The 502,289-nt window shown below is 38.6% G+C and overlaps 19 protein-coding genes and 1 long non-coding RNA gene across 41 annotated transcripts in view; 13 read left to right on the top strand and 7 right to left on the bottom strand.

Annotated features, from left to right (window-relative positions):
• Positions 1-41,072: 41,072 nt before the first annotated feature.
• csrnp2 (cysteine-serine-rich nuclear protein 2) lies at positions 41,073-53,770 on the bottom strand. 2 transcript variants are annotated; one of them, XM_079589012.1, is made up of 5 exons: positions 53,134-53,770; positions 47,573-47,742; positions 46,049-46,311; positions 45,643-45,939; positions 41,073-45,334 (listed from the first exon to the last, which is right to left on the bottom strand). In XM_079589012.1, the coding sequence occupies exons 2-5, from the start codon at positions 47,727-47,729 to the stop codon at positions 44,483-44,485; spliced, it is 1,569 nt and encodes a 522-aa protein (XP_079445138.1). In that variant the 5' UTR covers positions 47,730-47,742; positions 53,134-53,770; the 3' UTR covers positions 41,073-44,482. The 2 variants fall into 2 exon arrangements, with proteins under 2 accessions (XP_079445138.1, XP_079445139.1); XM_079589013.1 differs by lacking the exon at positions 53,134-53,770 and having other exon boundaries at positions 44,256-45,334; positions 47,573-47,755.
• Positions 53,771-55,198: 1,428 nt separating this feature from the next.
• tfcp2 (transcription factor CP2) lies at positions 55,199-66,910 on the bottom strand. The gene is made up of 17 exons (XM_079589014.1): positions 66,558-66,910; positions 65,987-66,202; positions 65,105-65,256; positions 64,466-64,542; positions 64,135-64,240; positions 63,852-63,958; positions 63,206-63,358; positions 62,969-63,079; positions 62,160-62,248; positions 61,412-61,460; positions 59,729-59,770; positions 59,359-59,452; positions 59,007-59,097; positions 58,586-58,692; positions 58,016-58,158; positions 56,609-56,660; positions 55,199-56,499 (listed from the first exon to the last, which is right to left on the bottom strand). Exons 2-17 carry the CDS (start codon positions 66,106-66,108, stop codon positions 56,462-56,464), a joined length of 1,533 nt encoding a protein of 510 aa, XP_079445140.1. The 5' UTR covers positions 66,109-66,202; positions 66,558-66,910; the 3' UTR covers positions 55,199-56,461.
• An 883-nt stretch (positions 66,911-67,793) lies between these two features.
• Positions 67,794-80,339, bottom strand: pou6f1 (POU class 6 homeobox 1). Of its 3 annotated transcripts, none has more exons than XM_079588713.1 (12): positions 79,976-80,339; positions 78,251-78,381; positions 77,865-77,944; positions 74,413-74,596; positions 73,174-73,289; positions 72,786-73,011; positions 72,338-72,552; positions 71,812-71,937; positions 71,462-71,698; positions 70,426-70,561; positions 70,031-70,199; positions 67,794-69,652 (listed from the first exon to the last, which is right to left on the bottom strand). In XM_079588713.1, the coding sequence occupies exons 4-12, from the start codon at positions 74,585-74,587 to the stop codon at positions 69,307-69,309; spliced, it is 1,746 nt and encodes a 581-aa protein (XP_079444839.1). In that variant the 5' UTR covers positions 74,588-74,596; positions 77,865-77,944; positions 78,251-78,381; positions 79,976-80,339; the 3' UTR covers positions 67,794-69,306. The 3 variants fall into 3 exon arrangements, with proteins under 3 accessions (XP_079444839.1, XP_079444837.1, XP_079444838.1); XM_079588711.1 differs by having other exon boundaries at positions 77,865-77,909; XM_079588712.1 differs by lacking the exon at positions 77,865-77,944.
• Positions 80,340-84,170: 3,831 nt separating this feature from the next.
• On the top strand, positions 84,171-90,949 carry dazap2 (DAZ associated protein 2). Its single transcript, XM_079588727.1, has 4 exons — positions 84,171-84,389; positions 85,565-85,683; positions 87,279-87,530; positions 88,133-90,949. The coding sequence occupies exons 1-4, from the start codon at positions 84,377-84,379 to the stop codon at positions 88,259-88,261; spliced, it is 513 nt and encodes a 170-aa protein (XP_079444853.1). The 5' UTR covers positions 84,171-84,376; the 3' UTR covers positions 88,262-90,949.
• Positions 90,950-97,229: 6,280 nt separating this feature from the next.
• bin2a (bridging integrator 2a) lies at positions 97,230-104,343 on the bottom strand. Of its 11 annotated transcripts, none has more exons than XM_079588720.1 (15): positions 103,125-103,652; positions 101,762-101,883; positions 101,518-101,673; positions 100,918-100,998; positions 100,775-100,829; positions 100,593-100,687; positions 100,152-100,247; positions 99,942-100,049; positions 99,716-99,801; positions 99,275-99,350; positions 99,107-99,189; positions 98,894-98,998; positions 97,922-98,348; positions 97,709-97,787; positions 97,230-97,591 (listed from the first exon to the last, which is right to left on the bottom strand). In XM_079588720.1, exons 3-14 carry the CDS (start codon positions 101,608-101,610, stop codon positions 97,719-97,721), a joined length of 1,374 nt encoding a protein of 457 aa, XP_079444846.1. In that variant the 5' UTR covers positions 101,611-101,673; positions 101,762-101,883; positions 103,125-103,652; the 3' UTR covers positions 97,230-97,591; positions 97,709-97,718. The 11 variants fall into 11 exon arrangements, with proteins under 11 accessions (XP_079444846.1, XP_079444842.1, XP_079444843.1 ...); XM_079588716.1 differs by having other exon boundaries at positions 97,231-97,591; positions 101,518-101,630; positions 101,729-101,883; XM_079588717.1 differs by having other exon boundaries at positions 97,231-97,591; positions 101,518-101,630; positions 101,729-101,883; positions 103,607-103,652.
• On the top strand, positions 102,345-107,911 carry LOC306985933 (uncharacterized protein). The gene is made up of 6 exons (XM_079588726.1): positions 102,345-102,467; positions 103,139-103,303; positions 104,472-104,577; positions 104,789-104,895; positions 105,330-105,502; positions 107,298-107,911. The coding sequence occupies exons 2-6, from the start codon at positions 103,144-103,146 to the stop codon at positions 107,583-107,585; spliced, it is 834 nt and encodes a 277-aa protein (XP_079444852.1). The 5' UTR covers positions 102,345-102,467; positions 103,139-103,143; the 3' UTR covers positions 107,586-107,911.
• Positions 107,912-107,927: 16 nt separating this feature from the next.
• racgap1 (Rac GTPase activating protein 1) lies at positions 107,928-116,508 on the bottom strand. Its single transcript, XM_079588710.1, has 17 exons — positions 116,294-116,508; positions 115,669-115,759; positions 115,361-115,563; positions 115,126-115,268; positions 114,183-114,252; positions 114,009-114,062; positions 113,847-113,924; positions 113,468-113,585; positions 112,876-113,027; positions 112,216-112,380; positions 111,992-112,087; positions 111,707-111,905; positions 110,538-110,643; positions 109,631-109,763; positions 109,401-109,530; positions 109,204-109,315; positions 107,928-109,108 (listed from the first exon to the last, which is right to left on the bottom strand). The coding sequence occupies exons 2-17, from the start codon at positions 115,751-115,753 to the stop codon at positions 109,033-109,035; spliced, it is 1,920 nt and encodes a 639-aa protein (XP_079444836.1). The 5' UTR covers positions 115,754-115,759; positions 116,294-116,508; the 3' UTR covers positions 107,928-109,032.
• A 1,122-nt stretch (positions 116,509-117,630) lies between these two features.
• Positions 117,631-165,218, top strand: LOC306985928 (inactive dipeptidyl peptidase 10). Of its 2 annotated transcripts, none has more exons than XM_079588709.1 (25): positions 117,631-117,788; positions 135,945-136,059; positions 137,604-137,699; positions 138,727-138,821; positions 140,477-140,548; positions 146,547-146,599; positions 147,147-147,228; positions 148,738-148,858; positions 149,130-149,284; positions 149,461-149,558; positions 151,413-151,536; positions 152,885-152,929; positions 153,112-153,216; positions 154,882-154,973; positions 155,577-155,624; positions 157,795-157,913; positions 157,996-158,043; positions 158,137-158,235; positions 158,676-158,742; positions 159,681-159,875; positions 160,168-160,222; positions 160,777-160,876; positions 161,142-161,200; positions 162,389-162,461; positions 162,547-165,218. In XM_079588709.1, exons 1-25 carry the CDS (start codon positions 117,750-117,752, stop codon positions 162,768-162,770), a joined length of 2,379 nt encoding a protein of 792 aa, XP_079444835.1. In that variant the 5' UTR covers positions 117,631-117,749; the 3' UTR covers positions 162,771-165,218. The 2 variants fall into 2 exon arrangements, with proteins under 2 accessions (XP_079444835.1, XP_079444834.1); XM_079588708.1 differs by having other exon boundaries at positions 117,693-117,788; positions 135,942-136,059; positions 162,547-165,217.
• Positions 165,219-165,687: 469 nt separating this feature from the next.
• On the top strand, positions 165,688-180,216 carry cs (citrate synthase). 2 transcript variants are annotated; one of them, XR_013794843.1, is made up of 12 exons: positions 165,688-165,863; positions 170,561-170,608; positions 170,853-170,960; positions 173,220-173,285; positions 173,950-174,081; positions 175,445-175,633; positions 175,776-175,975; positions 177,013-177,142; positions 177,237-177,338; positions 177,476-177,685; positions 178,293-179,416; positions 179,812-180,216. XR_013794843.1 is itself a non-coding variant. In XM_079588274.1 (11 exons), exons 1-11 carry the CDS (start codon positions 165,813-165,815, stop codon positions 178,461-178,463), a joined length of 1,407 nt encoding a protein of 468 aa, XP_079444400.1. In that variant the 5' UTR covers positions 165,688-165,812; the 3' UTR covers positions 178,464-180,216. The 2 variants fall into 2 exon arrangements, 1 of the variants encoding a protein (XP_079444400.1); XM_079588274.1 differs by having other exon boundaries at positions 178,293-180,216.
• Positions 180,217-181,054: 838 nt separating this feature from the next.
• coq10a (coenzyme Q10A) lies at positions 181,055-188,689 on the bottom strand. 3 transcript variants are annotated; one of them, XR_013794972.1, is made up of 6 exons: positions 188,045-188,509; positions 186,423-186,569; positions 185,058-185,250; positions 184,859-184,960; positions 183,298-183,563; positions 181,591-181,859 (listed from the first exon to the last, which is right to left on the bottom strand). XR_013794972.1 is itself a non-coding variant. In XM_079589635.1 (6 exons), exons 2-6 carry the CDS (start codon positions 188,182-188,184, stop codon positions 183,396-183,398), a joined length of 750 nt encoding a protein of 249 aa, XP_079445761.1. In that variant the 5' UTR covers positions 188,185-188,201; positions 188,367-188,689; the 3' UTR covers positions 181,961-183,395. The 3 variants fall into 3 exon arrangements, 2 of the variants coding, with proteins under 2 accessions (XP_079445760.1, XP_079445761.1); XM_079589635.1 differs by lacking the exon at positions 181,591-181,859 and having other exon boundaries at positions 181,961-183,563; positions 188,045-188,201; positions 188,367-188,689; XM_079589634.1 differs by having other exon boundaries at positions 181,055-183,563; positions 188,045-188,661.
• Positions 188,690-189,334: 645 nt separating this feature from the next.
• On the top strand, positions 189,335-193,566 carry LOC306985931 (uncharacterized protein). The gene is made up of 2 exons (XM_079588714.1): positions 189,335-189,577; positions 190,288-193,566. Exons 1-2 carry the CDS (start codon positions 189,498-189,500, stop codon positions 191,759-191,761), a joined length of 1,554 nt encoding a protein of 517 aa, XP_079444840.1. The 5' UTR covers positions 189,335-189,497; the 3' UTR covers positions 191,762-193,566.
• An 83-nt stretch (positions 193,567-193,649) lies between these two features.
• Positions 193,650-198,550, top strand: snrpg (small nuclear ribonucleoprotein polypeptide G). 2 transcript variants are annotated; one of them, XM_079588729.1, is made up of 4 exons: positions 193,650-193,838; positions 194,075-194,097; positions 194,431-194,555; positions 198,236-198,550. In XM_079588729.1, exons 1-4 carry the CDS (start codon positions 193,807-193,809, stop codon positions 198,284-198,286), a joined length of 231 nt encoding a protein of 76 aa, XP_079444855.1. In that variant the 5' UTR covers positions 193,650-193,806; the 3' UTR covers positions 198,287-198,550. The 2 variants fall into 2 exon arrangements, with proteins under 2 accessions (XP_079444855.1, XP_079444854.1); XM_079588728.1 differs by lacking the exon at positions 198,236-198,550 and having other exon boundaries at positions 193,686-193,838; positions 194,431-194,633.
• Positions 198,551-199,047: 497 nt separating this feature from the next.
• On the top strand, positions 199,048-205,537 carry plpbp (pyridoxal phosphate binding protein). The gene is made up of 8 exons (XM_079588706.1): positions 199,048-199,205; positions 200,156-200,263; positions 200,340-200,375; positions 200,458-200,533; positions 200,708-200,848; positions 201,397-201,539; positions 203,285-203,383; positions 204,370-205,537. Exons 1-8 carry the CDS (start codon positions 199,092-199,094, stop codon positions 204,523-204,525), a joined length of 873 nt encoding a protein of 290 aa, XP_079444832.1. The 5' UTR covers positions 199,048-199,091; the 3' UTR covers positions 204,526-205,537.
• Positions 205,538-206,181: 644 nt separating this feature from the next.
• tmed4 (transmembrane p24 trafficking protein 4) lies at positions 206,182-210,485 on the bottom strand. Its single transcript, XM_079588707.1, has 5 exons — positions 210,249-210,485; positions 209,651-209,751; positions 209,399-209,524; positions 208,031-208,177; positions 206,182-207,380 (listed from the first exon to the last, which is right to left on the bottom strand). The coding sequence occupies exons 1-5, from the start codon at positions 210,391-210,393 to the stop codon at positions 207,231-207,233; spliced, it is 669 nt and encodes a 222-aa protein (XP_079444833.1). The 5' UTR covers positions 210,394-210,485; the 3' UTR covers positions 206,182-207,230.
• Positions 210,423-218,743, top strand: fam50a (family with sequence similarity 50 member A). The gene is made up of 13 exons (XM_079588705.1): positions 210,423-211,137; positions 211,822-211,906; positions 212,189-212,288; positions 212,495-212,640; positions 212,917-212,993; positions 216,130-216,196; positions 216,360-216,421; positions 216,527-216,603; positions 216,870-216,924; positions 217,268-217,316; positions 217,499-217,569; positions 217,946-218,056; positions 218,392-218,743. Exons 1-13 carry the CDS (start codon positions 211,027-211,029, stop codon positions 218,398-218,400), a joined length of 1,020 nt encoding a protein of 339 aa, XP_079444831.1. The 5' UTR covers positions 210,423-211,026; the 3' UTR covers positions 218,401-218,743.
• Positions 218,744-219,239: 496 nt separating this feature from the next.
• LOC306986178 (interleukin-17 receptor D) lies at positions 219,240-231,143 on the top strand. The gene is made up of 12 exons (XM_079589093.1): positions 219,240-219,478; positions 224,167-224,251; positions 225,590-225,748; positions 225,829-225,947; positions 226,145-226,268; positions 226,414-226,452; positions 226,552-226,697; positions 226,900-226,974; positions 227,205-227,271; positions 227,543-227,692; positions 228,317-228,489; positions 229,293-231,143. The coding sequence occupies exons 1-12, from the start codon at positions 219,362-219,364 to the stop codon at positions 229,806-229,808; spliced, it is 1,770 nt and encodes a 589-aa protein (XP_079445219.1). The 5' UTR covers positions 219,240-219,361; the 3' UTR covers positions 229,809-231,143.
• A 2,815-nt stretch (positions 231,144-233,958) lies between these two features.
• sars1 (seryl-tRNA synthetase 1) lies at positions 233,959-243,637 on the top strand. Its single transcript, XM_079589010.1, has 11 exons — positions 233,959-234,505; positions 235,904-235,974; positions 236,069-236,149; positions 237,168-237,326; positions 239,992-240,135; positions 240,379-240,534; positions 240,735-240,956; positions 241,171-241,300; positions 241,439-241,596; positions 241,701-241,830; positions 242,219-243,637. The coding sequence occupies exons 1-11, from the start codon at positions 234,370-234,372 to the stop codon at positions 242,374-242,376; spliced, it is 1,545 nt and encodes a 514-aa protein (XP_079445136.1). The 5' UTR covers positions 233,959-234,369; the 3' UTR covers positions 242,377-243,637.
• A 151-nt stretch (positions 243,638-243,788) lies between these two features.
• On the top strand, positions 243,789-304,741 carry chchd6a (coiled-coil-helix-coiled-coil-helix domain containing 6a). Of its 3 annotated transcripts, XM_079588344.1 has the most exons (10): positions 243,850-243,931; positions 244,026-244,137; positions 244,987-245,065; positions 245,202-245,298; positions 247,700-247,844; positions 262,929-262,952; positions 264,756-264,839; positions 274,118-274,188; positions 286,345-286,480; positions 304,383-304,740. In XM_079588344.1, exons 2-10 carry the CDS (start codon positions 244,054-244,056, stop codon positions 304,404-304,406), a joined length of 744 nt encoding a protein of 247 aa, XP_079444470.1. In that variant the 5' UTR covers positions 243,850-243,931; positions 244,026-244,053; the 3' UTR covers positions 304,407-304,740. The 3 variants fall into 3 exon arrangements, with proteins under 3 accessions (XP_079444471.1, XP_079444470.1, XP_079444469.1); XM_079588345.1 differs by lacking the exon at positions 262,929-262,952 and having other exon boundaries at positions 243,789-243,931; positions 304,383-304,741; XM_079588343.1 differs by lacking the exon at positions 243,850-243,931 and having other exon boundaries at positions 243,938-244,137.
• A 15,953-nt stretch (positions 304,742-320,694) lies between these two features.
• LOC306986148 lies at positions 320,695-328,177 on the top strand. 2 transcript variants are annotated; one of them, XR_013794917.1, is made up of 3 exons: positions 320,695-321,008; positions 321,148-321,353; positions 327,875-328,177. It is a non-coding gene; the product is annotated as an uncharacterized lncRNA (long non-coding RNA). The 2 variants fall into 2 exon arrangements; XR_013794918.1 differs by lacking the exon at positions 327,875-328,177 and adding an exon at positions 321,453-322,425.
• A 42,051-nt stretch (positions 328,178-370,228) lies between these two features.
• The window catches only part of plxna1a (plexin A1a), a 220,602-nt gene continuing 88,541 nt past the window's right edge, over positions 370,229-502,289 (top strand). Inside the window, exons 1-9 of the mRNA XM_079589633.1 lie at positions 370,229-370,442; positions 393,118-394,505; positions 410,596-410,778; positions 470,289-470,420; positions 484,674-484,774; positions 485,968-486,091; positions 487,351-487,504; positions 487,586-487,685; positions 493,555-493,669. Of these exons, the coding sequence (XP_079445759.1) occupies positions 393,318-394,505; positions 410,596-410,778; positions 470,289-470,420; positions 484,674-484,774; positions 485,968-486,091; positions 487,351-487,504; positions 487,586-487,685; positions 493,555-493,669 (2,097 nt within the window). The 5' untranslated portion in view covers positions 370,229-370,442; positions 393,118-393,317. The remainder of the gene's footprint in view (positions 370,443-393,117; positions 394,506-410,595; positions 410,779-470,288; positions 470,421-484,673; positions 484,775-485,967; positions 486,092-487,350; positions 487,505-487,585; positions 487,686-493,554; positions 493,670-502,289) is intronic.

Here is a 502,289-nt window from a genome sequence, read left to right as displayed (position 1 = left end):
TTTGGGAAAGTAGGGTGTGAAGGGGGAGCTCACAGCTGTCGGACCGCAGCAACACAAATTCTTTCTCTTGCTCAAACTCAGAAATAATCTGTAGCTATTTCAATAAATAATTGTCCATTTCTTTTTACGATGCCCGATTCGTGAACTTAAAGAACTTTCAAATAACCAGTTCACAAAACGAATCTCAACAATTCGTTCACGAGAGCAAGGCGAGTCAACTCACTGAATCAATGAATCTCTTTCAAACCCGGTTATGCACAAAACCTTGAGTTGTCAACATACATACGAAACAGATGTGGTTTTAACAAATAACATATTATTAAAACTTGAACGTTTTTTTAAATGTTTCATTAAAAATCGCTTTATGCTTTAGATTAGGGTGAATTAAGGGTTGAATGGTTCAGTATAACTATACAAAGTTTATTTTCTCACCTAATGAGTGAAAATAAAAACCTTTTTTGCTGAGCCCTAGCTGTGAGACCACATAATCAAAATTGGATGCCCTTATTGGTGTGACATCCTGTAGGTGAGCGGGGCAGGCATCAAACAGGAAGTTGACCCTGAAATGCATGAACTGAGGAAAATGACATCAGCTTTTGCTAGTTTTCATAATAAGATCCTAAAATCGTCGTAGCTAATATTGTACAAACTTTAGATGGAAACACGAATATGATGTACTGCTGATCATATTCAGAATTATCATATTCAGAATTAGCTGATCATTTTCAGAATTAGGTTGTTTTTATTTGTCCCATCCACAATTTGGGTGGATGGGACACAGGGACAGCATGATTTTGGGTGATTGGGACAGTACTTAAAGGCTTTGCTAATTAAGAAAATGATTAACCTTGCAATAGAGAACCATTTTTTATGGTCTGTATGCTCTAAATCATAGGTTCCCAACCTCTTTATTTGTGCAACCACAAAAATATTCATGAACTAGCTAGATTTTGCTAAAATATTTTACTATTTTTTTTACTAATTTTGTTGCAGTAATAAACCATATTCATGTTGCCATTAAAGGTTTCCGCAGGTTAAATGTGTTTGTCAAACAGTTACGGTAATTGGTGATGGAGCCATTGAACATCTCAATTTTAATAAAAAATGAAACTTACGCCCCAACTTTACACACGAACGCCGTATCACAGTGATCAGGTAGCGTAAACAACAGCCCAGCAAACACATTTACGTTGTGGCAACATCTGTGGAATGTTGCATTTCTACTGGTATAGCAACGTATAATTGTAAGACCCGACGGGGCTATAGCTACGTTGTTGCGCGACATTCAGCAACTGCGAGACTGTCAGATGTTAGATAATTATATACTTTTTAAATATTGTTTATCATTATTATTATTTATGGGTCTAACAGTAAATGAATTACAGTTTAATAAACACGTGCAAGTGTACACTTTGAAGAGTAAAAATGATATAGAAGGTTAGACACTAGGCACAACCATAAGCTATGGCCCTGAACAGTGGTTCAATGTCACAATGTAACAACCTTCACCACACAATGTAGTCTACCTTTTGGTCATGTTGTTAAAAGGTTGTTAGAAAGTTGGGTGCGTTGTGCCAACCATAGACATGTATAGAAAGGCTAGATGGCTCAAGGCGGAGTCAGCTGTGTCGTCACTTGGCGGCCATCTTAGGTCAGGAGACTGCGCTGCTGCTCCCTGCTGCTGTGGACGGAAGGTGAGTGACATACGCCAACTAAAATGCTCGTAACTTGCTGAATTCTTGACGGATTTACAAACGGTTTGGTTTATTACAAACCTTATTAACGTGGCTATGATTTGTGCTGATGCCGATGTTTAAATTGTAGCTTCACGTTTTGAGAAACGCTTAACATTGCAGCGTAGCTGTGTGTTTCATGGCATCCCCGACGTTTATGACACACCAAGCCGTTTGAAAATCGGTTGAAAATTGAGCAAAATATAGTTATTTCAGCACTACATGCACAATAGACTTTAATGTTATAACTGGACGAGCGGTCCTGTCCTAAGATGGCCGCCGTGTGACGTCGTCGGGTCCCATTGGCTCTCAGCGCCGGTAAGCCATCTAGCCTTTCTATACATGTCTATGGTGCCAACGTTCTGTGTTTGCTGGGAGTAATAGTTAATTCGCTTTTAAAGTCCCCATGAAATCAAAATTGAAGTTGTTTTGGCTTTTAGTATGTTAGCGTGACTTAAGATAATATATAAGCATTTAAAACTTAGTCTCTCACTTCTGTCAATATGGATAAACAATTTTGATGACATCATGCTGCACTTCAGCTTCTCATCAGATTTTCTGTCCAATCAAATGCTCTCTAGAATCTAAAGTGTCCCGCCCCCTACATTATAAACAGAAGCTGAACTTGCAGCTAAAATCGGTCACTTGTTCAAACAATTATTATTTTCTACATGGTGAATGGCACATAGTGCACTATTGAGGGGATAGGGAACGATTCAGACAGTGTAAATATGCTTTCCATTGGGGTGCATGAAGTCTGGTTTCAGCTTAGTGTCACACAAACCGCCGCAGTGCTCACAGTCTGCTCCGGTCCAGAGACACGATTGCATAGAGCGGATCATTTGCGCGAGTCGGCGCAGAACACGTATCGGACCCATTGAATTCTGCACAGAATGCTATATTTTAAAGCGATGGAGGACATTAGGAGGAGAAACGATTAGAGATTAGGAGGAAACTGAGCTCAATGGCTCTAGCCGAGCTGTGATATAAACAAAACGCTATTGGCTATTTTTAAAAAGGGGAGGAGCTGATCGATATGTCCCGCCCTGTCTTCCTGTTTTAGTGGAAATTACGTCAACACATTGAATAATGCGGCGCGTTTCAAGGCACAAATGCTAAACGTGACCATTTCCGTGCTAAATTTACATTTGTTATTGTAGTTAATTGGTGTTGTAACTATTATATTATTCTTATAAATAAGGGTAGCGTCAAGCACGTAAATGCTTCTAATGGGACTGGGCGGGGCCAGTGAAGTTACTGTTTTCATATTACAATTAACTTTTTTTCTCATGAAATGACCCCTAAAGTTACACCACCTGTAATTTGGGTTTATTTTGCCTCACCCTTTTTTTTTTACACCTATTTGATTTCTACAGATACTGATGCAGAGTGATGCTTACATATACTATGTATCCTGCTGACACTACAAGGGTCAAAAGTTTGAGGACCTCAGAGAGACTTTAACATACACACTTTAGAGAGAGATAAATGGTTACATGATCAGGCTGTCTGCCGCTGTGAGTCGGCCCTCCACGCATGACGGTTATCCTCCCATTACCTGAGAGACTCTAAATTCTTGACACTAAACACATTAAATCAGCTGTGCACCTGAACATCTGGCAACATAAAGAGAATGCCTGGTGTACATTTCACAAATCACACCACAAATCAAAGAATCCCAAGAAATGCAAAAGGAAAGTCTCATTGGTAATGTAAAGGAGTCATTTTAAATCCATGGCATGAGAGGCCTTTGTCCAGATCTGCTATAGCAAATATTGAGTTAGAATAACAGGAAAAGATTAGGTAATGGGACTGGATATGGGTCAGCTTTTCTTTTCATGGGCTCTGCAAAGGGGTGTTATGTCTGTAGGATATTGCTTGGATGTTGTCATACATGAAGGGGCATTAACAAGAGGCGGTGGTAGCCAAAAAATGTCTTAACAAGCGGTGCTACATATGCAAGGTTGGTATGCTGCCTTTTTTTGCAAAGCCCTCCAGCAATAGCTAAAGAGAACACAAATAGGCTACTTTGAACATATGTGCTCTTTTTTCGCAGGGTTTGATGATTTAAAGGGACAGTTTGCCCCCCCCCCCCCCTTTCTTTTGTGGAACACAAAATATGATATTTAAAGCAGAATGTCCAAGCGTTAATATGGAAGTCAATGGGGACGACAGGCCAGGATTTAACGCATCTAGATTAAACTTAAATTTCAGTCTCAAACAGAGGTCACATGGCTTCAGAAGACTTTTAATATTGGGTCGTATTATATGCTTTTTGTTGTTTTAAGAGCTTGTCATGACAGCCTCCACACTTTCATTATATAGAAGATGCAAATTTCCATGGATGAAAGAAAGTCGTACATGTTTCAAATGACATGAATGTGAATAAATAATGAAAGAATTTCTTTTGAGTGAACTATGCCTTTAAGTTTTCACCATGCCACGGGTATATTTAAAGAGCCTTGGAGTAATAAGTGTCTATACAGAAAGTGATGGATCACTATTTGGTAGCTAAGTGACTTGTGGAAATTTGCTGTCCTAGTTGGTTCTTCTGAGTCAAGAGGTTTGTCATGCATGACTGGAGTCTAGACAACATTCAAGGAGCCTTTGAGTTTAGACACTACAAAATGTCTGTCTCACTAGACCGTCTCTTGAGGTTTCTCGCACAGGAAAAAAGCACTTCTCATTAAGACATTATCTGACAGGATATCAAATTAATTTTAGGGGGGGGGGTTACATCATGAATTGAACCGAGCACTGAATAAATTGTAACCAAAAAAAAGTTTCCAGTGAAACAACAACATTAGGTTAAGATTTCTTGTGAGGTTTTAAACAGAAAAAGGACAAATTGATTCCACTTCAAAATCGAGTACTTTTTTCCATTGTGGCCCATAAATACCTTGTATATTTTTTTAAACCAGGACAAATTTCTAGGTGGGGGACATTCATACTTACATTGTGACTTCACAAATGCTGCCATGGCAACCAACAGTGAGCACAACAAAAACATGTGAGTGGCGCATGCTGTACTCCAAACAGCTGGGGAGCTGTTTTAAGACAGAGCATATAAATATTATACTCATACTCATTTGCATTTATAGATATATACACACAGGTGTGACATTCAAAATCACATGGTGCCAAAATCATGTGTGGTTAATTTCAAGGCTTTAATGCATAACTTATATAATTTATACATCATTTATTGCATAAATGCAAGGTTATTTAACATCGTGATGTTTAGTTTCAATTGTTGATCTTAGCATGTACATAGATTAAATATATGCATTCATTTAATTTATGCAGGAATTTTCTAAGTTAAATGAATAAATTAAGCATTATCATTGCATGCTGTCAATAACCACAAACAATAATTTTGACTCATCCCTCAGTAAGTCTGGCTGTTTTATTAAAGCATTTATAGCAAACTTCTGTACAAAATTTGCTTATTTAAACAGTTAAGTTGTCAAATTTTTTCCTTTTGTCAGATTTTTTTTATATATTTATTTATGTATGAGTGCATTTATATAATTTCTTGCCGTCCAGGTTGTAAAAATGTAGAAAAATTAGGAATTAGTAATTTAGTAAGCTATTTTATCCCAGAGTAATTTATTGGCTCATAGATTTCCATTTTAAATGCATTACTGTAAAATGATTTTTTTTTTTTTTTTTTGTAGTCCAGGATTTTATGTTTTTGACAGTCTATATTAATCCCTGAACATTCCATAAATGTATAATTGAATTATTTGTTAGTTTTTAGTAAAGGAAAAAAGTGAAAGTGACAGAAAATCCCTTGTGTTCAGATAGGCTACTTTAAACTTCAAAAGCGAGAACAAAAAACTGAGACCCTTTTATACTACCACACTCGATTACTCTTATGTGGTAGTGATTTGATGTTACAACAAGAAAAGGCTCTTTCTTTTTTTTTCTGAGAGAGTGAAGTTGTTCACATTTGTGTTGGCAGAATGCCTTCATCTCTTAATCTCTTATCAGCATCTAAACACACAATCAAGTGCGCTCTCTTTTTCCTTCTCCCTCCCTGTCACACAGCCCTACACCTAACTTCAGAAAACTGATATGCATCACTCGGACAGGAAATGCCTCTAACGTAAAGACCTGCCTTCACTTCCTGCTACTTCAACTTATTGCCTCTCTCACGTACAAAGACTCTGTGGAATGTCTTTCCCTCATTCTGTGCTTCTTTAACATTTTTACTATGAAAGGGAGGAAGTTTTGGGAGCTGATGTTGCTGATAGCTGCAGACTACCTGTTAAATTGTGAGTTGGCAGATGGATGCAAGTTTAAGGAATGGGATTTTGGCTAGTTGGAGAGTTGGGCTTCTCAGTGTACTGTAGAAGCAGAGTGAAATTGACTTGATCTTTATAATTACAGAGTTTTTGTGACGCTAAGAAAATAATCAATATCTCAACAAACCCCAAACCAGAATTATTAAACTTTAAACATCGTTCCTGTTCGTATTACTGTATCAAGCATTGAGGAAACCTCCTGAGCTGAAATTCAGATATGGTAATAGGCGTTTCGTTTTCAACACGCGCTGTAAGCGGTAGACCATCACAACAGACTGGGCCGTCTGACCAATCAGGGCAGAGCTCTGCAGGCTTTCGGAAAGGAGTTTAGAGAGACCTAAACTGTGAAGTCACTGTATATATATATATATATATATTTATAATAAATAAATAAATTGACATTGGATGCATGACCTAAGCAAAAGCATGACCTTTAGACCAAAGCAAAAATAAGTTTCGACTTGGCCCAGTAAGCAACCACCTGGAAACCACCCAGGCTCCCTAGCAACTGCATAGCAACACCCTGGCTAAGTGGTGGTGAGTTTTGCTTGCGTTTTCTTCAAAACATATTCAAAGTATCTACATTTTATGAATGTGAATCTCGTTTTGTGAACGAAAAACAGTTTTTCAGTCCTTTTACTTGTTCGTGATAAAGTTTAGCTTATGTTGCAGATGGTGCTCTGATCTCTGTTTTTTGATGTTTAGTTTGTGTTGCTTGGACCTCCTTCAGATTCTCTGAGTAACTTGCTCCAGAACTATTGTTCTTCAAAGGCTCATTAGAATTATGTCCTCCTGGAGAAACATTGCAGACTCCATAAATTCTCACACTGTGTAATTTTATTACTCTGGTCTAAAAGTACAGAAGGTCACCGAAATCACTGTTGTTTTCTTACTGGTGATAGGTATGGTATTAACACGGTCGTGTATGTTTCTTTGGTGCTTGGAGAACATAAGTCACTAAAAGTAATTTGAAAAACCAAGGTATGGAAAAATTCAGAGCTGGCTTCTTAAGTCATATTTTCATTTCTAACAAAATATTTTCCCGTCAAATGTTATTATTGCATTACCTCATTACATTACAAGCAGTGGCTCTCAACTGGCTTTGCTTTAGGATTTACATTTTAAATTGGACAGAATTGACGAATGCAGCATCAAAATTGCATATCATGCAAAAGAAAAACAAAATATATCCTTTAAATGTAACTACCCCACAATGTGCAAAATTACTAGCCTAAATCTGGAACAAACACTGGGCCAATGTTTGTAACCAGTTGACGGTATCCATTGACTTTTCTTTTTTTTTTCTACTTTGGAAGTCAATGACTGCCATCAACTGTCTGGTTATCAACATTTTTATTGTTTGAGTTTAACAGAAGAAAGAAACTTAAACAGGTTTACATCAACTTGAGGGTGTGCAATTGATGACAACACTTTTTTAGAAACACTTTTTGGGTGAACTATCCCATTAAATCCATCAATAAATAAATAAACGGATAGGCCTTTTTATTTATTTTTATCAAATGGTTAGTTGCATTATTATGCATTTAGCTTTGTTTTTTCCCCTGCTGTCTGCCTCACACCAGTTGATGCATAGTAAACATGACTTTAATTGAATTCATTTCACCTCATCCAAGTTTATTTTATGGGAGACAGAGGAGAATATTGTTCATTCTGAGAAAAATAAAGTCCCCGTGGTGGCATTTGTCCCAAGAGTTGGGGTCAAGTTCAGAAGTTGTAAATTTAGAAATCAGAAAATGCACTGTTTACATGAGGTTGACCCCTTGTCTTAAAGTACTATTAACTCTCATCTGTTGTGTCTAAAGTTTCACTGTGCTATTTTCTTTTCCAAACACAGGCTGGCACCACAGGAAACCGCTCAAAGACGACACCTAAGATTGTATTGTTCCGAAACCTTCTTTAAAGAGCCACAAAATGGTTCACGACGCGTGCTTGTGTTTAATGCACATCCGCTAGGATCCCACACTGAGACATGAGGCGTAGTATTCTGCACTGAACTCCAGCTCAGAGTTCGCCAGACAACTAATGAGCCACATAAACATCCCACCATGCCATTTACAACGCACTTATGTTGCCTTAGCATAGGATCAGTTGTCATTCATGCAAATACTGATCATATATTAATTTCAATTTCATGTTAGGTGATGAAAATGGCTACATTTTAGATGCAACTTCATGAAACTATGATTAAGATTTTACCATCATTTTGAGCAGGTCACCCATTTTACATGCATGTTTAGGGATCACATAAAATGTGTGACATCCCTTCATAGAAGAGGTGAGGGAGGTTGGACAGAGTCGGCAGCAGAGTTGACAGAAAGTGTAAAAAGATCTATGTGAAGGCCTTCAGGGTCACCTAAAATCCACAAGACAGCAGAGGTGAGAGGGTGAGCATGTTCAGGGCAAACATTTAAGTTAACGTCAGTTTAACATAAACTGTTCGCAAACCTAACGATCTGCCTAAATAGACATTATCATGAGTGCTCTCCTGATACAAAGTCTTTTCCAAAACATAGTAAATTCACTTAGCTTGTGCAATGCATTCTGGGATTGTCTTCCATCACAAAAGATAAATCCTATGCTGACTTAAAAGAATGTATCTTGGAAGGCAGCATATGTATCTTAAAATTCCCCTTGTGGTGTAAATCCAGCTTTTAATGTTGTTTATATGTCCTATGTGGTGTTTTTAATATGCGTTAACGCCGTTAAGACAAACCATGTGCAAATTCATAAGGCAACGCCATTGCTGAGTATTTTCTCCTTAAAACTGCAGTGAACAGTTTAAAAAAACGCGGTTTAAAATCGCTGGTGTTTCTGAAGTCACAAACTACCTTGTAACCAATCATGTCAACATGTGATCATTGTGTGCGTGACATGTGATCAACAGTGGATCTCTGGTGTGCGTGAGTGGAGGCGGGGCAAATTTGCATATTCATAGAACCACATATACTAAATGAGGCAAGGGTGTAGAGTTACATTCAATCTATTTTAAGGCATGAAATATTTTTTCAAGGAAACAAACGTTTAAATATGTCATTTTGGTATCAAAGATGAGTTTTAAGGGATCAAATTATTGACTACAGGGGAACTTTCAGTAATGAAGGCAAGAATGCATTGTGCAATTGAAGATGGAGTACGAAGTGAGAGAAATATGATTGATAATTAATTATACACTACAGTTCAAAAGTTTGGGACCAGTAGGGTTTTTTTTTAAACAAATTAATACTTTCAGCAAGGAGGATACATTCAGATGATCAAAAGTGACAGTAAAGACAATTAAATAAATACAAATGCAGCCTTAGTGAGTATTCATTTATAAACATTGAGTATAAAAAATACTCAATTCTGAAATATGCCACCAAGGTAGTTAAGTATATTTAAAGATAGACTGTTTACCCAATATTTGTTCTGTTTTTATTGTTAAGAGTTGTGTGTAGTTAGATTAACATGTTAATGGCAAACTCTAGAATCACTTTTTGAGTTGTTGAGTCTCCTAAGAGGAAGCACGCAGGTTTTGGACCAGTGATTTATTTTTTTATTTTTTTTCATTTTAGTGTTTACTTTTCTCTTTAAGCTAAAGATGAGAACATTTGTCCCGTAAAGTCTCTGTTAATCTTATAACGATCTCTGGTCACTTGCTAATGAGCTTCTTTGAATTTGTGCAATTGAGTCAAACACTTAATGACATAGTTGGCATTTTCCAAATTCTTACTTTAAACAGGGTTCGTTTGAATGAAACAAAACAAGCATATTCGTATTCTCTTAAACCCGTTTTGTGATATTTACATTTATTCATTTTGCAAACGGTATTTCTTGCACTGACAGAAAACAATAAGCAACTTCTATTCATGGGCTCCACTGGCATTCTTCTACCAAACGTGCAATTCAGTATTTACTTATACTCTGTCCATTGGTCTCTTAGAGTAACGGTGGCCCTCTGACCCCCTCCTGTGTTTTCTCATTGGGTTAAACCAAGTCGGGGGCAGGCATGAGGCCCAACGGGGAAAAAATATAGAGTATGGGTAAATGTGTTTGTGATGGTGGGTGTGTGCGTCCAGGGCTCTTGAGCACAGAACAGACGGGCAGTAAATCAGGCTTTTAGGGGATGCCACAGGGGAACCCTGTTCCCTCTATCTTGAACCCCCGACACACATACTCATGCACATAAATAAACAGATCACAAGTGCAGTTATTGCACATTCATGGGCTTCTAAACATAGAAGCATTATGCTCAAAAGTATTGCTTGCTGTAGTCCATAAATCTCTCCGCACTCAATTAATTGCCATTCTTAGGCATCTTAATGCGATTAGGTCAAACTAAATGCTTTTTAATATATAAAATACTACGAAAGATTGCCATGAGTCATTTTCACAACGATATGGATGGAAATGACAATGGCGGAAATGGCTTTTTAAGCATTTTTGGAATGAAATGGCTGACTTCTGAATTCTGCGTATTAAAGGGATAATTCACCCAAAAATGAAAATTCTGTCATCATTTACTCACCCTCAAGTTGTTCCAAACCTTGTTTGGAAATTACGCACACTATAAATATTCTGCTCACAGGGGATTTGTTTCTTTTTTTTCTTCACACATCTCAAATTTCATCTCAAGCTCTGCACTGATCCTGTTGCCTTGAACCATAAACTTAAAATTTTGAATAAAAAACTTTATTAGTGGCAAAATTGTTTGTTGTGATGGAAACTGGAGAAAATCATATTTGTGTAAAAATGTATCTAAATCCTTTTTAAACAGTATCATGAACATGAAACCATGAACTAAGCTTCTTTTTTACTCATATTTTTAAAAGGTGATCTTCATAATTTAAGATTGAAGCATTCTTTAATGCTCTATATTTGATCTCATACTTGTTCCTTGGATCCTGTGCAGTCATGGTTCTGCCATTTTTGGTGTGCTAGATTGTTGGCACTCACATAAAAAGGTCACCATAGTCTGGAGCATCATAACAGCCCAACTGCAATGAAACACAGTGTTCTCTGGGGTGACTCACTGCATTTTCTAATAGTCCTGTAACACGCTCTCTGACACCCAGAATATGACAGGATCTTCCTTATAAGTCTATGCTCACAATAAACTCTCTAGGGGAAATAAGGTGACATACAGAAGAGTACCTTATATAGATGGTATAAAGGTTGTGAATGTGGTTACAATATTTGCTGTAGGGTGGAGAGGACTGTTTACTCAGTTAGACAGTTAAACTGAGTCACTTTGGAGTGGCTTTTCTAAAACACTAAATGCAGAACTGATGAAGCGTGGTTAACACTTCTTTTCTTTCGCAGGGTCGGGTTTCTGTGGAAATAAACCACAGTTGTCTTCACAAACAACCTTGTGGCAGGGGTGAGATGTTTCTTTTAATGGAGAAGTCCAGGGCATGCTGACCGTTTGAGTTGAGCTGGTAATTTGAGATATTCTGACCCTTAATATTGCCAGTTCATTTTCCATATGTCGTGGCATCTCCACCTGTTGAGAAGATTCCATATTCATGCATGCAGTTTATAGGATAATTGTCAACATAATTGCCTGATAATTGTTGATAATTACTACAAGGACAAACCTACAATTATTTTGATTATTCACACAGCACAATATTTTTGATAATTAAACAAATATTTAAATTTTGAAAGGAATTCAAAAAGTTTTGTTTGTGAAAGAAGATACTTTTGCATTTTTTAAATAAAATATATGGTAAAAACAGTAATATTAAAATACCTGTTTTCTATTTTAATATATTTTAAAATTTAATTGATTCCTGTGATGGCAAAGCTGTCATCCATAACAGCTTCTTGTCTATATAGAACATAAAAAAACATTGGATTTGAAGGGCCTTTTACATGTAAGCTTTTATTCATTGGTTTAGTGCTGATCAAGCTGGTGGACCAGCATTATCAACCAACAAATTATTTCTGGTAAGGCTAGTTGACCAAGAAAGATTTGCTGAATAAGGCGACACCGTTTTCAACAAAAAATGTAAACTTTTTATGTGTTTTGGCCGTTCATTTACACGACAACAATGTTTTAGGGGCCCGAAAACGCAAACTTTTGAAAAATTGTTTCAAAGTGCAAAGTTTTTGAAAACGATACCGTTATCGTCTCAGTGTAGACTACAAGAACACGAATTTGTGAAAACGGTGATGTTATGTGCATGCGAATTACCTGTTTAGTCTATAGGCAGGTCGTTTCTCTTTACAAAGTGACATTGCCACCTACTGGCCTGGCATGAATAATACAAAGTTTTTAGCCGTTTTAGCGGATCCGTGTTAACAGGGATTGTTTTGACAATGGACTTGGATGTACGCAAAACTTTCCGTTTTTAGTACATAGTTGTCGTCGTGTAAACGTACCCTTTAGTTTCCCGTTGGGACATTGTGTGTGCACCATTTATGGCGTTCAATCCGGACTATGTGTTGTTACAGGAACATCACTTCCTGCAATTGTGGAAAGGAATGTTGCTGTGTTTTTGTTTTTTTGTGGAGAGTGTGATGCATCACCAGCGCTTACAATGAAAGGCATTTTATATGGTGCCCTGTTGAAAATTATGTTACATGATGTACAGTTTTGAGCAGCATGGGGTGAAGCTTGTTTATGGCTGCCCGTCCATAAACGAATGTGTTTCAGTCATTTGAAAGCTACTCTAATATTATATTTAAATAATCACCCTCTTTAAGGCATATTTCCTTTCCACAACGTTTGCTGACCATTTCTCATGACACACGGCTTTGGTTTACAGCTCAGTGGATTGCCACAGGGAGTCTGACACCACACGGGACACTAAGACGCATGCAAACATCTGCTACTGTGAGAATCTCATCTGCTCATCTTCATGTTTCCCAGAAGAAGGACTGACTGAGAAAAGTCAGATTGTTTGTGGCAGATCGGAGAGAGGAAATGCAGGGTATGTCACGTAAAAACAAAACAAACATTCTGATGAATGTGTTTACCCACTGACAGGCAGCTGGAAAGTGATGAGACAGTTGCTTTTCCTGCGGAGAGATAGACTATAGTGAACCCAAAGTGTGTTGTTTCTTTAACACTGTGGCACGTGCTGCTCTACTCTACTAATTTTGTCTTTTAGTGTTTTCTGCGGCACTAAAACACCCAAGAAGACCAAGAGTCTATTTTAATTCACAATGTTGGCACAAATTATTTTATATTCAATTTTCTGTAGACACAAGTTTAAAAACCCCAGGTAAATATTAAACCTGCTGAAATCATCAAGGCTTTCACAGAGGACCCGTTCACCTTAAATGCTCACTTTAAGTTTATTTGACATTAGAGATTTAGAATAAACAAGACCAGCTGGTAGCCAGTGAGAATACATTACAGTTAGAGATAATGACACCTAAATAGAAGACAAATAAACATGAAGACATCCACCAGTACACAAAATCATAGCAGAAAAGATGACAACTTCTCAAATCTTTGTACATCAATTCCTTGTATGGAGAATTGTAACAGCACAAGCCATGAACAAAGAACAAGAAGTAGACTTTCTCAGTATATTTAGGCCTAACAAAGGCATATGTGTAAAAGGGGTTCCATTGGCAGCTAATGTAAACTGAGTAAGAACAAGAGCACTTTTTAATGCAGTACGAAAGATATTTTAAGATTATTTGCTTAGGTGAGAGAGCTGTTTTTGTATTAGATATTGCATTTTTCCTTTAGCATGTAAACCTTGAGAGACTATAAAAGAGGTTTGTATGCTTTACGACTGTTTACATGCGCAGTTTTGTGAGTGTTTGTTTTTAAATTATTGTAAACTCACTGCATGCTGTATGTGTAATCCATTTGAAGGATCATTATTTTGTCATTTTATTGCCAAACATAACCTTTATATGAAAAGTCTCGTGCAAACAGATAAGCTTTGAGTACAGGATGTGAGACATCTATTCTTACGAGTGAATCAGCTCGTCGTCCTTCATCAGGGAAACACACTAACATCTGACGGTTTACGCTAAACCAACCAGGACAACACCTTGTATGGCCATCTGTGTTCTCAGAAACACTGGGCTGAATATGAGGCATGTGGCTATTAGATTCAAGTGCACTTAATGATGACCGCAATGAGTGTGAGGTTCAAACAGAACACAGACATGGTTCTCAGCTTATCTATATAATTCCTGACCGCTAGTATCAAGTGATCCTGTGGTAGCATCCCCAACATTAACACAAAAGAGCTAATATAAAGGTTACCGGAGAATGTGATGTGGGGTCTGTTCTGACATGATCTCAATAGCAGAAAAGGAAAGCAATCCCAGATCTGCTGATAACAGGCCTGGGTAACTGGAGCCATTCAGACAGGATCACATGAAGTTGTTTGGAAGTTGAATGCTGTGCTTTATCTCGTATGACAGCTGACTATAATAGTTCAGGGTAGTTCTACCAGAAAGACTCGGGAGAATAGATACTCGATAATTATACATTTATTAACAGCCCAGCAAGCCACATGCAATAAGTTCTTTGGCGTAGGCCCCGTCCGTAACTCGCAATCCGAGGGTACGGATTCAGCATTTCCCGCCTGAAGATGGCGGGGGCGCAGCCGACCCCCAATGCGGTATTGGAAGGGACCATCCTGGTGGTGGTGGGGAGGTTGAAGGGGAAATCCTGTGGTGATAGGAAGGATGGACGGAGGAACCCATCTCTTGCTGGAGGGAAGAAATCATCTTGGTGGTGGAGGGGTGGATGGAGGTGAGTGAAGCGTCAGCATCTGCGAACTCAGACAAGTGTAAGTACGGGTCTTTTATACTTCTAGTATTAAAACGTGATTGGATAGATGAGAAGATAATCAATGACGCAACAATTGAGTCTTCCCAGCAGAACTTACGCTAAAGCTTCCATTTCAGAAAGAGAGAGAGAGGGGTAGTATCCCCTGAAATGTCTTGGGAAATATGAGTCACAAACAAATTATTATGAATCATATGATTTACGGCTTGAAATATTTACACACCCACTGCTTGCCTCTCACGTGCTATGTCTTTCCGTTCCTTGCCCTGAGTATGACTACTTTCGGCCAGAACACTGTGAACCCTCTTCCCTTCATTTCAACTTCTACACAGTCACCTCTGCACGTTGGCAGATAAGATTTAAATAGCTCTCAAACTGGGTGTCTAGAAAGTACTAGTCAACGTCTGAGCCGGACAGCATAACATCATGTATGGTCCCACTTCATGAGAGAGTGGACTTGGCTGCCATCCTATCTACATCTCACACACCTCATATTTTCCTTCCAAAGGTTCAATTGTTCCAGCCAATGAAAGAGTATGTAAGCCGGGAGACTGTGACATTGTCTGGAAAAACTTTGGATTAGGTAGAGAAATAAACTTTAGGGTAAAGATCTCTTGCCACATGACCTTTTAGAGCATGTGATTTCCACTCCGAAATGGCAAACAGCAAGCAAGAGGAACCCCATATTACTATTCCCCTCTCCTCTATATCCTTCATTTCTTTTCCTCTGCTGTGAAAAGTCATGGTCCCCCATTTGCCAGAGGTCTGGCTTACATTAACGATTTGGCATAGCGCCCCTTGGGGCGGTTCACACTGCCACGAGATCCGTCATTGCTTAGACCCCGCCTGTTTCTGTCTAATCCACCAATTGAAGCGTCCCAGCCCCCTACAGTTACACACACCACCCTCCCTTTTTCCCAACAGAATATTTAGACTCTTGGCCGGAGCTCGGAACGTGTGAGTGAGCTGGAAGTTTGGTGTGTAAGCAAGCTGGTTGCTAAGCTGGAATCTGTGAGGTGTGAGTACACGTTCACACACTCTTGGCTGACCCATCCTGCCCATGTTCTGGCTGTAGACCCTGAGCTGAGGCTGGGGATTTTGGGAAGACCCAGAGTACTCATTTATGACGTGAACAGTATTGGAGACTGTAAAAGATGGAGCCAACTCAGGGAAGAATTTTACAGAGAGAGATATGATGCATGATGTAAATCTCATTGCAACAATAACTCAGGGACTTGGGGAGATCTGAATCAGGGAGTTTATAAACCTGGTGGCCAGCCAGGTTTACTGATGTCACTACATGCAACCACAAGAACTAGGTACGCCTTTGTCCTGTTCAGCTCAGAGAGTTTGTCCTCCAATAACATCTACATTAAGTCTTCGAATTCATGTCTTTAAGGTTCTTCCATCTTCTGTAATATCATCTGGCATTTATGGTTCCCCACCCAAACAGCAGATCACACCACAGTAAAGCAATCTATCCTCTCATCCATGCTCAAGTTCACATCACCTCCCATCTCACATGTGTCACAGAGTCTCAAACGGTTGATCAATGGTTTGGCAGGCACCGAGACGGAGTTGCTTTGATCCCACCGTTTGAGAGCTCAGTCTTTTAAAATGTTCCGTGATTTCCTATGGCCCTAATTGCTTCCATCTCTCTCAGTTGTGGTGCACTCAGTGCTGACTGCTACAGAATTAACGCAGGGAAGGCTGGAGAACGCAACGGTGGGGAGGATTAGGTCACCTAGTTGTTATTTCTTATTATTTGTATTGGATCCTACACCTTTGAATGTAGTCGCTGCCTAGAGGAGCTAAGAAATTGTATGCAGGACTCGTTCACATCTTAAGAACTACATGTGGGTAGAGTCCCAAAAACTTAAGGAATGCAACATGAGCCAAATCTTAAGATAGGCAAGAAAAAATAAGACAAAATTAAACAAAAATCATACAAGACAGAGACAGATTCTTACTTCTACTTCAGCAACTTGCTGAATAGAAGAACGAGAAATAGGAGCTTTTGATTGAAAACACATTGCGCATGGGTTTGCGAAACCACGCACTCAAATATCGAGATGTCCCCACTCGTTTGATAAGAAGCTCTTAGTGCTCTAAGCTGAATCTCGTTGAACTTAAGTTGCTTCTTTCATGGAGTCCTTCACTTTTTATGTAGTTAGGACCATTGCTATGGAGAATGTTTAGATAACAACAACACCCTTAAACCCAGATGATTTCCACCCACACCACCAGCAATAGTTCTTTATTATAAACTCTTTTTAAAAAGTCTACATAAAACACACTGAGTTGTATGAATGCTCTCTTTCTTTCTTTTTTGTATCAGGACCGATCGAAAGAAAAGAGAATTGGAAGGTAGCTGCTCCTGAGTCTCTTCCAGCAGGTGAAGATGTTGAATTCCACAGGTGTGCTTTATCTAAGCCCTACTGTTCTCCAGGTGTGTCCTGAACACATGTTTCTTTGATATGAATTAAGGAGGGGTGACATAAGGATAGGTGTGTAGGGGAACAGTGGCTGCATGGCTGAAATAGTCCGATTGCTACATTATCCTTAAATTACCCCATTAGAGGTCCCTGCATGCCATTAAGTTGTTAAAGCTCTGTCCCACTGCTAAACATTGAGCAAGAGCGTGTAAGCAGAACCACTGTTTCACCTCCTTTGGGGAGGGAGCATAACCCTGACCTGACTGGTTAGGGGTGGGTATTTCTTTTTTTTTCCATTGTGTAAACTTGAGCAATGTCATTTTGTTCTTGAGTAATTCTCGAGTCTAGTTCTCGAGTTTCCAGCTGAGTTAATGAGACCCTTACCTTGGGAGTCGGCACGAGACCTGATTTAGCTTGCTTTACAATGACCTACTCAACTGTAGGGGAAAAGAAAAAAAAGAGTTCCCACAATCTTTCTCGTGAGTGACGCTACAACCCTACTGCCCAAGCCATCACCACCTCCCCATGCTGGAGACAGACTCCTATTGATGGAGGAAACTGGTTAGTTTCTCTCTCTCACTCTCTCTCTCTCTCTCTCTCTCTCTCTCTCTCTCTCTCTCTCTCTCTCTCTCTCACACACACACACACATGCTCATAATAATGCAGTGTCCACATGTTCATGCTGGTGATGGGTCTCCTACAGAAATGACTGTGAGACATTGCTCCTGGGAATGAGTGTTGAGAAAAACGAGGCTGACAAAGTGTGTATGTGTGTGGAAGAGATAGGATCTGCTTGCTGTCTGTCTGAGTATGTCTGCTGAGGTCATATGATAATGAGGAAGCACTGACCAAATCAATCTGTGCAATGTCTATGTGAATGGGAAAAAAAACTATGTTTTCTTACGTGAGAGCATGTGAATGCCACAGTCCGTTTCACAAATTCAGGGAGGGTGTGAATGTCAGCTTAAATGCTCACATCCCTTGGAGGATGTCCAGGACTAATATAATGAGGCCTTGCATTTCTGTGCAGTGAGACTTAACTCTCTGGGAAATTCTCTTCAGTCATGGCAGTGTCTTGGAAAACTGTTGGAGAACAGACACTGACATTTTATGACAAAGTTTATGTCTGTAAAATTAAGAAATAAGTTATCCTCCTTTGCTATTCTCCCCCGCAAATTTAACTAAATTCCAAACAGACCACCTGTTGAAAGCACAAAAAACTGAGTTCTTTGACAGTTTTTATACTTATTTCTTTAGTCTAGAAGTAATTAAAATATTTAAATTGTACCCCCATTATTCATTATGCAAAGGCATTATGTACAAAGAACTCAGCAGAAAGGTTATGGAAGTGAAACGGCGTCATTCACAAAAGGGGCTTTCGCACCGGGTAGATCTAGGAACTAGCCACCAGGATGATTCCCCTAGGAACATTTTCCTGGTTGCATTCGCAACCGCCAGTAGGAACTCTAAAGTGACATAAGCCACGCTTGTTGTTGTGATTTTTATTTTGACAGCGCAGTGGACCTTTATTTTGATGGTGCGGAGAACGCCAGCCAGATCACATAGTGCTCGCATTCTCCGTGTTCATTAGTTTACGATCTGTCAAACAGTCATGTCTAATATGTTATTAGATATATTAATGATAAAGATAGATAAAGATATATTAGATATATATAATATATTAGCGTATTAGCATATTAGCGCATGCCGTGTGGTTGATGTCCAGTGTTGCTAGAAATAGCCTGAGCAGAAATACATAATGATGTTTCACTTGGTCCGATCGAAGTTACGTTAGATTTTCTCCTTAGTGTAAAGGTTGAGAGGCCCATCTATCACTGTTTTCCATGTTTGTAGAGTTAGTTTATCGAGTAAATATATAGGCTATAATCTGTGTGTTTACACTGCGTACTGCATACTAACGTCACTGGTAGTTCCTATAGTGTTTAGACTCTACTCTGAAGTATAGGAGCTAAATTAGTTCCTCCAAAAGGAGTTCCTAGAACAAAATCTTTCCTAATTCCTGCGGTGCGAACTCGCCAAAAAATGGATTATGAAAAAATCATAGCTTTTAAAGAGAAGATCTAATGTTTATTTTGAATGTCAAATTTGTGGGGTGCAGAGTGACCTGCCTCGTCTCTGTGTAATGGAAACCAATACTGATCTCTTCTGAACTCTGTGGTAATTTATTGTGTTTTATATGTGTGCAGGTCATGGTGCACCACAACTTGTTTGTGTGCTGAAGACAGCGCAAGGTCAAAGCACTACTTTGGGAATAGGCCTAGATGTTATCTGCATCTGTGCTCTGGTAAGGTCACATGCTTGAGCATGTCACATATTATGTATCTGTCTTCTCACACAAAAACATGCAAACTGACATACTAGACTTGGATGAAAAAGTGCAGGAGAAGAGGAAATATGTTCTCTCAGTGTCGTCCTCGTTTTCTTTCTGTTTTCTCTCTAATGTCTGGAGTCATTGTGGAATGTTTTAGGAAAAAATATTAGATAAACAGAGAGTTACAATATCTGTCTTCAGTTCACCCTCATAGCTTTTGCAAACTAACATCCCATTAGACATGAGTCTAGACATTAGGCATGATTTCAATCCATCAAAGCACCATATGAAATATTAGGGCAGGTGATTGACCCAGAAGTCAATTCAGCTTTCGAATCTTATGTTAAATCTTGAGATTTTACACAATAGTCTAAATGTAATCAAGATCAAGACCATGTCTTAATCCATAAACATATAAAGCTATAATTATTGCTAATTTTATTCTCAGAAATAAAAATGTAATAGTGTCCTTGATATTTCTTGGCATCGGGCCAAAAAGAAAATAAGTGGTATCATCCATTCCTAAGTGACCTTCACCGTAAAAACAAATTTGTTCAGTTAATTCAAGATTGTATTTAATTCAATTGTGCAAACTCGTTGCCTTAATTTAATTAATCATAACTTAATTGCATCAAGTTCTTCTTACTTAATCCATTTAAGTCTTTTCAACTTAATTCTATCTGTGATCTGAGGATGTGTACTCCCAGCATGAATAAATTAATTGCTTTGTTTTACTATTTTTAGATTTATTTTACCATTAAAATTGTATTAGCTATCGTTGGTTATACTGACAAGATACAGCTAAAAAAAATATAATGGTCTAATTAATTAAATTAATAAAAAATTTGTAAATAATAGTTATTAAAAAATAATACCATTGTTGGGGTTTGCATGCTGAATGTTGAAGTCTGTGTGGGACTCAAGCAAAATTGCAAGATATTGTCACAAATATAGAGGGATTATATCAATCCAATTAAAAGTTTATGCCACAAGTGTTAGCAATATAATGTTAAAAGATCAGTATTATACATGAAATATAGTTATGTTATATATCATTAATACATTAATTCAAAACATGGATATAATTTAAGTAGGCCTATATATATAATATTTATTACTTCACTTCCTTTGAAATCAAATAACTGTGATTTCATGTTGAATCACTGCATCAATTGGAAGAGAATTACAATAATATAAATAAAGTTTCAAATGCCCAACCAAAGGGAACACTAATCACAATAATGGTAATTTTCCAGAATTTTAGGAAATCAACATGTATTTATGAAGTGAACGTATGTGACGTAAAAAAAAAAAAAGTGTTGTATTGACAATAACATTCAAGATGACTGGAAAATGAGTGAATACAACTAAGAAGAATGATGACTGCAGAAGTGGAAGAAATGAGTGAAAAGTCCATTAAGAAATTGCCCCGCCTCAAAAAACATTTGCCCTGCCTTTTTTTTTTTTTTTTTGCTTTGGCAAAATGGTACTCAAACCAGTCAAGTAATGTTTACTTGGGTTTTCTAAGTAACGAAGGCATAGCATACAAATAGTACAGATTACTAAATTGTTTTAATGGACATTAAGTAAAGTTAACTAAAAAGTCTTAGTACATCAGTTTTCAACATGGTATTGTGTAATGTCATAAAATCGAGACATGCAAAAATGAGCAGGATGATGACATTTTGACCTATTTTGACCCTGAAGAGAAGTTCATAAGCCTGATGACCTCAAGAGGACTAAACCACAGTTTGAAAGAGCCTTAAAGAATGTGCTCTAGATTAAGTGAAGTGGACACATAGCCAACGTAGCTGACACTTACCAAAGATAAATGGCCGAGCACATGCTTTTTGGGCTTATCTTATCCTGAAGGGCCATTCAACACATCTGGGTGACCAAGGTTACACAATGGAGACTTCGCAGTTCAGTGGAGCCCAGTAGGGAAGTTCTGCTTCCACTTTAATAAAAAGTCAATTAAGCTGACAAAACAGAAATCCTTGAAGTCCTTGTTTGGGATTTGTTTTAAATAGTCATAGAGTCATGACCTTAGATTTCCCATAAAGTTTGGAAATCTAAGGTTGCAAAACCTGTTTCACTTAAAAGCCAGAATATGCATTAACAATATGTCCTTGTTATTCCCAGTGGTATGACTGAATTTAGTGCTGTGAACATTAATCAACATTCCTCAAATGCCACCATGGACTTTAAAGTCTTTTCTTGTGGCTGTTTAGAATAAATATTTAATTACATTTCATTATTGAAATTCCTCATTTTCTTGTTTAAGACATGAGCTCCTCCAGCACAGTGATTTCCACACATCTAGTCCAGCCGGAGAGCATCCATGCTGAGTAGAGACAGAGAGCCAATCCGCCCTCATTATCCCAGCATGAGTTTCTAGAGCCATTAAAACTCGGTGCCCTCGAGATGGTTAAGGCCCGTCACCTGCTATGTCTAAATGACAATAATGGTTCTTTGTCAATTCATTCACCCCTTTTTTACACTTTTTTTATTTCTAAAAATGCTTTAAAAAAAGAGAAGGCCGTCAAAGACCGGGATAACGAATGGAAGCGCGATTTGCCTGAATTCTTACTTTTGAACACAGGTACTATCTTTTTTATCTTATCAAATGTGAAAAAAATGTTTTACCACAGAACATATAAATGAAATATGGGGGCCTTTTTAGCACCGTATTTTAATTGTCTGGGACATTTGAGTACTTTTAGTGGCATTTTTGCTTTGTATCCCTAATTTATTACCCTTGCTAAAACAAAGTAAGTCAATGGTTGTGTTTAAAAAAAAAAATTCACTGCCACATTTCAGACCTTACAAAGCAGATCTTTGATTTACCTGTTGACAGAAATGAGTGTGACTAGACATTAAAGAGAAACCTATGGCCTCTCACTCCCCAGGAAACCCCTCATCATGAAGGGCAGACACACTGGAAGTAACCCTGAGGGAATTATTAATTAAACGAACCCTACATGCCTTCATTCAAACTTTGTAAGACAGAACACACTGTGTGTGTGTGTGTGTATATGTGTGTGTGTGTGCGTGTGTGCGTGCGTGCGTGTGTGTGTGTGTGTGTGTGTGTGTGTGTGTGTGTGTGTGTGTGTTGTGCTCATCTTACACAGATTTACACTGTGCATATCGTCTAGCATTTCATTTCATCTCATCTACAATAACCATAACCAATTATGTTGACCATAGCAAATATCATAAAATGTGATTGCTCATGAAGACTAAACATTGCCAACATTTTCTTTACAACTTACCCGCTCATGTCCGTCTTCTCACGCAGCTAACGAATTCATACTGGAAATTAATTTGACATAGTTCGGGTGTCCACCTGCCATCATTGGCTGTGTGAGAACACAGCTTCTCCTATTAAAACTTGTAAATTGAGGATCCATAGATTAAGTGTGGACTATTCAGGCTTTGTGCCACCTCAGCTGTTGATGGAGACGGGTGGGAAGGAAACGAGAAAGACCATCTACTTGCCAGCCATAACACACACCACACGGGTCTCCTATTAACACTTCTGAATTATTAAGTGCAGATATGATAACCATATTTAGTATGTATAGACAGTTTTGATTATTTTTTTCTACTTTTTAAGTTTCAATTACTTATGGGGAAATTGATATTATGATATTTTATTGTAATCTTTTTTTTTTTAAATAGTAAAAAAATCAAGTTAATCTTGTATGTGCCTTAACTTTCCTTTTCAGTTTAACACCATGCATGACAAGTCTCACAGTTTTAAAGACATTTCTCTAGAAATCTAAATAGGCTTCGATGCGTGCAAGGAGCCAACCCCTTTCCTTTGGAGTTGAGTTTCCTTTATTTAGATGGAGAAGAACATGTGCTTTGGATGGTCTGGATGCATAGTGTACTGTACCTGTGGAAGGCCACTAACTAATCAGGAACAAACCCTGGCATCTCAAGTCAGCTCGAATTACCGACTGAGAATTTATGGTGGCTAAAAGCAGTTCCTGTCCGTCCCTCTGAGCTGGATCCTGTGTAGGCGAGATTGGGTTGCCATTGAAATTGTTTTATCAGTTCCTCTGGAAGCCAGCCAGCATGGGAGTATAGCGTAAATCTGCAGCGTTTCGACCCTTTCCTCTGATGTCCTCAGGAATTCGTTTCGTCAGGCCTAGTTTGGGAGAGCGAGATAAATGAGTACCCTGGGCAGCCTAGCTCCGTGAAATCCCACTGTTGAGAGGAAGCGCAGGGAGAGATACATCTCTCAAAAAAGGCATGAGGGTCAACGTTTGACCATCCGGCCAGGTGGGCACAGATGACGGGTGATGCAATGCAAAGGAGAGAAATGAGTTTGGGGGGCTGGTGGTGCCTTATCCTAAATCTCCCCTTCCAAGATGGCAGTAAATCACGGTCACGGTGAGCGGCGGTGCACTGACCCCAAATTCCAGCCGTGCCTGTCGGAATCTCCTACTCTGTACCCGTCTAGGGTTTACGACTACACCAGGACAGCATTACAAGACAAATAACAGTCCATGATGAAATAAAGAACCGATCCTGATGAGGTCTCGCTCATGCAGAACATTTGCTGATATGGGGATTTCTGTGTCCTCTGATTTATGTGCAGCGATGAAGGGAGGTTATCCACGATCGTAAAGCGGACTGGACTCTTCGGTAATTACCAGAGCGTTTTAATTCTAGTGGATTTGAGGAATGTTATTTACAGTAGATTGAAGGATGGATGGCCTCATTGGTTTATAAAAGTTAGCCAAGGACACTGGCGTGCTCTTGAACAAACATACAGTCCACATATATGCTTCGGCTCGGAATAGAGTCCATTTCCATTCCCATGACTACAAACATTCATCATAGTTGTGGTAAAATTATGTTTCACAGCACACTCTCAAGGCATACAGCCCAGATGTCCTTTATTCTCAAAGAACATAACATGATCCCCCTCTGCAAGGCCCCTGTCCCGGGGAGACCCTATAAATAACATTATGAGCTCATCGCAAATGCTAATTAATTACAGGCAGGAGTTCCCTGTAAGTGAAGCTATTGGGTATTATGACACCCCGTCTTCCCTCAGGACCCACGGTCACCTGTCGGGCCCATGCTGGGCTTGTTTTCCCATCGGTAACCTGGTTAGTATCTCCTGCTGGGATGTAATGTCCACTGCGGAACCAGAGAGGTGCTGTACAAATCAACACATTAGAGACCGGAAACAGTGGCTGTCCTGCTAGTGTCTTTTTTTTTTTTCACTGGATGTTGTACAGACTTTAGCAGTAAATCTGTTCACATCTGAATGCGTTTAACACAACACTTCCTCTACTCTGAATTCAATTAAAGATACATAAACTAGGAAAGCATGCTGGTCTTATGGTCGGTGCACTTTTTTCTGTTCTGGGATTATTTGCATTACGCTGTAAATTACATCATAATTTTCGACAGCTACAAGCCGTTCTGAATTTTCATACTTGGGGGCGAAATATGAAATAGAAAAACACAGCCTGTATGAAAATGACATCTTCCATGATTGTTTTTTCTTTATGATAGTATAATTTTGTACTTTGTATGGAAACCAATGTTATGTTATTTCCATCAAGAGGTGCATAATTGTTTTGGTCAAGATCTTGTATTGACTATGCAAGAGTCCAGCACTTTGTAAAGTCTCATCTCACTTTCAATGAATTTAAAGTCTGGTCTCAGAGGTGCAAATTCATTTGTAAAAATTATTCTTCATGCTCCCTCCCAACTATTCTTTCACAATTTAAACCAGATGTATCTTACCTTTGTCATCATGCAATGTGAAAGCTACACACTCCATCAATTACGGTTAGAAGAACTGTAGCCAAACATAGAACATGCTAGAAACATAATAATCACCACAATAACGATCCAATCATAGACTCTTACACATTTGCCTGTTTAAATTTAAACAGTGACGATTTTTTTTTAGATTTTTTTTGGCTGATCAGTGTAAATTTAGTAAATATAAATAATTTTATGTTTTTGAATTACCAGTTTTATGGTAGGCTACTAAGCAAACGATTCACAAACTATGACATTCTCAGTTGGAAATAGAGTAAACTATATACCTATTTTCTGCCAATAGTATTACAATCACAAACCCCCCTCTGCCAATTAAGCTCCGCCTTTCCCTTCCCAATCCATTCAGTCCGAAACAGGAACCCCACTGCAGAATCAACACCCCCGGATAACACTGCCAAACTAAACACAACAGGTGTCCTTGTGAGAAAACCAACAAAGGCCTGTTGTCACCCGGGGTGCTAAATTTACGAGCTTCTTTTTGAGAGTGTGGAAATCAAGTGTGCACTCAAGAAAACAATGGCACCACATTTAACAGAGACGAACCATCAAAAATATCTGATAAAAGTAAGAGCTATAAAAATATGATTGATGCTTTTTTGTGCTCTTACTTTATGCACAAATTCTTAGCAAGGAAAACAAATATATACAATTGTTGGATTTTTTTTTTTTTATTGCAGGAAAGAGTTGCCATGAAGAGAAGCGTTGAGAGAGAGGAAATGTGCATCCTCTGTATCTCCGATCCTACAGAAACCACTTCCTTATTACCCCCCAAAAAAACGTGTGTTTTCCTTCTCTCACTTGAGCCTCTTGTTTCTCTTGACCCGAGGACTTGATTTCTCTCTCCGAGGCACACAGGAAACAGTCCCTTCACCCTGAATCACCCTTCTATATATCCCATCCCTCAGCATGATCCTGCTCTGTTTCCAATGATTTCATGTGACTTGTGTGAATGGGCCTCTTGAGGAGTCATTTAGTAGTAAATTATTCTTCATCTCTCTCCCAAACTCGTTCTCTATCTCTGCAACTTACACTGTTGATATTTTAGCCTGGGTATAAACATCCGTCACAGGTAATTCGATCAGTAGTTGTCAGGAGAGTCAAATTGCTGTTTACACCTGGTATTAACAGGCATCTTGTGTCCATGACATGGTCAGATTTCGTCAAGTGGGATGCTTCTGGAGCACTAAAAAAAAAAAAAAAACATAGAAAGAGAGCTGTTCTTTACAAATATGCAATTAAATTTTGATCTCTCCACAAATGTGACGTTTTGAGTGGAATCAATGCTTTAGTGTTATTTTAGTCGACTATCTGTATTAACTTAACTTTGAATGTGCATGCTTCACGTGATCTATGTAGCGGTTTTCAATCTGGAGTCTGTTCTACAAGGGGTTTATAGGGACTTTATAGTATAAATTAGTCATCTAAATAATGAAGGAGACTCTCGCAAGGGGATCTGTGGTATCAAAATGTCAGAAGTTTTGTGCATGTATGCATTTTTCATTACACATTTTCTATTAAAGCTGCACTCAACCACTTTGAAATGTATTTTGGTGGAGTGATTATGAATTATCTTTCAGGTCATCCATTTCTTACTACCTCCAAATTTGGTTTGAGTGATCGCATCACGGATATTTTGGATTTTACACCTTTTGCTGTCCACTTGTGATCAGTTCACCCAAGATGTATCTAGTGTAAACATGTTTTTTTTGTCTAAAAAAGTATTTTTTTTCTGCTATCTAGTTTAAAGGAAGCATTTGTGTATTGCATCACTGAGCAGCTCCTGTGTGACTCGGTGGTGACCTCTTGCCCTGTTTGTATCTTCGTCTGTCCATCTTTACCCCCTTTAGATGTTGATGTGAAACCATTAACATCTTAAATCACTCAATAACGGTATCTAGCAACCCTTCAGCGACTTAGAAACCCTCTTCTAATCTAGAATGTATCACATGTCAGATAAACTACCTCATGTGGTCAGACAAGAAAGTCAGAAATGACAAGCTTCAGGCATCTACCCTTTACACCCAAACTGACCACGCTCACCCTGATGTTATGAAGGCCTTGAGCAACCCTGAGAAACTCAAATCTGCCCTTATACTTTCTCACGATAACGTCTTCTCATGAACACGTCCTTCCTCCCACAAACTCTCACTCCTAATTTGTCTTCTCCCTTACAGGATGATCAAGGCATGATAGACCGACATCAGCGTGATCAACAGGCACCGCAGTCTCCATCCCAGCATTCCCTTTACCCATATCTCTCCCTCCAATGGACAAATTCTCAGCACTCCCTTTCTATGTGACCCCACAACGCAAAGCTCTTCATGCACTGAAATGATTTCATGGCCAAAGCATTAATGAGATGATGTCACTTCACCCCCCCAAACCTCCTTTCAGCAACACCACGGTTTTCCGCTGACATCACCGTGCAAAATTCATGTCGGGCGAGGCCCCTGAGCAGATGCACTCAGGTCCTGTAAATAGAAGAGTGTTGAGCTAATTTGATGTGTACACTGAGGAGGCAACAGATGTAACTCTCACGACCATGATTCAAAACGTTTCTGCCGAAAACAAGGTCACACCTGCGGCAGGACACGTCTCGGATAGCAGAGGAACGCTGGGAGATCAGCGCAGGAAAAGAGTTCAGTGAGTTTCTTTGACTTTGCTGCCAAAAGTTAATCGTAATTCTTTGCCTTTAGCTAATGAGTCGTAACATTAAATGTTTTTAAAGTCAACAAGAATGGCATTCAAAATCCATTTGACTTAATTGACATATTTTTGTATGTGGGAAAGGTATTTATTATATACAGTAATTGATTGGATAATGAAAAGTGGGTGGTACAGACCAAGTTTCGAACCTCATCTTATTAGTATTTGTATGTAGTCATTCATTTATTCTTACATATGTGTACGTAGTATGGAAGTTTGACAATATCTAAAAAAAAAATTTTTTATTTGGCCATGAAGAGCTTTGCATCGCAGGGTCACCTAGAAAGGCAGCGCAGATTAATTAAAGCAGAAAACATTTTATTGTCAAATAAGATATTATAAACACATTATTAATGCTTCACAAATAATTCTAGTAATGCCAAAAATAAAATACAAAAACTGTAAAAAATTATATGATCAATAAGTTATGACGATATGTTTTTACATTGCTTTAACTTATCAAAATAAGTTAAGCAATTTTTTTTAGAAGATATACAAGATTAAACTAATTTTTAAGTCAGTTTAATGTAATTTAAGTTGAAATTACTTAAACAACCAAGTTGATTGTATTACGTAAAAATAAAGACAGCATCTGTTTTTAATCAGTGAAGTAAACAAAGATAAGTATTAGCATTCAAATTATAGCATTTTTTATAAGCATTAAAAAATTTACAAACAAAGAGTGAGTAAACATAACTGGGGAATTTCTAATTATGGCCACCAAGAATTGTGTGTGGCCTTTACTTGAAAATATTCTGTTAAATTTACTATCAATTTCAGAGTCAAAACTGTTTCCTAGCTTCTCCTTTTTTCAAATAAACCCCCCCCCCCCCCCCCCCACACACACACACACACACACACTTTTGAGGAGGCTTTTCCAACCAATTTTGGTGAAAGACCATCACCCTCAAGGCCATCATGACCTTTTTTTTCTAATTCATCGCTATATATTTGATATTATTGTTGTAACATTTCAACTTTATCTGGCATTGAATTAGTTTTAACTGAAATGCAGTATGCAGTATGACTTACACCATACTGCATAATTACATACCTCTCTCATCATTCATCTGCATGATGTCAGCACATCCCTCCTGTTTTTTGGGATCTACAGCAGAGTGAGTTGACCCTGATATGTCTCATGAGAGCCACTTTAAAAGGGGTTTATGTATAAAATAATTTGCTTTTCGTGAAAAATGTAGGCGAGATTTTCCTTTAACGTGTAATTTAATGTGCAACCTTCTTTGTTTTCCTTTGGAAGTGAAGATGTCATTTGTTAGGTAATGTAAAAACTATTTGGAAGAGATTACAGCCGTATTGTTTTCAAAAGGCACTCCATCGCCACGAGTGTTTACACATCAGTGTTGTCAGAACAATGGGAGGCACTGAGACTCGTGAAAAACTACAAAGAACGAGATGGCAGGGAATAAAGATGAAAATGGATATGTGAGGCAACTTTTTTTTTCCTACCAGTGAGAAATGGATCGAAAGAAGGCCTCTTCCCAGCAAGGTACCATTGACACAAGAATTTACACTGCTATTTGGACTTTGCAGCAAGAAATATAAAGAGGGAAGATACAATATGTATCACACACTATACAATAACTCCTATTTATCTCTTTAAAAACGTATTTCTCTTTCTACCTCTGTTCTAGCTTGTGTACTAATCTTTTTATATTCTTAAATCTTTAGATATTGCTGAAAATAATATGACTATTGTTGGTTCCTATGACCATTTGCTTGTTATTTTCCTCATTTTAAAGTTGCTTTGGATAAAAGCGTATACTAAATGAATAGACATAAATGTATCGTAAATGTATCTGAATGTGTTTCATGTTATTTAATGATCATTTGCAACAGTGCCTCCCCAGTGCCCACTCTTTTTGAGTATGGATACATTTTTTTCCATATGAATTTTTTAAAAAGTCTTTAAAAAGTTAAAGCTTTATAAGCCATGGACAAGCTAATAAGCTAAGAGGTGAATCATAACATTACAAACTTTGATTTGAAGCAACAACAAAAACATACAAAAGGTACTGGCTTTAGGGAGGAAAAGACCTAAAATCGCATGAAGCATTGCGAACAGCAAAATCTTTTCTATAAACTAAAAACAATAACGAAAAATACAACTACTCTCTTATAATGTTGATTATGTATCAACATATTACATTTTTCACAGTGCTTCATGTGAGTAGGCGGAGCTAAAGAGCTCTTTTGGCACTTTAGCTTTTTTCAGACTCTGATTGGTGTCATTTTTGCACAGCATCATGGGTAATGTCATTTTTCACCACGAATTCCACTGAATTTTTTTTTAAATAATGTGGGCTGACGGGTTCAACAGAAGCAAATACAATTGATTAATAACCTAATAGCAGGACTGTCTTTTAAGGTTTGTAGCTTATCGTTTCCCTATGGAGAAAATGAATGCAGTTTTTACTTCCGGAACCCAACTGTTGCAGATCACATTTCATCCAAAGAAAAATGTATTATAATGCCCATTAAGGAATGTATACCTTTTTTATGACAAGCTCAATGTTCATTACAATATATTTTTTTGTAATTCTCAATGTAGTACAGTAAAAAAAAAATCACCTTTTATTTTTAAACTTAGCATAAATGCAGTAAAATAAATAATATGAGGATTTAATAATGCAATTATAATTTCATTTAATAAAAAAAATCAATGTTATTATATTTTTCTAATTATAATTTTTTTTTTTTTTGTGCATTACTATCATTTGGATTTGGAAGAAAATGAGCTTAATTTTAAATTAATTTTAAACTTATTTGTTCAATAATAGATTGTGACTGCAATAGACATTTTTCTTTTCAGGAAACTTTTCTTCAGCTGATGTGCAGCTGTTTTCTGGATCATCTTGGAAAAGCTGTTGTCATGTTCTGCCTTTGTTAAGTTCCTTTCTTATTTTCCTGCACGATGGCCGTGCGCCTGCAAATATATTCCTTAATTGATTTCGTATGGTTTTAGTACCTCTGCTGCTGAAACTTACAAACATATCATAGGGCACAGAACATTTGAATGTGTATCAACATCAGTTGTCATCAAACTATTGTATGTTGGGTTTTGATGTGCATATTTTTGTCAATAATATGACAGAAACTCCTTCTGTGACATGGCATTCTGAAGGTTCAGCGCTCCAAGTCACCCTTAATTTACATCATATGGGTGGTTCGTCATCGTGTGATTCATAGATCTCCCCCTGCCTACAAAATGAGGAAGTACAGCATGACAATATCTGCTGTTGCCCCCACAGAAATAAAATATTCTTTAGAAAGGGAAATGTGACTTACCACAACTTACATTCACAGAATGCTTAAGTTGCTGAGGCAATATTTCAGTACAAATATACACTCAGAATTTAGTTAGAAGCTAGGTGTGATTTAATTATAGTCTATTTAATAAGAAACTGAGAGGAACTATGTTCTAACATCCATTCAGCAATTCTTAATTTACTGTAATGTGCTATACAGCAGTTAATATGTTGCTATAACCAACAAAGCAACAAGTGGTTGTTAGCTAAACTGTTTATAAAATGAGTCACTACTAGCGTTCAGTGCAAAGTACGTACAGCACAAATGTCTCCACTCACCGATATTTTTTCAGCTGTCATGGTAGCCTTTGTGTTTTTTTCCACTGTTGGTCCTTATGCTTCTTTACTGGAAAAAGAACATGAAGTTGTTTCCGTTTCCTGTGAATGAAACTTTCTAAGTTCCACAAGAAAACATTGAATGGAAAAAGGCATGCACCTTATCAAGTTATTTAGCCAAATGAATCTCGAGGCTTAAATGCTGTTTATTTAGTCGTTTTTAGTAATGTTATATTGTCAGAGATTAAAACAATAGTGTGACATAAGAAGGTGCTTGGTGTGACTACAAACTTAAATCATGACACAGCTAAAATTTGTTACATTTCTGAGTGATGATGTCTGTGCAAACTCTGGCTATGATGCTAGACTGTTGTATGGTTTTCAGGGATCTCTATGTGAGTTGATAGCATGTTGCTATGTGGTTGCTAGGGATTTCTGGATGGTTACTAGGTGGTTATTGACTGGTTAAAGAACCAGTACCTAAGTCTATGATATTCTTGTCTCTAAATATGGCTTAAGACCCTCCTTTAACGCATGTCTGGATTTTTGTCCGTCAGGTAAATAAAAGTTAAAAGTCTCATCACTTCTTCTCAAAAAAAATCATGATTTGAGTAATCATTCACATCTGAACACATGATTAGGTTTACTACTGTATGTTTACTATGCAAAGTATGAGCAATTGTAACAATGATTCTTGCTTTAGCCGGTGTTGCCATTCTTAACTAAAAATAAAATGAATGAAGCTATTAAAAACCATTTCTCGTAGTAATTGAAATAAGAAAAAATTCTTAACACTAGAGTCTAAGTTTAAAACTAAACAGGAAAATCACCAACATTGGCATTCAGTTCACCATCAAGTTTTTTTCTGCAAGAAACTTTCCATTTGTGAACCAACCTCTTTCTGCCAAGTTCTTAATTTGCTCATTCATTTTACAAGTGCATAAAATGCCAAAAAGTACCTTTCCATCATTCTTGAGTCACATTTTTACAGCTTTACTTCTCTCCTCACATGTTAAGTTTTCCTCCATTCACTGTGTTCCAGAGGGAGGTGTTAAATCTCTTCTGAATGTGGATGTTGGAGTGCACTGACTGGAGTCAATGGGAGATGTTGTATCATTCCCTTTGTCAGTGGTACAGAATTCCCTCAGATTGCTGCAGTTATTAAGGAAATCATTGTGGATCATCAGACTTTCTAACACTCTAATGAGAGCTGACTGTGATCAGCAGAGAGCATTGTTTTGAATTATTGGATGGTCTTTTTTGGACATACTGTACATGCATTGCTGTCCCATGGCTGTTCTTAGAAAGCTTTAAAACAGTTGGTTGTCTCTAACCATTTGGACTTGTTCTTTGAAGATGTTTTTTGCAATTATGTGACTTGACAAGCTAAAAATGAATTATCGATCACAAGTTCAGTGGTCACCAAAGCGCTATGAGGTGGAAAGGGTTTCATCAGTCTGTGCTTCTTTGGACTCGTCATCTGACTTTGTCCTTCACGGCAATTTGTTGCTATAGGGCCTGGCTCACTCCAAATGTGTGATAAGATTTGCGCGAGGCCACAAGCCGTTCCTATACCCAAAAATGTGTGACCCATTTTAAGTTAATTGAGAATTTGCTACTTTAAAATGCTTTGAAGAAAGTCAAACCTGATATAAAACAGCCACATGAACTAAAAAGACTGATGAAAAGAAGGGAAAAAATCATCCTGCACCAACTTAAATTAGAAAACTTTGTAACTTTGACCATCCTTATAGAATTTATCACGTTTAATTGTATTTATTGAGGTAAATTTTTACTAACTAGAATTTATAATAGATCATCTGTTCACTGTCCGGTCTTGTTCGTTGATTGGAAAGAGGACTACTCACCTTGCCTTCCACGTTCTCCCCGACTTCTCGAGCGTTCTCCCCGACTTCTCGAGCGTTCTCCCCGACTTCTCGAGCGTTCTCCCCGACTTCTCGAGCGTTCTCCCCGACTTCTCGAGCATTCTCCCCGACTTCTCGAGGGTTCTCCCCAACTTCTCGAGCGTTCTCCCCGACTTCTCGAGGGTTCTCCCCAACTTCTCGAGCTTTCTCCCCGACTTCTCGAGCGTTCTCCCTGACTTCTCGGTCGTTCTCCCTGACTTCTCGGTCGTTCTCCCTGACTTCTCGGGCGTTCTCCCCGACTTCTCGAGCGTTTTCCCTGACTTCTCGAGCGTTCTCCCTGACTTCTCAGGCGTTCTCCCCGACTTCTCGAGCGTTCTCCCTGACTTCTTTAGCGTTCTCCCTGACTTCTCGAGCGTTCTCCCTGACTTCTTTAGCGTTCTCCCTGACTTCTCGAGCGTTCTCCCTGACTTCTCGAGCGTTCTCCCTGACTTCTTTAGCGTTCTCCCTGACTTCTCGGGCGTTCTCCCTGACTTCTCGAGCGTTCTCCCTGACTTCTCGGTCGTTCTCCCTGACTTCTCGAGCGTTCTCCCTGACTTCTCGGGCGTTCTCCCCGACTTCTCGAGCGTTCTCCCTGACTTCTTTAGCGTTCTCCCTGACTTCTCGAGCGTTCTCCCCGACTTCTCGAGCGTTCTCCCTGACTTCTCGGTCGTTCTCCCTGACTTCTCGGGGGTCCCCCCCGACTTCTCGAGCGTTCTCCCCGACTTCTCGAGCGTTCTCCCTGACTTCTTTAGCGTTCTCCCTGACTTCTCGGGCGTTCTCCCTGACTTCTCGGGTGTTCTCCCTGACTTCTCGGTCGTTCTCCCTGACTTCTCGAGCGTTCTCCCTGACTTCTTTAGCGTTCTCCCTGACTTCTCGGGCGTTTTCCCTGACTTCTCGAGCGTTCTCCCTGACTTCTTTAGCGTTCTCCCTGACTTCTCGGGCGTTCTCCCTGACTTCTCGAGCGTTCTCCCTGACTTCTCGGGCGTTCTCCCTGACTTCTCGGGTGTTCTCCCTGACTTCTCGGTCGTTCTCCCTGACTTCTTGGGCGTTCTCCCCGACTTCTCGAGCGTTCTCCCTGACTTCTTTAGCGTTCTCCCTGACTTCTCGAGCGTTCTCCCTGACTTCTTTAGCGTTCTCCCTGACTTCTCGAGCGTTCTCCATGACTTCTCGAGCGTTCTCCCTGACTTCTCGAGCGTTCTCCCTGACTTCTCGAGCGTTCTCCCTGACTTCTCGGGCGTTCTCCCTGACTTCTCGAGCGTTCTCCCTGACTTCTCGGGCATTCCATCTGACTTCTCGAGCGTTCTCCCTGACTTCTCGGGCGTTCTCCCTGACTTCTCGGGCGTTATCCCTGACTTCTAGGGCATTCTCCCTGTCTTCTCGAGAGTTCTCCCTGACTTCTCGGGCGTTCTCGCTGACTTCTCGAGCATTCTCCCTGACTTCTCGAGCATTCTCCCTGACTTCTCGAGCGTTCTCCCTGACTTCTTGAGTGTTTTCCCTGACTTCTCGAGCGTTCTCCCTGACTTCTTGAGCGTTCTCCCTGACTTCTCGAGCTTTCTCCCTGACTTCTCGAGCATTCTCCCTGACTTCTTGAGCGTTCTCCCTGACTTCTCGGGCGTTCTCCCGGACTTCTCGGGCGTTCTCCCTGACTTCTCGGGCATTCCATCTGACTTCTCGAGCGTTCTCCCTGACTTCTCGGGCGTTCTCCCTGACTTCTCGGGCGTTATCCCTGACTTCTAGGGCATTCTCCCTGTCTTCTCGAGAGTTCTCCCTGACTTCTCGGGCGTTCTCGCTGACTTCTCGAGCATTCTCCCTGACTTCTCGAGCATTCTCCCTGACTTCTCGAGCGTTCTCCCTGACTTCTTGAGTGTTTTCCCTGACTTCTCGAGCGTTCTCCCTGACTTCTTGAGTGTTCTCCCTGACTTCTTGAGTGTTCTCCCTGACTTCTCGAGCGTTCTCCCTGACTTCTTGAGCGTTCTCCCTGACTTCTCGGGCGTTCTCCCTGACTTCTCGGGCGTTCTCCCTGACTTCTCGGGCGTTCTCCCTGACTTCTCGAGCGTTCTCGCTGACTTTTCGAGCGTTCTCCCTGACTTCTCGGGCGTTCTCTTTGACTTCTTGAGCGTTCTCGCTGACTTCTCGAGCGTTCTCCCTGACTTCTCGAGAGTTCTCCCTGACTCCTCGAGCGTTCTCCCTGACTACTCGAGCGTTCTCCCTGACTTCTCGAGCGTTCTCCCTGACTTCTCGAGCGTTCTCCCTGACTTCTCGAGCGTTCTCCCTGACTTCTCGAGCATTCTCCCTGACTTCTTGAGCGTTCTCCCTGACTTCTCGGGCGTTCTCCCTGACTTCTGGAGCGTTCTCCCTTACTTCTCGGGCGTTCTCCCTGACTTCTCGGGCGTTCTCCCTGACTTCTCGGGCGGTCTCCCTGACTTCTCGAGCGTTCTCCCTGACTTCTCGAGCGTTCTCCCTGACTTCTCGAGTGATATCCCTTACCCCTTTTCCACCAAGGCAGTGCTGGTGCTGGTTTGGAGCCAGAGCCTAGTTTCAAATCGGTTCTTTGTTTTTCGACACCCAAAGCACCAGCTCTGAACCAGGAAAAGTGGTTCTTAAGTAGCACCAAATTATTGCTGGTCTAGAAGTAAGAACCACTTTCGTCAGGGGCTGGGGGTGGGGTTACCGTGACCAACAAGACGAATATAAACTGTGACCGCCATTTTTTAAATAGCAGCGAATCGAGCTCGATTGTAATCTCTGTCTATGCAAGTTACGGCGAGCTGCACGAACACGTTGGATTCGCCGTGTTTGGATCCCGATATAGGTTTGCAAAGCCATGAGCATCAAGTGTAACGCACCGACCGCCATTGTTGATGGAAGACTTGTTCGAGATGCATTGAAGCGGTGCAGACCGATCGGAGCTGCGGGTGTATTTGGAGAGCATACAACTCCTGCTTTTGGATTGCGTTTTCGCCGAACCATCTTGAACAAGCCTGGTGTGTTTGGAGCTGCCGCGCTAGCATTGCTGGGCAACATGAGATGTATACAGTGACGTAAGACCTGGTTCTGTGGCAGCTCTCTAGCCTGTGGAACGGCAAACCGGTTCTTTGAAGGCCCGTCAGTCGAACCAACTCCGAACTGGCAATAGCTCTGGCTCTGAACTAGCACCTGGTTCATGCTGGTGGAAAAGGGGTACCTGACTTCTCGACCGTTCTCCCTGTCTCCAGCGTTCTCCCTGTCTCCAGCGATCCTGCATCTCATCTCTCCACGTCTCCATGGATCCACCACCCCTGTAAGAAGACACATTCCTTTCACTGCCAGCATACCACTCTCCAATCCAGCATTGCACTTCCCACTCACCTGCTTCCTGTTCACCAGCCCTGTTGTTGTCAATAAACTTCCTGTTTGCATTCATCCCTGTCTCGTGAGTCTGATTCCTTAACAGTTGTAGCTGTAGTCTCTAAATATGCAGGTTGCTATCTTGCAAATGCTATAGATTAGAAAAAAAAAAAAAGTCAACATTGGCCTAAGCATGATAATGAGGAGCTAGCAATGGTCTTACATGTAATTATAACCTTACTGTAACAAATGCTAAACAGTTAAAACAGTTCATACAACATAGATTAAAGAGCTTTTGTCTGAATCTTCTTGGAATTATTGACCAGACATTTATTCCAAAAGATGACATAGCTAAAATCATGAAGAGCCTAATAAACTGTTAAGGAATAGGAAATAAACAATTTCAATGTGTTAAGTGAAGAAAATGTTAAGTGAAGTTAGTTTGACTTCCCATAAGGGACTTTAGTAGAACATTCTGTCAAACTAATAAGGTTTCAGGCGGCGACCAGCACAAAAACATATTTATTCATATTTATAAAGTTATCTGCAGCTTGGTGTGTGGCTTCGGTTAATTATCATTTGGATGTAACTGTGGTCCCGCTCTTAATTTTAAATTAGATTTCATAACGAGTTGCTAATCATTTTAGTCAGTCACTTGAATTTTCTATGGCGATGAACTGGGATGCCTCCCAGTATATTAACCACTAAACAAAAATCTTCTGATTGGCTGGGGTTTTTTTTTTTTTTTCAGTTTGCATTGTATTTCCTCTTTAAATGTGGACAGACAGATTAACTGTCACTGGAAACATGTGGTTAGAGTTTTTTAGTAATCTCTTTAACCAAGAAAATGAAAAAGAAAAAGACGAGCAGTAATATCACAGACAACAAAACCATAAAAAATCTAAGTATAATAATAAAAAAAGCCAAAAGGAACTCAAAAATGTCAAGGATCACAGTCAAATCCTTTTTTCTCCTGTAAATGTGATCAGACAAAGATTGTCTTGTTATTTAGCAAATACATGTCAACACTTTGGCATTTCCTTACCATTACATTGTATTGCAAAGTCATTGGTTCTTACACTATCTGCATTCCTTTGGTTCTTCCGGCTTTTAGAAGCACGACACAATGGCGAAGCCGAGACCGGAAGTGATGGATGACTGACAAATCTCCCTTAATGCGTCCTCCTGATTATTGCTCAGATCCTGTAATGTAGACATGTGTCATGCATGCAGAAAAATATGTATATTTTATAACTTAAATTGATAGAAAAAAGCTTCAAAAGGCATGGACAAGAAGTTCCTTAGAGGCTAGTTATAATCAAAGATTTGCCATTGTATTCCTTCAGAATGAAACTAATTTCAATTCACATTTATTTGTATAGCTACTTTCACTGTACAGAAAATGCATGTTTTTACTTTACAATTTAGAGTAGGCTAATCTATTATCAGAGGTGACTGTCAAAGTATTGTCCATATGACATAAATGTATAGTTCTTCTAAGACAATACACCATCTCCAGAGTTTTGTAACCTAAAGAGCTTGATGGATTGTAGGGCGATAGAAGATTGGTTAAATACACAGGAGCTGAACCATTTAGGGCCTTATAGTTTAGTAGCGGTGCTTTGTTATCAGAATAAGTCACCACTCACCAGTGTCGAGATGATAAAATTGGGGTTATATAATCATATTTTCTTGGTTAGAGCAGCAGCATTTTGGACTAACTGTGTATTGAGGATGCAGGTCAATCACTTAATGCAGTACAGTAATCCAATCTGGTCATGAATGCATGAACTAGCTTTTCTGCATCAGAAACAGATATCATGTTCCATAGCTTAGCAATGTTTCGGAGGTGGAAGACTTGCTTTTTTTGTAACATATGAAATATGATTTTCGAAAGACAGGTTGCTGTTTAATATAACACCTATAACTAGAGGATGAACAGTACATCCTTTTAAATACAAATTGTATTCAAAGAGATTACGTGTACAGGGTTTTGGTCCAATAAGTATTAACTCAATCTTATCCGAATTTAATAGAAGAAAATTACTGGTCATCCAATATTTTATATCTTTAGCACATTCTGTCAACTTGGATAATTTGGAAATTTCATCTGGTCGTGATTAAATATATAACTGAGCATCATAAGCATATCAGTGGAAAGTAATTCCATGTTTTCTAATAATATTACCATCATGTCTGTATATAAAACTTTTTTTTTTTTAAGTGATTATGTTGAAAATAGCAGAGGGCCTAAAACAGACCCCTGTGGCACTCCATAATTTACTGATGTTAACTTGGATAATTCCCTGTTTAAATAATAAAAATGGTAACGGAGTGAATCTAAACCACACCAGTGTAATTTTGCAATCGATCTAAGAGTATTTTGCAATCTATAGTGACCAACGCAGCAAGATGAAGCAAAACTAGTATTGAGATACAGCCTTGGTCAGAAGCTAGAAGTCATTTGTAAATTTAACAAGCACACTTTCTGTGCTATGATAGGGCCTGCATCCTGACTGAAAATTTTCAAAGATATAATTTTTTTGCAAGAAAGAGCACAATTAAGCGGACAACTTTTTCAAAGTCAGTGTTTAATATATAGATGTATGTGTCCAACAAAATCATAAGTGAAAAGCAAACAAGCCTATCAGATGGGTACATCACAACATTTTAGCAACATTTTAGGCTTTGTGTGGCAATGTTTTCCACTGCTAAAGCATACAGGAAGAGACTGCAAACAAAGAGCCATTTGGTCACTGTACCCACCAAGCTGTTTCCTCCCATTCAGGGGATACAGGAAAATGTCATTGTTCTCTAGGCAAGGCATGAAGTGATGTTGAAAAGATGGTTGCAATTTTATCCGCGGTTCTCAAAGCAGATAAAATACAGACATAAATGAAATTTGAATGATTAACGTACACTGGCTAAACCTTTGCAAAAATTAAATGATAAAATTAAAAGTGCACATTGTGCAACAAGGCACGTTGAACATAAACCTGGGCTGCATTTCTCAAAAGCACCGTGAGTTAAGTTGATCGTAGAGACCATTGATGGTGATGATTCTACAATATTAGGCTTACAATGCTTTTGGGAAATGTAGCCCTGGTCTTTCGCCAGATGCAGTTCTTCAACAGGATGTCAGGAACTTTCCTCAGGCCATCCCTTCCTCTTTCATTCTGAATGACTGTGGGGAACATTGGAGACGTTCATGTGTTTATTGAAAGCCCTATATGGTTTCACAGCATGTCGGTGATGTTATCATCGTTACTCACATTCTCTAACCAAAAACAGTTTTGTGTGAACGTTAACGTGATAAACGACTGAAAGTGAGAACGCTAAACTGTAAGACGGGCTGGTTTGACAGTCAGCATCTAGGGGGTGAATAAACTGAAGATGGCTGCAAACAAGGTGTTGGAAGGCCTCTTATTTATATATATGATTTATAATTTAAAGGATGGGGACAAATTATATATAATTGGGACAGATTTTGCATTTGAGATGACAGGGAAAAGTAATTTCAACCGTATAGGCCTACTAGTGCATATAAAATAGGTCTGCAGTTGATCTGCAAATACATTTTCCATATCTTCTGTGGATTATTTTTGGTTCAGTAGCAAAGAACAAGAGCAAACTGTGAACAAGACAAAAAAATGTCATCCCCTCATGCAGCATAAGGTTTATGTCTGAGAAAGAGAGAAAAAACGGCAGGTTTTCCCATGGGTTTTCCTCCCTGGATGAAACATTTGCCTGGATCTTGCTTAGATTTTCTCCATTCATGGGACAGTGTCGCCCTCTAGTGGAACGGAATGCAAATTGAATTCACCAACAACATCTGAAGAAACAAGAAACTCGTCCCCTCAAATCATTGTCTCTCAAAATGTGTAAGTAGGACTTGACTCAGATTTGCGATCAAAATACTGTTTTCACTAATATTTTTAATTGAATTGCTTCAAAATTATTAAAAAATCGTAGCCTATAGCCTACCGTAGGCTACTGTGTGAAACACAAACACAATAACATGTCAGTTATTATCATTTTGTATTGATATTGCATTCGTAGAGACTGCAAGAGACCCCTAATAATTACTTAGATTTCACGCAACTCAATAAACTCTCACATTGAAGATGGACCACAGTTGTTTTCTTCATTTTAGATTTTATTTCACTCACATTTTCATATAAAACTTTGTATGTTTTGTCTCCTCTGTAGGCAACAGTTAGCGTAAGTCACTCTTACATTGTTGAATTCAAATCCATTCAGCCTTATTAATAAAGCACCTCTAACACACACACATACACACAATCATAATGTAAGTTAGTTTTCAGTTACTGTAGTGGTCTCTAATCTGAGTACTTAAAAAAGGAGGAAAACAAAAACAATATATCTGACCAAAAAAAGATGCTTAGCATTTTAGTTACAGGTACATTAGCATGTGCAACGTTCAAACCTCCTTTTAAAAGCCATTAGGTTTTAGACCACTGGACTGGCGGATGTTCATGTCAAAAACATGAACAAAATAGAAGACTGACTTCCATCTACCATGTTTTGGTCAATAGCAGGCCCTTAGGTCACCATTTTTAAGGATACGTCAGTTTCTAGTTCAGACACTACAGACAAAACTCATTTGAGTGCAGGAATGTGTGTTGGCAAACACAGAGAGCCAATACATTAAGATAATTCAGTAAACTTAGACGAAAAGACATGCTAACATACAACAAGGCAAAAACAAAGTAAGAAAAAACATTTTATAAACACAGCAACAATATAAAACAAAACAAAAATCCTTCTGGTTTGATTGGTCATTTGCAAAACTCATAATTATTGCAGGTTTAGGTTTGAATCAAGCTTAATGCTTGGAGCTTTACAATGCTAAGTCATATGAGGGAGCAACCATGCTAACAAATTCATTATTAGCCTCATATGCTCCATTTTAGCTAATGTATAATCACATAATGAAGCATCTCCTTTACCCATGACATGTAAGGGTGAGTAAATTAGAAGCATAGAGATAACAGCAACATTTGCATTTACAACCAACAACGTGTGGATTTTTAACATTTCTTTTTTCTCTCTCTACATATAGGCTAGTGTTAATATGAATGTGAGACAACTAAAATAAGAGCACCTTTTGAAATATGAAGAACCCATACTGCACTCACAAACATTGATTCATCGCACAAATCAGCAAAAATCTTTCAGGCACACATACATACAAACATACACGCACATACACACGGCAAAATGACCATTTTCTTGGGTTTCTTTAAATAATTTAGCAACATCACAGAACTCATTATACTATTTGAAGACACCATTTTTTCTTTTCATACAACCATTCAAATTATTTGTCTTTAACTATCATTAAACAGGAGTGAACTAAAACAACTATAACAAAAAGCATCTAGGAAAAATCTTCATCAACATTATTATTATTCTAAAACAAGAGGTATGTGGGAGGGATGGACACTAAAAATGCAAAAGGGAAGAACAGCAAGGGTAAAAAGGACGAGGAGGATGGTCTTCACAGGGTTAAAATGAGGGTTTGGACGTTTAAAATGATGTGCACTGTTGACAGGAAATTATAATCAGTCTAACGTGTAATGTTGCTTAAATACCAGGACTAAATACCATAAAACTGTGGCCTAGTGTGACAAACTAAGTAACATATGTAAGTCAACATTACAGTATAGACCTCAAAGTCTTCCTTGACTTGTCATACAGTACATAAAGGTTTGCATTTGATGTATAAGATGATCTTAGATTTTAAGTACTTGGTTTAAAGGTTGAACACATCATGTCATGAGTCATATTTCAGCACAAAAGAAAAAGCAAATAACATTTTAAAAATAGAAAGTAAAGCCAATTTTAAGACCATTAAGATTTTTTGGCGTTGTGTCATGACTCATCGTCAATTACGGTAATCACATTTGCACCCAAACTTCTCATTACTGTAAAGTAAAGAAATGAGATTACTATATTAAAGTATGAGATTCACCATTTGAGAGTAAAAAAATTTACAAAATAAAAATTAAATGTGGATGCACATCAGTAATGGAATTTGGAGGTAAAATGTGCTAAACTGTTGTGGAAAAGTCACAAAAAATCTTAATGGTTCTAAAAAAGGATTTATTTTAGTTATGTAAAATGTCTTGTTTTTATATATTATTTAGATTTTCGAGTAAAATGTGACCTGGACATGTTTTTATGATATTCACCCATACATAAAACTCAATATTTTTACTTTCTACCTGAAGTAAAATTACAGCTAGAATCTCTTCTGTAATCTTTAAAGGCTTCTTGATGTGCAATAAATGTGTACGATCTCATTCACTCCTGAAAAATGAAAAAAATGAAAAAATTGATTGTAGGTGACAGTACTCAAACATTAAACACATTGTCCTCGCCCTCACAATACAAAGCGGTGGTAAATAAATAAATGTCCACGAACTGGGACGATAGGCTACAGCTTCAAACGGTGTAAGGTCAAGACTACGATAAATCAGTAAAGAACTGCTGTGCAAATGGCTTGCACATTCATTTATCCTCCTGATCCCCGTCAGCAAGTTCAAACGAATCAAGTTTTCAACGTGCATACAGAGAACAAGCAGCTTTTTCACTCATCTTCATGCTAGCTCTTAGCAAAACACTTGTACAGTACATGAAAACCAAGTATTTCCAGGATTGTTGGGTCTATTCACAGGAAGGATGCTACAAACAGCAGCCTCATCAAAAATTAGCAACCCCTTCTCTTAGCATTAGCACTGCGTTAGCATTAGCCATATGCATATTACTAATGTTGCATTCACGCCCTGGCAGAATTACCATAATTACAGAATTCTGTGGATTAAAACCCATTGTTTTAATCAGGAACTTTGGGAACTTGTGTAATTCTGAGGTTGGAACCTCTGAATTTCATTAAAACTCCATTCCATTCCAAGTTAATGAAGAGATAGTATTTTTCTGTCATAAGCAACAAAGCTGCGCGTGGATACATTTTGTGGTTATGAGCATTGCTATAGAACTGAGTCAGAGTATATGAACAGCTCAGAGTTGTCATCTCATAACTGCGGTAATTCTGACGAAACGTGAACTTAGCGTTAGTATATACCCTCTGGTCAGTGCCAATTAGTTGTCGGGGTGTGCTATTGGAAACTATACAAACTAGAAGGCCATAAGAAGCCGCTGGATAATCCTGAAAATGCTTGCTCCTCGACATAAAGGCCACATTTCCCCACCAGTATCAGGTAATGAACCGATACCATATTGGAAAAAACAACACTTGTCAGATCAGGATCTCTGCTCTTCTTGAGTTTCTTTTTTTTCATTTTTTTCTTAAATAAATTATTTTCTTTTTAATTACTCATTTTTTACCACAGACAACCTACTTCAAACACAGTACATGCTTATCTCCAGCTAAAATGGATACAAACCCATGAAGGTAACTTGTTTCATTAACATTGAATAACATTATGCAGAATTGTAAGATATCGCACTGTGTGGAGTAGGCTCTCTTTGAATTTAATGACTAACTTGTGCAAAACATCTGCAGAGGTGATGGGCTCTACACTTCTGGAGGAAGTTGTACTGCCTTTTCATCCAGTGCCAGGCACGTCTCGAGGCATTCCCCGTCATTTGAGGCCTGTTCTGGACAAAGATGTTCTTCGCCACCATCCTCGAAAGGTGGAGGTACTTCGACAGACAAGCTCTTGGCCGAATCCTGCCCGCAGGTTTCTTGTTTTTGCCGAATGCTCTTCGTCTCTGGGTCATCACCTTCACTCACCGCCTCCTCTACTTTTGCTGGGAGCGTCTCAAAGGCGGCCGTCTCTACGTGGCCTACCTGATAGTAGAGGACAGAAGAAGGGTCTTTGAGCAGCCTCTGCTGGGTCTGTTCATCTGGATGGTTCTCTGTAATACACAGCAGGGTGGCACCTTCAGGAAAAGGCCCCTCTAGAAGGACTCCCTCAACACCTTCCATGCCCTCCATCCCAGCCTGGCTGGACAGGGCACCCTGCAGGAGGCAAAGGGTTGGGTCGGCGTTCTGCTCTTCCTCGACCTGCTGCTCCTCTTGTTCCAGTCTTCTTTCTCGTTCCTCTGCACTTTGTAGGTGAAGCACGGCCGTTTCGTTCTCACGCTCCAGGCTGTCGCACTGCTCCTCTTGCAGCTCCTGAACACTTTGGCTTTCCATATCCGAGTCCAAGGGAGAAAGAGACAGAGAGGGTGAGGAGACTAACTCTGTCTCTTGCCCACAGTCCTCTCCAGACCTAACACCCAATAGGATTCTCTTTTCCAGGTCAAGTTTCATGACAGTGTGGAGATAATGGGTACGCACACGAAGAGGGTTGAACTCAATGCGGCCGGCGGTGTTACCACAACCATCACGGGTGCAGCCACATGGGAACGACATCCGATCCACCTTTGGAACAAGGTACATGAGAAAGAGCATGATTTTTTTTTCTGATATTAATAAATGGTAGCCTTTTATTTGAATAGGCAAATCAGGGGTTTCCAATTCAATTCCAAGAGGGGCACCTTCCAGCAGAGTTTAGCTCCAGCCCCAATTAAACACACCTGAACGAGTTAATCCTAAAGCTCACTAGAAACTTTCAGGTAGGTGTACTGGAGCTAAATTCTGCAGTAGGGTGGCCCTCCAGGAATAGGAAGGGAAACCCTTGGACACTACTTCATAGTAAGAAGTACTTTCGAGACTACCAAGTGCCCTACCTGGCACTTAATTCCAGCCTGGCTGCAGCCGCAGTGCCGAGGGTCACAGTAGAAGCGGCAGTCACAACCACACTCCTCCCGGGACACACGTATGGCACGCAGATCAGCCTTTTCTCTGGCATCAATACGAGCAATACCTGAGGCCCTCAATAGTGCCCGGCGCCGCTTGGTAGGAAGAGGCTGCAGGAAGAAGCAATCGTCCACCTCCACGCTCTCAACGTCCAGATCCTCATCGGATATGTCGTCCAGGGTAAGCAACTCCGCTTCAGGACAATCTACTGTTCCATTCCGTGTCAGCTGGGAAAAGTCAGGTAAAAGAGTTCTTAAAATCAAAGCAAAATAGCTGCCCTACTGCAAAAGCAGACTCGTGTATGAGCAACAGGAGCTACAACCACACACAACTAACCTTTAACTTGCGAGCATTGAGCTTTTCTTGGCGTAAGTGTTGACGCAGCACATGCTTGTGGCTGCTCTCCTGTTCTCGTGCAAACTCGCCAAGGGTGTAATGTCGTATAGCGCAGTGATGGCGCGCCATGCCCAGGGAGCTGCCACCCTGACTGGGCACACTGGTGAAGCCCTGCCTTCTGGAGAAGTAGTAGACCGTCACCGCATCAAAGCGTACCTGCTTACGACCTAAAGACACTTTGTGTCTTCTGAGAATGGAGGGGGCTACAAAAACAAAATAAAGAGAAAGTGTAAACAATAATGTTACGATCTATATATAGCTTTGGTACTCAACCTACGCCTCCTTAAATGACAATATTGTGTTTAATACCAAAATGGTGTTCAACAAGTTTTCATCTCAAGGCTTGCTGCTTTAGGAACAATGTTATTTACCCAAGTAGGACTATAGAGGATATATGAGTCCAAAGGTGGCCTTAAAGGGTCAATTTTCCTTTGTCATTGTACTATAAAACTATCCTGTAAGTTTCAGAACTCAAAACTTGCTTGTTAGTCCAAAAACAGTTTTTATTGAAACCAAGCTGCCAAAATGACAGATTTTGTCGCATTATTACGTCATAGTCCAACAAAAGACCACCTCTGCAGAAGATCAACAACGCCTACTTATACATTATTGCCACCAACTGATTAGCGCATATCATGTAGCAACAAAACGATAGAGATGCCTCTGAGGATTACAAGACGTTTTGAAGTGCCAAGATGTCTTTGCATTACTCAGTTACATTAAGAAAGCGTGGATGAACTTGATTTTTAACAAAGTTCCAGATTGTGTAAGTAAGACAATGTTCATTTGTTCGCTTAATTTGACTTCAAATTTGTTTTTAAACTAGACTGTTTGTAGCAGACTTTTCAGAGGGACTAAAAATGAAAGATAATGCAGTGCCAACTATATTGGATTGGATAGGACGACAATGTCGCAACACACAAGTGTTTGTAACAATGTTTTTACCATGATATGATATGTACTACACTGTGGTGGCGCAGTCAAACTGTGAATAGTTGTGGTTTGCTGTCCTTTCCTTTGCTTCTGCATTTATGGGGTTCATGTGTTGGATTAGCGGATAAGGAAGAAAGCACGTAGGGAACGTTTACTTCCTAGTCTTGAATATGGCACACCTTTCTTAACTGAGTGTTTCAAAGAGAGGGCAAAAAACTGGATAGAAAATAGCATATTACTACTAAATTAGGATTTAAATCATTTAAAATGTATATATTTTTAAAAGCAATTCTTGACCTTTTTAAAAGTATATTTCTGAAAAGAATACCTGTGTTAAGCAAAGTAAATGCAAAAGCTTTTACATTTAAATGGTTCTGATTTGCAAATACTGCAATGGTGCAAATTGTGTCTGAAAGTAGCTCAGAGGCGAAGAACAAAACAAAACGCATGGAAATTGTTTGAGCTCTTTCATAACTTATAACCAGGATGTTGCTATAATGATGAAGTCATAAGACTAACTTGTGTTCTTACGTGTTAGAGAGCTGGAGGGAGCATTGAGACTGTCGCAGCTATCAGCGCTGTCACTGCTGGAGATGTCATCATCTGAATCTTTGGGTGTGGAACACGGCGAGCCGCTGTCCACCTCCTCAAATCTGCGCTTCAGGCCGCGAGATGACACTGTCTCCATGGAAACACTGCGTCTGGAGGCATTGCAGAAAGGTACAAGCTTTGTCAGACAGACTGACAGACTATTGCTAGCAAAATTCATGAACAACCATGACAAAAGAGTAGGATATGTATAAAAGCAAAAGCAGCATTTCTAACTTTTGAATGCACTTTTTCTCATATAAATTCTAAAATACTGGATGGATTACATGTATATTATACTTTTGTCATATCAAATTTATGTTTGAAATCTACACAGTCCTGTCAAGGATCAATTTTCTGTGAATCAATTTGGTGAATATCTTAAAAGCTAATATTGTAATATAAAAATATATAAATATTATAAATAATATATATAAACAGTTTTGAGTTTTTTCCCCGTAATTTTAATAACTGTTACATTTTTAAAGCAAAACTGTAATTCTTCAAAACGTTTACTGAATAAAATAAAAAATAAACTTATTAAAAGGTCACAAAAACTATGTGAAACTTGGCCAGTAACATATTAATCAACAGCTGCAATGCTGAATAAAAATACCTCATTCTGGAGGTCACAGCGACCAAATATAATACATAAAATTGCAAGGAAAGATAGATTTAAACAGAGGGTTTGGAGAGGCACTGCATCTTACAGTTAGATCATCTCCAATGGAAAACAACAGATTATCAGGTCATTTTAGACACATTTGGACTAGAAATATTTCTATAGATACCTGCAAGTTAGAGATTATTTTAACAAAAAAGTTAAAAGTAAAGTGACGTATATATAAGATTATAATTTTATATTTTCAAATGCATATTCATTAGAAGATAACAAAAAGCTGGTTTCAAGATTTGGGTCTATGGATGTATACAAGAACCATTCATCAAAAATATATTAAACAAAAATGGGAAAAAAACTGACTCTCAAATAACAGAGGAAAACTAAACAGATGTATGTGCGATACAGGCAAATCCTACAAACTCAAGATCTTGGAGGAGGGAAGAATTTAGTACGATTCTTAATAACTCCCAAACAAAGTGTAAACTCAATGGCTAATCATTTTCATATTTTTTGGGACTGCCCAAAATACATTTGGCACAATTTGGCAAAAAGCAGCAGCTGAAATTGACAAGATAATAGGAGAAGAGTTTGACTATTCATTCATTACATTATATCTACGGAAAATACCAGAAACTGTCATAAATAGACCAGGATAAATACTTATTAAAGTGTTAGTTCAGCCAAAAATGTAAATTATGTAATTAATTACTCACCCTTATGTCATTCCAAACCTGGTTGACTTTCGTTCATTTTCAGAACACAAATGAAGATATTTTTAATGAAATCTGAGAGCTTTCTGTCCCTCCATTGACAGAAACGCAACGACCACTTTCAAGCCGCAATTAAGGTAAAGATATCATTAAAGTAATCCATGTGACTCCAGTGGTTTAACCTCAATTTTATGAGTGCTTTGTTTGTGAAACATACTAATCTGCTACGCACGTTCACACTTCCATCCAAACTCCCTACAAAGATCTTCATTTGTGTTCCGAAGATGAATGAAAGTCTTCCGGGTTTGGAACGACATGAGGGTGAGTAAATATAGAAAGGAAATTTCCTTTTTGGGTGAACGAATCCTTTAAAGATATAGTTTTAGAAAACAGCAGGAAATGAAAATGGTTGCAGGTAGACCCTCCAACAAGGGACCAGGGCTTAGGAATTGTAAATTAAATATATTGTATGGAGAGAGACATTTATTTTAAGGCTTAATTTAGAAAGATATTAACCAGTATTGGGAAAAATAGGTTACATACATACACCATTGAGGAAAGTGTGATATTGTATATTTAGATGTTGGAAATGTACTGTGATTTGACATTATGATACCCATGATGACCTATTGTTCCCCGTTTTCAAGTAAAATACATTGCAACCAAAAAAGGCCACATACAACAATCTAGTAGTTTATGCAATATCACCTCTTTTGCTACCTAATCCTTGCCATTCTCCTTCTCCATCCAGTATGAAAGTCCTGCTTAAAAATCATGAAGCCAGCAAACATCACCATGGTAACTGGTTTAAAGCAATAGCCATGGAAAAACTGCATCCAAGTTTTGGGTCTTTTAGTCTTTTCACTTCCATTAAAACCGATGGAACCTTACAAACAACAAGCCTTTGCAAGCCGATAACAAAACCAGTTCAGTCAAACCAGTGAGGTCACACAAGGCTGAGTCGGGACGTTTGATCAGACCACCTCCTTAGCCCGAGGGAGCTGTGTAATACTGCTCCATGCCTGATTTTCTTCATGATTAAACACTATTTTTAAACAGTCGGTGGCTTTTTACTGGGTTAAATGAGAACAGTTTGGCGGTGGCTTTGAAGGAAGGTCGGCTTTTTCCATGTGAAGGGAGAAAAAAAAAAGATGACTTAAGAATTATGACTGACAATTAAACTCACAGCCTAATGGATTTAATCCCACACAGATTTGTGAAATCCATAAAAACTGGATTAGTTTTATTAATTCTGATTATGAAGGAAATAACATTAGCCTGACTCAGCTTCGGCATATGAATCCCTTATTCATTTTTATAATGTAATTTAATAATTAAGCCTTGAATTCACATACAAGATCAAGTACATGCCAACATCTGCCACCTTATCGCTGGTAAGACCTTGAAACATCAAAAACAGCTGCAACAAACAACAGGATTGAATATATGCTGCTTTATGCATCAGTGTTGGACACACAGTGCGCTGCTCATGAATGAACCGTATCCATAGAAACAAGAAATGCTAAACGAGTCCATTTTTTGCTCGTTTAGCATTTCTTGTGTCCTCCCTTTCATGCGTTCCTTTTATAATTAATGCTACCGTGGTGATGCCGTAAAATGCACAGAAAATCTGTGGTGATCTACAAGTAAGCTACTAGCAAATAAAGCAGTATGTCTGCCAATTATTGTGTATTCAATGAAGCATGCCAAGATTTCTCTACAGACTCAAAGCCAAACTTAGTCACACATCACTACTATTAGACACCATCGTGTACACTCAGTGTCTTAAAAGCATATGTTTTAACATATACATTGGGTAAAGAATTATAACCATATGCAGGCAGGCAGTGACAAAGGAAAGCTTTGCAATGGCACCAAACCTGCATAGAGGAGTCATTCACCATTTGCCTGATTCACAAATTGCTTGAGATGTTTAGGTAGATTATATGCATTTAAGCCCTAAATGAATAAGTGGTAAAGGAACAGCTGAGCAGGATGGTACAATGATGGTGCTAATAATCCAATAATCTTCGTTTGAAAAGCATTGATCTTGCAACCTGAGACTAACTATTGATTCTAGCCAACATCAGGTATTAAATCTAGTGAGATATGCAACAAACTTGAACAAATGGACACTAAAACCCAGGTTACGTCACTGTAAAACACAGTTTTAGATAGGGATGCACAATATATCGGCCACCATGTTATCGTTATAGGCCCGATAATACAATTTTACCGATATATCAAAGCGAGGAATGATGGATTTCCATCAGCTGAGACACTTCAGATGTGCACTGTTCGCCATGATTTTTTTAATTGCATGAAATATGATTGAAATCACTTCAAAAAAGGAAAGTACAGTTAAGTGCGACATGAACAGTACAAGTCTGTCATATAGGCTACATAAGATACTGAGAACATTATAATTGTTTGCTTGGGACATGGCTTTTAATGGTAAAACTTGTTTTTATAATCAGGCTCTCAAATTATATAAAAATTTGGGTTTAGATTTATCGGGCAATATATCGGTTATTGGCTTTCAAATATGAAGAATTATCGGTGTCGTTCAAAATGTTCATATCGGTGCATAGTTTTAGATGTAAAGGAGTAATTAGTTCTCAATTTGTGAGTTATGATCATTGGCAAGCGGAAAGAGGCTTTTAAAAGCACTCCGCTGTACCATGGAGAAAAATGGGAGCACTAGACATGGGCCTCATCCAGCAACTGTATGTAACCCATTGCACATCGAATAAGTGACAAACGGACATCATGCACAGGCAATGCATAGTTTGCATATCCCAGAGATGTCCGCAGGGAGATATGCGGTAATAATTTCTATACCATACATCCAGGGAAGCTCCTCCATCTCTGGAAAAATAGCAGAAAAGAAAATTCATCTCCAATAGCATTGGAGTATGATGCCAATAACTGAAGGAAAGGCAGGTTTAGGCTAGTTCTGAATGCAGCGCAGGTCGTTTAAAAGAGGGGATGTGACTGCAAAGCTGAAATATGTTTGCAGAGCTCCTAACACATATCCTGTGGCCTATTTGAGGTGGACAGAAAGCATGAATAATCACCTTTCAGTACCGACTACACACCAATCTGTTTGACTGGTCTGCACTAAAATAGCCCATCCTAGACGCATGACACATAAACGTCACGTCTTACAAACTCTGCAGGTGACATTGCAGTTTCTTAAAATGCAAACATTATTCCTATTCCGTGAATGCATCCATGCACCACTTCTATGCACACACAGCTGCTGGATTTTTAAAGAGGTCTACAGAGAAAGTTGAAGATTTATTATATGATTTTACACTACATTGTCCATGTTACTACAGTTCATTATTTTAGCTATAATGTGCAATTACAAAACATGTAAACTCCCAGCAATATGAACACTGTATTGTAAAATGTGACTGCATCAGGCTGTGGTGGTAGTATAGTATATCGTGTATATGTCAATTGTACTAGCACATAACCACATAGTTAGCATCCATTCCATGGAGAAACTATTTATTAGACATGTAGTGTGTATTACAATTAATTCTAGCTGCATCCTACTAGTTCTGCATGATGCATCTTAAGTTGACTAGCCAATAAGCAATTGTAACTAGTGTCAGATAAGAAATGTCACAAGTAAAAATTGGGATAGGTACTAGTAACATGTCAAACAAATAAGTAGCCTATTAGTAAATCTGGTACAGATAGGCTACTAGTAATTTAGAAAGAAGTATAAAATGAATAGGTAGGCTACCAGCAACAAATCTATTAGATCACTAGTCTGAGGTAAGTAGTTAACACCTGAACCACATTTTTTGAATGGAACACAATGGCAAAAATTGTTACCAGACCTATATTAATGCTAGTGGCAGATAAAGAGTTTGAAACAGTGCTAGTAAATAGTATCTATTAAGTGCTAGTAAAACAACTTGCCATAGGGTGACCCAATATGATTGGGATGACACATCACATAATTATCTGTCCCATGATTTTATTATTTTTTTACTGGAAAAGACAGACAGAATGTCTTATGACAGAGCAGAAAAATGGCATGCTGTGTTGCAACCGGTCCAATGATCAACCCATTTTCCTCGTTTTTCTTCGTAGGCTTGGCTGCAAGGGAAAAGACAGGCAAAAGTGAAACACAAAACCTCTCTCATAAGACTTACCTTGGGCAGTAATAGAGAGCCTTTAAACCGGCGAAGCTGTCGCTCGTTCCGTCCTTCCTTTATTTGGATGGTTCTCTTTTTTGGGGGGGATTTAGAGCCTATTTCAGCTTTAGACTTCCACAAGGTTACAAAATGACAGACAAAAGCGACTTCAGCCCATCGAAATGGCCAGACCAATGAGGAAATGGCAGTTTATTCACGAAAAATTAAGCATCGTAAACAATGGATATTAGTCTTGACATGGTCTATAAATGGGGGTCTGTGTATCAAGAAGCCTATGCGAGCATTTAACGTTGCAATCAAGCTCTGTAAAGATTAAAAACGGGGCAGACGAAGACAGACAAGAACCTCATTCACTACAATTTTAAAATTCCGGCGTAGATGCATCCAATACATGCAGATAAAATCTCTAGGTGATCCTTTAAAATGCCTGCATTCAAAAAGACCAAATAGAGCCGAGCTTCGTTTTTTTTCTCCTCCGGATAGGTGGTTGTGTTCTGCGCTATGTTTAGACAAATCGCAACGTTATAGTTCCACTTCGAAGGAAAGAAAAAACAAAAAATGATGTGTAGTATCTGTCGGCCCGAGGACCCTATGGGCCTCTCTTCTGCCCCGGTTTGTTACAATGTAACAATAGAGTAAGGAATGCCGCACGGGACCCATATATACTTATTGTGACGTCAACGACGTGCCGGTGTAGAGGCTGTCGGGAAACGTAGTTCTAAAGAGTCTATTGTTAGCTTTGGAAGGTCCGTTGTCTTCCTCGACAAGAAAACGGATATTGTTTCTCTGGGCGGTTTTATTTGGACACAGGGCGTGTAAAACAATAAAGGGATATTTTGTCTCAAACAGACGTCTCGTCTGTGACAGTTACGCTAGTCCAGCGTGTAGTTTCTATTTGTAGTCCTCGCTTCGCTCTCTTTTTTTTTTTTTGACAGCTCGGTTTCCATGGAAACTAAGTGGGGTCGTTCTCAACTAGTCAAGCACTATTAGCAAGAGACTGATACTGAAAAATGTATGAAAAATATAGGTGGGTGAATCTCAGTCTGTTTAGAACAGGCCGGGTTCATATTTCAGCAACAAACAAGAAAGCAAGAAAATTATTTAGCTAAAGAAAATCACTGGTTTTAATATTTTGAGGGATATTTTGACAATAAAGCATTTAAATCGTAATTATTTGTACAACACAGTAATATTTGTTGCTCTGCATTTATGCAGATTTACATAATAGCCTACTGTATTCTATTTTTGTTTTGTCTTTTTTACTGTCAAAAAAAAATCATGAAATTTTCTTTATGAAATACAGAAAAGAAATTATAATATGTTTCTATTGATTTTGTAGTGAAATGTTCCAATATATATTTTTGTGAAATTCGCCCAGGGCTGCGTTCCAGTCCAAAATTGTCATGCCCTTCACTCGCCAACTTCCCTCCGCCTCGTTCACTCGGGTGTACGGCATTGCTTACGTTGCACGAGTGCCACTACTGGCGGAAACTGCTATGGGCTGAACTGGAACGTCCTAAGCCCTTGATCACTTGGAATCGGCTATGGAGTTGATTTATAAAATTTTTTTAATTCCCTTTAAGAATTTGCTTAATGCAGCATCCAGTCTGTTTGGGTTGTTTTAAATACAAAAAATTATAATTCATATATCATAGAGTTATTTGTGTTGGTGGTGGTGATTAGACGAAGTCTGCGGTGACGTCACAATCGTACTGCATTGTGGGACATATAGGTGCCTGAAGTGTACATATGAAGTACTCGCTCCCTCTGTCAAAATCGAGGGAACGAGGGTCTGTCCATACAAACTTCCCTCGTCCACTTCAAGAAATGGAACGCACTTCAAAATGGCGGCAGGGATTCCCCGACGGGGAAGTGCTTAGGGAAGTTCACAAGTGCATGTCTAAACATGGAATGGAACGCAGCCCAGGTAACCAATGTCTTTTGAAGCCATTCTCATCTTATAAATGCCCATAAATTGCTAGCAGTGGTTTTAGCCATGGAGTCTCTATTCTGTTAAGCATTGTGTGAGAAAAAGTTAATGGAGGATACAAAACCAAACCGCTTGATTCAAGGTCATTTTAATCATTGCAATGACATGGTAAAGGGTCACAGACAATACCTCGCATCTTTACCATCTTGGTCTGGCTTGCGTCTAGCACTAACCATGGCTACTTTTTCTCATGCAGTGCAATATTTCTCCCCTTTACCCCACCTGCAAGATTAGTAAATCAGTGGTCATATCCAAAAGGAAACAAAAAGAAAGTAAAACATGATCTCTCTTTTTATACCGTAAAATAATTCTCTGGCAAGTCGGAAATTTGTAAAAAGTTTTCTAGTATACATAACAAGGATGAAAACAACTAAAGTGGAGAGGGGTGGTAAGCACAATGTTAAAAAAATAAAATAAGACGCACATATTTAATGCCCACTGCTGCCGTTCATCTCCTGTCTGTAAAATAACGTGCATTTGCAGCATCAACTGAAGAATCATCAGGGATCAAAGCTACAAAACCTAATATCATGCCCAACAGTCATAAAGAGTCACCTGAACAAGCCTTAAAACAATTATAATCAACATTTAACTTGAGGAACATCAGTGATTTGTGCAGCACTGCTTCAGTCAATTAAAGGTATCGATCGAATTTCATTCTGCGATCATGTGAACATCTGTGATCGTGTCAAGATCATACGCTTAACCATTTTTCCACAGGTGACTGTACTGACGACAACGTTCATCATGAATGGATGCAATTTCATAAGCATCCATGGAATCTGTCTTCGCCTATGACATAACGTTCCACTTTTTACAGTGTTGTTTATAAAGCGTGTATTCATTGAGACGTGGACTGCACTTCACATGGGAGTTCTAGCATATGCAGCTAAAATACTCAGAATGATATCCAGGCAGTCAACACCAAATAACACTGTATTTAACGGCAGCCAATTCTCTGTTTGAGCCGGTACGGCCTTAGTACATAATTACATTAGACAAAACTTATTTTTTTACTGCCTTTAAAAAAAGCAACAAAACAAACTGATGCAAAGACAGGTAATAAAATAGAAATTCTATGATATGTTCTTTGCGAAATTTCATTTTTTGTAAATGGGAAGAGGTTGAAAAAGGCAGCACGCACTCCATAGACAACAACATTGAGGGTTTCAAATGGGTCTGGTGCCTTTTTTCCTTTTTCCCATGATCGTCTCCATTACTATTCCAAGCAAAGCGATCTTCAGTAAGGTCCAGGAAGTGTGCAGGGAATGGGCTGTGGGCTGAATCTTAAGAAAAACATAAGGGGACTGTTCACTCCCCCTTTATCCTTTGTTTTCACTTCAAAATGATGTGATAGCCATCGTTTGTTTCAGCTGAAAATTCAATTGAAAGAGTGACAGTTATAAAACAGAGGTTACCTGGAAACAAAGATATGTTGGTTAAAACTCCTCAGAACTTAACAAGAAACTGGCTTGCTCATACCTTTCATTGTGTCCAGGACAAAACACATCTCATCTTGAAAGTTCTGAATCATCTGTTTGAAGGAGAACATAAAGACGTAAGTCAGAAAAAGAGAGAATAAGAGATCTTGTGTAATTAAAGTAGCGACAGATCTTCTCTTCCATTTTGTGGCGTACATCTGAATGTAGCGGATTATCAGAAAAGAAAGAATGTTGATTCTATGCAGCGGTTTTGAGTTGTGGGCGTGGCACTCAAGAATGAATGTGAGCTTGCAGGAGGGGTGGGGTTTGAGAGAGAGAAGTCTGTCGTTTTCACTTCCAAATGAAAACATTTTGATTAAACATTATGACCTAAAAAACACGGATGGATGAATGTTCATGACGAGATCTATAACCTGCCTTTACAAAATAGTGAATTTTCATTTTGTGCCAATTTTAAACTCTTCAAAACAGACCTCATTTACTTTAAAACACGCTCCTGGTCTTATTGTGCATGTTACAACAATATTGAACCGGTTTTCATTTTTAACCCACCATGCCTTCTTATTTTCCAACCCCATCATCCAAACTTCAGGCTCAATTCTGGTATGGAACATCCACTTTTTAAATTAATAATACAATTTAAATCAAGTACTGGCTCCTTTTTCTTGTTCAATTCTGAATATAATTTGGAAATATGTCACATTACAGCAGTAAAGTGGGTTGCAGTAAAGGCCATTTTCATACTGGAGCTTTTGGCACAAACCTTAGTGTGTTTGGTCAGCATGAATATTTTGCAAACTTGGGTGCACACGGTACATGAGCACTCCAGTGTGGCGCACATTTGGTATGAAAGCAATCTGCTCTTATTTGTGGAAATTAACTGCTATCGATGATGGATTGATGACGACTGATGCACTGCAAGCGCAGCAGCAGATTCGCAAGCTCTGCAGAAATGGCCTTTGGCGAGCAGCTCTTGCAATGCATCTTTGGACCAAACAATCGAAACAAAGCGTGAAAACAGCTTTAAGCTTGCCCTCTATTAAGTAGCACTAGGGTTAATGTCAACTGAAAAGTGATCTATGTGCTTCTAAAGTGAAGGGAATGTTTCTATATTGAGCGCAGGTTGGTGGAAGGAAAACTAAACAAATGAAGACCTCTGATGCAAAAGCCTATAAAAGCCAGCCCAGCTCTGTCAAAAATTCGATAATAATATTGAGTGAATGCTCTCCGCACATAGTATACGTTCATCAAATACTTTCACTTCAAACTCATTAAATCCGAGCCTCAGCCCATTCAAAAATTCAGGTACTTGGGCAGAAACCTATACATAGGAGCCTGATAAAAGTGTTAATATTAAACAAAAACTTTAGACGGACTTAGAGGCTTTTGCATCTGAAGTCTTCAGATATAAGTGAAGAAAAAGCAAGCCTGTAGAGGCCCTTATTACCTCATCACTGACTAACACATGGATACCAGTGGGTCCCTGCTTGAAGATCTGACTGATCTGGCGTGGAGAGATGCTGAAGAGCTGAGCCAACTTCTCTGTCAGTTCCACAGCTGTTAACTCCTCCAGATAGATAGCGTGATACACTAAGATGGGGGTAAAGAAACATGAGACCCTAATCAACAAATCGCTGCATAGAAAAGAAAAGAAAAGAAAAGCAAACACATTCAAATAAGATAGGATTCAAGCCATCAAAAATCTGGAAAATTTAAAAACACCTGACAACATGAAATCAATACTGACCCTATATATTTCCTCTGGTTATTTGACCTAATTTACTATGTCCCAGGTCATATTGGTGTACATTGTACATTAGTGTACATTATTCTAAAGAAAAAAAGCGGTCTTGCCTCTAAAAAGCTTTCGATTTTGCTGACAGACCATGCAGGTAAGGAAAAAAATATTACCTAATTCCACAGCCTAACCTTTCACTCCAACAATAACTTGATATAATGTAATTACATTTCGTTTCATCTTCTTTTTTTTTTTCCATCTAGTTGATGTCAAACTCACCGAAAAAAGTGTTACTAGTCCCGTCTCCATTTTCATGTTTCTGGTGCTGTTCACGACCCTGTTGGGACTCCTGGCACACATAGATGGTGAGTCGTGGCCGGACTACCCTGTACAAGAACATATACATACACGGATAATATATAATTGTTGGTTTATAATATGTATACAACGGCTTTGAACACGGCTCAACCAATCAGAATCAAGGGCCAGAACTATCCATTTTATACAATTTTTTAGTTTGTGTGTGTTCACATAGCAAGTGCCAAAATCTTTACCAAGTTTCATACCATTCCGAATAAGTAAAAAAAAAATGTTTTAGTCAAAAATGACCAAAGAGCTTCAACAGGGTTAAATAAATGCAGCCTTGTTGACCAAAAGAGTGTAGTGTACATATAGATGTACACAGATAACAGACACTTACCGCCCTTTGAGTGCGTTAAATAGTCGAATGCCATCAGCAGGTCCACAGATCTGGATGACATCCTCTCTGGTCAGTTTTAGCATATCGGCACCTGAGGGATGTCAAAGGACAGTTGACACATTCACACTAGGACTTTTTCATACTATACTAAAGGTAATATGGAATTAAAGAGGCATATTACATCTTTCTGAACACATTATGATGAGAGAATGAGATTGGAGAGCACGTGTTATCTGAATGAGAGTGATGTAAAGACCGGTGTGGCACTGTATGGTTGCTGAGTGAGCAAAGCCTGATGTGAGAGCTGTATGGAATGTGATGCACACTTATGTAAGCCCGATCGTCCCTTTACCCGAGAAGTTTGAGAAGAGACGGCAGAATGGCGAAAAACGGTTTCTATGGAGCCACTGCTGTGCTTCCTGTGGCGTTGCCGTGGGCAACAGATTCTGTTTGTTCGGGGGCAAAGAGAAAGGACAAAATAGGCCTTAGCAGACTGACCATAATCTGATCATAATTTGTCTGTTTTTCCATTGAACAATCCCTCCACTGAAGTCAGACACACCCCCTTAAACTGTCTGGCCTTAGTTGACCCCTCTTCAAATGTTCTTCTATACGAGTTCATCAACAGATTTATTAAGTTAAAATATTTTGTACACAACCAAGTTTTCCCTTTGGCAAATAAACATTTCAACATAATCATATTAGCAAATAAATTCATGTACCTGGTTGGTTTCACTGTCTCTTGTAAGTAGGTGGCACGACAACTGTAAGGCAGAACGGTCTCTCAGTTTTAAAATCTCAGATTTGTCTGGAGTGTTATGATCATTGTTAGCTTGTTATGAGGAAGTATATGGTGACTAACGGGGCTTATATGTTACGAACGATAAAAAAGAAAGAAAAAAAATGGGCTAAAACCTCACATAACATCAGACTATAAACGAATGCAAAAATTATGTAATGTTGAGTCATTTTAAAAGTCTATTAGTTACAACAAACAATCAAATCAAACCAATGAATTATTGATTGTACAGATCAACCTGTACAAGTACTTTTACATCCGATTTGGTGCCTATATATATATATATATATACATACTACTGTTCAAACATTTGGGGTCGGCAAGATTTTTCTCTTATGCTCACCAAGAATGCATTTATTTAATCAAAAATACAGTAGAAGTTATAATAATAATTTATATTTTAAAATAATTTATTCCTGTGATGAAAAGCTGAATTTTCAGCATCATTACTCTAGTCTTCAGTGTCACATGATCGTTCAGAAATCATTCTAATATGATGATTTGCTGCTCAAGAAACATTTCTTAATTATGATCAATGTTGAAAACACTTGTGCAGCTTAAATATTTTGTGGAAACCATAATATTTATTTGATGAAAAGAAAGTAAAAAAAAAAAAATCCTTTGTAACATTATAAATGTATTTGCCAGCTCTTTTGATCAATGTAATGCATCCTTGCTGAATACATTTTTTTTTTTTTTTATCTTACCCAAACCAAACAGCAGTGTATATATTATTTATAAAGAAAGAAAGAAAAAAAATATATATATAGGGTCTGGGCAATATGACATATATACTGTGCAACGGTTAAATAATGTCATGTCATGGTTTATCTGTGGCAAGCTTATTCCCCACAACTAAAGAATCAAAATAAAATGGAAAAGTAATTTGCATTAGTATTTAATCTACTGGATTAAAAAGTATTGTACTTGTATGCATGTATGTATATTTATATATATAAAGTATATTTAGAAACACATACAAAATATGTATATTTTTTTATCAAATTTCCAGCAGAAAAACTAGATGTAATATTTTGGTCATGCTGCCCACCCCTATGCTGTATAAGCTAAGCTACAAAGGCCAATACATCCTATGAAATGTGCTAATGAACATGCAAAAGCAACAACAACAAAAGCATTTTACAGGACTGATAATAGCAGCTGCAACAATATGAATGCAAACAAAGGGGTTTTGATGCACTATTGCAGCACTACTGACATTATTAAATGTACATGGAAGCATGGAGCATGCCACACACAGACACAAACACACACACACACACAAATGACCATTCCATTCCCAATACAGCTCAACTACTTGACTATTAAAGATAGTATGATCAGTTATGAATTAATGCTTGTTCAATCATAATATATCATTCAAATGAGAGCATGTAGTATGCAGAAATGTTGTAAGAGAAGAAACACACAAGAGAACACTGGGATGAATCAAAGACTGTGCTACGCAGTTTGCCTATCATATCTCAATGAACATATATGGACAGAATGTCACTAGGAACGTTTAATGAATGTTACATTATGTCATTGAGAGCAGTGGATCTCACATATGAGAGAAGACGGGTGAAGAGAACAAATACACACTCACATCTGCTAACTGTACGACAGGCTCTGGCTGGTGACTGGGTGAACCATTTCTGCAAGACAAAACCATAAGCCATTAGATGGCCACACATGAAAGTAAATCAATGCATGTTATTCCAAGGAAGACATATTTCTCCTTAGCCTTTTAACAATTTATAATAAATTGTTTTGTTTTTTTATTCAGTATCCTTTTTTGCTCAGTTGTGTGCTATATAGAGAGCCTAAGTCCCTCCCCTACCGGTGGACCACCATGGGACCTTATTTTGGAAAAATATTGTATGGTAGTCAATGGCGAGAGACAACAAATATTTTGATCTCGCTTGAATTGTGCCCTGAATTACACATATTTTTGTATTATTTTTTACCAGACTGCACACATACGAGCAACGGTGACGTACATAGTGCGAGACGAGAGATGTAGTTCATTGTGCGATATTCACATGAAACGAAATGTTACTCTTCTGTTTTATGACAAACTGCAACTTTCATAATTATCTTTTAAATTGACAAACATCATATGTGAAATTCAGAGCACAGTTCAGACGGAATAAAAAGATAAGTTGTCTCTCGCCATTGACTACCATACTTTTTCCGAAATAAGGTCCCATGAGCCGGAAGCGGAGGGGAGGGACTTAGGCTCTCTATTACTGAAGTAAAATGGTTTATTAGCAATGCATTTTCTATGCAAGTGTTGTCTAAATTGACTAAGGAATATTTATAAAGCTCAGAAAATGACAATCAATGTTTCCTACCCTTCATTCACAGAAAAGCTGTTGTGGGAGCTATTGAAACCTGGTGATGGGGAGTTGTTGACATATGTAGCCTCAGGCCATGGAGAGCACTGGATATACACACAAAAAAACAATATCATGAAAATATTGAACAAGAAAGGGATTAAATGTAAAATGAACAGATTAATAACTTTATCTTATTAGATAATAACATGTGGACATTCTTTCTTTGGAGACATTTGCAGTTGGAAAAAGGTAATGAATTTCAATAAGTTATTGCAATTCTCAGCACATCACAAAATGTTAAGAAACTGCAATAATATTGTATTGTGGGGGGTCTTTGGTGATTCCCACCCCCCTTCAGAACTGCCTTAAAGGAGAACTCCGGTCAATTTTAACATTGAGCTAATTTTTTTGTAAATTTGGAGTGCTGTCAATACAGAGAACAACGACAAAAATCGGTGTTGCCTACACTGTGTTATCCTCTTTTTAAAATTTGCACCCTGTTGACTTCAGTGGGGCAAGTTTTAAACCTGCTTTTAGCCTCTTAACATCCTTGATGTGTCATACAAGTGCCCAGCCATGTTAGATGATTCCTTCAGAGTGAACACGAGTGAATCTGACTGCAGTAGATGTGAAAGATATGAATAAAAATGATGTTATTTCAGCCAGCAGCGCAAATACCTGTATTTACATCCTGTTTTCGGTCGAAGTCCATTCCAAAGTAGTCGATTTTCAAGTTCACGCGCATAGGTTTAGTTACCTATGATCACGTGCGTGAACTCGACAATCGACTGAAAACCCATGCTTTCAAGGCAGCAGATACACACCTCAGTGAGAATTGTGGTTTCATATGAAGGCTGGTATTTCTCCTTTTCCTGCGGTGCTCGTTTCTCCATTTTTTCTCGGTCTGTTTTCTGCTTTCTGTCAGCACCTTTGGGCTAAACACAAAAAGTACCAAGTATTGGCATAGATTTTTTTCTGTAGTTTCGGTAGTAAGATTACACAAAAATTATGCTGCACTGGTGTCACATTGTAAATGTTTATCAGCGCATGCCTCAGCCCACCTTAAAAACTTTGATTTGGCAGCTGGCGGAGTGCTGGTGCTCAGTGTACTCCACGGCCTCGTTCTCCTTGAAAGTGTCGATTTGAACACGGAACGGCACTCCCTTCTCTCCTCCATGCTTACGCATGGTGAACTCTGTGCTGATACAATGGACCTAAACAAGCAGGAAAATAATGAGTAACAGTGAATAATATTTAAAAAACATATTTGAAAAATGTCAAAAAAGAAAAAAATTGTCCACAGCATAAAATTAAAGTCAATGGGATGCAGTGTTGCTTTGGACCATACAAAATTCCATTGTATGGGTAAAAACTGCTGAAAAGTTCCTCAAAATATCTACTTTTGTGTTCCACAGAAAGAAAAAGTCATGCAGGTTTGGAATGTCATGAGGGTGAGTAAATGATGACTAGAATTTTATTTTTGTGAAAGTGAACAATCCCTTTAAGATGGTTCAAGTCCATCCTAATAAGGAAGTCTAAGTTAAATTGGCATAGACAAAATACATAGATTGTGAATGGATGGCTAAATAAAAAATTTAAAAAAGCACAATAAAGACACAGATCAAACCTCATCTTTGGATTTTTAAGGCTCCACTGACAGTGTCTGGGAGAGTTGTTCTTGAGGTCAGCAAAAGCAGTCTATGATACCTGAATAAACACAGAGGTCCTTTTCGAGGGGTCCCAGAGGAACTCCACAGTGTTGAGCTGTGTAGGGTTTGCCCTGGGATCGACCACCCCTACCGACATTGGGATATCTGTGGATTTCAGTGCAGGCATGTTATTAATGTATAATACATTCCTACATTGATATATTGGTAGTTAATTTATATTTGAGTGACAATTACTCACAATCTGTTTATTATTATCTTACTGGGAAGTGGTTATAATCTGATCTTTCACTTTCAGTGAAGTAATCGGTTACAGTATTTACCTAAATCAAGGATTCTGTCTCCCGGTCTATTCCAGCGCCAGCCCTCTAGCTGCTGGTGTTCAGTGTACTGAAGCCGGCGGTCGTGAAACACGACGCGGATAATACTCTGCAGGGAGTAACCACAAGAAAAATAACATTTGAGATCAACCACAGATTGTCACAAGAAACACATATGATTCATCAGGCCCTCTTCTGATATAATAGTGAGATTAACCTGAACACTTAAAGGATTTTAAACAGCTAATGAGATCCAGCTTTGATGCGAGTATAATCGTGTATGTGGGAAGCATGAATTATGGGGGATGAGAAAGAACAGACAGCGAATCCTCACCTTTACCATTTTCCCATTGATCTCAGGAAGCTCTCCCATTTTCCGATTGTCCAGCATTCGAATCTCATAAGACTGTCCTGCAGCCGGTGGGAAAAAGTTTATAGCAATACCAGTCAAACCAGTTTACATCTCTTGTTACTCTGCTTTTTATGCTTCCCTCTGTACAATAAAGAGTTGAATAGTTTATGGAAACATTGGATCATAATTTAAGGTTGGAAGCTCTTACATATCATGCGTGAAAGAAATAACAAATAAATTATTTGACTTAAACAGAACAGTTTTTGTCATATGATGAAAGTGACTTGGGGTGGATGATGTGTTGTCAAAGAATAATAAATACTGTAACAAATGTATTGATCACTGTTAGTTAATGCTTTAACTAACATTAACTAATTGACTGTACTGTAAAGTGTTACCAAAAAAAAAATCTTAGTGACCCGAAATTTTTCTACAGTAATGTGTTTTCCAAGTCTCCAGAGGAACTAGCTATTTAATCTTTTAATTTAAAAAAAAAAAACTATTAAGAATTGTATAAGTTCTGTATATTAACAGATTTATATTGACAACGTAAAGCTATTTCAAACATATCAGAATTGAAGGAAAGTTCAGACATTCTTCAGCCAGTGATGCTGAACAGACCTTGATTGAGGTAGGTGAGTGTCTCGTCGTGTAGCTTGACAGCAGGAGAGGTGGCGGCACACAGAACGTACTGGAAGGGAAGGATCTTATTGTCGCTTTCTGGAGGTAAATTTGACTCTTCCTGCTTAAAGATGGGGAGAGCTAGCACATCACTAGAAAACAGCAAGAGAAAGGGGAAAAATTGACAAATTTATTGGATTTGGACATTTCAGACAAGCCCAAGAAGCACATTTGCCACATGCCATTCAAACATCTAAGAGCAAATCATCACAGATGGCAGAGCAGGACTGGAACATGTGGTTTATAGCAGACAGGTATTTCGTAACCTGGAGACCAGATCATGAGGCTAGACAGTGAATCTTTCTACCTCTCAACAGGGCAATCCATTTTACTTTAACCATTTAAATCAAAGAAGAAAATTATACTTTTATTTTACATGTGATTTGTCAGTTTGTCTCTCCATGGTTAACAAAAAAAACACTTGAAACCCCAAATGTGGGATACAACACCTCATCAAAGCATACACACGATAACCTCATCCTCGCCACAAATAGACCTGTAGTTTTCTAAATGGTTCATTTTCTGCACATCAGTCATGGAAGAGAACAAAATATATTTATAGACCTTTATAGAAGGTCAGACGCATTTAACATTACATTTTAAACTGCCCGGAGTGACATGTGAACAGCAGAAATGGTTGGAATAGACATAGTAGGCAAGTCAAACTGATAAAAAAAAACACTCCTGAATAAGATAAAAACACATATCAGCTGATTATACCGTATTTTAGAGCTTCAAATTAACAAAAATGACATTTATCAAACCATACAGGTCTCAGGAGGAGAAACCAAAAACAATCTAAGCATCCCTAAACCAACTCACCTCATGCTGTATGCACCAGCTCCAAGTTCTTGCCCGATCCCTGACAGACTGGCATCAAAGTCCTGGACCAGACCAGACTCAATCACCTCATCGGCCAGAGGTAGTTTTAGAGCCCAAGCCATGACTTTAGACTTCCAATTCAAGTGAACTAAGGAACAAATGAATCACAGTCCTGACAGTCTCCCTTTGGGTTTAGGGATGATCTCAGACGCCTGTCTAAAGAAACAGAGAGGGGGGGGAAATGGATTACGTGGGTCATATATAAAAATAAAAATAAATCATTCTTAACTGGAAAATAAGTTGTTTTCAAGTTCAAGAAAAATCTTTGAAGTATTCTTTTGTATTACTAGATAAAATATTAGATCAGAACTTGGACAGAACATTGCAGCACAAATCCCCCAAATGACTAAATTCAGAAGTAACGTTACAAACCCTACACATGACGAACACATTTATTAACGTTACATTAAACAAGTCAGTTGGCGGGAAGAACTTATAGTAGGCTATAAAGATATCGTAAAAAATGTAATATTTGCTTTATCCTATATGGCATTGTAAGCGTGTAAATTACCTCTGACAGCAGTCAGATAAAGAATGTAGTAAAGCTCATCGTTTCACGCCATTTTCCCACCCATCGTCCTTCTTTTGGCAAGACAACTTCGTTTTGCTCGAAAGAAGACAGATTAATTTCCTTCACCAGTCGCTCTAAAAAGTGACGACGCTGCGAACAATTCGAAGATAATTTATCAGGTTGGGTTTTGTTTGAATAGATGTCTTATGTATAATATAACATGTTTGTTTATCTCTTCTACTCTGTAGAAATTGCCGTAATATCCGCAGTACTCTCCCACAGCACTAACGGCTGGAACAGCGAACGGCTCAGGAGCATTAGCGGCCTCTATCCCACTGGAGGCGCATTGCAACATAGAATACTCTGCTGGATATAAAAGATATATGGCTGGCCATTCTACGCGTGTTTTTCTAAGCGACATTTATAATGAAGGAATATAGCCCAAACATGAAACTAGTAATATTTAAAAAGTAAGTAATACAAACCACAGGAACCCTGTGGACTTTTACCCCACAAAATATCACTTTGCTAGTTGATAGACTTATTCATAGCAGCGCCATATTTGATTTGACATAGGCTACTGACCTATGGTTACTGACCAAACAATGCAAAATATCTTTCCAAGAAATTTCAGTAGAGAAAAAACTCCAGACAACATGAGCTGTGGGAAATAATAAGTGATGAGCTTTATATAAGTTACAGCAGATGCCATTGAAAACACGGTCTATCCCTCACAGCCTCGCTTTCACACCTATCATGGCGCTGCAATGAATAAGGTCTATTAAAAGTATAGACAAAAAAAGTCCAAATGTTTTGGCTCAATATATATTCTGACAAAATACCCCAGTTGTTACATCAATCAATCAAAAAAAAAAAATCATTCTGAAAGCTTCATACACTTTTGTGAAAATACCACACTTTCTATGACTTTAGGGAAGGATATTAAATGCAGTGATGATATTTTGGTAGAAAATATGGTTACCATGGCAATTGCAATTTTATTAACAAATAACCATGCTATTTTAAAGCCACAGACCATAAATAATGCAATGGATTGTTGCATTATTATCATCATTACTATTCTATCAATGGTATTTTTAAAATAAGAATAATAAATGTTTTTTATATGTTCTGAAAATTAATTTTGAACTTTGTAGTCTGAGTGTGAGGAATACAATCATGGCTGGCAAGATGTCAAAAGGTATTTACAAAGATATCAGAATCAAAACAACAAATCTGTTTAGTGTTAATTTATTCAAATAACAAGTTAATACCAAACATTACAATTGATACAAAATAAATATAGAATGGAGTACCATACCATTGTTTATAATCTGTAAATGCAATTAGGCATCGTTTTAAAAATGATAAATTCTGCGCAGATTAAAATGCTGAACAGATGCTGCCTTTTTACATGTTTAGTCTATGTTTATAGCATTTGTTAAAACATTGTCTAATACCATTCCTTCTTCACAACATTAAAATGTAAATGTATGGTATTGTACCAATCAAGATAAGAATCCATTAGATAAATATTGAAGGTCCATAAGAACAATATAGCTTTATGCTTAGAACAAACATGTGAAACATGTTACAACACAATTAGGCTGTTATACTAAATGGAAAAGATTCATATCACTTGTGAATATGGGAGTACAAATGAGAGCACAATCCAAATTCATTAATGATGAATGGCATTTGTAATAGTAATATCTTGTAACTTTTTTTAATGGCTCATCGATCAACAATAAAAATAAAAAAAACTCATGTTTCAGTTGTTTCTTAAGTGCCTCATATAGTTTGTCTTCAATATCACCTCCTAATATTAAGATTTGCCTTCTGGTTATGACAAAAACAGTAACAGTAAAATCCGTAGGATATGTTCCAGTAAATCAGTCGTTGTAATCTTTGATACAGTTAGTTTTCTATTTAAAACCGTTGAAATCATACAATTCTCTGGCATATGAAATCACAATGATAGCTGAAATGGAAAAATTGGATTTAGCCACATAAAAGCAGGGCATGCTTTCTGATTCAGAGAACTATGATTGTCCACTTGACTGAACCACATCTACAGTATTTAAGCACAAAGACAGGGGAATCACTGTACTCATGGAAACTGAAATAAAGACCTGAATAGATGGACTTTTTGGAAGGTTTAAGATAACCAAAAAATAATTATCTGTCTCAGGCATTGTACAATCACACAGTTTACAGCAAAACTATATGAACACACGAATAAAAATAAAATATCAGTCAAATTATTAAATAGCCTCTTAAATGTACTATATGTAGTCAAAAGCCATAGCTGCGATTGCTACAGCGAAAAACTATTTTAACGGTCAAGAATATTGTTAGTTTCTGCAACAACAAAAAAACTAAAAAAGAAAGAAGAAAAAAAGCATATTTTGTAAGATTTCTCTATTATGTATTAATGAAGTGCTTATTTTCATCTATAAAAACAGCAACTACAGGATTTCATAGCTTCGTCCGTATTTTAAATGGTTTAAAAGCCATTTAGCACTGAAAAGTGTGATGGCATGGCAAAAGGTCACTCTGCATGCAGCATAACGGAAACAGAAAACAACAGAAAGAGTGTGTTTGATACTATTCTAAGACCGCACACAATTCGAGTGCCGCTGGCTTCATCACAACAGCAAATCAGTTATTTCAGTCATTTTGCAACTAGCACCAATACATCAACGTCCAAAAAGTTCTTCTGTTGCTCTTTAAGAGATATGTCATTGTCCTACTGGGCCTGAAACACGTTGATCTTGCTTGTATTTTTAAGAGTCTGTCGACGGTTACAAAACCAGACCCGAACCACCTCTCGGTCGTAATTCAGCTCCTTTGCGATCTCTGTAATCTCTTGGCCAGTCGGAAGGGAGTTTTTCTCAAAGTAAGTGTTGAGGACCTCAATGGCCTGCGGCGTGAAGCTCGTTCTCCGTTTGCGTTTCTTGGAGGGTTCTCCGCCCACAAACTCCATCAAGTTCTGCTGACCCTTCTGATTCCAGAGCTCAGCCTCTGCCAGCCAGCGCTCCAGCACAGGCTTCAGCTTCTGGGCACTTTTAGGAGTGATGTCAAGCTTCTCAAATCTTTAAAACAAGAGGCAACGTGTCAACACACAAGATACTGGAGTGAAATTTAAATCTTTCCGGCACTTATATTTGATTACAGACTTTATAAAGTATGTGAAAAGTAATTTATATAAACAATACAAAATAATTGTGTATATAACGAAATAAATACCAATTATTTGTCTCAGGAAATAAACAATTACATAGCTTAAAGTTGACTGCAAAACATATACATGTATAAAATTATATTATATTTAGTTTAAAGTGTAAATATAAAGAAGAACCCTGTATGTCACTGTTTTTTCCCTGGTTCAATGTGGTTCAATCATTTCTGTGCCGACCTCTAAGACACGTAAAGAAAGAAAGAAACAAAGAGAAGATCTAAAAGAGAATAACCTGCAGATGGCTGACTGACTGTAGGCGGGACCCTCTGTAGCAGTGAGAGCCTGGCCAACTTGAGTCTGTGTCAACCCCAGAGAGAGCCGTCGAATCTTAAAATTCTTGGCAAACTCTCGAATCTCCTCCAGATTAATGGCCTCTTCCTCATTCACAGCTGACTGTGGCTCTAACGAAAACAAAAATTGAATTAGGACTTCTGGATGCTGTCCAGATCATAAAAAACATGAGTAATTTACCTATGAGTCACTGAAACATCATTTTTCAAAACTGAAATCTGATCTAAACCACCTTAAAGAATTGCTCCTATTCAATTATGTGACTGAAGAAGGTTGTAAATGCAATATTGCAAACATAACCGGTAAAGATATACTACCAGTAAAATATAAACCTACTGCTGACAAGCTGCCCCACGGTGGGCATGTCTCCACATGCGATGGCACCAGTAGAGGTGAGGGATGTGACTGATTTAACCACTTGTGGCTGGGGAGCAATGATCACTTTAGATGGGGCCACTTTTCCAATAGGACCCTAGAAAATAAATGACAGCCAATCAACAAATATGACAATCATTTTACAAATATTTCACATGATCTAGAGCAAATGTGCAAAACTGATTTTGCCAGGGCATTGCAAGGTAATTTCTAAAGGTATTCTGAGTTCATTGCTATTAAATTGGTAGGGTGCTCTGGGTGGCTGCCAAGGCATTGCTAAATGGATCTATTCTGCTCATTGGAAAAGCGTGCCTGTGGCAAAATTTCTGCAAAAAGATATTACGTTGCTTCTTGCTCTTTTTGTGACACTTTCAAAGTGAAATGTCCATTGACTGGCACTAAAAGTGTGTACAGTTTGCTCTATTGCCTATGAAAACAACGTACCACCTACACTAAACCTAGCCTAATCGATATAGCTAATAAAAGCAACCTTGAGATAAAAACGCATTTGCTGAAGCAACCATGCTCTTTTAATAAGCTTCTACAAGTCTTTGAGTTCTTTAAAAGTGACTCAAGGGACTCATGTCTGAGAGTTTACAAATCATGTGCTAAGGTAATAGTATTTTGAGCTCATAGTATCATGCAAGGAACCGTGTGAAAATAAGTCTTTATTAATGTTTAATTTGCTCTTGTATTCTTAATTTTTGTGAACCGGAATAAACGTTTTTGGTGTTTTACCGCCACTAGTGTTAATTTCAGCTGGAAACTGCACTGAACTGTTTTCTAAATATGTAGGTAGAGGCACATTTTCCAATGAGCCTTGGCATGCTAGGTAATCACTAGGGTATTCTGAGTGGTTTCTTACTCATCCAATAAAATTAAATAAATAAAAAGATATACTAATGCTTCGAAAGTACAAAAATGGCACACAAACTACACAAAATGTTTATTATCATTTATAGACCAATGAAAAGCAATAGTGGCTGGCACTTAGTACCTGCGTGGTGGTTTTGGTGAGTGTCAGGGGCACAGTGGATTTGGGGAGGACGGAGGCTGCAGACGGGGCAACCGCTGTTGGACCGTTCCCTATCGTAGCAATGATCTGGCCCTGGGAGTTCAAGATCAGCTGTGGGGACATGGTCTGGACCTGCAGGCCTTGAGCGGGTAACGCAGAGGCTGCCGCAGCTCCAGCCAGTTGTGCGGGGTTGACCAGCAGAGGAAGTGTTCCAATCACCTAAAACACAGGTATGAAACTAATGTCAAAATGTTCATTGTGTATGAAGGCTTGCCTTTGTGGAAAATGTGTGTGTTTAATGAATAACAAAGCATTTTAAAAGTAGCACTAACCTGGCCTTGTGCGTTGGTAATGAGTTGACTTGTGAGTCCTGCCACATTAGACATGGCGCTGAAGATGGGAGTTGTAGTTAGAGAGCTGATGAACTGAGGCTGAGCTCCCAGAGAGGCTGCACTAATCTGGAAAAAACAAAATTAAATTTATTATTATTACAAATTATCTTTAGTAATTGAAGGCAAGATGCAAATTCACTCTCTGACAGTAGGTGGTGCTTATGGAACAGTGCAGTTTCCTTGGTTACTGGTATACACAAATCAGCATTGTGCTTATAAACAGGCAGTATACAGAGGTAAGAGGAAAAGAAAATGCCATCGAAACTGTTTACAGACGTTGTAATGTTTCTACACAAATTACATTTTTACTAACACATACTACTTACAAATTACCTTTTAAATATCCAATACTAACCAATAAATACTAATAAATAAATACAAATCCAATTTTACATACATATATATATATATATATATATATACCAAAAACCTGTTTCTATTCATAATAGATGATTTCCCTACTCACAATAGCAGGGTTTATGGACAGGCCTGCAGTCTGAAGTGTTGCGACAGAGACACTAGGCTCGGACACCTTCTGCACAACAGATGCGGTGGTGGCTGGCGTGGTCTGCGTTGGCTGCAGGGCCGCTTGCATGGACTGCAGAGCAGACATCTGGGGCTGCAGGACCGCCTGCGCAGGTGACTGCAGCTGCGTCTGGACAGAGTTCAACATAGTAGCAGCTGGAAAAAGAAAACAGGCTGTTGTAACAATCAAAACAATTTAAAAAGAAGACTTTGTTTGCTCAGTAATTATTCTAAACTGTTGACTGGTCTGGACAAAAACACCATTTCATATAAACACAATATCATGCAGTTTAAACTGAATCTCATGCCAACAGAATGTAAAATATGCACTTTTTCTAAGATGCTTTGCACCTGATGAGTATGCAAAATATGTGTGAGCAGCATCATACCTTGCAGTCCAGCAAACGGCAGCTTCAGCAGTCCTCCGGCAGGGCTGACTGCCGTGAGACCAGGGATGGTGGCGACTGTGGCGGTGGGTAAGGTGAGCACTGCCAGACCACCCTGACCACCCACAGACCCCGCCATACTTATAGGAATGAGCAGGGGCTGACCCAGAGAACCCTGCTGGGCAAACATGCCCGACATCAGAGAGGCCAAGCCTTCCTGAGTCAGGACCTGGCAAACAGATTTAATTATTCTCAGGATTTTCTAATGTTTTGACATTTGACAGTTTACAGACATTTGCGCTTTTAAAAACTATTCAAAATCAGTTGTGTTTATTGAAAACACAATCTGGGATAAAAAAATCCTCTTTTTAAAAAGGAAAATGGAGTTCACCTGTGGGCAGGCCTGGACAGTGATGGGTATGCTGGTCTGCGGCTGGGCCTGAGACAAACTGATGGGAGCTGTGGAGACCACGGTCTGGACTGCAGGTGCTGAGACCTCCAGAGACACTACATGCAAACAGAGTCAGATTTGCCGAAATCTTTTATTTTAGAATGATTTTTCCATGCATACACATAATGAACAAAATGAATGGTGGTGTCTATCAAACCATGCATTTATTACTATTATGACTCTTAGGGCCAGATTTACTAACAGCTTGTGCCAGCGCAAAAACGTTTTTGGCATTAAAAAAACAACTGTCAGGATTTATTACAGACACCCATTGAAAATTTTGCATTGAAAAGGCGTGGACAGGGTTATTTTTGTGACTGACCTTACAGTATCTGCATTTGTAGGAGTTTGCCTTTCAGAAGCAATATTTTTGGGAGGAGAGTATTTAAATGAATCATGCAAGGTGATTTTTTAAGGTTTGCACAAGTCAATTTACTTGTATTTGCGCCATTATTTACCACCCAAAAAGCACGTCTTAAACTTTGCACGTTCACGTGAAAGTAATGGCTATTCCAATTCTCGTTTTGATCGAGGGGTCGATCGGATCACAAGTAGACGAGGGAGACACATAACCGTTTACAACTGGTGTTTTAATCCGTCTCTTTCAATCACTTTTGTCCTGATTTCATTCACTTGGTGAGTGTGTGTTAGATCAGGAATGGTGAAATAATATTGTACTTGGTACATCTTCAAACTAAACTTGGGTCTCCAGCTATAGTTTAAATCCATCTGGCTAGCGCGCTTCCCATTATGTTAACGCCTTTTGTGGCTGTTCAAATGCATTTAACCACATGAACGTTTATACTACGAAAGCGTTTTCGCCTACCTCTGGAAGTGGTCAAAAGTGGACAAGCTCAAAACATTTTAGACCCCGTTTACATCAGTATTTAGCATCATCACATCAACTTGTGATCCGATCCCCCAGAAAGCATCTTAATAGGTGTAAACAGGGCCAAATTTGTGCTGCTCTTATAGATTGCGTTGGTCATTATGGAAACTATCCGGCATCACGCGCAGAACTTTCCATCTGTGATTTTTTGGAATTGCGCTCACGTTAATTTGCCCTGTTAAGTAAATCTGGCCCTATATTCTTCTTTGATGGTGGCGGCTTTGAATACTGGGTTGCTGTGATACCAAACTAGTGTGGCTATTTATATCAGTCAATTCTATCAGCCTCACCAGCTGTAGTTGTGCTTGTGGTTACTGGACTGTCCAACGGACCCTCCTCGGCTGCATCCAGGGTCTGACCAGCGCCCTCCTCGCCCCCTGAATCCAACTTCCCATCAGCCCCTGAAGAAGACAAGGCTGTATCCACCTCCACCTCCAACACACGGATGGTCTCCTGACCTGACATGACAATGACCTGGAGGAAGGGGTTTAAAAGGTTATAAATGTTCTCCTTTCCGGGGGAATGGGGGCAGTGGTGACAAGATGAAAATGCGCCATGGTCTGTTATGGATGAGCTTACACCTGTGTGTGTATTCTGATCTCACAGACATTTTATTAAAATACTGGTAAGGTTTGCTGAGCAAAAGAGCATGAAACTGTTGAAACTAGAGCTGGGCAATATTTTGAATATTTGCAATGGTTTTATTGTATTTATTTTATTATTTGGTCATTAAGGTGCACTTTTTCCTCCATTTATTTTTTAATTCAAGAAATTAAATACTTTTCACCCTCAAGTCATCCTATGTGTATATGACATTCTTCTTTATATAATCAGAGTTATACAAAAATAAATCTCTTGGCTCTTCCAAGCTTTATAATGGCAGTGAATGGCCGTTTCTGTTTTGAAGTCCATAAAAGTGCATCTATCCATCATAAAAGTAATCCACACTGCTCCAGGGGTTAATAAATGCCTTCTGAAGTGAAGCGATAAATTAGTGTAAGAAAAATATCCATATTTAAAACTTTATGAAGTAAAATAACAAGCTAACATACGGATTTCAAAAGTCTAAAGCAAAGCTTATGCGAGTAATGGATGTACTGCTGATATTTACGCTACTTCTGACATCACAAGTTGCGCTTTAGGGGCAAGTAGACTGCGTATGGCCGTAAGCTAGAATTTTAATTTGTAACGTGTTAAATATGAAATTTTTCTTACACAAACTCATCGCTTTTTAACCCACAGGAGCCGTGTGGAACACTTTTATGATGGATAGATGCACTTTGATGGATATAAAAACAGAAACGGCCATTCACTGCCATTATAAAGCTTGGAAGAGCCAGAACATTTTTTAATATAACTCTGATTCTATTCGTCTGAGAGAAGATCAGTTCATTTTAATTTTTGGGTGAACTATCCCTTTAAACCCTCCTTTTACTGGGATAAACAAATTATGGCTGATTGTTAAAGGGATAGTTCACCCAATAATGAAAATTCTGTCATTAATTAAATCGCCCTCATGTCGTTCCAAACAAGTATGAAATCTGAGAGCTTTCTGTCCCTCCATTGACAGCTGACGCAAGTACCACTTTCAAGCCCCAAAAGGCAGTAAAGACAACATTAAAATAATCCATGTGACTACAATAGTTTAACCTCAATTTTTTGAAGCGACTTGAGTCCTTTCTTTGTGCAAAAACATTTTTTTTACCAATTTATTTACAAAATATGAATCTCCAACACGCATTCACGAGAGCACCACAATGCATGGGTGTTGTGTTGACACAAGAGCAGACGTTGTTGTATGAACGCGCATAGGAAATTAATATTTTGTAAATAAAGTGCCAAATTTCTAGTCACATGGATTACTTTACTACCTTTCTGGGGCTTGAAAGTGGTAGTTGCGTAGGCTGTTAATAGAGGGACAGAAAGCTCTCAAATTTAATTAAAAAGATCTTAATTTGTGTTCCGAAGTTTGAAATGACAGTAATTTATGACAGAATTTTATTTTTTTGGTGAAATAACCCTTTAATGGAGCATTTGCAATTGGTAAGTGAAAACTTTTAGTTCATGCCATTATGTATCACTATTAGTCCTAGACAACATGAAAAAAAAGTTCAGAAATTTAAAACGTTTTTGAAAACATTTGAGAGCGTTAAAGACAGAAGAGAGATGTTTTAAGTAATGATTGTGATTCAGTTCAAATTGTCCATTTCAATAAATCGAAGATTTGATGAAAGAATTGTTTGCAGCATTACCGGTACTCAAAAACGTACATGGCCTAACATTTTTCATATATTCAAATAATATGCTAAAAAATTACATAACTATTGCTATTCTTTAAAATGCAGTGTTAAATTGCTGCATACATGAAACACGTGAACTCTAATGTCAACATGAGCCTTTGAAATCCTGCCATCTTTGACTTATACACTACTACTGTTCAAAAGTTTGGAGGCAGTACATTTTTTGTTTGAAGGAAAACTATAACATAAAATTTTAACAGAATTCTCTCTGTGTCGTCTTGACTTCTTTGCCTTTATTCTCATGCACTCGTTCACTAAACTGAACAGTCAATCAGAGTTCTCTCTCACACCGATGATGCGGCGCAGCTGTCCAGCTAGAGACGACTGACGGCTTGGTGCATCAGAGCCATAAGCCGGGTGCATACTGTGTGATTTATAATAGTCCTTTACGATTGTTGCTTGTCAGACTGTACGAACATGATCCCCGCTGTAAGCCATGTCACACTGTAGAATCTCAGTTGTCATTTAATAAAGGAACACTCCACTTTTTTTGGAAATGGTTCCTTGATTATTACGCGGGAATGAGAGTATAGTTCCTAGTCATACTGGCCTAGAAAATCGCAACTTTGAATTTTCTGTCGGTCTTAGTACACGATGTAACTACAGAAGAGTCAAGTTTTAAATAGGAAAAATATTGAAACACTTTGGTCTTTTTTTTGAGAGAGAGATGCTAACGGTCTAATCCGATTCAATGATCTATGCTAAGCTAATAGCTGAATGGATTGGAAAACGGTAAAACTCAACTGTTTAACTCTAGGGGAGTTGGAAAATGAGCCTATTTCCAAAAAAAGTGGAGTGTTCCTTTAATGTCAGACGGTAGGACAAAGACGCGTTAAAGTCCGGAGTTTTACATCATCAATCAATGACACGTTCGGTGAGCTGCATTACACGCGGGCTTGAAATGGTGGCTACAAAGAAATGTCTTACGTTTATTTTGATCATGGCTTGCCTTGAAAAACTAAGACAATTTGACTGTCGCCGTAGAAGTCACACTGCAGGACTGCAAGTCAAATCTTCTGACACTTACAGAATTTCGTCTGAGGTCAAATTTTATCATTGGTCATTAATCGGCTGTCGGTGAACATGTCGAACTAACAATCAAAGACTTCAGATTTTAGCCTAGGATCAGAGGATTCTTTTAGGATTTGCAAAATTTGTCTCAGAGAGCCAAAATCTCACAGTGTGCACACCGCTTTAAGAGACTTCTCTGGAAAAATGACTGACTCCAAACTTTTGAACGGTAGTGTATTACCATTTTTAAGCTTTTGCTCAGATTAATGTTTGATCAAGCATTTTATGAAGAACATTTCACGGTCATGTTTCAGTTGAGATCAGAGAAACATCACAGGAGCGAATGCAGGGCTCGGGCAGAGAGGGAAGCTCAGCTCAGCTCAGGACAGTGCCACGCAGAGAGCAGTACAGAGGCAGGAGAGGGTGCGTACCTGGTCGTCTTGTGCTGGGAATTTCAAAGTGCAGGAACCTAAAAGCTGAGAAAACACTTCTGCAGTCAGACAGTGAATGGCTAAAGAGAACAGAGATGCCAAGCACACATTAGGACACAAACAACCAACCCAACAAGGACAAGTAACATGAATACAGAAAACAAGCAAGAGCATCTGCCCAAAAACTAGCATAAGCAATGCTTTCTGCAAATGCCTCATCGCCAGAAGAGAATTGCTTGCGCTGTGAACGTAGACTGAACACTCACACGCATGGGGTTAAAGGCTGGACATGTGATGAAATGTTAAGGTACATCTGTGTTTTGGTAACACTTCATGTAAGAAACATGTGAGAAATGTATGAGATCTATGACTTGACTCAAGAATACCTGTTCATTGACAGTGAGAGGCACATTGTTTGCAGGGAGATCCTCAGTTTCCATGATGACGTCTAAGCTCTGAGGAGATCAATGATTCTGCATAGTGGTTGAAGGAGATGTTACCAGCTCCGCAGTCGCACCTGAGACAAAAAATACTAGTCATCATCACTAGTCAAGGATACTTGACAGCACTAGATGCAGACATCCAAAGATTAAAGTCACCATGACATAACAATTGACCCCATTTACCTTCTTAATACACATTCCTGGTCTTATTGCGAATGATCCATCATGTTATTCCAAAATGTAATAACTTGCTCTGTCACTGAAACAAATTTCCTTTTCATCAAAACCTCCCCTACAACCACCTGTCAGAGACCAATTCTTTACGATTCAGGGAATTTCTGGATAAAATCAAGTCCTGTCCTACATTTTTTGTGGTCACTGAACACCCAATTTCAATCAGAAATAATTCACATGGAAGAAAAAATATGATTTTAAATATTACGTTATAAAAGAACAAAAATGTGTCTTAAATCTGGCAAATATCACATTTCAATCAGAAATACTTACATTATAAATAAAGAACATTTGGATTTTAAATATTAAGTTATAGAGTTACAAAATATGTGACTTAATACAACTAAATCTGACAAATATCACATTTCAATCAGAAATACTTCAATCACAATATGAAAGAAAAATGTTGATTCAATTATTAAGTTACAGAAGGTGCTGTGCAACTAAATTGGCAAATAATTTACAATAAAGCATCCCATTTATATGATATAATACTATTCTAATATAATATAATATAAATATAATACTATTCTAAATATACAACATTACGAATGGGGCTGTTTATTTTTAGTTGTCTAAAAACTACTAGGTTATTGCGATATATGAATACATAGGTTATTTATATTTTAAGTTTAAAATGTGATGGTGACCATTAGCACACCTAACAAAAAAATAAATAAACACACTGGTAAAGTTTCAGCTATAATACCATAGCTTCTATAGTTGTTACTAATAAGTGAATTAGCCATCAAAATGACACTTCATTGTTTCAAAAGCATTACATATTATGATTGTTAAAGAAATCACAATAATTATAGCAACTATTTTGGCGGGAACTATGATTACCATGGTAAAACTTTATAAGGCATTGACCAGATAATCATGACGTAGTAAAGTGTGAGTAACGTCACGTCTATGACGCGCGCTCTCAAGGTTGTCAACTTGTTAGAACCCAATGTACCTCATAGTAAAAAATGTAACAGTTTTTTGAAAAATGGTACATTATTTCAATGAACAAAAAACGACTGAGCATGTTCCAATGCCATCACTGTGCAAGTGCATTGTAAGATGTCTTGCATTATAATTTTACGCATGTAATTATCCTAAAAACAATAGAGCATTATGTAAGTATTGCGCATTTACACATCAGGCAGGCCTGTGTGAGGTACTAGTGCAGCCTTCCCAACACATTCACAATGCAATAATAAAACTCTCCCTATGGGACACACACTTCATCTACTGATCACACTCCTCACATGCCAATATGCCATGACTCGGGACGGCATTTGATGTATTTCCTTTCTCTTTATCATAAATATATAAATTATGCTAATTAAGACCATTGCATATTAACCAAAAACTCATTTCGAATCCGCGAGTTGGTATAGCGTTGTGCGAAAATACGTGCAAGCTGTGATCATATTCACGACTTACCCGCTGAAAGGTGGGATATTTCCTTTATTTCTCCTCCTTCGGCAAGCTTTGCCACAGTTTCTTTTAAATATGCATAATTAAAAATTCATCTCACAGCTTCCGACGCGCGCTACGAATGCACACAAAAGAGCTATTTGCATTGATAAGGAGGCTCGGGAAAACGCTGGTCCTCTTTTTAACTAAATATTTAATGACGTCTTTCCGTTAACTGTCGTGCCGGTGAAGCAAATGCACCTTAATAGCCAAGGTAACCCCTTATCTGCAGAAAAGTGCCTAAAAATTTACACAAATTTGCTCTTTTGCACTACGTCATGAACATAATTTATGCAGGCCGAGTCTTGCATTGAAAAAATGGCGCTGGCTCGACAGAACTGGAGTGATGGCCGTCTTAAAGGGACAGTACACCGTGTTACTGCAGTTCACTGCACGATTCAAAAATTATAATATTGCTATATTGTGAGGTTATGCTCTAATGGTAAAACGAACGACTACTAATAATAATACTATTGCTAATAATAACTGGATTCATTTAATATTATTAATTACTATTGTTTATAATAATAATAATGACAATAATCCCTTTATCATCCTTATCTTAATATTTATGTCATTCTACCTCTGTGCAGTTTTTAGCTAAATAATGATTTATGCAAAATAAATAAACAGAACAAAACAGAAAATGAAATTGTTATTTACAATTATTCAAACTTGCTCTATGGTTTTTCCGTACTTACAAAATTGTTTGTTCTTTTAGCAGATGCTTTTATCCAAAGTGACTTTCAAATGAGGAATACAACACAAGTAAATAAAGAAGTAGAATGCCAAAGAAAAAGAGTTTGGATACAAGCCAAGAAGATTTCAGGGAATTGCAAGCAAGTGCATCTATTGCATTGTATACATGAATCAGTGAGAAAGCTTTATGCAAACCACTAGATACATTCAAGTTGAAACGTTGTGCTTTAATGGGCTTTTTTTTTTATCCCAAAAAATCAAATGCATACTGATTCTTATTGATTTAGGCACATTCCTTTTTATTTAATTGTCTTATTTTTTTTGTACCTTAGAGACACTGTGTCTCTGCACACACTCCGTGTCTTTCCTCCGTTGCCCAGCCAGCTGGCAAACACTTTCATTTGCATGCATTAGCAGCATATTGCCATGGAGCTCAAAGGGAAACTGGGATTGCTGAATACAGACGAATCTGTAATTAGGTGCACATCCAATACAGGCCCCAACTATTAGAGAGCAGTTGCATTTTATACATCTGATTCAAAAATATATATTGCAGTTAAAAGGCAATCGAAAGAGATAATCAAACGGTCCTTACCAAAGCCCTGCCCTGTTTTATTTCTGCATATAGGTCCGACAGAAGTGTATACTAATTGTATGTTTAGGTTATACTGCCTAGGGTGTGGACCCACCCATAAAAATGCATTTAATTTAATCAGGTGCTAAACTAAATTTGGATTACCATTCCTACGTCTAATATGTAATTTATCGGGTTGAATGTTGCAATTAAATTAAAAGACCTTAATGAAACCTCTGCTCTGCTTGGCATACTTCCCAGGGCAATATTTTTATGAAATATTAGGTTCATCAAATGTGCAGAATCATTCTAACTAACACTATGGGTAGACAGGAATTCATATTACATGTTGACAATGTTACTGGGATTGTAAACTCAATCTTAATGTATTTATAAGGCACAATAAAACAACAGTGATCATTGTGCTAAATATCCATTTAAAAAAAGCTAGAATACATACAACAGTATGACAGTAAAACACAAGATAAACACATAATTGAAGTCAAACTATAGCCATTTGACTCTGAGATTATAAGCCTTCTCAAAGAGATATGTTTTAAGTTTTGGTTTAAAAAGTGATTCTATCTAAATTATTCTAATAGAAAGTGGCTATTCCACAATTTATGGCAGGTTATGGAAAGATCTAGGAAACCGGAAGAGTTTCTGATTAAATAACCTTAAACATTTACCTGGTGTGTTTACTCAAAAGGTCAGAAAGATAAGAAGGTGTCAGTCCATTTAAAGCCAGTGCAAAGAGAGTAAGACAGGGGTGATATGTTCGTATTTGCGAGTGCCTGTCAGAAGACTATCAGCTGCTTTTTGGACTGTTTGTAAGTGATTCATATATTGGCTTATTTAAATATCAGGGGTGTCCTTTCCTGCTCCTGGAGGGCCACTGCCCTGCAGAGTTCAGCTTTAACCCCAATTAAACACACCTGAGCTAATCAAGGTATTATTAGGCATACAACTTCCAGGCAAATGTGTTGAGGCAAGGTGGAGCTAAACTCTGGATAGTGGCCCTCCAAGAGCAGGTTTGGACACCCCTGGCCTATAGAAATTGAGTTGCAGTATAGTCAAGATGAGTTAAAGGCATAAATTACTCTCTCGAACTCAGCTAAAGTAAAAAAAAAACTTTTCACCTTGGCAAGGATTCTTAACTGAAAGATAAAGGACTTAACTACTGCACTTACTTGCTTATCAAATTTCAAAGCAGAATCAAAAACAACAGCCATTTTTAACAAAGGGCTTAACATATGAGGCCATACCCATCCATTGATTTGAGCTGCCAGAAACAGCTAGAGGTTCGAACACAATTGCCACAGTCTTACTCTCGTTGAGATGTACGTAATGTAGGGACATCCATGCTTTACTTTCTGACACACAAGAGATTAAAGTGCTCAAACCTGGTGTTCATTTTACTTAAAAGGCACATAGATTTGATAGTCATCAGTATAACAATGAAACGAAAGCTGTTTATTAAAAAGCAAACCCAGAGGGAGCATATGTAGAGAAAACAAAATGGGGACAAGGATAGATCCTTGGGGAACCCCACAGGTCAAAACTGATTTGGAGGATGAACACCCATCCACACCGACTGAGAAAGTTCTAGTATTCAAGTAGGATTTGAACCAATTTAGGGCACAACCGTTATGTGTTCAAGGCAGGAAATAAGAATACTGTGGTCTACAGTGTCAACTGCTGCACCTTTAAATCTAAAAGCGAAAGCGAAAAATTCAGAATCAACAGATAATGTGGTTATCCAGGTTAACCTGGAAGGTTTCAAACACACCATATACTCAAAAAAAAATGTTTTAATTTGAGCAGAAACTACTTTCTCTAAAACTTTAGTTAAAAGAAGGCCTAAAATGAGATAAAACGGTCACATCAAGATTCTGCTTTTTCAACATGGGTTTGACAGTTGCATGGTTAAAATATTTCGGAACGGTCCCTTCAGAGGGACTGTTTATTATAAATAAAATACATGGCCCAATGGCATCAACAACCTGAATGAGTAAGCGCATTGAAATAATATCAGTTGAGGACATAGTGGGTTTTAATTGCTTAAGTTCTTGAAGAGAGTTTAGAAATTGGCTAAAATTCATTAAAAAATTAAGTACAGACAGGAGGGATAGAGGGATCACAGTCTGAGTGGACAATAAGCTGTCTGATATCACTTATTTTATTTGTTAAGTAGCTGAGAAAATGTTCACAAACTATAACTGGCTCATCAAAGTGAAAAAGAGGGATTTATAACAGAATTTAGAGGTCTATGACAATGATGTCTGAAAAGTATTTAGATTTGGCCACCTTAACAGATTTTTGGTAATCTAAAGAACCCTTTTCCACAATAAAGAAGCTTTTGTGCAATGGAAATGTTCCATGGGTGTCAAACCAACTTCATGGAACCAAAACTGCCAATAAAGAACCTTTATTTTTAAGGATGTATTATTGGCTTTTCAGAAAAGTGTAAATGGAAAAAACCTGTAATGAATAAATTACCCATAAAACTCGACCTTGCTTAACATTTATGAATAGAACCCTTAACCTGAAATCACAGTCCAACCTTTCAGTTAAAATCTATCTTCAAAATATGTTGGACTCTTGACTGAATATGCTAGTGTAGTTTTATTATGTTTACTTGTTTAAACCACTGCTGGAGAAAACACATAACTGGACTTTTCACTCAAACGCCATTACTGAGTGTAACTTCCCTTTGAGATAACTGCCCTACTTATGCAACCATTTTACAAATAAAGTAGCAGCGTAACATATTATATAATTTATAATGTATATATAACTTAGTATTACATTTATTCTTATAGTATAAAGTGGGGCTAACAGACACTTTCATTTTCGACATAATGTGAGTCATGTATTTCTCTTTAACAGGGAGTGGCGTCCAAAAACTGACGCTAGCATGACGTAGCCCCTCCCAACACAAATATACTCAAAGGAAAGCCAGACGAAAACAAGGAAGTAACGAGCAAGAAAGACGAGGAACTTTGAGTAACCCTTATATTTATTGTCAAATAAACGCAGAATTCGGTCTGTTTAAATTCTCGTCCCCTAGAATATTTTATCTACAGTGAAGAACAATGAACAACAAAGGTAAATACACGATCAACTCCGCTCTTCTGCTATTTTGCTTAGCCGCTTCCTAGCAACTACCAATGGAGTTAGCCTTCATAACCGACTTACATAACAAACGGCTTTACATACTGAACTCTTATGGATTATGCGCCAAAAACATCTATCATCGACTACCTCATGACTGAAAGTGTAATATTTTACGGGGGAATGTCAGATTTCAGCGGACTGGCTAATGTTTTGAAATGAAAACGGCTAAAGGGTAGCTAACGTTAACTAGCTTCGCTGCTACAGCGCGATGACGTGATTGGAAAGGTGACCTCATTAAGATAACGAGACGCTCACAGCCTCCGTTTAATCATTAATTAATACAATTTACATGTGCTTCATCAATATACTGTGGTATTAAGAACAGTTTGTCTTATTTTTTATATTGTAATTTAGCTGTCAGTTAAGACGGGCCTATTTGCCTCTTCTATTATCGTTTTCATCAGATATGCAATGCATATTGTCTTATTATATATTGTAATTAAGCAGTCAGGTAATACTGGCCTATTTGCCTCTTCTATTCTCGTTTTCATTTTTAGATATGTATATTGTATTATATTTGAATGTGCTATTTTGTGTACAAAAAAAATCTAATTTATTTATTTGTAAAATTATATAAAGAAAAGTAATATGTATTCTATTTAAATTAATTAATTAATTTAATACACATTTCATGATCATCTATTCTGGTTAAAAATCGGCATGAAACAGAAGTTGCATTTTGCAATAGTTTTTTCTTCCCTATTGTAACAAATATCAAATTTAAACAGCTTCTCAAACAAGAATAAATGGAGGACTGGACTTGATTTTTTCCATCAGTAATTAATTGGAACGTTGTGCTTTGCTATTGGTCGATCTCATGTGAGTGACAGGTTGTCCTGCCCTCACGCCAGTAAACGCATCATCAGAGAAGAGATGTTGTTGCAGAGATGTTATTTTGATTAAACATTATGTGGGCATAATTTAGCCTATAATAAATATAGCAATATTCCATGAAAAAGCAAGAGTGACTTTAAAGAAAACTGCTGACGGGTTTCTTTTGGTCAATATCTTTAGTACATAACCCTAATATTACTCTCTTTGCAGGAAATTAACATGGGATTCTGTCGTGATATTGATTTGACTGTTTTTTTTTTGTCTCCATTCAGGTTCATATCCACAACAAGCTGTTTACCCTCAGCAGAGCACAGCATCCGTTTACCCGCCTGCTATGCAAGTCCCTGCTCAGGTGTCTCCATATCCAGATGCCCCTCCCCCATACTCTGAGGTTACCAGTACTAGTTACTCTCTGTCTGGTCATGTGAATGTGCAATATCTCATTATAGTATAAAATGAGTAGGAAATGCCCTTTAGAACAATGTGTACTAATCAAGTATTATATTAGATAGCAACATGTTTTTAAATGTGTTTAAAGGTAGGGTAGGCAATTTTCGGAATGGCTAGCAATAGCAAATTAGCTTTGAAGGCATGAGATCCCATCCTGCAAAGCATCACGAGATAATAGATGGCACAACCTCATGTCTCAAGCACATAACATTACAATAATAATGAGCATGAACAACTTAAAGAGCACTCGCTTGTACCACCTGACTGCTGCAGATTAATTTCGGTGTTGATAGTGTTGCCATTGAAACACATAAATTTAAGTCACAAACCTCTCAGAGTATAACGGCACGGGTTTCAATCTCTTCCTAATTGCAGTAGTTATGGCGTGAACGCATCATAAGCTGGTTGTTTTGGTTTAGGAGGAACTGTTAAAGGCGGCTGCTGTTTGTTTTTGGCGCTCTGTGACTGTGTCTACAACTCTGCATAGCATGAAACACGCTGATGACGTGTGATGGCGGAGGTATGGAAATACCGTTGTCAGGCCGGTAGGACACCGTACCATTGCATTCGGACTGAATGCAATGATTGGACGAACATTTTAAGGTCCTACGCCTTCCACAGACGGTATATATAAATGCATTTAGACCATTTAACTTGCTATCAGGATGTGAAGAGACTTTCAACCAGCATAACAAAAACAAATTCTGGAACAAATCGCCTACCCTGCCTTTAACACTCAAGAATCCACATTCCCTTACTCAAACCTGCATGCTTTTAAAACTGCATAATTTCTGGAAATTGCTTTTGATTAATCATCTGTTGTGATGCAAGTGCCACCACTCGGACAGACAATGCAATTTAAGCGATGAATTAAGGCCCGTTCTATAATGATAAAGATATAGTTTTAAAAATCGTTCTAATGTAAAAGAATAGTCGAGTCCACACAACAACTAAAGCGGTAACGGCACAGAGAAACGACATTGTTGGAATCACTTTCACAACAATTTTTTCCAGCTGATGAATGATAAAAACATTGACAAGAACCAATCAGAATCCTTCTTGCTTTAAAGACCTCAGGCATTTAAAGCGGCAGATGACCGAACTGCAGCGTGTGCTTATAATAAACAGAACGACTTTGTGCATTGGTGTGATCGCTAACTAAATCCCAAAGGAAAGAGATATTCCAGCCAGTATGCTAGATTTATAACAAATAACTTGACGTTGAGAAAAATTAAGCAGAAGAGGCCATTCATTTCAGTGAATTGATGAGTTTGACCTTAATAAAAAGCCTTTTTTTTTTTTTACAAAACTGCATCAAAAGTGAAATAATCAAAGATACCAATGTTCAATTAAATAGTAATTTTATTAATCATAACTTTTTATTTATGGACTAGCTATGTGGTAACAGATTAGTGTTTATCTGCATTTTAAAATGGCTTCGAGTGTGGCACATTTTAAAAATCTTTTTTTATAAATTCTGTGTCATCCCATACAAAAATAATTTTAATAACATTTTTGGGTTTTTGCATTTCACAGGTTTATCAGCCCAGGTATATGGCTCCTCCCCCAGCCCCTGGACAGATGGCCCAAATGACCTCAGCATACCCTGGTACTCAGATGTACATGCCCATGCATGCTCAGACTGTGCCAATGGGAGCCATGGCCTCCGGTGTCCCAATGGCTTATTATCAAATGGGACCCATGTACCCTCCTGGCTCTACCGTCATGATGGATGGTGGATTTGATGCTGGAGCTCGCTTCGGGCCTGGCACCAGTGCTTCCATTCCTGTGAGTACTCACAGTAAACCTGTTGTATTTTCTTAGCCAGGAAGTAATATCCATTTATGTATAATATAGTTATATGTAAATTAACGATGTTTACTCGTTCCCCATGTTACGTGGACCGAGAAATTCACGTTTATTTGTCAGCAAATGTCCAGTCCAGCAAAAGTTTTGACAGCTCCAGGGCTTTCGTGAAAACTGTAGATCATACTTCTGAGTTTTTGTTTCCCCGCCCACCGACAGTCGGATCGACAGAGGGTTATTAACAGAATAGTAGATTTGTAAGAGTAGGTTTATTATACTATGTTCACTCTTTAAACAGCATTATGGTAAAAACAGAACACCATGGCAACAGTTTTCTTACCTGTACACAACGGCGTTTTGATTTGGGCGACAGTTTCTTTCAGTTTTTTCCCTCCAAACTTTTTTGCACTTCTGTAGCCATGTACTTCTTTGTCCCAGTACTTAAGAGAACCATATAGTTCAAGGAAGTCGATTTGAAATTCCCTTTAGGTCCAGTCTTTTCTGCGATCCTTTAAGTTACAACTTACTAAATGTTCCTGTGGCTGAAAATGTATTTAATTAACATATCTGTCTCTATATTTAAGCCTCCACCTCCTGGTCACCTCCCTAACGCTGCTCAGATGGCGGCCATGCAAGGTGCAAATGTTGTGATGACACAACGCAAGGGCAACTTTTTCATGGGCGGCTCCAGCGGCGGTTACACCATCTGGTAACAATGAGCATCACCCTGGGCCTGGACCGAAGCCCTCCTTTCCCTCTCCCTGGTTCCCTTTACCTGTTCTCCCACGCCTGCCTCCCTTGGGGCTGCTTGGCTAAGCCACAATACTGATTTAATCTAATGGAATGTAATATTTTAGAGCCCCTTACTCAAGGTACAATACTCCGCTGTTGATATAATTGTGTAAAATCGCAGTTATTGCGTATTCACGAATAAAACCGCTTTCAAAAGTGCATGATATTTGTAGGATTGAACTTCTAGTGATCATATATGTCATCTATCATAATTATTGGTTGGCTAAGACAACTTTTAAGGTGAAAACCAGGTCATTTTTACCTTTATTGCCACTGGCGTACCTCTTACAAATTCATTTGGCTTCATTTTATAGTACATTTTCTAGTTTTTGGTTGTTTTCTTGAGCCGGAGATCATGCCAAGAGAACTACCAAGCCAGTTTGATCATCTGTGTAAAGTAGCTATGCACTTGAAACGTTCTCTTTGAATAGTACGCTTAACTAAGCCTTTCATTCCTCTCACTATTAAGGTCTTGTCAGATTTGTCAAATGTGGATGTAGGCGCTCTAAATTAAAGAGAAAGACGTGTTTACAAGTTCAAACAGCGGTGGCGTATTGTACCTTTGGGCAAGCGTATATAAATATTATCAGGTGCCAAAACTGCACCATTATTTAAAAGCAAAGGAATTTACATAAGAATGAACCTAAATGCAGTAAAAGAGAGCGAACAAGACAAACAAAAGTTGGACTTTTTTTCTTTTCTTTTTCAATATTTTCCCTCCTATGTCGGATACCCAGAGCTGTACATATAGCCGTTTAGAGTGTGTTTCGTGTGTTCCAGCTCTATGTGCTTCTTCACAAACCTCTTAAGCATTTTCCACAAAAGGTAAAGTTGTTTACAATGGTCAGGGCTTAATCAAGAGACGATTTATTTTCAGTATTTAAAAATTGTTTGGCACATCAAGCATTTTGTTTGTTTGTGGGGAGCTGCTTGTACCAAAGATCTGGACTAGAATGCACTAAAAGCTTTTTGCTTTTTGTAAGTCTTCTGTCAAAGTACATCTGCACTCAGATTCATACTGAAATAAGTAAACATATCATATTTAGATGATGGTGATTGCTTTGCAGGTGTCACGCACCAGGTAGAGCACACCACTGCTGTGACTGCATTTTGTAGGGGCTTGTGTTGAAAAATATATAAATGTTTCCTAGTTGCATCTTGATGTTTCTGCATGCACTTTTCAGTCATTTTGTTCTTAATAAAAAGTTATCATTGTTAAAAAAATTTTAGAAGTACTACAATATTAATTTATGTGCACTGTCAACCGATTCTGAGATGTTTTTGCCGATTTCTTTTGTACATATGCTTTTAAACACAAAAACAGCATCAGTTATACTTGCTGCTGCATTGATGATTTTTCAAAGCAGCACGGTAACACGTAGTAGCATATACAACGGCTTATGTTCGGCTGAGAAATTGTGGTGTTGATTTGTTAATGTTTCACAAGGGATTACAGTTTTCCTCACATCTGTAACGTGACTTCAAATGTTTTTCAAAATACCCGTCATAAAAGGAAAACCTCACTGAGTTACACCAGCAGTTGTCTCCACCACTTTTTGCTCTTATCATTTATTGAATTGCTAAATCTTCATTTCTCCTCCCAGCAATGCCCTTCAAACGCAGCTGTTTTCTGCTTGACACTACAACTTATATGAGTTCTGTAGCAGTTACCTGTATTATATGTGACTGAAATTTAAAATGCTGCTTTTTTTTTTGCTAGATAATACTGAGGTGAAATGCTTACAAATGCTCACTTGAGTTTATTCTCCATACATTCACTGGTATCCCATTATTTTTTTTGTCATTATACCATATATTTTTTCTGATTGATTAAAAAAAAGAAAAAAAATAGGGAATTTTATGCTAGCTTGGCAAATGGGGCTACTTTTTAGGCTTTACGTGTATTAGGTGCATCACTGGGTATCCGACACAACAGTTCTAAAGGTTTTGCCCATCTGAATAATAAAAAATAAAAAAAATCTGATGGCTTTAAAAAAAACAAAAAAAACATGCCGAGTAGCCTATGCAGGCATTGCCTTAGCACCATTTATATAATTTTCTGTGATTTCTCATGTAGGTTATTTTAGTTTGAAACGTCTGACCTGGTTATTCCTAACCTGACTTTTTAGGTTAGGACTCCTAACCTATTACTTATTCAAATCCCATTTCATTTATTTTTACTTTGCTATGAAAATAACATAAGGCAAAAAAAAAAAAAACACGAGGGCAAAGTCTTCAGAACTCTTCTCTGTTTCAATCTTAGCGCAGCATTTTATCTTGGCATGTGCCACCGTGTGTTTGTGTATGCAATGTAGCGGATACACTGCTTATCTTGAGCCTCAATACCATGACAGTCACGGATGGTATACGTCTTTGTGGGCACTACAGTTCAGGGAACCCTTTTCATTTTTTTTTCTATATATATAATATAAAACAATTGTGATGGGTTATAATGGATGCATACTGCAGCATCAAGGAACCGAGGTCCTTCCTAGTTTGCTACATGACAAAATGATCTCCAGTGAAATAAATGTGGTGCACTTAACTTTTTTTATACTAAACCTTAAGTATAAAACAAAATTTAGAATAAAAGCTATTTTGAATTTTGACCATCTGTGTTGTAATATGTCTTTCAACGTTTGGTGTTGAAATTTCTGCCTGCTGACTGGTTCATGTGGAGGTTTATCTCCAGATTACAACAAATGTTTGACTAAACGTTCAATCTCTTGAAATTCACATTTAGTCCAAAGCAAGACCGGATATAGATCTTGGAAATTGATCATTGTTGTAAATTACAATCCAGAGGCTTAAATATTTTAGAAAATAGCAAGGAAATTGATTTCTTGTAGACAAATGAAATCATAATTTTAGTTGTACTAGCAAATTTGAACTAACTAGCCACTTGTATTTGAATGGTGTTATCAATAACCACAGTAACGTATTGATAGTGCAATAAAATAAAATAAAAGATGACTCAGAATCCAATATAAATTACATTCATTTTCTTAAGGTACAACTGCACAGCACAAAATAATATACAGTATCATATGTGTTTGACATTATGATCAGCATCTGTCTGTTTTACAAATAATGAAAGATAATTATATTTGGCACCGTCACAGCATGGCTTTGTAACAAAAACAACTTGAATTATAAAACATACATTTAAAAAAACTCCATCTAAAAATGCCGCCATTAATAAATAATAAAAAGCCAGGCTAAATGGCCAAAGGGAAAAAGGAACTTTGAAAAGCCACAAATTAACACTAAAGTGACTCAAAATCAAGTTTGTACGGTGCCTCGCTCTAATGTTTAGCATTTACCACTTATGTTAGCAGAGTTCTAATAATACCTTGCATAACTCTTGCATATGAACTTTTGTGTAATTTCTGCTGAAGTAGCGAATATACAGTTTGGATTGGACTATAAACTATATACAGGCATAATTTTACAGCATAAAAAAAGAAAAGATTGTCCCAGTAACTGAGTGTAACTTTACCATACCAAAATGGATGGTGAGCTTATTGACATCATGAATAAACAAGTCCTTTTACTTCTGGCTCAACCTGAACTCAAACTCAAACAGGATCCATTCAACTAAACATTGTTCCTCACAGCACAGACTAGTGGCTTATGTCCCATATGTCCTTGCATATAAACCTCTCTACATTGACTATTTAGATGTCTGGAGCAATCCATGCATTTTTAGCCAGATCATTGGTTGAATCCCTCTGATGCTAAGCAGTTCAGATGAAGTATTCCTTCTTGTTGCCGGTGACGGTGTCGTTGTAGACCTGTTCTGGGTCTACTCCTGGTGCCGGCTCACCTGCGGTTCTGTAAACACCTTTACTGTGGCACAGGTATCGGTACAACAGGAATCCACAGAGAGCGAGGGTCACCAGGATCAGGGCAATTACCACTAGAAGAAATAAAAAACATTTTAAACAGCTGTCAAATGTACAATAGAACAAATGAAGATATATTACTATTCAAAAATAATAAAGTGGGGAAACAAACATTAAAAATAATCAAAAACAAGATATTTTAAAAAGTGTGTTTAATGTTTTTTTTTTTTTTTTATAAGGCATAAAGATAATTAAAAGCACACAATCAAACTTGGAAATCAAACTTCATCTGTTTCATATGACATATCTGCATCTCTGTTTGATATGACATAATAAACTATTTGTATGACATTAGCATATTTCATAATGAAAGTAATTTTATAATGTTACAAAACTTTTATATTTCAAATTAATGCTTTTTTTTCTTTGTTCAGCAAAGAATCCTGAGAAAGAGTGTCACAGTTTCCACAATAATATTAAGCAGCATAATAATAAGAAATGTTTCTTAAGCAGCAAACCAGCATGATTTCTGAAGGATCATGTGACTGAAGACTGGAGTAACGATGCTGTAAATTCAGCTTTTCCATCACATTACATTTAAAATGACTTTACAATAATAATAGTCAAATAGCATTCCTATAATATGTAGCCTCATTGAACAATACCTTACAAATCTGAAAGCGTCCCCCCACAAAAGCTTTAGGAGTGCCCAACACAATATAATTCAGTGGCTTTAGTCTAATATCATGATCTGCACTGACGTGTCATATAATATAAACTAGACTGATAGACATTTACCTCCTATTACAGTCGAGTCTGCTTGTGGTGTAGCAGCTGTAGTATTTGTTGCAACATCCGTCACTGTGAAAAAAACACAAACACTGAAGACGACACGAAACCTGCATGTCAAGAATACAAGCACTAAAATGTGGAATTACAACAATTTCAGATGGAGAACATGATCAGCATGGTTGAGGAGTAAGTAATCAGATTAGAAGAAGAAAAAAATCATGGCACGATGTTAGGCATTAACTGTGCGTAGATTTTATTTAATGCTTCAGTACTACACCAAATGAGGCCAGGATTGAAAAGTGTACATGTATTATGTATATGTTAAATAAATTGAGTTGGTGCCAAGACAGATTATGTTGCACTAGGCTATTACTGTTCTGATACATTGTTTGATATGAGTGAGAGTGACACACCCAAAGCCTGTGAGGGAAACTTTTAATAGCGTGCTCTTTATATTAGAAGACAAGGTGCACAACTTACCACTAGGTACAATGCTAGTCATGGTGAAAGTCATACTTGTATTGGAGCGGACACCTATGTGGAGAAAAATAAACAGACTTGTGTCAACAGTGACATTTTTAGTATCACTTGTGACTGTGAAACAGTATTGAGTAAATCTCATTTATACAAGAACTATTAAATGTGGACAAACATCACTGGGTTGTGAGACAGACGCATCACTCAACCTGTACAGTAAGTACGTTAAGGTCTACGGACACTTGACTGCCCATAAGAGTTTGGGGACTTAATCGATCTTTCTACATTTGGACTTTTTGGGCAGGGTTAGGGTTAGGTTGAAGTTCTTTTCAAAGACTTGCGTCAACCCACTTTTCAAAATAATTATACAACTATACATCACAGGTTAAGGGACGTTCTACGAAACGGGTGCCTTTTCTAGTTTGATAGTGATTTTTCAGATACATTGTTTACGTTGGACCATAATGAGGTCTTTTTTTTTAATGAAAGATGAAACTGACATTACAAATCTTGTTCAAAAACACATGTTGATTTCTCAAATGCCAATGCCGTTTCACTGCACAAAATGTTTAGATTAATTGATAGAGGATACATCGTCCTTGGAAGTTCACTTGTTGAAAGGATGACAATGTCGTTATGACAAGGCGTTTTATTTATTGAATAGTTGATTACTTTCAAAACAATGCTGAAAAAAATCCAACTTGAAGAATACACTGTCAATTAAAAATCTAAAATATACAGAGATACAATGATTTTGTATGTGTGTGTGGTTCATGTATTCCCTAACGTTATGGGGACAAAATGTCGCCACAATGACGGCAACGCCTGAAATCCTTGGGAACATTTTTTTGGTCCACAGAGTCGTTTACACCATGCTCCCTCGCCTCATACCTTTCATCCTGTGTTGGTGCGTAAATATATTTAATTACTTCAAGAATACAGCTATGATACACACTAAAAAGTTGAAATCCTTTTAGTCATTTTACTTCACAGGGGAATAATACAACAGACATTTCAGCTTGCAGGCCTTCTTCAGTGTGTAGAAGGCGGCTACTTTAGCCTTTCTTCAGTGTGTAGAAGAAGGCTACTTTAGCCTTTCTTCAGTGTGTAGAAGGCGGCTACTTTAGCCTTTCTTCAGTGTGTAGAAGAAGGCTACTTTAGCCTTTCTTCAGTGTGTAGAAGAAGGCTACTTTAGCCTTTCTTCAGTGTGTAGAAGAAGGCTACTTTTTAAATCCCTTTAAAAAAAGTTAAATAAAGTGACTAAAAGGATTTCGAATTTTGAGTGTGCATCATAAGCTGTATTCTTCATTTTTTTTGTCCCTATGAGGAAAACAGCTTTCAAGTCATCATACTAAATTATCTTTATGAAAATGTAAAACTGCACAAAGAAATCCCCATAAAACATGAAATGTGTGTGTGTACTAACTATATTTTGGGGACTAATTTGTACCCAAAAGTGACAAAAAACCTCCATTTAGGGATGTCTTTATTTGTAAATCTGGTATAAAAATAAAGTGATTAAAGTTTTTTTTTTTAAATGCAGAAAGTTTTGTGTGATGGGTAGGGTAAGGGTTAGTGTAAGGGGATAGAATATAAAGTTTGTAAAGTATATCATTGTGTCTATGGAATGTCCTCATTTAGATAGCGAAGTAAACGTACGTGTGTGTGTGTGTGTGTGTGTGTGTGTGTGTGTGTGTGTGTGTGTGTGTGTGTGTGTGTGTGTGTGTGTGTGTGTGTGTGTGTCCACAAAGATGGCAATATCCGAAATCCTTGTCGGGACATTTTTGGGTCACAGCTTATAAATCATACCAAGTGATGTTTTTTTAAAAATATAAAAAATGTAAGAAGTTGTCAGTGATGTTTAGGGGTAGGGAATAGGATATACAGTTTGTAGAGTATAAAGATTTATGTCTTTGTAATGTCACCATATAACATGAAACGTGTGTGTGTGGCTTTGTAAACCCTACATTATGGGGGTAATAAAATGTCCCCATAAAGATGGCAATATCCAAAATCCTTTTCCTTGAGGGGACATTTTGGTCCCCATGAGGAAAACAGCTTATAAATAATATAAGTGATGTTTTAAAAAAATATATATATATAAATTCAGTTTTCTGTGATGGGTAGGTTTAGGAGTCGGGTTAGTGTAAGGAGACAGAATATACCGTTTTTGTACAGTATAAGAATCTATGGAAAGTCCCTATAAAACTTGAAAACAGTGTGTGTGTGTGTGTGTGTGTGTGTGTGTGTGTGTGTGTGTGTGTGTGTGTGTGTGTGTGTGTGTGTGTGTGTGTGTGTGTGTGTGTGTGTGTGTGTGTGTGTGTGTGTGTGTGTGTGTGTGTGTGTGTGTGTGTGTGTGTGTAAGTTGGAAACACAAGGCTGGAGACAATGAGGAAAGTCAAAAAATCACTTTTAGATGTGGTCAGGCAAATGTCTAGGCCTGTATAAACAAACATTAAAAGTTTGAATTAGCTCTTCATTATTTATCTCATATTTACACACATATAACGTTAATGTGTATACAATGTCACCCGTTTTATGGAATCGCCCTTATACATAAATGCTGTAGCTGTAACGTTAGTCACATGTCTCACTTCCTAAATTTTATTTAAATTCAGCTTTCCTTATTACAAATCTCGTAGGCTTCCGAGACACACGATGCTTATTTTTTTAAAGGATATCGTCGTGATGTAACGTTAGGCACAGTAAACACAAACCTAGAGGTACTGGGGTAGCCAAATACTCAACGAAACAGTGTGTAGAGGCAACCTAAAACTAATTATGTTATTTTATCGATGGTAGTCGGAAAACCTCTCTCACACGGTGAACGATCACTTTAAAAAGCTGCAAAACTCTTTAAAATAATTTAACAGCTGTTCAGCCATTTGAGACCGCCAGCTCTACTTTCAGTCCAACAGGAACAAAATAAAACTTACCTGAGTGCTTGAATGTCAAAGTCGCGGATGGACAACTTTTCAGCTAAAGATGGCGATCACGGTGATAAAAGTTAAACTGCAGATTGATAAATTATGAAAAGTAGACTGCGTTCTTTTCAAAGTAGAACAGCGTAAAGCCACCACACCACACGCTCACTGAGCGATGCCCGATTTTGCATGAATCATTCTTTTGAGTCGAATCTTTTCTGAGCTTGTCTCGAGTCAATAACCATAATTGACTCATTTAACCGCATTTGAACCATAGACTGTAAAAACATGTCCGTAACGTCGTTCTATTACGTTCTAGCCGTTCTATTATTTATTAAAACATGCAGAATTTTTTTTCGTGACTAAATTAATTTTAGTACTGTTTAGGCCGAATGTAAATGAAAAATATGTTCAGTTTCTAAAATGAAATATGCCGTTTTCTAATAGCCTATCATAGCTGAGACTCGTGAAATTCATAGGTGAAATTGGATTTAAAAACCTCACTAATAAAACGTAATATAAGTGTGTAACATGCGACGAGGTGACGTAATTGCGTCACGAAGTAAAAGAACCATTGACTCGTTTATAAACAGGTTCTTTGAAACAAATAGTTCAAAAGAGCCGAATCGCTGAAACGAGATGAGCTTGTGCGCGTTCACAAGTCTATGGTTTCCTCCTGCCCGCTCCCGTGAAGAATCAAACAATGGTCGCATTCCACGAAATGACTCATATTAACCAGCAGCCACACCAGCATGCTAGACTAACCTTTGAAAACGAAAGAACGGGCATTTGGATCATTAGTTTAATTGCTTGAGAGTGTAATGAAGAGGAAGAAAAAAAACAATAGGCGAGCCGAGTGTAAGTTAATTTTTAGTAAAAGTTTTGGGGTGATTGTCAAGTAGCTACATTATAAACACTTCCATTCATGTAAAGAGTAATATATCTAAAAACATTCAACTCCATAAGAAGGAACACCACATGTGAAAGATAAAAGACAATAGGCCTACAGGAAAGTTATTATATTCTAAAAGAAACTGTAGCCTACTTGAATTAAAACCCAGAATTAAAAAATTTATCTGAAAAAAAAAACATATCTCAAAAGATCAGGGATGATTTTTTTTTTTTATCCAACTCAGTACAGCATCTGGAAATCCTCTCTTATGTTGTGAATTTGCTGTCCAATTCCAGTATATTTCCAACAGACGTGTCGTTTCTGTAAACAGATGAATTTGAAATGAAATACACATTAAGCCATTTGCTCATATGGATTAAATGAAACGCATAATCACAACATGAGTGTGAGCTGTAAGTGCTCTCAAATTATGCTGACCTTTTGTCTGCTATTTAGGGGCTTCTGTTTTCGTTCCTTCCTTCGCCTCTCCTGACGGATGGTCGCCCTTGTTTAGAGCCTTGAAACGGGTCAGATAAATACAAATTATTACACCTCTTTTTGAGTTACATTGTTATGCTTCTTTGAGGAATGAATATAATGGCTACATTCATAATGGAATATATAGGCTATGTTTAGGGTTACAGAACTCACATAGCTTGAAGAATCAGTTTCTTCCACATGTGATTTAGGGTCACGAGCTATTCCATTCTCCACACCCGAAGGCCCATCATCCTCCACCTTCTCAGAGGATTTTTGATCTTTGATCTTGGAGCATTCGGCGGGACTCGAGTTTGGTTTCAGTTGGCTCTCATCACTGTCCTCCTCAGAAGACTCCTCCTCTTTTGGCGTATCCCCCCGTCCATATTGACTTGAGGCTTGCGAGGACTCTTTCTTTTCGGCGTTCTTGTCACTGGTGTCATCCACCTGTGGCTCGTCCTCTGTAGTTTCGTCTATTCTTATAGGGCTGCCTTTTGGATCTTTGGCACCAGAGACGTTATCATAAATGGGTAGAGGGCTGGTGGGGCTGTATAACCCATATGCTGGTGTGTCAGACCTAAAACTGGATGAGTTGCCTCTCCTGTAATAGCAAATGCATGGAGAATTATGTTGGTTTGCATCTTGAAAACAGATACAAACCAATTATGTTATGCGTGCAGTAATGCATGCCGAAAATGTATATGTAGACCGGGGCTATAGTTGTCATAAGTCAATATAAAGTTTTGGCAACTGATTCGAAACCATTTACATTGTTATTGCCCAGGTAAAAAGATACACACTTTTTTTTTGTTGGTGAAAATATGCCAAGTTAAATGAGTTAAGTTGTCACAATAGGGAACTAATAAATACCTAGGCTGTTTAAATGTCTATAGCATACACATTATGAGCCACAAAACATTAATTCTGCAATAATGGGAATTATTAAACAAAACAAAGGTTAAAAACAAAACAAAACCACTGCTATAATAAACAAGTATTTGTGTAATTTGACTTTTGATTTAAAAATACATTTTGTAACTCTTCTTTATATAACGAATCATGCACATTCACCAGCAGATGGCATTAGTTCCCAACTTTTAAATCTGCAAGGCAAAGAGAGGAATTGAAATGATGATTTTTTTTTACCTGAGAGAGTCCCTGGGGCTGTAACCCTTGTGCATATCATAAAAGCTTTTAAGTGATCTGGGAGACAACGTGTCTCTAAATGATCTTCTTTTCAAGGAACCTGAGCTTAAAATGAAACAAAGAGAGTCATTTGTACTATATTTGCCAGCTAAAGTCTTACTGATATTTAAAAATGACTGTTTATTTAAAAAAAATATGTATAAAGCCTTATACCGGTTCAAATTCTTCACGACAAAGCTCTTGTCTGGATGTTGGATGCTCAGCTCTTTCATCACAGTCTGTAGAACCTCATTGTTCTTGGGGCAAAAGAAGTAGTTAGTTGCAGATCATGAGGAATCACTGTTCATTGATTCAAGCTGTATTTTTTTACTTTTGGTTTACCTTGGTAATTTCCTTGTAGAAGATGTCTCTGAGGTTGCAAATGGCTTGGAAGACTGTGACATAGCAACCAATACGACTATAGAATGCAGAACAAATGATGTTGGCCAAGTTTCAGTTTGTAGATGTCAACAAAAATTAATCTCAAATTAATTAATATATCTATATATAGGCTATACTGACCATAAAATTAGCATTGAGCAGGCGGTTACAATTTATTTTACAGTCCTGTTCCCCGTGTACATAAATTGTAATTACAATAACTGGGTATTAACTAGGTATAACCATGAACTTAACAAGTTTTCTTTGGTACACGTACATGTACTGTAAAATAAAGTGAAACCATATCATTTATAGCCATTCCAAATCTTTATGATAGATTTCATTAGTTTAAATATTAACATTTGAAAATCTGTGCAATTTAAAAACGACTCCAAAACTAACGTGTCCGATAGAATAGGCAGTTCCATCTTCAGCTCCCTGTTCATGTCCTCATATATCACCTTGGCTGCATTCATCTCATCCTCTGCCTTAAAGAACAACAGCACAACGGAAGCACAATGACTTTATGAGTAATGTGATGTTTTTTGGGACGTAAAGAACATGATTGGAAGGTTAGAACGTATCTGTAAGGTTACAAACAAACTCTCTATGTCAGTCATAGGCATACCTTTCCGATTTTGATATCATCCTTCTTCTTAGCATTCTGCATCCCTGTCAGGTTATGGCGAGCAGAATCATAGTCTACGAGTTTTCTGTTTCGCTTGGCCACTCTTTCCTGAATCATGAAGAAAAATAGTTGACAGACCAAACTGCTCGTTTAAAAAAATAAAAAAATGATTGAGAGCTCTGTGCCAATTTGTCAGGCAGTCGTTTTTACCCTGACATCTGGAAACTGGCTCATGTAAGACTCCATAGTGATTAATGCCTGATCACGCAGCTTGGACTCATAATCTTTCCACAGAAGCTCTTCTCCCTTTGGAACACAGAGAGCCACATTTGTAATAAAAGCATAAATTCAATCTGATCATCATATAAAGTGATCAGGTCTCTTCAGAAAATTTGGACTAAACTGCTCAATTCATATTCGATTTACGATCTCTTTATGAACTTTTTGAAGCGTCAAAGTGTCAGTTGCGTAGTCCAATGGAGGGACAGAAAGCTCTCAGATTTCATCAAAAAGATCTTCGTTTGTGTTCCAAAGATGAACGAAAGTATTACAGGTTTGGAACGACATGAGTAATTAATAACAGAATTTACATTTTTGGGTGAATTCTACCAAATTTTTGTCTCACAGTACAGTGTGGTCTCTGAGACTTACCTCCACAACTTCCCCAAGATCTTCTACACCATCCCATTTATCGTCATAGGCATCAAACAAGGACTGAAACAGCCGACCTGAAGCATCCTTCATTACTGTTAAACATCAAACACAATAAAGCATGTCAGCATTCCTGTTTAAGACGCTCATCTCCTGCACGAGTCTCACAGTAAAGAGCCAACCTGTGACCGCGTTGAGGTATGCTTTCAGGTCCTTGTATATTCTGTATCCATCGTTCTGCCAATAGAAACCACAAGGGAAAATTAGGTTAACTTTTGATCTTCAAAGCTGTTACTTTGGATACCATATAGTAGATGTAATGTACCTGTTGAAATTGGAGGTTCATCACACACTGCTCAAAGTGCTCATCTTTGGTCTCCTCAGATTTGCCAAATCTCTGCAAAACCTGCAAAGGCATCACATATTACAACGTGCCTACAAACACCTGACAGCCTTGACAAGGGTATTCTCATGTATACTGACAGCTATGCAATGGACCTGATCCTTAAAATATTGATAAGCTCACACTGACACAGAAAAAAAAGCTTCCTTACAGTTTTAGATCCTAAGACCTATTCATCCGACTTCACCAACAATCAGTTTTGAGATGACAAGAAATGAAGGGTTTAACAGGTGAAAACAGAAAAGGAAATAGTGACTTGGTCAGCCTTGGCAGACATATTAAAACAAATCTGGGAATAAAGGACACTATTAAGCAGAGAAGGAAGCTGCATGTTTGCATTGGCTCTTATTGATGGAGTAGATAAAGCAACTTGTGTCAGATACTCCCATGTCATGTGACTGAATCGATTCCTGGATCAAGATAACACTAAAGTTTATGCGCTCTCAAACAGGAAGACCGACCGCATTGGAAAGCACACTGGCTCTCTCAACTCGATTGTGTTTTATGATTCCAGCCACGTACCTTCTCCTGTGCCCTGCTGAATTTCTTCTGCACCTGTTTAGCAAGCACATTGGCCCCTCCTTTCGAGCTGATGCTGGCTTTGCTTTCTGCCATGTTCTTCACTTGTATTCAATCTGGAATAATGTTTCAATAGCCCTTTAAATTAAATGGCCAACCCTGGAGAATAAAAGGACATGTTTAGAGCAAAAGACAGTTGACTTGGTGTCTTTACCTTCACCTGTATTCTGTCTGAGTCCAAACACACCTTCTCTTGTTTTTTTACAGTCATAAGTCATAAACTTCTTATCTTTCCAGGTTGTGACTTGAGCACTGTGGCGGCCCCTGAGTCATATTTCATTGTGAATGGGTATTTGATGTAAGGGCCCACTAGTGTATTCAGAACATAGAAATGATATTGTATTGTATTATTATATTGAACAGAGCTGAATACTAACACTATTATCTTATTTAGAGCTGCTTCACAGCTAAAATTTAAGTTGTTTAAAAATTTATGAATTGTGCAACTTTAACACCATTATTTTCCTGTTTATTACTTTAGAAACAATCTATATTTTTAAAAGTGCTAGATGTAATAAAATAGATAATTAGAAGTTTGTCACCTTTGCACCTATTTTATACTATTCTATTGTATTTTTTATCTATTTATTTATTCTATTGTATTGTAAACATTCAACTTGTTCTATTCTATTCTAAATCAAATAAGTGGAAGTACAAGTTTGCATATTGTTTTATTTTGTGTTCTGTTCCAGGCTACTATTCTATTTTGGGTATTTCTATTCTATTCTATGCTGTTCTATTCTATTAGCCTACCTAAAAAGCATTATAGTCTCAAACTACAGTTCCCACAAGCCACCGTACTACTACGCACAGCATCAACATTTGCCACATGCCACTCCTCCTCAGAAGTGTGTATGTTATGAACTTTGCTCTGCCGTATTTTTTTCTATAGAGCTGGTAAGTCCCGCCCCTTCCGTAAAACCCCGCTGGACCTCAAAGTTAAAAAACCGTCAATGCAAGTGAATGGGAGAAAATAATTATTTTCTGGTCCCGTTTGAATTGTGCCATGAATGTGAACATATGTTGTCTGTGAATTTTTTATATAATCTTTCATGTTACAAGTTTGACAGTATATGGTATGATTCGTCGGCTAGCAGTTGTGGAAAAGACATGACGAGAAAGACTACATGTCGCCTATGTGACGTCACCCCATAAAGTTGACTTACCCGTGGTTTTCGCCAACCTCAACGATTTTGTCCTCTCCCTGAAAGAAGGCGGTGAAGTGCACCAAAGACACAGCCATGTCTAGCGGGATTCGTGAGCTAGAGCCGTGAGCTAGTGGTGTTGACGTTTCAAACGCGCCGAAAGCAGCGCCGAGTTGTAGTCCACAAAGTGCTCTCACACAAAGTCTACCCGTATCAAACTTCTACCCGCTAAATTGTAGCATTTTTCACACGAAAGATTATATAAAAAATTCACAGTCAACATATGTTCAAATTCATGGCACAATTCAAACGGGACCAGAAAATAATTATTTTTTCCCATTCACTTGCATTGACGGTTTTTCAACTTTGAGGTCCAGCGGGGTTAGCGGAGGGGGCGGGACTTACCAGCTCTTATAGAGGTTGTATGTTTGAGCTCGAGTTTGTAACTTTGCTGCTTCAGAACCAGCTGGAGATGATCATGGGAAGCACGTTGGCCAAATGTGCAGCAATCGACCTGGCCGTTCAGTGGGTCGGATGGTCAGTAGCGTCTGCACTCAAAACTGAAAAGTTTTACGACTTGGCAGGTAAATTATTTATCCAAAAGGCGTAGAAATCACGATCTTGATATAGTAATGTAATCGTTGTTGCTTTCGTCGGTTTTGTCATGTTTGTGCATTAGTATGCACAGATTGCACACATATGGTATTTCGACTTAAATAATGTTGTATGTGTTTGGTTGGGTTGCTTGCAAGTTGCAACACAAGCCACGTCTTTTTTTTTAACTTATTTGTTGTGGAAAAATAGGTTATCTAAATGTATTACGAGACGGTGGTTATCTAAACTACAATGAGGTGTTGTGAAACCACCATAAATACGTCTCCACCCACATCTATCTTAAATCAGCTTACTGAAGTGCATTATTTCCCCCACGGCACCCGTACTTCGACAAGCCGTCCTTTTAACCAATCAGACAAATTACTCTACGAGTAGTCATCGTTTGATTGGCTAAACTATGGAAACGTCCCTGTCAATCATTCAGCTAGAGGCGGGACTTCTCAAAAACGGATGGAAAAAAAATAATGACGTTAACTCGGATATGTGATCTTTTATATAAATAACTACATTTGCAATAATATATGCTATTTTAATTTTTTATAAATGTAAACGTATTGAATAGACCTCGAAACTGTTATATTAACACTGAAACATACATTTTAAACTTCTGTACAGATTTTAAAATACATTATCACACATATAGGCTAGGCTACTACCATAATTTTCAACACAACAGTAATGTTATACATAAACAGTTTTATACAGCATATATTAAGAATTTTGACAGTTATACTGATTATAATTTTATTCATTGCATGTAGAAAGTGATTAAGATATGATTACCCATGTAATGCAATTTCTTATTTTCTACATTAAAAAAACACATTAGCTTCTACTTACCTGTCAGCATTCAATATGCATTTCTTTTTAATGGAGTACAAAAATTATCCAACCATTTCAGTCTTTCAAACCCAGGTTCCCGAGTGCTATTCCCTCTTTCTTTCTCTCTGAGAAGTGTGCTCTTGAGAATCCTTGAACTTTGCTACCAATTGTCTCTATGTTCATTGGTAAAATATTCAGTGAACACGCCTCACTTTTAAAATGGACGGACACAGGTGACTGGCTGCTCTGCCCATATCTGGAGGGATATTGAATGCCTTATCAGTTTAACCACAAATTAATTTTGTTGTTTTCTAGGATCCGGTACCTATATATTGCTGGCTCATCTGAGTCGTCTATGGGGCGGAAATGGACACCTTAGACAGAACGTACAAACTGGACTTGTTACTGCCTGGGGACTGAGGTAAGATAGATAGATAGATAGATAGATAGATAGATAGATAGATAGATAGATAGATAGATAGATAGATAGATAGATAGATAGATAGATCTATAACAAAAGACGTATCTATTTATTGGAGTCTTGTTGCTTTAACAGCTTCATGTTGTATTAAAGTATCTATTAAGGTCTGGTTAATAAGTCAATAAGTAACAGATTGGGTCTTGTTCTGCAGACTTGGGACATTTCTCTTTCTTAGAATCATAAAGGAAGGACAAGACCGGAGGTTTAACAATGTCAGAGACAGCCCTGGGACATTCTTTGTGTACTGGACCATGCAAGGTATTTCAACTAAGGCTATTGATTGTTTGCATAGTTCCTGCTAATTGATGGCTGAAGTCGGCCATACGTGTCCAATCCGTATCACAACAAAAAGAAAGTAATTATATTACATTATGAATCACATAAGGAGAAGTTTTTGCACCTATTCTATACTGTATCACATTATCATGATCAATCATTCAACCAATTCCTTCCATATCTATTTTATTTTGAATCAAATAAGTGGATGTAAATTATTTTGCATCTATTCTATTACATTATTTGCATAGTTACTGTTAATTGGTGGCTGCAGTAGGCCATAATTGTCCAATCTTTAAACATCACACTAAAATAATGTCACCAAAAAAACTAGGAAAGTAACTCTAAAAAGAAATTCTACTAAACCCAGACGAGTAATAGACTGCCACTTGAAACTTGTGTCTCCTTCTTTTCAGCTCTGTGGGTATTTGTTACCCTCTTGCCCACCCTAATTCTTAACAGCGAGAGAAGAGACGAGCCCCTTGGCCCACGTGACTACATCGGTTGGGGAATATGGGGGCTGGGTTTTGCTACAGAGGCCATTGCCGACCAGCAGAAGTGGAATTTTAAGAGTGATCCAGATAATGCTGTGAGTAATAACTTGCACTGATAATAATAGGCTGATAAGACTACTCAGTTGTGAAAGCTAAATTATGACATGTAAATCATATAATTTATATCATAAAAAGATTTTAACATAACTACAGTTTTATGAGACCTGCACTCTTGACAGATTACAAACTGGATCAAACTGGTTGTTCTTAACTCTCTGGTTGTCTTTACTCATAATGAACCAAAAGAAAATACATTTTGATTTTTTTTACATTGTTGGAATGATACAAATCTTGGTGACTTTTGTGGCACTTGCCATGAGAATACACAACATTTTTTAGACATTAACTATTTTTTGGGGTGCAATCTACAAATCAGCAACAAAGTAGTCTTTGATAATGTCTAAATATATATTCAGATGCAAAACATAATAAAAGTAAGTCATTATGTCTGGAAAAAACACAGCCCTATATATTGGCTATACACTACAGGCATCTAGTGGTTACACAATGGTATTACATATGATTTTCTTTATTTCTTCCAGCAGAAGGCACTAATCTGCCTTACATACTTTTTTTCTAATATCTTTGCTATATTTTTACTTAATTAATTGGAAATAATCTTGTATTTGTTTTAATATATATAGACATACATGCTGCCTGAGGTGAATATTGTCTAGTGCCATGAAATATAAAAGAATAAATATCATTGAAACATAATATCGTACATTAATTTAATTATAATTTTTGATGTTTATTGTCTTCAGTCTTTTAACCAGTGTGAGCCCTAAGTGAGGAATACCAGAGGGTTAAAGAAAAATGGCATATTTTTTTCATATGGGCTAAATATACAAAAAATAACTAAATGTGAACCATTTGTGTGTTCTTTAAAAAAACATTTTTGAACATCCTGATCAGCCTGAAATTGGCCTAACAGGGCTATCTGTTTGTCCTACCAATGGAAGACAGGGGGAGTCAGCATGAAACAGCTAGGGTACGTCTCAATCAGCTCCCTAGTTCAGTAGTCAGGGCACTGACCAGGGAGTTGGCCATTTTAATGGCTGTCTCAATCGCAGAATCCTTTCTGAGTTCACTCCCTAAAAAGTCCCACAATGCACCGTGAAAACCAGGGAGCATCGAAGCTTACTATGATCTTTTAACGGAAGTTCTGAAACACGAAACTTAAATCATGTGAGCCAACTCACTACACATAATGACATGCAATGGATGTTTTTAAAATACAAACCATTATTTACATGGCTTGGTTGAATTCTAATGTAGAATGCGGTCTGTTATTTCTTGATAACACACCGTTGCCATGAAAAACAGCATTGCCATGGACACTGTGTTCTTTAGCGGAAGAAATACAATAGTTTTTAAATCAATATTTTGTGTCAAATGATTGATTTATTTGGTAGGTAGCCATGTAATAAGTCCTGATCAGCCTGTCGGGGTTGTATTCGCTATAACAGCTTTGCTGTTCATAAATACCAGTTATGATGTACAATGAGGACGTTGTCATGTCCCCGGGAATAGTCATCAGTGTCCCATTGTGTAGTGAGCCAGCGTCCTTTACTGTCTTACCAGTGCCCGAATTTGTGAACACAATATACTGATTAATGAGCTCGGGAGCTGATTAAGACGCACCCCTATATTGGCTTAACCAACCATGTGCATTTGGGGTGGGGGTATGTTTGTCCAACCAATGGAAGACAGGGGGAATAATGCAGAAATTACTCACTATAAGAAATCCTGCTTATTATTTGCAAGTGACATTTTAATTAATGTCATGGGGCAAAGGCATTAATCTTATAAGCTTGCATGTATTTGCAGGGAACGTTTATTCGTCATGGACTGTGGGCATACAGCAGACATCCAAACTACCTGGGGGAGATCCTGCAATGGTCAGGGCTGTTCCTGTCCGCTTCCTCCGTCATGCGCGGACCTCAATACCTCAGTGCGGTTTCTCCGCTCTTCGTCTGGTTCTTACTGAGACATGTTAGTGGGATCCCCATCCTTGAGAAGCAAGCTATGAAGAAATGGGGATCAGACCCGGCTTTCCAGACCTACATCAAGAACACACCCCTGCTATGGCCCTTCCCCAAGTTTAAAGGAGAATAAAGCATATTTACAGCACTTGCTCATGACAACTGAACAATGAAAGCTTATGTGAATGTATGATATAGACACCTAAGTGAGAGAAAAAAACCCTATATATCCTCAGTCCTAGATCAAATGTCTTAATTTTAATGGTTTCAGTATATTATTTTGTAAACCTAATACATTTTCTTCAAGAAATCTATCAAATTACTTTTTCTATTGATTTAACTACCCAGTCTTCTAACATTCTGGCACACTTTGTGCCTCAGTGATTTTGTATCGTATTTTAGATGTGCTAACATTTACATCTCACTTTTAACTCTAAACCCCAATGCAATGTAAAAAAAAAGAGAAAAGACAATGGACTTTCAATAAATGAATGTATTTTACAAACAGCACAAGTCGTACAAAATGCCACGCCACTCAAATTGAAAAGCAACTAGAATTGATAAATCAACTCCAATGTTTAACATAATAAACAGTTGCTCTTTGAAAACAATGAAAACTTGACAGGTTAGTAATGCACACAACTACTGCTCCAGAAACACTGCACCACTGAAAGAAATGATTCATTGCATACAGTGAAAAGCATCCAATCAGTCCAAGTCTTTTATACTATAGGTACATTAGATGCTTCAAAATCAGTCAATTCTCCCAGAGGGCAACTTTTTTTGCTTCTACTTTAAATACGGTATACAATTAAATAAACTGATACTGAACTGCATATAGACAAATTATTGCCAATGAGAAAATCTGAAATAATTCTGGCCATGTTCATTTATAAAAGCTAAAATGCCCACAACAACCAAGAGTGTTTTTGCATGCGAATAGCATTCTTTGAATAGCATTTTTTCTTACTGTCCTGCATCCCTCTATAAACAAACAAACACCACAAATGGATCATTTAAACAAATTCAAAACATCATCATCATCATCATCATCATTTTAACACAAATTCTGTATTACTGGCTGTGGAATTTAAGCTTGACCATGTTTAAAAACACAGTTTACACTATAGAGAAATCTGATAGTCACTACATCCTTGAACCCTCCAAGAGATTGAGATTTAAGGTAAAGCATAAAATTACAATATACAAACAAAGTTAGTGTCGCAGATTATGCTATACAAATCCTGCATGTAGATGCTACAATCAAGTTCGGGTTTCTTCATAAAGAACTCCCAAACTGATGCAGATTGTGTTATTCTATGAGGATTCAGTGACTGATGGAAGTGCTTATATCAGCCCATCGCTTTGGTTGTGAGGATGTTAATAGTACATGAAAACATTTAAAAGTGACTAAAATACAAATGTGACAAGAAAACTAAAAAGAGGTAAGCTAAAAAGAGTAGCATTAAAATGGTTTGAATTGATGGACAAACCAGACACACAATACGCTAGTAGGACAATGTAATATATTGCAGCTGTTTCCCAAAGAAAAGAAAAAATCTTAGCCATGAAGAGCTGGACTACTTCAGGAGAGGAGAGGCGAAGAAGTTCCCCTGGCGAGAGACGCTGACTGGAGCTCTGCTCCTGCTAGCAAACCTGAAAACAGAATGGATGTTCATAATGGTTAGCTCACAAATACTCAAACAGCTGTGTGTCATACTACTATAAAACCCGGTAAGGTTTAAACATACTTTGGAGTGATTGCGTTGAGAGTTGCGTTCTTCATGCGTTGAGAGAGCGAGCTGGACGATGGGGTCTTGCTCATCTGCTGGTCAGGAGTCGTCACGGGCCCAAACATACTTGCTGGAGTACAAAGAAAGCATGTTGTTATAGAATATCACAGACAGGTGTTATTGTTTTGTTAAATGTTTGGATGTGAAATTCATACTTTTCTGATCAGGAGTTGCGTGGGCATTGGCGTTCTCAATGATCATGTGATTGTTGTGAGCTTGGTCGTTGTTGCCAATCATAAACTGACTCCAGTACTCCACAGGCAGACCGAGGAGACGCTCAACCACCTGAGAGAGAGAAAGAGCTTGGTGAAAAACTGGTCCAAAACACCATACATTTACAAAATGGGGGAAAGAAAAGTGGGGACCTTTAGCCATAAGCACTTACTTTTGGCTGTCGTTTTGTGTCTTGCAGGATGGTCATTGGCTCTGGGTCGGGCACGCCATGACCCACAATTGTAGGTCCGAATACACGAGCCAGATTAGTGCCGTCCATCTTTGTATCTGTGCTCTGGGCCACTCTAATGGTGACAGAAATAATACCCAAGTTAAACATTAAGTCTCACAGCCTAAAAACTGCCTTCCGAGAAGTGCTGGGTTTTAATATAATATACAAGAATGTTGCTGGATTAAGCTGGATTGATAGCGGTACTTAACTGAGGAAAATTACACAAATTATATATTAAAAAAAGAAAGATATGTAATAGCTTTTTAATTTGGTGTAAATGGACAGAATACATAAAAACCATACAATGGCACTTTTATTGAACTGTAAAATGGACTGCAAGGTAGCTCCATATTACATTGTACGCAGTTGCTGTTAAAAACAACAACAGGGAATTCATTTTAAATAGTGTTTCCAGAATTGATGCCATAATATCTGGTAACAATTTTGTAACGACAATAATATGAATGTTTTGTGTTGTTGTAAAAAACAATGCCTAAAGTAATTGAATGGTTTTATGTTGTTTAAAAAATAAAAAAGATCAAACAGGATGCTAGAAAGAGCATTTACAGCAGCATATATGAATTAAAATGGCAACACTATGTCAGGAGTATAACCATCACACTAAAAGCAAAGTTTAAAGTAATGCTTAAATACAGGCTTCACATTTCTGCTTTAACACTAGGGTAATAGCCGCTAAATGCAGTTTTTAACAAACTGATCAAATTTCTTTGAACCTGAAATATTCCTTTAAAGTTACAAATGTTAATATAAGTGTTGACTAATAATTAAATAGTATTTGCAAATAGTACAGGATCTGGTGTATGATCAAATGGTGTATGATGTTTACCTCTGCAAATGAATGATGAGGAAGGCCAGAGTGTCTCTGTTGGGCAGTGGAAGATCACTGATGTTCTGATATATTAAGGCAATGCTGTTGTCCTCATCAGACAGCTCTAGGAGAACAGAGTGAATGGTTACTATTGAGTGTACTAATATTTACACTCATCTTCCCAAGCACACCACGGATCAACATTTTGGGGTCATGAAGTAATTAATTATTTTATTCAGCAAGGACACATTAAATTGATCAAATACTGTTCTTTTAAACTTTCTATATAAAGAAAATTAAATATTTAATAAAAACAAAAATATTAAGCAAAACAACATTTATAAGAAATGTTTTAGCAGCAAATCAGCATATTAGAATGATTTCTGAAGGATCATGTGACAAGACTGGGGTAACGATGCTGGAAGTTCAGCTTTGCCATCACAGGAATACATGTCACTTAGTATTAAAATAAGAAATTATATTTCTTTCACAATGTTACTGTTTTTTGATCAAATAAATGCAGTCTTGGTGATCATGAGGCTTTTTAAAAATCGTACAGACTAGGGCTCAGAATCAATTCAGATGTCCCGATTAGATATCAATTCACAAGATCTTAATTCGATTCTTGATTTAATTCAATGAATTACATTTGCAGTAATAAATTTAGTAATAACTGAATAAAATAGGCCTAGTTATTGTTTTTGATACATATAAATAATAAAACTAAATAAACTACAAGCAAATGGCACAAATAAATAAATGCAATAGAACAAAAACACAAATGAAATAACCAGTGCTTTTAAAGTTTTTTAGGTTTGTCTAACATTAGTTTTCCAGGTACAGAACAGAAATGTAAAACACTGCATATAATCTTCACAGTACAAATTAAAAAGGTTAAGCCTTAAAGTTACAAAAAAGTTATTCAGTGAAAAGCAGAGAGTGATTTTCCCTGTCTTTTGTAGCTTGATTAACAACAAGACTAGAAATAAGATTGATGTTAATCAGAGATTATGTTCTATGTTTGCGGAAATAAATATGAAAAAAAAAGAAAAAAGGCTTCGTGGCTTTTTAGAATCGACCACATTTTAAATAATTATTCAACAAAAAAAAGAAACAAAAAAATTACCCAGCCCTCATACCGACCCTAAACTTTTGAACGTAGTGTACATTCATGCATCAACACTAACCAGCAGCATCCATGAAGGCACGGTTGAGGCGGAAGGTTAGCAGGGGTTCTTTGAGGTTCCTCAGGAAGTCCTTGAGGAGGCCTGTGATGACATGGATATCGTCCACCTTGCTGAGCAGGGGAACGGTTTTCCCACGATGGAACTTCTCTTTCAGCTCCTTGACCACTCGATCGGAGCCAGACACCCGGTACAGACCAGTCTGCCGAAGAGATACGCAGGTTTTCTGAACATATTGGTCTTTTTGTCCAGTGTTCTAGACTGAATCCAGCATCTTTAGCAATTTACCTCATGTAGGCCTCTCTGCTCAATCTCATTAACGCAGTGCACCACTAGTGAAGGGATCATGGGAGAGGTGGAGGACACGTAGCTTGCAAGGGTGCCCTATCGGAAAATCACACCAGGTTGTTTAATGAAGAGTACAATGCAGCCAATTAGTTTAAACTTGAAATATCAGCATGTTAAAGAGGGAGACTCAAGTTGGATGACAAAGCTTCATATAGATTTGTCACCTCTCCACTTTTGACTGGAGTCCCAGTCATGCTTGGAATGCAGGGCAGAGGGCAGCGCTCGCGGCATTCGGGGTGGGACACAACACGGCAGTCCCTGCACTTCAGAGAGATCTTCCCAAATTTGATCCTCTTACCACATGGCACACAAGACTCTGGCTTGATCACCTAAAAAGAAAAAGAAAAAGCCAGGCAGATATGAGCTGTGACGACTATAAACACGGGCCACTGCTAACCCATCTAGACAACTTCACTGATTATAATGGGAAATTACATTGTTTTATGTCAGTTTAAAATATTGCAGAGCATTTTTTTTTGGGTGGACATTTTAGATAAAATACGGCCAGATATTTAGCTTTTTACTATGATAATGGAAAAAGTCAAACGAACCAGACTTTGGGGGTCAAACTTGCTACGGCACGGTTAAGATCGCATGGTGTAAGTACACCCTTAGTCACAATGTAATGAAAGTTGTGATAGATCTTTTCTAAACATAGTAAAAGATGGCCGGATGAAAGATGGGAAAAAAGTGGGGTGGAGTCTTGGTTCTATCCATCAACTGTTGATTGGATGAAGGCAGACCTGAATGCAACCTTGGAGTTGATAAGAGCGTTGGCGTTGGAGCAATGCATCAAGTGCATCTTCGAAAGATTTGTATCCTACCGTTTTGGAGACAAACTCATGCAGACGGACACCTCCGTTGCCCTGGGGAGTGCTGGGCTCTGCTCTGCTCTCTCCATTGGGCTGACTGGGATGCTTGAACACATCCATAGACTGAACAGAGTCGGTGTCAGCAGTGTCCCACTCATGAACAGCTGAAGAACAAAAGCAGAGAGAAGCACTGCTAACTACTGCAGAATACTTAAACAGAAATGCAAAGGCTTGGGGTGTGAGAAATGACCAGGAAAAAAAGCCCAAACAAAATAGACCTCAAGAAAAAACAAATACGAATAAATAAAAGAGTACCAAGCTGAAGACTCAACAAGGGGTCAATTTTTAAAACACCCCAGAGTCCTGCAAACCACGTAATGAATTATTAAAAAAATTAATCTTTGACCCAGTTCAATAAAACAACGCATATTTATGATACGGCAACCACACATCATGACTCACTGCGGATCTTATTTATAATACAGCAGCCTGCACATTATTATTCAATCAATAGCAAGAATCATATAATCAATGACTCATGCAAATATTCTCTTGCTCTGCACTCTCACAAATGACAATAATACATTTAGTGAAGTGAGCTTACCAGTCTTTCTGCGGCTCCTGGTCCAGTACGGAACAGCCTCCACCGTGGTGACAGCCTCAATGGGTCCGCCATCAGCGGGCACCGTCACGGTGGTCTTAGCCACCAGAGACTCATTACCCTGATAAAACGGAACTCTAATTAATTAATTGTCAAACAATTTCTAACTTACTATACATTCATCTAAAATAGGGACTGTATTAACATCAACCCGGGAATAGCTTGTTAACTTGGCTTTTACAATGTCAAGACTTACTGAGGAGAACCGTGGAAACATTATACCTCTAACGACTAAAGTAAAGCTCTGCAGGGAGCCTTTATACTAAAGTGTCTTTCTCCAATAAAAAACAGTCAGTCATGTCCTGATGTAACCAGCTCTTACTTTCTCAGAGGTGCGGCCGGTGGAACGGGACCTCTTGGCACCAGAAGGAGGGCCTTCTGTGTGGTTTCGGGAGGAGCGCTGCATTGAGACAGATTCAAGAATAAGATATTGCCTGAAATTTGGAAGTGTTTTGATTAAATGTGAATTTATTGGGAAGCTTACTCTCTTTTGTCGTTTCTTGAGACGAACGGTCCTGACTGCAGAAGAGTCCCAGTCCTTTATTTGAAGAAAAGTCAAATTATATCAATAAAGGATGAGTCAGTCTTTCTCTCTGTCAAGTTTGAGACAGGAATACATATAACCTTAATATTTTTAATATTCAAGAAGATGACCTACCAAAGAATCATCAGTTTTATCATAGCTGATGTCAGACAAGATAGACCCGGATTCATCAATGGTGGTCAGTCTAGAAGAGACGGTGTGAAAAACCAAATGAGCGTTACAGCAGTAAGAAACAATTCAATCATAAAAACCAAACCAATTATTCTGTCTTTTATGACATTTACTTAAATCCTTGAAGATACAGTACATTAAAAATGCCTTTTCAGTCACTCAAGCTGAAAAAACAATATAACTTTTTATGATTCAATTATATCCTGACAGATTTCCGTAATATCCAGCTTCAAATTATCTTATTTCAGGTTTCGTACAGATATTGCAAAAAGAAATTCCAGGGCTTTCAAGGACTTTAAGCACTGCTTTTCAATGAGTTTAATCAGAGATCTCACTTAATCAATATCTTTATTATCTTTACAATTCTAAGGGCCAGATTTACTAAACAGGGCAAATTAGCATGAGAGCGGAGTGGGAGCCCTAAAAAAGGTAAATAGATCAATAAAAATAGACTAATAGCTAAAACAAAATGGTACAAATTAAGTGCAGCACATGCAAAGTACGCAATGACTGTGGCAACTTTCAGTATGGGAACATTAACAAAGCACTAGAATTTTCACAGAAAAAAATCTAATTCAAGCACTTTAAGCACATTGTGGGTCAGACTGTCAGTCCAAGTCTGATTTTAGTGCATATCTGACTGAAATCTGATCAGATTTAGTAGAAAAACACATGAAATACGATTTTTACAAATCTGTTTCGGGCTACATACTGTACATATGTGGTTTGAAATCGCATTTCTGGAAATCCGTTTCAATCCAACTGCTCTGATTGGATTTTGCATTGTTTGTGAGACTTATAAATAGTAATATTACAAAAGTAAATGGAATGAAAACTCAGAAAAGCATCATATTACATTAGTAAAATGGGTTGCTTTTTCTCTTACCGTCGACTAGTGTTGAGGTTTGTGTGATTCTGGGAACGGGCATTTAGAAAGGCCAGAGCTGAGCGCTGCTCCTCATTTAACTTGATGCTGTTACTGGAGCCTTCAGTCACCAACAGCTCCCGGATGAGCTGGATCTGACGGTCCTGCAGAGGAATAAAAAGGAATGTCTGGTTTGAGCCTAAATTCAGAGAACAGGTCTACAGCACAAGTAACATGCAAAAAGAGGCCTACAAACCAGCTTTGCACAGTCAGCCTCAGCTTTCTGTCTCCGACGGATCTCCACATCCACTTGGTTGCGGGCATGTTTGAGTTTGACCTCCAATGCTCCTCGCTCTGTCTCGGCCTTGGTGAGCACCTCCTTGCATGCATTCAGCTCGTGCTCGACTCTCAGCCATTTACGACGACTGTCCTCAAAGTTCAGGGCCATCTGAATGAACTCTGACAATAACAAAGAATTGCAGTGAATATTTAGTGGGAGAGATTGAGACGGTGTACTAGCCTACATGCATTTTATTTCAAATATTCAACACAGCCAGTACTTACGGGGCTCAATGCTTTCATTGAGAACTTCAGCTTGTGCCCGGAGGCTTTCAAAAACACTGTGAAGATTAATCACAGCAGTCTCCATGTCCTCCTGAAAAAAAATATATATATTTAATTGTGTGCAGTGTGCACCAGTTCAAACAACTTGCTAGATTTAATTTGTTTCCAGTTATATCCTTTTGCGACCCAGCAATTTATTTCTGCTCAACGAAGTTGATTCCACTGTTTGGATATCAGTGGCTTTTTTTGGTCATTAAAAATATTATAGGCGTGGCCAATGATGAATATTGATATTATGTATCTGCATAACAATAGAAGTAGTTTCAATCTAAAATAGTTTGTGTATAAATTGACACAATAATAATTACTTTTAAAAATGCATACGTTTACTACACTATAACAAAATGAATAATATAGTATAAAACTGGTTTTTGCTAGGATGATGAAAGTACAACCGTAAACAACGACCAAACACGTTTAAATCACTATATGTTCAATGGTGAACAATAGAAGTAACGTTAAGCTAACGTTAACTGTTACACTTAAACACTAGCATGTGTTTTCTAAGCGGTTAACTCGTCGTTAGTAACAAACAAACATTGGTTTGGCATGTAAAATAACTTACGAACTATTGTAGACTCCCAGCCTTGTGTGTAAACGATGTAACGTAAGATTATAACTTCAACATATATGTTTTCCAGGGACCACAGCACCGGTTTGTCCAACCAAGTTTACCCGGATGTGTTGTTAACGTTAGCGTCTAAAGGAGTTGCGTTTCAAATTTACCCGCCAGCCAATCATCGCCGCTCTGGCGTGCTGACGTAAGCGCGTTGACGCAGTACGTACAGTTGCGCGTCTGCTGTAAAATAGACTGTTTTTTTTCTGCTGTACCCAGAGCCATATAGCTGAGTATCTTGTTTGGCTCTGTTATTTAAACCTAGCAAATAAATAAATAAATAAATAAATATATATATATATATATATATATATATATTGGCTACAACAAGACCAGATTTCAGAAAATATAAGTGTTGGTGCAAGTATGAAATATGACTTCACCGCCCGGGAGTAGCAATTAGGTCTCTGTGGAAAAGTTCAGAGAATAAAGGCAGTGTATACATTTTTCAATAGCCTAAATAAATAGCCTAATTAAAAACAAATTAAACTAACTAAGCAAATAAATTAAGTTAAAATAAACAAAAATAATAAAATTGATAAACAACTAAATTTGTTTTAAATAATTAAAAAACAAACAAACAATACAGTACCCATTATTGATTGGAAAAAGAACTGTGATGACAATCAAAACTAAAATTATATTTCAAACAATATTTTACACATATTTGCAATATTAATCTTAACAGTGTAAATGTGGGTCATTATACAAGCTGCCTTTTAATTTTTTTAGGATGGGGGTCCCGGATGATCATTTTGGGGGTCCATGGCATAAAAGATTGAAAACCCCTGTCCTGGGCTGCTTTTCATGCTGGTATTTTAAGTAGGCCATACATAAATTAATTAGAGAAATTAATTAATTAATATTTCCTTTCTGTTGATGCATACATATTTTATTATTTATGCATATTCCCTATAAATAGTACGGTGACTGACTCTCCATTTTTCTTCCTCTATCTATCTATCTATCTATCTATCTATCTATCTATCTATCTATCTATCTATCTATCTATCTATCTATCTATCTATCTATCTATCTATCTATCTATCTATCTTCTTCCAGCTCACTGTTCATCAAGTGTGCAGTGTGACTGATCGCTCAGACAGTGAAAGTCGAAAAAGGGGCTGAAGCCAGGAAAAGCAACGTGTTGTCTTGATTAATATCCTACTGTAACTGTGGGAGAGAGAGAGAGAGAGAGAGAGAGAGAGAGAGAGAGAGAGAGAGAGAGAGAGAGAGAGAGAGAGAGAGAGAGAGAGAGAGATGGCCAACTTTACACCATCATAATCAAACAGATCCGCTAGTGGGGTGTGCAGTGCAACTTGCAGCAACACCAACTCAAACAAGGCTTTCAAGTGCTGGAAGAGCAGTGAACTGCATCAGGAGATCGGTGCTGAATCCTGCAAACATGATTGCCACCACACAGCAGAACATGACAACAGAGCTGGTAAAGCTAAACAGCATGTTTTATCTTTTGCATGCACAAAGACTAATGCAGACAGACGATAAAATGCGTTTTGATGCTGTTTTCTGTTGTTGTTTTTTTACACATCTGTGTGAACTAGAGCCGCAGCGAGGGAGCGCGTGCACGTGCGAGAGTCGAGAATACAAATCTGTGCACACGACCCTTTCATATCCTGTTTATAAACTGTATCTAAGCTTGTTTCAACTCATTTATCCGTCAAAGTACATTAAACACATGCTTGCTCAGCACAGGCGTTGGTCACATTGATTCGACTCGGTTTTCATTCATACTTTCTGTCCGTATCCCTCTGTCGGTTCGGTCCGTCACACCAGTTACTACTGCAGTGCTTTCCAGTGACTCTGATAAATTGAAGTAACGTTAGGGCTTTTCTGACTGAGCTTAATATCAGGCTGCCGTTTCAACTTCTGCGTTAAGATTTTAATGTCTGAGTTCGAAATGTGTGTTGTTTAGTTGCGCAAACGAATCAGATAGCTGACTTGAACTGGTGTACATTCGCTGTGAAGATGGCAAGAGCTGCTGGACGTTTACCTCAGAGCCGCGATCTTCTCCAAGAAACTGAAATTAAAGTTATCAATCATAGCCTACACAAATATCTGCATATGGTTCATGAGGAACATTTATATTATGTGCATACAAAAATCACTCGAATACACTATCACAAAAATATTAGGCTCATTTTAATATTAGGCTATTTGTAAGGTTTAGAGTACAAAAAATGGCTATACTGTGGTGGTTGCAAGTCACATTAAACAGTAAGGAAATGGTAGTTTGGCAATATATATATATTTATATTTTTTTATGAAATATTTAAAAAACTTAGTCTGCCATATCCGGCCTTATCAGATGTTTGCATGTAACATGTAAAACGCCATGTTGTTGTCATGTGACTGAGAAAACATCAAAACAGAGATGACCGAGCTTTATTACTGTATGGGTTGTTTTGCATTGGTAAGCAAAATTAAGCACGAAATATCACTGTCAATCAAAGTTAGTATGACAAATATCTATGTAAGCTGTTTCCTGTGAATGTCCAAGACTGATTCAGTAGCCTTTAGACAACAAAGTGCAGTAAACAGTCAAATATTTGTGCTACAAACCAGTGTGTTAATGATTACGATAATAATATAAAAAAAATATGATAACAAATACCCATTTTCAACATCAGATAACATAGCAAACTGTTATTGAATGTACATTCAATATAAAAATACATGTCACTCACATGAGATCCCAGCAATAGCAAACCACAACGATCCAATCAGTTCTCCATAGACAAAAAAAAATCAAGTCATCTACATTTTTTCTTCAGCTGTTTAATTCGGATATAGGCTACTTCACAAGAAAAGACTATCAAAACTATCGTTTCATGCCGACTTTAATTGTTGTGAAATGTCAATGCAAAAGGTCCTAAACAGGGTTAATTTTCTTCGTTTTCATTTGACTTTGGGGTGAAATATTACTTGGAAATATTACTTGGAAATGTTCTTGACAGGTTTCACCCATATAAATATTATTTTCACATCCCTTTCAAATACAGATTTGTATCTCCTTGCCTAGTCAGTGTTTGCATAGTAATTCATGCTTTACTGATAAAGATGATCACCTTTGTAGTGAGTGGCGTTATTTTGTGTAAGAGAGTGTGAAGGAGCAGTGTTTCTCATCGATGGTTGCAGATGACTCATATGATGCATCTTTAACTGAAACATAATCAAATCACTCCCTCCCTTTGTAGTTTCCACCTCATTTGCATATCTTCTGCCTGGTGCCTTGACCATTAAGAGCAACCTGCGTGTGTAGAAAGATTGGCGGTAAACGGCCAGAGAACTGCTGACATGTCAGAAGTGTCACTGTGACAAAATGTTATGGTTGTTTCTGCATTTGTGTTTGAGAATAAAAAGGGGTAGAAAAACAACAACAGTTAAGTCGGTGCACAACGGCTGTCAATACTCTTATGCCAAATGCAAGATGTCATATAACATGCAATGTGCAGTTTCTATATTAATCTATTATGTGAGTGGGACTGTGCATACAGCTCTGTTTCCAGCCGATAAGAAACACCCAGAGTAATTAGTTTCTTTTGCATTGTATTTCCCCTCTCACATCTGAAATCTAATATTCTGCACCATTCCTGTAATTAAAAAAACTACAGCACTGATGAAATTCAATGTGCAATTAGCAGGGCTGCACAATATATAAAAATTATCGAAATATTGCAAATGTACACTAAAAATGCTGGGTTGTTTCAACCCTGTTTGGATTGAATATGGAAAAACCCAACCATTGGTTTACATTTTTAAATAAAAATGTTAAACCCAGTAGCTGGGTTTGTCCATATTTGCCCCAAACATGGTCAAAAGAGTTAAGTGCCGTGGAAAATAAATAAATTCGGTACTTGCACGCACCTCTTGAACATCGAGCAATCCTGAATTCAGTTCTCTTCCGCAGCTTATGGCCAAATACACACAAAATGTTTGTCTTGGTTATTATTCATGTAAACAGTTGGTTATGTATTGAACGTAAACAGTTAAAAAATAAAATGTGTGTGTAACAGTATATTGGATCCGTGCAGCTCCTAAAGTGACATCAGCCTAATACATGCTGCTGTCTGTGTCATTAATGTTAATCAAACAACAAAAGACAAACAAAGATTTTATAAGGTCAGTGATATGATTTCAAACATATTTATTACAAAAGTACTATTCAGGTTATTGAATAGGTCAAGTTCAAAATGATCTTGAGTACACCTTTAAAATGATGGGTTGTCATCTAAATGATGAGTGACAGGAAATGATTCTATCAACATGACAGGAAGGTTTGAGATGACTCTCCCCTCATGTCTGATCAACCTAATCCACTCTATATACAGTATATACATGCAAATATTTCTTATATATACACAAACATGTGTGTATTTATATAAAATAATTATACACAGTACACACACATTTATTATGTAAACACAAACTTTTATTTTGGATGCGATTAATCGTTTAACAGGCTGTTAAACGATTAATCGCATCCAAAATAAAAGTTTGTGTTTACATAATAAATACTATAGTACTATGTTGTCAAGAAAGCAATCTTTAGCAACCAAATAGTAACACCCTGGCAACTATCCTAGTATTGTGCTGGCAAAAAAAAAAAGTTGTAAAAATCTAGTCACGGTTATTATTATTATCTTATTATATAAACTAAAATCAAACCTATACAATTTTTTAGTTACTTGAAATAAAATAATATAAAATATACAAGAACCAAGGCAAAATTTCTAATGAAAAACTATATAATAGTATCTTAATGAAACTAAAATAACACTGAATCTAGTCCATCAAATATTACGTATTAAAATATTATGTACAGCAAAATCCATTGATCCATTTGGAAAGTGTTATCCATCAAAAAATCCTATAATCCATTTTGAGATACATGAGGAAATGATATTTAGAATTCTATCTTTTTTCCTCTTAGATCATTGACAGGAGGGAGGTCTCCTGAGACAGTGACCACTTTCTCACCTGCTTGAAATGTTAACGTGAATGATTCTGTGCAGGAAGCTTATTAATTATGTAACAGTACTTTGTATCATTGATTTGGACTGCATAACAACCTTTCAAGAATTTCCTTTGCTTTTGCTCTATTCACTAGGAGCTGATTCACAGCAAGCGTTCACTATTCAGGAGGTTTTGGATCAAACAGCCAGGGGTTGGCTGGAGATTAGTGCGGTTGCTCTTTGCATTTTCAAATGCAGCCATAATTTGGTCCTTGCTCTCTTTCTGGTCCCACTATTTAGGAGGCTTTAGCAGTCTTCAGAAAATTGATATAGACAAGTTTCCTCATAGGTAGCGTATATCTGTGAAAGTATATGACTGCAAACACCTCCAGTTCGATGTTATTTATTCAGAATGCAGATTTGCTTTCTGATGGTAATATTTCATATCCTAAACCTCAGTAGAACCAATGCATCTCATTACCGCCGCAGGAAAACCATGATTTGCGCTGACTTTGTGCTATCCGCTTTAGGCAGATACTCTAAACACATCCTGACAGTTACCCCTAGACTGATCATGATTGAGTGGGCTTTCTGTTTGCTTGAAAGATCATTAATAAAGCATTCTATGTCTAATATCTAAGGCTTAGTGTCTTCTCATTAACCAGATGCCAATTAAATGCGAGTCATATTTCTTAGACTGTATTGCCTGACAGCTGTAAATGATTCATCTCCAAAACTTCTATGTTGCTGATGTCAGTACTTTGTATTAAACAAGCTTTTGCTTTTTGGCTTTCTCTTTTAATACACATAATTATATATAGCATATATATATATATATATAGCCTATTATATAATTATTATAACACATATGATATGAATATGGACCTGAGCATCCATTGTGCACTAAGAAGATAGAGACCAAGGAAAAAAGGGGAAGGGAAAGTGGTAAAAATGATGAAGTGAAAAAAGTCAACCCAGGGAATGAGAAAAACACTCCCAAGAGCGTAATGTATTGCAAACCCTTGCATCCACACTTGAAGTCCATCAACAAATGTGGCTATAAAACATCTCATGCCCATTTATATTTGTATTCTGAGGTTGTGCTTAAATTGCAGTGATTAGTCAGACAATTTGCATGCAGTGAAATCTTTCAAAATGAATTGTGGGAATTAGCTTCCTCTCATTACCACCGTAAAGGCATAATGTAGAGCCCTGTCACAGAGTACTGGTACAACACTCACTTGTATTCTGTGATGACTTCTCTAAATCATTTAATTGTCTAATCAGGATTGGGTCACACTTCACATTATAGTGCTGAAAATGTAATAAGCAAGTACTGAGTTAAATTAATTAAAGTTACTTAAAGGTACAATATGTAAGATTTTTGTAATAAATATATCCAAAAATCACTTGCACAGTGTGATATATTTCCTGCAGTTGTGTACTTGCAATATCCCAAAAGTTCCCAAAGATTTTTAATTTCAGAGATATTCCAACTTTAAATAATTGGCCGTCCTGGAAAACCTGTTCACTTGTCGCCTGTCACTGTAACCATGGCGACAGACGTGGACAACTGCGTAGTGCGTAACGTCTAGCTGCACGCTGTTGTTGTTTCGATCAAACATTATGGACCATCAGTCCATCACCATGGCAAGCAGACTTTGGGAAAAAATAGAACTAAAACGATGATCAATATCAGCTTTCGAGACGCCGAGAGCTCCACGTCCTTGACAAACTTCGACTGGACAGAGACTCCGCTCTTGCATGTACTTTATTAGACAGGTGAGCAAATGTACATAAACCTAATCATTGGTATATAGCTCAACATGATGAAATGTTAGAATATTATCTGTATGTTATTCTAATGTCGGTATAGCTTACTGCTAGTCTCATATAGCCAACAAACTAACACATAGAATAACATTATAACTTTGAACACACTCAAATGCAGTTTAGTGTAATAGTGTAGTAGACCAAGTGAAACATTTAATTCGTCTAATAAACTGACCTGTGAGAGTATTATTCAGCACTTGCGGGTAGCTCGGTATAATTAAATGTCCTTATTCCTTTATATCCACGAGGCTCGCGGGACTCTTGTGTGTGTGTGTGTGCGCGCTGATATCTGTCTCTCATTAGCAACCGCGCCCTGCTTCATACCACAGTCATGATAAAAACATCACTGTATTCACTCATCCATAAACATTATTATTAGATCCATCGGCTTGACAAGTTCCTTAATTCCGCAGGAAATTGAAAAAATCAGCCTACGCCTTTGTTATTGTAAGGGGTTAGCGACCCCTAGCGGCGAAAAAAAGAAGAAGACATATTCATATCTAATTGAAGTGTGTCATTTTCTTTCAATGTTAAAATACTTTCTCCTTTTTCAGCGTAATATATAGATAATGTTTAGTTATTATTTTAGCAACATTTGCTCAGATCTGCTATAGGTAACACCAATTTTCACCATCCAATCAACTTCTTGTATAAAATCAAGCCAGCCCCACATTATGTCATCATATATATATATGATTACATACCCTGCGTCTCAATGTCCATACTTTCCATCCTAAACAGTATGTGAAATTAAAATGAGTGTGTCCCAAAGCATAGTATGTTGAAAAGAGTATGCCAGAACAGAAGTTTAACCCTAGCCTGGTAATACCAGACTCTGCTACTTCACTTTGCTTCGTAGACAGAGTCTAGAATGGCATAATAGAGAAGTGTTTTCTCTCTCGCTTGGGGACGCTTGTCTGAAGTTTAAAATCATTGGTTACCCGTAAGCCAATCAGATAAATTTAGTTAGGACGTATGTTATGCGCCTGTACAGCCGCATCGAACCACAGACATCATGCATCGAACTTCCACTGTAAACCTGCTGTAAACACATGATGATGCGAGCGAAATACCGGAGTGAACATGGCTGTAAACGACTTTTGCCGATTATGCAAAGTTAATCTACGCATCCACGGTACAATCACGGCCTCTAAACTTATTTTTGACAGAGTGAAACAAGAAAATATTTGTAGCCAACTCTCAAATTTAGGATTAGATTTTTTAAACACAGCCAGTGCCGCTGCTAGCCATTTTGGTGCGCTAAGCATAATTCCTTTATGATGCCCTCTACCCCGAGAAGCTTCATGAGGCACACACGTGCACGGTTTGGAGCACAGTCTCTGTCTCGCGGGCGCGCTCGCTCTAGATTCTGGAGATTTTAACTAATTCGCGGGCATCAATGAGCCGCTATCAATATGCAGGAGACTCCCGGAACTTCCGGGAGACTATTTTTTTGGTGCCCCCTCAGCTCTTGGTGCCCTACGCACAGCGCGTGGTGGGAGCGGCGGCACTGGTTCTCCATAACAGAGCGAATTGCATCCCGTGTCTCGTTTCCCATTTCCGCGATCGTTTCGGTTTTCGATTTCTCTAACCTACAATGTAAAACTCGGCGCTTAGCGTCTACGTCACGGCTCTCAGCCCGCCCTCTGTTCGTTGATTGGCCCGGCCGTCCGAAGGCCGCTGGAAAACTGAAAGATAGGCTGCTATCTCAGACTGACTACAGGAGCGAAATGAAATTAGCGGAAGTAGGAAGTCTGACGTAGTCAGGCTAGTTTAACCCCAGGATCCTGGCCAAATTTTCCCATTGGCCTCTGCCCATCATGGCCTCCTAATCATCCCTATATAGACTAATCGGCTGCATCACATCTGTCTCCTCTCCACCAATAAGCTGGTGTGTCTTGAGTGCAATATGGCTGCCGTCGCATCATCCAGGTGGATGCTGCACATTAGTGGTGGTTGAGGAGATTCCCCCCTTCTAAAGCGCTTTGAGTACCCAGAAAAGCGCTATATAAATGTAGCAAATTATTATTTGTACAATATCATTGATGTATTTCATTATTAATGATGTGTAAACTTGACATTGTAATACAAACTTTTTCAGAGATTTCACCTCACATAAATCTGTCATCCTTGCTTACATTTGACATGATTCACTCAGTGGCATGAAAACCATCTCTGAGTTGTTTTCCTGTCTGTAGCTAGAATGAGGGAGACAGTTTTGCGGGGGCTGTCGCGCTCCATCCACGGTGTCCTTTGTGAAGCCGATGACCTGTGGGCTGTTTGAAAAGTGAAGGAGGCTGGTAAGACTTTCTGACGGCTAAGGGAGCACACAGAGGAGGCACTACCAACACTGTCTTGATTCTGAATCCAGAGCTACACTGTGGATGGATAATAAAAGGTCTGCAGGTGCCTTCTCTCCACCTCCTCGTGTTATGATATCCTTCCCATCCGGCCAGTGACAGCTTCTGCAGGAGAAAATACAGCAACATGCTGTAACTCGATATCAACAACAGGCATTCCAACTATAAAAAATTGAAAGAATTAAATATTCAAATGATGAAATTTAGAGGAGAAATCATGTTACGCTACATTTGCTGGTGTCACGAAGTTGCACACAGGGGGTTACAGTATGTAGGCTGTCCTGGAATAGTGCTTGCAGTTTGGATAATGTCACGGAAGCGGAGCATATGGAGTTCACCATATGTTTGGCACCAATGTGTTGAACTCACATCAAGAGCAGGTCATTATAAATTTACAGCTGATCTGTTTTGTTGGTTAGTATACACTATGTCGGAATGTTTCAGTTTAATCTTGAATGCTGTTAAAAGTGTTATTTTTCTGTTATAACACCTTCTATCCCAGTTAATGTGCACAGGCAACTATAGTTGATTCTCCAGAGCAGTGTAAACTCTGTGGCTCTTTGGTGCTATCACAACAAGACACTGACTATTAGTGTCATGTATTTATTTATTTTCACCAGGTTTCTTGCCTCTAAAAACAAACATTTTGGAGGGAAAACACTAGGCTAAGTATAAATGGAATCAGTACATAAAATGCGTAATATTAAAGATTAACAAGAAACAGCAAATTGCTCTTTGCATTGCGGCTATTTATGCAGCGAAAACGCAAGCGGTCTATCTGTGTTCACAAAACCATTTACACTGCATTCACATTGGGCGTCGATGCTTGATGGAGGACTTGTCTGAAGCTTGGTGCTGATTCAACCTTTATAGTGACAACAGCCAATCATATTGCTTCCAGCTTGGACTGCAACGTGCTGGTATTTGCACAAAGGCGACCTGATTGGCTGACGGCTTGATAGTTGAACTTTTTTCAACTTTTGCCACAAGAAACGGCAGTGACGTAACCTTTTACAGTCTATGGATGTGGTGCAAGGGAACCCACAATTCAGTTCAGGTAATGCATGATGAAGTTAGCCTGGTTCTACCAGACTCTCGTACATTTCATTTGTACAGAGAGTCTGGTCTCTCTCCATTGACAAGCGTTAACTTCCTTGAAGGTACTCTGTTGAAGTTTAAAACTATTGGATCTGCCACTGATTGGATCAGTCACTCTGGATCTGCCATAACCAATCTCTAACGTTTGGTCGTGACGTATGACGACTCAAACTAGTGCACAACCTAAACATCATTGTTCTCAGCCACTCCCTCTGTTCGCTGGTTGGACCGGTAAAAAATTGACTGGAGAAAACTCAAGAATAGATCACAATCCCAGACGTAGTTCTGAAGGAAAATGAAAATTGAGCGGAAATACGTAGGAGGGCGGAGCATGCAGGCTATGATGAAGTCACCCATTCAAAGTAAATGTGAAGCGATAACGCGGACGTCCCGTGCGAATGCACCGTTAGTCAGCAGGACGAGTATCACAGTATGTACACAGAGACGTACCCTAAATTATAAGAATATAGATTGGCTGTTAACTGCAGAGCCAATGGGTGGAGCTTGACATCCATCCTATTGTCGCTCCCAAAAGTTGCTCTTAATATGCATAAAGTTCAACATATTACAAATTTATCGCATTGCTGGGCACGCCTATCCTGTCACCAACAGTCACTGTCGTTTGTGTCGCAGCAAATGTCCTGCCCTCCATTGAAATTAATTGAATTATGTCGCTTTGTCTCGCTGTAGTACAATGTGAATGCAGCGAGAACACAAAACTGATGAGAGCAGCTCTGGTGGAGAACAGTGACTAGATCTAAAACCTTTAGATGACACACAGCTCAAATCTCTATCGTTATACGTTACCGAAACCAGAACAGCTTATACTGTAGGCCTATGACATACAACTATAGTTGTCCAGTCTGGTTCCGTTCACACATGACGTGAAAGCTGCTTGCAAATGGTAAAAAGCGGAGAAACGTCTGCTTAATTGTGCATTTGAAAACTTTCACGTGCTCACTGGCTGTTATGAATTTCTAGTTTTCTCGCACCTCACTGGTCGTTTACCTGCAAATGTAAATAAAGAGGTTACATAATCCATCCATCCATTCATCCTATCTTCCTTGCCTTCTGGGAAGGTGTTTTTTTAATTCAGTGTGTGTGATGATTGGCAAAACTACAGCAATTATTTCCTGGCAGAAATCAGTGCGGAGCTGTAGTTGATTAAATTATGTTTTAATGTGGGTTGCTTGAAAAAAAATTCCAAAAAAGAAAAGAAAAGTTGCTATCAGTAATGTGGATGGACTTTTTATCGTTCACCCCTGGAGATGTTTTCTAATTGAAACAGTCTTATACACCAAAACAAACCATTTGTGTTCAATGCTTCCTATCATTCAGAATGACTACATTAATGTGTCTGTCAAACTATTTTTAAACACCTTTAGCAATTTAACACTCCTCGTTTATCAATAGCTAACACATTAACAAAATAACAATTTAGGGGCTCATTTTATGGAAATCAGTTATGGCTCTATCTATTTAATCAGTATCAGTCATCACACGGTGTGGCTTCAGTTCAATATAATGAATTTGTTCATATGCATCTATTCACTGATTCATATGCATCTATTTACCAGCTGTAGCTGATATTACTGGGTTGCAGATCATTTGTTTGCCCTCGGGGGTTTGAAAGACTGCTTTAAAGTTTGCTTAAAGGGATACTTCAGGATTTAACATCAAGCTTTGTATCAGTAGAAAACCTGTAGTATTTTCAAATTACCGTGCTTCCCTCCCACATATCCCCCTGAGACGAGAGATTTATGTATTTTTTGTCTGTAAAAAATCCTCCGATGACGCAAAAATCGCCATTTTGCGTCATCAGAGGCTTTTTTGGCCAGAGGCTAAAAACTACAGCCAGTCGAAGGCACTAGATCCGCATGTTTTCAACCCGCCCATGGAGGGTGGGATCTCACTCACAGAATGTACAAATAGTGTCAGCCATCTTTTATTTGGAAGCTAAGCTAACAGGTTCTTATTCTGTGGAGAAAGCTGAGTAGTAGGGGTTACCATCCTCTTTTCCCCGGACATGTCCGGCCGTCAAGATCGTCCAAAATGTCCGGGATTCTTCTTTTGCTTTCTGCAGTCACCATTCATTGTTTACATGCTTTTGTTTCAATCTAACTGAATTCATTCCGATTGGTGAATCTGAATGTAGTGTTTACTTGAATGCTAAACATGTGATGGGTTAATCTGCTTTTTAACATTGCTAAGAAAATTCCCGCTCCTCCGTGAGAGATACGAGACCGGTGCGTCTCACAGGTGCCGCTCATCAGTAATCACGCTACCGGCCTCGCGTCGTTCTCCCGCGGCCGTCAGTCTCGTCCTGCTTGCCACATTAAACATAATGAATGGCGACTGTAGAATGCAAAAGCCGAATCCCGGACATTTTTGGCGATCTCGAAATCCCGGGCAGACTTGTCACGGAGACTCACTAGTAGCCTAGCCTTGTTGTTTAACTGCGCTCTTACCGGTAGGCGTGGCTTGGTTGGGAGTGGCCTCGTAGGGCAGCGAAGCTAGTGCATTCTGGGAGTTGTTGTCTTTCATCCACATGAGCCAAAAATAAATTTTCTGGCTTTTCTCAGTCTAGAAGGCTCCAAATTCAAAAATAATTTCACATTTCTACTACATAAATGAGCCATTTTAAATACACATTCATCTTTCCAGAGGTGAAGTATCCCAGAGGTGAAGGACTCCACAGTATGTTCCAGGATTATGCAAAGCTCAGATGGATCACATTAAATTTGGCTTAAAGTAATTTTGGTAGCACTTTATTTTACAGTCCTGTTCCCCATGTACATACTATATGCTTATTATAGTAATTGCAATAACTGGGTAATAAGGTACAAACCCTGAACTTACCTTAACCTTAACCCATGTAGTTACCTATGCAGTTAGTGCACATACTGTGAAATAAAAAAGAACCGTGATTTTTCATCATGGCCAAACACTGCAGTTCAGAAGTTCCCATGAGTCTCATTTATAAATTACTCGGTCCCCACAGATGCGTGCAGAATCCCTAGAGAGCAAAGTGAAAAATTGTGTTGTTGCTTCATTTAATGTTTTACAGAATGGCAACCATCAGTAAATTGAGCCACTCAGACATCGGTAAAGTGTATTGCTGTGACAAGTCCAAGTTTGCGTAGCACAGTATACGTAGCAAGTTTTTTTTTTCAATAAAACAAAATAAATATAATTAGAATAGAAATATAATAGAATATTAAGTGTTAGTATTAACAGTGTTGATGAAAAAAGATGCATCTTTAGTCGTTTTTGCTGCTTAGAGTTAGGCAGGTCATTGCACCAGCTGGGAAAAGTCCCAAGTAAAGGTCAGTGAAAGTGATTTTGACTTTGTGATGGCACCACACAGTGCCATTCACTTGCAGAACGCAAGCTTCTGGAAGGAACATAAGTCTGAAATAGTGAGTTTAGGTATGGGGGTGTGAGAGCCAGTGGTCATTCTTTAGGCAAAGATCAGTACCTTTAATTTGATGCAAGGTGCTTTTGGCAACCAAATTGATGAAGAGAGGTGTGACATGAGCTCTCTTCGGCTCGTTAAAGACCACTATCACTGCTGTATTCTAGATCAGTTGCAGAGGTTTGACCATACATGCCCCAAAGAGAGCATTAGTCTAGTCTGGATTGAACAAGAGCTTGGACAAGGAGTTGTGTAGCACGCTCTAATAGGAAGGGCCTGATCTTCCTAATGTTTTATAAGACAAATCTGCAGGACAGGGCCGTTCTATCAATGCGGCCTGTGAAGTTTAGCTGATCGTCAATTACAACTCTGAGGTTCCTGGCTGTCCTAAAAGGAGTTATGTATGACGAACCTAGCTGAATGGAGAGGTTGTGACGAAGTGTTGGGTTGGCCGAGATCAGAACAGAAGCAGTTCTGTCTTTTTAAGGATGAGTTGAAGGTGGTGGTCCTACATCCAGTCCGAAGTGTTTGTCCGGCAGGCTGAGATGCGAGAAGCTACCGTCGAATTATCTAGTTGGATGAGAGGTAGAGTTGTGTGTCATCAGCATAGCAGCGATAGAAAAAGCCATGTTTCTGAATGACAGATACTATGTCATGTTGATCGAGAAGAGAAGTGGTCCAAGCACTGAGCCCTGGGGCACTTCAGTAGCTAGATGTTGCAGCACCTCACTCCTCCAAGACACCCTGAGGGCTACCCCAGTGTTTCCTGTGTTGATTGTCTTGTCCAGTGATTGCTGTTTTGTTGATGCACTCATTTTTGTTGTTTATTGCTCTGTTTCCAGTTCTGCTCCTGATGGTTTGTGTTTCTCTTTGAGTTAGTTTGTGTCTTTTACATTGGTAAAACCCTGGTAAGACTATTGCATTTCTGTTTGGATTTGTGTTTTGCTTGGATTATCTTCAGCCTTGTTGTGATGTATGTTTCTTTCTGCTTCTTCTGTTTGGATTTTTGGCATCTGCATACCTGCTTTTCATTGGGTTTTCTTAATAAAAACTGCTGAACTTAGATCCTTGCCTCTCCTCTTCCCTGCCAATGCATGTGTAACAGATCCATTTCTAATACCTGGTTACGGCCATTTTTTGAAAGCAACAAATGGATCGCAAGTATTTTATTATAACAAAACACAATTTCTTTTGGAGGGATTTTAAAAGCATGAAATTTGTTGCACTCAGGACACCATTTTTCCCATAATCAATTTCAGTGTTAAAACTGTGTACTTCCAGAGGACATGTTCCAGTGGACCTACTGCTATTTAGACTGGGAATGCGATAGCTTTCTCAAGGTATTATAATGGATACTAAAAGGTGTTTTCTTTAAATTGAGTCGTAAAATATAGGAAGTAAAATAAGCACATTCATTTAATTTAAGCAATTTGGTGTACATCTCATTTGCTGTTATTAAATTAGATTATGTATAGCTATAGAAGCATTGTGTAGGTAGCCAGCCGCTTTGGTCTTTATATCAGCATCCTCCATTAACAAACCCATATTGGCCCACATATAATCCCAAAGGACCACAGTTCACGGTTCGGCACAGGTTTTTGTATGTCTCTCAGAACACTCACATTAGCTCCCCGCTCTCATATTAATTATTTCCCGCTGGAGTTCCCCTCACTTCCCTTCGTATCGATCTCCTCTGCTTGCTCTGAGGTTAGGTAGATCTTTCCAATGTGATGTACATTTATCAAACCTCTAAACATGTTTCTCTTCCTCCTATAGCACAGGAGCATCGTTGATGAGATTTTTCGCCCACGCGGAGCCTTGCTTTCTGCATTGCAGGAGTGGCACAATATATGTGACTGACAGCTTTGTAGAGGCGCTGCTCTGTGAACTGAGCGCTTGAGTGGAATACAATGAGAAATCTGTCTACTTGGGACTCTGCCCGGCTGAAAATGTGTCACTTTGACAACCGTGCCAAGGTTTTTGCAGGCCAGCTGCTTTCACTTTTACTCCATGGCTCTATTTGTCACCTCTCTTTCCACAACAGCTTTCAGAATCATTAAATCTCTTGATCTGAGGTGCTTTTCCCATACATCAATGTAACTCGCTGATTAACTACCATATACGATGCATAATTCGTGAAACTAACCAACTAGGCACGACTGTTTCGCGAAACTAGTAACGTGGTCACACCTCTGCCGTTTGAACCACATTCTTTCAACAATATGAAGTCGCTCACAGGTGGAGGAGTAACTTCTGTTAATCAATCTATTCGAGATATCCAAGATGCTGCTGTAATAAACATGTCACCTAAGACTACTCCACCGTTTTTGTTTTGCATGCCATTTTGCATTATTTGATGTTTGATTCATCGTGGGTTCCCTCATACGCCATACATACTCCGGAGTTCCCTTTCACATTTTAAGCTCACGTGCACTCTTCAAAAACGGTGCTGATTAAAATATATAGATTAAAATGTGTATATTTAAATAGAATGAAAGATATAGAGCCAGATTTACTAACATTTACAACTAAGACAAACCATGTGCAAATTCATGAGTCAACACCATTGTTGAGTATTTTCTCCTTAAAACTGCAGTGAACCAAAGTCATGCCTTGTCCAAATACCCACATGCGGTCTTGGCCACTTAAGAGCGCGTGCACGCGACAGGAAATAAGTGCTCAAGACTGTCCCATGTCTTAAAAATGCCAAAGTGCAGTGCCCTTAATGCACACTAAACCCACACTATCTCGAATACCACTTTGGAGCGGTGGTTTTCACTTCAAAAAAAGCATTAAGTTAACTAAATTTTAAATAAAAAATTGTATATTAAGCAATCCTACACTCTAAAAAATGCTGGGTTGTTTCAACCCAATTTTGGGTAAAATATGGACAAACCCAGCCGTTGGGTAAAATTTTTACATTACATTTTTAACCCAACATTTGGGTTTGTCCATATTTTACCCAAAATTGGGTTGAAACAACCCAGCATTTTTTACAGTGTATCTATCTACACCTATCTATCAGTGTATCACTATCTGGGAGCACTGCATCACTGCATCCCTCAGAGGGGGAATTCTCTCCTAGTTTAACATGCGTTACCATGCAAGTTTGAAGATACTCTCTCATCTATGATGCAGGGTTCTCCCCTGTTTGCCAACATAGACATCCTAATTTGGAGTGTAGTATAATTTCAGGGCTCAGGGGACTTGGGGAAACCGATCTGATGAAGCTTTAACACAGAAAGTACTGGGCTCTCAGCCCGTAATGAGAGAGACGCCTTTGAAATGAAAACAGTTCAACAGTGTGAACAAATTACATTAATTGTGTTGTTGTGGCTGTAACGGGGGAGTGTGAGTGGCTCACAATCTTATACTGACAAAAGCATCATCCTAATCTGTATTTTTTTTCTTGTTTTTCAGTTTATTTTAAACCCAACTGGCAAATTGTGTTAGACCTCACTAAAGGATGTTATATTTTTGCGATTAATACATTAAAAACAGTTGAGATAAAAAAAAAAGGATTAAAACAGGATCAAGAAATTTTTTATTTAAAGTCTTCTTTGTGTCATTTTGCTTCTTAAATATATTTGATAAAACAATAATTTAGTAATTTAAACAATTTAAAATAACTTATCTATAATATTTTTGACAATGTAATTCCTGTGATGCCAACGCTGAATTTTCAGCATTCTTCAGTGTCACATGATCCTTCAGAAATCATTCTAATATGCGGATTTGTTGCTCAAGAAACATTTCTTAGTATGATCAATGTTGGAAACAGTTGTGCTGCTTAATATTTTTGTGGAAACTGTGATAAAAAAAAATGTCAGCATTTTTTTTTTTTTTTTTTTTACAGAAATGCATCCTTGATTAATAAAATAAGCAATTTCTTTTAAAAAAAATCGTACTAACCCTAAAGTAAAAATTATTTATAAAATGATTATTTTCAGTGCAGCAGACAGTATCATTTATACTGATCTGATAGTATTGTGTCTCATGATAATGAAGTTCAGGGGGCTTGAACTGATTCTGAATGAGCTTGATGTAAGGAAATGACTTTTTGAAGTGCAAGTGTTATAGATCTGTAGAATCTGAAAAGAGAGCCAATTGTGTTATGATTCTGTTTCATTATCTCTGCTGCTGAGTGCTGAGTGCAGATAGATTTATCAGACACTATCAGCAGCTGTTTTAATTGTGTGAAGCTTCAGTAAGATCTATTAATAATGAGCCGCTGGCTAGAATCCATGCTGGCAACCTCTGAAGCTTTTGAAGTTATCTTTTTGTTTAACAACAATGAACAGTATCCAAGAACTCTGAGGGTCTAATTACATTTTCTAAAGCAATTTAGGCCACGGAAATATAACCGCTAATTTCCATGTGTGTATGTTTGGGAAATATTTACGATTGTCTGCACTTTCTTATTAAAGTTGGCGGAAGCTGTATTTTTGTCTCCATCAGAATTGCAAATAAAATAGTTTCCAGACAGACTAACACTGCTTACTGCATACTGCACAGTGTACACTAAATACCGCCTACTAATAAAAAAATAAAAAAAAACAGTTATGCATCGACTAACTTTGGAATAGCATACCTTATAAATATCAACATCTGCACCAAATTGCCTATTTGTGCATATAACAAAATAATGTTTTTTCCACCCTAAGTATGAGCTCCATATTCTCACTGTTATGAGCCATAAAAGCCTAATGTATCAAATATGATTCTCAACAAAAGGAGATTTTGTCTAAAGGTTCAAACTCGTCAATTTAAAAATATTGTTTTAATTAAACTATGTCTTTAATATATATTATTTAATATTATTAGTTATCATCTTGGGAAAATAAATATTCATTTTGTAGTTTTAATCCAATTTTATCAATTGTATTGTCAGGACTTGACAACAACAAAACAAAAACCTTCACATCAGCTTATTGAGATGCATACAGCACTACCAGCCAGTCAGAAGGCGTTTAGGTGAGAGATGGCAGGCAGTCGGCTCTTGTGCTGCTCTTTTTGTCCCGAGACAGCTGAGGTTAAAGTCTGCCAGGATGCCAGGTGGTGAAGATATGAGTTTCTCCCCCATCTCTACTAACACAGATCTCTCATTCACCTCTACCCCCGAGGGAAGGTGAGAAGAGGTGCCTTAACTTCTCCCTCTGAAACCACAAACATAAGACACAGAGATAATGAAGACTAAGTTTTATGGACAGTCAATGAGTAAACACTTACTCTGCGGTCCTCCCCTCTTTGCCACCAGCAGTGATTTTCCACTAGCCTTGAAGTGGCTGTTTATTGTTCCTGATCATGACTGATGGTCTCGTATTCGTCCCAACCTGCCCGTCAGATACACCGCTAAAGCTTTTTGCTTCAGCCTTGGCTGTCACAGAGGCATTCTGGGAGCTGAAAACACATCTAATATACTGTTTCGTAACAGAACTGTGGCTCGTCTCATCCGCATTGCTTTGTTGCTGTAGATTCAGCTTCGAAAAACAGTCGAGAACGCATCTATGCAAGCTTCCAAAACCCCGATGCTAACATCGCACCCCTCATAGTGTAAAATGACACCCCCACACACCGTTTATCATACATAAGCCCCATTAAAAAGGTGAAATGAGGCACCATTTGGTGGAAATTAAGACACAACAGAAATCTGAGACTCAATTAGCTTCTCATTTTTCACTCGAGGAATTCTTTCCTTGCCGGCTTTATGAAGGATTGTTCTAAATGACACTGTCAGAGAGAAGTCCTTTCGTTCTCCCCCGGAGGGTTGCTGCACTGATACACACGTCTCACATGAAATCCCTGCTCTGAGGCAGTGCAAATGAGGCAGCACTAATACATTCTCCCTCAGCGGTGGGGAGACTTGTGTGTGTGAGGGGAGGAAAGTTAATGCAGTTACTTTAATTTTGTTTTTTGAGCAGGACCATGGCAGCTCGGGAGGACCTCCTCGGAATTGGAAGGGAATTGGTATCGCCATGGTGGTCATCGTTGGGGTCATGTCTCTGGTCACCCTCTCAATTTTTCTCCTCACCCCCGGTAAGTTGGAGACCGAAGGAGTAAATGAATATAAATCGAATGAGGTGGTGAACCAAGGATAAAGGAAGAGAGATGTGAGATCAGCTACAGTAAGGGAAGAAAGAGAGACGGGAAACACAACAGAAGAGGGTTTATGTGAGGGTTTATGAGCGAGCTCATAAATAAGACATCCATTCACAAATAAAAATACGAAAAGACAAGCGGTAACAAAGCAGGCAACACTCAGAATGGATTTTGCTGCATGCTCAGGTTAGCTCTTAAAATGTGGTTGGGCAACAGAAGTATTTTTGTTTGGGTGCAAAATAACATACATTTCTATAACCAGTCACAAGTCACATGGGTTATATTTGTGGCAATAGCCAACAATACATTTTATGGGTCAAAATGATCGATTTTTCTTTTATGCCAAAAAACCATTAGGATATTAAGTAAAGATCATGTTCCATGAAGATATTTTATAAATTTCCAACCGTAAATATATACGGTAAAACTTTTATTTTTATGAGTGAATGCAGCACAATCGCGAACATAAATGGACAACTTTAAAGACGATTTTTCTCAATGTTTAGATTTTTTTGCACCTCCAGATTTTCAAATAGTTGTATCTCGGCCAAATATTGCCCTATCCTAGCAAACCATACATCAATGGAAAGCGTATTTATTCAGCTTTCATATGATGTGTCATTTTCATTAAGCTTTTTATTTTACCAGCATGCTATGCGGAAGACGGGATAGGGAGAATTAATGTCAAAATTAAGTGTAATTCTTTTATTTGTTGTTGAGGAAGATGAGAAAAGGGAGAGTTATGTTCAATGATCTGCTATGTTGGGTTATAGAAGAGTTTCCGTTATATTGTCAGCTGGGTCCAAATGGCCAAATCCAAGTTTTACCCACTTTTGGTGCTTGGCGCGTTCATTTTGGAAGCGACACACAACATGTTCTTCTAAATCACAGCATAACAGAATATTAAACAACATGTTTCTTTAAAAGTCATATTCGGTAAGTAAAACCAATTGGATGGTAACTTAATTTTGAACTAAAACAATATGGCCTGGTTTCACAGACAGGGCTTAGATTAGGCTTTAGTTCAATTCGGATATTCAAGCTTTTATAAACATGCCTTAAAATAAAACATTACATTAGTGATGTGCATCTTGAGACTAAACAATCGCACTGATGCATTTTAAGAAATATAAGTGCAAGTTACTTTCAGTTAAAACAGCTCAAACATGCATTTTAGTCTAGGACTAGGCTTAAGCCTTGCCTGTGAAACCGGGGGTTCATGGTTTACATGCAATATTTTTTGTGTGTAAAAATGTTATTAAGAAAAAAAAAATACTGAGTGCACATTTTTTCAATATGTGGAGCCACATTCCGGGATTTAATTGTTTATTTATGTAAAAAAAAGAAAAAATTCTAACAGCCTACTGCAGTTGCATCAGTAGCATCAATATTTGATTTTATTAGACATTCCTGTGGATTTTTCTAATAGACATGATTTGTCCTCAGGAGTTTTTAACTGACTGCCTGATGTTGTATTTCAGACGAGTCTCACCTCCTGCTGCTGTCTCGTCTCACTCTGGAGAACCTAGAGAGCGAGGATTTCAGAGTTCACGACCCATGTGCGACGTGGCTAAATGGTAAAAACGTCATTATATTTTACAAACAGTGTTTAAGGGAATGTTTTAGGTTCATTTATTTGATCTATGTGGACATTTAGAGCTCCTGGAGTGCAACAATTCATTGTCTTGAAATGTAATGGGAGACTGGATGTGTTTTTCTGCTAATAGTTAAAATGTTCGATTTACTTTTCAATAAAAGTGGCATTCATCAGGCTGCATTTCTATTCGCTCTTCATTATATAGCATGCACAATTAATATTAGTGCATCCCAAATCCTAATACATTGAAAATAGCATTATAAAGGTGTCTGTAGGGATAATATTGCCCCTGACACATTGACACTTTCAAATTTTTGTAGTAACATAAGGAATGTTAGTTGAAGAAGTTAACTATAAGTATAAATCTAAAAGTTAAAATTGACGTGTGTAATATTTGGATTTTACAATACTCCTACTCCTATTTTGATTTGACTTATTATAAGAAAGTCACTTATAGGTTGAGTTCCTCAAAAATAATGGCATTCTCAAAAGCATGTACACTACAGTTCAAATATTCGGGGTCAGTAAGATTTTTATTGTTTATTCTGTGAGTTTTCAGCATCATTACTCCAGTCTTTAGGGTCACATGATCCTTCAGAAATCATTCCTCAATCATCAATGCTGATCTGGTGGTCAAGAAACATTTCCAATTATTATCAAAATGTTATATACTGACTGTATACATATACTATGTATATGTATACATATACTTAAACACTACTATATATATATATATATATATATATATATATATATATATATATATATATATATATATATGTAGCTATATAAGTATATACTATAGGTATATACTATAGGTATATACTATATATATGTCATTATTCTCACTTTTAGTCATTTCAGTGCATCCTTTCTGGATAAAAATATTAATGGTATGATAGTAGACTTTCCCATCACCAGAGAAGCACATATTCTTATTAGGATGCAGTCTAGGTGCAGGCCAGTCTTGAGCTCAGCTATTGAATGTTAATTTTCATGTTTTACAGAGAACGAGGTGTCATTATGCTCCCAGGAGGGTCACGTTTTAATCCACAATCTCAGCTCAAATCTAACCACCACGCTATTGGACAATAGCACCCTAGTGAGTGTATACTTACACATGCATGCATTCGCATAGAAGACAGCATCATAGCACATAAAGGCCATGCAAAGACATACTCATACAGCCCTGTCCCAAACCACCAGCGTAAAGCAGCTCTCTGGAGAGTTACAACCCCCTTGAGGCATGTGAGCAGGACAAGACGTACAACTCCATTAGCTCCATTCTTATGGAACCTGACAAATGGGTCACTCCGTAGCGAGAGTGTATGGACTGCTAGCTGAACGTCTTTGAAGAAAGCATCAGAATGCCAAGAAATGAGCAAAGAGAGAGAGCAAATGGTGTGTCGGCTTACAAAGCTCTAATAGTTAATGCTTTGTCTTTTATTCCCCGTTTCTGCACTTCTCCTCAGTTGATCCCGTAGCATGTGTCATCAAAGAGACTGTTTCAGCAGGGCCACCCTTTGAACGCTGCAGCTGGATTACACTGAGAATCATATATGGGTCATTGCCTCAGACGCTCAATGGAATGTTGTTGAGATGGCAGATACTTCTCCTCTAAAGCCTCTACCCACACTGTCTACACGGTTACACTCGTCACATTGGCTTTATGCCCCAACAACATTCGAATTCAAACAACGAATTCAAGTTTTCTCCATGGCATTTTGTTGATTTCCACCATAGACTGTAAAAAAAGATGATGGACGTGTCTCCACTTCCTTCCACTGTAGAGAAACGAAGCCAAAATATCCCAGAAACGGTCATTGACGATTACGTCATTTGGAGCCTGAGTCTGCGCAGTAGTGATCATGAGGTGGAGCCTGAGGTGGAAGGCAGGGTTAATGATCTATACTGCAGCCAGCCACCAGGGAATGTTTCGATCAAAATGTTTTGGCTTCCCTTTTCAGGACGTGTAGGGCACACTTGGTTGCTTCCAGAAACTTAAAAACGCTGCCTTCGGAGATTGCATTCCAAGGTAGAAAGGCATCAAGGTATGTCCGAATCTAATGTTAGCGTCTCCTGAGATACCTTCATCTGATCGATTTTTGAAGGCAGCAGAGATGTATCCTTCGCTGCCTTTGATATCCCACAATCCTGTGCTTTCCATTCCGTCTTTAAAAAAATAAAAATGGCGTCAGTTGTGGTTGGTGGTCAGTTTGTGTGTAAATGTACACTTTTGACCGACGTTTTCCATTTCTGATATCAATATAGCGACAAATGACTATTTTAGTAATTCAATATTTGCTTAGTTTTCATCAAAGCTCGCTCTATTTTAAATATTTTTAATAAATAACATTTTATATTAAAATGTTACGCTGCCTCACAAGTCTGTCCGAAATCTGTTTCGTGAGGTACCTTGGTGCGCAAATGCTGCTTACAAAGTCATTGCCTGATAAGTTAGCGAGGCAACAAGTCAGATACCACGTTACCAGGCGTGGTTTCCACTGAAAATTTCTAAAACAAACTAAAATCGTGGCAATACACTTTCAATGGAAAATTATGGAGTAAGGCATTGCAACAAAATAAACATTAAAACAAAAAAATATATACTGGTAACATAATCTCAGTTTTGAAAATAAACAAAAATTGTGTTTGTGGTAATAGACTTGCATGCTAGATGTGTGTTACAGCTTAACTTGTTTTTAATCCAAAATATTGCATTAAGATCATTAAGCTATTTCTGGGTTCCCATTTTAGGATCTGAAGTCCATGAAGTTCCAGGTTTCAGCTGATAAGAGGTTCATCCTGATGGCTTATAATATCCACCATGTGAGTAATATGAGCAGAAAAACACCAAGAAGCAGTGGTCTCATTTCCACATTACCCGTGTGTAAGAGAAAATTATTTTTTTATTGCTTCCTTCCACAGATTATCTTATTTTTGTGCCATTGCAACGCACAAGGTTTTATATCATAGTTGAGGGCCCTCTGTGTCTATTGTTTTTAATAAATGTGCCGTACAAGCAATTTTAACCGTCTAGCCAACTTAGCCGCCGAATTAGACAGCTGTTGTCTTGCTGTTTATCCCACACAGAATCATATCCCAGTTGGACCACAAAGCAATTCTATTGGCAAAATCGCTTTATGATGTATATGTGATGTTGCCTACTGTATGTAAATATGACAAATAATGTCCTTTAAATGTCACATATAATACCAGAAGCTATCTTTTTTATGAGATTACATGAACTGCTAAGAAATGATAATTACATTGTGATTACTTTGATGAAGATATCTCAATAATGTTATGCGTTTTTAAAGATGCATTACAATACCTTAGACTAATGGTGCTAAAATAAAAAGCCTGGATTTTATAAGCCATGCATGTATTGATGGTTTAAGCATTTTTGTGCACTGCCAGTGTTGGGTAATTATGTGAACTAAATCTTTTACCTATTAGACTGGCGGAAACTCTTTCAGCCCACTTATACTTCGTCCATAAATTCTGCAGCATGTTCAACAATGAACACTGCTACGATCAACAGCAAACGTAGACGGAATAGAATACACAGAGGAGCTCGGGTGTATGGAAAGAAAGAAGAAGGGATACCGACAGGCAGAGGGAGAGATGGAAACAGAGGAGAGGAGCTGTTTGGCACTGAATTGTAATGAGCATCATACTGGGGCAAGCCTTTTTGTGATTACAGCAGGTTTTAGAAACAGGCTGAGAATAAACAACTTGTAGGCTATTTGTCTGAGCAACCACAGCAATCTGTAGTTCTTATCCCCCCGCCGAACCTCCACTTCAGAAAATAATCATTTCTGCGGCAGCGTTCTCTCTTCTCGAAAGAGAACGACTACGCAGGGTATAGACATGAGTAATAGAGAAGAAGAGAAATAGGAAAAAACAGGCAATGAGTGAAAACACTGACAGTACAATCCATTCTCTCTCTCTCTCTCTCTCTCTCTCTCTCTCTCTTTCTCTCTCTCTCTCTCTCTCTCTCTCTCTCTCTCTCGTGAATATTGCATTTTGTTGCTCATTTAAATGTGTTCTGTATCGCGCATTTGTTTCAAAGCATGTGACAAGTGGTGGATGCACATCGCATTTCACCCCAAAATAAGAAATAATTTCTGCATAAATAAAATATTAAGTGGAGCCTATTTTAGCACTATTATTTATGGTATGCATTGAGATTAATTGGATGTGCGTGTGTGTGTGTGTGTGTGTGTGTGTGTGTGTGTGTGTGTGTGTGTGTGTGTGTGTGTGTGTGTGTGTGTGTATGTGTGTGTGTGTGTGTGTGTGCTGCTAGTGTAAAGACAGTCTGTACCTTTACAAGCACTTCATTTGGACTAACACTACAATTATCATGAGAAAATTGTCACAATGCAAAAAAATCTGAAAGGATTTTTGTACATTTCTTTCTATCTTCTGATATTGGACACATTCTCACAGGATAGATAAAGCCAATCTGTGTGGTCACATCTGCAGGGAAACAAGGGATTTCTCTGTTAGTTCTCCACCTCCTCTAGTCACAATTGCTATCTCTCTTCCTTGATCTCTCTCCCCTCCTTTTCCCTCTATCTCTAGAGATTATGTGCTGACTGAGGCAGTTTATGGCTCAAGCAACTGAACTGAGAGAGGGGGGGGGGGGTGGATTTGGTGACTGAAGAAGACGAGGATAAAAACGATGTGATCTGCAGTCGCCCTTAGATCACGCTGTCCAATCGAAATCAATCATAGAGACGGAATGAATTGGATGTGAATGTGTGAGAGAGATTGGAAACGGGGAGATAAGGGAAAGAGGGAGATAAGAAAATATAAAAGGGGACGCCAGAGTGAGGTGAAATTGCAAGGGAAGGAAGAAAATGGAAAAGGGAAAAAGCAAAAGGGAAGAAAGGCGAGTGTCACAAAGAAAACGAGGGTGCAAGCGAAATGTATATTGAGAGAGTGAAATAGAAACTGATAAAGACAGCAGGAGGGATAGCCAGAGCCAAATAAAAAGACACAGAGACACCGAGTTAAAGGGAATGCTGAGGGTGGTAAAAGGATGTCAAATGTAAAGGGATAATTCATCCAAAATCAAGATATCTGTCATTTACTCACCCTCATGTCATTCCAAATCCAAACCTGTATGTATTTTCCTTCTGTAGAACACAAGAGAAGGCTTTTGAACTTCTAAAATGACACAAAAGCATAAAATATGTAGTTCATATCTTATACGCACAAAACCATCATATGCAGTTAATATTTCTCATACACTTTTATTTCAAGTCATACGATAGCTTTGTGTGCAGAACAAACCAAAAGTCATTATTCACTAAACAATTTGATGCCCATCCTTAGCACTTTCATAAGAGTTCATTAAAGATGTAGCAAATATCTGATTCATGAACAGTTTGTTCTTTTGAGTCAGATCTTTTCAATGCATTAGTTGATATGGTTCACAAAACTAGTCTGTACTGTGTTTTCCAAAAGCATTGTAAGCCTAAGATAGTAATAGAAACTATTGGCTCCGATAGTCTATAAGATTGCTATGCATTTGTGAATGAATGATTCGTTCAATCAGACTGATTTGATTCTCAAGTTAAAATCACTAATTCAGTGATCCAGTCACAGTGGTTAACCGCTCACTGGAGGGGAAAATTAAGAAAAAAGTTTCTCACACAAAGCTTGGACTTCAAAACACTTCTCTTAAGTTGGACATGACCGATTTGCTTCTTTTTTTTTGCCCAGTGATATATTAAAAGTTGAATCCCACTTTCCCTGTGTACATACAGTATACTCACCTAAAGCAATATATACTCTATAACAAATCTCAGCTGCACGATTGTTTATATGTGATTGTGAACTATCCCTTTTAAGGCACAGTGCTAAAGGAAGAGTTAGTGGAAAAAAGCTAAAATGTCTACAGGGATTCAGAAATAAAGAGGCACGTATTATGAGAACCAGAGCAACCTCAGACTTAAAGCCCTGAGGAAGACGCGTTGTGATGAACATGAATCGAAAGATTTTACAGTGAGAATCAACAGCAGAGAGAAGAGAACAGAATGAATAAAGGCAGGCGGAAAGGCAAACTAGGGCAGATCTTGCACTTTTGGCACTGAGAATTGTGTGGGCTTCAGTACCGCATTCAGTATTACTGAGCAAATTTGTGCAATTACTATGCCAATGTCACAACCATACAAATTCCCACATTAGCAATATTTCTTCCACTGTTGGAAGTATGGATATTCATTTTGCGATTCCTTGCAAAAAAGAGGATTTATGACTCTCAGCTGGAATCCACAAACTCTTTTCCTTCCTATAACACACACACACACACACACACACACACACACACACACACACACACACACACACACACACACAGATATGCTCAAACTTAAACACTGATTGTACTCATGCGCACAAACACTTGTGTCTGTCTTTTTAATATTGAAATATCGTACTTTTCAAAAGTTTGGGGTCAGCAAGATTGTTTTTCATGTTTCAGAAATAAGTCTCTTTTACTTACCAATAAAGCTGGTTTTATTTGATCAAAAAATGTAAAACAGCAATATTGGGAATTATTATTACAATTTAAAATAACTGTTGTTTATGTTATATAATTATATAGCTATATATGTATTTCTGTGACGGCAAAGCTGAATTTTCAGCATCATTACTCCAGTCTTCGGTGCCACATGATCCTTCAGAAATCATTCTAATATGCTGATTTGCTGCTTAAGAAACATTTATTATTATTATCAATGTTGCAAACAGTTGTGGTGCTTAATAGTTTTTGTGGAAACAGTGAAAAGACAATGAAATTTAATGAAATGTTTAACATCACTTCTATACAGCGCCAGACAGTGCGACAGTCGGCTGTTCTGTATTTAGTATGCACTGCAGGGCATGGTTTTCAATCCTATTAGGCTTTTGGGAATTGAGTGCAGTTTGAAGCTTGTTGCCACACTGCGTTCTCTACTGATGCTGCAGCAACCGATTCATCTAATTTTACACGAATCATTACAGACCTAACTGATCAATATACTTATCTTCATATAGCCAAATGCATTGCAATAAACCGCCCTGCTGTACTGACAAAATGCACAGTTGTCTTTAGAGGCCCAAAGGACACTTCTATTGATTTAGGTCATCCACAGTTTCAAGCTGTGAATTTGTTACACAAGTGGATCCTTTTTTTTTGGAGGGATATTGACCCCCAATGATCACATTGATAGAGATGGGGCGTGTGCCGCTATCATTCTGTCATATGACCCCATACATGTGATGTACCGCTCTCATCGTCAGACCAATTTGGGGACCTGCATCCCTTCCGGCTACTGATTGTGAAATAAAAGAAATTGTTTTCTAAAGAATTGCTTCTTTTGCTCATGATGCTCCTCAATTGAATCAGCTGAATGAAGCTTGAAATTGAAATGAATTGAAATGATTCATTAACCACCCATAGTCGTCATGCAGTGAGAGAATGAAAGATATCATGAGCTGTAAGAACTATGTGAGCATGTGCACAAGCGTGTGCTATGTTCAGAATGGGATACTAGCATACTTCACAGTATAGGTAGACCTTTTTTTATATATATATACTATCTATCTTTCGAAATTTTGAGGTCAGTAAGATTTTTTTTTGGTAAGAAATAAATACTTTTATCTAAGCAATAAGGTACGAGAGGCTGTGCTGTATTGTGAATATAGTCAACTCCTTTCAGGCCTTACCTTTATCGTTAATAAAACATGGCTATTGACCAATCAGTATTCCTCAAAATGAGTAAAAACAGTGAAATGCAAACAGAATATTTCATAAATCGGCAATAATTAAATACGTTAAATTACACAAGAATACTTTATGTATTTATGTGTCTAGAATGGCAGCATAGCTGAAATGTTTTAGCTGCGCCCTGAGGCTTATTTAATTCACGTTTGGTGTGAAAGGGCCTTCACATTTGCCAAGAATAGAACTTTTATTTTTGTTATTAAAAGCCAAACAAGCAGAGAAAAAGTAATGCAAATGTAACGCAACCTTTTCAATAAAAAGTAACTAAGTACAGCAATCAGTTACCTTTTTAGGGAGCAATGCAATATTGTAATGCATTACTTTTAATAGTAACTTTCCCCAACACCTAATGTGACCGTGAAGACATTACAAAAGATTTCTATTTTGCAAATAAATGCTGTTCTTTTGAACTTCATATTCATTAAAGAATCTTGAAAAAAATGTATCACAGTTTCCACAAAAATATGAAGCAGCATTCCTGTTTCCAACATTGATAAGAATAAGAAATGTTTCTTCAGCAGAAAATCAGCATGTTAGAGTTATTTCAGAAGGATCATGTGTCACTGAAGACTGGAGTAATGATGCTGAAAATTCATCAAAGGAATACATTACATTTTAAAATAGTCAAATTACAGTTTTTTAAAATTGAAATAATATTTTACAATATTACTCTTTTCCGCCCTATCAAATAAATGCAGCCATGGTGAGCTTAAAAGATTTAAAAAGCATTAAAGTCTTACTGCCCCTAAACTTAATATATATATATATATATATATTGTGATTAATATTACTTTTAGTTTTCTCATCACACTGGAAATTGACGGTCTAGTTGAGTGCATTGCATATAGTATTCTTTGTTTTATAGTTCTTATACTGCACATTTTGGCAGCATAAGGTAGGATAATCCTATAATCCTGAAAATTCATGCATACCGAAAATTTGAATAGAGTCACATACACATAAGCACTGCAGAAATAGTGTGGTATGCTATTCCATACATAGTTTGTGTGTACAATTTAGGGATCCACCATGTCCTCTGCCCCTTTCCAGGTATTCTCACAGTCCTTCACAGCATCCTTTGCAATCTACACAGTGGCCAGCGGGTAGGTAGAGACAGAGGTTCCTCACTGCATGGCCTGTACTGGGCATGTGCACAACCAAAAAAAACAGTCCACAGGTCCCTCTACGTTTGGCATTGATTACATAGAAGTATGGAAAAGGTGTTTGTTCTGATGTTGACGGGTCTCTGCTGGATGAATTGTTTTTCTCACTAACCTGCAATTTACTGAATGCCCTGACAGGGATTTGCTATGTTCTGTTTGTTGATAAAAGCCTGAGATTCTTGCTTGCGGTTGTGAAAGAGCAGTGAAACTTAAAAGAATGTCATGAAGCCCATTTGCTTGTTTTGGCCGAATTCACAGATCGTTTAGCCTTAGCTGTGGTTTCATTGCATGTCCAGACCCCTGCCTCTCTGTATACTTCACTTTCATTTCGTATTAACTCTGCATCTGCATCGTGCTGTTTTTACGAGCCCTTTCAAGCACTCTAAAAATGACCCAGAACCGAATGAATTTGTGCTGTGTAGTGCTTCAAATGTCTGTGATGTAATAGTTCAATCTATGTGTGTGTGTTTTTGTCTGCATATCTTAGGGAGATTATGGACCTCACCCCTTCAGAGGAGGATACGTCTGTACTTCAGTATGCAGCGTGGGGACCTCAAGGGAACCAGTTGGTGAGGATCTTTGTTCTATTGTACTATAGCGAGCTTCCTTAAAGGGATAGTTCACCCTTTTCACTCAAAATTCAATTTAAGTCAGGAATTACTCACCCTGGTGTTATATATATATATATATATATATTTTAAATGTCCCACTTGCGCTTGTCCATATAATGGCAGTGAATAGTGACCAGCATCAAGCTTTTTTTAAAAAGACGCAAAAGTATCACAGAATGATCCAATGTGTTCTGGGTGTATACGTTATGAAATGTATTTTTTAAGGAAACAACGTTTTCATTTGTGCGATTCTGTTTGCGCCGCAGTTCACTCCGACTCGCCCAGAAAAAGCACACAAGTTGTGAGAAATCAAGATTAACAAAAAATACAATCCATGTACACACTTCTCTGAGGTGAACATAATCCATTGCGTTCGCCGTAACAAGAAGTCATATTGACTTCCACTGTCATTCTGTCTGTCATCAGACAAACGGAGTTGCGGTCACTAAGTTTGTCACATGACCTTAAAACATTAATACCAATTTCTGGCATGAAATTATAGATGGCTCAGGCTGATTGGTCTTTAACTCAGTTGTAAGCAATCACTTTATCATCTACATAGCGCAGCTGATTGGTTGCTGTTGCATCAGCGGCCAATGAGCTGCGACTCAACATTCAAATACCGGTAGCACTAGCAGTCTGCAGTGTGCTTTCAGAAACCCTCCACCTTCCCCAGCTCCACCTGTATAGATCTGCTATAGGGGTTAATTCATGTATGTTGATCTATATGCAGATCTATTCCGCCAAATACATTAACATTGCCATAAATGACCATGACAATCTCTTTTACCATGCCGGTCTATCAGAGAGTTGTCATGATAGAACTAATTTAATTCAGAGAGTTAAGTAATCTTAAATAAAAAGGTTATTTTTGTGATTTGTATTTAATTATGTTTATGTTGTTTTATTATATTTAAAAGGTTATTTACAATTTGGCAGTCAAATCAAATGACTAGTCAAGGGAAAAAAAGTGATCGGTTGATATTAATTGTCACGATATTAATTAAATGTATTGCAATTTTTATATAATTTTTTCATTCAAATTAATTGTTAAAGTTTAAAGTCGATTATAGACATGCTTTATTTTTTATAGTTAGACATAATAGTTATATTTTAACACTGGCCATAACATTAAAATAATTACAAAACTGTAATATTCCAGCTGTTAATGTGCACTCTGCCCTCTTAATTTTTAAATATCCTTGTAATAATCTTCACTTCTTTATAGACGTTCTTTATAGAACCTCTAACATCCATGGAACCTTTCCATTCCACAAAAGGTTCTTTATAGTGGAAAAGGGTTCTTTAGATTATTAAAATGTTCTTCACTCTAAGATAAAACATTTTTTTTTTAAGAACGATTCACTGAAAGGTTCTTTGTGGAACCCAAAATGGTTCTTCTATGGCATCAGTGTTGGATTATGACTTCATCTAGTAATGCTGGTTGTGTCTCTTTGTTGATTCCAGGTCTATATCTTTGAGAATGACATCTACTACAAGCCAGAAGTGTCTAGCAAGGCGATGCGTCTGACAGCCACGGGCAGAAATGGAATGGTGGTTAATGGGCTGTCTGATTGGACCTATGAGGGTCAGTGATTTTGGAGTCGTCCCCTTCAATACTCACTTCCAGTCCATCACTATAATGAGTCACCTTAATTCTCTGTGTGCTTTGAGACAATTTTGACAATCCCTTCAAGACATTCCAATATTCATGAAGAGATTATTATCTCATTTGTCCTTATAAATACACAATGAGATAGGTAAATGAGATTTATAAGCGCAGGTCTATGATGATATGTGTGTGGGTTAATTAGCCTCATCAAAATTTAATTTCTCTCCCTTACCTTATTAAACTTTAGAGGAGATATTGCTGAAATATCCTGCGTTCTGGTGGGCCAAAGACGGCGCACGCCTGGCGTATCTGTCCATTAACAACTCAGCCACTCCTTTTATGGAGATACATCACTTCCTGGGTGGGGTCTACCCTTCTAACGTCCTCTACCCATATCCAAAGGTAAAAACAGTTGACATGCAGCATACTAATTTCTTTTATATGACAAAATAACCTCTAAATGAATCAGATAACACAATAAAAGTCTAGATTGAATAATGAATGCAAGCATTTGCACTATTTGCAGAGTGCAAGAGCATTTTGTCTTTAATTTGATTTAAAAGTATTGCTCTGTACAGGCGGGTTCCAGAATCCCATCAGCCAGTCTGTTTGTGGTGAATTTATACGGTCCAGCTCACACATTAGAGATGATTCCTCCAGACTCCCAGAACAGCAGGTGAAGTTTATCTTTAATTAACATGTGTCCGTAAATGCAGCATATGCAGTGCACAGGCTGTGGATACAGAGCTGTTCATTTTTAATATCATTTTAAACACATTGCAAAATGTGTCTTAATGGTCTATTTATTCAACTAAATATTTTATGCATGTTAAAAACATCGCAAGAGTGTTGCATCTGTTTCTGTCGCACAGTGTTGCTTAGGCAACAAACACATTTAAGAAGTTGTTCATGATATGCAAATCCTTTGTATGACTCTAAAATGAAGTTTACTCTCAAACAAATGTGAATGTTTTTTAATGGGTGAACATTATGATCTATTGTTCTTCACACTGTGCATACTGCCAGAATAAGACCTGGATGTAATGTTACAAAGATTACGTTTTTTAGTAGTTTATTCAAAGTAATTCCTTCACTATTAACACTTTTATTGCCATTTTAAATGCATTATGCATTTGCAAACCAAAGAAAACGGGGTTGTTGCCCTGTAGCAACATTGTGCAATGGATTATTAAGAGAGCTTTGATGTTACTCACTGAAGATTTTATTATATTTGCAGTGATAACTTGTTGTCTTTAGTAAGATACATTTTTTAAGAATATTTTTTGTTGTTTTCCCCAACCCCTATAGTCCAGAAAGTACAGCCTGCATCATCCTAGGTTTGTCAGTGTGAGCTTTCCGCATTTAGATTGTGGAATTATTGGCCATTCCTCAGAGCAAATATGCTCCTGCTCTGCCAGATTAGATGGAGAATGCCGGTGGACAGCAATTTCAGGTCTTACTGCTGATTTTCAATTGGATTCAAGCCTTGGCTCGGGCTGTGGCGCTCCAGAATACCAACCTTAAGCCATTCTTCATCGTTTTTGCTGTGTGCTTTGATTCTTTGTCCTGCTGGAAAATGAATCTTCACTCTAAACATATACAGAAGCTTTCGTGCTGATTTTTGTTCTTGATGGTGGTCAGCTTTCTAAAAATCATCCCCTGAGTGTAATTCAATTAAACCTATTTTACAAGGTTAGTCCCTTGAGATTAAAGTCTCATTTTGCTTGAGAGACCTGGCCAAAATAACAATAAACATCACAATATGTTAACAAACATAAAGCATTGCTTTAATATTGCTTGTAGTGTTCCTCATTTGCAAGTTACTTTGGATAAAAGCATCTGCTAGATGATAAACTGTAAATATGAAAAGAAAACAGGTTAAAAAAGGGTTTAGCCAACTAAACTGGGGAAATTTACTAGCTAAACATTAAAAAAACTGATGACTGATGAAAAAGGCTTTGAATTGTGTTATACGTAGTGAATGAAAAAAATACTAATTGGAAGGAAAAATTAAAGGACAATGTTCTTTGCGAGTGAACGCAAAGTTTGTGGGGGGAACACAAAAGCATTGAAATAAATTTTTTCCTCCCTTCTCATATTTTTTCCATCACCATGTCCCTTTAGGGGCCATAATTTTGTATTAAATTAAACATTTTGTCATTTATAATTGATATACATGATATTGTCATTTTAGCAATGCATGGAAAGTTACCTCTATGGGAGTATATATACATTTATCCTATTTCAACTTTAATTTGCAAGTGATTAGCATAAAAAAGAATAGTAAAACAATTATGATCCGTTCATTAGCATTAGTTAACATTAACATTAAGATTAATAAATGCTATAAAAGTACTGTTCAAGTACTTAATGTCTACAACTGCATTTTTAGTATCAAAGCCGTATCTGTTAACAGTAATGCATGCACTAACTGATGTTAAGAAATGAGACCTTATTTTAAAGTGTTCCCGAAATAATGGATAAAGTGGTGATTCTGAATGCACTCTACTCTCTCTCTCTCTTTCTCTAGAGATAGCTACATCTCTATGGTGAGCTGGATAAGCAGCACCCGTCTGACTGTGCGCTGGTTGAACCGTGTCCAGAACCAGTCCGTGCTGTGTGTGTGTGAGGCCACGACAGGAGCCTGCTCAGAGGTGAGGGGTTTCCAGATCATCCACGGCTCCCCATCTTTACTCTTAAAGTATCCATCGATCTGGCTCTCATTCTTCATTCCGCTCAGAACGTACAGAGAGTCGCTCGCTTCTCTTCTGCCAGCTCAGCCTAATTTCCTTCTGGAGGCGTGAAAGACTAACTCAGCTTTACTTTTTAAGCCTGAATTTTAATGCGCAGCCTGTCTTAATGCCTAAAGGTCATTCCCTTTTTATGTCCGAGTGATTGAATGCATGCGCACAGGAGTGTCTGCGTCTGATATGGACATTCAGCCCTTGTTTGATTTGTGTTGATAAATCCGTCAACAGAGTTTTATAATTGGAGGCATCGGGAGCTGTGTTGAAATACATAACAGAGTTGAACTGTTTGGCTCTGGAAGTAAAAATCACATTAATTTTCTCTATAGAGAAATTAATTTTTTAACAAAATAAACGTCTCAAGACCATGAGCTTTGAGGTTATTGAGCATTGATCGATGATTTCTGCACAAGCCACAATTCTTTGATTAAGTGATTTTAGCTTAAACTAATTTCCATGCAATCTACTTAATATTCAAATGTATACAAATATTTAAGCAATCAAATCTTATATATAAACATTGTTATAGTATTACAGACAAAAAAAAAAAAAACACTGCCATTCAATGTGCGTTTGAACGGGCTGCATTTATGCAGTAAAAACAGTAATATTGTGAAATATTATTACAACTGTTTTGTTTATATTTTATTATATTTTAAAATTTAATTTATCCCTGTGATTGTCAATGCTGGATTTTCAGCATCATTACTCCAGTCTTCAGTGTCACATGATCCTTCAGATATCATTAATATGCTAATATTTGCTCATTAAACTTTTTTTTTGTTAATGTTGGAAACAGTTACTGTTAAATATTTGTTACAGGATTCTATTATTAACAGAAAGTTCAAAAGAAATGCTATTATATGAAATATTAATATTTTGTAACATTCTAAATGGTTTTACTTTCACTTTTAATCATTTCTTTTCTTTAAAGTTTTTTTTTTGACTGAACCCAAACTTTTGAATGATAGTGTAAAAATGTCAATGATAGTGTATTTAGAACAGCCTAATGGAATTGATGTGGAACTCTATTTGTTACAGACAGCACATCTAAACTGCAGATAAAAATGAAACATGCACTTCCTTAATGTGATGCCAATGAGAATGATGGATTGACTGAAACTGCGTCAGCGGTGGAGTTTGTTATGATGTACTACTGTCCCTGGCAGGCAGAAGAGAACAAATGATTTAAAAAACATATTTTACTTCTAATATATAACATGTCTAATCCTTTTAAAACATCTTCAATCCTTAGAAGCACCAAATGGCGATGGACTTTTGGCACAACAACCAGCGGCAGGTAAGCTCTCTCTCTCTCTCTCTCTCTCTCTCTCTCTCTCTCTCTCTCTCTCTTTCCAGTTTTCAGGCGCCATTCTTTGGTACGGCTGAATTCACCTTGGACAGAAATTAATTGCATCAAAACGGTGTTGTCTCTCGTTGATCTGTTGGAGGAATGTATATTGATGGTGGCTTGTCCTACAGGAGGAGCCATTGTTCACGGCAGATGGTTCCCTGTTTTACCTTATTCTGCCTGCCAAGCAAGGGGCCCGTGGGGAGTTCCTCCACATCGCCAGTCTCCCCGCTCAGGTCTGTGGGTGGAATAATTTCATACTCGTGCTATGCACAATGAAATTAGATGCACTTATAAACTTCGTGATTAGAAACCTGAAGTACCAAACGTGTTTGTGACTTTTTATGGCAACTGGGGGCGATGTTGAACCCCTGTGTATTGTAAAGTCTTTCTCTCATTTTAACTGTTAGACTTTCATTTGAATAAATAGTTGTTCATTTAGATTTTTGTTATTCTTTATTTGAAGACATTTACAAATTTATGTTATATTATATATATATATATATATTCTTTATCTTTCTGTCCACTGCTTTCCATTATTCCCCGCCTTCTCTTTAAACCTAATATAAGCTTTATCTATACATATAATATACTGATGAGCCAAAACATTATGACCAGTCACAGGTGATGCAAATTCTGTTGATCATCTCCCAACAAGGCCACAATATTAAGGTCTGGGTTGATTGGATTGTACGCAAACAATCAGTTCTTGTAATCAACGTGTTGGATGCAGAAGAAATGGGCAGGAATACAGATCTGAGGGACTTGGACAAGAGCCAAATTGTTATGGCAAGGTGACTGGGTCAGAGGAAGGCTTGTGAGTTTCTCCCGGTCAGTGGTGAGAATTTACCAATTGTGGTCCGAGAAAAGACAAACCACAAACTGGCTACTGGGTATTGGACGGCCAAGGCTAACTGATGCACGAGGGCAACGAAGGCCAGCCTGTCTAGTCCGAGCCAACAGAAGGTCTACTGTGGCACAAGTCACTCCAAATTTTAATGATGGTTATGGGAGGAATGTCACAACACACAGTGCATTGCACTCTGTGGCTGTACAGTAGTAATAGCTTATAGTGCCTATGATGACCCCTGTCCACTGCTGAAAGCGCCTACAATGGGCACCTGAGCGTCAGGACTGGACCATGGAACAGTGGAAGAAGGTCAACTGGTCCGTCTTAGTTCTAGTCCTGTTTTCTTTTACATCACGTGGATGGCCGTGTACATGTGCGCCGTTTACCTGGGGAAGTGATGGCACCAGGATGCACTGTGGGACGACGACAAGCCAGTGGAGGGAATGTGATGCTCTCGGCAATGTTCTGCTGGGAAACCCTGGGTCAAGCCATTCATGTGGATGAGAATTTCACACGTGCCACCTACCTAAACATTGAGACATTTCATGACAATGGTGTTTCCTGGTGGAAGTGGCCTCTTTTAGCGGGATAATGCACACTGCATACATTGTACAGGAATGGTTTGAGGAACATGATGAAGAGTTGAAGATGTTGCCCTGCCCTCCAAATTCCCCAGATCTCAAACCAATTGAGCATATGTGGGATGTGCTGGACTAACAAGTTACTCAACTCATATCCTACAGGACTTGAAGGATCTGCTAGTAATGTCTTGATGTGAGATCCCACAGGACACCTTCAGGGGTCTTGTAGAGTTCATGCCTTGACCAGTCAGCGCTGTTTTGGCAGCACGTGGAGGACCAACAGCATATTAGGCAGGTGTTTTGGCTCATTGGCGTATATAAAATCAGATTTTTTTTCTGTCATTTTCTTTATATTGGATATTTCACATTGTCTAATGTTTCCTCGTCTTCCTGTCCAATGCTTTCCATTATAACCTGCCTTCTCTTTAAACCTCATAAAAGCTTTATCTATCTCTTTCTTTTTTCTTCAGGCTTCCACTCCTTCTGTATCTCCTCGCTTTCTAACGTCAGGGAACTGGGATGTAACCTCGCTGTGCGCTCTTGATGAGGAGAACGATAAAATGTATGACAGATCGAATTTTACGAGCAAACCATTTTGACTCATAAGGCCTCAAGACTGTGTCGTAAAGCATCGCATAGTCAACCAAACTACCTAATACGAGTAATCATAGAATTATTTACGCCTAGCAATCCCATTTATCCCACTGAATCAGCATAGATGGCACTTAATTAAAATGAATACAGTAATTGAATGTTGAATTGACTGTAATGACTCTGTCATTTTCTCACGGCTTTGTTCTCTAATTGCAGCCGCATAAAACAAACCCTCTTCAATAACCATCCCAGAAGTGATAGCTTTTTCAGAAAAAAATACTTAAAAAAAAATCTTTTCAATGCATGAATATTTATAAACAGTCAGATCTATTGCTCAAATCAAAGTTTAGGCCCGTAAATCAACGACTTACAATTAATCTGGTACTGACAGAAATGAATGCATGTCACAGTCTTCCCTACTTTGCATGTGTAACGGATACAATCCTACTTAGCATGCGGCTGAATGAAGGCAGTATGTGGAAGTAGACTCTATTATTAAAGGATAAATGACTGACTACATGGTAACTCAAAAAACCTTTTCAGATTTCCTTAATGTGTTTTACCCCTGTAGCTATTTCCTGAGCACGGAGGAGTCGCAGCAGAGCAGACACTTATACAGGTGGGTTCTGTCCCAAACGATACGTCTTTTAAGCTGTAATTGAGTATTTTATCATCACTGTCTAGGAATTCTGCACCTCTCATGCTGTGCTGCGCATTTGCATCTAAATCAGTCTGACAGCATTTGCACACCCTGTTGTGTTGTGAGATATTTCATTCCCTCAATATGTTTGTGGGTTTTGGACGTCCATATCATCATTACATGTTGATATTCTTTATACGCATTGACGGTCCAGTTTCTCAGTATTTATGGTCATCGATGACTAGTGCTGTAATCAATTAAATCCTTCCAGTTTACATCGAAACGTATCTGAGATGCGTTTTCGGGGACATTCGTGAAAATCCAATAGGTTTTTTTTTACCCCTAGTGAGCTCCAGGCAAGAAGCCCAGCTAATTCATTTAACAGAAACGGCAGCTTAGGGAGCGAGAGCAAGAGGGAGAGAGAGATAGAGAAGGTTGAAAAGGAGACGGGCAGAGGGGGAGGTGCTGCACCTCACAACGATTTAAATGGTGTTCTCTAACCTTTGATTAATGCTTTAAGCCTCTCACTTGCTCTCCGTGGGCCACGATTTCTCATAGATTTTTTATTGCGACCATCCGAGCAATATATGGCGGAAGTGCAAAGGTCCAGCATTGGGCTTAAAGCAAGTGGATAATGGAAAACTAGCTCAGCGTGTGTGTTTCACATACTGGTAGTTATAGGGATAGTTAAGCCAAAAATGTACATTATCGTTCAAAAGTCTTTACGATTTTTTTTCTTTTTTCTCAAGGATGCATTCAATTTATCAAAAAGGGACAGTAAAGACATTTAAAGTTTAAAAAAGTTAAGACAAAAAAGTTTAGTGTTCATTTTATGCTTCCTGAATTTGGCAATCCTGGTCAATGGTCATGAACATCATTATCTCTTGTGCTCTGTTGAAAATCCTTTACCTACTTTGGTGTTCCCAGTCAGAAATACTGGCCTTTTAAATGCCCCATTGTGCTATTTTATTGTCAAATATTCTTGTTTTCTTTCAATTAGAACAGGTTTTGTATTCTTTTTGGAACCCTAATCAGTTGTCCTAATTGACCATTCGCAAAGACCCGCCCACCTTAGTTACTGTCGCTATGTCCGACAAGCTACGCCGCTCTCACACCACACCATGTTCTCACGCAGTGAAAAATACATTGTGGAGCACAGATGAGACTGACAACACGCTTGACAGTACAGGACAGACCAGGTTACTTTTCGGTATCTTTTGATATTAAACATATTAAACAGTCTCACCTTTCAATTTTGGTAATTTTTTTAAAGAAATGTAAACAATAAATACAGTTTTGTGGCTCTTTAATGTGTCGTGACAGATCGCTACAGAGCATCAGTTAAATCTGCTCGTGAACCGATCATCTCTTCTTTCTAGTTCATTTATAGCATCAAATAAACATGAATGAACATAAGAAGGAATGTTGTTTTAACCGTGGAAAGGCGTCAGTATACTCCGTTTTTCAAGTTCAAATCCTCCCATGTTAATCTTCTAACTCTCCTGACTGCTTTGTCGGACAAAATGGCGAAGGATTGGTCAGATCACCTGTCACTCAAGCTCCCTGCGAAGGGTCAATTTCTTGAAAAAAAAAAAGCTGAAATGATTGTATCCATTTTTTTGGCAATAACATAGCATAACAAAATATTCAAGTATTATTTGTAGGTCGTCATTTTTGACCGGTTTCCCTACCATCTAGGGAAGAAGGTAGGAAAAATATGCACAAAAATTATCACATTATTTTTGAGAAGTTGATATACCCTGTGTGAGCAAATTCAGTAAGTTTTAGTCCAATGTTTTAAAAATGACTAGCATTTTGGGGGAAACCAAAATGACCAGAGCACAACCAGAGGGTTTCACAGAAAAAGGTCAGACAGGTTTATAAAGACATGAGGTGGAGTAAATCATGACAGTGTTCATTTTTGTACTGAAGAACAAGACATTTAAAGTGTGATTGTCATTGATGGCACAGTAGCGGCTCCTGACTGTACATTTAGGTAGGGCAGATTCTGGGTCTGGCGCTAGTTTATGATAAACATTTTGTAAGTTGTATATTATAATCGCTGTACAAACGCAGAACAATTTTATCAGAGGTTGATGGCATTAGGATGATGGGTTGTAAAATAATGAAATGCTTGCTTGTTGACTAGTGTGGAGCTTGGAGGAGTGTTTCATCGCCAGTGTCTGACATGCGACCTGTTTGAGCGATGCAGCTTCTTCAAAGCGGACTTCAGCCACAATCAGACATACTTTACCCTCTATTGCTTGGGTAAGGTCACTGACTCTCTCAAACACACATATAGGCGGATGAAGAAAGATGCACACGTCTCATCTCTGTCATACTTTTACAGGCCCAGGTGTCCCAAAGGTGACCATACACAGCACAAGTGATCCATCCAGTGAGTAGAATTAATACTTTCCTCATTACAAGCTGTTATTTAGTCAAACATGTGTGGTCATGTGTGACATAAGTCTGTGTGCTGCATTTACAGGTTACATGCTGGTGGAAGACAACAGCCTCCTCGCTATGTCTCTTGAAACCAAGAGGCTCTCTGAGACCGTTTTCCAGACGCTTTCCTCCGACAACAGCGGTAAAAAGATCTCTTAAGTAACTGCTCCTTTCAGCATAAATTGATCTCAACCTTTTACAAAGCCAACTAGATTTAAAGAATCAATCAGGTAATTGTTCCGGTTTTGCTAATTGGATCCTCACAGCGGTGCCTGCCTTTAGGGGAAGCCCATCGTGGCTTGTTTGCGTGTGTGTTTTTGCTTGTATGATGGGGTTTGCTTTGCACATGTACACGTCTCTGTCTGTAAATAAATTGCACATGCTTTTTGCATCAGGTCCCCCGACTGTGTTTGTTTGTCCGTGTGTGTGTGTTATTGAGAGTCTGTTAAAACCAATAGGCTCATGGGAGCTCATTTGCCAGTGGTTAGAATATTGATGAGCCGGTACCAAGACTTTCTTGCAGTATGGTACAGTAGAAACGGCCGTTTGTTCTGTTTTGACTGCCTTTGCTTATAATTACAGATCTAGATGTGAAGATGTCCCTGCCCCCTGGGTACGAGGGAAACCTGCACCCTCTCCTTATTATCATGTAAGTGTCTCCCAACACTTTACCAGCACCTGTGTGATATTGTTAGTAAAGCTGCTTTATTTTGTATGGAAGCCCATCTCTGCTTTAGAGTAAAAAGTAAGACGGGTTATTATGAGATAAAATGTTTAAAAAAAAAGTCACATTATGAGATATAAAAAGGTTACACTGTTTGCAGTTGGTAAGATTGAAAGTAGTCTCTCTTCTGCTCATCAAAGCTGCATTTATTTGATCACAAATACAGTAAAAACAACAATAGTGTGAAATAATATTACAATTTAATATAACAAATAAATATAACTTTAATTTTAACTTGATTTAATTTGAGACAAAAAGTAATAAACATGACAAATACATTTGTGACTATGAGAAACTATTTAGATTTGTGAGATATAAAGTCACAATTACAACTTCTACGAGAAGTTAAGTCGTAGAAACCTTTTTTGTTTGTTTATTCTGAGGTACAAACTTAGTAATTACATTGATTAAACATTCTGTTTTTACCGAATGCATAATAATCATAATTAAGCTCCTCTTAAAGAAACATTTGCATACTGAATTGTATTTGGTATTTCTGGCATATATGAAACTTAAATACGCCAGTAAGTAATAATAAGCCAGTGTTGCATTCAGAAAACAAGATACGTGCTGAGTGTCTTGACAGTGACAAAGCAGTTCTAATTTTCAGCATATAGAACTTATTTTGCTGCCTTGCAAGCATCTACTGTATATCTCCTTGTGGAAATGCAAATCTAGACTCTCCCTCGCCGTAGTTGGTTAGGCTACATGATTTATGAATGCTGCGTTATTAATAAGCAATATGCACATGCTTGATTGAGATGCAAGAAGTGTTCAGCAAGTGTGTGTGCTAATGTCTTTTTAATCTACAATGTGACATTGTGTCAACACCTCCATCCATCCATTGTTCTCTGCACCCCTAGTGACAGTGTTCCTGGCAGGGAGTCGGTAACAGAGGAGTTCACCCTGGGCTGGCCGGAGGTTTTGTCCAGCCTGCATGGAGTGGCGCTGGCCTGGATCGACAGCAAAAGCCGGGCCTCACAGGGACAGAAAACCAGCATCCCGGACCCTCGCAAACTGGGCTCCCTCCGCATTAAAGACAAGCTTGGAGTCGTGGAGTGAGTCATTCTCTCTTATCAGTTATTAAGAATAATACCTGTAATAGAAAAGTCATTTTGCACATTACGCCACAAAATATCTGATTAGGAAAAGCTTTATGCTCTAAAGCAGACGCTGGGTTTTCTTCCATATTTTGTTGAACGCTTGCTTGGCTAATTTAATTGAACCCACTTCTTGCTCAAGGCGACGATGTGTATGTCTCAGCAGAATTAATACATTGGCTGCTTTTAAAAGACCAGCCATTTATCATAACTGCTAAATAGCACCTAAAATGTGCATGTTTCATAACAGATGGTTAATGCAGCTGCCGTACATTGATGGGAGAAGAATTGCTGTTTATGGAAAGGTAAAATATATGTTGTGAAAATTTAGAATGCAAGCTCTAACATCGGATTGGATGAGCATTTGAATAAATAGCTGATTTTTGCATGTTGAAAACAGCCTACAGTTAGGCTAATGATCTATATATCACCTTAGCAATGTATTAAAAACACTCAGAACACCTTAGCAACTGCATAGCAATGCCCTGGCAAACACCCCTGACATTCTAGTACTGCAAGCTCCGCCCATATTTTAATGTAGTTGTGATTAATATTATGAATGTATTTTTTTTTATTATTATTTAAATTGGTGATTAAAAAACAGATCGATTTTACAGCATTACAGGGATTTTTTTTTTTTGGTGGTTAATGGGGTTTCGATGTTGCATAACTCCAAATAGCAGCACTTAAATGTGGTCAAACCAATCTAAAGGCCTCTCAAGGCCTATTGCTTTAATACACATCTTCTGAGCAAATGAATCCCTTTGTAGACTTGCATCATATCCTCACTTAGGATATGTACTTTGAATTCAGTCTTCAGTTGCAGAGCTCTGACATCAGCCTTCATTTGTCCTCATAGGGATTCGGTGGCTATTTAGGTTTAAAGATGTTGACTGCAACCGATCAGATGTTCAAATGTGCCGCTGTCATGGCTCCCATCACAGACTTCAAGCTCTATAGTGAGTTGCAGATCCATACACTAGCAAAAACAGCACTATGGAAGAGCAGTATTTCTGGACATTCTTTGAAGTTCTTTCTTTGAAGTGCCTTGGAGTACTTCAAAATACCATGGTATGTGATATGGTAATCATTCAGTCCCATGGTATATATCAAAGTGTCCTAGTACTACTTTTTTATATTTGATAACTGGTATAATCCTTAGCGTAGCTACTACAGTTTAATTTCAGATTTATGCGTGAAAATGGATTCAACCTTGTTTTTCAGGCGCTGCCTTCTCAGAGAGATATCTAGGCCTTCCAACTAAAGAGGAGCACTCATACATGGTGGGCTTTTTGCATCAATAACTTTTTCATTCATTATCAAGCATGTTATAGACGCTTATTTGCACCCCAGAGTAAAAAATAATAATAAAAAAGGTAATTGTGAGATTAAGTAAAAATAAGACAAGTTGCATTGTGACAAAGTGACAGTTTGAAAGTCAAAAACAAAGTCACAATTGTGGCGTAGTGTTAGAGTTACAAGAAACAAAGTCTCATTGTGACAGTTACTAGTATCAAAGTCACAATTGTGACAGTTGTTACAAGAAACAAATACACAATTGTAACATACAAAGTTACAGTTGTGAGATTTAAAGTCAAATTGTGACAAAGTTAGTTACAATAGCAACATTGTGACAAAAAGTTACATCGTAACTCACGTTATATACATTATAAAGTCACAATTGTGAGATTTAAAGTTGCATTGTGACAAAATTAGAATAGAATAGAATGAGGCATTTATATAGCGCTTTCATATGTACTACTGTACACCCAAAGCGCTTTACAATGATGTCAGGGTCCTTCCTCAACACCACCAGTGTGAGCATCCACTTGCATGATGCGACAGTAGCAACAGTACAACAGCACCAGTGCGCTCACACACACACCAGATACAGGTGGAGAGAGGAGAGAGAGTGATAGAGACAATTCAATGGATGGGGGTTATTAGGAGGCCATGATTGGTAGGGGCCAATGGGTGGAATGTGGCCAGGACACCGGGATTACACCCCTACTCTTTACGAGAAGTGCCATGGGATATTTAATGACCACAGAGAGTCAGGACCTTTTACGTCTCATCCGAAGGACGGTGCTCTTTGTCAGTATAGTGTCCCGATCACTACACCTGGGTGTTAGGTCCCACACAGACCACAGGGTGAGCACCCCCTGCTGGCCTCACTAACACCTCCTCCAGCAGCAACCTGTTTTTTCTCAGGTCTCCCATCCAGGTACTAACCAGGCTCAACCCTGCTTAGCTTCAGTGGGCAACCAGTCTTGGGCTACAGGGTGATATGGCTGCTGGCCATAAATTAGTTACAAGAAACAGTCACAATTGTGAGATATAGTTACATTGTAACAATTACAGTTATGAGAAACAGTCACAATTGTGAGATATAAAGTCACATTGTGATTTATATAGTGATTGAGATACCAATATAAAATCTAAAGTCACGCGTTTCTGTTGTGTCTTTGCAGGCCGCGTCTTTGTTGGACAACATCAATATGCTAAAAGATGAAAACTTCCTCCTCATACATGGGACTGCAGATGGTTAGCTTACATAATAATGACATTTAAAATCAGATGCATCATTTGTGGATCTGAAGTAATATTCGACTTGTTTGTGTGTGTTTAGCGCGGGTACATTTCCAACACAGCGCCGAGTTGTTGAGTCGTCTGGTGAAGGTAGAGGCCAACTACACCCTTCAGCTGTACCCAGATGAAGGCCACACTTTAAGAGAAGAGCGGAGCAATCAACACCTGCACCGTACCCTCCTCCAGTACCTCCACAACTGCCTCAAATACGACCCCTTCCTCATCACAGAGGAGGAAGAGGAGGAGGACGAGGAGGAAGAGTGATCTCCTCCACCGTGTCCTCTCTCGGTCCTCAGAGGTGCCCATTATGGTGACTAACTTCAGGTTGCATTATTTCACCAAAGGAAAAGGGAGCAAAATGGAGATCAAGAGGACCAAATCCACCAGCTATTCACCACAAACTCAACTTTGGGATGTTTTTTTTGTTATTGTTCAGACTGTGACCGTAAATGTCTCTTGTGTGTCCAGGAAGATGAAACACAACTGGTCTGGTTCATACAGTTTTCAAGTAAATCACACACAGTATAATGTCTAAGGACAATCAACATCTTTAGTCAGTTTATGTATAAAATGGGTAAAAAATGCTGCATAGGCATGTCGATCAGCCTTGATGTTGTAGCAACACCTTGTGGTGAACGAGAACTAATGTTTTGTCCAGCATGGAAAGTGAAGTTGGAAATACTTGTGTTGTTATTGTTTTACTAACACTATTAAAAGTCATTTTGTTAATTGAAAGCTAAAGTTAAGCAATCAATACAATATGAATATTAACAATACAAAGAATTAGAATTGTCGTCTTGGCAACTTAGTATATTAAGTTATATATAAAATATTTAAATAGCTGAAATAAACCATCAATTAAATCTAGATATAAATATTTTAAAATGACTAAAACTTAAACTAAAATTAAAGCTGAACATATACAAATAAAACCAAATACAAAATATTAATTAATACAATAATAGTATAGAAAAAACAATAAGAAGAGTGAACGATAATGAAAGACAAGTGGACGATAATGCTGATAGGTGCTACAATAATGACTGCAAATGAGATTTCTGACATTAAATTATTGCCTGTTTTACACAATATTTATTTTAAATTCACGAAAAAATTAAGAAGTAGTTTCCAATTCATTGACCAAACCGAACATCAGCCACACAGACATTGTTATTGTCTGTACGTGGCCAGTGTTTTGGTCTAGCCTATATACTGTGGAAGATTTGATTGAATGTAAACTGCAACATGTTATTTGAACCTGGTTCTTTATATGCATGACAAATCGGCTGCATGGTGCTGTATACTCTGACTCTTTCATAATATCTGTGTCAAACGCAATAGAAATTTGATGATACAAATGTAGAAATTGCATACAGTGTGCTAAACCAAAGCGCATAGTGTGTACAGACAGCGAGTTTTAAACATCTCCAAAGCATTGCGGTACACAGGCTGTCCTTGCTGTAAGGGTACAAAATCAATGAATCACACTGCATGCTGCTGTTTACAGAAGCCTCATAAGCTTTCCAGCATACATCATATCTCTTCATAAGCGTCAAGCCCTGCTGTGTGCAGTTTCACTTTGAGAGTAACTATATTTTAGCTGGCAAGCAAACACAACTTCCGTTGCCATTGTCATGCATATGCAGATTTTATGTTTACAGATCAAATGTGCCAAATACTCTGTGACCAAACCTTTTGGTACTGACTTATGTTACAGTTTTGAATGTGGCAGTTTGTGTATTTAGTAAAAAAAAGTTTGTTTCTTTAAAAAAACAAATTGTGTGCAGCGTTTCATTAATTTATATTGTGTGACAAAAATGTCATGTGGTGGTACCCTGGTAAAGTTATTGGTTGGTAATTACAGAGTACTTTTATATACACCATGGTACTGAATTATGTAAAACAAAAGCATGTATTTTCATATATGCTTTTATATAGACTACCGTTCAAAGCTTTGGGGGCAATAAGATGTTATTCAAGAAATTTATACTTTTATTCATCAAGGATGCATCTGTTTCAAAAAATGTTGTTTCTTTTGAACTTTCTTTATTCATCAAAGAATTATGATTGTTTTTTTTTTATCATGGTTTCCACAAAAATATTAAGCAACATACTGTTTTCAACATCAATAATAAGAAATGTTCCTTGCGCAGCAAATATTACACGTTTTTTCAAAAACATTCAAAAATCTTACTAACCCCAAAACTTTTGAACAGTAGTCTTTATCGATATATGCAGGTTTGAGAATCCAGAAGTTCACCAGCTCATAACACAGTGACATAATATTTTTTTAAACGCCATAAACTAATGATGATAATGATCATGAGAAAACAGTTTGGCAAAATAAAAAACTATTAAGTATTTTAAAGTTTCTAGTCATAGAACACAAGATCTCAGTCGTCCCACCTGTCTTCAACCTTCTCATTCACCAATCAAAAAATTATTTTACTAAACCTATTTTTTGTGACCTTCATGTATTGCTGAAGTGTATTTAGAAACCTTGTAAGTTCTGTGTGTTGACATTGTGATGCAACTAAGCAAGTTACATATCTCAGAATGTTCTGTTGTGTTGTACGTCCAAGAAAATCCTTCCTACCAGAGCAATGACAATGTTACAGGCAGCATGAAGTCTGAAACGAACGTCCTTGAGCCTCTGTATCTATATATTTATATCTAATGACCCTTTTCCAATAAAGTCTGAAATCTTTGTGTACATGCAGTTTCACATCATTGCAGGACGATGGTGGACATATCAAAGCAGCCAAAGGAATGTAATTCACATCAGACTAGCTGATATTACAATATTTACTAGCTGATATTTAATACAAACCTTTATTGAATATTGTTCATTTTAAAGGCACTTCATTTTGGAGATAGGTTCTCTATTTGTGTAGGTCAAGGTGCCCTTACAGTTACAAAATTAACAAAGAAACTGTTTTTAAAAAAACTACACATGACTTTACATGAGCATATCTGTCATTATATTTCTAGACAGGCAGTTTAAAGAACAACCTACAGCTGAACGTATGCGTCTGAATAATTAATAGCCGTTCCATCTTTGCGCCAATCAAAGGAAAAAGCGATGAGACTTGTCGCCAATCCAAAAAACTCGTTCTCCTTTTCAACCAATCAGAACGCGTCTCACCGTTCCATCCTCACCAGGCCCTAGCTGACTCAAACCGCGCCTACAACAGGCCCTCGAGTTCCTTTTTCAACCTTCACTGCGAGCACGGTAACGAGAGGGGCACCTTCAAGCAGGGGTCGATAAAGAACCACTTGTAATATTTATACACACATAAAAGAACAATGTCCTTCCTCTCTATCAGCAGACTAGCCCCAAGGCTCCTCAGTTCAAAGGTAGGAAAGTTTTATTTTAACTTGAGTGAGGGAAACACAGGCTGCTACCTGGTTAGGTTAGCTTAGCATAGCATAGATTACCGTAGTGACAGACAGCCAGTGATAATAAACCATATCGATCATCTACTTTAGGTCATTTTTGCATGAAACATTTTCTGTTGTTGTGTCTCCCCCCTATAACTCTATATTTAAATAAGTGGATGTCTTTCAATACCAATTGTGCTTGACTACCGGTAGCGCTAACGTTACATAGGCTTTCAAAAATGTTACCAGACGTTCAAAATTGTGTTTGGACTTTCAAAGCGCACTTCAAGCAAGCTGAATAAGGAAACTGACAAAATTGAGGCACAGCCAATATAAAGTTGTGTTTTAAGAATGGTTTAATTTAGCTTACGTTATATAAAGATACATGGCAAAGAAACCCGTTGTATTTGGTTTACTGCGGTATTACTGATATTCAAGCGATTCTGAAGCCCCGTTGTGCAGTAGACGTCCTTTCACATGACATTCAGTTGATCTAATGTAATGTAACTAAAATTGAACAGTCATTTTGACATCTTAGATCTGCACCTGTTTAGCTGTAGTCTGTCAGGTCAGTCTTCTTGTTTTTCTCAGTGGCTGACTTGACCTTCAGGATTGCCATTCATTTATTAATGTTTTAATAGTTTCAATAGTTTGCAGAGTTGCTAGATCATAATTATTGCACAATAATAGGGTTATTAAGAGGTTATATAGGGTTTGTGCATTGTCTACTTCGTATCAGGGTTTCACCTACTCAATAGTACAGTACTATAATATACATATACATACACACCCCAGTTTGGTCTACCCATGGTCTAGTTTCTAAAACCTTGTGACATTATGGAATTTGCATAATATGAAAAAATGAGCATGAGTAGTTTCCTGAATGATGACCTGTTTAGGCTTTTGTTGCCATTGTAGTTTTTCAAGTTCTGTGATTTCCAAAGTCATAAGCCATAAAATATTTTATTCCTCAATATAGTTATGTCCTCCCTGATCTGAAATACCTTGAACGATTTGTGAGACTGGTGATTGTTAAACGTTGTCACATCTAGATTGTGATAAGAAAATGAGTGGAAAAAGTGTCACTTATATAACCTAAAGAAACCTGCACTTATCCATATACTGTCTCAGTTGTGTCGGAATGACTTTATGGTAATATAGGTCACTGTGCTCTTGTCATTCAGGGTTAACCCTCCGTTCACACCCCCAGATGACCCGTGTACACCATGAATAGTTTCTCTGCCTTCTCTTCTGCAGTGTATTACATTTATGTAATGTGCTGATTGTCAGTTCATAGGAGTGACCAAGGTGCATTTCTGTACTGTACTTACATCATTTTCCTTTTTTATTGGTAAGTAATGTGTTGGACCTTGTTCAGACCTAGTAGTCTGCTTAGTAAACACTTGAAGTAAGTAGACTTAAATGACACTGCTGGGAGATTTGCTTGGATTTTTATGCAGTGGTACCATAAAGAGCTGTTCCTGATAAAGCATTCAGATTGTGGACAACCTCTCCAGCACGTCTGACCCGTCTGACACAGCTGTCCACCTGTCATCTGCTTTGAGTATAGAGAAACTAGGTGTTTTCATCTAAACAAAGCACAGCGGGGTTTTAGAAGTCAATAGAGCATTACCTGTCAATCTTTTATACATTTTCCCTTTCTAAAGAAAACTCACAAAGAGTCCTTTGTCTGTGCAGGATTTCCTCCATATGGTATTGCTAGTGATCCCTGCTAACACGCTGACCCTTGTGTCTGTTCTGCATATAGACTGGCTCTGCAGAATAGGCTGTGCTGCAGTTAGTCAGTCACAATAGAAAATTAGTCAAAAGTCAAAGAGATTGAGTCTAAGATTGCCAGCTGGCCAGTATCCCTTTGCACATGCACTAGGCCTATTCTCTGCAGCATTTGTGACGTGGTCCTTAGTTACCTTGATGCTGTTGCCAAGGTTATTGTTATATAGCATACATTGATTGCACCATAGGATTTGTAGTTGTGCATTTAATTTTTTTACATTTTTGAGTTGTCCTTGTAGAAAAACACATTTTCCTCCAAAAATGTAATGTAGCATTTTTTATTAAAATACATAATTAAAAGCTGAATTAATTAAATGGATATTTCATAGTAAGTATAATAGTTATTTTACGTTTGTCAAATTACGACATTATTGTCTTAATTTCTTCACTTGCAAGTGTTAAACCCTTTAGCTTTTATTTTTTGTGGAAAGCTGCAGAGACCTTTTATGTTTTTGTGATTTTCATTACAAATCTAGTGTAATGTAAACTTCCATAGAAATGTTAGAAATTCTGCAAGTCATATTATTACCGGGGTATGCAAGTAATTAATAGGAAACACTGTTATTGAATTGTATTGGCTCATTATTACCGTACATTGTATCAGCTATTTTCTGTTTTCATTCACCTAGAGCTGCACGGTTGTGGATAAATTGAGAATCGCATGTTTTTGTTTCAAATAGAGATCACCATTATCCCATGATTCTGAATAGACAACTAAACAACATAACGTGTAATTTACTAACTAGAGGTTCTGACAGCATGTTAATGGCTGCAGTCTATTTAAAAATATATTTAATTAATTTAAAATCTTTTTTGTTTTAAATTTAATGAATGATGAACGAATTGAATGAATGATTCAATGACTTCACCCAAGACTTCACTCATTTAATTACTGGCTGTATCTGAGATTTATTTTTAAACAAATCTCTTGAATGAATGATTCTATGGCAAATAAATGTTTTAAGTCACTTTTCGCCATCTACTAGTGTCACAATGTAATCGATTCAATTGTTATTCGAAGCATCAAGTCTTAAAAAGGTGATTTACTCTATTTCGATCACTAGATTTCCTACCATAGTGTTGTTTATAACTATAAACTTTAATACGAGTGCTTCTGTGATAATTTGACTGTTTGTAACCCAGAATTAATGATACTGTGTGGTTGAAAATACTGTTTGTGAAGCTGTTTCATACCTAATGCCAACTACTCTCTCTGGGTCAGCGGCAGCGCAATGCGGATTTGAATGTTCGGCTGTGATCGTACTTGTCAAATCTTTAATAGACGGCGGAATCGTTTTCATTTAGGCATTCCTCTACTATAGTAGCCTACAGACAGAGGCTTATGTAATCGCCCTCCTCGTCGTTGCACTGGGGTCAAACTAACAGCTGCCAGTAGCCTCACCTTTCCCACAGATTACACGGCCATAGACTTGAGGGAAGGTCAGAGACTAGCAGTTTCTTATCAACAACAATAAAGGCCACCCCATAAATGAGTTCAGAACCTGGTTGTTTTTCTGGTCACACAGCTATTGTATGTCATGCAAGGTGTGTGTCAGGCTGCTCTTTATCTGTGGACAAAGAGAAATCTTTAGCTATAGTGCAGACCGAGTGACGGGTGTCTGATGCATGGCGATCAGGAGGCTCACGGTGTAGGAAGTATTGGCAGTCATTCCCTGTATAATCCAGCTCAATCGCCCACTCTTAGTCTGACCCTTCAGGTGAAAGCAAACCAGTATGTGCACTGCAGCCCTGTTTTCAGTCAGAATTTTATCGGTCCATCACTATTTAAAAAATGTGAGCACTGCTTCTCTATGTAATGCTCACTGACATGTTGTATTGGTTTGTTAGGTGATTACTTCATATATAACTCAAAATCAGAGAGGTAAATTACCCTTTAAGCTAAACCTCTTTTCAATTTCATAACCCATAGCTAAATGCTATAAACAGCTGCCAGTTTGTGTGTGTTGAGGATTAATTATGACTCCAGTGACTATATTCTGTTAGGAGAATCATCTTCCCCACATGCCTTGCCAATCTGACCTGGCTTTGTGCTTGAGTCATTCTGCAGTGGCAGTTTATCTCTAGTCCTGCTGTGTGTCGATCAGACAGGGCTCTTAATCTAAAGCTATATATAGAAATTGAGGATGTATCTTGATGAAGGAAAGGGATGGGCCATACAGGAAAAACTCAGCATTCTTCCTGAAGTAATTCTGTAATAAGATTAGCTTGGAACCATCCATACATCTGTCAGAACTCATTGTGTTCTGTTGCACCTGGGTTCCTTTGTGTTCATGTGAAATATTGGCATTACGTATCATATTATCTTAATGCTATAATTAAATTGTATTAGGTCCTATATATCGATATTATATTTGTAGGATTGAATCCCACATAAGGTGATCATGATCAATGGCACTGTGGTGAAATTTAAAAACACACTCTCATCTAGTTTCTCTGGCATTTTGTCTATCATGTAATAAGTGTGCTGTACCTCTCTCGGACAGATTAAAAAGCTAGCCTACTAATTGCCAAAGTTGTGATGGATGATAGAGAAATGCTTTAAAGTTTATGTTGTTCTAAATGTAGTAAGCTCTGCATCACTGTAGATGTAAACTGTGTTTTCTGGGCTTTTGACTTCAGACCCAGTTGAAAGCATTTGGTCCAGCAAAAACGTATTATAATAAGAAGCTGTGCAATTTGAGTCCAAAGAAAACGCATTGCCTTGGCAACTGACACGTTTTGCATTGTGTAACTAAAGTCATCTGCCTCGCAGCTGTCAGCAGACCTTCTGCAGTGAAATCTGTTAACCCTGGTTGTGATGATGAACTTCCCCTGCTTTGCATCTTTCATCAAAGTCTGTATTTTCTTTTCTCTTCCAGAATGCAGCATGTGTTGTTGTGGCTGCCAGAAATGTCAGCGCATCCACGGTACGTATCTGCATCATTTCAGATGCTGGATCTCTGATCACAGCCAGAACCAGACTTCAGATGTTAATTACACACACTGAGATTAGATCACAGCCTTGCTTTTGAAAGGTTGAGTCACTATCAAATGTCTGTGTATTCTTTTTTTGAACCTCAAAAAGCACGTTGTCCTTTATAATGCATGTTAGACAGTTATTCAATCTGTTTGTGCCAGATTCACTGACCTTTTTTCCTTGAACTTATGCAGAATTTAAAAGATGTCTTGGCAGACCTCATCCCTAAAGAACAGAGCAGGATCAAAAACTTCAAACAGCAGCATGGCAAAACTACAATCGGCCAGATAACGGTGGACATGGTGAGAGAAACATCACTGCACTCACCATTGCTGTAAATCATGTCTGGAAGGTTTTTATAGTACTTAGGCTAGTCTTTTTAGTACTTAAACTCATTTTAGTTCAGTTACTTGCCAAGGCAGCATTGTTAAATGTTCAACATTAAAACATTTTTTTTTTTTTATCATGTCAATTTTAACAAACAATTTTTAGTGGTTTGTTTTTGTTAACAATCACAAAGCTGATACAGTAATTCACTTAAACACCACTCACACTTTGTTTACATATCAGAGATTCACTTTTAGCAGAAGGATTGTTCTTTATGCTTAGAATAGTTGTAATTTATTTTGGTGTAAATAAGGCTGTGATGTATTGTACACAACACTTTAATCGTGATAATATTTACAGCACCTTATTGCTTAAAGGGCACCTATATGACATTTAAAATGTTCCTAATGTTGTTTTGGGAGTCCCCAACAACAGTTTTACATGCATGCAATGACAAAAAACACTTTTGTTGTCGTATAATATGCATTTATTTTTACCTGATTTGCTCACCGACTCCCAAATGATTCGTTCAACGACTCACTTTTCCAAACCCCTCCTTTGCGCGACGCTAATCTGCGATTGGTCAGATGACCCAGCAGTGTTTACAGAGATAATACTTATTGTTTAACACGGAGTACAATGATGCTTTTATCAATTAAATTGTGTTATAATAATGATTATAGTCCAGTCCACTGCTTTGTAGTAAAAAACTAAAAATAAGATAAAGAATTTAATGTTATGTTAGCGAGCATAGCCCAGAGTTCATATTGTAAAAGCACAATCAGTCTTTGTTTGCGTTAGCCTGATGCATAAACATAACGTTTTACAAAAAAAAAAAAAAAAAAAAAATGCAGTTACGTTACTACGAGGTATTACTCTATTCTTTAAGTCGACAACTCCGAAAACAACGACAAACACTTCACATATCTCAATACAATTGTCATTGAAGACCTAGAAGCTAAACGGTGCTTACACAACAAACAAAATAATTAAGCATGCTACATAAAACATAAAAGCAACAATTATTAATAGCACTTACAGGTTGTGATACGGAGGAGGAAGCTGATGCAAATACACTTGGAACTGAACCTTCCTTCAATATCAGTCGGCTCGCGAATCCAAGTTTGATTGCATTTAAGTTGGTAAAGCAATCGTCTTCAAAATGGCGCGAACAAAGCACAAGGCTCGGACTTTATACTTCTGTGGTATAGTTATATGAATTGTATCCACTTAGTCTTCAAATGCTCCTTGGGCAGATGAAAAAAGTTGGCTTTTGAGTCGCACTTCAGAACGCAGCGTCTCGTCGCCATGACGTTTTCAAGGTTTCCCTGCTGGCCTTGGAGCGCAATAAGTGGGCGTATCGTAATCAAATAACTTGACAAGTTGACGTCATCTAGTCAGAGAAAAAGCTTCGGTCTTCTAACGATTCATAAAAATGACTCCGAGTCAACTCTCACTTTTGAAAGACAATAACTTTATATACGGTGCACTTTCATATTTCAAACTTTGCAGGATGTTTTTGTTCACTTAGATCTATGTTACACACTACATGAAAGGTAAATTTTAAAATTTCATAATAGGTGCCCTTTAAATTAATTTTTTCTAACCTATTGGCCCCATTAAGACTCAAATAATACCCCTTTATCAACACGAATCAGAAATGTTTCTTGGTTACTCATATTTTACTGGATATCATTGAGGATTATCATTAATAATCCTGAAGATGGTCATTTTATCAGTGAAGTAAATCAATTATTATTACGGTAATACAATTATTAATATTGTATTCTTTCTGAGTAACTGGCTAGGAGTCATTGGCTTAAATATAGGATAAATGACTCATTACTCAGCCAGGTTCTGTTTCGTCTGACTGATGACACAAGCAAGTGTTGCCTAACATGCCTGACCAGTTCTATCTCACATGATGTGGTGCTGCACACCCCCACAAACGCAGAAATATTTATTTGCCCTCTGATTGGACGACTGTTTTCTCAAGGACCCTCAGGCTATGGTGTGAGTGCTGCTGTTCTTTCAGCTGAGTCATGTGGCCCTTGTCTCACTGCCAGTTATTCTACATCGCAGACTAAACTGCATCCAAGGGGTATAATTACTCAAAAATATGACGCACAAGAAATACAGGGCGGAGAAGTAAGATGACGGACTGGAAAGCATCACTAAAGCGTGATGATCGAAGCATCTCAGTAATGTTTGAGTGCTGTTTTTCTGCTCTACAGGTTTATGGAGGAATGAGAGGCATGAAGGGTTTAGTGTACGAGACCTCTGTGCTCGACCCTGATGAGGTGAGCACACACACACACACACACACACACACACACACACACACACACACACACACACACACACACACACACACACACACACACACACACACACACACACACACAGTCATGTGCTGTCAACCCGGTGTTGCTAAAATGTAGCTTAAACCAGGTTATATTTATTTAAACATTTGTTAATTATAAATAAATGTAATGCATTTTTTTTGTTATGCAATTATAATAAGTCTTAGTAGTAATACAATAGTATTAATTACTATTAATATTTTTATTATTATTAGAATATAATTTATTTATTGTTCTTATTTGTTATACATACTATTTTAGAATTATAATTATTCAAAACAGACTAAAAGCTCCTGTTTCCCATAAAATTGAGCCGTCATTGTGCATTTATCCTAGACACGTAAAAAGGCATTTCAGGTTTTGAAAATGTACCATGAATGATGTCATAGAAGCTCATTATCTGCACATAGTACAGTTGTGCTGCTGTATGCTAAAAATAGATAGTTGCATCATGGTGCCTTAGATAAATATATACATTGGGTTAGTATTTATCCTACTAACCCCTGAACCCTGTCAGAATTTGAAGCGCCAGTTCTCCTTGTTTACTTTTTTCAGTCAAACGTACTGATGCCCTCCCTGTGTTTATCGATCGCGTCTTTAGGGCATCCGTTTCCGTGGTTACAGCATTCCGGAATGTCAGCAGCTGTTGCCCAAAGCTTCCGGCGGAGATGAGCCGCTGCCAGAGGGTCTGTTCTGGCTGCTGATCACAGGACAGGTGCCCACTGAGGAGCAGGTGAGGAGGAATTAATTAATTTTCATATTCACTACAGTGTTACCCGTTAAAGAAATTCAGGGTGCAATAGATGAAATATCTATTGAGAAACAGCAAGGTTTGTTCCAGCTCTCTTTGCATAGATCTTAATAGGGGCTTTTGCACCGGAGGAACCATATCGTAGTTCCGTGAGTTAATGGTGAAAGTACCCGGTTTTTGGCGTGTTCGCACTGCACTAACTAGTTCTAGGAACTCCTTTTGGGGAAACTTAATTAGTTCCTACTTCAGAGTAGGGTCTTACCCAGTGCAATAAACTACCAGTGACGTAAGTGTACGCTGATTGGCTGAATGCATGTGACACACCAGCACCCACCATTAAAAAAAAAGCTGTGGAAACAGTTTATAGCCTATATATTTACTCCAAAAACTAACTCTAAGAACATGGAAAACAGTGATTAGAAGGACCTCTCAACGCTAAGGAGAAAATCCAACGCAAATTTGATCGGACAAAGCGAAACATTCATGTATTTCTGGCTGCCCAGCTAATGACATTGGGCATCAACTGCACAGCAAACGCTAATACTTTTTCATATACCGTGTACTTTCTTTGTATACCAGTTTTATCTAATAACGTATTAGACAGGACTGTTAAACAAACAGTCCTTTTGCAGACTTTTGGGGACAGTGCTTTCTCTGCAAATGCTCGTTCTGCCCCCATCCCTGCCCATGTTCAAAATGCACCTTAAAACATTTATTTTCATGAAATGCCCACCCCCACACACATACACATTATTTGTTAAAGCGACCTTGGGTACCATGAAAGGCGCTATATAAGTGTAAGTTATTATTATTATTAAACCGTAGACTAATGAAGACTGAGAATGGTTCAGCCTGCCATTCTCAGCGCAGTCAAAATAAGTCACCACAACAAGTGCAGCTTACGTCACTTCAGACTTCCTACTGACAGTGTGAATGCAACCAGGAAAATGGCCCTAGGGGAACAGTTAGTTCTTGGGGAACCACCCTAGTGGGGAGTCGCACGCTTGGTAGATGCTATAACCAAGTTCCTAGAACAACCCGGTGCGAAAGCCCCTAATATTAACATAAAGGAAAATGTACAGTCGGTCTGTATTTTGTCACAAAATAAACCCCAATAAGGTGTTTAGGATTCTGACACTAAACAGAAAAAATCATCCCACTTACATGATTGCTTAACAAAATTATTTTGTTAATAAAACACTTATTTGAGATTACTAGTTTTCAACTTGCTTCTTTGGTTTTGTAAGTGATTATTTTTGTTTTCTTGAGCTTCTAGTTATGTATATGTGTGTATCTCCATGTAGTAACTTGGCCCAAAAATCTTTTTCCTCTCATTTAACTCTAGGTGAGTTGGTTGTCCAAGGAGTGGGCTAAGCGCGCGGCCCTTCCCTCTCATGTGGTTACCATGCTCGACAACTTCCCCACCAACCTGCACCCAATGTCTCAGTTCAGCGCCGCCATCACGGCTCTGAACAGTGAGAGCAGTTTTGCTCGGGCTTACTCTGAGGGAGTTAACAAGGCCAAGTACTGGGAGGTGAGTCGTTGAAAATATTTGTTCTAGAAATTTTATTGGTGAAGTGTGTAAAGATAAACCCGATGATAAGACTAATGACTTTTGACTAAGATATTTATTTGCTATCTAATGCAAATGATACATTCACGCCACTTCTGTGTAGTTCGTGTACGAAGACTCAATGGACTTGATCGCCAAGCTCCCCTGCGTGGCGGCCAAGATCTACCGCAACTTGTACCGTGAAGGCAGCAGCATCGGCGCCATCGACTCCAACCTGGACTGGTCACACAACTTCACCAACATGCTGGGCTACAGCGAGCCACAGTTCACAGAACTCATGAGGCTGTACCTCACCATTCACAGGTGATAACCTACAAACTCCCTGACTCATTCATCATAAACTCCTCCTCCACTGTTAGGTTCTAGGCAGTCATAAGGAATGAGGTCAGCTTGGACTTTTAACCTTTGTGATTGCTCTCAGAAAAGCTCTCTAGTGTTCTCTCGGAGTCGAAAAGCTTGTATTTCCAGTTGAGACCTGAAGGCACCTGATGTCTATTACCAGACTGGATCATTCATGCCATTAAACATCAATATCACAAGTACAATACTGTAAATTGGCTCAATACTGTTAATAGGAAAAACATCCACAATCTGACACTGAAAATGACGTGAAGAGCAGTGGTGTAATATAAAAGCAAACAATTTGCTCTACCTTCCTCTGCAGGAACATACTAAACAGCGTCAATTAATGTTTTTTTCTAAGGCTGCAATGATCTTTGATCAAGATGTGGATTAGCTGATTAATGGACGAATAAATAACTGACAGATTAATCAAGATAAGATGTCTAACACACAGCAGTGTTGAATGGGACTTTAGACCGGTGAGACATGCAATCTACGCTAGCAAAAGCAGTTGTCACTTTTATTGCTGAATAAATGGATGCAAATGAAGTGCATAAGAAGCCTTAGGTAATAAACTATTTGAATTAATATGAAACAAAATCTACTAATAAATGTTGTATTTGAAATCCAATAAAATCCCCAAAACATCTGTGTATTTAAATTCTCGAATAACCGTTAATGGCGTTAAACTGACACACCTCGTGACCTTTACATTTTGAAAACTGATTGTGTGGTGTTTGGCTTGCTACTTAAGTTTATTGATCTAACTTTATCTCCCACTGGCCAGTGACTTTAGACTGTACACACATTGTTCAGTCAGCAAGGAAACACCCAACTTACTAGTGTACTTATTAGGAAAGAAGGGGGAAGCAAGATGGGAATGACTTCTGTATAGAATATTCAAATGAATCTAGTCTGCCATCATGTGGTTGTGTTAGTTTGCCAGTCTACAATCTAGTTTAGTGTCCTTAACCTTGTGTGCTTTTGTTTCTCTCCAGTGACCATGAGGGTGGAAACGTCAGCGCACACACTAGTCACCTGGTCGGCAGTGCCCTATCTGACCCATACCTCTCCTTCAGTGCTGCTATGAATGGCCTGGCCGGACCCCTGCACGGACTGGCCAATCAGGTTTGAGCCTTAATGTGCTTCGTGTTGCACAGGACATATGGTTATGAATTACTAGCCAGCTTTGCTTTAATGCATTTCCTCCTCTGTCCTGCAGGAGGTGCTGGTGTGGCTGACAGCCCTGCAGAAGGAGCTCGGGGGTGAGGTGTCTGATGAGAAAATGAGAGATTACATTTGGAACACACTCAAATCAGGCAGAGTGAGTGAGACCTTTGATATGTTTCGACCAGGAAATTCATGATCATAAGAAAGATGGGGTTGTGAAACTCAATGCAGATGGATCAAAGCATTATGGATGATTATTCACACTGATTGTTCTCTCTCGTCATTATTCAGGTGGTCCCAGGCTATGGCCACGCTGTGCTGAGGAAGACAGATCCCCGCTACGCCTGTCAACGCGAGTTTGCCCTCAAGCACCTTCCCAATGACCCCATGTTCAAGCTGGTAGCTCAACTCTACAAGATCGTACCCAATGTGCTTCTGGAGCAGGGCAAGGCCAAGAACCCCTGGCCCAATGTAGATGCTCACAGCGGAGTCCTGTTGCAAGTAAGACACCAGAAATCAGCCGATAATATATATAAATGTGATTTAAAAGATGATCCGTGGCATTTTAGTACAGGTCTGTATCATTTTTGTCAAATGCCCCTTATCTTGAATATCTATCTGACCTTTCTGTATGTAATTTTTTTTATTTTTTTATTATTAATTGAATGTGTTAATTCATTTATAATTTGTACCCTATTTTTGTGGTGAAAATAGCATAAAATATATTTGTCAGAAGTAATTAATATATATGAAATTGAAATTTACCCAATTTATGTTGTTCATAAATATACCTGGTCCTATTACAGTTCTTTTAAATACTAGATTCTGAATAGTCAAGCATGACATTTTGCACTTAAAAATGTTTTTATAATGACCGGCGACCGCTGTAAACATTTCCCCAGAATATACATGTAATGTATATATTAAAAAAAAATATATATATATATATATAAATGTGTAATCTATTAAATGCATTTAATTTTTGTATACACTTTAAAAAATAATATTATGTTTATATTAATTCTTTTTTGTACCTATTCGTACAGTTTACATCCATTTTTCTGTTTGCTTTGAAATCCTCTCATATTTGTACTCTTGTGTTTTGCAGTATTATGGCATGACTGAGATGAACTATTACACTGTGTTGTTCGGCGTATCCCGGGCTTTGGGCGTCCTCGCCCAGCTGGTGTGGAGCAGAGCGCTCGGCTTCCCTCTGGAGCGCCCCAAGTCCATGAGCACGGATGGACTCATTACTCTAGTTGGGGCCAAATCAGGCTAGAGAGGGAGAGACCATGCCAGCGGAGTGAGAACAGGAAGGGGAGGAGCTTAAACTATTAGAAACAAGCCTCCGGGCTAAGGGATTCAAAGAGACAGTACACTTTTAAATTTCATCTAAAAAGGGCCTTTATTAATGTCAAGATTACACATCCCATTTACACTTTTATTAGTCTTTCATTCCCAAAACCACATTCACAGCTACATTTTCACAGGAAATGTGTAGACGCATTACACAATCATCGCTTGTGGTCACTCCTCTTCAGTTTTCCCGCATTTCATGCCGATTTTCCAGACCGTATGACCAGTTTGAATGACGCAGCTATGGATGTAGTGGGGTGGGCCGTGTTATTGTCCAAAAACACAGCCGAGAGTAAGATATCTTCCCAGAAATCACTTCTCTCCTATTTAAATTAAAGAATGACTATTGAATACTAGTTAAGAAGAGTTCGTTCACCTGGTATGTAAATAAGCCCTTTATCCTCGGCTGTCACACCAACTATTTCAGTTTTAGTCTTTGTTTTTTTATTCTCCCCGAGATCACTTGAGCCTCTGTTTGTATGAGGAAACAAATCGTCAAAGCCCTGCTCTGAGCCTGTCTGATAATTCGATGAAGTTTGACAATGCGTTCATATAGCTAACATCACGTTTCTCCTTGTAAGAGCACTCCATGGCGCCAAAACGGTCCTCCCTCAATAGAATTGATTCTATGAGTTCAGTTCAACTTGGGAAGCTTGTATATTTGTTTAAAAGGGTACTGCCCCTTTAAGTTATCTCTCATATTGCTCTCCGACTTCAACCAATCGTCTTCATCTTCCTGTATGTTTTTTAGAAGCACATGTGGTGCCCTTTTTATTTAAACTAACCAGTCCTTCCAATCCCCCCCTCCCCCTTTATTTAATCAGTGGACATATTGGCTTTGATTTGTGTCATTTACACAAGTTATTGTAGTCGCAGGTGATTCGCGTACCAACCTGAGAGCAAGTCGAATTTGTGGCATTCATTTGTACGTTCATCCAAGAGCGTTCAAAATCTGCTACCTTTTTACCTGTTTAGAGTTTTAGTTTCCCTTTTTTTCAGTGTTTTGAATAACGGTGTCTTGTATAAAGAGAAAAGCTGTCATTTTGTGTAGGTATACATAATTTGTGGTTTTATTTATTCATGTAAATATAGTTGGATTGTATGAACTGCATATCAAAACAGTCTCACCATCCCTCACAACTTATGAGCATCTATAATGACTCACTTAACCCTTTATTTTAAATAAACTATACCTTTAATAGAATTGAAAACATGACTTGTACATCTGATCTGACCTCTGCCTGACCGGTCTCGTGCACGCTTGCTCTCAGGTTGTTTTTGGATGATCTAGCAGCTATTTAGGCTAGTCTGCCCATAAGCACTCCAATGGCACTTTCCCCCTCCCCCATCATCATTTTTCTGTGTGTATAACCCCACTCATCTAATAGCGTGAGAATATTTGTCTGGTTTGCCGTGCCCTGTTCCAGTGTGACTGTTTTCATCATGATGTATGTGATTGGGTTATGCTCCATCAGGTTAATTTAAATAATGAGGTATGTGAATATGGAGAGAATTGGTTGAAGTCGGATCCACCTGGGAAAAATGGGGAGGGGAACAAGAGAATGGGGTTCAAATGAGTCTGGATTGATTGGGAAAAAGAAGCTTAGGTGAACAAATAAAAAAAAAATGGGAAAACTTGACAAAAAAAGGAAAACCAATAAATGTTTTTAACAAACCCTTTGAGGATTTTTTCTTCTTTTCAACATGAAACACTTCCACTTTCAGTGTCTTTATATGCTCAAGATTCTGATATTAATAAAATTATCACATTCTACCTTCAGCTGTCCATAATGTCATTGCTAATGTAAACCTATTAACCCAAGCCAATATTCTGGTTACTAGACACCCAAATAAGAGATACTCCTAAAAATAAAGGTTCTATAGTGTTTCCATGAAGAACCATTAAGGTCCAAGGAAGCTTTTTCCATCGGTCAAAATCGAATTCTTTAGATTATAAAATTGGTTCAAGAACTGTTCACTGAGATGTTCTTAGTGGAACCTCATGTCCTTGCTGTGAGAACCCCTTGATGGAACCTTTCTTTTTAAGAGAGAGCTGATATATTGCTCGATAGCAATGGAACATCAAAACTACTTTTTCTTTTTTTAAGGAATAAAGGATTAACCAAAATATAAGGGATAGAGATCACCCAAAAATGAAAACTCTTGTCATTTACTCACCCCTCATGTCACTCCAGACCTCTAAGACTTGCTTTCTTCTGCAGAACACATATTTTGAAGAACATTGGGAACAAAACATTAGAGTAGTTTTGTTATTGGTGGTAACTAAAACTTAATGTCACCAATTGAAATAAAGCAGAAATATAATATAAATATATGAAAAACTTAAATGAGTTAGAAATATTGCCTTTGCAACATTTACTTTTTCATAAAAACATAACTTCTTGGTTGCATAACTTCTAAAAGTTAGCATGTGCTGGATGATGTTATTATAGGAAATAAATAGAAAAACAATTATATTTCTTTCACATTTAAAAAATATATATATTTTTTGTTATAGCGCAAAATGTCAAATATTAAAAGATATAAACATGTACAGAATATATAAATTACTTTTGATATGATTCTTATATATTTATTTAAGTGGAATTCATGTAAAATACTAAATCAACTTTTCTATTTAAATTTTAAAATTTTATTTTGACAATTTAGTTGAATAATTGAATAGCCGATGACAGACAAAGCAGAATCCCAGTGAGAGTTATATCTGAAAGAAATTATTCTATAACTTTTATACAGGCATATGGATATTTACTTACTGAATTGAAGATATGTCATAATAGAAACTGAAATCAAATTGAACGATTTCACTCAATTAACCTATAGGTTTAAATGAAAGTGAAGATATTTGAAGTGTACATCTAATTAAATAGTACCCCATTAATTACAATGTGTTAAATCAAAAAAGTAATATGCTACTATAGGCCTTCTGTCACTAATCACTCATTTCCAGAGACACAAAATGACAATCAACCTCAAAACTGTTTTGCTTTTGATATATTGCTGACGGGGAAAGAGTTAGTCGATTGGTTCATTCAAGTTGAGTTTTAATGGTGAATTCTGTGTAAAGATCTTCAGGTCAAGGCAGCAGGAATAAGAAACTCCACTAGCCTCTCACGCTGTTATAAATACATGACCCAAATACCACCACCTTACTCGGATTTCCTCAACCTCCACTGCCAGCTTCACGCTGTATTCTTTGTTCCCTGGTGTTCACCACTGTTGTGTTTTCACAAGTACTCCTGTGTCTCCTCAGCGCCGAGACCGCTGTCCTTAAAGGTGAGCTAGCAGTGTGCTACAACTTAGAGGCAAGAAAGAAAACAAAAGGGTCAATGCATATCCAAATCCGACAAGTTTCAAATGAATCTGTTCTCAAGCAGTTCAATTAAAACACACACAAATTAGAGGTTTTGAAATAAATTTATAGATTCTCAAATTAAAATAAATGCTTGTGCAAGATTATAACACTGACAACAATTACGGTTTACTGAACAGATAACATTCATTTCATAGAGAATTTGTTCCTAAAACTGCTCTTCCTGCTCTTATGAAGCACTGCTATCTCTTTGGTTGTTATTCACAGTTGTTCAACCAAACATTCTCACTTAACAGACATTTAACAAGGTCTTTTTTTTCATGATACACCCAAGAAATCTACTGATGGTGACGTTGTTTCCATGGAAGACTCTTAGACAGGTGTTTGATACTCAATCGACATCTCGACAACATTATTTGAAGTCATTTATAAATGCCATGAACACTTAGATAAGGCATTGAAATGGCTCAAAATAAAATCTCATAAAATAACCGTTCAAAAAAAAGTTTGCTATGCTTATATTTACCAGCTCACACTAGCTTTTCGAAGAAATCACAATAAATGAATAAAGTAGTGTTTAAACAGACATTAATGTAGCAACAAAAGAAAAAATGGCACAGTCTACATGAACAGGCACAAACCGGGATCACTATTAGGGAACAACAGGCTGTCTTCTTACATTTCTTTCATTTGGATTTCTCCAAAGCCCTGAGTTAGCATGCTAAATATAATTCTAAATTCACCTTCATTACAATACACTACTTCTATAAACAAGTTTTTCTGTTGTCTAGAAGGATAAATATTTAGGTGGGAGAAATATTTGTAACTGTATAATTTATGTTCTATTTACAGTTGTGATTGAAGCCTCAAACCTCGAGTGCGACTTCTTGAGATGAATATCATAAATTCAGTGCAGTGTGAAAGTCAAGTAACTCATTGCAAGCGTGTTCAAATTCAAGCATTTTGAATTCTCACTATATTCATATCTAGTTGTATAAAGGAATATTCCGGGTTAATCCGTGCCTTTCGCGTGCTGTCGATTACCACAGAAAATAATATTGACTTAAAAGCATAAAATGCGTCAAAGCTGCGCGTTTGCAGTGAGGCGAGTAAACAATGGTTGTGCTGTGTTTTATTGTTTGTGTTTAAAAAAACGGAGGTACAAACCGAAATTATTCCGTGTGGTAATCAACGGCGTGCGACAGATTTCACCTAAAATATCCCTTTCAGTTTCACTAAGAAGTTCTTCAGATTTGGCCCCAACAAACCCATAGCAGGAAAGAATATGTAAACGAGATGAAACCCTAATGAAACGTCCGAGTGTTTGCTCCTCACCGTTCAGAGCTGCAGCAATCAATTAATCTTCATTCACAGTCAAAAATGAACTGAAATATCATCTATAAGTAAATGGTATCCATCGTACCATCCCAATGTAATCGAGTGATGTGATTTGTCATGCGATAACCGTCTAAAGAGTTTTGCGAGTTCCAGATGCAGACGAGTCCGGTGTGATGAGGCCCCTCACGTTTGATGGATCTCGTGAAACATGAGCTCGCGGGGTATCCTCGTCTCGGGCCCGTAGAGTTTACATGCTCTCCGCTCAAACGCGGCCACCATCTGCTTCACCACCTCGTCGAAAAACACCGTCGCTAACTGCGAATGCAGCAGTGAACGGAACTCGAACGAGATCTGGGGGGGAAGCCAACGACATCCAGACAGAGAAAGAGAAACATTTACACACATGGTAGGTTTACTTCCTAAAAAAACACAGATTCTTTGATCAAACATCACTGAACAGTCCCACCCTAGAAACTGCTGCCGTCCACCAGTGTTATTATTGTTCACTAAAACTATTGAAAAACGTTTGAAAATGTAGAAACGGAGAGTGGGGGTGAAATTAGCCTAGAATATGCCACCGCTACGTTGAGCCTGCACTGTCGGTTTGCCTTTTTTCTATAGAAATAAAAACTATTTAATTCAGATAACGGTCGCTTCAATTGTAAACGTCTGCTCTGCTCACGACAAGGCCATGGCGGAGGATTTGTTGCGTAACAGAGCCTAAGCATCTGATAAACGTCTTATCTTGTAGAATGCATGCTCAACACCACCGCACCCTATACACAGAGTACCGTACGTGCGATCGCGAATTTGAAAGTGAAAGTAAAACGCGAGCTCCCTGTACAGTACTGTTCATGTACAATAAGGTCTGAAGAGACTCATATCAAATCATACAGGAGAGAAGCCAGTCAGTTGAGTTTGTGGCAAAAACTTTTACAGTTCTTGCATTTTGTTGTCTTTCAATGCATAACTGAAATGACATTCATTCATTTCATGACATCAACATTTCAAAATGCACCTGCAGACTATTTTTCCAGTCATGAATATTGTCATTGATGATTTCTTAAAAATACTGTGCAAAAATCTCATCTCGGTTTGTTCTCGTGAACCCAATCTCGTGTCTCGTCTCGTGAGCTAAGCGTCTCGTCGTCACACCCCGAAAAAATAGTATAGTACTATATTAATGATACTAAAATAACACTTCTGCCCAGTGCCATATTATGCCCTTTTACAAAGTCTTAATGTTGTTTTTGGGGTCTATTAGATTAGGTTTTCATGCTTGAATGTTAAAAAAACAATAATTTTTCACATATTTGACACAGTTCCAACATCTCTCTTCAGTCTGTCAGTAACGCTCGGTTTAGTTCCGGTCTCTATGAAGCTCCTCCTCCTGAAAAGCACAATGTGCTCTGATTGGTCCTCAGTGTGCTGTAATTGGTCAACTGCTTCAAGCGTGTTTTAAAAATGTCACGGCCATTACCATAACCGTGTTCGATCCGAGGTGGAAAAAACAGAAAATGCCGACTACAACTGCAAACGCAACTTTTTTTGACAAGCTTGTCAGTCCTAGTAACAATAAGCTTAGTATGGTGGATAATTAGGGTGGAGCTTAGTGATGGATGCAAAAGTTTGTAATTGGTACTTACAGAGAAGTCTACAGTACATGTGCGAGGATAGCCAGGAATACCAGGACTAAACCGCCATATTGTCTCTAAGTGATTGAAGAGTTTACCATCCGAACACACCGCCTGAAATGGGATGGGGTGAAATATAATTATTCATGAATTCCTTGTGTTTCAGTGATGGCACTGAAAGGTGCTGTAAAGCACACACAGGATGACTTACTTTGACGAGATGTGGGCGGACGTGGCTTATCATAGAAGTGTATCGTTCAACAACCGGAGGGAAGCCCACTTCCAGCTGGGCTTTGGCGTGACCGGCCCTTTTCATGATGGTTTGGGACTTTTTACACCATGGTACAAAGTGTTTGTAGTCATCCACATTGGCAACCACGTCATACATTTCTTGCATCGAGAACCTAAAGACCAAAACACAGGTTCATCTTTCCAATTTCTAAATTAAAGGGATAGTTCACCCAAAAATTCTGCCATTAATTACTCACCCTCATGTTGTTCCAAACCCGTAAGACTTTCGTTCATCTTCAGAACACAGATGAAATCTAAGAGTTTTCTGTCCCTCCATTGACAGCTACGCAACTACCACTTTGACGCTTCAAAAAGTTCATAAAGAGATTGTAAAACTAATCCATATTGAGACCATATTTTCTGAATAGACACGATCGCTTTATATGATGAACAGATTACATTTTTATTAACATATAAACATTCATCAACTCAAACATCAGTTGTGGTAAACGGAAGCTCAAGCCCGTTTGCTTGCCGTGCGAGAACCAATGATTCATCAACGGTTCATTCTCGTGTTACGCAGCGCGCTTGAGCTTCAGCAAGAGGTTTGTTCTCATGTCTTCTTTTTTTTAAAAGCCTTAATTCAATCGGTTCATCATAAGCGATTAAGTCTCTTCAGAAAATGCCATATGGAGATTCGTTTTACAATCTCTTTATGAACTTTTTGAAGTGTCAAAGTGGTAGTTGCGTAGCTGTCAATGGAGGAACCGAAAACTCTCAGATTTCATCAAAAAGTTCTTCATTTGCGCTCTGAAGATGAACGAAAGTCATACAGGTTTGGAACGACATAAATACATGACAGAATTTTCATTTTCCGGTGAACTAAGCCTACTAAAGCCTGAATTAAGGTGAAGTACTAAAATGACTTAAACTGAAATAAAAAAAAGCCTAAATAGAAATTAAAGCTAAATAATAACAAAATTACAAAAAAATATAAAAAATAATTTAAAATATCAAAAATGCTATAACTGAAATAATACTGCAATGACATACACAAAATAAACACAGATGAAAACTCTATAAATGGGTATTGTACTTATTGCTTTTATAGTATGTTTGTATTGTAATTTATTTGTATTGCTAGTACTATTTATTTTATTCAGTCATATTTTCTTTCTGTATTTATGTCCCTGACTGTATTGGATTATATTTACAGCTGCCCTGCCTCCACTAGATCAATATAACACCATAAAAGCTTGCCCTCATCCTCCATAAGAAATAAGAAGGGGTTATTGTTCAGGATCAGACACTGGACATAGTTAGGGAAGGGTAGAAGTCAACTTACCCTAGTATTCTCCTCTCTGAATACTCTTTTCTCTTTTTGGTGAGGCTGAGGAAAGATCTCCTGTGAGGAGTGGGAGTTAAATCCACTTCAGACAGACAGAGTGTGCGAGGATAGCGAGTCATCAGGATCCCGCAGGAGGACAGGTGTCTGAGAAACAGGACAAATGATGAGACACAAGATTCTTCTGTTAAATACAGTACTGTGACCGCACCACGCTACACAAATGCTCTGCAATGGTTATACCCAGGGCTTGACATTAACACCGGCCAACTTTGAACTTTATATATAATAAATACATTTTTCAATTATAATCTTTTAAAAAGTCATCTGAAAGAACAGACTAAGTGTAATGTAGTGTTGTCAAAAATATAGATTTTTCAATACATATTGAAATATCTGAAACGCTTCCAATACTAATTTCCCGCAGAATAGATACAAGATACCAGTTGCGTTTTCGTTCTCTCTCTCACTCATCTCTCCGACAGCAAAAGACACACAAACCCGCCTCCCCTCACTCATCGTTTCTTTTGCTCCAGATTAATATTGTTGGCGTTACAGGGCTTGAAATTTGCAGTGGGATTGCGCATAGCTAATTTTACTCGTTTCCCGCAGATTTTGTGCTCACACCCAAAGTGCGCGCAGATAAAGCCGCCTCTCCCAGTACTAACATTAGTTATTTTTCACTGCTTATTGCGCTTAAACAGTCAAATACACAAAACAAAGCCAGTATTTTGACATTATTTTTAAGTGAACGTAAACAGTTGAGAAATAAAACGCATGTGTAACAGTATAATGGCTCTGTGTGTCAGGTCTTAAAGTGACAGCAGCCTAATATAACTGCTGCCAAACTATGAAATAATAAAAAAGAAATCTATGTCAGTTGTTCCCCATGGTATCGATGTCAAACTTGTGGCCAGTGAAAGTGGCTAGTAACTTTGGAAAACCACTAACCACAGTGACTGGTGAGCAGAAAAGATAATGTCAATGTAAAAATTTAAGTTAATCAAGCCTTGGTTATACCATTATGATTAGTATATTCATGGAACTAACATGATGACACATGTCCACAAACCATGATTGAATTTTTTTTTATTTGCAGTCACATTACGCAATAAGAACACCCAACTATGGTAAGATTCCAAGTATAAGAAGAATACATTTCTTTAAGAATCTTTGTCATTTTATTTATTCTTTATTATTTGAATAAGCATAGCTAATACCGGTAAGCTCTTACAGTGTTTTTATTGTAACAGTAACATTAGTACCTAATTATTAAGGTACTGAAGCTATGGTAACTTAAACTTTCACACAGGCCACACATACAGTAGTGTAAATTTAAGAGTAAAATGGTCACCATTAAAATAAATAAAGCTTTTTATACTGACATGCCAACATAATTACGATTCTACGGTAACAACTAACAATTCTAACGTTAATAGTGTTTAAGCGGAAATTTTACCATGGTAATTTTGTGGGGGAGGTGTTTCCCCACCTCGTTTTGTTCAACGACGTGACACCCCAGTGGTTCAATAAAAGCCTCTTTTGTGGTGTGTATAAATATTGGAATGTTTATAAAATATATTCTATAACCGGACTAATGAAAAGTAAGTGCGGTATTTTACCTGATGGACCAGTGCTGTATTCTCTCTCTGCATCTAAACGGGCTGCTGGAGCGACACGGACCAACAGTCGCTATTTCCAGAAACTCACTGAATGTCCGAACACCCATCGGGATCCGCCGGGCGCCTCCTGACACGGCCATCAATACAATAGCGTGACCTTGCCAATGAATGTAAAATTATGCCGACTAATCTTGAATAACACGATTAACACAGTAATCAACAAACGCTCGCTGTCATCTCTAGTTGAGTTGGCTTTTTTTAGTGACCAAATCCCCGCTGAGCGATGGTTGCAAGTATCATATTTCGACTTCAAGATAATCACCTATTGAAACAATAGTTCTTTATCCAACGATTCCTCCGAAACCGATTGAGGTTAAACCGGTGAAGCCTTCATAAGCTGCCGGTGTGTGGAACACACTGTTCTGATGTATGACCGTGCGGACAGGTGCAGCTGCCGCCAACTGGACCGGAGGAGGACAGAATGTCACATACAAACAAAAATATTATGATTTAAATTCTAAACTGGTGAATTCTGTTTAAATCATCGTAATAAATTATATATGTATATCAAAATGACATTGACGAACAGATATTAATAATCGTATTAAACAAGGGGTGTAGTTTCATTCTAACTCACTAGGGGACGATGTTGTGCGGTTTGAGCACATTTCATAATAAAAGTCTGCTTCTTGCGTTCTCATCACGTTCATAAAATAGAAATGTTACTGCTTAAAAACTTAAAATGATAGACTATTATAGTGTATATTAATGATATATGTAGATAAAAACCCATGACATAATGAACTGATATTAATAATCATCGTAATAAAAAGGGGGTGTCATTTCATTCCAACTCACTAGGGGACGATGTTATTTCATAATAAAAGTCTACTACTTGCGTTCTTATTAGATTTATAAAAAAAAAAATATAGAAATGTTACTCCTTAAAACGTATACATATAGACTATTATAGTGTTTATTGATTTTTTTAATTCGTTTTGTATTTTTGTGTTTTATTTTAATATTACTTAATTTTTCAGTCATTTTGTTATGTGCTTTTTGGCACTTTTTTATTTAAGTTTTAGTAGTTAAAGTTTTTTAACTAATACTTGTATTTATATTTAAATTATACTTATAATATATACTAATATATATTTTAATTAACAAAAACGATTTTAATAATTTTAGACACTGTTGAGCACTCGATAAATGCACTTAGAATAATTTATACCTGTAAGCCATTTCTAAATTGTTATAAAAAAAGTTATTTCTTGGGTCATATTGAATTGAAAAAAGTGATAATAAATCGTAGTAGCGCATGTGAAACTCGTTCATATGGGATGATGGGACTTGTAGTTCTTAAAACTGCCTGAAGTAGTTCGGTAGAAGTGCATGGTAGTTGAACTGAAAGTCCGTTTGCGTCTAACCTCAAAACTTCGTGCATTTTGCGTTTATGGACGTAAAAAACTCTGCTATAACGTCCACACAGAGGGGCGAGAAAAACATTTTGAGTGATACAAAGTCCTCGAGTGGGTGAGTTTGTATGTCAGTAGCGTAGCAAGACAGCTAGTAAACTCTTCCTGTATCAGTGTTGCTTTAATGCTCCATGCAGTTTACCAAACGTTGAGTGTCTACATTATATAGCTAAGCAAATCCGTTTGTTTCACTATTTTGAACGTTTTTTCCTAGTCAATTATGTAAACCTGTTCTTGCAATGCAATTTAAAAACTTGTATACTAATTTATTCCAGCAACCATTACTGCAGTCTTCAGTGTCACATGATCTTTCAGAAATCATTTTAATATGCTGATTTGGTCCTCAGTTATGATCAATTATTGTTGGTGCTCAATTATTAATACTGGCTCGTATTATTATCACTGTTGAATATAGATTTAGCTAAATGTTTAGGTGAAAACTGATATATTTTTTTCAGGATTGTCTGAAGTTCATTGAACAGAATTAATTTGAAATATAAATCTTATGTTCCATTTTACATGATGGTTTATTTTAATTAATATATTATGTCCTTGCTGAATAAAATTATAATATTATTTTTTAAAATAAATAAACAGTTTAAATTGTGGTAATTTTTCACAATATAACTATTTTTACTTTATTTTTGATTCAATAAATACAGCCTTAGTGAGCCTAATTACAAAACACACACACAAAAAAAATTGAGATTATTTATGACTGAATGCCATTAATTCACTTTATTTAAAACATTTTTGTTTTTCATACAGGAACATGGATTCCGTACACTGCAACTGGAATGGAGCAAAAGGGGACCAGATATCCACTAAGTCCAAACCCATGTCAGACACTTTATCCAAACTGGCTCAATTGATCACTTGCATGGAGTATAAACCAAAACCACAGACGTCTTCCTCCATCCGAAAGGACTGCAGCCACGAATTCTCCGAACTGAACGACCTTGTGCATCAGGAAAAAGAGCTAGCCCTACAAAAGCTCCATTGCTGTCAACGCTGTGGCCAAAAGTTTGCTTTGCTCTCTACTTTGCAGCTACACAAGTGCCCTGGTTCCTCATCTATGTGCCAGACGTGCAGAGGGAAACCCACGAGGGGTTCTTCGTGCCCTTCCTGCGGGAGCGAACCTTCAGGCCCACATCGCCCGGAAGATCCCTTCAGTCAAGACAACGGCCCCTATGCGTGCGCCCCATGCGGACAAGCCTTCAGCCACAAGCAAGAGCTTCTGCACCACCAGCAGGCCGGAGGCTGCCAGCCCGCAAAATCTCTCAGACCGTCCTTGCCACCGTCTCCGAGCGCCAGCGCGTCTCTTTCTGCTTGCACTGTGTGTTCCAGAACGTTCCGCTCTTCTGCTGGACTCTCCTGCCACATGCGCCTTTCCCCCGCACATATGCAAAGCGGCACGGAGACGACGTTCCCGTGCCGTTCCTGTGACAAATCGTTTCCTAAAACATCACTGCTCCTCCAGCACAGGAAAGAGGAACACCGTCGCAGCAGGAAGAAGAAGAAGAAAGCTCTCCTCTCGAGTAACTTGTTTCCATGCCGTTCCTGTGACAAATCCTTTCCTAAGACCTCACTGCTGCACCGGCACAGGAAAGAGGAACACCGTCGTGAAATAAAGGAGAAAGCTCTGAGAAAGGAGAACTCCGAGAAAGCTACCAGGCGAAGGCAGAAAGGTGAGACGTATCCGTGCCAACACTGCGGGAAAGAGTTCCTGCACCATCTGACGCGCTGGGCGCATTTGAAACACTGCGCCTCTCCCCATGCCGCCGCAGCTGTGTTCGACCGGAAGAGTGCAAAGGATCTCAGAACTTCCCAAGAAAATCGACCAAGGAGAGGTAGACCGAGGAAAAAAAATCGACCTGCTCTGACGGAAACCAAGAAAGAGGAAGACGTGGAAAGGAATGGGCAGGATGACAATGATGAAGACGAGGATGGCGAGTATCCTTGTACGTCGTGCGATCAGGTCTTTAGCTCTAAAGCTGCGCTGCGTGCGCATGAGGAAGTCCACGAGGAAGTGCCTGAAGGAGTTCACCAGCCAGCCGTCACGTGCAGGTGTTGTAGTGTGTGCGCAGGTGGGATTCCCCTCTCTCAGATTCCAGAAGATTGTGAAAAGAAAGTCTATCACTGTGTGCCATGTGCCGAGGCCTTCATAGCCCTGGACGCTTTTCTAGAGCACTGCCAGAAACATCTCCTACGTGAGCATCAAGATGAATTCAGTGATGACTGAAAGAGCTTCCTTTAATAAAAAATAAAAAAAGGAATAGTTCACTCAAAAAGCAAAAGACAATTATTTTCTCACCTTCATTTTTTTCTCACATAACTTTTTTTTTTTTTTAAAGCCACTGCATAAAGTTAGACAAAAACACTATTAAAGTGCTCCATAAACTATTGAAAATAAGTGTTGTTTTTTTGCGCGTGTGTGCATTTAAAATAAAAAGCTAAAAGAATATGGGTTTTTATGAGATGAAGGTGAAACAATAATTACACATTTTAACTATTGGGTGAACTGATCCTTTAAAGGGATAGTTGACCTAGTGATGCAAATTCTGTCATCATATACTCACCCTTATGTTGTCCCAAACCCGTATTACTTTTTTTCGACTGCTTAACACAAAAAAAAGATATTTAGAAGAATGTTGATAACTAAACAGTTTTGGTTTCCCATCGACCGCCATTGTTTTTTGTATATACAGTAGAAGTCAGTGGGAACCAAAGTTGTTTATTCACCAACATTCTTCAAAATATGTTTGGAAAGACATGTGGTTGAGTAATTGATGACGGAATTTAGATTTTTGGGTGTACTGTCTCTTTAAGGCCAGGGACATCTCTTCTGCAGATGTTTATGGCTATCAGGAATTATATTCATCAGGCATTTTTTGATTTGAGTAAATATTATCAGTATTGTACAGATTTTGATTTCTGTTGTTCGTGAGGTATAATGTTGTAACAGGATAACTCACTCCCGCAACGTTGAGCCAAACTGCCTGACAAATAATAGAGGCCTTCGATAATAATGACAAGCCTATATTATTTTGTCAGATACGGGTACTCAATTAAAACCACTTCTACTCGCAGTGTAGGATAGGATTCTGCTCTTGGATAATTTTTTTTCCATACTTTCACACAGTTTTTGTTGACGCATACAGCACTTCTGTTTTCTAAATGACCAGTGCCTTTGCTGAAACACAAAATCGGCTAAATGAATGTCCTTGTTGTTGTCTGTCAAGTTGGGGGACATGATATCTGTGAGATTTGTCTACTGAAGTTTTATTATATTGCATTCTACTCAAGCATTGTGAAATTTCTGTTTGTATTTAGTCAAGGAAGCAAAGTAAGCTTTATTCTTGTAACATTTTATAGTCAAAATATATCCCAGTTTGAGAATTTGTATTTCAAAGTCAGAGGTTTGCTGCTGAACGTTGTGCATAGTCTAACATGTTAAAGTGAAGAATTACATTACAGATATTAGCACGTTTTAGATGCATGTTATTTTATGCTATCAGACCAAATATTGCAAGTAGCCTATATAACTTAATTAATTTCTTTCTGTCTCATTAGAGGAATTATGCTAAGGAAAAAGCTAATTTTACTGCATTTTTGTTTAATTTCTTTATCAGGGGTTCTTAATCTTTCTTAATCTTCATTTGTTTTATGTAACACTTCTAACATTTTTTTCTTTCTGACAGCAAATGGGCCGCAGTGATTTTTGTCATCCTTTTTTTAGTTGCACTGACAATTGTTTTTGTTTTTGTCTTTAAACACTGTATCAAGTCCACTTTATGGCTCACATTGTACATGATGAGTGCAAATATATATATATATATATATATATTTTTCTTAAAATCTTTAATTATGAATATAGACTGGAGGCATTTTGAATTTAGTTCTCTACATTAATCTGTGTGTGTTTACTAGCAGCTACCTCCAGTATCACCTGCTTTGTCCCAAGCCAAGATGTGTGATGGTTTATTTGTCAGAAAATGTACCTCATCACAGTGAAATTGTTTTTGAATAAATTGTTTAAAAACGTTTAGTAGTTGTTGTTGTGATTTTTGTTGCGTATAAACATGACAAATAGTACAAAATAAATACAATGTTATTGAAGTTCGTCCTCCGCTACAGTAGGGGGCGATATCGCACACGGTGACTGGTCTAGAAAATCCCGCGACCTCGAACGACACTTCCTGCACTTCAGGCATTCTTTTATCCGCTGAATGAAACGTGTTTCAAACGTTTTTCTTTCTCAACAGTATTAAATTTAATTAACTAAACATGAGCAAAGCACATCCACCTGAGCTGAAAAAGTAAGTATTTCAAGCCTTTGGTTGAATGGAATCATAAGCGTCTTAGAAATCGCGATAGATTTTAGCACTGCTTTATACTAAGTTACTGTTTTAGCCAATGTGTCTGCTGTACTTTCGCAACCAGCATTATTCTCATTTAATGCACAGATATATTGTCCAGTATCTTTAATGTTGCCATTTTATCTGTAGATTTGTATTATGGTTTAAATACAATACTTTTTCTCCTTTCCTTTAAGATTTATGGACAAGAAGCTTTCGCGTGAGTATAATGCGTGTTTTTTCCCTTCACAAAAATACTATCCAGAAAGGTCTAAAATACGGATGACATGTATCTTAAAGTCTTCATAATTTTTCATTCTAAAAATATTTGATTTTAACAGTATTTGTATTGTAAACCTACGTTACTACGCATGTGCAAAAAAAGAAAAGAAAAAAAAGAGAGAGTGGATAATACACTTATCTAAATGGATGTTCTTCTACTAACTTGCATGTATTAAACTACACAATATCTGTGTTCAGAATCACTGTCTTATGTATTTTATTCAAATGTGCATTTCTTATGTGGAGATTTTGTTTTTGTGTACACTTTCAGTGAAGCTCAACGGTGGTCGTCATGTTCAGGGCATCTTGCGTGGATTTGATCCCTTCATGAATCTGGTCGTTGATGACACTATAGAAATGGCTCCAGGAGGACAAATGAACACCATTGGGATGGTGGTACGTACTCAATACCACAAACTATTACAGAACTCATCTTGGAAACACGATTTGCTGGCATAAGTATAGAAATACACCATGGTTAGTTGAGGTCAGGCACGTGCAGAGGGGGGGGCTTTGGGTGCTCGAGCCCCTGCCCTTTTTCAAAATTAATCAAAAGTGCCCTTCTCAAACAAATATCATTGATAATATTGTGGTCAATAAAACAAAATGCATTTGCTTATAATTTACATGACAATGCGTACAAGACTAAAGTAGCCTAAATTCACGTTTATTTTTACATTTCTGTCAGTCTGAGGTGTCGTTGCTATAACGCGTTGCTATGGATTGCGTCACTTGCGTCAAGTTGTGCGTGTGTCTTGCTTCGGTCTTGACTCCGGAGTAGTGTCAAAGAACGTTCTTCTATACTCTTTGGTAGTGTGTGGGCGGCAGGCATAACCATAGCAAAAGTTATGCGTTTTAAAATGAAAATGTATTAGTGTACACGTAGGTATCCCACACAGTCTGCTTGGGAGCCGATGCTCTCGAGCGTCTTTCAGTGAGTATGGCTCCGACGGCAAAAAAAAAAAAAAACTTTTTATTTTTTATTTTTTTTTTATAATAAAAGGTTGTGTGTCGATTCAATTAAAAATCCACATAACACTTATTTTAAAAAAATATTACTTAATTCGCTGAAGCCTGTTTGTCATGCATAATACACCGACCAATCGTCATCTGGCACAAGAAGTTCAAATATCATTGGACGGTCATTTATAAATAAATCATTTGAAAATTACATGGACAGACGAATTTACATTGAAGTGATCTGAATCTCCGTCGTTGACCTAATGGATGTTAATTGACTACAAACCAGCACCAAAAGTAGCATTAATGGTAAGTATAGTATTCAAGTCACTTGAAGTCTATATTGATACACCGTTTACATTATGAAACTATCATAGTTTGTTAAATGAAGCCCAGGCCTACTGCATGCCTATTATGTGAAGTGTAGGCTGCCTGACAACAACATGCGAAATGGTGACTTTATTATTTTAACATTTTTGAAGTCCCTTTTGCGCTTTAAGCCTGCATTTATTTGATCAAAAATACAGATTTTTTTTTTATATAATGGTTTTCTATTTTAATATACTTTAAAATATATAATTTATTTATGTGATGCAAAGCACATATATATTTATATATATGCCCCTTTTTATATTTGAGCCCCTGCCCCTGAGGAACTCTCTGCACGTCCCTGGTTGAGGTGTGAATATTCACTTGCCTCATAATTCGATTTGATTATGATTTAGAGGGTAACGATTCGATTATGAAATTATTCTAATTGCATTTTTCCTCCAATTCATTTATTAATATTAATTACTATATTAAATATCACAATAGGGTTCTTTGTTTGTAAAAAATAATTACTGCATAGTCTTTAGTGCATAAAGTAAAAATAGTTTTTTCAGTCAAAGGGACTGAGTGATTCCCTCTTTTCTTTTGTTGTTTGATTAACATTAATAGCAGCAGGTTTATCATATAAAGACCTCATGCATGGATCGAACGGCGCTTTTCCATTGCCAGTACCAGCTTGACTCGCCTCGTCTCGGCTCGCTTTTCGCTCCGTTTTCCATTGCAGATAGTACCTCCACAATAGTACCTGGTCGTCATAGCGACGCGACACACACCCGCTACCCACACACACAGGACAGTGGAGGAAATCGAGTGTATGCTGTTTTACATAATATTAGTAATGGGTATATCATGCAATCTCTGGCCAAACTATTTAAAAATGTCTGGGTTATTCAGGATACTCCGTCTGGCGCGTGCAATGATGACGCAGTGAATAGTGACGATTCTCTATGACCAATCAGCAGTCTGCCGTATTTCACGTCACATTTTAGTATCGCCTCAGCTCGCCAATATGAAAAAAAGTATCTGGAAGCAGGTACCGGTACAACTTTTACACAGTGGAAAACCAAACAAAGTCGAGTCGAGGCGAGCTGGTACTGTGTAGTGGAAAAGCGCCATAGTATAATGTAAGCCTTTGGTTGAATGGAAAGAATAAAGGCATAGTTACTTTTTTGTCCATTCTTATTTGAATTTTCAGTCTACATCTGTGTATCTACTACTGTGTGTCGGAATAATTCATCACCGTGTCATCCTGTTCATGACCAGACGTACCACTGTATCTGTGTCCTATTTTGCACACATTAATTTCATTTTAAGACATGAGGAAATTTGTGTGCATATAGGGTGATCTTTAATCACTTTTTAAAAGCAAGCATGTCCTGCACTTTTTCTTATTCATTCATGCTCTTTAAAAAAAAAACTGAAATGTTCCTGAATATATCCTTTCAAAAAGTTTGATGTATTAACTACAAAAGATAAGATGCAAGGGCTTTGTTTCCGAAGGACATGTGCAACCTTTTATTAATATATAATGGGAGTGCTAATATGTATGATAGGCCTGTTTAATTACATTAAAGGAACACTCTGACTTTTTGGGACTTTAGGCTATTCAACTTATCCCCCAGAGTTAGATAAGTCCATACATACCTTTTTCATCTCCGTGCGTGCTATAAGTCTGTTTGACGCACACACCGCTAGCCTAGCTTAGCACAAAGACTGGATGTAAATGGTTGCAGCTAGCATACTAATCCAAATAAGTGACAAAATAACGCAAACATTTTCCTATTTACATGTTGTGATTTGTATAGTCACAGAGTGTACAAAAAACAAAGTCACATGAGACACAGACATATTTTAACCGTATAAATACTGGGAAGTTGGGAACTATGTTCTCTAAAGGCGAAGCACTGCTACTTGAGAGGAGTGATATCCACAGCACCTGAGACGCGCCGTTGTTTCTTCTGTCAACAAAACCAACGTGATGTCTGTGCTGCGGTTATCACTCCACTCAAGTAGCAGTGCTTCGCCTTCAGAGAACATAGTTTCCAGTATTTATACGGTTAAAATATGTCTGTGTCTCATGTGACTTTGTTTTTTGTACACTCTGTGACTATACAAATCACAACATGTAAATAGGAAAATGTTTGCGTTGTTTTGTCACTTATTTGGATTAGTATGCTAGCTGCAACCATTTACATCCAGTCTTTGTGCTAAGCTAGGCTAGCAGTGGGTGCGTCAAACAGACTTATAGCACGCACGGAGATGAAAAAGGTATGTATGGACTTATCTAACTCTGGGGGATAAGTTGAATAGGCTAAAGTCCCAAAAAGTCGGAGTGTTCCTTTAAAAAGAAAAAATATGCATCAATACAAAATTGGGTCACATCAGTGTAACTGTCGTAGGCCAGTAAGAGCTGTGCATGTAAACCTCACTCTCCTGATCTCAAGAGGCGCTCTAGCGAGTGACGCTGGGGGTTGCGGTCTTTAGCCTCCTTGTTAGAGTGTCCGCCTCCAATGCTGGAGACCATGGTTCGAATCCCGCTCGGAGTACGTTGATTAGAACCGGTTACATCAGCATCCATGGTGCATCATGAAAACAGTTATGTTCCACTGCTCTAATGTTCAGGACAGGCTTTAGTCATATTGTTATATTTACATTATCATGTATTTTAAATGTATCACAAAGCTGGATTTCAGATTTCTTTCTTTCTTCCAGTAGCTTCAGCTTAAGAGTGTTCTTATCTGTGCATTGATGAATGGTCTCCTGTTTCTGTTTTGGTGTCTCTTTAGGTAATCAGAGGAAACAGTATAATCATGTTGGAGGCTCTTGAACGAGTATGAGAAAGAAGACAGCTTTTCCCTGCTTCTCTGTATTTTTTTTGTTCGGTTTTTTTTGCATCCAGCCAGCGAATATCAAAATGGGTTTCTCATGTCTGTTTACAACAAAGACTGAATTATAATGCAGAAATCCTTGGTTGTTAAATTTTTCTTTTTTATATAAACATGTTTTTGTTTTGTTTTTATAAATTACCTTGTGTCTGTAGAAATTTGTGTACACAATTCATAAAACATTTTTGTGAATAAATGGACTACAATTTGATTATCCCTTTGTATTTACATTTGATTGGTGTAATATTCAACAGTGTTTTTCAGTGTCAACTTTCTTCACCATCTCAGTAACTTTATGCTTTTGAAGCCATTCAATAATCTTGACTTGTTGAGTTCAAATGGTATAAAAATCTGTCAAACAGATTTCTTTTTAATTTAAAGAAATTAGTTTAAATGAGCTCTTTGTCAAATCTAGCTATAGATTTTTGTTGACCATCATAGGATAGGATAGAAATAAGTAAATCAGTTTAAGTCCTTGTCTTGGATAAAGAACATAAATGCTGTATAAAAATATACAATACAGTCTAATAAATGAGAAAAAAAATATGTTTAAAAATGAGCTGCTTTGCATATGATTGTGCAAATGTAGTACACGTTAGACTCTAACATATCATATTTACTACTATTATTTTTTATGCTGTCACAATACCTTACTTACTTTTCAGACCTGTGACTTTATTTATTTATTTACAAAGCCGGACTTTTATTTTGTAAAAATGTTGACCGGAATAGTCCGTGACATCACGTGTGCTGATGTATGGTATGTACGCGCATTGAGGCTATGTGGAGAGTAGTGATGTCGGAGGAGGTTGGGAAGAAATTGCAGGCGGTGGTGGACCGGGTGAATCAAGCGGTTTCCCGTCGCCCGAAGGTCAGTTATCAGCGGTTTCTTTTGAGCAAGACATGAAACCACAATATCCTTCTGAAATACCATAAAATAATTTCTAACTTACTCGTGCTCCTCGTGTTGTTATGTCGGTTATGTAATCTGTTCAACCTTTACACAACTCGAGCTCCATATAGTAACGAGGAATGATTGACAGCTAATTATGTAGGGAATAACTTCTAATTTTTTTGACCCAAACGAATTGCAGAGTGTTCAGAATGACAGTTTAACATTCGAATAGCGTGTAACTTCTTCCCAAGGAGAAGGACATTTTGTGTGTGTGAGAATGAATGCATGTTGCATGAAATTCCTGAAGCAGTCACGCTCCAGCAAATGAAATCTGTATGATCCGCATACGCGTCAATTACATGCACTTTAAAGTGTGTAAGTGTAACATTATATTACGTCCTAACATTAAAAATGTCACTGCATACACAAGGAGCAAATACATTGACACATGCAGATTTTAAGTCAGATGGTGGTTGATGGGTAAATTAGTATCAAAATCATTATGATGAAGAACAGTTGAGTGAAAGTTGTAGATATTGTATTAATTTAATGCACATAACGTTACTTTTTTATTTAAGCAAATTCTGTTATTTTTGAGTCTATAATTCCATATGTTATCTATATACTGTGTGTATAAAAAGCATTATCATTAATTAACATTTAATATATAAATTTGTATAATGATGTAGGCCTATCTAATTATTTAAATATTGAATGCCATTTTTTACAGAGCATTTATTTTTCAGATTGTAACTATTTATTCATTCAAAGCATTTGACACTAAATGGACATCATACTTTGTTTTTTATATGGTTAAAGCAAAAATTGCACCAAAATGTAATTCTAGTGGGGCAAATATACAAAAACTTTATTTCCGACACTGCTCTATTATAAACTACTCACAGTATTTTACGTTTCTGTTCCAGACGTTACCATGTATAGCTCCTCGGCTAGTTGCAGTTAGTAAGACTAAACCACCGGAGATGGTGGTGGAGGCTTACAAACATGGACAACGAAACTTTGGAGAGAATTATGTGAGTAAATGATTAAGTATGCATGCAAGTCTGCATTTGCCTATTTTTTTCATATGAAATATCCCCTTTTCTGCAGGTAAATGAACTTGTTGAGAAAGCTTCCCATCCCCAGGTATGTATTCAGGCAAATTTGATTGTATTTTGTTTAGTTGTTATTGATCAAATGTCTTGATCAATCTAAAACTTCTTTGTAGGTTGTGTTGTCATGTCCTGAAATAAAATGGCATTTTATCGGTCATCTGCAAAAGAATAATGTCAACAAACTCCTGGGTGAGCAAAGCATCTCTACTAAAGTCAACTTTGATTTGCATTTAGCTTGCCTTAAAAATAGGAGTATCATTTACAGCCTAGATTTACAGTTAATCCATATTGATTGCATCAGACATTTATAGGTTATTTGTTTTTGATTATGATCTAACCCACACTCATTGAATTCAATCACAGGAGTCCCAAACCTGTATATGGTAGAGACGATCGACTCTGTGAAGCTGGCTGAAAAAGTCAACAGCTCGTGGCTAAAAATGAGAGCTGCCAATACACAGAGGTTAAAGATTATGGTTCAGATCAACACCAGCGGAGAGGAAAGTGAGTCTTCTGTGTTTCCTATTAACATCAGCTCTGAAAATTTTAAAAACGCTATTATAGAAATCTGCATGCAATATTTAGCCTATCTATAACGATTTAATCAAAAATGATGTGCGATTTTGAGTATCAGATCTCATAAGGTTTCATCTTCCATTATTGTTCAATAATTTTTTATTTTTTTTAATGTCACTCAAGCAACTTTCATGTTCATTATTAAAATACACTAGTAAATGCGTTTGTATGTCATGAAGTCACTTGAGATGCTTTGTATTTTATTAGATGCTCTTTGTTTGTCAAATTTAGAGATTCACAGTTGGGAGCATCATAGTGGGATCCAGATTTGTTATGGGATGTTGTCAAAAAAGCCGCCATCAAAGGTCCAGATGTTGTTTGATAGGTCACTTTCGGACAGGATGATAGTTGCAGTGTCACAGTGGGCGCATGTCTAACAAAAACACTTAAGCATTATGCAATCTTTTCTCAGTGTATCAGATAACTGTTTTTCTGAAACCTCAGCATGATAGTCTCTCTTGGACGTGTTTTATCAGGTAAACATGGCCTGCCACCTGGTGAGACTGTAAACATGGTAAAACATGCCGTATCTCAGTGTTCTGCTCTTGACTTCGCCGGACTCATGACGATCGGACGTTATGGTTACGACCTCAGTGAAGGCCCCAACCCCGACTTCCAGGTGTGTCAGATCTCACATACTTTTAATCATACACTCTTAGGGTGCTTTCACACGGGCAGTTTAGCTCGGAACGGGGCACGGTTCGCATGAAAAATCGCTAATGTGAACGCCGTCATGCGGACCCGGGTGCGCACTAGGGTACCGAACCCGAGACTACCTGGAGGAGGCGGTCTGAGTTCGGTTGCTCCCGGACCGTGCCGCGGTTCGCGTGAATGTGAAAGCAACATGGACTCGGGTGCACGCTTGTTCAGGAAGTAAAGTGACCTACGCCTGCGTTTTAGCTTATGATGTATTCAGTTAAATAAAACGTATGTAAGGGATGATCGTGTTGATGAATTACCTTGGATAAGACGAGTGAGAGTGAGCCTACAGTGTATTCACGCATTGCGCGTGGAATCAGGGCAACACATGTGGAAATTCACTGTCTCCTCAAAAGAGTCAGTTTGCAAGCAGCAGAAGCCCACCTTATGCAGCACACACACAGTAAACCTGTGTTGTTCACTCAACTGCGCATAATAGCACCGAATTAATAAAAAACACAATGTATTGACCCGCGTTCTGCTTTCTATCATGCGGCGTGCACGTTTGCAATGACGTAATATGCACGCAAACGGGTTTGATAGAATCAAGTTGAGTGTGAAACCAGACTAACGCTGCGGGCGGTGCCGGGAACAATTGCGCTGAAAGCCCCCTTAAAAACAAAGGTTCTTTATTGCAATCAGTGGTTCCATGAAGAGCCTTCACCATCTATAGAACCTTTGCATTGCACAAGTTTCTTTAGGAAACCTAAAAATGGTTATTTTATGGCATTGCTTCAAAAACCACCCTTTGTAATCTTTATTTTTAAGAGTATACCATGCTAAAGTTTTTTTTTAAGTCTCTTATGCTCACCAAGGCTGCATTTATTTGACCAAAAAAACAGTCAAAACAGTAATATTGGGAAATATTTTGAATGTATTTTAAAATGCAACTTATTCCTGTGATGGCAAAGCTAATTTTTTTCAGCATTATTCCTCCAGTCTTCAGTGTCACATTTCCCTTCAGAAATCATTCTAATATGCTGATTTGGTGTTCAATAAATATTTTTATTGTCATCAATGTTGAAAATAAGAATTATTTGATGATTTAGAAAGCTGAATAAAAAGAACCACATTCATTTGAAATGGATATTTTTGCAACATTGTAAATGTCTTAAAGGTGCTCTAAGCGATCTCGTGCGTTTTTTAGGCCAAAACATTTTTTTTTTTCACATACCGCAAACATCTCCTCACTATCCGCTAGCTGCCTGTCCCCTGAACACACTATAAAAAAAACGCGGCCTCTGCAGAGAGCCCAAGCTCCACAAACAGCAGCAAAAACAAACTGAGCAATAAACAGAGTGACCCGCACCTCGAAACATAACAAACTGTTCCAGCCAATAACCGACAAGAATGATGTGGGGTGGGGTTTGGGGGGTTATTGCGTGGATGAGGAGGAGGGAGGGTCTAGCTAGCCTCCGTTTTGTTTGATAATAATTCAAACATCAACAAGAGGTTACGCCAACCGAGATCGCTTAGAGCACCTTTAACTGTCACTTTACTATCATTGAATGAAAGTATTAATTTCTTTGCAAAAAAATTGTGGCGTATGAAATTTATCAGCAAAATCAACTTGCATCTTGATTACGAAAAGCAATTTAGCAACATGCTAAAAGAATGTTACAACATAGTATGCAAAATGTAAATGAATGTGTATGTTGTATGTAGATGCTGTTGAAACATCGTGCTGAAGTTTGTGAGGGTCTGAAGATGCCAGCAGAGCAGATTGAACTCAGTATGGGCATGTCTAATGACTTTGAACATGCGGTGGGTGTTGCTTTCTTTCAAAATACTCCTCAGTTGTATGTGTGATCAGTGTTGAAGTGCCCCTATTATGCTTTTCAGGATATAGTAATGTAGCTGTTAGTGAATGTGAAAGGTCTGCAGTGTTTCAAAGATCAAAGTGCATGATAAATACCGTAGTTATAAGTACCGAGTTATTTTCTCCCAAAAGAGAGAACCGAGTTTAACTGCCTGAAATGCGTCATCAGTAATTCCAGTCTTAATTCTTGCTCGAAATGGCGTAGGTTTGTAATAAATTAGCATAAAGCCAGCCTATGGTCTTCATTGGCTGCCCGCAAACTACGTCAACTTTGACCCGAAAAGAGTAGTTGTAGATGAGGCTGGAAGAGTTTGGTTCATGGTGTCGAGAAGTTTTTTTTTTTTTAGCGCTGCAAATCCACTTGCAGTAAAACTGACGCCATAGTTACTGTTCGTATCAAGTGTTGAGGAAGATCCAGAGCTGAAGTTCCGATATGGTAATGGTAGTTTAATTTCTGACACGCTCTGCAAGCATTAGACCGATCACAACAGACTAGCCCATCTGACCAATCAGAGCAGAGTAGGCTCTTTGAAATGAGGGGTTTAGAGCAGATGTCTTCAACCCTGCTCCTGGGGACCCACTGTCCTGCAAAGTTTATCTCCAACCCTAATAAAACACACCTAAACCAGAGCGAATCAAGCTCTTCAAGATAAGCAGGTTGGATATCATCTATGCAGGGCAGTGGGTCTCCAGGAGCAGGGTTTAAAGACACTAGATCTTTATTGAACTGTTACAGACACTGTGAGAAATGAGGTGATGTGCAATGTATATTATGAGAAAGTGTTTTTCGAACTTGAATGGATGTAAACTTACTGTAGGAGACTTCCAAAACAAAATTATGATCCTTTAAAATAGCATAATGGGGCACTTAACTTTATTGCAGTTTGATTTTGATCAATTTAATATCCATTTGAAATGTTTCTCCATTTAGATCGAGGTCGGCTCCACCAACATACGTGTCGGCAGCACTATTTTCGGCACCAGAGAATACCCCAACACCCCGAGCCCCAGTCCAGAGAAAAAGCCAAAGGTCGTATGCGAGGAAGCAGCCAAGAAAATGGACCGGCTCACCGTCACTGAGCATTGAATGACGCGGGGAGAAGAAAAAAAAAAGGTTACTGAACTAAATGTGGGACCTCTTGGGCTTTTTCCCCAATGACTGGGCTCACCATTCACCAGTCAAGGGCCTTTAATATGTCTTAACTAATGCTGCTGACCTGGTCTTCTGTGGCAAAAGAGGTGCAATTTAATAACTGGAATACTAAATTTACTTCCTGAAGGTGTTTTTATCATCTAAAGATCTCCAGAGGTGTCCTCCACCCCTTTGTCAAATTCTTAGCCTTGGTTTTGCGATTATTTTTAGCAGATACAGGGTCAGCACATGCTCAGTTTTGTTGTGCCAATTGTAGATGTTAAGTATTATTTCTGACATTTCAGTCAGATTAGACGTTATCAGTTGTACTCATTTTAACATCCAATTAAAACAATAAGATTTTTTTTTTTCCTTTAAGTGTGTAGATATATTTTATAGCGTGTCTGTTTGTTTTGTTTGAAATCATAAATGTAAATGATATGAATAGCACATTTATGGTATTGCTTCTATATTCACTTGTTGCTGTGAAAGCGGTCAATGAGATGTGTCGGGATTGCCGTGTGTGTGTGTGTAGTGTTATGTTATTCATGTAGTAATTCATGTCACCCTAAACACTGGTGTTGAATTTAGCACTGATCAACAGCCAGATTGGTTTCCGTACAGAACATTGACATGTGCAATGAGATCAGTGCAGAGACTGGACTGAGTTTGGAAGACGCTGAGGGTCTGAGGCAATTTACTATGCAAGAGAGATTGTTCTGATTCTTAGATGCTTGTATAGAGGATAATCACATACTTTTTTATTTTAAAATTTTGGATTAATACAGTGTCAAACTAATGGGTTTACTGTTTGTGGTCAGTTGTGAAAAGCCAAAACAGAAATTATAGCATCCTTTTTTTCTGATAAGTGTGACAAATAACATCTTGTATCTTGTCAATAGATAGTTGAATTGTAGATATTTCATTGATTTAGGTGAGTTGAGCAATAAAATAAGAGAAAATGAAATGGTTTGTATGGCATATATAGATAACTTTAGTATTTTTTTTTGTTTGTTTATGTATTGTTTAGTGTAAAAATTAAGCTTTTTTCTAAATGTTTTTGAAAAATCACTCACCAAGGCTGCATTTATTTGATCAAAAATACAGTAAAAACTTATATTATGAAATATTATTACACTTTATAATAACCATTTTCTATTTTAATATTACAATGACATTTATCCCTATGATGGCAAAGCTGAATTTTCAACATCATTACTCGCGTCATGATCCTTCAGAAATCATTCTCATATGCTGATTTGATGCTCAAGAAATATTTCTTATTCTTATCCATGTTGAAAACTGTGGTGATGCTTAATACTTTTGTACAAACCGTGATAAGAATGGTCGTGACTTTGATAAAAAAGAAAATTAAAATGAACAGCATTTATTTTGAAACAGAAATCTTTTGTAACATTACAAATGCATTTACTATCATGATTGATCAAATTAATGCATCCTTGCTGAATAACAGTATTAATTTAGTTAAGACATTTACTGACACATTTTAAATGGTAGTGTATGCATATGCATATATATATATATATATATAAAAATTGTCCTATGGTAAGTGAAATACATTAAGCCACTCATTCATGAAGACCAAAAATATTTGTCAATTTAAAACCTTTAATTCGAAAAACATCAAAACCCCAACTAAAATACAAAGACAATGTTTATGAATGCATGTAAACAATGGTTTTTAACTGAGTACCAAGCATACAGGTAAGTATGTGCATGCACACTGTGTGCACAGATATATAGTTTATTACAAAGCTTAAATGACACTTGAGACTGCGTTAAATAACCTTCAACTTGTCACATTTTACATGGAGGATTTTGGCATTGTGTGTCATGCAAACCAGCGTTTTTATAAATTGGTACTTGTAAGAAGCCAGTACAAAAATGTCCAAATACCCTATAAACAACAGTCTTGAAATTGAATAAGAACCCAGAAAACCAAAAGTTTTCATTAAATTACAGACATTCCTGCTCATTGTAGCTACTGGAATTATATTTTTCAATATATTGGTCAATGCAGTAAATAAATAAAGCATGGAACAGAACACTGAGAACAACAACAACAAAAATCACATTTTGTAAGTCTCTAAAAGAAAGAAAATCCCTAAAATATGGATTTAATGTTTGGTCTAAACAGCTACTATGCAAGATACAATCAATTTGTTTGAATCATTTCCCCTCAAGATCATGAACATCAAACCAGTTTGAGAGTGTTTAGAGCAGATAGAACAGGAAAATAAAGCCACAAATTTACCAAAATATTCAACACACCTCAATATATACATATTAAAAACGTTTAGAAATGCTTAAATGATTAGCTGGCTTGATTCTTCACATTTATCAGTAATGTAACCTTAAAGTCAACAGTAGTTTCCATGCACCCATAATGATCATCACTTCATATCACACTTTTTAGTCATTTGAACACCATTCTAGACATTTATGATTCATTTATGATAAATGAGTATCAGGTATAGAGCAGAATTATGTTTAAGACTTCATTCAAAGCTCTGTCGAAGATAATGTTGGACCGAACTGAGTTTAAAAAGAAAACCGTGAAATGAAGCACTGGGTATTTCCATGCTTGAGAAACCAAACGGCAATAAATGGGTTAGTGTCTTTGAAATGCTTTCTGCTTTTCACACCAGCTTTTTGGCCTCGAAGAAGCTCTTGAGATGTCTCATTTGCCAGATGCCAGTGATGATGAGGATGATGGTCTGAGCGATAGACCACCACAGAACGCGCTGGTTTGTGCTCTCGCTTGTCATACGGAAGCGCTCCTCACGATACTGTGGAAACAACTTCTTGTGAGTGCAATACAACCTATTTGGATACTGTATGATTTAACATTGACAACTAGATAACAGTGTTATTTTGGTATAATTGAGATACTAGTATCACGTTTTTATTAGTCTTTAAGTCTTGATTTTGTTTTTGGGGTCTACTAGAAGGTTTTCAGAAGGCTAGGTTTTCATGCTTGAATGTTCAAAAAACTAAATTTTGACATTGTTGCAGCACCTCTCTTTTCAGCCTTTCTGTAACGCTCTGTTTAGTTCCGGTCTCTGTGAAGCCCCTCCTTCTGAAAATTACAATGTGCTCTGATTGGACGGCCGGACCAGTGCGTTGTGATTGGTCAACCGCTTTGCACGAATTTAAGAAATGCGACACCCCTTACTATAACTGTGAGATTATAAGGCGGAAATTATTTAAAAAAGGAATATTGTGACGTGTTCTTTCCCAGAAGAAAACTCAAGACTACAATGGATGAGTTTCAGGAAGTTGAGAAAATGAGAAAAATTCAGATGCCCAAAATAATTTTAAACATCTTGAGCAGGCACCTGCTTCCAGCGATTGTGGAAATCTAAGTTTAATTGTCCAGTCAGCACACAGAACCCTACTGTACCATAAACCAAGACTAGTTTCTGCAGCTGTAACTCACCCGCTGGTAGTTCTGCTCTTTCTGGATCTGTTCCACCTGGTCCAGGAGCTGTCGGACCCTCAGCTGCAGCTCGCTCAGTTTGTCCTTGGCTGCGATCTCGGGGTAGTTGTTGGTGTGCTCACCAACCTGAATCTCCAAGTGGACTCTCTGTAAGACAGCATGGTTTCACATGTTAATGTTCAGTAACTTATACTGTATTATATTGAAATTAATGACTTTCTCATATCTAGATGTAATCTCAAAACTTGAAAATTATCCATATTTATATTGTATTTGACCAGTGTTGTTATTGTGAAGTAAAACTATTCAAAACCAGTTTCTTAACTGAACCAAAGCTGAAATAAAATAAAACAGAAATATTAGATGGAAAACTAAAACATACAACAAAAATTAGAACTGAAACTGAACGGATATAAAATAATAATAATTGAAGTACTAAAATGACTAAAACAGAAATAAAATAAATTATGTAATGAAAAAGCACATAAAAGCACAGCAAAATTACTAAAACTCGAACATAAACTAAAAATATATATTGCATAAATTAAAGCAAATTATTAAAATATAATAAATAAGTATATACATAATACTAAAATAACACTACATTAGGTAATGCTTGCATGTCAAATACAATTTATTAAATATAGAGATTGCATATTGGACAGCTTATTACATTAATAAAAATGTCACAATATGAATACATACTATAATAGTATATAAAGAATACTAATAACACTGCATTTGTCATAAATATTAACAGATGTAATTTATTAAATATAGAGACTGCACATTGGACAGCTCATTGCTCAAAACTATTCATTAAAATGTCACAATAGGAATACATACTATCATAGTATAAAAATAATACTAATATAACACTGTATTTGTCATATATACATATTAACAGATGTAATGTATTAAATATAGAGATTGCATATTGGACAGCTTATTACATTAATTAAAATGTCAAAATATGAATAAATACTATAATAGTATATAAATAAGTAATACTAAAATAACAACGCATTTGACATAAATATTACTGGATGTAATTTATTCAATATAGAGATTGCATATCGGACAGCGTATTAATCTAAATTATTAATTAAAATGACAAAATATGAATAAATAGTTTTTTTCACCCTAAAGTTGTTCCAAACCTGTATGAATTTCTTTCTTCTGCTGATTCACAAAAGAAAATATTGTCAGTAACCAAACATTGACTTCCATAGTATGAAAAAACAACAACTATGGAAGTCAATGCGGTCTGGTTGGTTACCGACATTCTTCAAAATATCTTTTTTTGTGTTCAGCACTTAAACTGATCTCTAGATGTCTCTGCTGCTCCGTCGGTTTTTACAGTCGTACCAGTTTTCCACCAGCAAACAGTGCCATCTTGGTGGAGTTGGAGTGAAGGCAGATCTGATGCTCGCCTGGTGTGTGGGACGTGAAGGTGAAACGTCCATCTGATCCATACTGACGGGACAGAATGATCTGAAACAAACAATGAGAGAATGTGATACTGGCATCTGCATTTGTGTAAAGTCGCCAAATATAACCCTATTTATTGTTATATAGCAGAGATGTTTGAAATGTAGAGTATAAAGAACAACAGGCTACATTGGTTTCAGGATCTTTGATTTCCACGTGCATGCCTAAACCAGGGGTGGACGGGAGAAAAGAGCCAGCCTGTTTGTCCCACAGCTGTGTTCTGTATCTTCCTGAAAACACACAAATAAAACCCAAAACAATATGTTCATTTGTGTCACACACAAAAACTGACAAACATAATTATTAGAGGAACAGGATCTTATTATTATTTCATTATGCAGTATGGATATTATAAATCAAATATACATGCATTGTCTCCTGTCATTATAACTGTTATTTCTGTTATTACTATAAACAAGCGATAAATCCAGGCTGTAGCTGCTGGCTGAAAGGAACTGGTTGCACCTGTATCTCAGGTACCCAAGCAGGATCCTGCACCTGCCACATCCTTGATAATGCTGATCTACTCAAAGCCCTGCTTCATTTGGACAGATGTATGCACACAATCACATCCATACCTAAAATCTGATTTCATATCAGCTGTCTTCACATTGAGTGTGTTAAATGAGATAAAAAGTGAATGTTTCTACTGATAAATCCTGATGGATGAATCAACTAGCCGACAAAGCTAACCGATCACAGAGAGCAGATTGGACAATGGACGTACCGATCACCATGGTTTCATCGGGTATTTCTTCTATGAAACATTTCTTCTCCGTCTCTCCGATGTGGAAATAAAGGGCTTGGCTTGAAGAAAGCCACGCAAATAGAAGCAAAAGCCCGGCACAGGACACCACCGCCTTCATCTCCATCCAAATCACCCCTCACTCAATCCAGGGCTGAGAATCGATTGCAGAATCACTCGATTCTCAACACGGGCTTTTGTTTACTGAAGTGTCCGCCCATGTTCACGAGTGGCATAAACGTTTATCTGAAGAAAGAAACTAAAAATCTTAGTTTATTAATTAATTTAATAAAACAATCTAAATAATATTAGAATTTATGTTGGAATATTTAAATAAATCTCATTTGTTTGTATACTTATTGTTGAATTTCTATGTAAAATACATTACTGATACTATTTGAAAAGGGATTTGTACATAAAAAATAAATTAAACTATTTTAGTATGAACATGAATTCATACATAACATATAATATAATTTATGACTATAATTGTTATCATCAACAGCAATTAAAATTAAATAATAATGCATTGATAATAAATGTATTTTATGCTCGTTTTTAGGCACGCGTGTTTAGACTTTTACTTTGGAATGTAGTTAATTCACGCATCAACCGGAAGCAGTACTGCGTTAAATTACCCACACAACCGCCCGTGCTTTAGTCGAGAACTTTCTCGTTTGTTTATTCACTGAATTCAGTTGTTGTCTCGCTTTTTCAGTGTTTTCATTTCCTTTTCTGAGTTTTTTGAAAAAGAGTCGCAATGGCGCAGTATAAAGGAGCGGCAAGTGAAGCGGGGAGAGCGATGCAGCTCATGAAGAAGAGAGAAAGAGAGCGAGAACAGCTCGAGCAGCTGAAACAGAAGATAGCAGAGGCAAGTGAGCCCGAAACAGAATAACAAACAAACAAACATAAACACACTGACCACTCAACCTGTCCTCACGATATGCCTCCAATAAATATATGCAAGCTCAAAAGTGTGTGGAATGTATACTGTAGTATCCAGTTGTTTAGGATATTAACGTTACATATTGTTTAACCCAGAACATCATGGTTATGCTTATTGACACTTTTATACGGTATACAGTCACACGAGAAGGCTTTATGATGTGATGACAGTTTATATAACTTAATTAGTTTTGTGTGCGTATATATATATATATATATATGCATACATACATACATACATACATACATACATGCATGCATGATATATGCACATGATGTTAAAAACTAGTGAACAAGTGCATTTTTTATTACATTTATGAAGATTCATAGTCAAATCAAGACGTAAATCATGTGCGTGTAAAATTTCCACACTTTTTTAAAAAAAAATCCTATGCTTAAAAAGTATGACATGCCATTGTATAGCCAGCAAAATATAATTTATTTTAAAGATACGTTTTTAAAACACCTTTCAAGCCAGGTTTAAATGATAAAACACTATTTTGAGACCACAGTATGTAAACTACTGATCTTTAATCATCGGTGAACTATAATGATTGTAGATTTTTTATTTTATTTATGAATATTGTTATATTCACCTTCTCCTTTCCAGGACAACATGGTGAAGTCCAACATTGATAAAAAGTTCTCCGCTCATTATGACGCTGTGGAGCAAGAGCTCAAGTCCAGCACTGTTGGTAAGTGAGCATTAAAAATGAAATGACTTGTTATGGTTCTAAAATACTTCTGTGATGAATTTTAGATGAGTGAGGTAGCTTGTAGTTTATCAGAAAGGGTTAGAGATTCTTATGACTAGGGCTGTCATTTGATTATCATTTACTTTAGTTACATCTCCCATCTGGATTTGCAAACCTTATCCATAATGTACAACCTTTTTCGGAATTATTTAATTTATGCATGCAGGCTTAATTTGTGTATTAAATCACTTTGTGATTGGAGGATGTGTTTGTTCTCTGCAGGTCTGGTGACTCTTAATGACATGAAAGCGAAGCAGGAAGCTCTGGTCAAAGAACGAGAGAAACAGCTTGCCAAGAAGGAGCAGTCAAAAGAGCTACAGCTGTAAGGCCTTTTCAGTTATTTGAACTTTGCTTCTCTCCTGCTTGGTGTCATTTTCTCTGTATGAATTAATTAAATCATTTAACCATCTTTTAAGATTTTAAGGCTAAGTTTTTGTAGATCCTTGCTTTGCGCCCTCCAGGCATCCTGCTTTTCTTTGTTTATTTTTTCTCTTCAATTCTGTGTGAATGTTTGGTCTCTTATTGTAGGAAACTGGAGAAGCAGAAGGAGAAGAAAAGAAAGGAAGAGCAGAAAAGGAAGATTGCCAGTTTATCCTTCAATCCGGAAGAAGGAGAGGAAGAGGAGGAGGAGGAGGAAGAAGAAGAGGAGGAAGAGGAAATTGAGGAGGAGATATGTATGGCATTTTACTTGCCAATTTTCCACATAAGTGGAACAAAGTTATACACAACATTAGTGCATAGATTAAAATCAGCACATAATAATGATATTCTTAATTTCTAACCAGCATTTTAAAGTTGTACTACTAAGTAAAAGTGCATTTGATAGTGATTCAGTGTAAGTTTAATAGATTGATTTCATTAATTTAGTTTTTTTTATAGATTTTTGTAAATGTGTTATTTATTTTTAACACTAATGAAATTGTGATTTTTTATGTCATTGTCTTAAACAGGCATACCTGTAAAAAAGAAAAAACTAGGGAAAAACCCAGATGTGGACACCAGTTTCCTGCCAGACAGGGACAGAGAGGTATTAAAAAAAAAAAAAAAAATCTTTTTTAATTCTTTCGATGCTCTGTTAACACATGCACAGCTTTATATTCAACAGTTTTACAGGGTTGTTGGTTTAAAGGTGCGAGTAAGCGATTTCTGGGAAACACTGTTGATATTTGAAATCCCCTAAACAAACACGGCCCTACCCAAAGGGATCAAACGCTTATCTTGATGCTTAATTCCCCAACACAACTACTTACGCAAACGTTATTCACATTTAGAATAAAAAATATACTGCAGCCAAGGCCAAATTATGAGAAACAGAAATGATTAATTCTACTAGATATATTTATAAAAATAAGCAATAGCTATGATCAGCTATTTGTCTGTCTATTCTTGGCTGAGCTTTCGATATCGTTACAGAAAGGCCGAAACTGTTCAGTTGGTTCTTGTGACATGACCTGCAGAGCGCTTGCGGCGTTCTGAAAAGTTGACTATTTTTTCATCTCGCTGTGGCCTGGAAAAAACGAGCATGCCACACCACACATGCATTTTCTTTCTCAACTGTTTACTTTCACTTAAAACTGTCTTTACATGAAAACTCGCCAAGATGGGCATTTTGACATTATTTTATGTGTATTTTACTGTTTTAGCTCAATAAGTAGCTAGGGCTGGACAATAACTCAATATCAATATATATTTTTTTTCTGCGTTACAAGCTACTGCTGAAATTCACCGCATTTGGCGGGTGTTAATGCAGATTAACAAACAATGAAACACGAGTATATTCAAGCAGAGGACAGCATTTGTTAATTCTGTGAAACAAAGCAAAACCAATGTTATTCACGCATAAATAAACAGAAGAAGAAATAAAGCAACCTCTGTGTCCATTTTCAGGCCTTCCCGCTCCTTAGGGTCTCTCCAGCGCTGGAAAGCTTCTCCGATATTAACGCGGGTCCTGATCGTAACCCTTCTTTTTAAAGTTATATTCCACTGGCCTTTTCCTCTTTTGTATATTCTCTGTCTTTCTGTAGTCGTTCTGCTAATGTCTGTCTTGTGCACTGAGTTCTATCTCCTCCTCCACCATGAGTGTATGCGCCCCTTACTGCTTATTGGCTACAAGTGTGTTTTGATGCTCAGTCCGATCCACTTTTCAGCAGCGTTTTTCAAAAATCGCTTACTGCACCTTTAAAGGTGAACTATGCAGGTTTTTTACCTTTTGAACCGCTTCGGAGTCATTGGAATGGTTATATTACTTTTTTCGGGTTGAATGGTGGTCGTCTCGCACCCCCCTAACAAGCCTCTTCTGGGCAGTGTTTTGCACATTGAGACATCAAGCCTGAGCTTTATTACAAAGCTGCATACCAAATTTGTCAACTGTCACAAGTAGTGTTGTCAAAAGACTCGGTACTTCGGTACCATTTCGGTACTAAAAAAATTTAATGGTTACGGTACCAGCTTTTCTTAAGTACCGGTGGTACCGAAGTATCGGATTAATCCGGTTCTTGACGCGCTGTTTGAACGGTGCACAGTTGCGTCCTCTTCATAAACACACTGAGACATTGCGACCGGCGGCGCTGCTAATGCGGTTTCTCTGAATCCACTTGTTGACAAGAAAGGAGGAAAGAGCCGTTCACAGCGCGTTTTTTTGCGCGTTCAAATTCGTTTTCCAGGCGCGCCTCTGTTCATGATTGCATAGCAACGGCAGACGCAACGGGAAAGCACGCGCTTGTGGAAAGGAGAAAGCGGTGCAAACTGCGCTCTCCATGATGACGAGGAAGTATCATCAAATAATGTATTGATTTCTAGCCCTTGCATTAGCCTTACTACTAGATATATTCATTGAGATGAGAAATAAAAAGCCGCCCTGTACAGCGATGATCAGCTGTTCGGCCGAGCTTTCCATGTTGTTACGGAAAGGCCGCTGGTTTTTGTCACATGACCTGTTGATCTCACTGAATTTGCACACGCATAAAACGCGATATGTGAACGGCCCCTAAAGTGGTATCGTGTGCGGTTGTATCTAGTTTAAAATGCCTTTTAAATATAAACGCAGTTTTGGATTAAATAAAAGGACAGTCAAGTCAAACAAAACACGTTTTATCTCCTGTTTAGTTGGTAACATTACAATACCATTCATTAACATTACTTTATGCCTTATCTAACATCAACACATTGAGTGAACAATATATTTTTACAACATTAATGTATGTTTGTGAATGTTATTTAATACAAACACTTGATTGTTCATGAACAGATATAACTTTTGATTTTAAAAATGTATTAGTAGGTTACATTTTTAAATTACCCCAAGGAGAATAATTGCTTCAGTGTATAACTATTGTTAGGTCATTTTATCTAATGTTATCTAACAAATGGATATACACTTTAATATATGCAAATTTAATCTAAATTAGCTTTGGTACCGAAATTGGTACCGAGAACCGTGGATTTTCACAGGTATCGGTACCGAATACTGAAATTTTTGTACCTTGACAACACTAGTCACAAGTATTATGGTATTTGATAGTTTTTTTCTACTTTGGCGCATTTCCAGTCAGTTTCCAATGAGGCGTGTCGACTGTTAAGATCCTTAGATCTGACAGATTACATGTCATTTGTCACGAAGGTCTTGTTTGCATTTATCCTGTGAATATATGAACTATTATGTCATATATATGCATCAACTGTTTTATTAAAAAGCTTTGGCTTGTTTTCAGAAACTGAAAAGAGATTTTTTAAGAGATTGTGAAATAAGTGACTAGATGATCCTTGAGAGGAATTAGCACTCTCTCTCTCTCTCTCTCTGTGTGTGTGTGTGTGTGTGTGTGTGTGTGTGTGTGTGTGTGTGTGTGTGTGTGTGTGTGTGTGTGTGTGTGTGCTTTATCTTCAGTATATATGAGCTTCTTTGATATGCCCTTAAATTTTTATTTTATTTTGCAATCTCATAATGCTGTCCATTTTTAAAGAACAGTTTTAAAGACTCCACAAGTTTTGTGGCTTGTAGTCCGTGTCTGTATGTCAGTGTACTCCGAAGTTGGCTAAATTTAGCAGCTATACACATGTGAAAAATGTTTCTTTTCTGAAAGTTGAAGTTTCTTTCTGAAAAATGTACCAGAAAGCCTGTGAACGCAATGTTTTGTATGTGTAATTGTGAGTAAAATGTGTTTCAGGAAGAAGAGAATCGTTTAAGAGAGGAACTCCGGCAGGAGTGGGAAAGAAAACAAGAGAAGATCAAAAGTAGGATTTTAAGATCACCAAACTTTTGTTTGATATCTCTGAACCTGGCCAAGAGTGCAGTTGAATCTGTTGACTTAATCCTTTATTCATTTCAACTTGTCTAGTCATATTTTGATCTTTGATATTACAAACCTGTGCTTCAACCTGTCTTTGTTTTTATTAGGTGAAGAAATTGAAATAACTTTCAGCTACTGGGATGGCTCAGGGCATCGAAAAACTGTCAAGGTACAGAACAGGTTATCAGATTTCCTAATTTAAGAAAACTACATGACCAAGATGTTACGTGCTCAACACTATACTATACTAATATTTGTGTATGCACCCATGTAGATGAAGAAAGGCAACACAATTCAGCAGTTTCTCCAAAGGGCCCTGGAAGTTTTGAGAAAAGACTTCAGTGAGCTGAGGTAAATGCGTTCATGGTCAACTGCTATAAAAAAAACATTCCTAGATTTACTACATAGAAGATAGTGAAGTGTGTGTGTGTGCGCGTGTGCGTGCATACACACTCATTTACAAAAACATGTTAGTTTTCTTCAGAATTGAGTTCAAGTTTTCCTCAGAATATCAGTGATATATATCAGTGATGAATATAAGTCAATGGACAAAATCAAGACAGTGAGGGCTTTTGGTCTTAACTGAGATCATATTAAAGCTTGTTTGTGTCCTTCAGATCAGCAGGAGTGGAGCATCTAATGTACATTAAAGAGGATTTGATAATCCCACATGTGAGTAAAGTTTCCCCCAACACAACTGTAAAGGTTAATACTTGTAAATACCCTCATTTGTAAGACCAATTAGGTCTTAAATCATTGCAAGATTTGTCATTGTTTACAATGCACTTTTATTCTGTACAAGAATGCACATCGCTTAAATTTCAGATTTTGTGACAGGAGCATGTACAAGGTTTACAACGTAAACTGCTTTACAATGTTTTAAGGGCATTTTAGGAAGTGTTTCCCTGATTGCACAGACAGGTGGTAATAAATCACAGTTGTTATAGTTAATTTTATAGTTTTTATAGCCCTTTCAAAAAATCTCTCACTTACTACAGATCTGCTTTTCTTTCAGCACCACAGTTTCTATGATTTCATTGTGACAAAGGCAAGAGGCAAAAGTGGTAAGTTCCTACTTCCTCTGACTACCACATTTAGTTTAACAGGTTCCCAAGTGGCTTCTGCATTGCACACATGACTGTTCTCTGATATTTTATAATACTGATTATATTTAGCATTAGCCTGTTATTTTCGTGTTGTATCTTTGTTTTTGGTGCTGAATTGAGACCTTCCTCTTTTTCTTCAGGGCCCCTTTTCAATTTTGATGTGCACGAAGACATTCGTCTGGTGAACGATGCCACAGTTGAGAAAGATGAGGTAATAATGTCAGCATAATGTCTGGTCTATATTCTGGGCAAGAACCACACAAGTTTAAAGGAAGAGACCTGCATGTAAATGTGATGTTTTGGGACAGGTGAATTTGAAATTAGATATGATTATTGTAAACGGAAGCAAATTAGCATATGTGCTCCAGGATATGTTTTTTTTTTACACATTATTAAGTGTCTTGCCACAAACCTTGAACGACCAGCGACACATTTTTCCTAGTTGTAGCAACATGGAAACTTGTAAACACAATGTTTTCTTGGTGAACATGCACATTGACTCTTAAAACTATTGAAACTGCATGGAAGCCAGTCAGCTTTGATAGAGCTCCGGCTAAATTCAAAGCTCTTTGTGCTTCTTTGTCCAGTCTCATGCAGGAAAAGTGGTGCTGAGGAGCTGGTATGAAAAAAACAAACACATCTTCCCTGCCAGCCGTTGGGAGCCTTATGACCCCGAAAAAAAATGGGACAAATACACAGTGAGTATATTTTCCACTAAAGTCCTTGTGTTGAAAGTCTTGACACTGAAATGGTCTGGGTTGAGTGATAGTCTCTAAAATTTCCCACAGCCACATGTTTAGTGGTAGAACCATATAAAAGCAGCTCTGTGATCTTGACGTATATGATCATGACACAGTCCTAACCAAAACCAAAAACTGATGTGCTCCATGAACAGCTATACAGGTTTTCTATAGATGAAAACAAGATGTCAGGACAAATAAATCATGCCAGTGTTATGGGTCTACTGGGGTGAAAAATATGCTTTTGGTTGGATTTATGGCATGTTTACAGACTGTTTTGCATTGCTTTTCAGATTCGGTGAGATGCCACATCCACGAGACGTACAGAGTTCCTGAACCATCTTACTGTTTTGTTGGTTTTATTGACATCAGGCAGCAAAATGCTTTATCTTGCGTAGCATTTTTGAATATCTATAACTGTTTGCACCCACGTTTTCAGTGTATATAGGTGAACATGAGGTCTAAACCGAGGCCGATCGTGAACATTCTTTGTCAAACTCTCATAGTCGGATCTTGCACACAACTAACCTGACACATCTTTTTGTTATCGCAACTGATGTTTGCTTTCTTGATTGTAAATATAGTCCGTCGTGTGTTTCAATCATCTATTGAATCATATTTAACAATAAACTCCCTGTTTATGTACCTTTGTATGTCTTCCAGTTGAATCATTTTATGATTGCTCCATCGCTACTACAGGCACAGATTGTTATTGTTCAAGTTTTGAAAGATTTGTAGTCTCCTGGAACGAAACCACCCCCGTTGAAAATCAAACGCTAGATAGCAAAGTCACGTAAAAACCACAGGCTATCAATCTCTCATGGTGTGTTTTGTCGGACTGCATTAAAATGAACAAAATCTATTTTCACAGATGCAGAATGTTGTTTTTGGACATTGGCTGGTTAGTCCTGCAGGAATATGTGGTGGTGTGAGTTAAGGTCATTATTCCATTTGCACATTTAAGCCGAAAGGGCAGCTTCAAACAGTAAATCATGTTAAATACCTGGTGGCACAGCAGATGGATTTTGACAGCCTCTGTCAAAAGAATTTCCCCCAGGCCACCACTCCCTCAACTGCTGTTGTTTTCACTCACAACCCTTTGCCTACCTCCTCCCTTCCCCTGCCGTTCCACCCCCTCTGCTTCCACTCAACTGATCTTTAGTTCTTCAAGAGACCTGTAAAGGCTTATCTGCTTTGAGGACATAGCTGTGTTGGGGTTTGAAGGCAGTTTTCAGTGTTCTTCAGGCAGGTAAAGGGAGCGGGATGTGGCCACCCACACTGACCCTGGATCTGCTCCTGCTGGTCAGTTTGTCCCTCGGCGCCCATGGTGAACAAACATCTTACAGACCTCAGAGTTGCACGCTTGAATGCATCCGCTGGGTAAGACTTCATACTTTGACTGTATCAGCATTTAAGGAATAAGTTTAGTTTTTTAAATTAATTTTATTAACTGTGTGTGTGTGTGTATATATTATGGTATACACAATAAATGGTTTGGTCATGGTTATGCAATTAACCATACAATAAATATAAATTGAAACTCAAAAATCCCCAATGAGACCCAACTGAAAATCTTAATTTCAAAGTCTAATATGCATCTGGAAATAAGGGTTTAGGATTTATATTTATTTATTTTTCATAAAAGAAGGTAAAAAGTGTATGATTTCTTGGTCACCCATCAAATTGATCAAATTCATAAAATTTTGTTGTTGCTCACACTCATTCTCCCAGAGTGATCTTCATCTGTGTCTGTTCTTTTTGCTCCTTTCGTTCTCTCTCGTTCTTCTTTAAGATGTTTAGCCTTTTCACTATATCTGGTTTTTCTGGTTGCTTCAGGTCAGGTACATAAAGATCATTATTTTTTTCAGTATCTGTCTGCTTTATTTAGTTTGATTATAGCATGAATCATGGTATTTGTACGTCACATTTATTTACCGTGTATATAGTGCTTTTTATAATACAGATTGTTTCAAAGCAGCTTTACAGAGATAACAGGAAAATAATTCAACAAAGTTTGTTTCCAGAAGAAAATAGTGTCACAGTCCAACTTAAGTTCAGTGATGTTTTTCATTTTTGTTGTAAAAGTTATTAATTTAGTTAATTTATATATATATATATATATATAGCCACTCTGGAAAAATACGTGATGTCATCGTCCAGCTAAGTTCATTCTCATATAATGGTGTCAGTGCAGGCAGATCAATATTATTGTTGAATATTAAATGTTAAATTTAATGTCCCCACTAAGCAGGCCAAAAGCCAATGGCAACAAAGGTGAAAAAAGGCGACAGTGGCAAAGAACCAAAACTCCCTCAGGAGACAGAATGGAGAAACAAAAAAACCTTGGGAGAAGACAGGCTCAGTCGGGGCGCCAGTTCTCCTCTGGCCAATGAACTATTTTCTGTATAATATCTGAATATTATACAGTTCCATGGTTGAAGATCTTAGTCATCACGCCGGTATGGCCTTTCTTTCAGTAGCTTAGGGTCTAACATACATGGTGTTTATTTAGCCTAGATGATTTAACAAGTTTAGACAATTCTTCCTCTCCTATAGCAACGAATGAATGGAAGTTTTCCTCAGGGACACTGCAATGCACTGGCTGATGCGATACTGTAGTAGACGGTTGCATAGTTATAATTTTCTCTCTAATATTATCAATCTTGTAAGTAAAGAAGTTCATAAAGCTATTACTGCTATGCTCTTTGGAAACTTCAGAAGTAGAAGTTTTATTTCTTGTTAATTTAGCCACTGTATCAAATAAATACCTAGGGTTGTGTTTGTTTTCTTCTAAGAGTCGAAAAATAAGCAAATCTAGCGGGGGTTTTTTGGCGTTTATGTATGCAATCGTGCTCTCCACGAAATTTGAAAAACGTCTAGTTTTGTTTTCTTCCAGTTGCACTCCATTTTTAGGGCTGCTCTCTTAAGGGTCTGAGTGGGCTTGTTGTACCACAGCATTGGACTATTTTCTTTAATCATCTTTAAGTGCAAAGGAGCAACTGTGTCTAAAGTGCTGGAAAAGAGAGAGCAAAAAGTTTCTGTCGCAATATCAAGCTCTTCTAAGCTATCTGGGATGCTGAGGAGTTGAAACTGATCAGGAATATTATTAATAAAGCAATCTTTAGAGCCAGAAGTGATAGTTATAACTTATTTGTAACACAGAGTTGGCTTTGCAACCTTGGCTAAATGGAGTATACTCAAGACTAGATAATGATCTGAGATGTCATCGCTCTGCTGCAGAATTTTGACGGCATTAACATTGATTCTGACACGTGTTGTCTAACTCCAATAGAGTTCAGAATGTCTCTAAATGTCAATCCCAATGCGTCTTTTTCATTATCTACATGTATATTAGAATCACCAACAATTAGGAATTTATCTGCAGCCAGTACTAACTCTAATAGAAAATCAGCAAATTATTTTTGATAAAGTCTGTATGGTCCCCTGGTGGCCTGTATACCGTAGGTAGTATAAATGTTAAGCGTGATTTATCATTTACACTAGATAATGTTACATTAAGCACCAACACTTCAAAATAATTATATTTGAAACTAGACTTCTCAGTAATTCTGAAGATATTACTATAGATTACAGCAACACCACCCCCTTTTCCTTTCAGACATGGCTCATTTTTATAACAGTAATCTTGGGGGGTGGACTCATTTAAAGTAATGTAATCGTCTGGTTTTAGCCAGGTTTCTGTCAAACACATGTCTAGGTTATAATCTGTAATCATAGCATTAACATAATGAGTGCTTTTGAAGTAAGGGATCGAATATTCAGCAACCCAAGCTTTATCATTTGTTCATCTGTATTATATCTATATTTTTACTTGTTGAACATCAAAAAAAATGTTACCCTTAAATGTGTTTGGGATTTTTTTTTTGTATGTCCTATTTCATACAACTGCCCCAAAAACTTTCCAATTGTCTATGAACCCTATATTATTTTGTGGACACCACTTAGACAGCCAGCCATTGAGTGAGGACAGTCTACTAAGCATCTCATCACTATGGCGAACAGGAAGGGGCCCGCAGCAATAATAATAATATTTTTTGAAAATGTACGATTTGCATTAGCCAGCACTTTTAAATTTGCTTTGATGTCAGGTGCTCTGGCTCCTGGCAAACATGTGACTATAGTGGCTGCAGGTGTCTCTATTTTCACGTTTTGTGAAATCAGTGGCGGGCCGTGCATTTCACACCTAGGCCTTCAGTGATGTCCAACCTGAATTAATAACGAAAAACAGAGTAATTCCTGTTTTTATTTTGCACCGGCAGCTATAGGGTTAATGCGGTGAGTTCGGGAAAGGCTGGGTAGAGAGAAACGAGCGAGTGAGTTCGGCTTTTGTGTTAGTGTACAGTGGTTCTTGTATTCCGATTATAAATTCAGAAACGGATCCTCCCTTGTTTTATCCTTCAATGGTTACAATAGTATTAATGTTTGAAAAAAGAAGTTGCTTCGATCATAAATTTACAAGAAAAATTAGGAAGAAAATATTATGCACGGACAAAAACGGGGGCAAAAAATGCATTATACTCTCCAAAACTACTGACTATTTTTTTTACACAAAATCCATCCTAATTTCTTTCCTCAAAAAGACCTAAATTACTTGGTTGTACAGGTTTTCTGTGCGTTTCAGTCCCAACAACCTATCGCCATTGAGGCTAATGTGCTGAAAGTCGAGTCTGTCCCGTCGTATTTCTGGCATAAGTTTTAATTGGCTTTAGTGCTGAGAGTGTCTTCTCGACAGAAGCAGTAAACCGGGAAAACACCGCAAAACATGACGATGTGTAACGTTACAGCCGACACAAGCTCTCACACAGATTTTTGAACGATATCAATGAGATCAGCGGGACTTTTGCCTTTCATATCAGTCCTGGCATAACGTTACATTGCAGTCAGTTCTGTTTTTACCCGGACAGATCGATAGAGATCCGTGACTCTGCGTAAGCTGAATACGGCTGGATAAGGGATTTTTTCCGGTAGGTTTGAACCTGCTGGTGGTCGAGGAAGGAAAGAAACATTAATTTGTGGGTTGAAAAACTATTAAATCTACAGGAATATATTTTAGTTTACACAGTTCGCTACTGATGCGGTTAGCTAGCTCTGACTACCAGTAATAATAGTACACGCTCTGACCATCCAATCAAAGGGCGTGAACATGCTTACGTTATTGTATGCCTGCTAGATGGCCCCGGTGCAGTCAACTCGATATCTGATTGGCTGATTAAATCTGACTGATTATCTGATTGGTTAAAGCAACACTTTCATTGCCATTCATTTTATGCTACAGGCGCCTGCATTATCGCTTCTGAAGGCCTCGAGGCAGATATATTTGACCCTGGCAACACCTGAAATATGATTGGATAAAAGTGCTAAAATAAATATACACTACTGGAAGCAGCGCAACCTTGAGAAAAGCTCTGAAATTAAGAGAATGGACTATTGGGAATAATTTAATACTCATTCATAAAAAATATATATATTAAAGTGATAATAATATCAGTGATTCTGATAATGTTTAGGCCAGCAGAGAAGGCCTTGCTGGCCCTGACGGCCCACCACTGTGTGAAATAGAATAGCCAAAAACTAGGGCACTTTCCACATGATTCTCAGAGGGTGTTTCACTGAGTGGGGAGAATCTGTTTTGTTATGGTAATCAGAATGGAACAGCGGTGGATGCCCTGCGACTACTACGTCTCACGGGCTCTACAGCCGGAACCGAACAAAGTACAGAGTTCACTAAGCTAGTCGCATCCAAAGCAGTATCTAAAGCCCTTGCGTTCTTACTATCCTCGATTAAAGTTTGGATGTGTGTCTCTAGTTCTGAAAGAGCACAAAGCCAAGTCCACTCTGTGTTTTAAATTGCAAATTATATTATTTCTAAGTGAAAAGTTAGAAATAATATAGAAAGATAATAGAAAGCAAGAAATATGGCCCTTTGTACAAAGGAATTTACAAGGTCAGTGTTACACATTTGATTAGTGGCCTAGAAATGGTGCAGAATCTGTAATATTTCATATTTTCCCTACTTATTTTATAAAGTGGACCATGTGTATTTTCAGGGAGACCCAAGTTGTGAATACTGCAGAATCTCCGCAGACGATGTGCAAATATCTCCCAGAATTCCCTCCTCCAGCCCGTTTGGAAGTAAGTCAATTTTATTGTTTATGTCCAGCACGCCCCTATAGACCTTTAATGACACAATATAATCCAGCTCTGCCAAAACCCAATGGTCTTTGTAAAGGTTCAAGCTTTTGATCAATAAGTAGAAGTTAAGGGATCGCTTTCAGCCAGTGAAATTCATTTTAATGAAAACTTGTATGAACCAGGGACAACAGATGGAAACAAGTACTTGTAGCTAACTCTGGCTTGTTTACAGCAAGTAACTTGTTTGTTGATCAATGAGCATTGTCCCTATCAAAAAAAAAAAAAAAAAACACTGCTCAAAATGGACAAACGTGACTGTGAACCAAGTTAATGATCAGTGTATAAACGACTCAACTGGAGATGAGTTTGAAGTTTTACCTTTGTCAGGATGATAGGCTTAAGGAGAAAAAGCTTTAAATGAATCAGAACTTGACTTGAACTTGCAATTCAAACAATCTGGAATTAATTGACTTTGCGTGCTTTATGCGGCCAGTAAAAGTACATTTTGTAATCCATCCACTGCATCACTAAATGAGAACATGTGAAATGTGTTTGAATGTTCCTTTCACAGTGATCAGTGCTGATCTTTAATTGTTTATTTATTTAGAACTGCTTATGCGATCAGTGACGTTTCTGGTTGCGTGATGTATATCATTACTCTCTCTTGTTTTGTTGGATTAAATTGTTCTGGTAATTTCACTAAACAAGACAAGCTGTTTTGCACCATAATTGTTCGCAGCAGTTCCAGGAATCCCTCATATTTGGCTTTCCTTGAACAAAACTATAATCTGTATATATGTATGATTTTCCATTTTCAGCTGCTTTCCAACACTAGCATGTTAGGATTTTATGTCTTATGTAAATCGAAGTGCCTTTCTCTTGTTCTCGGATGTTTTTAACGTTGTCTTATCTCAAAGTTCTCTAGCTTTCGACAGTGTACCTCATTTGTAATGAAAACCATTTTAAGAATCATGTTAGGTACGAATAGCTCATCAAGGTAACAAGAGCTCATTTAGTGTAACTGTGGTAACTCAAGCCTGGGAAAATCCTGACGAACTTCCGGAAAATTTGAGATTTGCTCTGCAAGTCCGTCTGGCCAAGAGCCCATTCAAGCCCATTTCCAATGTTTCCAAATTGAGGTACCAATCACACACGATGACGATCGCTCTGATTGGTTTTAGGTCTATCCAATTGCGCCCAGAGGCATTTGAGCGACGTCCGTTGGTGACGCCCCTTTGGAAATAGGCTTGTGAATGAACCTTCCCCAGACCCACTCTCAGTTACAACTGAGAAGGGTCTGGTGTCAACCATGCTATGGTAACTCCTTTCCCCGGCCAGGTTGCGTACCTTGGCCTTGTCACTCTTTTCTAGGCCAGGAAACCCCAGAGGTCTGCCAGCATTATGTTCAACCACCACAAAATATTCACATCGAGTTTGAAGCCAATAAAGATCCAACATATGATACCATTACTGTGTCATGGAACCCAAGCCAATACGGTAATGATCGTCAGTCTCTGCTGTTCAATCTATCTATCGTCCCCTCTGTATATGTCTAATTATTTGATTGATGTACACAGGTATTGCATTCTTACGTGGATTTCAAGTAACCCTTCAGGCTCTTGGTGGATCTCAGTTCTCATGTCAGCTTTTTCTCCTGGGTGCCAATCTGTCCCTCACTCCTGAACATGCACATAGGGTATGTAAAATAAAAATTAAAAACACTACACCTTAGGTAGCATTTAAATAGTGTAATATATTTTCAAACAATAAGAAAAAAAACAGGGCTTTTAGAATCTTTTTAAGAACTTACTGTTTCCGTATTTATTTAACTTTGAGTTACCATGTAGTTCCTGAAGTCATGAGATCATGTAATTTTCTTGATGGTTTTCACAGATCTATCACTCCGATCCCTTCACAAATCTGTCTTTGGATAGGAAGTATGTCGTGACTGTCATGGCGCTGCCCGTCCCTGAGCGGTGGGACAAGTCATATAAGGAGGAAAAGTTTTTCACACGCAGTAAGCGCTTCCCTTTTGATTAAAAAGAAACCATGTAATTAGTTTGATAGCCATTAACAATGTTGACAACTTGCACCGCTGCACATTAAGAGAATCAGTTGACAAATACTTGAGTTGTGATAAACTTTACAATGTGTGTTTTCAGCATGTCCTGAAAAAAATGGTCTTGAAGAGTGTGAGAAAGGTGAGTGTTGTAGCCATCACGTGTCTTCTGTGTTCCTGTTGATCATGGCATATGGTCCTCTGATGTGTTCATTCATGTATATCATGTCATTCATTATAGACTGGTATCCCAGATACGTCGAGGTCCACCAGGAGAACCAGGATGTTTATGTGACCTTTAACCTTGCACCTGAGAACTTTAAAATCCATCAGTATTTTTCATCATGTTTGGGAGGTGGGCTACGAAATTACACAATCATCAAACCGGTGGGTTTAAAAAAAACATATTTTAAATAAAACATTAATAACGTCTATAATACAGACTTAAGAATACAGATATTGTTGTTATATAATGAAGTGTAATATGAATCTGTGTTATTTAGGGATCATTTAAATAAATATGAAATGAAAACAATTTCTCAAACGTTTACCTGATAATTATTAAATCGGAATGTTTGCTGATGTCCAGGATTTCAGTCTCAACAAGACACATCACACACACCGTTTGCAGAATCTCCAAGCAGGTACAAACTACAGCTGTGAGGTGAGTCGTCATTCTTCAGATTAAATGGGTGTGTGTGTGTTTGTTTAGCTTTCTGTATTATTGAATGAGAGATCAAATTATGTCAGGCACACAAACCATTCAGAGACATTCAAAAGTCTGTGCCAATAGGCTTCTGCAAATATTTGCTGTAACTTTCTAGATATATAATTACCAGAAGTTTCTTTTTCTTATCACATGTTCAGTAGTTTTTATATTATTCTTCCCTCCAGATTGCTGCTGATGTCGTGGATGCAGTCAGGAACACATTCTTTGTTGTAGTTAAACATAGCTCTAAAGGTAAAGTTGAACTGTCAAAAAAACAACAAAAAAAACGCGTTCAGCAAAAAACAATTTGAACTAAGGACATGTTAGAGTTTCTTGTACACACTGAAGGCAAAACTAATTTCTTTGTTATGTGTACAATGCTTAGCCTTCAGCGTGTACAGAAACGGCTTGTGGAGCAACATGCCAGGCAGCTTTTAAAGAGGCAACACCCATTGAAACAATTACGTTATCAAAGAGTTCAATGTCATAATCGGTTTGGTATTTTTTACCCTCTCACGATCAGAGCCATCGACCTCCCACTTCACAGAAAGCCCTTCACTGATGGTGCTCTTGTCCGTGGGAATCCTGCTTGCTGCTACCGCAGTGCTCACCTTCACCATTGTCTACAAGAAAAGACTGAAGAAGAAAAAAGTCCAGACCAAAATGAGACCAGGTTCGAGTTTTATAACAAACCGATAAGTGATAATACTTCATTAACAACATACTGGTCAGTGATACAACTGTTAAGCAACACGTGTTCTGCTCTTTCTTTATCCATGTTGAATATTTCGTTTTCAAAGCAGGGCTATAAATTAATTTGGGAATTTTAAAAGGTGTTTTTGAGAATGCCAACGAAAGCTGGGTAGCCTACACAGTGTATGATTTATAATAGTTCTTTACGACTGTTGCTTGTCAGACTGTACAGATATGATCCCCTCTGTGAGCCATGTCACACTGTAGGATCTCAGTTGTCATCAATGTCAGACTGTACAGCAGTCAAGACGCGTTAAAAGTCCGTGACACGTTCAGTGACTAGTTGAATTGGTGGTTGTTGTGCATCAAATCTTCTGAGACTGACATAATTTTGCCTGAGGTAAAGGTCATTAATTGGCTGTCTGCAAAGATGTCAAACTAGTGATCAAAGACTTCAAATTTTGCCCTAGGATCTGAGTAAACGTTTAGGATTCACTTTTTTTGTTGTTGTCTCAAATGGCCAAAATCGTACAGTGCGAACCCAGCTTAAGATGTACGTTGTTTGTACTAATTGGCAATTGTGTTGTTATTTCCTATCTGTCAGAAATCATCGAACAGTACTATGACAAAAAACTGGGTGAAGGACAGTGTGTTTTGCTGGACAAAACCACCCGTCCCCCTCGTCTACTGATTTGCTACTCAAGTAATGATGGTCCTGCCCACGTCACAGTCGTGTTGCAACTGGCTGCTTTTTTGCAAAAGCACATGGCGACTCAAGTAAGTGGATTAGGATTAAATCAGACAAAGCATGCTGAGAATATTTGTGTTATTTTAAGACTTTGTTTCCACATCCATCTTTAAAGCTTCATGAAACTCTTAACACATTTTGTTTGAGATTATTAGACATTTCATGAATTGGAACGTAATATATTATTGAAAAAACAAATTTTGAATAATGAATAGAATGTTTTTTTTTCTTTGCCATTTAGCTCTTTCCAGTGTTATTTTACTATTGTTTATGCGCTCTTAAAGGACAATTTCGGCGCAAAATGAACCTAGGGGTAATTAACAGATGGTTACAGAGTCGACCGTTCTCTGGGATGTGTTTTCATGATAATCAAATATAAAGAGTTTTATCTCTAAAACAGATTAGCTTATAACGCTAGTATATGGGGGCATCGAATATAAGTAAAAAAAATCGCTAGTTAATACCACTAACAAGGCTCAAAATAGCCTCACACTAACAGGGTAGCATGATGAGGGTCTGTAGGTGGATTAAATTTAATTTAATTCTTAAATTTCCTTCGGGGTGAATAAAAGTATCTATCCTATCCTAATAAGAAGATACTTTATAAAGGCGTATACTGGCAGGAGCCATCTTGGAAAACAGTCTCGACTAGTCGAGCCACGAATGCCGTGCTAAGTGAGCTGGTCGATAGGTTTAAGGTTTAAGTCACAGTTCATCTCACGTAGCACGCCGTTCGTGGCTCGACTGGTCGATACTGTTTTCCAAGATTGCTCCTTGAAAAAAAAAAGGTTATTTCAACTCTTTATCTATTAATTCTCCTTTTTCTGTTTAGGTGCATTTAGACTTGTGGGAGGCCTTGCACATTATGGAGGAGGGCAGTATGGGGTGGCATTGCAAGAGAATGAAGGATTGTGACTTTGTGCTGGTCATTTGCTCCCGAGGTCTCCATCAGAACCAGTCTGAGGACGAGGAACTGCTTGAGAACACCACCTTAGCTACTGTTTCCATGATAGGAGAGGAGCTGTGTCGTGCCAAAGCGTTGGGTCAAGACCTCTCCAAATTCATGGTGGCCATATTTGAGTACTCGCAAGAGTCTGATATCCCAGCGGCACTAGGTCTCGCTTCAAGATACACCCTGACTAAAGACTTACCGTTGCTCTTCTCCCATCTTCACGGAGTGGCTTTGCAGAAGCCTGGAGTTTACCTACAGGTGGAGAATATTTTAGAAAGCGGGTACTGTAAACTCCCAGCTGGGGCTGCACTACAGCTGGCCATACAGGAGGCCAAGGCACAGTTTTCTGAGGAGCCGACTGAAGAGGAACATGTAGGAATTCCAATCATTTCATAAGGATCTCTAGAACTGCATTGATGAATGCACTCACACCCCAAAGTATACTTTGATTTTTTTTACATAGAGTACATAATGCATAGTGCATAGTGTGTAGTGCGTCATTTGGGATGCAACTTTAATCCCCTCACACAATCACACGTCAACACGGGATGTCAATTTTTTATTTTTTTGGTTTCCTTTTCTGACTGTGAAACAATGGTCCAGGCCAGTGTTGTCCTCTTGTGGGCAAACTAATTAGTGCAACAACCACAAAAAAGATTAATAAGGCTGCATCCGAAATCGCATTCTCCCTCTCTCTCTCTCTCTCTCTCTCTCTCTCTCTCTCTCTCTCTCTCTCTCTCTCTCTCTCTCTCTCGGTAGGTACTTTTTTTGAACAAGTAATTACTTCACGGCCAGTAAAAAAGTATGTTCTAGTATGAGTTTGTGTAGTATGAATGTAATCTGGATTTACTGCATTTCATGCGATCATTAACATGTGACCTACCAAGTTCAGTTGTGTCACTTCACTGCCATTCACAAATGCTCTCCTTGTGACCTCATGGGATTGTAAAGTGTCCATCGTATGCACACTTCAGAATCTCGCCAGAAGTAGTAGGTCATCCGGGTACCTTTTGCCTTCTTTTATTAGTTCTGTCAATTCAAACATACTTCTGTCACATACTGTTACCAGAGCCCATCTGTTACTGTTAGATAGTAGGGAATTCAATTTCGGATGCAGCTAACATAAAGCACGTGTGTGAGCTTTGAAATTCGCCTTGCACACGATTTATGTATTTCCAAGCGCATGCGGTTTTCAAACTGGAGTCTGGAAGAGAATGCTAGGGGGGGTCAGTGTAAAAATATAAAATAAATAAATTTAATAATTTATCAAAATAAATAAATTGATTTAAAAAAATTGATCTAATAGTGCAGTGAAGTAATATCATGAGTAGAAAAATGTAATAATGTAACAATAAAAACGACGTACAGTGAAAGCGGGATCTGAGCCATATTTGGAGACCTGAAAATCATTGGGTACCCAGAATACCCTAGCAACCACATTCAGAACACCTTGGCAACCACATAGCGTCCACCTACAGCACCCACAGGAGTTTTGCATAGACATGCACTATCAACTTTATCTCAATAGCATGGGACTCTTTTTAGATTGTTGTGAAAAACAAATGCGAGGGAACCTGAAGTACAGTGAGGTTGCCGAATGCTGTGAATGATTTTTTTCATGCAAATGTGTATTAATTTAGCCTTATTTGCGTAGTTCCTGCTTATGTTCATGAATGATAAACATAATGTTACAGTGCATATTCCTAGTATTTTGCATGCAATCCCAGTATTCTTTCTAAAAAAAAAAAGATAGAAAATGTTCAAGGAAATGTTTGATTTATTGTAGTGAATGACCTTAAATTGTGTAATTTGTTTACATGAAGTGTTATTTTTAATTACCTTAATTATATCTTGATTTGTATTAGTTATTGTTGCAGCAATCTGTGTTTGTCTAACATGAAGGGATTTTTTTTTTTTAACAAACTGCCTAAATGTCAGTGCTTGGTCTTACATTATAATAATGCAAGGCCTTTTATATATATATATATATATTTTTTTTAATGCATAATCTTTATATTATTATAATGCAAGGAAATTCAGCCACAATTAAAAACACATGTTGTGTAACACATCTCTGTTTTTAGAATATAAGCTATAAACTCTTACATAAAATGTTTATGAAAATGTATGAATGCATGATGTTTTACAAATAAACTTCCATTGCTTTTGTAAATAGCTAGGAGGACTAATTTATTCGACTTTCTTTTTTGCTTTGGCGTACAATCTGACCCTGTTAGAAAGCTTTGATTTACGAATATAAAACGTAGTAAGCATTGGCAACAACATCAAATTTATTACATACAATTGTTTTTCTTGTATTTGAATCGTTGTCAAGGAATCCAAACACATTTCCCACAAAGTAAACCAATAATAATTTTCATTGCCTATAAATCTTGTAACATCTTGCCAAAGCTGTTCAGAAAATTGGCAACACCAACAAAGAAGTTTCAGAGTTATACAGAAAAGTGATGCTATTTTTAAACATTGAATTGTGGAGTAATATTTATGGCCCATTTAGAATGAAATAATGAATGAAATCTTTTTTGTAGTAAATTATTTCTACTAAGCTATACAAGTAAAGAGTAAATGGGCATAATATCCCATTGGAACAATAACATGATTTCTACAAGAACAATCTAAGCACAAATGCAGAGTTGGAACAGTTTAAACTTTAAACTGATACATAAAGACAGTTTAAAACAGTCTAAGATGGTTTGCTGGTCTTATCTAGTCTCCTGGCCTGGACCATCGTGGGCTGGTTTAAGGTGTTTTATACCAGAGATGGAAATTCTGCATGAGAAATGGGAACTACTGGAAAATTAGTAATTACCAAAACATTACTGATAGCTACACAAATCACCATGAACATTACTCCACGTACTGACCATAAGGATGTTACTTTCAAGCCATTTTTGTTACAATAACGGTTTCTTGTGAAGAATGCCACCATGTAAGGATGTAAATCCCATTTGAAATGTTTCATGTAGACTTACTGCAGTTGGTCAAACCCCTCCTAAAAAAGAGTAATCTTGATAAGACTATATTAAGCAATTATAGACCGATCTCAAATCTTCCTTTCATAGGCAAGATAATTGAAAAAGTTGTTTTCAATCAGCTGAACAAATTCTTAAGCTCGAATGGATACTTTGACAATTTTCAATCTGGTTTCCGATCGCATCACAGCACAGAGACAGCGCTCATAAAGATAATTAACGATATTCGCTTAAATACTGATACAGGCAAATTATCAGTGTTGGTACTACTCGACCTCAGTGCTGCATTTGACACTGTTGATCACAACATACTTCTTGACAGGCTGGAAAACTGGGTGGGGCTTTCTGGGATAGTCCTAAAATGGTTCAGGTCATACTTAGAAGCGAGAGGTTATTATGTGAGTATAGGAGACCATAAGTCTGAGTGGACATCCATGACATGCGGAGTTCCTCAAGGCTCAATTCTTGCGCCACTCCTATTCAACCTGTACATGCTCCCAATGAGCCAAATAATGAGAAAGAACCAAATCTCTTACCACAGCTATGCAGACGACACACAGATCTACTTAGCCCTATCGCCTAACGATTACAGCCCCATTGACTCCCTGTTCCAATGCATTGATGAAGTCAACAGTTGGATGTGCCAAAACTTTCTTCAGTTAAACAAAGACAAAACTGAAGTCATTGCGTTTGGAAACAAAGATGAAGTTCTCAAGGTGAATGCATACCTTCACTCCAGAGGTCAAACAACTAAAAATCAAGTCAGGAATCTTGGTGTGTCTCTAGAGTCAGACCTTAGCTTCAGTAGTCATGTCAAATCAATAACTAAATCAGCATACTATCATCTAAAAAATATTGCAAGAATTAGATGCTTTGTTTCCAGTCAAGACTTAGAGAAAATTGTGCATGCTTTCATCACCAGCAGGGTGGATTATTGTAATGGACTCCTCACTGGCCTTCCCAAAAAGACCATAAGACAGTTGCAGCTCGTACAGAACGCTGCCGCCAGGATCCTGAGCAGAACCAGAAAATTTGAACACATCACACCAGTCCTCAGGTCTTTACACTGGCTTCCAGTCACATTTAGGATTGATTTTAAAGTATTATTACTGGTATATAAATCATTTAATGGCCTAGGACCTCAATACATTGCAGATATGCTCACTGAATATAAACCCAACAGATCACTCAGATCATTAGGATCACATCAACTAGAAATACCAAGGGTTCACTCAAAGCAAGGAGAGTCCGCTTTTAGCTGTTATGCTAGCCGCAGCTGGAACCAGCTTCCAGAAGAGATCAGGTGTGCTCCTACTGTAGCCACATTCAAATCCAGACTCAAAACACATCTGTTTAGCTTTGCATTTACTGAATGAGCACTGTGCCACTGTTCGTCCAACTGTTTGCACTGTATTTTATTTTTATTTTTTACTCTAAACTGTTTTAATTATTCTTATTTCTTTTGATTATTTTAATTTCTTCTATGTAAAGCACTTTGAATTACCATTGTGTATGAAATGTGCTATATAAATAAACTTGCCTTGCCTTGCCTTGCCTTACCAATTCAAGCCTCTCGATGAAAAGTAGCTAGCCAGTGTTGCTGCTGGTAACCTGTAAACTTTAACAAATTTAGACCACCAAGAAGAAGAAGAAAAAATACCAGTTGGGGATAAAATATCAATAATGACTTAGAAAGGTTATTAATAAAGGCAATAAACAGATGACCGTGCAGCAGCCGAATTCACGGAGGTTGGCTCATGAATATGAATTAGCTTACGCGTGACTGCGTCGATTTAAAGTAATTAATATGAATTAGCTCAGTAGTATGATTCTGTACTTCGCTAGAGCAGAGTAATGAATATGCATAACAGCAGGCTCTCTAGCGCCTCCCCTCCATATTTCTCCATACTTTCTATATTCCTTTCCTTCATTCATCCGCACTGCACACCGCGTCCACAGGCATCATGGTGCTCGATTTAGACCTGTTTCGCACCGACAAAGGCGGGGATCCTGAAATCGTGCGGGAAACCCAGAGGAAACGGTTCAAGGATGAGTCTCTGGTGGATAAACTGATCCAAACGGATACAGAATGGAGGAAATGTGAGTATCGGCTAACGCTAACGTTACAGCTAACGAAACACATGGCAGCCTGTGAATGAGAACAGATTGTGACACGTATAACAAATCTGTTAATAATCTTTAAGACTTCAAGATAGGAAACACACACTGACTGTGCTATAACACGTAATAAAGTTAATATAAAATGCGTGGAAACGTGCAGAAACTGCATTACCGGTGTACTGGAGTAGCATGTAGCATTGACGCTAATACTTAACCCGCCTGTCATAGTGTGATTCACATTGTTTACTTCAGTGAATAAAACTTGTTTCTGTTATTTAGCCTAACATACGTTTATATCAGGTGTTATTTGGGGATGAGAGGTATGGGTATGTATTGGTTAAACCTGTCGCAGCATCACCCGGCTGTATCTGATGCAATCACAATGTCGGAGTGATTTTAACAGAGGAGGAGCTGCTGACTGTTCAGAGCTGTTGTGTGCCAGACTGTTCTTTAGTCATGTTCTTGCCTATGCAACTAAAGTGAAAATATTAGGAATAACAATTTAGTTCCCTATTCCTTTAAATCCATCCAAACGTCTCACTATTAATATATTTAAGTTTGGTGTGGTCACCATATGGACTAAGGACTTTAAAGTCTTTAAAGGTTGCTTTAAAGTCACCATGAAATATAAATGGACAATTATTATTTTCTTTATTGCCGTATTTATTACAAATTATTTATCCGTGCACATTATTGTTGTTTCAAAATGAATCTGCTCTCTCCTAATCTTTAATCAAAATAAATTCCCCTCCCACTTGCAGACATCTCTTCTCTTCTCCGATGATGTGTTTACTGGCGTGAGGGCGGGACAACCTGTCACTCACATGAGATCGACCAATAGCAAACCACAACCATCCAAGGATTCGATCAATTCCCGATGAAAAAAATCAAGTACATATAAAAAACTAAATCAACCCTACATTTTCTCTTGCCAAGAAGCCGTTTCACTCCTATATACGACACAGTAGAGAAGAAAATACTATCGAAACTTCAGGAAAACAGTTCCTGACAGAAAACAGAGGCATTTAAGTCTCATGTCGACTTAAAGGAATAGTTCACCAAAAAATGAAAATTATCCCGTATTTTACTCACCTTTAAGTCTATCGAGGTATATATGACTTTCTTTCTGCTGAATATAGTCATATTAAACAGTATCCTGGCTCTTCCCAACTTTGTAATGACATTGAATAGTATTGAGTTGCTCCAAAAAACGCATCCAGTGGGGTAATAAATGCCTTTTGAATAAATGCCTTTCTCCCGGTGATTTCAAATTTTGCCATAATTTATAATACAGGAGGATTACTCTTGCCAGACCACTTGCCAGTATATCAGTGATATGCATTGATGTTAGAAATATTTCTTTTTTTATGCCTCCAGGTCGCTTCACAGCAGATAACCTAAACAAGGCCAAGAATCTGTGCAGCAAAGCCATCGGTGAAAAGATGAAGGTACGTAAAGCAGCTGTCATATATTTGTTTTGATCTGTTATCATTGAGTAATAATTATAATGTTCTGCTTGCTGGTCGTATGATGTTTTTGCAGAAGAAAGAGCCGGTTGGTGACGATGACACTCTTCCAGAAGAGGCTCAGAATCTGGAAGCCCTCGCTGGAGAAACATTATCAGTGAGTCGAGCTATAATGTGTTATTCACATAATTATTGTATAATAAGTGTATATACAATACTGTTAAAAAAGTTTTAGTTCAGTAAGATATTTTCAAAAGCAGTCTCTTCTGCTCACCAAGGCTACGTTTATTTGGTCCAAAATTATTTTTTATTTTTTACAATATAAAATAACTTTTCTGTTTGAATATATTTGAAAAGGATATTTATTCATGTGATGCAATGCTAAATGTTCAGCATCATAACGCCAGTCCCCAGTGTCACATTATCCTTCAGAAAGCATTCTAATATGCTGATTTGCTGCTCAAGAAACATTTATTATTAATCAGAAAATCAATCAGTGTTGATTTTTATTTTTTTATTTTATTTTTCAGGATTCTTTGATGAACAGAAAGTTAAAAAGAACAGCATTTATCTGAAATAGAAAGCTTTTGTAACATTAAACACTACCGTTCAGAAGTTTGGGGTCAGTGAGATTTATTTTTTATTTAGAAAGAAATTAAAGAAATTAATACTTTTATTCTGCAAAGATGCATTAAATTGATCAAAGGTTACATTAAAGACATTTTATAATGTTACAAAAGATTTCTATTTCAGATAAATGCTGTCCTTTCTGCTACTTTCTGTTCATCACAGAATCCTGAAAACAAATTGTTCACAACTGTTTTCAACATTGATAATAATATTTCTTGATTAGCAAATCATAATATTATAATTATTTCTGATTGATCATGTGACACACTAAAGACTGGAGTAATGATGCTGAAAATTCAGCTTTGCCATCACAGGAATAAATTACATTTTAAAATATATTCAAATAGAATATTTTAACTTAAAAAAAAAAAGACCTCCAACAATATTACTGTTTTTTTCTGTATTTTGGATAATATTTTTTGTAGATTTTTTTGTTTTTTACTGACATATATTAGGGTTGGGTACCAGTAATTTTAATGGCACCGACCGATATATATATATATATATATATATGAAGACTGGATTCTGCATTCTGTCTCTGGCAGCCCCTCACGGTGACTCAGATTAAGAAGGTGCGGTTACTGGTGGAAGAGGCTGTGCAGAAGACAGACAGTGATCGTCTAAAGCTGGAGGCGGAGCGCTTTGAGTTCCTGAGAGAGATCGGAAACCTCCTGCATCCCTCTGTGCCCATCAGCAACGATGAGGTGAGTTTTAGGGTGTTTCTATATACACAGTACACTAGGCAGGTCCTGTTAACCAAATCATTGCCTGGCCAAAAAAAAAAAAAAAAAAAGATCACAGACTAATATTTTGCTGGACTGCTTTTTGCTTTAATTACGGCACACATTCGTCATGGCATCGTTTCTATAAACTCATGCAATGTAAAAACATTTATATCCATCCAAAGTTGCATTAAAGGTCCCATGACATGGGGTTATTATATTATTTTATAATGTGTCCTGGGTTGCCCTTATAATGTTAGTATGTTTTTTAGATAGAAAATAGTCATAATTTAGAAACAAAAGGCATTTTTCCTAGCCCAGTTTTAGCCTCTGATTTAAACGCTCTGTTTGAAGGGGTGGTTCTGTGTGAGACTTCAGTGTAACCGGCCAATGCTGTGATTGGCTGACATGCTTGCATATGAAATAGCTACTTATTACATGTGAAACTCTCTCGAATACTTTTACTACAGTTATTATACGTTTTTACTATTACAGCTATCGAGATTAACAAATCGTCAGAAGTTTTTAAAGTATTTAGATCTATTCCCATCACATAAAATGTTGCCGTGATGAGCATTGCGCAAGCAGATGACAGTCTGTTGTTGATCGCGAGAATGAAGATCTTATCATGGCAGCAGTTTCTGCACTCTCTCTGCTTTTCACCAATGCGAACACGATGATGTACATACAGTAAGAGCTTCATGTGCAGTGTAACGTGCATCATTGTTTCATAACGAGTTTGGCAAGTGTCCAGATAAACTCGATCGCGCTGTGTCCATGAGAAAATGAGCTAGGAAGTAGGAACGCGTGCGCGCGATTCCTACAAAGATTGTTCTTTGATCGCTTTCTGTATATAATTTATTCACAATTTAAATACGATTATTTTCATCCTACTAAAAGAAACGATGTGAAGTTGATATTTTAGTCACTGGCTTGACTTACTGAGGCATAAACAGCAGTATTGAACGATTTGAGAGAAAGATTACCTGTCTGAACTTGAACAATTACACATCAGAAATTGTAGCTCGGCTCGATCGATTTATTTTCAGACGTTCGTCGAGTCCAGCTCTGTAGTGATCCAAGTTGAGGAAACAGTCGTCGGTGAAATGTTTGCCGCAGACATGCAAAACTTTGGGGAGTTGTGTCGGCGCATTTGAAATGAATCCACTGGTTCTTCTGGGGCTTGGATGAAGGAACTAAAAAAAGGCTTCAGTGTTCATTTGTACATCCAATTATTGAGCAATTATTATGCTTCGCTTGCTCAAAAGCCATGATACCTCCCGTGGACAAACAAAAATCGTGCGCACGCGTTCCTACTTCCTAGCTCATTTTCTCATGCGGGAATATATTCTCTGGGCGGGCAAAGCAGAGAAAGGGGAGGTAACATTTCCTCCGTATGACGTCATACGGAGGAGATTCAAGATCAGCCCGATTGAGCTTCCACTTTTTCAAAGGCAGAGAAAGATAGCAAAAGCTCTATTTACACCGATTGAAATTTCTAGAAACTTGGGGACCATATACAGGCTAGGGGAACTCATATTAATGTTAAAAAAACTCAAAAAGTGAAAATTTCATGTCATGGGACCTTTAATTTCTCGCCTAGATCTTGTCGCTTCGCAGCGTTATATCTTCTCCAGCACATCCCAACGATTCTCAATGGGGTTAAGGTCTGGACTCTAGTGGCCAATTCATGTGTGAATGTGTGTCTCATGCTCCCTGAACCACTCTTTCATCCCGATGAATCCTGGCATGGTCATCTTGGAATATGCCCATGCATATTAAAAAAATACATTTATGGAAAATCTGGTCATTCAGTATGTTCATATAGTCAGCTGGCCTTATTTTTTGGGCACAAAAAATAACGTTGCTGAACCTAGACCTGACCAACTGAAGCAACCCCGGATCATCACGCTGCCCCCTCTGGCGTGTACGGTAGGCATCTTCATCCACCTCTCTTCTTACCCCGATCTGCCCATCACTCTGGAACAGGGTACATCTTGACTCATCAGACCACATGACCCTTTTCCATTGCTCCAGAGTCCAATCTTTATGCTCCCTAGCAAATCGAAGCATTTCCCCCCAATTAGTCTCACTGATAAGTGGTTTTCTTAAGGCTACACATCTGTTTAGTCCCAATCCCTTAAGTTCTCTTTGCATTGTGTGTTTAAATGCTCTTAGTTTCACTATTAAACATGACAGTGTGTTTTACAATTTGATTTCACCTAAAGTTTAAGTGATCTCTGATAATGATCATTAAAAAAAAAAAATGTCCATCACATTTCTTCCTCGAAGATTATGGTTCACCACTGTCCTCCCAGGTTCTAATAATGTGCTGGACAGTTCTTATCTCAATTTTAGTAGTTACAGAAATCTCCATAGTTGTTTTCTTCGCTTTATACTTAATTTTTTTTGTTTTAAAAATGAGAAGCTGCTCACTGCATCAGTTAGGGTTAAATAACTGGTTGCCAGCTGAAGCATATCGATCACGGCAGTATTATCATATGGAAGGCTCTTTCCTATTTGCTTGGTTAAATCCAGATGGTGACTTTTTTTATTGGCCATGCAGTGTATAATGTACAACAACAACATGTTGTTGCTTAACTTCTTCAACTGGAGACTAAGGTAAAACGCTGTTTCTCTTTCTCAGGATGCCGATAATAAGGTGGAACGCACCTGGGGTGACTGCACAGTGCAGAAGAAGTACTCTCACGTGGACCTGGTTGTCATGGTGGATGGATACGAAGGGGAAAAAGGAGCCATCGTGGCTGGAAGCAGAGGATATTTCCTAAAGGTTTGTTGCCCTTTAACCTAAAATTCATTTAGTAAAATTGTCAAACTGTGCAAGGAAGGGAACTGAAGAACAATGGCATTGTTTTTGGTTAACTACGTCTGATCATTTCAATACTGAGCATGTGGTAACCATTTTGTCTTGTTGCACAATATTTACGCACGGTCTCATGTCAGTTCTTCAAAATAAACAAGCCAAAAAGCACTTGGCAGCCATTTTAAAATGTCACGTTGTATTGTATTTCAGGGGCCTTTAGTTTTCTTGGAACAGGCTTTAATTAACTATGCACTGCGGACCCTGTACAGCAAGAACTACAACCCACTGTACACACCCTTCTTCATGAGGAAAGAGGTCATGCAGGAGGTCGCTCAGCTCAGCCAGTTTGATGAGGAGCTCTATAAGGTTTGTCCTATCTATTGCTTAATACTTTTTTTGGAGCTTTTGATATATTAAAATGTATAAACTAATGTGTATATGTGTGTATATATATATATACATTAGTTGCACAAAAGTTGACATCATCATCATGCTAGAACCACTTCATACAACTAACAAAACTCGATCTACAGAAACAAAGCATTTAATATAATGTGTTTGTTCAGGTGATCGGGAAGGGGAGCGAGAAGTCCGACGACAGTTCAGTAGACGAAAAGTATTTGATTGCCACATCGGAGCAGCCAATAGCAGCTTTCCTGAGAGATGAATGGCTGAAGCCAGAGGATCTCCCCATCCGCTATGCCGGCTTCTCCACCTGCTTCAGACAGGAAGTGGGCTCTCACGGCAGAGACACGCGCGGGATCTTCAGGGTCCATCAGTTTGAGAAGGTCCGAGCATTTCTATCATGAAAATAATGTGTGAACAGTGGAATATTCATTTTAGACGACTGTATTATTTCATAACAAGGAATTAGACGTCTATTCAATTTTGCAGTAAGTAAAGATCTTTGGTATTATATAGAAGAATCTTGTTTAATATTAAAATTGTTCAAGTATTAAATCACAAACTCTCTGAATACAAACTCTTTCCATTGCTTTCCAGATCGAGCAGTTTGTGTACGCCTCTCCTCATGACGGCAAGTCCTGGGAGATGTTTGATGAGATGATTGGAACAGCTGAAGAATTTTATCAGTCGTTAGGAATCCCTTACCGCATCGTCAACATTGTGTCGGGTTAGTTCACATTGTCCAGTTTTTCCACTGAGAGCACCAATGGAACTAATAAGCCACCATTTGATGGAAAATCTTGAAAGTTTTATCAGCTTCCTGTAAAAAAAAGCTTCAAATGAATTGTTTGCTTTTGTTTCACAGGTGCTTTGAACCACGCCGCTAGTAAAAAGCTGGATTTAGAGGCTTGGTTCCCAGGCTCCCAGGCTTTTAGAGAGCTTGTGTCATGCTCAAACTGCACAGATTACCAGGCTCGCCGCTTGCGTATTCGCTACGGTCAGACTAAGAAAATGATGGACAAGGTGCAGTTCTACTCCACTGTTCTGAAGAAGCATGCTGGGTTATCTGTTTTTACCATTTGAGGTTGGTTTGATTGACCATTGTGATTGTGTCTGTTTTCTTAAAGGCTGAGTTTGTGCACATGCTAAATGCCACCATGTGCGCGACCACTCGCGTTATGTGCGCTATCTTGGAGAACTTCCAGACAGAGGAAGGTATTATTGTTCCAGAACCTCTCAAGGCATTCATGCCTCCAGGTGAGCATTGTATGTTTTTGTTTTCCAAAAAAAAGAACAGATTCACAAGTAAGGGTTCAATGGATCGTAGTTTAGCCGTGATCGGTGCGGACCAGGGCCGATGGTTCGGCACGCATGTGATTCACGGATTAATTGCCAAGTTTAACCATTATAGAGTGAAAGTATATAATTTGCACTTGTTTATTCTTGGCAATTTTAAACCATTCAAGCGCAAGAAGAGGTTAAAGATAACTCTATTGCACGCTGTTATCTGTTTTTCAATCAAAAGAACCGGATATGTGAGCTACAAGTGGACCTTTTAGATAGATGTTCAATGTGTGTAGGTTACGTTTCCTCTGATAAGAAGTAGTCTCCAATCAATCTCAATATTATGGTTTCTTTACCTCAGGTTTAACAGAAATGATCAAGTTTGTGAAGCTAGCCCCCATTGAACTGGAGGCAACCAAGAAGCAGAAGAAACAGCAGGATGGAGGGAAGAAGAAGAAACAGGGCGGTGACGCTGATATAGAGAACAAAGTGGAGAACATGTCAGTCAATGACTCTTAGACACGCCCCTTTGCAATCCCAGCCAATCATAATGGTTCAAAAGACCTCCATTTTCTGTACCCCATTCACAAACATTGTCCACTGAAGCTGTCACATGGTTTCGTCCCTGTCATGCCCCTGCCTCACTTTACTTTCTCTGGGACAGTCCTACTGTGGCGCTGTCTGTCTAACGGTGATGATGGTGTCGTGTTTAATAATCTTATTTTAAATTATTCTCCAATCATTTTCCTACAAAGAGGTCTTTGAAATCTTTAATTAAATGCATGATATTGTGACAGACATTTAGCCATTAGACCGAAATGCCTTGATGGCACTGTAATTACCTGAGGCATTGTATTATAATTCTGCTGTTGAATTAAAGGGAACATGCATGGTCATTACAGTTAGTACTGGGATTATTCTGCATCAGTGCCACATTGGAGGTGGGAGTTTTAGGAAATTCTTAATGAAAATCTGTTCTGGATAACGGACAGACCTCTTTCAATATCCTGTCTTACAATTAATATTCGCGCTATAATTATAGTTCAGTAAATTGATTACTGTGCACTTACTGTTCACATTGTCACAAAAGTTAAAGAGTCATTAAAGTCTGCCTTTTGCTTCATATAAACATTTCTTGTAATTTGTCTGTTAAACAGGGAATGTTATTATATGTACAGTACTTGCTTAAGATGCCTTGTGTGAGGAGTATGATGGCATTTGAGGATAAATCAATACCTGAAAGAAAACATTGTCTCTGAATTATGTTTCGTGTTATGCTTTTTCTGAATGCATGAATATTATGTTAAGGGTGTTAAATTAGGCTATTGTTATCTCATTGCACACTTTTATATGATTTCTGAAGCAACATAAAATGTAGGAAAACTTTGGGCAATTTATTGTGCAGGAATCATACATTTAACGTAGCCAACTTTAATGATAATCATCTTATGTGGGTGTTTTTAGAAAGCTTATTTCATATGCCTATTTTTAAAACACTTTTTTTAAGCAGTGTACATTGTAATAAAAAAAATAATGCATTTTCACCCATATAGAGTTGTGAAGAAAGACTGCATAGTTGCTATCAAATGTATAATTAAGCCAAACCCATTAGATCATAGAGTTAATTGTTTTTTTTGTGTGCCAAAATTTGAAAAATCTAATGAGAAAACACTTTATATTGTGTTAATCCAAATATTGTTTATGAAGGGTTTTTGTGCAAAATCTTACCCACTAAATGGTCACTGTAAACAGTTGGGAGGTAATAAAAAAGCAGTAAACGAATTAAAAACTTTTTTTAACCTCATGCAAGAAACCACTCCATCCTGGACTTTTGGAAGTAATTTGATTAAACTGGAGCACATCAAACAATAATTTTTGTGAAGTACACTTGTCAAATAAGTACACTAAAGCATCAAACCCCTCTAAATAAGGACTGAGTGAGTCTGATGGACTGCATCTCCCAGAAGCCCTTTCTCCAGTCGCCGATATATCCTGAGATTTCATTGGCTCATTGCAATGTCATTCGCCAATAGTGTTTCAGAATACTGCCCTTAAAAACTGCCACTTCCCAACGGTAAGATGTGAATCTGTCAAACATATCGGCGTATGTACTAAATTATTTGGGTTCATTTCAGTTAAAGAATAAAATTGTTTATCGTTTATTAAAGATCCATTAACGAAGCTGTACATAAAGCGATGGGATCCGGAGAAAGCACGTCAAGGAGAGTTTCTTTCGGCCTAGATGAGGATGACAGAGTGAGGATTCTGCGTGGAGTGAAGGTAATCCAACATCAGATATTTATGACCTTTAAGTCATTCTGGTTATGTACGATTGTGGTTGGTATTGCGGGACTTTGTAGCGTGAATTTGCAACAGGGTTAACAGAACGTCCTTCAATGAACAGGACGAGTTTGGGAAAACAGGCCACACTGTTGTTTCGGATGTCTGTCATTTCACAAATAGATAAGTTAACGTTACATGAATATCTGCAGTCCGCATATAATTGTCAGCTCTGGCTATTGACAGCCGAGTCTGAAACCGAGAAACTGTTTCCTGATTTGGAAGTTGTGTTGGACTCATACGTTACTGACCTAGTGTGTCCTCAGGTGTGCAGAAGTGTAATTGAAACTAAGGGCAAGGGCAGGTGTATGTATGGTAACTTACTGTCTGGACGTTAAGCGCGGGTAATCTTTTAATACTCTTACAATATAGTTGACCACAGATTTGCTTGCTCTGGAAAGTGTCATTCTTCCAAGTGACTGAAATCTTTTGAGTTCGATCGTATAGATCTTTAATAGATCATATAGCCTATGATTTAAATGAGTGGTTGCATGATTAGGCAAGTGTGTGTGTGTGTGTGTTATGTGCGAGTCATTGAACCATTCAATGAGAGTTATGTGTGTTTAAAAATCTGCAAGGATACCCAAGAACGAATGATTAAGCTTTATAAGTGACAAATTTCAAAAAGTAGATCAAAAAGTTTTTCCCCTTCCAGTTTGTCAACTGCTGTGCATTACTTTTTGTCAATAACAGAACGATAATAGCCTACATGATGAGTTATCAGTGACACCATTGCTTAATTTAACTTGTGTATGTTCATCAGTCATTTTTATACATTTATGTTGTTAGCTGTCTGAAGACGTCCTACAGCGCATGAGGAATGTCAGTGCTGATCCAAGACCACCTGTCAACAATAAAGAAAACCTAGGTATGACATAATATTTTCCATGGTCATAAATGTTTGCAGTTTATATGCCTGTGTGCTTACGAGAAGCAAAAAGTGAGATATTACATTTGTAATGCATGTTAGCGATAATTATTTTAGTTTTTCTATAACTTTGCAGGTCAGCAGACACGAACGTCCAGCACATCTGACCCACAACCTCCAAAAACACAGGCCAACACGACTTTTCCTGATACTAAAGAGGAGCTCAGGAAGAGGTAATCTAAGGAGTTTGTCAAATTGGGGTTCATGGACCCCCAAGAGAGTGCTAGGGTGTCCTTTGAAAAGATTAGAGAACTTAACAAAAAAACTTTAAAATGAATAAATGATAAAAAGATTAAAATAAATGAATAACAATTATATTAAAATAAATGAATAACAATTATATTAAAATAATTAAATGAAATATATTAAAATAAAGTAAAACAATATTTTATTTATTTATTATCTATCATAATAATATAATCATTTTGTGAATAGAAAAAAAAAGTTGAATGTGTTAACTTAAAAAAAAAAGGTTTCACAGAGAGGGCTTAGAATAAACCAGGATTAGGCCTTAGTTACATTTAAAAGGTGTTTAATTTAGAAAATGAAGTAGCTGTTATAAATGTGCCTTAAATCACCATTACTGATGTGCATCTTCAGACAAAACAATGGCTGTGAGTGACATATTTTATGATATAAGATATGTCAGTGCAAGTTGCTTTCAGTTAAAACAGCTCAAACATGCATTTTAGTCTGAGACTAGGCTTGAGCCTTGCCCGTGAAATCGGGCACTAATCTGTTAAAACTCGACCAAAATAAATATTTTACAAATAACATTTTAAAATTGTTATAATGTATCAATTTAAATGAGTCTCTTTTTACATGAAAATATATTGCTGGCCTTTAAATTTGATGAGGATCATATTTGGTTGTCTGTCTGTGGCATGAAAAAGTGTGGCATCAATCAAGTTTTTAACGTTGTTTATGTCTATGTGGTTTTAAAATGTGTTAAGACAAACCATGTGTGTCTCATTAAAATTTTTCTCATTAAAAACTGCAGTAAACCAAAGAAAATCGCTTTGAAATCGCTGGTGTTTCTGACATCACAAACTACCTTGTAACCAATCACGTCAATGTGTGATCATTAACGAGTGGATCTCTGAGCTGGTGTGACTGGGGGTGGGGCTAATTAGCATATTCATAGAACCGCGTATACTAATGCCGAGTTCACACTGCACGATTTTCAAAGTAGTCGGGTCACTGTTCTTTTCACAGTGCACGACTATCTGGGGTAACATCCAGTTGCTGCTGTGTTCACACTGCACGATGGATCGGCGACAGGGGGTTTCACATTGCATGACTTTACAAAAAGAAAGAATCGGCAACAACTTCTGTCTGGTCCGCAAACTACGTTTCACAGCCAAACGCACGCGAGAAGTGATAAGGAAATAACGCAAGATCATGGAGACTGAAATTGTTATTAAAAATGATAGCCTGCAAGAAGATTGCGATCCAAATTGTGTGTGCGCTGATTTGTGACATTTCAAATGTTTGTGCTTTGTTTCTGTTTGATGTAACTGAAAATATATCTATTAAAATACTGATATTCTGGTCTATAACTCCTCCCTGAACATCCCGCTGCCCTGCTTTCTCATTGGCTGTAGGTCATCGCCGATGTAGTTTTCAGTCAGACTCCGAACACATTCACACAGCAGGATTTAGAATTTATTTAGCATGCCAAAATATCTCACAGGCGTCGGCGACGACTCTGCGATTCTCTCAGATCACGTCTTTGATCATTCACAATGCGTGATTGTCACTCGCATGAACGAGAACCGATTTGCCTATGATTTCGGCCATTTGTTGGCGATCTCACAAAACCTGTCGGCGAGCGAAAATCGGGCCTAAAATCGTTCAGTGTGAACTCCGCAGAAATGAGACAAGGGTGTAGAGTTACATTCAAGCTATTTTAAGGTATGAATTTTAAGGTATGAATGAAAAAACGCTCAAATATGTAATTTTGGTGATCAAATATGAGTTTTAAGGGATAAAATTGACTACAGGGGCTATTTTTTTGCCTTGCACACCAAGACACGATTTTGGACTAAAAAAATTATATATATATATAAAAATATCAACTTCTCAGAACAGTGTCACTTTGAGGTGGCCCAAGTCATTTTATACAGCAATATTATTTCTGAACACAGATCCAGATGACACATCTTCAATTCTAGCACTAAAGAGCCTTTCTGGACTGTTCCTGAAGTACTTCATGCAAATCTGCTGCATGTGAAGCTGACATTTTAAAACACCAAATGTATGATTTATTTATAAATGTATTCATTATTATGCTTCTAATCTCACAATATTCATGTATTGACGGTAAATCTCTAAAGAATTGCTCATAAATGAGTACTAAATACTGTAGTTCCCACAAAGGATAAGACTGTAAATTTGAAAGGGACTCATTTTTTCCTGGATTCTCTCCAAGTATGAATCATAGTTGAAACGAGCACAAGAACAAAGGGCAAAACACTGAAACTCAGTGGTAGGTTTAAGAACTGCAGTGAGTTTGGCAACAGGCATGTAAATAAAGGTGTTTGTGTGTGTGTGTGTGTGTGTGTGCTTGCACAGGTATGAGCAGCAGCAGGCCATTATACAGGAGGAGTTGGCTCGGATCGCACGCAAAGAGAGAGAGGCAGCGCGGCAGGACATCACTCGAGCGGTGCAGAGAGAGCGAGTACAGACGCAGCAGGAGTCTGAGAAAGCCAAACAGCTGGTGAGACTCTTCTACAAACACTTCAGCACAATACTTCAGGACAGAAGTATAACTGCGCATGCAAACACACTCTGACTACACTGCACCCTGAGACAGGCAATGTAAAATACTGTACAGAATGCAGGATTTTTCTTTCAATCATAGTCCGATGTAGTGTAAGGAGTTGAATTTCAGGGCAGGTCGGTAGCAAACATATTATTGTAAAATTGTCTTGTGGTTTTTACACATGGCACCATGGTGATATCTTTTTTTACATGTACCATGGTAATGCCATGTTTTTATAAATAATAATACTTTTTAATATTAGCAGTGTTACTGTTTAACTATTGTTAGTACTACTGTTCAAAAGTTTGGAATCAGTAAAAAAATTTTTTGAATAAAATTAATACTTTTATTGAGCAAGGATGCATTATATTGATCAAAAGTGACCAGAAAAGACATTTATAATGTTATAAAATATGATTTTCTTTTTAAAGAAAAATTCAGGTCAGTCAGAAAAAAGTCAGTTTCTACAAAAATATTAAGCAGCACAACAATGTTTTCAACATTGATAATAATAATTAAAAAAAAATCTTGAGCAGTAAATCAGCACATTAGAATTGTCTCTGAAGGATCATGTGACACCGAAGACTGTAGTAATTAGAACTACTGAATAGAAAATTCTGCTTTGACAACACAAATAAATTACATTTTTAAATCTATTATACAAAACAGTTATTTTAAATTTTAATAATATTTCAAATTTTTTATCAAATAAATGCAGCCTTTGGTGAGCATATTATACATTGTCTAAAAAATCTGAAACTTTTGACCTGCTAAGACTGGGTGATATATAGAATATTCACAGTTTTTTTTATTAAGCAATATTGTGCACATGCATTGATTTCAATATTTTTTTATCTATTCATTAAGATTTCTAAAGACCGTAATCAGTTTAGTTTCACAATCCTTCCTTGACTGGATGTTTAAACGGCTCATTTAAACTAAATAGCAACAGCTTTAGATTTTGTGTGTTTGATTAGTTGCATTTTTTTTTTTTTTTTTTTTTTACATTCAATAACACTCATTTTAAAACAAACTCTAAAGTCTGATTGGATACCCCTCATTTGAAACTAAATGAATGACTAAAAAAGGACATCCGAGATTGCAACAGCCATTTTATTTTAAATAAATATATAATAATAAATATAATAAAACTATGAATATATTAATTTAACAGTTTAATTGCTGTTGCAGCTGTTTTATAAATGCCAAAAGCAACTTAACTCTCGATTTTTACAATCACTGTCATTTTACCATCACTTTAACATGAAAGTCTTTAACATTTTGGGCTGATTGCTTTCTTAGCTTTATCAAACATGTATCTGCGTTCAAATAGCCAAACTAGTTCACAGTTCTACAGTAAATAAATATAGCTAAAAAAAGGGGGAAATTAATTACTTGTATTCTTATCTCCCCTTAATTTTCCAGTTTGAAAGTTTTTATTTTAAATAAAGTCCCGCAGGCGAGGAATACTCAACCTGGTCAAGTCCCGGTCTGAGAAACACACTGCTGCTCTCTTGACACGGGTGAAATTGGCTTCTTTGAATTCCAGGAGTTTTTTTTCCTTTGTCCCGTCTTCCACTTATTCTCATCCACTTATTCAGGTCCTTTAGGGATTGTGTCCCTCATTCTTAGGCCCCTGGAGGGGCCACCTTATCAAGTCTATAAGAGTTGCGCATAACACGTGTCGTGTTCTAGCAGACATTGGACTGAAAAACTGTGTGTGTGTGATGTTATACACGTCAGCCCATACCCGAGGATCCTGTGGTACGTGTCTTGTTGGTGTGTCTTATCTGAGCTCTGACATGTTCTGGACACTTAATAGAAAAGCTTCCCCTGGGCTCAAGCTTTGAAGAGTTAGACGTGTGTGTGGATGTAGGTTGTGAAGGTAATAATAGCTCAATCCTCCTATTCATCCCTGAACATCTCTCTCTGAACCCCAGTGTCTTATTAGCAGATGTGTGAACATGCCCAGATGTCACCACAACCCTCAGCTGAGATTCTGATGTTTGTGTGGAGTTCAGTATGGATCTGTTCTTTTTTAAACCAGTGGTTCTAAACGGGTTTTGCTCCACAACACTGCTATTTGTTTTATTATTATCTACAGTGCTGGTCAGAATGATTTGCCCCCTTGGTAAATATGATCAAAGAAGGCTGTAAAAAATAAATCTGCATTGTTAATAAAATGCATTGTAAAAAAAAATATGCAAAAATCAAACCTTTTATTGAAGTAAAATAATTGAAAGTGGGGGGAAAATCACATTATGAAATAAATGTTTTTCTCCAAAACACATAATTATTTGCCCCCTTTTATTAAATACTTTTTGCAACCTCCTTTTTCCAAGATAACAGCTTTGAGTCTTCTCCTATAATGCCCGATGAGTTTGGAGAACACCTGACAAGAGATCAGAGACCATTCCTCCATACAGACTCTCTCCAGATCCTGCAGATTCCCAGATCCATGTTGGCGCTTCTTCTCTTCAGTTCAGCCCACTCATCTTCTATAGGGTTCAGGCCAGGGACTGGGATGGCCATTGCAGATCTTGGTTTTGTGCTCAGTGACCCATTTTTGTTTTGATTTTGATGTTTGTTTTTGGATCACTGTCCTGTTGGAAGATCCAAACATGGCCCGTTATAAGATTTCTAGCACATGTTTTGATTTTTTTTATCTGTTGGAATTTGATGGAATCCATGATGCCATGTATCTGAACAAGATGTCCAGGACCTCTGGCAGAAAATGAGGCCCACAGCATTAATAAAGAAACAAACAGTAGAGCATTTCATTTTACACATGGGGTACTTTTTTTATCCCTGTGTGCACCAAACCCATCTTAAGTGTTTGCTGCCAAAAAGCTGTCCATTGTATTGTTTTCTCCTTCCATGTGAAAGCTAAAAAACCTATTTATTTAGCTTTTCTACTAATGCACTATTTTACAGTTAGTGTCATTTTATTATTTCCATTATTTAGCACCGTTTCTTTTCTCTGCGGGTTTGTAGCCCTAAAAGCACAAACCTGCGACCCATCAGTTGAGAACCAAGCCGCATGCAGTGGCTCTGCGTGATGTAGATGTAATGGGAAGTCTTATCATTAATCAGAATGAAGCTCTGACATGGCGACTCCTCTCTGTTCTGCTGGTGCGTTTCAGAGCGCAACATCAAGGTCTGCGCTTCTCTAAATATTCATGATTATCAATAATGTCCTGATCGCTGGAGACCTCTCTTGTTAAACACGGCATGAGTCATGGTGAGATATCGGCTCAGCCATCTGAGGAGGAATTGATCCTTTGTTTTCGGTTTCTTGCAAAAGGATGTTAAAATATTGCAATGAAAGTGTTATCGTAATAAATATTAGAAGTGTGTGACAGCATAAATGCACCATGATTTGGTGTATTTGAAAGTTGAATTGAGTGGCAGGAGTGATGGCAGGCAGTGTTCTCAGTTGTTATAGGATATGATCGATCAACACCAGACATTTCAATGGGATTTTTCACGTGAGTTATTGGTAAAGTTGCAGCTGCTGTTCTGGCTTGTTCGAGCCTGTGTGGTGTACAAATTTGAAGCGGTTTAAGTAACATAGAGTCACAATGTAATATTCCCAGGCATTGAACAATTGAAAATAAGCACTATTTACACAAGTATAAACATTTACATTCGACATTGCCTTAAAAATTAAAACAACGTATCGTATTCCTATAATAAACGTATTCCTTATGGCAGGCTTGTTATGCTCTTGATGATAATAGCTTTGAGTTTAGAGGAGATAAAGTAAGCAGAGCAGATAAAATTTCGATGGAATCATTCACAGTGATGATGATAAAGTCAATGAGTGAGGTTTTTTTTTTTATCCTAAATTTGTTCATACTCCACCCAGCATTTATTTGATTTAAATAGTGTTGCATTTGTGATACGTTTTGCCTGTTTGTTTTTTGTTGTTGCTTTTTTCGTCTCACTGATGTGAATACTTCCGTTTGTAATGCGTATTGCCATTGGTTTAATTTTTTTTTTTTTTTTTGAGTGAGAATAGCTTTACATTTGCCTAATCGTTTTGCCTTTTCATTACTCTGGTAAGTTTTGTTCTCTGTGTGAATACCTTAAGTTCGTCGTCATTTATTGTTTAAATTTCTTTTAAAAAATGACCAAATTTGAAAGGTGAGACTTTGTTTAATATGTTTACCGGTAATTAAAAAGTAACCGAAAAGTAACCTGGTCTGTCCTGTCTGTCGGTGTGTTGTCAGTGTCCGATCTGCTCCGCGATGTATTTTTCACTTCGTGACAACATGGTGTGGCGTGAGAGCGGCGTAGCTTGTCGGACATAGCGACAGTAACTAAGGGGGGTGGGTCTTTGCGAATGGTCAATTGTTAGATTATTCGATTAATCGGAAAAATAATCTAATTACTTGATAAAAAAAAGAAAAGAAATGTTAGTTCCAGCCCTACATTTGACTGACTTTACTCACCTTTTTTATATTTATCCGTTTCCCCCCCACTCACAGTGTGAATATCTTTGCATCTGTGATGTTTTCACTTTGTAAAATAGACCTAAAAGCTTCCACTTGTAGTGCTTGCATTGCAGTTTTCCATTCAGTATTTGATCGCTGCTTCACATAAAGAATCGCTGTTCTCTTAAGACATTGTCTTACAGAAAGAGGGTGGCACAAATCTATTAAAATGTCACCTCCACCCCTGCACTCTCACTCAGACTACAGTAACACTCGTTCTGTGAAATGCACTATTCACTGTCTGTTCATCGCTTGCCTCACTTCCTCCATCCATCTGCCGGGGTCTGTGCAGATGCCCTCCATGAGCTCTCACTGTACATGACAAGCCTTTACAAGATTAATCCGAAATAACGTAGAGTGAGGTGGTTAAAGGGAGAGAGAGTGGGGAGGATTGTGGTTAATTTCTCTGCTCTTAAACGCATTAATGCCTTTCCCTGGCCTGTTGGCGGGGAGAGGTGATAAGTTGCATTTGCATTTGGCACTCTCTTTCCACAGTTCCATTAAAAAGCTGGTCTCATTAACACCGCTTCACGCTCGCCGCCGAGCTGCCCGCCTGCTCCTCGAGCTCAGTTGTTACTTATGCATGAGAGATGCTAAAATAATCGGAGTGCTTCTATGCCTGGCTTATCTCTTTGTGATAAGGACTCTGATCCTTTTCCAGCCTCTCGTGTGTGATTTTGCGTCAGATGTTTTTTAAATCTGTTTTTTTGAGTGTACCTGCGATGGTATGACATCATTGCACAAAGCTTCACACTTGCGTGTGAATGGAGGCTGTGGGGGCTCACTTCCTGTTGCTCAGGCTGAGCAGTGATTCATTTATGGACCGATATCACCATAATCTATACATTTATACATTCTCCTGACCAGTATTTTGGTCTTACCCTAGTACTTTCTTGGCATATTTATTGTGGTTTCTCTTCTTTGAAGATGATGCAGCGCACATAGTGAAATGGTGTAAATTCAGTTGTTAGACACTAGATGGCGGAATAACTCTTCAACACAATGCCTTTGTCTTCATTTCTGCCAAATCTCAATACAACGCCCAAGAGGTCTTCAGTGCTAATTGCTATTGTAAAATGTGTGTTTCAGGTACACCATTACAGTATTTAAAATTTGGAATGGCAGTCAATGTTTTTGCCTCCTAAAATGAGAACACATGGTGTTCGTTCTAATGGAAGCAGGACCGATTTAGAGCTGACAGGTGTTGATTGATTTGGTGGACATAAGACTATTAACTTGAGTAGCTTCATTATGTGTGTGTGTGTGTGTGTGTGTGTAGTGTCATATTTATCTTTGAAAGGAAAATGAACAGCATGATCTAGCAGTAAGTGCATATGTTCCTAATATATAGTGAAGTGACTGCATGTAGACCTCTGCCAGGAGCGCACTGTTTAAGAACCCATCTGTAAACTTTCTCCTCCTGCTCAGGCCAACGGGCTTTGTGTTCACAAGCTGGTTTAAGCTTCATTTCATTTAGCATCTTTTCACATTTTCGCCAGTCTCTCACCAGTTTCTCACCAAAATGCATGTTCTGCTGCATGATTGAAGTTTTCCTTTGCATAATGTTTACATTAAGTTTAAACTAAAAAGTGCAACTTTTTCAGTGTTATGATGAGGAGGCTGTGATATCAGATTAGCAATGCTAGAACTGATTTGATTTTCGCCTGTATTTGTGTGCGTGTATGCGTTTTGCATTTTATGTGTTTGACATTAATAGCATTATATAGTATGTTGCAGCACGTTTTAGATGATGATAATTTTTTTTTTTATTACAAACAAGATTTATTACAGTGCCTAGAATAGGTGAACACACCCACCCATGCTAAACTTGACTAAAAAGAGGGAGAAAAAATCAGCTTTTGGAAATTGATCTTGATGCCAACCTTTAAGGACACCAATTTTCTTTGTGAATGAATAATGTATCTTAAATAAATAAATGTTCTTCCTTAACATACAGGGTGCATAAGTCAGGACACCCCTATGTTAAATTCCCATAGAGGCAGGCAGATTTTTTTTTTAAAGGCCAGTTATTTTATGGATCCAGGATATTCTGCATCCTGATAAAGTTCCCTTGGCCTTTGGAATTAAGATAGCCCCACATCATCACATACCCTTCACCATACCTACTGTAGAGATTGGCATGGGGTACTTTATATAAGATCATCATTGCAACTCAAACCAGCTAATAGGCTAACTGAAATAAAACCATGCCAATCTCTAGGCTCCAAAGGCTAAGGGAACTTTATCAGGATGCATAGTATCCTGGATCCATGAAATAACTGGCCTTTAAAAATAAAAATCTGCCTGTCTCTATGGTAATTTAACATAGGCGTGTCCTGACTTTAGCACCCTGTATTTTAAGGAAGAACATTTATTTATGATTCATTATTCTTTCAGAAAGAAAATTAAAATATTGTAATGTACATACTAATGTAATGCGGTCACAGGTGTATGTTTGTTGAGTAATTTACAACGGCTTCGAACGCGTCTCAACCAATCAGAGTCAAGGACTGGAACTATCCGTTTTTATATATATATATAAGTTTTTGTTTACATCATATATGTGTGTACTGTGTAAAATAATTGTTTTTATAAATACACACACATGCATGTATAAATGTAAAAAATATTTACATGTTTATATACATTTTTATATTTAAATATAATTCATATTATATATAATTATAAATACTTAATATATAAATACTTAATATATAAATCGATTTTTTTTCTTAAAATTATACATGCATGTTTGTGTATTTTATATATACATAATTATTTTACACAGTACACACATTTATGATGTAAACAAAATTTTTTATTCTGCAAATGATTAGTTGCGATTAATCGTTATGCAGCCCTAAAATATATATATATATATATATATATATATATATATATATTGTATATAAAAATACACACACAAACATTGTATGTATGTATGTATGTGTGTGTGTGTATATATATATATATATATATATATATATATATATATATATATATATAATGTATGTATGTGTGTGTGTGTGTGTATAAACTCCAGCCTCATAACATACCTCATCACAGACATCAACATTTCCCCCCAAACCCAAGATAACAATAAGCACACGCCGCACCTTGTGAACAATTCATTCCTTCGTTTATTTATTTACCTACTTTTCATCTCCCCTTGCTGTGTAGTTTATCAGAGAAGCTCAGTGTGAGTAATCCGGTGCGGCGGGAGAGAGAGAGAAGAGAGCCGTTCTGGTAGCAAAGTCCTATCAGTAATTGTAATCTCAGGCCTGACATCTTCCTGCATGCAAAGCCATTAAGACTCCCGCGCTCTCTGAGCTCAAGCCAGGCCAGAGCTCAGGTAATTGCCAGCGGGGCCCGCGGCAGGCAGGTGGAGTGGATAGATTTTATCCCGTGCTCCCTTCGCCGTTTCTTCCGTTCTAGCGTCACTGTTCGAGCAGGAGTCTGGGATAAGAGGGAATTAGGTGCAGGATTAGGTCTTGTGTTGTCTCTGTGTTTGTAAGTGTTTACTTATCACTCTGTCGGAAGGGCTTTTTTTTTTTTGGAGTGCGTCACAGGTTTTTCTGGTAAGCGTCTTTGTGTCAGTTGAGAATGATTTCCTTGTTTCCATGTCAACCTCAAAACGGCAGTGTTTATGACAACCGTATGAAGAATTAATATCAAACTTTTTCACTTTTTGTGATTTACAAAATGGATGAATTATTGGTCGCGAGAGGCAGATTTGAATTGGAGCAAAACAAAGACTGGATTCAAACCAGTATTTTCTGTGTGAGCACATAGGCTCAACATTAACATGAGCAGTTTAATAGAAAAGCTGAGTTTTTCTGTTTTTAGACTTTGTCAATGAAATAAATAGGAGACCGAAAGAGACAAATATTTGTGTCTGCATTCACCGGTTTCCTGCGTGATCCCCAAGGCTCAACATATCTGAAAAATGTGCTAGCCATTAGGCCACAACCTTTTTCTTTCACAGCTAGCAAAATAGAACTAGAAAATTTGTTTGAAAGAGAAAGTTTCAGTTTTTTTACTTTTTTGTCACTATAAGGCTACTTTCACACTGGAAACCTTAGTGCTCAATTCTTATTTATTGCTCATTAGTTTTTTTTTTTTTTTGCTTGGCTGTACACATTAGTTTTTTAAAATGTTGACAGTATCAGATTTGAGTGTGAACTGATCATGGTCCCGAACTGACCTGTATGCGCAAAAGAACAATAACAAGATACGGACGTAAACATGGCTGATGTGCCGCGGAAGCCGTGCATTTGTGTGATAAGGAGGATGAAGATGTGGGAAAAGCTTTGTAGTGTTGCTTGTAGAGCTGTTACAGTGATACTTAGACTTCACTGTCCCTCCACTGACTACCGTAAAGGCTTATTTTAACTGAGTGACCAAGAATTACCGGTATGTACAATTTTTGTAGTGACTCCCTTCAGCACACATGAATTCCGATGACTGTTCAGACTGAGGTTGCATTGCAAAACATCCGACCTGTATCTGATTTAGTACCACATTGTGGAAGTGACCCAAATCAGAATAAAAAAACATCAGATGCCATGTGGTTTGTGCTGTTCACACTGTCATGAGAAAAAACGATCTGTCACATATGAGCAAAAAAAATAGGATTTGCATCACTTTTGCATGCAGTCTGAAGTGAACATAGTCTAATTGAATGCAAACTGCATTGAATTGAACTTAATTTAAACGTATTTTCCAGTACGAGCATCTAAATGTGTTTGCACTACACGTGCTAACCTCTAGCCCACACGTGACTTTAAACTTTTCTATTAAAATGTTCAATAAAAACTTTAAGTTTATAATTTTTTGCCACTTTTATTGACCTCAAAATTGTATATGGGATTTTGTCTGCTTTTGGCCATTTTTTTATTACTGGCTGTTTTGGAATAATCTGGCAAGAGATTAATTTAAGCTGCATTCAAACCTGTGTTTCCTGTATGAGCACCAAGGCTCAACATGTCTGAAACGTGTAAGCCACTAGGCCACAACTCCTTTTTTCCCCAGGCTGCCTTTAATACAACTGAACAATTATGTCTATGAGAAAGTTTGTTTTTGTACCTCCCTCCCAATAGGATTGTAGCTGAATTTAAACCTTAATTTCCCAAATGAGCACCAAGATGTGTTTGCACCACATGCGCTAGCCCACATCTCTGGCTTTATGTTACGGTTATTGTGAGCGTTTTGAAAGAAAACGTGACGCTTTTTGGTAATTTTTTTTTACCTTAAAATTTGGAAGGGGATAACAAATTATTTTGGGAGAGAGAGAAGATAGAATTGGGACTAGACTCAAACCCACATTTCCCATATGAACGTCCTAATTGCTAGGCAACAACTTTTTAAAGATTTCCTTGAGCGTTTTAAGAAGAAAAAAAGGTGCAACAATGAAACATGATGGGGAAGGATATCATTTTGGGGCAGGTGACCCCTGAAGACGATCGGGATTATGATTGCTAGCTTAACGCTTTACCCACCATTCGGTAAAGGAAGATGAGCATATACATTTTTTATACCTCGTGAGCACTTGACCGTTCTTGGGCTGATTCCTGTGTCTCTCCCTCTGGTGCCAAACGAATCCCGACCCTCTGTCAAATAGTTCTTCTGGATTTGTCTTGTTGCTCTAATCTCTTTTCCCTCATGTCATCAATATCACGTTCAAGACCCTGCTCGAAAATGACATTGGCTCTCGCTGGCACGGTGGTCGGATCGGGCTCAGATAAGAGCCGTAACGTCGGCAGAGAAATTATTCATTGCAATGGCACGAGAGAAGCAAGTGGCCCTTCCTTCTCCTCCCCAGACGACCACAGCGGCATGCACTCTGAGTAGTCAGTTTGAATATTAAGTGCTAATTTATTGCCTAGCCGGGAGCTACGTGTTAAATAAACGCAGACGAGTAAATAGACGAGGAAAGCGGGAGGGAAGCTGTGCCCAGATATCAGATGGCAACGCAGCACATCCAACCTAGAGGGGATGACGGAGTATAAACACACACCGCAGGACACAACAGATGCACTATGAGTGTGTGTGTGTGCAAGAGACGTATCTGAGAATACGTGACAACCGAGTTTCAATCACATAGCCTCCAAAACTTGAAATTAAATTAAATGAACCTGAATCAGTTTTTCATATGACACAGGTTAATCAATAGCCGTATGGCAAGACCGTTATCTGGACGTTTCATACGGGGAGAGCATTTAATTGCGGATTATCATTACCAGAGGTGGTAATAAATAGAAATGAGCAGTTTTAATTATGTTTTCGAACATGGTGTGGGACTGAAGCTTTTTAACTTCTAAATCTCATTTTAGTTTTGACTGGAAACACCTAATGCTGAAACTTTAAGTATAATCGAGAACTCTGCTATAAAATGCAGTGGTTCTCAACTTTTCTGATTCCACAACAATAATCAAACTATATAATATTCATAATCAATATATTCTATTGATATTATGAAATTACACTTCGTAGCAGAACGTAGCAGTATTGGTTTGATATTATTGATGATTGTGATTTGTCTTGATGAAGGTGCAATAATTCTCATCAGTGTTAATATTAGTATTATGATAATTATTGCACCTTCATCAAGTCAGTGTTAATATTATACTATCATAATACTGTATTTATTATATGGGAACCACCAAATGTTGAAACGTTTAGTATAATCGTGAACCCTGCTCTAAGATTCTATATTGCAGTGGTTCTCAACCTTTTGTGATTTAATGGATGTTTTTTTTTTTACTTCATTTCTATCATATAAAATAACATTTATCTGTAACATCTCTTATTTGATCTGAAGAGCAACTCTATCTAAACTTCATGCTAAAACTTTAGGTGTGATCAAGAATAATACGCTGTAGTTGACGACGTAACGTGTTCAACAGCCTTCAGTTCATCATTCCTCCGGTCTCTTCACTTCTTCTTGAGCGTACGGCCTGTCACTTTGCATCTATCCTGGCCTGGCTGCTGAGTTCCAGCCTAACGCACACGCATGCACCATTGTTTACGGTAAACCCAACTCCGAGCAGGGCTCATTTCTAGACTTATCAGTGTAATTCATGCTTGCCTGAGTATTATCAGCCTGCTCCAGATCCCAAACCGAGCGTTACATGAGTGCCGCACGCCCATCAGATTGGCTTTGTCACCACAGAGAATTTAAAGAGGATAAATAAAGAAATGACAAGGCTTGTGTGCAGTCAGGAGCTGTGTGTGTGTGTCTTGCGTGTGTGTGTGTGTGGCTCTCAACAGGCTCTGAGAGTTCTTTGAGACTGAGTGATGAGTTTGCCGTCATCAGACCAGCAGGGAGCAAACTCTTGATTCTTCAGCTAAGAGTTGTCGTTGAGTCACTTTTAGGTCCTCGAGAGGCTATTTTAGGCGGTCTAGTCTGTTGGCATCATGGTAACAACTTTAAGAGCTTTGTAAATGCCATTTCATATAAAAATCTACCTATAAATGATCTTCTTTATTAAAATGTATAGGACCGACACTAAAATCTTATTGGATGAGCTGCAATCAAAGGTGTTTAAAAGTAGCAAATATATTCATGCCTCTGACCGCACATCAGTTGAAATCTATATTAATGTGCCAATTTATATTAATAGTCAACAGATAGGCTGACAAACTATATTACTTGACAGAAGAAGTGTTTATTGTTATTAATACATTTAATTATTTATTAAACAATGGTGTGTTTTATCATATTGCTGTTTTGACATTTTAGGAAAGCAGTAAATGGTTAAATGTTTTTTGCATATAGTAAAAACATCATAACATTTTAGTAATATAATGCATATGAACAAATGCTTTATGTAAATTTTCCAAATGTAATGGCAAATTATAGACCAAAAATAGAATGGAAATAGAAATTAACCTTGGGTGCATCAAACTTAGGGTACCTTTACACAACAACGATGTGTTAAAAATGGAAAAGATTTTCCTTTGCGTTTTTCACATATAGACGACACGACAACACTGTCAAAACGATCCCCGTTCACACGGATTGGCGAAAACGACTATAAACACTGTATTATGCTGCCAGGCACATGATGTCACCGTTTTGTCAAATTCACATTTTTGTAGTTTACGGAGACGTTAATGCTACTCTTTTCAAAACGTGCACTTTGAATACCGTTCTGTGTTTTTAGGCCCCCAAAACGCTCTTGCCGTTTAAATAAACAGCCAAAAGGTTTAAAAAAAAAATTACGTTTGATTTCAACTGTCATGTAAATAGCCCCTTTGATTAGTTTGATACTGACAGCTAGAATATAGTTGATTGTGATTGGCTCAATTAAGATGCTATTAATTCTCATCATTATTAGTATTATTTTTATAGTATTCATTAATATTTTGAATTCACTTTTATGTTTTCGTTTTAATTTTAATCGTTTTTTTAATGTGCTTTTGTCTTTTTTTTATTATTTAGTTTAGCTTTGATTTATATTTATTTCAGTCATAATATTAGTAATTGTAGTAATCCAAATTAAACATTTCAGGTAGTTGCCAAAGCAACATTTATTTGTTTAACATTTTAAGTTTTACATTTAATATTTGTATTTTATTTCAGCTTTATTTTGATTAAGGTTAAGGATTTTTAATAGTTTGTTAACAACGCTTATTCTCATGAATGCAACAACAACACCGGAGTAAAATAGACAATCAGTGATTATTAAATAATTCAAATTTCTGTTAACAACATGAGCTGAATGAACCATATTTCTAGGTGGTCTCTGATGCTCAGCTCTTGGTTTTAAGTCAGCCTTATCAAGATTCATGCGAGCTCTGGCAGTGTTGAGCACTTGGCTTCGGCGTGCAGAGCAGATTACGGTACCCTCTCCTTCCTGTTCATTAAATACGTGTGAAACGCCCTGCTGCTGCTCCTATAATGAGGAGTGATTCCATACCACATTATACATTTGTTAGCACCCAATTTACAGTTGCAATTACAAGCCCTTGGAGATTCATGCTTGGCCATTTACAGTCTCCATTTCATGTTTGATATTTAACTGGTCAAGTACAAAAAAGTGGACAATAATATGTAGAAGATGTAGTGCTCAGAGAGGATTCTGTCCATAAAAGCAAAAAAACATTGCTCAAAGTCAACATTGAAATCAAAATTGACCCCATTTACTTTCTTAATTTATGTCCTTGGGCATATTGTGCATGATTCATCATTGCTTGTTGTTCTAAAAGTGTTTTTATGATCTTTCATTGCCTAGAAATGTCTTTTCTTTTATGCTGATTTAACCAAGGCCATGTGAGTGGGGGGAATAATTAAAGTTGACTAGATTTTTACATTTTATGATGAAGAATGTGAAGAAGTGCAGGTAAAACTACTGTGATGCTAGGGTGCTGCATTTTGCTATGCAGTTGCTAAGATGTTTTAAGTGTTTGCTAGTGTTTTAACTTATGCAGTTGCTAGGTATTTTCTTCATCAAAGGATTCCCCAAATATCTGTGTTGCTCGCGTCCCTCTTTCATCGTAAATGTATTAGATTTTTACCCCTTTGTATTGTCCTGTCAGAGCAGGAATGAAAGCTGATGCTTTCTCCGTGTGTTTTGTAAATTGCGCGAGCTTATTTCGTCCGTTAGATCGAAAGATCTGAAAAAGCCCATACATTTACCCTCCCATAGACCCTCCCTTCAAAGAAATCATTACAGAAGTGGTTGAAAGTGGACAAAAGAGTCAGATTAAAACACCAGGTGTAAACGGGAATGCGTCTTCTTCGTCTACTTATCCGATCGACCAAAACACATCTTGATACCAGGGCCTTATTGTTTGAATTTCTTGAGAACAGTGGCAGAACTTGAAAACTTCTTCATACCGAAAGTAACAAAGCACAAATAATAATGTTTAGTGAAGTTTTGTTCACGCATCAACCGAAAACTGCATAGACTAAAGATTTATAATTGGCATATAAGAATTGATATCGGTTCATTAAAATGAATATCGATTAATGTCCGAAATCACATACTCTCTTGAGTAGGAACTTGTTTTGAATAAGTAAGTAATTCACGACCGCTAAAAAAAAGTATGTTAGTATAAGTGTGTGCAGGATGAGTGTAATCTGGACGTACTACATTTGCCATGCTGTCATTATCATGTGACCTACCAGCGTCAGTTGCGTCGCTTCATGTACCGTTCACAAATCCTCCTCGTGGCCTCATGGGATAGTAAAGTGTCCATCGTATGCACACTTCACACTCACATCAGAAGTACAAGGTCTTCTGGATACTTTTGGACTACTTCTTTCTAAGTACTGTGAATTCAGATATACTTCTTTAGTCACATACTCTTTTCAACCTACCATATATTAGTGAAGTATGCGATTTAGATTCACTTACAAATTCTTTACATTACGAGTTTTAAATGCCCTACAAATGTCATTTCATGCCTTCAAGCCTAATAATTAACATATGGATGTACATTTTCAAACACGTCGTCGATACGTTAAGTGTTTTTCTTTAGCTGTGTGTTAAGTGATGTTTTCTTCTTCCTCCTCCTCTCTCATTCTCTATTTCTCAAGCCTGCCTCTGAACTGGATGTCTGGGTAAGCACGGCCTATTCCACAGTCGTTGTTGCATTCCTCTTATTCACTCTTTCTTTCTTCCTATCTCTCCGCGTCTTGTTCCCTCCTCATTTAAACATGGTGTTTTGGTTTTCATGCATTAAGCCCTGATTGTGAGCATGCAAACCGTGGCGGACGCCGTGGCGGGTTTCGGAGCTACCCAGCTAGAAAATTGCATATGATGCTCATGCTGATGGAGGTGATTTACTGCTCGCTCGAGACAGGAGGCAGAGGGAAGGGGGTGATTATGTATGCCCGTAATTTGGGGTTGTGCTTTGTTGTGCACTGTTGTCTGGCTCCTACCGTAGATGCGCCTCTCTCCCGGTCAGCACCGCGGGGCGTCTCTCGTGCACGTGTGTCTATGCGAGGAAGCACGACAGTGTGAGTGCCGTATCCCGCTGGGCTTAATGTATCCGTGCCTCGTACATAGTTACGGAATGAGAGAGATGCTAATTACAGGGGGGATTGAGCGCATGTGTGCGAGCATGTCGCTTTCTGCGCTCCCTTGTCGAATATTGTTTGAATACTTGTTCTTTTTGCATCTTTGAACTCATTTTTTTGTATTGCGTGCTTGTACATCCCTCAGTGTTGTGTAAGGTTATCACTCCTATTGCTTTTCAAAAGCACAGATGTTTGCATGCTCATAAATAGTCCATATCATCTCAGGCAATCCCCCCTCCTGCTTTGTGCATGCATAATCCGTGCCAACCTCACCGATCACATTCAGTTATTGCACACCTGTATGAGCGTCACAAGCATGGACGAAATCACCTTTAAATTGTGTATGTCGTTATCTTGCGTCCTCACTTTCTGTTTATTTTTGGAATCCCTCCGTGTTGTAAATCCTCCTCAATGATTTTTTCGAGGGCTGAAAATCTTACACCAGCTGTCCATTTCCTAAAGTCTCTGGCAGAGTCGGCAGAACGGTTTTAAGAGCTTTTGCTCCATGCTGTTTGAGGGAAGCTGCACTGTGCGATGTCCTACGTCCGGCCTCTCTCGAGTTTGGTCAACAGTTTTGTACCAGTCGGGACATATGTTGCCGAAAGCATTTGCTAATCCGGTGCCCAGAAATCTGAAAACCTTGACGAATCTTCTAGAAATGCCAACAAATAGCGAAATTCCAATGATGACAGTTGTACTTTCAATGTCCTGAGCTTACAAGCCTTATGGTTTAATATGTTTTTTGAAATTAATATCATCAACTAGATCACAGGGCCTGAGCCTAGGCACTGTCACTTTTTGTTTGGCCTCACATTTATTTCTAAGGTAGAAGTTCATTAATGGATTCTAGACTCAACAATAATTTCTTCCCACTTGCTGGCTCAGTCGAGCCAGTAGTTACCAACATTTTAACTGACTTCACCAAAATAATTGTAATATTTTTTTTCGCAGTGTTTTATTTATTATTTGCAAGACATTTTGAAATGTATTGGTCCATTTTTAAATCGGTTTCGCTATTTTTATTATAATTTAAAAAAAAAGTTTCTTTACAAAAATAAAAATTTGCAATAAGCTTAAGTTTTGCAATTGGTCAAAATGAGCAACCTAAAAATAATTTGTATTTTTATAAGCACTTTTTTTATATTTAATAGAAGCATTAACTTTTTTTGCATTAACATGAATCTGCTTTTAATGCTTTATATTAAATTTTTTGCTGACAAAATATTTATTAAAAAAGTTACATGTAATTTTTCTTTTCTTTACAAAACAAGAAATTTTGCAACAGCGTTGGAATTGGTCAAGATGAGCAATTGAATGACAAAAAACTCATTTACTTCATTGCAGGGGAAACACCTGGAGAATAAGGAGGCGGAGCTGAAGGCGCTGGATGCTTTCTACAGGGAACAGATCACACAACTAGAGAAGAAGGTTGGTGTCTTCCTGTCAGTTTAACTGCATTTATCTTTGGTATTCTTTCCAATTTCAAGATATTTTTATACATGCTAAATACTGGAGAAATGGCTCACTGATACTAATGGTTTCAGTGTGTAAATGATCAAACACCATGGTACGGCATCCATTCCATTTCTCGGAAAAGCTTTAAAAATGTCTGGCCTTTAAGTTCTGTCTTCCCATATAATTTTCACAGTTGATCCCTGACATTTTCGAGAAGTAAAAGTTATGATGCGGAGCCTCAAGGAAAGGTATGCATAAGCAGACTCAGGATCAGTGGGTGGTTAAGAACTTGTTTCCACGCTGTTGTCAGTTTTTCCGCTTCACGCATGGCTCTAGTCATCGAAGACGGGACACGTCTGTTTGTACACAATTCTAGTTAAGCCATAATATTTGAGGATGAAAGCACAGGCTATCCTCTACTGCCACGTTCAGTCACTTTCAGAGAGCGAGATAATGCCCAAGCAGGGCCATCTTTCACTGCCCTACCTTCAGCCATCTATCCTTTGTAAATGACTGGACAGAGATCATAATGGTTCAAACAGCACTGAAGTGAGAATCTGAAGTGCATTGGCTCCATTTGGATGGGCAGCAACACCAACTGCCTTTATCCGCTGAGTTCACACCTTGATTAACCCCCATTGGTGTAAAAAAACAAATAAAGTTACGTTAAATGGAAAGGGCTTGCTCGGCGCGGCAAGGGGCAATGGTGCAGAAAGTGCTTTAGCCAAAGCCTCAAAACCATTCAGCTATTGGCAAATGAAGTCAGAGTCGCTCTCCAAGATTTGTGATTTTCCTCAGTCCCCCCTCATTCGTTTTCTCTCTCTTGCACTCCCTCCCCCATTTTTTTCCTACGCTCTCTCTGAGGTCTTATCGACTGCATGCAGCAGGCAAAAAAGTGAGATTTGCTTCTTTCCCCTCTTTACCAACACGCCGTAGGAAAATGGCCCATCGTGTAACTGTGGCCGTGCTGTATGGAAGTGGTTGTCCATAAAAAAGGCATTTTTTTCACATTGTTGAGTTACTTTATTTACAGAGGTGTGAACTAACGAATTACAAATACTAACGTTACTCACTGCAAGTCGTTTTTATCAGAAATTGTACTTGTAGTAGTTAAAAATGTTTGTACTTTAGTAAACTGTAAGTGATGTATATTTACTCCGCTATTTTCCCTCCATTTGTGGTCGTGACATGCTTGTTTTAATTTTATCCATCAACTTGATTGGATCGGGAGAAAGTAACCGGTCTTGTGACTCCCGTCAAATCAAATCTCGCATAGAAAACTTTAACCACAGCAGAAGATGGCTGTTAACTGCTGTTAATCACGGCTGCTGTGGAAGCACATCTTTCAAGCATCAATACTGTCTGTATACTGAATGGAGTTCTCTTTCATATCTTCTTGCGCTTGAACGGACAATTTCACACAAAGTTATGTCAAAATGCCCGTTCTTGTCGAGTGTCCTAATAAACAAAGTCGGTAATGTGTCTTAAGTGAACGTAAACAGTCAAAGCATGTGTCACAGTATCAGTATATAGGATCTGTGCATTACGCATTAAAGTGACAACAGCCTAATATTCCTGCTGCTATCTGTGTTTTTAATGTTAATCAAACATCATAAAACTCCCTGCAAAAAATCACTCGCTGCTCTTGACTGAGTTACTTTTGTTACTTAAGATTCATCTATAGCCTATATTTATTTTATGCCGTGAAGATTATGAAGTGTTATTTTACATTAGATTACTAAAAAAACGGAAAAGCACTGTTTATTCTATTTGCATCTTTGTTCTATTGCTTTAATTTGTAGTTTTGCTTGTAGTTTGACTGTTTGTTCTTATTTTATACAGACTTGTCTTTTAATAATGTTTAAATTTTATATTATATTTATTTTAAAAAAAAATCCCATTTGCATTGTTTATGCATTCTATGTAAAAAGTCTGGCGAATAAAATACATTTACTAGCCAATGGCGACCCACGCTTCAGTGAGTCCATAGAGGGATGGTCTACTGTGGTTGAGTCACCTTTTCCCCCAGAATGCACAACCAAATGTTTAACATTTCTTTGGCAGTGGCTCTTTAAAAATTGCTGTTTACAGTGGTTAAGTCATTTATTTTCCAGAATGCAAATTGATTACAGTATTTCAAATACTCCTGTGCATTCTGGGGAATAAAGTGATTCAACCACTGCAGTCAGCGAAAGTTGTTTGAGGTTACTAAAAAAAAAGGGTTATATCTGCAATAAATCTGGATTTTTTTTTTGCAATCTCTTTCTTTAAACGCATTTGTATTATATTGTCAAAATATAATATCGCTCAATCTCTTATTCGTATGTATTGATATACATTGGTAAATAAACTATTTTTAATACATATTGAATTGTTTTGGTTTGTTCTGAACGGACTTGCAGCATTCATTTTATTTGCGCATGTCTTAAAAAGCCTTACATTTGAATGCACAGCAGTATTTAAACCATGACTCAAGGAAATCTTTTTAACCTAGTTGCATATTAACACTAAATGAATCTGGTTGATTATTTACCATGGTTGAGTCACCTCATTTCCTGGAATGCAATATTTGTAGAATCTCAGTCCAAAAAACAAACAAAAACCCCCTAATGTTGTTGCATATTAACGTCAAACAAATTTGGTTGAATACAGTGTTTGGAACAAAACATATCGCAATACCGTTCCTCCATTAATAATAATTAATAATAATATGTGGTGTCGTTTTAAATTCAGTGACTAAAGAATATGCCATTAAATGCAATATTTGTATTCTCTCTATCATACGCTGTATTCAGAACAAGAGAATAACCCAGCCACCTTGACAGCTTTAGAGAGATAATTCCTCTCTATTTGACTCCCTCACTTTGTTCAGCTTCTCTTCTCTTCTTGCTTTGTTCATAAGCTGTACTAAGAGGGTTGCTCACTCACTGGCTTGAAGAATTGCCTTTTTGTTTATTCACTTTGGGTCCAGTGATTCAGGGGAAGGAGATGGAGATGAATGTTTTTGGTACATGCTCCATTATGATGCGAAAACAAAGGATTGCAAAGGGAAATATTAACACTGGGACGGCATCCATGGTGGCTTTGCCGGGCTGATAATTTAACGCTTGTGTCTCTGAAAAGAGGGGATTTGTTCCACGGTGTACAGTTAACGTTGTTCGCACGCAGCAGATTTACACTCCACTGTCTTTCAGACTTAATTCATGTTTCATTTTGAGGAGACAGATTTATAATACACTTCCAAGCACCGTTTTCCATTTTGTCCGTTTCTATTAAATCTGTTGCGAATATTTCACTGGACATTAGTCCTTGTATGGGAAGGTATAAAGTGAATACTGTTCATTTTGATTGAATATGGAGCTTTGGCATAGCAGTTAGAGCACATGCTCAGGTAATGCATTCTGGGAAGTGAAGCGTTTTTCCACCCTGGTCCACAAAAGTTGATTTTATTTCAGATATTGCTATGCATTCTGGGAAATAGTAACTCAACCACTGCAGTCTGTCTGTCTGTCTATCATCTGTTTATCTATATGTTGGTCTGTCTGTCTATATCTCTATCTATCTGTCAGTCTGTCTTGATATCTGTCTATCTGTAGACCTTATTCACAGCAGCGCCATCTTTGTCACATCGAGGCTGTGTGGGATAGACACATACATCTTTTCAATGAGTTGTACTGTTATTTATGTATTGGTTGTATTGGTTTGCTGACGATACCCTGCAAAAATATCTTTCCAAGAGATTTCAGTAGACAAACTCCAGACAACAAAAGCTGTGGAAAATTTTAAGTCAACTAAGAGCTTTATACAGCTGATGACATTGAAAATATGGTAAGTCTATCCCTCACAGCCTCGTTTTCATACCTGTCATGGCGCTACTCTGAACAAGGTCTATCCATTGGTCTATCTCTCTGTTGGTTTGTCTGTCTATCTATTGGTCTGCCTGTCTATCTCTCTATCTATTGGTCTGTCTGTCTATATCTATTGGTCTGTCTGACTGTCTGTCCGTCTAGATTGTAGTTAATTTTCGCACTTCAAATTAATTGAAATGTAAAAGAAATGTACATCTCATTTTTAATCCACATCCTTATCCTTAGAATCCACATCCTTAGATTCAAATTCCAATTCTGTACCTCATTTCAAATTCATAAACTGAATGTAAAAGGCATTCTCAATTCAAATCTGAATCGCGCACATCCCTGATTCAAAGTCCAACAAAGTCTCTTAGATGGGTGGCATGGAAGCGGTTAACAAAATTTATGCCACAAGTATTCCGTCAGGGCATGAGGGGGTGGTCCACGTTGTCAATCTCCGTCGCTGGCTAAGGGCAGACGCAGGCTGTGAGGATTAATGGCGACCCAGTGCTAATTACTGTGCGATCATCATAAATAAACATTCTACATTGGGAGCTCCCCTCCCATCTATACACATGTGCGCACACACATACACACTCGCTATCTCGCACACATTGAGGTTACAGACGAGCTATCTTCTGTCTAATAGCAAATAGGATCAACCCAGTGTGTCAGATGCCCCAGTATTTATATTTACCTCATTACAAGGAAGCGCCGTTTGCCAAAGGGATCAGAAGCTGGCAATAAAAGGCGCACAGTGTGTTTGCAGTCAGGCTTTACTTGCCGTGTGACACAGTCAGACCACGGGAGAGGGATAATGCAGGCAGTTGGCATGTCTGCTCAGACTGCTGTTACCCCAGCAGGAGGTTTTTTTTTGGGGGGGGGGGGGGGGGGGTATCTTCATGACAGACCTCTGAGAGGTGTGGTGTATCCATCCCGCTTCACCCGTTTCCCGTCGATGGCAGGTGCGGCTGAAGAAGTCTATCTCTGCAGCGCAGGCGAGCCACCGCATGAACGTTCTCCACGCCGCAAGTGGTGAACGCCTTTTATCGCAGCAAACGTGGCATTTTTTTTTTCTTTTTCTCCCCCACTTCTTTTTGAAGGTGGCACGCATAATCGCCTAACATCCATAAATTCTGCCAAAGACGGTGAGTTAGCACAGCTGAAAGCGAAAGCTGTAAACAGCAGCATTCCGACACCATTTTGAATTAGCGCTGGCGCTCCCTAATCCCGCTAAAGCTTCTCTACTCATGTCTGTGTCCCGCTCTTAGCTGCTTCGCACTCTCGAGACAAGATTTTTTTTATTTTATTGCCCTGCCGTTTTAGGCCCCCCACCCCACCCCACCCCGCTTCGCTCGTTCTCCCTTGTCACTAGTTGCAAAGCACTTGAGCGTGGGTACGAGATAATAATCCTCCTGAAAAACTGGCAGGTGGGCTGACGTGCTGTCAACGCGAGCCCTCGTTCTAGAAATTCCCTAACTGACTGCGGCAGGCTTCACCTGGACGGAGACGAGAGCGGCAGATATCTGGACCTCTTTGGCCTGGGGCACCAGCACTGCCAAATCCTAAATTAATTTACTTCAAAGTATTTACAATTTCAGTTTTATAATTCTTAAGTAGAATTATACATAATTCCGTTTTTCATGCTGTGTTGAGTGTACGCTGATGTCAGGGGCTGCAGGGGTGTAATAGCTCGTTGACTCTGTAATGGTGAGAAGCTGGGAGGTGGAGCAGCATTATAATCAAGAGGGGGACTTTTTGCATACGTTTTTGCTGTGTTGCATCTCAGTATGGTAATGCAAAAAGTAAACGCTGATGAGTTGACAAAACGTTGGGTTAAGTTGCATCTGCTTATTCAGCTTTATTACATTTTCGTATGCATCTTGCTTGATTCAGTTATATAAATCTGGACATGGCTTTTAAGATGTAAACAAGGCCTTTCTGATATAATATCTGTTTTTGCTGTTCTAAGTGAAGACTATCTCCTACATATTTGCAGGTGGTTTAAGTCAAACAGATCCTGACTTGCATTGTTTGAATAATAATTTGTTACCCACAATCCTTTTTGAAAGAAGTCTTGTATGCTCACCAAGGCTGCATTTATCTGATCAATAATACATTAAAACAGAAATATTGTGAAAAATAGTAATTTGTTCATTTCTAGCATAAATCTAGTGATGGTCAGATATCATTATCTTGAAATGAGGGCAAAAAATAGCAAGCAGTTTTTAATTTTTATTTATTTATTAAAACATTTGAATTATTTATTAACAAACTACTGTTTTCCGAGTCAGTGTAGGATGCAAAGATGAAGTTGACGATGCTGACTCGCCATATGGATTACATAATCAGAGTATTTGTTTTTGATTTGAATTGGTTGGTTTAAAAGTCAGCCAATGGCCGCTACTAGTGAAAATAATAGCTTTTATTGGCCGATAATGATTGTTGACATCGGTGCATATCTAATATATAATAATTTTTTTGTAACCGTATATGAGTGTACAAGATTATCATATTTTTGTCTAAAGTCTAAATAATTGAAGTCTGTCAGGTAAAACATGAGTTCATTGATGTAATCCAAGTGGTCTGCGGTTTTATTCCATGCATTGCCCCCTGATGATTATGTAAATACTTAATGCACAGGATTATGTTTTAAATAAGTGGTGCAGCACTCTTAATATTTAATAATCTGTAGCCTAAATTGTATCATACCCATTTATACCCTACTAGGATAGGTTGTACCTTATGTGTGACTGGCGCAATAGGCCCCAGATGCAATGCCTGGTCCTAGTACTTTATTCTGTGTAAGTGCCACAAAATGTAACCGTTCAACCAATATGTTTTATCAGTTTTTTTTTACTTTTACTCTTTTTGCTTTTAGGATTCAGACCTAAACCTTCCACAATCTTTGCTGTATAGCCAGAGTCTCTTGAAAAAGTGTGCTAACAACTATGCCACGGTTCTAAATTTGAAGGTTCTTTTGATAGTACACTAACATGGTTTACTGTCATAATGGATGGTTAATGTTTCGGGTCCATATATTTCCCAGTGCTGATCCCTGTCTGTCACAGGAAGTGCTCATCCTTAGGAGGAAGTCTTGCAGCAAATGCACCCTGCAGTGAAGCATAGCTGCCCGATACAGATTAAAATGCTGATTGGATTAGAAATGCAGCGGCTGTGACTGAAAGGCAAGGGTGTCACTGACGGGTAGTGCCAGGCAAAGAGGAGAATGACAAAGCAGGTGCCAGCTGCGTGATTATAACACACAAATCCCTTCCTGCTGAGATGCTACAGGAAGGGACGCTCTGTGCTAATGCATGCGGGGATGCGAGAGGGGGGTTTTCATTTCGGTAACCCTGATCTTTCCTCGCCGTGTTCTCATTTAGTCACTTGTTCATTTCTAACATCAATCCATCCAGTGTCAACTGCTGTATTGCAGCTGTGATGGTGGTCAGATATCATTATCTTGCAATGAAGACATGGAAAATGTCAAAGACTTTGAAAGTATCCAAAGGCCCAATGTAAATCTCAACAATTGCTTCAGATCTATACGCAAGTGTTTTTCATTTACAGAATTAGGGTCCTAAGCTCACTGGCCCTGGCAGGAAAGCTCTTGTTATTGAGGATTAGTTTTGTTTTACAGCATTAAGTGTTTCCCGCTGGCATGAAAATGACCCTCAATTGAAGATCTGTCAGGGATTGCTCCCCGAAAGGATAAAGGGATTCAGGAAATGTATTTGGGTCAGTGTGTCGGTAATCCTGCTAGACTGCATCATACTCAACAGTTTTCACTCTTTATTTTGCATATGATAAAGGATCCGCCCACATGCTATTTAACACTTTCTACAGCTTCAAGCCCGTAGAATGCGATTCAGTCAATAATGTTGCTGGTGATGGAGAGCATTGTTATGAATACATTACCGTATGACCGCCCACATTTACACGTCAGCAATGCCTATATGGTGTTCAGAAATGTGGCCCGCCCATTGTGAGTTGGAGGCTTTTGTATTTTCTTTTGAAACAGGAAGTCTGGGAAGGACATATTCCTTTTTTTTTCTTCTTCTTCTTTTTTTTAAATAACCAGTATTTGTTTTGGAAAAATCTCTATAGTGCAAGACGCAATATTTTTGCTTCATGATGTGATTTACTGTTAGAGAAAGCCTGTAATTTTATTCTATACGTCTCATTTGATAATGTGTGTGAAGATGCCGTTTACATATTGAATTCAGCATGAAACTGAAGTTGCGGAAGACTTTTCCTCCCTATTGTGACGCAATTACGAGTGAAGCGGCTTCTCAAACGAGGAGAAAAAAAGGGCGGGACTTGATTTTGTCCATCGGGAATTGATTGGATCATTGGATGGCTGTGATTTGCCATTGGTCGATCTCATGTGAGTGACAGGTAGTCCCGCCCTCTTGCCAGTAAACGTCATCAGAGAAGTCTCATTTTTTTTATTTCTTTACATTCATTTAAATAAAAATGATGTGCACTGATAAATCATTTATAATAAACGCTGCAATATTCCATGAAAAAAACGTAGTCAATTTTGATTTCATGCTGACTTCAATGGCGCAGCATTAAAAAGAAGTGTTTCATTCTAAGGATCAGAGAGAGCGTGGAACATGGTCATGGGTAACTAAATAATGATTTTTTTTTTCCATCAATGATCTTGTTTATATAAGTGAACATCAGGGGGAAAATAAAATTATGAGCACAATAAATAGCATTTGTTTGGTTTCTTGCAGGTTCTGTAAATGGCTTTGTATTTTTATAGCATCACAATCTGAGAAAGGTGTCCCCACATTCCCTGTGTGTAACTGGTGCCTAACGCCTCATTAAAACCCTTAACATTTTAAGTGTATTTGTCTTCGTTATCGTGCTTAAACAGCCAAACATTCTTCTACTGCAAGAGGTAGAGGTAGAATTAGAAAGCTGAAAACTATTAGACTATTAATTTAAATAATTCAGGATTTAGAGTTTCCAAAGTCTATAGACTTTAGATTTTGGGATGAGTGGAGCTTCATACACTCATCATTTGGCTCTTTTCAGTTTTCGGAAAATCAGAAACATACAAAAGAGTGTTCAGTGTCTCGATGTGACTCGCTTAAGTTCCATAATTGTCTTCCCAAGATGCATTTTCTCTCCCAATGGCCTTTAAAGAATATTTGCACTGCAAAAGTTTGGAATCAATATGAAATGTTTATATTTTTGAATGAAATTGTAGTTTTTGGACACCAAATATAACCAATCATTAAAAAAAAAAAAAACGATTCTATTCTATACTATTCTGTCAGCTTTGTTCATTGTATAATCCCCCACTTGCATTCTAGCAGTCAGTTGATGGAGATATTCAGATGAAGGTTCATCTCATAATTGGTATCTTCATTGTTTGTGTTGCAGAATGAGGAACGCTTCAAGTTGTCCGCTGAACAGTTTCACACTGCTGCAACAAGGAGCGAAGCCAATATAAAGTAAGAAGAGATTACAAAATTGTCACTTAATTATAATGCAAATATTTTGATTAAAATGAGCGTTAGCAACATCTCTGTGTCCAGTGCAGGATTTAGCGTTACAGAACAATTAAAAGTGTCTTGCAAGTTGCAACTAATTGTTTTTTATTTGATTAGCTAGAAAAATTGGTCACCCAAATTAGAAGACTTCAAAGATATTTTGTTTTGTTAAGTGGCCGTAAAAGTGAACCGAGTTTAAAGGTTGCAAGTTTAAAAGTTTGATGCAGACATTTACTAAACAAACACGCCTGAGAAAAAAGAGGTTATTTTGTTTTCCGGTTGATAACAGCTTCATAATAACCTTGACTTTCCTGAATAGAGATGAGATTTTTTTAGTGCCTTGAAGATGTTTCATTAAATTAATGATCATGTTGCCGGCAAGGTAAGCCTTTCTGCGGTCCTCTAGTTTACTTCCTGAAATACTCTATAATTGATGATAGGGTCAAAAGCAAGGCACCGTCATAGCCTTGCTCCATTGCTTTCAAAGGAATATGGCCTGGTTTCTATGGAGATGGGTCATTTCTGTCCCTTCTCGGCAAGTAGAATGAAAGCAAGTGCGTGTGGAAGGAGCAGAACATGCCAGATTCTCATTAACGTAAACGCAACATCCGAAGAGCCCCCCTCCCCCCAAACATCGATTATTAGTCTTTGCTATCAACTTCATGTTGTGGTCGCTATCTGTCTTTCTCTCACCTCTCTGAAGCCGGGTGTGGAATTGGCGAAGTTGAATTGCATTTGCGATTCATTAAAGCCAATTTCTTTCCTCCTATGCAGGAGACACAAGCATTTTGTTCTCTCTGGGTTCGAGTGAATCTCCAGCTGCTGTAATTAATGCAGATTGTTTGTAGCTCACCATGACCCCACCGCCGCCCAGAGCTGCTCGCCATTCACTGAGGCTGACGATTTTTCTCGTCTCTCTCTCTTTCCTTCCCACTACTTTTTCTTCTGTCTCCACCATCCTCTCTATCTCTAAATGTATTTTTCTCATTCGTTTTCTCTGTAGGCATTTCAGAAGATTCATTGAAAGAATCTTACCAGTTCCAAGATAAATCAGATCATTACCACATTTGTTTTTTTGGGGGGACAACATTTTTTTACATTTACATATAAAAAAATAAAATAATTCACGCTACATCCTTATCTTTTAAGAGGGAATGAATTGCGCATTGCAGAAGAACTGTACTTACAGTGGTGTACACTGACGAGCAAACATTTTATGACCAGTCACAGGTGAAGCAAATAACGCTGATCATCTCCTAACAAGGCCTTGCAATAATATAAATGTAGCTATAAAATAGTAAGCCTTATAAGTATAAATGGAGCTATAATTTATTGTAAGCATGGTCTTCATAGAAAGTGTTACCAAACTATTTCTTGAGCAGCAGATCAGCATATTAGAATGATTTCTGAATGGATCATGTGACACTGAAGACTGGAGAAATTATGCTGACATCACAGCTTTGCCATCACAGGAATAAAGTGCATTTTATAATGTATTAGATTATTTTAAATTTAAATAATATTTGATAATATTACTTTATTGTATTTTTCATCAAATGAATGCAGAATTTGTGAGAATACGATCATTTAAAAAAATAAGAAAATAATCGTACCAATCCCAAACTTTTGAACGGTACTAGTGTATATATATATTCATATATAATATATATTTTTATTTAAAATATTATTAATAATATCTTTCATTTTTCAGGTAGCTTTACTATATGCTCCAAAAACTTAAAATATTAGTATTTGAATTCAAATATTGCACAATTGACTAATATAATCACATGTTTGCCCTGCTTAAGTGCTTATAAATGCATAGCAAATGTAAACGACCTCTGCTCAAGCGAGGGTAGATGCTCTTTATTAATGTGCTTTGCGATTAAAAAAAAAAGAGAGATATTTTAGCTTTTAATATATTATTCATCAACATTTTACGTTTAAATTTCCCAAAAATATTGGCTGTTTTTTTCTTCTTCTTCTATAGCCTAGCTGAAAATATTATAGTTTATTAGTCCTTTTATTGTTTTGTCATTTCCTAGACAACAAATTTTCTAAAAAAGCATTAACTAGCGATGGGTTAGCTAGCGGTTTTAACTAGAATCCAGCTTTTTTTTTTTCAGTTTGATTGATTTCCGATTCCATGATAACGGCAGTGACTGATTGGTGGATGTCTTAACAGAGAATCCACTTTTATATAAAAAATGTTTGTGGTTAGTCTATTTTGAAATGGATTGTACATAAAAATAATTTGCTCTATGGATATTTTTGAAAGCCATTTCTCTTCTGTATCCCTTCTGTTATGTCTGACTGTTCAGCCGAACCCCCCACAGAACAAAGCACTGTGGGATCTTTTGTGCCTTAGCTAATTTTAGGGAAAGGAGGGCAATCACTCAACACATTAAAATCCTGAATTCACCAGACGACTCTTAAACTTGACTTTGTCTGACAATACAAAAATAACACTTTTGACCGTTAAACCTGCAGATGGCTTGTGACTAATTCTCTCCCAGCATGCTTTGTGCTAGATTTAAAGAGGGATTTGAAACGATAATCTCGCAAGGCCGTACCAGTGCGCGAGGTATCGTGTAGCATGGCAACACGCCATTGAGCTCACTTCGTCAGATCGAGTGTACGTGATTTACGTGTGTAAGTGTTTGTGTTAGCTTGTTTCCTCTCCTGTCCCTCTTGAGTCTCACAGGTTTTGTACCAGCTGTCGGTGAGTGCCAGTCTTAGGTGCAAAGATGGCAAAGAGGCGAGTGCTTTGAGGTTATACAAATGATGTTGGCACCTGGGTAATGAGCTTCCCCCTGGGGACGTCTCATCTGCCAATCAGAGCACAGAAGAACATCTGTACATGACTACTTCAGTTTTTGTGTCTTTGTTGGTAGTGTATGACCTTGTTCTTTTACTAAAACAGCCGAGCTGGAAGCAGACTGAGGCATCTCTTTAAAGTCGACATGAAATGGTGTTCGCAACCCTTTTTTCTTTTCTAATGAGATGGTGAAACGAGAGGAAAAAAAGTGGACGTTTCGTGACAGAATTGAGCCAGATGTGTGGAATTGAAAGGTTAACACAATGAAGTTTGTTTATGTCCAATGTATAGTCGTTTCAGTTTTTTTTTGTGGAGAAATTCAGAGGTCCATATTTTTAAAGGGGTCCTATCATGCTTTTTTACATTTTAATTTTTCTTTAGTGTAGTTTTGTCAAAAATGTTGATATTTCGATATGTATCGATAGTGAAATATCTGAAACGGTTCAAACTCTCCTTTTGTGCAGTATCAATACACAATACTAGCTCCGTGTTCTCACTCTCTTCTCTCTGACGGCGAATTGACACACAACGGCCTCCTCTCACTGACTCCGGTTAAATAATGCTTGCATTGCGCATGATTTGACTCATTTGACTCAGTGTGTGCACTGCTGATCTGTACAAGTGGCACTCACATCAAGCCAAATTAATGAATACATTTAAATGAACAAATTATCTGTATGGCGGTATATATGGCAGTTTCCCCCGTGGTATCGAAAATTTTATTTTTCAAGATATCATATCGAAGTTGGAAATTCCAGTATTGTCACAACACTATTTTTGTGTGTAATGTTCATGTTTGAGCATGAAAAATGTCTGCAAGGTTACAAAGCACAAAGTCACTCCAAAGGGAGTTATTCTCTATATCAGTGCGCACTGTTTGATGCCTGAAATGCCTTGATTGTAGTTTTTCTTCCGGGAATGTACACGTCCCAATATTCCTCATTTAAATAATAATTTAAAAGGCATACAATAAAAAAGGGGGTGAAGCTTGGTTGTGTTGCGTTAGTAGTGCGTTTAAACTCACAGTTATGGTAAGGGGTGTGACATTTCTGAAACGCACGCAAAGCGGTTGACCAATCACAACACACTGGTCCAGCCAACCAATCAGAGCACATTGTGCTCATCGGAAGGAGGAGCTTCATATTTACCAGAACTAAATGGAGCGTTACAGACATACTTGAGAAGAGAGGCGCTGCAACAATGTAAAATGTCCCCTTTAGTTTTAAACATGCACTGATGAATTGCACATAAAAAGGCCAAGAATGTGTGTTAACAAAGTAAAAATTGGTTTAATATTAATATCTATTTTGAGTTTCAATTTGAAAGATTAGAAATTGCAAATTGTTCTTTCCTAGATTCTGCACTAGCTTTGGTACACTTTGTTCAGTCTGTTCAATCCACTTGTTGGCAGTTATATTTCAGAGAGCTTTAGCAAGCATTTTTGCTGTTCTACCTGCGTGGAGCTGATGTTTTAATCCTGGTTTTAATCCTGGAGGGTACAGCAGCCTCCAGACCCCCGACTTCTGGAGCATGACAAGGCCGCCGTTTAATCCTCACGCGCCTCACAAGCCTCGAGCGGTTCAGGGTCCCTCTGTCGTTTGCCTTTCCAACACATGGAGTTCGGAGACAGCCACAGCCCCGCGGCCATCCTGCCCCATTCCCAAGCGAGGAGTGCGGTGGATCTGATATCTCAAATTGAAAACGCCTGCTGAGGAACTGCGATCCAGCCAAGGCGAACTACCGAACCCACAGGGCTGTTAAGAAACTGCTGGACCTGTCAGTCAGGGATATAGACTAGGCAGTGCAGAGGGGTGGATTGTGTTTGAATATGTTTGCTAATGCTGAGGCTTACTGCATGTAGTTGTTGGTTCTTGTAAGCGAATGAATCCCACACAGAAATATCCTGGTCATATTGCACTCCAAAATCAACAGAAATATTTTAAAATATATTTTGCACAATTAATGTCATTTTCCATGTACATTTTTTTTTCTCCAACTCTAATACATTTACAAATGTTTCAAAATGTGAAATATAATATATATATATATATATATATATATAAAAAAATTCACATAACATGTGATGTATGTGTATATGCATTTGAAGAATTCAGATGCAAAAGCCCCTAAACGCCCCACACGTCAAAAACGATATTGCGAATGCTCTCCCCACATAGTATACATTCATCAAATACTTTCGCTTCAAACCTGCTAAATCCCAGCCTCAGCCCATTCAGAAATACCGGTTTGTTGGCATAAACCTCTAAATGCCACTTCCCTTTGCCAGCAAAAGCCTCTAAGTTCACTGAACCAAACAGAAGATGCAAATCGAATCATATGATTTCAAGTTACTGGCAAAAGGAAACGTCATCAACCTCATAATTCTGCCCATTCTAAGGCTAAAGAAAATCGTTACAAAGTTGCAATGACAGGATTTTGCGAGTAGCATGTATACACAACACTGTTTATGCAGCTGTTACTGACAGAAATGGACATACCATACATTAAAGAACACCTCTATTTCACCCTTGACAAAGTGAAACAAGGTGGAATTATGGTTTTTGTAAAAAGAAAAGAAAAAAAAAGTACACTTGGAGTGAGTTTTGCAGAAAAAGACAATCACATGTGTTAAATACCAACGAATGGACTGAAATGAAATTGCTGTTTCATTGCCGTTAAAGTGAAATTACTGAACCTAAACATAGGAGCCTGAAAAAAAAATGCTCTACATCTTTCTGCATCTGAAGTAGTTTTTTTTTTTTTTTCAATCCTTCAACTTTATTTTTGCATTCCATAGAAAAAATAGCATATAGTTTTGGAGCAACATGAAGGTGAGTAAATAGTGTTTATTTTTGTGTGAACTATCTCTTTAAGAGAATAAAGCAAAGAAAAAGAAGCAAACAAGAATAGTAAGAAATGCATCTGGTCAGCGTCATGCTTGGTCTACCTTCCCAGTAAACTTTCTTGCTCTGTGGCAGCCAATTATATAGCCTTAGCCAGGCATTTGTTGTTGTTTTTTGCTATGGGCGATGTTTGCGGTCTCTCAGAGGAAAGGCCCTCATTAGAGGAGCTCTTGGCTGGAAGGGTGGGTGGAAGTGTGGGACGACTAGACTGTGGGTCATGAGTCGTGCTTTAGCACAGCCACAGTAAAGCACATAATCAGAAGTCTTGTGCAACCCAAATAAAATTAAAAACCAGCAGTGTTTTTTTTTTTTCTCACAAAAAATACTTTTTTCACACTTGCCAGAGGTTTCTGGTTTGAATTCTGATGATTATCTTTTGGCCTTCTCTTCTCACTATCTTCGCTTCATTTAAAATGAATGTTATTTGACCATGAGTCACCGTCAGCATAGGTAATTTACTTTTTGCAGTTGCACCTCTTTAAAGGGCACCTATTATGGAATTTTGAAATGTACCTTTCATGTAGTGTGTAACATAGATCTAAGTGAACAAAAACATCCTGCAAAGTTTGAAATATGAAAGTGCACCGTATATAAAGTTATTGTCTTTCAAAAGTGAGAGTCGACTCTGAGTCATTTTTATGAATCGTTAGAAGACCGAAGCTTTTTCTCTGACTAGATGACGTCAACTTGTCAAGTTATTTGAATGCGATACGCCCACTCATTGCGCTCCAAGGCCAGTGAAAACATCATGGCGACGAGACGCTGTGTTTTGAAGTGCGACTCAAAAGCCAACTTTTTTCATCTGCCCAAGGAGGAGCATTTGAAGACTAAGTAGATACAATTCATATAACTATACCACAGAAGTATAGTCCGAGCCTTGTGCTTTGTTCGCGCCATTTTGAAGACGATTGCTTTTTAAGTGCAATCAAACTTGGATTCGCGAGCCAGCTGATATTGAAGGAAGGTTCATTTCTAAGTGTATTTGCATCAGCTTCCTCCTCCGAATCACAACCTGTAAGTGTTATTAATAATTGTTGCTTTTATGTTTTATGTAGCATGCTTAATAATTATTTTGTTTGTTGAGTAAGCACCGTTTAGCTTCTAGGTCTTCAATGGCAATTGTATTGAGATATGTGAAGTGTTTGTCGTTGTTTTCGGAGTTGTCTTAAAGAATAGAATAATACCTCGTAGTAACATAACTGCATTTTTTTTTTTTTTAAACGTTATGTTTATGCATCGGGCTAACGCAAACAAAGACTGATTGTGCTTTTACAATATGAACTCTGGGCTATGCTCGCTAACGTAACATTAAATTCTTTATCTTATTTTTAGTTTTTTACTACAAACTACAAAGCAGTGGACTATAATCATTATTATAACACGATTTAATTGATAAAAGCATCATTGTACTCCGTGTTAAACAATAAGTATTATCTCTGTAAACACTGCTGGGTCATCTGACCAATCACCGCAGATTAGCGTCGCGCAAAGGAGGGGTTTGGAAAAATGAGTTGTTGAACGAATCATTTGGGAGTCGGTGAGCAAATCAGGTAAAAATAAATGCATATTATACGACAACAAAAGTGTTTTTTGTCATTGCATGCACGTAAAACTGTTGTTGGGGACTCCCTAAACAACATTAGGAACATTTTAAATGTCATAATAGGTGCCCTTTAAGAGTTTTTCATTGGTATTTTAGACTTTTATTGTAACGTTCATTGTCTTCTGTAATTGGGGGCGGTGTGGCCTATAGGAAGGTTCCATCTCCACCAGGAACGATTCATGAACGCTCACCGGTTGTGCCTTTTGAAGACTCCTCAGTTTGCTCTAACCATTGACAACTCCTTTTCAGTTTTTAGGGTAAATCTCATGAAAATCTCCAGATCACGTTTTACCCCTAAAAATCAAGCGAAAAATGTACAGAGAAAATGAAGTTATTTTGATATTGTTTTCATGACATTTCACCCTCCCAATAATTCTTATTATCATAGTTTGTCCAGATATTTTACTTTAGACTTGTTTTTAATTCCCATTATTCTCAGCGGTGATTCTCGTTATATTCTCATTACAGAAATACAGTATTTTATTGTTGTATTACAGAAAACATATTGATATATTTTCCCCAAAATTAAATGAGCATAAATGAAAGAAATCCCATGATGGAGCATATTAAGGCTATCTATTAATTATATTAATATTAAGCTAGCAGCATTAATATATTTTTTTCGCCCTTTTTAATGTCAATATAATCATTAGCATTTTTTATCTTAATATTTATATATATATAAAAATAGATGACTGTTGGCATTATGCACTCTTCATTAATATTAATAATAATGTCAATGTCCATATTAAAATTTAAAAATGCAACAAAAATAGCCAGTTTATAATATCTGTTTATTATAAAAAATTAATTTATTATTTATATTTATTATTTTTCAAGTGTCACATTAATGCAGGGTTCAACAAACAGGGGTTTGTGAGATAAAAAGCTAAAGTCTTATGAGCTGCTTGTTTCAGAGTGAAGCATGCAGCGCATTTCTTATGATTTTTAAATATATATATATATATTTTTTTTTTTTACAGTACTACTACAAATAATAATAATTGCATCAGATAAATGTGAACATGCAAATTTTCCATTGTATTATAGAAATATTAACTTAAAATCCCAGAGGGTACTTCAAGTACACAACATCTTAGGTGTTGGGCTGACAAAAACATTTGAGAACCCCTGCATTAATGTAACGTCTCTTGAACTGCACTTCACTTTTGTCACCAAATGATTTATTCATGCAATACAATTAATTATTTGATTGGTATGTCACGTAATGAAGTCAATTTAAAGAATGGTCATCATTTGACAGTTTTACACATGCATATATACACATACATTTTTAAAGGACCATAAGTGGAGGATTCCAGGTGTGCTGAAAGTTGGATTCGAGTAGAATGTGTGATTTTTAGGAAGAGAGCTCTCCACTGCTGCATTGTGACCTCCTGTCTTGAGGACATGTCAGACAGCTCCCGCACCCCAACAACCCCTCACCTTGTCACACCAGAGTAACATCTCCTCTCTATACCTGTCTCCATGCGGCGGGCCGAAGGTTACGGAAGCGTGCGTGACTGTTGAGCTCCGCGGGGTGATTGACTAGAGGCGAGAGAAGTGACTCCTCGGCACTTCGGAGACCGCTACCCTGGAGAGAGGTGCAGAACTCTGTCCCGTCGCTCTAGCAAATGCGGACCCTGCCTACAGGAGTAATTATCAGCTTTGTCAGATCCCTCCGAGCTCTTCTCTCCTCTTTTCTCTCTCTCTCTTTATCTCTTTCTTCCTCCCATCCTCCTCTCACCCTGTCAGGTTTAAGTGGGGCCCATCGCTGCGATAAAACACCGGCCCCTACAGGTGAGATTGGACAGGAGGGTGGGGGGTGGGGGGGGGGGGGGGATGCGGTCTAGGAGGAGAGGGGAGGAAGCCCGTGTTCAGTCAATTGAAAAGCTGTCAGAGTGCGAGCGAGCCCTGGAAGGAGAGTCGACAAGATAAGACGAGGTTCTCATCTGCCAGCTGAGCTCGAGCGAGGTCAAGGCATTGGCGCCTTTAATCTAGTTAATTTTAGACCCTCGATTCTGAAAACATGTCGAGCCGAACTCCGGGCTGATAAAACCTTGTGGCCTACGTGTTCCATCAAGTTTGATTTTGTGTGTTTTTTTTTTTTATGTTCTCCTCTCGCTATTATTTGTTTATCTCAGTTTCTCAAGCATTCAGACGCTAATCCGAGTTGGAGTCGCGGAGATTTCCGTAGTGCGGTAATTCCAAAGTCTTGTTTTCTCTTATCAACAAGAGCTGATTGGAAATAATTAACGAGCAAGCGGAAGCTAAACCTCCGCGCGGTCTTTGGTATCTACCAATTTTCAGCTAGCGCACGGCTCCTTAGCATCAGAATAATGAGCTTGTCTCTCCAAGTTACAAGCACATGCTCCTACACACAGAATGTGTTTTAAGCTAATTTAATCTTTTGTAGTTGCTTTTTTTTTTTCTCTTTCTTTGCATTTCATTTCCATATTTTTGAATTGCGCTTTGTGCGTTTCCTTCTCGGAAAGGTTTCTGAAGTCGCGCTTTGTTCTGTAGCACTCTGCTCCGTTAAGGAGATTACAAATAATAGACGAAATTCTGGTAATTAACATTTAATCTTTAAACGCTGTTTTATTTATTTACAGATGTGAAAAGAGGAAACGAGTGTCCCTTAAACAGGCACGGCTTCTGCTCTTCAAAGCAGAGCAGTTAGTAAGCAGCTCAGCTAATATTTTTATTAAAGACCTCACCTTCAATTTGGTTCAATTCAGTTCAGCCCGGGTTTGAGCAAGCCAATTTTCTGCTTCAGACTGCTTTAATAAACCCTCTGCTCTATCAGAAGCCTCTGCCGTTCCTGATGAAGGCAGTTTATTTTAAATTAAAGGAGAGTTTCTTATCTGCCGGAGCAAAGAATGTGACTACAGTAGTCGTTCTTCTTTTCGCGGGGTAATTAAAACAAAAACCCGCTTTCGGCGGCTGATAAAAATACGGGATCTGATACGTGGTGGCCCTCTAACGTTGCGCAGATGTTCCATCGATGGAAGTTTATTCGGCCACATCTGGTTCCCCGAACGACCATGAGACGTACAACCCTGCTTGAAAAGTGATCAACGGATTGGCGTATCTCTACCCTGCGTCAGTATGATGGCAATCGTTGATTTAATTGAAGTTGCAAGTGAAACCTAAGCTAGATTGAGGCTTTAAATCGCCTTTCAATTAAGCAGGATGTCAGTCGATCGTCTGAAAGCCGCAGTCACGGTGAAGCTGGAGGTGGATGCAAGGCTTCACTTTGCTTTATCAGTGTAGTGATATTCGACATGACACCTGGCTAGCTGAGCTTTCGTCAAGTTGACTGCAAGAGTTATTAGCTTGAGTGGATAAACTTCTCTATAAATCCCTGTTTTGTTGGTTTAGGATATGCTTTGAACAAAGATACTTAATCTTTTCCATGTATATTATCCATTTTATCAGTCAAGCCATCAATAACTTTTTTTTGCCTAGGTAGATCACTGTAAATTTGACTGTTTTACTTTAGATTAAGTTTATATTAAATGCAATATACATTATTAAATTTAACTGACCTTTTGTATGATAACTTGATTGGATGGGGAAGACCACAATAAAACAATTTCTGAGCTTAAATTGGGTTGCTTTAGAATAGATTATGCTTTTTAGCAAAGATACTTGCACCAATCTTTAGTCCTTTTTGATTCAGTTTTTATTTTATTGTTTTTAAAGTATGTTTTAAACACCACATCCATTATCAGAGTCAATAATTTTACTATTTTTACTACTTGATTGTGTGCTATTATTTTGCTATGAGATTAATGAGCTATTGCCAGTTTGGCTGTTGATTATTAGATTATATAAATCTAAGTTTTATACTTTTTATTATTACTCTTAACTTTTATCTTACTCTTTATTTTTTTACTTTTAATGAGTACTAGCTAGTCTATCTTTAGTTCATTTGACAGCCAGATTGATTAGCTTGATTGGATGAATATCTTTATAAAAACCTTTTGTGTTTGCCGTTTTATTTTCTTGGTGTAGAATTTGTTTTAAACACCACGTACATTATCCAAATCCAACATTTTAATTGAATTCAATTTAACAATAGCTCGTCTGGCTTTCAGATTGGCATTGAGGACAATTAGCCTGATAAACTCTAATTTGTCTTCAGTTGTATTGTATGACATTTTGAGCCTTTAGCACACATTTCCTCTGCTTTTTAGCAACGATACTCGCACAGATCTCACAGCATATATTATATAGAGTCAATAACCGTCATTTAGCCGTCATTTCAACAATGGCAGTTCAGATTTGCGTTATTAATTTGAGTGAAGGTGCTTGTCTGAAGTGAGGATGAATGACAGGTTATTTGCCGCTCTTTTTTTTTTTTTGCCTTCAGGGTCTACTGTACAGATGTACTCCCCGGTTTGTCGGGTCTGTTCCCTGCCTCCACCTCCTTCCCGCTCGCTGGGTTATTTATCATAGTTGTTCTAGTCACTGCCACTCTTGACACTGGTGTTATTAATGAATATCCACTCTGCCGGTAATTCAGTTTAACCTGTCTCCCTGCATTCATTCATTCTACTAAACCATCCACAGGAAGAGCGAAATTGAGGGAGGGGTGGGAGGAAATGAGTGAGTCATGCGACTATTTTACCGCTGAGTTAGTTTTTTGGTTGCGCTTCATATAAAATATTTACTGTCACTGCATGCACGATCCTGCCAGGATGTGTGCAACAATATCCCTCTGCCTTTGCAGAAGTTAGACACTCTTGCCCTCATGATTCCTTCTCACTGACCTCCGACCTTTTCCACAGGCCGCGTAATGTGGAGCCAGTGTGTTCGAACCTGCAATCACAGATCCTGAACTGCTATAGAGAAAACCGTGAGCAGACGCTTCAGTGCTCTGACCTGGCCAAAGAGTACATGCAGTGCATCAATGCAGCTAAGAAGGTAAGGAACCATAAAGATTTAGCTGGACTGTGTGGTAAAGTTGTTGTTTAGAAGCATTTGTGACCTCAGATAAACTCTAAAAGGCACAGTTGACATTCATTTATTTACTGTAATGTTAAAATATCACAGTCCAACAAGCATATACTTTTCAAGCATGCATTTAAAAACTTAAATTAATAAATATAAAACAATCTTATATAAATATACCAACACAACTAAATATAAAGATATCACTAGCACTTTATAATAACTTTGATTTAAAAATGTAACATACTTTATGAATATAATGTTATGTTAATGTTAATATAATTCTTAACAGATCAATAGTTTGAAATATTTTAGTTTAATAATTGAAATATAAATGTGCATAATATTTACTAATTTTTTGAATGCGTTTTAACTAATGATCTGTTAAGTATTATAAACTACTAATATACACAAACTATCTCACGTGTATTTAGAGTTTCTGTTCTGTAATTTACAAGTCCTACTAAGGTGAAGGCTTTGAATATTGTTAATGAATATTAAATACGTTTTATGATGTACGATTTACTTTATAGGAGGACATGTAGAAACCCTCTCCAATTGGCCAATTCACACTCCATCGACAGACACTTCACCGGGTTTTGTAGTATCTGTACGTTACGCTGTTGGCTTCTTTTGGTGTGGTCTGCACTTTTTTCACCGTTTGAACATGTTAATTTACCATTTGTCGAGTCGTGGAATCTCTGAGAAGTGGCGTACTGATATCTCCCGAGTGTCCATGTTGGTTGGCTTCTGTTGATGCAGTGTGAATTGGTCTTAAAATGTACAGTAACACAAAAAGCCTGTTTGATACTAAAGGGATGTTCATGCTGAGGTTGCCAACTTGCTGTACTGTTGGTTGCTAGCAGCTGTCCTACTTGACTTCAAGCAGAGGGATATGTGAACTTCACTCTTGCTTCCATTGCTAGTAGGCATTCCTGTAGCTCTGTTGGTAGAGCATGGCCCTAGAAATGCCACGATCATGGATTTAATTGATTGGGGACACAGAAACCGATGAAATTTATCCCTTGAATGCACTGCGAGTCTCTTTCTGCCAAATGCATAAATATAAATGTAAATGCCCATTGGCATCCGCATTGCATTGCAGCGCATTTGCATAGAGTTGAACTCTCATCAAACATCTCTGTAGCTCGTCACCTCAAATCATCAAAACTCATTGAAAGAGTCACTTTCTAGTCGTTTTGTTGATATCATTTTCTGCCAGGGTGAATGTCCCTTAAATATCAGAGAGAAGAGGTGGAAAATGGTCACGTGAAACTCAATTTTGATTGTTATTGGCGCGAGAAACCTTGATAAACATAAAAAGTGGTCTTAGTTTTAAGTATAGTTCAACCAAAAATGAAAATTCTCTAATCATTTACTCACCCTTATGATGGTTTATTTCTTCTGTGAAACAAAAAAGAAGATATTTTGAAAAATGCTCAGACATTACAATCGCTTAAGCGTTTTGTGTTGGTCCGCGGCACCCTCGCTGCAGCGCTGTCAGTAAAGGTGTACTTTTCAAGGTGTTAATTCTCCAGGAGTTTTACTGTTCACGTTCAGTTGCAGCCAGGCAACAGTAGAGTAATTGCCCCACTCCATCACACCCTCGGTCGCAACGAGAGCGAGCGCGTATGGATGGGTTGCTGGCTCACTAGTACACACTGCACTCAGGGAGTGTGTGATAATCACTGCTATGGCAACGGCTCCCAGTTCCAGGATGTGGATCTGGTTCTCATGCTGCTGCCGGTGGCTTATCGCTCTCACTTCCTCATTCCCCTCACCTCCACTCATCCGTGCTATATTGTGACTGTTGATTTAAACTTTTTTTAATTGCTGTTACTTTGCAGAACAACTACTCGATTCGAGTTTGAAAATGTCCTTGTTGTTTGGCCAGGTGTTTTGTTTTTTTCCTTGAGTCTTTCTGAATTGAGTATTTTAAAGAAAAGGGGTTTTCAATGCAGTTTGATGAAGCAATTTTGCGAGTGTGCAGACACTCAGTTGCATGCTGTGTCTTTGTCCAACTTTTCGCATAAGCATTATTGCTACAAAAGCAGGAGGTGGTAAACACAAAATCCAGATCAATGGACCGAACATCGCTCTTAGTGCGCACAAAGCCTCAGGATATTTGTTCACTTTGTGGGCCAGGGGCGAGACTGTACAGTAGTACCTGCTGGAAAGAGAGATTGGCTTTTAATGTGGCTTTCCCTTTTCTACGCACTGGGTGAGGTGAACATTTAAACAACATTGACCGTAAGAAATGTGTCAGGTTAAGGAAGAAAAGTGAGTTGTAATCTGTGTTTCATGTTGACCAAAGGCATAGTACAACCAAAATTTAAAATGTACTCACCTTTGTTGTTCCAGACCTGTATGACTTAATTTTCTTAGTTGAACGCAAAAGTTGTTGCTCAATGAAAATTTCCCGTTCCGCCACAGCTCTCAAATATCATTCACGTTTGTTCAGTTCAGTGATTAATGACTTCTTCAATTCAGTCTTTTCCTCACGGAAAGCTTTGGTATCGTGATTATAACACATGGAAAAAATCATAAAAAATATCCTTTTACATTTACAGACTAATAAAACACAGGTATAATATCATGAGGGTGATTTAAAGAGTGACAGGATTTTTTTATTTTGCATGAATTATTCCTTTAAACAATAGACAGCAAGTGTTACTTATGATGTAAACTGACATGAGGGGAGTCACCTCTAGATAATATTGTTCTTTGCACAAAGCTTGTGTTACCCGTCAGAACAGACGTTGCTTTCTAGAGGTGTGAAATATAACGCAGTCAACCCTGTTATAATCAGGCTGCGTTTAATTAGACTCCAGCAATTAAACGTATGCTAAGCAGTGGCATTTAAGACCATAATTTTATATTTATATATATATATATATATATATATATATATATATATATATATATATATATATATATATATATATATTATTAAATATATATATCACTGTCACTTTCAGTTCAGAAGTATTATTAATCAGCGATGCATCAAAAGTTACAGTAAAGACATTTATCATTTACAAAAATTTTTCATTTTCAAATAAATGCTGTTCTTTTGAATTTATTTAGAATCCTGAAAAAAATGCATCACGGTTTCAACAAAAAATATTAAGTAGCACAACAGTTATTAATAATATAATTTTGATAATAATAAGAAATGTTTCTTGAGCATTAAATCAGCCTATTAGAATGATTTCTGAAGGATCATATGACAAAATTCAGCTTTGCCGTTAACAGGAATAAATCACATTTTTAAATATATTATGATTTATTTGTGCAATATTTTACACTGCCACATTAACTATCGACTAGTTATCCAGACAAGCCCACCAGCTAGTCAATGTTGTAATTGTAAATGTAGTTTTGCACATCCCTATTTTAAGCACAGATCAAATCCCAGTCTTCTCATCATAGCAGTTAGAAGCTATAGAAGCCCTTATTACAGAAACCCTCTCTTGCTCTTGACACACTTCAATTTGGGAAGGCTGCATGCCCTGGAATGAAGGGAGACAGAGAGAAGAAGCGGGACACTCTCCATCTGAGGGGGCGCCCTGCTTCTCTGGGCATTGTCTGGGATAATGACTCTGAGATTGGCCTGTTCCTCCATCCTGCACGCTTCACCCTGCACCGGGATCTTCCGCTCATTTACGGCCAGGGCCAGATGCACCGACTTTGATGGTGATTGATGTTTTGAGCTCCCTTGCATTTAACAGCGAGGTAGAAGAGAGAGAGGGGCTCGTGGGCAAGAGATGGAAGGGGGGAGTAAGGGGTTAAAAAAACACAAAAATGGAGGGGAAGAGAAAGAGAGAGCAGGAGAAGGGAATAGGCTAGTTAGCCCTCCGTGTCAGACGCTGGATTGATGCTGTGGGGCGGCAGGGGCTGTTGTGTCAGGGCTGAACTTTTTGAGAGGCTGCCTTAAACTTTTAATGCTGTTTTTCTCAGCGTAAAATTTGCCCCCAAAGCCCCAGCTCTGCCATCAGCATTACCGCAGGCTCAAGGGCTAATGCCCCGTGTGTGTGTTGATGTGTGTGTGACAGTTCAGACCAATGCGTGCTCTTGTAACAGATGTTTCAGAATGCCTGTCCACATCTAGAAATACATCATATGAGCTCTGAGATGCTATAAATAATGTGAATGTATAAGGAGAGCGAGAGAGTTTGCGTTGTGCTCTAGTACTCTCAATAACCGGTGCTGTTGCAACAGTGTTTCGTGTGAAACCATTTTTTACTGCAAGTTAAGGAAATTCATACGTCAGGTTTACACGTGTATTAATCAGGACTCAGACTTATTGTTTCAGACTTTTACCCTAGACTTTTATCACTTATTCTACTCTTTTATTTTATTTTTTTTATTCTTTTTTTTTATAATGTATAACAGACTAACTCTCAAACCCAAACCCAAACCATAATTTATCTTTAAAGATAAGTATTACTTGTGAATTTTAATAATAATGACTATAATAAAAAAAATATATATAAACCACTAATGTTTAAACAATTACCGGTATGTTTATTTCAATTTGTTTATTTCAATTTAGCATTACTATTATTATTAAAATATGAATCTTTATATTTAATAGTAATTATTAAATATAATAATATTATAATATATCCATCCATCCATCTTCTTCCGCTTATCCGGGGCCGGGTCGCGGGGGCAGCAGTCTAAGCAGAGATGCCCAGACTTCCCTTTCCCTAGCCACTTCCTCTAGCTCTTCCGGGGGGACACCGAGGCGTTCCCAGGCCAGCCGAGAGACATAGTCTCTCCAGCGTGTCCTAGGTCTTCCCCGTGGTCTCCTCCCGGTGGGACGTGCCTGGAACACCTTCCAGGGAAGGCGTCCAGGAGGCATCCGGAACAGATGCCCGAGCCACCTCAGCTGACCCCTCTCGATGTGGAGGAGCAGCGGCTCTACTCTGAGCTCCTCCCGAGTGACCGAGCTCCTCACCCTATCTCTAAGGGATCGCCCAGCCACCCTGCGGAGAAAGCTCATTTCGGCCGCCTGTATCCGGGATCTTGTCCTTTCGGTCATGACCCAAAGCTCATGACCATAGGTGAGAGTAGGAACGTAGATTGACCGGTAAATCGAGAGCTTCGCCTTGCGGCTCAGCTCCTTCTTCACCACGACAGACCGGTACATCGACCGCATTACTGCTGAAGCTGCACCGATCCGTCTGTCAATCTCCCGTTCCATCCTTCCCTCACTCGTGAACAAGACCCCAAGATACTTGAACTCCTCCACTTGAGGCAGGAACTCTCCACCAACCTGAAGTAGGCAAGCCACCTTTTTCCGACTGAGGACCATGGCCTCGGATTTGGAGGTGCTGATTCTCATCCCAGCCGCTTCACACTCGGCTGCAAACCGTCCCAGTGCATGCTGAAGGTCCTGGTCTGATGGGGCCAACACGACAACATCATCTGCAAAGAGCAGAGACGAAATCGTGTTGTTCCCAAACCAGACACCCTCCGGCCCCTGGCTGCGCCTAGAAATTCTGTCCATAAAAATTATGAACAGAACCGGCGACAAAGGGCAGCCCTGCCGGAGTCCAACATGCACCGGGAAGAAGTCTGACTTACTGCCGGCAATGCGAACCAAGCTCCTGCTTCGATCGTACAGGGACCGGACAGCCCTTAGCAAAGGACCCCGGACCCCATACTCCCGGAGCACCCTCCACAGGCCGCCACGAGGGACACAGTCGAATGCCTTCTCCAAATCCACAAAGCACATGTGGATTGGTTGGGCAAACTCCCATGAACCCTCCAGCACCCTGTAGAGGGTATAGAGCTGGTCCAGTGTTCCACGGCCCGGACGAAAACCGCACTGTTCCTCCTGAATCCGAGGTTCTACTATCGGCCGTATTCTCCTCTCCAGTACCCTGGCATAGACTTTCCCGGGGAGGCTGAGAAGTATATGTTATTATTATATTTTAATTATAATGATAAAATATATATATATATATATATATATATATATATATATATATATATATATAATTTATTTTGTATCTAATACAAATATATAATATAATACATGTTCAAACATCAATGTTTAAATAATTACAGTTATTATTGTTATTTAAATACAAAACATGTTTAATAAAAAAAGTAATTTAAAAACACTACATTTTAAGTAATTAAAAGTAATTAGTATTATTATTATATAAATAATTTGTTATTAATAATAAATATAATAAATTAAATAAAAACAATGAAATGCAATATTGTTATTGAAATAAAAATGTCAAATTATTTAGTTATTAGTAATACAAATAATATAATACATAAAATACAATATAAAATAAATAACAGCAATGTTTAAATAACAATTAATTGTAATGTAAATAATTAAATGTTAAATTATTATTATAATTAATGCATTTATTATTTAAACATTGGTTTGTTTAATCATTGCTTTTGCCTCCATTTTATTAAAGCAATAAGCTACTCAAGGCTGCTTTGCGTGGTACCTAACAGCACCCCTTAATTGTGGTCAAATCAATGTAACTGTCTCGTAGCTTCTTGCTTTATTTATGATTTTTGCTCAAAAGCAGACTCAATCAGATTTGGCTAACTTCAGGGAGCATTTTTAAGCAGTTTTTTCCCTAAAGGTATAGCTAGATAAAAAATTTGCACAAACACACTTTCATCCCCATCCTGACTCCAGCGTGTCTCACACACACACACACACACACACACACACACTCACACACTCACACACTCACACACACACACACACACACACACACACTCACACACTCACACACTCACACACTCACACACACACACACACACACACACACACACACACACTCACACACTCACACACTCACACACACACACACACACACACACACACACACACACACACACACACACACACACACGAGTCAGATCACAGAGTGTATTACTGCATTTCTCCAGTGAGTCTCAGAGATGGAACCTCTTTTCATTCGATTGACTAAAAGGAACCGGCTGCCAGGTGCTCCGAGGCCTTCTCCCGACCCCCGCTGTGCCAACTCAGAGCTGTGTGTGTGTTAGCGTGAGTTCTCATATCAAGTACTGCTGGAATATAGCTTGACAGCTTATTTATTTGGTTGTAGCAAGATACAAATGCAACAACTGACGTTGACTCTAGGGTCCACAAACAAATCATCAATACGAGCACCACCATTGAAATAAATGGTGGGTTAAATTGGTCTGCATCAGACATTCCAAATAAAATGAAATGTTTCTATTGTGTGCGTGATCTATGTGAGCTCTTTCAATGAAACAAACCTGAAAATAGAATGAGGTAAATGGAAAGCTTAAGATGTAAAGTCAAGAGACTGGGTCAAGGTAGGTGGGCAGCCGCTTTGAACATCTTTCTACTTAGATGAGAATAGTGTTTTGTCAGGATAGCGAAGTTGAGTCATTGTCTGTACTGAAATCATTGAACTATCCAATGTCATCGACCCTAGATACATGTACATGTTTGTACTTATAAGTGCACTGACTCCGAGAACTGCAGAGAATAATTGAGCTATTTACTCATCAGATTCATTCGGTAATTAAACACCAGTGTTGCTTGGAGATGTGCAATGGTTAATTCTGCTTTGACTTTGCTCAGAACTATTTTCATGGTGGAGGAATAATTGAACATTGTATGCTGTTTGTGATTTGTAATTTGTAAATGTGCTTTACCTATTTCTTAACTCTTTCCCCTCCATTGACGGAAATGTCCGGCTTTCCGTGTTTTTACTGTTATACAGTAGGGGGCGCTATGACACATCTTCTGAAAGAGTACTGAATTTCCCAATCTAAACACAGGTGAAAAAGAAGCAGAAACAAGTGATTGCATATGTAAAATAACATGGTCATCGATATTATACCGCATATAAATCAAAATCTGTTACTGAATGAAATGTCAGTTTCCAGGACGAGGTATAGGACAGTACAACTTTAGATGTTGATGGACTCGATCTGCTCTGTTTTGACCATCGTTTTGAATCCGATCTGGATGTAGTCTTTGATGAAAACATGATTTTCTCAGTTTTTTGCTAGACATTACCCACATGAGTATACCCACTTACCCACAACACAAGTGTTGATAAAAAAGACTGCATTAAGCTAGAATAAAACAGTTTTTTAAAGCAGAAGCTCTGTTTTTGTCTTTTGATATATTGCATGTTCAGATTTTCATACAACAAAATATTCAGGGGCCCATGAACATTTTGTGAAAATTATAAAAAAAAATGCTGGCAGTGGCTGGCAACTTTTTTTTTTTTTTTTTAAACACTGGCGGGGAAAGAGTTAAAGAGAGTTCACCCAAAAATGACAATTGTGTTGTTGCCCATGTCATGAATTACTGTATTTTCACTGATGGATCATGCACAAAAAGACCAGGAACATTAATTAAGGAAGTATATAGCATCAGTTTTGATTTTGTCAGATTACAGTTGCAATGTCCACAGTGAAGCGGTGTCCCTCTGGACCTTTTCTTCCTCAAAAGCCTTGCTGAACGTGAGAATCTGTGCACAGCAACCTTTTAATAACCCGTCATAACTCTGCCGCGGCTTGTCGAATCAAGAACTCCTCATAATTCAAATCCCTCAAGCTAAAGGCAGGTCACTTCATTGTGACCATCTTAAGCGTGGACTGGCAGGTTTCCCTTTTGTGTGCGTTACACAACGACTGTGCCAAATATATAACAATTGATGTAGAAATGGTGAAAATCAAGTTCGGTGTTGAATTCATTGCTCATTTTAGTGCACTTGGAAATTTCTGGAATTATTATTGGAAATAATATTTGTACATTTTAAAATTTTGCCTAAGTAATATATATAATGAGTAGGTTAATTGGTTTCAATATTAAATTGCGATTAGTACATTTTCCCATAGTTGAAGCATGTTTCTTTCATTTTAATTTAATAATTATTTTAATTTGATTAAATTTCATCATTCAAGAATTTAAATGAGTTTACTTTTGTTACAGTTACAGCCTGGGTTTGATTTATAAACAATTAGAAGTAGAATAATTAATGAAGGTAAACTTTAACAAATCGCATACATGAACTTCTACATTTCTACTAAAAATATAAGACTGTGCTCAACGGCAGGCACAAGGCTTATCATTCCCAATCTCTGCTTTATTTTTTTTTTGCCCCTCTTTCTTGTAAGACCAGACGCCTCGAGCCTCCATCCATCCATTCTTCACAGTGGGATTATTGATTTCATTTTCATATTGCTGCAGGTCCTCCGTTGTAAACAACCTTCCCCTCTTTTCAAAAAGTGAATTGATCCTCGGTCTGCCTGTGTTAGAAGGAACCAATCAAAGCGAACACCATTATCTTTCTTTTTTTGCAGCCGCTTCCCTTTCTCTCCTCCTTTTGTGTCCTGAAATAATAGATCTCGCATTGGCAAACAACATCAAGTATAATGGCGAGTTTGTTGGCGTCACAGATTTGAAAAGTTTTCCGAAAGCGCCACGCTAAAGTGGTTTGAGTTCAGAACAAACTTATTGTTCCAGCAGCACATTTACACAATATAATAGATGGCGAGGATTATCTTGTTTGTGGTAATAGCTCGAAAAGCTTCACGCAGACACACTGAGAAAGACCTTGAGGGAAATGGATGGAGGGGCTTTTTCTTTATTTAATTTTTATTGCACATCTATAGAAATGTGTGTGTGGGGGGGTTGGGTGAACTAGAAAACACTGATTTGCACCTACATACGGCAGAGACTGTTGCCTTGCCATTTCTGAAAGCCTTTACATCAAAAAAGTGCAGTACTGTGGGGACCCAATTACACCTGTTTTTGTCCTTGGAGATGCAACATATATACGTGGAGTTACGACTCTCGTCTTTATCAAAGCTGTAGGAAGGAGTACATTAAAATTCAATGTAATCTTTCGTCTCGTGGGGAAACTAACTAAGATAAGTGGCTGTGTTGTTGATTAGCTGAACATGTGGGTCTAGGCTGAAGAAACACTCAAACGGCTTTTAGAAGCTGCTGTGCTTTACTGGCTGCTGTCTGTTAGCTAAAAGGATTAGGACTACATTTCTGTTTCTTCCCCCCTGATGATCGAGGATATACAAAAGCAAAAAGGTTTATTTCACTGCATTTCTTTCTATGCATGGTACCCCAAGTGTGGACGTGCTCTGTGCTTTCAGAGGGGAAATGTCAACATGGCAACAAATTTGATCCTGTGTACGGTACTTCATAAAGGTGTAGTTCACCCCAAATTTGTATTCTATTAACATTTACTATGTAACTTTCCTTCTTCTGTGGAACACAATGAAGATATTTTGAAAAATTTCTCTTTTTTTTGGTCCATTTAATGAAAGTCAATGGGGTCCATAGAAAGTTATACTGATTTAAACACAATGAGGGGTAGTAAATGAGATATTTAACATTTTTGGGTGAATTTTCTTATTTAATACATATTCTTGGTCTTATTGTGCATGAATGTAGTGGCTTTTTTAATTCCTTTAAAAACACTTAAAGGAATAGTTCCCTCAATTTTTTTTTGTGCAACATGCTGTTTTTTTCCATGCAATATTGAATGGGGATTTGTAGCTTTTAAAGGGTTAGTTCCCCCAAACAATGAAAATTATGGCATCATTTACCCTCATCTTCGAAACTCAGATATATACAGTATATATTTAATGATACCTGAGAGGTTTGTCCCTCCACTAAAAAGTCCATTATACCAAAACTTAGATTTTTTTTTAGAAAGTTCGTAAACGCCATATAAAAGAAATCCATATGAATGAAACGAAGCAATAGATGACAGAATTAAAAATTTTGTGTGAACTATCCCTTTAAGCTTGAAAAGAGACACAAAGGCATCATAAAGGTATTTATCACTATATTTCCCGAGTCTTCTGAAGACATACAGTTGATTCGGGTGTGAAACCGACTGAAAAGTAAGTAGTTTTACTGATCAATCGTCTCAAATCCCATGACCCTGTTAAGGGTGAAAGAAAGATTTTCAATGGGTAACTACCCAAATTTCAGTCTCTTCTTCACACAAAGCTATTGTAAGACTTCAGAAGACTTTGGAAATAGCATGCGAGTTGTATGGAGCACTTTTATGATACTTTTTCTGGTACTTACTGGTCTTTTTTGAAGTTTGAAAGCTTCAGACCCCATTCAGTGTAATTGCACAAATCAAAATCTTTATGGTTTTTATCTTAGTGTTAAATCTTCACAGCAGTTTGTGTGTTGTTTGGCTTTTGTTGCGAAAATAGATTCAATTTGCACCTACAGTAGCTGCCTTTGCGGTAGAAGGATATTACAACCAAATTTTAAATACACGGTGCTCGTAATACAAAAAGATCAAATAAAAAAAAAGGCTGACTACATGCTTGGTTCACCGCTCTTTGTAGTCGTAATTCTCCTTTCATCTTTCAATCTGCACTACTTCTCTTGTGTCTTGCTTCTGTGCTTCCCTCTCCAATCGTGCCATTGCTATCGTCTGCACTTTGCACTATCAGACGGCAGATCAGACCTATTCTTAAGGCTTTATTTTGGCTCAGGCGTGCCACATGGCCTATGAAGATCCTCACAAAGCCCTGAAGCCACAGTCAGCGGGGAACCTGAGGCCAAGAGCCAGAAACACAATGGCTGACATGACCTTTCCGTAGCGGAGCCACTGTGCATTCATTCTGATAACTGATAATCCACCGGACAGACATTGTTCTGCTAAAAAGCAGCTTCAAAACTTTGACAACTTAACAATACAATCTAGTTTTTTTTCTCGACACTGCGGTCAACTTTTTTTTTTCCAAACACTCTCCAGGTGTGATAAAAGTGCATTAGGAATAGCTTTCTTGCTTTGCAAAAGCATCCGCGTGCTGTTTCCCATTTGGCATCGGAACAAGGCGGTTCACTTTGTCTGTCTGGTCTCCAAAAGCTCTTTCCTCTATTTTATTCTATTGAAGCTGTTAGGAGGAGCGGCAAACACTGTTTGGACCGGCCATCACTCCATCCACAAAGGCAGGTTTGAAGTACCTCCACGGACTAGCTTCAAAGACATCTATTTTTTTCACGGTTGTCATCAGACATCATAAGGAGAGCAACCAAATTGTGGGTTCCTTTGCCTACAACAAATAGGTTTTTGTTTGCTTTTTTGTTTTCAGAAAAGGCTCATTGTATTCCAGACTATTGGTACGGAAGAAATGGCTTCTCGTTTGAAAAAAACATTTTGTGAAAAGTGAACGATCCCATCATCCAACTAGTACAGGGATATTTAGTTTTTTTTGCTGTTGTTTCTTGTTTCACCCCCTCCTTTTGAACAGCAGGTTTGTTCTTTGAGTTCTAAAGATTGCCTGTCAAGCGTCTGATATGATGGATCTCCCAGACCAAATGCAGATGGGGAAGCTGAAATCTATACTACACTTTTTGTGTTCTCGTAATAAAATGTATTTTAGTTTATTTGAAATTTATTTCAATTATAATGATAGAAATGACCAAAACAATATTTATTTATTTATAACTTTTGCACTAAACTGTAGGTGTTTCTTTATTTATGTTTTTTTTTACTGTATGTCCTAAGGTTTTTATAATTTAACAGATTTCAGATTTTAATTTTTTTTTGTTACGTCACATTAAAACTTTTTTTAACATTCCCTCATCATTTAGTTTTGCTTATTTTCAAATGTATCAGTACATAGCATGCTTGAGAATATCTAGGTAAATCACATGTGAACAGAATGTTTATTATTTATCATTTTCCATCAAGCTTTAACTGTTAAAATGATGCAAAATTGAAAACATTATTTAATTTAGTATATTTAGGATATATAACATGCCTTAGCAAGACAAAGGAGTCATTTTATTACAGAAATGTTAAACATGTAATGCACCACAGAATGCTATTAAACACTGAAATTACACTGTGGTGAAAATGGTCAAACAGTAAAATATAACAAAGATGGCTGAACTCATTTGATTCGTGAATTTCCACTGTTTGAAATGATTGGCAATATAATTAAATTACTCAGCATGTGAAAAGTTTATTTTAAGAGAGTTTACCTTCTAAATGTTCAGAGGGCCAAAAGTGCTCATAGTTGAAGAAACGCCTAAATATGGATCTATTTTATCAAATAAAGTAGGATTTGACTAGTCTAAAATCTTATAAATTTTTATTTACTCATAGTTATTGTGCCATACATCTTGCTTATTGAATGAATTGGTATTGGATAAGTGCAGAAGGCAAAAAAAATTAATATTGAGTTTCCTCTTCCACCTACGGTAGTTCTGTCATAAACTTAATATATATTTTTGGAGATTTTGAAAGTAGGTTTTCTGTTCTGTTTAGATTGGCTGTTTTTTGGATGATGATGATGTTATTAGAGCAAAGGGCATTTCTAGCTTTTATGTCCAGAGATGAAAAGGGCAGAGGCCATGCATATTTTGGTTCCTCCTCACAATGTCCTGTCACACTAGACATGATGTAGTGGCCAGGGAGCTTGGGGTCACAAAACCCCCTGACCTTTGAGAAAGAAAGTAACTGACATTGTGCTTGTGTTTGAAAGACAAAGTGTACGTTTCCGACTTCCACATGTTCTGAAGCTCTGAAGATTGCAATCTGTTTTAGCATCAGCTTTAGTTGTATGAACAACCATTTAGGCCTATTCACACCAAGCATGGAACAAATGCTCATTGTGAACAGGATTTAGAACAGAAACCTTGGGCATAAGGACAATTACAATACTTTTTTGTCTTTATTTCTTCACTTGCAAGAGATAAACCCTAGCGTTTTTATTTTGACGGAAACTGCAGTTGGGCTTTTATTTTGGCGGAAAACTACAGTTTATGTAAATATAGCTTCTCGTTCCAAATTTAGTGAATAACTGTTATCATTTGCCCACAAATTGTTGGAAATTATGCAAATGTGTAACTGATGCCCACTACGTTCCTAAATGCACAATAAAACTCGCAGCACAAGCAAAGATGGAGTTCACTACATTCGTTCACTGTGAACTGAGCCGTTCTGCGACACGGAAAACACTGGATCACGAGCCGATCGCGAGAGAAAAGTGCGCACTTCGCTTTGAAACATGCAGCGCAAACAAACTACATACTTATTTAATCAAATAGCAGTCTTAGTTAAGATTTGATAAGGGCACAAAGCCATATTGCGCTTTCGATTTTAGTTCATTTGACATACTTTGCTAAAGCAATGGTTTTAATGTAGACTGATGAATATTCGTTTTGCTCTTGGTGTGAATAGACCGTTTTGTTGGTGATTTTGTTTTGCATTTTAGTTTCACGTTCGGTTTGAATAGGCCTTTAAAGTGTTTTGTCCAGGTTGACTCTTTTTGGAGAAAGAAATTTACATACCTCAATGAAACTTCCTGCCTAATGAAAGGTGAAGTAAAAAAGAGGTAGATCAGCTCTTATCAGGCTCATTAAATGCCTTATTCAGGACGTGCTTTATGCCAGATGTGTTGTGGAGTACTTCCTCTCGCATATTTGATTGCCTGTGACTGTGTGATTTATCTGACGCTGAAATGAAAGGATCAGACGGATCAGAGAGCAGTACATCAGAAGTTGGTGAAGTTAAAATCAGCAGAACTCGCTGTCGCTGCTGGCGATTTCTTTCCTTTTTTTCTCCTTCATGTACTCTGCTCAATGCTGAGTTCAGAGTCAAGCTCCCTCTCGGCCTTGTTTGTTTGTCTTGTTTGATCGTTCTTCTTCATCATCTGCGTGTCTCTTGTTTGCCGTCGTAGCGACAGCAGCTGTCTCTCCCTGCCCTTAATGGTGAGGGGAGTTTAGACAAGGCCTCAGAGAGGAGAATGAGACACTAGCAGCTAACATCAGCCCAGCTGTTTCTGTAGGTTACATCACTTTCTTTGTTAGACAACCGATTTGCCATTTAGGTGTGTAAAGGTTCACAATCCCCCAACAAACAGCAACTACTTTCCACTTTTGGGTTTTGTATTTAATAATAATAATAATTAATACATTTTACTATATGATTTGTACTTTTTTTTTTATTATGCTTTAATTAATCTCTCTCTATAGTATACTTGAGTATGCTTAATATTTGTGACTTTTATACAATGTCTTTGTGGCTTCATACTATTTTTTTTCTTCTTCTCACAAATACAATCTATCTCGATCTGTCACTCTTGACTCATTTATACTCGCACACTCTTTCTTTCTTTCTTGGCAGTATTTGTCCATGCATTGTAAGAAATCCATCAGAGAGAGCTGTGATATTGATCTATCAGCTTTCTTATCTGTGTTATACGTTTCTCAGCTGTGAACCTTTTTATGACACCCACTTCTCACCACACCGCTATCAACCACAGGTCAATACACCACACTGGCGCGGTCGGCGTTCCTCAGGTCTCGGTGTTGGGCCCATTTTTAATTATCTCTAGATCCCACACTCTTAGTTCTGCCTCCCCTCAACCTCCAGTGGTAGTTCCCTGTTTTGATCCAGGAGGTCCTCAAGAGGGTTATCAGAATTTGATTCTCAGCACAAACACTGGGTTTGGCTGCTTTCGACCACAGGGAAAGACAGTCCAATCGATATTGGACTGAAACATATACAAGCCTGCTGAGCTGACAGTGGCCGTGTGCAAAAGCTGTGAAAGGCGACCGCTGTGCAGTTTCTTTGTGATACTAGGTTGTGTTGCTTATAGAGAGTGTGCTTTAGTGAATTAAACACATGTTTTTTTCTGCTGTGTAGCCTGTATATGCTTATTTTTATGTCTCAGGGGTTGAACTGATTTTTTTCCTTCCCCTTTTTTCAATAAACTTCAATAAATTACTTTATTTTTTTGTCAATAATCAAGGTAATTATTCATTTGTAAACAATATTTGACTTCAGTTTTAATTAAATTATGCATGTGAAAATATTTGTTGTGTGTTTTAGGGCATATAAGAAATTAGCTATGACATTAACTTTAGCAAGCCAAGGAAGTTGCCATTTTATTTCCAAAAGTGTTTAAAAGGTCATTTTCATCTAAGAATGCCTGCATCTATAATTTCAAGTGTAATGGAAATGCCGTTGTGGTGAAAATGTTCATGAAATTGCAAATAAGATGCTTGTGTGCCTAGTGTTGGACATTGTGAGAGTGTAAAAGGTGAGTTTACTTTCTAAAAGTCCACAGGGCCAAAAGTTACCATAGTTGAAGAAACTTATTCAAGTGTAGGATCTTTTTCCACAATCTCCTCTTTGACTAAAAACCCTTAACCCCTCACAGAAAGCCAATTTAATGTTTAAGACTTTTGAGGGCCATGCACAATAATTGGTGTCAATGTTGCAGATTTCCTGACCCAGGGTGAATATTTTTTTGTACCTCTGGGTTGAAATCCTCTGAGGTTAAACTGGCCCTTGGTGCTGCTGACAGGTTGCGTTAATTAACTCGCACCCTCTTCATTTGCGGGATCTTCTTTTTGCCTGCATGTATGCTTAGAAGCTTCACAGGTCAAGGCCAGCATTCAGAAATAATAGTTATGTGGGTTGCTTTGAATCTGAGTGATGTCATTGCAACGTCCTCCCTTTTCTCTTTGTTTCTCTCTTCATCTCCCTCCTCTTCTCATGCCCTGTCCTCCCTCCATCTCCTGCTGCCCTCCTCTCTGGCACACACCCGCTGTAATGTATGGAGCACCTCCGAATGACTGGAATTAAGGGCCCTGACCTTTAGTGGGTGATGATTACCCATGCAATGTAGTCCACCCCCTCGCTCGTGTGGGCCTGAATCCCACAGGCAGTGATGGCAGTGACTACTGATTTATTTTACTGTAAACTCTCTAAAATGTTGTTTTTTGGCCAGGGTTTCAGCCCTGCGGGAGCATCACCTTGTGGTTTTGCTTTAGTATTTATTGAACAGTGAAGGCTACTTAGATTTTTTATTTTTTTTTGCCTTTTACTTAAGATATGTATATTTTAAAGCTTTCTATTCTATTATAAATATTTTCAAATTTATATTGTGCCAAATCTTAATATTCTGGTGTATATTTCTGTCTCAGTCCTACACCAAAATAAATAAATAAAAATATAAAATGTCCTTTTTTATGTGTGTGTGTGTGTATATATATATATATATATATATATATATATATATATATATATATATATATATATATATAATGTATATATGTGTGTGTGTAAAATAAAATGTATATTATATTTAATAAAGTGTGTGTGTATACTAGTGGTGTAACTTTTTTTAATTACTCATGGTTCGGTTTATCACGGTTTCTGTACGGTTCAGTATGTTTAAAAAGGACTCAAATAAACACAAATAATAAAACTACAAGGAATAGCACAACTAAATACAGTAGAACAAAGATGCAAATAAAAGAAACAGCTTTTCAATGTACAGAAATTGAATAATAATAATAATAAGAGTTATACCGGTACTTGTTTTTTTGTTGTTTGATTAACATTAAAAACACAGACGTCAGCAGCAGGAATTTTAGGCTGCTGTCACTTTAAGACATAATGCACGGATCCATAATACTGATAGACATGAGTTTTCTTTCTTGACTGTTAACTTAAGACATAACCTACAATGTATGCTACGATACTCGCTAAGACTGGCATGTTGACATCATTTATGTGTGAATTAGTCCGTTGAATTAGCGTAAGAAGACTTAATTTAGTATTCACACTGTCTTTGGCTTTCCGTGTGCATGCTTTATCCAGGTTATCGTTAGAGAGCGAGCGAGCGAGCGGCCATGTAAAGTGGCAAACGTTAGGCTACCATTTACATGTTTCAAATCAAGTCTGGGGGGCAGCCCTAATGCATTGTATTTATTGACAGACTAGATTTAAATTTTTGAATATTCATATCAATTCTAATCTAAAGATTTTATTGTCTCCCTCCCTTTTTTGTCACTCCCACCCTTTCTGAACAGAATCTGTTGGTGAATCACGGATAGAGAGTCATTCACCCCGGCAGCAGCGCCACCTTACCCGTCTCTCCCATTCATCTGTATGTTGGGTTTCACGGGACGCTTCTTCTTAAGCCTCTCCATCCAATTACCATCTGATCCCAGGGCTCGAGTCGCACTCCAGTGTACTGAACAAGCTACATATTACAGGCCACTATGAGTATCCCATTATCTGTAACAGTGCAGAGAATGGGATCACCGAAATGCAAGGCTTGATTTTTATAAGAGTACACTCAGGAAATCCTGATGCTTTTATTAGTCAGGATTTTATTTATGCATTGTATTTCGGCAAAAGCATATCTTCATAAATGGATAACTGCCCAAAGTCCTGCCTCTGTCTTTTATTGTCCTTCAAATATGGCCAACTAGAGTTCAGTTTATGAAACTACATCAATCTGTTAGTGAATTAATTTATGGTTTGTTCCACATAAAAATAATCCTGACATTGGCCGTTAAAGGCGTAGTTCATCAAAAAATTAACAGGGTCGGTTTTATTCATCCTTGTCATTCCCAACCTGTCCTGTCCCGGTTATTATTATTTATTTGTTTGCTATTGGACACAAAAGGACAATTAAAAGAGTCTTTATGCATCTCTTTTCTGAACAACAACTGTTGTAAAGCTTCTAAAAAGACAAACAAGTACAATAAAATGTATATAAAAATGTAATAATAATAGTAACAATAATAAATATCAATAAACTATAGGGATAGAAGAACTACCTAACTATACGGGAATTTTACAATAATATTGATAATGATTATTTATAATTTTAATAATGTAGTGTTTAATCTTAAGTATGTTATGATATATAATGATAACATAATATACGGTACGGTAATAATAATTTAAAAAATAACTGATTCGTGTTATTTAATCTATTACATTTCAAATACTAAAGTTATATTCACATATATATAAAAATTTTTTATATCTATATAATAATATAATATAATTTACAAATAAATAATTATTGAATATTAATTTCTGGGTGAACTATGCCTTTAGTCGAATCGAATTTAATTGAAAATGCCTAAAATATTGTGGTCTAATTGAATGGAACCTATTTTTGATTCACACATAAGGAGGAGAGATGAAGATGTGATTGATCTGCGAGTAGTGACACTGTTTCGGTGTCATACACACACATAGACAATCTAGCTCAATTTGTTGCTTTTGACATGGCCGGGTCTCCCATGTGAGCTCAGGCAATTATGGTGAGATGGCAACACACACACAACCCTCAATTATCCGGCTGACACACACTGCATCTCGACATCGGTTCAGATGCGCGCACACACACCGTGTCAGAATATACACACCTCTCTGTCAAGCCTAATAAGGTTCTCAATCCATGCTAGCAGGATTGACTTGGGAATTACCTTGTTAAGGATACAGCCGAGCCGAGGCGGGTTGCCTTCGCTGCGTGTGTGTACAGTATGTGTGTCTGGTGTGGAGGGCAAACAGGGATGCGTTGATGTTTGAATCAAAACTCACCTTTTCTTAACTGCAGAAGGAGGGTGTTAAACTTATTTTTTCCTTCAAATCTTGAAATAAATTGCTTATGACAACTGGCCGTTCGATGCTTCCTACAGCCAGTCCAATACACCACCACTTATCTTTAAACAGAAATACTTTGACATACAGTTATGCTTTAGAAAAATAAACTGCATGTAATAAGACAGGATGCTTACATGTACGAATGTGCGAAAACCTCTAGCACAGGCTCTTCAGACAGCGATCACACACTCTGCAGAAGTGTGCCGAGGACAAGATGGCAGGCGATAGCAGGAGCGAGGGAAGGGCCAAAGGTTAACATAAGTGCTCCATCATACACCAATGAGGTCTGACAGCTCAACCATACACTGCTCACATTAAAAAAAGAGAGAGGATTTCTAAGCTTATACACTGTCACATGCACTGATCAGCAGTAAAAGTGCAAACAAAAACTGATAAATACATACTAAATGGGAAAACATGGTACTCTCCATGTGCAAGTTTGCAGAAATTGGTTGTATGTAAGAATAGAATTAGCCTCTAAATTGGTTGTAACTAGACATGTAAGTAGAATAGAATTAGCCTCTGTGTGTGTATATACTGTATATCAGGGTTCCCACGGGTCTTGGAAATCCTTGAAAGTTTGTGAATCTAAAAAAAAAATTCAAGGCCCTGGAAGGTTTTTTAAAATAAACATGCATAGATACATGTCCTTGAAAGTGAGTTTTCTGGGGAAAAAAATCCATATTATTCTCTCTGGTCTGCTAATGTGTTATTCCGCCAACACTTCGTGGCCTATGCATACCGGTACTAGCTTACTTGATTTACGTTAGTTACGCGCATGTATGCTTCACGTTAAGTGTTTCCTACTTTGTGTTGTAATGTAAACTTATCCCTGGTGCTCAAAAACAATACAATACAACCAAAAATTAAATAATATTTTTAAATTAAATAAAAATTACAAGAAAAATACATTTCTTTCTTAATTTCATTAATGTTCTTTAAAAGAGGATCCGTATACATCAAAAAAGAATATACCTTTTCAAAAAAAAAAAATATATACATACACATATAATGTATATATACATTATATAATGTTTTTTTTGTTTTTTTTTGCTGTGAATAAAACTCTGCAATAAACTTACAAGCAAATTATTGCCACCATTATAGGTAAGTTTATTTATACCATCTATATGCATTAGAGTAAACAAAGTCTTTTTTGTGAAATAGGCTATATAGTACTTTACCTGTGCTGCTGCCCTTTTGATTTTCGACTATTCAGAAAAAATTTCTGAAATCACACAAAATAGAATCTGCATTGAAATGCGCTGCAGCACTGAGCATATTTAATCAGCAAGTGAACACGCTGCCTTTGTCAGCGCTAGCTGAAAGAATGCCATTTTTATCCTCGGATCTCCCTCAGTGTCCATCCCACAGTCTCTGTTGATCCACTCTCTCTCTCCCAGCTCAATCTCTGTCCTTCCTGAGCATGTGCCCCTGACATTTGAATTGTGCTAACAGCCGCCCCCTTTGGGCAAACAGCGCCCGGCTGAGGTTTTCGAGCGTGCTGTTATTACCATCATGTTGTGCGCGCCGTTGCCGTGCCGCTCTCCCTCCTCCAGGCCTCGACCTGCACAGACGCACATGGGCTTCCTGCACTGGAGCCGCAGCACAACACGGATTTAGAGAAATATATAAACACACCTAGCTGACATTACATTACCATACACTCTCACACTCGCACACGCACTCACAGCTGACATTTATCTTCAAATACCATGACACCCTTTCTCTTTTATTAGATCCCCTCACTGTGCAAAGATGAGAGTAATTAGAGAGGAACAGCCCTCGCTCTTTTCCGTTCCTTTTTATTGCTTTTCACTCGTCTCCTTTCTGCGAGAGTGAGAGATTTTGTGGCATACAATGCCGTAATATACCCCCACAGGAGCCCTGCTGAGGCTGTGTGGTTCTGGAAGGGGGGGGGGGGGGGGGGGCTCACACTGTCAACCGGTTACGGTTGCCAGGCTTTTAGTTTTTCAACTGAATTGAAGGGCAACTTTTGACACGACTCTTATTCAGGACTAGCAAGAGATTCTTGGACTTTTGTTGCTGGATTTCCTCTTATTACTCACAGTAGGGTCCAGAAGTCTGAGACCTTTGAAAGTGGGATTCAAAATGTAATTTAAATCTAAAAATAAGAAAATTAGAAATTTTAATATTGGAGGTGGGTGTTCAAATACAAAAAGAATTGTATTATTTTTGAGCATCGATGATATAAATATATATACACACACACACACACATGCATATATACACACCCACCCACAGTCTGTGCATAATTATTAAGCAAGTCAATATTCTGATGTTTTTCCCAAGCACATTTGACCAATTCCAAACCATATCAATCTTAATAACTATTAATTTTGTATTTTCTCATTTACAAATGATATAGTCTATAATTGTTAATGAGAGCTGGAAGTGAAAAATGTCTTAAATTCAGATTATTAAGCAGTTTTCTTTCACAGGTAAAATGGACCAAAAAGCGATTTAATCCACACTGAAAAGTTCGAAATTATTAAAGGTGCAGTAAGCGATTTCTAAGAAACGATGTTGAAAGTGGATCGGACCGAGCACCAAAACACACTTGTAGCCAATCAGTGTATCCACTCATGATGGGGGTGGGGCTGGTTTGGGGGTGGGGCTATTGAGATAGGGGTGTGATCTATTTGGGTAGGTCTGTGTTTGTTTTGGGGATTATCATCAAATATCATCAGCGTTTGTCAGAACTCACTAACTGTAAATGCCTATGAGAAAGATGGAATACTATAGAAAGTGCATGACCATTGGGCAAGAAATAGTCATTGGGTCAGCAGGGTCACAAAAAACAGGTTGAGAAGAAAAGATGCATGTTAACTGCAAAAGAATTAAGTGTGAAAACCATCAGGAACCACTTTCATTTTAGTGTGTGGTCATCTTTGACATTAAAACTAAGGCATTCTGATTTTCATGTTTTCATGTTTTTCTATTTTTATTCAAATAGTTATGCTGGTGAAAAGTTTTAAATTAAAATGAAAAATAAAAAGCATTTTCAATGATGGCCTCAGACTTGAACTTTTAGTGTTTGCACTAAGGCAATGCATTTACTGTTTTCTTCATCATGACCTCAGAGACTTACATTTGTTATGTTATTTTTTTTTTATAACTGGCTGCAGTTTTGTTATAGTAAAAAGTTACAAGTAACATTTTGTTTTGTTTTCAAGTAAATAGTAAAGTATTGAATAACTTTATGAGCTTATACTGACATTTTAAATAATTAAAATGCTTCAGTTTCATGTGTTTATTCAGTTTTTAGTGAGTTTAGTGACAAATATAAATGTGAAAACCTCTTTATATAATGTAGTCATATTCATAATGTAGTCAAGTCTATACGTAATGTGCATAAGGGGAAAAAAACTGTCTGAGATGCATAGTTTGCGGCTTAGTTTAAACAGAAGCTCTGTGCCACCACCAAAATTTCTGTAAAAATGCAATACAGAGTATAACATACTTGTAACGGTGGCTGTCCCAAATCAAATTTGACTAGCAGATTTTAAATTTAAATTGTTCGGGCGCCAGACAAGTCAAAACTTGTCAAGTAAAAAAAATATATGTAATGAAGTTTAGATTCCCAGATAGCTCAAACCACTGTTACAAAAAAATAAATTCCTAACAATACCCACAATAACATAGAATAAGGCGTAAAGACACATTCAGAGATTGAAGGGTTTTAGATCAAGAAAATATATATTTTAAGAAAACATATTTTGCAAAAAAAAATAGACAGTTCAATTCACACAGAGTTTGTATTTGTTTCTTTTGCCTCACATGACAAATGACACAACAAATTAATGAAAACAGACAGTAAGGAGGTTGCGCAGTTCAAGATTTCCCAAACAAAACAAACAATTAAATAAACAAAAAAAAATTCACGAGAGTCTTTGATCGATAATGTCCATAAGTTCGTTATTTTTTCAGACTCAGTTTTTCAAGTTCAATACCAACCAAAAGAAAATGTAAATAAAATAAAAAAACACACAAAGAAAAAATAAGTAATCCAAACGAGTGTTTGGTGTATGCGTGTGTGCGTAATGAGCGTGTGTGCGTAATGAGCGTGTGTGCGTCGGCTGCGTGGAGCAGTCTGTATAGCGGCCGCAAATCCAGGGCCGGGGAAAGAGTTTGGAGAATTGGCGTGAGGTTAAAAGATGATGGACATCAACACTAGTACCTGAGGCAGGCGAACCAGGCTGGCTTGTGTTGCACCAGGCAGACGAACCATGCAGAGTTCAATTTCTCTGTCACTTCGGCGATCGCACCCAGTCAGCGCATGCACAGAGACTCCAGCAAACAATAGCAACGACAGCCTTCAGGTAGCGTGTGTCCCACTCCGATAAACTCCACGTTCGTTTAGTTTGTTTTTCTTTGCTCCTCCTCTTCCGTTTCTTGCTCTCTTTTATATTCACTTTCCTTATTGGTTTCCGCCCATTAGAAAGAATGAAAAGCTGATATGGATTTCTTCCATATCGCCACACTCTCCCTCCCTGGAGAAGACAACCCATGGTTGTGGAAAAGTGAATCATATTTAAAATCCAATGAATTCCTCTTCATCAGAAGAGTCATTGAAGAGTTGGCGGAGCCTTTTCTTCTCCTGGCATTCCAGCTCTTCAGCCGTGGGAAAACATGGTTTCAGGTTGCACACATGCACTATGCGAACATCCTCGCCAGTGAGCTCTAGTGCTACTCGATAGTTCAATGGACCCACCTGCTTTATGATACGGTAAGGGCCTTTCCATTTTGGAGCAAATTTGGCAGTAAAGTGGTGTTGTGCACTAGACTGGGGAAAGGTTCTCATCCACACACGATCCTTTTCCTTGTATGTGACATCTCGTCTTTTTTTATCATAATTCCGGAGCTGTCTCTTTTGGGCTTTTTTAGAGCATTCCATGGCTTTGGTCTGAAGCTCAGTTAGGTGGTGGACTGTATCGTAAGATGTGCAGTCTGGAGTCAGATTCTTGCCATGTAACAACTTGTCCATGGGACTTTGCAGTTTCCTCCCCAAATGAAGCTCTGCAGGGGTTATCCCAATCGTTTCCTGGACAGCTGAATTAATAGCAAAACGGAGTTCTGGTAAGTATTGGTCCCATTTTCTGTGATTGTTGTCCACATAGGCAGAAATCATACCTTTGAGCGTACGATTAACCCTCTCGGTCATATTTGTTTGTGGATGGTATGCTGTTGTTAGTTTAGGTTTGATACTCCACTTTTGACAGAGTTCTCTGAACAGTGATGACACAAATTGTGTACCTCTATCCGACAGAATGAAGTCCGGCACCCCCCACCGGGTTAGAATTTCCTTCCGAAGAAGTAATGCAACAGTCTGAGCGTTAGCGTTGCGCATGGGGAAACATTCCACCCAGCGGGAGTAATAGTCTACAAAGACCAAGAGGTACTCATTTTGCTGAGTGCTACGTGGCATTGGCCCCATAATGTCCACTCCAAGCATCTCGTTGGGACGGTTGGTGGTGATTTGTTGCAGTTTGCCCACAGGTTTCTGATTCTCTCCCTTAAGTGTCTGACATTTAACACACTCCTTAACATGGTGTTTTACGTCAGTCCACATTCCAGGCCAGAATGCAACATCATGGATACGCTTGTAGGTCTTATAAATACCTACATGTCCGCTCCATGGATTAGCGTGGTAGTGGTGGAGAATGGACGACACAAGGCTGTTAGGAATGCACACTCTGTAATGAACTTGATTGTTCGCCAGGTGAGTTTTGTGATAGAGTTTATCCTCCACTATCTCATATTGATCCTTTAGAGGAGAATCATTTTCTGCAAGTGCTTGAAGTGTGTTTGCAATTACAGGGTCTTTGTGCTGTTCCTCCCAGATTGTGGCTGGAGACATCGGAAGTTCAGCATTCTCCTGTTGGCTGGTGTACAGGCTACAACTGGTGCGAATCCGAGACAGAGCATCTGGTGCCATATTTAGTTTTCCTTTGCGATATTCAATGATAAAATCAAATCTCTGAAGTCGCAAGGCCCACCGGATGAGTCGACTCGTGGTTTTTGTGGAAGACATTACCCATTGTAGCGCTGAGTGATCCGTGATGACAGTGAACAGTTTGTGCTCTAGGTAGTGCTGCCATTTTTCCAGGGCCCAGATTACAGCCAAGCACTCTTTTTCGGTGGTTGAGTAATTGGTCTCTGCTTTGTTCAGGGTTCTGCTGGCATAAGCAATAACTTGTTCCAATCCTTTTTCCTTGCGCTGGGTCAGCACAGCACCCAAACCAAGGTCACTGGCATCCGTGTAGACAGTAAAGGGAAGTTGAAGGTCAGGATGGCCAAGAATAGGAGGAGAGGTAAGACAGCATTTTAAATGTTCAAAGGCTTGCTGACATTGTTGTGACCAGAGGAATGAATATCCCTTTTTTTTCAGTGCATTGATAGGTTCAGCGATCCTGGAGAAGTTTGGTACAAACCGGTGGTACCACCCGGCTAACCCCAGGAAACGCTGGACTTCCTTGATGTTGGTGGGCACAGGGTATTCCCGTATAGCCTCCACTTTACTTGGGTCTGCAGCTATGCCTTGGACGTTGACGACATGTCCCAGAAAGGTTATTTCCTGAAGGCAGAACGTGCTTTTTTTTAAATTAATGGTTAGGCCAGCTATTCGTAGTTTGTGAAGAACAGCCTGGAGGTCGAAGAAGTGCTGTGCTACAGATGGGGAGTAAATAATGATGTCGTCAATGTAGACGAAACAAATGTCTCCACGCAATTCTCCTAGAACATTCTCCATTAGCCTTTGGAAGGTTGCTGGGGCATTTTTTAATCCAAACGGCATAACATTAAACTGGAACAGTCCTGATGAAGTTGTGAAAGCAGTCTTTGGTTTACTTTCTTGATCCATGTTTACTTGCCAGTAGCCACTGTTAAGATCAATGGTGGAAAAGATGGCCGCTCCAGATAATGACTCCAGGATCTCAGTGATGTTGGGTAAAGGGTACGCATCATTCTCTGTAATGGCATTAACTTTCCTGTAGTCCACACAAAACCTGAGACTTCCGTCTTTTTTAGGGACCAAGACGACAGGTGAGGCCCATCCTGAGTGTGACGGTTCTACGATGCCGGCAGTCAACATCTCTTCCAGCTGCTCTTTTATGACAGCTTGTTTGGCAGGTGATGTGCGGTATGGTCTTTGTTTTATCGGTACTTGGTGGGTAGTATATATGTGATGCTGCATAACTTCAGTACGTCCTGGACGAAGGGTACAAACTTGAGGGTTTGACTCGAGGAGCTGCCGTAGTTGTTGCTTGTCTTCAAGAGTTAAGTGGGCATCATTTATAGCAGTGTCAATTAATGTCTTTTCATCCAGGCAGGCTGGTGGTTGAGCTGTGTTAAGTTGAGGAGGAGGCACAGAAGATAGTAAGGAGAGGCTGTTGGGATTTTTATTTCCCATCTTTCCCTTTGAATGTTGGGAGCTGAGAACTGGTACACTGGCATTTGTTGGCTGGAAAGGATAATCCTCTTTAGGATTAGACTGAAATGAATACTTTTGGTCCGCCACATTGATCTGCATCCCACTGGAGAAGATAAAGTCCAGTCCTAATACAACTGCATAGGCCAGGGCTTTGGCTGACAGAACCACAGCAGGTATTGTGAATACTTTTTGATGTAGGGTGATTGGCATGTTTATCCAACCTAAAGGAATTTCTGCTTCCCCGTTGGCTAGGTAGAGCGGACCCTGGGTCCATGGATGGAGTCTTTGTGAAGTGAGCTCTTTCCAGAGATTCTCATGTAGAAGGGTGTAGCTAGCCCCAGTATCAACAATAGCCTTTCCGTTCCATGTACCAATACAGAGGGGTATCACTAATTGTTGTGGAACAATGGTAGTAGGTGGTGGTTTCTTACCAGTTGTTGGTGACTTGTGGGGAAAGGTGGCACACACAGAGCGATTGCCAGGTGGACCGGTACCTTTAGAAGCTGGAAATGTTGTCCGCTTGCTACTAGAGGAAGGGTGTTGGCTGGTGGACTGAGGTGACTGGGCCTGAGAAGAGACAAAGTGAGGACAGCTTCCAGGTGAGTGATGGCCGTTACATCGCCAGCATTGCACTAAAGGCTTCTCTGCCGGGCGGTTGGAAATAGGTCTTTGATGCATAGATAGGGGTTGCTTAGAACTCGCACGTTTTTCATATTGCAGTTGTTGTTCGTAGTCTTTTTCGAGCTGTTGGCCTAATTTCACGAGTTCATCGACTGTGTTCACTCGACTACGTATCTGGCTTGTAAGGTAGGGATTCATATTTTTTAAAATCATCTTTACCAATTCACTGTCCGTCAAGGTAGGCTTCCACCTCTTGCAGAGAGCTCTGTAGGTAAATGCAAAGTCTCTAATGCTCTCCCTTTCTCCCTGTGTTCTTGTCCTTACCCTTTCAGCCAGCTCGTCTTCATAATCCTCTGAGAGGAAAGCAGAGAGGAAAGCAGATTCAAACTCCTCCCACGTGGTTACGGAGGATCGAGCAACTTCCCACCAGTCCCGGGCAGTACCGTAAAGGACAGTGCGGAAAGTGGCAAGGATGTCGGCATCAGCAAGGGGATGTAACGCCAAGAAATCCTGACATCGGGTTAGATAGAGCAAGGGGTCAACATCATCTGACTGTCTTCCAAAAGTAGGAAAAGTAATTTTAAGATGATCACTCTTTACAGCGGGAAGCATTGGAGCAGTAACGGGTGATGCAGGTGAAACTGGAGTGGTCAGAGGCAATGGAGCAGTAACTGGTGATGCAGGTAAAACTGGAGTGGTCAGAGGCAATGAAGCAGTAACTGTTGTCTGCAAATCAGTCATTTGTTTCTCTTGACTTTCGAGTCTTTTTTCAAGTTCAGTTTGTAAGCTTTTTACCACTGCACACAGGGTGTTGGTGGTTTGAGTGCACTGGGTGAGCTCTGTAGACAACTGGTCATGATTTCTTTGATGGGTTACCAGGTAGGATTTGATGTCTTGCTGAAGCTCCACTTGAAGTTGGTCAATCATGAACCTCACTTCAGACACATAGGTAGTCTCAACTTTGTGAAGTTCGTCAGAAATGATCACTTTAAGTGATTTAGTGAGTTGATCAGTCTCTTCCTTCACATGCTTCTTACTTTCAGAAATGTGGGTGAGCATTTCCTGTTGGTTGTGCTTGAGTTTATCCGCAAGGTTAGAGATCAGGCTGTCGTGATGTGCAGACATGGTTTTAAGTTCTTTGGCGAGTTCACCAATGGTTTTCTCATGCGTTTGCATATGTTGTGTCAACGTGTCCCAGTTTCCTTTAACTTGAGTGAGTTGATGCATTCCTTTTCCAGGAGTTGATAGGATGCCAGGCAAGTCCTGCTGTGCCACTGAAGATAGAGATGAAGGCTCAGGTGATGTACATATCTGCATGGAGTCGCCATTCTGTGCCTGTTCCCAGGTGAAGGGTTGAACAGGAGTACTGCCAGCTAGTGGTGGAATTGCGAATCGCACATGGGTTCCTGGGAAATCAGTGGTGCTGGCTTGAGTGGGAGTGAAGTGGAGAGGAGCACGAAGGAGTCCTGGTGAAGAAAGTGGAGGACGGAGTGCTGGAGGCCAGACTGGGGTAGCAACGTCTGGTGCCGCTGGTTCCATCTCCACAAAAGTGGATGGAGAGAGAGGAGGGGTCGCCATGTTTGATTGTCAGTGTAAAATGTAGTGAAATGCAAGTTAAATTAACAAGCAATGTATAAATGTTTGAAAAAATAAATTATAACAGAATACACTAACAGTTCAGTGTGAAATGTCTATCCCACCAATTCACACTACACTTCGCTTAATTTCATAAATCAATAATTAGATTTCAATAGCACAAATGATTGTTTCCACCGCTTTCACATTAATTAGGTCAATCAGTTTTGCAAGTCAACTAAGGGGTAACACTATTATATTTAACAATGTGAAAGTTCACAAACAAAAAGGTATTTCCCCACAAAACCTTTCCAAAAAAACAACAACAACAAAGCGGTTTCAGTTCAGTATATATGCCACAATTTCAAAAACAGACAGTTTCAAGACAATAACCAACCTTTAAGTAATTTTTTAGGGAAACTCAAATTCAAAGTTCAAGTGTTTCAAGACCAGTCACAATTTTAGTGTTTAAGTTTAAAGTCGTCCAGGTTTATCTGAGGGTTTAAGTTTCAGGTCCCTGTTTGGGCGCCACTTATGTAACGGTGGCTGTCCCAAATCAAATTTGACTAGCAGATTTTAAATTTAAATTGTTCGGGCGCCAGACAAGTCAAAACTTGTCAAGTAAAAAAAATATATGTAATGAAGTTTAGATTCCCAGATAGCTCAAACCACTGTTACAAAAAAATAAATTCCTAACAATACCCACAATAACATAGAATAAGGCGTAAAGACACATTCAGAGATTGAAGGGTTTTAGATCAAGAAAATATATATTTTAAGAAAACATATTTTGCAAAAAAAAATAGACAGTTCAATTCACACAGAGTTTGTATTTGTTTCTTTTGCCTCACATGACAAATGACACAACAAATTAATGAAAACAGACAGTAAGGAGGTTGCGCAGTTCAAGATTTCCCAAACAAAACAAACAATTAAATAAACAAAAAAAAATTCACGAGAGTCTTTGATCGATAATGTCCATAAGTTCGTTATTTTTTCAGACTCAGTTTTTCAAGTTCAATACCAACCAAAAGAAAATGTAAATAAAATAAAAAAACACACAAAGAAAAAATAAGTAATCCAAACGAGTGTTTGGTGTATGCGTGTGTGCGTAATGAGCGTGTGTGCGTAATGAGCGTGTGTGCGTCGGCTGCGTGGAGCAGTCTGTATAGCGGCCGCAAATCCAGGGCCGGGGAAAGAGTTTGGAGAATTGGCGTGAGGTTAAAAGATGATGGACATCAACACTAGTACCTGAGGCAGGCGAACCAGGCTGGCTTGTGTTGCACCAGGCAGACGAACCATGCAGAGTTCAATTTCTCTGTCACTTCGGCGATCGCACCCAGTCAGCGCATGCACAGAGACTCCAGCAAACAATAGCAACGACAGCCTTCAGGTAGCGTGTGTCCCACTCCGATAAACTCCACGTTCGTTTAGTTTGTTTTTCTTTGCTCCTCCTCTTCCGTTTCTTGCTCTCTTTTATATTCACTTTCCTTATTGGTTTCCGCCCATTAGAAAGAATGAAAAGCTGATATGGATTTCTTCCATATCGCCACATACTAATACCGGCTCTGCCCCACTTCCAGCCCTAGTATCAGCAGTTCGGTTGCGACTTTGGTAAATGAAATGCCACATCAAAACCGCATGAAATGTTGCTGTTGTTAAGAGAAACTCATTTTTTTTTGTCAGCTGTCAATTAGGTGTCAAGAAGGTGGCTTTTGCAGAAGCTATAACATTCAAACGTTGCAGTTCATACTGCTCTAGAATAATATTTGATATGTGGTACTGATTGTTAAGATGATATTTTGCTGTTAAAAATCAAGCTCAGTTGCGGTTATTTCACCATAAAGGCATTAACTGTTGTCGGCATATTGACTAGTACCCCATAAAGCATTGCTGACAACTGCAGCTCTCGTTCTAAATTAACTTAGCATTTTAGATACTCATATGTTTGGATTACATCTCTAAGAGCCTCATTTTAGTTCCCAAAGCAATAAGTCACAGGTTGGTAGTTTCAGTGCCTGCCTGTTCCAATGAGATCCGAGCGGTCCCGTCAGACGGGGCTGTTAAGTGGGCTTTGCTTCTAATGCCCCTCTTATTGCCTTCATCACCATGCTACAGTGGCGTTATTTGCTCTGCTAAACTTCTCATGGCCTTTTAATGCTAGTGGAATTGATTATTAACTGCTGTGACCATTCAATGTTCTCCAGTTCTCAGGTGAGTCAATGCTCATACATTGTGGCTTGTAATCATTTAGAAGAGCCTATTGTGCATTGGCACGGTTGTGGATTCAAAGCCTTAAGTCCTTCATTTGTCAGCATCATGACCATGATCAATGAGATCATGATTTCTGAGGGAAACATAATATTTGGAAGTTTCATCTGGAATTCTTTGGGTCGTGAAAAGTAAACTTTCCATACCAGGAATGGGGTCACCGCCACCCACGTTTGAGGATCAGAATGTGGAAGCTCAGTGAAGGTCACCCTTACCAATGGTAACTCATTTTTCAAACTGTTTTCTATTATTGTTGTAGCATTTATAAAAAACATGTTTACGGCTATTGGCAGTATTTTCTGATTTACAGGGTAACAAAAGGAGATATTCATAATCCCCTCTGCTCTGGTAATGTCTTTTCATTGAATATATCAACAAAATGCAAAAAAAATATTTTGAACCTTGTTTTTTTCAATGGTCAGATTTTTCACTTCAAAATAATATGCAAATTATCACATTTAATTAGATATAGCCTGATTAGCATATTTAAACATAAAATTATAGAAAACTTGCAATACATTTTTTTCTCCTATTCATGTGAGTAATCAACTGGTAAAGTTTCATGGTGATATCTGTAAGTTACATTTTTTTTACCCTATTGACCTGTAGTGTCTTAAGCTGTGAATATTTCAATTCAAAAAAATTCACACGTTTTCATTCATAAAAACGAACTAATCCATACCTTTCAGATTTCACTTTAAAAATACAACCTACAATATTCGACAGGCAATTTTCGGTCCATTTTATTTCGCTTTACAAATTCGTAAATTCCTAGCCTGGGAAAACCCAGACCACTCTCAGTTGTAACTGAGTTAGGGTCTGGCAAAGCTCCATAGACAATTCATTTCCACAGGGGCGTCACCAACGGACGTCGGATAGATCTAAAACCAATCAGAGCGATGAATGACATGACGTATGCAGAGCCACGGAGAAACATCTCGAGACTCTCAGCAATTCTCTGTTTGTGTTAACCAAAATGACCATTTTAAATCGCTTGAAACAGACGCGATAGCTGATTCGAACGAGTGATGTTGTGATGTTCCACGGCGGCATCCATCTTTGTAATGTACAAAATCTGCGTCACCGTCTCTGCTCTGTCGTCATCGTTTAAAGCCCGCCCCAACGTTTCTGATTGGTGCCGCGATTTCGACGGACTGGAAATGGGTTTCAATGGGCTCTTTGCCAGACCCACTCGCAGAGCAAATCTAAATTTGCCGGAAGTGGTCTGGGTTTTCCCAGGCTAGTAAATTCCAATGAAAATCATAATAACTTAGAAACTTAGCTTTTGACAATTTATATGGAAACAAGCTTTAGCAGCTTTCCATCTTTACTCTCATCATGTTACGTTGCATTCGGAGATCAACTACTTTTGACTGACAAAATTCCAGCCACCGGAAACACTACTGATGAAGTGAGTCGTACAAAACCTTTCTTTTTAGTAAACTCTGTACACAAACAATGTTGTTAATGCTCGAGTTCATGTTAGAGCCCCTGGTGACACTTCAAGCACAGTTTTATGTTGTGTCGAGCCTCCGTGTTTGAAAAATAGCGATTTTGATGCTCTCATTGTAGTGCCCCATGCACTCCTATTTAAAAGTCAGTTTGACCAAAAACGAAAATACGGTCAAACTTAAAAGTGGAGTTTCCATTCTAAAATATGCTTTTAGACGAATGTTTGACTCGGGTAGATGAACAAAAATAGGCTAGGATCAATTTTGGCGAGAGTTACCCTTTAACTTTATATCACAGCCTGTGCTGCAGAACTGGGGATTCCCTCAATATGTCATTCTCCAGGATTCCCTTGCGGTCAGGACACTTAACTTAATGGAGTAATACAGTGATATAAAAGACCAAACTCACACCTTAGTGGGGATGTAGGCTATACAAGATATAGGAACAAACAAGCGGACTCAGAATATAAATTTGCCATAACAAATGTGTGGAGGGTCAGTGAAGAGAAACTATATATAAATTTGCCATAACAATGTTTAGGATTAGGCCTATCTAAAGGCGATAAAAAGATAAAGAATATAAAATAAGACTAGCCTACATTGATTGAGGTATTTGCTAGTCCATAACAGCTTGTAGAACTACAGAACTAAACTTAAAAACTTTAATTCTGAACTTTATGAAAGCAATGAATTCAGTCCCACGTTGACATACTATGGCACCCGAAGTAATAGGACATTTGACAGGCAGGTTTCAATTAGCGTGACTGCACGTCTTGTATCTTTTAATAGGAAATCCGCCGCTGCTGTGAGGGAAAAAGCTTCAATGCTCTCTGCTGCATCTTAATAAAAAATATATATAAAAAAGAGAAGAAGAACTGTGTTTCCACAGCAACTGGCACACGAGTCGCGGCGGAGACATGCTTGAAAGCATCAGGTTAGAAAATGACATCTTTGCATCCTGACGTGTCCGCATTGATCCCGTGTCATACCCAATTACAGCGCGTGCTGTCGTACAGGCGCGTGCTATTCAGCGCAAGAGCGCCTCTTAAACGAACACACGCTGTCGCACTTCTCCTCAGATGCCTCAGGAAGTGGTTTTAATGAACACCTGCCCCCATCCCCTTTCTTTACCACCTTTCATACACTTCTCGTGTTTACCTTAGCGAAAAAACGCAGCGACGTCGATTTCCGCTTTGAATTCGGATGCATCGAGAGCGGCGGTAACCTACTATGATTGGCAGCGTTTAATACTGAGAAATCTCTCAGTAATCTTTAAATATACAACGTATTTGTCTTTCATTGTGACAAGGAAATTATCAATACTCCCTCCAGATCTGATTCTTTATCCTAGTTCAACACATTTATGGTTGTTTATTCATGTTTTATGCCTGGTCTGGTATTTATAATCACAGCTTGAGAGGAATCAATATTTTATTTTCTTCTGAGAGAAGACAATATAGCAGATTTTCTCCAGAGGTTTTACAGCAATCTTTCACTCTTATGTTGACTGTCTTGTCCCACTGCTGCACTTGTTTCTAGGAGCAGCCAGCATTTGAAGTGCTCTACAGAACATGTTTGATACACTCACAAACTCTGGCCCCACGTTAAGCGCTTACACGCCACGCGATTCGACCTGACGGAAACAACCCATGAAATCTCAGGTAGGTGCTTGATTCCGCCTGAAATGTGTACTTAGCCCTAGCGCGGCGAAGAGATCCGTTTGAGCACCACACAGTCAGCTCCTCTTTAGCTCAGCCTCTTTCAACTGCCTGAACCCATTTTCTGCTTGTTTCGTTTCAGAGTCTCCTCACCGGGGGAACACGGCCGACAATAGACCCTAATTAAAGCGTGCTGTGGGCTGACAGAGCCCATTCTTCTCCACTGCGTCCCGTTTAAACTGGGCCTCCCTTCCTGTGCCATCCACACCCACCTCACTCCACTAATTTCAAGTGGAACCGTGAAGGCTTAATGGAAGACCTCGGATGACAGGAAGTCAACGCGACCTGGTGGGTCTCTCGAACAGTTTCTTTTGTGTTTTCCTTTCATACTGTTACAGCTCACAGTTTCTTCTATGCAATTTATTTAATTCAATATTTGCAATTTAGAGTGGTGGTCAGATTGCATTGGAGGCCCTTGGCATTCTGAAACCCGCAGGAACTGGATCCACTAGCACCGCGCGGTCCACAATCCATCCCTGGCTTTCCAACACTTCTGTTATCAGTTTGTGTTTCTGTGAGTCAAATGCATTAAAACAATTATTGATAACTGGGGGGAAAAAAAGATTGAATTTCCATCACCCAACATCTATTCATTTTGTCAGACCATATTTCATAAGCAAAACAAGCAGCTGGATTTGGAAACTCAGTTTGTAATCAAACTGGGCAAAACAAACATCTTATCCTTAATGAAAAGAGTGGGAGGAATGCCAGCTAGACCATTACCAAACCTCATCTGAAGCCCTTATAAGTACTTCACAAGATAGTCTGACAGATGGGCTACAGCACACCACCAACCCACAAAGCGACCTTGGTTGGTTTGGTCAGGCATAAACCCCACCGCATAATGTGGAAATCACAGGCTCACTGCCAGACCACATGAAATATCTAGCCTGTTGTCCAAATGTCCAATCCAGGGATATTACCTAATGGACACTTCCGTGACCACCTTAAACCTGGGAGTAATTCTAGCAGCTGTGTTGGCTATGATGGTGACTGGGCTGGGCCGCATTAACAATAGGGCTAGGTGGGGCTGAAGCCTCAGGGCCCGAGTAAGGAAGGGGGGCAAGGGGCCCGTATTTGTCTGTGGAGTTGGCATGGCCGTCGGGAGCACCTGAACTTTTTTCCCAGTGGATTGATCGGCAACACACCACTCCCCCACATATTATATTCAGTGCTGTTAATAAGTGGAGCACCTGGGAAACAAAGACCAAAAGTCATGTGATGAAATGGCTGCTCATGGGCAGTGTTCTGGTTGTGCTTTAAATGTCTACAAAAATGGGGAAATATTTATTTAAAATCATTAATATATTGGAAACACTTTACAATACGTTTTCATTAACAACTTTAGTTAACATGATACTTCTACAGCATTTATTCATCTAAAATTAATTTGAACATTTACTAATACATTATTAAAATAAAAAGTTGTGTTTGTTAACATTAGTTAATGCACTGTGAACTAACAAACAATGAACGAATGTATTTTTTATTAACTAACGTTTACAAAAATAAAAAAAATACTGTAACAAATGATTTGTTCATTGTTAGTTCATCTTAGTTCATGTCAGTTAATACATTAAGTAATGTTAACTAATGAAATGTGCAATATATGAAAGAAATATAAATATATGAAAGAAATATAACAATATTTAGTAAAAAAAAAAAGATATATTGTATATTTTATCTATTGTTTCACTGGAGAATTTGATAACATTTATTTAATATCATTCGAATTTTTAAGATAAATACTTTTACCTTTATCTTAACAAATATATTTCTAAAGAATTAGTTTTTCACAGAAGAAAGATCACAGGTTTGGAACGGCTTGTGAGCGAGGAAACACTGTTTTTAAAGAGCAGGTGAGGTGACTAGAAATGTGTTTCGAGCTGGTCTATTGAAAATTTAAGACAGACATTGTTAATAAAACTGTCAAAACTCTGAGGAAACCATCAGAAGCTTAGTAATTAGTCGCATTGGAAGACTGTGTTATTCGTTTTTTATTTTTTATTACTGTTATTATCTTTTGTCAGTGACAAATTTGTTTCTGCAATCCGGTAGAACTAATCGAAGGTAAATAAACACTGCACTTGTTAAACTCAAAGAGATATTAGCACAGCTTGGTTTATACTGACTCTAGAGTTCATTTTTTACATGTAAGGCTGGATATGTCTTGAAAGTCACTGCAGGACAACTAGAAATCCAGTGTTCCTTGCACTGGTATTATAACAGCTTGAGGCTGTGTATCCATGCACTGGGAAAGCTCGTTTCAAACACTCGAGAGTTGCTGGAAAATGACCCGGCACCTCCTGGTAACTCTTCACATGAATGAAAACATCTGTCAGAGCCTTCTTGCTGTGCAGAGACAGAAAATCGCCCGTAGGGTTTTTCTAAAGGCCTTGAGGCTAGATATCTAGACAACCAGCATCAACATGCTGTTCCACAGATGTAGTTTACTTCCAACATCACTTGAGTAATGAATGCACGGAAATGTTGAACCTGTGGCAACCCTCGCTTGATACCTTTGAAGATCTAGTCAATACGTATCTTCCCTAGGGTAGATAATCATCTTTTTGGAAGATACTCATAAGTTTTCCATAACCTAGTGAGCTTCCTACAGACAGTATCATAGCAAAGTGAAAGCTATGATGTGGAAGTTATTCTAAAAGGTACGCAGAAAAAAATCATGTTGCCTTCTGAATTAATCTTTTTTTATGTTTTTGAATTAAGCCTCTTTTGTTCGACAAGGCTGCATTTATTTGATTAAAAAAACAGTATTGTGAAAGATTATTACAATTTAAAATAACTTTAATATATTTTGAAATGATTGATTCCTGTGATGGCAAAGCTGAATTTTCAGCATCATTACTTCAGTCTTCAGTGTCACATGATCCTTCAGAAATCATTCTAATAGGCCTACATTTATTTGGTGCTCAAGAAATATATATACAGTATATTTAATTATCATCAATGTTATTATTAACACTGCTTTTTTTCAGGATTATTTGATGAATATAAAAGAACAGCATTTATTTGAAATAGAAATCTTTTGTGACATTATAAATGTCTTTACTTGATTCATTTAATGCATCCTTGATGAATAAAAGTAAAAACTTCTTTGTAAAAACATACTTTTTTACTCACCCAAAACTTTTCAACAGTGCTAAATACATATGCTAAACTTCATTTTAACTTTTACTTGAGACAAGTAAAAATGAATAGCAGACAAGTCGATGAGAACTGAGCTTATTCATTTAATTATAATGCAAATGTTGTTGTTTTTCAATTATTCCATGTTTAAAAAATTTTTTTTACATTGTTTTTAATTAATTCGTATATCATTTTTCTCATTAATGTTTCTGTGTATTAGTGTACAGTACAACATTTTTGCTACTTTTAGAGCAGTGAAGAGCAGCGAGAGGACAGGAGATGAATATGTTGCAAGCCAGACTCGAACTCGAACTACAGACCATATGAGTGATGGGTGATGAGCGTGACCTCATTGCCTTATGTTTAAAATTTATAATAAACTAAACATTGCCATTTCACGAGAGACTGAAACTTGTGACGACATGTGACCTATTGGTTCGACATGTACGGCTCACTGATTTCATTTCCTGTACATTTTTAATAACATCGTGTCCAATCAGAGGACTGTGGACTGTTAGTTCAGGGCCAAATATTCTGGTTAAATGGAGCAGAATGATTAGCAATGTTCTGACAGGTCGCTCGTTGCTGTGTGCAGGTCAGCGAGGAGATGTGTAAGGGCAGATCAGTTTCCAGACAGCTGCTGTTTGATTGGTTAACTGCCTCTAATAATTCGGAAATTGGATTTCAGGTATAGACATGCTCATGCTAACAAACAATATGAAGTGTTTGTAAGCCGCAGATGTCATCTAGATTATTTGAATTTCTCTGTTGTTTATGCAACAATTCAGTTAATTAATTACAGTTAAATATAAGCTTTCATATTACGCGTCCACTGGTGGAAGCGCCTACAAATGGGCACGTGAGCGTCGGAACTGGACCATGGAACAGTGGTAGAAGGTCGCCTGGTCCAATGAGTCCCATTTTCATGGCCGTGTACATGTGTGCCGTTTACCTGGGGAAGTGATGGCTCCAGGATGCACTGTGGGACGACGACAAGCCGGTGGAGGAAGTGTGATGCTCTCGGCAATGTTCTCCTGGGAAACTCTGGGTCAAGCCATTCATGTGGATGTAAATTTGAGACCAAGTACACCCCTTCATGACAATGGTGTTTCCTGGTGGAAGTGGCCTCTTTTAGCGGGATAATGCACACCGCACACATTGTTCAGGAATGGTTTGAGGAACATGATGAAGAGTTGAAGATGTTGCCCTGGCCTCCAAAATTCCCCAGATCTCAAACCAATTGAGCATCTGTGGGATGTGCTGGACTAACAAGTTCGATCCACGGTGGCTCCACCTCATATTACAGGACTTAAAGGATCTGCTGGTAATGTCTTGATGTCAGATCCCACAGGACACCTTCAGGGGTCTTGAAGAGTCCATTCCTTGGCGAGTCGGACCTGTTTTGGCAGCACCCGGAGTGTGTATATAAAATTTGCAGCTACACACGTTTTTTTTTTCAGCTTACACATTCTCATCTTCTGATTTGTTCAGTCCGTGATGTTTCATATACGGCATCCTTTCTCTTCAATCCTTTTTTCAGTCTGTTTCTGGGTGCTGGCGTACAGCTCAGTTACACATGCTTCACCTGGTACTTCAACAGCAGTAGGCTCTCATGTGAAGTACCTCTGTCATTTATCTCTCTCTGTGTGTGTGTGTGTGTGTGTGTGTGTGTGTGTGTGTGTGTGAGTCAGGCCCACTGCCTGAGTCTGGGCTATGCGTATGCCTAGTCACACCTACTCTCGAGTCTCGGTGGACTGAGGACCCCATCAAATTCTGTCTTTCTCATCTCATCTATTCATCATACTCTCATCTCCTCTGTGCCTTTTCTCTGTGTTAATCTGTAGTAGAGGATGGAAGCAGAGAATGAATGAATCACATTATCTATCAAGGCCATCGTGTAGGTCATTACTTCGCGATAAACTCAAGCCAGTTATGATTACAGGCGGTGCAAATTAAAAGGCTGTCATCCAAACCATGAAGCCGCCCCATGATAAAGCACCTCAATCTTACACGTTTGAGCCCCTAAAGGAATATTACATCCAAAAATGAAAGCTCTGTCATCATCATTTACTCATATACTCTTATATACTCGTTACAAACCAGTATGACTTCTATAACAAACACAAAAAAAATCTTAAAAATACTTTCATGGTGCTTTTTTTTTTTTTTTTTTACTGTAACTATTCTAATGGGATTTTAGTAGCAGCACTAACTTTTGTGTTTTATTATCAGAAATCCTTGTTTATTCAAAATAGACTTTACACAATAACAGTGTGAAATGTCTGATTATGAATGCCTAATATTTCCAAAACTATCACTCTGACTATTAAAACACTTTTTAGCTGTGCCAGGAAGCATTGTGTTTCGTTGAGAGTACTTTACACTCCAAAGGGACCTTATTAAATTAGCTAATGGAAAACATTGCACTGAGGATTTCATATAAAGAGCTATTTCAGTCATGGGAGACAAGGCAATGTGTGATAGATTTCAGTTTTGAATGCATTTCAAGTGGAGAGGAGAGGCTGTTGAGTTTGCTTGTCTATGTCTAAACATTGAAACAAGATGTGCTCAAATATGTCTTAGATTTCAGAAGTGATCTGGAAAAAAACGGTATGAGCCATCAGCCATGTAGAACAACTGTAAACATGCACAGCATCAGCATGCACATTAGGATAGACCATGGTTCAAAAGTTTGGGGTCATTAAGATGTTTTTATTTATTTGAAAGAAATTAATACTTTTATTCAGTAATTAAAATGACCAAATGAGATGGTACATTGCCATTTCAAATAAATGCTGTTCTTTTGAACTTTCTATTGATCATCCTGAAAAACAATTCATCACTGTTTCCACATAATAAGAAATGTTTCCTTAGCAGCAAATCAACATATTAGAATAATTTCTGAAGGATCATGTGACACTGAAGACTGGAGTAATGGAGCCATCACAGAAATAAATTACATTTTAAAATATATTACAATAGAAAACAGTCATATAAAACAGTTTTTACTGTATTTTTGATAAATACTGTAGCCTTGGTGAGTATAAGACACTGGTCACATTTTACTAAAACGAGAGAAAGAGTTCTTAATTCGTGGTTGATATATATATATATATTTATAACTGTCTGCATGTCATGTGCAAGGTCAAATGTCTTTGCATTAAATAAAAACATTTAAACACTTCAAAGCCATTTTAAAATTTATTTTATTACCAACTGTTGATTTTTACTGTATGAAGTTATTTACATGTCATGCAAACACGGCAAAACTGTAGTTAATTCATTAATAAAAAATAATTTATCATTAAATTAAATAATTAAAATTAAAGTTCATACATGTTGTTTGCAGAGACAAAACTAATGCTGCCACAACATGGCATCGTTCATCCTGCAACCACTGCAATGTTATCGGTAGCCATTTTGTTTCGCTGTAAGTCAGACAACTACATGGGGCAGAAGTTGGTGATATGATATCAAGCACATACTTTATTAGGCCGCTGCATGTCATAGAGTCATGTCTTTTTGTCTTCTTGAATATGTAATTCATATAATGAATATCTCATTTGTATGCGTGGACAGCCGTTGCTGACATGCATTAGCCAGGGTGGACTGCGAGAAAATCGATCGGCTGTTCAAATGTGTTTTATCACCTCTTTCATCAGATTACTCGGCGAAAGCGACGTCCGTGGAAACTCTTCGTAAGCCGCGTGGCATTCCCCGTCTCCATTGCTCCCCGGGATAAAGAGATTGCCCTCCTTCTAATGGAATTACAGAGCTGGAGAACATTGAGACAGAGAAGAGAGAAGACTGTGAAAAAGGACAGGCCGGTTAACCTTCTCATCTCGAGACCAGACGAGGAGCTCACAACCTTAATCCCTCCATAGTCCTGTGGATTAGGCCGTCCTCTTATCGCGGCTTTAATGCGGCGAGCTGCATTGTCATCTCCCTTTCTTTGCCGCGTAATTATCCCCGCTAGCAGCTTCCAGGCTCATTATTTTTATCATACCACTTCCTGTACGACCAGTGGGGGGGCCAGTGATTCAGACCCCTATCAAAGATGTCTTGGATCTGTTCCCCACAATGAGCTGGTGCACAGACCGCTCTCATTCTGTTGCGGTTCTACCCAGAATTCCATGTTTATCCTTCATTTGCTCACCCTCATGTCGTGCAAAACCCCGCGCGACTCTCTTTGTTCCACGGAAGGCAACAGGTAACATGCACCCTGGTTTTCTAGATCATTCCCTGCCGCCTGGTCATGCGCTCTGTTTACTTGTTTAGCGCGGCAGACCTGAAGGAAAGCTCGAACCGTGACGCCGTCACAGATGAAAGCCGCTGTCTGGGGAACGCTGTCATTGAGGTGAATGACAGATTCACTCCTCCATACTGTCACAGCTGACAGGGATTCATCCCTCCCAAATAAAAGCTTTCAGGAGCTCCATTGTTTGTTACATCATTTCTTTTTTTTCGCCCACACAGGCGCACAGTCACAAATAATTCATGGTTTGTTTTGTTTTATTATGTCATGCTCTGAACAACTTGAATTAGAGCTCTCTTACAAATGGGAAATATTTACATAAAAACAATAATCTTTGTTCAACTTGCCAGCGTGGCCCAGCCCTTCCCGATTCAAGCAACAACGTACTCTATTCTGTTTCCTTAATTTTGGTATATTTTCCTGTCTCTAAAACGAGAGAGTTGATGTTAAAGAAGGCTAGAGCATTTGCTTTCTGAGATCATGCTTTTCAGTGTGTCGCCCCATATTCCAGAACAACTGTTGAAACCTGTCAAGAAAGAACATATCAGCACAAAATTAAAAGGATAAAAAGTCAATTATTAACATTTCCCCCCAAAGTTTTCATTACTGTAATGTGAAAAATTAATTATCACTGCTGTAATGGCCAAATCGAATGGGAATTTTAGGGGAGAAATACATAATTTGCATAAAAATATCACAATGCACAAATGTGAATGTTCTGCTTTTTTTCTTTTGGTTTTTGGATAAAATATGACACAAACATTGACAGGTTGGGACCGTTTTATTTTTTAATTAATTTTCTATTTTTTGGAATCATTTACATTGAAGTATAAGCGATCAAAGTAAGTAGTGTTTTTATAGATACAAACACATGCTCTGAAATATTGTGGTATGACACTTATGTGGTCAATGCAAGTTTGAATCCAGCTCATAACATTTCCCAATCCCCTTTTCTCTCCACATATAAGTGGTAAAAGGCCAAAAATAAGTAGCAGAAACCTCACAAAGCTTTGTAAACCGTCAGCCTCATGTTTGCAAGCATGTGTTTAAGTGTAACAGTGTTAAATGCAACACTCTTGTACTTCCGCAGACCTCCTGCTCTATTATATTACTGGTTTTGTATTATAACTGTTTCTGCTGTGAGTTTTGGCTGTGCTTTGCTCTGACAATATTACTGAAACTTCTTTGGCTTCAGTGGAGCTGGAAAATAAAGGCCGACTTTACTGTAGAAGTGCAGACTCATGCACATTTTCTTAGCAATTGAAAAGTAACCTTCATACCTAGTTTCAGCCAATGTTCTCCTCTCTAACAATAGATGGCAGTCTTGTATCCGCAGTTCTTTGGCTCCGTCTGGGTCTCAGGCTCCGTCTGCGTTCAGTGTTTCAGTGATTTATGGGTAGTGTGTGCAGGGGACTCCAGGCCTTTTGTTTGTTCTCACAGACAATAGTGAGAGAGGTCACCGTATTGAAGAGCAGGGTTGTGTAAATGTGGCCCCTGTGGGTTTTTCAGACCACAGAATACCTTTCCAGCATAAAAGACACTATGTATTTTTAAAGCATTGAAAATTCAAAGGTTTTGTCTCTTTTATAATGTAATTTGCATAAAACGCATATTTCCATTTGGAGTGTTTTAGTACAAAAACAACAACAACAAAACGTGACCTATGGTGAACGGTGACTGCAGCAGTAGAGCCATACAGAATCTGCTGACTTTCTGGGTAAAAATCTGTGGAATACATTTTAAAAGATTTAAATGAGGTAAACGTGTTAAACTGAGCTTAGAGGGCTCAACTCTTTTCGATGGGTAAAGACACATATTCAAAACTCGGTCAGAATTAAAGTAGAAAATGACAGTTCAGGGAGACAAACTTTGATGTTGTCAAAACCTTGAATAAAAGTTGTTTTTTTTATTTTAAAAGCCTGGAAGGATGGATGGATGGATGGATGGATGGATGGATGGAGGGATAGATAGATAGATAGATAGATAGATAGATAGATAGATAGATAGATAGATAGATAGATAGATAGATAGATAGATAGATAGATAGATAGATAGATAGATAGATAGATAGATAGATAGATAGGCAGAATTAATTAATGGATGTATGGATGAATTGGGAGACACTTAAATAGGTAGGATGGATGGATGGATGGATGGGGGAATAGATAGATAGATAGACAGACAGACAGTTATGTAAGTTGATGGATGGATGGATGTATGGATGGATGGATGGATAGATGGATGGATGGGCAGGCACTTAAATAGATAGGATGGATGGATGGATGGATGGATGGATGGATGGATGGATGGATGGATGGATGGATGGATGGAGAGATAGATAGGCAGACGGATGGATGGATGGATGGAGAGATGGATGGAGAGATGGATGGATGAAGAGATAGATAGGCATGGATGGGCAGGCACTTAAATAGGTAAGATTGATGAATGAGATGGATGGATGAATGGGCAGGCACTTAAATAGGTAAGATGGGTGGATGGATGGATGGAGGAATAGATAGATAGGCAGACAGTTAGGTAAATGGATGGATGGATGGATGGGTAGGCACTTAATTAGGTAAGATGGATGGATGAGATGGATAGATAGATGGATGGATGGATGAGATACATAGATAGATAGATAGATAGATAGATAGATAGATAGATAGATAGATAGATAGATAGATAGATAGATAGATAGATAGATAGATAGATAGATAGATAGATAGATGGATGGATGGGTAGGCACTTAGATAGATAGATAGATAGATAGATAGATAGATAGATAGATAGATAGATAGATAGATAGATAGATAGATAGATAGATAGATAGATAGATAGATAGATAGATAGATAGATAGATAGATAGATAGATAGATAGAGGAATATATCAATATTCAACCCGTGGTAAAGGAATGTGGTATATGTTTGAGATGATCTATTCCAGCTCTGACTCTAAATAGTGATACATTTTCAAGCTATTAAACGGGTGGGTTATTAATGTAGTGGAAATCGCAGCTTTATAATTAATTGACATTAATATGCAACTGCTTGGCGCTATGTAAATGGAGATCTCTAATACAAAATTACCTAAGTGTGTGCCAATCACTTCTTTGCATCCCAGCAGGCATTCGGTATTGTTGTTGTTTTAATTTATGGATGGAGTCACTTTTTTTTCTCTATTGTTTGTTTGTTGTAGGCATGCCAGAATTGGGAGAGGCAGGTTTTATATAGCGGTGAGTGGTTACCCTTGACTGCTGGCAAGAGCTAATGAGTAACATAAAGCTGTGAATATGAATATTTTTATGGGGAGCTTCATTGCGGACCGCCGACCCTGATTATGACCTCTGTGTTACTTCAACCTCTTAGGAACAAAAGTGACGTGATCCTTTTATTAAACAAAGGAGCGATGGAGATCAAGCAACCAATCAATGTCTTCGAAACTCTCCTGTGACTCAGCTGAAGACAACAGCCCGTGTAAGGTTTTTCAAGAAATGCATTCATTTTGACAAGAAATAGATTGATGTTTATAATATAAACGCGTAAAGATGTTGTTCGAGTTAAGCTCTAGAAAAGTTTGCTTAAATGAATCATTTGTCATCATTTACAAATGTTTGTTTTCCCCTTTGCAGAACATGATGAGAACAGACTCTCCCATGCAGTTACAATGAATTGGCACTTTCAAGGTTCCAAAAGGATGCAAAAGCACTATAAAAGTATCATAAAAGTGATATTTATGACTCGTGCACTATATTCCAAGTCATGTGATACCGTTTTGTGAGAAAATTAAACACAATTTAGGTTGTTAATAACTAATCTTAAAACTTTCCTTAAGTCTCCTAGACACATTTATGAGTGATGGTGAGAAAGGTATGTCTGATCTGTGCACAATTCATTCTTATGATTCAGATCAATTGATCAATTCACAAAATGGGTCTCTCTGATTTGTTCAGGAATTGGACCGAACCGGTTCTGCATTTCTATCAACTTAAAAAATATAGTGCACAAGTCATATGGACCATTTTGTGATGCTTTTGCATCATTACTGTAAATTCCCACTCACTTTAACTGCATTGGGGAAAAAAGCGAGCAGTACCTACCGTACATTATTTCTTGAGCTTCTTGTTTTGTGCTCTACAGAAGAAAATCAAACTGATTTGGAACGACATGAATGTGAGTAACTGATGTCAGAATTGCAATTTTTGAACGAACTGTTGCTTTAAATTTTCTTCCTTTATTTTTCGGTGAACACACTGAGAATTTTTTAGGGGCTCGGTAGGACTCGCATGTCTCAGGAGATCTTTAAATGAGGTTAGGAAGTCTTATAGGCTAATAAAACGATCTCCCCCCTTGCTTTGACGGTCTTGACACAGTTGACACAGTTTTCTACTTACAGACGAAACCCAATAGAATGGTGAATTATGTAGACAAGACACCATTTACAGAGGTTAACAAAGGGTTCTCACACAGCTCTGTGCCTGAGAGATCCACTCTTGAGAAATTATTCATCTGTTAGTAGTAGATCCACAGAAAGGGAGTTACATAGTGTTAAAGTGTATAATGAAATTATATCTAATGGTATTCAAACCAGTTATTGTAATCCACAAAAAAAAAATACTCATACTTTAAATCAATTATCAAACCATTTTACATTACAGACTTAAATAATAATACCTCATATTGTGAATGTGCACTTTGTATGATCTCATGGGAATGTTTTCATACGATCTCCATACACCCCAGTGACGGGTATGTTTATGGGCTGACCTTCATGCTTACCTTTTTCGAAAAATCATGCCTTTTGTACAATTCATCGAGTAAAAATCATACTAAATTGCCATCTCGTAACATACCGTATACCGTGCACTCTAAAAAATGCTGGGTTGTTTTAACCCAATTTTGGGTCAAATATGGACAAACCATTGGGTTAAACTTTTAACAAACAAATATGGACAAACTTTTGTGTTTGTCCATATTTAACCCAAAATTGGGTTAAAACAAACACATTTTTTAGAGTGTGAGATCAGGTTGAAAAGTCCCATAGATTATTATGAATCAAAAGCCATTGACTAATGGGACCAGAATATCTTTTGGCTGTAGGCTCATTCGATTTCAAACACTATATAACCACCCAACATCTCTGTTGAAATAACCAGTACGTATGGTGGTATCATCCTTGGTCAAACTGGTATTTTTTGCTCAATATGCTCAGCCATCATCATGTGACACACTATACCAACTAAACCAGTGTATTCTTGTATGCCACAGGTGTGGATTCATGACATTTAAAACCTGGCCTCACAACAAGCAATTAGTCATGCAGGGCTTTCCGAACAGATAGGTCCTAATTCAATTCCATGTCGAACCCTATCAATCTGTAAACTGTTCAAATGTACATTCAGTCAGGAAGGTTTTGATCTAGTGTTTTGGTGTTTGCAGGTTGTCATTACTACCCCAGACAGCATGAATAAACCAGCAAACCCAGCAGTGGCTGGCCTGTGCTGCTCCTGGAACAGCTGGGACTAGAGCCATGAATCATGTCATCCGGCCGGGCTTATGAAAAGAGCTCTGCGTCTGTGTGCGCTGCTCAGACAGACAGAGAGAGCAGAGCGGGCGGCACTAAATCACACAGCTCATCACTCCCAATGCATTTGCCCAGCAAGACACATTCTGGATTTATGGGCTACCAATGCTACTGGTCGCTGATCTGAATACACTGTTTATCTATTTTCACACTGACCGGGGCTGCGTTGTGCTGCTAACCCATTTCATGATGTTTAACCTCACTTGCAAGCTTTTGAGAATGAGAGTATAGGTCAGTGGAAGAGGATTGTGGGTTTGCAATGATTCGCCTGCTATTCTTTTTTGTCATTGTCCACACAAAAAAGCCTCAAAATATAATTTTCTTTATCAGTATTATGAAGTATAAATTTAAAATGATATTGACATATACTACAAATGTATAATATGGCATTTTATAATGCTATATATATATGTACACTATAAAATATGTATAGTTTAATATATATATATCCATCCATCCACCCAATCCACCCACCCACCCATCCACCCACCCACCCATCCACCCACCCATCCACCCACCCACCCACCCATCCATCCATCCATCCATCCATCCATCCATCCATCCATCCATCCATCCATCCATCCATCCATCCATCCATCCATCCATCCATCCATCCATCCATCCATCCATCCATCCATCCATCCATCCATCCATCCATCCATCCTTCCTTCCTTCCTTCCTTCCTTCCTTCCTTCCTTCCTTCCTCACATTTTGGATATCTAGATATTTTTACAGAAATTAGATTTTGACTGAAAAACAATAATTTCATAAATAAATTTGTTGCATTGAATGAATGTAGAATGCATGTGTTTTGATGTAATTCTTCAGGAATTAACTGGATCATGAAAAGTGGCCATTACTAAAGATTAATAAGGCATTCTTTTCTTTCGCACCGTTGAATCATATTCACAAGAAGACCAGGAATTTGTGCCGAAAATACTCAATCTGTCCCGACAAAAAGTGCCCATCTGGCCACTCTGAAGGGCCGGTTGTCCTCTGAGGTGCCTGTCCACCAAGGTTCAGAGTATAAACTCGGTCTGACGCTGTCATGTAAGCCACACACCGTATCCACCTTTCCCAGCCAGCCTCCATCACCGAGTGTATGCGCGGTGCGCTGCTCCAGGTGGTCCACGGCCTGCCTCTTCGGCTTATCCATGCTTATTCAAGCTCGACGAGGCTCAAGAGGCTGAGACTCACTTTGCGTAGCCCCCCTGCCGTGGTGGAGGGGACAGCACTAAGCTGTGTTTTGGGCAGAGCAGAGAGGATTGCAGTGAGATGAATGGTAATAGAGGAAGAGACAATGCAGCCACTCGCCTGTGACGAGCACAACTGCTTCACAGTACTTCTCTCACCGGGAGAATATCAGGAGGGAGGGGGAGTGCGAGAGAAAGAGCCAGTAAAAAGGCGAAAGAGAGATATCGAGACCTTGCTCATGGTTTGCCATGCTGAGCAGGTCCACCAACTTGACTAGCATCAAACCAGTGACATAAATGCCTGTCCAAAATTGGGCATTTTAGACCTTCAGAGATGAAAGGTGGGGTGTCACGCCTCTGTTAGAGATCAATCATACACAACACACATGGATTAACATTTCACTGTGTAATCTGCATGAAAATGCTGCCAATCGATCACTGGAAATGTTTATTGATGTTCCTTTCAGCATGAGACTGCGGCCAGGCTAAACAAGTCAGTGCATTAATCATCTGAAGTGAAGAGAAGAGAACATTACACCACGAGAAATACTGCGAAGTGCCTTTGGTTTTTGCAAAGGCCGTCAGATCTCATTCGGCTAACCAGGTACGGCGTTATTGGTTAACCAGCTAAAAGCAGACAGCTAAAAAAATGATCTCACGTCGTTCCAAACCTGTATGACATTCATTGATATACACAAAATAAGATATTTTGAAAAATCTCTTAGTGTTCTTTTGTCAATGTTGTTTTGGATTCTTTCTATGGACAAAAACAGCAGAAACGTTCTTGAAATATGTTCTTTTTTTGCTCTGTAGAGATAAGAAGTCACTGGTTTGGAAGCACATGAGGGTGAGTACATGTATGAACTTTCCCTTTAAATTTTGTCTGTTGCTGAAGTCAAAGTCTTATATATACTGTATGTGATACTAAATGGGAATCCAATAGTTAGTGGTGCAGACCAGCCTGGACAAACACAACCATCCTTTGCTGCTAATTACATACAAATGACTTGTGATGGGACCCGGACGATGGGTGGTCAAAGTTCAATGGCTTTGGTTCAAGTTTAATGGCGCTCAAATCACCAGGGTTCCTTCTCCGAGGGCCCGCGACCGGCTAATGGCCGTGACGAGGGTGTGAGGGTCGCATCTGGATCATTTCCATGACAATCGTGGAACTGGAGTAGGCGGGGCGAACGAGGAACGGCGTCTGAGATGTAGTAGTGGGATGTGCGGTGTGGCATCTGTCCACCCTCGTTGAGATTTTTGATCTCTTTGACCAGTCTGTGTTGTATTATTAAAATCACCCTCCGGTCATGGGATTGGGGAGGGGTAGGAGTCAGTGGAAATGATATCCCGAAATGCACTAGTGCAGGGTGGCATTGAACAGCTCAGCACGAGCGCAGCACAGGGGGCTGGATATGCAGCAATTAGTCCTGTCTGTCTCTCCGCGCGCTATAATCAAAGGCTCTGGGGATGCCCAACATGCTGGGGGGATCACATGATCCAGGTCTCGTCTCATTATGCGCCGCCTTCACATGCTGGACAGGTTAGATCTGGGTTTCAAGAACAATGGAATGTACATGTAGTTTAACTAGTGAAACAAAAGAATCATTTCTGGCATGGTTTGCATGCAGGTGGTTTATAAATGTATTTTGAAATGTAATATATTGTATTTTGCATTTACATTTATTCATTTTGCAGAAGCTATTATCCAAAGCGACTTACAAATTATTATATTGTGTATTGTATATTGTATTGTATAATATTAATCTATTATATTAGCCTATTATATTGTGTTATATTGTATTGTATTATGACATATACTGCATGACATATATTATATTATATGACATATACTGTATGACATATATTACATTATATCATATGACATATTATATTACGTAATATATACATTTTTGTTTGTGTGCACCTGATTGTCATCATGTACCCCCTTAAATTCCCAAATTGGTGTTTCCCCAAAAAAAACACTTTTCTTAATCGGCATTTTTGTCTTCAATTCCACTAAAACCCCATTAACACAAGATAAATTGAATTGATCTTCAAGCTTGTCATTAATAACACTTGTTTTCTGAGAATTTAATTATTACTTTTGCATGTGTAAACTTTTTAGATTTATGCTTAAAATAATAAATAAATAAAGAACAGAAAAGTAAACTCAATTTAAGTTATATTCTCAGAAAACAAGTCTTAATTGGTCCTATTCAATTTTAAAACGCTATATATTTAACTGGAAAACAAGACAAAATGACTCATTATGAAAATACATCTATTACAGATGTATTTTCTGAAAACATGCCTTAATGATTTATTAAATTCTAAAAGCCTGCTTAGATGTTTTAACTGGAAAACAAGATAATGATTTTTTTATTCTTTTATTTTTCGCATTGAATTGCAATACAATTTTCCTCTAGGAAAAATATAAAATCCATAGGTACAATCCCACTCCATGTCCGAGGGCTGACTGTAGAAAGTGTCTCGCATCATCTCCGGTCACACGTCGTTGAGTTTGCTCCTCAAAGGTAGCCCACGGAGGAGAGCAGCGGGGAGGAAGGTTTATCGAAAGCAAAATGGTGATGCATGTGTTGTTATTGCCTTCAGGCCCTGTTGATGCTTTCTTTGAAGAACCTAATAATGTGAGTTCTTGTTTGGTCATGCAGCAGCTGTGTTGGAGTTGGCAGGTGGTTAAACGGGTGAGTAGGGGACTGCAGTGTCTCGGCGTCTCTCTCCCCCTGAGTCCAGGTCTCTGGCTGGAACACGGTGACCTATAGCTGCCCTTGGCAGAGCCGTGGGGTTACCAGAAGGGCAGAGTCTGGCATCTGTGAGTAATTCCCCCTCATACTGATTGGTGTTGGAGTCTTTTAGCCACGTTCTTTCAGCTTAACGTTCCCTACTGTACAGATTCCCACACGAACAAGCACACACCCCTTCACCCGATTTACAGTGTTCCCTGACACTTTTGTTTAAACTTCTTTTCTAGCTAAAAATCCCTAAAACAAGATACATTTACTTGAGAAGCAACATTGCATGAGATATTAAGACTTGTTTTCATGAGTTGTATCTTTATTGCAAGTGTATTTTGCTACACTGGACGTTTCTTTTTTTACAACAAGTTAAATACAAGTAAGAAAAGGCTAAATAAAGTACTGGTAAAGATTCAATGCCATTCAAAAAATAAAAAAGAATACTCTTATTCAGCAAGAATGCATTGATCAAATGTGACAGCAAAGACGTGTATAATGTTAAAATAGATTTCTATTTCAAAGAAATGCTAATATAAATTCTAATATGAACATTCTAACTTTTTCTTTCTACTTTTAACTTTCTATTAATCAAAGAATCCTGAAAAAAAATCTGTTTTCTCAAAAATATTAAGCAGCACAACTGTTTTCAACATTGATAATAATTGGAAATATTTATTGATATTCAAATGATTTCTGAAGGATCATGTGACACTGAAGACTGGAGTAATGATGCTGAAAAATCTGATTTGCCATCGCAGGAATAAATTATATTTTTCAATATATTAAAATATAAAACAGCTATTTTTAATGGTAATAATATTTCATAATCTTACCCTTTTTATTAGGGCTGCGCAATATATCGAATTTATCGAAATATCGCAAATGTATATATCGCAATATGCATATCGCAACAGCTTGCAATAAATGGGGTCATGAACAAAAGACAAAGTTTTTTAGCTTTAATAAGTATCAGGATATATTTAATTCATACAGTGAAGTAAGCAATGCTTTATTTTTATATTTTATGATTCAGTATCTTTTATTAAATAAACCTAATGTAGGATAACCTGAAACCCTGTGGTTTACACTGATGTTAAAATAACACTTCTTATGCTACAGTAAAACACTGATGTTCACTTTCAGAAGTTAGAAGGATGTTTTCTTGTCATAAAAAGAATGTGAAACACATGTAGGTTATATCATTTAAAATATATTTTAAAGATCATTTAAGTTTATTTTACACACTTTAAGCATTATCGTATCGCATATTGCATATCGCATTTTTCTTCAATATCGCACAGCCCTACTTTTTATTATATTTTTCATAGGCAATTTTATATTGCCTATTTTTTTAAAAACATAAAAAAATCTTACTGACCCACAACTTTTGAACAGTAGTATGCATTCTCTGAAGACTAGTCTTAATATTTAATGCAGTCATTCAAGTAATTTGTTTGTTGTTGATATTTTTACTGGACAATTAGATAAAAGTACTTGTTAAGAATAGGATTTTTTTTTCAGTGAGCTCTAACTTGCAGGTCAAGTGTTGTAATGCAACGCTCAAAAGTTCTACTGCTTCTGACCTTTCGAAGAACACCCGATGATAAGCATATTTTTTTTTTACAAATAATTTACTGTGCAGACTTCCTGCTTTCTTGCAGTCTAGCATCCTCGTAAAATTGGAGGTCAAAGTGGCGTTGAAACCGAGCGTGGTGTGCTGATGTCCTGACGTGAAAGCGTCTCGCAGTGTGAAGCTTTCGTTAAACCCATGTGTGCGGTTAGAAAACAAAGTAAGTTTTGCTCTGTCTCTCTCTTACTTTCTCTCTTCCCATCACCCATTTGTTATGCGTTTGTCTCGGCTCATGTTAGCCAAACATCCATCCCGCGTGTCCCCTGCTGCTAACAGCACAAAGACACATGCCACAGTGGGGCTGTCCATATCTTGATATATTCAGCTGTTTACTCATTCACACAGCGTGCTGGCTTTTATCCTGCTCGCTAAAGGAAGCCATTGTGGTGAAGTGGCATTAAAAGGCTTACAGTTATAAAGTAGCTTGTGCTCTCACACACTTCCGCACATGAGCTGGTCAGGATGTGACACGCTCAGCCATTAAGCTTATTAACCAACTCACAGTTACTTTTCCACTAAGTCAACTCCCAAGCACCGATACAGTTGGAACAGCTGCCCGGGAAAAGAAAGAGTCTCATGGCTGTTTGCAGATTCAACAATATGGTTTGGGGAGTGACTAAATAAAATAGTGACACGACTATCGTTTTTTTTTTCAGTAGGTGGCCGTGTAATGTGATACAATTGCTATATTTGCATTGCTATATTTATGATGTAGCCTATTGTACATGCTCGTTTACAGCCAAGCGAACTGAGATACTAATACAATGTGGTCACCTAAGTGTCAGTGGGTGTCATTTGGTGTTTATTTGGTTCAGAGCTAGTGTGTTGTTCATAAATAAATAAATAAATGCAGTTCATATCCATACAGAGAAGGACTTCATTTTTATCATACATTTTTTACATTTAATTTTTAAGCTAAACACTTTTAATTTTCTATTTCTTAATTAAAATGTATTTTATTTTTTTTGTGGGGATTAGATCTATTATTATTATTATTATTAATAATAATAATAACACCCTTTGTAAACCAAATCAAAATCAGAGCGCCATTAAAAAATGAAGCAGGAAATTATGTCATTAAGCCGTTATAAAAGTTATGCTTTGTTCAGGTGAAATAGAGAAACCGGAAAACGTAATATTCATGATTCAAAAATATTTGCACTTGCGTTTTAAGTATTTATTTTAAAAAATTTAACGTTTCATCATAATGAAATCTTTATGAGCTATTGAACCTTAAATGTTCATGCTTATATTCAATAATATGATTCACAGATTCATTTCTGCACAGATATTAATGCGGCACTTTGAGTTTTGTAGCAACATACAAAATACTACAATGATTTTTACCAAATAAAATGTATTTCGACTCAGTGTTTTGGAAACTTTCTGTTATAGCTGGCAGAGTAGCAAACACTACTTTTTCAAAAGAGCAACTTGACTGTAGTTGAACTACTTCAAATCACGCCTAGCTTGTTGACAAGCTACAGTTTCAAAGTAGCTTCCACAGCTCTGCTGTTTGGGAATTTTTGCATATAGTTTCGGGTCCTCTGTTGTCATTTTGACAGAGACAGATGAGTCATACTCGACTTGGATGTCTCTGGCGAAATAGATGCCAGCAGTATGTACCCTTGTATGAGTTTTTAACGCTGACTTTAAGAGTATGCAGGAAGCAGGAAGCAGAACCGGGCTCCGATTGGCAGGTCCTCAAATTGTCTCATATTCCGGTTGGGATGTTCAAGAAGCATGGATGCTTCTGAAGTTTTGGGACAAATGTCACGTAATGAGAATCGACTGAAATATGAAAATGGTTCGGGATGGATGCCGGGCGCCCTGCACTGTCTCTTTCGCTGTTGTTGTAATATTTCACCCAAATGGAGGGGCTGTCTTTTTAATCTGACCTTGTGCAATGGTCTGTGTTAGTTACGGCCACTGATGAGAAAAATTTACATTAATGACAGACATGTCACTTTGAGTAACTCTCCTTTCCGTTTTTATGCTTTCAGAGAGTCTGGGACAGTGAGAGAGAGAGAGAGATCGGCCAAGTACGTTGACACTGATGGCATCATATGCACTCATGCTGAAAGGTTTGTCATAGCGTTTTCCCGGGGCAGGAGAGCTCCCAGGTGTGCTAACCCTTACAAAAAAATAAGTATACTTCGAGTTCATTTGATTAAGTACTTAAGTTTAGTACTTTAAGTTTACTTAAAGGAACACACCGACTTTTTGGGACTTTAGCTTATTCACCGTATCCCCCAGAGTTAGATAAGTCCATACATACCCTTCTCATCTCTGTGCGTGCCGTAACTGTCGGACGCACCCACCGCTAGCCTAGCTTAGCACAATGACTGGAGGTAAATGGCTCCAGCTAGCATACTGGTCCCAATAAGTGACAAAATAACGCCAACATTTATATTTACATGCTGTCATTTGTATAGACACAGCGTGTACAAATAACAAGGTGACATGAGACACAGCCATCTACTAATCGTATACATACTGGGAACTATATTCTCAGAAGGCGAAGCACTGCTACATGGGCGGAGTGATTAGCGCAACACTCTGAGCGAACTCTCTGCTCCTCACCACGGGGCTTCTCAGTCAGGTGCTGCGAGCAAATCACTCCGCCCAAGTAGCAGTGCTTCGCCTTCTGAGAATATTGTCACAGTGTCTGGTGGTTCCCTGGGTTTAACATTAGAGGTCTCAGTTTTCACGGTGTCTAGGCATTTTCACTACATTTCCCATAATCCTGTCTGTCACTGATTGTTCATTTCCTTCAGCTGTTTCTCGTCACCTTGTTTGCACTTGTGTGTATATATACCCTGTCTGTTTCAGTGTTTGTCACAGAGTCCTTGTATATTGTCCCCACACTTCCGGTCCTTGTTCATGTCGTGTGTCTTTGGATTGCTTATATGGATTTTGACCCTTGCCTGGACTAGTTTTGTGAGTACGGATTACCCTATTAAAGTATACTGCATTTGGATCTCTCTCTCCTGTGTGTGTTCCGTGACAAATATAGTCCTCAGAAGGCTGAGAACATTATGATGTTCTATCATAGTAGAATAGAATAGAATAGAATAGAATGAGGCATTTATATAGCGCTTTCATATGTACTACTGTACACCCAAAGCGCTTTACAATCATATCAGGGGTCACTCCTCAACACCACCAGTGTGAGCATCCACTTGCATGATGCGACCGCAGCCACAGTACAACAGCACCAGTGCGCTCACACACACCAGATACAGGTGGAGAGAGGAGAGAGAGTGATAGTGACAATTCAATGGATGGGGGTTATTAGGAGGCCATGATTGGTAGGGGCCAATGCCGGTGGAATGTGGCCAGGACACCGAGGTTACACACACACACACTTTACGAGAAATGCCATGGGATTTTTAATGACCACAGAGAGTCAGGACCTCGGTTTTACGTCTCATCCGAAGGACGGTGCTTAAAATTTATCAGAAATTACTACTCTGCTTTGTGCTTTGAAATTTTTTTTGTTCTTCCTCCTCCTTCTACCCCTAGTTTTACAGTTCTGCACCCTACATCTAACAAACTTGTCCTTTGTCTCTGTGATACTGTAATTCTTGTTCTTTGTTGATATGAACCTGCAACCAGTCAAAATCTATTGAGCAGTCAGTACTGTTAACAAATGGAAAGCACAATGTTCAGGGCCATACAATTTGTTAATTGTACAGTAAACAGCCTACAATGCACTGTACTACAGTATACAATATTAAAAGGGACAACAATCAAATATTGGTTGTCAAATCATTTGAAACAGGTTACAGTTTTTTCCAACTGCTTACACACATTTTCAAAACTGTCACCTTTTTTCGAAACTCTACACACAATTCCCAAAACTGCACACACAAAATGTAAAAGGCCTCACGTCTCCTTCAAAATGTAACACTGCATTCAAAATGCCATAAACACATGTCAGAATGAAGCATCTGCATCAAATGGCAAACACTTCTTTCATAAAAGCAAATTTTGGGGTTTACTGTACCATGTGAACACTGTTGTTCTAAATCTAAAGCTCTTTGGTCTTTGATAGGCTTATATCTACATTTCAATACAATGTTCTACAGTGAAAGTAATCTGCTGAGAGTACACTGTAAACACCAATGCAATGTAGAACAGAAAATATTTATTAGGCCAAACATTACTGTTGTATACAGTAGCATACAACAAAACCATAAACATATGTAAACCAAAACTATATTCTTCTGAATACAGTAAAGAACACAATTGTGTGTGTGGGGTATCTGTCCATTGTTGGCATACATGGTTCAAAACAGGTAATCTGACCTTTGACATATTTATAGGCCTAAACTACAGTAAAGCAGTGATTGGTTAGTGATCAGTAAAGAAATTAGTGTTTGCACATGTGAGGAGTGTGTGTGTGACCTGGTGAATACAGTAAGTGTAGCATTTTGATTGGCTGTGTTTAGAAAAGGAAAGCAAGTCACTTCCTGTTAGATGTTTGTGTTTTAGGTAGAGAATTGTGTGTAGTGTTTTGAAAAAAGTGTTTTATGCAATTGAAAATTGAGTCAAAGGCTGAGAAATAGCTTATGGTTTTGGAGATTTGGTGTGTAGTTTTTCAAAAATCGTGTGACATGAAAAGATTTTGTATGTAAGCAGTTGGAAAACACTGTAAATCAATTTTGAGTGGTTGTGTTCAATCAATGACATGTGTTCTCTATTTGTATTTGATTGTTGCCACTTGTGTTTACCAGTATGGATGACGTGCATTAGAGTGCAGAATGTGTTTTGAGAATGAGAATGTGTATAGAGTTTTGCTGAAAAGTCTAAGTGAGATCTGCAAATTGTGTTTTACCATGTGAAATGGTTTAAGGTATTGACAACAGACTGCACAATTAGCTAAATGAGTTCAGGCAACTGAGAACTTTTTTCAGCCAATGGGTTTGAGTGTTTTAGCAATTGAGAAAAACTGAAAGTAGTAAACTTTGAGTACACAACTAGTCTATAACTAGTTGTTTTTCGTTTGTACTGCAACTATACAAGTTAACTTGGGTATACTGATAGTTTACTAGTCAAATACTTGTAGCACATTTTGTAGTTTATGAATGTACACTTTGAAGTATACTCTCAGTAAACTACCGGTACTAGTTTAGTAGTTTATAGGCTACTGCAAGTATACTAACATAACATCCTACTTATAGTTTAGTATATATTATTTTTGCACTAAGTATACTAATATGTTCCTATTTTTGTCAAAGACTATGTCCAGAACGGATTCAGAATGATGATCAAAATACAGATGACGTAGATCGAGTACACCAACACACCCAAAGTTTCACAGTTGTTAACCCTTTCTGGGTTGACATTTCATTCGATAACGTTAGGCATGTTTTGAACTTATATGCTGTTTAATATTTGATGATCGTGTTATTTTTTTAAAAACATGGATAGCCGGAAAATTCAGTCAGTGTCAGGGAAAAAGTAAAGTAGATTTGAAGTAAATTGCTATGTGACTAGCCTACACATGTATGTTTGTACAAACAATGTTTAAACAAAGTTTATATGACAGAATGTAAAACTATGTGAAAAAAGTATTTAATAGGCGGCTCCTATTCAAATGAGTAAACATTTTCCTTTATTTATTTGGCAGACACTTTTATCCAAAGCGACTTACATTTAGCCTGGGAAAACCCAGACCCTCTCAGTTGTAACTGAGTAAGGGTCTGGCAAAGCTCCATAGACAATTCATTTCCACAGGGGCGTCACCAACGGACGTCGGATAGATCTAAAACCAATCAGAGCGATGAATGACATGACGTATGCAGAGCGACGGAGAAACATCTCGAGACTCTCAGCAATTCTCTGTTTGTGTTAACGAAAATGACCATTTTAAATCGCTTGAAACAGACGCGATAGCTGATTCGAACGAGTGATGTTGTGATGTTCCACGGCGGCATCCATCTCTGTAATGTACAAAATCTGCGTCACCGTCTCTGCTCTGTCGTCATCGTGTAAAACGTTTCTGATTGGTGCCGCGATTTCGGCGGATTGGAAATGGGTTTCAATGGGCTCTTTGCCAGACCCACTTGCAGAGCAAATCTAAATTTGCCGGAAGTGGTCTGGGTTTTCCCAGGCTAACTTACATTGCATTTCAAGGTACATATTTACATTCTTATCAGTTCTGAACACAACTACACGCCAAGTATACGTAGATTACTTAATTATACTTTATGTATCTCGATCAAAATAACGAGGACAAATAGGCCAAATAAACTTAGACCTTTCTGGTCAGAATAAGTCAAGTATATTTAAGTGCAATTTTAAGTATTTTTCTGAGAAGTACACTTTTATTAGAAAGTAAACTAAAAGTATACTTTCTTATTTTTAGTTAAGAAGTATACCAATAGCATATAAACTTCTTTTTCATAAGGGAATGCCTAAAATCCACATTCAAATCTTTTCTATTAACCTCCCCGTCTCTTGCACACACATTCCCATCCCTGATGTCCTGCTCTGGCCTGTGAATCAGCTTTTCTGTTTGGAATTTGTGCTGTTTGGGTGTGTGTGCGAGTGCATAAAAGTATGTGCCAGTATCCGCCCCTCTGGCCAGAGCCACCGTGTGACATCAAGCAGTAATGTAGCACTCTCTCCCATTCACTTGCCAAACTCATGGCCTCATCACTGGATCTCTCCCCTGGCTCGGATGCCTCTCCCTGGGTCTAATTGCTGGCTCTCTCCCCAGACATCCATGCCAAGCTCTGGGGCTAATTGTTAGCATTCCCCTCTGGCAGAGCGGCATGGCTGCATCTCACCAGCTGAATTAAAAGGTGGAGTTTGGTTTTCCATGCACTTTGCCCGGTAACGTCCACTCTATACAGTGCAGAGTACATGAATTTTACATTTTGTAAGGATTGTTCTCTGATAAAGGAACATTCTGTCTTGTATTAATCCTCGTGTTGTTCCAAACTTGTACGATTTTCTTTTTTCTCTGGAACATGTTTGATGTTTGGCCGAATGTTCACGCTGCTCTGCTCTCCAATGGGGATGGACAACAAACAATGTTTCTTGAGCAACAAATCAGCATAATCAAATGATATCTGAAGGATCATGTGACACTGAAGACTGGAGTAATGATGCTGAAAATTCAGCTTTGCCATCACAGGAATAAATTACATTTTAAAATAGAAAACAACTATATTAAATTGTAGTCATATTTTACAATATTACTCTTTTACCATATTTTTGATTTAATAAATGCAGCCTCGGGGAACATAAGAGACTTATTTTCACAACATTAAAAAAAAATCATAATAATTTCAAACATTTGTCCAGTAGTGTGCATGTCTATACTGTTGGTATTTTGATCTCTTGACTTCACCTCAGAATGACTTGGGATGATTAGCCTTTGTTTTGAAAAACCAATCCCTGGATATAGAGTGCATTTCGGGGGTTGAGGGTGAGTAAATAACGTCAAAGTTTTCATTTTTGTTTCTTTAACTGTTTCTTTAAAGATGTTAGGAGAGGACACAGAAACCGATTGAGATCAAGAGCCTAATCGTGTCTGAGCCTGTGCAGACCCACTACCCACCATGCCGCATCTCTGACACTGTGCATATTTTATGATGACTTACATGAAGTGGTGACCTCGTAAATATAGCCCTTAATGAATTGTAGATGTCAGCCACATTGGACTGGAACATAAATTAGCACATATGCAGGCTCTCTGATGTGACTCTATGAGGTAATTAAGCGTGTCCATTATTGTTCGAAGGCGACTCGATGTGAATGCCTTAGTGCTAGCGTGTCCCCCTTGTATGATGAACGGTAAAATTTGCCGGGACCACAGCAGCCATCGATCACATCGACGTACAAGTGTGTGTACAGGTGTGTCCTGAGAACTGCAGGCTGTTCTTACACTACTCAAGATGGATCTCTCTCTCTCTCTCTCTCTCTCTCTCTCTCTCTCTCTCTCTCTCTCTCTCTCTCTCTCTATCTCTCTCTCTCTCTCTCTCTCTCTCTCTCTCTCTCTCTTTTTTTCCCTCAATCTGGCTTGGGATTGGTGCAGTCTTCCCATTGGCAGCTAGGAGCTGATGGATGAGATGCTGTTACACTGCAGTAAATGGATTAAGTGTTTTTTCCCTACCCCAACTCTACCGTTCTGGAATGCGGAGATTGGATTTGGTTTGACAGGCAGGCGGCGAGTTTTCAGGCACCACTGTGGGGAATTGCGGGGATGTTCGTGCGCACACCCACACTCGCACACATCCGCGAGAAGTAGATGAGTTAAATCATCAGTATGACAGGTTGACATGACAGCCAGGACATAACAGCAGACAGCAATGATTTCATTGGCCTGGTGTCCCTGGCTCTTTGGTGGATTCGTTCCTCGATTCATTTGTCTATTTGTGCACTCTGGTATTTAAGTGCAAACCTTTGCCAAGCTTTTAAAAGAACCTGTTCATTTTTTAACTGCTCTCAGATGAAGCAGCAAATAGAGGCACAGCTCATTACTTCAATAAGGGCTGTTCAACAGCTGCTTTACAAATTACAGACTAGACTAAATGTTTACAATTTATTATGAAAACATTAGTGGGGCAAAAGTCGTGAAAATGCTAAGGAGTTTCTTTGCTGTTTCTAGGGTTTTCTGGGTGGTTGCTAGGGAGTTGCTAGGGAATTGTGCATTCAGGGTGTTTGGCAGATAAGGTGTTCTGGGTGGTTGCTAGAGAGTTGCTATGGTATTGTGTATTCGGGGTGGTTGCCAGATAAGATGTTCTGGGTGTTTGCTAGGGAGTCACTTGAGGTGTTTTGGGTGGCCGCTAGGATGTTCTGTGTGATTGCTATGGAGCTGCAAGAGTATTCTGGGTAGTTGCTAGGTTGTTCAATAGGGTGTTCTGGGTGGTTGCTAAGGAGGCTACTAGAGTATTCGGGTCGTTATGAGGGGCTCGCTAGGGTGTTCTGGGTGGTTGCTTAGGTATTTGGTTGGTTTTCTAGGTTATTCTGGGTGGTTGCTAGGGGGCTCTAGAGTGTTCTGCATGGTTGCAATGCAGTCTTTAGACTTTTCGGGTGGTCATTAGGGTGTTTTAGGGTCATTTAGGTTGTTGCTAGGGGGTCACTAGTGTTTTCTTCATGGTTTCTGCATAGTCTTTTTGGGTGGTCATTAGGGCGTTCTGATTGGTTGCAAGGGGGTCACTATTATATTTGACATGGTTGCCATGGTGTTTTATGTGGTTGCTAGGCAGTTGCTGTGGTTTTTGGTGTTCTGAGTGGTTGCTAATAAATAGTCGAAAAACATTATTTTACAGAGGGCCACCCCTTGTGACGCTATAGAACGAAAGACTAAGTCATCAGAATTACTTACAAAATATCCAGTGGCACATTACTTGTCTACAACAATATGGATTTGCATACTCACACTAGCTTTTAACACTTGATGATCTATCATAGCCAGCACACAGTGTAAATGTGCACAAATCCCCTAGCCTTTTATCTTTTTCAGTACAGCGTTGGTTATGCTATTTATCCATCATTATCGGTCTCATGTCACTCTGACTTGTTCTGGTGACACACTTGAGAGTCTATACCGAGGCTCAGATTCATCCCTCCATTGTGACACCAATCCCCGGCTTTAACCAATCAGCTAAGATTAACCCTCAGCTCATCCAATCACATAATCAGGCAGGCTGAAGCTACGCCATCCTCAATCCTCCAGCAGGGAAATCACCAGCCTTAATCCTCCACCTCATCTGAAATGAGTTCACACCAGGTTGTGGCAGGAACTCTGCAGAGGAGCTGAGTGATGTGAGGCGGTGGCTTTCCATCAGGATGTGTATTTCCATCTTTGCCATTCTGAAAAGGTTTGACAAGCCCTGAAAAGCAAGAGCTTTTAGCAACGCTCCTCTGGCCACATCTCTAGACTCTAGACTTTTTTCCCCATGCACCGTCTCAAATTTTAGGATATTGTAGCAGCCAAACACCATTATGTTGTTGTCATGCCCAGTCGTGTCTTGTTCATTTGTTGTCCAATACTATATGGCAGCATCTTAAATTAATCAAACAAACAGTGATTTCACATAGTGATTTCATACACTTTTTCACATCGTTAGTTGGTCTTTTTTCTTGATTTTTTTCTCAGTTTTTGGTGGACTATGATAGTTTAGTGCAATAAATGTATACTATAAATATTTTGTCATATATGTTTGTATATAATTGTAGGTCTACAAATGCTTACAGACATCTTTGACCACTATACGTTGTAGCATGAGTGGTGAGTTTGATGTGATCTTTACCTTGATACAAATCGAACCGTGAGTAATTTGAACCCTTACACCCCTAGTCCTAACTGAGCAGTTGTATTGCTTGTTGCTTCATTACTGCAATTATGTTTGTCACCTTCAAGCATAACATTAATTTATAACATAGCCGCGATTGGTTAATATCACAGCACGGCCAGAGCCGTTGAGCTCGGTAAAGCTGCAGTTTCCCAACCGTTTCTCCTCATAATCTCCTCCATATTGTTTTAAAATATAGCATTTTGTGGCAGAATTCAATCTGTCCGATACGTTTTCTGGTCTACACTGACTCGCGCGTGTGATCCGCTCTGTGCTATCGTGTCTCTGGACTGGAACGTGAAACCAGGCTTCATTCACCTGAATGGAAAGCATATTTACACTGTCTGAATAGTTCCCTATATCCCATAAATAGTGCACTTTCTTGAAATATGCTAATTTGAAATATGTGCCATTCACCATGTAGAAAATAGTAATTGTGTGAACAAGTGACAGATTTTAGCCGCAAGTTCAGCGTCTGTTTATAATGTAGGGGGCGTGACGCTTTAGATTCTAGAGAGCATTTGATTGGACAGGAAAACTAATGAGAAGCTGAAGTGCAGCGTGATGTCATCAAAATTTTATCCATATTGGCGGAAGTGATTGACTGTAAGTTTTGAACGCTTACATCTTCTAATGCAAATGTCGTCATTGTTGTGGAGCACACTAGCTTATAGATAATAGTAAGGCTAACGTATTCATACTAAAAGCCCACAAACTTCAATTTTGGTTTCATGGGAACTTTAAATGAATGTTTCCTTCAGCCAAATCAAATGATCTTTTCTACGTGCCCTCATTCTCCTGGGCTTCACTGTTTATTAGCTGCCCGGCTCTATCTGTCCTATTGATCAGTGTCTCTCTTCCTCTCGCACTGCGCCATCAGCACTTTCAGCGTATTAAAGATGGGCTCGCTCCACACAGATGGTGTCCTTAAATCCTTGGTCACTTACTGTTCCTCTCATTTCAGGGTGAACTTGATAAAGCTAAGCTTCGGTTTGCTTGCTTACGCCCCCGTAATGCATCACAAAGACACAAGTTAATATATTATGTGAGTGACCGCATTTATTTCCGCCCACAAAAAATATAGCAAAATTATTGTTTTAACAAGTATGGGAAATTGTATAATTTCTATTTACTATATTTTTTATAATTTATTTTATATAATTTATTTTTTAATAAAACAATATACATTTTATACAGTTTTTAGGGTTATTATAGTTAACCAAAACAAACATAAACACATTTTTGTAACTTGATATAAAATAAATGTTAACTGAAATAAAATAAAATGTAACTTTTTTTCAGCTACAAAAAGTTTTCTCATTTCTCATTTTTGTTTAGTTTTTAATTATTTTAATTGAATTTAGTTTTTAATTAGTTTAATTTTAGATTTACTAAAATAACTAAAACTTATACTGAAAGATTTTTTTATAAACACTATATAGGCATTTCTAAAAAACAAAACTAAAAAACAACAGCAACTAATAAATAGTGGCAAAACACCCCCCCCCCCCCCCAAAAAAAACCTTAAAAAAACTATAATACTATATCACTGATGCTAAAATAACACAGTTTTTTTTTCAAGCAGCACAACCTCTCAACCCCTAAAAATAAAGACATAAAACTCAGACTATAGGGTAAACGTTAAACAATAATAATACAAAAAAAAAAACCATTTGATCACCTTATCCTTTGGATCTATAGCATTTTTCTCTGTCTTTCTTTCAGTTTTTTTCTTTCTTTTTCTCTCTGGCTAGCCTTGACCCACATGAGCAGATACAGATAATAAATAATAAATACAGGCTTTTCAGATTCCTGTCATCTTCTGTTTGCTGTCCTCCTACTCCTCCTCTTCCTCCTCCAGTGGAAAAAGGGCAGAGTTGTCAGAGGAGTCTAGAACAGACGTTTCTCCCCCTCTTTTCTTCCTCCCAGCCAGAGGAAACAGACCACGCTCATGACATTGTCAATCTGCAGTATTTGTGATGATAAAAGCTTATGTTTTATCAGATAATTGAGCTGACAAATAAAAAATCGCTGCCTATTTTACTTTCCAAACATATTAATTTCAAACAAGCTATATGTCCACCATTTTTGCAGAGGAATGAATATACAGTTCAATGATCACATGTTGACCTGGTATTGGGGCATGTTTTCACTATGTAAGTTATAAGTAAGTTGTAATGTAAGTTCATGGACAGAATATCAAACCATTGTTGCCAAACAATTACAATTATGTTAATGTTGTAATTAATTGTCTGCAAGATTATATATATATAATTAATAATAATAATAATAATTATTATATAAGGTTGTAATCATGTACTTGTACTTGGGAGTAAATTGTTTTATTTGTGATAATGTAATGAAATATGGCAAATTGTGCGGACATAATTTTTGCCCATGCTGTTAAACAAAGAAATTATGCACAGGAGAGAAGCAACAAAATATTAATAACTGATTATTGTTGTAGTCAATTTATTCTGTTTCCTGTGAGCTTTTAGTTCTTCTATGATTTTGTGTGGATATTACAATAAAACCTGTAGTAGTTTAAAAATGATAAAATATAAAAAAAATTATTTCCCTCAATTAATTGTTTAATCCAATTTGAAGGATCAGTGTTTGAATGGATTTAAAATAAAAATTGACAGTAGTAGCCATTGACTTTCATAGTATTTTTTCCCCCAACAATGTAAGTCAATGGCTACCATCAATTGTTTGATTAACAACATTTAAAAAAATATATATATATTTTTTGTGTTCAGCAGAAGAAAGAAATTCATACAGGTTTGGAACAACTTGAGGGTGAGTAAATGATGACATCATTTTCATTTTTGGGTGAACTATCCCTTTAAATGCTGTACCTGAATTACCCTGAAATACATTTACAAGAACAGCACAGGTGCCTTTGCAAATCTGAACTGAACCATTTCTTGTACAGCTGCATACTTATATGATTTGACTCAGAATGGTTTAAAGCACCGACAGGAACAGTCCAATGACTCTCTGAGCGCTCTGTGCTTCTCTGCTGAGCAAAGCCGAGCTGATTCCTGTGTGATAGTGCTGCTCTAATAAAAACACCATTTCAGGATAAGAATTGAATTTCACACATGGGTGCCCAGACACTACATATGTTTCTTCTTAATAAAGAACAACCACTCGTTCTGAAGAGTATAGGCTTCTGCTGCTCAGGACTTCCTTCTGTGATTATATTGTTTTATGTATAGGCTGGAAGTCTTGCATACATTAGTTTTTCATCCATAAATCTCATATATATTACTGTTTAAAAGTTTGAGGTCAGAAATTTTCCTTAAAATAAATAAATAATGTATACTTTTATTCAGCAAGAATGCACTTAATTGATCAAAAGTGATGTTAAAGACATTTAAAATGTTACAAAAGATTTCTGTTCACGTTTTAACGCAATTATTAAGCAGCACAACCGTTTTCAACATTAGCCATGTTTCCATCCACCGAATTTTGGGATATCACATTAAAAACCTTGGACGGGAATGCCAAGATGCGCATAAATTCTAAAAATGTGCATAAAAAAGCACATTAGCTCAATTGAGAGACATAAACTATGAATGAAACACATTTATAAGTCCCGTGATGCGCAACAAAAACCCCATGTGTCTACGCCTCAACAGAGGATGTGATTGGATAACTTGACTAACTAGCAGACCAATTTCATTGCTCAGCATCTCAATGTTGGTTTGATCATTCTGAAATGATGCCTGAGCCTAAGTCTGCCATCAGAATGATTTGGTTTAATTCACTCCCAGAAGTGTCTCACATGATTGCGTTCCCAAACACCAGCATGTAGGGAAAAAAAGAGCCGCAGTGGCTCCCACAATTGACCCTTCGCAGGGAGCTTGATTGACAGGTGATCTGACCAATCATACTTCGCCATCCGCCATTTTGTCCGACAAAGCAGACAGGAGAGTTAGTAGATTAACATGGGAGGATTTGAACTTAAAAAACGGTGTGTACTGACATCTTTCCACGGTTAAAACAACATTCCTTCTTATGTTCATTCATGTTTATTTGATGCTATAAATGAACTAGAAGGAAGAGATGATTGGTTCACGAGCAGATTTAACTGATGCTCTACAGCGATCTGTCACGACACATTAAAGAGTCACAAAACTGTATTTATTGTTTAAATTTCTTTTAAAAAATGAACAAATTTGAAAGGTGAGACTTTGTTTAATATGTTTAATTACAAAAGTAACCGAAAAGTAACCTGGTCTGTCCTGTCTGTCAGCGTGTTGTCATTGTCCTCTCTGCTCCGCAATGTATTTTTCACTGCGTGACAACATGGTGTGGCGTGAGAGCGGCGTAGCTTGTCGGACATAGCGACAGTAACTAAGGGGGGCGGGTCTTTGCGAATGGTCAATTGCAGCAATTTCCTTTTTTTTTTACAGGTATTTTGTGCCAGTTTCCCAGGAAGTGACGGTTTTGTTCTCTTGATCACCTGGGATGAAATCGCTGCTTTATTCGCAAATGTTTTATGCGGAATTCCAATTTTGCACAAGTTAAATTCACAACTTTGGATGAAAACATATCTATTGATAGTAATAACAAATGCTTATAGCACATATACTTTTTCATAAAAAATGTTTTCTTTCTTTTGCAATTATAATCTGGAAAACAGCTAAATAGGCTCAAAAGATGGACTGGACTCGAACCTGCGCTCCTATGAGCACTAACTCAACGTGAAAACGGTTCTTGATTTTTTTCTGAAGCAAAAATGCTGCAATAACCTCCATTTGTAGGACTGTAGTTGTGAAACGCTATCTGTAATGGAATCAGGCCTTTGGAGCGTCACAAGATGTAACGGTATTTGAATGAACAAATAAAACGACTGAGCAAATGAAAACTCAACAGTGGCTGAATGCCTTTGTAAATATAGATGTATAATAAGGATTGACTGAGAAGAGTGGCGAGGCAACGTCTTTCAGGAGAACCGCAGTAACTGTCTGAACTAATCTTGTGCATTTGCATCATAAGTACGTTTGTAAATAGGTTTATCTGTGAAATCGTATTGCCCTTGTGAAATCTCAAATCATTGTGGCTTATGCAGCACAAACATGCAGAAGAGTGAAAAGACCTCAGATGAGGCAATCAAAGCCGGCGCTACTTACACTAACTTTGATTCAAGAAATCTGCCATCTCCAGAGACTCACAAACACAAAACAGCAATATGTTTCCATAGACACGGCAACCCTGAATTACCTGACCTCCTGCGTGAATGGCAGAAGTCTCCTTTGAGTCGTTGCAAGATTGTGCTGCAGTCACTATGCATTATGCATGTGTGGATTGTTGGGGATTTTTTCTAGTCTCAGATGAACCGTGCGGTGATGGGTGTAGACTTGCTTTCTGAAGGGGGACGTGTCTCTGCTCGTAGCCGGCAGAAAAACCCTTGACATGTGGAGTGGACGGAACATATTTGGACGCTATGGTTTCTGCCAGTCAGAGTGCTGACACTTTTCCGAAAAGACTGTTTACGTTGGAGTCCCAAGACTTTTATTTAAACCTTTAGAGGAAGAATCGAACATGTATTTTGTTGTCTACTATTATCTAACATTAAATCAACCTAGCTTAAAAATCTCAATGTTTTTTTTTTACATCAAATACGTAATTTTCAGATGTAACCGGTGTCATTCTGTAAATTGTGACACTGAAGAAGTAATATTATTTGGACCTTTTCTTTATTAATGTCACAGTGTGTTGAAGAAGAAGGCACAAAGAGGATGAATGAATTTTATAAAGATCCACAGGTAAACAGACGGACCTCGTCCTGCTCGCTACATACCCCCATCGCCCCTTGCAGGCCGGGGGGTACACCGAGACTGCACTCTAACCCCCCCTCCAGGGGGGCCGGACACTGCGTATGCAGTACCTGGGGGTATGGACAGACGAGGCGAGAGAAAAGGAGACTGAAGCATGAGGAGCGACAGAGACGAGAGAGGGGAGAGAGAAAACATAAATAAATCTTGGTCCGGTTCCCGGACACACTGCCGCTCGGTCTTCAACCAGCTGAGAGACTCACTCACGGTCCCATGCGGTGGTACTGGAAATCCGTCGGGGGACGGCTCGACGCTCCTCCGCCTTCTGGCAGACGGTGATGACTCCTCCGGTCGAGGGCAGCCGGCAGCGAGTCTCCCGTTCCCTGGTCCGCCTCCACTATGGCCGACGTCAACAGGCTCCGGCCCACAGCGAACGGGAGCGACTCCTCCGCTCCCTCTCGGATGGCAGCCACCCCTCCTCGACTCAGGAGCACAGCAACGAGCTCTCTGTCCCACCTGTTCTTCCATCGCTCCAGCACCATCGTCTCGGGCAGCCATCGGTGGTCATCGCTCCTTCGTGCTGCCCGACCTCCTCAGCACCGCAATCCCCCTCAGCAGTGAGGGTTCTCTGACAGCGTGTTCCTCCTTCCTCCCGGGTTTCGGCACCAGTGTAACGAGGTTAGATGTTGTAGGAAGAAGGAGGCGGGAATGGGGAAAGTTAACACGCATTATAATACCAAAAATAAAATAAATACAAAATGAAAGTAAAAGACAGCAGCCCCTCACGGACGACTGCTGTCACGTATAATAAAACAAAACACAACATAAGTCCAAGCCTGTTCCTCTCTCAAACTCCACTGTCGTCGCTCATCCTTTTATGCTTCTGCTCCTCCATGAGAGATACGAGACCGGTGCGTCGCGCAGGTGTCACTCATCAGTAATCACGGCACCGGCCTCACGCCGTCCTCCCACGGCCCCTTAACCTCGTCCTGCTCGAAGTATCATCAGCAAAACTTGAAATGGCTCAGTGATTTACTGCAGAGCAAGTACTGAACGCAATCAAATATTACAAGTGTTACTGTTACTTGATGGTGTCTCTGGTGAAAAGCATCTGCTCAAATTGAACCTTTCCAAAAGTTTCAAAAGGTAATGAAATATGCTTTATTTTATTATTTTGTCATTGTTATTAAAATATGAAGAGAGGTTTATACTATTACAGTAGTAGTTAGGGAGCCATCTGTGTTTGATATAGATCCGGGTCGCTAAAGACCAGAATATGTAATAATGACTGTAGCATTCATGCATTTAAGGGTTAAACTGTTTTGAGGCCTGTTCCAATCTATGATTGCCAACAATTGCAAACATAAAACAGCTCATATAATACTTACTTATGTCTTGAGCTTTTGACAAATGTGCTTTTTCTGAAGGTTAAACGCCTCCTGACCATTTGTTCGAAAAGAAAAGAAAAAATCAGTTTGTTATTTAAGTTTCAGGCCTTATTTTTTTGTACCAAGAAAAGTGTCTGCTAATGAACTGTGGCAGTGTTGTTTCAGCTCGTTCTATCTCTCTCCATCTCTGTCTCTCTTGGGGAACTCTGGGAGTACATAAACCTGCGCCGTGGCGAGAGCCAACAATTGTGAAATCACAGTTCATGATTGCACAGTTCAGAACCCTGAGTCGTTTCCCAGCGCAGCCGTGGAACCAAAGCTCAAATGAATCACTCTTCTACACTCATTCATTCAAATTTGTGCTCTGTGCATCTAAAGTCTTTCTTTTTGGAGGCGAGCCATTGTTTGTATCAGTCTTGCGCAGACAGTGGCTGGATTTGGTGTGCTGTGATGTGGACTTGATAGGAGCAGTTCTCTCTTTCCGACTCATTTTCTCTCCAGAAAATGCATTTCAATTAATAACACCCAGCGAGGCATTGCTTGCGAATGAGAAATGCATATGATTGCCTTGTCACTCACCATCCAGGAAGCATTCTATGGTTGTCAATGTTCACGTCTCAAATGAACTATATTTTGTGCTCTTCAAATCTGCATACTTGCCATTGATTGCTTGATTTATTCATCCATTCAAAACTGCAACAACAGGGAAAGAAACTAACTTACACAGGCTGTAACACAGCATATAATAAACTCATCCTAATAGTCCCTGACCATTAACAGCAGCAGAAGTTACATTGTTACGCGATTAGATGGCGACAAAGACTGTCTATATGAGTGAGTCAGTCAGTAGAGTAGACTTTTAAATATAACGGACTGAAACTGGTTGTGAACACAGAAAAACAACGCAACTGACAAAAGATGGCACGGGAAAACCCCTTAAATGTTAAAAGGACAACATATCTCAGCGGACATTCAAATGGATTTTTTATTACGGATATAGGACTAACCTGAAGGAAAATGCTAAATCTACTGTAAATGCAGATACACTCGCTTAGGCTACTCAAATCTCGCACAATACTTTATAAGCTTCAATGAACAATATCAATGAGAACATATGTTTACGTTGCTGAGAGTGGTTGCTAAGGGTGTTGGGTGAAGCGGTCATAGCCGTGTTTTATCGTGAATAAAACACAGCTATTGACCAATCAGAATCAAGGACTGGAACTAACCATTTTATCAAAAATGTCTCAAAACGATAGCAAAAAATTATTATTTATAGATCGTTTATGGAATTATTTTTATAAAACCGTTTATTTGGATGCTTTTTTAAAAATGTAACTTGTTTCAGACCATTGAGAGAACATTCAAGAACATTTCCATAATGTTGGCTGAATTAAAAAATGGAATGTTCCCTTAACGTCCGAATAACCAAGAAAAAACTATTTTTAAAGAAATTTAAAAAACTTTTTTCAGAGAACATTCAGAAATAATGCTTTCATAACTTATTAGCGAAAAATTCTTTGAACATATTTTTGCTTGCTGGGTTGCAGGCAGCAGAAGCTTGAGTGTTATTTGTTGTACGCTTCTAATGGAAAAGTCCTTTGTTTTCAGCATTATTTTTCTCAATATTTCCGCTCTTCACTGTGATAGGTTCGAGAGGAGGTGAAGGCAGCTTGAGAAGGTCGAGTGAGGCTAACACGGGGAGAAGTGAAGCGAAATGCTAACAGACACAGGCCACTGCTCTTCCCCTCTGGCAGGACAACTCTCCATAACCCTACACAGACACCATTGCATCCCCCATCACTACCAAACTGAAACACTCTCATCCACGCCGATTCTGTGTGGGCATACGCTCATGTTAGTCATCGTGAACACAGTGCACAACCCTTTACGGCCTTTGTCGCTGTAACCTTGCTCCTGCTCTGTCCCTGTAAAATGGAAGAAAAGAGAAGAAAATGAAAGGTGTTGCGTGGGAGGATGTCAAAGAGAGAGAGAGTAAAATGAAAGTGGGCGTGAAGAGTGTGCACTATAAAATAAAATAAAAGATGAGAGGAAGCGGTTAATGACCAACCGATAATAAATAAAGTGCACGTCAGATTACCAGTAAAAAGAGGGAAAAGATGAAGAGAGCGGAAGGGGGAGGAACAGGTAGAGATGCAGTGTGACAAGGAAAAGACAAGAAGCACTTTTCATGAATACAGTATTCTTTGGTCTCATTACGTTTTTAAAACATTTAAGGCTCAAAATGTTGTTTTGTCATGAGATATGTTATATATTACGTCATCATTTTGACACACTGTTGAATTATTGTTTGCAAGTTCAATTAATTTCACTGTCCAAAAACTATATATGTCCTACATTATGTGCACCTTGTTAAGTAATTGTATAATTACTTAAAATCGTGAAAACAGGAAGTTTAAGGATTCCAGGAGTTTCAATGGACTCTTTCTACAGCATGATGGGCAAGTAAGTGATCTCATCCCATTTTTCTTCATTGTTACTAATATTTTACTGCACTTTGTCAAGCTATTCAGTAATGTTACAAAAGCTTTGAAAGAAGAAAAATTATACATTTTATTTTTTAATTCTAAGCAAATATTTGGTTCAATACCTAGCCCCTATTGATTTATTTAAGAATTTTATTCAATGTTTATAAAAAAAAATTAAAAAAAGGCCACACATTACAGAGTTTAAAAGTTTGGTGGCAGGGTTGGAAAAACAATAAAGATTTTTCTTTGAAAATAAAATAAAAGTTCACTTAATATTTTGATTATATTCTTGAGAAATAATATTTGGAGGTATTATAAGTATTTTTCAGGCCCAATTTTGTATCCTGTTCAAGGAAGGTGCAAGAAAGATGTGTTGAACGTGCAAGTAGAAGAGACGAAATGTGAGAGAGAAGGTCTGCCGAATAAGGGAAGATGAATTACAGGAATGTGCACGATGGCGCGGCTCGTTTAGGAGCTGATGTGTCGGGAAGCGGAGGATGGGTGTTAATAAGAAGCCTTATGTGGCTTTCTACGAACTGAAATGCTTCACTGGCCATGGGAACAGAACAGAGAGAGCGAGAGAGAAAGACAACGCAACATGAGCGAGGCTGCCTGATCTCTGCTGAGTCATTCAGGCGGTAGTTAAAAAGACATGACAAACAATGAAACATTCAAGTACACAGGTAAGTATAGATTATTGAGATCTTTCCAAAACAACGAAAATTGGATCGCAGTTCATAACCCTATCAGAACAAAACTGTAGGAAGAAACCATGCTAAACTTTTTTTAGGACCGCACATTTTTGAATCTAATTTCAAAAGGGAGTCGAAAACATATCAACGGATGTCCGTCCATTCAAAATTAACATCTGTCAATTAGTTGAACCTCGAATTAGGCAAATGCCAACATGGACTGGTTGCTTGACATGCCCTCATTTAAGTGTTTGATTTTAAGGACTTTTGTGCTTGTTTTTCTTCATAAACAATGTCCAAAGTAAAATCTAGGTCTTGAAGCAAAACCAGTTGAGAACATCTTGGACAGTGAAATAGTGAGCAGAACCTGATTTCACCAAGTGCAACATTACAGTCAACCAATCAGATTTGAGGGACACGTTTATAGTTTATGTCAAGTTTAGGCTTACATCCGGGGTTAAGTGCTTCTACAGTAGTGTGTTATTCACATAATTTTAGGGATAACTTATGGGTAGGGTTAGCTTTAGGGGTTAGGTTATGGTAAGGATTACGTTTTTGGACAGGAATGTTATTCCAGGACCAACAAAATATGTTGACCCAGGAACGCGTCTCTAACTGTGCAAAATCAGGATGTGCAAATAGTGTTTGAGTCTCAAATCTGACCGATTTGATGTCCTCTAGGCACTCTCGTTTGAAATACCTGTAATGCTCACTGATCATTTGATTTTATTATCTCAAGCAGCTGTTCGCTCCACAGCTCAAAAACAACCTCAAGATATGTTGTACTGAGGCAACATGCCGGACTTCACACAGTGAATGAGAGAACTCTGCTCTGTCACATTGAGAATGATGTGTGACTCTAGCTATGAATTAATTAATCCTCTCTGTCAGAAAAGACCAAATGTCCAGCAGATCTCTGACATCCCATAATGTATTACAGCACAATGAGCTTTATGAAAATGATAATTACATAATTTTTGTAAAGTAGCTGTATAAACCAGAAGATTACATTTGAAGATTTTAATCCTTAAATTGGAAGTACATATTGTTTGGAGAGTTTAATGTCTGAAATACTTTCTGGTGAACTGCTTACGTTAACAAAAACAAAATTATTTCAATATTTAAATCTTAATATTAGCTCATAAACATCACTACATTTTGTTAGATTATTTTTTATTAAAAAGCTAAGCAAAAATTGCCATTGAAGAAAAATAAGGATAATTCAAGCTATAGTATCAATTTTTTTTTTGATAACTTAAGTAAATGTATCTTATTTTTAAGGAAGAAACATAAGACAAAAATACGGCTTATTAAACTAATATTTTTTAAATCCCAGATTGCTCCAAGGGGATTGTCCTTGTAATGTAAGAATACAATTGTCTTCTAAATTGATGACTAGCTATTTCACAACATGCATCCGAGTTTGTTTTTGTCCACTCAGTTTCTCACAGTGTCAACAACAAACACCTCAATTGCTTCTTTCCCAACTGTCCTATTCTTATCAGCAGAAACATTATGAGCCGTCCATTTCCCCCCATCATCCCACACTGTCTGTCATCCCACCTCTTTCCCTCCCTCAACCTTGACAGGCTATAATCCCCATATTTTGTCTGATCATATCACTTCTGCTACATTTGGCTGGGCTAATGCCCCGCTGCGGGGTCTCATGTGGGGGCTGAGAGAGGAGCGGGGCCCTCTCCGGCCGTTTACACAGAGTGTGACTGCCATTACGCCATCACTTTGCATTTAGATAACTGCCAGCGCACCTAGTAAATCAGGCCGTGCGCATCAACGTCAGTCACCCCAGCTGAGGAGAGGGAACGGGGGGGTCGCCACCTGACTGAAGCCCTCAATCAAATCAGCATCTACTGTAGATCCACTCCTCAGTTTCTCTATTAGACTCACACATATGAGATATGGATAGGCCAGTAAGTTAAGGCAGAGATGGCAGTCATGCACATGCAAACAGGAAATTCACACCATCTTGAGATCTGCGGTTATGCGTTCATGTATGGTGAAAATTGAGTTGCTCTTTCATAGCTCAGGAAACTTAATAGAATGTTTCATTTAAATACCAACATTGCATGAGAGGGTTCTCCTAATTTATTAAAAGTGAGATAAGATAAAAATGAGAAAAATTTAATAAATGTGGATAGCATAGATAATTTAGACTTGGAATGATTACATGAGAAAAGTAAATATTGAAATCCATCTTTGTAAATCTGTGCACAGTTTGACATATCTTCTGAAACTCTATGAGAGATATGAGATTTCTGGGGTCTTTTTTTCTGGAGAATGATCAGAAATGTTTCAGTTCATACTGAAATACATCTAGGGATATCCTACAGTTTCAGGAATTATTAAGATCTTTTCTGAACCTCTATAGGTGACAATGATGAGAAATATTATTATTGAAATCTGTCTTTGCAAATAAGGGCACAGTTTGAGACATCGGACATCACTGACAATTCTGAAATGTGAGTTTACCATGGTCTTTGTTCTCAGGAGGCCAGTCTGAGAAACAGGAGACTAACACATTTTTTTTAATTTCCTTCGATTTATTCTGATTTCTGTCTAGGAAAATGAATTGAGATCTCATTTGCGATTGTTCTATGAATAAGCCTACTAGATGCGGACCCTCAACACAGCTGAAAAAGGAGGTGAGCCACTTTAGCTTTGCTAATGAATGACCAGTCAAATCCTCTCACACTTACACTCAGAACAGCCGAGGTACGAGGTAAGCATCTCTCCAACATTAAACATGTTATTTTATGATCACCTGAGTACTCCCTTTCACTTTATTTCGTTGGTTAAAGTGCAGATTCACTTTGGCTAAAGTTTTACTCCTCCAAACACGTCAAAAATTCTTATTTAAAAAGGTTCTAGAAATAACAACATACTACTGCAAGGACAAAGAAAGTCGTGAGATCTGACAGGAAACGGGACTCTCTCGCTTCCTCCTACCCCCCCCCTCTTTCTGTTCCTGTCTGTTCCTCTCGCACTTGCTTTCAAGGATGGGTGCTCCCCCAGGGCTTCGCCAGCCCTCCTTTCTCCTCATTCATTTACACCACTGCACTGATGCATGTTGGGATTGATAACATGGACACCTTCTCTTATCTTGTCTTACAGTAGTCCTATGAGTAGGAGTCCTTTGTTACTGAACGGGCGAGGAGCAAAGGGATGTCACAGGTCTGTATGCGTTGCCAGGAAGTTGAAAGTTCCGGCACCTAGCTAGGAAAAAGATTTAGTACAATATAGAAGATTCAGTTGTTCTCAGTTGATCTAAACTAAAATATAAAAAACACCACGGTTCAATCCCGATTCTATAATTTAATAGAGCCGAATTTTTGACAGCCACTGGGATGATGATTTGATTGATGATGTGTTGCCGAAGTATGTGCATCTTAAACTGTTATTATTCTTCATGCACCCAGCCCTCTTCTCTCTGTATTTGTAGCATAACAATGTGTCTGTCACAACTCAATAATTCATTTCCGTTTGTCAGAAACCAATACAAGGTTGTTGCTGAGTGGACGGGTGTTGGTAAGTGCTGCCGTGGTGACAGAAAGAAGCAATGCATTACGTCGATAGATGGCCGAGAGAAACGGGAAGCGATGGCCAGCTCCTGCAGACACTAGGAACGCTTCATGGCCCGGTGATGAATCGCAAATAGAAGATCAGGGTCTGGCACATGAAAGTGATTGGGAGGAGGAAAGGAGGGGGAAAGAGACACAAAGAGAGAGAGAGACTCCCTTTACACAAACCGTGTCAGGCCTCAGTCTTTGACTTCGGTCGGGACTAATGATCGCTCTGATATGGGCAAGTAATTGGTGTCTAGGGATAAGAGACAACAATGTCTTATACATAACATAAAAGGCAGCCAGAATGGACCAGTATAGGGTGAAATATTTAGTCAGGGAGGCGATGCACGCATACCATGAAAGGCAATTAAAACTAAGGGAGTGACATTCGGGTGATGCACTGCCCAATTACGGGGGCAGGACTGGGCAAGCAATTACAACCATTTTGGCAGAAGCATATGTAGTCTTATTCTCTGCTTAAGTTTGATTATGAATTCGCTTGTGTTTTGTAGGCAAATATGAAAAGTCATGAACTAATATCTGAGGTTGCTGACTTTGTTATCATATCCAAGTGCAGAGGTTAATATGGTTGTGGAGCTTAGAGTCAGTTGGCAGTTATGTTCACACCGTTCAGTTTAGAATCCCTTAAAGGAATAATTCACCCAAAAATGAAAATGATCCTATAGTTTACTCACCCTCAAGTCATCCTAGATGTATATGATCAGCCAAATACAGAGTTTTTATTAAATAATACCCTGGCTCTTCCCAGCTTTGTAATGGCATTGAATAGTGTCCGAGTTTTTAAAGCTCCAAAAAGCACATCCATCATAAAAGTATTCCATATGACTTCAGTGGGGTAATAAATGCCAAGACTTTATAAACTAGAATCACTGGCTTCCGGCAACCGCTGTGCTCGTGTTCACAAGATAGTTGAGTTCCGGCGGAAGAGTGACCTCTGACCCGACATAGGACAGATCTCCTCTTCACTTAAATCTAAATCCTTCGATATTTTTCTTTAAAACTTCTCGTTCTAGACTTTTAAAATCCTCTGTGCTTCCGTGTTTGTCAGTTCTCACCGACTTCATACGCCGGGTCTGAGGTTGCCTTTTCGCCGGAACTCGACTCTCTCATGAACGTGCTTACTGCTGTTGCCAATTATTATAGTTTATAAATATGGACATTTGTCTTGGAATATATTAACCCACTGGAGTCTTTTGGATTACTATAATGATTAGTATGACACTATTCATAGCCATTACAAAGTTGGGAATGCCAGGATATTATTTCATATATATCCGATTGTGTTCTGCGGAAAGAAGAAAGTCATATACACCTAGGATGGCTTGAGGGTGAATAGATTATGGGATAACTTTAATTTTTGGGTGAACTATTCCTTGAAAGGGATTGTTCACCTAAAATTGACAAGACAATTTGAGATGCACACCTGTTAGGCCACGTTCACACAGCAGCAGAATATGGTTGTACTTGTATTTGTATTTGTGTCCTTAATACGGTTAATACCAAAAACTGACAGTGTGAATGTAGCCTTAGTAAATGGTAAACTTAATAACAGTTGTCAGTCCCAAACGCTGACTGTATGAATGCAGCCACTGTGAATTCAGTGTGTGTGATCTCTGTGAGATCATATTACCTGCTGACCAATTAAAATTTGAGACTTATCATCAAATATTATTGTAACTTCATCAGCATGTCTTCAAGTTGCATATCATGCTTTATTCCAGACTTCCGTATCAATATTATTGATTTTTATGTGAAGAGCAGGAAACATAAAAAAAATCAGCTATTTATATAAGAAATATATCTCTTACATAATGACTTAATGTTCCCGCTATATACAAGACATGTAAAGACGGACATCAAGGCCCTGTGCATCCTAAATGTAATATACATCCATTAGACAAACACACACTTGATCTAACGTTTAATTGCCCAGCCATGGAGGAACAAGATTAAGCTTATTTCTGGATGCAGACACCAGACAGTGTGCTCACGCCCACGCTCCTTTGCTCTCTGTTCCTTACTGTCCTCGCACCAATCATTTAGTGAGTTAGACAGACCTAATTCATACAGACCTGCAGTGTGAGCAAAGAAGGAAAAGTGTGTCTGTGATGCTCCACATGATCAAAAAAAAAAAAGCGTTAAAGAATAGAGGAAAAAATGCACTCTTTTTCCGCCGGTTCCTCCTACTTGCCCCAGCCGCACATCACAGGGGTTCAGAAGCAGCCAGTCCTTTCTCTTCTTTTTGATTTGTGCTGGAGAAAAAGAAAGTGTTTGTCCCTAATTAGCTTCCCCTGCTCCCGCTTCCACACAAGATTTTAATTATGATTGGGTGTTGCGGTGGATGTGAAAGAAATGCATGGCTGACATCAAGGCGGCACTGGCCAGGAGAGATACGCCATGAGCCCCGCAAGCAGTCTCGCATTGTACGGAAGTCTTTGCTTTTTGGTGGAACAATGTCCTGTGAAGAAATGTGCGACCGTGAACCGCAGAACGTGAAACTGGAGGCAGAGAGCAGGGGGCAACTTACAGCTGTGTGTTTGCAAAAGCAACAGCCATCGCAGCAGGCCTCCGAAGTCATGTTTCTCTAAAAGGTTTCGAATAGGTGACTGGGAAGGCTCTGTTACAGCCCACGTATTGGACACAGGGGCGATTCCAGGATATTGTAAATGGGGGGGCACAGGGGGGACCAAGAACCAGTCAGGGGGGTCCAATCAGAATTCCGTCTTTCCAATTCCATTCCGTCTTTGTTATTCCAATACTTATACACATTCGAGGTACACAAATATAGCCTAGCCTATATTTATACAATAATAATGGAAATATGTTTAATAGGTGATTGTGTTATTTAATTGCACTTATATCCACTGTAATTAGCGGGAAAACACATACAGTATATCGGTGTTAAATAGAAATACATTGTAAAATGTTATCCAGGTCTCATCCTGGGCACAGTATGCTGACCTGTAGCTATATTTCCTTTCCCAAAGCTGAGCTTTGGATACTTTGCATACTGATTGTTTCTATTGTTCGTTTAAAACTTCTAGGCCTATATCTAAAATAGCTGTTTAGTTTAGCTATTTAAATCTTATCTCGCACTTTATGACTGTTAACTGCAGCATCGTGCGGGAATTCACACTGGGCTTGTAGCTTCGATATTTCAAAATATATTTAGTGTGTAACTTACATACTTTCCTGCTATTTTAAAAACGCGCAACTGTGCTTCCTCTTCGCGCGAGTCTCAAATCAAGCAGTGATTGACAATGGTGCGGTGGTGTCTCTTTCCTCCTGATTTAAAAACGCGCAACTGTGATCACTTCTTCTTCGCGTTCGCGCTAGTCTCAAATCAAACAGTGACAGCGCTCTGGTCCAATGGTGCGGTGGGCATTTTCAGGTTGGTTGACAGCAAATCTAACCCAATGAGATTGGAGGGGGGGCACCAGGGGGGGCCAATCATATTCCAGGGGGGGCCGGTGCCACCCCGTGCCCCCCCTCTAGACACGCCCCTGATTGGACATGTATGGATACGGCTGGAAAGTGGGAGCATTCTTGTATTAATTTGCAGGGGAATGTGTTAGGGATACACAAAAGAGAAAAAGACTAATATCCCTGCACTCACCACATGCTTTCCCAAAACTCCAGAAGTTAGAGAGAAAAGTTTTAGACCTAATCAATCTAAGTCAGACTTTCCTAATGACAGTGACCTTGCAAACATCCCCAGGGATGAGCGGCACACTTACATTCAGAGCACTTTGTTTTTAAGATGCAAGGCCAACTACTGAATGACCTGAGTCATCCCACTACACCTGGCTCTAGAAGCACCTGACACCTGACCAATGTTCACTGTGATTTTGCCAAGTAAGACATGTTGATGGATCAACATTCCTGTTCAAAAACGTATCCCTAAAATCCAAGGGAATAACATTGATGTAGAAGCACCTAGCCTAAACTTGAAATAAACTGTGAACTAGTGAAATCAAATCTGATTGGTTGATTGGAATGTTGTTCAAAGATCCAGGAACATGTTGGTGAAATCACATTCACTCCAGACCAACACCTGTAGCTCTCTGTTCTCCTCTCTCATGTACAGATCACTGCCTGCTCTGTAACTCTTTGACCGTCTGTAAGTTGAAACCCTTCAATTTCTCTCATTCTCTCAGTATGATCTTGTGAATTAGTCAATGATTTCTAGACAGTTTTGAGCAGCACGACTCGATGATGTACATTTTGTGGTGGTATTAGTCGTCCAAGCCAGACGTTTGACTATTGGTTTAAAGTCTGATGCATACAGTAGCTTATTCTGGCCAAGATTGTCAACTTAGCAGTTGTTTAACTAAAAATTGACAAGAACATTTGTTATTTTCTGATGTATAGTGGCAGGTACAACTAAAATCAATGCTACTCACAATTAGACAAGCATGCACCAAACAGGATCTATGATATTAGTAAAAACAAAAGTGGACATTGTGGTCACAATTTCCTTCTACATTAAAGTTAAAGTGCTGACTATTTCATGAAAACAACATGTTGCAAACAAGTTGGAAGATGATTTGTTGAAATTCATTGAAGATGCTAGCTATGGCCTATACACCTTCAAACTCCCAAATCTCAAACAAGACTTTGGCAGGCCACCATTTAAGGTTTTCTAGTTAAAAATGAATGAAAATGTATTAAAATGAATAGTTGAATTTCAATGACAGAAACAAACTTTGCACGTTTTCCACCAGAAAATGCCAGCAAATTTGTTTGCATTTAGTCATTAAAGTTCCTTCACCTGTAGCAGATCAATAGATAATTGAGACTCAAAGCATCTCAGCCTGATGCTCATGGATTCTGTCATGTTTCTTTCCCCATCAGATTCCGCTGTGCTTTGTTTTGCTGACATGAAAAACATGTTTGCCTAAAACATTCATAACGCTGTTCATTTATGAAATGGTCACTGGCCCATTATATTGTCACAACACAATATACTGTAAGTAGATTTTTTGTAAACTCATCACTTTTTGGTCAAACCGCATCTTAAGGACAAAATAAGGGTAGACACTCTTATTTGTTGTAAATAGATTGAAGCGTACATCCAGTGACAATGTACCGGAATGTGCCTCACATCACTGAAGAACTGCATCTGCATAAAAACAACAACAATGCAACGAAATGTTATAAAGGTAGAGTAGAATTTCAGCTGAAGTTTAAGTTGAAGTTTTGACTGTTCTGACAGACTTGTTTGTGCATTCAGGCGGCGTCTTCAGTCTAGCTCTGGATTTGTCAGTGTGTGTGCAAGTTTGATCATAAATCCACAGTGTTTATCAGAGAAGCTTTGGTTTCTTTGTGAGGAAGGGTATGTGTGCAGTAGGATGATGGGATTGTAAAGCTCAGCGGGTGTTCAAATACATTCTAACATGAGATGGTCTTTGTCTACCACTGGTCAAACAAGAACCTAACCTCATTGTAATCTAAGGATTTATAATACTATATAAGTATATGTCTAAGTATTGTTTTTAATGATTGTTTATTATGTCTTAAGGGCATTTCACACTGAGCGTGATTAAGCGATGCGAATGTATGATGCGATTACATTCTTGAATATAAACGATAGATCCCTGTTAGTGATCAAGGTTAAAGCAACAAAGTTTGCAATCAAAATTCAGACAATTGTTTTCTGTTTGAAAATAAATAACATATTTTCTATATTTATTCTTATTCTGTATTTTATGTCAGTCTGCACTGTAAAATGTCACTTTTTATTGCATGCACATGTCTCTCTGAAAACACATGGGTAGAAATCTAAAAATATTGGGTAGACTGGGAGTGTTGTAACATTTTTTTCAAGGTACAGCTTGTAATTCCTATACCTTTAATACAATAAAAATATTCACACATTTGTCTGCAACAAATTAGAAATAAAGCACTATAGTGAATGTCTATTTTGTAAATGTGGTGCAAAAAAAAAAAAACCCTGTTGAAACTTGCTGGCTCAAAATAATTATTATGCCAGCCTCCATTTATTTTAATCATTTTTATTTAAAATAAATAAGATAAATATATTGGAAACATTTAACTACTTTAGCTCATTTCAATTTGTTTTAACTAGAGTCACAATTCACCCTGTGTTACAATACTCCTCTAATGCTGTTTTATTCATATCTTCTACTATTGTATGCTTGGCTGGCATACACAAAAGACAAACAAACCATCGTCTCTGTGATTGTAATAAATGTGCCTAGATACATCGACAGGTGGTGCAACGGACTGGTATTCAAGACTACAGACTGTAGGTTTCGCCAAATGCAGGCTCCGGTGCGCTCAATGTCGCCGCCTGGCCGTGACGCGGGATATATGTATCTGGCAGCGCGTTCCCTGAGACTCAAAACGAGGCTGCGTCTCGATCAGGGCGCGCGGACTGCATTCCTCCTCATTCATGCCGTGCTGAGACTTCACACTCGGAAAGTGCACGCGGAGCTTTACACACTGCTGCCGAGAAAATGTACTCAAGTTTGAGATTTTACGCATGGCGAGGATAATAAACCAAGGTATCAAGAGCACAAGTAAGTAACGTCGGTTCTTTACGCACAGGCGAGACTTTTCAATGCAGTTTGTTTGGGGGGAAATGCAGTTTTTTGAGATCAGATGCGCGTCGCGCGCTGTTTTCTTCGGCGTTCACTGTGAATGTATCGATACTTGATTGCGTCGGAACAGCCGAGGAGTGCGATGTGGACATTTTATATGCGGTTTGACACCTCAGTGTCTATTAACTGACGCATACAACAAGCTGATATTTGCATTGAACAGCAGTAGTGGAGGACTAACTTGGTCAGATTCCCTGTGGTTTAATTGCTTTACTGAAATAAGTAGCAGGTTATTTGGGTACAGGGGCGTTCTCTGTGAATATGCAGAATGTGAACGATGCATTTGTTGGATAGCGCAGTTTACCACTGCATATCACACTTTTAGGGATAATATTAACTGCACAGCGAGCGATCTTTTATATGTTTGAATATATAAACCAGGCTCTGCCCAACGCCTCTTAATTTTGTTCAGTTATTTGGCTATTGGATTGTCAGTATGAATGTGACAGTCAGTATGTGGGTTGGCTGTCTGTAAAATCTCACCAAGACTGATTCAGCTGGGGATTCGGGAACATTGGATGTAGGTTACAACAGTTATTCTGCATGAGAAAGGCAGAAATCTAAGATTAGACAATTTTCTAATTGTAATTTCACGCATGTAGCCTACAATCAACATAGTCTTCACATATAAAGATCTATCAGCGTATATGGCTTTTATTACGGTTAAATTACCTATTTTGTGGAGTAGACATGGGTATTATTTTTGGGGGTTGGCGGGGAACTGTTTGACAGTCGAAGGTTGGTGTTTGTATGTTTATGTTGTGAATGAATGAAATTATCTACTTCATTCCTTTTTATTATAACATGATGCTGTTAGATGATTTTAAGAGAAACATAGAAGGCTACGTGTTTTCTTGCTTGCGAAATATTACGTTTTTGTCAATGTTTTGATCTTGCTCTGCGTCCTTCCAGTGTTCGATATGGTTTTTCATATGACTGATAAGAGTTTATTTAGAAAGTAAAGGTGTTATACGGAAAGCTCGGTAAATAATCATTACACATTCAGCCTATTGAAATGTGGTCGTTTAACTCAAGACTTCAATGTCTCAGTCAGCAGCATTACAGCACTCGTTACCGGGCTGAAAGATTTTATTGTGGGGAAATAAGCAGACTGTCCAAAAGTTACGTGTTTTATATAAACTCATATTCCGTGTTTGTTGAGAGTGGCAACTCTTAAGCTACCTTTTGGGCACAACGAGTGAATCACAGTGATGCCATTTCAGTACCATTTTTGAAGTAGCGGCGAGTATGATGGTTTATTAGTAGCTAATGATGGAAATTCCATATTCCATTATGGTGTAGCCTACTCAGCCCAATAAATAGGGTAGCTAAGCGAACAAAGATGTGTTAAAGCGAACAAAAACGTGTTAAGATGTAACACTTGGGCTAGCTATTCCTTAATATTAGCTAGCCTGAAGAACTGTTTACAACAAAACGTCGGTGCGTATTTGGTTTAAAAAGCATATTAGTCTTTTGGAAAATTGACTATTGGTCACGTTTTGTGATTCACTAAGAACAATCCATTAGTAAGAGTCCCTGGTAGTTTGATGAAGTTTGTTTAATATGTTAGATTATCAATCGCAACGTTATGCGTAAAACGTCCAACTTTATGTCAAAGCGTTCGCCTATGTGACACTGTGAGAAACAAAGTGCGCCATGTCAGAATTAATATCGCTTTGAGTCGTTATGTTCCGCGCACTCGGCCTTTGCCGTGATTGACGGATGTTTTAAATATCCCTGACATCCTCACCTTCGAGCTTGTCAGTGCCAGCCTCCTCCCGAGTCTCTCTACCGGTGTGGAGTGGGCTGTGGGCTGCATTAAACCTCCGTGCCCATGACATGAGGCACTGCGTGCAGACAGAGACAGTTTTGGCGCCTTTCCCCACACTAAATAACGTCTGCAGCGTTACAGTACTACAGAATTACAGAGTCACGAGCTACAATTGCATTTATAGTGACCGAGGCTAGTTGTCACACTTTTTATTACAGTGAATATTACCTAGGGTAGGTTTATTTTGGATAGTCAATTTCTGTGTGTGCACAAATCCATAAAAAGTCTTATGGATGTATGTGCTTTTGAACACACTGATGTTGTGACAACGTGTCCCAATTGCATTACCCAACAGTTAATAATAAATAATAATATTGGAATTTTACTTTGGGAGGAGACAATTAATACAAATTTTTTATATTTTTATTGGTTTTTAAGTAGTAAAAAAAAAGAAAAAAAAAAAGAAGCAAATACAAAACTATTGACGTTTGAATCTTTGTACCATTGTGACAACTAGTCCCAACCACCCGCACATTGATTAAATAATATGAATCATTTTGAACACAAGAATTCCTCCTTCATATTTATAAGCCTTAGCTGCTAGCTTTTCGGTTTCATTTTTCATTTTCTTGAATAGAGGGCTCTTAGATTCTCATTAGCTACTTACTTGTCTTTTTAGTTTCCTTCAGTATCACTTCTAGGACAGACAATGATATCTTTTTGATTGAGTTTATCATAAAACACAAGTTATTTAATTTACTCTTCCAATCCATTATCAGCTCTTTCTGCACCTCAAATCTGTGGAGACGTCAAACTAACACAATAAAGGCAGTCAGGCCTGAAGTGTTTTGAAGCCGACTGTATCAGATCAGAGGAAGAGATAATAAAATTGTTTCTCCCTTCACTTTTCTTCTAGTATGTACGTTTATATAAGTGTGCGCCAAAGGCTGACAGATGGTTATCCCTCTGAGAAAGCGTGTGATATTTAGATACTTCATGCCATAGGAATACGACAGGAATAGAGATTAGGCTACCATTTTATATTTGATCAATCTTATTAGCATCCTACTCTGTTGTATTTTAATAATGCAAAGAGTGCTGTTGCATCACATTCATTATCATTTCCTTTTTCTGAGTTATTGTGTGTCTATCAATAGTTTTTTGGCTTGAGCAGTGTTTGGAGATTGAAGGGTCAGGCCATGTTTTGTTTGTCATGGCCGTCGTCCAGAGGAGATGCAGCTTTTCCCGCTCCCTCAACAGACTGGAGGTCTCAGCTGGGAACCTCAGTGTAGGATCAGTGCCACTCATGATGTCAGGACAGCAATGATGAGCTCTCATTCTTCTTGTGTTTTTCCAGCCCTCTTTTTTTACAACCGCCCATCAAAATAAAAGAACTAACAACTGGTTTAGGAGGGGAAAAAATGACATTCCTACCTTTGTTTTGAGCTGAGTATTTCTTGTTTTGCTGTCAAAGTATGAGGCCGTTAGTAAGATTAGAAGCTTTCCTGGGATGACCAATGAAGCTTGACCATTACCAGGAGTATCTTGTTCCAGAAAACATGATTCAGCAGTTTATAATTCAACGTGGTTTATAACATGGCACCATATTCTAGGAATTGATAAGTCATGTGTTTGTGATGGAGAGAGCACAATCCGTATGCATTTGGGACTGACTATTTTCCACTGTCGAACTAACCAGCTGTGTCTTGACCAGTTCCTGGAGTCCAACTATTCGACTAGCGCTTGAAATACCAAGTGTGACCTTTGACATCATTGTCAGGCCACATACCATTGTGAATGAAAGTGTCAAGGGCCCTTGAATGAGCTTTTGCAGCCTTCACCCATCTTGGGTTGGCCCCTGACCCCTTATGCATATTGAACATTACATCAGTTAGCGTTATTAGTGATACATGCTGTTAGATTTAAATTACAACGTCTGGGACCTTTAATGTACGTCAATACTAGTCAGTGGTGTGGATTTCTCTTCTGGGACAGGGTGGGGGGGACCTTTCCACTCACTTCTCCTTTGTAGTTTCCAGGACAGCGCATCTATCCCTCAGCCTTATCGGGGCTTGGATCCGATCAATGCTATCTGCCATCTGCTTGCAGACTACAGCTTTACCACCACCCTCTGTGGAGTTTTCTATGGCCCTTACAACTGATCCTGGACAGCATTTTTACGACACTCACAATGTATTATGTTAAGCATAGGGTAGGTTTCACTGATGCCAAACCAGCTGTTAAGGGTATTATTAACTGGTGCCGTTGTGTTTTTCCTTTTCGCTTGCCTGTTTTGTATCGAGAAGGGCTTTAGGCCTCTTATAATGGAAGTCACAGACTGGCAGCATCTCGGAGCCAAATTTCTTTTTACTTTATTCAAAAGCGTCCCTCACAACGTATCCCTTGAGGTCTGGTTTGAATCGTGTGTTTATTTACCCCTTCTGATGAAAGTGACTCTGAAAGCTTCGCTGTAGGCAATGTGAAGTTAGTAATAAGAATAGCCACGTGTGTTTATAAGGGTTTGCATGTGTATTTTAAGTCAATTTGGGCTGGATGTGCAAAATCAGTTTCCCACCTTTCTGTTCATTGTGGTCTGAGCAGGTTTGCTCTTTGTTATGCCTCCTTATGGTATAAGCAGTGTGAACTCAATAATAGACTATTTACTGTCTGGTTCATTTCATTTGGCCGTCGTCTTTCCTCGGATACTGCCGCTGAAGCACTTCCTCAGGCAGTTGTGGTTTGTGTACTGAAAGCCAGTTAAATAATGCACGATCTCTAGACTGGCCATGTAAGTAAGACTAAAAGTGATGGGGCCCAAGGGTACGTCCCTCTCCGAGGACCACAGATGCTCTAAAAGTCCTTTCAAGAGGTCAACAGTAGCCTTATAGGTGCGTTTTCAATTTGTACGAAACTGGATAGTATGTGCAGGATACGGTGTAGTTTATAATATGGCGCTCCGTGGAGTTGTTTCAGCAAATCAATAAATGGATAAAGCTAGCTCTTGATAGATTGATAGATGTAATATTTCATGATATTGAATTGGTTTTAATAAGAGCGTTGAGCTTGTTAAGTCAAGGTCCTGGTGTTCAGTCGCCTCTTAATTAATATCTCATTAAAAGACGGCGTGTATTGATCTCTCTGGGTAATGTTCAACCTTTAATACTGCCAGAATGGATTTAGATAGTTGACCTCATAATCTCAACTGTTTTCGCTTGTGGTTCATTCTGGCATTATAGATCGGGACCTTTGCTTTGTAATTTTGGCTGCTGGTGATCTTTGCTTGGCTGGTTTTGGGCTAAAGGCGAGTTTGATTTGGAGCCCGCTTTGTGAGTTGGTTTTCATTCAGGATTAGGTCTAATCCGGGTGAGAGAAACCAGCGCATTGGATCTGCCGGTGTCAGGCTTATCCGTTGCCCGAGTAACAGAGGACTGTGAAAGGGTTAATTGAAATCCCTAAGCGAGGTGACGTGTCGCCCTAATCCGTGCTGCCCCTTGACCTCTAACCTCACGGGGGGTCTTTGACGGGGGACCTCCTTGTCACTGCAGACTTCTTGGGAGCCCACTAAACTTCTCACTCCATAATGATGCTTTCTGACAGAGGAGCAGCTCGGGAAACAGAAATCATTAATCATGTTTCTAACAGCTAATCATGTTTTTCCAGCAGTGTGAGCGAGCAAGTCAAGGAACGGACTGCTTCTTTTTAAGAAGGCGATTATGCCAACAACAGCACCAACTGAGTGAACTTTAAAAACTCCTCATGGATGCAAGGGAAAAGGAGATGAGTTTGAAATGAAATAGAATGTATTCCCATATTAGTATTTGACAGCCATTTCTGTTACTCTCTCAATGTCTGTTTACAATGGTTAGTGTTGCAAAGTCAATTGCTAGTAGATGTTTTTACATTTAATTCTATCTGCACTCCAGATGGCAGATTATGGCCCTGCTCATTTGCATAAACTGACAAACTCAGCTCAACTTTGCCAGTGGTTGGTCAAAATCTTAAAGAAAATGAATGACTTTCGGTTGCGTTATTACTGCACATTGCTGTCAGTGTGAACACAACTTCAGTATGTCAGACTACATTCAGACTGCTGGCAAATGTAGCCCAGATCAGATTTTTTTTGCTCACATGTGACTCAGATCTGGTTTTCTCATGAAGTGTGAACAGCATAAACGCATGGAATCTGACCTTTTCAATTCTGATTTGTGCCACTTCCATATGTGGTTCTAAATCCAATACAGGTCCGATTTTTTGCAGTCATATCGGAATTCATGTGAATTCCATGCAGCTATGGTAGTCACTTCAAAGATTTTCCATACCCGAAGTTATCAAGACAGTTGCAAAAGGTAGTCAGTAAGGGACAGTGATGTGTCAGAGCTCATAAGTATTACAGTGACATGACAGCTCTATATAAATGCAAAACATGATGGCTCGTATAATAAGTGTTTAGAAACTATGCTATTTTTTCAGATCCTCGTCTTCATTTTTTTATATTCCCTGCGCATAAATTAGCTGGCTTCTGCAGCAGCTCACACTATGGCTGTCTCCAAATTCTAAGGTTGCATCCTTCGAAGGACTCGGCCTTCAAAGGCCACGCCGCTGACTTTTTTGAAAGTTATATTAAACTGTCTGAAAACAAAACAGAGTTCACAAATTCCAAAAATGTTCACCATGGTCATTTCTGTATATAATAAATAGTATAAACTATATATAATTGCATCTTACTAAGATATGTCAACATTTGAACTGCTTTAATATTTTTATTTTTACATTTGTATCATTAGATATTTGAGTAAGTTGAAACCCAATACTTACGTTGAGTGTAATTCGGCAATTTAAAATAACCCTGTCGTCACTGGCATGCAATGCATTCTTGGGTGGGCAAAGCCGACTCGTGACTCGTGTTATATTAAAATTCTCCTACCGCTCGTCTCATCGTCTGTGAAGTGGAGCAGAACAACGTCCCATCAGTCCTCACTTCATACTCTCATCCACAGAAACTTTATTCTGGGTGTGGAAATGGGCGTTTTTACTGTTTGATAAATAGCAGCATGGCATAACAGTTTATGTGCTTGTCGTCACCTAATCAGGACCCGGAATTGATAAATATTAAGTCTGCTCTTTAAGATAAAGAAGAGTGGGAAACTGTATATTCGTGCAGTGTTCGCATGTCAGAATCAATTCTGATTAGAAGCTTGTGACATATAAACGCATACATCACTTTATTTATCGTTCATGTAAACACTACGTTTGGATTAATCAATCGGAATGAATTGCATTCAATGAGAATCGGTCATCATTTTTATGAGATGGCTAAATTGTAAGAAATCACAAAAGTGAACCTAGCCATAAAGATGATTGCAATAGGAAAAAATCTTTTAATTTTTTTTACCTTTTTTTATACTATATATTGTCTTTTGCATGGATTATCAATTGTCATAAGTGTTAGTTCTTTCTTTCTTTCTTTCTTTCTTTCTTTCTTTCTTTCTTTCTTTCTTTCTTTCTTTCTTTCTTTCTTTCTTTCTTTCTTTCTTTCTTTCTTTCTTTCTTTCTTTCTACCTTAATCTTTTGTCTCTGAGAGGTTGGTTAAGTTGCATTTTGAACATGGGCCTCTCTGTAGAGCTCTGCTGAACATCAGCAGCCTGATTCCTTTAACATAGCCGGCTGCAGGCATTCTGTCTCCCTGGAAAATCTCCTCTCTCTCTCCCTCTCGAACACACTCTCTTTGAGTGGCCCGATCTGGAAATGATTACTCTGCCAGACCAATGAGCAGGCTTCCCTTTGATGGGTCATAAACAGAGGTCGGAGGTCAAATTCCTCTCCCCAGATGGAATTCTCTTGACATGCTTCACTGCAGACCCCGGAGGTGTCGTGGGGGGACGGACTGTACGCGTGTCATCGTGCCTTAGTGGGTCAGTGTGAGTGTCTCAGTAAATCTCCTTTGAGACTCTGCTAGGAGAGAGATAATGTGTTATGGTGCTTATGGAAGGTGTGCGTCTATTTGAATGAGCGAGGGAGAAGATGACATCATGTTTGTGAGTGTGCGTATTTAAAAGTGTCACTCTGATGGAATGACTAGTAGGCATTCAGCCACAGGGGTGTTGGGGTGTGCACCTTTACACCTCTCCTGACAACCTGCATTTAACGTGTGCTTAGAGAGGTGTGCGATTCACTGTTTGTAAGATGTTCTCTTCGCCACCTCTTGTTGCTTCCCAAAGGAGCTTATCAATGGATCCAACTTTTCTGAGAGCCTATTGCCAGAAAATTCTGATTTTAGCTGGATAACAGGTTCCTAAAAGTATACTTGTTTATGCAGAGAAATACTTGTCTCTAGACTGATTAGGCACCATAAAGCACTCAACTGTGTCTTTAGTGAGACTGTGAACGCATGATGAATGCACAATATGGTGCTCAGTAGAAGTGGGTTCTTCTATGCTATATGTAATTTCCACTTTTTAAATGGGCAGTGTGGTGTTTCTTTTTTTTGCTGTTGCTTCATGAATAAGATATTAAAAGATTAAGAATCTGGAATCTCATGTTGAAAAAAAATAAAAATAAAATTCAGTATGTCTTAATTTCATCATGCAGTTTTGTGGGAGATATGGAAAAAGCTTTCCTTAGTATGTCCCCAGATTTGAATAGCACATAAATCAAATCAAGCATCTGGCATTTTATCAGTTTAGTTCTATTGTCTTTTAAAACATGAATACAAGAATATTGTACAGTATGTCATTTCAAAATTTCCCCAAAGTTTCCTTTAAAAACTATATTTAAAAAAATATAATAACAAAGCTTGATTTTTTTTTTAGACTGGCAATTTTTTCAAGCAAATGCACTGAATTTGACTTTTTGAACATTTAAGAGATAGTTCACCCAAAAACTTAAATTCGATCATTTACCTAGTCTCACCCTCAAGGTGTTTCAAACCTATATGAGTTTCTTTCTTCAGCTGAACACAAAATAACATATTTTGAAGAATATGGAAAATCAGACAGTTGCCCCAATGACTTGAAAAAAAAAATTACGGAAGACATCAACTCTTTGGTTACAGACATTCTTCAAAATATTCATCTTTGGGTTCAGCAGAAGAAAGAAATTCATACAGGTGGAACAACTTGAGGGTGTAAATGACGAAACAAATTTCATTTTTGAGTGAACTGTCGCTTCAGATGGTCTTGAAAAAAAGCTAAGTTATCTGTTAGCTGTCAGTAATAGCATACATGGCATCTAAAAACAGTTTCCTTTCAACATAAATGTTTTATAAAATCCTGGTGTTGACTTGTCAACTACCCATTTGTAAAGTTCTTGCATCTCTTGCGAAAGGTGCTGGTTTGAATCTCATCTGTGTTTGTTGTCTTGTTTTCCCTCTCTCTTTCTTTTGTCAATTCACGTGTGCTCTCTCTTGTCAGTAAAACTGTACTTGTACTGCTGTTCTTGAGCTAGATTTATGTTGTTGTTGCGTGCTTGCCTTTGCAAAACTCACCAGTAGGATGCTAGTGTTTTCTTGGAGTATGCCAGGACCTTGCTATGCAGTTGCTAGGGTGTTCTGGGTGGTTGCTAGGTAGTTGCTTACTGCCCTAACTTCAGGACTTTGTGAAATTCTGATGCCTAGATATGGCTTGGGTCTTTCATTGTAAGTCTATTGTATTTATTTATTTATTTTTTGCCATAGATTGTTTTTATCCGTCAGGTTAAACTGTACTCTAATAGGCTAACTTTTGAGGTATAATTCATGTCATTTGTAGCAAAAATTGTACAACATTAAACTAAAATAAAAAACCCTAACCCTAAGTACGAACAGTTATAATATTGATACAAGCTCTACTATTTATTCCTTAGTTTAGTTTTTCACACCCTTCCCCTATGTATTTGATCCCAGAACGAGGTGAAGTCAATGTGACCATGCCCTTTCTATAGGCATAAACTGAAACGCCTCTTTTTTAAATATTCAGAAGGACAGAGACATAAGCACATCTTTCTTCCCATCCGCAGCTGTTAGGACTCGAAATCTCTCAGTGGATGAGGGCTTTTGTGAGATGCAGCAGATGCTGTTTGGTATAAAGGCTCGGCAGAACGCTCCAGATGATCGCGAGAAGAATGAGTTGTGCTAAGAGCTGGCGAGCGGCCCGATGCAATATAGATATTTCTCTATTTCTTTGCTTATAAATGTGCTTCTATCCCAAACCTTCATTTCTTATGGGCAAATACGAATTGTGGTTTGAATTTTAACACATAAGAGACTGAAAGGACATACGCGGTGCTGTTTATTGAAGGGCAAGAGGAAGGAAGAGTAGGTTAACAGCTAGCTTTGCTTCCTCGTCCTTGGCAGATGTATTTTTTGTGTGTGTGACGATAAAAATCCAGCAGCGGTCTTCGTCAGGCTTGCTTTTGTGGCTGCCACCGGGTCGCTGTATAATTGAGAGTGTGATCCTCTTGAGTTTGGTATTTACAGCGGCCGACGATACTGTCCCTTTCACACTCTTGCGCACACACTCTTGGCTCAGATAAGACTAGTCTGTTTTAGCCTTTTGCTACATAGCTGTTACCAGCTCGATTCTCATGCTCCTGTGACCCTGTGAGTGATGGCGGTGCAGTGCCTTAATGACCATCAGCAGAGCAGGGCGACCCTCGGCTGTGCCACTGGCATTAAACCGGATGTGAGTTTGTGTGCAAGCGTTTTAACATAAGGGCCGCTCAGCAGTCGCCTGCCACTGATATCAGTGTGTGTTACCTCAATGATAGCACTCTCCTGTTTACTCATTTGATTGACTTTAGGACAGGTTTGTTTGCCAGGCACGTGTGTGCGCGTGTGTGTGTGTGTGTTTGCAGACTGGCCATCCTTAGACAGTTCTTAAAGTTTTATAGACTCCAGTGCCATTCTTTCCCGTTTCCTGTTGAGTTCTCAATCGTGTCCAGATGAGCCGGTCGCGCTGGCGGTGGGGGAAATGCAAACAGGGACGAAACAATGGCCTGGCCCTTGTTCTGCTATATAGGCCACCAGACTGGGGTAGTGTCCAAACTCTCCTCTGGGGGAAATACACTAGAGCTCTCTAATAAACACTCAAACATACTGACAGTGTGGACTGAACGCCCTGTGGACTCTATATCTAGTCATGAGGATCCTTTTTTTTTCTTTCTAAAAATAAAAATTCCAATGCTGAATTAAAATAGTTATTTATTACAAATGATTTTAATTTAATTGTATTTTGATATTTAAAAAACAATATTTATCAATATAATGGTTCAAATATCATCTGATAAATTAAATATTAGATTAACATTTTATTGAATATTACATTAAATATTTGAATTCATTTTAATTACTACATTTGATAATTTAGCAAATTATTAAATCTATTTATTAAATAATTATATGAAAATATTATAATTATTTATAATTTAATCGTTAATCATTTTTGGGTGGTACAAATATTAGTGGTTTGACAAAAAAAGGCTGGGAACCCTGATTTAATGTTGTTGTTGTTTTTAAATAAATGATAAAAACGTTCCTCTTCTTACATTATTATAAAAGAATATTATGAACTCATTATGTGGAGTGATTTACTGATAAGAACCGTGACTCATTCGTAATGAACGCCAGCGGTTGCTTTTGACCACAGATGTGCTGTAGCTGATATTTTGTTTGTCCGTGGTCATTTGTGGTTGCACTGTATATAGTGAGTCATTTATTCTTTTATTCCTTTTTCACTTAATCATCTGGCATAGGACTTTGCTTTTATGCTTCTGCAGATGCTTTGGTCTCCTATACTTTTAAATGGGCAATGATACAACAGTTTCGATTTATCCTAAAATCTCTTGAAGCCATTGTTAGTGAATTTGCCGAAGTCTTCTTTGTTTGTTTAATTTGTAGAAGATCGTGACCTTCACATATCCACATAACTGCTTTAAGTGATTCCAGAAGTAAGTTGTTTGTTTGACCAAATTTTGTTTCGCCTTGTCATGAAAAGTAAACCTCGACACGATAGATGTTTTTCTTCTCGACTTCCTGATCAAACCATAGATATACGTAAGGCATCCCTTTTTGAGCCTCATCCGCCTGTCAGGCTCAAAACGGGGCACCTTCCACGAACAGACACCCCTTTGGCAGGCCTTGTTGTCTTAAGCGCGTTCTGTAGCACCGCGAGGGCTAAACGTGTTTGCAATTACAGCTCACGCTAAACCAGAAGGGAAGGTCTCACACTTTAGAAATCACACATTTGACATCTCTGCTTTTCCTCGCTCCCATATAGCCCAATTTTGCTGGTAGGTCTCGCTAGCCGGATTCCCCTGTGGTAAACGCAGAGCATAGCTGAAATACCTGCAGCTCTCCCCCGCACCCGCCACTAATCAGTACCACATCTACAGACGCTTCCAGTTTTCCAGTGGATCGGTCTCTGATCCGTCGCCCGCGGGGCCCTGACACGTTCTCACACCAACCTCAACCCTTGGCTGGGATGAGCGGGCTCCCCGTCTGCTGCCGAGCCATCGGTCACTGTCATGGCAACACATTCCTGAATTGAAAGAGCTAGAAAGGGGTGAGCGAAAGCTTCAGTGGCTTTTTGCTGCAGTAGAGCCGCGAGTAATATTAATGGCCAAAGGAGCAGTCGGACAGCTGGCGTACTGAGGCTATTCATCATAATTGTCACACTCTGACTGATCAACTCCTTTGTAGGGCTCAGACACTCCCGGGACAAGGTGCCCTAATTGCTGACTTAGGATCAAGTTTCTCGTTCTCCAGGCCACATTTATAAGCATTATAAACCACAGACTCTCTTTCATGTGGAAGATCTATAATAAGCTCTAAGGGACATCTTTCACCCTGCTTAATCTTTGCGGTGCTCTTTCATAGCTGTAGTAGGTTTGAAAACTGAGTAGGTTTGGTTTTGACTCTGAGTAGGTTTGGTTTTGATTTTCATGACATTCAGAGCTGTTTTTGAACTGTACTTAAATCATTGTTTTTGATCTGTACTTAAATACTCTGACAGTGTTTTCTGTTACTGAATCTGCAGTGTTATGGCAAACCAAATTGCTATAAATGAGTTATGAGCTTTCTGAATTGAATGTGCGCTCATTGATAATAAATAGACAACATATCGAAAACACACTCATGGCAATTTGTATCTATTTCACATTTTAGCGCATTAGTTGGCAATTTGCACGTTTTCTTACGAGTTGCTTTAAAATCCACTTTTCCGTACAAATCACATCGTACACATTCAAGTCCGTTCTCGAACCGTTCCATGCATTTCCACTGCAGAAAAGGGGCTTTTTCTGGCTAGAAAGATTGTTTCAACTTTGGCCCTTCAAAACTTGCTGGTTTCGAATGGAGCGGGGGGAGAAATATAAAGCTATGTCCGCAAGAGAGACCCAGGGTGAAAGAGAGCGAGTGAATACACAGTTTCAGTCTCAATTGATCTCTGACTAGGACAGATGAGTGTAGCCAGTTTATGCAAGCTGCTGATTCAATAGAATCACTCCTGGTACTGTAAGCAGCAAAACAGAAAGGTCCTACTTGACCCGCTCCGAACGGCGTCTCTGGCATGTAAGGCAGGCACAGTCTTTAGCTTCAGTCGCCAGTGCATCTCTTGAGGCCAGGGGAGTGAAGTTTACACGCACAGCTCTTACTAGCTTTGCCTCCGTTTCACTCACTCCTCTTAAATTCACTGCCATCCGGGTCATGGCACCAAATGTAACCTCCGAGCGGGATTCGAACCGGTCACTCTTACTAGCTTGCCTCCGTTACTCTTGCACGAACCCCCGGGACGAGCAATGTTTTTTTATAGACTGGTCATAGTCAGGTGTTACGTCACAGTTCATTCCTCAAATCTGTGAAAACAAGCGGCCAGTCCGCAACAGGCAGTTTATCTGGCTGAGAACAGGCTCTGGCTTCAGAAGGTGAACCATTCTGGTGGAATAGGGACATAATTGGTCATTTGCAATGAATTTATTGTAATGGTATTTAATATTAATAAATATAATATTGTGTTACTTTAGTTTTTAGTATATTTAATTACCGGTATGTAGGACTATTCTTCTTCAACAATAAAAAGGTAATGGAATTAACAAACCCTGAATCGTTAAGTAGCCTATAATTGTAATCAATTGCCATTGTAATATGTTAGTACGAGACCACCGCAGTTAGCCTATGGCCAAGAGTGTGTAAATAGTTTGATTTACATTTGTTCTTTGCTCTTTTCGGTCTCTTTCTTTCTCCACGAGCCACCACAGCTTGCACGTTTAATGAGGAATTTCATTTCTATTAAAGATGCAAATGTAGCCTTTAAAGGAGATTGAGATGCTGGGTTGAAGCTAGCATTCAGACAGCTTTATCTCACCACTCTGTTCATTAGCCGAGTGTAATTGTGTTAGCACAAATGCGTTCACCGGGAACGCACATATCTGACTAGAAAGGTCACACAGATGACACACTGAAGGCGCATACGCACGCACGAAATCACTCTCCATTTCATCTCATGCTTGACTTTATGACTATATCTCTTGATAAGTCTTTTAAGATGAAAGCACTGCTAAAGATGTTTGTTTGTATGCGTGCATGTGTAGGTGGGTGCATAGTAATGAGTGAAGTTAGCCAAAGTGTTAAGCTCAGCACACAAACTCACGTATATCCGTGCATGCTTGCAGTGTGCGGAGGGAAGCGGGCCAGAGAATGGCCGTTGCCCAATGATGCGATCCTGATGGAATGTGCGCTAGCGAGGCCTGCGGAACATGAAACACCATGAGCTCGGGAGCTACCGTTATGGGATTTGAAGTCTTTATGCCCCGTTTTCCCCTGTAGTTTAAAGCATCGCACAGCCGGAATCAGTGGAGCATTTCACATTCTGATCCTGGCACGAGTTTTAGCTTGGCATTTACCACGGATAATTGTAGCTGGTTTAGAAATGACACCGTAAATCGTAATTGTGGAATTTACGAAAAAAACACTTTGATTTGCAGTCATGTTTATCATAATGAAGTCGATTGCACAACAGATGAGACTGAGAGCGAGCTAATGAAAGAGGAAAAGATGTGGCGGACGTACTTCAGCAATGGGCGGCAGAAGGAAATAACCAAACGCTTCCCAGGAGGGAGAAAGCTTTTTATTGATGGCTGAACTTTGAGTCAGCAGTGTTTGCGTGCTTTTATTGGCTCTGTGGGAGCTGTAGCCCAGACACTGAGGTGTGGTAATGGACGTGGATCTATTAACACAACCAGAGATGGAATGGGATGTGTCTTTTTGATCTGTGTTTGTTGTTTGTGGGTGTTGCAAACACTGTGATTGTGTATTCATTACAGTTCCTTCTTACAAGTGTATTCATTAATTTGCGCATGCACACAAAATATGCTAATGTGGTCACAATAAACGTTTTTTAATATCACAGCAGAAACTACAATGCTGTTGAGCAGTCATTTAAAAAGTCAAATATAAATATATTAAGAAATACCATTTGTTTTGATATAATGTATTAGTTATTATAAAATTGCCATTAATATCAAATATTGTATACTTTTACACAATGCGCTATGGTATCAGTAATTTTATATCAGCTAATTTTTGATACATAGGCCTATTGTCTTGCTGTCACTCAGACAGTGGTACTGAATTGAGTCTGTACTACTCGTACTTTATATTGTTTTTTTTATTTTAATTTTTTATTTTACTTTATTTACCTTTGGTTTCATTTTACTTATTTTTTTATTTAGTTTGTTTTATGTTTTTATTTCATTTTATAAAGAGCAGGATCCATGGTTGTATGAAGCAGTTTTGTGTAGTAAATATGACGACTTCGGCACAGTCATACTGACCATATGTTTTCTTACATTAATATTTGCATCATTACAGGCATGTGTTAATATGTCATGACTAGCTGTCTTGTGGTGTGAGTTTGCATAAGGTTGGTCACAGTTGTGTCATCTGGGGTAGGGATAACATAAGCGATAACATAAGCGAACTGCTGCAGTAGCAACATTTACAGCAACGTGAAAAGATCCAGTGATTAGACTTGATGGCTTTTCCCTTGAAGTGTCGTGTCTTTTCCCATAGCTCACAATTTATGCCCAATTTGACCTTATGAGCCTAGATTTCTTCTGCTCTGTCTTCAGTCCATATAATAACACAGCAGTTTTTGATCAGCATGTACGTTTAGCTGTACATCATTGTACATTGAGTGTCTTTAGAAATTGTGGTGCTTGCTAAGGCCATTATTATTACTCAAACTTAATTTTTCAAACCTAAGTTTTAAACTCATAACTCAGCCCACACTGTTTATTCTAAGGACCTGATTCATTTTGGTGTGGCATGTTGAGTTTGATTTTAACTGGCGGACAGTAAAAAAACACTTCCCACTTCTTCTGCTGTTGACCTCCCGAGTCCACGCGTCCAATCAAAAATCTACAGTATTTTGGCACAAATTTGATTGTCACTTAGTAGAAAATGGCCAAATTAGTCAGCTGCCAGCATGAATATGTGTTTGTGAGATGCCCCACATTCTAACCATGAACAAAGCAAATGTAACCCATAATGCACTTGGGCAACAAGGACAAACATGATTTGTGCCGACCACAATGTGTTTTATGAAGTGAATTATTGGCAGCCAAAAACCTAAAACTGTTGAAATGTGCTAAATTAGCTTGTCATGTTTATGCAGGTTATGGAATTGAATTTGATTTTCAATGTTTAATTTTTTTTAATTTTTTTTTTGATAAACAATTTGCTACTGTGTTGGGCTGTAAATATCTGGGTCCATAAGTAAAAACAGCTGTAAACCATTGAAATATTGTGCCATGCAAATCTCAAAATGCACTTGTTTATATTAGGGTGCTGTTGAACCTGCTGTGCGAAGTTGTTGGTGGTTTGGGGGGCGAGGGAGGGGGCAGCTGTCATGGTGTCAGTGGGTCACACGCTAAGGAGTGACGCTATAAAAGGAGGACAGTGTTCTCAGATTTTGGCACATCCACAGTGCAACAGGCCTGCTGCACAATCACCTCCTCAGTGTCCTCTACTCCTGCAGACACCGGGCCCTCCCCGCTGCACGGCCATTAGTCAAACCCAAACAATACCCACCCTCAGCACGAGAGAGAGTGGTGTAGAGTCAAAAGGCCTGAATGGAGGCGGAGTGCAACTTTCTGTGGTCATTTAAACAGGGCAGGACTAGTCTGGCAGTATTAGATTAGCAATTAGCAATCAGTGAGAAGCAGAGCAAATGTTTTGTTTTGTGTTCTATGCTGTGCGTAAGCCATCCCACATTGGTCTGCATCGGTTTTGTCTTATTCATCATGGTTCATTAGCTGATTCATAATATTTTATTAAATAACAACAGCATTATACATTATTAAAAGTATAAATAATAAAACTTTTATATTTAATAAAAAGACTTTCTAAAAAATACATGACCCACTAGCATTTAGTCAAGAGGCAGTCAATCTTACTTTTTAAAATCAAATACGCCTATTTACATTTTATGTAACTGACTCAAAAATGTTATAAACAACAGTCTTAAAGAAAAAAATTTGATGATGACTAATTTGCAAGATTATGTTTATGTAGTAGTCGGCCCCAGAGGCCAGATTCACAAAACATTCTTTAAGCCGGGCTCAGACTTCAGGATTTTTGTTATCCTAACAGATTATGAAATCTGGTTGCATCACGCTCATACGGATCATAAGAATCTTTACTGATGGTCTTCTCTCAGAACGTGCACATACTACAAGATTTAAAAATCGTGGCACATCACACACAAGATATTATTAAGATTACCCTGGCAGAGGAAGCACCTCACGTGATCTAATGCGGAAGTGGATATAACAAATGGATATTGTCTGTTCTTCAGAGAACAGAAATGTAACTGGCAATTTTAATATCCGTTAACTGTAGTATGCTAGCTAACATTAGCCTCAAGGGTTAATAGATATGTAGATGCTACTGTACATTCGACCGCTCCAGACACGTTGGTCACACCTGCCATCTTGGAACAGTCAGTGTGTCGTCACTCACAGTAAGAATCAATGATGTCTCAACATTGCGCAACTTCTGGTTGTTAAACCGCCGAGATTTAAATTCCCAAAGAAATGGGTTAACCTTTCACATGTGAGAATGTGTTGGTTTGTGTTTTATATGTATTAACTCAATATAACAGGTTTCATATATGGTAACTTTTTAATGTCTTGTTAGCTGACGCCTTCGTCTTGTTGTATTAAGTTTATTGTCATTGGTGTCACTTCAGAGTACTTGTGCACATCCCTTGTAATAGTAATTTGAAATATGTATAGTTAGTGTAATGTTGTAATGCTTAATTCTTAATGAAAAACCCCAATAAATTCATGAACACCTTTGTGGATTTAAGACAAGTTGGAGGTTAAACATTCTTATGAGGAATTCAAACTCTTCTTAAAGGGATAGTTCACCCAAAAACAAACATTGTGTCTTTAATTACTCACCCTATTGCCGTTCCAAACCCGTAAAAAAGTTATTTTTAATTAAATTAAAAAAAAATATTTTTGTCCCTCCATTGACAGCCTACGCAATTACCACTTTTAAGGCCTAGAAAGGTAGTAAAGACATTAAAAAAAAGTAATCCATAAGACTCCAGTGGTTTAACAATTTCGAGTGCTTTGGTTAAGGACTTAATTTTTTTACAACATGTTAATGTCGAACACGCGCTCACGAGAGCACCATCACACACGCGTGTTGTGCTGATGCGAGAGCAGACGTTGCGTGAGCGTGCATTGAAGATTATTTAGTAAATAAAGTGTTAAATTATGCGGGGTTATCAGTTTTATAAAATTGAGGTTAAACCACTGAGTCACATGGATTCATGTAAAGTCACACTTTACTACTTTACACACTTTCACTTTCTGCGGCTTGAAAGTGTCAGTTGCGTAGCTGTCAGTGGAGGGACAGAAATCTCTCAGATTTCATCAAAAATATATATTTTTTGTGTTCCGAGGATGAACAAAAGTCTTACGGGTTTAGAACAACATGAGGGTGAGTAAACAATGACAGAATTTTCAATTTTGGGTGAACTATCCCTTTAAGTTTTGTCTTTTTTTCTTCTTTTTTTTCTTAAATGTTCTTATTTATTTCTTACAATTATTCTAAAGAAAAGTTTTTGATAATACAAAGTTTTCTTAATTTTATTCTTAAGAAAATAGCAGTTAAGCTTCTTTCCTACATTCTCTCCTGCCTTATACTCTGCCTCACTCATTAAATCTGTTGCATATGCAGTTTCTTGTCATCAACTCTCACGGGAACAGTTACTATTTGGCTGTTTTTGCCTTTTTAAAATATGTGTAGGCCTACATTAGGAACGGCAGAAATTGCAGTCATTGTCGCCTTTTAACCACCATTGTTGCCGTCAGCTTTTTATTTCTCCTCTCTGGCATGCAGGAGTTATTTCCACCGCCAGGCCCGCGCCGTCCCTCTAAAATTGTCATCCTCATAACATTCGCACAGTCTGTGATTTAGCATTGCAGCATTCACACTGAAAATTGGCCACTAGACTGAAACAAACTTGCGTTGCTATATCATCTTTTTAGCTGAATAAGATGACATGTCGTTCTAAGACTCTGTTTTGCAAATCATTTCCTGCTGTCAACAAGTCATTGTTTCCTCTATCATCCCCTGCGATCACAGTCACAGTGTAGCTTTGTTAAAATATCACTTTTATTGGAGGTCTCGCTGGATTGAGTTTATTATTGCTTTTTTAAATTGCAGGCTAAATCGAGGCTGTCTGGCTTTAATATCTTGACTTATATCAAAGCATACCAGTGGTGTTGTTCTAATATCATTGCAAATGTGTAGCTGTTTTTTCTGGTGCATATGCAAATGTTTTTTCTTCTTCTTCTTCTTCTTGTTTCTTATCAGTAGAGTCTTCCAGTGGTTTAGTTTTTGATATGCCTGCATGGCTTAACAGTAATAATATTCAAATATTTGTCCTGTACACATTTTCGTTTTGTGCGTTAATTCTATCTGAAATCTTAATTTGATTACATAAATTGTATTTATTGCGGATTTCCTTTAATTATGCAGTCCAGAATCTGTTTTCATGTTTAGACACCTGATAATAGTGGTGGTAATGAATTGTAGGTAGGCAGAAGGACTGAAAGATATGCAGATAAACCAAAAAGATATACAGACAGGCGAAATTAATGAATGACAAACAGAAAGAATGAAAGACAGACAGACATAAAGACAGAAGCAGAATAATAAAGAAAGCCCAGCTTGTGTGTGTTTGTGGATTAAGGCCTCTATGTATTGATGTATGTGAGTGTGTCTGCGTGCTTGTAATAGAAAGCAGATCCTGCTATGCAGAGCCTCTCTGGGTGGTTTAGTTGTGGCCATCACAGTCCTGCATGCTTTCTACCCCACAATGCTCAGCGATGTGACCTCCATGTTAAAGAGGCGCTCTGTATAAATTTGCTTAAGTATGAGGTGCCGTTTTCATGGCTTGTGCTGTAATTTATGTGCCACAAGCAATAAATCATCGTGGATACCTTGGTCCTGCCAGCCATTTTCCTAGCCAGGCAGGTTTTGCTATCCTGAAGGTGCCATGCAACTCCCATACCTCCTCTAATTGATTCATCCAATTTCACCTTTATCCTTGGTGTGGGCCTTTTTGGAGCAAGTAGGTGGGATATCCTAATTGCTCTATCCCACGCAAATAGCATTGCTGTGCAGTATTATAAATTGCAGCACATGTATATATTTTGCTGAATTTTCAGTTTATTATAGTCTCTCTCTCTTATTTTTCTTTTCATTTTCTGAGTTAAAATAAGTGGACACTTGGATCTGCGTTTAAGCAGTTTCTGCCATCTCATTAGCATATCTTTGTCCCAGATAAGTCAAAACTCTGACGGCTTTGTTTTTTTATAGTTGATAATGGGTCAGGTGCAGCACTGCTAAATTCAATTTTAAGTGTGTTGTGGAGTTATTTAGTTAGTTACTTGGTTATTTATAGGACATTTTTCTGTGTTTTTACTGCTGGGAATTAGCTTTGACAGTGTCCCTGTATCACAAAGCCAAAAAGCACCTAGGAGTGCTGACTCTGAGTCAGTTGAGCTGAGAAGAGCTCAGCTGTGATGATCAATACAGCGGAGAGAAATCTGGACCCCTGTCAGCACACTACATTACACAGCAAATACAGTGAAACGGTATAAACTAAAAATAGCTGAAAATCTGACTTGTTTAGAAGACATTGTTTCGGAGTGCCTCCAATTAAGCTGTTTTTATTTATCGTATTTTTTTTTTTTTTATTGTTTCAATTGGCTGTGCTGATTTTTTTTATTTATTCCAGTATTGCATGCACTTAAAAAAAACTATTAATACTTTAAACTCTGTCTTCTTGCAGACTTACTCTGAATCTCTCTTTTTTTTTCAATGTAAAAAGTCTTGTGCATTCCTGTAGCTCAAACATTAGGACATGGTGCTAGCAACGCCAAGGACATGGATTTGATTCCCAGGAAGTTGTTTGGCTAAATGCATCTGCCAACTGTATAAATGTAAAAAAAAAAAATCGCTAAAATGTTCACTGATGCCTCATTACAATAATTGATCAATTTTAATTCAAATACTTTTTACAAAAAAAACTTGTTTGCATGTGCAATGTGCAATTACTGCAAATTGTTATGTGTATCAGATTGTCCTACAGCAGTGCTCCAGTGCTATAGGGCCAGTGTCCTTATGAGTTTAGCTCTACCCCTAAAAAATATACCTGAACAAGCTAATCAAGGTGTTCAGAATTACTTGCAAATCACAGTCAGGTGGGTTAAATTGGGATTGATACTAAAGCCTGCAGGACACTGGCACTCATGGACTGGAGCTGAAGAGCCCTGTCCTACAGTATATGAGGTGTGCTGATGTATGAGTTTTTGCCAGCATGTGTATCTGCTTTCTTGCACAGTTGTTTCGTAGCCTTGCGCATGACAGTCAGCCCACAGTATGGCTCACAGCATTGAGCGGTGAATGAGACCCATAGGCAGTCTCCTCGCTCAATAGTCTTGTGAAGTGAGATAAATGTCATCTGAGATACAATGATGCTTCTGTTTTGAACACTGGAGAAGGTCACAGCAGCAGACAGTCCCTGCTGCTGGCTAGATGAGAGGCCTGAGATTGCCCTTGTTTAAGTGGTTTTACACTCCGAGGATGTAGCTGGACACCCAGAGCTCCTCTTCATCACCCATGATCACATGAATGTCATTAGACTTTCAATTAGAACACATTTGATGGATTGTCTCTCTTTCCGCAGCCCTGTGGTCGAGCCAAGAGGGTGTGTTGTCTGTACTGTGGTATTTTAAAATCAGAATGCTTTCCCGCAGTTCAAGGAAAGTACTTTTGTTTTATGCGGGGTCAACTTGAATGGCTTCTCTGAGCAAGCGTGAGGAAATGAGAGCGTTTATTGCTGATGCTTCTAAGCTTATGGTGTTCTTCAAGGTGAATTGGTAAACCTGTCTACAGTTATGGCATCACTTACTCGTTCCTCATTCCTCACCTCCTCTACTCTCTCCTACTCTATTCTCGCTCCTTTGCTTCCCTTTTGTGCCAGCTGAGTTGGCACAGACTGTGTGAAATATTTAAGGGCACAGCAGGTCTATCAGACGAGTTCTCAGTGTGGAGTTTGTGGAGTGCACTGCTGTCTGCAAGCTTGACACACTCATTAAATGTTGTATAGGATTCCACCCAGGGCCCCTCTGTTAGATATTTATGTTTATGTATTATGGGTTATTTTTTCTTTTGGGCAGGCAGAACTTTTAAACTCTAGTCAAATCAATAGACAATGTTCTATTCTGTTTTTTTTCCAGCACTCATGATGTGTTTTTCTACCCTTGCAGGGCTAGCGGCCATGGCGCTGCAGATGATGGTGTAGACGACAGCTCTGTGCCGAGAGAGAGAGAGCAGAGAGGACACTGGGTCAATAAGTTGCTCTCCTCAACGTAGACTGACAGACGCTGTCCAGGTTTTTTCCAGGCCCAGGATCAGAAAGGTGAACGGATCACCTGGCCTACAGCTTCCTCTCAGAAAGATATTAAAAATGCTGCCGTATGGGAGGAGGCCCCTTCCCGCCTCTATTTGTGAGGCTTTCCTCCTCCTTTTCTTCCTCTCGTTCCTCCCTCAACATGGGGGGCTCGAGGTTAACCTCTCTTCCTTCCGCAACTTCATCCCACCAGAGGGAGGGCTTACGCATTTGGTCGTCCATAACAAAACGGGTGAAGTCTACGTCGGTGCTGTCAATTGGATCTACAAGCTCTCCAGCAACCTGACCAAGCTCCGAAGCCATGTTACCGGCCCTGTGGTGGATAATGAGAAATGTTACCCACCACCTGGTGTTCAGTCTTGCCCTCACGAGCTATCACAGACTAGCAATGTCAACAAGCTGTTGCTTCTGGATTCAGGGCAGAACAGGCTCATTGCATGTGGAAGCACCTCGCAGGGTATATGCCAGTTCCTCAGACTGGATGACCTCTTCAAACTGGGTGAGCCGCATCACCGCAAGGAGCACTACCTTTCCAGTGTGTCTGAGGCTGGCACTATGTCAGGAGTGGTTATTAGTGGAACCCAAGGTGAAGACAGCGGAAAACTGTTTGTAGGTACACCCATCGAAGGAAAATCAGAGTACTTCCCGACTCTCTCCAGTCGTAAGCTGATGGCTAATGAGGAGAATGCTGAAATGTTCAGCTTTGTCTACCAGGATGAGTTTGTCTCCTCACAGCTCAAGATTCCATCCGACACACTTTCCAAGTTCCCTACCTTTGATATCTACTACGTCTATGGCTTCAGCAGTGAGCAGTTCATCTACTACCTAACTCTCCAACTGGACACCCAACTCACCTCGCCGGATGCCAGTGGTGAACAATTCTTCACCTCCAAGATTGTCCGCCTCTGTGTGGATGACCCCAAGTTCTACTCCTACGTAGAGTTTCCTATCGGCTGTACCAAGGATGGTGTGGAATATCGATTAGTTCAAGACGCCTACCTCAGTCGGCCTGGTGCCAAGCTGGCACGGTCGTTGGGCATTTCTGAACAGGAAGAGGTGCTGTTTATTGTTTTTGCTCAGGGCCAAAAAAACAGGTCAAAGCCACCGAAAGAATCCGCCCTGTGCCTGTTTACACTGCGAAAAATCAAGGAAAAGATTAAGGAGAGGATCCAATCCTGCTACCGGGGTGAAGGTAAACTGTCCCTGCCCTGGCTCCTCAACAAGGAACTGAACTGCATCAACTCAGTAAGTCACACTTACTAACTATATTGTTTGTTAGACTTTATTTCAATAGTCCACTTTAGACATTCTTCTAACTATTAGTTACTATGCAAAATATATGTCACCTAACTCTTATTAATTTGCAACTACATCTCAAACTAACTCTCAACAGTATTAGTAGACAGCTAGGTAGGTTTATGGTTAGTAGAATGAGTCAATATGTACTTGCAAAGTTACCGTCAAAATAAAGTGTACGCAGGGAGACTAATGCAACAGCATCTATTAAGAAGACTACTAATAAGAAGTCTACTAATTCTCTAATGACTGTTAGTTGACATGTAGTTGCAAAATGACTGATATGTAGAATGTCTAAAGTGGACAGTTGAAATAAAGTGTTACCATACTGTTATATTAATGAGCAAGATGCCAGATGCTCTGTTGAATTTAGTCCCAACTTGTTTGCAAATTAATTGAAGTAACTTAAGTCCCCCAACGCGGTCCCAGTGTTGATAGGTGTTGTAGCAATCAATACATTTATTATAGTACACATGTTATTTCAAAATCATTGGTGAGTTAAAGCATGGATGCAGGCCCTGAGAATCTCAGTGTTGATGAACAGGGAAACCCTCAGATTAACTAGCCTAGCTACATCATTAGCTCAGTCTATAGGATTAGCACCCTGTCACTCTCTTGCCACATGTGTCCATTTCCTCAAGTGCTAATTGATTTAAACTCTTAAAGTTGTCCTGTCTTTGTTGTCCAATTCCTCTTGGGACCTTTGTTCGAGTGTCAGAACAATGTGGACAGCCACAGAGAGGTTAGCGTGCAGGCGCATAGCTTACTTGCTAATCAACAGCACTCTTTGCAGCACTCTCTACATAGGCCCTCGTAGGAAAAAGCCAAGCTGGCTGTTCTACACAGAACACAATGCTCTAGCACAGAATGAGGGGATTATTCCCAGAGAACAGCCCAAATCCTCCCTTCTATTTTATGTGCAGCATGTTCCTGTGTGATTCGACTTTACTCAGACATACAAGAGGAAACACACTCTGGCTGATGGAGCGAGTCAGAGACTTGTGAGAGTAATAAAAAATAGAAGGATGGAGATGGATATTATGAAAGAAAGGAAGATGAAGGGGAGGGAGGCAGATAAGGATCGAGAAAGTGTGCTGACTTCTCATGTAGTATTATGATATATTATGATGCAGTCTCAGTGATGTAGTTATTGTTTCACAATTCTCATGCCATGACACCTCATCTACAGTATTTTGTCATAGCACTAGTGGGTTATGAATTATTACATTTCAACGACAACTTTTATTAAATGCCCCAAATGAGAAAACGTAATATTTGCTTCAGTTTATAACGGCAATATCTTCTCTGATCAAACGTTTAGTAGCACATACATCAAAGCTCTAAAATTCAAACTAGGCAGTAATTTATTTTACCATCCATCAAATGCTGAATAGTAATCACTATCAGACTACATATCACAGTTAAAGAGACCTGCTGTTATTCAGCTGTCATAGTCTCTCTTTGAAAAGCAGGTTTGGTTGAGTCCTTTTTTATTTTATTTTATATACTTGATATTGTACTAATAAATGTTGTTCATTAAAACAAAACTGTGCTTTTCTAAAGAAAATTGGCAGAAAATGAAAGAAACCAGGGAGGCTAATGCTGTTGCATTAGTTGTTTAAGAAGATGGTCCTACTTCTGCTGTGTCCATGTTGAAGGGATAGCTCACCCAAAATTAAAAATACTACAATTTACTAAACCTCATGTCATTCCAAACCTGTATGCATTTGTCTCTTTTGCGGAACACAAGAAGATATTTAGAAAAATGTTGGGATCCAAACAACATTAGGCCACATTTTGGGACTTTTATTTTGTAATTTGACCGTTTTTACAATATATTTTGTGTCCTACTGAAGAAAGCAATGTATAAATGTTTGAAAATGACTTTTTTTGAAGGTGAACTATCCCCTGTTGCACTGTCATGAAAATAATCTGAAAGACTACTTCCAATGTAATGCCTGCTGTTGCAGTGCAATGCTTATTTGTGCTATGCTTTGAATTGGCTTCTGAAACATTTTGGAAATTACATTTGTGTTAATGTACTTGCGTAATGTGTTTTTGGGCCTTATTTTTTTGCCTCCTGCATAGACTTAACAGTTGCTTCTATAGTGCATTGTGGGTAGTGTAAACCATATGCTCTAACCTCTAATGCAGAATTTGAGGGTGGAATGGCCACAGTGGTAGACTCCGTCGACGAATAACTGACAGTGGCATTAACGATAATAACTGCTGCCATTATAATAACGGGCCTGGAGCAATCTGCCTTGGTAATGATGGCGGCACGGCTGGCTGAATTGGATGAAAAGATAACGCTCTGAGGGTCCTCCACCGGCAAGGAGCTTCCAGCTTATGAATAATTCACCCTCACTCACCTTGTGTTATTCATTTATAGCCCATCACAATCAGCGCATGATCAAAAATCCCTCTGCCTCCGCGCTCTGCTTACAAGCAATTAATGTTGTCATTTTCCAATCACAAAGCACACTTTCATAATTCAGAAGGCTTTAGGGGAGATACACACGCAAGGCAGACAGAAAGACGAGACGGCGAGAGATGCGTGCAATCAGACAGACAGACAGTAAGCGCTTTTGACGTCTTTCTTCTGCCCACCTGTCCCATTGCTCATGGTAAAGCTATGCATATATGGAAATGAGAAACCGTACATGATGGTGCTTGATTACCATCTGCTATACTGTGTTGCAATCCATCAAGGATACGTCAGCAGAGTCAAATAATAATTACACACCAATTCTCTTCTCTATTCTGCTTTTTATCAAGGCTGGCATTGGAACTTTTTCACTGTAATTCAGTTCTTTGGCCTTTTCTTTAAAAACATAACTGACGTTTATAATGGACACTCCAAAAAGTGGTCTGTTCAGATGCTGATGTGAGTCTTTCTTATATTTTCAAACCTATTGATCTGCAGGATATTGAGATTATTCTGCTGGATTGCATTTTTCCGTCTATTTACATGGGACTTGCACGGCAGACTCTCCCTCAAATGTTTCGATTTTATGGTGGCTGTAACAACCGAGGAACTTTTAAAAGTTCCTGGTCACCTTCTGTGCCAGATGCAAGCTGGTTTCCAACCATCTGAATTGTGCCCATAAAAAAAAGAGAAAGAAAAGGGGGTGGGGGATGGCAAAACTTATTAGCATTGCTAATGAGATTTTATGTGTGTCCACAGATGATATTAATGAGCACAACAATGACACACAATAACAACAATACATTTCCGTACTCGAAAACAGTGTGAATCGCCTTCTCGGGAGAACGTCTCGTCATTATTGAACGACTTTTAGCTGATTCTGTGTGTGGCACTGAGACAAATTGTTGTTTAACTGATGAACGAAAATACACCAGGACTGACTCCTTACCCTTTGCTTCTTTGCATAATTACATTATCACTTATCTCGGTTGATCACTTGCCTGGTGATTTTGATTGCTAGCAGTTATCCTTCTGGTGTTCAGTTCTGTTTTTCCCTCAGACTGAAGGCTGAAAGATTTTCTGTCTTGTCTTTTAATCTCAGATGCTATTGAAAACTTCCCAGATGAAAGACTTTGTGATTTTTAATCATGACATTGAATATAATTTGCTTGCTGTTGGTGTTCACTTCAGTTCTTTTGACTCCCTGAGGAACTGCTCAAGGAAATGAGAGAACAAGTCCACGCGGGATCTCTTCACGGACAGGCAAAAAAGATATTGTATGGATTACACTTTAATGGCTTCCCATCTGTGCCTCCTACCCTGTAGGGTATTGATCAGAGATGACTGGATATTGAAAAATCATATAGATGAAACTATATCCACCTCAATAGCCTCGGGGCTAATAGTTTTTCCATAGTCTTATTTATTGTGCTTCGGAACACGGGTTTGAGATTAAGGGAATCATTTGTCGATTTTTCTTTTTTAAAGGGGAAACAATGAAGGAAAATTGACTGTAAATATCTATTCATTCCAAATGGGTGCACCAATACCTTTTCAGAGACCAAGAATGAGTACAGATACTTTGTAGAGTATTTGGTAGTTGCTGATATTGTGGAGAACCAACCAGAAATTACAGGGAGAAAGTGGTGGAACCGTAACTTGGTTATACAAGAACATGATCTCTGTATCCGATAGTAGTATCGTATCACTGCGTCCCTGTGTGGATGTTCACATTGTGAATGTGCTTGTAATGGGGCACAATTGGCATTCCCTGCTTCTTTGTAGCCTTACCATAAGCTATTCAGATAAAACGAGGCCTTGTGAGCGGCCAAATAAAGTGTAGACAACTGTATGAGCTCTCTGTGATGGTAATTTTAAATCAATAAGTCAGCCAGTTAACTGGGTAGTAAGAAAAATGACTACCCAACCCCCCTCCCCCCCAAGCCTTTCACATGGCGACTATGTGTGTAGGTTGCAAATCTCTTAACAGGTCATGCTTGGAGTGCTCCCCATCTAATTGTCGGTGTAATTATTTATTGATGTGTGTTTGTGTGGGAGCCGCGTATGGAGTGTGTGTGGGATGGTAGGTGGTTGTGATCAAGAGCGCAGTGTGTGTTTGTGGGTGTGCGCTTGTGTGCGGCGCTATTTGCCAGGCTGCGCATGCAGCTGTATTTGTTGTTTCCTGTGGTGGTGGGCAATGGGATGGATCCAAAAAACATCAGTCTATTTCATATTCCACAAAGGCTTAAAAAACATCCGCATACACAAGCTGGGAAAAGCCAGTTACACCTTCCCTGCTGAAAAGACCGGCTTAGATTTAACCAGCATGCATTTGCAGGCTGGTTAGTTTTGGTTTGGTTCTTCTGCTGAGCTGGTCAGCCATCACTTTTTCCAATGGTTAGCTATTTAAAAAGGCAAATGGGGACACTTTACATAAATATTAGTGTTAAAGTCATATTTTTTTATGAAAATAAATATATTTTAAATGTAGTCAATATTTCATCGTGTCATATTCAGTCAGTAACAGGCAATTTTACAAAAAAAAATGCCATATTTTGACTTTAACCATATTTCTCAGTAATTTTATTGTCGAAATTAACTATGATCAACCTCGTTTGTCCTGGAGCAACATTCCTATCAACCAAACATATTTTATTGTTAACCTTTGGTTTAGGGGTTGAATAACTTATCAGATAGTCATTGCCCTTTGATTGAAGTTAGGGTTAGGAGGATGGCATTTGATATTGATCTAGGAATGGTTCGTACTTGACATCGCGTTCACAGGTCTTTGGATCTTCGGTGAACGACAATCACAAATTTTCCTGATTAAGCTATTTAAGAAGGCTGAACACTAGTGCTTTCACCAAGTATATGTTCTTGGATCAGCGTCTTGTTGGTTGTGTGAAAACATTCCTGTCAACCAGTGAGATTTTCGGGTTAATGCTGGGGTTTGGTTTTAAGCTTAAACAACATTCTTATTAATCATTTAGCTTTGCCCTATGATTTTAGGGGTAGGTTAAGATTAGAGTTGAGACTATTTGACTAGAATGTTGTTCCAGGAACATTGCATACAGTACTTGGCAACAACATGTTCACAGGTCTTTCAGCGGGGTTGGAGAACTACAATCCGTCTCGAGATTATGCAGGAAAAGCTCAGCAATAATCTTGTGATTTCAATGAATACTTGCTAAATCATTGTGAGTAATGGCCAGCTTTTGGTAAGCAAATTTCCAAGCATAACTAGCATGACCTGGAAAAAAAAGATGGTGAACCACTTTTGAAAGGACAAAACCATTCCTCATTTCTGGCACCTCGACCCAAGCTGGAGATCCTTTGGGAGTTTTGTGACACCCCGAAGAGGTCACGGTGGCTTTTATAACTTTATTATTATGTTTGGTTTTTTCCCCTCTTCAAGCTAGCTGTTGTCTGAAATGTTTCTAGCAGGCTCTCTCTCGAGTCCACATGTAATGAGGGGGTGTATGATTTGATGATGGAGCATTACTGGACGCTGAGGTCAGAGATTCCAGGAAAACATAAATTGTTTTGGGTGCATAATGAGGGTTAGATGTCCCTTTTGGGTGCCATCACAACCTTGCAACTTGTGTTTTTACGGGGTGGATCCAGTGTATTTAGACAGAAAAATTCTAATAGCTAATGGAAACCAACAGTTACAGCTTCAAATGCCAAAATGACTGTGCTCTTTGTTCAAGTGAGTGGGAAAAACAGTTTTTTTCTATTACGGTGTGCTCTAAAGGCTTTCTGATTGTGGGTTTGAATAGACAATGTTTGTGAGTCAAGTACCTTCATCTGATGTTGGACATTTAAAGCCCTGATGATATTGCTCCTGGGAGACATTTGCTGATAACCATGATACAGTACATTTAGCAAATGAGCCTGTAGATGCAATTTGATTCTTTCATTGATATTTTCTACCAAACAGATTTTTTTTTTTTCCATTTTCCCACCAATAGCTAGATCTGGTCAGCTAGATACCAGCTAGATCTGATCCGCAACAGCAGTGGCCCCAAAACATATTTGGACACCAACGCCAGGGTTTTTCAAACTTGGTGTCAAAGACCACTTCTTTGTACTAGGTTGGAAACCCTATTTAAAATATCATAAGTATCATGTTACCGGTATGCTACATTAAAAAAAAAAAATCACTGTACTGAAGTTTAAAATATTAATCTAAATAGTATTAATATATTTAAAAATATAAAAATATTATTCTTAGGCCTAAGTGTATTTTTAATTCCTTTAAAATGTATGAACCTGAAGAAAATTATTTTTATTTTTAATTTATTTGTACAGTACTTTTGCATAGTAAATATTTAACAGTCATGTATACATTTTTTTGTCATTTTTTTCCCTCTCAAATTTTTATAGTCCCACTATGAGGATCACAAGACCGGTTTAAACCCCCGAACATAAGCCACACATACAAATGTATGAATGTTTTTAAAGTATGTGATAAAATATCAAACCAATAGCAAATGGTTTGTGTACTGTATATTAGCAGTGTCAAAAATAAATGAATTTTCTGTTTAACAGTTTAAGTGGCAATTTTCTGTTTGCCAGGAAAATAAAATGGATGCTGCCTTAATCATATCAAAATAGTTTTTATATATTAATTGCAGAAATTAAAATGTTATTCTTGTTAGAAATAATACATGCATGCACACACACACGCACGCAAGCACACACACCCATATTGAGAAAATCTCTAGCATCATTTGTTTACAGATGTTGCTTGATTTGATTTTGTCATGTAATACAATGACAATTACGCAAGTCAGATAAGTGTCAAAATGCTTTTTGGTGCCAATTCATTGTTTTCCTGTCTGGTAATGAATTAATTCATCTTTTGCAGGGGTCACCAGAGGCAATTTTTCTTGCGTGGACTTAGAATGCATATAAATTGGCATCAGGCAATTTCACAGCATGCTAAACATTATGTTAGCTTGATCAGGGCTCTTTAGCATAGTGCGGTTGGAAGCTCGCAGGCTCACCACGCTGAGTCTTGGAGTGCCGTTTCCAGTTTTTCTTCTTGAGCGGGCGTCAAACGGCAGACTCACATTCTCTCAATGTTATGGCCCTCTTATGGCCTTGTTGTCGAAGAGAACGCGCCCAGCGGGGCCTCCAATGGCTACCATAGAGCCGCTGAATGGAAACTAATGAAATCGCTCATTGCTTTCTCATGTACTCGCGCACAACAGAGATGTATCTCAGATCTCATTACTCTGTAGCTGTATGTGAACGTAGCTTAGCAGAGCTCTTGAATACAGATGATTCCAGCTGGAAATGCAGCACGCTCTTGGGAGAAAGTCTGTGTCTGCGCTGTAATTGGATTAGTGTTTGTGGGATGCTTAATTTTAGATTATGTAGATTATAATCTGATGATTTTGCTGGGACAACAATGTTAAAAGCCTCAGATCAGCTCCGTGAGTTTAGAGATCAGACGCACACAGGCTTGCGCGGATGACTCACAGACTTTGGTTAACAGTCAAGAGCTTGCTATTTCAGACTAAATATAATAGTTGCACGTGTAATGAAAAGACATTAAACAATCAAAAACACTTACATACAAAAATATGTTGAATAAGACATTATAGGAAATTATATGTAAAATCATTCTTACTGTTATTTATATGCATGTTCGTTGTATAAGAATTCACAAGAGTTTTATGTAACTTTAAAATCGTTTCATTCCTTTATTAACCAAAGTAATTTAGATTGACATAGATTATAATAAAACACTTTCATTCATGTTTTTAGGTTTAACATATGACTTAAGCATATCATTTAAGCAGATGCTTTATTTGTTCTTTATGTATTTTGTATTTAAATCCAAGACGAACCGAGATCCAAATAATGACACACATGCACGGGTATCCGGGTATTTCGGCGCAGGTTTAGGTTCACTGGTATCTTAATGGGAAACGATCAGGCAGGAAGTGGGTCAGTAATGTTGAGAAATTGGCCTAAATTGCATTTCCTACCCAGCATATTAAGAATAGGACCAGCTGCTTTCAATGGAAGCTCTAAAAGGCCTGACGTCTGAGCGTGCCAAACATACGTGTGATCGTGCAAATCATTCAGCCTCTACAGGTTGTTTATCATGAGAGGCGGTGCAGATTCGGGAATGCCGTGCCAAACTATTTGTTCTGTTATCCTAATCTGAACCGTATGAGGTCTGTAGATCACACTGCTCTTAAATATACAGACAAACTGGGAAAATCTCAGGAAAAAATATATGTGTGGGATTCTGGGCCATATTTGAACACAAAACCAAAAGAAAAAAATATTTTGCATGATTTGCTGCTGAACACAAAAGAAGATATCAAATTAACTGGCAAACAATTGCTGGTCCTCATTGACTATTTTTTCCCTCATACTATGGAAGGCAATGGGGTCCATCAACTGTTTGGTTAACCATATTCTTCAAAATATCTTCTTTTCTGTTCAGCAGAAGAAAGAAATTCATACATGTTTGGAACAATTTGAGAGTGAGTAAATGATGACACAACTTTCATTTTGGGGGGATCTTTTCCTTTAAATGATGCCACAATGATAATAATTCAATGCTCCTCCAATAGGCTTTTTATTCCCCAATTATAATTTCTAAAATATGACTTGGGAAAGTTCTTGACAGGTTTTATGAGATTTACCCAACTAACAAAAAAACTGTTTCTGCTTTCATATGGAAGCATTTTTGTACCTTTGCTCTCCTATTCAGTTTATGTTGATTTATAGATCAGTGAAATGCATAATCGCTTAACCTCCGTGTTAGAGAGAGAGACCGTAAACCGAGAGAGCACAAGTGTTGTGCATGTGTGTTCTGTCTGTGCCAGATGCCATGGGGCCGAGAGCAGGTCATGGGCAGTCTCATAATCAGGCCTCTGTGCTCTGCTTGGAAATGTGTTTGCGTTGTGAGGCGCTGGTCTGAGGAATCTGTATGTGCGAGTGTGAACAGGCTGTGTCTGGGGTGCGTGTGCGGTGTCAGGTCAGTGGTGAGGAGATATGAACATCTGTCCCACAGCTTTTGCCTGCTGCTAGTTAAATGACACAAGCGCACACGTTACACATTAGCACATGTGTGCGGCTCAGAGTTGCACTTGCCTCTGTTAGTCAGCCTTTCGATATTATACATAGTCTCTGCTTTAGAAGGCATGTATGCCCAAGAAGCGTTCATGGGCATCCATCCATCCATCCATCCATCCACCCACCCACCCACCCACCCACCCACCCATCCATCCATCCATCCATCCATCCATCCATCCATCCATCCATCCATCCATCCATCCATCCATCCATCCATCCATCCATCCATCCATCCATCCATCCATCCATCCATCCATCCATCCATCCATCCATCCATCCATCCATCCATCCATCCATCCATCCATCCATCCATCCATCCATCCATCCATCCATCCATCCATCCATCCATCCATCCATCCATCCATGTTTGTTGCTATGCAATTATTATTCTTTTTTTCTTTTTTTTTTAGGTGGGTCTGGGCATGTTGTTATAGTTTTGAAACAAACTTATTTAAAACTGCCCAGAGTGCTATAAGGATTTTTAAAAAATATATTAAAAAGTTTTAATTGGTAAATGAGGCCCTGAGAGCGCATCTAGTTTTTAGGTTTTTGCTCTCAAATGTTCGTTATGTCAGATTATGACAGATTTAAATTGCAGTGTGGACCACAAGTTTGACTATGTTAGACACAGGACAGAACGCTGAAACACTCTTTCTCTCTCCTGTTCAGTGACTCATTCACTCTCTCTTAAGTCTATAAATCACTATTTAAAATCATCATTTTGAGGGGTATTTTTGAAATATACAGCTTTAATTCAAAATCAGTCCAGAAGATCAGCGGTGCACACTTCTCCTCCGCTCTCCGCTGATATTTTCCAGTGCCTTCATGCAGTGAGCACCTGCTCTCACTCCACGACAGTCTCATGCAGACGTTATAAAGTCAAACAATAAAGATCACGAGTGCCTTTTTTAATGCCAGACGAGGGGCTGGAGTGAAAGGGGAATGGAGACTGAGAGAGAGAGTCCACGGGTGATTAACGGTGAAAGTGTAGTAGACTGATAAATCGCTCTAACTAACAGCCATGCCATGGGTATTGGGTAAACAGCAGAACCACAGTGCAGGTGAATGTGAGAGTGTATTATTATGGGTGTGAATGTGAATTATACATCTGTCTGTATAAACCACCATTTGACTTACTTACTGTAAGTCATGTAATGTGGAAAATAAACTTAGTTTGTCAGTTGTGTAGCATGTACTTACATATTTACAGGAAGACAGGCAGAAACTGGAAGCAGTCCGACACAATGTAGAATCATAGCCTACACTACCGTTCAATATTATTAATATATAATAATATTTAAATATTTTTTAAAGAAATTAATTTTATTCAAATTGACTCCTTAATTCAAAATGTATTAAATTGATCAAAAGCGACATTTAAAGACATTTATATTGTTTCAAAATATTTCTATTTCAAAAAAATCCTGTTCTTTTGAACTTTCTATTCATCAAATACTCCTGAAAAAAAGTATTGTGGTTTCCACAACATTATTAAGCAGCACAACTGTTTTCAACATTCATAATAATAAGAAATGTTTCTTGAACAGCAAATCATCATGTGACACTGAAGACTGGAGTAATGTTGCTGCAAATTCTGCTTTGATCACAGGAATAATTGAATTCCAAAATATATGAAAATACAGTTATTTAAATTGTAATAATATTTCACAATGTTACTGTTTTTAATGTATTTTGATAAAATAAATGCATCCCAAATACCAACCTTAACTTTTTTTAATGGTAGTGTACATGTGTTTTTTTATGACCTCATGTTAATTGAGAGATTAACTGAACTTTTAAAACAGTTTACCATTTACAATGAATTAGAGACAAAAAAAATTAAATGGGGAAACACTTTGGTGTAAATGGTGAGTAAAATAAACCGTCAATAGACATGTTATGTCAACTACACATGTGCGTTCTGATTTTTCACAGAATGAACATTAGCGTCTAGCTAAGACCCGAGACCTCCAGTGTTGCTCTACCAGTTGAGCTACATGAAAGTCATAGCATTTTCCTTAATCAAATGACGGGACAGACAACCTAAATACATTACGTCCTACTAAAGGACTTTAGATTGAGGGTCAATAGGATTGCTTGGTGGAAGCAGCTTTATAAATAACACCATTATATAAAGCTGAACGACAGCTCATGACGGCCATGCTAATATGACGTGTATTTTTAGATAAGCCTCAGATGCTTTGGGAATCTGTGATGTTCTCCTGTCTAATGCTGTTAATGCCAGAGAGAGCAGCAGAGAGAGTGCCTGAATTCTGGCTCGCTTTAGCGCGAGCACCATTAAGACCCAATTAGAGAGCCTCCATTGGCTGTTTGAAAGAAACAAAGGGCAAACGGCTGAGCCGCTGCATTTCCACCATCACCAATCAAAACAGGAGGCTGGCAGCCTGCCATCCCTCCACTCATCTCTCTCTCTCTTTCTCTTAGGCCATGCGTCCAAAGATTTTGGCAGCCTCTCTTTATCTTCATTTATGTGTTCCACCATCTACAAACACATTTAAGGACAAGCACACAGAGACACGCATCAACAGAAACACTTTTAAGGACAATCGAGCACATGCACACGCGTAAAACAAACACACTCGCACATGGCTGCCCATTGGTGCATACCTGAGTGTAAACAAATAAGGATTCATGTTGAACACAAATGAGCTTTATAGACACAACAGCAGTGAGTCTTAAGAAGACAGACAGAATATTGTTATTTTATTATATATTTTTTGTGACACACACAAACACTAAGGATGCATTAAATTGATCAAAAGTGAAGACATTTCAAATCTAACAACATGTTTTTATTTAATTAATGCTTTAATAAATGTAATAAATACATGTTGTCTCAGACCATACATAATAATAATGAATAACTAAATGTTATACAAATAAATATGAAAGAATAACCGAAGTCAAATCCCTTTTGGTATTTTTGTGATAGCCGAGACTGACGTCTGAATCCATTGTGCTAAAAATGGAATATAACCAAATTGTGTATAAGCACAACTGTATTTATCTCTCTATAAGAGGACCGAGACCTTTGTATCTCTCTTGTGTATGTTCTCCCGAAACACCTGGTCTATCAGGTGTCTGTCTCTCTGGATCAGGCCTGCGGCATCTCTGAAACATGCTGCCAGATTAACCCTTTGTGACGTGTCCATCACATCCCCCTCTGTCAAACCCTGCCTCCCTCATCGATCCCTAAGGCTATCATTGGACGGATGGAGAGAGAGGCAGGAAAAGAAAGAGATGGACCGATAGAGGATAGAGTTGGATCGTGTCTGCTTTGAGATCGATCAGATGGTGTAACGATAAGACATCAGGATTACAGCTGCTCTCTGAGGTGTTGTGTGTGTGTGTGTGTGTGTGTGTGTGTGTGAGCAGAGGTGAGTTGGCATCACATTCCTCTTCTCTTTCCCACTGGTCTGCATTGGGTCACTTGAAATCAGGTGCTTAGTCATCAGCTCAACTGAATCAACTAGGCATTACTCAGAATTGTGGGTAATATTTGTGCTTCACATAAGAGGGCATTGTTTTTATTAGATAATACATTTACACAACAGCTTCCTTGCCTTATACCTTCCATGCTGTTAAGAGGTATTTTTAGACTTTAGACAGATTTACTGCAACTTAAAGGGATAGTTAACCGAAACGGAACATTCTGTTGTTATTTACTCACCCTCATGCCGTTCCAAACCTATAAGACTTACATTTTTTGTGGAAGATTTATTTTTAGGTGAATAGGGGCCTTTTCCGTGTAACGAAAGTGATTGAGGACTGATTCTGTATAGTGTTAAGCTCCAAAATTACCAAAAATTTACCATAAATCACCATAATTTACAGCTTAAATGACTCATGTGCTATATTCCAATTCTTTTGAAATCATGTGTTAGTGTTTTGATGTGGAACAGGCCAAAAGTCTAAGTCATTATTTACTGAAGAGATGTACTGTAGCTCTCCTTAGCATAAGAAAAGTAATCATGTCTGATTAGTGAATCAATTGTCTCTTAGAATCAGATCTTTAGAGCAAATCAGATGATAGTTCAACCCACTGACTCAGCGATTCAGTTGTAGCAGTCAGCCTCTCCCCTGAGGGGAGTTTTATCAGTCGCTAGCAATAATTTCTGTCTGTTCCTCATAAAAACTATTGTATGACTTCAGCAAACTTGGAATATAATGCACAAGCTGTATGAATCACTTTTATAATACTTTTATGGTGCTTTTTGGAGCTTGACACCACTAGTCCGCAAAAAATCGTGTTTTGTTTTCCAGAAAAATAATCATACAGCTTTGGAACAACATGATAACAGAATTTTTTATTTTTGTGTAAACTATGTCTTTAAGGTCAGCTTGAAACATCCTTCTGAATTCTGAAATTAGTAAATCATACATTTGGAATTTAATACGTTTTAGATTGGTTGTTGACATGAGAACAATTGTTGAGGAAAATATCATTATAAGAGAACAATTGTTGAGGAAAATATCATCATGTAAAGTCAGTTTTGATCTTCAATGGCAGCAGAACAGATGGGTTCTTTTAGGTTTTTGTTGTTCATGCTCTCTGACTGAATTCTGAGGCATCTCCTTCCTGTCCAGCCTGTCAGAGGCATTTCGGCCCCCTTCCATCTCAGCTGTCATCCCCCTCACATTCCACGGATATTGAAGATGACAGTCTCAGTCCAGCCCAAGAAACTGTGGTCGCATGGTGTCTGTCTTTAACTTGTTAACATGCCTGTGTCTCTGAACGCCCTGCTTCGAATTAGAAATTTGTGGGAGAGATGAGATTCCTTTTCGGGTCAGGACACCCGTCACCTCTCTCCTTCTCCCACCGAAAACATTTTGCACTGGACTCATTCCTCCCTTCTGTTGTCCACATTGTTTAGTCATCTTTCCCTCTCCCTTTGCCCCAAAATGAGGCTGTAATTTGAGTTAAGAAGGGTAAAAAGAAGAAATCTACACGAGGCATACTGGAGAATCTCTGATAGATATGCATCGCTGCCACTCGCGGTCACTGGCTATGGGTGACTGACTGCCCTGTTATTTCTGCAGTTTTCAAATGGGGTGCTGAATAGGAGGTAAAAGCAATACATTTCAGCAGTGTACGTCATTTCTGAGTCGACTGTGTGTTTAAATGTGCTTGTTTAGTGATGTAGCTGTTTACATATAGCATTTTCTCATGAAGTAACCCCTTTAAATGAATTAAGAATTGAATTGAGATTGCTATATAAAATTTCAATTCCTAAATGTAATTTGAGGTAGCCAACATTTTAATTTTTATTTTGTGAGGAAGAAGACTCAAAATAAATCAGAAGAACACTTCCTTTCCCAGAATTCTGTGTTGAATTGCAATTCCTGTTATTCCAGATCAACTTCCTGTGATATTTCAATCTGAATTTTGCACACCCTGATGCACTGGGGCAATGTCATTATGCAGGTAGGACTCATCCACTCGGTACATGCCATTAGTTGTAGTTTGTCCCCACGACCTTGTCTTTGCCAGCACTTTTCAAGCTTTGCTAACGCAAGTGGTATTTCCAGCATCATTGGTTGGCTTGCATTAACCGCCATTACCAGCGTCATTAACTCTGCCAACATAATGTTTCCTCATCTAACTGAGAATAACACCTAGCGGCAATAACTGCGAATGGTGAGCAACAAACGTTTTCTCTCAGGAGATGAGTCCAGGCCGATTGTAATTACAGTAGGTGCATGATGGTCGGTGTAACCCAGACGGTCGCTAACCTTAGGGATGCACTTGGTTTGTTTGTCCAATCCCCTTCTGTTCGTTCTATTTACAGAGCAAATCTCGGCATCTCCCATGGGGTTAGGGAGGAACATGCTCTCTCGTGTTGTAGGGCACAGCGCTGGTCCACTACAGTGTTCGGGAGCCTGAATATCCTTCCCGCTGCCTGGAATGGGTCATCCTTGGCAGCAGTGGCACCCCTCGCTGGGTGAAGGATGAGGGGCACCGTTGGGCAGCAATGCGGGGCAGTAGGGGTCATGGCCACTTTTGTCTCTACTAATGAGTCCAGTCTGTCGTCTAGAAAAAGGAGGACGTCTCCCGGGACACTTTGTGCATTGTGTGGTCGTCTTTGTGTGGGACTATTAGGGATTGTTTGTGCATAAAGCATTGAATTGCAAGGCATTGTGTGCGACATTTGATGTTGGCCATGTCCGTGTTAGCAGTTTTTCCGTACAAAGGAGTTAAGAGCTGAGAATGATTTTCCCTCAGGTCCTCTATATTTTCCGAGGTTCTTCTAGCAGCTCAAGCACAGGGACTCATCCTGCGATATATCTGTATGAGTGTGGGCCTCTGGCTGATTCATTAGCACAGAAAATACAGTATATGGCCTTTAATGACCCAAAGGAATATCAAGCATTGGATTGGTATTGCAGAAGATTAAGACGAGTGAAAATGCCATACCGGCCACCATCGCTCCCAACTCCCACTCACTAACTCCTTTAATAACTCTGGCTTTTTCTTATCTCTCCCCACAGCCTCTGCAGATAGATGATAACTTTTGTGGCCAGGACTTCAACCAGCCTCTAGGGGGCACCACTACGATCGAGGGGGTCCCTTTGTTCCTGGACAAAGACGATGGGATGACGTCAGTGGCGGCGTATGATTATCGCGGGCACACCGTAGCCTTCACCGGCACCCGTAGCGGCAGGATGAAGAAGGTGAGTCGCATGCCTAATTTTTGGGTTTGGAGGTAATGCGATTGTACATGTTCATTTGAGGTCGGATGCTGATGTTCGTAAAGGTGTTGGTATGGTGTCTTGGTCGGACAGAAATAATAAAAAATCATGATATATATATATATATATTATAATATATTTTCATCTTAGGACTTAGGACTGATTTCAGTATTTATAGTGTTTACATGGTTTCCCAAGGTAATTAAAAATGAAGTGGTACAGTATATTTTTTTTTGTTAGTGATTTACATGATTACCCTGGTAAAAAAAATATACCTTGGTTTTGAAAACTAATACAAATGATTGTAATAACATTTGTATTCTTTGAAATATTTCACAATGCTATGTAAATACAGTACCATGGTTTCAAAGTACCAACGTAATACCATCAGTGGATCTTGGGACCGCCACAGTACTGTTTTATTATTTGTATTAGACTACTAAAAGTCAGGCACATTTGCTCTCAAGAATATGAAAACCAGCCACATGCACACACACTTCTACACAAACGTGCTTGTGCTGAAGTATGCAGTAATCCTGTCTCAGTCCTTGTACATGACCCCGGTGTGATGTCTAAATGGCTGGCTGGATATAGGTTGTGCGCGGGGGTGGTGAGGGGGGATCAGCGGATGTCGAGTGATATCCCATGATCGGAATCACATTTCTCTTCCACCTTGCTCTTCCTGTAGCGGCCCCAAGTTGGACAGCACTGCCTGTGTCATTAGACAGAAATCAATGGCCCGTGTGCACATACACTGTGTGTGTGTCTAGGTTCCAAATGAGGTGAAAGCTAGAAAGGTGTATGTACATATGTTGATGGCACGTGTCAGTTAATTGAGTACCAATCTTGTTCCCGCTCCTTTCATTGCTCGACCACCTCAGTCAATCTAGTTCCTTTGCAGAGCCTTAGCCAAATATTTCTGAGCTCTCAAGAGGCGAGCTGTAAGAGATGGACCAGCTCTAGATCTTGGATGTTTGTTTGTGCCGGCGGTGCTGTTTTATTGCTATTCATTTAGTGCTAAAGTGTGGGTCTGGCCCTAATGAAATGTAAAGCTGTAGTCTATTGACGTGGGCTCATTGTAATTCCTCTAGTCTTTCAGTTGCTGCGAGGCCTTATTGATTCATCTGTATGAATATATAATCAGGGGCCTAAATCTTAGTGGCTGCAGACAGCTGTACGAGTGTGTGTGAGTGTTAATGTTTGTGAAGCCAAGACCCATGATGGGCTGTTAGACTGCACCATGGAAGATTGTTTGGTTCAGTTGTAGCGATATTTATTTTGTCCTCTATGTTCTCAATCACTTAATTCTATCTATCTATCTATCTATCTATCTATCTATCTATCTATCTATCTATCTATCTATCTATCTATCTATCTATCTATCTATCTATCTATCTATCTATCTATCTATCTATCTATCTATCTATCTATCTATCTATCTATCTATCTATCTATCTATCTATCTATCTATCTATCTATCTATCTATCTATCTATCTATCTATCTCCATCCAAGATAAAAACAAAAGGTTTAGCGCAATCAAAATGGTTACCGAAATAGCTGATTTATTGATAAAATTTCTCAAATGAAGACACACTCTTTTTTTGTTTTACTTAAGCACCAAAAATATATATACATACTTCAAATGTCACACAAATTACTTTGAAAAAATAAATAAAAAATTTGTCAAGAAAAAGGGCTTAAAAGCACAAATAAATGTGTTGGCTCATGACAGAATCAGCCTACATGCAGTGTCTATTTTCGTGGTGTTGATCCCGTTAAAGCACGGTTTCTCTGTAATGTTCAAAGTTGCATTTAAATAATTTTACATTCATATTATTAAAATGTATATAAAATAATGTTATGGCGATTTCTTTTTGGTAATTTATTTGGTAATTACCATACTTATTTTTGTAATTTTGTCTTGTTTTTTTGATTACACATCTTAAATTGATGATCCTTTTAATTTGTAATGTTGTACGTTTTTTTGATAATTATTTATATACACATATATTATGCAGGTGGGTTATGTAGTTGAGTGAGAAGGTGGCGAGAGTTATGTATGTATGTATGTATGTATGTATGTATGTATATGTGTTTATGAGATGTATTGTGTGACCCTGCTATGAAATGTGGCCCCTGTGGGGCCAATGCACACAGGAGGTCAATGTCAGTGATTTTATAGAATCCACTACTGGGGTTCATGGGAGTGAAAATATCCATAAAAATCCTCTATGCATAAATATGTCTGCCTCCTTGACATCAGCTGTACCCTCCAACCTCAAGCCTCAGCTTGTCTGACTCTAAATTGAAGACCGCAGCTAATAAAGCGGCTTGAAAATGCGTTGGATGTGACTATTTGTTTGCAGACTGAGTCGTAACTATCTGAATCAGAACTCTATCTGTATGCGATGGCAGAGTTCATGTGCTAACCGTCATGTGGTCTTTCCTAATGTGTCTTTTCAGCCCTGAGCTTGCAACTTGTGGCGGCTGGAAATTAAGGTTCTTGTGAATAACTAGTCATTCACGTTCATGTCATGTCCACCTACCCACCTCTGCAGGTCTGATCCGCAGGTCCTAGGGAAGATCTCCCTTGGTGAAGCTAAATGCTGGTGGAGGGCTACAGGTCACTTATCATTTAGCACGTTAGCGTGGCTAATTAGCATGTTAGCGCAGCCACACGTGTACCCCCTCCACTGCTGAAATGTCACTTTAATTAAGAAGCATGATCTGATTTGAGCTAATTTGCCGAGCGAATGGTAATTACAGATAACATTTGGAAGCAATGAGCAAGAAGGAAGGCTTGTGGGGTGGGTGTGGGGGGGGGGGGGGGGGGTGCGTTGTTGCGGCAGGAAGTGATTTCTCCTTGTGGAAATCTCGCCTGATTGAGAACGATTAATGATTGACAACATCTTGTAGTCCTTGGCGGGAATGTCGGAAGCCGTGATTGGTGGCAGTGATTAGGGAGCGTGCTGTATAGAACGGAACGAATCCTCAGAAGTTCGTTGCATGGTCAGTCGCTCCGAGTGGCATTATGAAGCGTCACGCCTGTGAGGGACAAATAAGAGGAAGACTGACTGCAGCACGTCGTAACTGTGATTTTTCTTTTTCTTAGCAAAAAACTAATATTCTCATTGTCAATTTGAAGCTGAATCTGCCAGTACAGATAGCGGTTCACTTTACTCTCTTTCTCTCTCACAGACGAAATAAATGTCACATCCAGCTCCTCTCTTATAGCGGGCACTGTGCCCGTGTTTCTGTCTCAATCTGTGTCTATTCATTGTTCTTCTCCTTGAACAAGTAAAAGATCATCTTTATCATTTTGTTATACTGTCAGTTTCTGCCTCTGTGTCCTGACTGAATCCTAAAACCTTCCCAATATGAATTTGAAATTTAATATTTATAAAAATGTAATATTATAAATATTTTATATATTTAATGTTCATGTTTATTTCTTATATTCTATTTGTATTTAATTATCTAATCATCCACTCTAGCTTGGTTCGAAACCTTGAAACGCATTTTAAAGAAGCTGTAAATTCAAAAATGACTTCCATGTAATTCAAATATAAAGTTTAAAAATGCAAGTTTAAATATTTGTCTTGTGGTTGTCTCCTCAGTGCTGAAAAAAGTCTAATTAAAAGTGGACTATTTTCACAAATTTTTGTGTGGTAGGTATTTTTATGTTTGTCAGAGTGTTGTTATTAGCTTAGCAACATGCTAATGTAAGACTCAAACAGAGTCAATTATAAGTCAACCTTCCAGTGCGCTTTAAGTGAGAAGGGCTATTTGTGTTGCATGTGGAGTTATATTGGTTCAAATTCTGTAGCATATGTCTCCTTAGAAGGGTAGCTGCATATCTAGAGAGAATATAGCAAGGCAGCTCGCTAAGCAATGTGCACGTATGTGTACCCTGGCTCTATGTGGCCATAGAAAGCACTGGCAGATGGGTTTGATTGAAAGAGCCCCTGGCTATGAAGCTCATTGGACATCTGTGAGGAAAGCACACTTTCAACCAGGTGCTTGCAGGTTTTTTTCCCCCCTCAAAGTCCTGACTTTGCTCAGTAGTGCCCTTGAGTAGCACTTAACCTATGAGTCCGGGGGGAAAATCTGTACCCATGAGGGTCTAAAATTAGCCTGTAATGGATGGCGATTGTATATAAACCTATTCAGGCTATTGCGAAACGAAACAAATGCCAATAAGCTATCATCATACGAGCGAAGGACGCTGTGTTAGCATAAAAGTTTATACACCCTCCAAACAGCTTGTGTTTATGTGTTCGTAAACCGAATGACGGTAATGTCGGGTATTCTCTCATTTTCTGCCTCATTTGTTTAATGCTGCTTTGAGGTGGCCTGTGTTTCTTTGACAGCTGTGGATATCCAGCATGCAGACATGACTCCATCCCGTAGCAATGGACACTGTCAAGTGGAACAGAGGGTCACTGATGTGTGCCGGCCGCTTGTGCTCTCCAGCAAAGCTATAGACTGTGTGTGTGTGTGTGTGTGTGTACGATTGTTACCAGATGCCAACAGAGGATGTGACCAGCTACATTCCTAGGATGCTGCTTGCCAGCTTTTGCCACAGCTGTGTCCAGCGCAACTGTGCACAACCTCACCTGATCCCAGGGCAGGACAGCTGCCCGCCCATAGGCATCTGCGGCCACGCCTGACGTCATCCCCGTTGTCTGACAACTGCGGACACACCTCCATCTTCCACCCGCAGCGAAGGGCCAAAACAGCTGCTGCTGCTCGCTTCATGCCTCTCATTGGTGCCATCTGTCCGTTCGTCACAACAGACACGGCACTCTCTGTGGTCAGTCACACGCATTGACACTGAACTCTCGATCCCTGCAGTTTGCCCTCGCGCGTGTGCCACACTTGTAGGGGCCGTACACCCAGAGTGTCCCGCCAGAACATTTTGCAGGGCGTCCATCAATCACGCTTTTAAATTTGAATGAACTTCATATTAATAATTAACAATTTACGGTATGGTTCAATTTGTATAGCTAACATAAAAAAACAACTGTCATTTTAATATATATTAATAGCCAACGTTAACAATTAGCTAAATATTTATAAATTAAAAAAATATATAAATTGCATTTATTAATTATTTAATAATAAATGTATACATAAATGCTAAATTGCAATGTCAATTAATTAAACCGTATTGCAAAGCAATAATTGTTTTATTAATATTAATATAATACTACTAATATATTTAAAATATATAAAATAGTATTAATGCAAATGTAATTGTTGAAATGTTATGAATGTTGAAATGTTAATGATTGCAAAGCAATAATAGCTGTAATTTTTTTATTAAATAATATTAATAATAATAATTCAAATATATATAACATTTATGTTTATATATTGTTAATGATTAAATTAATATTGGTATTAATTGGCATAGGCATTGGCATAATTAATTGTAGCCATTATTACAATGCATTATAATACTTATTCATAGTTACATCTTTAAATAGCAGAATGGATTGTAACACAACACATGACATTTTAATGCATGGCTTGGTTTAATACGATTTAATGCATTATACTCTTAAAGCTATAACCATGTAAGGTAAGATTGAGTTTAAAATGTATTATAACTATTTAAAAGAACATGCAAATGATTGTAAGGTATATTATAATGCACTACGTTGCGTCTTGTTTATAACCTTCAAGTGAAGTGTTACCAATAAGGGTTATATGAAAATTGTGTTTCACATTACGTTAGTGAGTCTGGGCAGACTCTGTGTGCTTATTCCGGCAAGTTCTTGAAGCCCAGATCACAGAATGACTGGATGAAGCGCTGTCTGCGAGGAGGTCTTGGTGTTCTGGCTGCCAAAGCCTTTGTCACCAGGGCAGCTCTCCCTTGGGCACCGTTGTTGTGGAAACTGAGTGTGTCATGCATCTCATCTGCATATGTGGGGTGTCTGCCATCTCTACCGTCTCTCTCTCTCCGTTTATGGAAGCACCTCACGCAAGTGTCCTGCCAGCCCTTCTGAATTCTAATGCGCTCCCCTGTTTGTTACGTTTCATGATCAGAGGCGATACGTTTGGCCCCTCCGGGACCTCCTTTCAAGCGCTGTCTCGGAGATGACACTTGGTAGGAAAGTTCTTCCTTGTAACTTTAAAGATAATGACTTCTTAATGCTGCCAGACCTTTATTTTCTCTACAGACCTGCTGCAAGTGATTATGGGAGAGAGCAGGGATCTTGTCTGCCGCCTTTTGTGAAGCTCGGTGTAGTTCTTTACATCGTTCAATGCCAAAAGATGCCAGTGTCACATTATATATGCATGTTGATGGTTGCATTGTTTTTTCTCTCAAGCAGAATCAAACAGAAATCCTTTCATCCCTCAACCCACCGCACTAGTGTATTTGTGGAAGAAAACACCATATAGACCCTGAATGTATGCCTGAAGGCAAGAAAGAACACAGCGTCTTTATCCCCCATCGTTTCCACGGGAGGAAATCTGTCCACCCAAGAAAAACAACAGAATCAGGAGACACCGGATAGTGGCTTTCCCGTGACTGCTGGCCAGGCACGACATTGTGAATGGGAGTCTGTCTCGGCAGGTTTATTCTTCTTTTAAGTGGCCACCGTTGTGTCACAAGGCCAATGGTGGCTAATCTGTAGCTTCTGGTATGAGATTAGAGCCTTTGAAGCTTCATTAAGTTAAAGATTTGGAGAGGAGGATAGCCATTAGCTAGCCACCCTGTAGCAACCCGTTCCTTTTGAAATAAATGCAGTCAATTATTTGCTGTAATGTAAAAACAGATATATTTTAAACAGTGATGCACAATATATTTGCCGATATTAGATTGATTGATTTATTGATTGATTATTTGGATGACCTTTTATTGGTTATCGACAAAAACATGAAAATAATTTTGGGATCAACCAGAATTTTAATATTGATGCATCCCTAATTTTGAAAACTTTCAAGCAGTTATTTTTCAACCAATGACAATTGATTGTTATTCTCACTGAAAAGCTCTGAAATCAACAAAAATAAATGTAATGTACACATTCAAACCATTCACTCAAGATGTTTTGCACCAAACCTGTCCACTAAACCGACACGGTTATGAGATTTCTGCACTTAAAACTGAGGTTCCTGCAACATGCTTTCATGGCAACTCGTAACATTTTGCAGAATTTGTGGCGAATACATAAGAATTTGTACAATCTCATTTGTACATTTCCGGATTATCTACTTGGAACTCACTGAGTGTTAGGTTTAAGGGTGGACCTTCAATCATTTGTTTCCATGCACATTATGTTGTGCAAATGTATATGAAGTCGCCAGCTCATAAAATAGTTACTTTTTCCTCACAGAATCGGGTTGGGTTCCTGCATTTCAAGTTTGAGCCTCTTGAATTGCATTATTCTTTTGAGTTGAGTTTATCATATCAAAGACCTCAGTCTCTTGTGACCTCCATGGCTTGGTTTCTCTTGAAGCCCTTGAGATGCTAATCACCGCACTGTAAAGGAGAGGGGGCCATTCCGGCCTCAGCAGGCTATTGGGGGCCTCAGCACTTCCAGACATAGTGATTATCAAGTAGGCATCAAGTCCCTTGAGAGGACCTTGCAATCAGGACGGAGAGGCCCTCTGACACGAACCCATAGACACTCATGGGCTTGCTTACACGCACAACACACCTGCTGCCCGGACTCATATGCATGCTCGCTAGCCACTCACAATCTTGAATTAGGAGCTCTTGGCTTGTAAGCGTGAGCCTTTCCATTTGAGTTTCAAAGTCAGAGGGGTGAAGTGGCAGTGGACACACATTCTCTCACACACACATGCACACTCACACTTGCATTTGGTTTTGAACAGAATTGTAAGTCTTGTCATAAAAGGAAGCCCGGGGATATTGAGGCCACATCTGTAAAGCGAACCAGTCTTTCATTCGAATTTTTCTTCCGCTGAGTGATTTAAAAGTCCTTCTAAAAACGACGAGAGAGTGCGATAGAGTGCAAAAAAGCCGAGAGACTTGAGAGGGAAGGACAAAGACAGGGGGAAAAGAGGGACCGCTCCATCTGTAGACCCTCCCCGTGCCAAGATTCATTATGTCTTCATTGGTGCAAGATTACAATGCATGATATCAGGATGTTCCTCTCAGCATCTCAATGGGTTGGACGACAGCCTCCTCCCTCTACACAAGCACCATGTTTTTCTCCAACCCTTTCAGCCCATTGTTGAGGAACGATCCCGGCTGTGGAAAGCCATGCAACTGGAGTGTAATCTCCATGTGTGCGCCGCACATGCCTTGCTCTTTCATGGTCAAACGTTCCCGTAATTAAAGTATACCAACTTGGCATGCATCCTGACAGGCTTCAGTGCTGTGTGTTTGCATTTCAGTGTGCGCGTGTGTGTGCGTGGCTCATCCACTTTATCCTCCACCGTCCTCCCCTTCTTCTCGGCTCTCTCCTATGTGGGCCACCCTGATCTTCTGTGGCAGGCTGCGGTGTTTGTATGACTAGCTCTCTGGCTCCAAGCCCTGGAGGAAGCGTGTCTGGGGCCCACATTAGCCCTCTGTGGCCTTGCATATGTGTGAAGCAAAAGGGATTGATAGAAAAAAAAGGAAGTGCACACTTTCCGAGAGATCCTCATTGGCTAGAACAAAGACACATGTCCTCCCATTTCACTTTTAAACCACTAAACCACTACAGACAGTAATGATGTGAAATCAATGAAGTTTTCCCTCCCTGCCACACAATGTAGATAACTTGTAATTTACCAACCCAACAACTGGTGGTCATGAATAGTCATCTTTTGGGGGGCCTTTTGTGCTTTTGTTGCATGAAAGGTAAAAAAAGTAGAAAAATAACTGATATTTTTCTCTCTCTCTCTTTTCTTCTTCTTTTTTTTTTGGAAATGGTTACTAAATAATCTCAGGCATACTTCTATATATTCTAATATGATGCATTCTTATAATAATTTGTAAAAGTTTGACATTTTATATTTATATTTGAAAACGTATAGAAAGAAATATATAAATTAATAAAAAAAATTTTTTGTTGATATTTTCAATTAAAAAATATTAGTGTATTAAACATGAATTAACATTATTAAACATAATATTTTGTTTAAATATTTATCCTGATAAACTATAAAACTATTCAACTAATGTAATACTGTACTTACTATACAATTATTATAAAATAAATTAATAATTTTTTTTGTTTATTTGAAAAGTCATACATTTAATATTTTTGATAATATTGTGATATACATCGCTTTCATAGTACCGTCTGATGCAGTCAGTGGCATAGGTTTGATTTTGATATTGGTGGGGACGGGGACATCATTATATAGTTTTGATCGAAATTATTGCTAGGGATATATATCAATGTCACTGGATATTGGTAGGGACACGTCCCTAGCGTCCCTACTAAATTCTACGCCCCTGGATGCAGTCATTGAGTGTACCATGGTGATGCCACAGTAAGTGTTTAAACATCATTTGTGTTGGAGAGGCATGTTGGATTTTCATTGACAGCCATTACAGTGAATCTCTTTATTTCTGTTTATATGCGAGCATGTGTTTATACTGAGGTTAGGGGTTGGTTAAGGTCTGTCTGTGGGCTGTTGAGCTGTTTTAAAATAAAGAGGCCCTAGTCTGTGTTAGTGACCATCTGAGCAGAGCGTGAGATGTTTCGCCTTTGATATCACACAGTGGCCCTTTGTCTTCTAAAATGAGCGAGGTCAAAAGCAGGCCAAAGATGACTGTATGTGTGTGAGATCATGTGAACTTATAATATGCTACACTTAGATCACATTCCTCCCTGTAAACGGTGAACACCCTTCTCTTCTTTTTCCATAGGCCCCTCTGTAGACGATCAGGGTTCAGTTCAGTCTTTTCTAACTTGATCATAAACAATATCCCCTCCATCTTCATTCCAATCACACAGAGTCATGCAGTATTTCCATTAATCAGCCCTCAGGGTTTTGGGGGGGACATTGGAGAACATTGGATCTTTAAACTCCTTCACTCAGTTCCAATACGGATTACAGAACATTCATCACAACAAAGTGAATATTGTGAGCGCTTAGCTCCGGACATCTCAGATGACAGGAGTTATGCAGCGACCACCACGCGCACACACATACGCGAACGTGCACAAGGGCAGGGCGTGACTGAGTGCGATGAAGTTTCATTACATTAAATGTCATCTTTACGTAACCTCATGCCACTGAGTTAATCACTTTAGTTTATTTCCAGCCCCTGAGCGAGCTTAGGCCTGCGCTCGGTTTCATCCGGTGTAATGCTAGTGCTCGGTTGTCTTAAAGAGGTGGGTGATTTTCTTGTGATGTGTTGATTTTTTTGACCCCTGGTGGTCATGACCCTGGCTCTCTGTGTTTTCCTTGATGATAATTGATCTTATCCACATGACTAGTGGTCACGTAATGCACTTGATAAGGACTTATTGCAATACTTAAGCTATAAAAGTTCAAAAGAGTGTTACAAATCTATTGTGATATTTGCATTTCTGCTTATTCTTGTTTGATTTCACAGGCCTCAAGTCTGCAGCCGCCCAATAAGGCTATGCATCTTGCATCTTGCTTTATCAAAAATCAGGAGGCAGCTCTGAGGTTTCTCTGACATTGACACTTCCTTTTTATCCTTCCTCTACTTCCTCTTTGAAGACTCGATTGTTCGTAGTGCACTCAGGGAGCCATCTAGCATTAGTTTTCCTTTGATGAAAATAGCTCAGAGGGGTTAATCCAGCAGATTAAAGCAGATTTCCTTGCACTGGAAATGAATAGATAACAGTTTGAGCTTTGATACATTTGAAAAGACGGATTAAATGCTTCGTTTAAAGTCTATGAGATACAACGGGAGGTTAATTGTTTCCCAATAACATATTTATCCCTCCATTTGTTAGCACAATTGGGATGAATCACTAAATTACTCTCTGTCCTGTGTGCTAATTTTTTTCTCTCCATTGTTTTTTTTATAGTTTTTTTTAGATTGGAGTTATTGACCAGCAGTCTATTGTGCCAGGATTGGATTTGACTCACTGATCCAAGCCACTTAGTCTGTCAAACAAACCTTTTGGGATATGTTAAAGATCTGCCCATCCAAAAAGCCTAACGTGAAACTTTGGCCCTGTCCCAAATGCCAAATGGTGCACTTTATATGTACTTGCAGTCTAATAGCCTTCGCTTGCACATATCTTTAATGTTTACAAGACTGTAGGGTGCCCCATTTTATAATGTTTTGATTCAGACAGGTACTCGTGATCTGTCCCTTGCTGTGCCCTTTTGAGAAACCTATAGCGGTTGAGGAGTTTAAGGTGGACTTCTACCCAACAGTCTGTGAGGTATTACGTAAAAAAAAAAGTGGACTCGATAGAGGATTGCAAAGCATTTGGGACAAGGCCTGCATGAACGTCACATTTTTATCACCAAACAACTTAATTGTTTTTACCCCACACTTTATTGTACACTTGCTCAGGTATACCTATATTGCTGGCTCTTGCAGACTCGCTCCTGTCATTTCTCATTCTCCCCCTCCTCCTCCACCTCTCCCTCTTTTTCTCCTCTCACTTCATTACAAGCCATTAATTTATTTGGCTCTATTGACCTCTGTGCTGTGCCCTCTCCTTTCAGACGAAGAGGGTGGAGAAAGATGACAAGAACAAAATGGTCTCGACTGTAGATTACCAAATATTTTCCTCAGTGTGTCTGCCTTGCATTCACACAACAAAATTCACGTCGGGAACCCATGCCAAGAATGCACCACAAAGACTGATGTGAGCTGTGTCAATAGCTCTTGTTTTTGGCTTGTATAATTGAGAGTGAGGCAGTGCAAAGGATGAGCAAGGTAACCCGGGCCTCCCTTCCCCCCAAGGCCATCTGTCTGGGCTCAGCACCACAACTCTCGGAGTTGGCTTGGACCAAAATCCCGGTACCTAACTGCCGTACCTTAACCTTTGCAGGTCTTAACTGCGTGACCCTCTTCTTTCCTTGTCTGCCCGCCAACTAGCACCTCTGTAGATCTCCTCCAACAAGCGGGAAGGCATTAGAGTGACGGGGGCAAAGGGGTGCTTCTGGATGAGTAGGCAGAAACGTCTTGACAGGATGACAGCGGCTGCCGTAGCAGCAGGTGCCCGTCACCTTTTGGCCCGCTGCGGCTGATCCTGCCAGGACCCATGGCACTTCCACCTTTCTAACCCTCACCTCCCTAATTGAGACCCCAGCAGTCTCTTGGCACGCTCTCCTCCGCCAGCCCTTCCGCCCTGCACGACGGATATGTATCCCAAATGTGTCTAACAGTGTTCATACTGATGGCTATATTAGTTTTCCAGCCAAGTCCTGTACAATCTCCAAAATGGATGCCAAGAGTCGTGCATCTTGGCAATGCAGGGGCACCCGAGCATGAAAACACATAACATAGATCTATACTATTTTTTTTCTGTCTGAGTTTTGTGATCTTTGTGGAGTAGAACTCAGGAGGAAAATGGTCAGCAAGGAAGGTTGTTTCTTTATTGGTACCTTTTTATTTTAAAAATGCTCTAATGCCGTTGTTTGAGTGGCTCCAATGAGCGAAAGTGTTTTCTTTTTGGCTTCCTTTTATAGCTAGTCACCAGTTTTGTGTTCTGGATTCTGGTCCCCAACTTGTGGGTAAATAACTTCAACCACCTTAGTTGACTGACTGACACATTTTTCACCAGATCCAGACCAGAAGTTTTAGCTAGTATTTTTGGCAGATACCCTTTTCTTTCTCTTTACCTCTTTGTCTGAAAAAGCCACAAGCTTCATGTGTGTGGCCTCTGTTTAACCTCTTAATTGGATCAAATCCTGGCTGACAGTTTGAGAAGGCTCACTCAGTGTAGATTGTCACATCTGACACTAAACCCTGTTGGACCAGGCATCAACTCTTACGATGCTACAACCAGTCAAATCACAATCTCTATCTTACTCACTCCCCGTTTCATCTCACCATCATTCACTTTCCGTGTATAGAAGCCATATTGACTGTTTTGTATCAACATCTGTGGTTTGTTCTTTTTTCGATCGTATGTGGAAGCTCTTTGTCCTCCTAAATAACTAAAAATGGGCTTGGAGTTTACGTGGACTCCAATGGATATGGATGTAGCATTATGCAAATCCTTTTTTTCCTACTTAAAGTAGTGAATGGCATTTTTGACTGATACAACTATTTTATCTTATTGGTATCTACTACTGCTACTGTATATCAAAATGTTGGCCACTATAAATGGAGACCACCCAGATAAAACATTGAACTGACATGGATCTTTATCTTATGTGAATGCATGACATTTTAAATCTTTGTCAAAAATATTATTAATTCCTGCTTTTTTGAAAAACAGAAAAAAAAAGTACACTACCCCCCTCCCCCTTCCCATCCCCCTATGTTTAATGTAAAGACTACTACTGATTTGACAGGCACCAGCAGAGGAAATTAACATTGGATATTAAAGGGATGCTTTTGGTTGTTGATGCTAGTGCTGATCACTTTTCCCGGGTAGCATTAAAGATGGTCCTGGCCAGCTCTGCCTCTCTCGCTCTCTGTAATTCTGTATGTACGGTGCATTTTTCTTTCTTATTAATTTCTGTGACAGATGCGTTGACAGCACAAATCCTTGGAGTTCAGTTTGGACTGAGGTGCTTGTTGTCTTGTGCGTTTAACACACACTTGCTCTCCTACACACTCACTTCGTACACACCCTGCGGTATGCCTCTAAGGTACAGATTCCTCATCTCAGTTTTACTCTGCGCCGAAAGCTGTCAGAAGAAGAAATGAAAAGACGAAAAAAGATCAAATTATCATCTGCTATTAATTGTAGCGAGCAGACAGGCACAATAAAAGTGATAAATGTCTCTTTATCTCCATCTTAGCGTCACGGAAATAGAAGCGGCGTGTTAGCGTCTCCTTTGTGTTCTTTGGAAAACATGTTTAGCGCTCTGACTGAGTAAATGAAGAGGGCTTATCGGATTAGGCATCACTCTGATATAAATACTGTTATTTTATTTTTCGCTCATTCTTAAATGTGATTATTGTTTACAATGCTGCCAAATTATTCGCAGCACACTACGACTGTGCATATTTGCATAATGTCGTGTTGATTGAATGTCACCAGCGGAGACGTTCTTTCTTTAGTTCGTTTTGTTTGGTCCTTTCTATCTTTTGCTTTGTCTATTTTGTTTGTGTATCTGTTGAAACATCCCTGTCTTTCTTTGAGCATGCACAGTATTGTGTTTACATCAGCGCTCTTCTATAAGAGGGAGTTATCTTAGTAAGCAGTCATTTAGCTGATGTTTTATCCACAGTAACTTTGGCCTGATTCTGATCAATCTCAGAGCGAATGCGGATCATACTTGTTTTGTTTTGACGCCAAAGTCTGTTCTTTATTTCTTTCATTCAGTCAATTTCATTGCCTGTGTTGTTGTCTGTCGGGATATTGTTTGTTCCATCTGTCTATTGTTGTCTGTCTGTCTGTCTATTGTCCGTTCTATCTATCGTTCTGTCCGTCTTTCTGACTCTGTATTTCAATCAATCTGTCCTTTCATCTAACTGTATTTCTATGCTATCAGTCTATCTCATAATGCCTTTAGCAGAACTGACTGTGTGATATATAATTGTTAATTGCAGTCTTTAGAGAGAGATACTCCAGCGCTGATGCTTTGTGCTCAGAGCGGGTGTTGAGTTTAAGCTCTGAGAGTCTTACAGACTAAAAGCTTATTTACCTGCTTGATTAGGCACCTTTTCTTTCTCCTCCATTATTGAGGGGAATGTAGCCGCGGTGCTGTGAAACGGTGCTGTGGTTTCTCTGAGGTAGTTTCTCTTCACGAGCCGTTCCACCGATGTATCGACCTGCGCAATAACGATTTTCTTTGTCCTCAAAGTGCATCTCTCTTCTTTGCCAGGTTCAGTCGCAGGACCCCGAGGCATTTTAATAGTGGCTGGAGGAAAATAGGACATCTCACAAAACAGTCGCGCAGGTGGAGATTTGTTTGTTCAGCCAAGCTCCATAAAATACAAAGTATCTGCTTGTAGTTTATGTATCTAGGGTGTGTGTGTGTGTATGTGTGCGCGTGTTCGCACATCTGCATTACAAACTTCCACATTTGTATTGCTTGTGTTACTGCACATGCATATTTACAGTATATACTGTATATTTAGGGCCCGAGCACCGATGGTCCCTATTGGAATTGCCCCGTTTTTAATATTGAAACCTGTACATAATCAATTAATTTTATTATATATTACTTAATATTCATTTAATATACTGTAATAATAATATTTCAGGATCAAGAAATCACAGATAATTGAGATTAATCAAAAAAAATTTGTGTGTGTGCTTACTGATAATCGTTATGATTAAAATCTACTACATTTTTCTGCATAATTTTGTTTCCATATAATTTTTATAAGCTACTATATTTGTATTGTTCATATTAGCTTGAGTGTAAAAGATTGGCATATCAAATAAGGTATTCTGTTTTTTATTTTCGATTTCGTTTCACCTGAACACACATCCACACACACACATAGGGCCCTATTTTGACGATCTGAAACGCAAGTGTCAAAGTGCAAAGCGCAAGTAACTTTGTGGGCGGATCCCGGCGCTGTTGCTATTTTCCCAGCGGGATAAATGACTCTTGCGCCCGACGCAAATGTAAAAGGGGTTGGTCTGAAGTAGCTTCATTATTCATAGGTGTGGTTTGGGCGTAACGTGAAATAAACCAATCAGAGCGCCATCTCACATTCCCTTTAAGAGCAGGCGCGCTTGTTCCATGGCGGATCGCTATTATAACGGCGGATTTGCCAGCGCACGCCAGGAGCAGTTCACAGCCGAGGAAACCGACGTTCTCGTCAGGGCTGTAAAACACAGAGAAGTGACATTGGGGATGATGGGAGAAACCCACCCAAATTAGGTTCGGTTAAACAGGCGTATAATTTGGGTAAATGTGTAGCCTAATCTAGATTTTTTTATTTTTTTATCTAGATAGATCGTTTTCACATCTTCACGGACACAACAATGATTTCCCTCGTGTGTTAATATTTTTCCTTGTAATAATGTATGATTTGCAAAAATGAAAACTGCTGCATCTGTTTATATTAGAGAATCAAAGTGGATGCGCGTTAACATTATGGCCAAGCACGCGCCCTTAAAATACCATATCACTAACGCGCAACGCGCCACTGTCTTTAGACTGTTTTTTTCCTGATCAATGGCGCAATTGCTTTCTAAAACTGGAAAATAGCACCATGGAAGTTTTGCGCCGGAACACGCCTTCTCTTTGCGCTGAACCTCCCCCGCGAGCGCAAGTTCATTCCCTAATTTACCGACGTGCGTCTGTGGAGGGAAAAGTCCGCTGTGCGCGGGTGCAAAATAGGAATGATACATGCGTCGGTGTTCAAAGTCAATTGCGCTGGGTGCAAGATAGGGCCCATATACTCCCTGTCCTCCTTCGATTGTTACACTCACTGAAGCCGATGGTCCTCTGAGGGTCAGGATCCCAATGGCATCTGAGTCACAAGCACGTTACTGTTGCTTCGATGGCTGATGCAAAGGTGGGAAACACACACACATTCATGTAAACACAAACACACACGCTTGTGCAACAGAAGGCCGGAGGTTTTTTTTTTCCCCATGAGCTGCCGACGGGGCTTGGGTGGCCTGTCCTGTCAGATTACTTTAATCAGATACCTCAGCCCTCTTCACATCTGTTAAGGGCCTCTAGCATGACCCAGTCAAACTCTCATACACGAGTCCTCTCTGTCTGTCCCCTTCTTCTTTTTCTGTCCATCTCTCCGTAGACCTGATGAAGATCGCACGTTATCGTCACTGAGGCCGTGTTTGCGATCCCCTCAGGAAGTTCGGTTGGTGCTTGATTGTGTCCTCGCCGCATTAGCAGTCGATTGGTTTCTGTTGTACTGTTGCTCTGTAGATACACCTTGTTCACTAAAATAGTGCTGTTCTCATGCTTCTCAGTTGGGGGATCTGCGTTCTCTCTCAAATCTGGCCCATGTTTACATTAATTTTACAGAGCTGAATGTTGTGCAGCTGGCCATGCTTCTCTGCTAATGCTGTAAGTAATACAAGACAGTGTTTTAAACCAGTAACTTTTTTTCCAGCTAACAAAAACTGGCTAAGAGGAGTCATTTGTTTTGAGAATCTGACTACACTATTGACACTGTATGTTTTTGATTCACCGAAAATAACTGGTTCTCAGAGACATTTGTTCATGAATCAGACCACTCTGGTTACTCTGTTTTTATTAACGAAGAAGCTTCATAAGAATCAATTGTTTGTGATTCAGGCTACATTGGTCCTGGTGTATTATGTTCAATTCGCTTAAAAGAACTGGTTCATAAGAATCATTTGTTCATGAATTGTTCATTCACTTAGAATAAATGCTTCATAGTAAATTGTTTGTGAATATACAGGTGAAACTCAAAAAATTATATATCATATAATTTATATGTCATGCAAAAGTTCATTTATTTCAGTAATTCAACTTAAAAGGTGAAACTAATATATTATATTGACTCATTACATGCAAAGTGAGACATTTCAGGCCTTTATTTGTTATAATTTTGATGATTATGGCTTACGGCTTATGAAAACCCCAAATTCAAAATTAGAATATTGTGAAAAGGTTTTCATAAGCTGTAAGCCACAATCATCAAAATTATAACAAATAAAGGCTTGAAATGTCTCACTTTGCATGTAATGAGTCTATATAATATATTAGTTTCACCTTTTAAGTTGAATTACTGAAATAAATGAACTTTTGCACGATATTTTTCGAGTTTCACCTGTACACTGGTCACTCTATGGTTTTTGATTCATGACAATTGACTGGTTCATAAGAGGCATTTGTTTTTAAATCTAACTCCTGTACACCAAGTACTGTATGTGAAAAGTGATCAAGGAAACATTGTTACAGGAACCTAACTTAGAAAATATTCATTTGAATTTGGTTCAAAATATTGAGTTCAGCAGAACAAGAAGTGTCATTTACAGACTGTCAGCATTTAGTAGACCAGTACGGAATGGTAAAGCTGTAACTTCACAATCAAAATGAGTACTTCACTGTAAGCAGGAATCTTTGCAAAAAGGTCTAGCACGTGAGGGCAAGCGAAGGATCCGGTTGGGACGGAAGTGTTTTGTTTTCTGCTGATGGTGCAGAAACCCATATTGCATCTCCTCTCGGTCCATATTGTTATCATGATCTGGCGTTCGATTTAAACAGGCCGCTGTGTATTTCCTCTCCTCCCTGGATGGTGTTGATTTCAAACGTAGGGAGAATTGACCTTGACAGAAGTGAAAGGAAATTATATTTATGTCTAGAGTGTGCCGAGGAGGGCAGGCGTTGGTGGGGGATGGATGGGTGGGTTAGTTTTCATTCCTTTTGCAGACGCCCCGGATAATATCGATCACACCCGGGCTCTCTTCGCAGCTGATGTATGGCCCGTGTTTGTGACATAATGTGCAGGTCCCATACTCGGCGCTGATGTCATTCTGCGCCCGGCCCTGAATGTCTTGGCGTGTCTTGGATGGTCTCCACGGCTGATGTCACGTGGCACCGGATCTTCATAACGTCACTTTACTGCTGCTTTAATTGCTGGAATGTCATGTGCAACACCCATCAGTGATGTCAACGCTGAGATACAACAGTTCAGAATCATTAGACGCTATGTCTCGTCTGCTATCTTTTTTCCCTTTTTTTTTTTTTTCTTTTGTCCTTTCTTTTCCTCTATTCTCATACCTCATCTCTCCTCTTCATTCATCTCTTCTCTTCATTTGTCATCTATACCTTTTTTCCTTTTCTTCACATTCTGTCTCTTCTCTTCACCTATGTTTTTTTATTTTCTCTTTATTTATTCCCTCTCTTTTCTTCTCTTCTCTTCTCTTCTCTTCTCTTCTCTTCTCTTCTCTTCTCTTCTCTTCTCTTCTCTTCTCTTCTCTTCTCTTCTCTTCTCTTCTCTTCTCTTCTCTTCTCTTCTCTTCTCTTCTCTTCTCTGGTCACCGTGTTTGACCCATGAGGAGATTTTGTTCTTGGATGAATCCCTCCTGGTGTGATTTTTACTTAGCGTGGGCCATTTGGCTGGACTTTGGTTTTGTGCTGACTGACCTACAGCTTGCTTGTGGGCTATTGTGCTGTTCTTTTTTTTCCCTTGTTTTTTCTTTCTTTCTGGTAACGTTTATGATTATAGTACTGTGAAGGGAAGTCCAGTAGAGCCTTAAATGACACAAGATGCTTGACTTTGGTTCACCCAGCGCCTTTTTTAAGGTTATGCAACAAACCTTGAGACCTGCAACCAACACACAGATACACGCATACAAGGATCGATGTGAAGAGTGTTACGTGAGCAGTTTAGAAATGAATTGTTTGAAAACTATATAGAAAACTCTTTTTGATGTATCAGTAGCTCTATGGATTCACTTCCGGTCAACCAGTTAGACCTTTGAAAACCATCAGTAAATGAAACCGTGTGGCTCAATCCTTTGGGATGGTGAAACAAGGTCGGTTTTCTTTCCCACCCTCACAACAGGTTGGTATATCGCTGACTAACTCAAAATGTGATAAACGTGGTTAATACATCACAATTCAATATGTGACGCATATAAGATTTTAATAAAAGGGCAAAATAATATGTGATTCTTTATCTACAGAAAATTATACAATACTAATACATTTAAATAGTAAATATTTATCTTCATACTGAAGGTTCTGAAGTTTTGATTCAATATTGTTAGAAATGGTATTACTATATAATTTTATATGATTGAATGCATGACCACAGCCACGCTATTTGACGTGTAACATATGATGTCATATTTAGAGCGTTTGCTCACATTCCAACTTGTCCTGTTGGAACATTAACAGCATACAGTACATATTGTCGACATATGTGTGCTTACTGGGCAGGGCCGGAGGGAAGTCTGTGGAAAAAAAATAAAAGTGGTAAAAATACGGTAACAGGCCTGCTTCTCTTTATTATCCCCCTGAGTTTGGCTGTTTTGCATTTCCTGTCGTCTTGACTGTGTCTCCGCGTTCTCCTGAAGCCTCAAGGGCCTCAGTGTGCGCCTAACTCGGCCTTACCCAACCCTTGCATTCATTAAAATGACATTCTGGCCCCAGTGCCTGCGGTCACTTGTACATGCATGTGCACACAGGTAGTTTCAAGCATGCATTCATTCACACGTTATACACATATGTACTGTTGAAGGACTGTGGAAACACAAACATAACACATACATATATTTAGAGGCATGTACTCTCTCAAAATCAGCTGTTGGGAGTAACTAACTATGAGTACATTGTATGTTAGCACATTCTACCACTTACACAGCTCTACTGAGTTGGGTGAGATAGTAATTAAACATGCTTTACTTAACTTTGCAATGTAGCATTTAGAAATCTCATTAATTTGAATGAATTTGCATTTGGATGGATAAAAAGTTTCATTTTAGTAAATGTGTTTGTTTGGATGGTTGAAATCACAATTTTTTTTGGTGTGTGTGTGAATCTGTTTATTTGGATGGTTCAAATAGGCTTTATGCCGAACGTCACATGAACAAACAGGAAACCGGGTCTCGTTGCGTCCGCTAGTCTGAGAGTTAACAGCAGTACGAACTGACTGATATCTATGGACTTTTAAAGTAATCGGCTAACCTAGCTGTTTACCTAATTTCAACTTTGCTGGCTTAAGACCCAAGTTTGGTTTGAAGATGAAAAACGTATCAAGCTTATCAATGTTTTCTCATCATGATTTCGAACACACACTCACATTCGGCCGGTCTTGCGGCTGTCAAAGCAGAAACGAAAGCTGCTCTCTGTATGTTTTTCCGTCGTCTTCTTTCGCATTCATATGCAAATTACACAAGCTTATTTCATCCATTAAATCAAAAGGTCTGAAAAATCCCATACATTTACCCGCCCATAGACCCTCTTCTCGAAGAAATCATTACAGAAGTGGTCGAAAGTGGACAAAAGAGACAGATTAAAACACCAGGTGTAAACGGGAACGTGTCTCCATCGTCTACTTGTGATCCGATCGACCAAAACACATCTTAATACCAGGTGTAAACAGAACCTAAGGGTGAGTAAATGATGATAATTTTATTTGTGGGGTAAAATTTCCATTTTACAGCGGTTTAACGAACTGAAATTATGAGAAGCTTGTAACTTGGGAAGCTTCAAAGTAGCTTCCTTAACACCACAGCTGTTCGAGAAAAACCTACGCTGATCTGCTTTGATCATGGTGTTAGACCATCCAAATGTCCTCCGGTGGTAATCTAGCCAGAGAGAACCGCTATGTTAACAGCCGCTGTCCCTGGAAGTCGTGTTGTCTTGATGGGGAGGAGCTGTTTGTTAATTGGCTCAGACCTTTTGTAGACACAGTCGAAAGGAGGAAAGCTGTCTCAGCTCATTAGGTTCCCTGCTTGCAATGCCCTCCAAAAATAATTGAAAGACCCCAAACAGAAAAGAGAATGTTGCTTTAATCTAATTTGCAGGCAAACAATGGTCCAGGGACTATGTTAAATTCATAAAATTGGCTTAATGCAATGATATTTAATGAGGTCATTTTCACAGCCCTGGATAGCTAAGATGGCCTGCAGAGAGAGACACATGGCCATGCACACACACGGACTCATTAATGCATTTAATATGTATTCTCTTTCATATTCTTTACTCGGTTGCACACGTACACTCACGCTGCCAAAGATCTAGACATATAACGGCCTGCGGGAGAATTGTTTAAACAGGGTCGTACTACTGTCCGTTTACATTCCCACACACTGCAAAGAAAAATATCCTCGAGATACATCGCTGCCTCAGCGCAAATGTAACATGGACTGACAGTCACTTTGGCCCCAACAAGCACATAAAACATTCAAGCTGAAGTCTCAATATGACCCGATGTCACTTGTGTCCACAGCCCGCCGACAGAACTTCCGATTATTTGAGCGTGTAAATACTGTTTTGCAATTCTCAAGCTATTGAACTGGATGGTTCAATTTCGTACAAATTCCATTTTAAAGCAAGTGACTCGGCGGCCATTTTGCTAACACGCCGGCAGCTATTTTCTTGTCATTAAAGTGCAGCTCCTATTTACTTAAATGGAGAAAGACTTTTTGTTTGTAAACTTGTGATAAGCTTTGAATTATTAGCAATAAGACAAAATATCATTAAAATTACATTTAAATTGTGATTTTTTTTTAATTCTATTTATTTTAGATGTTTAGTGTTTTTTGTTATGTTATGTAATGTTTTTTGTTTAGTTCTGCTCTGTTTTTGTTTTGATTTTATTTTGTTTTGTTCTGTTCAGTTTTCTTTGTTTTGTTCTTTTTTTGTTCTGTTCTTTTCTGTTTAGTTTTGTTTTGTTTCAACACTTTTGACACAGTATTGGGACCTTGATGTGGACTGTTTGCTTTATAGCAAGTGTTATCTAGATTATAATCTATCATAATTAATTTTCAAGGGCTCTTTTTAGAAATCTTTCTGGTTCATGCGTTTCTCTACATTCGTCTGCACTTTAAAGTTAAATAGTTACAAACTGCTCTTCAGTTTTGCAAGGGTTTCTGGGTAATATGAACTGAACTGGTTTTATGCACAGTAACTTACGAGGCGCTTGTTTTGCCCTCCTGTGGTTTGCTGTATCCGTAAGGTCAGAGGCAGTTGATGATCAATGTGGCCTTGATGAATTCATCAATCTCCAACGGGTAGTCAATCAATAGACGTAATAATCAATCTCGGTGTTAATTGATGCTTTTTCTTTTTCAAGAATGCTTTTGCGTCTGTGCATGCAGTGTCACAGTTTACTGGTGGTTGCGTCACAATTACATGTGCTGCAGTAATGCATCTTTAACACAGGCTCCAGATTGTACCATGTGGATTGAATGATGTAGCTTTGAAACATCTGATCTGTTTCAACGAATCGGTTTCTTCGGATATGAACCTAAAAATAAGTAAATAAAATAACACTGCTGTTCATAGCTGTTTTAACTCTTTTAGTTTTTAGATGTATTTAGCAAAAATATATCCGGTCAAGTTTAATGATGTCACCTAATTCAAGATTTATTCAAAATGTATATTTAATCTCTTTAAAGTCTCTCTCTCTCTCTCTCTCTCTCTCTCTCTCTCTCTCTCTCTCTCTCTCTCTCTCTCTCTCTCTCTCTCTCTCTCTCTCTCTCTCTCTCTCTCTCTCTCTCTCTCTCTCTCTCTCTCTCTCTCTCTCTCTCTCTCTCTCTCTCTCTCTCTCTCTCTCTCTCTCTCTCTCTCTCTCTCTCTCTCTCTCTCTCTCTCTCTCTCTCTTTCTCTCTCTCTCTCTCTCTCTCTCTCTCTCTCTTCTCTCTCTTCTCTCTCTATCTCTCTCTCTCTCTCTCTCTCTCTCTCTCTCTCTCGCTCTCTCTCTCTAAATAGCTTCAGTGATGTTTACGTACTTTTATTAGCTTGTAGTGTAGCAAACTGTTTTGTTTGTGTCGTGAAGTGGGTAGGCGGAGTGATTGTGGCTGTTGGCTCAGTCTTAAATACACTTAAGATAATATTGTGTTTTCCTTGGAGACTTTGGGCTTTTGAGATTTGTCATCCTCAACCACTGCATGAGAAGTGATGCTCTGCTTGCCGTTACATCATTTAGTCTTGGTGCCATTTTGTTTTTCAGGTAACCGCACAGTTCTATTCTTATAGCGTCTCTTTTGGCTCTTCAGGACGTTATTTTGAAGTACTTATGATAAAATATTTGTGTTTGTGACAACAAATGTTAGATTAGATTTGATAGTGTCGGCTCTTGTTTTGTGTGGTGTCAGATAGATTCTCTTTGTTTAACTCCCTTATCTGGCTTAGAGGTAACATGATTGATTGTCTGACATGATCCAGACACTCATTCACTCCCATGCAATTTATACAAAGAGGTCTGAGTGGCTTATTGGAAACCAATGGGAGACTTTGATTGGATTATTTGTCATCTTTCGCTGTTAATTACACTGTTGCAAATCTGGAGATTTCTGCCACTGAGTGACTTTTTTTGGCTGCCGCTGGCAAAAATCAAATGGTTCTACATTACATGATAATACAACCTGTTTTGCAAATGTTTACTGAGACAGGTGTGTAAAACATACATTTTATGAGTTGGCAATTGCACATCTGGGAAACAAATGCTAGTATTGTTGTTTTGTTTCTTTATATGTACTTTTTCCGTACTTTAACACTGTATGGTCAGAAGATCCAATGGTGAGTGAGGAAAAAATATTGACCATACATATTCTTATCAGCAGTGACTGTAATTTTAATAATACCAATAAGAACAACTAAACTAAAAATAATAATACAAATTTATATAACATACATTTAACAATAACACAATTATTATTTCCCCCTTGCATATTAGTGACAAACGGCACAGATTTTTGTGCATTATATAAATTGGCTAGTGTTCATCTATCAATAAAGCTGCACCTGTCTCAAAACATGAAGACATCTTATGCTTTTGTTCCACATATTTTAATTTTGGTAATGCGAGGAACATTCCACATATGTGGCACCACATGGAGCTCTGAAAAAAAAAGTTGTTTTGACATCCTAGATAAACTTCTGATGCTGTTTTTTCCAAAAGGTAAAAGTCATTAGAAGACTATTCGCACCATATGTTTTTTTAGAAGACATTTTTTGGTATTTGATTTGAATCAGACACATTCACATCAGTGAGTGGTCAGACTATCATTCTTACAGTTTGACTTAAATCTGGTGTTATTTTGAAGCTTGTAGTTAAGTTGCCAGCCAATTGGCGAGTCGCATAGTTTAAAGTCCCCAAAGCCACATTTTTTTTACTCTCATTTGGCACTTGCCGAGTGTTAATTTTGGACCCTGGTAATGCAGAAGTAGATGGTCCACGAGTTGTTTCTGGAAGCACAACAATGGTGTGAATCTCAACGTTATATCTTCATACTTATTAATACTTTAACCATTTTTTTGGGATCAGCTGACATAAAGTGATAGTTCGTCGAAAAGTGAAAAAAATTATAATTTACTCATTCTTTTGTCATTCCAAATCTGTGTGACTTTCTTTCTTCCATGAAATGCAAAAGGAGACGCTTTGATGAATGTTTACGCTGTTCTATTCCAAATAAAGTATGGTGACCAAGGGCTATTCAACTCTAAAAACGCACTATAAAAACATCATAAAAGTAGTCAAATGACTTGTGCTCTATGTTTAAAATCGTCTAAAGACTTTATATGAATCTTGCTTGACAGCTGTGGTCACCGTTCTCTTTCATTGTTAAGAAAAGAGCTGATAGGACAATCTGCTCTAAATATCTTCTTGTTTCACGGAAGAAATAAAGTCATGGAAGCTTTGAAAGATGTGAGGGTGAGAAAATCATTTTAAATTGAGTGAACTGTTCCTTTGTTGCCTCATAGTCTTGTGGTATAAGCTGAACTAAATTGAATGCTGCTAAGACAATGTTAGCTTTCTTCTCACCTTCCCACATATCAAGCCAAATATTATTACAGCGGGTCTCAGCAAGCAATCGGTTGTACGGAGCCGTTAGTGGGGCGGAATATTCCATCCCTGCTAGGGAAAGGTCAAGGAGCTTGTTACGGAGTGGAGTGCCTGCCGTTATCCCCCGTCAGGCAGGAATAATGGAAAGCTCCAGAACGCCGGTGCAAGAAATTAAGGCCACCGTGGAAAAAGTCATGAGACTCGCTCCATTCACCCTGTCACTCTTTAAATGGACTCCTAGGTCTTTTTAATGGGGGAAGACCTGAGCCCGACCCCACTGGAGTTGAGTTATGGGAATATGAGGTACTTTCAGACTTCCAGGGTGGATTTTTGTCCTGGCGGCTTTTAGATGTTTGGGAATGAAGCTCGAATGACTAAGCATGCTGCGTTTCCGTGGTGACCTCCGTCAAATCAAATCTGGATGAGTCTACTGACTCGCTTGTGTTTTATATCAATCTTCCGTGTGTTAGCTGCTGTAATTTTCTCATACCAAAAGCAAAATGTTGTTCCATGATAGTGATGCTATCGTGATGCTATCGGATAGTATGCGTGTGACAGCAGTTTACGCCAAAAGTGACGCTTGCATGCATTCTCTGGTCAGAAATGCCATAGTACTTCTGATTGTTTAGTAGTGTTCCAGCTATGCTAAAATATGTGGTATAGTAACATCTGACGCAAAACACCTGCTAACCAGCTGCTTTGTAATATCTGGACCTTATTTAAATGTTATGGCATTTATGTGGTTAAAGGCAGCTATGAATTTTTGTGTATTAAGGACCCATTTATAACTGTCAAATATTATATTTAAAATATTATCTTATAGGCCTATTATTATCTTATAGGCCTATATATATATATTGGCCCATATTCCAAAGAAATCCATATTTATCATCTTATTAGAATCGAAACAATGGTATTACTATGGTATAATGAGAAAAAAATCATAGTAATTTTATAAACGTTTTGCATTTTACTTACAGTAACTGTTGGAAGAACAAATTTTTTTGTGTGTGAAATCTATTGTTTTGGTTCTTGAAATAGTGATGAAAAGAGAGCTTGCGCTGGTGACGGAGACGAATAAACAAAATCGTAAAATGGGGTAAGGTGGAGGAGGAGAGGAAAAAAAAGATGACAAAATGGAAGAAATGTAACGTCTTTTGTTTGTGCCAGCCTCAGGTGTTTTCGTTCTGCATTGTTTTGTTGGCAGCTGAATCACACACTGGCTAATTGTCAGGTTTAATTAGCTAATTGGAGCTTGTTTTTACACTATGGCTAAATCGTTTTGCGTCTCTTTTCATCCGCCCCTTGTAGAAGCTCCGAAGAGTTGAGGGAAGAAAGATGATGTAGGTTTTTTTTCCACCCGTCATCTCTCTCCTGCTTTTCTTCCTTTCCTTCAAGCATTTGTCGTTCCGTGTATGCATAACATCAATTCATTCTGTTTGAGTATTCATAAAGGAACCAGGCAAGAAATGACATACTAAAAAGGAGGTTTTATTGAATGTGATTGCTTTGTCAGTGGGATCGCCTCTCTCTCTTTTGTCTGCTGTTTGTCAGAATTTCATTAGCATTTCTGAGATGCCACACTGACAGGAGACGACGTGTATTGTTCTCTGAGGGTGCGACGAGATGACTGGGGTTGCGCCAGCGTTTGTAAGACGACGAGAGCGTCCAGGACTCATAAACGCCTGTACGAATGTGCCGTCTGTTATTCATTCCTCTGACATTTCCACACTGCTTCCTCTAAAGCCATCGGACATCACCCTTTGACCCTCTGACCTAATCAACTTCCTGTTTCCTGAGCGACAACTTCCTCTGCCTTGTCTTTGGTCAGAGGGGCCAATTGAGAGTGACAGAAGAGTCCCCCAGTGTAGACGTGGTATGTTTTCATGTGTTTATTTTGAGGGGAATTTTTGCCGCTTTTATTGAAAGTAGGTCGAATAACGAGAGGAAAAGAGGTTTGACACTGGGACATGATACGTAAACTAAATTCATTATTTAAAATATCAATTATATATTTAGATTTTTTAAAGCCTACTATTCTTAATTCTACTTAGGCTACTAACTATAATTAATAGGCTCTATCTACCTATCTACCTATCTACCTATCTATCTACCCATCCATCCATCCATCCATCCATCCATCCATCCATCCATCCATCCATCCATCCATCCATCCATCCATCCATCCATCCATCCATCCATCCATCCATCCATCCATCCATCCATCCATCCATCCATCCATCCATCCATCCATCCATCCATCCATCCATCCATCCATCCATCCATCCATCCATCCATCTGATTATTTTCTTATAAAATATCTTACCCAGAACTTTTAAACAGTAGCGAATCTTACTATTTATATTTTTATTGTTAAGCTGCTTTTTATACAATTTACTCTGCTCCAAAAATAGGCTAATGTCTATTAATTATCTTCATTTGGGGCCTTTCCACAGCAAATATTGATGTATGCGATTAATTTGATTAATTAATCAACATATCACATAATTAAATCAAGTCAAATTTAATTGAAATTGACTGACAATTTTGATTGATAAGCAACATCAAGCATTTCGCACAGTATAGATTAAACTGTTGGTTCACCCATCAACCGTTTTCAATGGCAAACCGACCCCATCGCTTCAAACCAAAGTGGCGTTTTAATGCGCTTTGTGGTTTAGTTAACATCATCCATGTGCATGACCTCTTTTCACTCCCGCTTCAATGAAATGGCTGACATCTGTGGGCCGCTCTTAAACTTCAGTATAGAGTGTAGAGCTCCAGTAGAAATGTCAGTTGGGGGGGTTAGACGTCTCGCTGGGTGGTATCGGCCCGTGCGGAGGGGAGGCCGAGCGCTGGAATGTAGGGCATGGTGGTGCTAGTGTTCGCGGATTAGTCTGAGTCGCTAACCTGGATAAGAGGACTGCGCCTGGCACTAATTAACCACCAGCCTCCCCCATACTGGTACTGCCAGGCACATCAAACACCGCTATTATAACTGTGCTTATACCCCAGAGAACCACTGAGAGGTTTATTGCATTATTCATGGTTATGAACGTTTTTTCTCTCTCTATTGTTTTTTATTACCTCAGATAATGGTATTACATCCAGATTAGTTGTATTAAGACCAGCTGGTTCTTGTTTAGTCATTAAGGGGTGAGAGTAAGTTCAGGTCATGCGTTTCACTTCCTGTTTGTCTGTGTTTTGAACTCAAGGGGAATCTGTTCTTCTGACCTAAATGAAGATCCCTGTACATAATATTCATGGCATCCTGACCCAAACAAAAGTGGTACTGACAAAAGGAAAAGTGTTAGCTAAATTAAACTATTGCCTGGATAGTAACTAGCCCCGCTCTTGACAAACAGCTTATTTGTGAAATCCTCAAGCTTTTATAATGGACCCTTTTCACAGACTGTAATGATGTGTTTTAACGGTCAGCAGCATCGTAAATCCTGCAAAGTTTTTATTTTTTTTTATTTTTTATAACACTATAGTTAGTATTATCTTACAAATCAAATTACAAAAAACTAGTTAACACTGCTGTGAGGATGTTTCTAATACAGCGGTTGTGAGAGTGACGGTACAGTACATCTTTCTTTCTTTGGACCGCAATTATCAATCTCTCTATTTTTTTTTAAACTCTTTTTGAAAGTTGTGAAGACACTATTGTGGAGTTTTTCTTTTTCTATTTGAGCAAATGGGAACACAAAAAATATATTTAATGTAGTCTCCAATTCACTGCTATAGAAGTTTAGTTACTAGAAGTTTACCCAACTTCCGCTTTTTAGAAACCCGGAAATGGTGTTGGGGTAATGCTTTACATTTAACTTGCTTTATGTAATCAATTACTTTTTTGATGTTACGCATTACTTCATAAATGTACACATTAATATTTGAGTTCCCTTTCAGTCGGTCACGTTCAACGTACAGTACGTCTCTGTTCCCTCCTTCAGGGAACGAGGGTTACAAATGTAAGCGAGAGGTTATTTAAAAAAAAAGGTAATTCACGTTACTTTTCAGTTTAATTTGCTAAAATTAAACTGAAACAAGTTACTTTTAACTTTCGAGTAATGTAATTAGTTACTTCTTAATGCAATATTGTAATGCTTTACTATTACATGTAACTTTCCCAGACACTGGTAAGCAGCATGGTAAAAAGTCCATTACGATACATAAACTCTGACTTTCTTCTGTTTGCTTTCATGTACAGTGTTTTTCTGGTTTCATTGGCCCCCCATCATTCCAGCATTTAAGAAAATGCTGATGTGCTTTTACACAATGTCCCCTCCTGGAGAACTGTGGCAGCTGAGTGGTCCTGATAGGCGCGTTTATGATGACTCTGGCTGTATGCTGCACTCTGGCTCTGGATTTATACATGTGTAAGCATGCACATGTGTGTAGTGGAGGTTCTTTAATGTTTAATAGTGAGAAAAGGAACACACAGTGCTCGTAAGAACCTGCAGCCTCGTACATCTGTGCATTTATGCAGAATTGGCTGCATTCACAAAGTTCCTCACATTTTGTGTTTATTTATTTTTTTGTTTTTTATTGGTAATATTTTCAGTTAGCAATAGGGTTTTTGTTAGCTCTTTATTTTAGAGTATGTGTACTTGCATGTACTTACAGTGTACTTGCCTAAGAAAATACTGGGTAATATAAGATAACTAATACCCAGTTATTGTAATTACTGTGATAAGTACATAGTATGAATAAGTACTTAGTTCAGTTTAACTCTTTGTTTAAATCCATTCTACAGAATTACATAGATCAGTAAAAAAAATGAAAAAGCATGTAGACTCCGTGTGGACCTGTTTAAGTGGCAGCACGCCATTATATATAATTAACAGGAGTGTAACAAGAGGACAAGAAATGTTAAAGTGGGGGACACTATTGAGTAATGACTTGAGCCAGACGTGAACCCACATCTCCCATGTGGACTCCACAACTCAGTATGTTGCGAAATGCTAACCCACAGCTCTTTTGAATTTTATATAGTTACTGTATGCCACATGCAAGATTAAACAGGAAAGGCAAAGTGCTTTCAACACAAGCACATGATTAGATGCGATGGGATCAACTCCTGGAGATTAGTTAGCAATAAATGTGAGAGTATTAGAAGTCTTGACATTTCCCAGTCTGCGGTTCTTAAAAACAAAAGGAAAAAGTTTGCTATCAATATTCTGGGGTTTAGTTCACGTTAGTTCAAGCAATAAAAGGGAGGGAACTAACACTGGTCACAGATCAGTCGGTCTTAATACAAAGGAGCACAGACAGGATGTCTCTTATATTACAAGCACTGATCCCGGGTCAGGCACCAGGAGCGGGTTCTGATCTTTGAGAGTATTGACGGATCACGGTGGAGTTTACCAAACAGATTAGCTTACAATCCATGTGGGAAAAACAATGTCAGGCCAATAAACAGCACAGCCCAGATGTTGCCTTAAAGGTCAATCCGCATGCGCACTGTGTGTGTTTGAATATGTTGTGATATTCCCGATCCTCTTTATCCCAGTCCTGCTGTTCCCCATCATGCTGGTCCCAGTTGTCTGGCGTCTTTGAGCTACAGCAGGAAATACCAGCGCGGCACATGCCTGTTGACTCCAGGACGTGGTTTGGCTTAATGTATTCTTCTCATCTCATCTCCCCATATCTTCATGTAGTTTTCTGGTGAAGATTGCTGATTTCTGGTGCAGTGTTAAACCACTAGCAAAGAAGGTAAACCTGCAGCACTTGTTGACTGGACACTGTAAAGTCATGTTTGAGTGTTCAACAAGTTGAAGTTCTCATTTTTGTTTCAATTAAGTACGAGATGTTTCTCTTAAAATTGTATTTACGGAGAAACTGAGGAATAAAATGGTTTTAACATTCATTTAGCTAGCATAGCTCAGGGAATTTAATAAGAAATGTTTGAGTTCATATTCAAATCTGACTTTTGATTGCAGACTTTGGCATCTGAGAACAGTTTTAGATCTCTTCTGAAGCTCTAGAGGAGCCACATGTGAGATTTTCTCTCAGGAGAAAAGTCTAGGAAGCTGGTTACATAAGCATTTGTTCTCTCATTGGTGTCTAGGGGAAACAATTGAGATCTCACTTATGACGTCTCTTTTCTCTTGGTAATTTTGTTTCTTCTGGTTTGTCTCTTCTCTCTCACTTGGGCCCTGTTTACACCTGGTATTATTAATATGCGTAATGGTCGATCGGATCACAAGTAGACGAGGGAGACACATACCCATTTTTACCTGGTGTATTAATTTGACTCTTTTGTCCTGACTCTTTTGACCACTTCTGTCCTGATTTCTTCGAGGTGAGTTTTTTTTTAAAGGTATTTCAATCTAATGGACAAAATAGGCTTGCGCAATTTACATGCAGTATGAATGCGCCCGGAGACAACTGAAAAACATACAGAAAGCAGCAGCTTTCATTTCTGCTCTGAAAGCCACAAGACCACGGCGAACGCGGTGAGTGTCAGGAAAGGTGCGAGAACATCGTGCCTGTTACGTTTTTCGTCTTCAAGCCAAACTTATAACTTATAAACTCCCATAATGTTTACACATTAGGTCAGTTGGTGGAGAGTAGGCCGTCTTTAGCGGTTGTTCAAGCACATTCGACCACATCAGCGTTTACACTATGAAAGCAATCCAGTCGAATGCGTTTTTGATTACCTCTGGAAGTTGTCGAAAGTGGACAAGCTCAAAACTTTTTAGACCCCCGTGTACACCTGTATTTAACATCGTCCACTTGTGAAACTTAAGACAGGGCCATGGAGTGCATTAGGATATAGGGTAGAGTTCATCGTTTCTTTAACTCCACAGGCGATGTAGGGATCCCAAAATGTTTCCCTAGCTGAACTGCAATGTCTTGTGATTGGAGCTGCTCAAATAGGCACTGTGAACTCCAACACCCATGGTGGAAGAGGTTCTCAAGGGAAACACTGAAAGATCAAATTGGATGGATGTTTATTGAGGAAATTTTGAGGGTTTAGTGCTACAGTATTCCGTTTAACACTGTCCTAACCAGGCATAACATGATAAAAATGCCAGGTGATAATAGCTATCTCCTCTAATAGAGTTTGTTGGGCAGCGCTGCCCACAGTAAGATCCCATTGGTCCAAAATCGTAGTCCACATAAGTTTAATGTGATTGGCTGTTTTCACTTGTTAGTGTATTCTAAGTAATTGGTAGAATCTTCCAGGTAGTTGCTAGAACCCCTAAATCTATATGATATTTTGTTTTTAAGATATGGCTTGTCTTGGTGATAACATCACTGTCCAAAGTACAAAACAGTATGGACGGGTTACGTGCCAAAGTTTAATACTTAGTATGAGCAATATTAGTTGTCATACTTGACACATTAACTGAGAGTTTCACCTGTCTTTAATTAATTTCCCTCTCTACAACAAATCCTTCTTTATTAAATGTTTGAAAATAACTCCCCATCTGGACAGTGACCTTCTGTGCCATGCCACGTATTTCTTGCCCAGCGCCCTTTACCTGTGAGCGCTTCATGAACTGTGCCATCTATTTACTGAAATGGCACGGGCTCAAGGCTCAGGCATTTTGGCAGCCACTCACTGGCATGAGAATTGTGTTCGGGCTGCCCATCGAGGGCTGCTTTGAGAGTTTTTGGAGTGATTGTGGCTTGTGCTAGGAGAGTGCTAGCAAACAACTCCCACCTCCTCGTCCTCGTCCTCCTCCTCTTCCCGCTCTCTCGGTCCAACTGTGAAGGTCTACGTGCTGTTGAGAGTCTTGAGTGAAGTGTAGAATGAACTGAGCGCACTTTGAATGCAATCCTCCTCAAAGCATTCTTCTGTAGAGGCCATCGAGACATCCAGAGGGCTTAAGTTTGGATTAGTTTTAAGCTCCAGGTGAGAGAGCGTAGGTTCAAAGTTAGTCCAGTCAGGGGGGTGAACTCTCAAAGGAATCATTCATCAAAGTTAGGACAGCAGCTTGAGATTTTGCTAGTTTTTTCCCCCCTGTTTTAGCTCTCGAAACTGTCTGGGATTGTCACTGGAACTGTCAGGGAGGACCTAAACTGCCAGGGGCGACCTTCAGACCAATGCTAATAATAGTAATTCTTGTGTCTTTTAATATTAGCAGAACGTGAAAGCGTCTGTTCATGAGTGTCTCTCAGGATTAGTTCATCGATGTGCCTCTCACTGTCTCTGCCAGCAGTATTTACTCTCGCTGGGCTATGTTTGGTCTCATTCAGCTATGAGGTGTTCAACCTCTGGGTGAACTACACATTTAATGTTCCTCCCTGCGGCTGTGTACCGTCTTTCAGCACCCCAGTCACTCATTTAACTACCTCTTTCTCTCAAACACTCCTACTCATTTCTCTATCCATCTATCTCCATGCTACTCTTCCTTGTTTCATAATGTTCCAGTGGGGTTTTATCAAAAGTCAGAGTTTTTGTATTTTGTATCCAACTGCAAGTAGAAAAAAACTTTTTTAGGAAAAAGTAACACTATGTTTGGAAAGCTAAGAATACATACATTTATATATTAAGAATATATATATTTATATATTAAGAATATATATATATTTATATATTAAGTATATATATATATATATATATATACATCTATGTTTGTTTGTGTGTGTGTGTGTGTGTGTGTGTGTGTGGATAAAGTATGGAGATAGATAGTAATTAACATTCAAAGTCAAATATAATAGTTACAAAATATCTTAATATATATTTTACCAAAAATAATGAATTACAATTATTGTATGATTACTCAGAATCTTGCAATTATAAAAGTTTTCTCTTTTAATCATTTTTGCTACTGTACCTTTAAAAATTCAATAAAGTATGCAAATTACCTCGGTTATGATTGGCTAACTTCTGTATTTCACAATGGTAGGTGGGGCAAAATGCTGAATAGGCATTCAAATGTAAACTTGTGTGGTCATGTGACTATATTCTAATGTTTTTGATGGCATAGTCTTGAAGATTATTGAATATTTATTAAAGGTAAAATTTAAAACGGTCTAAATGCAGATTTGGGTTGAAAAAACCTGATAATTTCTTTGAGCCTTCACATTTCGAGATGGAGGCTTGTCAGTTAAATGGATGTGGCAAGAGCTAATTGGTCATAATTACACTAAGGAATCAGTGAAGAACGACATACTACTAATGTAGCTGCTTTATGGGGCAACAGGCTTGCGCAACAAAACTTCATTACCCATAATTCCTGGCACAAGAACGTTAGACAACATAAAACATCGATTACACACCTAATGCACATCCTTTCCTTTTTTGTTTTATGGTGCTGGTGCTAAAAAGCTTCCTGTCTCTGTCAAGAAGTGGGAAAGAGAAGGACAAATATGAAATTGCGCGGCGAGTCCATTTTATTCCAACCAAATTCACTCGACTGCACATCACATCGTAATTACAACTTTCAAACTCGTAAATAAGTCCTTCCCAGGAGGACTTGAAAGCAGCAGTTTATAGCTGGGGGAGAGATTTCTGAACCTTAGTGTATATTCCCAAACTGTTAATTTTTTTAAGAGCTTTTTTTCCCCATTGTATGGCCCCTTTAAAGATGACGTCCCCAGCGACCCTCATCTTGCTTTAATAAACACATGACAGCACGCTGAAGTGCTCGTGTCAGTCACACAGATCCTGCGGCATCATTAGGCCCAGTCAGACTGTGCCGAGCACACAGGCTCTGTTTCCTGAATAGTGATGGTGGTAAAATCAGCACTGGTGTCACAGACTCTTCAAGCGGCGCGATTGCAGCCGTCAAGCCATGATATGGCGCAACCGACGTGGAGGAAGCGCTGTTTGTGTCCTGCTCCAGGCAAAATGTATGTTTGTGTGTCATTGTCCGCCACAGTAATTCTTTTAATGAAGACCTGTTGTGTTCCCGTGGTAGAAAGGAGTGCTGGGATTGTAGGGATACTACAGCAGACAGACAGTAAACATTCACATTTATTACCTCTAGTGCGATTAAGCCTGTTGGTTATTGCTTAAGCCTGCGAAACGGGGGTATTGGAGATGGAGAATTCGCTCTGCTGACATATGCAAATGCAGACACACATACATACTGACGTTTGAGGAATATCATCGATTCACACATAAGAAGCCCGTCTGGGTCTGGGCTGGGTCACAGCATTGCATCGACTCCTTCAATATTCGGAGGCTGTAGTGCGTAACCTCACCCCACTGTGTTTATCCTGTAGCTGTGGGTCGTATGCGTACGTGCCCGTCTTTGTGTGTGTGCCCAACTCAATAGGTAATGATGCTCAGATCCTTTCTGAATACCAAACATTGAAGAAATTCATCGCAAATCTGAGCTATGTTCTAAAATTGCTATCACTTGAATCCCTCTGCTTTGGTATTCAGGTGGCACTTCTGCTGGCTTTGAGGTTAAGTTGTAGGTAGAACTCAGTTTTTATGTTTGTTATATATATTTTGAAGGAAAATTGTGTTTAGCGTTACAAAAGCCTCTACCATGTTGCTAAAGAGCTTAAGATTCAGCTTTAGCTGTGTTTTGAGTTATGGTAACTGGTTTCTAGTGGCTCCTAATTAGTCATTAGTTGAAAGAAGGTCCACATTTTTTGTCAATTCAATGGAGATCAGTGGACTCAAATACTGCTTGGTTACATTCTGACATGAGGGTGAGTAAATTATATTTCTTTATGGGTGTACTGCCTCTTTAAGCTTGTGCGACTGGCTGATACAATAGGTATAGGAGTTGGGTCTCTCATGTCGTTCCAAGAACTTCCAACTCTGTGAGACTTTTATTCTATTTCTGTGGAACATGAAGATATTTTGAGAAATGTCTGGGTTTTTTTTGTCCAAAAGTCCAATTTGTTTGGATCCCAACCCAGTTCCGCAGAAGAAAGTAAGTCATGTGTTTTGAACGACATGAGGGTGTGTAAATAATGACAGAATTTTCATTTTAGGGTAACTATCACTTTAAGAGCTATAGTAATAGTAGTAAACAGACCTGGAAGTCATAACCCCTTTGTTATAATCCTGCTTAAAACAGTTAAAATTCTCCATCGTTTGGCATGTATCCTAAATGTTAAATCATTGGATCTGTCACATTGGACAGAGGATAAACATCACCTCAAATCGAAATGTCATAAAATACCTCTCTTGACATCAGTCATTGATCTTTTGATGAGGATATGTGACTTACATCAAAATCATTGCGTTAAGAGAGATAGTCTGTGCTGTGACTGGGAAGATCAAGTGCCTCTCTTTTCGTTCCCCTCCTTTCATTTGTCCCCCTGAGAACGAGGGAGCTGATGAAGAGGGAAACGTGGAATGCCAAACATGAGGAACAATGTCTGTCTACCATGACCACAAACAAAAAGCCTTCCTTACTGCGTGGCTAATGGGCTGTGCTGTATCTCAATTGACTGAAGCAAAGGCACGGCTTGTCATCTCGTGAACTCGATCCATGTGCCGTTGCATTTGCTCTGAGACATTTTACCGCTGCAGGTAAGAATTCCTGTAAAAATAATAATAAAAATAATATTTATTTCATATTAAAATTATTATTTATTTATTTTTTGGGGGGGGATTTTTTTTATATATATATTTTTTAGAAATAAAAAAAGTATACTTGTTATTTGCACATCACCTCATTTTTCAAAGAGTCCGTCTCTCTAAACACCTCATTTCTGCGAGCATTCTCTGCTCTGATTGGTCAGATGGCCCAGTTTGTTGTAATTGGTCTACCAATGCACAGTGATATGAATGATGCCATTGGTTTTTCCATATCAGCAGCAGCAAAGAAAACAGCGTCTTCTCAACATGTCGACCACACGGACCAAACTCTTCCAGGCCTCAGCTACAACTACATTGTTTGAGGGCAAGTCAAAGTAGACATCGTTCCCAGGCACCCAATAAAGACTATCGGCTGACATTATGCAAATGTATTACATTGTTACATAAAAGTGAGATTGGATTTGCTGACGACTTGTTTCAGCAGTTCAGAATTTATTATTTTTTTAGGAGACAATAACTTTATTTGTCGTGCACTTTGATCATTAAAACTTGAAGAGGTTTTACACTCACAAACAGCTATATTACACACTGCATGAAAGGTAATTTTCGAAAAAGCGTAATAGAGGCACTTTAAGTGCATTGTCCATTCTAAGATGATATAACATACTGTATATTCTAAGAAAGTTAGCCCTCAACGTTATGCAGCTGTGGTTCAGCTGTGAGTTGGGGTGCGTTTTTGGCCCGGCTGGCTTGTTTGAGAGCAGTTGGTTATTCCCATGTGTCAGTTTCTCGAAGATTAATAGAAGCCCAGTGCGCGTAGCCTCGGGCGGCCTCCTCTCAGGACTTCTCATGGCCATTCATATTCATTTACAACCTGCGTGTGGCAGCACGGGAGCGAAGCCGGATTGACACATGCGCGCGCACACACACACACACACACACACACACACACACACACACACACACACACACACACACACACACACACACACCCTCGTAGATACACTGCCATGTGCGACTGGCAAGTTATTGTAGCGGAACACACATACACTGAGATCCTGAGACGACATGCCAAACATGGCAGCCGTTCAAGGAGAACAAAGAAAACAAACCAAAGGCTCTCACACATTTGTTTGTGCTCACAAAACCATTTTGTATTAAAATCTTTGTCTATATATTTTGTTCTCTTCATCTAGGTTTAAAGGGATGGTTTACTCAAAAATGAAAATTCTGTCATTTATTGAATCACTCTCATGTTGTACCAAACTCAGATCATGAGTATCATATTTCTTTCCCTACAATGGAAGTTTGTAACTTGGAGTTTAAATGCTCCTGTGGTTGTCAAGCTCCAAAAATGACAAAGCACTATAAAAACATCATGTACTGTATGACTTATGCGTTATATTTCAAGTTTTCTCAAACCATGCGACAGCTTTGTGTGAGGAACGGACACAAAATTAACATTCTCCCCTTCTCCATAACTCTCAGATTTAATTTGTGTGATTTGCATATACAAATATTATTATTTATTAATTTTTTGCAGCATGACTGGTCATGAGACAGGGTTGTTATAGCTTTGAATTATTATTTTACTCTATATTGTTTTACTAATATTTTTTTTTACTGTTCTTTTTCAGTTTGTATTTTCTGTTTTGTGCTTTTCACTGTATCATTGTTAGTTGTTTTTTAGTTTTAGTTTTATATTATACCAAGAATCAAAAACTTTAGAGAAAAGAGAGAGAAAAGTCATGAAAAGGCAATTTAGTTTAGTTAGTTATTATTTAGAAATGTTAGTTTTTGGACATTGACAGCTTATGCTCCATTAACTTTCATTATACAAAAAAAGAGCAGCTTGAACATCCTGCTAAACATGTACTTCTCAAAGCTGGAGCAAACAGGCTTTGAACAGCATGAGTGTGAGGATTTTAATTTTTTGCGAACTACCCCTTTATATCACACAGGTCTCCTCTGCGGTGTAGTCATATTTTTAACAACTCCGCTTTTACGAATGACCATCAATCCCTCTGTTTTATTGGTGCGGTGGACCTTCTGAAGACATTCATTGTGGGTGAACCCTCGCGTCGGAGAGCGAGAGAGATGAAGAGGACGCGAGACTCTTGGCTGGGAGGTTGAGTTCTGCGGTTTCCCCTCGCTACCAGAGACCAGGATCAGGTTCGGCCTCAGATTAGATTAATTCCCGAGCTTCCTGTAATTGATGGATAGATTGATTCAGGCTCGTTTGTTACCGTGTAGCATACGCTAAATGAATTGGAGGATGAGATGAGAGTCAGCAGAAGCCGCTGTGGTTTCACACACACAAGCGTTCCCTCTTTCTCTTATACTTCATTGTATGGGAGCATTATGATCTCATCATTCCCTGTGGACAAACCCCCAAAGACCAGAAAGCCCATAATGCGTTTGATTTAATCCATCTGTAAACGACCTGTGAATGAATGAGACACATCATTAGTGGTCTATCGGGTTACCAGGCTGCTTTCTTTACACTTGGACAATACGTTATAGGCCTTTGAAGGTCTGGGTGGGTGTTTTTGCCATCTTGATACATGAGAGGATGAGATGGTTGGTGAAAAGTTGCGCCAAACCCCTTTTATCCTCGTGCTGGATGTTTCAAGAAGTACTTGTGGGTAGTGTGTATTTGCTTGTGTGTGTGTGTGTGTGTTTGAAGGCGAGAAAAGGGGGTTGGGGGGAAAATGCTTGTTTTTTTCTGGCACGCTCATGTCTGGTAGGACATTCTTCTCGCAACCACAAAATGACTAACTTTCCTGCTTCACTCTCTCTTTTTTCCCCACTCTGTTTATGTGGCTCATGTTCTCCCAGTGATTCTGGCCCTCTTCGGATGGGCGAAGGCGGGACATGGGCGGAGTTACATGCGTATGTCGCAACATCTGTGTGGGAACGTTTTGTTTGTCATATATAAACATTCATTTGGAGATAGGTTTGAGTTTGGGAGCGTTTTATCCTTCCAGTTCCAGTCTCAGAGGCGTCTTGCACCAAACCCTTCCCCCCTGCTCCGCTATGCCTGTCAGGCCTATCGTAAACAGCCATAACTCAGAGTTCGGCTGGCCCGGGCCCTTTTCCTCGCCCCGCTTTGCCATCGAAGTGCAGACGACACCAGGAATGTGGCATTGTGTAATTGTGTATGGCTGCTTTAAATGGCAATTTGAAGCTCTGGTGGCTCTGTAATTAGTGGTGCGGTCCCTCTGGAGCGGGCTTATCGTTTCCTTTGTAATTACACATCTGAATACAGCGGTGTGCATGCATGCGGCAGGCCTCTCTTATCGCATGTCGACGCGCTGGCCGTGCGGAGCCAGGCTTATTGCTGCCCTGCACTGTGCGACCATGACAAAGGTTATTGAAGAGGAGGGGGGGGAATAAGGCAGGGGTTAGAATCGTCTGCGGCGGGGGCGATAGCGTTAACGGCAGCGCTCTCGGGTTAGAGATACGACTTTTGCCCTTCAAAGTACCAGTTTATAGCGCTGCCGGGGTATTAATTTAGCAGTTTTATGCGTTTTAGAGGCCAGATATGTTGAAATGTTAAGCAATGCATCCTTTAATGGTGGAATGTACGTTTTCCCCCACATTTTATCTGTTGATTGTGGTGGAAATTCTGCAGTGTGGAATGTTTTCGTATTTGATATGGCAAGACAACTATAAGCAAGTCATCATTTGGTTGATTTCGCATGTCTTAAGCTGCGTGTCCACCAAAGCGTTTTTAGCCAGGTGAAAACGCTAGGCACTATGCTAAAAACGCCTAGCTGTGGGCGCTTGAGAGCATTTTGGCAGCACAGCCTTTTTTTCAGTTGAGACGCCTAGCTTGCTATGATATGGAATATCCACGGAAGTGTTATCTCATTTCACAGATCGTTTGTTTCTGTGTTGTTTCAAAAAAAAAAAGTTGATACAATGTAAAGTATTTGCTCTGGCTCTTGTTTTAAATGATTTTGTTCTGTTATTATGCTTGTTGTTGTCATCTGTTGACGTTGTACAAGCAGAATGTGACGGTTGGTCGGTGTGGTATTTGTCCCGCCTCTCCTCCACTGTGATTGGACGGCTGGGTAAAAAGTGACAGTGATCAGCGCTGCGTTTTACCTCAAGTTGAACATTCTTCAACTCTCGTCTCATGGAAAAGACGCTTAGCGCCTCGTTACGCTCCTGGCGTTTTAAAAACGTGACGCTCCCATTGAAAACAATTGGAAAAATACGCCATCCGTGTGAAAAAAACGCTTTGTTGGACACACGGCCTTAGTTCAGTAGCGTATCTTCTAACCTCAGGGGTAATGATCCTTTGAACTTTGACCTATGACATTGTTCTAGCCTCAGTGTCAGCATAGAGGATGTGGTATATCGTTATGTAGTTTTTTCTCCCCTTTTTTACCTTTATTTGAACTGTAGGTACCCTTAGAAGCACTTCTCTCCCTGCCTGCTGAGATTGCTCATTTGTGGTGTCTTCAGTCATGCAGGAGCCCCTTTACATGCTGCAGTAGGTTAATGATTTAGTGTCTATTGTAATACAGAATGAAGGCCTGGAGTAAAGGAAGAAAGAGAGAGAGGATATAGGAGAAAAAGAGAGGGTAAAGAAATAGGTGTTTACGGGGAATGTGTGGATTAAAAGCCATAATGTTGATGGATTGTTTTAATTTGCTGGCCTGTGACCACAGAGTGGGAGAGACGCAGATGCTCAGGGACTCCATTTGCTCTCACTCCCTCTACTGGCAGGAGGCGTCACTGCAACTAAACCCAGTTAAACACCCCCGAAATTGGCCCTGTGCATGAGATTGGAATCTGCTTAATGTAATAAGATGTTTTACGATCCTAAAGATGGTTTTATTATCTGCTTGAAAGGTCAATTAATATCTTATAGACCAAGGTGCAGTCTTAGACAGTTGTCCTGTTTTGTCTTTAAATAGTTGGTCACAAAAAATAATATTGAGTGTCGGTGTCTTGTAGTGTATTTATGAATTTATCTTCGTGAGTCAATGTGTCAAGAACTAAAAGTTAAGCTCCTCAACCCTTACAAAATTAAACAAGCTACTAGTTTTGTCACGCTAGCATAAATAACCCAATCTCTGTGTATTTAACAGTGGTTACTAGAGTAAATGTTTGTTGAGTTTATTCATACTGCCATATTTCTCTGCCCCTTTTTGGTTATTTTAAGCTTTAATATTTGTCTCCGCAAAATAAAACTAAATCTCATGGCAGCAGCAGCTACATGCTAAAGGCTGAGAGCAGCATATCTTGTTATTAAAGCTGTGTTAGTGTGGTCAGGAGGACGGCACAAATACAGTATGTTGAGGTAATCATCACTGACCCTGCCTGACCTGCTGCGCCTCCACACTAAGTGTTTAGTGTGACGCTGCATTAGTGACCCTTTGTGTCCCGTGCGGCGCGGAGTGTCACTGAGGGTTACGGGGAATACAGCAGCTCAGGGCATCTAGCACCACAGTCCTTTAAAATAGAGCTGTGTTGAGCAAAATGATGCTTTTTCTAGCTTGCTTGCTTACTTATTATCCCTGCTTGTGGGCTCATGGTTTGTGTCATTGACCACAATGCCAAAATCCAGTTCTCAAAAGTCTTGTGAACAAATGTTCATGGCCTCATTTTTAGTGACATTTCTATGACCACGCATAAACGTTATCTTTTCAAAACTACACACTTTTACATTCATGCTGCTCACATATTGTTGTAGCAGAGTTTGTGCTGAAGACAGTGTAATCAGACTTTTGACTTACAATGACAATGTTATTATAAGTAACTGAAATATGCTCAAATATCAGGGCGTCAAAACAACTTTAGGGCCCTGAAAACACCTCAGACCGGAGAGGGTTAAACCAATTGGCAGTCTCTTGTGTGATTCTTGTGTGGAGATAACATAGTTGTTGCCTATTTAGAGCTTTTCAGTTTCAGTTTTCAGGTTCCATTTTAGTTTACACTCATAAGGTAGCTGCCTATATAGACAGTGAAGTGACTCTCTCTAGGATTTGAAACAGAAATGTTTTTAATAATAATCCCCAACTCGCGATTCTGGTTTGCTGATTTTCCCATTTCTTAACTAGCATTCCCTCCCCATGAACAATATAGATTAGTATGATGTTACATAAGCTTCTTTTTTTAATATATAATCAATTTTAACACTATCATTCAAAATGTTAGGGTCGGTAAGTCTTTTGTGCTTTATTTTTTAATAAAATTAATACTAATTAAAATAACTTTAAAAAAAAAGATTTTTTTTCCTGTGGTGGCAAAGCTGAATGTTCCGAATGTTCCTTTACTCCAGTCTTCAGTGTCACATGATCCTTCAGAAATCATTCTAATATGCTGATTTGCTGCTCAAGAAACATTTATTATTATTATCAATGTTATTTGTTTCGAAATAGAAATATTTTGTAACATGATTAAAGTCTTTACTGTTCACTTCTGCTTGTTGTGAAGCAGAAATGTCTGTAAGATTTATTCACGCTTGAGAACAATTGATTTATTCTGATGATTTTGTTTTGTCTTATTTGCCTCTCACTTGTCTCATATCATCTAACAGGCTTTTTTTTTTTCATTTGCTGCAGGTGGTGTTGAGACACATAGCGTTCTCTTCTTAGACCTTCCTAGATCACCCGCTAAAAACATCCCACTGTTCTGGCTCTCTCTATATACAACTGTTCTCTTAAAGTACACACACACATACAAAACAAAATACATACATACAACACAATTCATTAATTTTTATGCTGGCAGGAATTTTCCTACAGTGTCACCCAACACTTTCCTGCAGAAAGGGAACCTGGAGATTCACTCTCATTAGCATACTCTCGTGTATGTGTGTGGTGTGTGAGAGAGACAGAATTGAGAGTGAGCAAAATTGAATCTAGGTCGTGTAACAATATGCCGTGCTACAGTTTGCTGATGCCCATAGGAGACAGTGTGTCGCGTGTTTTATCTTGTGTGTGTGTGTGTTTCTTTTTTGTCAGTGCCAGTGATATATGCCTGTGATCATGAGTTTCTGCTGTGTATCAGGGCTATCTGTTCATGTGTGTCTGTGTGCTTGTGCTTTGAGGATGCTGACAGTGCATACTACTCAAGTGTGCGTGTACACAAGCAGCGAGTTTGGGAATCATTTCAGTTTGCAGTAAGTGCATTTTTCTTAATGCAGTCCTGAAGTCCCTATCTGTGACATTGACCATGTCATTTTTCAGAGCTTGGAAGTGTAAAGTTGTAAACATTTGCTAGAATTAAATTGAGAATTAAAACAAAACAAAACAAATAAAACTTGCATGTTCCAGGCCTGGAAAGTATATAATATCAACTCTCATTAGGTATGTTTACATGCACTCTTTTTGCACTGCAGTGTTTATGAATCCAATCATATTTCTTTGCAGTTTGATTCACATATTCGTTTACATGTGTATAACATGTATTCTGAACAAAACGGCGCTTGCGCGGTGCAGTGCATTTCAGAACCAGATAAAGTCTGTGCAATAATGTCACCAGTGACACAGTGGGCCCTATCTTGCACCCAGCGCAATTGACTTTGAACACCGACGCATGTATCATTCCTATTTTGCACCCGCGCACAGCAGACTTTTCCCTCCACAGACGCACGTCGGTAAATTAGGAAATTAACTTGCGCTCGCGGGGGCGGTTCAGCGCAAAGAGGAGGCGTGTTCCGGCGCAAAACTTCCATGGTGCTATTTTCCAGTTTTAGAAAGCAATTGCGCCATTGACCAGGAAAAAAACAGTCTAAAGACAGTGGCGTGTTGCGCGTTAGTGATATGGTAGGCTATTTTAAGGGCGCGTGCTTGGCCATAATGTTAACGCGCATCCACTTTGATTCTCTAATATAAACAGATGAAGCAGTTTTCATTTTTGCAAATCATACATTATTACAAGGAAAAATATTAACACACGAGGGAAATCATTGAACTGTCCCCTCCTTGAACTGCCACCTTAACGTGGTGGAGGGGTTTGAGTACCCGAATGACCCTAGGAGCTATGTTGTCCGGGGCTATATGCCCCTGGTAGGGTCTCCCAAGGCAAACAGGTCCTAGGCGACGGGTCAGACTAAGAGTAGTTAAAAAAAAAAACCCTTTATGAAGAAAATTAAAGCAAGGACCGTGACGTCGCCCGGTATGGCGCAGCCGGGGCCCCACCCTGGAGCCAGGCCCGGGGTTGGGGCTCGTATGCGAGCGCCTGGTGGTCGGGCCTTCCCCCACGGGGTCCGGCCGGGCTCAGCCCGAAAGAGCGACGTGGGGCCGCCTTCCCGTGGGCTCACCACCTGCAGGAGGGGCCGTAAGGGGCCGGTGCTTAGAGGATCGGGCGGCAGTCGAAGGCGGGGGCCTCGACAACCCGATCCCTGGACACGGAAACTAGCTCTAGGGACGTGGAACGTCACCTCGCTGGCGGGGAAGGAGCCTGAGATTGTGCGTGAGGTTGAGAGGTTCCAACTAGAGATAGTTGGAATCACCTCTACGCACGGCTTAGGCTCTGGAACCACACTCCTTGAGAGAGGATGGACTCTTCACCACTCTGGAGTTGCCCATGGTGAGAGGCGGCGGGCTGGTGTGGGTTTGCTCATAGCCCCCCAACTCAGCCGCCATGTGTTGGAGTTTACCCCGGTGAACGAGAGGGTCGTTTCCCTGCGCCTACGGGTCGGGGATAGGTCTCTCACTGTCGTGTGTGCCTACGGGCCAAACGGCAGTGTAGAGTACCCGGCCTTCTTGGAGTCTCTGGGAGGGGTGCTGGAAAGTGCTCCGACTGGAGACTCCGTCGTTCTACTGGGGGACTTCAACGCCCACGTGGGCAACGACAGTGTTACCTGGAGGGGCGTGATTGGGATGAACGGCCCCCCTGATCTGAACCCGAGCGGTGTTCAGTTATTGGACTTCTGTGCTAGTTACAGTTTGTCCATAACGAACACCATGTTCAAGCATAAGGGTGTCCATCAGTACACGTGGCACCAGGACACCCTAGGCCGTAGGTCGATGATCGACTTTGTGGTCGTTTCATCTGACCTGCGGCCGTATGTCTTGGACACTCGGGTAAAGAGAGGGGCGGAGCTGTCAACTGATCACCACCTGGTGGTGAGTTGGATCCGATGGCGGAGGAGGAAGCTGGACAGACTCGGCAGACCCAAGCGTACTGTAAGGGTCTGCTGGGAACGTTTGGCCGAGTCTCCTGTCAGAGAGATCTTCAACTCCCACCTCCGGCGGAGCTTCGACCGGATCCCGAGGGAGGCTGGAGATATTGAGTCCGAGTGGACCATGTTCTCCACCTCCATTGTCGAAGCGGCCACTCGGAGCTGTGGCCGTAAGGTCTCCGGTGCCTGTCGAGGCGGCAATCCCCGAACCCGGTGGTGGACACCGGAAGTAAGGGATGCCGTCAAGCTGAAGAAGGAGTCCTATCGGGCCTGGTTGGCTTGTGGGACTCCTGAGGCAGCTGACGGGTACCGGCAGGCCAAGCGAACTGCAGCCCGGGTGGTTGTGGAGGCAAAAACTCGGGCCTGGGAGGAGTTCGGAGAGGCCATGGAAAATGACTATCGGCTGGCCTCGAAGAGATTCTGGCAAACCGTCCGGCGACTCAGGAGAGGGAAGCAGTGCCCCACCAACGCTGTTTACAGTGGAGGTGGGCAGCTGTTGACCTCAACTGGGGATGTCGTCGGACGGTGGAAGGAATACTTCGAGGATCTCCTCAATCCCGCCGTCACGTCTTCCATTGAGGAAGCAGAGGCTGAGGGCTCGGAGGTTGACTCGTCCATCTCCCAAGCTGAAGTCACCGAGGTAGTCAAGAAACTCCTCGGTGGCAAGGCGCCGGGGGTGGATGAGATCCGCCCTGAGTACCTCAAGTCTCTGGATGTTGCGGGGCTGTCTTGGCTGACACGCCTCTGCAGCATCGCGTGGCGGTCGGGGACAGTACCTCTGGGATGGCAGACTGGGGTGGTGGTCCCTCTTTTTAAGAAGGGGGACCGGAGAGTGTGTTCCAACTACAGGGGGATCACACTTCTCAGCCTCCCCGGGAAAGTCTATGCTAGGGTACTGGAGAGGAGATTACGGCCGATAGTAGAACCTCGGATTCAGGAGGAACAGTGCGGTTTTCGTCCCGGCCGTGGAACACTGGACCAGCTCTATACCCTCTACAGGGTGCTGGAGGGTTCATGGGAGTTTGCCCAACCAATCCACATGTGTTTTGTGGATTTGGAGAAGGCATTCGACTGTGTCCCTCGAGGCGGCCTGTGGAGGGTGCTCCGGGAGTATGGGGTCCGGGGTCCTTTGCTAAGGGCTGTCCGGTCCCTATACGACCGGAGCAGGAGCTTGGTTCGCATTGCCGGCAGTAAGTCAGACTTCTTCCCGGTGCATGTTGGACTTCGGCAGGGCTGCCCTTTGTCGCCGGTTCTGTTCATAATATTTATGGACAGAATTTCTAGGCGCAGCCAGGGGCCGGAGGGTGTCAGGTTCGGGGACCACACGATTTCGTCTCTGCTCTTTGCGGATGATGTTGTCGTGTTGGCCCCTACAGACCAGGACCTTCAGCATGCACTGGGACGGTTTGCAGCCGAGTGTGAAGCGGCTGGGATGAGAATCAGCACCTCCAAATCCGAGGCCATGGTCCTCAGTCGGAAAAGGGTGGCTTGCTCACTTCAGGTTGGTGGAGAGTTCCTGCCTCAAGTGGAGGAGTTCAAGTATCTTGGGGTCTTGTTCACGAGTGAGGGAAGGATGGAACGGGAGATTGACAGACGGATCGGTGCAGCTTCCGCAGTAATGCGGTCGATGTACCGGTCTGTCGTGGTGAAGAAAGAGCTGAGCCGCAAGGCGAAGCTCTCGATTTACCGGTCAATCTACGTTCCTACTCTCACCTATGGTCATGAGCTTTGGGTCATGACCGAAAGGACAAGATCCCGGATACAGGCGGCCGAAATGAGCTTTCTCCGCAGGGTGGCTGGGCGATCCCTTAGAGATAGGGTGAGGAGCTCGGTCACTCGGGAGGAGCTCAGAGTAGAGCCGCTGCTCCTCCACATCGAGAGGGGTCAGCTGAGGTGGCTTGGGCATCTGTTCCGGATGCCTCCTGGACGCCTTCCCGGGAAGGTGTTCCGGGCACGTCCCACCGGGAGGAGACCCCGGGGAAGACCTAGGACACGCTGGAGAGACTATGTCTCTCGGCTGGCCTGGGAACGCCTCGGTGTCCCCCCGGAAGAGCTAGAGGAAGTGGCTAGGGAAAGGGAAGTCTGGGCATCTCTGCTTAGACTGCTGCCCCCGCGACCCGGCCCCGGATAAGCGGAAGAAGATGGATGGATGGAAATCATTGTTGTGTCCGTGAAGATGTGAAAAAGATCTATCTAGATAAAAAAAAAAAAAAAAATCTAGATTAGGCTACACATTTACTACCCAAATTATACGCCTGTTTAACCGAAGCTAATTTGGGTGGGTTTCTCCCATCATCCCCAATGTCACTTCTCTGTGTTTTACGGCCCTGACGAGAACGTCGGCCTCCTCGGCTGTAAACCGCTCCTTGCGTGCGCTGGCAAATCCGCCGTTATAATAGCAATCCGCCATGGAACAAGCGCGCCGGCTCTTAAAGGGAATGTGAGAGGACGCTCTGATTGGTTTATTTCACGTTACGCCCAAACCACACCTATGAATAATGAAGCTACTTCAGACCAACCCCTTTTAGATTTGCGTCGGGCGCAAGAGTCATTTATCCCGCCGGGAAAATAGCAACAGCGCCGGGATCCGCCCACAAAGTTACTTGCGCTTTGCACTTTGACACTTGCGTTTCAGATCGTTAAAATAGGGCCCCGTGAGTATCATTTTATTAAAATGACATATCTAAAAAAAAAGCTAACACGCATTAGAAGAGCTTTTAGCAAATATTTAGTAGAATGCAAAAGTAATGTAAACATTACAGCCATGCACATGTGCTCAATTAATTTTTTTATCAAATTGAGAAAGTAGTCCGACCGTTAACATTTTTACCTATTTAACGGATTATTTCAGGTATACACCTTCAATTGAAATTTAATTTGCTCGACCCAATAGCTTTGTGGGCAGCACTCCGACATGTACTGTAGCGTTGTTGTGCTTCAGGCGACCCGATTTCGAGTACCGGCTCGCTGACCTTTTCCGATCACGTCCCCCTCTCTCTCCCACTTTGCTACCTGTCTCCTCTTCTCAGTGTAAATGTGTTGTTAGACTGCAGTTAACTAGTCAGAGTAAATAGCATTAAGTACACCAGTATGAAACCAAAACCGTACTTCTATGCCTCAAAGCCTTGTTTTCATTAGCATCAAATTAAATATGCCATCTACTCTTACAGAAGGTATAGCTAACAGCTTCTCCCATCATTTTTTCTCTCAATATCTTTAGCACCACAATTCCTAAAACACTTCCTCTCAGTAGTGTTAGCATAATGCTTAGAAAAGTAGCCTTTCTCTTGATAATGTTAGCAAAACCCTCTAAGCTAGCCTTCCTCTGACTACTGCTAGCATAACTACATCTAGAAAGTTAGCCTTCTTCTAAATAATGTTAATACAGCAAAGCCTGCATAACATAATACAGCAAAGCTATTAGCATAACATACGAACAGAGTTCACTTGAGGATTTATTAAACCTTTTCAGAAGCCCATGAGTGCTAACTCTTCAGCAACAAGTACACAATCAAACCTTCTAGGGCTAATTTGCATAAAATATACTGACTGTTCCTAGTCAATAGGAACAAGCATACGTTGTCTCTGACATGTGATTGGTTCATAGCCAAATGTAGGAATACTACAGTGACAACCCCATATATCTACACCAGAGCACAGACATTGATGGAGTTTTTGGGTGGCCAAATTGTTAGTTAGCAGAGTTTTTTTCTATGAACGACAAGCTCTCTCTCTCTCCCTTTCTGATTTAGGCTCCCAAACAGGGACACGTAATGAACCGCTAACAGGAAAGAATGACCACATGTTACCTGCACAACTAATCTATAGGCGTAATTGGAAAGGAAACATGTCCATTCATGTTCAATTTGTCCTGCGGTTCCCTCTTGTAAATGGAGGCAGATCCACAGCTTCTAACATTAACGTCGTTTAGCCATTTCTTCAGAGACGGCTCTTTGTAGTGCTACACGCTTGTTTACGCCCCTCTGGCGTTTCACACTGCATAGAATGTTCTCTCGGGTCCGCAGGATTCCATTTGGCGTTGGTCAGTGCTGCAGAATGTCGATGTTGATGATTTTTCTGTGAGAAATATGTGCTGCCGAGTGGAACGCTGTAAACGGATAAGCATCTTTGAAATCCTTTCCTCCGAGGGTCCGTATGGAAGTTTAAGTGTCTCGATGTGCATTGACATTTACTGTAGACGTGCAACTTAATTGGCAACACACACTTAGCCACCTCCGCACGCACTCACATAAACATTCTCAAATTTAATTTCAATCCGTCTGTGAAATTTATGATCCAAACAGATGATTGAATAACCCACTTCGGATCTGTAGATGAACACTCGTGTCTAAGAATGACTTGCAGGTATTAGTAATGCAGAGATGTATATTAATGCACAAGCATTATTAATCTTCAGACATCTCCATCGTCTGTGACACTCTTTTTTACTTAAAGGAAAAATTCAAGACCTTATTTCCCAGTGGAAGTGATGGTGCTTTTTACAGCCAGTTCGCTTTCAAATAAAGTGCTTTTACTCTTTCATAAACCCTAAACACTCAAATCGATCCTGTTTTGTGTTGGATTTTATCAGATTTGTCATAAACCGCTTTATATGATTTCGGCCCAGAAGTAAATAGCCAATGAAACGCACCTTTCTCCAGGTTCATAATTATTTTCCACACCCAAAAAAGTAGCCAATGCGTCCATGCGCTCTGTATGATAATAATTTTTACCGTTTCCATCAGCGTTTTATTGTGCTATCAGTTTCAGTACCGGCTGAAGGCACTGCTTTGCTTCCCAGAGTGAGCTCTTCCATGGAGAAGGCTTCACTGGGATTATTTTGACCTGCTCACCCTCTGCAGATTGTATCTTGCATCTCTCTCTCTTTGGTTTTCAAGCACCGGCGGGTAGTTTGTCCCGGTGGAGCCCGTCCTCAAGTGATCCTTTTCCTCAGAGCTCAAACGCAGTGTTTTCTGTGTGCTCAGGTATGTCAGATTGTCTTGCAGAGGTGAGATTGGGAAAATGCCACACTCTCTCTCTGCGCTTTGATGTGTCAAGTACGTTCACATCCTTATGAGAGCGTTTTTGTTTGGCTTTGTCAGTATTATTGCCTCACTTCCATTGTTGCAGATGTCATTTCAGTGACACTCGCTGAGAGCTGCCATTGAGGATTACATACCCTTGTCAAACAGCGTAGCTTGTTGCGTAGAGTGTGACCCTCAAATTTGACACACGGTTTGGGCAAATATTTATAGAGCCATCTGATTGCACCGTTAGTACCCCAAAAAATTCTCTGTTTGCGACGCTGAACCATTTTTGTTGAGCTTGCAATGGCGGGGGTGTCCTTCTATAGTCAAGAATCTGTTCGTGGCAAATAAATACATGCGACCTGAAGTATTATGAGTCGTTTTGACCCTAATATTTTTTCCAATATAGCAAAACATCTGGCCTCAACATATTTAGATTATGTGCTAAATGCTGTTAACAGCATGGCTTAAGAAAACATATTTTTCACATTTTAAACTATTTCCTTTACACCTTCAAATATTAGAAAATGTCATGGGGATGAGACATGGGAAATTCCCATGGAGATTCTCAATCTTACAATGCATTTTGTGCAAAATGGTTATATGTCATATTGTCTTATATAGTATGATATACTTTATATTATTACATTTTACATGGGAAATATATAAAAATGGCAAAATAGTCAACAAAAAGTAAAAATTAAAATTATACCATCCATCCACCCACCCATCCACCCATCCATCCACCCATCCATCCATCCATCCATCCATCCATCCATCCATCCATCCATCCATCCATCCATCCATCCATCCATCCATCCATCCATCCATCCATCCATCCATCCATCCATCCATCCATCCATCCATCCATCCATCCATCCATCCATCCATCCATTCATCCATCCATCCATCCATCCATCCATCCATCCATCCATCCATCCATCCATCCATCCACCCATCCATCCATCCATCCATCCATCCATCCATCTTCACAGTTAGATAATTAGGACATCAATTTATTATGAAGTAAAATAGATTGCATTTATAGTAAATTTACAATTTTACTTGAATAATGAAATTTACCTGAGAAAAAAAACATAACATCAGGTGACATGTTGAACAGTTATTGGTTGAATAATTGAAAGCAGAGATTTTACTAAGATAAAATTTCAAGCTCATTGTGACTTCCAACTCAAAATGATTCAATGTGTCACATATAGAAGATGTGTACGGTAACGAACGATGCGGATGAGAATCTTGGAGCTCAATTTTTAGTAGAGACTTAAATATTGAGGAATATACCTTGAGAGAACCCCATCATTTTGTGATAATGCAGTCATGAGTTGATGAAGTTGTGGCATTTGCAGTCACAAGCGAGCTGTTTGGATCTCCATTTAGCATTGGGAGATGATGTATAGGCAGGCACAATCTGTAGTTAAAGAAATCATCGCCGGAGGCTTCCCTAATGACTATTGGTATTGCAGTGTTATGCTGAGCTCCATAGCATCCCATTTATTCTGTATTTTTGTCCGCAGCTCGCTCTTGTCAGAGGTTTGAGTGTATGAGAAGTGGCCTGGCAGTTGCAGCGTGCAGTTTGTGACAAATGGAGATGACTTAGGAGTTGCTTTCATACTCACTGCAGGGCAAACTCCCATTTTTTCCACCTAGTTTTAACCGCACAGTCTGTCTTGCTTGACTGCCGGTGTGCGTCTGTTGTGTCAAGAGGACCTGAAGGGGGGAGGTCTGAGAGAGGAAGATAGAGAGCGGGAGTAAGCGGATGGCGGAAAGACGACAAGTAGGAAAATAGAAATGAAATTCCTCTCAATGCTCCGAGGAGCCTTCGAACCCGGGGCCAAATCAGATATTGCAAGGGAAGTGGAACGAGGTCGAATGAGCTTGAGCTGCTATCTGTTGCACAGTCTGTCATAATGAAACGTTTACGGCTGGGGTTAGAAAACCATCTAGAGACCTCTATGATTAGCCCCTTCTCCCTTTGCCCGGGTTCCTCAGACTGCCTAGTTCCCAATGCCCACGAGGTGCACTTGTTTTCCCCGTAAAACCCAGCTGGGCCGATGAGTATATTTTGTCTGCGCGGCACAACAAAGTTCTCCCTCGGTGAAGATTCTTCGTGGCTTTTGGGTTTTGACCTGCTGCCTCCAATACACAAGTTGTTTTTGCATCTCCTGGAAGAGGATTAGCATAGCGGGACAGTTGAGCTGTGTTTAATTAGCATGTCTAAGTCCTGCTCTGTAGAAGCATCTGGTGGGTAAAAATGGTTTAGTTTAGTACACAATGTATGAGGATACTAAACAAAAAAGTCATTGGACAGAAGATATAGACTTGGGCTAATGATTAGCATGCATGCTCTGACGCATCCCATTTGGTAAATTGTTAGATACATGTTTTAAATGTATTTATATTGTCAAAAATTTATTTATATATATATATATGCCTCACAACATTAAAATTCAGTAAAAAAAAAATGGATATTCAATTTTGACATTTCAGATTCGATAATGAATAGATTTAACAGTGTTATTAAATTAGTGTATTAAAGATTAGTGTATTAAAGATTAATTGAAGTGTCTCATGATGGTAACCGTAATCTAAAAAGCATTTTTATTTGGCCTAGGGATGCACAATATCAGATACAATAACATATTCTGTGTCGGAGAGTTCAATACAGTATACATCCAATATCGACCAATTGGATTATCGTACCAGCTATGTATAATAAGCTAAATGCAACCTGCAGTTAGCATTAGTGTTGGTACATACATCTCTCTCCATTTCGAATCTAACCTATAGCTGAAAGATCCTATTTTTACCTCTTGTTATCTACAGCGCTGAGCCTGTTCGCCCTCTTCGTTGCGTAAGCCGCGCGTGCCTGTCCCAGGGGTGCTCCCCGAGCCTCTTCCTCCAGGCTCGGCTGGCTCCTTCTCAGGGGAACGAACCGGGACGGACAGCGGTGGCAGCGTGTTGGGCCAGCGTGGGCCGAGTACGGGCCTTCCGTCTCATTAATTAGCCAGTGATTGCGCTCAATCAGATGCAGATCTTTACTTCAAGGGCTGCATATCAAAGGCAGGAATCTGGCGGCTGGTTTATTATTCACAGGGAGACCTAGTTATGTCAAGAGCATGCGAGTGGAGCTTGTAGCAGCGGTGGGGGTGAGTGGCGGAGGAGATGCTGTACCCATGGAGTGCCTGAAAGATTAAAAAGGGTGGAGGCTGAGACATGCCTGTCGCTCTCCGGGGACCAAGCATCGACTCCCCTTCTTCCTTTATTATTCCCCCCTCTTCTCTCGCTCGCACCGTCTTTCCCCCTTATCATTTAGTCACCATGATGCCGCACACGACAACACAAAGACTGAACAGATGCGACATTGATCTTCGGCGTCTCCAGCTGGATTATACCCCTGGTTTATTCAAGCCAGTCAAGCATTCAAAGACAAACCTGCTCCTGTTTCCTTGTCTTATTAATGATGAAACTCACCGGGGAGTGGGCATCGGGTCCCCGGGAGCCGCGCAGTGGCGTGCCATCATTGCGCCCACTGGGACTGTCTGTCCACGGCTGCTTTTTGGCCGGCGTCCTATAGAGAGAGCAGCAGCATGGCAGAGAAAGATGATTAATTTCACAGAGTAATCTGTCACGCTGATCAAGCGCAATGAGTTTGTGTGTACCAGGTTCTGTTCCTGCCGGTAAGATGCAGACTGTGAAGTCAGCAGGTGCCATGGGAAGTCTTGGATGCCCTCCAGAAAAGGGTCAAAGAGGCTGGAGACGCTCGCACTAAGCGACTCTTCCTGTTTCTCAAGGCTTTCGGAGGGTACAGCAACATTGTACTGTATATTGCAATATTTAATATTGTATAATTGGCTCCCTTTTCATGAGTTGGCAGCTTTATAAAGCTTTAAGGCTTTTTAAAATGTTTTATTTCTATTATGTTTAATAGGCCTTTTGTCGATCTATATATACACAAAAGATTCACGAGCCGGGACTCGAACTCGAGACCCCCGAAGTTCAACTGTGCTGTGCTTTATGTCGCCGCGCTGCCCACGAGGCTATTGACGCTGACGTATAACTGTTGATATTAATGATATTTCATTCTACTTACTTACATTCAAATTCAAACTACAATTATGTATCCCATGTTCTACCCAATTTAAAATTTCAGAGTTGAATTGGAATTTAAAATACATTTTCAATTCAGTATGCACAGTTGCACAGCACTGGTATACATTTTCCATTTCGCAATATTACCTCTTAATTTCATCTGGACAACCAATTTAGAATGATGTGAAAAAAAAAAGAAACATTGAAGTCAAACTGCAGCAGCAGGGAAAAAAAGAGCCTGTGGAAAACCCAGCATGCTTTCATTCCTACATTTCAAGTCAGCATCCTTTATTGATCATACTCCAGTGCGTTGATGTCAAGACACGAAACGTCCGAGAGCGACCTCATGGTCCGCACATTATCCGTGGCTGAGAGGGCACTAATGAAATTGGATTCAGGCTCATCTGGAAAGTGCCCTCCTGTTTGATTTAATTAGCCAAATGTCTCCGTTCCCCATCCAGGCTGGAGTAAAATGATTTTCAACAACGGAGAGTTGATGGGTCGCCACAGTCTCCGGCAGAGGAATGCCTGGGTTTTGTGACAAAACTCCTGTCAATCATTCTCTCCAACAAAAGCTCTGAAGGTATTTCAGTATATACTGAAATTTAGAGCTGCCTGTCAGGGACAACCTTCTTTTTTCTTTTCTTTTTTCCCCATTTGACGGATTACATAAGACATAGCTACAGGCTCTTTTATGTCTACGACAGTTTATCATTGTATTGACTGTTGACCTCGCTGATGTCATAAGGTCACATACAAATTCATACGTGCTTTACCGGAGACGTTGACGAGATTGAAAAGGCCAGACCTGTTTCAATTTGCTCTGAAGCCGTGAAGAGTGACCCTTCATTGAACCCTGGTCCACCTTAATTATTGTTCATCCATAGACCAGCATTAAGGAAGACTGCAGGGCTCTGTTTCTTAATTTATAGGTTCCTATTTTAGGTTATTACCCAATGCGCTCATTACGTGCAGTCTACAGCTAGAAGGGTTTGCTTCTGTCCTGAAATGATTCTGCCATGACTTACCGTAATGGGACCATAAACACGAGAAGATAATGCAAGTAGCAATCATGGAACATATTCATCTAATAAGATGGTGTGAATTCAATATTTGTTTTGGTATGAATGATTTGAGTGCGGCACATAGAGAAGTCGTCCCCAAGGGCATTCGGCGGTTTTTAGTTTAAAGGTAAAGCGTCATTTAAAAGGTACATTACAAAAGGATGTGTTCTCTATTGACCTCTTTGGTTGAAACATAAAATTGCAAGTTACATGTTAAGTTATTATCATTATTTTACTTTTCCAGATTGTTTGATCTGTAATATTGAAATACAACATTTTAATTCTATATTTTAAATATAAGTATAGTTTTATTTAAAATTCATACGTTTTAGTATTTTTTTTTTAATCCATCAATAAAATAAATAATACGATTAAGTTATAATTAATAAAATATATATCTCATTTAATTAATTTTAAAAAAAAAATGCATTTGTACTCTAGACTTCTATCATAGTGCTTCTGTGATCATTTGGGCTGTTCATGTAAATATGTCTTTGCGCTGGCGCATAAGTCATTAACCTTCAGAAATGTCACTTCATATGTCAAAAGGTTAAGTCTTTAAATCACATAATGAAAATGATATCTAAAGCAGAGACAGTAGCAGTGATACTCCAGACTATAAGGTGCATTGGGATTCAGCAGCAGTCAGTAGGGAGAACTGGATTTGTTTTTGTTTTTTCACCGTCCAACTTCATCTCTCCTGACACCTTTATTAAGGCAGTGTGAGACAGAGAGTTCTCTTCCTGCTTCTTCGAAGATGGGCCATCTGCCAAGAATCTGCAATTTGAAGAGTCATTGCACAATTACGTCAATCTGCACGGCTCTAAAAAAGGGCGGGGAAATGCAGATGGCAAATCTTGCTCACCCTTGAAGAACAATTATATATGTTTATCCCATTTAATCAGCTTCATATGGCAGGGAAACTTGCAGGAGAGTTTGTTAGTTGCATTGTCCTGCAAGTTTTAGCCACAAATCGCATAGCAGTGGCCAGTATTTCTAGATTAGTATTCTTGTTCCATGCGGCTAAAGCATTCTCCATGTCGTGCGTTCTCCTGCTCGGACACAGGGGAAGATCCGTACTCTCTCTCTTCCAGCTCGGTCCCACTGCAGGAACTTCAGCATTGCTTGGCAAGAGTTCCAGAAGGATTGGCTGAGAGAGAGGATGAGCTGTCCTTGAGCTGTTATCTGCCACTACTTCATAATGAACCGCGTCCCGCGGGAGTAATGCTCAATGAAGTGATGGAGGGTGGGGACATGGACAACAGACTCCAAATCCCAGACTGCTTTGCTGTTATTTGATCCTCCATCACTCACTGAGCAACTATATACAGGGTTCTCACAATCATGTAAAACCTTGAATTGAAATTTGTGTAAAAATTTCCAGACCTGAAGTTAAAGCTGGAAATTAAAAATGGAAATTTAATCCCAAAAGTATTCATGGAAATATCCGATGTATGTATGTAGCCTATTTGTTTGTTTGATTATATTATATTGTATATTGTACATACCAACAATTTAATAGTTGAAATCTAATTTATCTACGTATTTTAAAAATTATTAGTTTTCATGAGTAGACTCGTTATTCACTACTAAACATTCTTCACTATTTGTGTTTTGGTTTATTAAATATTTTGTTCGGCAAAGTTACTTATAATATTGTGTTACTCCCTAAAAAGGGAACTGATTGCGTTACTAAATGCGTTCTCAACTGGGCTGGGCTTGCTTGCTTGTTTTTTAATAAAAGAACAAAACAAATTGGGCAAATGTAAAGGCCCTTTCAGTAAATTAATGTATAGAGAGTGCAACAAATCTCTCAGATGTGGAGAAGAACACAAATGTGATGTGATCTTAAGTCATTTTTGCTTTTTAGTATGATTGAATTGGGTCATCGAAGGTCAGCAGCAAAGACATTGGTTAATAAAGTCAGATTAAATACATAAAGTATATTTGTGATATTAAAACATTTAATTATTGCAGGTTCGGATAATATTCTGAGTTGGCAGCACACTGTTTTTATTAATGCTGAGGAATACTGAATATGTTGTTGTGCAAGTGAGATTAGTAAATGCATGTTCACATTTAGTCTACAACTACAATAACCATCATGTTTGCACTGCGTACACAACGCCTCTAAAACGTACTCATACTTTCTCTCAGCATGGGGAAAAGAGAGCTGTCAGTCAATAAATGGGAAAACAAAGTAAGCTGCATACTTTTTTGAAAAAGTAACTCTGTTGTAAATTTTAAAGTAATGGATTACTTTACTAGTTACTTATAAAAAGTAATCTGATTACGTAACTTGCGTTACTTGTAATGCGTTACCCCCAACACTATATACATAGTTTTTTTGCCCATATAAAATGTTGTTCTATAAATGTGTCAGTTTACATGAGGCCACGTTGCACAGCTTTAGGTTTTAGTTAAAGAACAGAACTGCTGATTAAGTTCACTCTATTTTCAGATGTTTGTAGATGTAATTTTAGTTCTCTTGAACCAGCTGCAGGGTTTGACCCAGATAGGCCACACTGACTCCCAGGTGTGGGCGGCTGAAAACTCCCTGCAACTCTTTCCCTCCGTGCTGTGGACCTTTCTGAGGAAAACCGAACTGCTTCACCAGCTTTTGTGTTTTTGTAAGTGGGTCGGACGGTGCTCTAGTGTACTCCGGTGCTGCAGGCGCTCTCTTCATTAGCAATGGGGTGGTGTCAGAGGGCCCAGGTAATGCGCTCCCATGGCGCTCGGCGAAGGGGACGGTCATTAATCAGCGGGACATGGCACCGGAGCCGAGCACATCATTAGGCCCTGAAACACCACGGGATGCTGAGGTCACGCTCCCCTGACCCTGCATCAATAAGGCCAGGGATGGTGACTTAAAGGAGGGTATAGTTCTGGCGGATGTTATGGTGGGCCAAACAGAAAGTGATGTTGCGTTTATTATTGACCATGCATTTGTTTATCATCGGTCGAATTCGCTGTTACTCCCTTTTAAGCATCGATGTGAAGGCAGCGGAGTTAAATTGATATATTATGCAGCTTAGAGAGACACCAAACCAACAACTTTTATTCAATTTTCATTATAAAGACTTTTTTTTTTCACAAAGTGAACAGCAAATCAGAACGCAGCCAAATCCAAAGTATATTTGATCTTTAATATTCAACATATATATCTTCTTTGTTTCTTTCAGATCTTGGTGAACTCCGTTACCCAGCCTGCACTGCTGTATGAGAACGTGGTGGTGAGCGAAGGGAAACCAATTTTGAGGGACATGCTGTTCAGCCCTGACCATCAATACATCTACACGGTCACAGAGAAAGAGGTAAGACTTCAGGGAGTGCGCTGTTTGTGATGGTCGACGACGTGTTTTATTTGGCTAGAATGTCCTGAGGAGCCCAACGGACAAGCGGTGTGGTTTGGTCACGCACATGAGTCCCCAAACAGGCCAAATAGAAAAGGAAAACACACAGAGAAGGAAAATGAAGAGACACGTTTTCCAAACACTTGGTTGAAATAACATGAATGAAAGGATTATAATTTAGATTCTTAGGTTCAGTGCAGCCATTGTTCGCCTTGATTTTTACATTTATGCATTTGACAGACGCTTTTATCCAAAGTGACTCACTGTATGTTGCATTTTAAGGCTTACGTTATATCAGTTCCTGCTTTTCTTGAGAATCAAACCCATGTCTTTTGAGTTGCCAGGACCGTTCTGTTATTTTTGAGATCCTGGAAATGCTTACTGTACAAGAGCACTTGTTGGTGACCTTTCCTTTGTCATCTGGTCCAACCAATCCCTTTTTTTAGCTTTTTCACCAGCCTCGCGCCGTCCTCCCACGTCCCTCGACCTCGTCCTGCTCGCAACAATAATAATTCAATTTTTTTTGTAAAGAAATATATATGTAGGCACAATTTATTTATCTTCTAACTAATTTCAAGCATTTAAAGTCTGTGTGAACCGGACGTTGCGGCAGACTTTACCTCAGTATTGTGATGAGTGAAACGGAATATTGAATGAGAAAAAATAGAGGGCGTGGCTTGTTTTCCCCTCTGGGAATTGATTGGATCTAGAAAAGGAGGCGTTTCATTCAGCTCACTGTCTACGCATGTCGTCAAACTGACTTCATCAGAGAAGGACGGCCATGCCGGGGAGTCCATTTTCAGATTTTGATTAGATTACGAATACAAATTTTTTTGTGTGTGAATTAATTTGCACGGATGAATTTTTCACCACAAGACTAGAAATGTGCGCTAACAAAGTAAATGGGGTCAATTTTTATTTCATCCTGACTTTACATCAGAAAGATTTTGCACTTTACATCAGATTTTTAGATAATAAGTACCACAAAAGAATTCAAATGTGTCCAAACCTTTGATTGATAAGTGTATACAGTAGCTGGATTGGACATCAATTTTATGAATGTATGCATTTTGAAGATATATAACAAATAAAGTATTATTCAATGTGCTGTTTTTTTATTCTGCACAGATTCACATGGTGAATTCGTTAGACTGTGCATGTGTGTGAGCATGTGTGAAAAAGAGAGACCCGGAACGTCTCCTGATTGTCTGCACGTGATATTCGACACTGTGTCGGCCCCCTTCCCACTTTTCCACACACACACACACACAAGCGGCGGCGCCTCTGGTAATTCACCACTTATCAGAGAAAATTGAGGAAGGGCTTCTCTGATCTTTTTTGATGGAAAAGAAAGCGTCCAAACCCTCCGTCACCCCCACCATCCCCCCTTTTTCACTCAGACCGAAGGCTGGAGAATTCTCTCTCTCTCTCTGTTTCTCCTTCCGTCTCGCTCCTTCCTTTGTTTTCCTCTCGCCTCTTTCTTTGTGCTTTCATGTTCTCCTCACTAAGGGCTGATTGGAGTGCTTCCTGTCTTCCTCTCATTAAAGGGCATTTCCTTCATCACCGTAACCCCATTCACACTCCGCTGGCCCACACCGCCTCTGATTAGAGCACCGCACCACAGCGCCAGCCTCAAAAAGTCCTTAAAACCTGATCAAATCCAGGCATGAAAGCATTTATTCCACCGTTTAATGTCAGAGATTAAGAGGAAATACATGTGACAGAATCATCGCAAGCATTTAAATAATGCAACATGTTATTCACATGTTCATGCTGAGAAAAATGTAAGAGAGCTTTTAGAATGGAAATAGATGGCAAGAAACCTTCACGGAAATGAATGTTTTTGGCATGAAGATGCTCTTGCTAAGTTGTTCTCTCTGCACCAAAAGCACCACAACACTTTCTATGAAACCTGTGTTAGAAGGGTATTTTGATTTGATCTCGCAAAAGCTCGTCAAGTTCTTGTATAGTCCATCTCTGTTTGTTTGCAATTCGAGGGTAAATAATGAACTGGTTGTTTGAATAAGTACTTTATTTTCTTTACTCAAGAAACACTATACTATATTAAGACTAATGTTTTTGTTTTGAGGAGTGGAGAAGAGTGTTTTCGCATTTGTCAGTCTAGCATTTGTCGTCGAGTCATGGCCAATACTGTCTTAAATAGCCTTTGCATAGCACTTTGTCTTTAACAACTTGAGATTTTGGCAAAATGACATATGGATTTACATTTTTTTGGATTTTAATTGTCAATCATTACTTCAGTGCAAAAAAACCAAAACATTAAAATAAAATAATACATTTGCAGTACTGTAGTGCCAGAAATACTGTATTTCCATTATCAAAAATGCAACAAAGTTTGATTCCTACTAGTTTGAAAAAAGCATACTAGTTTATTACGGTACATAAAACAATTATCGTAATATTTAATAATTTATTACTTAAAACTATTAATACATCATGGTAGTATTTGTTTGTCCTTCCTTTATGCTGATATCAGAAAACAGACTGGATGAGATTCCTTGCTGTGTTACATTAATGAGAATATAATAAAAATAAAAATAAAGTCCCAATGCATTACAGTATGTAGCGGTCATACTTACTATTACTTGCATTGAAACTGATGTCATGTCAAACTAATGTAAACCGGTCAATAAAGTATTGGTCTTAAAACCGACTTTTCTTTTTCTTTCTTTGCAAAATATGCATTGTTTTTTTGTGGGGTTAAATATGACACTGTGCTCTTGTGAGATTTACTTTATAATACATTTTGTAATCATATTTTGTCATAAATAATTGAAGCTACAGTTTAAAACACTTACCTATTCATGGCTACACCTTTAAAGAGTCTAATGCATTATACAACATGATTGTTGATCGTACATTATGCTCTAGATGGCTCCATGAATAGGTAAGTATTATAATGTATTATAACTGCTTTTAATTATTTACAGAGCATGCAACTGATTCTAAGGGTATTATGGATACATTAAGAATACATTTACAATGCATTATATTCACAGGCTTCATAGAAAGTGTTAATATTAATTTCCCAATAACTCATTTTTGTTGACATTCAAATGTAGACCAGAAATAACCGACAGGGAGAAAATGTCTGGTCATATGTGATCTGAACTTGTATCGCTCTGTAATTTACAAACCAAGCCCAACTGCTGACCTTTAACCTCACCGAGACCCTTAGGTTTAAGATCCAGAGCCTTTTACTATTTAGTACAGTTGCTCACAGCAGCTTTAGACTCTAGAAAGAACTAGACTGACAATGTTAGATGATTTTGCCTCTGCTTTGAATGTATTTACCGTAATGGTTCCCAATACACACACACACCTACAGCCTAGACATACAAAAACACGTTAGCTGCTCCAACACCGCGATCCATCAGCGCTTGGCGATAATTGTTTTTAATGTATCCACGTCTTCAGATGGAAAAGGTTCTGTAATTGGTATAGATGGTTTCTGTGTGAGTGCCTCTGATACGGACGGCGTGTAGATTGCATGTTGAGAGGGCGGGCTTGATAACCCTTCAACACATTAACTTAGCGCGAGGAGCGTTAGGCTAACGTTCTTTAAATGGAGCTGTGTGTATTCGCTCTGCGCTCGGACTGATATTGATTTAAGTGCAGCTGTAAATGGCTTTGTTGGGAAAGAAGGTTTTATGGAGGAAGAATATTTGAACTATTACCCAAACGAGGGGGATGAAGTGCTTCTCTTACAGGAAGTTGTGCACATAACACTAGCGGTGGCCACACAGGGTGATGAACTGACTCTCTGGAGGTCGAGAGCCATTGTAATGGAGATGAGAGCGGTGTTGCTGTGGTCAGCGCGCGGGTGAGAATGTAAAACCCTTAGGGTCAGATCACTGCTATGGAAGGAAAGCATACAGACAGGCTTTGATTTATTTAGCTTATTTACGTTCTTAATAAATGGTCCTGGTCTTTTTGTGGAATTCATCAGTGTATGTTTGTCTGAAGACAAAAATGTTTGATTTTGCGCTTTCTCCTTCTCTGAAGTAACTTTTCTGGAGATGTGACCAATGCTTGGTGATGCCAGGGTGCTATTAGTGTTTCTATGCATATATATATATATATGTATATATTAAAAATGTACTAACAATTTATGTATGAAAATGGTTAAAAAAAAGAATGAAAATTACACCCTACACCAAATGTTTTGTTTATATTTAACAGATAGCAGTGATGCTATTCTTAACTAAAACTAAAAAGAGAACTACTAAATTTTGCTTTTGAAATAATGTCATTGAAATAAAGCTGCAATAAAATGAAATGTAATAAATAATACTAAAATGGTTTCTACTGTAAGTCAGAAGAAGATTCTTTAAAGGGATACTCCACTTTTTTTGGAAATAGGCTCATTTTACAACTCCCCCAGAGTTAAACAGTTCAGTTGTACCGTTTTCGAATCCATTCAGCCGAACTCCGGTTCTGACGGTACCACTTTTAGCATAGCTTAGCATAGATCATTGATTCTGATGGGACCATTAGCATTTCTTTCCAAATGACCAACGAGTTTCAATATTTTTCCTATTTAAAACGTGACTCTTCTGTAGTTAAACCGTGTACTAAGATCGATGGAAAATGAAAAGTTGCGATTTTCCAAGCCTATATGGCTAGGAACTACTCTCATCCCGGCGTAAGAATCAAGGAACTGTGCGGCCGTACCATGAGTGCAGTAGCGTAATGATATGACGAAGCACCTGAAAATAGTCCCCAGCTCGGTAACTTCCAACATGACCGGGACTAAGTTTGTGTAGTTTTTAGGTGGCAAATTAGGTTTCCTGTGCGATTAGCCATGGTTCTGTGCGTAGTAAAGGGCTGTGATAGTAAGGCGAAGGTATATTCTACCGTAATGTTACACCGAATACCAACGAACAAAAAGAAACTAAAAAATCAATGGTTGACTGCTCTGAACATTGATCTAAAAACGCCGATAGAATCTATCAAAAAATGGCGTGTTTGCTGAAAGCATTTTGGACCAGATGACTATAAAGAAAACACGGACAGTAAGCGTCTAAAGGATACAGCCATCCCAACAATCTTCAATGTACAGACAGGTCCAAGTGCATCATCATCATCACCCATGGGTGTAAGTACCAGCGATGCGCGGGTCAATGTATAAACAACCCGCACCCGACCGACGTTTTCAACTAACCCGCCCGCAACTCGGACCGCAAAATAAATAAAGAAAATATTGTACCTGACCCGCGTTTTTTTTAAAAGTAGCTATAGTAATGCTCATCGCGTCATGGGCCATAGACGGAGGGGTGCGCATTTTTCTGAATGCTGTATGATATCGCCTAGTGTTTTTTAATAAAGGCTTGATTTATTCATTTATTTCGTTTCATTTTCTTAACAATTAAGATGCTGCATGTGTTTATCCAGTCTAATCGAAGTGCGTCTCTCCCCCGACTTTCCCAACAAAAATCCCGCCCCCTCTCAGCAAATACATAAAACTGACATTACTGAGCTATGCGTTTAAAAGTAGCCTATTAAAATGGCACAATGGCATTGCTCAGTTCAACGCGTTGGGAAATCGGGCATTTTGTCCCGCGTCAGCTTTTATTCAATTCTTAGCTTACGAGGATAAGTCAGATCATTGGCATAATTTTACACCAATGAGGACATATACTATGAATATAGACATTGCTTTTAGCTAATAAAATACTTAAAAAACGACACAGTTCACCTTTAAGGTTTTATTCCTAAATAAACAATTTTTATGGTCCACTTTTCACAATCAAAGCCTAATGGATAAATCAACCCTATCCTGCATTGTTTTCATTGTTTCCTTACTTTCATTTTGTCACAGTTGTCATTTGCATTACTGTTATCTTTAAGTGCATCTGTAAAATTCATCCACAAATGTGTCGCTGGTTTATTGTGTCCACACTGCAGGAGTGGGTTTGGACGTACGGGATGGGTTAATGAGGTTTCACACGCAGGCCTCTCTCTCTCTCTCTTCTCTCTTCTCTCTCTCTCTCTCTCTCTCATCTCTCTTTCTCTCTCTCTCTCTCTCTCTCTCTCTCTCTCTCTCTCTCTCTCTCTCTCTCTCTCTCTCTCTATCTCTCTCTCTCTCTCTCTCTCTCTCTCTCTCTCTGTAGCCGCTGCACACAAGACCCAGAGGACCGAGCAAAAGAGAGAAGTGGAAATTAATTGGTTTGAAGCAATTTGTTCTGTCTTCTTTCCTTCATCTATCTTTTTTTCTTTTCTTTCTCCCCTCTCTTTTAAGTGGCCCTCCTCCTATGGAGGAAGGAGTCAATGGGAGAGATGCCCCAGGGGTCATTTTCTTTCAAATAGCGGGTCCTCTCTCTCCTTCTCGCTCCGTCTCGCTGAGATATTGCCGCCTCTTTGAGAACTGACAGCGGTCGTGGGAGATAGATTGTGATTGGATCACTCCGGCTTCCTTGAAGCCATCTTTCATTAATTTTTCTCTCCCCACATTCACTTCTTCCCTGTTTATCGTAATCTGCGGCATCTCGCCATCTCTCTTGTCAACAGCAGCGCTAACCAAGCCTCCGTCGCGTCTCTAGCCTGAGTCACGTATTTCTTCCTCCAGGTTTTATTATGTTTGAGGAGGTGGACGAACGGCGACCGGTGTTCTCTCGTGAAAGCCCGAGATGTTATTGTTCCCCTTTGAATCTAGCGAACAGAAACTTTCCGTAAACGCAATCACGCCGTAATCCGGCGTTCCGATCCGCCCCGCATTTTAATATGTTGACTTTCCGTACCTCAGGCTTACAGAGATATCACACAGCAATTAGAGAAGAGACCAATGTTCACTGATATTGCTGTTTCTTTCCCCATTTTCTCGCTGATCTGGAGGAAGATGTGGCGTATGTTGTTCACGTCCGCCTCCCCCTTTGCTCCTTAAATTTTTTTCTCTTTCTCCTTTTGTATCTCTTCATTGGATAATAGAAACTGCAGGCGGAGGCGCATGTTGTGCCTCAAACATCAAAAACTCCATTCGTCGGGTTGACAGAACAATTTTCCATTTCCCATATTCACACCCACTTAATTAAAAGTTGCTGATAGCCCCGGCATCTCTTTCCCCCGCTCTGGGGTCCGCGGGAAGACATAAAGCTGTCCCATACTCAGCGAGAAGAAACTTCGATTAGCGTTAGCTTGATTTAAACAGCGCTCGCTGCCGTTCGGACGATAAACTTTACAATGTTTATCTGAGGCTTGAGGAATTTCTGAAAAAAAGAAAAAAAAGCCCATCAATGGATTTGTCAGTTTGGTATATTGCTCATGTAGTTTGGGGAGATATTGTTTATGCTTTTTGGGTGACTCATGAAACCTGTCAAGAACGTGTCCAGCTCTTATATCACATCAAATTGAAAAGAAATATGAAATTATATTTCGACTTCAAGAAAATGATTTGGTTTAGGTTTTTTTTTTGTTGCATTTTGACAATATTTTCATGATTTTGAAGCGCATTCAACCTCAAAAATATCATCATTGTAATGCAAAAAAATCTCATTCTCATTACTGTTATGAGGAAGAATATTTATTATAATCACTATAATATATAAGAATATATACTATAACACTATAATTACTATAATCTCTCTCTCTCTCTCTCTCTCTCTCCTTCTCTCTCTCCTCTCTCTCTCTTTCTCTCTCTCTCTCTCTCTCCTCTCTCTCTCTCTCTCTCTCATCTCTCCTCTCTCTCTCTCTCTCTCTCTTATATATATATACACTCTTATATATATATACATATATGAACAGTAATAGTATTATTATAATAGTTTAATGTTGAACATGTTAATGCAATGCCTTGGGAAATATCAATATTCGATAACATTTTGGATACCACAGGAAAACTGACATATATACCTCCATACAGATAATTTGTTATCTTATATTTTTTATATAATTTGGGTAATTTGGTTGTAATAGCTTACACAGGAAGGCTTTATTTGAATTGTTGAACTACATTTACAAAAGAAAAAAAGACAAGTATACAGTCAGTAATAAAATAAGAATTTAATCAAATGTGAAGACTATCCAGTGTTATTTTATTGTAAAAATTAAGATTAATGCTTACAATTAAAGTTACAAAAGTTATTCAGTCAAGGGCAGCGGGAGGTGAATTTAGTTTTTTTGCTCTTTGATTAACATGACAGAAATCAGCAGGTTTATAGACTGCTGTCACTTTAAGAGCTTTCGATACATGTCCAATTATCAATATTTTTGACAACACTAGTTGTAGTAATATTAATTGTACTACCTTTTTATTTAATGCTTAATGTGCCATGCAAATGTCACAGTGCAAATAGTACTATATATATTTTTAACTACAATATTAGATTGTATTTCAAATATTTATTTATTGATGTCTTTCTTTATTTTGGTGTGAAATATGACCTGGACATGTTTCTGTGAGACTGACCGACTTTCCCCCCGACTTTCAACAGCGGCATTTGGCTCCATCACCAAGCATAATGCCCAGTGTGTGTCCGCTGTGGGAGCATATGTGGGCTTGAAAGCATGTGTATATTTGTACATGCGTATCACTCCCTCTGTTAGAAGCTTTTGATCAGAACGACAGTGCTTGTATTGTTTCCTCACATAGCTGCACCTCATGGCTTCTGTGTAACACAGTACAGTGAGGAAACTCGACACGACTCTCTCTCTCTGAAGGTCAGTGTTCTTCTGTACTCATCTATCGGAGGGCCGAGAGGAAGTATCAGCTGGCTGTAATCTGATTTGTGTGGCGGACGTCTTAATATAGGCAATGTGACAAGATGGAAGGAGAAACTGCCAGCTCTTCAGTTCACTCTGTGTGTGTGTGTGTGTGTGTGTGTGTTCAAGTAGAAGTAAATGTATATGCTAGCAGTCACACGTTTGGACACACATGACTACATTTTCATTTTAATCTTAATAACATTTCCAAAAAAGTTTGGACACATTACTTTTTGTAATTTGTTAGTCTCAAACCTGCATTTATAAAAACAAAAAAACAGTAATATTGTGAAATATTATTACAATTTAAAATAATGATTTTCTATTTTAATACACTTTAAAATATATTTTATTTCTGATGGCTAAGCAGAATTTTCATCCGCCATTACTCCAGTCTTCAGTGTCACATGATCCTGCAGAAATCATTATAATATGATGATTTATTATCAATAATAATCTTTTTTATGATACTTAACTTGTGATATTTTTTTCTTTGATGAATAAAAAGTTAAAAAAAGCAGCATTTAACTTGTATAACAATATACACTACCATTCAAAAGTTTGGAGTCAGTCATTTTTTTTTTTTTTTTAAATTAATTAATACTTTATTCATCAAGAATGAGATAAACATAAAGAATAAAATAAAAAGTGATAGTAAAGACTTATATTGTTAGAAAATATTTCTTTTTTGAAAAATGCTGTTCTTTTTAACTGTCTATTTATCAATGAATCCTGAAAAAAAACATAAGTTTTCTGAAAAATATCTGTTTTCAAAATAAATAATAAATCAGCATTTAAATGATTTCCGAAGGATCATGTGACACTGAAGACTGGAGTAATGATGCTGAAAATTCAGCTTTTCATCAAATAAATAAATTACACTTTAAAGTATATTAAAATAGAAAACCATTATTTTAAATTGTAATAATATTTTACAATATTACTGATCAAATAATCCAGGCTTGATGAGCATAAGAGACTTCTTTCAAAAACATTAAAAATAGTAATGTGTCCAAACTTTTTACTGGTACTGTACACACACACATTATTATTATTATACATATTGTGCCGCGAGAAGTGGTGCGCCCTTTGAATTTGAAGTGTGTCCAAATTTTGACTGGTAGTGTAAACATATCCACGCAGGGAAAGACACTTACAGCAATTAAAACCAAATCACAGTTCACCTCACAGCTGGACGAAGCTATTTATGGCCTTCACACACTCATAATTTTCATTCCTTTGCTAGCTTTTCTTCTCTGCTAGCCTCTTTTCCCCAATTCCGTCATTTTGCAACACGTAATTTGTTCTTTTTTCCCTTCTCACCGTGATTTTACTGAGGAGATCGTCCAGACGTGACATAGTGACCAAGTGAGCCATTCCAGATGCCAGATGTTGCCATGGTGATATCCATAAACCATGCACGTTGCACACACACAAATCCTTGAATGTGTGCTGGTATTGATAAAGCAGGAGGTTTATTGAGCTCGTAGCTGGAGACTCTACCGACGTGTAGCAGTGAGCGTTTGCATTCAATAACACTCTGCACCGTGAAGGCCGTTTCTTCTCGCATATTTGCCCTGTGAGAAACATGGAAAGAATTTCGAGTTTGTATTAGCATTTGACAGACATTTATTGCAGGTAAAATAAAGAGATTGTAAAATGAAGTGACTAAAATACTGAACATTAATTAAGTTGTATTTCTTGTTTATCATGTTAACAGGGAGGTTGCTTTATATAACCCAGTCAAAAGCTGCCATTTAAAAGTAATTATAGAGTAATTTAAGTATGTAACCAAAATTGATCTTAAAGTCGGAGCTGTAGATTATATCTGTCTAAGTCGGTGACAAATGTGATGGCAGGTCTTCAGCGGCAGTGACGTGTGCTGCCTCCTGAGGGGGCGGAGTCTGAATGTCAGCATAATGTGCTAATTAGACAAACTGTTGATTATACTGTCAAGTTAGTGCTTTGGAAAGTATGTCTGGTATAATAAAATCTGACTTTTGTGGGTCTTTTGCCACTATTGATGAAGAGAGTAAAAAGAGAACAGGAAATCATCAGAGAGAGAGAAACGGACAGATTTGTTTTTTATATTTTTCTATAGAGCATGTGCTGTAACCTCTCTTAAAAAAGCATCAAACTTTTGTTTCCTACCTCAAAATATAATGTTTCAAATTAAAACTTGACGTTAATCCCGAACAGTGAAAAGTAAGCGAAGAGAAACAACAGTGTGTTATATATAATTGTAAAGTTTTGATTTATTTTTTTATTCTCACTCAATTTATTGTTTTGCCTGATACTAGAAAAGGGACTATGTGATATGATAAGCGATCGATATGATAAAGCAGATTTCGAACACAGATGGCGACAAAGAGGAAAAACTACGGACTGTAGCTTTAATAAAGCAAATATGACTTTGATTTTAAATAAATGCTGTTGTTTTGAGCATTCTGTTCATCTAAGAATCCTGAAATTAAATGTATTATGGTTTCCACAAAAAGTTTTACCTGCTTTAAAAGCAATAAACTACAAAAGGTTGTGCGTTACCATGAGTTTACCATATAGTAAATAAACCCCCATTACTGTGGTAAAATCACTGTAACGTGCAGCCTGAAGTTGGCTCATATTATACTTAAACATATTCCTCCACACCAATATGATTAAAGACATCAATATTCAATATATAATTAAATATTACGTATATTTATCAGTCTAACTGTATAATGTTTACAGCTGCCAAGCGGCCATAACTTGGCATATTACTAAGGTTTCAATTGATTTGCAGTCACAGGTGTGAATATTTTGACAGTTTTGGCTTTACAGATGTACTATAAGTTCAGATTTGGTGTTACTGGTGTGTCCCGTCAGTTATATGACCGCATATGTTGCGTCTCAGGATGCTGTTTATCATCGAAACGGTGTTGGGACTCTCAGTGCGACCTTATCACCCTGACTCAGATTAACCATGGACATTTACCCCTCGGGGCTTTCATCGGTTTGATGGCGATACATAATTTATGTTTGGTGTGGGAGATATTCTTTAAGAAATGGAACCTATATTAGCAGAGCTTCACTTCTGCAGCTGGGCTTAATGCGGATCTGGAGCAACAAGTTCTGTCACCGTGTACCAAGAGACAACCTGCAAATGGTTTTGGCCGCATGGAATCTCTCTCTTCTCTCATTCTCTTTCCTTTTCCCCCCCATTCATCCTCTCCCTCTGGGCTGTGTCTGGCTTCCTGGCCATGATCTATGGTTTCATCTGCCATTTCTTCTTTTGTGCAAGGCCAAATTGAAGATAGATGAACAGGGAGGGCTTGGGAGGGGGGCGTTAAAAGACAGAAAAGGCCTCCTAGTCTAAAAAGTTTGCTCTTTTCTAAATTAGGCTGTGTCATTTTAAGGGGGGGAGGGGCAAAAGATTGACCTATTCATTTGGACTGTGTGTTCATTGAAAATGTGCACTTGCTCTCTGAGGTGTGTGTGTTTTGGGGATGAAAAAATAAGCCATCGATCATCACAGCCTCCTTTAGAGCATGACCAATTTTTGGCCCAAATTGCACAGATGGCGCAATTACATGCGGTGGGTCCGTCCAAACCTCACACAGAATAAAGAAAACACACCGTCCTCAATTACATCTGCACGCCGTTCGAATTCTGACAGGGATCAGGAACGAGGCGTGATTGATTGCAAAAGTGTCAGCGATCAGTAGTGGCACACTTCAAGGCATTTTTATTTTTACAAATTTTATTTTATATATTTTTTTATTGTTTTATTTTATATTCAATTAAACTTTGATTTTGTTTTATTTTTCTCTTTTTATATTATTTTATATTTAGTAAAATGTTTTATATATATATATATATATAATATATTTTTTTATTTAAATATTTATATATTTTTTACATTAATTTAAACTTTATTTTATTGAAAAACAAACATATTATGTCATGGCAATAATTCAACTGTCTCTTTTTATTTTTTATGTTGTAGCTGCTTTATTTTTATTTCATTGCGCTCTTATGGGACGGCCCAGGCTCATTTCAGACCCACTGAGTTCGAACGCAACTGAATGTTGCTACGCTCTCTGATTGAGATAATTTTCCATTGTGACCCAAATGCCTCGTGCCTCGTTTTGCAGATGTTATTTATATTTAATACACCCCTTGCTTCTCCTCCTCCTCTTGTAGAGAGATGAATGGTTTCTCTTTCAGCCGTTTAAATGGAGAGGGATGAGAGCTTTCTCTCTCTCTTTCGTATGAATGGCTGCTGTATTATAGTCTCCAGCCCTGACGTTTAAACAAAGAGCAGAGGTAGGACACAATACTCAACTCTCCGATTGGAAAATCGGCTTAATTGAAATGTTCCAGACGCCGAACACTCCCTACCACAAAGAACTGCAATCTCTCATTCTTTTATGGCAGGCCCAAAAAACCAGAACCACAACACTTTGTATTTAATATGTCAAACTGTTGCATTAGTGCTCTGTCATCAGCCATTTTCTTTGTTTTTTTCCCCCTTTTAATCCTTTTGTCCTTTCATATTAGGCCTCCAACCTCAAAAATCACAGTATTTTGCACTTAAGATATTCTCACAACTTTTGGCGACCAGCTTGTTGCAAGCCTCCTTCGATGCCTATATAAATAAAAATGCTGTCTAGGTAGGGAGCTGTCTAGATTTGGAATGGAGCCAGTCTCCTGAGAGCCGATCGATCGCCAGTCAGACGTTATGATGGCTGAATGAAACTATATGAAAGTAGACATGTGTAGGTGGCTCTCAATATTTCTCAGCGAGTTTCAGCAAGCTGTTCTCTATGTTGGACGTTTGTAATATGCAAGATGTCTGTGTGAATGAGTAAGTGTGTGTTTGTTGAACTGGTGACAGTGATGGTGAATGTGGCAACCTCTGTTTTGGACCGCGGTGCTCAGATTTCACACTCTGAAAGCATCAAGAAGGTTGATCATTAGATATTTCCATCTGTCTGGCCTGCCATAGCAATGCCGTAATCGTGGGTTCGATCCTGCATGAACATGATAAAATGTATACCTTGAATTCAAAGTAAGCCATTTTGGATCAAAGCGTCTGCCAAAAACAAAAGTATAGTTTCCTACAACCAAAACTAAACTGCATCTATAAATGTGCACTAATATACGGACGAAAACTCAAGTTTATTTGCTCTAGACGTTATTGCTATTTGCTTCAATGCTCTTTCCTTTTTTATACTGTTTTTAAAAATGAGGGATGAAATTTGTCAAATAATTTCTATGGTATATAACATTATGCAACAAATGCTGTCAAATGAGCTTAACTTGAACATTTCTCACAGGACATTTAGAGCTGATTCCAGTCAGACTCTGGCGTTAGCATATAGCTAAGCTAACGGCTCATTACACAGATACTGTGTGGAAAAGTGAATTTTTTTTGTTAGATGGAACTATTTTCTAACTGCACCTAGTAAAGTAAAGAGTTTTTGAGAATGAATTCCGAGGCTTGTGTGTCCGTAGGTGAGCCGTGTGCCGGTGGAGAGCTGTGAGCAGTACAGCAGCTGTAGCGAGTGTCTGGCTTCTGGTGATCCCCACTGCGGCTGGTGTGTCCTGCACAGTGTGTGAGTATCTTCACCTCCTGACTCCACAGCTGCTCGCACACACACATACACACGTGTTTACATGGCTATATGAATGGGGACATAACTGTGTAGACTGTTTTGTTTTAATAAAAAAAACTAATGGCTTTGTTGACACTAGGTGTGATGTCATAAATACATAGATAACTCATTAGCAGCTGTTTCTATGGGCCACTATACATCCACAAGGGGTCCGCCATTTTGGAACGGTCAAAGCCGGTATGTGAACATTCGTTAATCACATACATAATCAAGATGATTATGCTAAACTAACACAATACAACAAGACCAAGGCCTGCATGACAGCTAACACGACATACACATTTAACATAGAAACAAATAAAAATAAACAATGTATATCCCGGCAGTTTCAAAACCAGATGCTGCGCAATGTTGTCACATCATTGATTCTTACTGTGAGTGACGACACGCTGACTGTTCCAAGATGGCGGCCGTGTGGGCAGACGTGTCTGGAAGGGTCGAATGTGGCATCTAAGTATACATATCTGTGTGACGTGACAAGTTTATATTGACAATTTGTCTGTTTATACTAAAAATGCTTTGCTAAAAGACACAATAACAGCCTTGGAGAACATATTTGATGTTTAATATATTAGTCAATGAGATGTTGGATCAATAAAGAAAAGAGAAACCAAAGCAACTTACAAAAGCATATGCGGTCAAAAGTATGTTCAACGCCTGATGAAGAACTTGCTATTTGACTGTTATTCTAGCATTTTGTAAAGGAAAAAAAGAGAGTAAAGAATTAAAAAAGGGTAAAAAAGAGAGGAATAATTTTTCCAACTCAGGGCATCTCTGGAAGGTCTTGTCAGTTTTATCTAATTTTATAGGGACACATTTTAATTTGATTTTTATTTAGTGTTTTTGTCATTTTGTTTGGTTTGGTTTTGGTTTTGTTTGGACAAAAACAATATCATGTTATGTCATGGAAATGATTCAGCAATGCCTTTGGTATTCTCTGAGGGCACAGAACCCCTCCAGAACCCCACAGTTTGAACACTACTAAATTTTCCTTCCTCATCACACAACACAGTGTTACCTTCCGAATCTAATCAGCTTACTAATAAAGTATGCACTTGATCTCCCTGGTTGATTATTCTTAGAAATCGATAGTAATGCCGCTGTCGCTCCTGCTGAGTAATATTTGTGTTTAGATGTTCACGTAAGGACCGCTGTGAGAGAGCTGATGAGCCCCAACGCTTCGCCTCCAGACTGGAGCAGTGCGTCCGACTCACGGTGCAGCCCAGCAATATTTCAGTCACCATGTCTGAAGTTCAGGCAAGTGTGTGTTTGTTTGTGAATGGAATCAGATTAGATTATGATTTGGATAATTAAAAAACCCATTTGTGGTTTGGGTTATGCACATTCAGCTACGTACGTCATATTAATAAAGCTTTTATTTTTGGCTTGTTTGATTTATTGTCTTTTTACAACATAAAAAAATACAACAGACACTTTGCTCTTGCTATTTGATGACCTAATTAAATCTATGGAAGCTTTTTTCTGCCACAGAATAAAAAATTTTTAAGGTAATTGGGACTTTTTCTTCTCATAATTCTGACTTTTTTCTTCTCACAATTGAAAGAATTTTGTGACACAAAGTCGCAATGACGAGTTATAAAGTCAGAATTGTGAAATATAAACTCGGAACTGTCTGTTTTTCCTTAGAATTGGACTTTATAACTCGCAATTGCGAGTTTTTATCTCACAATTCTGAGAAAAAATGTCAGAATAGCGTTATATTAAGTCGCAATTGCGTGTTATAAAGTCGTAATTGCGTGATATAAAGTCGCAATTGTGAGATATAATATAATAAAGTTGTGACTTGCGCATTTGTTGTGACTTTATAACACAATTGCGACTATATCACGCAATTCTGACTTTATTTCTGACTTTATATATCTATATCACAATTCTGACTATTCAATAATTCTTCTCAGAATTGCGTGATATAAAGTCGCAATTGCGTGTTATAGTCACAATTATCTTTTAAAATGTTTCATTCTGTGGCAGAAACAAGCTTCCATATAAATAAAACTTTTTGTTTTATTTTTTATATTATTGATATGGAGATGATTTAGCTTTTCAACCAAAAAGAAAAGAAAAATTCTAAAATATTTTAATATATTTTAAAATTGTTTATCAATATGAATGATTTTGTGATATTGATTTTAGTGATATCGACACATTTCTCTTTCTCCCCTTTTCTTCTCTTATAATCCCTATTAACAAGATAAGAAATGAAAGTAACGAAATGCAAAAAGTTTGAATCATCTGTCAATAAATGTTGATAAATGACAGAAGTGTTTCTGCAATGTAAGCTTTCATGTAATATGGATTTGCATTTTGCGCAGTTAATTGTGATCAGATCTCTGTCTGACTGCACTGGAGACGCGTTACGGCTAAAAATATCCAGATAGTAACTGGAAATGAAAGTCCAGGTGTCTTTTGTACAAATGTTCAGTGTTTGTCATGCCAATGAAGCACATTAAAATTGGAATCTGTTCTTGTCTCCTGGTCTGTGCTCGGTCCTACAGCTGGTTCTCCAGGCTCAGAACGTCCCCAGTCTGGCTGCTGGCGTCAACTGTTCGTTTGAGGACTACACTGAGACGGAGGGACACATCATGGGGGGACGCATCTACTGCCTGTCCCCCTCCGCACGGGAGATCGCTCCCATCACACGCAACCAGGGTAAGGTGACGCGCACACTCTTTTAAAAGCCTCCATCCTCTTGTTAGAAAGCGCTGAAGCTCACTGTTTGTCTGCTGGCAGGTGACAAGCGGGTGGTGAAGCTCTATCTGAAATCCAAGGAGACGGGGAAGAAGTTTGCCAGCGTGGATTTTGTCTTCTACAACTGCAGTGTCCATCAGTCGTAAGTCTCACGCGGGAAAGAGAGAAGGCAGCCTCCTGTCGTCTAACTCTCTCCCTCTTTTTCTCTCTGTCGTTCTTTCGTTTAAAACTAAGACAAGTTTATTTTTACGGGACCATGCTGTGTGTGTGTGTGTGTGTTTACTGCTTCTGAGTGAGAGAGGGATGTTATTTTTGTGTGGTGTTAGCAGTTTTTCGCTGATATCAGGGATGAGATCAGACTTTTAATGTCATTTCATTAACGACTCATGAGGATCCCTGACTTCAGCCGTCCAGCTTTACTGCTCATGAATTATATTCCCGCAGTTCTTACATCACTCGCTCTCTCTTGCTCCCATTCCTATGCTGAAACCCAACCTTTCTCTGTTCTCAGATCAATGACAAATAAAGATGTCTGCAATGTTGATAAGAAAAAAAAAAAAAAAACGTTTAAAGCTAGTCTGAAATGCAATTGTTTTGGTTTCCTAGTTTTCCGAACGTTTTGTTTAATAGCTCTTAAAAATGTTAAAAGTGGCATTCTTATGACACATTATATATCTGTCACAGTTATGTTCAGTTAGTTTGTTTTCATGGACTTTCAGTTTGTTTTCATCAGTCACGTGTGTTCCTTTGTTTGATTTTCCCGCCAGTCATCAGTTGTCATGGACACTCATCTAATCATCAAACCTGTTTGTTATCATTTCATTATCTCTGTGTATTTAGTTCCTCTGCTTTCAGTCTTTGGTTGTCGGTCGATGTTTGCATGTTGTGTGTTTACCCCATGTTTCACACACGCAGTGTTAAACCTTCTGTCTGTTCCTGTGTTTGTTGTAATACAAAAAATCACTCCGTATTGGATCCTGTCTACCATTTGATTGAGCCTTTTCCATAAACCATACTGATGGCACATCGCTTCGTTCTCTTGACCCTTTTCAGCCTCTCTCTCTCAGTCCCATGGCTCTTACTGTCTCCTCCTCCTCCTCCTCCTCACATTCCCATCCCTCTACGGATAGACAACAGGTTATGCTCCAGGCAGGAGCGACTCCAGATGTTTTGAGCTCCAGTGTCTCTCGTCCTCTCCCGCTCTCGTTCATTAAGTCGGGCTGTGTGCCCTTCGCTAGCTCAGCGTGCTTTGCATTAGCATGGCACCGACCCATTAGCAACACAGCCACTTCATCTAAAACTGGACGCGATGAAGTGCTCACCTGGTGCTCCACGTGTGTATGTGTGTGTATGTAAGTGTGACTAAGGCACACTATTTGTTGGCCCTAGTGATCACTGGATGTGTGTATTCTGTGTGTGTGTGGCAAAGTGGCTCCTGCTTGGCACGGCAAATTACCCTGCTAGCTATTTACATGCAGCGTAACAATATTAGAGTTTAGCATGAGACAGGGGGAGGGAACGGCTTAATCGAGCATGTGAGGGACCCGATGCATTTTTAACAAGAGGAGCACAGAGTGAATAAGGAGGGAAAATCAGAAAAAGACGGATAGATGGTGGCTTTTGTTGAAGCGATAAAGCACTCGCGAGGCTGAAAGGTTAGCTGTAGCTCGTGCATTTTAATATGAAAAGAGCCCATGCATGTGGCACAGGAGACACACACTGTTGAAGAGACTGCCCTCTCTCTTTTGCGCGTGTGCGTGTGTGTGTGTGTGTTAGAGCCTCAGGGTTGGCACCATGTAATTCTGATTTCCTGTCTTGTGACCCTCATCATTATCATTGTTTGCTTAGCATTAGACTTGCATATTTCAAATATATAATATGGAGGTTAACACACTAACAGTTTTTTTTGTAAATTTTAATTTAACACACACACACACACACACACACACACACACACACACACAATTACATTTATTCGTTCATTTTTTTATTGCACCATAATTTTTATACCAAAGTTACGTTGCATATTTATTTATTTATTTTGGATCGGCATCACGTTATTGTGACATCTGATTTCTATGTGTAAAATGTATAATATACAGGTTTTCCTTTTTGTATACATTTGAATGCAAACAACAACAACAACAATAAATTAACAATAATTCATGTAAACATACATTTGAAACAATTTATTAAATTGTATTGCACCATCATTTTTCTACTTAAATTGTTGCATAATGATAATAATTTCATTTTAATTATCGAATTGTGCCATAATATATCTTACATCCATCTATTTATTTATGATTTTTTTTTTTGTAATTAAAATAAAATGTAAATAAAATGTTGCAATAACTTTATTAGCATTGTAAATGGACTTAGTCACAAAATAGTTTGTTGACAATTGAAACAATTGAAATAGTTTGAAACAATTGCTTCACAGTATTCCAGTAAGGAGGATGACATGAGGCTTTTGAGGTGTGTGTCAGCAGTGATGGGTCGTAATCTAGGTGCCTCTTCAGGAAGTAAGATCTGAATAATACAAGATCAAAGTGCGCCAATGTGACATTCATTAGTGGATGCTTCCCTACGCCTCTCTCTCTCTCTCTCTCTCTCTCTCTCTCTCTCGTTTTCTTTCCACTGCCTCTAGAATCTCTGTGTTTCTGTGCGCCAGGTTCAGCTGGTCCGTTAATTCAGCGGCTCTTGTGTCTCATGTAGCCGGAGCAGAGTGAGGAGAAAGCTTTATCATGCACCAGCAGCGGACGTGAGCGTAAGCCTTTGAACGTTTGGCACAGACAGGGGAAGAGGCGTAGAGCGCACTTCTCGCCTCTTTGTGATGCTCTCGCTGACCGCAGAAGCCTTTTCATGATATGAGAAAAGCACGGTCTGTCTGAGGAGAATTCGGGAGCACTGAGCTTCATGGAGTTTGCGGAGTGTGTCTTAAAATACCGAGGAAGTAGCACTCTGTGTGGACTGTACTTCAACATTTGAGTTGTAGAGCTTGAGTTGTAGACCCCATTTTTTTTATGTAAATATGAACTGATTCAGATTTATTCAAAAGTAGTCCAAGTCCAAATGCAACTTCAAAAATGACACAATCGTACCTAGACCTATATTGTCTGCTTGGAGTGACGAACAGCTCTGGATATGTTGCTTTGGTATAACCAGGTAGTGATGAGGTGCACCCGGATTAATGTCCTTGAAACAAACTATTTCCTCATCCTGTCAAAGAATCACACTCCATGTTTTATTTACCTTCACATTTAAAGTACATTATACTTATTGTATTATAAAAAAAAAACATTGTATATTTATTTCCCTGAAAACAGAGGGAAAACCTAAATAAAAGTAAATACACTTGATAAAAGTAAATTACATTTTGTTTGCATGTACACTATTGCGTATATGTAGAGACTTTTGGATTTGTATTTAATTTATACCATTCAAAAATGTTTTTAAAAGAAGTCTCTTACGCTCACCCAGGCTGCATTTATTTAATCAAATACATTAAAAACTGTAATATTTTGAAATATTATTGCAATCTAAAATACGTTTTTTTTTCTGTTTGAATATATTTAAAAATGTTATTTATTTATGTGTTGGCAACGCTAATATACTGATTTTAGACGTTTCTGATTATTATCAATGTTGAAAACAGTTGTGTGCCCTTTTTTCGTTATTCTTTGACTATAAAGATAAAAACAACAGCATTGATAATAATGAAAAAAATTTCTTGAGCATCAAATATTAGAATGATTTCTGAAGGACCATGTGACACTGAAGACTGGAGTAATGATGCTGAAAATACAGCATTACAATAAATTACATTTTAAAATATATTCAAATAGAAAACAGTTATTTTAAATTGTAATAATATTTCACAATATTACAGTTTTTACTGTATTTTGGATCAAATAAATGCAGCCTGGGTAAGCATAAGAGCCTCTGTTTAATAACATTAAACAATTCTTACTAACCCCAAAGGCAGTATATATATATATATATATATATATATATATATATATATATATATATATATATATATTTTGCCATTGAGTGAAAAAGTGTATATATATATATATATATATATATATATATATATATATATATATAGTGGCACAGAAATTACTCACTTCATCTGTACAGTTGTGTAATGGTTTAGAAGTACTGCACAAATCTGTTTCCACCTCTTATGTCAAGCTCAGTTCATTCTGAAGTCTATGCCGAATGCGTGATAAGAAACTGCTCCCACGCAACTCTTCTGTTATGACTTTTGGAGACGGGTCTCTGAGACTAGAGTACAGACCAGCGTCCTTGTCCTCCTCTGCCAAACGGCAACAAAATCTTCCTCTGTATCCATAGCAACAAAGCCAACCTACACCTTTGTCTCAGTGCGATGTGTGGAAAGTTGACAGATCAGTGTTGTTTGTGACGCGTCTGGCATTCTTATTTCCTTCACCTTGAGGTGCCAACTCTGTCAAATGTGGGCTCAGTTGTTAAATGTCTTAAACGAACAAATCATCAGTGTTGTTGATGTAAATGTCACTTTAAACTGTTGAATGTGAAGCTTTGGTCATTTACTTTGCGTGATACCCGAATGAATGGATCGTGTTTGTGTGTTCGCGTCTTTTGGTTTCTTCTCCTTTGCTGTTTGATGAGAGCGTTAGTTCACTCTATCTTTCCGACATGTCTTTGATCTGTCTCAATCTCTGTCCATCTCACATCACCCGCTCTTTGTCACCTCTGCTTGAAAGATGGAAAGAGAAGACATAAAAGAGGTAGATTTGTTTGAAAAACCATCTTGGTAATAGGGTTTAATGGACGGTTACCAGGGCATGAAACACCTCGGATATGCATTTAAATACGTCATTAACAAACAACTAGTTGTTCAGTTCAGTTTCGTACACATTGCGTAGGATCTTGGTTAATGCTGAAATGATATTGAACAATATGTTTATTTATTAGGATTAACCCCTGGAGATGTACCATCTTGTTTTCGAGGGGGTCCTAACATACAATGTAACACAATCACAACATAATAAAAAAGGTACAAAGGTAAAAAAGGTACAAAGTATTGTTATAAATAACTGGGATAATTAAAATAAATACATTTAAATATAAATTGATGGCAATGAATATGTTTTCTTGCATGCAGGGATGACCATTGGAGTGCATCATACATTGTACATTGATGAGTAAAAAAAGAACATCCCAAAATAAATCTGCAAAGTCTATTATACGTATTAAACGAAGCAAGATCTAATTTTGATGTCGTTTGATAAACATCATCACAATAATCAAGGGTTGGAAATATTAGTTGAGAAACAAGTTTCTTACAAACACTGAATGAAAAACAGTTTTGATATTGATGTAAAATACTAATTCCGAAGTTGACTGTGTAAAACATGATTGATATGTGATTTAAAAGAAAGTTCAAAATCAAGCCATACAAGATATAGTATCAACTTTATGCAAAGGAGTACTTTACATGATAAAAAACAAGAACAAGTTTTAGATTTAAGATTAAAGATTAAGTTTACTCAAAATCATTATAAAGGACTTTTATAAAGGAGTTTTATTAAAAACTAATTTATCATCCAAAAGTCAATCTTGTAAAATATTAAAATCATACTGAAGAGATTGAGTTTGTAAAGAATCATCATTAGATACATGTATGACAGTTTCATCAGCAAACCTTTTTGAAAATGAATGGTTGATTTTTTACATAAATGGAAAAAAAAAGAAGTGGTCCCAGTATTGAGCCTTGAGGCACACCTCTTTGTTGAATCAAAAAATCTGATTTATTCCCATTTAGGACAACACATTGTTTTATATTATGCAAATATGAATTAAACCGCATTATAATTGTGCTAAGTGCCAAATTCCAATGCTGATGAAAGAGAAACATGAGTATGCTGTGTGAAAATGTTATGGTTTAAAATAGAATGCGTATAATTTTGCTATGAATAATTCAATAATACTCTTTTTCTCTTGCTGTCTCCTCTTGATAGGTGTCTCTCCTGTGTGAACGGCTCCTTTCCATGCCACTGGTGCAAATACAGACACATGTGCACCCACAATGCCAACGACTGCTCCTTCCAAGAGGGCCGCGTCAACATGTCTGAGGTCAGTCTGCCTAATACAATGCATACATTTACATGCAACGCCCTTTCAGTGCACAGCCCCCTTTCATTTCATAGAAAATTGCTTTTCATGTTTGCGTCCCATCACCAAAAAACACAGGGGTGCAGATGCACACATGGGCAGTCATGTCCCATTTGCAAGCGTTGTTCTTTTCGCGCTGGCTTTGTGTAAGCAGCTGTTCTAAGGAGAGCGGCGCTGGATTAATGCACTTATAAACGGCACTGACTGAATGACTATGCAAATTGTATCGTGTTGTACATTTACAAATGCTACATTTGCATAAAAACCAATATCAATCACATCTCTCCCTCCTTTTCATATGAGCGCTGGAAGTGCGAGAGGCGGCATTACGCGTGTACAGTGGGTTATGATTACTGACACGCACACGCATCAATCCTCCACATGCCCGTTCTCGACTGCCGAAGTCGTCTCAGGGGAGCATTTGTATCTCAAACCGTTTCGAGTCGACCAGGGGGCTGTTCATGCACTCCGCAGCTGTTAAACGGCGCTTTTGCCGTTGAGAGGGGCATTTGGGTGTAATGTTTACCATTTTACACACAGCCTTATCGGTGTTCACTCCCAAACACCTTCCTAGTGTGCTGCAGTATCCACTTCCTCAATATTAGCTGATCTTAAGGATTACAGCTCAATGCAGAGCCCATGCATTCATTTGTATTGTGCACAAGTAGTTTAATTTAAGTCTTATTTTGTACATCTACTATTTTTTTTATTTATTTTTTATTCTTCAAATGTGTGATAAATGTGTCTTTTATACTGACATTGAGTTAATTCATAGTATCTTTTATAAAACTGTTTTTTCAGAATTATGCTTTGAAGGAGCGAGACATTTTTACATTACATTCGTTTTCCTTTTATAGGATTCATGTATCGTTTACTTTATATTTATGTTGATGTTTGCGTGGATTTTGAATAGATTCTACATTAAAGATCATTGCTCATCGCAATGTGCTGCAAAATGTCTTTAACCCCTTTATCCTTGACTGTATTCATCATGTGTAATGGCCTCGATAGCTTTATTGATTTTGTAAAATGGTTACTGCATAATACAAGTCATGGACACAATTTTTTCATAATTTTTTTTTATTTTATTAAGCAAATTCATTGTTTAAGTCGCTCTGGTTAAAAGCGTCTGCTAAACGAACAAATGTAAATGTAAATTCATTAAGTGCCATCCTTCCTCTAGAAAATTCTTTCTTTGACAGTTAATATTTTGTCTAGATGTGCTGCTGCATGATTGATTTGGACATTAGCTAGATGTCATTACATCATAACCTGAATTCAGTAGCCTAAACGACTTCAGTGAGACCATGAAGAAGCTGCAATGACGTGTGTAAAGACTAATAACCACTTGAAGAGATGCTCTTGACATGGAGGTTGGTGGTATTTGGTGTTTATTGGGTGGAGGATGAAGGTGAGATAGTGGCAGGGTTTTGTGGGTGAAGGTGTGCAATTGAGGCAGGGAGTGAAGGATTGGTGTTTCACATCTGGTATCTTCAGGTAGCGCCGGTTAATAACTAGTGGTTGAAGTGAGATTTCGGAGATTGCTTTTCATTATTCTCGGCAGTGGGGTCTCAAAAGCGAGCCTACCTAGGCGGGTACCTGTAGTCATTCCTCAATTCTACTTTAACCTATTTAATGGTCCAATCAATCAATCAATCAATCAATCAATCAATCAATCAATCAATCAATCAATCAATCAATCAATCAATCAATCAATCAATCAATCAATCAATCAATCAATCAATCAATCAATCAATCAATCAATCAATCAATCAATCAATCAATCAATCACAATCAATCAATCACCAACCTTAATATCTATCTATCTATCTATCTATCTATCTATCTATCTATCTATCTATCTATCTATCTATCTATCTATCTATCTATCTATCTATCTATTGTTCTATCTATTGTTCTATCTATTGTTCCATCCATCCATCCATCCATCCATCCATCCATCCATCCATCCATCCATCCATCCATCCATCCATCCATCCATCCATCCATCCATCCATCCATCCATCCATCCATCCATCCATCCATCCATCCATCCATCCATCCAAATACGACTGCAAATACAGTTCCCACAATCCCTTTCCAAATGTCTTTATCTCTGTCATTATTACTGCTCAGTCTGTGAACAACCATACCTTAAAAAGTAGCCAAACATCCTCTCGAAGACGTGAAAGATAAACCGTTCAGCCACCGATCGTAATGAGTCACATTTGCAAATCAAATGTATATAAATCAACATTTGCCTGACAGCGGATAAACAGTGGGACACATTAAATCTGACCAGGCGGAAAATTGCTTCAGTAAGCCACACTTGAGGAATCCACAAGGAGAAGTAAACAAACATATATATAAACAAACAAACACACAAATAGCACCGCTAACACACTTGTTCCAGCATTCGTTATTTGTGAACCCAGCTGTCGACCAGTAGCTCATTTAGTCACACTTGGACAGCGGTTTTGCCCTTTGCTAGTGCCAAAAGTGCATTTCACAGACCCGCACAGAAGGTCGTGCTGAGCATTTTTGGAATAATGGTGTGGTGGGTGTACACCACGCTGTTCTCTGTTTCCAGCCTATATAGCATTTGTTGTCACGCCGACATGCTCATAGTGTACCAACATTGATTGTCCGTAAATGGACCAGAGAGACTGAATGAAAGCTGCCGACCCACCTTGGGAACTCAACATTGCCGTAGTATCTTTTGGTTTTCTCCTGCGTCTCTTTTTTTCCAACCCTATTGAGACAGAGCCGCCCAGTCCATAAACGTAATGAATGGAGTTTGTTTTAAGGATGATGAAACTGGTGTTACGGCTGCGTTCTCTCCCTCATTTGAGACTCATTAGTGTGCGTCTCCGATGAGACAAATGGGGGTTTTGATAAATAAGTCATGGGGTGGTATATCACCAAGGAACTCCTCGATGCTCCCGCGGGAACTGTGTGATTCAGTAATGCTCTGCCTTGTGTTTGCTCTTATAAACAAAGACATGTCACCCATGATAATAGCAGGAAAAGCAGAGGATCGCGGGGGTGTTTGTCATCAGCCCGGGTGCATATGTGATTTTAAAACTTGTATAGCTCTCATAATTCATACGGAGCTGTTAGCATTAAAAGCTTTCTGCTCAAAGCTGTTGTACCTACATTGCTTTTTGGTAATAAAATAACTCGGCTCTCTGCAAATATTTTCTTCTTAGTGTTTCAAAAGCTTTTCTGGGTGGTGTGAGTACATAAGACTGTAATATAGTTGTCTGCAGGATGATAATTCAAAGAAAGCCTACACAGACACCAAAAACAAAGGAGTTCTTTTGTCTTCTTGAAAGAAAGGTATATTCTCAGGCTTTTACAGCCTCAATTCTAATCAGTATAACTAATATACTGCTGCCAAACAGGGAAACTGCACAGCTGAGCTGATCAGAGAATTTTTTATCAGGACTTCCGTCGTGTTTATACTTTCTTCCTTTTCGCTTTGAGGGACTTAATTAAAAATGAGAATACATTTAGATTTCACTTCAGTTTGTCACGAGAGCCCATAATTACCTTTTTAGATCATTCATAATGTCTGTGATTGGTTCATAAAGCTTGAAAGGGATTTCAAACTGTTAAAACAATAGAAACTGTGTCTGAACAGTGTACACTGAAAAGTTATTTCTTTGTGAAATAAAGTTTGTAAAAGTAAGTGGTTGACTAAAAATATTTTACCCCATTTCTATATTTCTAATTTAAATATATAGTAGTATATATTGTACCTCTATCCATATATATATATATATATATATATATATATATATATATATATATATATATATATATATATATATAGCCTATGTCGGTATATACTATATACCATATACTACTAAATATATTGTATATCACTGATTCTTGAGAGTCGGGACAAAACATGTCCCACATAGAAAAGTCTAATTTATAGCAAAAATTAAGAAATTCATCATGATTGGCATACTTACAAAGTTAAATCTAAAGGATTTGTATATACCTATCTGATTTTTAGAATAAACTTTTTATCTTTTTGGGGAAAATTTGAAGGTTTTCTACAGGTCCATGTAGAAGGTCCATGTTATTGCACTTGTCCTCAGCAAGAGGTCACAACATTAACCATCCCAAAAAACTTTAAAAAAGCTCTACAATTGTGAAAACATATATATCAAATACAAAATAAGGGGTATACATATAAAAAACAATGCATGAAGTGAACATCAAACAATATTTTCCATAGAAATCTGCCTATTAAAGTTGTGTCCTCAGTTTCTGTCAACTCCGTCAGATATTTTCATAAAGCTCTTTAAATCAGGAAATAGCACGGTCAGCTATATCCCTGAGGACCCCTTTTCATCTCCCTGCCTGTGGTGAATGCAGCAATACCACACATGCTCTAGTACGTTTTACATTTTTTTATATTTTAGACAAACAATGTCAATATTCCTATGGTCACAGCTGCTCCATGTCAATACCATCGTTCTGTTAAGATACTTTTTTTTAACCATAGTGGATTGAATTTAAGCATTTTAGTGAGGTTATTGGGACAGCTAGCAACTGAGGAAAAACTACCTAGCTGCAGTGTACAATACATGTTTTGGTGGAAAATACATGCCCTTACGTCAACTCCGTCAGACGTCAACTCCGTCAGGTTCTGTGTCTGACGGAGTTGACCTGTACGATGACGGAGTTGACAAATCCACCAATAACCTCTTAATGTGCGAATATAATATTATTTGGGAATATAGTGAAGGGTTAAACTGTTATTTCAGGGTTTTATTTACACATAAATGCACATACATAGCATGCATTACATTATTTAACCATACGCATCTGACTTGTAGAGAATGGGCAGGCCGTGGTCTTTAAAGTGGAGCACTTTAATATATATATATATATTTATATATATAGAGACAGATAGACAAATTAGAAGCCAGTGTAGGGCTGGGCGATATGGCCAAAAAAAATTATCACGGCAGAGGGTAGCCCCTGGTTTCCCTTATTGTTTTTTTTTGTTTTTTATAGTTGGAAACGGTTTAATTTAAAATAGTTGGAAACGGTGTATGTGCAATATGTTTATTATAGTTTGCTTTACAGTAATTCAATACTCTAATAACAAGGAGTAGTTTTAGTAGTAGTGTTTAAAGAGCACATCTGTTCAATAATCAGCAATGCACACATTTTGTGTCAACACCGTCAGTTTTTCGTCAACACCGTCAGTTTTTCGTCAACACCGTCAGATCTTCGACGTTTGGATGTATGTTTTTGTTAATTTTTTTGGGAAAAAAATATTCTTCCTTCAGTTGGTGTTGTTTTTGTAATAAAGGACCATCTGATCTACATCCTCTTAGGTTTTATTTATTTAAGGAATTTGTTTTTACAATATTGAAATTAAAATCAAAGTTTGAAAATGCAAATATTTAGAAATCTGAGTTTTCAGAATAGTGTGAAATCACAACTTAAGTTTATATATTGTATTTTGTTTACATATCAGAGTAACTAAACACTATTACAATATACTTCATAACTTTAGATTCTTGTTGGATTGGAAGAATTTAAATTGTTTACTTTTTAGTGTGTCTGACGGAGTTGACACAAATCCAGTTCTGAAGGGAAACATGTAAATTTGTTTAAAATGTGTTTTTATTTAGAACCTGTTCCTTTACATGGTTAAATAGCCAAGACCTTTCTCTGCAGAAACGTATAACTCTAATTGATATAGTGTGTATTTAAAAAAAAAGTTTTTTAAAACGTGTTTTGTCCCGACTCTCAAGAATCAGTGATATACATGCAAAATAAGTATTTCAATAAAATAAGCCTATTTCAGTACAATAAAGATTTTGGCATTATTTCCATGACAATTATGCACATTTCATATTACTGTAATGCAAAAATAAATAACCCCATTCTCATTATTGTAACACAAAATAATGATATTTATGCAGATTTATGCTGGTTAACATTAATGAGAATCTAATCAAAATCACCATTAAGAATAATGAGAATTTAAAAAAAGAAAGATTATTTAGGGATAAATGCGACTAATTGTCATGAAAATATCCGTACAATAAAATAACAGTCCATAAATAAGCTTTATTTTTTATGAACAATTTACCGGTACTGTATTTTACTGCGTGTGTGTGTGTGTGTGTGTGTGTGTCTGTGTATACTGTAGCCTATATGTGTGACCTGGAGATGTCTTATCTCACAGTCTAAATTTTCTACATGTCTAAACATAGTGGCATGTTCCATTTTGCAGCGTGTTAGTATTCCATTATGTAGGACGTGGTGCTTTTGTGCCAAATCTTATTTTAACCTTCAGTCTGTATGCCTGTCTTTTATAGAACTTGAATAATTTAAATAAAACATACAAACATCGTATTCATAAATGACCTTCTTACAGTGCCAGCCATATATTCCTTACCCACCTTTGGCTCTAAACTGAATTGCACTTGTTCGATCTGGCCTTTGTTTCTTATTGCATGTGGAGAGCAGCATCCACTTCTAGCATCCAAATTCCATCCAGCTCTGATTTACCGTCTGTCCCGTTTGGCTGTCAGGTGTTTCTTCATCCTTCGCTCTCTCTCTCTCTCTCTCTCTCTCTCTCACTCACTCTCTCACTCAAATCTCTGCCCAGCTCCCTCAAATACTCTGCAAATTCCCGTCTCCCGTGCCTCTGATCCCGGGCACTGGCGCAGACAGCACTGCACTACAAACAGCCGAGAATGGAGCTTTGAGAAGCCAGTCTCTGGATCAGTATTCCAGCGGCCGTGCCAAGAGCGCATGCCTCACCTCGTGTCATTTCAGTTCCTTGAGCTACTCCATATCAAATGCCACCTTCATCCTACCCAACGCCTCATCCTCCCGGGATAACAACGATGAGGGTTCACTGTAATTAATCAATTAATCAGAAAGGCAATTAGCAGAAACGGGGACCCTGCCATGCACCCTCACCTTTGTTGTTTGATGCCGGTCCGTCCCGCTGTGTTGCAAGTAGAGCTCAAAGCCCCGCGGTTCCCGTTCTCTCTGGCACTGGGCCTCTCGGAGGGATCTAAGGCTGCCACTGATCTGTGGCTTTAATTATTCAAAGTGTATTAAATCTTAATTTCCAGATGCCTCAGCGTCTGTCTGCCTAATGGAGACCGAAGATGAATTTTACATTCAGGAGTCAAGGAGATGGCGCTAGCACTCGCGAAGTCTTGGGTGGTGCCCAAGGATGCGGGGCCAGGACCAGGTTTCTCATGCTGTTTTAACTCAGTCCAGTGCTACTGGGTTTTGTTACTGTATTATTTTACTGTATTCTCTCAGAATATAAAACCCTTTTGAGGATAGAAGACGAGGCTTCAGTGAATTGTTGTGTTGTCCTGTCGCAGAGACGCTGTGTGTTTGGATGCGAAAGCAAAACTGATTTTGCTTTCAGAGGTTAATCGGAGGTTAAGAGTTATTTTTAAAGCTGTTCCTGAGCAGCGCAACCAAAAAGTTTGCTTGTGCACAGCGCATTTTACACAGGACAGCTTCCTGAACCGGGAAGAGACAACGCCGGCTCTATACAAAGACTACTTTCCACTGTGAAACTATCTGCTCAAGTTGTGCTGGCAAAGTTGGTTCCGATCGATCGGCTTGATCATCTGCATATCAGAATCTGACTCGAACTGACACGGTAAAAACGACAACATTGTTTGGCCAATCCAAATTCACTGGGTCTGCTGGACAATCAGAGCACTCTGAGCTTTTCGGAAGGAGGGGCTTTGTAGAATTTAGCACGTTTTAGACAGATTGCATAGAGGTGCTGCAATAGTGCACTGCAATATGTGAAAGATGTGCTTAACCTATTCTATTACACCAATAAACAAAATAATGAACTTTTAAAATAGTGTCATATGACTTCTTTAACTGCTACTCGTGTGTTTTATAGAGTGCTTTAGCTGTTAGCATGTTAGCATAGCCAAATCATCTCAAATAAGTTGCATCTTTACATTAATTGCCTTTTTTCCCAAAAAAAGTAATAGCAATTAGCAACTAGGATGGGTCACAGGGGTCAACTTGTTTACTAGTCATCCAACAACCAACCTTATAGATTTTTGCTGATAATTTACTGATATTTTTTGTTAATTTTCATATATTTTTTAGTGGTGCAGAGCCGTTTTATTTAGTTTGCTGAAAGCGTGTTGTGCTTTAGCTGTTAGCATGCTTGCTTTGCAAAATCGTGTAAGATATGGATCTCTTGCTCTGTGTTTTTTTTAAGCATAACCACAAGCATTACGATTTCAAGGCAGCATGCCAAGTTTTAATATTTTCCTAAAAAAAAAAAAAAAAGCAAAGAAAAGCATTCAGTCCAAAGCAGGTGAACCCAAATCTAGCCTATTGCTTTAGACTGATTAGTATTTCAAAACACCCACTGACTAGTCAATTTTAAAATCGACGTTTCCCTAGTAGCCATTGTGAAATTTCTAATATAAAGTATATCACTATGAGTAACAGGTCTCCAGTTCTAGTTTGTATTATGCCTCATCTTGCTAAGTTTTGAGTGGCGCTCTATTTTCCAGCCCCATGTGGGCGGACACTCTAAAGC

Source organism: Phoxinus phoxinus (assembly GCF_949152265.1).
Source record: "Phoxinus phoxinus genome assembly, chromosome: 18".
In the NCBI taxonomy this organism is placed as follows: domain Eukaryota; kingdom Metazoa; phylum Chordata; class Actinopteri; order Cypriniformes; family Leuciscidae; genus Phoxinus; species Phoxinus phoxinus.
The sequence above is the reverse complement of the archived record's forward strand: the minus strand, read 5'-3'. Positions and strand labels throughout refer to the sequence as shown.

Bases quoted from the DNA above. Each gene is read 5' to 3' on its own strand.
- dazap2 (XM_079588727.1), top strand. The intron at 85,684-87,278 runs GTTACCAGTACT...TGCATTTCACAG, and splicing joins CCCCTCCCCCATACTCTGAG to GTTTATCAGCCCAGGTATAT. The intron at 87,531-88,132 runs GTGAGTACTCAC...TCTATATTTAAG, and splicing joins GCACCAGTGCTTCCATTCCT to CCTCCACCTCCTGGTCACCT.
- csrnp2 (XM_079589012.1), bottom strand. From the start codon at position 47,729: ATGGAGACAGTGTCATCTCGCGGCCTGAAGCGCAGATTTGAGGAGGTG. The intron at 46,312-47,572 runs GTAAGAACACAA...TTGTTTTTGTAG, and splicing joins TCCCTCCAGCTCTCTAACAC to CCCCCTCCATTCTCAGAAGA. The intron at 45,940-46,048 runs GTTAGTTGTGTG...GACTTTTCCCAG, and splicing joins TCAATGCTCGCAAGTTAAAG to CTGACACGGAATGGAACAGT.
- fam50a (XM_079588705.1), top strand. From the start codon at position 211,027: ATGGCGCAGTATAAAGGAGCGGCAAGTGAAGCGGGGAGAGCGATGCAG. The intron at 211,907-212,188 runs GTAAGTGAGCAT...TGTTCTCTGCAG, and splicing joins GCTCAAGTCCAGCACTGTTG to GTCTGGTGACTCTTAATGAC. The intron at 212,994-216,129 runs GTATTAAAAAAA...AATGTGTTTCAG, and splicing joins TGCCAGACAGGGACAGAGAG to GAAGAAGAGAATCGTTTAAG.
- racgap1 (XM_079588710.1), bottom strand. From the start codon at position 115,753: ATGGAGACTGCTGTGATTAATCTTCACAGTGTTTTTGAAAGCCTCCGG. The intron at 115,564-115,668 runs GTAAGTACTGGC...TGTTATTGTCAG, and splicing joins CAATGAAAGCATTGAGCCCC to AGTTCATTCAGATGGCCCTG. The intron at 109,531-109,630 runs GTAAGTGCTTAT...TCTCTCTCTCAG, and splicing joins ACACAAAACGACAGCCAAAA to GTGGTTGAGCGTCTCCTCGG.
- cs (XM_079588274.1), top strand. From the start codon at position 165,813: ATGTCCTTCCTCTCTATCAGCAGACTAGCCCCAAGGCTCCTCAGTTCA. The intron at 175,634-175,775 runs GTGAGTCGTTGA...ACTTCTGTGTAG, and splicing joins ACAAGGCCAAGTACTGGGAG to TTCGTGTACGAAGACTCAAT. The intron at 177,686-178,292 runs GTAAGACACCAG...TGTGTTTTGCAG, and splicing joins ACAGCGGAGTCCTGTTGCAA to TATTATGGCATGACTGAGAT.
- snrpg (XM_079588728.1), top strand. From the start codon at position 193,807: ATGAGCAAAGCACATCCACCTGAGCTGAAAAA. The intron at 193,839-194,074 runs GTAAGTATTTCA...CTTTCCTTTAAG, and splicing joins CATCCACCTGAGCTGAAAAA to ATTTATGGACAAGAAGCTTT. The intron at 194,098-194,430 runs GTGAGTATAATG...GTACACTTTCAG, and splicing joins TATGGACAAGAAGCTTTCGC to TGAAGCTCAACGGTGGTCGT.
- tfcp2 (XM_079589014.1), bottom strand. From the start codon at position 66,108: ATGGCTTGGGCTCTAAAACTACCTCTGGCCGATGAGGTGATTGAGTCT. The intron at 61,461-62,159 runs GTAGGAAACATT...TTTGTCTTGCAG, and splicing joins AGCTTTTCTGTGAATGAAGG to AAATGGTTCACCCAGTCACC. The intron at 59,453-59,728 runs GTACATGAATTT...CCGAACAAACAG, and splicing joins GAGACAGTGAAACCAACCAG to AATCTGTTGCCCACGGCAAC.
- chchd6a (XM_079588344.1), top strand. From the start codon at position 244,054: ATGGGATCCGGAGAAAGCACGTCAAGGAGAGTTTCTTTCGGCCTAGAT. The intron at 247,845-262,928 runs GTGAGACTCTTC...CTATTTCTCAAG, and splicing joins CTGAGAAAGCCAAACAGCTG to CCTGCCTCTGAACTGGATGT. The intron at 262,953-264,755 runs GTAAGCACGGCC...ACTTCATTGCAG, and splicing joins CCTCTGAACTGGATGTCTGG to GGGAAACACCTGGAGAATAA.
- LOC306986178 (XM_079589093.1), top strand. From the start codon at position 219,362: ATGTGGCCACCCACACTGACCCTGGATCTGCTCCTGCTGGTCAGTTTG. The intron at 224,252-225,589 runs GTAAGTCAATTT...TTCCCCGGCCAG, and splicing joins CTCCTCCAGCCCGTTTGGAA to GTTGCGTACCTTGGCCTTGT. The intron at 226,975-227,204 runs GTGAGTCGTCAT...TCTTCCCTCCAG, and splicing joins GTACAAACTACAGCTGTGAG to ATTGCTGCTGATGTCGTGGA.
- LOC306985933 (XM_079588726.1), top strand. From the start codon at position 103,144: ATGTTTGAGCTCGAGTTTGTAACTTTGCTGCTTCAGAACCAGCTGGAG. The intron at 103,304-104,471 runs GTAAATTATTTA...GTTGTTTTCTAG, and splicing joins AAAGTTTTACGACTTGGCAG to GATCCGGTACCTATATATTG. The intron at 104,896-105,329 runs GTATTTCAACTA...CCTTCTTTTCAG, and splicing joins TGTGTACTGGACCATGCAAG to CTCTGTGGGTATTTGTTACC.
- tmed4 (XM_079588707.1), bottom strand. From the start codon at position 210,393: ATGGAGATGAAGGCGGTGGTGTCCTGTGCCGGGCTTTTGCTTCTATTT. The intron at 208,178-209,398 runs GTACGACTGTAA...GCTGTCTTACAG, and splicing joins TGTTTGCTGGTGGAAAACTG to AGAGTCCACTTGGAGATTCA. The intron at 207,381-208,030 runs GTGAGTTACAGC...TTGTTTCCACAG, and splicing joins AAGAGCAGAACTACCAGCGG to TATCGTGAGGAGCGCTTCCG.
- LOC306985931 (XM_079588714.1), top strand. From the start codon at position 189,498: ATGGACGTAAAAAACTCTGCTATAACGTCCACACAGAGGGGCGAGAAA. The intron at 189,578-190,287 runs GTGAGTTTGTAT...TTTTTCATACAG, and splicing joins GATACAAAGTCCTCGAGTGG to GAACATGGATTCCGTACACT.
- sars1 (XM_079589010.1), top strand. From the start codon at position 234,370: ATGGTGCTCGATTTAGACCTGTTTCGCACCGACAAAGGCGGGGATCCT. The intron at 234,506-235,903 runs GTGAGTATCGGC...TTATGCCTCCAG, and splicing joins GGATACAGAATGGAGGAAAT to GTCGCTTCACAGCAGATAAC. The intron at 241,597-241,700 runs GTGCAGTTCTAC...GTTTTCTTAAAG, and splicing joins CTAAGAAAATGATGGACAAG to GCTGAGTTTGTGCACATGCT.
- plpbp (XM_079588706.1), top strand. From the start codon at position 199,092: ATGGTATGTACGCGCATTGAGGCTATGTGGAGAGTAGTGATGTCGGAG. The intron at 200,376-200,457 runs GTATGTATTCAG...ACTTCTTTGTAG, and splicing joins AGAAAGCTTCCCATCCCCAG to GTTGTGTTGTCATGTCCTGA. The intron at 201,540-203,284 runs GTGTGTCAGATC...TGTTGTATGTAG, and splicing joins GCCCCAACCCCGACTTCCAG to ATGCTGTTGAAACATCGTGC.
- bin2a (XM_079588715.1), bottom strand. From the start codon at position 101,610: ATGGCAGAAAGCAAAGCCAGCATCAGCTCGAAAGGAGGGGCCAATGTG. The intron at 100,248-100,592 runs GTAAGTCTCAGA...TGTGTTCCAAAG, and splicing joins ATCTTGGGGAAGTTGTGGAG to GGAGAAGAGCTTCTGTGGAA. The intron at 98,349-98,893 runs GTAAAAAAAAAT...TTGCTATTACAG, and splicing joins AGCCCCAGGGACTCTCTCAG to GAGAGGCAACTCATCCAGTT.
- coq10a (XM_079589635.1), bottom strand. From the start codon at position 188,184: ATGGCCGTGTCAGGAGGCGCCCGGCGGATCCCGATGGGTGTTCGGACA. The intron at 186,570-188,044 runs GTAAAATACCGC...CCTGTTTCTCAG, and splicing joins ATACAGCACTGGTCCATCAG to ACACCTGTCCTCCTGCGGGA. The intron at 185,251-186,422 runs GTAAGTTGACTT...TTTGGTCTTTAG, and splicing joins TCAGAGAGGAGAATACTAGG to GTTCTCGATGCAAGAAATGT.
- pou6f1 (XM_079588711.1), bottom strand. From the start codon at position 78,304: ATGGAAACTGAGGATCTCCCTGCAAACAATGTGCCTCTCACTGTCAAT. The intron at 73,290-74,412 runs GTGAGGCTGATA...GTTTGCATGTAG, and splicing joins CACAAGCACAACTACAGCTG to TGTCTCTGGAGGTCTCAGCA. The intron at 70,200-70,425 runs GTAGGTTTATAT...TGTTTTCGTTAG, and splicing joins CGTGGGGCAGCTTGTCAGCA to AGCCACAGTCAGCTGTGAAT.
- LOC306985928 (XM_079588708.1), top strand. From the start codon at position 117,750: ATGATTGCCACCACACAGCAGAACATGACAACAGAGCTG. The intron at 148,859-149,129 runs GTCAGTGATTTT...ATTAAACTTTAG, and splicing joins GTCTGATTGGACCTATGAGG to AGGAGATATTGCTGAAATAT. The intron at 160,223-160,776 runs GTAAAATATATG...TTGTCCTCATAG, and splicing joins GAATTGCTGTTTATGGAAAG to GGATTCGGTGGCTATTTAGG.